The sequence below is a fragment of the Diplotaxodon limnothrissa genome, linkage group LG19 (genome assembly GCF_057381915.1).
Source record: "Diplotaxodon limnothrissa isolate DT_005_m linkage group LG19, D_limnothrissa_male_GT1.1, whole genome shotgun sequence".
Taxonomy (NCBI): domain Eukaryota; kingdom Metazoa; phylum Chordata; class Actinopteri; order Cichliformes; family Cichlidae; genus Diplotaxodon; species Diplotaxodon limnothrissa.
This window is the reverse complement of record NC_140614.1, coordinates 16,292,890-16,867,810: the sequence shown is the minus strand read 5'-3', so window position 1 is coordinate 16,867,810 and position 574,921 is coordinate 16,292,890. Positions and strand designations below refer to the sequence as shown.

Below are 574,921 nucleotides of genomic sequence, written 5' to 3'. Positions count from 1 at the left end.
TGTGGTGCTTATTAAAATGATGGCTGCTCCCTCGTGTGTATAGGTTTGCTAACAATGAGAGCTGAAAGATAAGAGGGTGAAAATCCCAGCCAGGCACCGTCTCTCTTTCTACTGGAGGAGGACTTATCAGTCCTAATTGGCCTGAGGGGCTAACTCAGGGGTATAATCTCCATTTGAATACAATGTGTATGTAACATTTTGATTTCATAAGATTTACTTGGACATCTGAGCATAAGTAACAATCAGTAAAACACAAAGCCGGTTTGTACACGTCGTAGCAACCACCCACACATGCAGGGCCTTGGAGTGGGGGTATGTCACCAGGGTGCAGAGGAGGCTACCCCCCCCCCCCCCCCCCCCCCTGTCCCCTTCTGGCTGCCTCTGCCTCAATTTTATCCCACAACTTAGACATTCACATTATTCACACTCTCATTACACATACATATAGGATCTTGGGGGTGGGCACAATCACGGAGTCCAAATTACCATCAGGGTGTATACCTCACCCCTGACGTCGTTGCCCACCTCTCAATTTTAAATACACTTAGTCATTGAGGGCTAGCAGGAGGGACTATGCGCTTACCTGCTGCTCCTTGGCAGGTAGCTCCATGCCCTCCTGGGTTTTAATTGCACCTTAGAACACATATGCATCAACACTACAATGAGCGGGTGGAGGGAGGTTTGGAGTCTTCTCCCACCCCCATTCTCTGCGGCCTGCTGGAGCGGGAGGGCTAGTAGGAGGAGTTGGCCGTCCGACTGCGGTCTGGGGTGTGGGGCCTCCCTGCTGCTGCGGAGTCGGGGTGGTCTGCCTCCCCCCACCGCAGGGAAAAGGGTAACACCACCTGGGTCTGGGTGCAATTCCCCCCTCCAGGGGCAAGGGTACCTAGACCCGGTTTGTAGAGTACGCTTGGGGAGTGTGATTGTGTGTACAGCGTCTCTTTATGTCTGTCTCCACGTTGGTTGAGTGTGGAGTGAGTGCATATGAGAGCATGAGGGTGGGAATGGATGTTTGTGTCTGTGTGTGCCTGTATGTCTGTGTCTATATGTCAGGTTGGGTATCAGACGCCACCTCTCTGGGGACACCTCAGGCCCTCCAAGGTTTGGAGGCCTATCTCCACCCACCACCACTTCCCCTGCCGGTGGCGGACTCCCTCAGGTGTCGGTGTGTTGGTGGTTCTTTGTGTCTGGGGGTGGGCGTCCGGGTACACACCGGCTCACTCCTTGGCGGCCGCTTGTCGGGGCCTGGGGCCTGGGGCTCGCTCGGGCCCCTTTGGAGGTGGGGTGCCCCCGGCCTCTCGGCCTGGGGCTCGGTCACTCAGGCACAGCTGGGGGCCGGCGGAGCTCACGGGCGCGTCACTGCAACTCCCCCTGACTTCTGCTCCGCGGCTGCTGGGCGAGCCCTCATCTGGGACTCTCCTCAGCTCTTACTGGAACAGTGGCGCGGCTGCCCCTCTGTTGGTCTTCCATGGTCTCTTGTGTTCTGGGGGCCTCTGGATGTCTGGAGTTTTGATCTCCTCCATACCCGTTTCACACCCTGGAGGACGGGGCTGTGGCCCCCCCACACTCCCTAGCAGATCATTACATGGAGAAACCTTTGGAATGCAAGCATGCTGATCCACACAGGTATGCACACATGGGTATTCACAGACGCGGACTAAAGCTTTCTTGGCTGCTGCCTCAAAGCACACTGTGCGCTGTCTATCTTGCGTGCTGCACAATATCGTTTATTATTTAGTAAATATTGATATCTATGGCTAGCTAGTTTATTGTGATGGTGCTTTGTTTTCTCTATTATTATGTTGCTCTTTGTTGTTTGCTGTCTCCTCTGTTTGTTTTTTTTGTTTGTTTGTTTTTTTTTTTCTCCATACAGGCGACCCAGGAGTTCTTTTTTTTTTTCTCTCTCTTCCCCCCCCTTCTCACCGTCTCTTCTCCCCTTTGGTTTTCTTTCTTTCTCTCCCCCTCTTTCTCTCATTCATTCCCCCTGTCCTATTTATTAAAAAAAAAAAAAAAAAAAAAAAAAAAAAAAGACATCACGTAATGTCGCATACTGCTGTTTCTGATGTCATTTAGAAAAAAAATAAAAATAAAAATTCCTGAATTGTGTTTTCAAGACATTAATCAGACTGGTGGCTGCACACTCGTACATCAGTAACAAACAGAGCATGGAAACTCATGTGTAATATTTGACACAAACTAATGGGTTCTGCAGAGAGAGGCTAATTGTTCTGAGTGCATTTCCGCACACCTTTTCCACTTTGTGCTTTTGTAATGCTGAGAGTGCATGAAGGCATGAAGGCCAGCTGTCATTTGCTCTGAATTAAGGTTCTGTTTCCGTCTCTGCTTTTTTAAAAGTAACAGTCTTTATCCTTTTTAATTAAGGACAAGGGCTAATTATCCATATGTTCATTCCTCAGTCTATCCTTGCACTTTTCTACTACTGTAGCTTAAGTTCTATATTTGCTCCATTTACATCACTACCACTTGTAATAATCACCCCTGCTGGCTAAATCACAGCGTTCCCTCTCTGATACGGTATTGTCTGTGATATCCACAAGTTATCGTCACTGGATTTGATCTATTTAAATCCTTCATGAGCTGTTCAAAGTTCATTAACGGGGGGAAAAGCAGAAAGAAGGCCGGAGGAACAAACTTAGCATGTGTCAATCACAAAGATTCCTGACATATAAGAACAACCAAGTCCCTGTGGCTCTTCCTCGCCATCCTACTTCAGCATCATTACACATGAACACATCCTACACTCCTTGTTAGAGAACTTCCTCTGGTTGGCCTGAGTCTGCTGAAATTCTGCAGACACCCCACTTCTTTCCAACACTCGTTTACCATCTCAAAATGCTGTTAAAGCTGGATCCATGTAGGAATTCACAGTACTGATGTTTGAGACTCTGCTGCAGTATTGCTAGTGCTGATGGTTTTCTTTGCTTGTTTATCTGTGATAGCTTTGATTGCCTTTTTGGGAGTCAGTCTGCTATCAGTTGGTGACTGCATGGGGTCAAGTTTGCTATTAGATGGAGTCTGTTTGTGATGATAAACTGGAAAAAAATCACAAATCAAATCAGAGTCCAGCCAGAATCTCATAGATCTGAAACAGAAATTCCACTAAAAATGTTGACGTAGTTGCTGCAGGACAAAAATTTTATTGCAGTATGACGTAGCTCGATCACTTTGTTTTTCCATAAGAATATTTCAGCAGAATGCAACCACTTGATTTAAGTCCCCTGCTGCAAAGAGATACATTACGCTCACTGGCGCAGGCTGACTCTGCTAGTTTGGAACATGTTGGCAACCTTTCTGTGTTTATTCATGACGCAGCAGTTATTTCCAGACTTTCACCAATCAGTCCGAGTCACACCGTGAATGTTTGGAGACAGGTTGCCTCCCACCAGGTGTCTGGTGCAATCACGATGCGGTAGAAAGTTGCAAAATTGAAGACAGATTTCTTTTAATTTTCTTTTCTTCTCCTAGCGTGTATGTTGATGACACCGCAAGAGAAACAACAATACTGGTTGATCGTTTAAACGGGTTCAAGACACATTCTTATGGCAGAATAATCGTAGTGAAGTGCTAGTTGTTTTTCATAAGGAATAATAATGCATTAGGGTGGGACTGTAACCAAGAAAAATGGAGGTGAAGCTACTAATGTGCTTGTTACGGTGTCTGTTCTCACCTAAACCCTAATGATTTTGTAAACTGTTTCAGGTCCCCTGGCTCGCCAGAAAGTGAAGTTTGCACCATGCTACCCACCTTGCACCACATTTCAATCCAGAGTCTTACACCGTAACACATCTGATCACTTATCTTGTTTCGACTTTCATTTACAGTTGCTCTAATCTGTCATTTAAGAATGAAGAGCCCAAAAGAGCTCAAAACTTTGATTTCTGAAATTTATTTATTTTTTCCTTTGCCTGTGCTGCACCTCTCTAACAGCAAATCAAGCTGACAGTATTTTCCTTAATGCTGCCGACGGGCAAACAAAGAAATGGCAACTACACACAGAAGCCCCACCTCCTTTGGCAGAGGTAGAAAAATAAAGGCACAAAAATTTATTTTTGTAAGGTGCTTAGCGAGTCATCTGTTGGTACAAAGAACCATCTGCCAGAAAGTTAATTGGCAAACTGGTTCAAAACCTTACCAATATAATGTGAAAGTTAAAAGAATTTGGTGATCAAATGTATCAGAAACAGCCCTCTGATCAAGTAACTAAAAACATTTGTTGGCCTCTAGACATATCATATTCATCTCAGTCAGGCTGTCGAGACTCAAAAGCCAGATTGAAACTCAAGTTCAAGTTAAGTGTGGGGTTTTTTTTATGACTTTCTCTACAACGTACTGAAAATAGAAGATTGGAGTCAGTAGTCAACCATTGCTGATATATTAGACAACCATATATATATATATATATATATATATATATATATATATATATATATATATATATATATATATATATATATATATATATATATAGATAGATAGATAGATAGATAGATAGATAGATAGATAGATATAGATAGATAGATGCTTAACCCTAAATACTTGGTTAACAGTAGTTGAGGTTTCATTGATGGACATTAAATCAAAATGTTGTAGCCTGTAATAATTCGATGAAGCCCACAAAGTCAGATAAGGAGCAACGGGCAGTGTTGGGAAGGTTACTTTTAAAATGTATTCCATTACAGAATACAGAATACATGCCCCAAAATGTATTCTGTAACGTATTCCGTTACGTTACTCAATGACAGTAACGTATTCTGAATACTTTGGATTACTTAATATATTATCATGCTTTTTACAACAACGTGAATGTACTATTGCTGTGTGATTTATTACTATTACTGAAGGTCCGCAACTCCGAACCGTAGTAAAGGGACCTCTGACTAATACGGCGGGGTCCCTGTCGGCTCGTAGCCGAAAAATAGCTTTACTTTGTTGTGTGGGTCAACTTTTCTTGCGACAGACAGAGAGAGGCGTTGAAAGGCTGCTCCAACGGAACTTATTGTTTTCGGAGGAAAACACGAACACGGTGTACAGTCGAGTCTTAATAGCTTACTTACAACTGGGCTCGTCAGGCACTCTTCTTGGCTGAAGTGGTTATTATTATATTTACATGCTTCCAGCTCCCGTTTTTCCTCGATGACAACCCCTTTTTCTCTCTCCCTCCTCGCGCTCACAGACCCATAATGTGTATGGCAGTCCATTCTCTCTGCAACACGGACTACACTGGCCATGATGCTACGTTCTTTAGAGCTATGCTTGTAGCATTCTGCCTGTTAGCTTAGCACAACAACGAAAAGGCGCTCTCTCACCCAGGAAACACACAGTCGCAGAGAGAGAGAGAGAGAGTGTCGCCCTGTAACCATGGCAACCGTAACGCTGCCGCCTGGAACAACAGAACGTAGCTGTCAAACAAAACCCAAACAGTCCTGACCCGCGACAAAATGAAACAGGAAAGTACCGCAGTGTAATCCATTTATTTCAACAAAGTAACTGTATTCTGAATACCACCCTTTTAAACGGTAACTGTAATGGAATACAGTTACTCATATTTTGTATTTTAAATACGTAACGGCGGTACATGTATTCTGTTACTCCCCAACACTGGCAACGGGTTACCTTCATAATTTGCTCACGGGCATATGCAGAGGCTCCGTGTAATGGGGAGAAGTCAAGTAATCAAGTTTTAGTTTCACCTCAGAGGAATAAGATGAAATTCTCGCTGCTCGTACTCACAGACATCTTTGCTTCACATACTGAAGGACACAGGAAGATTTTATTTGTGCTTCTTTTTGTGCGGCATTTTTAGCACCAACCAGGTCAAAACTCCTTCGCATGGCATTGTGTCTGTAGTGATTAGCTGCTTTAAAAGCACTCCACTTGCTTTTGTTGCTATACTACAAAAAAAAACCTGACAAGTGTCCCAAAAAACATCAGTGCAGATTGTTATAAACTGTCTTCTTGTCAAATTGCCAATTTCAACACGAATTTCATTCGAATGAAAGTGACATTATAAAGTGAATGACATTGATAAAGATTAAATCATCACAGATTCCTCTATGCAAGCATGATATGAGTTTAAATCTCTTCCCTTTGTATAAACAGACTTTCTGTCTAAGGCGTTTATGTAACAAGGACTGACTCATCACAAGACAGGCAAGAACATGAAATATACTTATTACCCACAAAGTCCAGAGAAGCTTTTTGTTTACTTCAGAAACATCACAGGAAATATCCCCATGAATTTGCTGTTGCTGTTAGTGTTTAAAAGTAAAACTGCTCTTTTGGTGTTTTCTACAATAACAAAAAGCATTTCAGAGCTGATGTTTTTGAAGAAAGACATTTTTTCTCCTTGTTTTGCTTCCTAAAAAATACATGCTGTATGATCTCTCCTCAAGCCAGTTTTCCTTCCCATTATCTGGATGAGGTTATTTCCAAAAGCATAGCGGTACCACATCACTCAGTCTGTAACAGGTAATAGGCGCTCGCAGACAGGAACTTGGGATGAAAGGAACATAAAGAAAACTTATAGAGGAAACTTTGAAACTTTAAGCTAAAGTTGTTTAAAAATTCAGCAGTGCTTTAAGTATCTAAGGACATCTCATTGTCCTTCTTGGAGGACGGTGCTAACTTCAGTTTGACTTGTTTGGGCTTAGCATCATTTGATGGTGTGAACTGACTCAGCGAGCGATTCGTCTATTAAGCCGGGAGCATTTTGTTGCACCCGAAAGAAGTGAGTGATTTCGTGAAAGACTGACGTGCCAGAGTCAAATCAGTTTTCTGCCGGCCCAACGTTAAAGTAGAAAGGGTGAAATTGGCAGAGTATGCTTGTTTTATTGATGTAAGTTAATGCAGTCTGAAAGCCAACGGAGTAGCCAAGAAGTAAAACTTTTCAGGTTAAGAATCTCAAAAAGGCCAAGTTATAACAGCATGTATGATTGACTCTTGTCATTACGGTGCATTTGCAGCGATTCACTGACTTTATTATTTTTTAAATCTGTTTTCTGTAAAGAAGCACAGGATGAAGAAAATTGTCCTGATAATGAAAGATTGAATTTAAAAAATGTGCCTTTGATAGAACACTAGGTGTTGAAATACTTGCTCTACCAAAAATTGTTTCTAATTTTTTCTGTCAGTTTTAGCAGAAGACGAGAAATGGCTTTTGGAACTCAACAGTTTTGCACTTATTTGTTATGAAGGATTCGTGTGCCAGTGAAAACCATGGAAAATTGTAGAATTAACCATTTTTCTCAAAACATTTTACTGGCCTGAGGAAGTTTTAGAGAAGTAAATAATCCCATGGAAACTTGCTTCAGAAATATCTGTATAATAGAGTGCGTGGTTCAATTAAAATTAACTGAGAGGGAGAAAAAAATCCATACTGATCAAATAATACCGATGTTTGGGGAGATTAATCGAGTCACTTGACGTTATGATGTTCTCTGTGTGGGGTAACCATCACATTTGTAGCTTGTACTTTTACAAACTTTAAATTTGCACAGCACCGGATAAATGCCAACTCTAATAATGTCTGGCCTCACTCGAACAAGTGTGAGCTATGACTTGAGAAACACCAAGACCCAGGAGATGCAAATTGAGGACAGTATAGTAGAGTTCATTTATTTCTCCAAACATTGTTGCCTCCCAGTCATTTATGTTAATCAGGACTACATAATGGGTTTGACACATTTTATTCAGTAAACATCTTACTGGTGTGTCAGCCTTACTTAAATATTTATTTTTTATTAAAATTACTAACTTATTATGGAATTTATTATAGCATATGTCACAGCATAGCATCGTAAATTGAGTTGTTATCTTTCATGTATGCACAAATGTTTCAGTCAGAGAAGGGTAATTGGTAAGCACCTGTATTGTGAGCTCTGGTTATGAAACTGTAACAGGGAGACACACTCCTCTCTTGGCTTGTGTTGTACCCACTACACAATCCAATAATTCCAACGTTTTCACTGTATTATTGATGTGCAGACTCACTTTGCTCGTGCCATTCTGCGAAATTTCGAACTGATTGGCATCCCAAAAGAAATGTCACCATCTCAGCTTTCTCATTTCGCCTCAGACTCTTTCCCATCTCCCCCTCTGGACACATCAGGGCTCTTCCATTTTCTGCTTCTGTTTCTAGTGTCTGTCTGAGAGCCCACCTTCACCACAGCTCAGTCTTAATTTCCTCCAACACATCAAGTCCTGTGAGCCATTAGTCTGCACCTCTTGTGCTTCTCTCCTCTCAACCTTCCTGCCTTCACTGTCGCTCATCTCCTTGATCGCCAGCCTCCACCCTAGCCCTGTCCTTTTTCTCCTTGAAAATTTGGCTGGCAGTGTTCACTTCACTTTCTTCTTTCACCCTGCTGCTGGCCCTGTCCAGTCATTATGTGCCCCCCTCTTTTCTTATCTTCTTTGCCTCTCCTCCCCTGATATATTCTTTCCTGTCTCTCTCCAGGCCGTTTTCTCAATGGCAGCTACTGCTCTTTTGAAGAGGGCGAGTGTAGCTGGCAGTCAATAACAGGCCGCGGTCTCTCCTGGAAAAGACTCCAGTCACCAGTCAAGGCAACCAGACAGACCTGCCCATCATCAGGTAGCTCAGACACGGCTTTTATCACATCACGAACACAGCTCCGATCCAACTGTGAGATGACTCGTTTGCAGGCTCTTTTAAGTTTGAGCAGTGTGACCTCATTGAAACTGACTTCAAACGAGTTATCGGGGCTTTTTTTTTTTCACTTGATCTTAATTTTGAATATTTGAGTCTTGAATTTGTGAGCGTGGAAGGAAAACACAGCCCATCTCGATATAGCTCAAGCATGTAGACTCTTGTGACTCCAGTTAATCATCAGTGCAGTGACTCAAGTGGGTCTCATGATGCAATTTTAAAGTCTTGCTTTGCTGTGGCTTGTTTTTGTTCTCAACTATTTGCAGATCTCTCAGTAGAGTGTGGGGGGAACTATAAATGGAGCACTGTAATTTTACACTGTGATCGTAACCTTTGGGGTGAGAGTTTAAAGCCTTTAGTTTAATCAGTTATAGTTCAGAATAGAGAAAATTCAGGGGAAACCCATCAAAACTGTCACTAGATTATTATTGTCACCTTTCTAAATTTTCACTAAGATATTGTAAGACAAAATATCAGTATTCCAATCTTCCTTTTGTTATAATATTAGCAATACATGTACTGTTATACCATGAGTATTGTGGTTGACGTTTCATGACAGTATTCTATCAAGTAATACTCTGTGATCCCCACCCTTAGAGCTTTAAAATGATCTCAAGTATAGCCAGTGCTCTGCCCTGCACTAACAAACAACGTGATCCAGAAAATGCCTAAAGTTTTATGAGCTTTTCCTTTGTTCCTCTTCTCCATTATTTTTTTATTGAATTCACCCAGGTAGGTTTTGAGTAACCTCGCTGGCAGACAAATGGCAAATAAATAAATAAATAAATAAATAAAGATTTTACATTTCTGACACTTATCTTTGTTATGGATGTGTGTGTGTGTGTGTTAAAGGTGCTACATTCACTGTGGAGGGAGGCCAGTCTAAAGGTCAGCGTGGCTCAGCATTACTGAGGAGTCCTCTCTTTCCTCCTCCTTTAAGAAACTCTCCGTGCACCGTGAGTTCCTCCACATACTGCTCACTCGGTCTGTCTTTCCAGTCTCACATTCAGAACAAACCAAGGGCAAATGTTACAAACTACCAACAACTGCTGTGATTCTTTAAAAAAATGTGGCTTTGTTTCTAGTTGATAATCATCCATATCTCAGCTGAAAGGACAGCTGCCCCTAGACTTTATCAGCAGGTAAAAGCCCGGGACTTGGTTGGAGTGTGTCCACCTGATTTGTTTTAAAAGCAGCTTGAAATAGTGCAAAGCTGAATTTTAACCCCAAAATAATTTTTTTTAAAAAGAGAACAAGAATGCTGTCATTGTTAGCTCTTTAACTCTCCATGATGCAATACTTACCTGATGATATACACTTTATCTTTAAGCATGATACACGGCAGATATGCTAATGTTTGCAGTTTAAGTTTTAGCAGGTCAGTACACTTGTTATGGATTTGTTAGGCAGCTAATTCCAGCTAATACATATTACACAATGTAAGGCTCTTTTTACTTTGAAAATGTAAGATGAGTTCAATCAATCAATCAATCTTTATTTATAAAGCACTTTTCATACAGAAATGTAGCACAAAGTGCTTTACATGGTTAAAAGCAACCCACCCCATCCCGCCCTCCAATTCACTCCCCACACTCTCATTAACATAAGCGGTCATGGATACATACACACAACTTAAATAGCATTTTTATGTTTTTGAATCAGCATATAACCTTGACTTACTTTATGTCTTGAATATGATCCCAGTAACATCTTTAGAAACCAAGCAGTAACCAGCCACGACAGCTGGTTAGCACTGAGCCATCTGTATTTCCTGTGAGACCCTGAGAGACAGTGAGGCTGACCTCGTCAGTCACAGGTTCACACATATCGCAAGTGATGCATTATTAAGATCGTGATATGCACAGAGCAGGTCTCCAGGTAAAAAAAAAAAACTTCTGTACTTGACATCTTGATTGATGCTGCTGCATCTTTGATTAGTCAGATATTAATATTTCTCAGCACAGCGACCTTTGACCTTTTGTGCACATGGAGGAAGTTAAGTTGGATATGCTGAGCTGATTAAAAGGTCAGAAAGGTCGTAAAACAAGAGAACAAGTTAGCGCAACTTTAGAAGAAAAACACAGAGGAAAAACTCGATGGAGGAGAAAAAAAGACGGGAAGGAAAACAAGAAAAACAAAACAACAAAAGTGATGTTGCTGCTTCTTAAGGTGCACATCAGAGGTGTCTTAGGTTTGTGGAGAGCAATGCAGGCCGTGATGCGCCGCTGCTCACAGCTTCTTGGCGCGCAGCCAAAGATTAGCAATGATTCCAGATTAACGCTCTAAATCTGTCTCTCTACACTGAACCGGTGCTGTTCAGCCTGGCCTGTCCGCTCTTGGACAACTTTGTTGAGGATATTAGCTTTGGGTATTAGCTACAGGCCGCTTTCACTTTCATGTTATTCCCAGTGTGCACGGTGCGGCGCCTGTAATCTTGATGTTTAAATGTTCACCATGTGGTCTCTCAGTTGATAAGAACCAAAACCTGCCATCCACTGGCACAATCCAAGCATTCATCCTAAAAGTGTTGAATTTAGTCATCAGGCTTAAGCCAGCATCTGTTCCACTTAAATGGTGAAACAAGAATTATGTTCTTGGCTTCAAGAAACGCTGGAGAGGGACGTGGTCACATCCTGAGACTTGCTTTTGCTGTTCAATTCTCGTGACAGCCTGTGTGTTGTTTAATTTTCAGCAGGTTTAGACCCAGCATATCCCTCCTGGAAAAGACAATGTTCGGCTGATATGTGATGAAGCATGCAGGCTGCAAAATAACTCAAATTATAATCCTGATTGAATTCTTTTAATCTTAGAATAATTAGAAGTGAACAGATGGCTGTTACTGATTAATCTCAGTGCAATTTTAAATGCATTCCCCCTTGACTGATAACACATTTGGCTGGTTTCCTTCAATTCTAAAATGCTCAAAGGACGTTAAAGTTGCTGGTGTATTTATAGTTATATTTATACTAACACTCGCTATATGTCTCAGAAATCATCAGTGCAGCTCTGTTTTAACCTGTAGTGCACAGTGATCATTTCAAATCCCATCCTACTTTCACAGGTGCGATTCTGGCTGTGCTTCGCGAACTTCCAGAAGGGGGCGCTGTCTCTGTGGATCGTGGAGAACAGCACAGGCCCCGACAAGCCGCGCCAACTCTGGCATTCAGCCACTCAATCCAAATCTGAAAGAGGCTGGAAACTCGTCGCACTTCCCCTTTACGGGCTGGCAGACTGGTATGACAAGTGCTTGCCTGTTTCACCGCATGTCAGGCAGCTGTGATTCTATCGAGGCAACGTGTTTGGACTGTCTGAAGGCATCAAACTGACAGTTCCACTTTGAAGTGTTTAAGAGCAGTCATCGTCAGTCATCCGACTCTGATCCCAACAAACCTCTGACATGCTCACACAAATACTAAAGCGCTCCCGCTGCAAAAGAAGTCTTAAGAAACATGATAGAGAAGTTCTTCCTTATAAATGCAGATTTTCAGCATTTTCATTCCATTTTCTGGGAACATTTCCTCTCAGTTTCATAAAACTAATGAATCCCATAGGGACCCCAGTCTTATACAATGGACCTGCCATGTGTACGCTTGTACAAAATATCCACTCACAGTGTCTGTGATGAAAAATAGATAAATCAATACACAAGGCTCTCTCCACTCGCTATGCCTTCCAATTAGCTACGGCCCTGATTTCCCCTCACTGAAGAGAGAAATAAATAAAAAAATAGAAAAAAGTAAGAAAAAAATCACACACACAAGAAACTCCAGATACGGTATTTCATCTCTGTTTGCCTGACTGGGGGTTTCTTTGCCATTCAAGCTTGGATAATCCTGCTCCCCTGTGAGTGATTAATTTTTGATTCCTGGGTTATGTAGTCAGCTGTGCTTGTGCTCTTAATTAGAATGTCATGTCCGTAACCACGAGGTGAACCTGCCAGACTTTGCACATTGACCTTTGTAGAGCTTAAATAGAATCAGAAACACAGCTTAAAGTGCAGGCAGAAGTCAGGGTATAGCAGAAAGTAAAGAACATGCAGAACATGTGGGCTGGCATGGTGTAATGTACTGAACAAAACCCCAAATAAATCACAGTGACACAAACCTCAGCTGACTGAACGGGATCAAGCGGTGACTGTTTCTTGATTTATAGAACTCTTACCTATTACAGGTTATGCAACTGCCATTGCTGCACCAATCAGCAAATGCACTTATTCACTATATTCCAGCAGAGTTAGATCACAGGAATGATATTGCTCTGCTCAGAGCCAGGATATGGTTAGTTTGACTTGGCATGAAGACTCAGGAAGGAAACAGTAGATCTGGGGTCAAAATCCACCATCAAACCTTCTTTAATACTCGCAGATAAACATGTTATGAAATGGCTCTTAGTTCCCTGTCAATATTTTCTCGATTTGATATTTAACTTATAAACCAGGGGCATCAAACATAAGGCCAGAGATCCAGAATTGGCCTGATGCAGACTCCAATCTTGCCCACTGGAAGATGTGATTTAGGGCACCAATTTTGGACTTCTAAGTGTATTTTTAAAAGTTTAATTGCTTTTTCTACTGAAAAAGACTTCTCCCATTGCCATTCAAACTACACCAAAGTAATTAGGTAACATAGCAATTAAATTGCAGATAAGTTCTAGTTTTTTACTGTACTATAGAAGTTTATATTTTAAAGGGATCTTTCTGCGAGAGAACAAAAACGTTCTGTTTTATAATTAAAGGATATTCTGCAAAACACACATTGATCTCTTATTATTTAAGTCCAGAGAGTTTTGCGGACAGATTTCTTTCATTTAGTAAACGAGCATTCCTTTATCATGTTGAAAAACTGAGAAATGCTGTTGAAATTGCCCTTCTTTTTCTTGTGTGTATATAAACTTCTTTACACCAACAGAAGGGGAGTTTTACTGGTCTGGCCAATATAAGATCAAAGTGGGCTTTACATATGGATGGGTTTTCTGTGGGTTCAATATGAATCTTAGGTTCATAAGTGATCATAAATTGGCCGCCTTGACCCTAAATTTGATAAGAGGTTGAGAGGATGGGTGTTAGTTAGCACTATTCTGAGTTATCTGTTACAAAAATAAATGAATAGATAACTGATAATTCTAAAATGTAGCCATACAGTCTGTGCATGTGCCACAAAACCCTGTATGAGTGAGCACTCCGGGTGCCAGTAAAAAGGAAAACCTCCCATTTAACAGCAAGAAACCTTCAGCAGAACCACACTCAGGGAGGGACAGCCATCTCCTGTGACTGGCTGGAGATGAGAGAAAAGAGAGATGACAGAGAGAAACAAGACAACGGGCAAATTAAAGGAGAGACAGAGTTAAAATGCAATAACTGGTAATGATTAATGCAGAAGTGTGTGTATAAACACAGGGAGTGAAAAGAGATGAGCAAAGAAGAATCACTCAGTGCATCATGGGAAGCTCAGCAACGCCTAGGCCTGTTGTATCACAACTAAGGGGTGACTCAAGGTCACCTGATCCAGGCGTAATTATAAATTTTAAGTTTTAATCCTAACTTTAAAGTAGAGTCAGTGTCTGTCTTCAAAATCTAAACTGGGAGCTGGTTTTGTAGTAGAGGGCCTACGGACTGAAGACTCAGCGTCCCATTCTACTTTTGAAAACTCTTGGAAGTATAAGTAACTCTTCGGTCTGAAAGCGAAGTGATCTGTTGGGATAATAAGAGGGTATGAGGTTCAAGCTTTCTCAGTTTAGCTCATACATTAGCGCTCCATCATTTCATCAAAATATGGTAGATTCTGACTCCAATAAACAACAGTTTCCGAGTCAGTGGGTGACATCATGGTGGTTACATACAGGCTTTGATCCAACTTCTTCTCTTTACCATACAGATGTGAGATCAGTTTTTTCTCCTAACATCTGGAAAAACAAAAGCCTTGAAAAAGTGTCACTTTGAAGGTTTGCGATTAAAGCGCTTCTCTTATATATGTTTAACTATAACCATGTCAATGAGTTTAATCTTTGTAAAAGTCAAACTGCCCTTTTTTTTCGTCTGTTAAATAGCAAACCTTGTGACACACAATGCACACTCTCAAAGGCCAATTCTCAGTGGGAGTTTTCTTAAAACACAATAAATTATCTCTCTCATTGTTTCAGACAGAAGCTGTCTCACTATTCACAGGTTGTGAGATGTTAAAACTCCTCTGCCTCTCCACAGGTTCTTTCTCTATTTCAGCACTGAAAATGGACCTGGACCCGGTTCTGCCATTTCTGTGGACAACGTCTCTTTCAGCATGGACTGCTTCTTGGCATGTGAGTGTTTTTAAAAAGCATTACTCCTTCCTTTTTTCGTAATTACGTATCAGGCTGTGGCTGGATTATAGAAATTGTTTGACTGATTGCTTGATTGATTGGCCATGACATGTACAAAGAGGAAACACTGGGGAGGATAAAAAGTTAAAAAAGAATTTCTACTTCAGCGAAACTTAAGTAAACAGTTGAAGTTACCCAAGGCAATTCAATTAATAATCAATACAGGTCAGCCTCATGTTCATGTTTCACAGACAGGAGATTTAAGTGAGCATCAATTTAAACCTTTGGAAGAATTCATCAAGGATTTACTTTTTCATTATTTATTCATTCCTACCCATAATATGGCACGCTATATGCTTGCATAAGACTTTTCGTGAGACCTATTTTGGACTTCTCAGTAAAGATTCCTGCTCTGTTGCTCTCTCCGTTAAATGTACTGCTGCTTTCCCTTTAGACAGACTGACAGATCTCTATGGAAATTATATGTAATAGTAAATTCCTTAAATCACTTTCTTTGAGAACCTCGTACGTGTCTTGAAATGTCAGAACTGGTGCTTGCTGATTCATGAGGGCTTATGTTCCAATGTCACACTGCTCGCTTATAAAGGTCAAGCTTTCCGTCACCTTTCCAGATATTTTTGTGTCATAATTGAGATGGTTTATCAGTATAAAAACACGAGTGAGATGACAACCATGTAAAAATGAGAATGAAAGGTTAGGAGTTCAGTGCCTCCTTCCATCTGTGCCTATCAGAAGGAACCAGTTTGAACTGTGACTTGAATAGTAATGTGTGAGAGCATCCTTTGCCTGAATATAGCTCTGACGATGTGAACTTTATTTAAATATAACAGTGCCTTCACCCTGGGCAAAAAAACAACAACAAAAATGACAAGGGCATGAGTGGTACCCACAGGCAGACAGTTGTTTGTTTTCCCTGAGTTTAATTTGATATCTCGTGATAGTTGGTGGATTATAACACTGGCCAATTTAAAGCTTTTTGTGGCATCACACATGATTGCTATAGCCACTGAAAAGTCAAAAACTAGGTGTGGGGAAAAAAAACATTTAGTTCAGGACCACTGAAGTCAACAAGAGATTGATGTTAGCATCTGCAGTAATTTATATTTGGCAGCATGGCTCGCCTCTGGGATCTTCCGTGCACGGCTGGAAAGCTGGAGGCAACACTGAGGCAACACTGGCTGCAGACTCCCATCTCTGCAGGACCTGTACACCTCCAGGACACTGCGGCGTGCAGCTCGGATCTCAGCTGACCCTTCTCACCCTGGACACAGTCTGTTTGACCTGCTCCCCTCAGGCAGGAGGCTCCGGTCCATTCGCACCAGAACCTCTCGCCACAAGAACAGTTTCTTCCCCTCTGCTGTTGGACACATGAACAATAACCACATGACTGTCCCCGCCACTAACACATGACCCTACGCTGTGTCACTGCATCATTTCATGTCTGGCACTGATCACCACCTGCACTCATGTATATATCTTTCTACGTAGCACTCTTAATTCTTATTCTCATGTATATATCTCATGTATATCTCATGCACATATCTTTCTTTCTACATAGCACTTTAATTCTTATTGTTTGCACTGAAGCACCGCAGCAAATTCCTAATGTTGTAAACCTCAACATCTGGCAATAAACCCATTCTGATTCTGATCTGATTCTGATTCTGAAGTGCGCAGGCATCAGGGACAACAGATATGCCACTGATCTAGTGAAACTGCCTAAAAGGAGGAATTGTAGTGGAGGTGGGTTGCATAGCGGCTTGCAGGGTAGAGCAGGCTAAAGAAACTTAAACAGCCTTCTCTTTATACCCCGTTAATAGAACTGTATCAGACGATCAGGTTTTGAGAACAGCTGATGATCTGGGATCACACCTGAACTAATAATGTTCTTGATTCAACAATAATAAAATAACAAAATGAAACAAGCAAACCCACTCTGTAAACTAAACTGAATTGGAAACAAAAATGAAATTAACGAGTAATGCAAAAGTGTTATGACTTTGATACAATTACAACAACGCAATGAAAGATAAAATGTTGAAAATTATTCAGTTATTGCGTGAGCTACCGAAGCATGTTATTTAAGGAGCACTTTTCATCCAAATGTAAAAGAAAAAATAAATGTGAATGGCACACAGACTCTGTGCTGTATCACCGTTAGATGATTAATTTTTTTCATCAAATTGAGATATAATCTCAACACTACTGCCGTTACTCTGAAATGTATTCAGATAGCGTAGCTTTATCTGGTGTATATAATTGAGAAATTGTTGTTGATCCAGGCTGGAGCTTTTGTCACCTTCACCCTGTGCCGTACAGGCTTTCTGGATCACGGACTCTTTATTTAAAGAGATTACGTTTTCCAGCAGATATTTGCACAACAATTTGCGTGTTATGTCCTCCAGAGCAGAGGCACTGGTGTGGCAGTGCTGAAGGATCACTCATTCCTGTTGCACTCACTTCTCAGATGGCAAGTTCTTAATCTGGACCCAGTATCTATTACCTACTGCTATACTTGACACAGTCACTTTTTATCGCCTATCAATCAGGCTGGTTGATGGGAGATGCTGAAGCTCAGCAAAAGATGTGATTTCCAGGAGTGATCCCAGTGACTGATTAGCATGATGGATTCCTGAACGGGAAGGCTTAGCCTTGTAATGTGTTTCGGTGAGAAAACATAGTGCGAACACATTATGCAGAGGATCAGCCACCCGTGGCCTCTTTCCTACATTTCTACAGGCTTTTGTGTGATGTATAGTTTGGCAAGCATGTGCGCTTGATGATGCATCCATTGCCCTTCAGGTGTTGGACCAGACTGTCATTTTTATCATTTTATCCTCAGCAGAATCAATAAATTAGTTTATTGGGTTAGACAGCGCAGGAAGTTCATCCTTTTCTCTCTGGCATGTGCCATAATTTCTTTCCCCACGCACTCAGATGCATTAACAGGAGGAAGCAGCTGCTTCTATAGAGATCCCCAAACATTAGAGTGTGCCTCCTCAGTACCCGGTCCTTGACTTCGCTGAATAGTCATAATAGCACTTCTCCAAACGTTTACCTCTGCAAAAGATGAAATTAAATTGTTGTTCTGAAAGCTGAATCACCAGTTTTGTACTGATGTCTTTATTGGCTGTAGCTGTCATGTAACTTGGGTATCAAGGGACTACAGAAATTTGTTCATTTTAGCAATTATCACTTGCACATGTCTGTGTTAATAAACATGACACAGCATGTACCAGCAAGTGCTAACGTTCTACAGTCTCCCGATGCATTCAGAGCGACGGCATGTGGTGCCAGTTGAAATCCTTTTTCATTCCCTAGACATCAAATATGCCATATTTGATCAGTGGTGTAGATCTCACTTCCAACTTTTACATATGGAGGCTTACTTGAAGTCGTGTTGTGACAGTACCCCAAATCTTGATCTTTTCCTTAATCTACTAACCCTAAACCTTACCAGAAAGTGAGAGTGAAAGTAAGAAGCAAATAAGGAAGCAGTGGAATAAAAAAAAAAAATAAAGCTCTGCTACAGGACATGAACTTCAATCTTTTGGCAGATAGCTTGTGACTCACTCCACCTTCCAAACACGGATTACCGGTGCTTGTCGTATCTCTGTGGCAGCAGAAAATCATAACAGAAGGGCACTATTTGACACGTTCAGATGAGAATGTGTTGTTTATTCATTCCATGTGTGGCCAGGTCCGGGTTTATCAGCAGCTTTATTCTCTTATTTTTGCAGCAGCGGATCAATCAACATTCACAGCAAAGGTTTAGATATGGCATGCACAAGTAAACAGAGAAATAAATGGAAAAAAATTTGTATTTTTGGGCAGCATTTGAGACAACGTGTACGAGATTTAGTCTCCATATCGTCAGAAACTGACTGTCAACATGATCAGTCTGTGTGGATACTTCTGAGAGCTATCACAATCTGGAGATAGAGCTTGTGCTTGGGAGGTAACAAGGTGAACCCCCCCACCCTCTCTCTGTGGCTGGCCTCTGGTGAGCTTCAGGTAGCTTACGGCACCCTGCTAATGAACAGTGACAGCCACGCTGGCTGTTGCCTTGCCCTGTGGTTCATGCTGCTCCGTGGTGGACCTGCTGAGTCTTTCTCTTGCTCCAGCGGCATACCAATGCTGTGTGCAGCAGCTCCGTGTGTTCCTTAGTTCTGCAGCGGCATGTTACCATGCTGAGAATAACAATGCTGTGAGCTTTATTAGCAACTTTGTTGAAAATATAAGAAGTTCCTGAGCTCGTGTGCCGCAACACTTCTAAGAATCTTTCACTGGTGTGTAGGTTTTCTTTTTCTTACCCTCACAATCAAACACATTGCAGTGACTTGCTTGCTGTGATCCATCAAATCTGCACATAAACTCTATCCGTATCAAAGCTCCCAAGCAGCGAAGAGTTGGACAGTCATATTAATTTGAGGATTACAGGGCTAGGGAATGAGCTATTGATTTTTATGCTGGCTGATTTTAAGAAAGCAGTGTTGAGGGTTTTTAAGCTTTGAAGACAAAAATTACAAGATTCTTTTACCGCGAGGCATTTTCAGTCAAGACCAAAGCCATCTGATTCAGTACAGAGCTTTGGTGTATATTTAAAGCCCAACTTTTAATAATACATATTACCCAGAGGAACTCAGATGAAGCTGCGGCTCAAGTGTACAGAACATTTAGGTCAAGATGTTTGCTCTGAGTTAAAGCGAGCAGGTTTTTTTCCTGACCAGATGCAACTCTGGCACATAGTAGCTTTCTAAACCTTTCAGCTGTTGAGGGAGTCCCCTGCCATATTGTCATAAATGGTGAGCCTTCAGCCTGAAGTGACAGGGGAGCCAGAGAGGAGAAGAGGGAATGTTGTTGTGGTAAAATGATTACAGAGATAAAGATGAAAAGTGTTGTTTTTGTCCCCCGACACTGACATAATGACAACGAAGAGAGCAGGCCTGATTTGTTTTCACCATGGAGGCGAACGACACGATGTGGGGAGCTTATTGGCTCGTCACAATTAGTGAAGTTGTAGTTGGATTTGAGCTTCTTATTCACGTCTTTTCCAGCATCTTGAAAACAGCACTGACTCATTGGTGGGTTTCCAGTGTTATATGGAGCTGCAGGCTTTTACTCCAGTACTACTCGTGGCTCAGAAAAGCAAAGATGGAGAGAGAAATTCTCATGAACCTCTAAATCATCCTTTGCTGCTGTTTGCCATTCAGGGCAGCCCTATAGAGACTATCAGGCAGCTACAGTACAAACAAACTGTGTGCCATTCTGCTGGTGAGCAAGACAGGCCAGTCTGCAGCTACAAACCTTCTCTTTTCTCTCGCTGTATGAAATGCAAATAGACCCTGTAACCATGTAATCATCCTCTCTGTTCGATATGCAAACCAAAAATAGAACTTCATATGCAGGTCATATGCACAGAAGAGCATCATTTATGATTTATTGTTTGCATGCTTCAAGTATCTACACTGAGCACATTGAAAGTGTTAAAATAAACCTGCCAGTGTTTGGCTGTGTAGCTCAAACTGCAACAGTTTCTTTTGTTTTAAAGCCGAGTGGGAAGCCTGACGTCTCTGTGTGGCATGTGTGCACCTTTGCTGTAAAGTGACATATCCGAAGCAGGGCTAGCACAACAGCAGGCTGTCGAGATCTGAACCCGCCCCCTTATTTGTTGTCGTACAGTTGCGTGACAGCAGCATTATCGGAGCAACAGATCTCAGCAAAGCTTATCTGACATTTTTGGAAAATAATCTCAGTTGTACAAGAGTCCTGTGCATTCACATCAAACCACAGGGGTCATGTAGTAACAAACCTCTGAGGGTTTTATTCTGCACAATGGTATATCAAAGAAATGAGATGCTGGGCAGAACTCTCCAACAGAAGCATGGCCTCTCCTTGGAAAAGGAACTCAAGCCACAAATGTACGAGCTGAAACGTAGCTGGCTTTTGAAATAAAGTGAAACCTTTGCTCGTGCCAGTGCATGCTCTGCAGTCTCTTCTGTAATGACTATTTGAATTTTAGATTTCACTGCATTGTCCTGCAGGATGTTGTTGGACATTATTTGTTTTAATCATTCCAGGAATTTCTCATTACGTAAATGAATTGCGTTACGTTCGGTTGACAGCATTACATCGATTTTTCTTGGTGCCTACACAGATTTCTTTAACACCAGTCTTTTGTACCACTGATTGCAGTGAATGGACCTAATCAGAAAACATGGATTCAGTCAAACAACAATAGGAGCTCCACCTCTATTGAAAACCCGAGAATGGGGACGGGGGTACATGCTTTTTTTAAGGTTAACATCCAATCATTTTAGTAGTTAAAATTCTACCTTACTTTAACATCTTTGGGAGAAAAAACAGTCCCTGCTCTCTGTCTCGAGCCCTTATCTGTGGGAGTTTTGCCTTCAAGACTTAATTCTGGGTTTGAATTTGAGGCAGAAGAGATCAAGGTACCAACAGGTTTATGATCTCAGTCCTGGGAATGCAGTGAGGCCAGAGGCTTGATGGATTGCTACAAAATACCCAGACTGAATGTGCTTACCCATCTACAGTAGGACAGAGGCAGGCAGAGATGGAGTGGGGCTCGCTTGTTATGCATTCGTCTCCTCCTGTATGGCCAATGGTGGTACAAATGAAAGAATGACCCCTGCTGGTGGGTCTGCATTTCTGTGCCAGCAAGAGGTTTGCAGTTACTGTGCCTTTTTTTTCTTTTCTTTTCTTTTTTACTTTTCTTCAGTATAAGAGCAACAGGATTTTTATTTATTTTTTGTTGCTGCAGATGAAGTGTGACAACACAGAGCCTTCTCAATAAATCCATTGTGTTCTATTTCAGCCAATGGCGAGTTTCCACCGGTGGTAACCACACCCGGGCTGCCGTTTAGACCAACTATCAGGACTCCGCCCCCTTCCATTAGGAGCCCACCGATGATCTTCCCCACCACAGATTACTGTAAGTGCAAGTTTGATTGCTACCATTCAGCTGAAAGTGAGCGATGGTCAGGTCAGATGCAGTTTCACTGTACAGGAGAGCTGTCTCCATCTCCTTCTGTCTCTTTTTCTTCACTTCTCTTCTTTTTCCTCCTACATCAAACTCACACAGACCCCTGCTTCTCGCATTTAATACTGATTCCCTCTTACCCCACACGTGCTAAGCCTCAGCCTGGCACAAGGCATGGACTGCAACAAAGTAAGTGTGCCCCCTACTGGTGTGTCCCACATCCACATTTGAGCGAGTGCTGCAGAGCTCTCCTTTGGCATTAAATGGAGCAGGACGGGCAGTTTTGAAGTGTAAAATCCGCCAATTTGTCTCCTGAGAATGTCAATGGAGTCGGTTACACAGGCTTGACATTTTCCACCTCACACTCTCTCACTTCTGTGCTTCAAAAGGTTAAAGACAAGCAAGAGATTCAATTTCTATATTTAAAGTCATAACTTGGAGTTACTTTCATATCATACCTGTTCTGAAACACATTTCTTCAGCTAGAAGCTTTGAAGTACTTTGAGACACGCTGAAGTAGTTGAGGTTTTTCTGCTGAAAGTTATCAGGCAGTTTGACTTTGGAGAAACACAGGATGGAAAATTGTTTGTGAAGAACATGTTCCCTCTATTTGAATGGGTACCTTTTGTATTCTGAAATTATTTCTACCAAGCGTGAATACAAAACACTTCATACGAATTTTAAATACATGTGAGGTGTTTTTCCAGTCCAAACACGATTGGTATGAGCTGCATTCTCTCACTCTAGGACTGTAATTGGATTCATCTATATCTTGTTTTCTCTCCCGTGAGGCATAAAAGGCTGTTATAGCATTCATATGCAGTTAAAGCCAGCAAATCAATTTTGTAGTGTATATAGACTCATCTTGTATTTGAAACCGGTTAGACAACTCACACTAACACACTGTGGGCAGACATTTGCTTGGATAATAAGTGTGACATACTTTTTTGACCCTGGAAATTACTTCTAATTATAATAGAATTTAAAATTATTATTGCTGGAGAAACTGTGGTGAAAGGAAAGCAAACTACAATCATGCTCTTTTTATTCATGTAAATACATTTAAATTAGATGTCTTTAAGTTTGTGGAAGAATGTTTCAGATTTAAAAGTGGAGCACTGTATTTAGAAAACTTTCCACTAGCCTTAATCACGATGATAATTTCTTTATATAGATTCTCAAGAAAAGCAGTTTAGAAGCAAATAACGCAGAGGTGAAAAAAGAGTAACCTTTGTAACATTGCCTGATGAGTGCTAATGACTAAATAGAGTGCACCTGTGTGTAATCTAATGTCAGTACAAATACAGTTGCTCTGTGACGGCCTCAGAGGTTGTCTAAGAGAATATTGGGAGCAACAACACCATGAAGTCCAAAGAACACACCAGACTGGTCAGGCATAAAGTTATTGAGAAATTTAAAGCAGGCTTAGGCTACAAAAAAGATTTCCCAGGCCTTGAACATCCCACGGAGCACTGTTCAAGCGATCATTCAGAAATGGAAGGAGTATGGCACAACTGTAAACCTACCAAGACAAGGCCGTCCACCTAAACTCACAGGCCGAACAAGGAGAGCGCTGATCAGACATGCAGCCAAGAGGCCCATGGTGACTCTGGACGAGCTGCAGAGATCTACAGCTCAGGTGGGGGGAATCTGTCCATAGGACAACTATTAGTTGTGCACTGCACAAAGTTGGCCTTTATGGAAGAGTGGCAAGAAGAAAGCCATTGTTAACAGAAAACCATAATAGAATAGAATAGAATAGAATGCCTTTATTGTCACTATACAGTTGTACAATGAGATACAGAGTCCTTATACAGAGATAAGAAGTTCCGTTTGCAGTTTGCCACAAGCCATGTGGGGGACACAGCAAACATGTGGAAGAAGGTGCTCTGGTCAGATGAGACCAAAATGGAACTTTTGCCAAAATGCAAAACGCTATGTGTGGCAGAAAACTAACACTGCACATCACTCTGAACACACCATCCCAAATGTCAAATATGATGGTGGCAGCATCATGCTCTGGGGTGCTTCTCTTCAGCAGGGACAGGGAAGATGGTCAGAGTTGATGGGAAGATGGATGGAGCCAAATACAGGGCAATCTTGGAAGAAAACCTCTTGGAGTCTGCAAAAGACTTGAGACTGGGGCGGAGGTTCCCCTTCTAGCAGGACAACGACCCTAAGCATAAAGCCAGCGCAACAATGGAATGGTTTAAAACAAAACGTATCCATGTGTTAGAATGGCCCAGTCAAAGTCCAGATCTAAATCCAATCAGTCAAAGTCCAGATCTAAATCCAATCGAGAATCCGTAGCAAGATTTGAAAACTGCTGTTCACAAACGCTGTCCATCTAATCTGACTGAGCTGGAGCTGTTTTGCAAAGAAGAATGGGCAAGGATTTCAGTCTGTAGATGTGCAAAGCTGGTAGAGACAGACCCTAAAAGACTGGCAGCTGGAATTGCAGCAAAAGGTGGTTCTACAAAGTATTGACTCAGGGGGCTGAATAATTACGCACACCCCACTTTACAGTTATTTATTTGTAAAAAAATGTTTGGAGTCATGTATGATTTTCGTTCCACTTCTCACATGTACACCACTTTGTTAACAAGCTAACAAGCTTGAAAGTTAATATTTAGTGCGGCCAGCTTTATTCTTCAGTACAGCCTGAGCTCTTAGGCTCTTAGCTTTTCTTCTTATTTCTTTAAATGGTCTTCATGGATGACTGAGTAGTTTTACAATTGGCTGTAGGCACTCAATTACTTGTTGTACATATTAATGGTGATTACAACCAAAATTTTACATTTGGATTCATCACTCCAGAACACCCTTTGCCACTGATTTTCAGCCCAGTTCTTAGCCACATTTCCACTCAGACCAATTCTGATGAGGCTTCAGTGAGCAGTGGATGGATCAAGTGAAGGGCCAGATGCATTACTGTGGTCCCATGTCAGGTCTTGCTAGGTTTTATTAATCTGTTTCATAAGAACACGACTTTCAGATTCTGTTCATCTGCTGTTTGTCATGTTTTTAGCTAATAGCTCTTTAGTTATCACCTTGTTGGTACAAACATATGTTTTTTAGGCATTTTTTCACAGAGAAAAAAATGATGTTTGGAGAGGCTTCTGGTAACAAAGTGCCTAAAAATACACAGGCCTCTTTTTATGCTTGAATGATTCACAGGTCAACATGGCCTAACCCTCCACCTCAAAGAAAAAACGTTTCTGTGAAAACATTCAGGTACAAGCAATGGACTGAAAAACCTTGAAAAACCTTCAGAAAGTTTCAAGAACTACTGCTCAAGGCCACTTTAAAAAACTGTCTCCCTAGAAGGAGAATATGTGGCTCAAGACTTTTACACAGCACTGCAAAAGCAAAAACATTTAATTTGTCATAACTGTCAAAACCGTATATGAGCAAGCATGAGCACTTGTTATACTTGTGGATTGGTTTTATACAACTTTTTTCTTAGTTGTAGTTTGGGGGGAAAAGCTGTTGCATTCTAACCACACTGCAACACTTTCTAAGCTTGTAAAAGGAAAATAATTAATCTTATCCGTTTTATGGGTTTTCTGTGCTAAGACAGAAAACGCAGTAGTTGGCCGGCATTGTTCTGTTTTCATATCTTTTTTTACACTTAATTTGACCATACTGTAGGTCTAATTAAAAACATACCACGGGGAAAGCTTTTTTATTAAGTTTCAGACCATTGCATTGTGCTATATATTAAAAAAAGAGCTTCTGTAATTCGGTGACATCACTCACTGATTAGCTGATCAGACGGCTGCTTATTTTACAAAGAGCATTCGATCTACTGAATAGCAGCTGGTCAATGCAACTACTTTGCTCTCAGCCCAGAACCGCTGATGCTCACCAACCCAGAAGTGCAAATGCTGTAAATATTTTTACATATAAAGTTTCGCTGGTGATCAGATGCAAGAACACTTAGCCCAAAGTGACCCAGCGTTGAGTAAAAATTGGTGTGTAGAGGATCTAATGAGCTCATTTGTGCACTTTTCATGCAGCTTATCTGATCTGTGATGTGAGTCTCTCTTCAGTCGTGAACACAGAGCAGGCTGTTTATCTCTGAAGGGTCAAACAGGGACGGTTGCATACATAAGTGCTGACCAGCTAACATTATTTGTTAATGTTTGCAGACTGGAGGGCATGGGTTGGTCAGCAAACAAGAGCAACTCAGTCTATCAAGTTGATCTTTAATGCTAAGCAAGAAAAATGGCATTTCAGTGCAGCGTTATACAAATGAGAGTGTTTGTTACATGGATTTTGTTGCACAGGCAGCAACAAAAAGGCCATTTTAATGTGCTTACACAGGTAATACTCGGCATGGTTACAATAAAAATGGCAGCAGAAGTAAATCTCCTCAGAGAAAGATGGGACTTTGAGATCACACTGCTCTCGCCCTTGTGATTATCATAGATATTAACTCAGGGGAAAGAAGCTGAACTTTGGTTATATGTCGGCCATTTCAAAGACAGCCTTGAGCGCTTAGCATTCGTGGGGCGTCTCTCTTCACCCCTTCTGGAGCTGATGCTTTGACGTCTCCAGGGCAGGACGGCAAGCCTGATGAGGGTTTTAGCTCAGCAGACCTGTCACTCCAACACGGCTCTCCTCTTCCTCCGACACGCTCAATGATTAACCCCACCGAACATCAACGTCTCTTGTCTCCTCTCACTCTCTCCTTCATTTCTCCCTTCACTCTCCCGCCATATCTGCTCCCAGGACATTTTGTCCCCGTTTATTTTCAGATTTGCTTCCCATTTTTGCCACGGAAAAGCCGTTATTGAGTCTCTGTTAGTTCACATTATTGCCTTCTCACCCAGCCGCCCTGACTCTCTGTCAGAGCTCACTCTTATCTCTGTGTGTTGTCCCACTTCTTCCTTCTGATCCCTCTCCCCCCTTCACCCTGACTTCACCTTCACTCTTTTCTGTCTTCTTGTTCTTTCCCCTGGTCCCTGTTGATTCCTCTCTATTCTGGCAACAGACACTTTTATTTCCCACCACCATTGTGCTGTATGCCACCCGCAACTCACTGCTGACTCATCAGCTGCTTTTGGGGGATGAGGGTTGAGTAAGTCAACTCATATTAGTTTGCTTCACTTTCTTCCTCTGATTACCTCGTCCGATGGGAAAGAAGTACATCGCTAACTTCAAAATGAGCTCCAGGCCTATTTTGTGACCATGTGCTCTATGAGAGTGTGTGTGTGGGTGTTTGGCTTGATAAAGATTGGTTTCTTTAGATGATAAAACAACTTTACAATATGCACTGCTGCAATACATGTGTACAAGCATTAGCTTCTTTGAACACAGTACCTTTCAAGAGCTAGGTGTCCGACTTTCATTCACACATCAGCAGACAACAAGAACAAGTTGTGTAATAGATTTAAAAAAAAAAAAAACTGGCGTTAAATCAAAGACAGACGGGATGCTGATTGAGGCAACCCGATTGGTTCTTGAGAGTAACTGACAGCAGCTGTTGGTCCCTGAATGATTCATGCAGAAAGGAGTTTTGGCCCGTTTGTGCTCACTAATTAGCTGCACAGAGGAGAAGAAGGAGTCTTCATTGGTTACTTGTTCATCAGCACCAGCCTGCAGCAATCACTTAACTAGTTGCTAATATTTTGGCAGGGTGGGGTTAGTTACTAAGACAGATCTGAGACTGATAAGGATGAAGGTGCTCAAGAACTTCTACTCCTGCACCATCGAGAGCGTCCTGACGGCAAACACCTCCACCTGGTTTGGGAACAGCACCAAGCAGGACAGACGAGATCTGCCAAGAGTGGTGCGCTCAGCCGAACGCATCATTCAATCAGAGCTCCCTGACCTGCTGTCCATCTACACCAAGCGGTGCAAGTCCAAAGCTAGGAAGATTATGATGGACCTCTCCCATCCCAACAATGGACTCACTGTTGAGGTCTGGGAAGCGCTTCCGCTCCCTTAAGGCCAAAACAGAGAGAATGAGGAGGAGCTTCTTCCCCCAGGCTATTCGGAGCCTGAACCAGGTGTAGGACTGGACTCTCCCACACACATCACTATAAGACTGGACTCTCACACACATCACCACACGCACCACCACACATTTCCTGTATTCCTATAATCCTATAATTCCTATAATTTATAATCTTTATAATCTCTTCTGCTATTTGCACATTCTTTACTGTAAATTCCTAAGTTAATTTGTAAATTTTGTAGTAAACTTCTGTCATTTAATGGTCGGGCATTGTACAGCTACAAGCATTTCACCCCCATGTCATACTGTGTGTGTGTGTGTGTGTGTGTGTGTGTGTGTGTGTGTGTGTGTGTGTGTGTGTGTGTGTGACAAATACAATTTGAATTTGGCTGCAAAACAGGCTCTTGTAATTAACTGGACTCATTTACTTCATAAGCTCTGTGCTTAGCATTCAGATCTTGTTCATAGCTTGCCAGCCTTGATCCATCTTTCTAATTGTTGGCCCAGAGAGGACAACTGTCACTGGATAAGGACGATACATGCTAAGAGAGGAGAGTCTTTGTACTTGCGTTTTGCTTACAGTGTGTCTATGATGATTCCTGTAGCTTCAAAAGTTGTTGGCCTGGATATTTCTGGAGGTACTGGAGAAAATGCCATTTAATAGCATGATAAAGCTTTCTTTTGAATAGAAAACTGAAATAAGGTCTGTTCTGTTCCAAAAATGGCCTATTAGGCTCACAATCAGACCCAATTGTTGTTGTTTTTTTATTTATTTTTTCCATTCAGGGCTGGATTAATTTGGCTCAACAAGTCTTGCAAAAAAAATTAAATAGTTTATTCATAATTTATTGTAGCTGTCGCGGCAATGAAGTGGAAATGAAGCTAAACCAACATTGACTTTAGAGGACTGATAACAAAACTGGAGTTATTTTTCGTTGTGAACCCCAAAGAAAAACAAAAATATCAGCTCTGAGATAGCAGAGTTAATTTTTTTTTCCCTGGAATAAGCAGATCCTTGTTTTCAGGCCGATGCTCAGACCTGACACAGAACTGCACAAAAACAATAGGCGGCAGCATTTTAGAATGTGATCCAGGAAGCCCGGCTTGAGTAAAGGATGCATGAAGATCGAGTGAACACCAGACAGGCTGGTGGTCAGCACTGTTAAGATAAGATAAGATAGAACTTTATTAATCCCTCGGGTGGGTTCCTCTGGGAAATTCGACTTCCAAAAAAAGCACAGCAACGACCGAAGTTACAGTTACAGAACTGTTATATATATACATACATACATACATACATACATACATACATACACACACACACACACACACACACACACACACACACACACACACACACACATATATATATATATACATACATACATACATACACACACACACACACATATATATATATATATATATATATATATATATATATATATATATATATATATATATATATATATATAAATACAGAGACAAATATAAATAAAATATACAAAGGGGATAAATAGAATAAATAGGAATAAAAAATAAAAATACAAGTGAATTGCACATTTCAAGTATTGAGTCTATTGCACTGTTGACTATTTACAAAAAGTATTGCACAAGGTATTGTACAGTGAGGTGAAGAGGCACTACAGCTTAGTTGTTCCCCCCTCCTTTGTCCTCCTGTTTCCCCTCCCTCTCCCCTCCAGAGAGGAGTTAAACAGTCTGATGGCGTGTGGGACAAAGGAGTTTTTAAGTCTGTTAGTTCTTGTCTTGGGGAGAAGCAACCTGTCACTGAACAGACTCTTCTGATTGTTTATGGCCGTGTGCAGAGGATGCCCAGCATTGTCCATAATGTCCATCAGTTTCTTTAATGTCCTTTTCTCTGCCACTGTCACCAGAGTGTCCAGCTTCATGCCGACCACAGAGCTAGCCCTCCTGATCAGTTTCTCCAGCCTGGATGAGTCCCTCTTTGCTGTGCTGCTCCCCCAGCACACCACAGCATAGAAAAGTACTCCAGCAACCACTGACTGGTAAAACATCCTCAGGAGCTTCCTGCAGATGTTAAAAGATCTCAGCCTCCTGAGGAAGTACAGTCGGCTTTGGGCTTTTTTATACAGGTACTCTGTGTTGCATGACCAGTCCAGTTTATTGTCCACCCACAGCCCGAGGTACTTGTACTTGTTGACCACCTCCACCTCCTCCCCCTCTATCTGAACTGGCAGTGGACCTTCTCTGGACCTCCCGAAGTCCACAACCAGTTCCTTAGTCTTTGAGGTGTTGAGTTGCAGGTGGTTTGTGTGACTCCATGCGACAAAGTTCCTCACCAGACTTCTGTACTCCTCTTCCTGATCATCCCAGATACACCCCATGATGGCCGTGTCATCTGCAAACTTCTGAATGTGGCATAATTCAGAGTTGTAGCAGAAGTCAGAGGTGTACAGGGTGAAGAGAAGAGGGGACAGCACAGTTCCCTGTGGTGCTCCTGTGCTGCTGACCACTGTGTCAGACGTGATGTTGTCGTGATGTTGTCTTAAAGCTTATTGGTCCTGGGTTTGAGCCACTGGGCCCTCACTATGTTGAGTTTGTACTTAATCACCATGATTGGTCGGGGGACAAAAACAGAAAGTGCTTTCTCCCGAAATCAAAGCCATGTTAGGTTCATTCTTCTGTCACTGCACCGCTGTTCCGCTCAGTGGGTGGGTAATGCAGGAAAAGTGTTTCCTTCTCGACAAACGCCACCATAAACAGCTGAAATATGCTTTTCTGTTGGCGAACGTGGACTTTTCAACTTTGTCCGTTGATGTTATGTTACTTTGCAGCAAAAGCTTAACCCGTATTCAACTTTTCTGACACGCAGTCCTCTTTGTGCGTTGCCATCCACTCAGCGTTGACCACCTGGGTCCATTCAAATAAATGAAAGGGCTGCTTTTTTTCGTTTTTCTCACAGCATACCTGCGAGTCTGAATGAAGCCAGAATAAGGTCAGTCGGTCTGAACAAGGCCTTTCTCCATTTGGACAAAAAGCAGATCTGAACCCTAATAAGCCAATTATGGCTGAAGTTAAAGTTAAAAATACTAGAATTAGAGCATTTATACCTTTGAAAGCATGCTCACAGAAAGTCTCCCAGTGATGGTGAGAGTTTCCTGGAGCTGGAATCTTTTGTGTGTGTACTGAAACACCCTGTGAAATATCCCAGGATCACCTAAGGTTGTTTGTGTTGTTTTGAAAAATGTTCAGAGGGGATAAAAACTGTTGGAATTACTGTCAGTGGTGCAACCCAATCAGAGACGTATTTCTCAACGCTGGGTCTCTCTGTTTCTCTCTCCCCCTCTGATGCGACTTGTCTGGAACAATTTCTCGCTGATGAAAGTGTGCAGCTTTGCCCCTTTCTATGATGGAGGCCACTGTTTGTTATGATGATGGCATAGCACGAGTGGCAAAGTTCACAGAAAACGAGATTCATGTAATAGTCAGGCAGAGCCAGACTCTCCCTAGGGGTGTGTGTGTGTGTGTGTGTGTGTGTGTGTGTGTGTCTTGTAAGTCAAGGGGGCTGAAGAGTTTGCACAACCACTTACTGGAGAAGGCTATCATCTTGTTTTGTTTGTTTAGTGAATGGCTCATTAGGCCAGTTGTGCAGTGCGTTTGGGTGTATAATCCATGTGCACATGTGGTCGTCTGAATTCATGTTGATGGACCAACAAGATCAATCAGTTGGGTTGAAGTGTGAAACCAGCTGCACCCAAGGGAGACAGGAAAGAGAATACAAACAAGAGAGGAATCTGCGTTCAGTACCAGCAGTGCTCATGTGAAAAGCTCGTTTTCTATAACAAGGATCTTAAATCTGAAGGGCTTCCCCCAAATCAGCAACTGAACCAAAATGTAAATGCATGAACATAAACAAAGGAATACATAAAGTGAAATTCCCAGCATTCCTTTCACTGATCTCTCTCGTCTCTATGCAGCTTCTCAAGAAGTTTGCCCGCGTTTGCTGCTGGTTCGTGCTCACAGAGTTGGAATTTGACTCCCTTTAAATTTGCCGTGTCTCTTCCCTCGCCTGGCTCATTAGCTGGTAACCTTCGACCGCTGTAACACAGCATGAACTGGGACATGCTGCATGAACTGGGACATGCTGCATGAACTGGGACGTGCCTCTCACACACTCATGTCACAGACTTCCCACAACAAGGGGATGTGAAGGGAGAGACATGGCTGTTAACAAGAGGATCACTCCAGCGCACATTCCAGCGTCTCTCGTCAGTTAACCGCCAGTGCAGCGCATAAACCAATTCTGCATCCAAAGCCTTGGTTGAGTTAGTGTTCTTCAAATGAGGCTTTGGAAATTTGACTGTAAGTGGGCAATGAGCCAACAGCTTATTTCTCCAAATGAGAAAAAAATAACAAATCAGGCCATCTAACTTTCACCCTTTTTTTTTTTTTTTTCTTTGAGCATGTCCTTCCAAAACATCTCAAAGTGACCTGTTAAGTATATTAAGATTTACATCTAAAGATAGGGTTTGGGGCTGTTCTGCTCCAGTGATGGATTTATTCCCAGTAGTCTTAACTATTTTCCAACAGTGTTGAAAATACTGGCCTGATGGGTCAATTTACTTCGTACTGGAGTCAGACAAACCTGCAGTCACACTACAAGTGTTTTTTACAGTAGGAGTGCATTTGCTAAGACTGGGCTAAACTCCAAATCGCTCTCTTACCAAAGTGATGTTTTAAAGTGTTTTTGAAAGCGTTGGCCTCCTTGAAATAGTCTCTGCTGGCAACACTTTGCTAAACTCGAAAGAGATGTTTGTGGTGAGACAGAGCAGAGCTTGGACGTTGGCCTTGGACCGAACCACTCATGAGAACCAGGCTGACTAATGTGATGCTCACCATGCAGTCTACGCAAGGTTTCATTAGTAAAAATAGCCACCGTTTGAAGTGGCAGGGGCAAAAAGAGGTCATCTGGATTAATGTTTTAAAGACGAAGTCAAATTATCATGTCTGGAAGAACTCTGTTTCTTACTGTAACACTTTATAATAACTGATCAGAAATCGGTGTGTACTCACACATTGCTTGTTCACAGACAAACAGGTACACAGTCGCTCATAACAACAGCTTCCTGCAGTTTCTGCTCAGTCAGAGAGACTGGAGTTTAGAGAGAGATGCTGGTAAATATTGGAATGTCAATTCTAGGGCTTCATCTGCAATAGGTAGTACACAGCAGGGAACTTGAACAGCAGAAGGTGTTACAGTGAGAGTATCGTGGCTTTAAGTCACACTTCTGAAACTTGTCTTGTCTTCTCTTTCCTGTTTATCCTCTTGATATTTAATAAATTTGCTACTGTTATCTGATTTTACACCGTTCATAGACAAGTATAAGCAGCATTCCAGTTAGGCTTGGGTGGTATTCATGTTTTCATACCTTCCTTCCTTCTAGGTTTTTGGTATATGACACTATCTGTGTTTTAGTTTTATTTAAAGAGCTGACCTTGTGGCAGTAGAAGTTATTATCTGCTGCTGTGAGAGATTAAATGACTTAACCATTACTGTCACTATCTGGCATCAGAGTTAGTAGTTTGTTTTATGTATTGTAAATGTATTAATGTCCAACTATAGACTATTTATTAAAAATGGATATAGCCCTCCACCATGGCCCTCTGGCTTTGAAAGGTGAATGTTTTTGACTTCACCTACTGGTGGTGGCCAGAGGGCCCGGTGGCGCCAGTGTCCGTCCGGCAGGGCAGGGCGCCCCAGGGCAGCTGTGGCTACAATGTAGCTTGCCATCACCAGTGTGTGAATGTGTGTGTGAATGGGTGGATGACTGAATGTAGTGTGAAGCGCTTTGGGGTCCTTTGGGACTAGAAAAGCGCTATACAAATGCGGGCCATTTACCATTCACCGTCTTTTTGAATTTTGATATTCAAGCTTGTCAAAGCTTAGGTGCAAATTGTAGTCTTAGTTTCAGATTCTTGGCTTACAGAAGTGGTCTTTTGCTGCTATAGCCCATTTGCTTCACACCAGAATGCTCTTCCTCATGCTTTGTTATTAACTAGTGGTCATTTGAGTTACTGTTGCCTTCCTAGTTTAAAACAGTTTGGCCGTTCTCTTCTTACCCCTGACATCTGCAAGGCATTTGCGCCCAGACATCTGCTCCTCTTTTTCAGACCATTCTCTATAAACTCCAGAGATGGTTTCATGAGCATCCCATTGGATCGGCTGTTTTCAAAATCCTCAGCAAAGTCACTTAAATCACCTTTTTTCCTCATCCTGACGCCTGATTTGAACTTCAGCGTGTCATCTTGACCATGTCTGCATGCAAAAAAAAGGAACTGCTTCCATGTGATTTGCTGATTTTAAATAATTGTATTAACAAATAGTTGAAGAGGTGTACCTAATAAAGTGGCTGGTGAGTGTACAAGTGGTTCCTCATGGTTCCTTCAGCAGACACTGGAAAAACTGTGGATATCCAATACAAAGAGTTTCAAATGGCGAGAGCCAAATATTCCACACAGCTCTATTAAGGGGAAAAAACTTTGCATTTGGTTTGTTTCACAGCTCACTGAGCTCAATTTAATCTTCTGCCTGTAGAGACTGCCCTCTGGTGGCCTTTGTGTCCAGCACAAGATAATAAATGACTTCAAAGCGCTCTTTCTGTATACGTAATATCCCCCAAGCCTAATTACATTCACACTGAGCATCCATTTTGAGGTTATGAAAGCCAACATGCAACTCATCCTTCCTTAGAAATGACTTTCACTTTAGCCAGTGTCACATTTTCAATAATCAACCCTGCTGTGAAATGAATTAGAAGTAGTCTCAGGGAGAGAGAGAGAAAGGTTCCCTGGTGTCTACCTCACCGCTCTGTGTTCACAAGCCTTAAGTAAGGATTTAGTCCTGCAGCGTTAAGTCCTTCTCTGTCCATCTGACAAGACTAATCTCATGCCAATTACAGTGAGAAGATCTCCAATTAGCACAGACACATGGGATTACATGGAAAATGAGGAGAAATGTTTGTCACCTGTGATCCCGTCAACCAAGTCCCCTGCTGCTGTTGCGAATGTGACGATAGTAGCATCTCATATGAGAAGCTCCAATAATTTACATATCTTTATATTTGGATTTACTGAAGTGAAAGTGGAGCAGTGAGGAATGTTGAAGTGGAATGAATGTTAGACAAATAGAACTGTAATTTCAGCCTCTTCATCATCTTTAACTTTGCTTAGCTGCATGCCTGACTGAACACAGAGTATGTGCCTCTACTGCTAAGCTCTGCAAAGTACTAAATGTTTTCCTTTAATTCCCTTTTCTTCATGTGCAGCCAAAAAATGGATTTTTCATACCTGTGGGGCTGTGGGCCCTGAAGGTCCAACTCCCACTCAGTGCCTAAACTCCTACAGGAACAGCAATGTCAACGTGACAGTTGGAACCCGGGGGCCATTCAAAGGCATTCAAATGTGGCGGGTCCCAGAAACCGGCTCCTACAGGTAGGACAGTTGCCAGCCTATAAAGCCTCAGAGCACACAAACATCAGAGCTAGCCATTTGAACACTGAATTTCCACTCAACACCCACTCTGGAATAATTGTATCTTTTTCTGAAGGGTCTCACTGTGAAGTCATTAGGTATGTGTGCTTCTGAGAGCTCAACACATTCTGTATACAGTACACACTTAACCTATCTTTCTTAGACATCAGCACTCTATGCAATTCACATTTTTCCAATGCCGGCTCTTCCTCACGCCCACCTCTGCTCCTCAGTGCAGCAGAGCAAGCAGTGAAATATTGCTATCAGATTCTTGCAGGAAGGAGCAGAGGCTGGAGTAATGGCAGCTAAATGGCGTGATTCACTTTACACCTGACTCTAAAATCCAAAAACACCCACCTCCGCTTCTTCGTTGGTAGCCTTTAAGCCTTCAAAATAGCTCAGCAATCAGCTTTAGCACCTTGACCCCTTGCCGCACACTGCTCCAAGATTAATGCTGCAATATCCAAAGCCTGTTTTTTTTTGTTTTTTTTTGTTTTGTTTTTTTTCCCAGGGATCAATATCCCTCCGGTGGGCATTCATGACAACATGAGCCGTTTAACTTAGATTTGACTTGGAACAAAAATTTCTCTGAAAGCTGCAAGCCTCCCACATCAGCACAAAAGCAAACGCACACACACCGCTAAGCTCAGCCAAAACCTCCATGTCTTAAAATACCTGACTAACAGCACAGACCGGACGGCCTGAACACATGTCCAGAGTTTCAGAAAGCACCTTCTGTCTCCTCAAAACTGTACAATTGTTCTTGATGCGGCCTGGCCCAGCTGCCAAAGCGCTTAAATGAAGTTGACAGACGGCCACAGAGATGAATATGCGCTCTGCATCTCCCACAAGTCATTAGGCAAACAGCTGAGGTAGCTGCTACTGAGCACTGGGCAATGTTCTGTCTCCCGATCAAGCTCGACCACCAGGGAAGAAAAATATCGCAGTGCTCCCAAAAACCAATCAAGTTGTTTTTTATTTGTCTGGCAAGAAAACTGGAGCATTTGAAATGAGTGTTCTCCGATACATAGGTGTGTGTTTGCATGTGTGCTTGTGTGTCCCGTGCACTCTGGGTTCTGTATGGTTTTTCCCCTCAGTGTAATGTGCCACAGTAGGTCAAATGGTTTTTATTAAAAACACCCAGAGTGAGTGTGTTTTAGTGTATCCAAATGAATTTTGGCTGTTACTTGTTGTGCACTCAGGAATGCACGAGGACTCGGCCTCACAATATTTTTTATGCCGCTTGTTTCACACAAATAGAAATAAAAAAAAAAACACTTTCTTGTCTCGTTAGAGTCATTTTCCTGTTAATGACTTTTTGTGTTATTCATTTATGTTCATTAAACTCCAGGGTCACCGTCTATGGCGCCGCTGGCGGGAGAAGTGTCTTGACAACAAGCAGGTCACACGGTGCCTACATGACGGGAGACCTCCTGCTGAACAAAGGAGAACTGCTTTACATCCTTGTAGGACAACGAGGAGAGGATGCCTGCCCCAATGTGAGTCGTCTTTACAATAATTCACGGCAGTTTCGTAAGTCAGCTATCGCGCAGTAAATAGGAATACTGTTGCATCTGGGACTCTGTAGTCTACAGCGTGTCATAAAAGCAAGATAAACTTAAAAAATGAGAGTAAAATAGCTGTAAATGCTGCAATGAATCAGCTTTATGAATGAGAAATCCCAACATTTCTTTTTTATGGACACACAAACTGTGTCAGTGTAAGAAGATTGAAGTTGATTCTAAATTTGCTCGAATGATATTGCTGTCCACTCCGTAGAGAGACTAACATATTCTCACATTACACATTATCCAAAAAACAAGATCATTAACTCCCTGCAGCCTTCCTCAAGTACGCTGAGGTCTGACTTTGGAAACCCAGACAATTCATGGCCTCCAAAAACTGTTCAACTTTCTGCTCCAAGCTTGCAGTGATGGCCCCGCCGTGTCTCTCAGGCTCACTTTAGCCAGACTCAGATGCACCCATCTACCCAGTAATGTTTAAAAACGTTGCATAATCTGGTGTGTTTGACATGCATACACATTTCCAAAGTAGTGGAGGAAATAATGTGATGTTACGGAGTTTTTCTTTTTCAATATGCCCTCATTTTGGATTAATTGGAAGCAACATGCCTTCTAAAAGTTTGGAAAGGGTAAGGTTTGCTACTGTGTTGCATTATTTTTCATGTAACAATGTCTTGTAGCTTTTCTTCCTATTCTTAATTGATATGGGATTTTAGCCATTCAGCAGGTCAGGATCCCAAATCTTTATTTATAGAGCACATTTAAAACCAGCGTGTCACAAAAACCCCTAAAATAAATGACTTTCTAATGATTGATGATACACTACATTCAAAATGTTTACATAATACAACACATCAGCATCCTATCTGTCTCCCTTTGACCGGGAGATGATCAAAAGTATTTTCCGACATTAACTGAGAAATTCAGCTGTTTAATACAAGATTTAAACAGTTAAGAGACAAACGACTCCTGCACAAATCCATAAAACCTAAAATAGTGCACATGTGTCGTTTTTTTCTGGTAGTTGTTGAATTAAACCAGGCCTTCCCTTAAAAGTATTACAGCATACGTTGCTCCAAAACTGTCATATTTTGTTCAGCATTAATTAATGAGGCTTTCAAAGATGTTTAAGTTATCCCATGCAGCGTGCATAAATTTGCCACCCTGTCTGATATGACCAAGGGTTGGTGCTTTTGAACTATGAGCAAACAACAAGGTGGATGGGCCCTAATGTATTTTAGCCTGCAGAACGCAGCATTGATGATTCCCTACAGACTGATTTTGACTGTACTGGGTTTCATCTTTGCCTGCAGAGCTTTTTCCAAATTTCACCATAAATGAAGAAGTCACTAAACAATATTCTTCATTATTTTTACTGTTAGTATTTTCCCCCACAGGCTTTACCCAATAATGTTACTTAATAATCTTTTTAAATGTGAGATTTTCCACCAAGTCTTTTCTTTTTTTTTTCTTTTTTTTTTTTAAGCATTAAGCAACTTGGAAACAGGGTTGCAAGAGAACCTCGTGTATCTCAGATAGTTTACACTAGCTGGACATGAGGCTGCCCAAGTGCCTGTTTGAGTTTTGTGGCTTTGCTCTCTCGAGGCAGCCTGTCTAGCCTTTCAACCGCAGGTCCTCACCACTGTCATCCAGTTATTAGTTTTTAACACAGTGCTTTCTGAAGTGCTCTGTACAGACAGCACTGAGAGAGACTTGGCTGTTCCAAAGTGAAACTGAAGTCATTTAAGGTTTCTCTTATTTTCCCCCAGTTCTGACAGCGAGAGGCAGCAGCTCTCTCCAAAGGGTCGTGCAGAAAGTGATTTGTGCTGCAGAACAGTGTTTTCTCACACCTGGCTTTCCCTTATGTGACGGAAATGATGATATGTCCCTCGTCTTTAGAATTATTCACTATGTCTTTTTCTTGCTGCGCCACACACACACACACACACACACACACCCTTCTGTTCTCATTCTCTCTAAAACACAAAGTTAACTTAAATTGAGAAGCTGCACAGGCAGAAATGGCTGAGAGGGAAGGAATAGTGAGGAAGACTTTCCCAAGAACATTTGAATGCACTCCTTTCGACCCCGTCTACTTGTCAGTCACAGTCACAAAAGTCCCGCCCCTTCCTCCGTTTCAGACAGCTTTCAAGAGTGTTGCCTGAGACAGATGGAGGGAGCTGAGAGAGAGCGATGAGCGACTGTGAGAGTTTGTATGAGACTCAGACAGAGCGAGTGAGGTAAACCTATGCCCTCTCACTCTTAAAGTGGGACTCGCTCCAGGCAGTTCAGCATCATAGCGCACACCATGCAGACACATCAATTCACAGGGTCTCGGTCGGGGCAAAGTCCCTGCCTCTGACATTATTTGCCAACAAAACATCCAGGTTCATTTTTTTCAAGGGAGCTGAGAAAGAGTGAAACAACACCATGCTGACTGAGAGGCTGTCTTTAATGGGTAACGTGATAAATCGGCTGTAAACCAAATAATTAATGGGCTGTTCTTTAAAAGTTTTTCACACGCCTTTAAAAGGAAATGTCTAATTATTCAAACTTACTCAGCCTGCAGTAAACGTGAATAAAATTGCAGGAGAATCAGAGCAAGAGTGAAGGGAAAGGCTTGCAAAATGACAGTGAGGCCTGCTATGATGTATGGTCTGGAGATCTTGGCACTAACAAAAAGACTGAGTTGGAGCTGAGTGGAAGATGCCAAGATTTTAACTGGAAGTGACCAGGATTGAAAATTAAGGATTATAAATGAAATGGAGAGCTCAGGGTGAGCAGTTTGGAGACAAAGTTAGAGAGGCAAGGCTGGTTTGGACATGTGATAAACCGGACAAAGACTGTTAAAGATGGAGCTGCCAGGTAGGAGGAAGAGAGGGAGACCTGTGGATGTAGTGAAGGAGGACATGCAAAGGGTTGGTGTGACAGAGGAGGATGCTGAGGATAGGATGAGATCCGCTGTGGCGAGCCCCAGAGGGAGCAGTTGAAAGAAGAAGACCAAATCATACTTAAAAGCAAATATGACAAACCACAAGCAAAAATATTAAAAAATATTATGATAAATACACTGGTATTGTGTGATTATTTTTTTAACAACAACCCTAGAGCCGGCACCATTATCAACTGAGTCACAAGATTATTTTTATACAGTCAGCATGGGATAAGTAAACATGTGAGTCACTTTCAGATAGTCTTGCGAGGGGAGCATTGGTGCTTTTCAGTTCCTGTGTGCATGTGAATATTTCTGCTTGGTATTTGCACACCATTATAATCCTCAGACTCACAACAGCTGCGGTCTGGCAACCGCTCAGCTTTTTCATACGCGGCCGACATCCACGAAGGCAATTCTGTGGCAAACTGACATGTTTCTCTCTCTGCGTCTCTCCCCGCAGTCTAACGGCATGCTGAATAAGATATGTCTGGAACAGAGCGGCCCAATGGTGAACAAAACACAAGTGAAAGGAGGGGGAGGAGGCGGTGGAGGGGCTACGTATGTATTCAAAGTAAGAAGGAGCTGAAGGGGATGATGATGTGCTCAGAGATTTTATTTTTAGCAACTGCTCATTTATACGGACGTTGATTCCATTGATAGTCCAGTAAAAACTATGTGCAATAAAGGGATTTACTGATTGTACCATTTTGAGCCATTATAGATGTTTATCTCTTTGTTTATCATGCTTTTGTTGAAATGTGTACTTTAAAGTCCTTGAGCTTCACGTTATTCTGTCTTTTTTACATTTAGCCAGCAAAATTGATCGGCCAGTAAAATCAATAAATATCATTTTAATAGTACATTCAGGGCACTGCAGCATTCATCTGATTCCTGGCATTGAGGTATTTTTATTGGCCTGCTGCTCAGTATATGAAAGATTATAATTTTAAAGAGCCAGCACCCCAATCTAGGACACAGGTCTTCATATCCATGTGTTTACTCTCATCACTGAACAGATGATTTGACCAGTAGGCCAGTCTCCTTAAAACCAAGCAGGCAAAATACGCTTATTTGCTTTCTTGCCAAGAGTCAAAAGCGAAGCGTCTTGTGGACAAAAAATGTGTGTGTAGTCTAAGCTCAAAGAGAAGGCCTGTTTTCAACTCAGGAAAAAAAATTGATATATAATCACAAAAGACCTTCAGGTTGGATTTAGAATTGTGTATTTATTGTACAAAGTGTCAGGAAGAAAAACCTCTCAAAGCTGCTGAAAGGATTATGATTGCCTTGTTTTTGAATGGTACATCAGAACGCTTTCAGACAATAAAAATAAATAAATAAGCAAACAAGAGAAAGGAAGTCTAGCATTCAGCTTGGGGAGATATTTCAGTTGCTGTATAATGATAATGATGGACTTTGCTCTTGTGAACGACAGCTTGGAACCAGAGGGAACAGAGGAGGTAACAAAAACCTCCACTGCTAAAGCTCACTAAATGAACTCTAATTAGTTTACTCTGTACAAAAACACTCTTTTGGTTTGCTGCTGGTTCCTTGAGTCTCACTTTGAGGCTCATCAGTTTGTACAGATTAAACAAATGAGAGGTACCTTGTCCAGTGAGCGTAAACTGCGGTGGATTTCCCAGGTCAACCAGCTGCGATTCTCGTGTTTGTGGACCATACACACACTAGAATGAGGCGAATTTCCCAAAAAACATAACCACACCTTTGAAGAGCAAATCCTGTGCCACTACATAAAGTAACTGTTATCAATACTGACCCAGGTGGACAGAGAAGTGTACATCCCTCTCATCATCGCTGCTGGGGGAGGTGGCCGGGGATACAGCAGCCAATCAGAGACCCAGGAGGAGCAAATGGACTATGACCCTAGCCAACCTGGACGCAATGGGAAGTCACACGCTGCAGGTATGCTACACACAGCTTTGATGTAAGTGTTGGTTGTATTTGTATGTATCACAGCTTTGTTCCCCTGTGGGAAAGTGCACTCTTTGTGACTGCAGTTATGTGTGTGTGTGAGTTACAGAGCTGGGTACAGGGAGAGACAATCTACTGTGTGAGTTTGAGTTATAGAGAACAAGATAAAAATGGTTGAAATAATGAGAGTAGATGAGTAATGCAGTGTGTATGGCTTCTCTTTCCTCGCTCTAGGATGAGCCAGGCTGTGTCTGTTCTGTTTTCTTCTGCGTGCATGCAAAATAATAAAGTTTACAATTGGGCTTCGACAGTGGAAGTGTTTATTTGCATGTCTGCCCGTCCTCGGAAACACACCAGTTTATCCTGAAGGTGTTTACTTCCCACCTCTGTGTGCCAGCATTTGTGTTATAACAAAAACAAACCGGCGCGGCCCTCCTCACGACTCGCCTCCGAGTTTGCTGGGCAGAACCGCACGCTCCGCTCTGCTGGTGTAACGTCACATCCACACTCGCTGCAGGTTTCATTAATCATGTGCTTCAAGGAGCAGCCGAAAAGCATATAAGGTATTGATTTTTACATCTTCTCAAAGCCCAAGGTTTCAGTTGGAGGAAACTCTGTGAATAAAAAAATGAAATGTTAGCTGTGTGTGGAGGCTGCTGGGACGCTGGGATTTTGGGGTTGGTTTTTTGTACCTCAGGTTTTGGGGGAAAAATTAAAAATAAAATTGTCTGTTGTCAGCTGTTATAACTAATGGGTTAGTGATTGCTGTGTATGTACATACTGTATGCCGATTGGCCAACATTTAAGCCACCTGCATAATTATATCCTCCCTCTAGTGCTCGCATTAGCTCTGATTCTTTGGCATATAGACATGCGACCTCTGCGGGTATCCTGACTCATAAAGTCCAGACTGTCTTTCGAGTCCTTTGGATTGCAGGCTAGGGCCATAAACTGGAATCCAGTATATGAAACCAATGCAGAACTGCCATAAACCGGCACTTTTTCTAATGGCCAGCAGGGGGTGTCTCCTTTGGTTGCAAATTGCAACTTTTATCTGCTTCCTTGTCACAAATGATTCCTACAGAACATTTGATTCCTGATGCGGCCCAGAATTGAACCAGCAACCTTTGCTTCCCAAATAAAAGGTGTTTAATTTGCTACACCGCAAAGAAAACGCTTTATTGTACATATAAACTACACGATCAAAGTCAAAGGAGCTTGCAAAGAAAAGCGTCTGGACTTCTTTAAGTTGCTTGAAGACGTTTCACCTCTCATCCGAGAAGCTTCTTCAGTTCTAAGGTCTTCTCGGATGAGAGGTGAAACGTCTTCAAGCAACTTAAAGAAGTCCAGACGCTTTTCTTTGCAAGCTCCTTTGACTACGATGACCTGGATGACTGAGAACCTTCACAGACATACCCGATCAAAGCTCTTAACTTTTATATTTTAAAGACGCCCATGTAACCATTGAATTGTCATCACCTTTAAGAAATACCTGAAATAATAATAGTAGTGCTTGAATAAACTATATGATGGCTAGACAACCTTGTGCATTTCTGCTGAGTTACTAAAGTCTATACGCGTGTGTAATACACAGAATAATATTATAATCTGTGATATTTTGGAGGGTTTTGCATTTACTTAATATGATCGCAACTTCCCAGTATCACCCTTAGCAAAACTGAGTTTGACACCACTGCTTTGGGGCATGGCTAGTTAAGTATGATCTTGCTGTGTCCGTGGTTTTGCAGTCAAATCTACCTGTTAAATAATGTGTCAAAATGCTCATGTTAACTAGAGTTACTTCACAGTGGTTTCTCTTGTTTGTGGGACCCTGGTAGATCTGTCGTGTTACAACTGAATCTTGGAGAATTTTGGGATCTGCTGAAGTTGGAGTCAGGGTCAACGCCTTGGGCAGTTTTTGTGATGCAATATCCTGCTGGCAAAAGCAGCTGATCTCGTTAGCTGCCAATGCAAGATTTGGGTTGCACGTGTCAAACTAACATCCATGACTCAAGGTGTCCTAGCAGAACGCTGCACTGTAACGAGATGATCAATGCTACTCGCTTCACTTGTCAGTGGTTTTAGTTTTGTGGCTGATCAATGTATCCGTCTCTACTTGGTATGCATCTTGTCTTCTTTGCCTGTAGACATGCAAAAGTACTTTAATATCATTTGTCTCTTTCACAAACTCAGTCTTATTCACTACATGTCACTTCTACACGCGCTGCACTTTCTCCCTGTCATTATCAAATGTGTGTTATGTTTGGCGACAGGTGGAGGAGGAGGTTGGAATGACAGCGCTCCTGTCAGCCAGGGCGGCAAACCACTGGTGCTCGGGGGACAGGGAGGGCAAGCCTGTCAAAAGTTCTGGCAGACCCGTGGCGGCTTTGGAGGTGGCGGAGGTGGCTGTATGTCCGGCGGCGGTGGCGGAGGCTACAGAGGTCAGTTTGAGAAGATTTCACAGAAAAAAAGTTTTAATAAATAAATTGCCTTGAGCTGTCAGGTACGAGCCAAATGTGAATCTTGTAGGGCCATCTGTGTTTTTATAGTGACTGTGACAGGATGGCAGAGTTCATACAGATCAGGGATCAGACCCAATCCCAGAGACAGCTGCATGTCCTCTTCCTCTTACTGCTCAATCGACTGCAAATTGATCTGGATCAGAGTTTCCTCATATATAATATATATGTAGCATATGTATCGTCTTGTATTAAGTATAGTTTTTAAAGCACTTTAAGCTGATATTTAAAAATTCAGAGGAAGTCTGACTAACAGAAAACCTTTGTTTTTGTCCCATCCTTTAGTTTTTATATGGATGATATTCAAAATGTGTTGATTGCAATGATTTCTTTGCCTCCTGTGTTTTCCAGGTGGTAACACCTCCGCAGATAACAACCCTAAACATGATGGTGAGGATGGCTCGTCCTTCTTCAAGGGAGAACCCTTCATCCACCCCCTTAAAGGTAATGCCAGGTGATTCACATACAGCCAGGCTAGTCAGTAGTCAGCACCTATCATCAGCATATTAGCATGCAGCATTTGATGCCTTTGTAGTGTCTGTAGGTGAGAGTTAATGTGTTTGTACTTCACAGAACGATGAGAAAACTGTTTTTGCAATTGACATTTTAAATTAGTTTTTTTTCATGGTACATTGAGATTGCTTTCAGCAGAATAAGCAGAAGAATCTTGTAGAGGTGTGTAGAGCAAGAGGAGATCGGGATGCTTCACTCAGCGAAATTAAAAAAAAAAAAAGGTGCCTCTAAAAAATAACACTGCAGATGTGGACAGCTGTTCCATAAAGGGACACTCTGGAGCATTCACTTTAAACAAAACATATTGTTTTATTGATTAACGTGCCTCCAGATGGAGACAATAAACCGATCTGTAAATTAATCTGGTTGAAACCTGTTGATCCATCACTGCTAGATTTTTCTTGTTTTTTTGAACCTGGTATGAAGTGAAGTACAGCCTGACTGTATAAACATTAGGGGTGCAACAATACTAGTATCGATATTGAACCGTTCGATACAGTGCTTTCGGTTCGGTACACATATGTATGAACAATACAACATTTGTAATTTATTTTATCAACTTTCCTTCTGACGATGCTGTCTGTGTTGAGCGCTCAGTGGATCGACTACTCCGCCTAGGCTCGACAGTGCAGCCTAGGCGGAGTAGTCGAACGCAGATTCACTGAGCCAGGGCAAGCTAGCTAGACAGAAGTTAAGCTCTTCTTGCAACATGGCAAATTGAACCTCCCCCACCCTAATTCAGATGTGGCGTTTGGAACTATTTTGGTTTTCATGTGAGTATGACCCTGAAGGTAAGCGCGTCATGGACAAAAGTAAAACAGTATGTCGGATGTGCCATGCAATGCTCAATTACATGGGTGGGAACTAGTGCGTTAGCGCAGTTAGCTCGTTAACACGCATGGGGCGATCTGTGGTAGCTCGTTAACGGAGATTTGCCGTGTTGTGGCGTTAACGTCATTTCAACGAGATTAACGCTGACAGCAATAGTGGGAACACAACGAATATGACTGCACATTTACTCCGATATCATTCTAGTGCAAAGACAAGTGTAAGCAGACAAAAACAACAAGCACGGATGCTACAAACTGTACCCGAGTTATTTAGCCAGCCGTTAGCACATGATTCTCCTCATGGGGACCTGATATGTTTAATATGCTGCTGAGAATATACCCCAGAAGAAGCGTATAGTATAGCTTTTATTTTGGAAAGAGCCATTTCTCTGTAATAAACTCTCTTTTCCAAACATGAGTGATTTCTGGATCAGATAGATTTTTTTTTTTTATTACTTTGTTGTTTCAGCAACATTAAATTTAAAAACTGTACTTTTGAGTTAAAATATATATTTATAATTTTAATAAATGACAAATTAAAAAGGCATGAACATTTTTTTGTATCGAAAAAATATGAATGAAATGTATGAAAAAATATGACACCAAAGTATCAAACCGAACCGTGAATTTTGTGTATCGTGGCACCCCTAATAAACATCTATACATGTGTATACATCACCCAAGACTTTATCTTTGCTCAGTTTTATAGAGATATACGCCATTTATGTGTTTGTTGGGCAGCTGAGGCATCTGCGGAAAAGTCTTTGCTAAAAGGGGGGAAAAAGGTAAATAGAAACACTGTGTACTGCATTAATGACATGTTTTCCTGAAGAGGAACAATACATGATTGCTTTTGCACCACAAAAGATATGCAGTCCAAAGTGCCGGAAACCACCTTAGTGTGAAGTCTGAGTGACAGCATCACTTTGTGTCTCAATGGAGATTCAAGATTCTGGCACATTTTAAAACCAAGTGTTAACAAGGGTGCGTTTCCCATTTAGAAAAAAAAAAAAAAAGGTTTTGACTCAGATTCATCTATTTCTTTTGCAGAAATGTCACTTGTGACAATGGTGCGTCTCAATTTGTCAAAACCTTTCAAGGAAATCAAGGAAATTAATTTCCTTAATAAAAAAGCTAAATTTTGTTTCATTAAACTGCACAGAAAACATCAGTTTTAAAACCAAAAATCTGTCGTTTTCAGTCTTCTGTATTTCTAACTCTGGCTTTGTAAGTACAGAAGGAAATTTCAGCAAAATTCCAAATTGTAATGCACCATTAGAGACGTAATCCAGCGCACATCAGCTGCTCTCAGAATCAACCCTTATGGCTCAGCTGATAGGCTTTTATATATCCAGTTTGCACTAGACCAGCGGTCCCCAGCCTTTTTTGCTCCACGGACCGGTTTAATGGCAGACAATATTTTCACAGACCGGCCTTTAAAATGTGGAGGATAAATACAACAAAACAAAATGATACGACCACGACAAAAACTGTGGTATTTTGTAAATATAATAATAAACACAAATTCACTGTGTAACTGTGTAACTTTATTAGCAGCGTCCCCCTGAAATGCGCCTACAACGTTGAGAGTAACATCCTCCTCTCTGCTCCTTAATACTCTCTGGTCGCTATGGTAACGCATAAATATTTCTTTCAAAATAAGACACACAACTACAACACGGGAAAAGACCCAGGGAAACCGAGTTAACGATAAAAACCCTGAAAACCATAAATTTCACACCCGAGCTTCAACTCTCGCGTCCCGGTACCAAACGACTTGTGGCCCTGTACCGCTCCTTGGCCCGGGGGTTGGGGACAGCTGCACTAGACTATTATGCAATTCACCTCTACACATTTATACTTCTTTCATGTTTGTACAGCAAACATTGTGGCTCTAAAAGTCAAATATCAAAATGCTACTTTGGATTTCTTTAAGTTTAGCTAAAGTGTTCTGACACTTTATAGCCATATATATATATATATATATATATATATATATATACACACACACACACACCTAAGCTACAACTGAGTGTCCAAGAAAGGTTGCTGGAAGAATCCTCTAATCCTCATCATTTTGTCTGCATCTTCATATTTTGTCCTTCAGTGTCTACTTGCCACATTTTTCAGGATGTACCAGATAGCTATAGCTGCACTTTGGCAGTATTATAACAAATGAGATGTTACCCTATGTGACAGGTAATGCAATTAAACAGGCATTTATAGCCATCCATATGAGTTTTAAACTGTTCACTTCCTGAAACCACTGCAGCAGAAGTGTTGTATGGATTCACAGAGAGAAAGTGATGTAAATTGCTGTTACACAGTGAGGGGCGGTGAGGGAAACATCAGACTTCACTCTATCTTAATTAAAGTAATTGTTTTATTATCTCTTGCCAACATCATGCACATGCAGACAGCAACTTCTCAAAATGGCTCCCAATCCATTTCCTGCTCCCTTTAAATACTCTAAAGACACACCTTCTTAATACACACTGGCCTATAAAAGAGCTGCAATTGAGGCAGGCTTCCTCTTTACTGGGAAAACAAGATGGCCACCACAAAGGTAACCTGCAACACTTTGTTACTTAAATGCTTTCCAACAATTGCAGCTGGGTAATCCCCTAAAAGGCATGAATTGTTATCAAAATACACAAATGGCTTATTGTAATATCTGTAATGTGATAACTAAAAAGAATATCATCCGAGTAAAGGTCAGGTTTAAGGGCATTGCTGTAAGTCGTAATCACAAATCTCTACGGCATCAATTTCCTTTGAGCTGCACTGGGAGATTCTTGAGCTCAAACAAAAACAGTGGGTAATGCAGGATCGCCCTGCTGTGTGCACTGACAGGCCTAAAAAGGATCAAAAATGATTTTGGTAATATTGACAGAGGCAACAGTTTGCAATACGGATTCCTAATCCACCGAATACGGCATACTGCTTCAAATCCTTTGTAATACAGATAGGGTTGCACAGCTGGCCACTAGATGCAGGGAGGCACCGAGGAGAGCGTGAATGTTATTAGAAGCCAGGAGTATATAAATGAGTCTCTGTCGATGCACCGGTGTGTAAGAGAGTGCCCAGTTTTTCATGAGTATGGTAAGAGACTAAGCAAATCATTATTCAAGAAGCTTTTGAGGAGAAAAATCACTCCTCTTTATCAGGATTCTTGTCTAGCGTTGATAGTGAAACAACTGCAGCACAGCACATAAAGGTATTTTTATTAGAATATTATATTATTAGAATCTAAGTCAGGTGTGCCAACAGGATGTCTTAGAAATGTTTGTAACAATAATCATCACCATCTTCACTTCACGAACATGAAGGAGCACTTAGCACGCCTGTGTCTAAAGAGCCACAACACGCCTTGATATTAGTATGCAGTCAGCAGCTGTTCTCGACACATTTGTATTCCTCCTCAGAGCCGTCTCTGTGTTTTTGGGTTAGATTTATGTATTTGTACGTATAAAGCTGATAACAGAATGATGAGAGAAAATAGATTCTACAGATGAATGCATTTGCTTTGCTTGCTAAACAGTACAGAATTTCACAACCAATAACTAATCTGTGCTGCACCGCCTTGTCCCTGCTTGCTGTAGTTCACAATCAAGAGAACTGGTTTCCCCAAATCTGAAATAAAATAAATAACGTTGTAAAAAATCTCTTTTAAAGGTCTTTGTGGCTATAAGCTTTCGGGCTATGGAGGGCAGAGAGGTTGCGGATTTTTCTTCTAGCCAGAAGATCTTTTTTTCTGATTATTCAAACCTCCATTCACAATCACTGAATTCATCTATTTTAGGCAAGGCTGGGCTGTAATGGAAATCTGCAAGCTCCCAGTTCCCCACGCAACAAAAGCAACCCACCTGCCTCTATAAACTGCTCTACAGCAGTTTGAACTGGCCAGATAGTAAATGCACGTAGATAAGAGTAATATGAATATGATCATTTTTCTGCAGAAAACCTTTTTAAATATATATAAATTTCTGGCTACCAAATTAGAGACAACAACTCAATCAATCAAACAAATGTATTTCCGTAGCGACAGCCGCCCACCAACGAGCACCAAGTTAACATAATGAGCTCTCGCTGGGTTAGCCTTAACGAAGTAATGTTAGTCTTTGCGGGGGAGTGTGTGTGTTTGGAGCATTTCCGCAACAAGCTGTTTCATTGACAGTCAAGGTGGATGGCTGTCTTTGAGCTGCTTAGATAAATTTAAACTTTCATCCTTAAAGCTCTCAAGTTCGACATTGAACTCGGGGTCAAAGTCAGAGGTCAGGTTTTCTGAAAATCTTCTGAAACTCAAGAAGGAAGTCACTGAGGATTTTGAAATTGTATTGATCTACTAAAAATTTAATACAAGTTTGAATCTCAGTGACCTTGACCCCAAGGCTTTGTGAACAGAAGAACTGGAGAAAGATGCAACCGTGTTTCATGTTATAAGATGTAAATACAAACAGAATAGAGCAATTTGGAAACTATTTAAACTATATGTTTAATTAAAAAGAACTAAAAATTGGGAAACTTGAAGGAATCATGAATGAGATATGACGCCTCGGCCAATGTTTTTCAAATTTACACCATGATGTTCCAGACCCAATCAAATTTCTCTTTCAGTATTTGATGTTTACCTTTTAATATAAGCGTTATTTGATTTACAGGTCACCGTCTTCTGTTTTTATTTACCGCTTACACAGTCTCCTTTCTTTCTGTGAGTGAGGATACCATATGCTGGATCACGATGGCGTGGAGAGTGAAACCTTGGGAAGTTTTTCTTTCTTTTTTTTTTTTTTTTCATAGATCCTTTAATCAGGACTATTTCCTGTAAATTACATCAGGAGCGTTATTGAACTTTGGCTCATTTAACCAGAGAACATCCTACAGCCATCTAATCAAATCCTGTTCGCTTTAGAAACCTCTGCTCTGCCGTGTTTTTGTGTCTGTGTGTGTGCGTGGATGCCTACAGGTATGGAGGGGGATGGCGAGGTGATCATCAGCCCGGTGCAGAACTGCAGCCACTGTGAGAGCAATGAATGCCACGAGATAGACATAGACTCCACAATCTGCTTTTGTGATGAAGGCCTCACCCTGGCACCGGATGAAGTTTCCTGCATCAACGCCACAGGTATGACACAGGAGATAACAGTAGTGGAGCTCAAGTAATGAAGAACCACAGACTAATTCTATCTGTTCCATGCAAACGTATGAAATGATCTGAACACACAAATGAGCTGAATGTAATTGTACCTGTAATAGGCTGCGACTCGGAGAACAGATAATGAATTAATCCACAAAAGTAATTAAGCCTGGAAGGCTCTGTACTTTATTGAATCTTTATCAGGGAAAATGTTTTTTAATAGCGCTTCAATCATTCGTAATAATTATCAATACATAGGATAAGCTAACCTCTCACTGAAAATGAATGTAACCATAGCAGTAATAGTCGTGTGGATTCCTGTCCTGTTGTTTCACTGTTGGCGCTGCAGTCAGATAAAAGCTCTTTATTTCAGGATGTCAAGGATAAAAGGTTTCACCTTAGTACTGATGTGGTGACACTAGACTGTGGATTGTGAATGTGTTTCATAATGGGCTTAATGAGCCTTCATGGAGCTAGCTTTGCCCATTAGGCCCATCAACTAAAAATCAGCTTTCAGAAATATCTTAAAACTGCGTTCTTCTTGGGTTAAACTCTAACAAGCCGGTGTAGACAAACCCCTACAGACCCAGAATTGCCTCTTCAATTATGATTTGTAATCTCAGGCAGATAACACGTTTATGAATGTAGATCTGAAATGAATTAATATGGCAGAGTGTCACTTTATAATTTCAAGCAAAATAACAGGGCTTTTACCGTCTCAATAATATCTTAATGACCTAGACTGTCTCCTCAACCGATGATTTGCAAATCTGTTCTTTATAATGACAAGCGGTAGATAATTCTGTGATGCTAGGTCGTAAAAAGGTCACAATCTCAATATGGTGTCTCTCGGTGTTCAGATTTGTTCCTCGGCTTAGACGAGCGAAACGATCTCCCCTCCGCACAGAAAAAAGGAATTGACATGCAGCGTCCGTCGCCGCTCCTAAGCTCTGTTGTGTCATCGCTTTCACATCATTAATTAAGTCGGGGATCAGTGTGGTGAAGTGAATGTTAATACTCCTCTGGGGGAAGATAACAACTGTATGACACCGTTGTTTCCCCTTGTCCTGCAGAAGTGTCCCAGCAGCCTCCGCAGCCATCTCTCTCGCACCTGGCGCTGGGTCTGTCTGTGGGCACCTCGGCGCTCATTGCTGCCCTCCTGCTGGCTGTGTCCGGAGTCATGATAAGTAAGTGTTGACACATCTTTGTCAGCAACTAATATGAATTTGAAAGAATTATTTGGTATCGGCAACGGCCAAAATTATTCTGCTTGATAATTTACAGAATTTTTACAGTGAAAATTGACATGATCTGCAAAAGCCTGGATCAGCAAGTGTCTGCACTCGTTTTATTCTCATTGCACTTTTTCCTCCCTTCCTCAGCTTTGCAGCTGGGGTTTGTAGGTGGAGGAGGACACAACATAATTAATTTGAGACTAATTTCAGGAGGTGTATTCCTTTGTTCACTCATTCAGTACTTCCTGCTATACATAAAGTGTTTTGCTCTGTGATTTTTAACACTTGACTTGCCCAATCACTGAACAAGTTATACGCAGTCGTACCACAACGCAACATACTCTATTAAATATTACAGATTTTATTAGGAGATTGTGAGAGAGGGTTGGGGTTCCAGAAAACACTGGGACTCTGTGCAAAATGTGCATAAAAACAAACTGCAAATCTAATAAACCCAAATTTTATTTACAGTAGAACATACAAAGTTAATGGCAGCAACATGTCTTAAAAAGTTGCCACAGGGACATGTTTACCATGGTAACATCCCCTCTTCTTTTAACAACAGGCCATAAACATGTGGGAACTAAGGAGAGCAGCTGTTGGACATTTGGGAGAGAAATGTTCTCCCATTCTTTTGATAGAGAATTCTAGCTGTGCAATAGTCCTGTTCGTCTTTGTTGCATTTTTTTTTTATTTCATGATGATCCAAATGTTTTCAGGGGCTGCAGGAAAGCCAGTTCAGCAACTGGGCAATTGTGCTATAAACCCATGCTGTTGGAATAGATGCACTGTGCTGTTTAGCATTGTCTTGCTGAAATATTAAGGTCTTCCCTGATCAAGTCTGGATGGGAGCAGACTTGTGTTTTCCTCTCATTGATACCTTCAGCATTGGTTGTGCCTTTCCAGATGAGCAAGCTGCCAATTCCATAGGCACTAATGCACCCTAGTACTATTTGAGATGCACGGTTTGGTGAGCACTGATAATAAGCCATATTGTTCCTCCCTCTATAGTGTCTAAGCCTGAGGTTGGCACCTCAAGTCAGCAAGCCACAGGGTTGTACGCCATGAATTTGTTCTCACTACATGGTGGATACGGTTCAGAGGTTCACGGATACAAGCTTAAAGCCAAATGTAAACCCGACATGATTTCTTTTTTCATTTGAGATGTTTTTATGATCACCCTTTTTTCTTGTTTGTTATACATTTTGAAAAAAACACATTTTCACTCTGCATGAAACTTCTCCAGTGGTCCCTGGCCCATCTTAAATGGCCCTTAGCAGGCTGTTTCCAGAATGGGAGGTGAGCCTCGTAGCCATCACAAATATCCCTCTGCACGCCTGCTTTCAGACTATTACCGCCAGACATGCAGTATACGCTCATTGAGCCATCACTTGCAGGCTGACGCATATTTTCAGACTCCCACCTACACTTTTGAATGCACATTAGTGGACGAGGCGGGGGCAGACGAGGTGTGGGACAACCTCTCTGATGAACGAAACACGCTAATGATGGATGGCTGCTTAGCCAGCAGCTGACAGCACTCGTACATTAGACAGCACTTGGTAAATAAATAACTCCCCTACACACACATAAGCACACACACAAATGATTGTCCCTGAAGCTACTATGTTCACAGTCCAGGTTGAGGCTTCTAGCACTAAAAAGTGTGAAGTTTGCTGTGTGTGGGTGTGTGAGAGAGAAACAAAGAGCTGAGTTTTCATACTTCATGCTGTTCTCAATGAGGTGCATGCATTTGCAATATTGAGGGAAAAGATGTGAGCTCTTTGGGTCTTACGCTTTGGGCCCATTGTTGTTTATGCACTTTATATGTGTTCATGTATCTAACAGGTGCACATGTACAGTGGTTGAAAAACTTTAAATCTGAAACATGCTCTTTGTGATATTTTGGACAAATCTCAGATCGGATGGAAAGGAATGGATGCTCAGGGACACAGTGGGCTTTATCTAAGTGACTGGTGCTGTACAGCTTTGTGTTCTTTGGAGACGTAATAACTGGAAAAGCTTTCCGCTTTGTGAGCTTTGGCTGCCAGTAGTAATTTTTTACAAAAAGGACTTATGTTTTGTTATTTATTTATTTTTTATTAATATTATTAATATGTCGATATCTCAGTAGTGGAACAAAACTGCTCTTTTATTTTCATGTCACCAGTGTATCGGCGTAAACACACAGAGCTGCAGTCCATTCAGCTGGAGCTGCAGAGTCCAGACTGCAAGCTCAGTAAGCTGCGGGCCTCCACCATCATGACAGACTACAACCCCAACTACTGCTTCGCTGGCAAAACGGCCTCGGTCAACGACCTGAAGGAAGTGCCAAGGCGAAACATTTCTCTCACCAGGTAAAAGATTCAAGTAATCTCATTACTGTGGGGCAGGGATGGACTGATGTGCAATTACTGAAGATGTCAGTCCTACAAAATAGTTGTGGAAATCCACTTATGTTAGACTCAAAAATGCAGAATGGCGTGAGAGGAAACAACATTAGTAGTGTGACGTCTCACGGTGTTCACCGCTTCTGAAAAATCATTTTTTTCCAGAATGATCTTGTCTCTGTGTTTATAGTTCGCCAGTTCATCATTTGAGGTTTTTAAACATTTGAAATCATTAATAGTTTTCTCTTTTTTTTTACTTTCATGACACATCTATTTCATCTAGTTATGCGAGAGTCATGTCAACTGAAACAACTTTTTAAAAAAAGGGGAAAAAATGGAAACTATAAATATTTTCATTTTAAAATTCACTGCTGCAACAGGTTAAAGAGTTATTTCTCTTTGTGGGCTGAAAAGCTGTCAGACCACTAAATTAGAATACTGACTAGCATCTCAACCACCGTGTTTGAAAGAAGTCACTCTTTTTGATTTACTACATGACTCCCACTCGTTTACCTTGTGCTTAGCTCCTCGGGTAATCGATGTTTGGACAAAAGGTTTATTTAGGATGTCTTTCTGCTGCCTTGTTCAAGCGTCTTTAGTTTAGAGGTGTCAGCACTGTTCTTGTTTAAATCGTTCTCTCTAAAACTAGTTATGTGTTTGTTTGTTTGCAGGGGTCTAGGTCACGGTGCTTTTGGTGAGGTCTATGAAGGTCTTGCAGTGGGGATACCAGGTGAACCAAGTCCACTGCAAGTTGCAGTCAAGGTGAGTCATGACGCAAGAGTAATAGTGGGGTTACATGTGATGGATGTTTGTGCGGCGTTTCTCCGGCAATCACAGAGTTGAAGACTTGTTTTGAAACTCCGTTAAAAGCTTTGTAACAGAACGACTGTAACAGTTATTTTCTCTGCCCCACATTCAGCATCATTCAGCTCAAGATACAAAATATCATAAATACTGTATGCAACACTTATTACCACAGACTTTTTATAAAAGATGGATGTACCCATTGGGACACCACCAGCTGGTTTATAAAGCTCCATTCTAAAGCGACAATTTGTAGCATTATAGTTTGTTTTGGACCAAAACAAAGTATTTTTGGACGAGAGGGTGTCGTGCTAAATTGTCAGCTGACACAGTGAGCCTGGTAAGCAATATGCATTAATAGATGGTTGCATACTCATACACAGATTGCTGCTAATTAGCGCTAACAGACTAATGAAATATTAGAATTTCACTTGCCAAAGCTGGAGCACATTCTTCTTGGATGGTCTCTTAACTGCACAGTGAGCCATATTATTTGTGTGATAATTACATTAAAAATGCTCCATAAGGCACCAACGGCACAAACGCAGTCGAGAGGTCCAGTTCAATGACTCCAATTAGCTGAGGTGAAGCCTAGCAAACTGCTAGTGGTTTAATCAGAACCCGCTTGTCACTCACAATGTCCAGGCCACTAATAATTCCAACCTTTAGCCTTTATACAGATAAAACAGGTTTGTTATTTTAAAAAAGGAGTTCTCCCCAGGCGTCGTGATGGGAGGGAAGTGGCTCTAGAGACCAAAGCAGTTTTTGTGCCTGTCTGCAAAAAGTTTTTTTTTTTTTAGCTGTAAAGCTTGAAGCCTTAAGTGCCACACAAAGAACTGCAATTTCATTTGAAGCCAATTACAGCTTGCTTATTACCATTTGTTGCACTGAGATTTGGTTTCCATTTAAACTAGACTCTTCCGGAAGTTTGTTCTGAGCAGGATGAATTGGACTTCCTCATGGAGGCTCTAATCATCAGGTAGGAGCTATTTAAGCATTAAGAAAATTCAGTCTGTCGTACAGCACCAGCAGGAATCTGACCTGTGTTTCTCTGCTGTGTCGCTGCAGCAAGTTCAACCACCAGAACATTGTGCGCTGTATAGGAGTAAGTCTGCAGGCTATGCCTCGGTTCATCCTGCTCGAGCTGATGGCTGGAGGGGACCTCAAGACGTTCCTGAGGGAGACCAGACCCCGGCTGGTGAGACACACTGCTGCTTGGCACTCAAGTGAACATATCACTTTATTCTCCTGAGACCCAGCCCCCAGTTTGGGATTGATTGGGCCTGATAACAGTAAAAACTAAACATCATCTGTGAACAGACAGTATTTTTTTAATAGTGGATGTGGGTTTATTTTAAAGGATAATACAAAAAGTTCATAATTGTTAACAAAGTCTAAAACATTTTATTGAGCAGAATGAAGCTCCTTTGTGAGGAATTGGGGTCTCAGGAGAGTAAGATGCACAAATGTACTACTGTATGCGTTAAGCGCCTAAATATCACATGACGCAGTGCATTGATTTGGTCTTATATTCATGCTGACCTGATGAAATCCAGCATTTATTCTCTTGTTTTAATCTCCAAACTGGCTCTGCAGCCACTTAACTCTAACATCGTTATCATGTCTCACTTTGGACTCCATATAAACTAAACACTTATGTGTACTGCTTGAAGTTTGACAGGGTAGCTAAGTCGAACACACCTAGCTATACATGATGACTGCAACGTCCAATAGTGAACGCTGCACTTGGTACCGCTCATCTAATACACATTTCTTCTACACTGAGTGAAAACGTAACACCTGTATACAACAAACAATGTCACAACAGCTGTAATTTCAGCGTCTGAAAGAAGAAAATCTTTTGTTGTAAGCTAGCTAGCGTCAGCATTGCCATTAGCTCTGCTGATGTAGCCTCACTTTACACTGTTGGCCAAAATTTCATTGATTTGTGCAAGTATTTTACTGTTTTTGGCAGTTATTAAAGTACAGCAACTGAGTACTTGTCAGTGTGAACACATTTCCAGACTAAAAAAAGCAATGGTAATTAAACTGTAGGCTCAGTTTTCTGTCCTTAGCTGACAGGAGTGGCACACAGCACGGTTTTCTGCTGTGGCCAATCTGCTTCAAGGTTTGACATGTTGTGTTTTCAGAGATTTACTTCTGCATCTTCTTCTACCTTGGTTGTAACAAATAGTTTTTGGAGAAGATTCTTGCTGTCCTATCAGCTCGAAGCAGTGTGCTCATTCTCCTCTGACCTCTGGCATCAACAAGACATTTTCACCTAGAGAACTGCAGCTCACTGGATATTTTCTCTTTTTCGGAGCAGTCTCTATAAACCCCAGAGACGGCTGTGAGGGTTAATCCCAGCAGATCAGCTGTTTCTGAAATACTCAGGCCAGCCCGTCTGCCACAACTAACGAACAAAGTGGCTGATGAGTAATTTATATAATCTCTCATTTTTGACAAGCCATATGCCAATACAGATAAATCTGTGATGGGCAGTGTTGGTTAGTCTCTTTTGCTGTGTTATTAGAGGGGTTTTTTTTTACTGTGAGGTTGAACCAGAATGGTAAGTTTGTAGCAACGAGCTAAAGGGGGATTGTTATCATAAAATATAGTGCTCATTAACTCTTAAAGATACTATTCCTGATTCAGCCCCAGATTCAGTTTTTTGTTTTTTCTCTGTCTCTTCTCTGTTTAATCAGGATCAACCATCCAGCCTGACCATGGTGGACCTCCTCAACGTGGCCAGAGACATCGCTAAGGGCTGCCAGTATCTTGAGGAGAACCAGTTTATACACAGGTACCTCAGCAGATGGCTGCACATTTTGCATACACTTATGCAAAAACAAATTTGCGTTGGCAAAAATAAATGGAGCATATTATTATGAACGAATACAGTGAACTCAGTGGTTCTCTAGTCTCCCTAGCAAAACCGATCAGACTGACATATTCGGGGAGCTCATTCACTGAGGTCAGTACGGTATTTCACAATTTAAAAGAAAGTGTTTTCAGATCTACATCAAAATTTAATGTATCCCTCTTTTCCCCCGGCCACCAAGTTTCATGAAATTTGTCTTGGTGGGGTTTTTTTGCGTGATCTAGCTGACAGCCAAACAAACAGCACCTATCACAAACCCCCGCCTCGGCTTTTTGCCTTGGCAGATGAACAATATGCAGAACATATGGGTATGCATGCCACTGTATAAATATGGAATGCAAATGTGCATTCAAACAAACAGAGTTCCCTGCCTTCATCTAGCATCTACTCAGAATAATGAACTGACTGCATCTGTCCAAGCAGAACATATGGACTGAGTATGCCTTTTGCCTTCCCTGAGATAGCAGAAAGGACAAGTGATGAGTTTAGTATCGGAGCAGCCAGATGGGCTAGCCGGCTTGCCTTTTTACGCTCTGTATCCGAGGCGCAAGTCAAGAGTATGCCCCTTCTATGCTCATATTCGCAGTGGCTGGTGAACCATATGATGTGGCTAAAGAATTTTTAAAAGCCCTCTCTTGAACCCGACTTACAAAAATCTCCTTCGTGGACGCGCACGAGGAAAGTCAAGTACGTGTTAATACGAGAAAAGGTCAAAATAGATTCTGCAATCAAATCAGGACAATTAAAGCACATCCACCTTCCCTGAGATCTGCCTTTGACTTCCCAGGGATTGGCCAATGACAGACGAGGTCTATTAAACCTTGTTTGCCCCGCTGCGGTACAGTAAAGCTCCATCAATCCACCTAATGGCCGACTCTTCTCCAGAGCCTCGTGATCTTCTATTCAACCTGATTCTCTGCCTTTAAACCTGTATTAAAAGTCCCCCCCAACGCTGTCCTTGAGGCTAATTTCATTTTTATAGAAGCGTGTTTTCTTGGGGGGGTGAGTAAAGGGCATGTGAGTGAAGTAGGCTGCTACTCCAAAAACAGAAAGCAGCTTTCTCTCGGGGCTTACTGGGTTGGATGAAGAGCTGTTATGTTCACCAAGAGGTTAAATCACAGGGTTGATGTTATCTGAGAATGACTTACTCCAGCTTATGTGTGTTTCTCTGCTTATTTCCATTTTATGGCTAGTGGATGGTGCAATGTTGCTCTTTGGTTATTTCATTTTACAAGCGGCCTGGCAATTGTAGCCACCTGAAAATTATCACTGTACTGAGGAGTTGGGCAGTTTCGTGCAACTGCAGGTGTTAAAATAGGCTAACGCGTATTGTTCTGTAAGTGCTGCTATGAAATGGGTCTTTAAGCTGCAGTGAAAATTTACTGTAAATAAGGTTCACATTATAAGGCCGGTTAATAATATTTTAACAACAGTCTCCTCTCATATCGCTGTGCTGCACGTACAACACATCTGTGTCTTTCCCTTAAGCTTTTAGACCACAGTCTGTCACAGCAGTATGCTGCAGTTAAGACTCTTCCTCGCCTACAAGCAAAAGCAAATCATTTCCATGAATCCTTCCAAGCCATTAAACACAGCAAGTTGGATTTAGTAATAGCACCTCACGACTCTGTGTGTGCACGTGTGTGTGCACGTGCACTCTCGCCCGCTGATTAGAGTCGCGCTACGGTAGAAATTATGCAGCTTTCCTGAAGCGGCTTAGATGACCTTAAATGGATTAATTGTTTCACCTCTTGTTCCTGAAAAAGAAAATGGAGGAAGTTTCTCTTCTCTGTTTTTTATAACCGAGTTTATAGACACTGACACTTATTTAACTACTTTAATATAAAGTTTAAAAGAAACTTGGAGAAAGTGGAACTGATGTCCTAGAGAGGATTTTATTGTTTCTCATACTAACGCGATGAAATACTTTTATAATGTTAGCTTACATCTCTTGCGGTGGACTAAAGTGGGGCAGCTGTGTACAGTGGTTAAAAAGCCCTCCGTTTAAATCAGTCTGAACCATTACTTCATCCTCATTGTGTCATTTCTCATCTGAGCTTGGAGGCCAAACATCAAAACATGTGTGTGCGTTTGTGTCTACACACAGAGCTCGGTGCTGTGTGTTTCTATCGCTGGTGGTTTCCAGCCGTATCCTGTCTCGTGATCTAGTCTGAGATCAGCGCCGCCACATGATGTTATTCTGATGCTAAAGTCTGGCTGTTTATTGGCCTTTGGTGCTCGCTTGTCTGCAGTGTGCAGACGAGCAGTGAGCTACGTCACTTCTTAAGATGTTGAGAAAGTTAGATGCCTGGGGAGCAGAGAAAAGTGTGTGAGCTCGGCTCCTTTTTCCCCAGACAGCAGTACAGCACGCCGTGAGAACTACTGTATTTTTGCTCAAAGAATAACCGGCCCAGAACAGTGCAAATATGAATTTTCTCCTCTAACCCACTCAGCCTGCACATACATTTCAATCTTTTCTTTGGATCCACCATGTGGGCAGAGTCATAGGAAACTATACACTTTGCCAGCTTGCCCGGAGCAGCTTGGTAGTTACAGTGAACTTCAGATCCAACAGGGAGCATCTGTAGGTGTTTCATACATGGAGATGTTATAGATGCAAATGTATGAAAACCTCTGAGCAGAGCTTTGCGAGCATCAGTATTCACCTTGTCGTGCTGTATAATTCAGGCTTAAGCTATTTTCACAAATGTGTACTGGATATGAAACAGTCTATAACCTGCCAGTACCCCAAGCACAAAGTCTGTATATTGAGTGATGAATTCACAATGGGTCAGGCAGCACCTGCGTTGAAACCACAGAGAATTTCAGCAGTGAGAACTGTGTAAAGCGTCCTGCTGTGTGTTAGATGTGAGAAAGCTATCCTCACCTGATCCTCCTGAAGTTCGTGGGTAAAGATTTCTAATAGCATGAGTCCATGCATGTGTGCAACATAACCTGAAAGTGTTTTTTTTCTGTTCTTCCAGGGACATTGCAGCACGGAATTGCCTTCTGACCTGCAAAGGACCGGGACGAGTGGCTAAGATCGGAGATTTTGGGATGGCTCGAGACATTTACAGGTACAATACTAACGCAGCTCAGTGGCAGCGGGCAAGAACACTCTGGTCCAGTTGGCTAGCTATAGCTGAACTGGAATCCAGATAAAGTCCAAAGGGATGCAGCTCACACCAAACAGAGAGAAACAAACATGTGGCAGAATACTTTTCTTTTACACAGTCCACGACTCTGACCTAATGGCAAGTAAAATCAGAGAGTAGGATGACCGGAAGGCCTAAGCAGCAATCATTGGATTTTAACCTAGTACCACTTGTCACAGCTTTGCTTCCATCAGGTGACAGGACTGGAAGGAAGTCGTGTAGCTTTTTTTCAGAAAATCATTGGGGTGGCTGTAGCTCAGGTGGCAGAGCAGGTCAGCCACTAATCAGAAGGTTGGTGGTTCGATCCCAGGCTGCATCCTCGCTGCATGCCAAATATCCTTGGGCAAGATACTAACCCAATGTTTGCCTACTGGTGGTGGTCAGAGGGCCCGGTGGCGCCTGTGTCCGGCAGCCTCGCCTCTGTCAGTGCGCCCCAGGGCAGCTGTGGCTACAATGTAGCTTGCTATCGCCAGTGTGTGAATGTCTGTGTGAATGGGTGAATGACTGAATGTAGTGTAAAGCGCTTTGGGGTCCTATGGACTAGAAAAGCGCTATACAAATGCAGGCCATTTACCATTTACCATTGAGCAGACTGGCCGCTGACTTCTCAGATGCCCGTTGCTCTTAGAAATAGGGATACGTTTGCTTGGAAAAGCAGTTGCTGCATGCCATTGGCAAATAGCAAGACTGTATGCACTGGTGGAGAAACCTCTTCTCGCTTACTGATATGTGCAATGCAGGTCATAGATGCATGAAAGTTTTTTCTTTCTTGTGTGACTATAACAAAAAAAGAGTTGAAACTGTTTTTGTCCTGGGCTTTTTACCCAGTAAATACTGCAGCTCAGCTGTTTTATCCTCTGTTATACTGTTGGACTGAAGCTTTCTTTTAATCTAGACCAGCTCCCCTTTAGTCATTGTTCTCATCCCCTTTTTTTTTAATATAGCTAACATTATTTCACGTGGCATCATTTAAATGAACGCACAATCCAGCAGGGAAATCTCCCAAGCCTTTCATCTGGTAAGAAATTAGAGCAAGGAAAATATGTCACAACATTCAGTTAGATCAGCGCAGCGCTTTTGAATCATGCGATGAAAAGTCACACGAGAGCAAAGTCACTCACAGAGCATCCGGAAAAAGCTGTTGCACAATATCCCCGGGGAGCCACTTTAGGAACACTTGATTTAATTGCTGATGTCAGTTTTTCAGGTGCCTCACTGCGATTTTGTTGTTATCTCTCAGCCTGAAGCTCTGGTGCAGGGGCTTTTTATTATTATTGTTATTGTGTTTGGAGAGAGGCGGGTTGTTTTGCACACATGGCTACCAGGCTGCTGGTGCGTTATTTTTGCCATTTCACGATGTGGCCATACTGCTATGTGACAAGCGACGTGGGGTTCTTTTGAGGCGATCACAGGGGGACAGGTGCCCCCAGTGAGGCACCAGGACATGGCTTAATGTCAGCTTTTTATATTCCGCTAGAGCCACAGGCATACTTGCACTTGCAGAATTTCACTCACACAGTCTTTCACGCATGCCTGCGCACCAGTGATGTGGTGGTAAATAAAAAGCTGGGTAGACAATAGCTGGCAGACAGCCGTCATCCTAAGGTGAACAGCTGCCAGTATGAAGAGAAATCTACTGTTTCGCCTTAAATGACCATATTTTCATAGGGTCTAATAACAGTAGCTGTATAGCACGACTCTAGGCTGTATTTATTAAAGTCAGCCTGGCGTGCACACATGCAGGCGCACAATAAAAGCAGAACAAAGACATCCAGCTCCGCAGACACAAACATTAGCCTCCACCATTGTGTCCTTAGGTGCATGCAACTATCTTTACTTTCCATTCAGCACAGCCCGCTCCGTGCCTTTGTCTCTTACTGTTAGAGCAGTATTAGAGGGAAAAACTATCTTGCACACAGAGTCACACATAAACATAAAACACCTCCATTTGAGCTATAGATTTCCTGAGACTGTATTTAAGCCTCCCTAATCTGCAGCTCAGCTTTCAGTCAGTGTTGGAGGTGTTGGCAGGAGTAACAAATATGTCCATACACCCTGTGCTGAAAAGGAGGTTGATCTAGCGATAGCGGGATTATCAGTCTCGTGTTCTACATGTCCCTCAATCTTTCTCAGAATGATTCACCGTTCTCTAACAGCCTGACAACCGACAGGGCGGAAGAAAATTAGAGTTCGGTTCATCTGCATTTATTTGTTTCGGTTGCAGAGGTCATCAAGGGTGGACGCAGTATACGTTAAAAAAGAAAAGAGGACATTTTAGGAGAATAAAAGGAGCTCCTGCAGCAGTTTGGTCTTACTGCATCTATTTACAGGGGCCACTCCACTTCGCTCACCGTTTTCTTTATTAGGATGGACAAGAAAATTAGAGGGGTACCGAGGACGGAGAGGGGAATGAGATGGTAGCACGATTCAATCCTGTAATTGCGGGACTAAAAATGGGGCTGGTAACTGATTCCCATCACTGACTGGGGCATGTTATTTTAAGTGATGGATTAAGTCGCTGGGTGCATATCTGAGTGTCTGCCCTGCAGTGTAGCTCTCAGCTAATCTGTCAAGCAAACAGACTTCACTAGTGATTGTTTTCTCTGCTTCATTGATTATGTGTAATTTCCCTCAAGGGTAACTTCTTATGCCAATAGTTTATATTTCCCTTTTAACCATATTATCTGTCTGCATATCATTTATATTCATCTCTGCTCATGGATCCCCTGAAGAGTCGCAGCTGCAGCTAAGTTAAAGTAAATGATGAGTGCTGGCTCTTGCTGTTTGCCCTGGGTTCATACTGTAGGAAATGCAGCAGTCTATTAACACTCTCACCTGAATTTATAATTAAAGGAAACTCCATCTTTATGACCAAAATTTAATAACTGAGGCCGGGCCTTGGCTGCAGATGGTTAATACTGCATAAATATTGCACGTTTTACTTCTGTTTTAGCCTCTTGGCACTCATCTCATATTATTTTTGGATTTAATTTAAATGTCAGTTCCAGGTTATACAGTAGGTACAGAGCAGTGGCTTTTAACTGAAGTTTGGACATTTTTGCCCCAGGAGAGCATGAAATGAAAGCGGGACTATTATGCCTTTTCTTATTTTCCATCACATATTTATATGCCGTTCCAATGTTGGGTGTTAATTATGGCCCAGTGTTCAAAATGATGAAGCTGGTGGATGTAAAAGTATTTCCCGTGAGCCAAAAGGCGTCAAGCTGCTGTAAATGCTCAGGTTCAAAAATTTTTTCTTCTCTCAGTTCTTGAGGATAGCTTTAATATAGTCGAGCGGCACACAAAAAGCACACACACACTGTTTAAATCGTCTGCTTTCAAGCAGAAGCCAATCAGAAAAAAGTTGGCTTAAAGGCAGAGCAGTGAAGCTAGCTTATTTCAGAAGCCCAGGATAAGATACAGTATCTCTATTTGGAACTGTCAGTGCTTTGAAGTAAATCATGCAAAGCTGCTGTTGTTGACTTCAAAAATGAAGATATGGAGCTGGATATGAGCACTTGTCCAGACAAATATAGGACATAGAGCCAAGTGCACAGGTATCAGATGGTGCATTGAAAAAGCTCAGGCTCCTGAGACGGTCCCATAATTTATCCAAACTACAACTGTCTATTTATTCTTTATCACCTTGTTTTTGATGCGTTTGTTTTCTCTATATGTTTATGTGTTCGACCAGGGAACACTAGTTACACCTGGGAGCTGCCCACTGTAATTACAATTCATTCCTGTGCAGCTTCAGCGGAGCAGCTGCTGTTTTCAGCAGAGGAAGAGCGTTATTCCTTAGGCCCCAGGGATTTGAACTGGCAACCACCCAGCCAGTCACACAGTCTCATTTATTATCAAGAATTGCCATGTTTATGAACAAGTGCTTAGGGAATATGCTGATATTTTTATGACAGTATTACTGGGGGCAAACAGATTTACTCCTCCGCAACAGAAAACGGTGCCAAAAATAAAGTTTTCCCGTCTGACAGCAGCTGACACCACTTAACTGTGATCCTGACACATGTCCGTTTTTCTTTGTGGACACCGTGGCGGACGTGGAGCCGAATGGGAGCCACTTCACGTCTGTCCTTGTTGTGCATCTCGGGGAGGGCGAGATAAACCAGGCGGCGACCTCTATCAGCACCAAAGATCAGATACAGCACGCATCTGATTATTTTTCTAGCAATGCAAAGGGCAAGGCAGCATTAAAAATGGCTCAGACGGGGCTCGGCTCAGACGGGGCTCGGCTCAGCCCGGCGAGAAATCTGCGTCGTTCCTTTCTGCGAGATAAGGAGTTCTTAGGTCTCACACAGCAACATGTAAGAAGGCTGAAAAAGCGACCAGATCAGAGCGCCAATAAAGCTGCCGAAAAACACTGAATTAATTGCTGGATTTGAGAAGTTTTCACCTTTTTTTTTTAATACTGTGTCTGATCTGTTATTAACCACACGGTTATGCAAGCACGTCCCTCACAAATGTGTTTGTGTGTTCAGGGCGAGCTATTACAGGAAGGGTGGGCGTGCCATGTTGCCGGTGAAATGGATGCCACCTGAAGCTTTCATGGAGGGCATCTTCACATCTAAAACAGACACATGGTGAGAACCCTGCACACATCTCTCAGACTGACACTGGTTTCACCTCCAGAGTTTCACACCTGTCTGTTTTTTTTCACCTCCTGCTGAACCCTCGCTGCATTTCTCTCCGTCTCATACTTGTCCTCTGCTCTCATCCTTCACCACTTCAGCGGTGATGATGCCTGTAATTTAAGACTTGATTGTCCTTAGCTTTCTTTCTCTCCCTCCAACTAATCTTTTTTTTTTTTCTCATCAATCGCCTCTCGAAGGTCATTTGGGGTCCTGCTGTGGGAGATCTTCTCGTTGGGCTACATGCCATATCCGAGCCGCAGTAACCAAGAAGTGCTGGAGTTTGTAACAAATGGGGGAAGAATGGACCCGCCTAAAAACTGTCCTGGACCTGTGTAAGTGCAGATCACACAGACAAGAAAGATCACAGTTGTAAGAAAGAGCTTAAATTTATCAACTTTTTTGTACTTATTGCTCATGGCATCTAATCCAAGTCACAACTGTAGACTAAGCTAATGCTGCACAGGCCAGTTTCACACATGCACTGAACTGCTAAACCCAACATAGGCATATATGAAAACAAATGCAGATTATCCAGCTAGCCCAGTAAATTCACTGTCACTGTAAGAAAGCAGCACTATAGATTTAGTTTAGAAGCTTCTGCTTCTTTCACAGTTTGGCTAATCTGACTGTTTTAAGAATTTCGGTGTTTTATACAAAATTAGACAAAGTTTTGTCGGGTTTTCCTCCCATCAACCCCGATTGGTTGAGGCAGATGGCTGCTCCTCCCTGAGCCCGATTATTCTTCCTGTTAAAAGGGAGTTTTTCCTTCCTGCTGTCACTAACTGCGTGCTCAAAATGGGTTGTTTTCATTGCTCTGTATTATTTCAGGGTCTCTACCTTAGGATGTAGCAGTCGCCTTGAGGCAACTGCTCTTATGATTTGGTGCTTTAAAAAGACAATTTAATTTAATTGAACCTTCCACTTTAATAATAATACGAGTCAGACTGCAGTGATATGGGAATATCACAGCTGATAATCCAGTGCATTTACCACTCGAGAGAAGGTGTCATGCACACACTATCCATGCAGCGCACTCACCTTAGCCACGTAAAGTATTTCCAGTGTGAATGTGTCTGAAGTAGAGATGGACCGATCCGATATTACGTATCGGTATCGGTCCGATACTGACCTAAATTACTGGATCGGATATCGGAGAAAAATAAAAAATGTAATCCGATCCATTAAATATCACGAAAGCACCTCACAAAACTTGCAACACGCCGTAACTCACCTCAGAACGTTAGCACTCGGAGCAGTATGCATCACGTGATAGAGCGGCTGTGGCATGCGGGACCTGTCGGTGGTCTGGATAGCATTTGGAGCTTCGCTAGCAACCCGGCATTTCATCTCCGACAAAGTTATCCCCAAGAGAAGTAAAGCAAGTGTGTAAGTCCATCTCTGAATGTAAAGCATTCCTGCGTTAAGCTTAACAAGCGACTGCCTCTCCTGCTGCTACTTCAATCATGAAACTGCTTAACGATCAGCTGATCGGCTTTTCTGTCGCGAGTCCGTGTCTCTGGTTTGTTTTTGGCCCACTTTGCACCAGAAAGAGGAAACCAGCGGCTGAACAACAGCAGCACGTTTAAGCTTGATCAGCTGTTGTTAGAATGTATTTAATATTACTTTCTACTCGAGGATCTTTTTCTACGTAGCTGACGGCTGGTAACTGTGCAGGGGCGGATCTAGCAAAGTTTAGCCAGGGGGGCCGATAGGGCATTAACAGGGAAAAGGGGGCACAAAGACATACTTTTCTTTCTTATTCTCATTTAAAATGTCGAGCTTTTAATAAATAATTATCTGACACCCAAAGTTTTAATTTGATGTAAAATGAATAGAAGTCAATTACTGTATATAGTGACTATTAAGTCTAATATATATACCCTAGTAAGCTATAGCACTTTTTCCTTTGAGAAGGTACCATCTGTGCAGTCTGCAATTTTGTTGAAGAAAGATGTTGAATCTATTTAATATTTCTTGAAAAATAATTGATTTCTGTGCATTTTTTTTTCACACTGCATCAAATTAAGGTTGATTACATTGATTAAGCATCATGAGGTGGAGCGTGAGGGGTGGTTCCCTATTTTTTATTTATTTTTGTTGTTGCTGGGAGTTGGAACCCTATTAGTTAGGTTGCTTAATATTTACGCTAAGTACTCTTTAAAATACCAGAATAGGGAGGATGGTGTAGGTTTAAGTTTATTAGATTGATCAGTATTGCTGAACTATGAAATTTTTTTTTTTTTTTGCATACAGGTATAACAGAATAGCTTTAGTGTAGTTGTTGTTTTAAACTTGAGTATGAACTTATACAAAATGCAGCAAGATATTTTTAAAAAAACAGTTTTGTTGATTAAAAAACACTATATCGGATTCATATCGGTATCTGCAGATATCCAAATTTATGATATCGGTATCGGACATAAAAAAGTGGTATCGTGCCATCTCTAGTCTGAAGCAGACTATCTTGCTTTGCACTGCCTGTGAGAAAGAACAACTGATCTAGTTGTCTTCAAACTATCCATAGTTCGTATCAAACAGCAACCAGCAGATTGTACTTTTCCTGTTTTTATAGCCATTCAGGATCAAGGCTGCAAAAGATAAATGACCTTCTGTGCTAACGACTTCTCTAAAAGCTACTCTAAGTCAGGTGTTCCAGTTAAAGACGTGAGAGATGAATTGGAGGTTGAAAGGTGCCACACATGATAAATAAAGACATATAGAGTCTCTATTGACAGAGTCTGATCCTCTAAAGTAAGACTGGTGGGTGTGAATCATGTCTCGATCACAGCAACTTTCAAAGGACTTTCGAAAAAACAATTCTAAATGTGCACAAAGCTGAAAAGAGCTTTTGAAGACCTGGGTCCCCTGAGTTCTACAATAATAAGACAAACTATCCATTAAATGGGGAGTTTGTTTCTGCTGGGAGTGAGCATCATGCAAACAACACAGTAAGATGGCATTGTTCAGTCCTGAAAATGGGTAAAAACAACCCAAAAGTAACATGAAATTGTCAGCAAAATCTCTACAACAATCTGTGTTCACTGTGAGAAAAACACAAAGTAAGAATTGTGTTAATGCAACAAAACCACAAAGGAGGCCACTGTTTTCAAAAATGAAAAGAGATGAGGTAACATTTACATTTTCTGGCTCAATGATGTTGTTTTGTTTGTTTGTTTTGAAGAAAAACAGGAACTGCACAACAAAAACAAGCCTTGTGTATGCTGTGAAGCAAGTTGAGAGGAAACGTCATGGTTCAAGGCTGCTTGGTCGCTCAGGACCTTGCTGAAGCTACTAATCAAAGATGGAACACGAAATTTAACAGGAGGGAGCAGCCGGTGACCTGTATTTTGAAATGAAATTTGTATCCGACGTATCTTCCTAGCAACGTAGCACTATACCGAGCAGGAAATCGTGAATTAAAAAAAAGTTCCCTCCCCAAATCTTGTTATTCATGTTCACTGTAAACGTGTTGTTGGTTTTTTTTGTTCTCTCAGAATAGGCAGATACCTTAAGTGCTCTATCAAACTGAAGTTTTTCTGAAAGCCACAGTGAAATTTAATCACCAATTAAAACCATAACTCAGGATTTAACATCACTAAAACTCGCTCCTGTAATTTACATCGCCCATTTAACAATAGCTCTCAGTGGTGGGAGGTTACACTTTAAATCTGCATTACAAAAACCTAATAAAATCAAAATAAAATAAATAAATAAATTTTAAAAAAAGCTAAGAAGCTATTAAGAATATTTAGTCAAAGGAGATTTACCCAGCATGCATTAAATCAGCTGGAGAGTCTCTGCTTTCTCTGCATGGAGTGGGAGAAAGTGTTTTGACTCCGTGTTTTCTGCTCGTTCATGTGCATTTCAGGTACCGTATAATGACTCAGAGTTGGCAGCACCAGCCTGAAGACAGGCCCAACTTCTCAACCATCCTGGAGAGAATCGACTACTGCTTACAGGTAACTAAACTGAGCACCGTATGGGAACCTGACTGTCATGCAGGCACTGATTAGGGCTGAGCAATCAGAGGAAACAACCTAACTGTGACTCATTGTTTACTATAAGCTCTTGGCATGCAAAGACTGATTACACAACACGAGTTTGTACAGAGCATAAGAAAGCGTATGTGTGCATGAAAAGGAGTGTTCCATCTGAGAGGAAGACATAATCTGCAGTAGTGGACTACTTGCTCTATTCGACCACTCTGCAGGACGATAGAATCAATCAGTACAGCTGACAAGTGGCTAAGATTATAATGTAAACTGCTGCTGCATCTTATGCCATAAGTTGTTGATGCGCAGCTTTCAGTTTGCTGGACCCACAGGCGAACTGTGAATATTCCACAACTTTGTTAGAATCTGCTTGCTGGGACGTTGTTGCCCTTTATTACTGTTAGTGCAGCCAGACTGTCAGCGCACTGCAGTTCTCCGTAATATCCTTCTCGTTAATTCTCTGCTCGACCTCATGACATTTTCCAAGCAAAAGTATTAGACCAATGAAGTAACTGTTATGACCGTTCATCCACAGCCATGATCTTTGAATCTTTCAGGACCCCGATGTGGTGAACGTGGCTCTGCCTATCGAGTATGGGCCAGTACCCGAGGAGGAGGAACATGCCCCCATGGGCCCCGATGACCCCTCAGCTCCGACTGTGCTGGTGAATCCCCAGGTGCCCGATGGGGAGGCTCCACAGCCACCTCCCGCCTACCCCACAGAGGAGAACCGGAGAGGAGGGGAGCACGTTGTTGTGACGAGCACAGCGTCTGAGGCCAAAGCACAACCATCGGCTCAGCCCCAGCCATACCTCCACATGCACCAGCACCCTCACACACAGACCACCAACACAGTCACCTCTGCTGCCCCCTCCACACTCACTGCCAAGGGACCTCATGTCACCACCCAGCCCAGCTCAGAGGGAGGACACATCAACCTGGCTTTCGCCCAGGGACACCCCTCAGAGAAGGACGCCCACACTGGGAAAAGCAGCAGTCTGTGGAACCCTACGTATGGCTCGTGGTTCCTGCAGCAGCAGCAGAGGAAGCAGCAACAGCAGCAGCAACAGCAAAGGCAAGGAGGGGTGGGCGGAGCAGGAAGCAGTAGTGGCAGGGTTCCTGGAGAGGGGCAGGATCACGTGAGCCGGACAGTGGCTGAGGTGGCCGGGGCATTAGGTCTCCAGCACCAGCACAAGCAATTCCAGCAGCAGCTCCAGCAGCAGCACCAACTCCAACTGCTGCACCATCAGCAGCAGCAGGGTCTTTGCAGACCTCTGCTACCCCCTCCACCTCCTCCCGCTGCCCAGTCTCCCCTACTTTTAGATTCAACCGCCTTGCCCCCAGTCCCCCTCTACAGACTGAGACGTTTCCCCTGTGGCACCATCGGATACGGCTACCAGGAGCAAGGCCTCCCCATAGAGTCCAGTCACAGTAACACCAACCCACCTCCTCCACCCCAGCAGGGCAGCATGCCCTCCTCAGCAGCCCACCAGAGGGGGGGACCCATTCCTACGTCAGTGTCCATGGCTCAGTCAGGTATATCCGAGGATAGCCGCCCACTGCTAGTTACGATGGGGACTGTTCAGGACCCACGGCTGCCCAGGATGGAGGGCCACAACGCCACCGTGCTTTAGCCCACAGGCCTACGCAGAAAGTCTTCTTTTTCAGGCCCCGTCTTTGGAGACTGTGAGTCACACAGCAAGAAACACTGTGCCGTGTGAGAGACTATTTTTCACCACTCCCGTCCCACCATTTTGGAAAGAACCCATCTCTCTAAAACTGGCTTTTTACACCAGAACCTTTGAGGTGTGTTCAAACCCCAGTGGATGCTAAAGCACATCGGAGAACTAAAAAGCTTTGGGAGGCAAAATGTAGAGTCAAACATAGTTTTAAGAATATAAAAAAAAAAAAAAGAAAATGTATTTTTTCAACATTGGAGCGATTGAGTGAGAAAACAGAATCACCTGGAAGACTTTCCACACGATTGTGACTAGGAGAGGTCAACTAATGTTCTGCTGAGGAGGCTTCATGACTATCAGAAACAGACTACGAGGAGGAATAAATCTCTATATTTTGCCAGACTTTGACTCTCAACCTTTGGTGATCAGTTTGACTGTAGCTGCCAGCCACATGTGTCATTCTTCTGCAGAGCCCTCAAACTGTTCCTCATCCCTTTGGGAAAAGAAAAAAAAATGCAGCGTGGTAAATTGCTTGTATCAGACTATTTTTCAAGAATATCACAGGATTGACGCTGGATTACCAGAGACATTTCTACAAAGGAAATAAAAAAATAAATGATGATAATAATAATAATAATACTGGGAAAAAATGTGGTTGTTGATGTTTGCTTGCCTGCTTGTTTATTTATTCATCTCTTTATTTATTATTTGGAAGTGGCTCTATAAATTATTACTGCTTCTCCAGATCCAAACAAATTCCTTTGGAAGCAGATATTTCTCAGTTTTTTTTGTTCAGGTTTTTTTTTTTATTTGAAGAAACTCCTTACAAAAAGAAGTTAACTAAATATTCTAAAAGCTTTGTTACAGCAGCGACTCTTTTTAAGCGGAATAGTTGGATAAATGAAGCACTGAGTGTTATGTGACTGAAGATGAGCCGTCTCAGCAACATTTGGGAGTTGAGCTTTTTTGTTGTTGCTAAAGATGTGAAATTACTCGTTGCCCCCGGTCTCATTGAAATCGCTGCTCTTTGAACTCTCCTTTTGTTCACAGCTCCATTCTGTCGAACGAGCGCTTTGAGACAGAGAAGCCGCGGCTTTTCCTTACTTATTGCTTCTTTGAGTAACCTTTTATTAATTAATTCACATCTTGGTTTTCTTTTTTTCCTTTTTTCCAAACTTTTTTGTTTCGTCTGGCTATAGAAACAGTGGATATTGCTGAATCAATCTTAACCTTCAATTTGCCATCGCGAGGCACTCCACGTTCTTAAATTTGCATATTTTATCTTTTCTATTATAAGATGGCTGTTGTGGAATACAAATGAGTCTGAGAGAAAAGTTTAAGTACAAACTGCTTTCGCTCCACATGTGAATGAAACCCAGAACCGCTCATTTTCACCCGCATAGTCTGTGTTTCAGTTCGGCGTATCTATCAAACGATGCCACGAGTGTGTTGATATTTAGGTGAATTAATGACGATATTTTTTTTACGCTTTTTGCTTACCGGTACTCGGCTGTCAGTCCAGCTGCTGTAAAGAGACGACGAGCCGTCGTGTGAGTGTCATGATGCTCGGTGATAAATGCGTTCCTGCAGGCGAGCTCGGTATTGGCTAATGAACACTGTTTTTGCTTTGTCTGTGTTAAACTGCATTTTATTGATTCTGTGCTCCCTTCACTGCTCATCCCCGTCGTTTGATGTAAAAAGACAAACCCTGTAAATGTTGTAATTATGAAGTATTGTACTATGGCTCTGGTAAAAAGCTGTACATTGCCCTTCAGAAGACATTCGGCAAAATTAATAAATTACTATATAACAGCCGTATTTTCTCTCTGTTTCCATCTTTGAAGTTGCCAGCCAACTTAATCAAATTAACTCAAATAAGATACCTCTCTAAGAAAAAAGCGTTAACTAGACGTCCGGCAGCTTGTTTGCTCTGCAAACATAATTCAGGCGTTAAAATTGAGCAGCTCATTCTGCAGCTGTGTGCTCATACGTGCAGTACTCCAGTGATTTTGTGTTAGGTTTTTGATTATCATGACTCTCTGATGATGATGATTAGATTTTGCCGAGAATTCATCAGCGTGCCACACGTCAAACAGTGCATGAAGCACTATTTTAAAACCACTTTCTAACTGGCTCTGCCCAGAGGAAAAGCTTTCCTGCTCGCACTAATCTTTTCTTTGTCTCATCAAAACTTAATCACTTCAGCTTTTGTTTTGTTTTTATTAGATAACTGAATTTTGATCAGTTTTCCTATCTCAAGGTTAGAAGCAAAAGCATAAATGCATTTAAAACAAATCATCCGGTTTGCTCTTAGATTCATATTAGAAACAAACACCGGACAAAGGCATTCTTTTTTGTTCCCAGGCTTCTCAGTTGTTTCCCTCGACATGAAGCCTGCAGGATTTTGATCTCAGTATTGTCCAATTTTTATAAGGTACGCTACTGTGCAGAAATCTTGAGCCATGTTTTGGAAGGAAAAACTGAAATACATGCAGCAATTAATTGAAATATGGGAATGCGTACATAGATGCACAGGATAAAAAGCAAAAATAGAATGTGTGCAACAAGCTTAAAGGCTGGATTTGGTATCACCACTCTTATTCGTCAACATAGCTGCTTAAGAAAGTTTAGGCTGTCATCTTGCCAATCGCTTACGCAGCCTTCACAGATGGATATTTAGTCCACTTCTTGTGTAAATTTGACATACCACAGCCTCTTCTTCCCATTTCCCTTCCTTAACAATGGCTTTTTGACAGCCACTCTTCCACTGAGACTGTTTCTGATAAGGCTTCAGTGAACACTAGATGGATCAGCTGAAGGGCCAGATGCATCTCTCAGGTCCTGTGTCAGGTCTTTGCTGAAATTTCTCCAAGGACATGACTTTCACCGTTCAGCTGCTGTACATTTTCCGCTAATAGATAGTCCACTACATACACACCAATGCCTTTTAGCAAAAGTCTAAATTACCTCCAGCTAGAATCTGTAAACTGGAAGCAGATGACTGGTCATTTGCAGAAAAAAAATGCATAAAACTAACGTGAATTCTAAGATCTTCATAGAATTTACAAAAAATCAAAGCATTGAAAAACTCCACAATGCATGAAATTGTACCTCAGCCTGGCTACATGGTCCATATGAAATCAGTAAAATCTGAAATGTTGCCACCTGAGACCCTTCTCTCAAACGACGTGAGAATTTGGAAAAGGCTGAAAGTCGAACATGTTAACACCAAGCTTTTCCTCAATTTCACAGCTGAAAGCGACAAGTCTTACAAAACAACTGTATTAGAAATAGAAGTGATTGCATCAAAGCTAGGTTAGGAGCCTGGTGTCAAAATGCAAGTAAAAATGAAACCTTTTATGTGCGATAGCGAGCCTTCTACCTGTCCCACGTGGTGAAATGACCCTTGAAAGTTTCCCTGGGAAGGTGGCTCAGGTGGGAGGCCCTGATTGGCATCTCATGGAATGACCCTGTGATGTTTCAGCCTCAGTTTTTGTGACTGGTAAGGTATTACCAAAGCTTCGAACACACAAACCTGGAGTTGTTAAACTATGACTGTAAATGGTAAATGGCCTGTATTTGTATAGCGCTTTACTATACAAATACAGTAAAGGACCCCAAAGCACTTTACACATCCAGTCATCCACCCATTCACACACACATTCACACACTGGTGATGGCAAGCTACACTGTAGCCACTGCCACCCTGGGGCGCACTGACAGAGGCGAGGCTGCCGAACACTGGCTCCACCGGGCCCTCTGAGCACCACCAGTAGGCAACGGGTGAAGTGTCTTGCCCAAGGACACAACGACCAAGACTTCCAATTACAAGGCGAACTCCCAACTCTTGAGCCACGATCGCCCGACTGTCTCAGTAGCATTTTCAAAAGTCTCTGATTATGGAGTCCTGAAACCCCAGAGTAGTGTTAATATGCACATACGTGAAAAGTATACATTTTAAAATGAAAACAATGACTAATGTGGACATTTCCTCAGAGCCTCTGACCTACAGTGTCTTTGGGAAGAGGTGGCGTAAAAATCCGGCAAAGGCACAAAAAACAACATGGAAATCCACACGGAAAGGCCCTGAACAACCAGCAGGCTCAAACCCATGACCTTCAAACTATGACCTCCAAAAAAAGCCAACAACAGTTCCCATTTTACACCATTTTATTCTATTCATATTTACAGTAGATGGTGCTTCATTAAAAAAAAAAAAGTCTTCCTGCAGTAAAGCTTAAAACAAGGGCTATTAAATGTGACGTCCACTATGTACTTGCAGATAAGCGTTATCACTTTAGAGCCTGTAGTTTGACTTGGCATTGGCACAAGAAAAAGTGTTGACTGAGTAGTATTGGTAAAAGCTGGCAGTAATGGGCTGGAGAGCAGAGGCCAATTAAAAACAGTCAGCAGTCTGCGGACCACAGATTTAAATCTCTAGTTAGCGCTATAAACCGTCACCAATCTGCACAGCGCCTTCAAAGTGGCTCATTCACACACTTCGAAGTGTATTAACTAATAAATTTCATCTCTTCATCGTTTCAAAAGCTTAAATTAAGGGTAAATTCATAGCTATGAAGTATTTGTTACTAATGAGGCAGGAAATGATCCACATTATGGATGATGCACCAAACATTAGAGTGGTAATGTATGGAAATTTCAGGTCTTTAAAATAATGGATTAGATATCTGATTTTTACTCTGATTGCACAGCCTGTGGGGTAGCAGAATGATTGCAGTTTCCTTGATTTATGCACTAACCACTGGCCTCAGCCATTTAAGCTTAGTGATGAAGCCTCCCGTCTGACTTGTATGGGGATAAGATTTGTTTGAGATTCACGGTCCTGAGTTTGCACAGAACTGTGGTTATGCAAAGAGAAGGACTGTTGTAGCTGTAGCCTCTTTGTTGGTTGAATTCTCACCAGTGATGACACCAGGTGTACGTCGACTGCCGTTTGGTTAAAAACTTGGCTTGAACATGAAAGGCAGCCACAGCGGAGTGTACCATTGACAGAAACAAACCAAGTGTGGGAAAACCCCAACATTGCTGAAGCAGTGTGGGATCATCTTGAAAGAAAACGAAACAAAAGGCAGAACATTCAAAAAAGAGGTTTGGAACGTCCTTCAAGAAGCCTGGAGAACTATTCTTGAAGATTCCTTAAAGTAATTACTAGAAAGTTGCCCAAAAGACTTCAGGCTGTGTTAAAAGTTAAAGGTGGTCATCCCAAACATTGACTTTTTCCCTTGAATACTGCATGTTTGGATACATTTCAATAAAATAAGTGCACTATTTCCCATTTTCCTAGCAAAAACTAAAGAAAAGCAGGGTGGCTCAAGGCTGTATATCCTTATTTGTATCTCCTGTTCAAAAAAGGCTAAGCTAAAGAGACAATAACAGAAACATGAACAACAGTAGCCCACATTACCAGTGGTTTCACATATTTTTGACTCTTCCCTCTTGTGATAACATGTAGACGTGGGTCTGCAAAGCTCAAACTCAATGCCATCAGTCCGCTGGTGGTCAAATTTTCAGACTATGGATTTTTGTCTCTCTCACTAACATTTAATAAGCGAGGGCAGAGACTCCACTTTGACTCGGCAGGTCTACATTACTTATTTTGCTACATATAAGTGGTGGATAGATTTTACTGCTCTTGAGGTATGAAAAAAAAGACAGTCTTTCAACTAAAAAGTCATCAACAGACTATACAAACAGTATAAAAGAAATATCTTAAATGTGTTCACTGTGTTAATACAAAAGCTGTGCGATGGCTCGATAAAGAAACCAGACTTCTTTGGGAGTACCGGAGAACTGAAAATGGAGGAACAAAAGGGCAAGACAAGTCTCCACAGACAATTCATGAGAAAATGAAATGGTGCTTATAAAGATGCCAGGCTGGTTTTCACTGACATTCAGTCTGACCTTAGTTCCAACAAATGCTGTAACTTAAGAATTTTGCTTCGAGATAACAGACTCTTTTACAAGCTGCCATGAGCTCTTACATCAGGCAGACAAAAACGCCAAACGGCACAGACAGTTTGGACTCTCTGTTCTGAATTTTCTTTCAATAATATGTTAATATCTCAAAGTCGCAATTAATATTATCACAAAGCAAAAAGGTCAACAACATGTCCTGGAAACAAACTCCACAGATGGCTGCAAGATGACACGTGACATTTCTATCCAGTACATCACACACATCTTAATTACATACACAAGTGTCAGAAACGGGTTTGGTTTAAATTCTGAACAAGAAAATAAAAAGTAAAACGTGTCCTGTAAAACAGATTCCTGCTATTCTCGCCCACTATAGCAAAATAAAATTGGACCTGTGTGAATAGTCGTTTAAAAAAAAAAACGTCAGACTGAACTCAAGTACTAGAAATTAAGGCATTGCCAGAAGTAACGTGCCAAAGAGGCTAGGGCCAATCTGCATCTCTTACATGCTGGAAACACAGCGATGGGCCACTTCATTAGATACATCTTGCTAATAGTGAGTCAGACCTTGAAGCATTGACACAAATCATGATGGATCCATGCTTTCATTTACAACAAATTCTGACCCCCTCATCCCGATGTTGTAGAAGTAAAGACTCCGTTTGTCCAATTTTGGTGAAACTGTGTGAACTGTATAGCCTCAGTTTCCTTGTCCGAGCTGACAGGCCTGGCACCCTGTGTGGTTGGTTTTCTGGAAAAAGAAATTAGCTGAGCATTTACTTCAAGAAGTTGCACAAAAAGACAGCTGGCAAAGACCAACAGCACTCTGATTTACCACAGCTCAGCCAATCTGGAGCGCAGCCTTTATTTTCCTTTATGTGACAGTAGACAGATGTCGAGAGAGACAAAACATGAGATAAAGCGTGCTGCCTAGTTGTGATTCAACTAGGCAGCCATGTGATTTGTGCCTGCCGTTATGATTTCCTGCACACAGAGAGGTGTTAATCTAATTTTTAGCATCATATTTGAATTCTTGAACACTAAACTGTAAATCCTTTAAAGCTCCTGTAGTAATCTGTTGTTATCTTGAAGCTACCCTTTCAGCTTCATTCCTTGCATTTTAACCAATCGCTTGTCTGACTGGCTGCAGGTGGGTGGGGTTTATGCGTCTGCAATAATAACACAAGGGTTAGGGGTTAGGGTTAGGGGGTTAGGGGGTTAGGGTTAGGGGTTAGGGTGCACACTTATTGATATCATACAGAGCCAAGGGTAGAAAACACTTTTCTGAAACTGAGTGTTGAGAGCAGTGTGAAGACTGAGCTTTTGCTCTCAGGGATTACTTGGGAGAATGTTGACCTCGCTGTTTGAAACGTTCTCCATGTTTGACACAAGGACAGAGCTGCTGTTCTCCAAAAAGCCTCAAGCATTGCAGTAATCAGCATGAAAAGCAGCGTGGCATGCATGAAAAAGAGGAAACACCAGGATATAATGAGGTCAGTAGACAGGAGAGATATGAGACTAAGATCCATGGATTTGAGGCTAGCACTATGCACTTTCTGCTTAATTCTAAGTGTTTCTACGACTACATTAATGGTTGGGTGATTAATATAAAATAATAATAAAAATAAATTGTGTCAAATCATTACCACTCATTGGTAAAGTAGCTGTGTAATAACATGGATTATGTACAGAGAGCTGGTCATTATTGTACGTAAGCCAGCCGACGGGGTGCACGGAGGCCGCAGCAGGATTATCCCTGCAGTGTAAACATGCCTACAACTGTAGAGGCCTGTGCAGCTGACAGTGTACATTAGCTCGTAATAGCAAATCATATTCCTTACATGCCAGCTGTGCCAGTTGTGTGATCCATCATGTTTGAAAGTATCGCTTCATAGTCTCACGAAAATTCTAGTATTTTAATTTTACTAAGCACTAATTAACAGATACGGGTTTAAAAACAAAACAAAAACAAACAAACAAAAAAGCAACCCTTAATGTTAAGCCCTTAAAATGTCGGACCCAAAGGACATAGGATGATGTCATGGTACATCATGGTAGTTCCGGCCATCTTTTGTGTACATTGGTAAGATGCATGACTTTACAGCAGCCAGCCTCCCCCCCGGTGCAAACAGTTTAGTCTCAGGAGGTAATTTCCTCCTTTGGCACTGCTGTAAAGTGAGTGAATTTATTACCTGCTGGGATCTACCTCACTTAATCTGACTCTCTGAACCCAACCTATCAAGCGTGTTTGTGGTGTTGGAGTCTTGTGGAGCATTTTAATGCAATTATCTGGGAAATAATATGACTCGTTGCATGATTAGTTGTGGTAATAGCCAATCACAGAAGTTTGTGCTGCAGTTTAATCTCTCATGCATCTGTGCAACCTGCATTCTCATGTCACTTAACATAAAATGACAACAGCCAAAATCCTAAAAAACAAAAGCATCCTACACTGGTTTACACAACCCTCCAAAACGGTAAACCTTTCCATAAACATAACCTGAGTCAAATCAAATTCTTCTGATGCTTTTCCATTATCTGAAAATAAGCATGCACCTTTAATGCCCAAGTATTTCACACAGTGGGGCATGAGTTAAACAGCGCCATTGTGTGCTCCAGGGAGGCCCTTTCATCATTTCAAAAGGCTATATTCAAGATGAAAAGCATTTGTGCTGCAATGTTTTTAGGCGACAAAGACATCACCATGCAGAGAGGCTAGAAACAGAAGCATCACTGCATTTCTCAAAACTTTGCCCATCAACTGAAGCTCTCTGCAAGCTGCCTCCAGTGCCTCCATTTACATTTACAAGTCATTTACATAAGCACTTGCACTAATAGCAACAATAATGTAGCACAGTATGTGCACTTTGTTCCCCTTTTTCAAAACAGAAGAGAATCCATAAAGAATTTAGTAAAAGTGAGGACTCCTGTCACGCAGTCTACCTTCAGGATGCATATAAAGTTGAGGTTCAGCAATACGGCACTATCTCCATTTAAGGTTCCCTTTATTTGGTTATGTGTTTGCTATAACCAGTTATAAGTTATAACCTTAAGATCAGAAGTAATTAAGTGGAACAAATACTTGTTCCACTTAATACAGTGCAGTCAGACCATTAACCCTCCATAGACCTAAGGTGACGAAGGAGGCTCTTTTCATGAGTTCTATTTACTTTGGCTCTATTTGTGTTTATTCTACTACACAGTTTCTTTTATCTATTACAAATATTGGTCTGGTAACAGATGAACAACAATTGTTCTAATGCAATTAAACACCAGACCAGATATAACCAGGCTTCTCTCTGTCAGCTGATCCATTTACCTCTGCAGATTCTGCATCTTGCAACTCAAGTTCTGTCATTCGTGGTTCAATGCAAAAAAACAAACAAAAAAAGCAACTTTCCATTAACCTTACCGACATTAAAAAACAAACATTGTTTTGATTCAAAAGCATCACAATGTTTCAGACAAAAATAACTATTCAATGTGTTAAAATTGCATCCACCAATTCATTTTCATGGACATTAAATAAGATAAAAATGCCCTTATTCTCCCACTGAAGTCTTAAGCACAAGCACACTGTTCATTCCCCACCTGACAACTTCTCCATTTACCTCAAATCAGACACAACGATGATTATTTTAAATTAGCGTGAGATAAATATTAGATTAAGTCATCAGGGGATTGTTTTTCACGATGGGAGTTCCACAATAGAAGACGCTTGTCCAAATAAATACAAACGACTGAATTTGAAACGTGACATTTTTTACTAAAGTGGGTTCCTGGCACTCAGTTTGTATTTTTTTTTAAATGTCTGACAATACCACTTGGCTATATTTATTTATTTATTTAGTTACAATGGCTGCGCGTCTCGTTTCATTCTCACCTTTGAAACCATCACTCGGTCAGTGGTTTGGACAGGCAGACGCTGCTTCACTGGATCCTCTCCCTTGCCCTCTTTTCCCCCCCTGTTGTGTGCGGACTATAAAAATAAGCAACAATAAGCACTGAAAACAATTTCATGCAACCATTCAAACATCTATTTGTTCCACAATCACAGTATAATAGCGCACGTCACTCCCATTCAAACCTGAATTTGTGTGCCCAGGCTGGCAAACAATGCCACTCCACACCAGGCTTTTCAGCTTTGACGGAGATGAGCCCCGGTGGAATCGGATGGTAAGTGAACAGACGTGTAACCATTTCAAAGTGCTTGTGCAGTTTCATTTTTTGGGTCCCTAAAGGCAGCTCTTTGTGAACAATCTGAGAATGTCAGGCAAACACACTCAATAAAAGCAAAGAGCAGAAGAGGAAAGAGATAAGAGGTCAAATTGGAAACTTTTATTTATTTTTACAAATACTTTTCTTTTGTTTGTTTTTTTTAACCCACAACATGTAAATGCATCAGAACAAAGCCCCGTGTCACACAGCCACACACTTCAAATACATTTGTAGAGGGAAGTGAGTTAAAGAAAACACCCACAGTCTGAAGATGAGATCTGAAATGTTGCAGGAACCACCACAGCGGTGGTCTTAATATAAATGAGAAGCTTTTTGTAAGCGCTGAAAATGTTTCAGTGGGAATATTTTCCACCGTGGTGGGTATTTCAGACAACCTTGTGTCTACCCACCACTGCTCCTCAATCACGACGGGGCCTGACCAGACAGATCAATGAGAAAAGGGCACTGGTGATTCAACAACTGCTGCTGTGGCATACACGCCCTAATTGGATGGTACACGAGTGTTTTACTGAATACTGGGCCTGTTTTTCAACATGCACAATCAATGGCTTGCTCTCCGCTGACTCCTCTGCTCACACAGCTCTAATCAGATAGTAAACTCTGCGCTTGAAGCTTCTGGATGATTGCATATTTCCTGTGTCACACTGCTTTAATTAAGCATCAAATACAATTACGCTCCATTCATCACTCTACAAATGCAATGATATCATATTTTACTGTTAGATACCAAAGGTGGGAACATTCAAGAGGGCTTTTAGATCACTTGCTAACACTCTTTAAATCTCACACATTTAACACCTGGCATTAACAGATTACACGGTTCAAAAATGATAGGAGTCAGCTCAAAGTATAGAATCACAATGAGCTTTTTCACATTCGGGTTATAATGCAAATTGAAAGTGTGACAGCTCTGACAGATTTAATGCTCCCTCCAACGGATAAAAGATGTGAATCTGTCACAGCGCAGCTAAAACCAGTCTAGACAATGCTGAGGAGAAGGAGAGAACAGAAAGGTACATTTTCCTGTGGCCTGTAGTGATATTTTTGCCATTTTTGCACGCGTCTCTTTTGGAAATGTCCACGTTCTCTTAAACACAACGGAATTAATACTAAAAGCATCTGCAGCACCATTTTCCAGAAAGCATATCCTTTTAGGTCAAAAACATTCACAAATCTTGTTGCGAGTCGTTTCATGAAGGATTTAGTTTTTCTCCTACTGAACATTTTCTCCTGAAGAGCCACGCAGTCAAACAAAAACAAAAAGCAGGTACTCGTCCGCACATTGGTGCTGGATCATATTAAGCTACTCGAATTTGTTTGCATGGCAGATTTTTTTAATATTAGGTTATTTCGCAGCAAAAGCAACCTGCTTTAGAAAACAAGTCATTTTGTTTTGGAGGTTATTATTAAGTGTATTTAAATAAACAATCCACTTTAAACAAAAATGAGCCAACTTTTAAATTAGCCTAAATCTTACCGAGTGTCGGATGTGCTTCGCTGCACAGGTCAATGAGGAAGCATACCACATTATGTATAATTATGGACTCGAGGCACACTGTTCGTGACAGTATTTTTCTGCATCAATAAAGAAGAAAATACGGACACTCGGTAATAATTATGAGCAAACACCTGGTCAGTTTCATGAATATTATTAACTCTTATTCTCTTCCATTAGTTGAGCAGCATCCGAGACCATTTTTAATTATGCGTTTCCAACTCAAACCTCAGTGTCTTTGCAGTACAGATCTACATCCCCGAACAAAGAAAAGGTTGGGATAATATTTAGTATGCATGTATCACTGCGCGGTCTTACATCTTACAAATAATCATCAATAATTTTAAGCACTCGCAGTATATCGATGTGGAGGAATAGATATACAGACAGACGTTACCCTCGCCGTCATCTCATGCTGTACTTTGTTTTCTCTACATTTGCCAGTCACTGAAAGCATGCAGATAGCCAACATTACAGGCTTAACTGATGAGGGCACCATTAATGTTTACATCCTGTCACAGATAAGAGCCTTTAGTAACAGGTGAATGAATGACTCTTACTATACAGTTTCTGGAATGATTTCTGGAAAGAGCATTTTTCAGATGTACATTATTTGACATTTTAAGCATCACAGGGCAAGTGCCATCTACTTCCATCCTATTTAAGAGACACTTTTACAGCCATTATCTGTGAAACTGGCCAACAAGCATTAAAGACACGTCGAAGATGAATAAATAGCACTACAGTCCAGAGCAACCATACATAAAACTTCATTGTGAAAGGTCTCTTTAAAATCTGCTTTTCACTCATCTCGTGTGTTCCCATCTGCAGTTAATGCACTTTTTAAAAGAACAGCTTCTGATTCCATGTCATATTCTATCCAAATACCATCACTTCTTTAAAAGTGTTATCAGTATGATGCCAACCATAATGGAATCACAGTCAGATGGGTATAGATTTTTGCTGTGCCATAGCACAATACAACCATCATTTGTCTGCGTCAAATTAACAGACAGTCTGAGGGGGACACTGATGCACACAGGAGGAAACACTTCCTGTTGATGCAGCTGTATTTTAACAGAGGTTGATGGAGGTCTGAGCTTAATTAAATCTCTTTTTTAATTCTCATTGATTCATAAAGCGAATATTCAGTTTAGATTCGGTATCCGCCAATTATCTGTAAGCCATATAGCGACCGTGGTAAAAATCAATCATTCTCTCTTGTTTCAAAGTGCTCTTAATTAACATGCGCACATACACACACAAACGCATGCACTCTTTTGGTTAGATAGTGGACTCTTAAATTATCTGATAAAAATCTCATTTGATGTGATCAAAATTAGCTTTGGGTATAGAAAACCTTTTTACTCGCGGACATGCGGAACATCCACTTTATCCTATTCTAATCTATCTTAGTAATGTTTGTCAGTGCAATTACATTTAAAGTAGTGCAGTGTTTAATGTCTTATTAAGACCCCCTCACCCACCTACCCATTTTGCAAAACAAATTCTATTTAGAATTTAGTGTTAACTTTTTAAAGTGCTTTCAAGGCCCCTTTAATTCCTAAAAAATAAGTACTTACTAACTGGTTTTATTCCTGTTACAACAGCACATGACTGAAAACATTATTGAGCACAATGCAATGAGGGAGAAGTTTACACCCAAATTTTTTTGCTTTGAGCGGATCATAAACAGAAAGCGTCCTACAGACCTCAGCTGGTTTCATTCACCAAGCGTGAACCATTGATGCCACGATAAGTGACACGGCTGGGGCGGACCAGCACACCGTGGCCGGGTCGACAGCTGAAGTAGCGACGGCCGCCCACTGAGCCGTCATTCTTGCCCTTGGGGCTTCGGAGCTCCAGACCCAGCCAAAGGCCTGGGGCAAAGTCTGCTGTGCCCAGGTAACGGATGATTGCCATCTCATTGGCGCTGCTCAGCAGGACCTGCATGCCCACGTGGAGGTGGACCTGCCCATCAGAGCTTGGAGAGGGACTTGAGCCTGCGGTGCTTCCAGGAATACTTCCACTGCCCCCACTGAGGGTGCTCCAACGCCGGCGGTGAGGATTGGAACGACTCCTATTTTATTTTATTTTTGTTTTGTTTGTGGAAACAGCAAAAAAAATACAGTAAGAAAGATTTATGAGAAAAGTCAGGTAGTGTGACAGAATAAATCATAAGCAAACAGGAGATTCATGGGAGCTTTGTGTTTGAGGGATTGATTCTCAGTTTCCTGCTCTTGCTCATTATAACCACAATCAGGCACTGGCCATTTAAAAGAACCTTTTGCTGACTAATACCACTGCTTCTTATCAGTATTGATTCAGTCATTGCTGCAGGGGATTCGGATAAAGCTGGAAAGCTTGGGGAGGAAATAATACGAGGAATATGCAGGAAAGGCAGACACACCTGGTAACGGGGCTTCTTCTGTTCGTCTCCTTCGGAGTGGCGATGGCCGATGATGTGCTGAAACTGCGACGAATTGTCCCTGCACGGCAAAAACAGGAGTCAATTGCTTCAACACAAACACACAGAATAATAAATGCAAAGTCACATTTAGTGTAGTTCAAAGGTTGTAATGAAGGCAGAATTCTTACCACTTAGAGGATGACTGAGGCGCGAGGAAGTGAGCTCTGAAAGGCAATCAACAGATCCATGGATTCTGCAAAAAGAAGCAGGCAACTGATTTTTCCCAGAATGAGACAACCTTTGGAGTTTATAAAAACAATTTTCATTAAATGGGCCCCAATTTGCTTGTTTCCAGCTCCTTAATTTTATTCTTGGACCCTACTAGGGTGGCATTGCGTGATTCACAATTTAAAAACATTCCTTATTTATCTTGCAGTGATGCTTGATGTAGCCCCCTTCCCCCAGAGCTCATTCACCGTCTAAAACATGCTGTTTTAGCCCTTCTCCCTTTGAGGGCACTATCCTTTTAAAGCCCACTTTGTCCCTCATAAACAGAAAAACAGCAGGCTGGTGGAGCCAGTGACAGAAAACTAAATGATGTGATCATTCAGGAACACTAAAGCATACAAAGAGCCAATCTAGATCCGGAAACAGAAACAAATTAGCAACCATGTTGTTGCACTGACACAGATGGTAGAGTTTCAGCTGTGTGGTGGTAAGCATTTATACACTACGTGGACAAAAGTACTGAGTACTGATACATTACAGCTACATGGAAAGCCACGGCATGAAGCTCCCAGCTCTGGTGCTGATGTTAATGCCAGAGGATGTTTGGAGCTCTGCAGCTAATATGCGCCTCCACACTCTGCAACCCAACTGTAATGTTGTGTTTTCCAACACTTCAGGGCTCAGTTGTTGTGGTTCCTTAACTTCCATTTTGCAGTGTTACTATTTTTTTGGAACACCTAGTAGGGAAGAAATTTCCCAAACTGAATTGTTGCTAAAAAATTCAGCGATCTCTTTAGGGCGACCTTTTCTTTCCTAGCTGTATGGCTAGGTGCTTCATTTTAAACACCTGCCCATATGTTGTACTCTACTGCTGCTCCGTGTAAATCTATAGTCAAGTGTAAAACTCACTTGGCTGACACTGTTTGTGTGTAGAAGAAGTATAACTTACAGGTGGCAAAATGGCTTTTTAACCTTTTTTGGGGAGAAAGTCACCAAACTTCTGAAGTGTTTCTAAATCAGGTTTGATTTCCATAAATGTGTTTTCTATATCCCTGTGGCCAAAGAAAAATGATGAGGCTTCCTCCACATTCATTTAGATACTGATTTCAATATAACTACACAGAGAAAAGTGGTAAAAATTGCTTCTTGAAGGACTTTGGTGGGGCTTTTTGTGTCTGAAATTAGTATAAAAGGATATTCGCTCTCGTTGCCATCAGACAGATCAAGACACTTGGCTAATTGGGGTTTACTTGTACATGCTGACCTCATTATTTGAAACTTGGCAATGTTTATTGTGGGCATACACGACTGTAACAGTGTATAAATTACATCAAATTCGAAAAAAAAATATCAGGATCTAACTGGTTATATTCAGATGTAAGCACACATTCAGTTTAGTGGGTGTGCTTTTGATGGCCACCTCTGTCAAAACGAGTTGAATGGGGAAAGAAAATAAAAATAAAAACAGGCTTTGGCTGCCTGACACGATAAACTACCTTGCTTATTAAGATTGTCTTAAGCAACTATATAATAACAGCCATAATAACACTTATAAAGGCATTCAAATATTGGAAGCTATTAAACATCAGTGTGCCAAACAGCACATGAGCAAAACAGGAAAATGGAAAAGTGTGTGAGGAGGGATGGGGGGGGTGTCTTCCTAATGGATTGTGATAGCTGCTGACAGGAAAAAGAAAGGAGGAGGAGAAGCAACTTCCTGGATGGAGACAAAGTGATATTCTTGATTTGACAGCAGGAAAGCATGTGCTTAGCTGAGCACACTTTGTACCCTGGAGTTAATTAGGGAGGAAAAAAGTAAAGGAAAAGAAAATTAATAAAAGATGACAAGGAAAAAAAACAGCAGCTGGAATCCCTCCCAAAAAAACAAAACAAAAAACAGCTTTTAAATGGAAGAAATAAGCAAAAAAAACATCAAATCCTGAATGGTAGATCTGCATAGAGATGAAGCATAAGTGGCATTTACTCCCAGAAAGAAAGGTTAAATGTGTTAATTTAATCACCAGTCCATGAGTTCTCACCGCTCCTTTACAATAAACATGTTTAGTATTTCCAATGCCAGCTGCTTTTTAGGGTGTAATGGCTTTTATCAAGTTGTGACACACATAATACACTTGACACACTGTGCTAATAATGAGCCATCCAATAAAAAGGTCAACAGCTTTTATTCAATTTGCAAAAAAAGAAAGAAAAAGAAGTAAACACAAAACAATGCATGCAGTAAATAACTCAGTGGTTTGTGTGTATGTATGCCAGGGAGCATATCTTGTGTATAATAATTAGGCCTCCAGTGGAATTTGCCTTTGTTCTGCACTCCACTGTACTTATATGCTGCTTTTTAACAACAGCAGCTCCACAAAGGGCTGTACATTTTTCCCTTACACACACTTACGCTCTCAGGAGGGAGTAATTAAACTTTTTCCCTAACGATTCCCAAGATGATTCAGGAAACAATTATTGTGCGATATTCTGTTTTTACAAGGATGCTCTTATTTTGTCTCGTATCATAAACTCAGGGCACTCCCTTTCTTTAGAGCATGTGTTGATCCAGATATATCACTGCTCAAAACAAACTAAGGGAACACTTGATCATCACAATACAACACAGAGTCAGTTACACTTCAGGGAAATCAGTCTGTCCAGTTAGCGTAACCCATAATGAATCAATTTCACCTACTTTGGTGCAAACAGAAGCGACTGCGGAGGCAACAACAGGACAATAGCCCAAAAAGGAATGGCTGTGCAGGTGGTGACTACAGACCATTGTCCTCTTCTCATCTTTCCTGATTGATTTTTCCTAGTGTCCTTGTTATTACAGGTGTGAGACAGTACCTGCAGCTCATTCAGGTTGCACAGATAGTGCAGCTCCGGGCAGTTTGCTGTGTCTCGCTGCACAGTCTCACTGTGCGAAGAGGAACAGAGGAAGCCCGAGAAGTTGACCTCCTGCAGTTGACTCCTGCATGTTTTCTGACCAAACTGTCACACTCAGACTCCGTGAGCACGGCATGAGAAACCAATTTCCTTAAGTGGGAACTGTGCCCCACGTCTTGCAGCTCAAACAGCACTTATGAGACAGCACAACTGGCAGATCCAACACTAGTACCCCGCTCTTTTCATAGATGAGAGCAGCTTCACACTGTGCACATGTTTCACACACATGAAAGAGACTATATGGTAAGATCATCATTTGACACTGGGTCAGTGATGGTCCGGGGAGGCATCAATGGTCACACAGACTTCCACATTAGCCAACAGTTCCCCGACTGCTGTTAACGATGAAATCCTCAGAGCTTGTAGGCAGTTTCTGGAATATAAAGGGACTCAAGCTACTGAGCAGCCCTCACATTCCCTAGTCCTGAATCCCAATGAGAATCTCTGGAACATCATGTATCAATAAATCAATAAATAGTATAACAGAATGTCCAGGAGCTCACTGATACCCTAATCCAGGTCTGGGAGGAGATTATAATATAGAATTAAAACACAGCTCAGCAACAAAAAGCAGAGGACTTCAACTAATGAGACTGTGGTTTGTGATCCTCGTAAAACAAAAAGTAACCAGAGAATCAATATTTTTAGACACAGCAGACTTACTTTCATACGAAAAAAGAGAGAAAAAACAACACAGTTGGAGTTATAGTGGCCTTGCTGACAAAAAGCCATTCATTATCACATCATAGGAAATATCAACACAGTGATAGATTCTGCAGTCTTTGCCGCTCCCTCCCTGAAGCCCAAACTCACTCAATACACGTCTAATTCATCATTTCAACATCAACCTTTTTTTTCATAATCGACCTTTATCCTGTTTTCTGTGTGTAAAAGTTATTTGTAAAAAATATTTTTTATGAATAAAGATAAACTGAGAATCTAAATGAAAACAGTTTGCAGCAGTTTTGACTCCCATCTGTCAAACTGAGTTCTATCGTTTACGCTCTCCGTCTCTGCCAAATATTAAAACATAAAACTTTTCTTTTCCATCCCCACAGTGCAGAGAGGTAGCTGATGGGTGAGATCATTTGAACAGCAATCCCACACTTTGTTCCATAACTTTAAAGACAATCAGGGGTACGAGAACAAACAACTCCAAAAGCTCATCAAACATTAGGATAAAACCATGTAGTCACAAAACAACTGACTTTGAAGTGAAGATTAAACATGTCACGCTGCTTATCCGACAGTAAAAACAATGCAATGTACTCCACCACAACTACATTCAGACAATATGGCCATTTGCACTTTAGCAGCATTCTTAAATATGACTTAGAAATAACTCGTGATCTCTGTTTGTTCCACTCAGCTGTAAAATATGGATTTAGCGTCAGAACGCATCACTAATAAAACCTGCCTCGCATTTAAATAAATGCAGCATTTTAAAGCGATGTCTCGTTTGTACATTCAACAAACTGGTGGGTAAATATAACCACCTTTATATATCCATTATCCATAATCAATATTTAAAAGCAGCGATGATGGCATCTGGCTCATTACTAGGTGAAACATTAAACAGAGAAGTCATGCAGGGAGAGGGCCTTGGGCTTCGCGTTTGACGACTCAGACTCGAGTTAATCACCAGTTCAGAGAAGCCCTGTTAGCTGCACAGAGGGCAAAATCAAATATGTCAGTACTTACACAAATGATACTGTCAAAGGAGCTCATTAGTGCACTCAAATGTATTGATGAAAGAAATGAAATGCAACCTCTGGGTTTCTGGGGTCTATTGCCAAATTCATACCATCAAATCTGCTCTCAAGTTTTTAATCATTTAGAAAAACATTCTTCTTTGACAAATCTGTTTTTAGTCCTCGAATGACCACTGGCAAAAACCAAAAAGGGACCGTTAATCTTGAGAAGAAAAGCTACCTTAAAGATTCCAGACTCACCTCTGAACGCGAGACGGAGGAGCAAAGACTCCATGTTTTGGTGGGCAGGTGAAGTACCTCACTCCTCCCACTGACCCGTCATTTTTACCGCTCGGCTTGTCCAGTTCGATGCCCAACCAGAGTCCTGCACAGAGACCGGAAATCAACAGTGTCAAGAGGCATATTAATAAATGAGCAACACACCTTACAATAAAAACATAATTTTAGACTGGCGACACCAAATGACTTCTTAAAAAATGACTGAATGACCTTTTACCAGATATAAGCTTCTCTCTCTGGCTGCCCCTGAGGCTGCTTCTGCTGGAGTTGGTTACTCGGCTCCTGTTACAGACGCTTTCCTAAAAATCAAATGTTCTTGCTTCCTGTGGTTCAAATACAATTATTTACAGTAGCCAAGGTTTCTCCAAGAAGGATATTTGGTTTCCAAGTGTTTCTTTAATTTGCTTTTAGCATTATTTAACTCAACCCAACATCAGTCTACTGCCCAGTGGCATTCTTGGCTCAGCTGACGCCATAAAACAGGGAGCTTTACAGTAAGTCCTCCTGGTTTTGTGTGATTTTATCTCCACACAAATCCATCTTCCTGAGGATGTCCGACTTGTACAAATGTGATAAAATAAGATTTTGTTATTTCATTTTAATAGCTATAATGATAATAATATTTAACTGACAAAATCACTACACCTAGCTCACAGTACACCATTTGGGAACAATATATTGGAAAACTCTAAATAGGAGAGTTTGCCCTAAATTAGGACATTCGGCAGAGGCGATATTTCACTTCAATTTATCTTCATCTTTGTCCATGTGAGTCATCTGCAGAGAATGAGTTCTCAAAAGATCCCCAAAAGTTCAGCAATTCAAGGCAAAACTGCTCCATCTTGATTGGGTTCATTTATTCATGTTATTTCACTGTGAAACCCCAAAACTCTGGTTTTAATTTTTGAACAGGTGGTCTTTTATCCATCATGTTAGGTTTACACTCAACTCTTGTCCTTTCTTTGGCTGCGTTTCAATGAGTTTATCCCAAACTACTCACTAAAAATACCAGAATATCACTTCTATACAGGACAGGCACATTAAACAAAAGAAAACTGTGGTAACTTTAATTCTTTATGACTGCCCTGAAAACAGCAAAGTAAGGACAGACATGATTTATTAAAAGGATCATTAATATTTAAAGCTTTTAAGATTTCTTTGTTAAAGTTCTTTCCAAATTCAAGGTGTCATGTACCCAAAAAGTTTTTTCTACTTAATTCCATTATTTAATTCCAAGCACACGTTTTCCTCAGTATGCTATAATTCATTCATATACATGGATTCCAGTGTAGCAATGTTTACTGTTGTCGCCTGAAAGAAAAGAAAAGCTGCACAACATAAAGCACAATACCACTGCCACTGACTTAAGGTACTTTAAGGAAATTCCACAATAATGAGACTTTTATCAACTGTCCTGTCTATATCCAATACACCCAAGTTATTGTAGTTTTGCATTTTCTAATTAGCTTTTATTTTCAATAAGGCATCCTTTGGAGTCACTGCAGTGATGTTTTGCATTTGACCCATGTCAAATAAAGCCAATTGTTTAAAAAAAACAAATAAATAAATAAATAAAAACCTTGACATTATATTTAAATCCAAAATCCAAAGCGAGCATCTCAACCTCTCCACCTAAACAGGCGGACTTGGCTTCTATAAAATGCGTCAGCTAATGCGTCGTGGCAGTGTCACCACACAACATCTTGCGCGCATCCTGGCCATGCCAGTCACCTTTGACACAGCGAAGGTATTTCGCACCACAGGAACATTGATTGAGAATATTGATCATTTACACTGGAAAGTTCACACTAATTTACATCTTACAATTTGTGAATAAAGCTGATGAGTTAATAAGCTGAGAAAGACATTTTTCTTAATAATATCAGAATGTGATTAATGTGCTTTGCAGCTGATGTGATAAATGCCAGCATCAAACGCTGAATAATAGCCTCATCATAACATCATCCACTGGTTAGTCCTGCTTTGAAGCCTCCATCCAGGGATGGGTTGGACTGAGAAACTAAGGACACTGTATGCTCAGCGACTTGTCACTTACAAATTAGCCACATTGTAAATCATGCTCTGCTTTATCATTTATTATGACGCTAACAGGTTTATAATTTAGAAGACGAACAATGAATGTTGTATTAAATGATATCTACCTTTAATAATTTTGCTGAACTGCGATCTCACAAAATACAAACTAAACCCATCTTTTATGTAGAGCACATGTGTTTGAGAAAATGTGTTCGACCTGGAGCAAAGTTGGTTTTTCCGTAGAACTGGACCACACCAGTTCTCTGACCGACCACCAGCACCCTCTCCCCGAGGCGCACCTCAGAGCCATCACACAGGGAGCTGCTACCTGAGGGGGTTCGGCTTCGAAAACCTGCGAGGAAGAGGAAAACCATTTGTTAGCTTTGATCATCATTTCTCTCAATTTCACGCGGCTGAGTCTGCTTAATGATGGGAAATCATGAAATACAGTACTATGAGATTATTAGACCTGCAGTGGTGCCAGCAGAAGAGCGGAGGGCTGGTGAAGGTGTTATTCTGGGACTCGGGGAAACACGCTCCCTTCGTTGCCTGGCAGGAAGCCGTTGCCTGGGCAGCGGACGGGGTCGAGCGCCCGGTCCCTGTCTAGAGTCCAGGGAAGACGACGAAGAGGAGAGAGAGCGGGAGAGGATGCCTGTGGGTGCAATGCAGAAACAAGAAAATAAGAGAAGGAACCCCTCAAAAAAAATCTAATGAAATGGCCAAAGCAAACTCAATAGCTCACATTAATAATTAATTCACACCAAGACAGCCATACTGCCACACACACGCTACTCATATATCAAAATGGCTTATCAACTGTTGCATCTAGGCTTAGCTGGGACATTAGCTGTCTACATTATTATCCACTTTATCTAAAAATCACACGGCACCAAATGCCTGCTTCTCCTCTTAATAATGAATCCACCATCCCTCCATTTGGACCTATATCAGTAACTCTAATGCCACTGAGATAATGAAGCTCAGTCTATTATTCATTTTCCATTTTATTCTTTCAAGTGTGACAGTGCCTACAGCAGCAGGATCTTGGCAATTACCACTTTATTTTTTTATTTATTTTTGCCTAAAAACTAAGCAGCTGCGTCACATCAATCTAAGGTAGCACACATCAAATGAGCTCAGTCTTCTGCAGTTGCATGTACCATTACCAAGCTCCAACTAAAGGGCAACATGCTAATCCCCGCCCAACACTGGGGAATGACATGGAAGACGAGGATGCCGGATTTCGCTCTTAAGAAGCTATTTGGACGCTGGACCTCATTAAGCTTTTAACTTTCACAGACCTTCACAGGCCATTAGTTCATTAACTCTTGGAAGCTAATTGATTAAATCAGTGCCAGAATGCTTTAAGAAGGGAAGATTCAGCTACAAAGTAATTGAAACCTGGAAAGAAATGTTAGAGAAACTTGTCAGCCTTTCCCAAAACTTGTTTTCAATTGTCAGCCTTGGGTAGTTTGTCTCAGCACTGATTTTAAAAAGAGAAAAAGAAAAGAAAAAGAAAAGACAGTTGTTGTTTCTGTCATTTCTGTGTGCATGCTTCATGCACAGAGAACACTGTATGGAGGAATTTATGCAGCACTTGCTTATGCATTATACACAATTGTTTATTAAAAGCATCGCTTTAATTCACATGGGCAGTACTTTGTTTAAAGAGACACTGACACAGATGGATTAGGATGCTGGATTCAAGTATTAAGGTGTACAGACACAGATGAGGAAGCGGGATTTGAACAATTCCCCCAGCTTCTGCTAAAGCTCAAATACATCCCCACACTACATTCTCAGATAGGAAGTGCATTAAAGCCAGCTCAGCTATAACTCCAGTACCTGTCTTTACGATTGAGGTGTCGCCCTCTGTGTCTTGATGAGGACCAGATGCACTTTTTTGATTATCAGGTGTGTTTTTAACAGAAGGAGACAAACCTTTCAACCCACACACACACACAAAAGAGACACAAGAGCATTATTCATCAGATAGCAAGGTTGGTAAATAAAAGCCATATTGACAGCTGGAAATTGTAGTAAGATTGTCTAGTCAGACAGGTTAAATTGGCTGAACTAAGGAACCCATCAATCTGACTGAATAATCTGCACTGGTGTCACACTGTATCCGTTTAAGGGCGTGCCTCAGCAACCTGATTGCCAAAAAAAGCACTTATACTGAAAACAACATAGGTGGAACTTTGTCAACAAAGTCGGAGCTCTTTGCATGTAAAGCAGCCCTCCAAATGGACAAATGTCGGGTCAATTTGTGCAAACCCTGTGCAAAACACACGGGGTTGTAGTCTCAAGATCGACCGGTTGATATGCTCTTATCCAACCAAATTCTCATTTTCGGCTGCCAGTGTTACTTCCATGTGGAGAAAAGTGGTGCATCAATAGCCCACATTACTTCTGGCAGCAGGGCGAATAATCTACCGTCGCAAAAGGGAGAAGAAAAAAAAAAAAAAAAAAAGGCAGCGATGTTGAAACTGTGAACTTGCCAAAACTTGCTTAATTAGTGTTTAAATGAACTGAACGTGTACTCTGAGTCCGCTCCAAACAAACTGACACCAGCTGTCAATTAGTTTGCTGGTTGCTAGTGTGACTGCACTTTGTTCAAACAAATAACCAAAAAGTCAAGCGTGAACTTTTCCTCACCCACCCTCACCGATGGTAAATCAAGTGGTTGAAGAGTAGGTAAGATTTCAGTCGACCAAGATTTGGTTTTGTTGATTTGAGCCCTAGAAGGGCAGTTTATGAAGTCTAACAAATTACAGGAAATAAGGAGCATTTTAAATGAGGAGAATTTTAAATGAGGAGTCTATGAAGACACACAGTGCAGCACTGCGTTAAAGGCAGAGCCAAAAATGCTACACTGAAAAGATAAGGCACGCGGAGGGAAGTGAAGAAATGCAAATACGGGACAGCATGACATTGCAGAGTATAAATGATACATGAATACTGAAGCTGACTTTTCATTTACTGCAACACACAATCAAATTATTATTTTTTAAACAAACAAAAAACAGACAAACATGCTGAGACAAGCACTTGTGTGCACACAAAGGCCTAAATGACAGTGAACACCAAAGAACTTCAAAAGGAATCTTAGACCGATTCAACACAGAAAAACAGCATTTCCTGCAGAAGTACGTGTAATTGTGTTTTAACAACCTTTTAGCAACAAACTGTAATTTTAAGCCTCTTATATCGTTTGCTGACTTTAAATATATCTGCTCTTTATTCAACACTTTGTTATTTTTATGGTGTGGTATCCGTCTGAGAAAATATCATCATAATGAATACACCGCTCTCCGTCCACATATCCATTTTCTATTGCTTATCAAGGCCTGGGTCACAGTGGCAGCCTAAGGAGAGATTTCCAGACCTCCCCATCCAGACCCTCAGCTCTGATAGGGGAATGCAAACATATTCCTAAGTCAGCTGAGAGACATGATCCCTCTAGTGTGTCCTTGTGTGTGTCCAGGGGTCTCTTTCCAGTTGGATACACCTGAAAAACCTCGTCTAGGGATTCCAGAAGGAATAAACATGCATGCAGGAGAAAAAAAAGGCAACTAGACACTTTGGGCAGGGGAAAAACACCCCAGCCCCAGCAGGGAGTCAGACCTGGAGGGTGCGCTTGTTGGTGACCGGCTGGTGGTCAGGCCTTCCCCCCTGAGCCCAGCCAAACCCAGCTCAAATGAGCCACTTGGGACGACCCCCCCTGTGAGCATAAGGAGCCATACAGTAGGGATCCAGTGTACTGTGGATGAGGGAGTAATCGAAGGCAGGGGCTTGACAGTCTAATTCCAGGCTTTTAAAACTAAAAACTGACTGTATGGATATTACCAACATGAGGGACTTTGTTTATAATAGACAATATCAACCAACATCTGTGCATAAACACATTTAATTTCTAATGAGGATTCAACAGGTACATAAAACTGTCTCATTTTTCTTTCTAGTCACCAACAGGACGCCCGTGTTTAAGTTTTACATTGCTCTTTGAAAAGTCATTAGAAAAATCTCAAATCAACCTGGTATTTATTGATTGCCATTTCAGTTAACATTTAGGGGGAGCTGGGAAATGCTCCCTTCAGAGACAGAGTTTGTGTCTTTCCTCTGAACTGCAGAGAAGAGCCTACATTCCAACTCAGAATACCAAACATTTCTTGTCACTTGACCTTTAGCTTGCAGGGACCTCCTGGTAGATAGAGCTATCTATCCCTTCCACATACACATAGTGGCATTCACTTCAAGTGGCAGACTGCAGCACAGACTGAGGCTTTATGAATTAAGCGGAGGTGGCTTTGTGCAGTTGTCTATGTTCTCACCACCCTTTGAGGCCTGAGTTACAGTTGACACACTCCAAGAGGGGCCAGCCTGGCATTCTGCCGTGTCTGTCTCCCCAGGTTAGCGAGACAAGGCAGTTCCACAAAGACCCGTTCAATCTATAGATAAACACGAGCCAGCAGCCTGCACTGCAGATCCAATGGGACAGTAACACAGGTGGCTCGACAAAGCCCTGAAAACTAAGTGTGTGGTCATAAATTAGTCTAGTTCTCTGGGCTGTATGAAGCTGTAGACACACATGGCCTCACATGCCTTGCATGGTACACAAAACACTCACATGCACTTTGTGATGAATGGCTGCCAGCCTATCCAGCCTGTCTATGCCATAGTTATTAAATCCTGCTTAATTGGACTATCAATCACCGAATTCTAAAGGCCTCTCAGGTCTGCAATTCCAATCACGTCCAGTTCAAGTGGCCTTCAAAACCTCTGAGTATTACACCACCCACAACAATACAGCTATAAGCCGCATGAGTAGCAAAACCCAAAAACCATACCAAGACACAGCTTTTACAATGGTGTAGCGCATTTACTGCAAATGTCAACGGTAAGGAACCATCCGAAGACTGAGAGCACCAAGTTATGTCAGCAGTCAGCAATTTTTGCCTTATCCTTTGGCACTGGTTCCGAATCCATTTTTCAAGCTATTCAGATTAAGATTAATAAGATTACTATGAAAGCACAGATGCAATAAATCCATCCATGTAGTGGCATGGCTCATACCAGGTAGGAACGTTGAGAAGGACTATTTTTTAGCACAAAAGAGAGGCTGAAGTGATATCTGCAGCTGATGGCATCATCTGAACACTGTGGGGTGAGTTAGTTCTCCCACAGTAGGCTAAAAGGTGCTCACGTCAGTAGGGGCATCAATTTTGGATGTTGAATGAGTGTGTCACTACAAAATCTACAAAACAACAAGTAAATATTTGACTAAACAGAAGCAAAGCCAATAAACATATGGATTGCTTTTCTTTTTTGGCAAGAAAATATTAATGGAGGCAACTATGACAACTTGACAGTGCCTCTTTATTACTACTCTGCTCTGACTTTTCTTAAGTGATGAAAACTATAATGTTCAAATACTTTAACTGACTAATCAACCCATGAATACAACTAACATTAAAGCTCACCTGTTTTTTTCTCTTTACAGAAACACCACTTCTTCGATTTTTGGATCATTTAAACCAGGGGCTCCATCTACGAACCAGCAATCATCTGGTCCCACAACAAAGGGGCACCATCATCTGAAACTACACTATAATAACCAAACTTCACTCTGAGCTGTTGGACTTGATTGCAGTTTTTTTTTTTGACTACCCTCAGTCTTTCACCTTTATTGAATTCAATTTAGTTTTTGCCTTCAGTCTTTAATAGATCAAAATCTGCCAATAAATAAATGCTTAGTGTCAATGCAGCAGCAATATTATGCTGCTGCTGAATGTTATTACCTCTACGTTTCGAAAAATTAAACTCCCATTTGCAAATATATTTTACTTTTAAATGTTTATGATATTAGTCATATAACAGAGAAGGATTATAATCACCAAAATCACATTGTGCATTTCATTTAGTGAAACAATGGAGTAGCAATGAAGTCAGTTTCAACTGTTCTAAACCCCCTAAAGTAAGAGGGTTCCGAAATGTCAGTGGCTTCAGTAATAATGTATTTGGAACTGTGTAAATGACTAATGCTGTCATTTGAAAATATTTGTTTTCTATGAAGTTAGCACTGTTCTGTTGATTTTTTTAATATGAAATAAAGTATCCAGGGGACTGTAGATTAGTACCTGTGGCATGAGGAAATGCCTGCCCTTGTAAAACCTTTTTCACCTGCTCTAATAAACATTCACACACACACACACACACACACACACACACACACACACACACACACACACCTGCCCCAGGGCTCACCCAGCTAGTCAGACTCCCCATCTTTGTAGTTCAGGTTTTGATCAATTTAAGCCTTTTTTATTAGAGTATTTTATGGCAGAAATCCTGAGGTAAGACTTAATTTCAAAAACAACGCTACCATCACTGTCTTTGTCGCAGTGTTTAAGGAGGTCTGTCAGGACCTGAGCACAACTTCAGTCGTAGGAACAAAACCATATAACCATAGAACGACATACAAACAAACCAAAGCTCGCTCAACAGACACGTCATTCAACTCCTGTGACTTCTATCTACAAATTAGAAGGTTGTATAAACAAGATCAAGCGCACTGCAGACCCAACATTGATTATCTGAATTTAGCAGTAACACTTTATCGCTTGTTTCTCACCTGTGTTAATCTTGGAAGTAATCCGAGACAGGTCGATGCGACGAGGGGGGCGCACGGGTGTAGACTTCTTTGTAGTGCTGGTTTTATGTCTTTCCAAAGGTTTGCTTATCTTGGACAGTGGAGCAAAAATTCCTATAAAAGTAGAAAAGGCTCTAAGCATAACCAAGTAAGAATATCATCACTGACGAGACACAGAATGAGGATAATTTAAATACATAAAAGGGCAGCATGAAAGAGATTTTCTGTGCCAGGACACATTTTAAGTGCTGAAAACAGAATGAATTTACGGACATTTGGCCAAAAGGTCAAATCTTATTTCCTATGGTTAGATCAGACGCCACTGAAAAACTGACCAGACAATTTAAAAGGTCCAGGAAACGATTATGCTATTATGTGAACTGCAGTCAGTGTGTTGCTGCTCATGTCTGAATGCAGGAGAACACATAAAAAAGTCTTGTTTGATCATTCAAGTTTGCTTTGTACTATTACACTATTTAATATGGGCTCAAAACATAAAAGCTACACTTTTAGAGCCTAAACAGTTGGTAATCCAAGTTTCTAATCTAAATAAGGGAGCAGTTGTGTGTCATTGTTTTTGCTTTCAAGCACCGGGCGCGACCTACCATGTTTGTTTCGACAGTTGAAATACTGAACACCTGCTACCGAGCCATCGTTCTTTCCCTCTGGTTTGTCCAGTTCCACTCCGGCCCACAGGCCACCGGAGAACTCGGTGCTGCCGCAGAACCGCAGAGTTCCAACCTGTGTTAATAAATGTATGTACCACAGGAGGTCAAATAGAAAATATGGAAAACATCAATAAGAAACAAAACATTCACTAAAAGAACTGGAACCAGCTCTGAGCACTGGCTTAAAGATAAGATACGAGTTTTGATTAGCAAACCACACAACTTGGCACAAAGTATTTCCTGGTACGGCCTTAGAGAAAAGCATACAACACACACACTATAGTGGTAGGAGCCTTCAAAAAGAAGAACAGGGGCAATAGAAGGTGGCTAGTTGTGTACATCAGTGTGTACACATTAAGAATATCAGAAGAGGCGATTAATCAAATGCTTTTACTTCTGAGTCCTAAAACAGTAAGCTCCCACAGGTGATTAAGTATACTGCCAGATCCACTGCATTATCATAGACCGAAGAACCATAAATCTGGTGTTCACAGAGAAACTGGTCATGACAGAAAATCAGCAGTAAACTGAAATGAAATTATGCATTTTGAAGCACATTGTAAAATCCCGGATGGTAGAGTTACTTACAGTTTGCAAATATGAGACATGAGTTTGAAGAGCTGGAGGTCGTTGTTCTAATGTTTCTCCACTACACAATAAACTACTGCCATCAATACCACTGGGCACTAAAGCCAGCCAACATCACTTATGTTAACGGTCTTCCCACACTCACCGACTTTAACTCATCAAATGGTAAATGTCAGAAACCTTAAAGCTTGGGTTTACTTGCATAGACAAATGCAAGAAATTCAGACATCTTTGACTCAAGTGGCTGTTTGCAGGTTATTTTCACAAATTCACACTTCCATAAAAGTATTAGGACTTCAGTAACACCGACTCTTTCAGCATGATCTCTCCTGTGGCCTAATAAAACTGTACAATTTTAACTCATGAGCCCTTAGAGTGGAAAAGGTGCTCCCTAATCTAATAAGAGTCAATTTTTAAGATATCTTTCATAAAAGTGGAGTTATTTAAAGAATGACTACAAATCTTTTTGATGTAATGGGGCCTACATCATTTTTTTATTTATTTTTTTTAAAAAGTTCAACAGCACCACTTTAAATACCAAGTTTGTTTTTCAGTGAGTTTGAGGTCTGAGCACACTCATTACTCCCTCTTCAATGAGGAAGGGTTATGAGAAGGGGCCATAAAGGGTATCGTGTGCCTTACAGACTGGGCACATTTATTCAGTATAGGGGTATTTAAATAAAACTGACTTTACTTATGAAGTCTAAGATTATTTGTGCAAGGGCAAAGGTGTCACTAGGGCTGGGCGATATGACCCAAAATTCATATCTCGATATTTTTTAGCTGGATGGCGATATAAGATATATATCTCGATATATTTTTTTAAAGCCATAAAGTAAGAACAAGAAGAGAGTTCTTAGTCAAAGCTGTGTCCCAGATGTCACACAGGCACTTTTATTAACATAGAGCAGATGTACATAAAATTTACTCAAAAATAAATTATGAGTATTTATTAAATAATAATGCTCCATAAATAAAAGAAAACAATGTTGTTTTTGTGCATAACAAAAAGCTCACAATTGTGCAGTCAAAATGTAAACTAAAAGACGCTGAGCACAATAACAAAGACAGATTTCACAGCTGCTCTGTTCCCAACTTGTACTGCGTGACTGACAGCCTGGAGTTTGAAATCCGCTTCGCAACCACGTCTCTTAACAGGTGCCATTTATGGTCCTTATACACAGTAGGGTAATATTACGTTGAAGCACAGTACGTATCACTCCGCGAGGCTCAGCCGTAATCCTCCGACAATCCATCAAGCGGTGCAGCTCCGTAGCTTACCAAAGTCGTACTAAAACATTTTTGACAGATTGCTGAGCGCCGTGTTCCACATAAAATCGGTTCGCGGCCATCAAGCACAACCAGAATTCATACATTAGGCGCGCTGTCAACTTTTGAGAAAATGAAAGGATTTTAGTCCGTGCAGCACCTCTGGGCTGCATGGCGTTAGCGTGGTTAGCTCGTTAGCGTGGTTAGCTAGCTAACACATTGACGCCGTCCAGCCCCACGCACGGGCGATGCGCAGTAACTCGTTAACGGAGATTTGCCGTGTCCATCTTGTCGCTTCCTGCAGGTGAAGCGATGGGGGAGGAGGGGGAGTTGTGTTCAGTGAAGGCGAGGCCGAGTAACGTTGCGTAGAGACGGAAGTGGACGAAAGAGAGGCAAACTTGCGGCTCCGCAAGTATAATTATAACGTAACATAGACTATATCGATATAAAGGATATTGTCAGATCTTATATCTCGTATAAAAATATATCGATATTTTTTAAAAACTCGATATATCGCCCAGCTCTAGGTGTCACTGCAAAAATTTCATTACTGTTTAAATTTCATTACTTTCAATCATGTTGGATGTTAGGTGTCTGCAGAGAGGTAATACTGAAAGGAGTAATAGGTAGCAAGAGGTAATTGAAGAGTTTTAACTTACAAATCGTGCAACTCACATCAGCTATAATGTCATGGCTTACACGGATGGTTTGTGAAACAGATCTCCTGAGATTTAGTGCAGTAAAAAGGATATTCCATTTAACAAAGCTCAATTTAATTCCTTCTATTAGATATATCACTGTTTGCCATTTTTCATTACTCCGGTCGTCTTCACGCGACACTCTTTCAGCATGAGGACAAAGAAACTTAGTAAATACTCTGTGTGAGAAATGGATGCAGTTCCAGAAGTACAGAGCAGACCCCATAACTGTCAAAAAAAATTGTCTTCGGGGAAGAAAAATGGAAAAGCTATTAAGTATTAGTGATGTTGAATTACCTATGACTGCCATAAAGTAAGGTAATTTGTGCCCATGGCACTGCACTCAGTGTCTTTCACCTGCTTTGTTAGGTCACATAAGGTGGACTGGGCCCATGCTGTCAGCCCGATGATTTCAAATTAAAACACAAAGCACAAAGAGAAAGATTTCTGGGGTCCTCATTTAATTTTAGAGCAGAGACACCATGTAGCAAATTGTCAGAGCTGAACAGTGCAATGAACTCAATTAGAAAAATGAATTGTATTTAACCTATGGGGCTAAATACCCTTCTTATAAAAGTGTGATTCATTTCAAAAGGATTGCACATGGCTTAAGGTCCCAGCATGGTCCTGCATTGGTAGTCTGTAGGTGCTGTGCACACGTATTCACATGCTGTCACTGGGAGACTGTACAATGTTAAAAGAAATGTGGATTTTTTTTAGTACTTTGTTCTCGCGACCGAGCCAAAGTATGAAAACGCGTACACACAAAAAAAGAAAAAACGACTTCTTTGTAGCAATTTGAAACTGCTGTAACTGTCCTTTTTAACCATCAGTGCTTTTTTCGGTCTTTGATGTTTCATATGTCTTTATTTCAGCATTACCTGGTCAAGCCAAGCCATCTTTTTAACCAATCAACATTCAACTATGCACAGCATCATCACTGTCAGGCTGTGCTACTGGCTTTTTGGATGTTGAATTCCCATGGACTCTCCCTGTGAGGAACCAAAGAGCTATGAGAACTGAAACCAACACAGTACCATGAATCCTATTTTACAAAACTGCAAGGTTACTGATTAGGCTAATGAGTAACACTGCAGAGCTAATGGTAACAATACAGAAATTCAGAGCTTTTATGCCATTACTCTCTTGCCCTCTCCCTTAGGACCAAAATCTGTACATGCATCTTTGCCATACTGCCTTACTTAACTGGTTAAGAATTAACTGCATCCGTATATTTATTTTTACTTATTATACAGTGATGTTATGTGTCATACTGTTACAGCTTTGCCATTATTAATCACCTAAACTGGTGGTTTGTTGCACTTTTTCCCCTCTTCCTTTAGACATTACTTGTACAGTACTCTTCACCACATATTCTTTATATCATGAAGACAATGGGTTTTTTTCTTTTCTTTTCTGTACTTTGACAATTTGTTGCCAATTAATGCCTTCCCACAATATATCTGTCATTCCTCACACCCACACTTCAACATCCATACTTTTCTATCTTAATGCAGTGTGCTGTATAGCTGCGTTATAGTTACACTGTATGTGTTAGAATTATGACCAAAAAAATAACTAAAGAGGACAGGGCATTTTTTAAATGCTAAGTATAATTACACTGTGACTAGTCAACAGATTTTGTATAAATGCTTTTAATTACAGCGCTGCTACGTTTACAGTTGAACTCAGACATTCTCACTTCTACAAAGAAACAGCCAGTGCGGCTCACACTGCCGCCTGTGAACTTGGACTGGGTAAGAGTCGGTGATTAGAAAAGAATGACTCACAGACAAAGAACATGAGCACATGCATTTGTAAAACTTCTAATACTGATACCAGGCACCGGAGATGAACGTGCTCAGATGAATGTTGATGATGTGCCAGAGTGATCTGATGGCCATAACCGAGAGTGCTTGATGGATTCCCAAATGGTGTTGCTTAGCAACTGGAAATTATTTTGTCTTGGTTGAAAATGTAACCAAAGCTTCTTAACTTTGGCTACAATGGACTACGGCACCGGTGCATGGCACTAATGTGATGCAGGATCCATGCTATAAAGACCTGGACTGTTGGATTGATGGAGATGTTGCTTAGTAAATGCAATACAGATTCTATATGTGCATTTATTACTGGTACACAGATATTAATAACCTTGGCCTGGCCAATCTGTTCTATTCTCTGATTGGCATAGAAATCTCCAATAACCAATACCATTACTAACTGGGGTGGTGGTGGTAGTATTGTGTTAATGTGTATCCACTTAAGCAGCACCATCCAATTGGGTTCTGCTGACAGACGTTTATTTCAAAATGAGCGGCGATAGCACGCCAGTCAAGGCTATTTTTAAAAATCTAATTTCTCCAGTTGTGCTTTAAATTAATATGAGTATTATAATAAATTGAATCTGCCTCATTATAATTACATATTGCAAAACCACACGAGCAACACAGGTGTGCCTGGGTACGCACACAGGTTCACACCCCGACTTCTGTGCTGCTCTGAAATGAATGCGTGTGTAGAGAGGCTACAGCAACCCATCATAAAATAGCAGGATATTTCTGACTGCTGGACTGATTTTTTAAAGCTAAGGCTTAATGTAACTGTGCATTTGCAGAGACACTCAGGCTACGTTCACACTGCAGGTCTTGATGCTCAATTCCGATTTTTTGATCAAATCTGATTTTTTTGTCTGCTTGTTCACACTACAAATAAAATGTGACAGTAAACGCGCTCTAGTGTGAACCCTCAAAGCGGCCCGCATGCGCAAAAGAAGACGTCACACACGACGCGCTCTGTTTCTACCCAGACCAAACACTACTGTTTGACTGATGGCCGTCAATATAAAGACTTGTTTCTGACTTTACGTTTCCCAATTTTGTTATTTACAAATAGCCTAATAATTATCCGTATTGCTGTTTTAGAGGAGCGGTGCTTCAAAGGATGTTTGCAGATTTCTGTCAGAATCTGCAGATTATACAGTACAAATAAAATGTTCACGTTTCTCCAACATTGTCTTCCCAACATTTTCACTAACATCTACACGGGATGGGCAGAAAGCGTTCACGATGTCTTCTCGGGCGCTGATAATTGGCGTAGCCTCAGTTACGGTCTCCTTAACTCCTCTTTCTACCAGGTGTTTGACATGAAATACTGTGGGTGGGACTGACAGGTGGAGAGAGCAGGAGAGAAAAGTGAGAGATTTTACAGAGGAAGAAAAAAACTGGATCACATAGTTGAATCATATATTAAAGGTAAATAAGCAGAGACGCAGCAAGTATTTTGTCTTAATACGACGTCAGCTGTTCAGCATTCACCCACACACGGTACCTTATGAGGGCTGGATAAATGATGGAGCACTACGGAGCAAATCGCCCAACCTTACCATAATCCCTATAGCCATCACTAACTAAAACTAGATGTGGGGAAAAAGTAATAATACAAACTATAATTTTGGAGGAAAAATACAGAACTAACTGAAATGATATTGTAAACCCACAAAACTAAAAGGAAATAAAAACATAAAGCAAATATTCTTTTCAGTTTTAGTCTTTGTCAATATGATAAAATCTGTCAGCAAAACCTGCTCGATTAGGCTTTCGTGCACCCGTTTCAGACTTGGAATGCCGCATATCACTTCCTTCAAAAAGCGCTGTATTAAATTCCTAAACTAACAAATACCCTACATATAATGATAAACAAAAAGGACTAACACTACCACTCAAAATATAAAAAAAAAAAAAAAAAGAAGAAGAAAAAAAACCCCAAAAACATTTTCTAACAATTTTCAAAAAACTAATTAATTTAAATTTAATTTAAAACATAAAAAAAACAACACAAAGATGATAAAAAGTACTTTTAAAATATAAAACGATAATAACTCTGTTCGCTTCTAGCATGAAAAGAAAGACGGAAGCTTTATCAGCAGGAGAGCATTGATGAACAATTAGTGACTGTTAGTTCCTCAAAATTTACTCTTTTTCTTTTTTTAGGCCGATAGTTTTACCAGCTCCTTCAGTCTATTTCCACATGAAATGGCTCACCTGTCTCTCCTCCACTCTTCAGGACGCTCTCCCCACACACAGTAAAACCAAGTGAAACAAAAAGGATGCAAAGAGGAAAGAAAACAAGCATCTCTCAAGCATACAGTTACATCAAACTCTCATTTAAAAATCAACATGACAAACACAAATACCATCCTTCTGCTTTGCCTGGTTTTAAGACTATGACATAACCCAACTCTAAACAAAATATCATTCAAAGTTTCTTCATACTACTCCATCCAGCACAGACTTTTCCAGTGGAACAGGAAACTCACTCGGTATACAGGATTCACGCACAACCATGCAGACGGTTTAATCTCTGCTTAAAGTGTCTCCAGAGGTCCCGTGTTTACAACCATCAGGATAAAAAGTGTCTTGAGTGTCGTTGTGGTATGTGCAGAAAGCTTGGACTTCAATGTAACAGCAGGTGAAAAATCTATTGCAACATTAAGACGAAAACAGCACACGGCATCATCGATACTCCAGCGTTTCCAGTCTGTGGACCAGCAGGAGCTGATAATTTAATAGCAGCACACACAAAAGGCTCCACTGGCACCGTATCGTTTTAAACAGCATCCCACTGTCAAGCCTTATCAAGGGCTTTAATTTCCATTGTACCAAGTGGACTTGCAAGTGGCCTCCAAATTGTTTCCTGGTGGTATTCATTTTCAGGCAAACTTAGATGGATACAACCAAATCTAGCTAGCTATTACTTCTGCTACAACTTCGCTTCAGTTTGTGAAAGCATATGAAATACTGGCAAGACGTGACCTGCAAATTTCACAAAGTGATAAAGGGGGGAAAAAATTACAGTAAGTGTTAAAGAGACGCTCGATTTCAGTAGAAAAAAGGCTGACTGAAGCCCCTAAACCAAAGTTAGTATCATATTCCAGCACAAAACTGAAAAAGCAAAGACAGAGCCCTGCATTAGTGAGCTTTGTTTAAATATACTGACTCGCTGCTGCTAAGAGACAGCTCGTTTTAAACTTTCTCCCCATAAATGGAGAAGTGTGGACTTATTTGAATTCAGCTAATCACTGAGTCATAATTAGAGGGCTGTGAAACTTCCCTCTATTGTACCATTCTGAGATATGAAAAAGCTTTAAGTAAGACTGAAAGTACTGCTGTATAAAAGTGAAGATCACTGCTCAGAGCCACAACTCACCTTCTGTGCAGCTATAATCACACGGTCACCTAGACGGATTCCCATGGAGGCGAGCTGTAGCCTGGCCTTATCAGAGAGAGCAGGGAGGGACTGGGCTTTCAGGGTGAGGGGCAGAGGGGAGCTGGGTCTGGGTAACGCTTGTCTCAGCAAAGTCCGGAGCTCTTTGGCCATAGCTGCTGCATCAGCCATGTCCAGAGGCATGTCGAGGGGATCAGGCACCACGTCTGCTGGACACTGCCCTTTTTCATTCTTTAACCGGACACAAGGAGAAAAAACAAAACAAAAAAACAACACAGATAAGAGGAATGTTTTACCAATCAGGTAAGAGAATGTTTTAAGCAGAGATTTTGAAAAAGGACAGTCATTTAAATCATTATATCTGCAACTAAGCAGAGCACTAAAGACACCTGCATTGCAGAGGTCATCCAAACGATTGGTTTTAAATTAAAAAAGGGAAGAAAAAAAAGAAAGAAGAAGAAGGGGGTGTTAATCCGGACCACCCTCGGCTCCACTAACTGAACACACAGCAGAACACTTTCTCTGACATCTGTTTCAGCTCCACTGGCACAAGGACAGATACAGAAAACCCTTACCACCTCACAGCACATTCTCTTTTTATATATGAGGCATTTATTCACTGAGCTGTTATTTTATGTCCTTTTTTTCTACTTTCTATTTAAATGAGCCAAGGTAAAATCAGTCTTACTTGATTGTTTTGTTTTGTTTTTTTTTCATACTGTACTTTTTTGTTGCTACAGACCCTTTCATTTTTTTAAGTAAAAATACACTGCATCTTAACTAAATATGGCAAACATAATAATTACAGCAACAATGACATCTACAGCAACACTGTAGCAAAATTCGTCAAGGCAACACCTGCAAACCTCTTAGCTCAACATCACACACCTGCAACTAAACCAATCACTGCAACTGCAATAACTAAACCACCAATTACATCTGCCCCAGAAATGGACCCTCAGTTAATATCACTGAGGAAATAAAAGAGCCAGTTTCTTTAACGCACGAGTGTGAAAGCTTCTATCCCAAATGAAAAGTGTAAACTTACTAATGCGTTATGAATCCATTAAGTGCAAACAGTGTGACCCAGACAGTCTCATTAATGCTGGGAGATGTGTGCAATAAACCGATCCCACTTACCAGAACACTGATATGATATTAGAAACTGCCCAACTGCAAGCACAAGACTGGATGTCATGTTGGTAGGAGCACTGAAGCGCTGAACCTTCTGACAAAACACAGAATTCTTGCAGTCCACTTGAGCAGAAAATAATTGGTTGAACTTGAACTGGTGCTTTTTTATTTCAACAGTATCAGTTGGGCCAAGAGTACCTGAGAATGAGGATGTATTGCATGCTGAAGTACGGCTCAGTAAAGAAAGAATTTAGCCAGTCGTTTTTATAGCAGTGAATGAGAACCAACAGTGCTCGACCTACAAACTGAGGCTTATATCTGGAACTCTAATCCCTGCGGGTTAGATGTTTACATTTGGAGGAGGAAAGAGGAGGCTTGTGCGTTGAAAAGTAAAAACTGTGAAATAAAGCAGAAAAAAAAAATACCACTAGCTGAGAACAACAGTGAGACAGCTTGCCAGCTCTCGCAATATCGATCAATACTAATTAAATCAAATGCAGCATAAGCATCACTGATGACAGACTGCTTTCAAAAGACAAACTATTTAAAACATTTTTTTTTTTTTTTATGTCCATCTCCAAAATGGTCACCATCATTTCTGTATGCTGCACCTAATCGCATCTTATTCATGTTGTCGGGGCAAGAGGCGCACAACATGAGCATTTAGTCACGTAAAGAAACTACAGTCAGGGAGAGCTTAGAGAGACTAAGCAAGCTTAAGTGTCAGCGGAGGTAGGAGGATACGGCTGTGGAGGCGTGACAGACGAGAGGAGCTCATCCAGCACTACGGCGCAGGATTAATTGGGGCACACTTGCATTTGCCAGCCCCTCCAGCAACAATACAAGTGGTCTTTGATAAATATCAAAACCCAGCTTGCCTTTTATTGCTGAGGCCTGTCGCTCTCATGTTGTAACACTGAGCTAAAGTACCAAACAATCAATCTGTCTTCATGTGCCTAGAGTGAAGGCAGCATGCCACAGGACTAGCTCCAGGAAAGAAATGCTTAGCTCAGTGGCGATATCTATATTTAAAGGAGTGCATTTAAAGCATGCAATCTCTCTCTTTTTTCTTTTTTTTAAAAACAGCTGGGCAACCCTAATCAACTCCCCATGTATACTTTAGATTGATGGGGTAATAAACAGAACAATAATCACCTCTAGACAAGTCCAGTGTATTTCACTTAAGTACCATAATGTAATACCATGCCAAGCTCCCACGGTGAACCATTTTTTAAGCACTGTCACACACTCACCCACTGACATGTGACAAATGCCTTTCACAACTACACAACAGCCATACTTCATTTGTTACGGTTAAATTATGAGAGCTTTGAAAGATGCTTTTAATGCTTATGCACAACAGGCAGAATACCTGAAACATATTTGACACTCTCGCAAATGATTTGTGAATCATTGCATTTAAGTGACTTTTTTCTTTGTTGCAATCCTGGGATAGGAACATGAAAGTGCTAATAACTGCAATTCCACCGCTGTTGCAGGAATCAGCATAGCGTTCTCCACATCTTTTCCACACTTTGACCCTGTGATTCAACTGCCGTATGTTCAGGTTCCAGTGTGCATGTTGCCGACACCAGCGCACTTAGGCCTGACCTCCCAGCAGCCCCATGCAGTGTGACCGAGTGAGGAAACGAATCCTTGTGGCGTCATCTTCTTGGGATGTAAACATTGTAGCCCGTCTCTAACATCCCCATTTTATGGAACTGTTGAACAGGCTGTTCAACAGTATGAGATTTATTGCCAAGAAGCATCTTTACAACAAAGAAATAATTGACTAAACACAAATTTCTTTAATTTTTGTGCAAAGTTTATCCTGGAACCAACACAAAAACAAGATTTACTGAGAAAGTAAAATAAAGCTGAGTAAGTAAACACCTTCTGTTATTGTTAACAGCTGAACTTCCCATGAGCTGTATGCTGAAATTCAGAATGTGCAGGGAAACATGTCAATCCACCCACCCAAAATCCTCCACATACCAAACAGATCTGCAACAGCAGCTCACATTTAATCTGAAACTGAAAGAGAAATAAGTGAGCAGTTCACCACAGAAACCTTTTTTTTTACTAATGCAAGAAATGATGAGTTGCCACAGCTCTCAATCCATAAGGTATGTAGCAAGGGAAGCACGAAAGGCCAGCAACATTTTTATTTTTCCATCCTTTTTAAAAAATCTTTCCATTGCTCCAATACTCAGTTTGTTGTGATTAATCTCTGCAGTGCCAGTGAAGAGAAATATCAAATTAAACCACTTCCATGCCTGACCTTTACTCAGAAAGAAACTGAATTTCTTGGCTCTGATATCACGAACACACTGCCAGCCAACACCATCATTTTTCAAATGCGAATTTCACAATTTGTCAAACACATGAAAAGTCAATGCAGGAAAAAAAAAAAGAATAGTACTGAAGGATGTGGCTGATTGTGATGAATTCCTCATTATTACAACTTTTCATTTTAAAGGGAGTAATAGATTAATGTTACCTTCTCTGTGTGTTTTTTCCAGGTTGTGCTTTAATTTTGAGTAATGATAACATGACGACATTACAGCGAATGCACCGCCTTACAGAAGATCAAAGCTGCATAAATCAAAAATGGGGGGAAAAAAATACATGACTAATAAACTGATGCTTATTTTTGAATCTCTCCATTTCAAATTCTTATTTATTTCTCCATTATATTTTTGATTTCTTTATTTTAAAATAAGTCAGTGGTCTCTGTATACCTGTTGTGAGCTTGGTCTACATTGCCAGCAAAAAGCTGGATCCCCTCCCAGTAGGTACTGGACTCCACCAGGGCTGCCCTTTGTCACTGATCCTGTTCATAATTTTTTAGGACAGATTTCTAGATGCAGCTGAGGACGAGAGGGTATCAGATTTGGTGGTCTCGAGATCTCGTTTCTGCTTTCTGTGGATGGTGTGTTCTTGTTGGCTTCATCGAGCAATAACCTCACCCACTGAGGTGGTTTAAAGCAGAGTGTGAAGTGGCGGGGATGAGAACTGGCAGCTCGCAATCTGAGGCCATGTTTCTCAGTCACACAGGGTGGAATGCCCATTCCAGGACGGGAACATGCTGCTACCCTAGTTTGGAGTAGGATGCCTCCTGGACGGCTCCTAGGTGAAGTGTTCCAGGCATCTCTCACCAGAAGGATGCCCCGGGCGAGACCCAGGAGATGCTGGAGACATTACGTCTCTCAGTTGGGTAGGGAATCCTTAGGTGAACCCCACAAGGAACTGGTGAGAGGTAGTTCTGAGCATTTCTGCTTGGATTGCTACCCCCGTGACTGGAACCACACTGCTAGTAAATTGAGCTGTTCTAGCTAAAGAACTAATAATAAATAAAAACCCAACAAAATAAATGAAAAACAAACTATTAATAGAATCTATTTATCTCATTTCAATCCTCCGTAATAAAAGGACTGTCATTGTCAGGGTCACGGCAAACACACGGGTCCTTTCAAATAGTGATAAAGATTACAAGAAGAAAAAAATATTGCAATATCGGAGCTTATAAAAGCCGATGCAGCATATCTCTAGAGCCAACTGCCAGCAGCAGTGATGAACCTTAAATAATAAAGCAGACAGAAAATAATCTTCCCTCTGTGGCGTTTTAACTTTTGCTTGGCAAGATAACGACTAAACAGAAACCAAGAAAGCCTCTTGGGTTTCAAAAAGCCAGCCTTGTAATTTCTAACCACATAGTCCATATATCTTGCAAGCATTGCATTCACTCAGTAAGATATAGAGCCTCTGCTCTCATATTTGAGAATGGAAATTACTGAATTATGGTGTGCAGTGCTTTGGTGACCTCCAGTGGGAAAATTAGTGCTTACAAAGACCAGGAACTAGACCTGTTTACAAACAGCTTCAATACTTCTGCAGCCAAAATGTGCAATATTAAAGATAATCACACTGCAAGTTCCAATACAGATATAACATTCTGAATAAAACCCATAAGCTATGACAGCCCATATATTCATGCCAAAAACATTATCTACTGGGACCCTGCTGTGTATATACTTTCGCTCAAGATAACAGCTGATCAGGGCTGTTCAGCAAAGCCCTCAATCAAGATTTAAATGAAACTGAGATGCAACCGAGAGGCACGAAAGCAAACAGAGCAAGCACAAGACATCGAAGTAGTGAATCTATTCAAAAATGTCTGTGAAATCTGTAGTCTAAGCAGCTGCCTTCTCAGGTGTTAGCTGACAGCTGAGTCAGAAGATGTCAATGTGCACAAACAAAAAACCCCCACTGAATATCTAAAATTGGGGGGGGGGGAAAACCTGATAGATTACCTGGACTTTCATACCAAAAAGATTGCGATCTGTCCCTTTTTTTTTATTCATTTATTTATTTTTTTTTTTAAAAACTGAGCAGGCAGATTTCCTCTGCAAAGATCTCCATCAAATCGCAGTAATTCGGTCTAGCAGTAAACAAAAAGAGCAAAGATTGAATCGCATCAGGAAGGTTTGTAAAGGTGAAAGTGGGAAAATTGTGGGAATCAATTTTCTATCTCAACGGGAGTTATGAATGCTGACAACTGAGAAAATGCATGGGGCAAAAACAGTGTCATGACCACCTACAATCTAATGAAATCCAATACAAGAGCTACGAAACAACAATCGGTCTGTTGAGATTACATTAGTGAATAGCAGGGTCACTCGCATGCTGTTTTTAGAGCAGTTCACAGTGGTGGTGGTGCACTGGGCTGCTTTAAGTCAATGTGGTGCGCTAAAATAATTAGTCTGTTAAGAAAAGATTGAAAACGGGTGAATAAACTGCTTGTTTATTTTACTTTACCAACTAAAGGAAACTAATGTGCTAATGTCGTCCAGTGACATTAAATTAAATCTCATCTAAATTCTATATCTCTCGTTTAAGTCTGAAAACAAAGGTTCATTTCTATATATGGAATATGACTTCCATTATCTATCATTAGCATCATTAACAGCTGTTTCTGATTTGATCCATTTTCTTATAGAATTTTTTATACCTGATGTGAAAAATATTAAATGTGTTTATATTTTTTTGAAAACTTACCAGGCACCAGGTTCCAGAAAGATGTAAGTTTTTTTGAACATTAAGATATTGTCCCATTTTTTCCTTTTGTGAATCTGATGTATATTGTAAATAGTAAATGGATTTTTGATGGAAGTTAAGATAAAGGCACTAACAGGTAATGTGTGCAAACAAAAAGCTTCCAGGTTGTGAATTTATATCATCACAAGGTTCATACCACAAGTCAGAGCTTGTTTTGTGCTAATGAGTTTGTGTCTGTTTGAATAAGGATTTGTCTGCACAAAGAGTTGTGCATACAGCTCACGTGGAACCCAATAGCACGGTCCATAAGGATGACGCTATACATAAATCGAAACAGGGCATAGTGGCATTCACCTCAAACACCAGAAGTGCAAAGGTCAAAAACCACAGAATGAGAAGCCTTAAATAGCGGCTACAGTGAGAATGTTTTTTAAATACTCGTTTCACATCAGCTCTTTATAAAATATAGCTTTGCTCCTCTCAGTGGCTCACAAGAACCAAGACCAGCACAAGCAAGAGGAACCCTCGGACTGGTTGTTTGTGACGCTGCCCCCTGGTGACAGTAAACAGCGATCTGTAGGCTGTGCATAAGACTACTGCAGAACCCTGTTGGAGCCCCAAGTCACCAAGATGTGGAGGGGTGGGCGTGCTGACCTCTGTGGTCATCTTCAATTTAGAGGTGGGGACAAACTAAAAAAAAAAAAAAGTTTAAGCCAAGTTGGGATTTTCTTGACAATATGTTAGTTCTGACTATGAAACAGGAAGATGTAGAAGTCAGAATACTGACAGAAATTACATTTGTTCCTGCTAGGTAGCTGATGCTAGGTGGTTAAATCAAAGGGACTAAGGCACCTCCCTCTACCAGTGAGGGAAAAAAGGCTAATTAAATATGTTATGTCAAAATAACATGTCAAAAGAAATGAGAAAAAAAAAACATTTCAAATTAAAAACATCTGGACCATGTGTCCTCTCGCTCCTTGTCAGCCAAATCCACAGGAAGCGCTACCCGAAAAATGCATCCACAACCCACCATGTTCACCTGAATGTACATGAATAAACCTTTTCACTTGTCACAGCAGGAGAAGTGGCGCAAATAACCTAAAAATCAATAACATTACTGATGAGTCAGTTGCATTAAGTGCAGTTAAGGTATGTCAGTGAGCCAACAGGCACAAAAGACTGCACTAAGTGAAATATGACCATCATACCCACTTATATGCTTTTTCAGCTATGACAAAGCCGTCTTACTGATCTTAAAACCATGCAATTACCTGACGCATCCGGTACTGACAGTCAAGCCGCAAAGGACTCTTAAATATTGTTACCTTTGCAAGTGCTGCAGATTATTTAAACCATTCTGCACAACTGCTTTACACATGTTATGTGGCATATTTTTCACCTCCTTACGGCAGATAAAGTCTGAAGAGCTCAAATCTCCAACAACACTTGAATCTCAAAGAACTTTGCTGGACTGACAGATTATAGCCTGTGGCCTTCACTGAGGTCATCATAAAACATTGAAATTTTAAAGTAAGGATAAGTATGGAATAGGAAAACAAACAAACAAAAAAACCCCCCAGCAAATCATAAGTATCCATGTATAGTTCAGTTAATTTGGCAGCTACAAGGATGGGCTCAGCATATTAAGACTTATTAATATTTGGGTCATTCTTCTGTCAGGAGCATTAAAGATAACACTCTAACATAACAGAAAACCAACCAATACAATAAGTAACCTACCGTCTGCTAACAAAACTTCAATACTAGACTATAAGGTCAGTACTTAATAGACTGGCTGTTATACTTTTAGCTTAGATGCTAAATGTTTTTGTTTGTTTGTTTCGTTTTTTTTAAATGGCTGCTATTTTTAGTCATGTGGCTCGTTAGCATTAATGTTTCTACAACAAATGATTCTGTCATCAAATAAAACACCTCTTAACCTTGAGCATGTAAACTGTGCCTCCATTACTTTTTGTGGAGGAGCTCAGGAAGTCCAGGAGCAGGATAGCCTAATTTTTGAAAACTGAAAAACTTGCATAGAGCTAATCTTTCTATCCATGATGTTGTTCCACCATCATGGATTATAATGTAAACTAATTTTTTTGCTTTTTTAGGGTTAACTATTTTACAAATGTAAGCCAGTCACATGACTACAGCTGTAAATTAGAAGCCTGCAGAGCCCTTACATGTCACCTCTCACTACAATCATCAGCACATCAGGTGGCCAATAATTTAATACATTTAAACCGCTGGGAACGCCCAAGTGGATGTTTCATCCTAGGTTAAAGCAATATTTTAAAAATTCATATCATGCATAAAATTATGACTATTATATAACCCAGTACTAGTTGGGCTTATGGTCAGATTACATCAGTGCAATCACTGAACACATGGTTAATACCAAATTTGGTTACTAATCCTATCGTGTTTCCATTTTTTCCCCCTTATGTTGACCAATATCAGCATACTGGCAAAAAAAAAAAAAGAAAAACAGAAAAAACAAAGATGGCGTTTACTACTGTGTGTCACATCAGTTTGGCCCGAGCTAGAAGTTCACGGGCCCACACTCAAGAGCTACAAGACTTCTTTGTTTACTTGTAAAAAGAGGAAATAATTAAAACAATAGCAAAGAAAAATCAATTTAACACTATGAGTCAACTGGAAATTTTAATTTTCCATCAGTGCATCATTATTTATAACCACAAAAGCACAGTGCGGATCATTTGCTGACTGTAGAAGCAACAAATATATAAATAAATAATACAAGCTATATTCTGAGGAGATCTTCATTTTTTAACATTTATATAACGCAACTCACTCATCAAGCATCGATTCTCGTCTCTGTGACTTAAAATCGAAAAGGGAGATCAATACCGATATGCAATCCTAATTAAATGTAATAATTCTTTGGTCGGTTTGATGAAGGAATTCAATCTGTCAAATTCACAGGATGACTTGTGAGTCTGCTGCTGTGTGCGTATACGCAGAACAACTATGGCACTTACTCTGAACGCAGGATTGGCTCCCAGTTCCAAGAGACACTTGACAGCTGATGTGCACAGGTTGGATGCGGCGATGTGCAGAGCTGTGCCAAAATCAAAGTCACTGCAGGTGGCATCAACATCTACAACATAAAAAGACCATTGGGAGGTTAGGAATACACAGTTATATGGCTTGTGTGGGTGTGTTAAGAATTAATTGACACTTTATTAACTTGCATCATTTTCTACCTGGTGTCTCAAATGCAAACACTGGGTTTAAACATTGTTTAAGCAACTAAGTGTAAAAGACAAACTGAAAACCTGCCCCATACACACACACCCTGCCTTTGTTGAAGTCATTTCCTAATTAACCTGCTCTTGTAAAACCAGTTCTATTGCCCTCACCGTTTGTATTTGAGCAGACTGCTGAGAGCAGAACTGCTGCATGGTTTGTCTGAATAAATTAAGCACCACTTTCACAGCAGAGTTGTTGAGCTTTTTGAAGGCAGAAATCTCAAAGTATGTATAATGAATGCACCAGAACTCCAGAAACTTTAATAAGTTAACATGAAAGAAGTTTGGACAACAAAGGGGAATTGAGAATGTGGTTTACTGAGTCATCAGACTTGCTGTATCAACCTCAGAACTCCAGATAACTCCGGAAATCCACATCTGGAAACGGAGCCTACATCCATGATTCTGAAGCGTTTGGCAGCTGCTCTCAGGACTCATGATTATTTAACATGATTGCTTACAGTCTTTGGGAAAAAGCAGAAGTTGTTACATTTAGTTTATTTACAATTCAACTGAAAATAAAACTTAAAAACATTCAAACTGAATCAAAACTGCCACCACATGGCAGTGGGCTTTTTTACCGAACGAAAAAAGTAAAAGAAATTGTCAATTATTTTGATTTATTAATAGGTGGAAACCAAATATGGAACTAAATGTGGAGCTAAAATTGATTTCATTAACTGCACAGCACTATCAAGACTTAGTTGATTCTCACAGTACACGAGATTCTGAACTGCCGTAAAATTAATATTCATAGAGAATCTAGGTAAATCTAGGTCCCAGCTACACCGACATCCTACACCAAAAGAGTAAGGTATGCAGAAAGAAATCTTTCTGGACTAACAAATAGATAAAGTATTTTAAGGGTGGAAAAAAAGCAGACAGCAACAGTCAGACATACTGCACCATTTACAGGAAGGAGGAAACTGTGCTTACTGCACACAAAGACCATATGATCCTTGTGTCTCATTGACAAGTCAAATAATCGAATGTCAGTTTTTGCTCAAAGTATTTGTGGAATATTTTTACATTGTGCAACGTGCCACAGCAGAATATAGATTATTTTTGCTAGTGAATTAACAAATTATAGCTGATTGTTAACACTTTCAACTAGATTCAACTGCTGCTAACTTCTTATTAATGCAGATGTCTACTGCACATCAGTGCAGTTAGGGTTAGACATGACATTTGAACTGAGCATTAGAGTAGGAAAGAAAGGTGACTTGAGTAACATTGAATGTGGCATGGTTGTTAGTGCCAGACACACTCGTCTGAATAGAGCATAACAGAGCTGATCTGCTGGAATTTTCCCACACAACCACCTCTAAAGTTTACAAAAATGTCTGGAAAGAGTGCAGTGAGGGGTGAGAGGAGAATGGCAAGACTGTTATTAGGTGAAAGCAAGACCACAGTAACTCAAGAGCATTTTTGAACACACAATACGTCCAGCATTGAAGCAGATGGGCCACAGCAGCAGAAGACCACACTGGGGTCCCACTCCTATTAAATAAAAACAGGAAACTGAGGCTAGGGTAAGTTGGTAAGCTAGCTGGTTTTACCATTTACTGATTAGTTTGTATTTGTGTGTAATGATGAGAAAACCACACTTCTGTCTGTGTCATTTACTGAGGCAAGTGTTTCATCGAGCACCTTCTTCAAGACACACTGCCGTGAACGACACTTCTCTCGTTATCATTTGATCCAACGCAGTCAACAAGGTTTTATCTGCTGAGTAACGATTTTCATAAATTGGACATCACAGCCGTACGAAAAGAGCGATGATCAATCCTCGTGCTGCCAGTGTACAAGCAGACAATGAGCCGCCAGTATGAAAAGCTAATGACAGGGCTCCTGTACAGTTTCCATTTCAAAAGAACTTCGATTCTTTTACAGAAATAAAATTTTGAAACATCCTAGTAAACTTTTTAGAACCAAATTAACATCTAACAACACTTCATGAAACCATTTCATATTCAAGACCCTACTTTTTCAAAGGCTGGAGGCTCTTTATTCTGATACCTGGAACAGCAGGATGGTAGTATTTATTTTTCCCAGCTTCATTTGTATTTATGTAGTTACAAAGTGCTAAAAAATAAACTTAAAATAAAAAGAAATTACACAGAATTCAGGGGAATTTCATATTTAACAGAAACAACAGAAAAAATAAATTACAAAAAAAAATCCTGCCCAATGAGAGACAGGTAAGAGTCTCAACGAGGCATTAGTGTTTTAAAAAGCAAGATTTTAAGAGATTTAAAAGAGGTTGCCGTTACCCTGCCTTAGATCTTCCACCAGGTTTACTGTAAGAAATCAACACATTCAGTGCCTTCACTTTACACACCAAGAGTTGTCACCCCCATAGGTCCATTCTGAGCCAAGAAAATCCCTGAGACAGGCTGTTTATTTGAGAAAATACAGTCTCTGCCTGTCCTTACAGCTAGGGTAAATGGTAAATGGCCTGTATTTATATAGCGCTTTACTACTAGGGTGACCTTTCATCTCTCTGCTCCAGCTGCAGCTCTGCTCTCACCTCCAGGCTGGGATACCTGCAGCACCACACGGATAAGCTGGGGCACATCGAAGTACGCAGCGTAGTGCAAAGCCCTCATGTTAGTCCACCGCGAACGAAGGTTTGGATCTGCGCCCAGGGCGAGGAGCTGCTGAGCAAAGCTCGCTGCCGTGTCTGCATCGCCTGAAGAACAGGTCACAAACACAGGTGTTAGAGTTGAGAGGAGTTGTAGTAACAGACAGTAAGTCAGCTCTAGAGAGTGTATTTAAGAAGTGGTTGATGAACAGCTGCACTTACTGAGGTATACAGAATAATGTTCAGCAGTAGAGTGGTCACATAATTTAACACACACATACGTCAGAGTAGATGTCTGTTTAGTTCTACCCTGCAGCTGAGAGTGCTTATTCAACATCTCTGTCAATACTTACCAATGCCTGGGGCTCCGGCCTTGCAGCAGTAGTGCAGGAGGCTCATATCTGTCAGACCGTCTCGATCATTCACACCACAGCCTCTCTTTAGTATCTGTGCAAAGAGAAGATATGCAGTATGTGCCACTAAGGACTTGGTGTTGGCGTGCAGAAATCTTCCATAACAGGTTAAAGTGAAATTAGAGGGAAATTGTGTGATGAATGACAAGTAATTCAAGGCTTTCATAACTCTACTCTACTTAAATCTGGACAACAGGTATTACGTAAACTGACATTGAAACAATGTATTTATTTCTCAAGGGTGATAGTTACTCAGAGAAAATGATCGCCTTCTTTTACCCTTGAGATGAGTGCTTCTCTGCACAGTTTACTGCAATGCAGCTACTTTGTGTAACACAGGCAGAAGGGATTTGGTGTGTATCTGAACAGAGTCCATAACAATGAAAAAAAATAAATCAGAACTTATATTAATCTGAAGTCCTCTGAAGCTTCAGTTGATTATATTACGACAAAAATAAAAGCGTTACAGCTACAGAAGGGACCGCTGTGAGATTCCGCAGCAGTTGGACATTTTTTTATGTCACCTCATTGCCGATAAGGTCAATGTCCTTCTGAACCTGGGGCACCCACTGCCTGAGGACAGCAAACAGCTCTGGTATGGTGGTGCTGGGATCCAACAGAACCTCCCTGCATTGCGGCTCACTGGGGTCAAAGAAGGAGAACTCTGGAAGCAATGAAGAGGAACAAAAGTAACACGTGTTAAGTATAATGAGGAGTGGGACTGGAAATATTTCTCTCCCGTGTACAGACACGAAGAGAGCATGTGTGAAACTCTGCAGCACAGACGTTTACTACGTTTCTGCAACTGACTGTTCAATCGATTCAGCAAATTACTAATCTTGGGAAATGCCCTTGCTGCCCTTGCAGAGGCAAATGAAAACAGATGTGACAGTAGATGGCCTGCCGTGAACCAAATGAGGCATTAGATGACCCGGCTGAGGCTGAAGGCAAATGGATTGCACTGTGAAAGGCCAAAAGTTAACACTAACTGTAGTCGGCATGACATTTTTTCATAATTTTGTCTCTGTACGCAACTACAGCAAATCTGAAATGAAATACTTTGATTAAAGATTCAACTTTCAGAGGGTTTTGGAGAAAAAAGGCATTAAACATGAAAATTAGACTTTAAAATACATCACTCACCTCAGAAGTAATTGAACAGTCAAGTGTTACTTGACTTCTATTCACCTCAAAAAACTTACACAAAATCAACACAGTAGTTTCTTAAAGAAATGAAACATCCAAGTATTTAAGGACATTAGAGCAAATTAGCATCAAACCTGCTGAAATGGCTTTACTGATTAATTAGGTAAATCAAGATATAGACGATAACAGTCACCATGTTCTTGTTTAAGAATTAATCACTACAAAAGAACAACCTCAATTTGTAACTAACATATCCAGCTACATTATTAGAACCCGGAGACTCTGTATCACTATCATCTCTCTGTGTCAATTTAAGCCATCAACCTTTCTTCAGTCTCATATCTTGTGGCATTTCACAGCCTGTTGATGCTGCAAAGAGAACGCGTTAACTAGCTTGAAATGTCACATAGCTGCAAAGAGAAAGCGTGAATACTCACCACAGTCACTGGGCATGGGTGCAGAGGCCACCTGGTGGATCACTGGCCGCTGATGAGAAGAGAGTCTAGCGCGGCAGCCCAGGACCGTGTCGCCTTCAACGGGCTCTGAAACATCCTCCTTTGTCATCTCCCCCTCAGGGCCTGCGGCTGGAACAATATTAGAAAGCCTATTCTGAGAACACAAGTAGGTCTAATCTCTCAATAAAAGCACACAGGCTACAGCGATGTCTTCATTTGATCTGGCAGTGCAATACAGGGAAATGCAACTTGTAAGCACAGAACTAACATAATATAAAAAAAAAAACATGGTATTTTAATCTGTGGTGTCGCCTGAAGAATATGGGGCAAAGGCGCATTCAAGCTATCACCCCAACAAGACAGGGATTTTCAAAGAATGTCAGCATTTGACTCATAGCACCTCTGAGAGATTACTTTGCCTGCAGATTAGAAAACAAAGGTGAACACACCAAACTACGAGCCTAATCTCAAAAAAGTGACACTGTAATGGGGACACAGGAAGCTTTCACAGAGGAACCTTGGAGGCTGAACTAGAAGCATACACACACACACATAGGTGTAAGCCTGGGAAAGCAACATTGAGCCTAAAATCTTCCCAACCAACCCTCACTCACTGTCATCTTCTCCTTTATCCTCTTTCTTGTTGATCTCCATACGAGCAGTCGTGCTAAGCTAAAATCAAAAGACACAGACTGGGTCCAGTAGAACATCTAACCAAAATCCTTCCCAAAATAACTCCAAAGCTCATTGACTGCCCCCCTCCTCAATCTCCAATAACATCCCCACTCTCTCTGATTATACCCTGTTGATCCCCTGACTCCCAGGTCCAGCAGCTATTTACAGCCTGTACACTTTCAAGCCAAGGAGCTTGTATGTCTGACTCTCCCAGCTGGAATGTCACTCTCACTTTCCAGTCCTGTGTACCTCTGACCTCAATGACATAGAGTAGCCGAGCGTAACCCCTAGTGGAGGGAATGTGGCCTGTAGGCTGCAAACAAACGGTAGGAAAGTGGTGGCTTTGATTAGAAGGCCTGTCGTTCACCATAAAGGCCAGTATCCAGTTCCCCCTGACAGCAAACATCAGCCCTACTGAAGCAACCATAGGACAGACACTGAATACCTATCAGCCCCAGGGAGAGGGTAGGTGACTTTACACCATGACCTCCATCCATTTGGTGTAAAGGAGAAGAAGAAAAAAAACACTCACTGTCACAATAGGGTTGTATTATCAAATAAAAGCAATTTCTTTAAAAAAAAAAAAAAAAAAAAAAAAGTATTTGAGCAAATTTGCAAGATATTTGTAGAAATATTTTAAGAAAAAACTCATATTTCATAAGAAAAGGGGCTTAACAATATTAACCACTCTAGAGCCCTGAAACTGAAGCACCCTTTTTTGATTAGCTTGTGGAACTTCACTTCACAGTCTGATTTTCCAACAGCATGCTCAGGTGACGGTCTGACAAGAGACTAATTATTTTTCAGGAAGTTTGAAAACTTTGGCCTCAACTTTCCGAGTCACAAAGATGTTTTCTTTTAACCTGGATGAATTACACATAACTGAAACAATGTACTAACAAGCAAATTCAGATAACTCACATCAAGACAGGAGTCACCAACATTCTCTGTTATCCCAGACTTCTGCTTCAGCCTCAGAGTGCTCAACATTTATAAAAGAGGGCGTTTGATGTGTCATTTCACACATCTTCTGCACAAAGTTGACAGATCAAGTGCTACCTACTTCAGTCAAAAAGTGTCAGAGGAACAGAGGATAGAAGTCAGTAAAAAAAGAAAAAATATAACGTCTAAAAATTCTCTAACGTGCACATTAGCGCAGTCAGAGCTAAGTAAAATTAATTTTACTGACTGAATTTTGTAGTAATTTATTCACAGCAGTTCCAGCAGTGTGAAGCAGACTTGGCAGTGCCAGAAGATTCAACAGGTTTAATGTATAATACATTTTTCTTCAAACAGAACAGAATCTGTATTCCTATTAAAGTGAAAACTCAAACAATCAATGAAATTGTGGCACTTGCAGAAAATTTTAAAAAGAAAGGAATGCGTTTTATACATACAACCTGTTGATTTGCATTTTAACTTTACCATTAAAGGAAGCTGTGAAATTATAGCGACAAACTGTGTGTTTCAAACAGTCAGCAGGCGATGCAGAAAATGTTTAACTGTGTCTATGGGGTATTTAATGTTTAGGAAAACTTGAGAAATAATAAATAAAAGCCTGTAGTGAGTGCTAACATTCATGTATTAACTCAAAAGAATAAATTATTTTCTGCAGCATTACTCTCTTGCCATATTTGCAAAAACAATGTTGCTTTTTATCATTTAATTTTTTTGATGATCATTTCTTTAATCTTTTTTATTACATATAATTGCTCCGACTCAAGTGGGTAGCACTTAAATGGCCCATTTTGTCCAAAAGAAGAGTGAAATGGCTTATTAATTACTCTATTTTTGTGAGCATTCAACTGAGTCAGAAAGTCTGGGTTACAGAAAAAAACTGAAATTATCTCTGACAAAGAATTTAGGATTTGCCAAGCTGATGCAAAGAAAGCAATGACTATGCTGAACTTTCTCAACAGCACACCCCACAGAAGAGTGCACGTGCATGCTTGAAGAGGAAGAGAGTGTGTCTTAACATGTAACTGTTGATCATTTCTTCGCCATTTTTTGTAATTCTGTAATTTCATTGTTGCAAACAGAACATTTGTATATAGATGTATGCTTTAGCAGTGATTGTGATTTCCATAGTTCATGCTGCTAAAGAGTGAGATGAAAAACTACTACCAACCTCTCTGAGGTCACTGACTGGCTGTGTAGAGATTAGGTCTTTGCAGTATGACTTGAGACAATGGCGTACTTCTGCAATAAGCCTCTTCTTGTTTGCCTGACCTACATGATGTCACCATCCCCACAGCTACTGAAGAGACAGCACTCACATATTTTTGATGACTGTGGCCATTTAAGCACCCATTGGCAAGCTACCCATTCTGGCTGACTGTAATGTATGTGGATCTTTTTAAGTTCCATGCTATATCTAGAGAACTATCTGAATTACATCATTAAGCTCATAATAACTTTAACTTCAGGAGCATGGAGCTTCAAAAAACACCCTGATTTTTCTTGAAAGTTGATAGCATTTCGTGCACTAGCATATTTGAAGGCCATAAGCAGAAAGAATAATTTTACAGCTATGATGCTGAAATTGAAATAAACATTATATGTGTTATATGTGTATTTTTATTTAGATATTTCACACACACAAAAAAGTGGCATAAATAACTTTAATTGGATTTTTCCATAAAGATTAAATGTCTAGTGGTAATGAAATGTTTAGTGGTAACAACATATCCAAAACGTTTGTTCACAGGCAGCATCCTTGACCTCCATCCATCCTATGCGCCTCATGCACCAGGCCAAATCATGAACTATTACCCCCTGCATTTGTTTGATGTGAGGTGGGGTGTGTGGATTAGCTTGATTATGGAAGACAGAGGTTCCTGTTACTCTAATCGGACGCAGGTATGCACTCAAACAACAGTAAAGCCATTAAAGGTTAAAGTATTCCTGTCTAAAATATAAGTCCTAAATGACCACACTCGGTCGCTTGAGCTTTAATCAGCTTGAGAAAAGTTATGCAACTTATTATCTAACATCCAATTATTGGAGAGATGGCTTATTTGTGGTTGTTTATACCAGTTTGTGTGACTTAAGTGTGGCCGATTCATTTATATCCCCCAAATCGTTAGCTCACTTCACAGTCGAAGAGGTTAGCAGTAGACACTCTCTCCTCATCTCATACTTTTGTAGCCCTTTAGCAGAGGTAAATATAGCATGTCATCTTTTCAAACGTCCACACGTGGATTTAATTAATTTCCAAATAACTTTGCCAGCTAAAAGTGTTTTTAAATCGAGCTACAAGCTGACAGTAACAGTTAGCTCGCTAGCATATGTTCAAAAACCGGCTCGGGCTTAGCGACAGATGAAGCACACCTTATATAACTAACACTGCAGACATTGCTCAGTCCCTATAAGCAGCTAGCCGTCCCTGCTTTCACCGTGCAGACGTGAAAGTTACTCAGAGCCCTCCTCTCAGTCACCTTAGCTCCCTGACGTTAATGTTCCCCAACAAGAACACTGGGCCAAAAACATCTGCGCTACTTACAATGCACTTAGCAAGCAGAGAGAGAAACAAGCATCATGTTAGGCTGCTTAATATTAGCGTTACCTTCACCTCCCTCCTTGTTTTGATCCGCCCATGGGGAAAATGTCAGATAGCGGATTTAATTTCCGTCCATTCTAATTGGATGTTACACAGCTGAAATACTTCCTGTTTCAACATCTAGGCTTCAGAATAAAGGCGGTTAATGTACACTTCCGGATTTTAAAATAAAAGTCTTACAACGACCCGTAAAAATAAAATAAGAAATAAATACAACTAAATAACTTTTGAATTGTTTTTGAAAATTAAAAAAAAACAAAAAAAACAAAGACACTTTTTTTTAAATAAAAGAAACTAACCTGCAATATCTTGACAACATAAACATGACATTAAAGACACATGTTCATTTTATGTATTTATTATTCATTTATATATTGAATGAATAAATGTTCCATTTATTCTTTTCGGGTTTGAGCAACAATTCACTAATAAAGTTAGGAGGATTTTTGCCATCCAGTTACATAATATAAAGTGGCAAACCTACAAAAAGGCATTATTTTAGCTGCCCTGAAAGTTCCTTCAATTCTGGGATTGTTTGCCACATACTAATGAAAATAATCAACAACTGAATACCAGAACCTGCTGAAGGAAAATACCTCGAAATAGCTAAATTGCACTGTACTATTTTGGTTGCAGGAATTTGGAGTCTTGTTTTTCTGTTTTTGTTGGGCAAAAAACTGTAGAAGAGTCGACAAAAGAGAAACAACTTTATATTACCTTATGATTACTTTATGTAATTAAAATAGCAATGTTTAAACCCAGTGCTTTAGTTTCTTACGGAAGCACTTTCATGACTGTTAAGTCCATTTCATGTTTTCATTACAGAATTCATAATTGCTCATCTAAAATAAATGCTCTATTCTGCTATATAGGAAAAGGATACCCATTTTGTTGATGCACTGCTTTATTCTGAAGCACCCAACCTCCGAATACAACAAACCTCTGACTTTTAAACAGAAAAAGTAAGCTGCCACAAAGATGGATGGTGCAAGAGGTCACTTTTGAGTCTAATGCCTCTCTTATCATTGGCAGTCACAGTGTGGGAAGTTGTGTCTGAACATCTTTCTTTTCAGGAGAAGGTAATTTCTCAGGGTGACACTTTTCCTCCAATGTCCATTCAGACTGACAAGCCACTTTTAGTGAAGACTCAGAGATGGGTGCTGGTGTTTATTGAACCTGAAGAGCACTCTGCATGTGTTTCTGCCTCTGTCATGAAATAAAGGAGAAGAGGACCAAATTGCAGACTGCTGAGACAGACTTGGAATTAAAAAAAGCAAGCCTTTATCGTCGCTGTTGTAGATCCAGAGCATAAAATAGAGAAGGGCAAAAACAAAAGAGACCACTGCAGGGGAAACATGCCAGGAGAAACCAAGGCTGGAACACAGTATGATGAGCAACCTGAGGCTTCAAATACACACAGGTTTCAATCAGGGAGAGTGGAAACGTAAAGGTAACAAGACACAGCTGAACTCACTTGGAAGTAACACTAAAAAGAGACTTAAACTACAGGCTGATGAGATGGTGTGTATAAGCACTAGAACACAATGGTTTTTAATTTGTGTTTATGTTTTTTCTGCGTTGATGGTCATACCAACTCTTTAAAGTATAGAATTATGGGAAAAACCGACTATAAGCACAATATGAATGCATAGTGAGGCAACATTACTGCAGATTTTTTAAACAGGCTAGTCTTGATTTTATTTACTTTAAACTACTGGTTCTCAATAGGAAGCAGGGAAGATTGGCTGCAGAAAAATATTAAGCTTTTCCTCCTTCAAATGATGAGGACAGGAATCAGCTCTCCCTAAACAGCTCCCACAAAGCTACAGGAAACCAAAAATGTTGGGGAAAACATCCAGCAGATTGACTGACTGACTGACTGACTGACTAACAGCGAGCGAGTGACCAAATCATAGGTCTGACCTTACTTGGAAAACCACAAAGTATCATGTGAATCAGGTGAAAGGTTTAGGTGTAGGTGTAGGTTTGTCTACATCTATAACAATAAATTTCTATAAGGTAAGCTTATTTATAGAGCTTATCGAGAACAACATTCACACCGTGTTTTTACAAATAAGATAAGGTACCAAAAGTGTCCACAAATCTTAAGTCCAATAAAAGCCAGTTGAACAACAGCCTCAAAAGCAAATTCTCCTTTGGTCCTCAACCTGGACCGAGGTACCACCAGGAGCTCATCTCAGCTACCTTGGGGTGGGGTACACCCTGGGCAGATCGCCAGTATGGCTCAGCGCTAACACAGCTAGCATTCATATCCACATCTATGGGCAACCTAACCAATGAGATGTCATTGGAAACGAGAGGAGCTATTTCAGAGCGCATAGTAGGAGATTTTTGTTTTTGTTTTGTTTTTGTTAAGAAGGTGAGTAGCTGTCTATTTAAAATATGAAGAGAAGGTCCAGACACTGATCAGCTGCAGTTTGAACTGGTGAACTGGTCATTGTAAGTCAGTTAGGTTATTTTTTTTTTGTTTGTTTTTTTTCGGGGGGGGGGGGGTACTGACATAATTTCATTTCGTTCAGACATATTCTGCCGGTATTGAGGACTGTTTCCATGGAAATGAAAACAATCGCTTAGATCCGGGCAGTTCTTTCACAAGCTCTGCTGACTGGTGCTTTAACTCTCATTAGCTTGTGGCCTGTGTGCAGTTTTATGCACCAAAACAGTATTTATATTTAATCTAGCTACCACGATGGGCTTGAATCCCAATAGGCCTGCGTCCTCTGCTGGGGCTGAGCGACTGGCCGACACGACACGGGTCCATCCCGATAAACAGGACCAGTTGTGGAAAGAGAGGGTACGGAAAGAGAGGAAATCAGCAATGGAATGGTGAGCATGGTTTGAAAAGTAGTCTAAATTATCAGGCGAGTTTGCCAGGATTTTTCTAATAAGAACCACGAAGAAGCAGGCGGGGATGGCACAGGAAATTGATTAGAATATTTGATAATAAATTGATAAAAGTGTACGGAAAAACATTAAGGATGACTTTCATACAGAAAGCATGATATGAAAATCAGCACTGCACTGGAGTTTACTGTGTTAAATCATTTCTGTAAGTGTTGAAACAAGTATTTAGAGGCATTAAATAAGAAAAACTCGAAATGATACGTCAGAAATACAGTCACATGTATATTGTATCATTGGATCATATTCGTTTATTCATGCTTCATAGCTTTTATGTAATATTCCACAACACGTTCTCACAGAATCTTCAAAAATGTAGCATAACAAGTAATTTTTTTTAAAGTACAAATATGCAGTACTAAGTTACATTGCACCACTGGTTCAGTAACAAGTAGTGGCAGATCATGTTCATTCAAAAATCAGTGAAACAAACTTAATCTGTTCCACAGGGAGGAAACCTTGGATATCAAGGATATTCATCACATGGTAAGAAAAATGCATGTAATGCAACATTGTATAAAAAAAGTGCAGATGTACTCCCCTTTACGCTTTGAACACAACCAGTTATAAGTGATGAACACAAGGACTAATAGGTCGTCAAATAAAAACTACCACTGATTGTGATTTATGGAAGATGAAGTTGTTAGATTTAACTTTGATAAAAGATTTTTGCTTTTTTTTTTTTATTTTAAAGATGTTTCTGCAACAAACTAGAAAGTGTATCGAAACCATTGTGAAATTTCGGAGATAAACTAAAATGTGAAACATTTACAATGGTACATTAACTAGGTATGAAAGATTTTGCAGTATTATGAAAAAAGCAGCTTGAATCGTGACCTTCTGTTACATTACTCCCCCATTTGTTTGTAGGGACCTTTTCCGAACAACCTTTCAGTTTTCTCTGATTGCATTCCCAACACTACCAACCAAGTGTATGGTAGCAGATTGAACACTCCACTGGGAGATGAACTGCTTAGACAGGAAAGGCTGACACTCTGGCCAGCAGGCCAACGCAAACAAAAGCCAGACCCAGAGCTGCTGCCTTTCTAGGCTACTCTGGACACTCGGAGTTGAAGAATCAAGCACAAATCAACTTCAAAGCAGGAATAAAGCTACTTAAACCAAAAAATGTAGCACATGTTTAAAGGGATTTTTTAAAGAATTTAAGAGCTAAGAATTTTGTGCTTTTGTGTATTTTTCCCCTAAATGTCTGTTTTATATTTTCATGTTTTCAGATGTCATACAACTTTAACTCATATTTTTCTATTGCCATTGTTGAAAGAAAATACGATTCTGGAAACAGTATTGTTATAAAGTCCTGATATTTTAATCAAACTCACTGATAAGGTTCACTTGTAATTTTCCTATAGATTCCGCGTTTTTTCATGTAAGTGTAATGTAAGGAATCCTCCTCACACATAAAAATTATTCATTGAGTTCCACAGGGTTCTGTTTTGGTACCGATACGGTTCTCATTACCACTAGGCAAAAATTCATAAAGATGACGGGTATATCTCACGGATGTGCTGGGACACATCATCAGCTATTAAACCCAAATGTGTTTACACCCAGTACAAAGATGCAATAGGATCTAGAAGATAGGTGGATTAAACAAAAAGTTTTATTAACTGATAACTGGGGCATTATACAGAGTAACAGGAGAGCACTGACAAAATCCCCCCCAAAATTGAAATTCAAGTAAACAGCCAACAAGAGGAAACTAGAGGAGAACATGAACAGAAAGGTGAAGTCAATAAAGATAATAATGAGGTTGGGGAAAAGAATGGATGAGGGGAAACTGGTGAGCCATATGAGGAACTGACCTATAAAATAAAAGAGGAACAAATGGAGATGTGGTAACACAGGAGGCACAGAAAAGGATCAAAACCCTGCAGAAACAAGAAACTAAATCTGATGAAAATGAATGTGTTTAAAACATAGTAAAGCAAATATTAATTGAGGTCATGTTTAATTCATTTATTTTAGCCTTCATTTGTTTCTCTTCAGTTTTGTATATTTATTAGACAATTGTGATTTGATTTCAGTTCTGATTTTGGTGATCATGATCTTCCATACTGTTTGAGTTTGTGCAGTCATTCAAATTCTCAGATTCCAAGACGAAACTGAAAATGACCAACTACTTAAATTTTGTCAAAACAACAACAACAACAACAACAACAACAACAACAACAACAACAACGGGGTGATGAACAAATACTGCGTGCTTCAAACTGTCCTTTTCCCTGCTATTAATGAAATTCAAGCCCAGCTCTTCCTCCCTCCCTCTTCCTCCAGCTATGAAATGCAACAAGCTCTAACCTGTTCCTAAGTTTCTGTTTAGATCTTGGACGTGTTTCATTTCTATAGAAGTGAAAACTCACACAGCGGCTGACAGTGAGAGGAGAAATGGCACAAAAAGGAGCTCAGCTGAACAGGGAAATCTTCTCTTGTTCAGTCTGTCTGGATCATCTCGAGGACCCAGTGACCATTCCCTGTGGACACAATTACTGCATTAACTGTATTAAAACCCACTGGGATGAAAAGGGGAGGAGAATGCACAGCTGCCCACAGTGTAGGAAGACTTTCACACTGAGACCTGCCCTGGTGAAAAACACCATGTTGGCAAATTTAGTGAAGGAGATAAAGAAGACTGGACTCCAAGCTGCTCCTGCTGATCACTGCTATGCTAGACCTGAAGATGTACCCTGTGATGTATGCACCGGGAGAAAACTGAAAGCCTTCAAGTCCTGTTTAGTCTGTGTGGCATCATACTGTGAGAAACACCTTCAGGATCATTATAATGCGGCTCCATTGAAGAAACACAAGCTTGTCGAGCCCTGCAAGAAGCTCCAGGAAAACATCTGCTCTAGTCATGATGAGCCGATGAAGATTTTCTGTCGTACTGATCAGCAGCATATCTGCAGTCACTGCAAACTGATTGGCCATAAATACCACGAAACAGTCCCAGTTGAAGCAGAAAGGACCAAGAAGCAGAAGGAGCTGGAAATGAGTCGACAAAAACTCAAGCAGAGACTCCGTGACCGAGAGAAAGACGTGACGATTCTTCAACAGGAGGTGGAGTCCATCAATCAGTCTGCTGATAAAGTAGTGGAAGAAAATGAAAAGATCTTTGCTGAGCTCATCTGTCTCATGCAGAATAGAAGCTCAGATCTGAAGCAGCAGATCAGATCCCAGCAGGAAACTGAAGTGGGTCGAGTCAAAGAGCTTCAGGAGAAGGTGGAGCAGGAGATCGCTGAGCTGAGAAGAAATGACGCCAAGCTGGAGCAGCTGTCATGCACAGAGGATCACAACCAATTTCTACACAGCTACTCCTTACTGTCAGCACTTAATGAGTCTACAGACTCATCCAGCATCGAGATCCGTCCTCTGAGGTACTTTGAGGATTTGACAGCAGCTGTGAAAGAGGTCAGTGATAAACTGCAGGATGTTCTGAAAGAGAAATGGACAAACATCTCACTGACAGTCACTGAGGTGGATGTTTTGCTGTCAGAACCAGTGCCAAAGACCAGAGTTGGATTCCTAAGATATTCACGTGAAATCAGAATGGATCTGAACACAGCTAACACATCAGTGTTATTATGTGAGGGGGGTAGAAAAACCACAGCTGTGAAAGAACAGCAGTCATATTCTAGTCATCCAGACAGATTCACTGGATGGTGTCAAGTCATGAGTAGAGAGAGTCTGACTGGACGTTGTTACTGGGAGGTGGAGTGGAGCGGGAAACAGGTTTATATAGCAGTCGCATACAAGAGTACCAGCAGATCATTGCTCTCAGATGAATGCGGATTAGGATTCAATAGGACATCGTGGGCATTATGTTGTGACCGAAATGGTTTTAAATTTGTGCACAACAATTCTCACAAGGCTGTCTCAGGTCCTCAGTTTGGGAGAGTAGGAGTGTACCTGGATCACAGTGCCGGTATTCTGTGTTTTTATAACGTCTCTGAAACCATGACTCTCCTCCACAGAGTCCAGACCACGTTCACTCACCCGCTTCATGCTGGATTTCGGCTTTCAGATTATGGAGACACTGCTGAGTTCAGGAAACTCAAATAGAGAGAGGTCATGTAAGGGACAGTTAGTTAAAATGCATGTTCGCAGAATGCCAATGCAGACTTTCTATTGAGTAGAGAATTAATTTTGAAGTCAGTTTTCATGTATGGGTATATTTCAGAACTATTTTACTGCTATGTTTGTGCTGCATTTATCTATGCTGACTTATAATAGTGTCTTGATTAATGATATTTTCAAGAAATATGTTAAGGCATACTTTTTTAATGGTCTTTGCTACAACTTTTTTTTATCCTGACTTAATCTTTTGTCCTTTTGGGTCAGTTTTGTTTTTGTTTTTTTAGGTTCTGTTTTAATAGATCAGAAGTTGTTCAAATAAATGTACAGACAAAGAACCTAGACTTACATTATCATTATTACAACCTCTTTGATCACTGGTGATTATCTGCTTGTAAACAGCTGATACTGTGAATCAGTTGGTGAGATTTTTCTTGACTAAAGAAGCGAGATGTCCACACTTTACTCATTATGTTAATAAACTGAAGCCTTACAGAGTTATTAAAGTTGAACAAATAAACAAATGTCTCCTGTCTTAAATCCAGGTTACTGTACAAACCTGATGGCCAAAAAACAAAAGCAACATGAAAGCATAACTGAGAGTCTTACACCTGAAAAAGAAGCTTTGTGTTTTGAACAGAAGATTTCTCTTCTTTTTCTCTGGATGAATCTTAACATTGTGGCAAGCTCAGACAAGTAGGAGACAGAAACTTCTGTTTTAACTTGCTATTTCTGCCTTAGCTGTTATACTAAGCTACAGGGAGCACAATCTTTTATTAGGAACACCCCTTCACACACACACAGCAGTGAGAGGTGGTAAATGGACACAGCCGTCTAACTCACTGTGCTCCACCAGCCACACCAAACACAGAACACACAGCAGGACTAATGTTACACACTAACACAAAAATGGCAAATCAACACCTGATAACTGTAACTGCCGTTATAACCCTACAACTTACAACACGTTAACATCAGGTATACAGTCCCATAAGACCTTGGGCCAGTGGCCCTTCCCCCTAGCCCGCTACAATATTATGAATTTAAATTGGATATGTGAGTGCACACATTCACGCAACTGAAGCATTCATTTGGTAATATATCATTCACAGAAATCAGTCATTGCCCTTAGTTTAAATAAACACTGGTTAGTTTTTTCTTTATCTTTTTACTTACTTGTCTTTTCTGTTTAGCAGGCCTCTTTCAAAAGCCCCAAACAGCTGAAATGCATTCCTCTGTAATTGTTGGCTAAGATCTTATGAACAATAATCCTCCTGTGATTGCTATTTGACTGCTTTTGTACCGTCTCCAGATTTTTCTAAACCAGGGGTGTCAAGCATAAAATCTCAGATAGATTTTTAACTTTTAGCTGTATTTACATTGATTTTACAGCTTTTCTTATTGATAACAAATCCCCCTTATTAATACTACACCAAAGTAATTACGTAAGAAATATTTTTTTTTTCACAGAAAAAAAAAATTCTCTTTTGAATTAAAGGTCTGGGGAAAAAGGATTCTTGAATAATTCATGGACATGTGTTGCTGTTGTTCCTTGTTTGTGTGTATCAGTGGCTGTGTGTGTGGGTGTGGCAAATCACTGAGTTTCAGGCATCATCAGGCCTGGTGGATGTGTGCGGAGAGCACACGGACACTTACTTTTTGGGGAAGACATGATGCGGCAGTCAAGGGAGAGCACGGGGATTTATTGTCATTTATTGCACTGTAAATAAACGCGCTGTTTGCTGTGAGGAATCCTGCATTTTGGGTCCTACTTCCCCCCATCCCCACGGTCTACCATACAGACCGTGACAAAAAATGTATATCTTTATAATAATGTAATCATGTATGCAATCACTGTAGTCACCCACTTAAAAACAAAGCACCCTGTATACATCCCTGTTGTAAACCTTTGAAAACATCTTAAATTTATGCCTTTTGCTATCAGAGACAAGCTGATTCACAGTGATTTCCCACCTAAAGGGCACGGAAACGTTCTGTTTCAACTTTTCTTTAATGTCGTCCTGTTCTGTTTGGGGCCCCAATGTCTGAAGAATCAAGATGCTTCAAGGTGCAGGTGTGAATCTTTGGCACCAACTTCAATATTTCAAGGCAACAATTGAGGAGTTTGCCTGTAACATGGTAACAGTTCCTACGTTGGTGCTTTCTGTGATGTTTTTAGAAAAGCAAAGTATGAAAATATTAAAAACAAAACAAAAACTACAGCGCAGGCCCAGACTCATGAGAGGAAATGATTTTCCGTGCTCAGAAAGTACAGATTTCAAATACTCCGGGCGAAGCTGTGTGCCGTCCAATCAGCGTTCAGTGGATGTACGGAAGTGAGAAAAGATGCCGTCTGACGGGAACCTGCCAAGCTAACGGCTAAGAAGAGGAGGTGAAACAGGTGCACTTTCAAAATAAAAGAAAGTCTCTATCATTCTATGAATAGATTTGTGTTAGACGTTTGTTTTTTTTTTTACTTTTTACACACATTCATATAATTGTTTATTTTCTTCAAGTTTCAGACTATAGCCTAAAAGTTCTAACGCTTTCCACATAGTCACAGTCACCTTTATTTTGAAAGTTCAAAGCGGAAGTATTTTGTAAATTCGAGCAGTCTGATTGTGGAGGCAGAGCAGTAGGGTCCTGCGGGTCGTTTTTTGATAGAAATTAGCATAGATCTGTCAATCTAAAGTTTACATTTTGTAATCCCTCTCTTTACAACATGCAGCAGGTCGACACGTTGTTGCACATCGCGAATTTCAGCACACTGTTTGTGTGCATGGTGCTCAAGTTCCCGCAGATCTTTGTACTGATGCGAGCGAAATCTACGACCGGAGTGAGCCTCAACAGCCTTCTGCTGGAGCTGATCGGGTAGGCTGCTGTCCCGCTTCTGGGATGTTTTTTTTTTTTTTTGTTGTTTCTTGCTCTTAAATTTTGTTACATAATCTGTTCACGTGTGCGAGTATCCATGTAATTTAGTAACTTCAAGCTGCTGTGATGATGGGACGTCTTCCTCTTCCTCACTTGTGGTTGGTGTTCAGCAGTAAAGGCGGACTCATCCTGTCAGAGAGCAGCTACAAATGCTTCTTCTGAAAACGCTGCGAGACGCTCAACACTAAAAGCTCTGGTGTTGTCTTTGTTACCAAAATTCTTTCTCCTTAAAGGCTGGATAAACGATGTTTAAAAGTTACCACCTTACTGGTAACATTCTAACAACGTTGAATGTTACCAGTAAGTCAGAATGTTACAATCACCGCGTAACCCTACAGTACAGGTGATAGAATCGCTGGTATTGGTATTGACTCGATACTAGCGTGATAGGACCGATACTTAGTTCTACAGCATATTGATACAACAGAAGTTGACTAAGTGCTTTAGAGAGAGGCAAGTTTCAGGTGTCCTCCCCCGAAAAAAATCAGCTTCAAAATACATGAAAACCCGAAACGTTTGATTTTATTGCTCATTGAGATGTGTACATAATTTTCAAATTGATGATTGATCATAAATCATGACACTGGTCTCCCCAACACAAGCTGCCTTTATACGTCATAAGTATCAGTATCGGCAATACCTATCCTGCATTTTCAGTATAACACAGTGCTATCTTACTTGCATTTCTTTGGACTGTGGAAGGAACCCATGCAGGTACAGAGAAAAAGTGCAAACTTCATCCCTAAAGAAATTTCTTTTCTTACTCCAACACACCCTCAAACTGTTGCAGACAAAGTGCTCTCCATTAGCTAACATTACAGTATAAAAAATTCTGTCACATTAGGCCTCAGTAGCATCCTGAAAATGGTTATCATGTAACATCCTCAGCATTGCAGTCAACACATTTTGCCATAGTTAAGCTTTATGTACTTTTGTCCATGTTTTATCTATGGAGAGACGGACTGAGAGCTTTTAAGACATATTTTAGCATTTTAACAATATTTCTGTTTTGTGTGAAATCAACTGTACTGTTCACAGTAAGTCTGCTAAAGACCAAAACTGCCTTCAGATGATAAGCTTTTGGAACCAAACACACAAGTTATACTCCAATATAATAGTACTCTGTATTTCCATTTATATAGATGTATTACTCCTGTATAGTATCCAGATTGCAGGATTAGCAGTGCATTTCATTATAAAAGTTGAGTGACTAAAGCCATCCAGGGGGTCAGACTGGATCCGTTGGGCAGCTCATGGAGAACAGGTTTGACACCCCCATCCTAAAACTCCTACAGAATCGCTGATGTATAGCAATACATTTTGGCATAAATACCACTTTCACTTTGATAAAAGAAATGAGTATTTCTTACAGATTAAAACTTAAATAGGACACAAAGAGATTGTGTTCCTAACAGCTGAAAAACTACAGTACCTTAAAATGAAAAATATAATCCTACTGCGAAGGCTCAACACTGAACAATTGTGCTTTGTTTGCACAGCTGAAGATTTTGGTTAAATGATTAAAAACGGGGTAAGAGTCAGCCTCGGCTGGCTCTGTGTGAAGCTTTGTGCAGTCTGCTGTTGAATCAGTGCAGCAGATTAGAGCTTGAAGTGCTTCTTATGCATTGAACAGGAAGTGTTGTGGTTACCTTCACTGTTGGAGCAGGACGGATAAAGACCGTGTCTGTAAGTCTGCGTAATTTCTCTCTCTCCTTGGTGCCTGGCAGTGGCTGCACTGTCTGAAATGTCCCCACTGTTTTGGTAAGCGTTAGCTTGCTGTCACTGTGCATGCCACGCTGAAACAGTGAAGACGTTTATGTAGTTAGTAGTAATCTACACAGCATGGCTACAAAGCAGCAAAGAAAAGCACTCTTGTCATTCGGCATGAACGGTTTTGTCACTAGTGGAAAATCATTTCCACACACGCCAATATTAAATAGCTCTATTCTAGATTATATTAACTGGCAGTTGGCTTTATTGATCACTACCTCTTCCTAGGAACAAAAAAAAAAAGTCCCAACACAATAAAGCCTATCTGAGAGTGGATAGGTTAATCTGCTATTGATTTCACCATATGATGTTATTGTGTTATACTGTTTATTTAACACTGTGGGAATCTCTCTGTGTGCACATGTATGCATCTGTACGGTGGCTTGCATAACAGGGCTGGGAGGCTCAAACCTGCCAGAATCAAAACAAACTCATTAGTGCAGAAGTAAAAATGGATTATGTCATCAAATGCCCCAAATGTAAACTGTATGTATAAATGTATTTTATAAAATGGGACATGAATTGAGATGCTTTTACTTGCTTTTTTTATTTACTTGTCTTTGCATGAATATCTCAGTTCATTTGCTTTCTTTTTAAATTTTTGATGTATTCAGTACATCCATCCATCCATCCATCCGCTTTTGTGCTGCCTGTCTGGGCTGTAAGAGCAACAGTCTAAGCAGAGGAGTTCAAACCTCCCTCTCCCTAGTTAGGAGGTGATGCCAGTGTGGTCCTCAGCCAACTGACAGCTGTAATCTCTCTCCTGGTTCCTGGGTCTACACAGAGCTCTCTTTCTTTACCTATAAAATCCAAGTCTTCCAAGTCAGACTCCTAAAGTGCCTTAACTTGCTCCTCACCCTATCTTTGCATTCATGAGCGCTGACATTGTATTTATTTCCATTTCATTTTCCCTTCATTTATCTCTGCAAACATTTCTGTTTGTCTTTTTACGTTCCTTTATGCATTTCTAACCACTGCAATCTGCAAGCACATTTGCATAATTTAGCAGAGATGAAAAATAAAAAAAGGAAAATGGAATAATAGATGTTTAGGGGGAAAAGCAAAGGAAAATACTTGAATGGGAAAAATAATACACTGATAAACAAAATGGAAAATTAATCGATATAAAGGTAGCTAAATATAGAAGCAAATTATAAAAAAATTATACACTCAACAAAAATATAAACGCAACACCTTTGTTACTGCTCCCATTCCCCATGGGATGGACGTAGAGACCTAAAATTCATTCCAGATACACAATATAACCATCCCTCCCAAACAGTGGTCACAAATCAGTCCAAATGTGTGGTAGTGGGCACATCTGCTATATTGAGATAATCCATCCCACCTCACAGGTGTGCCACATCAGGATGCTGATCTGACATCATGAGTAGTGCACAGGTGTACCTCAGACTGCCCACAACAAAAGGCCACCCTGGAATGTGCAGTTTTTTGCGCTACTGGGGGTCTGGGGACCCAGAACCGGTCAGTATCTGGTGTGACCACCATTTGCCTCATGCAGTGCAACACATCGTCGCATGGAGTCTATCAGATTGTCAATTGTGGCCTGTGGAATGTTGGTCCACTCCACTTCAATGGCTGTGCGAGGTTGTTGGATATTCGTGGGAACTGGTACACGCTGTCGTATACGCCGGTCAAGCACATCCCGAACATGCTCAATGGGTGACATGTCCGGTGAGTATGCTGGCCATGCAAGAACTGGGACATTCTCAGCTGCCATCTGCCCTGAACAATGTGAACCATGATTCATCCGTGAAGCGCACACCTCTCCAACGTGCCAGACGCCATCGAATGTGAGCATTTGCCCACACAAGTCTGTTACGGCGACGAGCTGGAGTCAGGTCAAGACCCCGATGAGGACGACGGGCATGCAGTTGAGCGTCCCTGAGACGGTTTCTGACAGTTTGTGCAGAAATTGTTTGGTTGTGCAAACCAATTGTTCCAGCAGCTGTCTGGGTGGCTGGTCTCAGACGATCTTGGAGGTGAACCTGCTGGATGTGGAGGTCCTGGGCTGGTGTGGTTACACGAGGTCTGCGGTTGTGAGGCCGGTTGGATGTGCTGCCATATTCTCTGAAACGCCTGTGGAGACGGCTTATGGTTGAGAAATGAACATTCAATGCACGGGCGACAGATCTGGTTGACATTCCTGCTGTCAGCATGCCAATTGCACGCTCCCTCATTGCTTGTGGCATCTGTGGCATTTTGCTGTGAGACAAAACTGCACATTCCAGGGTGGCCTTTTGTTGTGGGCAGTCTGAGGTACACCTGTGCACTACTCATGATGTCAGATCAGCATCCTGATGTGGCACACCTGTGAGGTGGGATGGATTATCTCAATATAGCAGATGTGCCCACTACCACACATTTGGACTGATTTGTGACCACTGTTTGGGAGGGATGGTTATATTGTGTATCTGGAATGAATTTTAGGTCTCTACGTCCATCCCATGGGGAATGGGAGCAGTAACAAAGGTGTTGCGTTTATATTTTTGTTGAGTGTATATTAGTTCATTTGATTTTAAAAAACAAACAAAAAAAAACAACTATTGGCACATTTAATGGCATCTTGATTTCTTTACGGTTTGATTGCAGTCAGTTCAGCCCTCTATAGAGGAGACCTTCTCCTGCTGAAGGCTACCACTGTTGATTCATCGTGTTTGCTGAGCACACCGAGTCGAGCTGCTCTCATAAAAGAGTGAATGAACTGATCATCATGCCGCCGCTTGGATCAGAAACTGCTTGTTGACTCCCCGTGTGAATCCCTTCCCACAACATCAAGTTTTAAGCAGCCACTGATTCTTTGGCTCGTTTGCCCCTGAGCATTGTTTCTCATTTTAATCAGTACTGAATATAACAAAACACCTCCAGTTTAATAACCTGACACCATATGCTTTACAGGTTCATTGTTTTTGTAACATATCAGATGTACTACGACTACCCACCGCCAACCTACTTGGAATATCCCATCCTCATTGCTCAAGGTAAGTTATGCTGTTACATAAATTTCCTCTGCTTATAATTATCTCCGCAAGTGTCTTTTTTTCAACCTTGTCTTAGATCCAGATTCCTTAATTAGTTTATCATTCAGTCTTAAATGCCTCGCGTTGCTCTCTGTAGTCTCTGTCTATTGAGATCATTCAAAAGGAGCTCAGTCATATTAACGTATCTTGTTTAGTAAAGCTGCACATATGATTGGCAACTTCATGCCCGTGGCAGTGGTGGAGGAAATTAAGACTTTTCATTAAGTGTAATTAAGGGTAGAGAGATGGGCAAAATAAAGTTGGAAAAAACAGAAGGAGTCTGAATACACTCTGAAGCATCTGCAAATATCAGCAGCCCTTGAAATGGAAATCAAACAGAGCTGTAAATGGTGCAAGTTATAACCCGCCGTGTGTCCTCAGACGTCATCCTCCTCCTCCTGATTCTTCACTACAACGGCAGCCTGCGGCAGAGCCTCATCTACGCCGTGGTGTATCCTTTCACTTATCGCACCAATTGATGTGTTCGTTCAATTTGTGCAGAAATCAATGACCCATTAGACTTTTGTGTCCCTGCCTTAACGTACTTGTGCTCAGGTTTGTGGGAGGCTGGAGGCTCCTGACTCTGGAGAAGTGGATTATAGATTTGGCTATGGTAATAAACCTGTTTAAAATCAATCATAAGTCAGATGTGTGCGTGAGAGACAGAGTCAGCAAAGAGATGGCATGTCATCAGTCAGGGGCAATGAGGTGGAGCTTTGAGAAGAAACTTATACAGACCTCATTTCACCCGGTGTTTCTCACCCAGACCTTATAAATGCCAAATGGCCCGGTTGGTTAATGAGATGAACATGTCTCAGGGCGTTTTGCATTTAAATAGGTGAGAGCAGCGAACCCTCCACATCCTTTCCTCTTAAAGTTTGACCGAAGCAGCAGAAGGTGTTTGAAACTTTTTGAAATTCAGCTCCATGTTCAGCTTGTTATCACATGAAATCTGACCTTCTCCTCTCAGAGCCTGTGCACTTTTATTAGTGCAGCCAGTAAGTTTGCCCAGCTGCAATGCCTGTGGAGGTCAAAGGACGGCAGGCAGGTTAGTGCCCTCTCCTGGGCTCTAGCTACCTACACGTGTATGGGTGAGTTTAACCAGCCAACAGTGTTCGCTGTGTTTTTTTTTTTGTTGTTGTTGCATTCCCCACTGTATGATTAGATATACATTTAAGTTCGTAGCTGTCACTGGCACAGTTTTGAAAAAAATTTCTCTTTTTTAGCTGTGTACCAAACGACATTGAAGTTGTAGTATTATAACTTAGTTTAAAATAAAAACTTTGAGGTTAAGTTTGAGGATTTTACCATTCATTCATAATACGTTAAAAAGTAATTCAGTAGTCTTTGTGGAGAAGTCTCAGCAATTTCTTCAAAAATTATAATAACTTTAGGAATTAAAAGATCTACTGCTAATTTTATTTGAAAGCCAAATACAAGCAAAAGATAGCAAGAACACATTAATGCTGATTTGAGAGGAAAATTGAGCTAGTGAGCCCTACAACCTGGATGTACACAGTTTATATTGGTGTATGATCCCAGGATCCTTTCCATGATTAAGAAGAAACCATTCACAAAGGTCATCATCAAGAGAAGACTTTTGATAGATAAAGATCAACTTGTGAAAAGAAATGTGGAGGTTTCATAATCCAACTCTGTAAAAATGTTACATAACCGCTGTTCATGGGGATAAACTGCTCAGATTCATACAAATGCAGCAAAGACTTACTGCAAAATCACCTCAAGGGGATCTGAAAGTTAAGTGGAATATTCTATAGTAGGCGAGTCGATCACCTATTCAAAACCCAGTGAGTTGCATTTTAAAATTAAAGGTAGAAACAACAACTGGAATCACTTTAAATTTAACTCCTCAAATTAAAGCTGAGCCCTGAGTCTATATTCAGTAGATCACTTAAACTTGTTTCTGTACTCAGCTTAAAAAAAAGAAAAGAAAAAGCAAATACGGTGTGATTATCAGAAATTGTAACAAACTGCAGCATGAAAACGTGCCAAGGATACTGTTGCTACTTTTCATACTGCAGTCCTATCGCTGTCAAACTGAATCCTGTTAAGCACTTTTATCAGTTCACATAAATCCCCCTCCCTAAAGTAACAAGTCTACTCTTTCATTTCATGAATATGCACGGTAGTGTTTATTCAGCCCCCAATTTAATAAATGAGCAATCCAACGCTTCATTAATGAATGATCAGACGCTCTGTCGGGTAACAGGGATGTCATTAACTCTGCTTCCTCTTTGTTTCAGCTCGGATTTACACCACCACAGTGACAACTGGAGACGTGCAGGGTAAGTCTGTCTGAATTACTAATGACTGTGGGAGGTGTTGCATCCCAGAATTTTTAATGAACACTTCAAGGAAAAATGATTTGTTTTCTAAATAACCATCGTAGATTTAAAACGAGCATTTTTTGTGCTCTTCTCTGGGAAATATCCTAAATAAATAAAAACCACAAGGAAGTGAATAGTGACTTTGTTTTATACTTAGCGGTCGAATTCGTTTAGATTAGACTGCTTTAAAACAAAAAGGGACGTTAGTGCGGATGAGGCCACCCGGGCCCGTTCAGTAATCTATCAGTAATGCATCATACTTCTATATTTCAGCAAGAGTAAAAGTGGGGTTTACAAAGCATTAGTGAGACCTCCTATGATGTATGGTTTGAAGATGGTGGCACTGACAAAAAGACAGGAGGTGAAGCTGGAGATGGTAAGATTTTCATTGGCAGAGACCAGAATGGACAGGATTAGAAATGAGAATATCAGGGAGAGATGGTTTGGACGTGTGCAGAGCAGAGATTGTGGATGTACTATACAAAGGATTTTGAATGTGGAGCTGCCAGGCAGGAGGGAAAAAGGAAGACCACACAGAAGGTTTGGGGATGTAGTGGAGGACACAAGGAGGATGCTAAGGATAGGAGGAGGAGAACCGGAGTCTGGTTAGTATTAATGGCTAACTTTCAGTCATAATTAATTAAACTGGCAGGTCTAAAGGGCTGCTTCTTTACAATAATGAACGTCAGTAACAGGACTGTCATACAAATTTACACATCACCGGAAACCTGCAGTTTCTTATAAGACCAAAGGATTTCAGGCATCTTTTACCTGGAGTATCTCCGAGTAGTCACCATTTGTAACTCCAGCTCTGCTGTCCTTGTGTGATTCAGAGACGTCGCTGTCAGCTTCCGTGTTTCTGATCATCTTTTCTCTTTGCAACAGTTCTGGTGCGGTTCATAGCGATGACCCTGCTGAACCTGTGGGTGTTGCTCACTGTGCTCCACTATCAGAGACGCGGCAGCAGCTCCAAGAAGAAAGACTAAGTGTTTAACACTGGATTCTGCAGATCAAAGACAGCTGGGTCACTTTAGGCACAACCAATACTGTAAAATGAAACTGACGGGTAACAAGAGGTCTATCAGCAGAGAGATGATTTTTTTATATAGTCTGTCTTCCCTGTTAAAGCCACACATTTGTTTGAATAACATTCCAGTTTGTAAAAATCTGTTGATAGGAAGAGAGACCAATGCTTTGCCATACAGTCTGTGAAAAAAAAAAAAATCTATTGTTAGACACGACCCCACGTATATGTGAAACGATCCTATTCCGGGTAAATTGTTTTGGAAAAGCTTTTGTATATGTAAAGTTATTTTCTGAACTGTTTCAATAAACCAAATTCTACCTTTTTACAGTGAGGTCATTTAATTTAAAATAGAAAGTTGAGTATGGGAGCTCAACACTGCCAAAATTCAAAACAAAACATTGCATGAAATATGCCACAAATTCAATCTCAGATTGATGTGATTTAATTTGCTTTATTGTAACTCACCATGTTTCTGGACAAAGACACAGTTCTTGTGATTGTGACACCACCACGGTGGATTTCAAATCAAACAGGATTTGACTGAAGTGCAGACTTTCAGTTTTAATCAATATGGTTTAACAAAAGTATTGCAGAGACTGTTTGGTATTCAGGCCATTTGTATTCAAGGTCCTCTCAGAGGCTCAAAATTAATTGGACAGCTAGCTAACGAGCAGTTCCATGCCCAGGTGAGACTTGTTCCCTCATTATTCCATGACAGATTAAGAGGATAAAACACCTGGAGTTGATTGCAACTGTTAAACTTGCAGGGGATATATATGTATATATAATATTTATATTGCGCGCCAGTAAAAGATGAGTGGACGCCATCATTTCCCAGATACACCAAATTAAACCAGAGACACAAGGAAAATGAACAAACTTGCCAGCTCAGCGACACTTAATCAAAAGGCCAGCGTAAACATTAAGGGATAACATCTACAAGAACCTGCAGAGTTCTGAAAAAAATATTTGGACAGATTTGATTTAACCTTCATTTATGCAGGTAGTCAGGTAGACATTGAGACTCAATGTCTCATTTAAAAGAGAAAGAACAGATGAGCTGTCATGGTACGAGAATGTAAGGAACCAGGTCACTGGTGTCATGTTAATCCATTGAAATTTGGCCTATACTCACCGAGGTCAACTCAGTGCTTCATTGTTAGAAAACTGATTTAAAAAAAAAAAAAAAAAAACCCTTAGAACTTATGATTCTTATTACCGTGGTCATTTTTGCAACATATAGAAAGTACTGTGTAAAGATTTAAAGTATCAAATTTGACCTCTGACATATCCTTCAAGAAAAATAGTGTAATCGGAAGGTTAAAGTGATAATACTTTGTAGAGCCATTTAAAATTGTTTCTTACTGCCAAAAGTATTCACTCAGCCATCCAAATCATTGAATCCAGGTGTTCCTATCACTTCTACATGTGTATAAAATCAAGTACCTAGGTGTGGTACCTTGACAGGATGCCACCTGTGGAACAAGTCCAGATGTGAAATTTCCTTGTTACTAAATTTCCAGTTAGTGGCGTCATGACAAAGCAGAAGCGATTGGGAATGACAGCTCGGCCACAAAGAATTTTCTTTTTGCCTGTCCAGTCCGTCACTGTAGCACTCAGAATTATTGTCTGAAGGCCAAGAATTTTCTTTTTTAGATTTCGGTATTATTTAATGTGTTTCTCTTTCGTGTTTCAGTAGTTTGAGTATGACTGACAGCTTGTGTTGGACTCAATATCAGAATACGGAGGATTCCATATGCCTAAAAAAACAAAACAAAAACAAAAAACAGTGGAATAAAATCAAAAATATCAATTTGTCACAATTTATATTTATTATACAAAACTGCTTACTATTTAATATTTTTTGTGGCACATTTTTATTTTGGCACTTTTGGTTCACCACAGTTGTACACCTCTGCAGAATGACAACGTCTAACATTTTTAAAACAGAAAAACGATCCAAAACCAGAAGGCACATCCATGTCTTTATTGTTGAAGTGGTTATTATCATAGAGCTGTTTGATAGCAAACATGCAATCTGGATGTAGAACCCTTAAATACAAAGTTGACAAGGCTGTATAAATAATATAATGTGCACTGTATGGCATGTAAAATATATACTGTGTATATTTATATGTATAAAACATGCTTCTTGGTTAAAGGAGAGTGCACACACACACACACACACACACACACACACACACACTCAGTTTACTCTCCACCTGCTAACTAAGTCACATACATACGACAATGTGCCCAAACTCAGAGTTTGGTTTCCTTTAATACAAAAATAAGGACAAACACTTTTAGAAAAAACTTCAATGGAATAGTGCTGCTCAGTATTTCCACTCATGGTTTCAGGATATGATTGGATACCTTCATTATTTCGGCTTCTTATTGGTTAACTTCCCTCATTTTCACTTTTGGTACTGACTAAAAATGACTAGGCATGTGGGTGAAAAAGCAAACGCATGCAAGTTCACTCAGAGTAGTTTGTGATGAAAGGCGCGGCTTCAGTCAAGTATACTTGGATAATACAATGCCTGTGTGTCGTCTCTGGTGAAGCCCAGATGTACATTCAAAAACAACAGAAGGAGCCGAGCTCGGATCAGAAAGCATTAACGGTGCACCCCTTTGAATTCAGTAAACATTAACCCTCAGAACTGACAGTGCAGGTTTGCAGAGATTATGGGATCGTGAGGACTTCATGTCTTAATCTAATGCCATTTCAAGCAGGATTCTGTTCCCTTTGTAGTCGTTTGACGTCAAACCCATGATTCAGCGTGTGCATGAGTCAGAAATCTGAATAAGAGGCACTCTGAGAATTATTTGCTCATATCCGAGAGGAAGCTGGGCCTTAATGACTTTCCATGAAGTCACAGCTCATTTGGTTCCTAAGTACCTTATTCAAGATTCCCCATGGACACGCACCTGAAAGCAGAGCTGTGAAAAGCAAGAAGCTACAATCATGTTAAAGAGTTTGAAAGTACAGACACCATAAGCCAACAAAAATACAGACTCTTCTGAGTGTAGTGTTCCCCCATTAAACCCTTCATATTGTTCACAATCATTAAACACAAGATTGTCTTTTTTTTCTTTTGGCCATGAGAATCCTCAAAGGTGGTGTGGAGGTGGTTTCCTGCTGGCTGCTTCAATCAGACAGAACTGTCTGTCCTGGAGAGAACTGTTAAGGTAAGTGTTCCCCTGTTCTTGTCAGCCTTGGTCAGGCTCATAAGAGCTATCCTCCATTGTGTGGGAGCCGAACAAGCTACTCCAGCATCCAAGAGCTGCACAAGTGCTCTCGCCAAGGACCCAGGAGAGGACTTGGGTTATATGTTTATGAGACGCCCAGCTTGCTGTAAAGACGGCAGATGCTGAGGTGAGCTTGCTAAGTGGCTTGGAAACAAGCTGAATAAAAATGGAAAATGCCAGACTTGGTAACTCTCGCAGGCTGAAACGGGACAGGGTGGAGTGGGCAGTGGAGAAACCAGTCCAGTGTGCTGATCTGCAAACGGAGCTTTGTATAGAGTCTTTGATTTAGGAAGAAACTCTTCCCACCACCTCGTCGATGCACCACACTCCCGGGCAAGGTTAACTGGAGGGAGAGAGAGAAACAGATGCAAGTTAATCTCAGCAAATATGCAGCGAGATGTCAGGAAGATTAAAAGATTGGGCTGTGATTTGAATGGAACAGCGAAGGCATCATTTCATACAATTACCAAATCAAGGACCTGGCTGATTTTCAGACCGAATGTAAGAAGCTGCATTTTTAATCGTTACTCTACATTTATTTTATCTCAGCAAAAAACTCAAATGATTTAAAAGTCTTTGTAGTAAACAAACTGGCTAAGCATGCATTAGTCCTACCAAGATATACAATGATCCTAATTTGGATTTTAAGCAAGTCCTATGTCCACAGACTGTATATAAAAGATGGAAATAGCCACCGAGCAGAACATTTCAGCCATTGCCATCTTGTTTTTTTCAATTATTATTTTCCTTATACATTTTATGATTTAAGGGTGACGACACTCCACACTCATCCTGTGACGAACTGTCAGTCACAAGATGGTCTTACCCTAAACCAGTATATTTAACTAAATTGAGAACATGCTGTAATAAATGAAACCACTGATTTGATCCATAAGTTCACCCAAAAAAAGTGCTGATTGAGGTGTTCGCGTGAGCCTTAGTAATTTTCTCTGCTGGCCATGAGACAGACGGCAAGTCAATTCTGAATTAATTTCTATGAAGAGCATCTGCATGACTTTGGTCCTGAAAACCTTTTGGTTTCTTACTGTCGTCCACTGCACAGCCTGTGTGGAGAGCAAAAGAGGTTTGCTCCAAATTAATTTCAGTTCATTCCAGTTTATCTGCATTTGTAGACACTGCCTGGAACATGAGAAATGAAAAATCTTGGCTTGGATTTCTTCTAACTAAACCAGACATCCCAACAAATTGTCCAAAATTCCAAGAGGCCAAATCGGCAGACTAGCTGATGTGGTTCCAAGATTGGCTTCGCTTCTCAGGTCATCATATTTTATTCACAGTCTGAGGACAGATCAACATTAAATAATCGAAAGTCTGTGCGGGTTCAAGCGAGTCGCAGCAGAGTGCTGCCTCGCTAAAACTTGAATTTTTTCAGCCGTGAGAAAAAGTCCTGTCTTATCTCTTGTTGTGTGAGAAAGGGCAACTTCAGACAAACCTGAGAACTTATTCTCCTGAGTTTATGTGTCAATTTATTTTTGTCCAGTTCAAAACACCCAGTGCCCAAGTGATCCCAACTCTTAAAAGAGCAAATCCACCCAAACTACGTGGCTCAAGGTCCATAATACAGAGTATATTCACCACCTGCACCACCTCAGTGACACCCAAAACAAACAAACATACACACACTGAGAAGTTGAGATGTTTACAGGGAAACATCTGGTCAAAAGAAGAACAAGGAGGAGGAGGAGAAGGAAGGAGCTGTCATTTGTACCAGGTACTGCTGGAATCTTCTCGCTTTATTTTGAAGCCATTTGACCTGCGAGGGCTGAGGTCAGACATTTTTAAGGTTTTTTTAAATGGCAGGCACTGCACAGCACACATTGCACACAGTGTTACCAAATGTGGTGATCAGAAATGTATAGAGGAACAGTCATCATCTACATCATCCAACGCCCAGTGCCAGTCCTGGAGACTGGAGTCCTCCAATCTGAAAGGGGAGATTAGTTTTCATGGCCGTGTAATCGTTACTGCACACAACTCAAGTCTGTTCTGTGGGGTTGTATGAGGGCAAATCCTGAGACATAGAACTGGACTGGACCAGGACAGACAATGACAACAGTTCCTCAACTTCTGCAGGACACGCATTGTACATAAAGAACAAAGCCTCACAGGTTAACACCTCAATACACCTTAAAAAGAGTTCTTACCAAAGCTGAATAATCAATACGCTAATTTTTCTCCTTCAAGATCATCAGTCGCTTTTTTAAGATTGCTTGTTGAAGTTGCATTTGTAGCCTGTGCACATGATGTGCTGTTTTGACAAGAGTGGATGAGATGTAGAGTGCACTGAAGGCACTTTATTATAAGTGGTCAGAACGGGACTTTCAGTCAGTGATTTTAAAGCAAGAGTTGCCTAAAGGTTTTTTTTGTGGTCAGTCAGCAGGCCATTATGGAGAAACAGTCATATTAATTGTGACACACAACTAGAGCTGCTCAATTAATCGAATTTTAATCACGATTACGATCTGGGCTTTCAACGATCATTAAAAATGACTGAGCCGATTATTAGCCCCTCCCTCGTGCTTTACTCTCGCGCTGCTCCGTGTGGCAAATCGAGTGCACCTCTCTGCATTTCGAACACGCGTCACAACAATTAAGAGGACCCGAGGGAAGCTCGGAAAGCTAAGCAGAAGTTATTTGGAGAGGAGAGTAACTGCTGTTGGTTGAAAAGAGAGGTAAAAAAAACTTCAGTGGTGTGGAAACATTATGGGTTCGCGGAGTCAGACGTGGATCAAGTAGACATAATGTGTAAACTTTGCTACGGTGTCATAGCTGCACCACAGAGCAACACTGCAAAGTTCACTAAACATAGATGTTTACTAGGGGTGCAACGATACACAAAATTCACGGTTCGGTTCGGTTCGATACTTTGGTGTCACGGTTCGATATTTTTTCGATACAAAAAATGTTCATGCATTTTTAATTTGTCATTTATTAAAATTATAAATATATATTTTAACTCAAAAGTACAGTTTTTAAATTTAACCCTAACCCTTGTGCGTGTTTTTTATTTTGACAGCGAATGCGCACCTGCGGACCACTTATGTGCAGCCCTGGTTATTTAGCTCATCATATTGCAGCCACAGAAATTATTTTGTCCATGAAACCATAAAGCTGCACTTTCTTTTTGCCTTATAGTCTGATTTGTCATAACTTCTCCGTTTTGTGGTAAGCTTTTCTTTGGCTGTCACTTCTTCACTCTGACCTGTCTTGTTTGGCTCAGCAGAACTGAAATGCTTTTACACGCTCACTCACATAAGCTCAGCGATTCTCTGCACGATCAACCTCTCACATGTTTAAGCTTGCTGCGGGAGATTTCACTTGTCATGTTTGCATAGTAAGCTAACGATTAATAAGACGATGTCAGAGGAATTGGTGCACAAATTATCATCACTCACAGATCAGTGCTGTCGCTCTCTATACACAGTTCGCACGATTGCAAAGTGAAAGCAAAAAAACAAGCGCAAATTCAAACGCGACTTCAATATGTCACATATTGACAGTGGCTCACCGATGCCAATGACATAATTACCCAGCTACATTTCCGAAAGAATGCAAAAGCATTGACATATATTTTTCCTACAATAGCCCGACGGGCAGGGAAGAGATAGATTTTGGTAGCCCGACTGAAAAAATCGCTAGCTCCGGGACGTCGGGCTAGCGATATTGCAAGCCCTGTATCTGATTGAGGAATCACTCATCTTTGGAAAAGAGAGTTTATTACAGAGAAATGGCTCTTTCCAAAATAAAAGCCATACTATCCGCTTCTTCTGGGCTATATTCTCAGCAGCATAAGGAGAATCATGTGCTAACAGCTGTCTAAATGACTCGGCTAAAGTTAGTAGCATGCTTGTTGTTTTTGTCTTTGCACTAGGATGATGTCGGGGTAAATGTGCAGTCATATTCGTTGTGTTCCCACTAGTGCTTTCAGGTTAATCTCGTTGAAATGACCTTAACGCCACAACACGGCAAATCTCCGTTAACGAGCTACCGCCGATCACTCCGTGCATGGGGCTAGACGGCCAACACGTTAACGAGCTAACTGCGCTAACACACTAGTTCACACCAATGTAATTGAGCATTGCATGGCACATCCAACATACTGTTTTACTTTAGTCCATGACTCGCTTACCTTCAGGGTCATACGTCACATGAAAACCAAAATAATTCCAAACGCCAGATCTGAATGACGTTCAATTTGCCTGTTGCAAGTAGAGCTTAACTTCTGTCTCGCTAGCTTGCCCTGCGCTCTTCCTTCTGACTATGCTGTCTGTGTTGAGCGCTCAGTGGATCTGCGCTCGACAGTGCAGCCTAGGCGGAGTAGTCGAACACAGATTCACTGAGCGCTCAACACAGACAGCATCGTCAGAAGGAAAGTTGATGAAATAAATTACAAATGTTGTATTGTTCGATACATATGCGTACCGAACCGAAAGCACTGTATCGAACGGTTCAATATCGATACGAATATCGTTGCACCCCTGATGTTTACATTTTTTATTTATTTTTTATATTGCAAACATTTGCACGGTTATCAGTATTTGCACACTATTTTATATTATTTTTTAAAGTCATTATTCAATACATTGTTATTGTTAACCCTTTAAAGCCAGTCAGAGCAGCACGCTCTGTTTTGTGTAACTATTTTTAAATCCCTGTAGAACCTGAACCATGTAAGCTAGCGCAATAATTTTTTTTGCATATGAAACTTACATCTTATGCCATCAGCTTGTCCTCGGTCACGGTTTCCTTCCACATAAAGCTTTGCAAAAATTGCATAAAAAGTGCTTGCAGCAACAAAAACATAATATTCCAGAAACACGCTTTGCCGATCCGATCAGCTGTTCGTAACACTTCCCACATTGAAACAGACGTCAGCACGAACTATCGCATGTCCGCCATTTCCTGCCCGAAACAGGAAGTGACGTCATTTTCACGGAAAATGTAGGTTTTTTTTTTTACTTGTAGGCCTTAAAAGCCTATACTGGTGTTTTTATAAGTCATGTTTGAATTTTCTGAATAGTTTCTGGGATGCTTAGAACTCGAACTGCACAGCTGGAAATAGTTTATTTTGATGCTGTTTTCTTTGCAAATTTGCATCATAGGATTGTTTTTGTTTTTCCTGCAGTATATAAAAATTGGTGTATCTCCAAAACAAAACTATGAAGACACTCAAAATAAATTTCCTGTGGTGGGAAACTATTTTTTGCAACTTTTTTGTATTTAAGGTTTTGAGGGATAAGCCTCTTAAATTTCCCCAAGTAGAAATATATGTAAAAAAAACAAAAATGATTTTCAATTTTTTTGTAGTTTATTGCACTTTTTTGCAATTAATGTAGTTACTATGGACTTAATGCATACATATTATTAAAATATGGGCTATAACAGTTGTATTGATGTATAGCAACTTGAAATGCTCCCAAAAATGGCACTACAACATGTAAAAAAAAATAATATAAGCTCTGACGGGCTTGGTTCTATGGTAGGTCTTAAAGGGTTAAATAAATATCGTCAAATAATCGAGATCTCAATTTCAGTGAAAATAATCGTGATTATCATTTTTGCCATAATCGAGCAGCCCTACACACAACACTCAAAATGCAGAATATATACTAAATACTATAAATAAATATTAAACTTTCTGGATGTAGTATGTTAATCAAATACACAAAAATTTCAGTTTTGAGGCTTTTTAGTCAGCCTGCATTATATAGGTCACTCCACTCACACTGTATGTACCTCAAATCATTAGAAATCTAGCCTGGAGATCCATAAACTGTTATTTGTTTACCTCCTGCACACCACTTTAACTGTCGTAGCTAACATAGATGAATCCAAAATCACACCTATAGGTGTCTATTACATAAAATCAGCTTTTTAGTCTACCTGCTCTTGCTGGTGGGGAGCTGTCGACTGGGCCTCCTCATGGACTGGCTGGGCTGAACCTTCATGGAGGTCCGCGGTGAGGAGCGTGCGAACTGTTCTGGGTGTGGAGGCTTTTTGGGAATCTTCTTGACCAACCGGCTCACCCACTTCTGCTGCTCCTCCTGGGACACGGCGAGCAGGAGCAGGTTCTTGGCTGTAGAAATGTCGTAGTTCACTGGTGGTAGAAGAGAAGAGAAATGTTCAGTAACACTCCAATTCACAAACATTTAAAAACCCACCAATTGTAAGTAAGATCGAAACACAGCTTTCATAGAAACAACAGGAGCGTCCTACCTTTACAGGGGGCGATGATCTCCTCCTTCTTGTCCATGTGGTCCTTGTGGCACTTGATGTGGCAACGCCGGCACTCCAGAGCAGGGGGCGGCTTGAACATGTTCCACAGTGGCTTTGTGCAGGCCTCACAGTTGGTGGGGAAGTGGTAGAGGGTGGGAATGAACTCGTGGCCTTTGTGGCAGACGTAATTGGACTTTTCTCCAATGGGATGCGGCTCCACGGGAAACTCTGGCTCCTTTTTGCTTTCACCTTCATTGGCATAAAGAATCTGGAGAGCGGAAAGAGGACATATCTAACTTTTTCAGCCTTCAACAACTCTTTAAACAATCAACATGCTCAAAGAAATAGAACATTTTCAGTAGAGCTAGGGCAGACCTGGAATATCCTGGGAATTTCTTTGGAGTCAGCTCGATACACATCTGTCTGAGTAACAGGTCTCACATGGAAGAGTTTACTGTGTGACAGAAAGGAGTGTTATTTTCTGTTTAAAGCATAGAACATGTTAATACAAACTGAGCTGTTTTCTTTGCAGAGGTGCCTTCAGGTGTCATACTCACTCTATATCGAGCACCATGTTGGGGATGGACTGCTCTTTGTCTTGCTCGCTGTTGTAGAAAAGAATCTTCTTGCTGCTTACTACAACGTACTGCATTGACAGGACAGAGGTGGTAAGAAAAAAGGTCACATGCTGTTTTGCAGGGTCAAAGCTGTCTCAATGGTTTAGTCCTACCTTTCGCTCCCATCCAAACTTCTTGGTATTGTTTCTGACGGGGAGAGACAGCCAGCCCTCGAGCCTCATTTCTGAGGGCAGAAAGAGAATTTAGATCATTATGGTTTGGTTTGAAGAAATCAACAAAATCACATCACATTAAAGTGAAATATTCTAGTCAGACATTATGCACCTTTATAAAAATGCTCTACTTGAGCATTTAAGCACTTTATATAACACGCCTCATTCCCCCATTCTCTTTATTCTACATCTAAGTGATTTGCATCCAACCTCCACACACATTCACACTCTGATGAAAGTATTCGAGAACAACTCAGGGTTCAGAATCTTGCCAAAGGATGCTTTGGCATGTGCGCTGGAGCAGCCAGGGATCAAATCACCAATCGTCATTAATCTGTGCATAACACACTAATGATAAAATGACTGTATTGGGATTGAAAGTACTTAATTTGAGCTGAATTATAGCGTCTTTCTTCTGAAACTTTCAGAAATTAGGGTTATTCCATTACTCTGACCTGGCATTTTCACACAGGGACAAACAATGCATGTTTTCTCTTTTCCAGATGTTTGTGTGGGAAAAGTCCAGTAGAACAACAGTTTCTGAAATACGCAGACCTGGAACCAACAACCACGCCACGTCACTCAAATGACCTTTCTTCCGATGCTCCATTTGAACTTCAGCAGGTTGTCTTAACCGTGTCTACATACCTCAGTGCACTTAGCTGTTGCCTTGTGATTGTCTGATTAAAGGCATAGTTTAGCAGGTGCACTTTGTAACGTAGCCAGTGAACATAAACATTGTACAAGAAGATGTTTGTAAGTGACCTTAAACCTTAAAGCTGTGGTGAAGACAAACTGTCAGAAATACTTTCTTTGTTTAGTGGCTGAGCTCTTACCTGTGTACGCATCATCAGCATCAAACTCGGGCCCGCTGCTGACGCTGGCGGAGTCCATCGACTGAACACTGAGCGTCTGCAGGAGATTTCTCAGCTGCTCAATGTCACTGTCCTTACTGTCCAGAGCCATCTGCATCTCAATGCGCATCTGGCTCTCATCTGCCAGTTGCTATAGATTAAAATGAGAAGAAATAACATATTGTAAGTGTCGTAGTCAGAGATACAGCAGCAGAGTGTCGTTTCACTGCAAGGGAAAGAAAACTCAGCTGTTCACTTACTGCTTGCATTTCGTTGATCTCCTTCTGATATTTGATGATGGTGCTGTTCAGCTTTTCCTTCTCTGACCTGAGCTCAAGCTGCAGCTTCCTGTTCTCCTTCTCCTTTCGCCGCATGTCTGTGTCGTTACCACGGCGGCTGCCTCCGCCACGCACTTCCTTCCTGTTCATGATCTCTGCCAGCTTATTGACGGCCTGCGGATGGGGATAAGATTCAATCTTAACTTAAGAAAAATGATGGGAAAAAATGTAAAAAAAATTTTGTAAATGAAGGGGAGGATTAGTCTTGAAAGTCTGTCTCTTCATCTTGTGAGTTATTGCTTTAAAAACACCGACCTGGGTTTTTAGCGTCCTCTCGCACTGCAGCTGCTTCTCAAATGCCTGCTTCATCTGGCTTATCTGCTGCTCCCAGTCCTTCGACTTCTCAGTTTCTGAAGAGAACAAAAATAAATAAATTATGTACCCACACCAAAATATATAATTCTTGTAATAAACATTTAAATGTTCTAATTACCCTCTATTGCCTCCTTCAGTTTGTTGTTCAGTTCCTCCTTCTCATTGGCCAGATTGGCGACATCACTCGTCAGGGTCCTATTAGCTTCTTCCAGCTGCAATGGACAGCAAATACTTTCATATCTGCTCTTTTGTGGAACTATAAACTCAACCTAATCTCACACTATTTTCAGAGCATATTTATTGGGCTTGAGATGCACTGCATTTACACGTCGTGATACTTCCAGGACTGTGGCGAGTTATTCTATTTAACAGCCTTTAAACGTCTAACGATACAAAGACTTTCACCTCAACTCGATCATCTTTATTTCACGCAAACTCAAAATCTCACAGAGCTGATGGTGATGTCCTTCTCAGAGAGCTCCTGGCGATGGCGAGCCATCATCTCCTTCAGCTCCAGCTCCTTCATTATCTTCTCCTTCTCGAGGTCGGAGTACTGCTCCTCAGCGATGGAGCGCGCCAGCTGCTCCGAGTCAGCCTTTGTCAGAGTGATCTCCAGCTGTGCTGCCAAAGAGTCCCTGAGAGGAATAAAAAGAAACGCAAGCCTGAGCAACCCACCACACAAACCACCCGAGTCTCTTATTGGAGATAAATGAACCGAGCCTTACATTCATCATCACCGTTTTTCTGCTAATCATTTTTCGAAGATTAAAGTGGATGAATTTATTTCAAATTGTATCTTCAAACTGAAAAACCTCTCACCTCTCCTCCTGCAGCTCCTGCAGAGACTGCTGCACTTCTTTGTAGAGTTTGTTCCTCTCCTCACATTCCTCCTTCAGCTCACGAACCTGGGTCTTATAGAGAGTCTGGAGAAAAGGTAACAGGTCAAATACGCCCCATACTTAATACATCAACAACAAAACTCTAGATAACTCTTTAATGCCGAAATCTCCAATGGGAGGGCCAGAGAGGTGAGAAAGTTTCCTAACAACAAGCTGCTCCTCCTGACTGATAATGAACATGGTAAAGGAAAGAATCACTCAGGCTTCATGTTGCATACACACTTTGATACATACTGTTGACATTGTACAAAAACATTAGCTAATGGATGCCCATTGAAGTCTTCACCATCATTCAGCTCTTGGAAATGCATAACATACATTGGCTACAGAAATAAAAGGAACCCTCTGATTTTAACAGCCTACGTTCCCATAGAATAAGACTGTGCTACGGTTTATTTACTTTATTTTCTAAGTGCATTATGGAAAATACATTACTTGTTATCCTATATCATCTTTAAACATTACTGGATTATTACGCTTGAACTAGGAAATAACAGCAATGCATTACAATATGGGAAGATGTCACTCCAGTGTAATATAGCTGACTGTTATTTGACAGTATAGTCTGGAGCAGCCCCTGTAGCTCTACTCTATAAATATCAAAGCACCTCTATATTGTGGACGTAAGAATTGCTAGACCCCTACACACAACTGAAACATTTAGTGAGTTGCCTTTACAATGAGTTAAGCTCCAGCTTGGACTTCAACTGTAGCGCTAAACAATTCAGAGCACCTGCAGTTATAGGCAGCAGAGTTGGAATGAGTCTCTGACTCACAGGCAGCTGAATATTTTAAAAACTGCCACAGCAGCGCCCTGATCAGGCTGAAAGGAGTGAAACACAATGTGGACACGGCAGGGAAAAGCTGTTTAGCCAGAAGGAGAGAGGGGACTATTCAGTAGCAAATCAATCAGCAGTTTTTGGCCGCTCAGTCAGATGAATGAAACTATAAAAAGCCTAAAATGCCAAATGAAAGTGTCTTCATTTTCCCATCCACATCTGTGATCAGATATCAGACTTACTGAGAAATACTGCTCAGCCTCTAACTGGTCTTGTAACTCCTTCATTTGTCCATCTGTGTCCTGTCTTTCTCTGTGAAAAGAAAAATGAGTCGATGATTCATAATTTGACCGCATAAGGAGCCTGCAGTGTGCCTGCTGGGAAAGTGTTACAACAAAATGAAACTTACTTGCGCAGCTCCTGGTTCTGCTTCTCCAAGCTGCGCTTAATATCCAGCAGGTGATTAGTTTCCTGCTTGAGCTGCTTCTCTGAGGTTTTCAGAGCACTGAGCTGCTGGTTTTGAGCCTTCAGGTCGTTCTGAGTCAGGTTACGCTTCTGGGTCTCCTGCTCGATCTTCAGTGTCAGGTTCTTCACCTGAAAGAACAAAATGAATTTAATAAAAGTTTTTTACTCGCATCAGCTCTTTTTTCATTATCCTTCTATCCAATTTCAGATATGACACTCTTTACATTAGCTGCTGAAGTAGCTCCTGTTGGTGACATTTGACAGCTAAACCCAAACTTCACTGGTCTCCTGTGCAGAACAGAAACGCTCACCTCCTCAGTAAGGTGATCCTTGTGTCTGCGCAGCTCGTCTAGCTTCTGCAGGGCCTGTTTGTTGTCACAGTCCATCATGCTGCTCTGCTTCTCCAGCTCTAGTATTCTGTTCTCCAGCCGCAGTTTGGCAGCTCGCTCCTCTGCCAGCTTCTGCTCCAACTCTGAATGAGAGTTATTCACTTATATTATTTAATTTCCCTTCTGAAAAGTTAAATCAATAAAATTTCTCATTCTGTACATCTTGTCGCAATCTGTGAACTCAGAGCTGTCGATCAGCCCCAAATTATATAGCTCGAACCCTGAACTCGGTACAAACTGTGAAAGAACAACCTTGTGGAAACAAAAGATCAGAGCCCTTACCCTTCATGGACTCTGACTTGGCGCCCTCGATGGTGACCTTGATCTTGCTCTTGTCTGCCTGCATTGCTCTGGTGGCCTTATGAGAGGCCTCCTCCTGTTCCAGCTCCTGCTGCAGCACCTTCAGCTTGTAGGTCAAATCGATCTCCTTGTTGCTCTTCTCCTGTAGAAAACACACACACAGAGATGTCACATCCAGAGTAAAATCTAGTCAGAAAATTTCACACCAAACGCTTTGAGACCAAGCCCAGAAAGTCGTGTCACTACATGGTGGTTCACATTTATATGTATATTCTAAGGAAGTGCAGTTAGAAATACTCAGTAAATCAATAAGTACACAGTTTCTGAAACAGGTCAGTTACAGTGCTGCAATAAATTAGGCCTTTCTTCTCAATTTCTCTAAGATATTTTAAAGTCAAAAAGCAGGCAGTTATGCAATTTTTAATATTAATCTATGAAAACAAAACAAAGCAAATACTTTGTATTAATCTTCCCGTGTCGACTGGAGTTGTGATTAAAGGTTTGGCAGTCTTTTAAAATAATTATTTGGCCTACAGTGGGCTTGAGTTTGAAAATAGCTGCTGTAAATCAATTATTTGTCACTTTAATCAAAACAAAAGACTTTCCCGATTGCTTTAATAAAATAATAATTTCTCACTGATGTCAAATGACCTGGAACAAACAGTCCAATCATGCTGTCCTCAAATCCAGATGCAGATGTTTCCAAGAAACACTATGATACTACTTTTAACATAACTTTTACTTAATTTGGATCACACGTGAGGCTCAAGTCAAATTTCCAGGAACTGCATCTCAAAGCAAAAAATGTTTCCAGTCAGGATTTTGTGATTTACCTTCTCCAGATCAGTGAGTTTCTCTTGAAGCTGCCTCTTCTCAGTCTCAGCTTTGGATAAAGCCTGTTTCTGCTGACGGGCCTCCTCTTCCAGGCCAGAAATGCGTCCTGCAAGATAAGCCCGCGAGAATCCTCAGAGTTACATTTCACGTACAGATCACATAAAGCTTAACCCAACAGCAAACTATGGCAAACGGTAAATGGCCTGTATTTGTATAGTGATTTACTTGGTCCCTAAGGACCCTAAAGCCTATAAACGTACACAGTCGTCAAGAATCTTTATTTCCATTTTCAATACATTATTCCTGTCTCAACTTGTATACGCAAGTCCTTTAATCTTTCTTAACGTCAATTTTATCCCCTCATTAAAGCTCAGTCTGAGGTCCGTCTGCTGTTTCTATTGTAATTTCAATTTTAGTTACTATTATTTTATTATTTGTCCTTTAATTTGTGTATTTATTTTCATGTTTTGAGTTTCTAATTTAGGTCTGGTTTGTTTATTCCAGGTTTACTTGTAAACTAGCATTGTTAATCCCCTGACCTCAACTAAAAAGCACTCCCTCTGATTTAAATGTACTTTACACATACAAGTTACTTGCCTGTTGTTCATATAATGACTCTGGTCAGCAAGCTCGGGGCAGTTCAGGGCAACTACCAAGAGTGTATGTTTAGTTGTTCCAACAGTGCCACAATGGGTTATTTATACACACATATACATCCCCCAGTTACTTGTAGTAAGCAACGGAGGGCAATATTTATATTAATACAAATATTTACATAGTTCAAATGAATTTCAGCTCTTGGACCAACTAGAGGAAGTAGCTCATTATACTGTGCTGTGTTTTATTTGTAAATGCAACACTCAAGTCACTGCATCCGAAGACCTACAAACATTCATAAGGCAGAACTCATGGTTTGTGATGCCCACGTCCTAATTAACGCAGTCAGATAAGAGGTTTTATGTGACAGCTTAAGTAGCCCGAGAGCTGCTTTTAATCAGATTATGGGTGAATTGTTAGCCTTTATGTAAGCACACTCCCTACAGTTACACAAATATTACAAACTGTCCAGGCGCACTGGAGCAAACAGGCCGCTTTGACCCTTCTGTCTTCAAAACATCAGCTATATTTGTTCAAGGTTTTATCTGACACCTCTGGACAAACTTATTTTTACTAATTCACATCAGCCTTTCTCAAACACACACAGTGTGACTGAACTGGAGTCAGAATCCATTCAGCAAACAGCACAGAGTTATTTAGTCCTGAAAAGCCTCTTGACTGCCCTCAGCATTTGGGTGGCACATTGCTGTTCCTCATCTAGCTGCCCCTTTATTAAACCTGCCATATAAGCTCCAAGGCAAGCAGGAGGAAAACAGAAACTGAACTTCTTTCAGAGGAATGTAATTACATTTCCACCTCATAAAAATACAGGTAAACATATCAGCAGCTACAGATGTGCCTAGAATTATGACTTATACTGACATCCAACCTGAAATTCTGCACAAATCTATTCTTTTGGTTTTCTTTATGCTAAGGTGAGAACCAAGAACAGAGGTGCAGTTTCTTTTTCTGATTGCGAGACGAATTTTGTCAAATTTGGTGGAGCATGAGCGAAAAACTAATACAAGACATTTTGGTGCTCCATGTAAAACTGCTAAACTGAGGATGCTCCAACTCCCTATTCATTGGTTTAGTATTTTATAGGTTTGTAAAGAAGTAGGTTTCACTTTTTACAAACACCATTCTGTAAGATCTGTTTAGATACACCGATGAATACAACATGTAATATTCCTGGTATCACTTTTATTAAGTCAAATAACGCACATAAATGACAACTGTTTGCAGACTTGACAAAGAAATCTTCGTGTGCTGTTTCACCCACCCATCAGGTCAGTGATGGTTTCCGAGCCCTGGCTGTGCTCCCTCCTCTCCGTCTCTAGCGCAGCCTGCAGGCTGATGCATTCCTTCTCCAGACTCAGCTTGCTGCGCTCCAGCAGGCAGCATTTGTCCTGCAGCTCGCGCACGTTGGCCTCCAGCTGCTGCAGCTGCTTGCTGCTCTCAGTTTGGGCTTTGCGGAGCCTCGTCGCCGCCTCCGTCTCGGCCCGCAACAACGTGTTGGCTTCTTCCAGCTAAGAGAAGAACACGTACACAAATCACACCAATATTTTCCCTTTAAAGGACTCCGAGTCCAACAAGGTGACTTGACAAGATCACAGTGATCTTTTCAGTCTGGCTGGACATCAAATATTAGCTTTTACTTTCAGCTGTTGTGACTGTTAATGTATTTGGTTTTACGTCTATTCAAGGCTTTTTATGTTATATGCTTGTAATCTGATGTCACAGAGCTCATCGTCCATGCTGACCACCCCCCCAACCTCACCAAACATACATCAAGGTAGGTAACCGACCTGTTTCTGGAGGTGAATGTTCTTCTCATTGGAAATGTGAGAGTTTTGGTTTCGCTTCTTCATGTCATCCAGCTGGTCTCTGAGGCTGTTGACTGCACAGATCCCAAGAACCAAGACAACAATTATTATGATGAAGTGTGTTTCAAGAAGTGAAATCACAATTTAAAACTGATAAAGTTTATTTAAATGCACCAAGTTCTTCATATACAAACTGTGCAAATGAAATATGGAAACAGAGCTTTAGTTTGGTTTAATAAAGACGCTGGAACCAAAAGTTATACAATATGAATATTACAAAAAAAGCCAGAGCACAGAAGAGAGTAGACCTGATGTGTTTGTATCAGTGTCTTTGTCCAGGTGATGGCAGTATTACCCACTTTATCTCAGTAAAGTCACCATGAATTTATATCATTGCAAAGCCAAAAGAAAACGTAAGAAGTTTCTGACTTTACACAAGAAGAGGGGGGTTGATTTTTACTGGATTCCTGTGTTCATTTTATTCTCTTGCTTTAATGCATCACTGCTGTCGAGTTTGAATCTGTTTCTTAAAACAAATGCATTTAATCAGCCTCATTTTTCTCACTCATGATAGAAGTATTATAATGTTTTGTCTTTTCAGTTCATGTAATCGATCACCTTAAACAAAGCTAACCTGCATGAAGGATGTTACACCGAGAATGTGTGCCGCTGTATTTTTTTTTACTTAAAAGCTAGTTAAAAAGCTTTAAAAGTTGTCTCTTAAGAGAAACGTCTCTTGCTAGAAAATATATTTTTCTGTGAAATGTAATCATTTCCAGTTGATAACTGGTGTTTAACTTCCTGTACAAAAGAAGTAAATCTTTTCAGCTCTGCTGCAGAATCCAGTGTGTCTCGTGTCACCTTCGTTCTCCAGACAGCGCTTCCTGTCGGCCTCGCTCTCAGCCTTGCGGTGGCTCTCCAGGCTTTTGTGCTGCAGCAGAGCCTTCTCCCTCTCCAGCTGCCTCAGACTCGACTCCAGGTTCTTTCTGCTGCTCACCTAAAAATCAATCATAAACGCCTTTGTTTAACATCTCCTGCGGGGATGGTTTCATGCTACTGTGATTCCATAATTCACTTTATGAGAAATTATCCCCAGAATCCAAATGGGCTTCAACACAAATTCAATCACAATAGACATTTTAATGTGGCCGTTAGAATTCAGCAGGCGCTCCAGCTGAACCTCCCTGGATACGAGACGCTGGTATTCAACCGGAAAGTGGACAAGTGTGGATAATAAGAATCATTATTCTGGCTCAAATAATAGAGTTTTTGGGAAACGCCCATTAAAATGTGTGAGGAAGAAAGAACTTCTAAAATCCCAGAGGGGTCGTGAACCAGCAGATATTGACGCCAGACAGACACAGAAATATTCAGGTAATTGGATGTTCCCTGTGATTAACTGACCTCTTCCTCAAGTTCTTTGGAGAGCTTTTCCAGACGAGTGGTGGTGGCCCTGCAGAAAAATACAAATGCTTAAAAATAATAATTTGGCCACCGCGCATAAGCAAATAAGTGGAGCAACATGATGTGGCTCTTATTCCTCATACACAATGTTCCCTACAGATCACCCACCTGTATTTTTGCTCTAGATCATCTTTGACTTGCTTGTCATTATTCATCTGCATCTCTAGGTGGCGAAGTTTCTTCTGCAGTGCTGCTGACTAAGGAGAGAAAGAAAGAAAGACTTCCAATTTATGCGCTATACACTAAAGTCAGAATTTAACACACACAGGGTAAGAAGACATGTAACATCAATAGCTAGCTAGACTTTGCAGTGACACGCACACTGTCTGAGCACTGGCAGAATGCCTGATGCTCCTTTATAGGAACTATCGGCCTTTATAAGGCCGATAATTAAAATAAATTTAAAAGTCAAGAAAAGACGACAGAAACACCCTTCAACCATGTTTTGAATGTTGTTGTCCTTGGTCAAAATAGCACAGAAACTATTTTCATGGTTAATGGTGTACAGTTTTTAGGGGCAGTCTTTTAGGACTATAAACATTCTTACAATTAGAAGTATCACAACAACCTTAAACCACCACATTAGTCACTTAAAGGTCAGTACTGAAATACAGCTTACTATACCTTTAATCACCTATATTTAGGCAACTGATTAGAAACAAAGCGAAAGTAAAACATAGGGTTTGTTTTGTTCCTCGTAATGGGGGCAGTCTTTTAGGACTGAAGTCAATAAAAGTTCTTCAGATTAGCGTTCGGCTCAGCCACTTATACTGAAAGCTGCTTAAGTCTCTGTGTGCGGCTGAGAACACTGAAATTCTAACAAAGTACAAATAAATCATGGGATCAGGGAAGAAATCCCCCTGTGAGTCATTTCCATCATAATCCTTGATGTCTTACAATGTGAAGTTGATCACAATGTCAACAGGCCTTTTCTGTGTGGTCATGTAAACTGATACCAGACTTATTTATTTCCTGAGGAGCTCGGTCCGGTATTAATGCAGTCGCTAAAGGTGCACCTGGCAGTTACTGCGTGTGGGAGTCAAAGTACTTACCTCCCCTTTTGAATTCTCATGAGCCACTGAGTTGTTGGAAGCATTTAATAACCTGAAGGAGGAAATGAATAAAATCAGCCCAAGGTCAAGGACACTAGAGCCAAAAATAAATCTATAAATTGTCTTCGTGGAACCACGGAGGTCCCTAAAATCATGGGAAATGAAGAGAATGGGATGATTTACTGGTCTTCTTTGAAGTAGGTGAAGCCAACAAAGGGTAACTGATTGCCGACAAATGCCTTAGGTGTGGGGAAGGTTTCTACATCGCCTTTGTCGTCTTCTATCTCATCAAAGTTGCTGGTGTCTATGTCACTGCTCAGCTCTGGGACCACAGGGGCAACCGCTGAGGCGAGAGAGAGATAAAGAGAGAGACAGGAAAAAGGTGAGAGTGAATTGGTGGAAAAAGGAAGCACTGTGTAAAAATATGTCAGTCTAATAAATCATTTTAATGTGCTCTCTGATCCAGCTGCTGTTCTGAAGGAATTCCTGCTAAAGTTTTAGATTAAAGACGATCAAGATTAAAGAAAAGGTTTGCAGGTGCTGTTATGCTGAATTATATTTCATTTAAATCTAATTTTGATATTTTTTAATGTTGTTTGATTGATAAAAACTGTGAGTTGAGGGTGTGACCGTTTTTGGCTTCTGAAGTAGAGCATGCCAGAAAAAAATTGGAGTACATCTGCTAAAATTTAAGAGCTCTCACAGGACAACAACAACAACAACAAAAAAAATTACTCATCTGCGGGAGCTGCGTTCTATATTTGGTCACAAATTCTGACTTTCTCCTGAATTACACTTAGGAATGATAATTTTGTATGCTTGATGCATTTCTGGCAGGTATGGCCAAAGAAAGACAAAATCTGCTGTGCCCAAAAGAGATATCCACAAGGTAAACAACTCAGAGGTGTTACTCTGCACACAGAGTAAAGTGGAAGGAAAGGTGAAATTTGATTTTAGATGTAGGAGAACAAAATAAAGTATTGTGCAGAATTTAAATGTAATGGTTTTTGAAATTGTTTTGGAAAGTGCACAATGGGCTTTGCTGGAAGCTGAGCACTCATCTACAGTATATTCTACGTTCATTTCTACTGTTCTTCAATTTAGTAGTGGAAAATCCACTTGCTCTTATTTTAAAAGTTCAGTCGCTGTTAACCATCTAGCCTCTCACTTCCCAACGGCCGGCACGCTGGGCAGTTCATTGTCATGGCAGCCTTTGATGCAATTAAGCTGCTTTTTCTTGCAGACAGACAGACTCAAACTCAACAGTCTTGGACTTGCTGCTGGTGACAGCAGTCCTCCTGCTCTGGACATCTGCAGCAAGCCAGAACCTGCAGGAGGTGGAGGTCTAGTTCTGCTCTGTACAAGTACTTTGCAAATAAAAATACCCATGTGATCTGCGCATGCACTTACCCAACCACCAAACACATGGTGCTAAACGAAATACACTTCATATTGAGAAAAAACTAAAACATGTATCATAATGAATGATCATAGGTAGCAGAACAAAGGTTGTATACTAACTGTCTCTGATGGTGTCAAAGGTCCACTGGTCATTTTTGAAGAAAGGATGTCGCTTGATTTCCTCCACGCCGTTTCTGCCTAATCGCACCTCCCTCAAAACAAAAGCAGACAATGAGTTGATTGAATTGGACCTTTGTCCTTAGTTAGAGGTGACTGGGAATAAATCAACTAAGTCATACAAACCTTTATAACCTTAAATATTAAGAGACAAACACACAGATAAGCGTAAGTGTGCTGTTGTATCAACATATTATGTAATCTCTAAGTATTGCCACACAAAAAAAGAAACCTTGTGCTTACGTCTGGGACCAGCATGAAGAAACTACAGCTTAGATATATATATATATATATAAAAAACATCCCCATGAAAGACAAAGTGGTTTGTGGGTTGACAGACAGATGGAGATGGACAGTTGTGTATAAGAGGAAGAGTTTGAGAGATAACATAAGACTGCTATTGAGGTTCCCCCTGTTACTCTCTCCAAGAAAATACACAGGTGCATTTTCCAAAATGTCAAACCCCCTGACATCTTCTTCTTGTAAGATCATACCTGTCAGTCAGGAAGGCACAGATGATATTCTTGGCATTGTTGGAGATCTCCACATCATCTGGAAAATTGAGGGAGTTCTTGTGGTCCATGATTTTACTGTATGTTCCCACCAAAGAGTCTGCGTAGAACGGCGTGTCACCTAAAAGTGAGCAAGCAACACTGAAATAAATTGAGAGACATAAACATCAACACATACGAGTTAAATTATTTTATGAAATGTTCACCGACCGACGAGCAACTCGTAAATGAAGACCCCTACGGACCACCAGTCGCATTCTCTCCCATAATAGCCATCTCCTCCCTGGGATTTTAGCACTTCTGGCGAGATGTAGTCTGGAGTCCCAACAGCTGTGTCACAGTGCACCATGCCGGTCTGCAACATAAATCCAGAGATCATTATATGTTTAGTACCCTACAGGTATGGTTTGATTTATATGGGCATAAGCTAAAGCAGAGTGTTGATCCAAATTTAAGAGACTACTAAAAACTAATCCTTCCAGGTGAAGGCAGAAGCAGAGCTCACTGTAACAGCTTAGTTATTAAAGTGGACTTGTTATATTTTTATTCTTGGACTACACTAGAGTAGCTAAATCAAGCCATTTTAACCCCTTCCCCTCTCTCTTTAAGCCAACTTTCTTCAGCCAAAGAAACAGTTTGGACAGCAGGGGGTCCCTGAGATGATCACATAAAAATATTGTTTTTCACAGACATCATAGAGAGTAGAGAGAAGAAGAAAAGAAAACTGCTGAAGCTAAACATTTATAGCAATCCAAAGTCTGAGGTTTAGCTTTATTTCTTCTCTTTGGATTTTTTATTAGTGTTTTATATATAACGCTTTTGCACTCTCACAATACAAAGCCCTCAACTATGCGTCTATAGCACTTTGACTGTCTTTTTATTATAAACTGTATTATTATTATTCATTATCCTACTCCAAGTGTCAGCACAGCATCTATCCATCTCATACACTGACATCAGTATTTTCAAGCATTTTAATGATGATAATCTACCACTGCAACACCACATTAAAAAGAGAAGTCATCAACAGCTCCTCTTTGAAATAAAGTATGGGCCTAAAAAACCAAACCAAACCAAAACAAAATAAATCCAACTCTTATCTTTGCCAAAATAGTCTGCTCTAATATACTGGTTTATGCACAAAAAAAAACATTTATTAACTGGGCTTCACTACATCATTATAAGCATCTCAGAATCATTAAAAAGCTGCACCAAATGCAGCCCTGGACCTTTCACGGCTTCACCCACGGAGCCACATGTGAGAACAAAAATGTTCAATGCAGTCGCAGCGGACTTTAACCTGCCAGCTCTCTGAGCAAAGCTGCTGTAATGTCTCCACTTAAGAAAAGGGCAGGTGATAGTATGATGGAGCAGAAAGTGAGCTTCATTTGTGCTGTCTGACGCACGCCCCATCCAGGTACCCTTGTAGTTACACTACTGAATTGTTACTTGTTTCCATCATATGCAATAAGCCTCAGGCCATATCTAGAGGTTACTTGTCTAAACTGAAGCATTTCTAGTTTGGCATTTGTTGTGTTTGTAACCTGGTAGGAAACTCTGCTGGCAGCAGAGACTCAGGTTTTACACTTTTACTCACCGAGTCCATTTTCATGCAAGTGCCAAAGTCAGCCAGCTTCAGGTGTCCGAGTCTGTCCAGCAGCATGTTGTCTGGCTTCACATCGCGGTGAATGAAGCCCATGGAGTGAATGGCGTCCAGGGCCATCACCACCTCCGCTGTGTAGAACTTGGCCCACTTCTCCGGTACATCATAGGTGCTGGTGAGGTTAACCAGGTCGCCTCCTGGCATGTACTCCATCACCATGTAGAGGTAGTGGTCATCTTGGAAGGCAGAGCACAACTAAAAACAATTTTGAGGTTTAATAAATTAACATATAAAACACATATTTTGCAGAAAATGTATTTCTTTGTTCTAAGTAAAACAAAGGATCCAAAGTAATCCAACTGGCAACACGTTCCCAGTGAATATTCCAATTAATGCACACGAAAGCTTTTTAAAAGCTGATCAGCAACTTAAATGCTGTACCTGCACAACCCAGGGACTGTTGGAAAAAGCCATGATATCTCTCTCTTCCCAGAAGAATGCTGAGTCTGAGCGTTTTATCATCTCAAATTTGCTGAGCAGCTTCATTGCGTAGACCTTCTGTGAGGCTTTATGTCTGACCTGAACAACAGGAAGATAAAGTTTAGAGATTCTCCAAAGTCTAATCTTACTCTATGAGAAAAGTTTGATGAAATGTACAAGAAAAGATACAATTACAATCACAACAGATAATTCATGAGTACATGTGCCACTTTCAGATTACAATACAATTAATGTAGACTTTTTTCTTTTTTTTTTAATTTATTTATTTTTTTATTCCCAGAGTGCATGCTTAGTTGTGGTTTGTAGAGTTTTCAAAAGTAAAATGGGGGCAGAGGCCTCAAGTATCAGGTTTCTCTTGTGGAACCGGCTCAGTGTGTGAGTTCAGGATACAGGCATGCCCTCTACTTTAAAGACTCAGCTTTCCTTTTTGATAAAGCTTATGTGTAGGGTTGCATCCTTTGGTTATGCTGATATAGGCTCAAGCTGTAGAGGGAACCCATTGCCTCTCCGTGTATTCATATGACACCACTACAGAACATAATTTGTGTTTTTGGTTGTTGGTTCTAAGTGTTCATCTTTTCACCGTCCACTCTCCCTTCAGCATAAGCAGCTGAGGTAGATGACTGGTTTACGGTGTCAGTTTGCACAGCAAACCTCGTCATGCAGAGAAAAGGATTATGGAAGTGAACAGGCATTTAAAAAGCTCTTTTCTGATCTTACTAACCACTCAAAGTCTTTTAGAATACAAGCCACAATTAACCGCACATTCATGCACTTCGAGCACTTGTATCTGCCTCACATCCACAGCCAATGTAGAATCACAAATAAACATAACATGTACTTCTTTGGACTGTGGGAGGAAGCCAGGGTACTTGAGGTAATAGGCTAAGGGAGAACATTCAAACTCCACACAGAACTATTCAACTATGCAGGAGATTCAAACCATGAACATTCATGCTATGAGGTAACAGTGCTAACCATGACTGTGGCAATACAAGCAGTAGATACTTTTGACATGCACTTCTCCAAAGTTAGAATCGTTTTGATGGTATGATGGATCCTTGATGGACGACTATACCACTTGTTTTTTTTATAGTTGCTTTTACAAAGCAACTATAAAAACAAAAACAGTGTTACCTGTTCATATGATCAGTACTTACCAGTTGCACTTCACCAAATGCTCCTCGGCCAATCACTTTAACTCTGTCAAAGTCTTCAGACTTCATCTGCAGATCTCGAATCTGGCCAATGACTTTCTCATCTGAAGCAAAAGTTTATTGACAGGACAGAGGAAATGAACGTGCATTAGTGTTGTAAATACAACGCAATTATTTAAGTGAACATCCTCTATATATTTATCCATCCATTTTCTACTACTTATCCAGGTAATGTTCCAACAATTTAAGCTGAGATGCTCAGACTTCCCAGAAGACATATATAAAGATAGATATAGCCACGGTTTTATCACCCATTGATTCACATGATAATGACTGATCCATAAAATGATAGACCCTGTGAAGTATATCCAGTTTTACTATTCTCTGTCTAACGAGTTTCATAGACAATAGTACTCTAATGACTACTAGAATTTACAAAATGAACATAATCTTATGTTAAATAACCTTTGAAAGTAGCAATCAAGAACAAACTCATTAGGAAGGCATTTATTGATTAATACAGCAAAGAGGCAGTATTTTATACCGAACCTTTTACATAAAGTGATGATTTGACTGGTTTTGATAATCAGCCTTTTCTGAATAATTGAGCTGTTCACCTTCTAGATAATCATCTCTCATTAAGCTACTCACATCTGTTTAAGAAGGTCTCAATGTTTTTGTTCTTTCGTAGTGCAGGGTAGCCCAAGTCTAAGACCAGCGCATTCATGGAGTCCTGCAAAAAAAGAGAAAAAAAAAACCCCAAAACATTAATAATAAGCTCTAAGAGATCTATAAAAAAACCCTCCACAACACAGTGGAAATGCTTTGCAGGAAGGTGTTATGAAACCACAATGACACTGCACTGTTAAATAAATCAAAATCAACAAATGTACAGCAAAGGCACTAATGTGCTTTGAAGCAGTTCGAGGGGGTCACATGATTATCTAGAGGATTAACAATTCGGTTGTTCAGTGATGATGCGACGAATCCTACTTCCGGGCCTAAAGTAGTCTGCGTTTAATATGGCTTTTGTGTTGTTAACATGTTTAATGTTTTGTATTTTCTTCTATTTGATCTCAAAAAGCTCCTAAAACAGTCAGTGATCCCTGTTGACCTCCCTCAGCTTTTATGACCGCTAATCATTTGTTTAAGCTCAGTTTTTAAAACCTTAGGATGTAACTACAGCCCAGCCCATGCAGCAGTATATGAATGACTAACCTCACTGGTTTGATTTTTTCCCTCGTATCTTTTCTTTGGCTTTTCATCAAGTCTGTCTTTGTACGGACCGGCATTGTTCTCCTTCATTTTGTACATACCTTTTTGGGGGGCAAAGAAAAAGCAAGAATTTATTGGAACCGAAGAATGAACGTTTTGCGGTGCTGCAAATGCTTGCATTTGATGCGGTACTTGGATTGTTTTGCCACGAGTTCCCGGCATGCAATGCACGAAAGTCACGTGGTCTGTCAATCTCTATTGTGGATGGATTATCTCAGTTGTTCTCCTGGCTGAAGTTTGGTCCTTTTACAGCATCCTGCCATGCGATTACATTTGTTCCTGACCACCGAGAACACTCACGTTAACTTTTATCGAGTGGGAAAAAAGTTAGCTTGTTTATATTATGCTAACATAGCTGTGTCGCTAGCGGTCACATAGCACATCATTATATACCAGCTAGCCCAACTTCAGTAACCCTACAAACGTCACTGCTGTTTAGTTTTCTGTCTTCATTTATGTTAGAAGTGATAGCAGAGCTGTACGTTTTAATTTGTTTCCAAAACCCCGCAGTCAGGACATGCTATATTGTATTTAGATAGAAGCTAGCGAGCTAACTCCCTGCTAACTTCTAACTCCGTTGAATGTCATAAATTCCGTTTTCATGGATGCCTGGATGTTAAACTCAATTGTTACACCTGGTAGAGCAGAACGCTGATCATTTTATTAAAGATGAAAGACTTTAGACAGTTTTTCAACTCTCAGTAATGCCACAGTGATCGTTTGATATATGGACCTGCAGCGGAGTTTAGACCCAGACACGGCTAGTGACGTCAGACTGAACAACCGGATGGGATTCAGTAGAGCTGGGCGATATGAGATTTTTTCATATCACGATATGTTTTTTTCATTTCAGGCGATAACGATATCTATCACGATATAAGCCAAATAACTATATTTGTAAGATTTAAATGTGCCGTTGCTCACAAGTAAAATGTGAAATAATCAGCAGCTTGTTTTTATTTAAATATTTATTTCCCATAATAAGTTCAACAGGGTAGATGTACTTAAGGAACATGAGACTTTTTCAGATAAATAAAGGCAAATATTGCAAACTACACAAAAGGCAGCCACTAAAGCGTTTAAGTTTCAAAATAGAACAAACAAAACAGACTAAATTGTCAATTCCACTTAGAAACAAAATATTAATTCTAAAAATAAATCTTAGTTTGTTTTACAGAAGAACAGACAAAACTGACTAACTTTTGTCAATATCAAATAAACTGAGAACTAAAAGGAAATTCTCAATCTCTCCTTGTTGTATAGCTGAGCTTTTCAAACACTTTTAACAGTTACTTTAGTCTGACAAAAGCCGAATGACGAATTAGCGCTTCCAGTCAGAGACTGAGGCTACGTCCACACGTACACGGGTATTTTTGAAAACGGAGATTTTCCGTTTTCGTTTTAAAAAAATAATCCCGTCCACACATAAAGGCAGAAATGAAGGAAAACGCTGCTATGAACATGCCAAAGCAGCAGGTGGAGCTAGATTCCTAACCGTGCCGAAATGTTGGCCAATCAGAAGTCTAGAAGCCTCGGTGGGAAAAAGTAAACAAAGCTGGGGCATAGAAGCAGAACCGAGTCGTATGTGTGGACGGACAGTAACTGTGTGTATATGTAAGCATTTAAACACTGCAGAGAGTAGAATTAACAGTAACAGTATTGTAGAAATTCATTTCACCGAAACAATAACGTGGCGCACAGTGTGACGCATGCACCAGTTTATTGTATTTCCAGACTTGCTTTCGGCACAATTTACAGTGCACGCTACTCTGTTTTTTGTCAGACTTGAAATAGCCGAAATACCTTCACACTACGGAACTTCTATGGCTCTTCCGTTCGACAATCTCTCCGGCATTGGAACCATCATCTGTTTTCTCTTCGGTCACGCTCGGTTGATTTTTCTAGTCGGCACACTCATTTCCTCCATTACGCGCTGGCTCCATTACCCGCTGGCTGTTTCCCAAACAAACACACGTGCGGCTTGGCACTTGTGCTGTACGTAACAAGTCACGCGGACGTGACGCTGCGGCTGTGATTGGTTCGGCTCTGCGCTACTTAATTTGGATTGGCTGACCTTTTTTTTTTTTTTTTTTTTTTTTGAGGACAAGAGCGGCGAAGTCTATCGCGATAGCTTAATTTCTCTATCGAGTAAAAGTTATATCGCGATACATATCGTTATCGTTCTATCGCCCAGCTCTAGGATTCAGGATATGGTGGCATGCTGTCTGTCCTTCCTCCCCTCAGCAACAGCATTTTCAAACTTGTCACCTCTATGGAAACATTAGTCACAGTGCTGTTGCAAAACAAATCAAGCCATCATAAACGGCGCATGGATGGTAAAAGGCTGCGTCACACAGCAAGTCACTGTGTTTTTGCATGAAATGAGACTAGTCATGAGCTGCCAGGAAGTCTGTTGTTTGCATCAGCACTGATTTTTCACACATGATGCAGATGATGTGACGTGTGAGCACTCACAGATTAGGTGTCAAAACAAAAAGTGCATTCAAAATTTCCATAATTTGCCATTTACCAGTTTTTTTTTTCTTTTTCTCACTGAGATATAAGTCATTTGGCTGCACTTATTTTAAGGAAGTATGAACTATAAAAGAAATGTGTCATAATCAGTCAATACCAGCTTATTTTTATCCCCTTATCATCACGACACAGCCACTGGTAATGAATTAATCCGAAAGATGAACCATAAAACAAAATTAAAAATATGAAATCTAGTTTCAAAATTAAAAAATAAAAATGTATCTAATGTAGGGGAGACCATAAATTCATGAGGGAATCTGGACCTGAGCAATTTAAACAAACAAACAAACAAAAAACCTGTATGGAGTATCTTTTGTTTTCTTTATTTGGTGCTTTAAATTTTTTACTTCCTTAGCAATAATATGCTGTTTTGGGTGCATTATGAAATGATACATTGTTAGTATTGCCTAACTGCTTTTGCACACATGTATCAAATTAAAAGTAACCCACACTGATAGTAAATAGAAAATATTCATCAGCAATCGCTTTAAAAATGTTTTTTTTCCCCTGCAAGCCAAAAGCCAACTGTATTTTTGATTGTTTTGGATTTTGAATCTAAATTTGTGACAGAGAGATGCTACAATGCATCTGAGTTTGTGTGTAAATAACAAACATTTAAACAATAGGAGCATAAAACAACCAAAATAAGAATGAGTAATGTAAAAAAAATAAATAAATAAAAATAAAGGTAGAAAAAACTAAAAGGAATATATTACATTACAGCATAAAGGTCAGCAGTTCTTTCATCCATTGTCCATTATACTTAAAAAAAAAAAAAAAAAAAAAAAAAGACCTTATGAGTCACATCTGTGGGCAGATTACTCCAGAGATTTGTTCCATAAAAAAAAGAAAAAGAAAAAAGCATATGTAAATATAGTGAGCAGAGTTCAACAAACAAATGAATAAAAATAAGATAATAAAAATAAGTGAAAGTCCACAGTCTCAAAGTTGGATGTCCATTTCCCCAATGTTTTCTGGTTTTTATTGTTTGAAATTCTCAGAGAGGAGGGTATTTGTTCCACTTCACATATTTCGTGAATTATTTTTGACCTTTCAAAGACTTAAAGAATATCCAAAAACAACAATTTTCTTGGTCAATGGGCTTTTTATTTGTTTGTTTAACCGGCACAGATAATAACAGAACTTGACTGCAGGATAGTTCACATGTTCTCTGATGACTACTAATTAACAACTTTTTAAATTTCTGAAAAGAAACTCCTTCGCCTTCAAAAGTGTTAAAAGATAACTCCCAGGTTCTTCGGAAAGGGTTTTAAGGAGATCCATATTAGTATCTTTCAGGCCGTCCAGTAAGCCCTTTAAAGCCATGGTTTTGTTTCCCAGCAGCACATTAATCTGAAAATCATTTGTACAGCATTTACTAAACCTAAGGGAGCAAAACCAAAAGGCTAGGCTGAGATGGGACCTCAGAGGGACCTCACATGACCTAAATAAGCAGCTAATGAGCATCCATCCTATTTGGAAAGCTTCTAAAAATAAATAAATAAAAAAAATTTTTTTTCAAGCATCTTCCATTCCAATAAAGGCAACATGCTAACTTAAAGCAAATCCAAATTCAACATTACAGACCACTGACCGCCTTTCTAAGGACAGTTTATGTTCTGTCTATTTTCTCACCACTGCACAGAACGAAAACAGTTCCACATCAATGCAACCCAGCGAGTCTGAATGAAAAGGGCCAACTTCCCCTCAGCATTTCATTCAACACAACAGTGCTCAACTTGACTGACTGGATACACAAACAGCAACTACATACAGAAGAAAATTGTTTTAACTGAAAGCTGTGTTCCTCGAGAGAGACAGACTGTGGAGCAGTGACTCATTTTTCCATCAGCAGCTGCCTTCTTGATTCTCTGATATTCTTCTGATAAATGATGAACACGCTGTTTCTATAACCCTTGGAAAAGAGGCGGTCCCAGAGATAAAGTCACCTCCACATACACGCCACACAGTCATAGGCTCAGACCTGCATTTACCACACTCATAGTGCTGAACACCCTCATAGTATTTATAGGCATGTGATGATGATTATTATTATTATTATTATTATTATTATTATTACAGCATGTAAAGTCAAAGGAGCTTGCAAAGAAAAGCGTCTGGACTTCTTTAAGTTGCTTGAAGACGTTTCACCTCTCATCCGAGAAGCTTCTTCAGTTCTAAGGTCAAATGGTGGAGAGTCCCAGATATAAACCTAGTGGGAGTAACCCCCCACAGAGGGACAAAAGGACCCCCTGATGATCCTCTAATCGCCTCACAGACATACAGCATGTAAATAGCATACAAAGTGCTTCACAACTTTTGGAAAATTCACACAAAGACACATCCCAACCTACAGTATATAAATTCATACCTGTTTACAGAGTCTCAGCTGTGATTAAAAAATTGACTACAATTTTAAATATGGGGACCGTTTCCAATAGTTGGATAAAAGTCCTTAGCGGCCGATGACTTCCTTAAGTCTAGACTCCATGGACATAAGTGTTTGGATGTTCAGTCAGGCTATCTTCAGTTGGTGTTCGTTTATGGGTATCTTTGCCTTCGGTTTTATGTTCAGTAACTGAAAAGCATGTGCTCCTGGCTGAGAACAGATGACTGACTTGGCCAATGAAGATTGTTTTGCAATGAGAAATTCTTTGGTTGTTTTTGCAATATACTTTGGTATATACATTGTCACAAACACTAGTAACTTTGCTTCCACCGTATCTGAGAGCTGATGTGGCATGCTTCTGTTCTCAAGTGGTTCCTTTCCTCCTAACTGCATGTTCGTATATGCATATTCTCTTGTTCATACTGGTTGGGACAAAGGCTGTGAGAATCTCAGAGTAGTTGCTTCGAGAAAATTAGAGAGACTAATTTAAAGAGAGGTATATTCAGTGACTGAGGCCATTAGGAAAGTATTTACCAATGTCATAAAGTAAGGGGGGCATGGGTTTGTCCCCCCCTCCAATAGGCTTCTATACAACCAAATTTCTGAGGAAATAGGAACAAGAGGAGTCACCCCATGCTGGCACTACACGCCTATCTTGTGTAGCAGCTCTACCACTTACAGGTATTTGAGAAAGTGTGTGAACAGCTGAATAAAACAAACCCAACATTAGACACACTCATTCTTGTTCTTCCTCTGACACACACAGTCTGATTCGTGGACATTCCTGAAAAATGTGTGGCAGGCAACAAACAAAGCAGCTGATGAGTATTTACCCCAAACTAAACAGTGGCCAGTACATTATTACTCACAGATGTATTTCAGTTATTCTTGTGACATCTGATTACCTCAAACAAAACAAAACAAAAAAAAATTCTGTGATGCGTGTTGTCCTGTTATATTCTTATTTTTCCCCGACAGGAAGAAAAGCTGGGCACTGTACTGCAGTATCGCAGACATTTCATAAGTATGACCCAGGGCAATGCAGGGAAACCATTAAATAAGCAAAGGACGGACTGTTGCTAACCTCTAATCGTTACAGCGTGTAACAGTAAGAAAGTCATCTATCAACTTTTGTCAGCTATGCATTCCTCAACGGTCAATAAGGAGCAGTTCGTAACACTGGACCGAGCCAAATGAGAACATGAGAACACGACGCAGTGCATACGCTGCATACTTGTCACTTTCCTTTTTCTTTTCTTTTTCTTTCATTATTGCGCTGTTAGGCGTTGTGATACAATCAGTTTCATCACTTCCTTTCTAGGCTTCTCCACTTTTTTGTTCTGTAGCCTCTCAGACTTATCTGCCCGTCCTCCTCTCTCCATCGTTCTCCGCTCGGATGAAATCGGCTTACGTCGAGCGAGCGGAGCACTCTGTTTCATCAACTCAACTTCCCCATTAAAGGACCGACCTCTCACAAAACTACTATCTAAGGGAAAAAAATACACACATGTGTGGGGGTGGAGAGGGTTTGTCGGGTGCGTGTTTGTGTGCGTGCACGTGCGTGTACATATACCTACATGCACACATGCGCGAGCATGGCAATACAGGAAATGATCCACCCCACCCCAGGGCTGGCAGATAATTTCACTGTGTCATGAAGCCAGTCCCTGTGTGCAAGTCATTTCCTCTGAGGCACCGTTACTGCTGCTACTGCAGCTCTATATTCGTCAGGCGGTGAGAGACAATGAAAAACACATAATGGATGCATAGTAGCAGTGTCCAAAATTAGCTCAATGAATCAACAGCAAAAATCCAACAACCAAGCATATTTTCATATAATAAATCGTCTTTGTGTCACATTGTAAATTTAATTTAGTCCATATTGTATGTATAATAAAAAAGATGACTACAAATTTTGAAACAAAAAGTATTTTAAATATAACACATATTTATCAGAAGTTAATCAGACACTGCCCGAGTACATGTCTTGATCACGAAATTCTGCTGATTGATGTTTTTAAAGTAAATCTCTCAGATTAGTCTTTGCCGTTTAGTGGGGGTTTATTAGGGATCGTGCCTGGCAGGTACTGGTGTGTGTGTGTGTGTGTGTGTGTGTGTGTGTGTGTGTGTGTGTGTGTGTGAGAGAGTGAGTTTTGTGCATTACACTCCTGATTTGTTTGAAAAAACACTTTCAGAGTAACCAAACATAATTTCTTGGCACTTTTGATGTGTTCCATTTGTCTTGGAAGTCGGATGTCGGAGTGACATTACCATCGAGATGAGTGTGTTTAAATAGTAACATGATGTAGCAAACAAACAAACAAAAATAAAAGAAGCAGGATTTATTTTGCCCCTTAGCAAGGTGGAGCCACTGATGCATTATTAACAACACAACAGCATAGTGCTTGTTTATTGCACAGCTACACAACGTTCACAGATAGAACCCAGTCAATGCTTTGCAAATGGCTTATTTATTTAGAGTCACAAACACACTGCAGTGGTGGCACGGATTTTGCACTTTTACTACCGCTTGTGTTCACAGCCGCACAGCCCCCATTAAGTTGGGGTTTGTGGAGCGGCTCCAACTTTCCGAGTTGAAAATTCCGACTTCATCTCGGAAATTCCAACTTCAACTGGAATGCACCATCGGCCACTGATTCATTCCCATGATGTAAGTGTTCACTGAGGCCATTTTAATTCGGCTTTGTAGAATTCTTTTACCATTTTTAAATACAAAACAAAATATGACACCATATGTGGCTGATGTACAGGAAGACAATCCCATTGATTTTATTTTAAAAGTCATGGCTGCCATTGCAGATAGCAGATATTCCCTACCAGCTTGTTCACCTTTCACTGTTGATGCTTTGCACAGTCTCTCTCGATCACTGTACAGACTGACTCTGTATTCTGGACTGCAGCTGGCGATAGATTCTCTCTGTCAGGCCACTCTAACCAGAATCTGAAACTGCTGGAGACATGCGACAAGCTCACACCATTGTTAACCGGATAAACATTAGTAATACTAGTCTGCAGCGTCAAACCCCAAGAGCCTCACTTGAGATGAGCCTATTGTTCGATTATAGATTTGTCACAAATTTAAATTCTTCAACAAAACTGTCAGAAAGCATAATTTTCTTGCATACGATACTTTTATGATAACGGCAGTTGCCTGAGCATGCAGGCTGGAATATGTTAGTGTCTGTTAACAAATCAAGTGTATTCGTTTAGGGTACTGTGTGCATAGCTTAAGTCATTTTCAAAGGCGAAAGAACAGCCCACAAAACCACGACAGGCTCCGTGAAGTGACTTACAATCAGTCCTGCCGGCTATCTATGATAAAACAAGCAGCACTGCTCAGCATTTTCCACCAGAGACGGACACACGCCTGAAAAGGCCACACATGCAGCAAATGTACGTGAGATGCATCCTTTTTCCTGTCCATGCAATGAAAGCAAACATGCACAATACATCTTCAAAGTAAGCAGAATGTAAGTGTCATTCACAAGTTCAGAAATTAACTGCCAGTAACCTGTCACATATTGTCAAAGTGAAACGGCTCAAACAGAAGACTGGAGAGAGAAAGCTCTACACCCAAGCCAGCACACCGTAAAAGATCGAATGGAGAAGGAATTCAGTTTTGCAGATTTCCAACTTTGGACATGAAAAAGTTGACAAAAGCTGTTTGCTGACAGTTGCCACGAGAAATGCAAAGTAAACACTGGTAACGCTTGGACTGGCTGCAGGCACGTAGCAAACATTCCCCATTTACAAGCTGGACCTCATGGTGATATATTTTTCTTATCCTTGTCCTTTCTGTATCCCTCCTTTAAATAAGATGAATCAAGTGTGGGGGAGGTACAAATAAATGTTACCATGGTGATGATGAGAGGCTCCACAGCGAGAGTGATATTATGTTGGTAGACACGCATTTGGTTTATTTTATTTTGTTTGCTAATTGCACCAGTCCACTTCAAAATGCTTTCCTGAACCACATTTATAGTAATTCTTACACTGCAGGATTAGCAGTAACCTCAAAGGTCATGCATAATAAGCCATTTAGTGCATTGGAGTTACACAAGGGAAATGACTGCAAATAGCTCTTTCAATTAACTTCCATTACTATAAAAAAAATAAAATAAAATAAAATAAAATAAATGTAAATGCAAAGGCGACTGGAAGTCTGTGGAAGCAGCATTTCTTGAATATTAAATAAGTGGTTAAGTCTCTGGGGGAACGAAGCTGCATCAATAGTTTTAACTTCAATGAATTTGAGACAATAAACAATAAACAGGTAAATATATAACCTTACTAATAATGACAGTCACTAAAACCACAAAATACTGACAATACTCGTTCCTCATTCCTTTAAAATGTGACATAAACTGCCATTTCTGGTCTTCATTTAGTCGTCTCCCCCCCCTTAAAACAGGAATGTGTTTTAAGTCCAGTACACAGGCCTAGAAACCAGTCAGCAACCTCCTACCAGCCACCAATAACAAAGGCAATTTGTTTGTTCCCCAACTTTTTGGCAAATGGTTACTGTCTCTGCAATATCATTTGCTAAAGCTCCGATAAGGGTCCTGAAGACGGTTCAGTCACACACAGGAGGGTCACCTGAAAACACAATGTGTATATCCTGACTGACTGGCAAGTGGTTGCTTGAGAAAAAAGGTCACAAAGAGGGTGATGCACCAAAAACATCCTTGCAACTCCTTTGGTCACTAGGAGATTGCCACAGTAGCCCCCGGTTATAGAAATAAAGCATAACTTTTACTGTAAAGGTGAACAGTCTCCATTTGGTTTATGTTACGTCTTTTTTGTTGTTGTGATTACAATTGTTAGCAACAATTGTAATCACAAAGAGGTTTTTGGTGCAGCACCCTCTTTGCCAGCAATTTCTCCTAGCAACATCTAGTAGCCAATGGGGTTATTGACTGGCCTCTAGGGCTATGTGACTGATGCCTTGCAGTCACTAAGTTATTTTTAATATTTAATTTAATTCAATTCAATTTTATTTATATAGCGCCAAATCACAACATAAGTCGCCTCAAGGCACTTCATAGATACAGAGAAAAACCCAACAATCATATGACCCCCTATGAGCAAGCACTTTGGCAACAGTGGGAAGGAAAAACTCCCTTTTAACAGGAAGAAACCTCCGGCTCAGGGAGGGGCGGCCATCTGCTGCGACCGGTTGGGGTGAGAGAAGGAAGACAGGATAAAAGACATGCTGTGGAAATTTACTGCATTTAAAATCATACATGTTTATTTTTTACATTCATGATTTTGGACGTTTTGGTCCTCTGTATATATAGCCCTTTCGGATAACTAATGTAGTGTTGGCTTCGCTTAAATTAAAGGGAATGTTTATTTCTGTAATAATGAATGTGAATAATTACAGATTATCCAGTCAGTTTCTTTAGCACACTTTGATATATAGTGGGCTACACTTCCTTGTAGAGTTATTAACATCCTTACAGTCTCCTTGAGCTGATAGGAGTATCTTCCCAGTCAGGCTTATCAGTATGAATTGCTATGTATCTATTAGATGGCTCTTTATCTCTGCTATACTGTAATCCAGCCCGTGGGTTATGGCTCGTCGCATAGCAACTCCTGCAAAATACAAAGAGCTGAGACTGGTTGAAGTCGCAGGAGGCAGGCATTTTATAAGAGCGCCGTTTCAGCACATTCTATTCTTCTCCCTTTTTATTTACCCAACCTGCCGCTGACAGAGCGGTTGTTCTCCCCTCGCCTGCTTCCATTCTTTATCACCCTATAAAAAGCCACGTGGATCCACCAGTCAAGAATGCAATGATGTTAACCTGAAAGAAGCTAAAAGCAGAAAAGGAATAGCCCTAACTATTAAAAGTCACAACCTCCCTCTGCTCCACTTTTAGTCCACTCCCCCCCACCACTCTTCCTCTCCTCATAACCGTCTCATCACTAGGCATGTGGAACAGAAAACAAGCAGCACTGCTCTGAGCTTTAAAAGGATTGAGCAGAAAGTTGATGTTTTGATAGAATTCCAGCAGTTTTAAAAATAGTTGTGTGGATAAATGGTGGGCTGGCCAGCCGGGCAGAGCGAGGGGACCTTGCCAGGCAGAGCCCATAAACTCTTCGAGAAAGACAACAGCAGGAATCCTGGGTTCACAAATAGCGCAGCTAATGTCTCCACTGGGAATAACAATTACTTCTTGCTCCTGAATTTGACATATTTTTGTCTCATGCTCCTGCGCCCTCCCCACGCTTTATTATTAAGTACACTGAGGAATGTGCCAGGAAAAAAGGGGCAAGGGAAGACTGCTTGCACATAAAAACTTAATCTCAAATCTTATAATAACGATGTTCTGTCAACCAGCCATTCTGCTGTTTGACATTTAAAGTCATGTTCTATCCATTGAGCACAAAGACTGCATTTGTGCAAGGCACACTTCATTTTGGCGGCAACCTGTCACAATTCATACTAAAATGTTGTTTTTACTGACAATTAACCCAAGGATTACATCAAGCCTGCCCTGGTTAATGGCTACCATTTTCCAGCAAACTGTTGGGCCTCAAGTCTCTGAAAAAAATTCCTCTAATTAAGCAATCCAAGAGGGAAACCGAACCCTTTCCTTAGAATTCAGAAATTCCTTTATTTTAAGTCTATTGCCACAGACTGTATAAAAGACAGACATAGTTTCTTAGTTTAAGAAGTGAAGCCAACTTAGAAGTTTCCTTAACCTGCATTCCTTTTAATGCCAGCAGGATGTGATGCCTGCAGTTGCAAAAATTACTTACAAAAATCTATAAGTAGTAAATGTTTTGTGTCATACTGAGTAAAATGTTCTCTGGCTAACAGCTTTCGACAGTCAAAGCCACCACGCATTCAGCACATCTGGTTTGAGCAGGAAACAGCAGGATGGCAACAGTGAAAAAAATGCTCTTCAGAAGCTAACCGGTGACAACGTGGTGGCTATTTCCATATGTTCTCACATTTATAAAATGCTTTTCTGGCCTTTTCTAACCTCTTTAGGCTACAAGTTACATTCTAGCTGTGCATAAAGTGTGTTATTCTATACATTTCAAGTACTTAATCTACTACACACCCACAGCCAAACCATACATGTGTTTGGACTGCAGAAGGAAGCAGGGTTCAAATGAGGCGAGTTGCCTGTGCTAACCACTGCACAACCATACCACCCAATATGAGGCAAATTTAAATTACAACACACACACACACAAACAAAACAAAAACATAGCACTAAGATGACATCATTAGGCTTAGATTTTGTTTCGATCCTTTGGCATGTCTATGAGTACATTTGTATATAAATATTTTTAGTATAGACACAAACCATTTCAATTATAACTGCCAGCTTCAACACAAACACTCCCGGTCTAAACTCGAGTGCGAACATACGAATGTCCTTGTTTGTGTTTACTAAAGGCAGTGAACTCACTGACAATCTGTAGCTGTTTGGTAATGAGCTGTATAGCTCTATTGTTGCTGCTGGCTACACACAATGCAGGCTGTGTGTTGCTAAGATCAACTGAATAAATGTTGTTTGCTTGTGAAAATGGACACTAATGCGTATCTATGAGTGCCCGAGCCTGTGCATAAGCATGTGTGCATGACAGAAAGTTTGTGTATGCGTGTAGGAGGCTGTGTTTCACCAGCAGGTTGTGATGGAATGATAAGGCTGAGGCCAGATGGATTGTGCGTTATGCGTGGGAGCCTCCTGTTCTCTTCTCTGCTCTTCTCACTCACACCCTCAGTTGAAACTAAAAATATACCAAGACTCAGGTATTAAACTCCTCAATGCTCGCGCCACCGGGGGAAGATTTTGCACAGCATGACAACAAAGTCAACAACAGGATTTTTGCCGTCACTGTTAACCACAAAGCCATTTGCATAACTGAGTTCATGACCTTTACAGTTTTGATCGGTGTGGGAACTGAAAGTTCTTCAAAAGTTAAGTCTTCCTGCAGAGCAGTAAGATTCAAAAACTATGCAGGAAGGTCACAGAACCTGAGTGCTGCATTATAACCAAATCCTACTTTAAGTTAAAATATCAACCACAGTCTTTATGTCTAGACAAAAACAGCAAAGAGATTAAGGTGAAATCTCTGTGTGCATACATGAGAACCCTACACCACCGTAAACACATCAATATCTCAGATTTCAGCTTTGCTTCTAGTCCAAATGTCATATTAAGGAGAAGTCTGGTTTATTTCAACCTGGCAGACTTCTAAATATTGTGTCTGGAAGAGTCATGTGACTGAGGGAAATGTGGACTCAAAAAATATGACAAAACTGGCATGCTGGCCCAATCACTACCAGCGTCTTTTGTTATGTGTGTGTGTGAGGCTGACTGAGTGTGGCCATAGTGTCAAAGTCCTTCCAATTCTGGTTTAGAGTAGGCTCAAAGTCCACAGAAGAAGAGCCAAATCACATGGATGATGACACAGGGAAGACAGAAACGCAGGAAAATAACACAAAGTTCCTGTAACACAACACAACTCAGGAAACTAGTACTGTTTCCTGCCCTCATGTTTGATGCAAAGAGGGGGGTCATTCCAATGCCACAATTGGAAAATCTCCATGTAAATTTTGAGAAAGTCAATTCTTGTGCTTGCATTCTTCCTCATTCTAAACTTTCTTCTCACATCCCTGTTGGACAGCTCCTGACTCATATCTTGTTCCATTTGTCTGAGGCATTATATAACATGAAATCAAGGTGCTGAGAATTAGGTGTTTATTAATGTGTGGGTATTTTAAGGTGTGGACTTTGATTTTTGTTCAGTTAGTAATTAATTTTTTACAGCTGGCTAAGGAAAAGCAAAATGAACATTCAAGATTTATCAGAATTTATTTAAGTAATGGAATACAAAGTATAAGTGTTTGCATGAACTGCCTGCAAGTAGTTACAGAAAAACAGGTGATTGCTGTCCAAGATTAGCTCTAATCTTTTCGACTTGAGAGCAGCCGCTTCACTAGAGATTTTCTCAAAAATGTGTCCAACAAACTGTAACACGAGAAAAACAAGAGCAGGGGTACAAATGTGATCATTAATTAGCTACAGTACTGAGGGCAAAGATCCATCTTCAAATATGATCTGGCATCAACTGCAAAGAACATATTATATATAGTTATAGACTTATGATGTTAAGGGAAATGACTGTGTCACTTTTTATCAACTCTGTTGTATTTCTTGCACTAATGTTGCAATTTAGCTTAAAAACACAGTCTGACTCAACCCACTGCCTGCTTTGATGAACCGCTGTTTACAGTGGTTTCAAAATGGTCACACTGGGCATATCATATCTGAACTGCAAGTGGAAAAAAAAATAACAGTTTGAAATTGTATATGGGACACTATATAAGCAAAAAACAATTTACCTGTGATAGGGCAACACTGAGAAGTGAACATCAACACACAGATGTATAAAGTTGTATTCAAAATACATGCTGTGCAACACAAAACAATAATAATTTTTCCAAAATCTAAACTTGCTCCCAAATGTAGAGCAACCCATTGAGTGTCCAATGTATAGGAAACAGCAAATGAGGAAACAAGGAGGTTCATTTTGGACAAAAGTTCATTCTTGGCCAGGTTGGGTAACTTCCTGGGGTTCTCAGAGTGTAGCTGACAGGAAACCACCTGTCTGACACGTAAATCTTTAACAACCAGCATCATATTACTTTAATCACCAAAATTAATGAGATGCAACATGTCAATTAGTTAGCTTTATTAGTGTAAAAAAGGCAGGTGTTGGTTTTTGCCCTTATTTTGCTTTTGTGCTAAGCTACGATCTATGGTATTAATGATCTCTGCAGGTAAACATGCAACATTGACAACCAGCCAAACATCCGTGTTGTAATGCAAGACATACACATTATAATTAAGTAGAGGACCCCTCTACTCCCCGATTTGCGCCTGCAGACATCCCACGGTGGCAGAAAGCCAGCAGAGACCAGAGTGTGTCCTTGCAAGATGAGCTTTGCGGTTAAACACCACGCCTAACAATCAGAACTCAACTACCAGACGACCCAGTTCCCTACATCAATATTTGTCCTACTCCTGGGTTATTTTTTAAGTTTATGGAAATCCCCTGTAAAGGCATATGCTTTTAAGTTCAGCAACTAGATGATGTTTGCTAAGCCAATGAATAAATAATCAGAATTAAAATACTGACCTAAATAAATACATTTTTAAATTTCCCCTACTCTTTTTCTTTCTTACAGGCCTTAAGTGTTTTTTTATTTCCAAAAAAGCCTCTGGTGGGCCATGTATGGCTTTAATAAACAAGGAAAACCCTTATCATGTTTCCTAGCTCTGACCACTAAAGGAGACCAGGAGCTGCATAACTGAAGTGAAGGTTGACATTTTGAGACTGCTGAGGGTTTGCACACCCAGAAGACGCCGGGTCTTCTTCACTGGAGTGGAGCGAAAAACCAAAAAAAGACCATGGAGAGGCCCGGCCGACTCACCAGAGGTGGTGTGGAGCCGAGAGACCGGCTTGTTTTGAAGGAAAAAAAAAATTGGCTGGGGCCACCATCCCCAGTGCCTTATAAGGCAGTGTTTCTATCCAGCTAGCACACTGAAGCCGGGTCTGGTCTGCTGCTGCTGTTTGCCTGAGAGCAACTCAACTACACTCCAGAGAAGAAGCCAAAACTCAGGTTGACAAAGAGGGGATATCATTTATCCCAATAGCTACAGAGGAAGAAAGTCTAGTGTAGGTGAGAAGTGGAGTGACAATAAGTTAAAGGGGAGGGGAAGAAAGAAAAAAGCTGAAGAAAATGGGAGATGAGAAGACAAAAAAATTAATGGAAAAAAACAAAACAAAATGAAGCATATACGAGTAGGAATAGGGAGAGAAAAAAAGGGCGTGAATAACCAGTACTAAGCAAAAGAGACAGCATATGTATTAAAAGGCTTTCCCAACTAATGCTGAATAAAAAGAGCATCACTCCAAATGATCTTAAAAGAAATGGACAGGGATTGCCCCCCAGAGATAAACTGGAAGGCATCATACAAGCTTTTAGCTCTATTTCCCATATCATTCACACATAAGTGCTGTGCATTAAGTTATCTGCACGCCCTGGGCCTGCAAAAGTATGAAAACACAGTTAACATACCTGCAGTGTGTTTAACAAGCCTGAGGGGAGGGGCTGAGAGAAAAGTAGGGCCAGGGAAAAGAGATAAGGCTAGAAAGCGAACGGGGAAAGTGCAGGCAGGACAGAAGTCTATGGAACTTTGAGCCCCATGTATGGCTGCCAACTATTTACTCAGTGAGGTCATTTCCTTTAGGACAGCAGAAACTTGAGTGATTTGCAAATAACCTGTCCATATTTTAGTTTTGTCTTTTTCTTTAATTCCGGGAAAGGCCCCATCTTGTGCTTGCTCCTTAACAATCACTGCCTGTACTTGGAGCTGCCAAGTTAAGTCCTGCACTTCAGTCAGCAGTGGTGTCCTGCCAAATAACGATCCCTACCGTTTGCACAAGGGGAAGGTTGCTGAGACTTGAGGTTACGCTTGATCGAGTGCTGATAGAGGCAATATAGTGATCTACAGTTTATATAACCAGAGAGTGGGGCGGCATTAACGCATCATTTAAGTATTATTTTTTCCCCTGGCTGTTCTGTGGCTGGATTTACAGATAGCAGCAGCTCTGCCCCATCTCATCACAAGAGTTGAAGATTGACTAAGGAAGGTGACCGAGTTTCCCTGACAGATGCTGCACATTCCTCCACGTCAGTTTTCCTTATCCTAAGGGAAGCCTGCCCACTGCTCCTTAAATGCATTACCTTCATGATCACTTAAAAAAGAAAAGGAAAGGGGAAAAAAAGCACAAACCTGAAATTAATTACCGAGTTTCCTTCACTAAGCTGTTAGTGAGAAGAATAAATAAAGGGTCCACACAATGTGGCTCCCTCTGGTACCGTTGCCATGCCACAATAACAGGGGATTTGTGATTCATTATTTACCAAATATGAGCCTGTGAGCAATTATCTAGGCACTTTAAGTATGCATGTTTTTCCTTCACCTGCAACCCCCCCCCCCCCCACCCCCACCCCCAAAACCCAAACAAAAACAAGACATATCTTAGCATTTATTGTTTGTGTGCATGCGTGTGTCTGAACACACCGAGCAGCAAAACTTCTTGATCCCAGCGACAGCACCGAGGCTGCTAAAAATGGAAAACCGCAGCCTGTTCTCTCCTACGCATGCTTCCCACTCAACTTTTGTCTCAAACACTCAACACCTCTCTCTCCCCAGCTCATGTGCAGGAAGTAAACACCACCGGTGGTCAAGTTATGCCGAATTCTTCCTCAGGACTTGACCAGGATTGCCTCAAGTTGTATGGAGGGGGGCGGGAGAACCCCAGGGGAAGGGATGTATGGGAAAGGGGGGGTGGGCTGAGTCAGAAGGGGCCCATTAAAAGGGGTGAGGTGATGCTTTTTAAGATAGAGCTGACAGTGTGTTTGCACTCTGTCACATCCAGTTAGGGGCCCCAGAAATTCAAACACCACCCTCTAACTTTAAAGCTAAAGTAGGCAACATCACACAATGTTGGCTAAAAGTTACAGTTAATAGGTCTGAAAATAGCTTGGGATTCCAGCTTTCCTAGGGTCCAGAAAATAACCGAGATCTAAATTTATTTTGGGAGAACAGAGCTGATCTAAATTGTCGGAAGACCTCTTTTCCCATTTAAGCCCAAAGTCGTGATATACACTGGTGTAATGGAAGAATTTTTCCACTGCCTTATGCAACGTTAGGTCATCACAAAACTTAAAGACAGACACATTTAAACAGTTTCAATTCTAATACATCAGTCCTTCGCCAACTTAGAAAGCAAGAGTTATTTGATTGTATCAATGGCAATAATTGCAAACGCTATCCTTATTTGGCTCAACATCCATTACTTCTGGGCCATCGTCCATACCCTGACAATCACTGAGCTGCTAAAGAAATCACCAGATGTGGGTGGTTAATGAAAGGTCTGCAATCAGGCAAGTCCATCGTCTGTTGGCCCAAAAAAAAAAAAAAAATCAAAAAATCTTTCAATTGTACGTCACATAAGCGGCTGTACAAACAGGTCTGACTCATCCCCGCACAGGGTAAACACAGGGACCTGAGACATCGTTCACAATCTCATAACTTCTGACCACTTTACCTCTGAGGAAAAAAATTCAGGGAATGCACCGTCTCACTCCCCTCTCCCGAGGAAAGCAAAATAGAAATGGTTGCCAGGCTGTAGGTGAATAAGAACCAGCGTGTTGATGTAACAGCACACGGACAACCAGATTAAACAAAGATTACTGGTATGATTTTTTTTTAAGGGAAGATAAACAAGAGTATGCAGATGCTACTGTGCTGATATTACACAGCATGTTCAAATTTCCTTTTTTTATTGTTAGTTATGTGGAATCTGCGGTGTGAACTTCTTCTGGCTTCTGAAGTGGGGTGTGCTGGGAAAACTTCGAGAACCAATGGCCAAACTGGAACATCGTCCCAGATCGCTCAACAAAAAGGCACTGACATTTATACCACAAGGGTTTTGGATTATCACAGAAAATAAGCTCTGTGGCAAATTGAAAGTTTATGATATTTACATTTTTCTTTTCTTCAAATGGAAAAATCTCCATAAACTTGCACCAATATGACCACCACGAAGCAACTGTGTTTGCTGTGATGGCATTGAAATCCAAAAACAACTTATGTGGTCTTACTCAGCCACTTCCTCTTGTGGTGCCACTTTGGCACTTATTAAAAGAACAAAGCTAAAGCAAATAAAGAAGTAGTCACCCAACTTGAAGAAAAAGAAAAAAGCTTGCAAGGGGGAAAAGGGGATCAGACAAATGACACATTATTAGAAATGAACAGGGAGACTTTTGCAGATATCACCCGAGGGAGATATTAAACCACAAATACCCAAATCAGTTGGCATCAAATGATGGTTACCCTGTCAGCTCCCAAGTGGTCAAAGTCCGAGAAAAGTCTGATTATCCCAAAGAGAAAACAGCAAGCGAGTGGTTGTCATGGTCAAACTACATAGATTATTTCCAGCAGTAAGAACACATCTGGCTTGGACAATCTCCCATTGTTTGCTACATCTGAGAAAAAGCTCTTTTGGACAATGACCAGACATGACTCTTCCCATGCTACATTCATGTATGTATAAACACACACACAGAGGCTATCTTAAATTTGAGGCCAATATTCAAATGGGGGGGTAAGATAGCTGTCAGAGAAAGACAAACATGATAGATTTTACATGCCTCTCAATTCTAATCAAATGCAATGCTATATGTAAGCACCAGAGCGTACTAAAATCCCACCCTACAAAACAGAAATATTCAAATCAAAATGATCTCCAGTCAGAATCTAATAGCAGCTGCTGAGAGTACAATAGACTAAACACATACTCACTGTTTTACCTCTTTAAAGTTAGTTTTTCTCCTTCAGCTACAAAGATATCATGAAACTAATCTTCAATGATTTTCATCATTACTACTACTACTACTAATACTACTACTAAGGGACAAAACTCCAGTTTCCAGAAGACTATATTAATTAACTGTAAAATTAATTAATTAAATTAATGAATTAAGCTGGTGGGCAAATATAGAGAACCGATTTAGACAATATCCAGAAACAAAAAAGTAAGCCATTCTCACATTGTTCATGACACTGACATGATATAACCTAACACTTCCAATAACTTATATATTTGTTTTCCTTAATACTATTGCTCGTTTATTATCTTGTCACTTATTTATATTCGGGAGGTCAAAGGGGAAAAACAAATGGAAGATGAATACAATTTAAATAATAATTAAGTGGAACTTCAGATAAAAATCTACACATTTACCTGAGTGGTTGAAACAGTAGGAGATACGCAGTTTTACAACTTCATACTAATTGTTTTCTTCTCATTAAAATAGATAAATGTTAGGTGGTACAGGAGTATGAGACAAATTTTCATATTTTCTTCTACTTTAACTTTTAATTTAATTCTAAACACTGTTATTATATATATTTTCTGGTATTAATTGCTGCCAATATGGTTTATTGGATTTTTGGCAGACTGGGTCCTCCATAGCCAACATCCTATTTGCATACCAGTGTAGGAAGACTGCAATGGTTCTGTGGTTACATCTGGGACTGATAGGACTACAGTGGCTTGGTGGGCCCATATGTTATCTAAAAATATTAGTCTCCATGAAAACACCCAGGGGAGCTATCTCAAGTAGTTAATCCTAATCTGTAGACAGGCCTCAAAGAGCCCCAAACTGCTCTGTCTGCACCCAGATTTAACTATTAATCAGGCTTGTCTACAGTGTCTCCACCAGGCGATAACACTTAAATCATAAACGGCACCGTTTTAACATGAAAAGGTGTTTAAATGCAATTAGCTCACCTGAGGGCGTGCATGCGTGCCTAGCCATTCAGCGATCAGACAACATCATTAATAACCTATGAAGTGGATCCCACTTGACTCACCAGTAAACTTTCCAGGTTTATGGCAGATCTGGGGTCTCTGATCATGTCCTCCAGCTTCTTCAGCCGGGTTTCCATCCTCCTCTCGGCGCCCAGCGACATGACTGCGCCGTCGTTGGTGGTTAAAAGTTGGGTTTTAAAAACTAATGAAGAGGCTTTTCCAAACTGTTTGAGTTTACATGTGAACCCTCTTTGTTCCTGGCTAATGGCCGCAGGCCTGGCGGAGCAGCCTTTGGGCTCCCAGCCCACCCAAATCGCTTCCAACAGGAATGGTGTGCACAACGAGGAGAAAATATTCCCAATGCTTCCAAAAACATAAAACTTGCCAAGTGAGAGGGGGCCGTCAGTTAGCAAACCCGCCCGGCTTTAAGCTAGGAATGACGACTTGAACTATCACCTCTCGTTAAGTGGAAGATGCATTTTTTAAACTTGGCGATAAAGTTTGAATTTACCAGCAACAGGCAGCAAAGCAGGGCGTTTTCTTTGCCCCCTTTTTACTCCCCTTTCCTTCTGGGTTTCGACCGCTTGGATTTTTTTTTCTTCCTGGACTTGCTATCTTTAGGAGGGAAAAAATCCGCTTCGTTTCACCCCATTCAACAACGCTTTAGCCCGTTAGAAGTGGAGTTTATCCTCGGTGCTGCCACAAGTCCTCCGAACGGGTAATAACGTCTGCTCTCCCGCGCTGAATTTTTAATAAGCACTCGCTCGCCTCTTCCTGGATTTCTTCTCGCATTTTCGCATTTGTCCTCCTCGCTTCAAGACGTGGACGCCAAAAAAAATAAGTTTCTCTCGCAGAAAAAACTCATCCAGCAGCTGAATTCCTCACCGTACACTCACATCTACACACCAACACACACGGAGGCTGTACTCTCGCACTCTCCGCCCCCTGACATCAACACACACACCGAGGACTCAATTACCCATAATCCATCAGTCCTGCCCTCCAACCTGGATATAGCTTGAGATAAATTTCTCGTGTAATCTTTTAATATCAAAAACTTTAACTCTTCTCTTTAGTAGGTCAAAAGTATCCATTCTTTGTGTAGTTCATAACTGTAATAAGTTTATATTTTTAACAATAAGTACGAGCAAGACAACCACAAAGATGATCAAAAGAAAGTACACTCTTTTCAAATTCTAAGGTTTTATATAATAAAAATAACTAGCTCGTCTGAGATTTTAGAATTTGGCAATACAGCTTCAGATGAACTGGGAAACATGACATATTACACCATGTCTTTATTTATTTCGCACAAAATAAGCTGAAACACAATACAATATACTACTTAGGGGAATTCCTAGTGCTGTCACAGAAGCTGTCTTTGCAAAGAGTGAATAAGATAAGATGACAAATTCCTTTTTAAAGTAATCCAGTCTGCATTTTAGGACTTTATATCTTCTATCTGAAGGTGACAGTCCACACTCAAGATGGAGGATATGTAACAAGTTTGGCAGGATACAGGTTTCTCATAAATGAATTGGATGGAGAGGTCCTCAGTTTACTTTAATTTTGCCAGGACAGAAAGATTGACATGCCGCGCAGATATGTCATACTTCGTGATGCACTCCAATACATTGTTTTCTGGAAAGCACCGAACACGGTTAGTTGGCATAACAAAAAAAAATTAAAAATAATTCGATGCCTGATGCCGATAATCAAATCCACTTGATTATTTTGAGTACCTCTATAAAAGCAGAAGTTTTAGCAGTTTCCTTGTCTGCACCATTCAGGTGTGTGCAAACACAATATCAAAGAGATACAACATCTGCACAGATCTTAGAAAAGCAGTTGCTGCTGCTCATCATTCTGGGCACGGTTATCTGGCTATTTCCCAGAAATTTAAAGTCCATCATTCTACAGTGATAGAGACAGTCTTCCCAGGAGTGGATGTCCCAGCAAATTCACCCCAAGGTCAGAGCATGCACATCTCAAAGAAATTACCCAAGAGCTACATCTTGGACTCTGCAGGACTCAGTTACCATGTTAAATGTTAAAGTTCACAACACGATTAGAAAAACACTGAACAAATGTACCTTGTTTGCAGAGTTGCTCATGAACAAATCACAAGACCTCTGGAACAATGTCCTTTGGACAGACAAGACCAAAGTGGAGATGTTTGGCCATAATGCACAAACACCTCATACCAACTGTCAGCATGGTGGTGGAGAGCTTGTGATTTGGGCTTGTTTTGCAGCCACAGAATCTGGGCACTTTGCCATGAGTCAACCATGATCTCCTCTGTATAGAGTCAAATGTGAGGCCTGACAGCTAAATTTTAGCTTAAACTGTGTCAATGATCCCAAGCACACGAGCAAATCTAGAAGAGAGTGACTGACCACAAAAAGAATGAAGGTGTTGCAATGGGCCAGTCAAAGTCCAGACCACAGCCTAACTGAAATGCTGAAGTGGAGCCTTAAGAGAGCTGTGACTAAACAAAGCTCAGTGAACTGAAACAAAAATGTAAAGAGTGACCAAAATTTCTCCACAATGATGTGAGATTGACCCTAAACATAGGGCTGCTCAATTAATCGAATTTTAATCACGATTACGATCTGGGCTTTCAACGATCATTAAAAATGACTGAGCCGATTATTAGCCCCTCCCTCATTTATCCGCGACACCTTAAAGGCCGTCTGTGAAAATATTGTCGGGCATAAACCGTCCGTGGCGCAAAAAAGGGTGGAGACCGCTGATTAAGAGGACCCGAGGGAAGCTCGGAAAGCTAAGCAGAAGTTATTTGGAGAGTGACTGCCGTTGGTTGAAAAGAGAGTTTAAAAAAAAAAAAAAACTTCAGTGGTGTTGCACACTATTTTATATTATTTTTTTTAAAGTTATTGTTAACCCTTTAAAGCCGGTCAGAGCAGCACGCTCCGTTTTGCGTAACTATTTTTAAATCCCTGTAGAACCTGAACCGTGTAAGCTAGCGCAATAATTTGTTTTGCATATGAAACCGGAGGAGTTGTACTTACATCTGATGCCATCAGCTTGTCCTCGGTCACGGTTTCGTTCCACATATAGCTTTGCAAAAATTGCATAAAAAGCGCTTGCAGGAACAAAAACATAATATTCCAGAAACACGCTTTGCCGTTCCGATCAGCTGTTCGTAACACTTCCCACAGTGAAATGATGCACATGCTGTTTTCTTTGCAAATTTGCATCATAGGATTGTTTTTTGTTTTTCCTGCAGTATATAAAAATTGCTGTATCTCCAAAATAAAACTATGAAGACACTCAAAATAAATTTCCTGTGGTGGGAAACTATTTTTTTGCAACTTTATTGTATTTAAAGTTTTGAGGGATAAACCTCTTAAATTTCTCCAAGTAGAAATATATGTAAACAAAACAAAAGCGATTTTCAATTTTTTTGTAGTTTATTGCACTTTTTTGCAATTTATGTAATTACTATGGACTTAATGCATACATATTATTAAAATATGGGCTATAACAGTTGTATTGATGTATAGCAACTTGAAATGCTCCCACAAATGGCACTACAACATGTAAAAAATATATATATATAAGCTCTGGTGGACTTGGTTCTATGGTAGGTCTTAAAGGGTTAAATAAATATCGTCAAATAATCGTGATCTCAATTTCAGTGAAAATAATCGTGATTATCATTTTTGCCATAATCGAGCAGCCCTACCTAAACATGCTTCTACGAGCTATTGAATCATGGGGTGTACTTAGTTTAGTCACACACTGCTTATGCAATTTGGCAGAGCTTTACTTAAATAAAGATGCTGTATAATATAATATAAAAACACAGATAAATAATAAATATTGGTAAAAAAAAGAAAGAAAGAAAGTATACCCTTAAAATTCAACGGGACATAAAAAACGTACTCCTTACCAGGTCTTAAAATTACAATAGCACTTCTAATTAGAGTTTAACTTTAACAAGCACTTGAATATATTATTTATAGCAGAATTAATTTGATGATCAGTTTTTCAATATCAGTTATTATAATAAGTCTCAGTGTTTGCGTTATTATATTTAAAGAAATAAAGAGGCAATCGAACCATCGATGTACCTTCACTTTGCTCAAACTAAATGTCACAATAAAGTTTTTTCCACTCTCTCTTGCATGTGTATGTGTGCAATTTCCCATACAGTAACAGTAGCAGGAAGTGATGCTTTTTAGATTTTCTTTATTTGGAACAGTCAGTTTGCATGAGAGTGTCACAGACAGGCGAGCAGATAAACACACAAGCGCCACCTGCAGAAACAGGAATGTTTCTTGGAAACAGCACTCATACCAGCAGATTTATTGTCTGTTTGACAGGGGATGTCTGGGAAATGCAGTCCAAAATAACAGCGACGATACAGGCTCAAAATGATCTACTTCTTGTTTTAATAAGCTTGTCTCATCACTCACAGTAAAGCACTAGGCTAAGATGTGCCATCCTGAGACCCTTGTGCTTCTTTGTAAATGTTATTGAATCATAACTCCATGCCGTTTCACTTGTACTAAACATAGATCTCAGTTATTTTGACCACATTTTAAGAGGCTCACACTCACCTGAATATGACAGTCATAAACACATGGGCAGTTTTTAGTTGATATAGGTGGTGTTTATGTGTAAAGGTGGAGACTATTTAAGGATATTTCAAGTAATGTTATAAATTGAATAAGAATTACCACTTACTGTTATTTTGATGATAGGATGTGAGAGACATGATGCACACTAAACTGAAATATTCCCAAAGCAGCAATCAGACGTAAGCTGCATTCAAGCTGGCTGTACTCATCTCTGAGAAGATTCTCAGTAAATTTCACACTAGCAAACATATTCATCAGGGCAGAATTGAACTCGAAACCTGGGATTCAGGAAAATAACAATTAAAGATGTGCATGGAGTGAAATTAGTCTGAAAAGGTAGATAGCTGTGTACAATGATTTGTCTGTAAATTCTGAATTCCCACAAATGTGTGCTCAAAACCACACACAAATCCAAAGCAATTTGAACACAGATTTTACAAACATGCATATCAAAACTGGAATGAAAAGTGATAATTTAAGCACACATTTTCACATTTAGCTTCACATATCTAATCATCTTTGCTTTCAAAAGGCAAATCAAGAATTTTTAATGCATACATAAATTCCCTTAAATGCACAGATCACGTAACATGTCATATGATGCTCATCTGCAAACATCCTGAGGCTAATTTCACTACATATATGTGTAGTTGTTACATGAATGTGTACATATGGAAAAAGCTATCAAATGAGCTTTGTTATCAGCTGTGTGGGATGGCCAGACTTTACCTGTGGTTGCTAGGATTACCTCTTTGTTTTGCAGCTGCATCATCTTAATAAAGAGCTTTAAATTCCTAGGAACTAGGCACTATTGGTTTGTGTTGTGTTATTGGCAGTGTGCTGCCCGAGAATGAAGCAGCTATATGTTTTTATTTTTTTATTTACACACATTTATTTCTTGTTGTCACAGGTCAAAAAAGTCTACTAAAGCATGAAGGTCTATTGATACGGGACAGCGGTTAGTATATTTATTATTACACACATAAGATAACTTGGAGTGGAGTTATGACTCTCAAATTATCCTCAATTGCATTATTTGGACTATGACAAAAATATTCCCCTTTCCACTGAAGTGGGTGTAGACTTCAGTGACAATGCAATTTCCAACTGGATAAGAAGTACACAGTACATACAAATGATCACACAACACAGGTCACTTGTTTTAAAGAAACAGTTCACTTAGTCATTGATGTGAACAGGTGCTTTAATCACACTTAAAGAGTTTACTTCTCAAAGTCAAAGACACAAAAGTGGCCTAGTATCAGCATAGCTGTTTACTTGTTACACAAACTCCGCCATATGCAGCCAAGCAAACACAGAATAGGACAGATGTCATAAAAATTGCAGAACTAGGACCAAAATGCAGACTCAAAGACAGAAGGAAAAATAAAAAAAGCAAGCCTTTATTTTGGCTGATTCAAAGTCAGAACACAAAAATCCACAGGCAAAAGGCAAACTGAATCCAAAGCAGGGAGGGAACACACTGGGAGGCTGAACAGACCCTGAGAGGAAGGCGGAGGGGAAGATACCACTATTTATATATGAAAGGGTAATCAAGGAACAGCACACAGGAGGGTAACAAGACACAGATGATAAGAATCAAGGACAATGAGACAGCAAAAATGACACACAAAACACAGAAGATGACTACAAAGGCTAACAAAGTAAAACAGGAACATGAATAAACACGACATCGGGGAGAAAAGACAGAGGAGGATGAGATAGAAAACACTAAAGATACAAAATAAACTAACATAAACTAGAACTATGAATTAAAGGCTCAACATTTCTGTAAATAATGAACAAAGAATCAAACAGAGAACATCTTAAATATACAATTCAGTATCCCAAAACTCCTACACAGTGACATAATATTTATATTATATTGATATCATAACTCTGTTTCTACACTCATTTTATACGAGTGCTTGTTGTTTGTTGTATATTTGCTGCTATGACAACTTAACTTCCCTCTGGGATTCTTGAAGTTTCTCTGATTATGATTAGATATTAAAGTCACCGGGTGGCTAAGATTTGTGTCTTCATTACCATAAATTAAGATATTTCCACCATGAAATGTAGAAAAAAACAAAATGGGTGCTTAAAATTTCACCCAAAAGCAAAATTTTGGGGACGACACACTTTATCTGTGCCCCCAGTTATTAAATGAATATAGACAGTTATATAAATAATATTTTAGCTGTAATCATTACATAAGTGATGAGAATAATATAGGTATAACAATGTATTGTCTATAACAAAAATATCATTTTATATGGGGTGTTCATGTTATTTTGTCCAGGGGATGATAAACAATGCCCAATCACTAAGCAAAAAACAGAAAAACTACAATTGTTAATATTATGATACATTTTAAAATTCTTGTCACTGCTTGCTTACTTTTACTTCTATGGGAAAATCAAACTTTTTATTTTTCTATTTATTTTATTCAATTTTATTGTACCTCCGGGCCTAGTGAGTCAGTCATTACTTACAGAAACCATAAGATGGCGCTAGAGACCACTGAATCTACAATTCACACGCGCATCAGCGAGCATCAGGAAGCCAGACTGATTTAAAAGACATAAAGAAACCACTTAAAAACAGTTGGAGTATTTAGAAAATCTGTATATTTCTTTAACATATAATATCACATGTGCAGAGTTTAGGAAGCAACACTTTATCTTTTATGAATAGATGTCATAATTATCATTACTAAAGCATCATCTGCTAGATAATTGCCTGTAAGTTCTCTTTACTGAACTAATTCTTGTTGCACTCTCCTTTTTTAAAATCAACCATATACTGCTCATGGATATTGAAATACTATAACCAAGGCCTAGCTATTTATGAATGATTCAGTGTTCTAAAATGTGGTTAAACTCTTTATTGCTTTTGCATTAATTATTCAAAACAGTTTAGCATGACTGTCAGTATAAATATATCTGACTGGTATGACCTATGACATTCCTGTTTTTTAATGGGGGCAAAAAGAAGAGAGAGAGACAGAGCCTACATCATGTCCATAAAGAGCAATAACAATTACTCAAAGTAATACTAATCTTTCTTTATGTATAATTGAAGGCCATAAAAACAAAGAAGACGAATTCGTCATTAAATTTGCACAACATTCATTTCTTTTGGGTTTTAAACCTTTTTTCCCCACCAATGTTTATCTTCAGGTTGTATTGATTAAAAAAAGCTTTCAATGAAAAATATGAAATCTTTAAAATTCACCTGCAACTCAGTTCATGTTGCTATGTTTATGAATAATAGCTAAATTCATATGTTTCAGATGTGGTTTGGGACATTCTATAAGAAAAGTCATACAGTGGGGCAAAAAAGTATTTAGTCAGCCACCGATTGTGCAAGTTCCCCCACTTAAAATGATGACAGAGGTCAGTAATTTGCACCAGAGGTACACTTCAACTGTGAGAGACAGAATGTGAAAAAAAAATCCATGAATTCACATGGTAGGATTTGTAAAGAATTTATTTGTAAATTAGGGTGGAAAATAAGTATTTGGTCACCTCAAACAAGGAAAATCTCTGGCTCTCACAGACCTGTAACGTCTTCTGTAAGAAGCTTTTCTGTCCCCCACTCGTTACCTGTATGAATGGCACCTGTTTGAACTCATCATCTGTATAAAAGACACCTGTCCACAGCCTCAAACAGTCAGACTCCAAACTCCGCCATGGCCAAGACCAAAGAGCTTTCGAAGGACACCAGGAAAAGTATTGTAGACCTGCACCAGACTGGGAAGAGTGAATCTACAATAGGCAAGCAGCTTGGTGTGAAAAAATCAACTGTGGGAGCAATCATCAGAAAATGGAAGACATACAAGACCACTGATAATCTCCCTCGATCTGGGGCTCCACGCAAGATCTCATCCCGTGGGGTCAAAATGATCATGAGAACGGTGAGCAAAGATCCCAGAACCACACGGGGGGACCTGGTGAATGACCTGCAGAGAGCTGGGACCAAAGTAACAAAGGTCACCATCAGTAACACACTACAACGGCAGGGAATCAAATCCCGCAGTGCCAGACGTGTTCCGCTGCTGAAGCCAGTGCATGTCCAGGCCCGTCTGAAGTTTGCCAGAGAGCACATGGATGATACAGCAGAGGATTGGGACAATGTCATGTGGTCAGACGAAACCGAAGTAGAACTTTTTGGTATAAACTCAACTCGTCGTGTTTGGAGGAAGAAGAATACTGAGATGCATCCCAAGAACACCATACCTACTGTGAAGCATGGGGGTGGAAACATCATGCTATGGGGCTGTTTTTCTGCCAAGGGGACAGGACGACTGATCCGTGTTAAGGACAGAATGAATGGGGCCATGTATCGTGAGATTTTGAGCGAAAACCTCCTTCCATCAGTGAGAACTTTGAAGATGAAACGAGGCTGGGTCTTCCAACATGACAATGATCCAAAACACACCGCCCGGGCAACAAAGGAGTGGCTCCGTAAGAAGCATTTGAAAGTCCTGGAGTGGCCTAGCCAGTCTCCAGACCTCAACCCCATAGAAAATCTGTGGCGGGAGTTGAAAGTCCGTGTTGCTCGGCGACAGCCCCAAAACATCACTGCTCTCGAGAAGATCTGCATGGAGGACTGGGCCAAAATACCAGCTACTGTGTGTGCAAACCTGGTAAAGACCTATAGTAAACGTTTGACCTCTGTTATTGCCAACAAAGGTTATGTTACAAAGTATTGAGTTGTATTTTTGTTATTGACCAAATACTTATTTTCCACCCTGATTTACGAATAAATTCTTTACAAATCCTACCATGTGGATTCATGGATTTTTTTTTCACATTCTGTCTCTCACAGTTGAAGTGTACCTCTGGTGCAAATTACTGACCTCTGTCATCATTTTAGGTGGGGGAACTTGCACAATCGGTGGCTGACTAAATACTTTTTTGCCCCACTGTATAGTGGATTTTCTGCTAATTAATGTTCCACTCATGCAGATTTTATGGTTTAATATTGGCTATTAAAATATATATATATATATATATATATATATATATATATACAAAAACAAGTTGCAACTCATCAAAGTGAATATCTAATCAGCCAATCATGTGACAACCACCCAGTGCTTTTAGATACGTAAACTTTGTCAACACGACCTGCTGAAGTTCAAACTGAGGATCAGAATGGGAAAGAAAGGTGATTTAAGTGACTTTGAATGTGGCATGGTCGCTTGTGCCAGACGTACTGGTCTGTGTATTTCAGAAACTGTTAGTCTACTAATACTGATCCCACATATCCTTTATAGAGAGTAATCAAAAAAAGACAAAATATCCAGTGAGTGGCAGGTCTCTGTGAGAACTGTCGCTTACTGTTGCTGCTGCAGGCTGATAGGAAGGCAACCACAACTCGATACAACCAAACAGGAGAGAACTTTTGAATGTCCGCTTGTCAAAACTGGATGCTGATGAGCTACAGCAGCAGAAGACCACACCAGGTGCCACAGCTGTCAACAAAGAAAAACAGGAAACTGAGGCTACAGATTACACAGGTTCACCAAAATTGAACAATAGAAGATTGGAAAAATCTGGTTTGATGATTCTTAATTTCTGATGCAACATTTGGATTGTAGGGTCAGAATTTGGTGTAAACAACATGAAAACATTGATTTGTCCTGCTATATATATAAGTTGTTCAAGTTGGTGTGATTGCCAGATTTGGGGTCCCTTAGTATCAACTGCGCATCGTTCGAATATCACAGCTTACACGAGCATTGCTGCTGACCGTGTTCATCCCTTTATGACCACAGTGCACCCATCTCCTGATGGCTGCTTCCAGCGGGACATCACACCATGTCACAAAGCTTAAATAATCTCAAACTGGTTTATTGGACATGGCAATGGCTTCACTGTACTCGGACAATCTCCACGATGACTATCAAGGATGTGCAGCTGGCAAATTTGCAAAAGCTGTGTGATGCTATCAAGCTGACATGGACCAAAAATCTCTGTGCAAGTTTTCAGCACCTTGTTGAATCCATGTCATGAAGAATTAACACAGTTGTGAGTTCTCTGAGTGTTAATGTTCTACAGAGTACACAAACTACCAAAATCAATAAATGTATATGCCTGTGAATGCACCAAAATGCTATTCAAAATAATGTAGGGATTAACTATTTTATACCATTGCACATAGACCTCAGGAGGAATTAATATTCATTTGACTTTGCATGAATTTATTTACATCTTTCCTTATTTATTTGTAAATTTTTTCATTCATTTATACATCCTTCTAATTATTTCTGTAGCTTTTTAATGTGTTCATTGTTAATTTCCGGATTCATTTTATTAATTTTGTTTTAGAAATGTCAATTCTTGCCACAGTTTTTGTTATTTAATTTATGATAAGCATTATTAGTAATTTGTTTATTTGTCTCATTTTAGTTGAGTCACTTTTTTGTTCATTGTATGTGTGTAAGAACAAATATAACACATGTGAAACAGAGTTGTGTGTGCCTCTTATTTATTTGTCTTCATGGGCAATTCACTGAATAAAACAAATACTGTTACAACACAAAAAAATGACCATTCTCCAAAAGCAATTTTGGCCACATGTTATGTACATGTTACTACATAATAAAAAGGCCTCCTCATATCACTGTGTCCTCCTTTTTAATGATTAAAAAAAAGAAAAGAAAAAGCATGTCACTGTTCACCAAGCATTTACATTGGAATCAAATGCTCAGGTCAAACCACCTTTACTTTTTTATTTGCAAATGCAAAACTTGTCAACAATAAATAATACTATAAAATGTACACAAAAAAGATTGACAGTCCACCACGAGTTAAAACAGTTTGGATGATTAGGAACGAGAAAGTCTGGAAGGGGTGGGGTGGGGTGAGGGGGTTCTCTTCTTAGCAAAAATGTGACGGTCCATACAAGCTACAGAAAAAGCTGATCATCTATACATTGACACTAGCAAGATAACAAAGTTGTTGTTTCTGGTATATTTCATTTTGTACAAAGAAGGGAGAGTCTTCTTTACAAGCGAGCATCATTGTCTTAACTGGAGAGATTATACAAGCAAGAGTTAAGGCAACTTCTCCGTTGTTTCTGAAAAGTAACATGAAGTTGAATCATGTTTTATTTTGCCTGTGGACCACTTGTTTTTAGCAGTTTTGGAGTTGGTTGTCATTGCATAATTAAGGCTGCTGACCAGGCCTGTAGTCCATCGCCAAAAAAGGAATGCTGGATATTTGTCACGAGTCGGGTTGCCATCACAAAGACTGACTCGGTGGTCCAGGTTTTCCCCACGAGAGTCAGGCTTTCGCATGTTCGGTGTCTGTCTCAGGCACAGATAGTATACCGCTTGTGACGCCAACACAGCATGGTGCAGATTAGAAACAGACACAATTGGGCATGTTGCTGTAGTCTCTGTATGTAAGCGTCTCTATGTAAGCAGGAGTGAAAACAGACATAACAACGGATTGCAGTAAGTTCCTCATCAAATCAAGCCCTCTCAACATTTTAAATCAGTATGAAAGTACTGGTTAAGATATCTGGGGTTTTCCATCCTAGGAATAAATTTGTTAAATTTTCCTGAAGGCGCCACAAGAAAGGTCAGGGAAAGGTCAATAAAACAAACAGAGTTATTCTCTGGGGAAGAAATTAAATCAATTTCAATTTATATTCTTCTGATGTAAACTGTATTTTTTGGGAAAGTATTACAGAAAGAAGTAGCTCTACTTAAAGGAATAAGTCACCCTAAAATCACATTTGCACATCTTCCCTGTGGCCTGCCATGCTTTCACTCCATTCCTATCTTGTGTATTGGCTGTAAAGATGTTTGCCTTCTCGTCTCTTCGGTATAATGGAACTAAACGTCTCTTAAATATTTGTGTGCAACAGGTTAGGGTTAGGATTTGAAAAACTCGGCAGAGCAGGGCCCACTTAATTCAGAAACCTTTAATGTACTATTTTCCAAATAATGTCTGCTCTTGTCATGGGAAAATGAAAGGTTTCTTCTGCACAGTCACGGGTGTAGTTCTGTAGGAAGAGTAAATGGATCATGATTTTGGAAATGGGCATTACTGTTGAGTTTTTCAAATCTGTTTTAGCACTTTAAACACACATGCAAATGTCACTCACAGACTGTGTATTTAAGATGGACTAAGCCACCGTGCCGTCACCCACTGACCATTTGTGCTTGGGCTGTTTGGGCCATTTGCGCAACGTTGGTTTCCATGCTGGAGCCATAAGTGACTATATCTGGATGAAAGGGTGCTAACACTTGTGAGTTTGGTTAGCAAGCACCACACATACATGCCTGCTAATGAGCTTTAAGTAACAGACTAATAAAATATTATAATTCATTCACCAAAATTAAAGCACAAACCTCTTGAGTGGGCTGATAGATGGCATATTAATTGTCTGAAAATATAATTAAAAATGTTGTAAAAGACACCAACACCTAAACCAAGTGTTGTTCTTATGAAAGGGGAAACTCCAAAAACTGTTTTTGTGCCAGGCTGTAAAACATGGTTGTATGCTCTTTTTAATGTATTTTGACAAAGGAAGCTAACTGAACTTCTTTGTTTTTGGAAAAAGCCTCAAGTGGCCAATCCGGGAACTGCATTCCTTTATATTTCCTGCAGCTCAATGTGATTTAATTCCATTATATCACTATATTCAAAACTACAGCAGCTCACACCAAAAATAACAGCACTAGATGCGTATTTTAGTCTGTTTCTTTAAGTGCAATACAGCAAAAGGCAGACAAGAGCTTCATAAGACTGGCTCCGCTTGCAGAGAATTGAAGCAGAGACGAGGAAAAGCTTAAAGTGACACCAAAGCTGGGCCTTGGCAAGAGGCGAGCTAAGCCTAAATGCCTGACTAAGAGGCGACAGATAGAGTTGCACACTGCTTATTCTGAGTCAACACTCTGTAATCTCAGCTGGGCTCTCTGCTTGCACCTGCCCCACACACACAAACACAAAGTTAAATTTACTATGTGCATTGTGCCACATGAGTATGTATGCTTGTGAATACGGGCGTAAGGAAAAGCTCAGTCTGGTCTTTACAGTGTAGAAAATAATTTTTTACTTTTATACTAATAGTTTAAAGAAAATCAGGGTGCAAGACAAACGATAATTGAAGATCACTTTGTCATTTTAAGACAGATTCTATGTCACGCTTACTGTGACATATCACAGGTCTAAACCGAAAAGAGTATAATAGTAATGATGCTTTTGACATCCACTTCTCTTCTCTTGGGTCTTCTTTTCTTTTCTTTTTTCAAAATAAGTGCTTGTTATTTTGGCAGCTATAAATTATCCAGTCAAATCTTCAGTTTAAAATCCCATTTCCACTAAAAACTAGGTGACATGTTTTGTTTCAACACACCAGAGGCCTTTGGCATGTGATAATACCTTGTCTCACACTGGTACAGTGCACCTCCTCCATAGGAGTGTAAACTAAATGCTGGCTTTGTCTGATGGCGTCCCAGCTCACAGCCGATGTGTAACTGGATCAGATCAAACTGGATGGGTGATAGTTGTGTTGCATTTACTCAAACTTCCCGGTAGGATCTACAAATGCTGAAAATACTTTCTTAAAACAAAAAAGAATTGGCAAAAAAAGAACCAACTTGGCAGAGTTAGTGGACAAAATATTGCCATAAAGAATTTGTCCTCTGTGTGTTTACTGTTCAAATGTTTCTGTTGTGTTACTTCAGCAGTTTTCCCTTCAGTCCCACAAGAATAATTTATGAAAGAGCTGGCTTCCCCCTGCACCCCCCTCAAAATTCAGTGCAGTCAGTCTCAAACTAACCCATGACAGAAACATCACTGGTAATGTATTATAGAAAAGATTAAGTACTAGCCTGCGGAAGCGAGTACCCACTGCAGGCTGGAGGATGCTTCCACATTGCCATGCCATCTCAGTTCTTTTGGTGGTGCAAGTAAGCCTTGAAATGCTCTCTGTTATTACTCTTACTAGCAAAGATTACTGTTTAAGCACACGGGCAGCATTCCAGAGGGTAGAGAAAATGTCAATAATAGGAATGATTATCAGGACAGCTCCATCTTATCCTTGTGTAACACTAAAACTGAATTCAGTGGAGAGCAAATAGACAGATGCCAACGGAAAATGGCAGAGATGCACGATTCCACCCACACACTTACTTGCTGGTGAAGGTTATCTCCAGAATATTTCTCAACATATGTGAAGGTGGTTTTATGCCCCCATCCATAAAAAAAAAAAAAAAAGATTTCCCAGATTTCTTAATCCCATTGGATTCACCCAGAACTTTGTGACAAGGTTGGCAAGGACATTTTTGCTGGCTGTGAACAAGCACGTGCATTAACACACAGATACCAAATCTGGGCTTGAGAGATGCATCTCTGCAGACACCATCATGCTCGGGGGAACTCACTATGTGTTCTTAGCCATTCCTGTGTAACGTGAAAACTTTTGTGCTGCTTTGTGCAACTCTCTTTTAAACTGACTTACAGTGTGCATGAATTGTCATTCCAGAAGCATTCAGAGCATTCAGAATGACTTTTTGTGTGTGTGTGCCTTCCCAAAAGATAAAAGGCATTCACGAACAGCAGCACTTGAGCCAAATGACTTGTCTCCAGCTCATATTTCAAGGTGACAGTAAACTCTTGAAAATGATATAATCCCATCAGTTTTTACATTTCAGAGTCAGAACATCACAGAAAAGCAGCTGCAGATTTGTAATCTTAATATCTGATACTTTGGAACTATCAACAGAAAATCTGGGGAAATGACAAATCAAATAGCTTGAAAATCAGTTTGAAATTTCATTAAATCATCCTGGTATTTAATTGTGTATCTACTGCTTCCATAGACATACGTGCATTAAAAAGTCTGGCTCCTCCTCAGCAATATGGCGCCTGCTTTGACTCATCATTCCATGAACTGAAGCAACCGGTGTGGCATCTATGTGCAAACATTTCTGGTGAACAAGCAAATGCCAAGTTGATTTTTAATGCCTCTACAGCTCAGTGACAAGTGATAAAAATAAGACTTACAGGAGCAGAGATTTTATACCTGTGGTGTGGCACAAAGTTGGATTGAAGCGTTTCAGTTTTAGGGGCTCCTTCAGTAATTTTCAAGCAGCAGATTTGAATATCGGACACTACAGTGCGTTCCATAGTAAAAAGACAATACAGAGAGTACTTGTTCGATAGGGGAGGGTGGGTTGAAGTCTAAAGGGGCAGTGTGGCTGAGAGTCTCTAAATGAGGAGAGGAGCAGTGGGGTAAATTCCTCCTGTTGCAGGAATATACTGACTTCAGTTCAGGGATCAAACGGTCCTGGTGGCCATCAGAGTGTCTGTCGCACAGACAACAGTAGTCCACTTGGCTATGATACACATCATCATGTTTGTTTGGACTCATCGGTCATCAAAGGCGATTTGTGGTGCTGGTAGACTGGACGATGGGTAAGGATGAGGACAGTGTGTGTGTGTGTGTGTGATTTGGAGGTGGGGGGTGGACAAGTGAGTGTCGTTGATGGCACTGCGGTCCTCAGAGCATCCATCTGTGAAGCAGAGTGGGAGGAGAATTAGACGGAGTCAGAGCTGTTTTCGGGCAAAGCTGATGCATGAATTCAAGGTATTTTAATTTGAAGGTAAGTGGGAGAGTGGAGGATGCTCAGAGCAAAGACAGTTTTGGTGTTAAAACCACTGAGGGCCAAATTAAGGAACATGCAGATTTTTAACAGCACTTCCTAATTTGTGGTTTATTCTCCCAGCAATCAGAATCAGCTTGAGGACACTTTTGGGCAAATAAAGAATAAAACATTCAGCTTCTGCGTCTCTATTGGAATAAATTTTACATAATGTGTTAAATATTTCATAATGAATGCCTTGTGATGTTGCAGGCAAGGTGAGATATGGTATTCCACATTTTGCACACTATGGAGGACCAAAACCCTCTAGATAAATAATAAATATATATAAAAAATAAATACATGACTTTATTAAAAATAATATGCAATCAGGTGCACTAAAATAATATAAAAAAACTATTGTAGGCATAAATCAATTCGAGAAATATATGAATTAATATTTAGAATTTAATTAGCTTCTATTTTTTATTTGCTGGAATTTCTCTGTTTAATTACGGAGTCATTTATTTAGGTTGGGAGAAACAAGAGGAGAATAAATTCTAAGGGAAAATAATGCAGAAATAAATATGGAACTTTAAAAATAAGTGAAATTAAATTCCCCCAAAAAAGAATCAATAAATTAAACGGACAAAACAATCAAAATCAAAGTAATATAAATAATAAACCAAATGGGAAAATAAATATTGAGTAAAATAAATAGATTTTGTGGTACTTTGTTATTCTTTTTTTTTTATTTTTAAAAAAAGGAGTATTAAAATAAATGTAGGCATAATGGATTTACCTGATTGCATTTTTTCTTCAGAACTTAAATGATTTTTTTGTTGGTTATTATTTTGCGCAACCATTTACCAGAAAGCAAGCGAGGGAGGCACTGTTGATCCTCCATATTTTTGCTACTGTATCAGTACTTGCAGATTGCAGCGCATCACTTCTGTTTATTTCAGCTGCTGGTTGGCGTTTAGCAGCGCTGAGTGTGCAGGGGGCTTGATTTCCATCTTTTGTCGTTACCAATTAATCTTATTCAGAGCACTCGCCTCATGTTACCACAACCTGAATTGGTCTTCAATTGCTCTTGAATACAATTTCATTTAATTAATAACTCGAGGATTGCATCATTAAATTTGGCATTAATGGCATAAAAGGCTCCTCATTCAAACTCCGAAGCTCATATACTGCCAGTCACAGTAAAGCAAAGACGGGTATTCCTCTTGTAAAATGACATCAAGGCGCAAGCTCATGTGGAAATGTATGTTTGGTAAATGAGTGTTGGCTAATCACATGACTCCAAATGCTCCTAACATCTAGGATAAATGTATTTGTTTATGTGATGTTGCTGAGTCTTAAGGTTTTATTTCAGAATGGTTTGGCTGTATATTAAGAGGACAAGGCCCTCCTTGTGCACAGCCTGCTTGTACTAACACCACCTTGTAGGTGTGCTGGTTCATTTCATCTTTTCACAAATGGGCTTTGTGTCAGGTTCCCTCCTGCTTCACTAACCCTTTTAGAGTCTTTTCAGTGCCAGTCCCTGCGAGTGCCCCTCCGGGTGACAATCTCATACATCACCTGCAGTCCGTCTGTCACAGTGGATTTAATGCCAGGGAACCTGCACTCTGGCATTATTTTGGAGGTAATAATTCAACTAATGCTTGTTTGACCCTTTCCACTGTGACTGCACGAGGGCACACCGAGTCTGCCCTTGAATCAAGCATCACATTGTTGAAATTCTGATTAAGTGATCAACCCTATTATGTCTTTTCAAAATGACAAAATACAAAATAATCCGGTTGCCAGAGATTTCCAGATGTGAAGATTATAAATATGAAACAGCTTGTTAAAGAACATTTTCAACTGAAGGGAGTCATTTTGAATAGTTTAAAGATGCACCCTCGGGAGTAAGAGACTTTTAAAACCAACTCTTAATTTGATAAACCCCCGACTGTGAATTATGAAATGTCACTGAATAAATATGTTTGAATTTATATTTCAAGTCGGTTGTGGGAAAACACTCACCTCATTTGTTTTGATTGCGAATTCGCAGACACCTCCTCTTCAGCGGCGGCTCGAGCTCAGGACTCCCAGCGGCTGATAGCGGTGCGCTGATGGAGCAGGAGAGGATGGCTGTCTTGTCGGCGGCGGGCTTTGGCACAGGCTGTATGACAACACAGCCTCCGGTCGACAGCAGCGGTAGGGCGTAGGCATGCTCACCCTCCTCCAAGTTGGAGTCAGGATCTGGCTTACCCTCCACCGTGTTACCCATCTCATCTTGTGCTGAGACCCGCTTCCCTGGCTCCCATTCACCTACGGAACAATTGTTCTCTTTCAGCGCCTCACGCTCAAGCTCACCGTTAGCTGGGTGCTTCTCTGCCTCTCCTTCTCCTGCCTCTCCCCTTCGGTCAGATTCGAACGCAGGCGTGAGAAGTGGATGCCATCCTGTACCATTGACTATCACATTACATGGGGCAGCAGGGCTAGTCTGGTGCTGGGGTAAAGATGGGGGCTGGGTCCGTACTGTACTTGGTGAGGGTGGTGTTGTACGGTTAGAATAGTGGGGACTCTTCTGGCTCACTGAAGCTTTGCTGGGAGCACTGGAAGGTAGGGCTGATGATTCCAGTGTGTTAGGGTGTGTGGCCCCTTCTGGCTCCGCAGCACTGAGGAGTTCCTGTGAGAGCAGAGCCCCTTCCCCTTCATCACGATGGCTCTTCCCTTCCCTGCCCAGCTCAGCAGCTGGTGGAGATCTTGAATCTGCCTCTGGCTCTACTTTGACCTGGACACCAGGTAGAATCCTGTGAATTACCTGCTGCTGGCATGATCTTTGGCCCACTGTTAGATCAATAACCCCATCCATCAATCCAGGGCCACTGCTGAGACAAAGGTTGCCTGAGTTGTCCTCTGCCTTCACGGTCAATTCCACTGTCCTTCCTCTCTCTGACCGCACAGGAGAGACACGCCCTCCAGCTGGCTCTATCTTCTGGCTCCCTCTATCACCTCCAGAGGAGCCTGGAGAGTGGGGCCTAGAAGCTGAAGCTTCTGAGGACTCTGGAGCACTTCGGACAGAACCAGTACTCTCAGGTCGGTCCCTGGAGGATTTGGGGTTGAAGGGGATAGGGATTGGAATAGGAATTGGGACCGGGAGGGGTACAATGACAGGATAAGGGACCAAGAGAGTTGGGGGAGGTACCAATGGAGCCAAGGACGGCATGCCAAAGTTCATCATTGGGGGCAGGGGGATGTGTCCATTGGGCATCATGTTGACTGGGGGAAAAGGCGGTAGGCCCGGCATGGGGATTCCAGGGTGTGGGGGAATCATGCCAGGGTTGGGATTAGATGAATGGTGGACATGTGGAGATAGCAGAGGCCTGTGCATGGGGCTTGATGCAGGACCAAGGGTCCTAGGAGGTGGTGGTGGACCAATACCAGGAATGATTGGGTTTGACAGCGGGCTGTTGGGTCCTCCTGGGTGGGCAGAGGTGCGAAGAAATGGGGGGCGGATGTGCTGCATCATTTGATGCTCCATGAACAGAGGCAGGGGCATGGGTCCCCGGGGTGTCATCACCATGGGAGGGCTGCCAGAGGGGACCCCGACTGGTGGGTGAAGAGCAGGAACAGGTGGTGGGGGAAGTGAGGGGCTCTCATGGGGTCTGGGTGTGGGGATTTTGACTGAAGAGGAGGAGGATGGGGAGCAGACAGCTGCAGTGTCTGAGGGTGAGGCAGCTGAAGATGTGGAAGGGGCCAAAACTGAGGTGGCGGAAGGCCCTCCAGGTGAGGGAGCTTTACGTCGAAGGTCCGTTAGCGGCGTTCCCCAGGTTTCAGGAGTGAGCAGCTGCACTCCTGAACTGCACTCCGGCTTACCCTCCCCTCCAGCTCCGTGTCCTGGGTTACACAGTGCTCCAGGAAGGGCAGCCTGGGTCTCTTTATAGAAAATGTCCATCTTATATTGGTTCAGGCATTTGGCACTGCAGAACTGCAGCCTCCGCTCACCAGCACCAAAGTCCAGGTACTCCTTAGTATGGCGAATATGTTTGCACCAGTCACACACCTGCAAAAAGGAACACACATATATAAGCACCTGTCAGCCTGCATACAAAGGACTCCTGATCTGTTTTTGATGATCCACTACAAAATATTCTCTGAAAAATGTGGGGAAGACGCTTAGTCTCCACACCATCTGTAGAGAAGCTCATTAGAGAAAGATTATTTTTAAGGAAGCTGATGTAGATTGTAAATACTTTTACAGATCTGCTGAAAAAAAAGAAACATTTAACATTGAAGTTCTGCTTTCGACATATTTATGTGTTCTATCTTATGCTCGCATAATGGCGTTCAGCTGCTGAAGTGACTTTGCCTTTAACCTTCTGTCTTAACAAGAAATGCCCATTTACACCTTCTGTTGGCTATAAAGACCAGCGCCTGAAGCACAACACAAAAAGACGATTTCCCTCACACTGGTATTGAATTGTGGGTCAACAAGTCAAATCAGGTTAAACGGTAGAAGGACCACTGTATATTGGTGTAATGGGTAAATGGGTGAATAACAGAATTTTGTGCTGTTCTTTGGGTGGTGAAATGTTTTACTTTAAATATCTTTATAGGTTGCAGGTGATGGCTGAAGCTTGGTGCAAAACGTTCACATTTTCTAACATTATTTTTCTCAGTCGAGCTCTGAGGTTTTTGGCTAAAAGCCACAGTTGTTTGCTGAAAACTATTTACTTAAAGTGACTGCAATATTAGTAAGATTGCAGTTAAAATCAGTTAATCAAGTAAAGCCGGCTACACGTGAAAAGTGTGTATTTCTTTTGGGACCCATGCATTCATATGCCTTTTTTATATTTATATACTGCATAATTTTGCATCCTCCTCTCTCCCTGGACCCTTCTGCTGTATCTCCAGAGCTGCATGTAACTGATCTGTGATTTCTGCCACCAGTTCCTGTCAGGTGTTTTATGTTGTATTGTTTGTTTCCCCTCTTTGTTCTTTTCTCTTGACTCCTTTCTTACTCACACAAAGCAGCATCAGATGCCAAAATGGCTCTACTTGAGATTTCTACCTATTAAAGCAGAGCTGATGTAACATGGCAACATGGCTATAAAGGGGTTAATAGTTCCTTGATATAGTAGGTGGATTGGTTGCATAAAGCCTTGTAAGTCAACAGTAACATTTTACATTCAAAAAATGGACTCGACTTCAGAGATTGCTTCTGTATGCAGAATGCAAACCTGGGCTGGATCCAAACATGTGGAGGCTCAATTGAAAAGTTGTCTTTCTTAGTCACCGCAATGGCAAAGATCCCAAAACGCACTGCTGCACTGTTTCATCAACGTTATACACCTTTTTTAGTGCAAAACGTGCAGATTTTTTGAGGGGAGGAAAATGAATGTGACCCTGGTAGAGCAGATAGCAGTGGGCGAGCCCTGAACACGGAGTTACTCGTCAGGCCACACACAGCTCACTCTGTCAGCTCTGGGAGGAGTGGCAGGTCCTCGCTGGAGATAATTAAGGCATTAATCAGTTGTCAGACCCTTCAACGACATCCATCCATCACACAGACCCTTAAGCCCCCCTGCTGAATGTTAATAAGTCGAGGGATGCAACCGGAAGGTGGATAAACTCCTTTTGCAAGCTGCATAGCAACATTGGATTATTTGGCAGGAAAGTGTCTGGCAGCAGCTGAAAGACAGTGGACTCACATGGGCTTTTGGGCAGATGCACTGCAGCACTGGCCAGGATTTCAAAAAGAAAACACAGTGTGCTGTCCTTCAACTGCAACATGTGTAAAACATCAGGTTGCTTGCCTCGATTATGTGCTTTACATCAGAGGTGAACTGGTTGAAGCAGAGGCATTCACGAAAAGGGCAAAAGTCTGCATTTGACAGTCATTAGAGAGTGTCACTCTAACTTAAAAACTGAACCGAGTTTGAGAGAAGCAGCCGGAGAGCAGCAAAAACAGATCAGAGACTGAACTACACGGCGCTGGAAGCGCTCGGATGTCAGTCCCTTGAATTCTACATGCTTTAACGACTGAGTAAAAGTCAAAAAGGTGCTCTCACAAGTTGAGTTTGATAATGGTATGCCCAGGATATTTTAAATAATAAATGTGCTGAAAATTTCCTCGACTCAGAAAGACAGATGGAGAGCACTTAACGACTTTCTGCACCGTGAGTGAAATTTCACTGCGCATTACGCTAATGGAGTTGTGCTTTCTCTTTCTCGCTCTCTCCCGGCTCCTGCACACAGATGTTTGCAGTTGAATGTAATTATGGTCATTTATTTCCATCGTGGCCAACGAACCAGCATCGGCGGTGTAGTTTAACCGTTTGCATTACAACAATTATCCGGCTTCTAAACAAGCACCCCAGTGGTCGACATGTTCTCCCTCCTCTGACTCTCTGACCCAATCCAGAGTCTAGGGAATTTTAGGAATTTTAGGAATTCCCACATTAGTCAGCGACATGTTTTAGTGCATAAGAAAAAAATGAACACATAAGGTGAGGTGATTTGTGAGGGGATTTGAGACATTCTCAGAGGTTAGAGCAATAAATAAACAGCATTTAGTTTGCTGCATTCAAAGAGAATGACCCAATAGAAAAGGTTAATTCTGTGGAGGACAAAAACTGCCGAAATATTAAAAATATAGAAATATATTGCAATTATGCAATGCACCAAAATATTAGAAATAAATGTAGAAATCCACAAATTTATAAACTGTGACATATTTATAATTGAATTATCATCTTTAACGTAAGAATCTTCATATTTACTTGCTTCCTCGTTTAGTTTACCATGTTATTTATTGACTTATTTACTTATTAATCTCTATTAACATTTACTCTTTAACATTTTTCTATTGCTGTATATGTTTCGGTTTTGTTTTGACTTTGTTTTCCTTTCATCAAACAGAAATATGTATAAAATTTAAAACGAAAGGAATAAATACAAAGAAAAACACATACAGAGGCAAATTAAATAAAAAATATCCACTTACGTCACATTTTTTAAAGATAATTTGTGAAATTTTTCATTTTGCCAGGGCTTTAAAAAAATTATTATTGATTTTGGCAGTTTAGATTCTCCATATAAGGCAGGGGCTTCAGATTTCTAAGGATACGTAGGATTTAGGAGATGAAGAGGAAGGCGAAGGAGGAGGTGGCAGCGGGTTAAGAGGCTGGAGAGTTTCAGACGGTGCAGAGATTGTAAGGTTTCATAAGAGGTTGTGGTGCCTGAAGTGGTTTTATATGTATGATGAAGAGGTTCGCTGAAAATGAGGAGGTTTAAGCAAGAAAAGTGCATCAAGGGACAGGCTTGGGTATCCCGCCCTGTTAAGGTCGATATGCGATTCTTTTGACACTTCTCACATTGCTTCCACAATCACAAAGTGCAAAACACAAAGATTAAACACATGAAAATGAACCAGGTGCTTGAAGCAAGGCTTGGTTTTTTTTGTTATTTTACACTCCAAACAATCTGCAGCAAAGTATCCACCCGTGACGGCTTGGGTTCATCAGAGATTCTGAGAAGAGGCGGACAGAAACACTGAGCTGGCTGTACTGTGGATTTAGTCCAAAAACTAGATCATGTTGCAACAGACTGCCATCTTAAAGCACCTGGTCCACTGGAAGAAGAAAACAGTGTAAAGCTTACACTGATGTTTACACAAGAAAATTAAACTTTGGCAAGGCTTTAAAGACCATCTGCAACATGTGGACTTATTACTATGATTAACCAAACTATCAGTTTCCAGTTGCCTCATTCATTGTTGCAATGGTTATAATTACTTGGCTTACAAAAGAGGAAACATATCTGGTACAGATCCTCTCCCAGTGTTTTATACTGACTACATAGTGTACCTGACTTCTCCATCAAAACCTGAATGGATGAAAAGTTTTAAACTGCAGCTAAAAGCCAAGACGCAGGAGAACCGCACTCTCTGTGAGGTGGCTCTTTTCACAGCCAGCCATCCCATCAGTCATTATAGATGTGACACACAAAGGCCATTCTCACTTGGCCAGGTGAAGCTCAATTGTGCTATATTTCACAGCGCACGCTCACGCACGCACGGCGAGTAAAATAACTTCAGCTGCAAGAGAGACGAGGCAGACCTGGCGGATTGTGTTTGAATGTCAATGCAGCAGACGGGAGATCTATGAGATGAGATATCTACTCGGTGCTTTTCCATAGAAAGCACAGTTATATGCTTCTTCTTTTTTTTTGCAGGGTTTGGGAAAAATCAATACTGCTGTAATATCTGTGTGATGAATTTGAGGCTAGAGCCTGCACATAGCAAACTGAGACAACAAACTGGAGAAAAAGCTGTTGGTGAACAGTTCACTAGAGTCTCTTCAGGGGAAAGGTTTAACTTTGAGGCGTTTACCGACAGGAGATACATTTCCACACCCTTAAATACATAAATTCATTTGGATCTGGACAAGCACAGATTCATTCATCTCCTTTTTTGTCAAACATGTCTTCAAAGTCCTTCCCTTGTCAGCTATGGACAGTGAGATCCAAGTAAGCGACATGGTGAGTGTGTGAATGCCTCTCAGTCATGAGAAAATTACACACTTATACACCAGTCATATGTAGTGTAGTCACTGAATGCTAATCAGTGGAAATATTTAAGGTGACCCTGCATACATCTCGAAATCTAACAGCTAAACATCAACATCTTCCTAATCTGAAGAACTGGCATCAGACTGCTTCTCAGTGAGGAGAAGTTACTTTTATTTTGCCTGTTACCTCCATTTTCAAGCCTAACTAACAAGCTACTCAGGATAGCTTCTTCGTCAGGTAAGCAAGCGTAAGTAGTGCTGATCAGCCTATCAAAAAGCCAATTTCAGAGGTATACGTCTGGCCATGTCTGAAGTCAGAAGTTCTTATGGTTGTTTTGAATGACTGAGGGGTGGAGGGAAAAGCCAGCTGTCACAGAGAGGGAGAGTGGAGATGCAGTAATATTTAATATTGCATTTTCCAGACAGTCTGTCAGACAGCATTGTATCTGGTAGATACATAAACAGTTGGCGCTTCTATAAAACAAGAGTTTAAAGAGAAAATTTGGTGTCTTGAAGACCAAGTCCTGTATGATCAGCGCTAGACTGAATCTTGCAGATGGACACTTTGCTCTGATGTAACTGGATCCTTTGGTTTTAGTTGATTATAAACTATGCAAAGACTTTGGTACTGAGTAGCTGATGTCGTGTAGGCAAAAGCATGTTGTATTAAAGTAAATGTTATAGCCTTTAGTTGGTCAACATAAAATAAATTCGTTAGGAAACAAAACCTGAACATACAAAAGTTAAAAAATGATTCCACGTGTCTGGAATGGGAGACTGGAAGATTGTCCAATAAAATATTATGAATGAGTACACCTGTTTCGCATTACAAACACGTGAAATTCTCGAGATTAAAGAATCTCCTTTGCAACAATGTCCTGGGCATTAACCTAACACACTTTTCAATTGTGGAAGAAGCTGGAGCTCCCAGTGTTCTACACATAGGTTCAAACTCGGTACACTCTAGCTGCCTAGAAACATAACATTACTGTTATCAACAGACATATAGATATATATAGAAGCTGTGACAGAAGCTGTGATAAATTTGAAAGCCCACTAAGTTTACAAATAGTTTTTATTTATATTTAGCAGAATTTTTTAGAAGATTTTAGAAGACAACATACAGTTTTTGTTTACTTTTTTTTTTTTGATAATAACATCTCATTTATATCCACAAAACTTGAATATTGCAACATATGCTCACCAGCCACTTTGTTAGGTACACTTGTGTATTTCAGAAACAGCTGATCTACTATGATTTTCCCGCGCAACAATCTCTTGGGTTTACAGAGAATGGTCCGAAAAAGAGAAAAATATATTGTATGGGCGTCATCAACAAAGTTGATGTCAGACATCAGTTCAATTCAATTTTACTGCTATTTCGCCAAATCACAACAGTAGTCGTCTCAAGGCGCTTTGTATTGTAAGGTAAAGACCCTACAATAACAGAAAGCAAACTCTAACAATCAAATGATGCCCTTTGAGCGAGCACTTGGTGACAGTGGGAAGGAAAAACTCCCTTTTAACAGGACGAAACCTCCGGCAGATACAGGCTCAGGAAGGGGCAGCCAGCTGTTGTGGTTGGGAGGTGAGGGGAGGAAGAGGGGACAAAAATGCACTGCTGAAGAGGGACAAAGACTAATAACAAGCAATGTTCCCTCTAAGCTGCGCACGTGCGCAATTGCGCACTGCTGGCACGGTCTCTGTGCACAGAAAATCTGCGTTGCGCACAAAAAAAAAAAAATCTAACCTGAATTGAAATTAAAATTAATACTTTAACAATTCTGTTTTGCAGTGTTAGTCAGTAAGTGACTGGCTGCTTCCGTATGGGATTAGAACGATGCCACCTTATCCCATAGTCCAGCCAATGATGTGATTCACATTCGTATACACGCAGCTAATCAATGTCGTTGACAGGCTATGACAGCGTCCTTATGTGCCGACACCGGTGTTTTAGCAAGCAAAGCGGCGTGGCTGATGTGGAGTGAAGCCACGGTAATGAAGGACAGACGGAACAATTGACAGAAAAAGTGTGGACTTTATACCAGTTTTTAAATTGTGTTGATAGGCCACATAAAACCAGAGTTATGATAAAAATATGTGCAATGTTTGGTTCTCTTCCTGAATACTGTCGTTGTTTATATTTACTGTGGGAAGGAACGGTAAAAGCGGCATTTTATAAGGAAAACACTCGAAAGCCTGTGAGCAAAAACAAAACCAAAAAACCCCACCCTTTCCTATTGGTGGAAAAATGTACCATGTCGACCAATTAAAAATGATATGGTAACATCGCATTTAGTTGTTTAGGAAGGGAGGAAGTTTCAGGAGTGACGGAGGTGTTTTGAGATATGAGAGATTTGAGACTTTTAGCGCAAATCTTGTGTAGTTAGTGTGTAGTGTAGTCAGTAGTTTTGTTGTGTGTGTCAGAACAATGAGATGACTGCTGAATGTTACAGGTGTTACATCTCCTGTTGTCAGGCCTGCAGGTATCAGGCTGTTGTTCTCCTTTATCTCATAGTGGACAGAAATTATTTTTTGGAGTGGCACAAATCATTTGTGTGGCATCAGATTTGATGCAGAACAGCTGATTGTTCTGTAAATAGTTTGAAATGTTTATTTTAAAAAACGCCTTGGCTGCATTTTTACGTAAATAGCTGCAAAAAACTTTGTTGTTTGCATAACTACTTTGCATAACAAATTTTTTTTGAAGAATTAATTGCCCAACATTGGTCATTATATACTGTATTTTGCAGAGAAAGAGAGTTACAGGACTCTCTTATTTTAACTTCCAATAGTGTTAAAATACTACACAGGTCATGAGCAAGATTTTTTTAAATTTTCATTGTAAGTGGGGCTAAAGCAGTTAATTAAAAGTAGTCCAACATAAATGTAAATGCTGTAATTTGATTATTTTAATAAACCGTGGATGGATTCAATGCTGGCGTGACCACAGTGCACACGTCTGCTGTTGCTCACAGTGGTCCAAGGGGCCTCTCAGGGAGTTTGTGTGTTCGCTCAGACACGTGAAAAATTAGAGGGAACATTGATAACAAGTCATGTTTAAATGCAAAGAGGTGTATAAACAGATTGTGAGTGAATAAGAAACACTCAGTGCATCATGGGAAGCATAACTACTACTGCAGCATAACTAAGGGAGGCTTCAGGGTCACCTGATCCAGCCAGGTCAGGGAAGAATGGTTGCCCTGAACTGATAAGAAAGTGACAGTAACTCAAAAAACCACTGTTTACAATCTAGGTAAGGATGAGGAATAGCATTTCTGAATGCACAAGACATCCAACTAGGAAGCAGATGAGCTACAGCAGCAGAAGACCACACCTGATGCCACTTCTGTCAGTCAAGAATAGGAAACTGAAGTTACAATTCATATGGGTTCAACACAACGGCACAACAAAAGACTGGAAAACTGTTGCCTGGTCCCATGAGTCTCTATAGCATTAGCTGTGCATTGTTTAAATGTCACAACTAACTTAAGTGTTCTTGCTGACCATGATCCTTCCTCTAAGATATATTTGGCACCATCACATTGCCTGGCAATTACCTAACAATGGACTGAAATGGCACTTTTATGGCAGAGCAGGATATGGGCATGTACTTGTAAAATGTACAGGTATATCAACATTTCCAATAAATATTATTCAGTAAAGCCAACTTAGCTTCACTGCTATTATTGCAATATTATACACCTGCTTTAACTGTGAGACTGCATGTGTCTGACAGCTCCTAAAAAGACTGACACAGCTCACTACATGAAAAATGAAAATGGGCAAAATAAATGGTAAAGCATGAAAAAAGTTCAGAACATAACAAATGGAAACGTTTAAGTGAAGCATCTTGTGCAGCATCTTGTTTGGAGAGGTTTGAGGAAGAGCCTGCTTTACTTTTACAGTAATTCTCAAACACAAACCAGCCCAGGCACATTTCAGACATGACTTGAAAATTACATATTTTTAAACAAAGAACAACATCAAAACATATTTGTGCAGAAGCCATTAAGCTTAACTCTTGTCTGGCATTAAATGGGTATGGTCCTTACAAGCACATCGCTGTTTGTCTTGAAGACAAGCCTGGGCGTGTCCTGAGCAAAGCTGTGCAGGGGTAATTTCCCACCGAGGCCATCGTCGTCTCTTGCCTGGGGGGGAGAAATAATGGCTTCTTTTTACGAATGGACAAAATAAACACGTGAACAGAGGCAACAAGGAAACAGAAATGGGAAAAAAAAACAATGAGAAAGATGAACAGAAATGGTGACTGTAAAATGGGTGAAAAGCCATTGGTTTGTGATCAAACCAATGGGCGGGCGAGGGGTGAGGGGTTAAGGATCCTCTGAAACAAAACAGCGAGTGAGTGTGCAGGTGTGTATGTGCAGTTCGCGTGTGCAAGACATTTAGTTTAGGCAGTTAAAATGCTGCAAACAATTGTGCCTATTTAACACCCATCAATCTAAGATACAAGGTGTGATCAAAAAGTTCTGAGAACAGGTCAATGAAAATCAAAAGGTTTATCTGATTTGAATTTTGGGTGATCCCCCCTCCAACAACATCTTCTTGTGCACCTCAGCTTTTATGTTTAGATCTCTCAGTGAGTGCTATTCCCATTGTGTCCCCTCACACCTGTACCGTTCCAGTTGGTGTGTAATCCTTCAACTTGATTTTCAGTGAACAAATATCATAGTGACATGTCCAGGTGGAGAGCAAGGATTGTGCTCATGTGGCCAAAAAGGACTCACTCCCTGGTCTTCCTGAGACCTCAGGACATTACAGCTAAACCCCATGTTGATGTCTCAATCCGGGGACTTGAATTCAGGGTGCATGCCGTCAGTCTTGCTCCTCACCTGACGCTCTGCCTTTAGAATCTGAAACTATGCACTCTTCAGCTCTGTCAATGATCTTCCAAATGAAATTCCCAAGTTCATGTTCACACTGTTCAGCCTGCAAGGGGCCCAAATTGGACTTACACTGAGAAATGCTGAAATAGCACTCATGCTGAAAACTGCCAGGACATACCCGAGAAGATGACCTTGAATGGGAAATCAGTCAAATTTAAAACAGGCAAGCTTTTAAAATTTTATGGAGCTCAGTTCTCAGAATCTTTTGATCCTACCTTGAAGGATGATTCAGGAGATTCAGAGACTTGTTGAAGGTTGAAGCGTTGTCTCATTTCTATGGAAGCCCGTTTCCGCCACTAAAAAAGCAACAAAACAAAAAAAATGTATCCATAACTCAAAATTTCAAGTTATTTTCTTGAAATTTCGAGTTATTAACTCGAAATTTCGAGTTAGCTCTGCCAATCAGTAATCTACGAGAATGAGGTCACTTTCGCGCACTAAAAACAGGATCGCAACAAATTGGCTCTTTCGCGAGTATGTTGGCTGATAGTAACGCCATGTGATTCAGCTAATAACACAAGGATTTCATCATTTTTGAAGCCACGCTGAAAATACTCAGCAATCTGTGCATTCATGACTGGATGTAATACTGGTAGCTTAGCTGTAGCATTTGTAGCTGAGGGCTTCAGCTTCTGGGTAACAAGGAAATGAGGTCATTCACGTAGATTACTGATTGGCAGTGCTAACTCAAAATTTCGAGTTACTTTTCTCAAAATTTCGAGTTATGGATCCTTTTTTTGTCCCTAAGTGGTGGAAACGGGCTTCCATACATTTCACCTCATTTTAACCCAATTTTTAATTTAAGAAAAAAAAACAACAACACCAAAAATGTCTGAAAGACATTTCAGCCAATACTTTTTCTACATGAATAACTTGCTTCCATTACTTGCTTAATAGCTTGTCCCTTTGAATATACTGCCAACTGCAGCACTGAGGCTGATATTGTTTTCACCTTGCAGGTCAGCTACTTGGATTTTCCTGGAATAATCCTTTGCCTCCTCCCAGGTTTACTCTTCTATCCAACATTTTTAAATTTAGCTGTAATGTCCAGACTTTAATATAGTAAAGGTGTGGTCTGTGACCTTGTTGTGGTCACTGGTTTTAGGGCACATATACAGTGTTTTAGCTTAAAATCAAAACCAGCTATTAGAATCAGAATACTTTATTACTCCAAGGAAAACTATGTGGTCACATTTGCTCCAAGGCAGCAAGAACAATAAGTGTCAATAATTTGAGTCATTAGGGAGTTAAATTTCGGTGTGGCCGTTTGCTAAAGTTTCTGATATATTTGGCTTGGAATGATAACAAAGACAACCTCAAAGAGCTCCCTCCACTCTGCTTGCTGTAATGACTGAATGACATAACATGAGGTTGGCGTAACTGTACTGGAAGGTGGAGGGTGGTCCACCTTAACAGGTGCCACGAGCTAACTAAACCAAAGAGCGAGGGAGATGTCGTGCAAGTACAATCTGCTCACACCCACACAGCCATTATGCTAGCTAATGATATCAGTTCATGCATTTCAATGAACATATGTTTTTGCTTTTTTTCCCGCAAGTGGCTGAAATCAATCTTTCCTCTTCTGCTGATAATCTTAATGGCGGAAAGCAAGCTCGTTAGTTTTTTATAAACCTTAAGCCAGAAAAAGTTAACAGAACTCAACAAAGAAGGCAAAAAGATGTTTTACTGAATGAAACTAACTTGACCTGAGAAAATGTGATTTATGTGTATTTATGTTTGCTAAACTTAGCATTTATTAGTCCTACCATTGTTGATTTAATTATAACATAAGTAGTGTCAAACTGCGAAAAGATCTGCATAACCTCCATCTTGCAAATTGTCTAACGAGAAAGATGGAAAATAACTTTACAAGTTTTATTTTTGTTTTCACCGAGCAGACGATCCACCTACTCACTTCACTCATGGTGTCAGCATTCCTAATCTAGCTAAGTGTAATCATCTCAGAATGGAAGAAAATGACACAGAGACTCACACAGGAGTTCATAAAAAATATATAATTTGTTGATCTTCGGGTTTCAATAGGCGGAAACATACCTCGACAAAAACGAGCTAACGCTCTAACCGGACAACAAAACCAAAGAGATGTTCCCAACAGGCATAAAAAACATTTAGAAAAACTGGTGTCCCTGCCAAGTCTGTTCTTACCATCAGAATCAGGAGCATAACCTCCATGTGTAATTTTAATACTGTCACGGCTACATTTTGCTATATAAGGAAACACGTTTACCTTGAAGGATACGGCGGGGGAAAGATGTGACGCCAGAAAAGGCAAACCTCTAATGTTTTCCCTCGGGAATGATGGCGGTTTAGCTTATTTTCTTAAGCTATTCATTTGTGTGTGAGCGTGTGTGAGCTGAGGATGCTATAAACGTAAATAAAATATGATGAATCTGGGATTTGTGCTTTAAACATTCAGTGCATACACAAATTACTCCATATTTATGGGCACACATTCTTCATGAATCAGATTAGCTCAGGTTAAATGCATCTGAACATGCTGCAGACTCCAAATATGCTAAAGCTGATTAGAAAGATACTGGGGCTTAAACTGTAGGATTTACAGTAACCTATCTATTAGTTATACAACCTCAAATAACGATAATGTGATTAATTTGCCCGAATAGCTATTGTGCTTTTACTTTCCATGGCAATGCTTTTAAAATACAAACTTCCTTTACATGTTTGCGCCAGCTGGAAAAGGAGCCACCTTCTCCTGCACCCTGTGAGTCATTCATTATGTGCAGTGTGAAAACTGAGGCAGTCAGTGCTGCTGTGCCAGGTGTGAGCAATTCTGTTACAAAGAGGTTATTGGAGAAGCTTTGTCTGGCACGGTGCCCAATGGCTCCATTGTGTTTCATTAAATGAAATGCACTTTTATATAATGTAGACCCCAGTGTGATCAAATTAGTTCATATTTTACAGCCAAGGGGTGCTGAGACACTGTTATCAGAAATTGAGATTTAACCTCGATTAGACATGTACATCATGCCGTTTGCAGCCCCGAAGCTGACATTTCAAATTGAGCCCGTGCACTGACAGAAGAACCGCTGGTTTGAGTAGCGCTCTTTCATATTATGTTCCCTTTAAATTGCTCCCTGCAACCTTTGATTTGTCATGGGTAATTTGGCCTCCAGCTCTCTTCATCTCTCGATGATACCAAAGGGCAACTCTGGCGTATATTTTACATTTTTAGTCCAGCGACTGATTGAGTTTGCCTCCACTCCCATCTGCTTTCATCACCTCCAGGTAGGGTTTCCCATTCCAAGCCTGGTGCAAAGATACTGCTGTCTTGAGTCACGAAGCATGCTGTTGTTTGTACCAGAAACGACACAGTGTACAGATTTGACAGAAAACCTTGTTTTGTGAGAATTTACAAAATAACAGGCACATTTTTTGGGGGGGTATTTTTACTTTGATTTTGTTTTCTCCAACCTTTCATGACAGGGTTTATGAGGTCATGGTTATTTAGAAGCTGTGAGGTGTAGGCTGACCTACATATGGCTCCAGAGTTTGGGTACGGACACATCGCACTGACTCAAAGTCAGGTAACCACACATAAACAATCACATAATTTTAGGCAGGCATTTGGACACACACACACACACACACACACACACACACACACACACACACACACACACACACACACACACACACACACACACACACACACACACACACACACTCTTTCTCTCTCTCTCTGATACACAAAAAGATGCACCATTGTGCTATTATTCTGCCTCCAGTTTGTGCTCTGACCCTCTGGCCCAGCGCCAGTTCATTTGCATATTGTACTAATGAGGTGTTGGCACTGCGAACGAGGCGTGAGGCACACACAGGGAGCCACACAGATAAAGGGGATGGGACTGAGATAGATAGCTAGACAGACAGATAGACATGGATAGATGGCTAGATGGACAGACAGATAGATAGACGAATAAACAGATTGATAGTTAGTTAGTTAGTGCAGGACATCGCACGTTGATTTCCTCTCTGCCGGCTCCACCGTCCTGACGGGACATCACACCAGCTGCCACCACGCAAGCCTCCATCTGGGCATGCATACACGTCCAGGTGTGTGTGCCCATCACCTCCCAAAGAAAGGCGCTCGTAGGCAGGCATTTCCAAATCCAAACACAAACACAGCCGCGCGCACTAGAGCTCATCCCAAATCCTGAAATGAAGGTGCAATCCTGGCACTATGCAAATGTCAGGCAAGGAAGTGAACGGGCGCACCCCCCCAAATCAAAAGACAAGTTTGCCTCTACTCTCTGCACCTTGGAAAGACAAACCATTCGATTTTGTTTGCAAAGCATCACTGGAGATTTATGCATGCATGAGGCTCTGATCTTTACACTTAAACAACAAGAAAAACCCTCCAGTCACTTTCTTTACAGCAACATATGCATCAATGTTCCTCTCTTGAACATTTATGTGGCTCTAAATGTAACTTTTGCATATATAATGTTGCAGGCCAGTTTCCTTCTACTAAATCTCTATTTTTTAATGCAGCAAATGCTCATCTTAATATATCTGCTGTGAGCTGTGCAATGCTAAATTGCACATCGCCACTGTACCTGCAAATAAAACACAAAGTACATTTTATTGCACTTTTCATGTGAGTTGAGTGCAAGTTTTAGAAATGACACCAACACATTCTAAGTTCATGTACGTGGCTTCACTTTTAGTCTCCTAGTTAGTCGGAGTTACTTTTGTCTTTATTTGAGCTGAATAGCTGGCAGCTATGAGATAATCACCTTCCTCTTTGTGCCCTGCAGCTGTGTCAGGCAGGCCTCAAGGCTTCGTAACTGCTAGACACTTTACACACTTCATCGCGCACTCAAAATTTCCACAAGGAGCTGCATTCGTACACGCAGAAGGAGCAGTTACATACACACACGTGCATGCTCACACACCCTCGCCCCCCCTACGCGTCTCTCCTGGGCGCGTGCCCTCCTCGGCAGGCGGTGGAGATGCAAAAGCAAATTGCCGGAGCGGGGAGGCAACCACGGGGCTGTGTGGAAGCAGACGTGTGCGTGTTTGAGGTGAATGTGACATTTCTGGGCTGACATGAAGCGGCACTCTGCCCCCTCGCGCCTGGAGGGAGCTCCCAGGGAAAGACACTGATGGAGGTCTGGGGTCTCCAGGGGGGGCATTTCATGGTGTGAACAAAAAGCCTCGCACTGCAACAGAAACGACCCGTGTGACACAAACTGGAGGCTTCCTCCCTAGCCGCTTCATGCTTTTACGAATTATGTGGCTCACGTGCATGCAGTTTTGCTGTTTTCTTCATAAAGACTTGAAATAAATGAAATTATATATACAAGAAAGACTGCATGATTTCAATTTTGCTTGAAGAAATATTCACTGCAAACCCAAAGAAGTTAACTTGTATTTTATATTTATATTTCTAATATAAGTTTTAGTTGATCTATTCCTCACAAGCAATCTCACACAGTAACAGGTTCTACAGACCATCACCCTGCACACTCCTATGCTTGAAGCCTTCATAAACACAACCAAACCAGCAGAAACGCAAAGATAATGTAACATACATTTCAATGCAATGTGTCATGCTGTCGTGGTCTTCAGTGTACGCATCAGTTGAGTTTGGTCCCTGTTTAATTTTACTGCTATTCTTTTTGATATTTCTATGTTCATGTGTCTCCAGCTCTTCCGTCTCTTTGCCTTCCTCTGTCCTATCCTTCCTCCCTTACATCCACTCCGGTTTTATTTTGGTAATTACCTTTCTTTGCATATCTCCAGTACCCAACGTCCCGTTTTTCCCTTTTTCTCCTTCTTTTTTTCCCCACCTGTGTCAGGTTATGCTCCTTGTAATCGACTGCTTTCACTCATTGTTTTTTCTTTATTTGATTATTTATTTTTCATGCACTTTTCTCTGCTTGTGGTGCTGTTTTGGTTTTCTGTGCCATAAACCTCATAAACCTTTTCCTGTTCAATTTGTTTGGCAGAAATTTGTTATTTTTCTAATTGTCTCAATTTAGAAAGCTCTTCAAACTACCTGCAGTGCATTTTTGTCACGTTTCCATAAATCCTTAAAATATACACCACATACTCCTAATGTTCTGCATTTGGTTCTGCTAGAAGTTGAGACATGTGCAGCATGTGTAGCATGCATAGTTTTGTAGTTCTCACGTCTAAAGATAAAACTCGCAAAGCAGTTCATAAGTTCAAAAAAGCGATATAGATAAGCTGAAAAAGGCTATAATTCACCTTCAAACCTGAATATGTCAGTGACACCAAAGTGAAAAGTTCATTTTCTGCAAACCAGAGGGGTGAAAGTGTTTAGATATAGTATTTTGCCAGAATAATGGTCCACTCCAGCAGCATGGTGGTGCAATGATCACTGAGCAACATGCCGGTTTGCATGTTTTCCTGGTGTTTGCATGGGGCTCCCACAGTCCAAAGACATGCTTGTTGGGTTAACCGATCGTTCTAGAGTGAATGGTTGTAAGAGGGAATGGTCACCTACCCAGGGCGTACACTGGAATAGACTGCAGCTCTCCCACAGCCCTAACAGTTAAGAAAATGGATGGATGACACTGATCCTCATCTTCTAATTTCCACAATGTCTTGTTTTCAGTGTCTATTTACCAGATTATTATTTGTGGAAGCATGCCTGACTGCTGTTCTGTATCAAAGTGAACACTCTTTAGATGCTGACTTCTAGCCTGGAAGGAAAATTCTACTTTTTAAAGAAGAGAGAACATTCATATGTATATTGAGGGGGAAATATGTTCATGCATCACAGTAAACTGCACTAGACAGAAGAAACAAAAAGGAAAGAATGCGCAAAGCACTGTCAAGAACAAAACACGTAGACTATTTGTACTAAAATACCTCACACAAACCAAAAAATTGACCTATTAAGTGCAGTAGTTCAGTAACAAAACAGTGCTGGGAAGCACTGGACTTCCTGCATTCTGTCTCTTACAGATTCACAAATTTTTATAACTGCTTTGCATAAATGTTTTATATATCTCATGACTTAAACCTGTAGGTTTGGCAGATTTTGATAATTAGATGGAGTATTGTGCATATGATGGCTTAAAAAAGACATACACAATTAATATCCGATCTTAGGCATTTACCCTAATACCCTACAACCTTTGCAAACACTAAGAATGATTACTTCACAGGTAGCAAAGTGTTTTCCAAGAATTTCGCATAAAAAATGTCCTCATCATGCCTAAAACTTGACTGCCAGCGTTGGGCCGTAACTCGCTTCTTGTTTCTCTCTGATTAAAGTAATTCATTACAGCACTCACTACATTACTTTTGCAATACTCAGCAGGGTAGCCTGAGTCACACTGTCACATAACTGCCAGCTAACAATACAAACCTTATGCTACAGTCCCACACACTGGCACAAATCCTTATTCTAACAAGGAAATGCACAAGATCTTTGTCTCAGTGTTTGGGTATCAACACAAAGCCAAATGCCGAGATGAAGAAAACCAGCTCAAAGAGCACGTAACAGAAACATGCTGTGGCCTGTGACCACAGTGATTCTACTGCAATAACATTAATGGGCAGAAATGGAGTCACTTGCTTTTGTTACCTTTGAAAATTCAGCTCTTGACAGGATGTGTGCACATTTGATGTTATTTTTTTCTAATGGCAATCAAGAACAAGAACTATAAGTGTGATTAGTAAGTGTAATGAAATTTACTGAATTTAACTTAGTAATGTATGACATTAGTCAAACAGTAAAGTGTAATATGATTACAGTAAAGTGGAAACCTAACACTGATGATTTTACTTTGATGCTTTGAGATAGAGAAAACAAAAGAAATAAGTACAGTAAAAGCAAATCCATCAAATAATTCCAGCTATTTTAGAAATTTGGTGTAATTATCTCAAAAATGTACAATAATGTCACAGAAATTGCAAATATTGCAGTTTAAGGTTTAATCAAATGATTTCATTGCTTTAAAATAGGTTAAACTTTTTAAATAAACCTGCATATAAGCAAAAATCCTGCTTTCTTTCAAGCATGCGAGCAATATTTCTTTATTTTGTACAAATGCAAAATTAAAAGATAAGAAGTAGATGCAAAATTACAAACTAAAGCCCAACTGTGTTTTGAGGAGCTCAAGCTGAGAAACTCAAAGCCAGCTGAGGATGGAAGAAAAAAAAAAGATTGTTGGAGCTATTGCAACAGCAACAAGCAACATTTCATCACAGTTGATGCCACAGCAAAGCATTTGTTACAGCTTCCTGCATTCAAAATCCAGCCCTAAATGATTTGTAGACAATGTGTTTCGCGTACATGCAAAGCAGAGCCTGCTCTCATTCCACCTTTTTTCACACTCACGGAGCGTAATCCATCACTGCTAATTGCCTAACTTAATCTTGGCACTGTGTCCAATGAGAAAGCTTGTTTATCGGCGTATGTGTGGGTGTCAGATAAAGTAGGAAAACATACAGCTGCGTGTAAAAGTGTGACAGTTAAGCAGCTTTTACCTCCAGCTGAAACTCCACCCTTAATTCTAGTTTAATCCTCCAAACTGTCCAAGATTGGAGCTGAAAACTCGGTGAACTTTTCCGTTGGTTGGCATCTTTCCACTCAGATTTGGTTTGTGCAGCGTACACCACGCAAACCGCCATAATGTGCGCACGGGGAAGGGACTAGGTTGCAGCGAATTACCAAACAAGAAAAAGAGCCAAGTGGTGCCTCTGAATCAATAGCGAATGGTCAAAAAGAGAATGAAAGTGAGCAGACAGTGTGAGGTGACAGACAGAATAATTGAGTGCTGCGAGCGGGGAGGAAGCTGCACCTTCCATACAAACTAATCCAGGAGCTTAAGGCGCACAGTAAACAGGCACATAAGTGATTAGCCCGAGTTAAACTATCAATCATCTTTCGCCACACTCAAATAGGCACTACAGAATGTGGAGTTATGTAGAGATGTGAGAAAGCAGCAGCCATAGTCACCCTAGGAGGGGATTGGGTTTCATGGATGAGGCAGCTGAAGATATTTCATGCAACATAATGCCAGAGCCGCTGCCCACCCCCTGCATCCCCCCTCTCCTTCCCCCATGTCTCCGCTCCTCCAGCCAAAGCACACGTAGACATAAGATACTCTTTTTTTTCAAGCCATGAGATTTTTTTTAAGCAGGAAAAAAAAGCCTGGAGGCTGTGTTGTTGTGGCCAACCTTGTGGGTGCATGAGAAAAGAAACACATGGGTATCATTTACACAAATGACCTGCATGAATGTGCAAGAGCCAGACAAAATATAGAATCTGAGCTGCTGTGGTAGAGCAGGCCTTTTCCCAACATGTCTGACTGGCTGAGAACACGCTGTATGTATATAAATGAACATATTACCATAAACTACGCATGATGTGCACTAAACTACACATGACATAACTGACTATGTTTGTATATTTTTTTCTCTGCTGCTGCAAAGATAAGAGAAAAGTGCTCAGCAAAAACCCTTAACTGTGACATGCACAGCTTAAGATTTAAAAATATCCATAAATCAGCATTTATAAAGTAATAATGCGTGCTACATTAGGTTGGATTTTACTATGACAGCTGCAAGATTTATTTTCTAGATTTGGCTACTTAACTGCCAAACAAAAGACGACAGCTACACATTTATTGTTTATCTACCTGGAAAACTATAGAAACAGGCTGGCTAACCAGGCATCGCACGTACTTTCAGTTTTGCTAATTAGTACTCAAGTACTCATGGAAACAACTTAATCTTGTAGTGGATTTTGTTTTGGATGGGTCCACTTATAACCTCCAACATACAATACATTTCCACTGAACAAAAAAGCTGAATATTATTGGACCTAGTGCCACACTTGGATCTCCATCACAGAAACGCTCACCCCAAAGTTAGAACCACTAGCATTGGTGTCTATGGAACTGGCTACCATAAAAAATTGAGGAGCACTCTTTAGATGCAGTCTGTAATGATATTTGAGCATCCTTAAAAGGCATCGCTAGTGAACTGACTCTCCATGCGTTGGTGGTGAGTACGTGTTAAAGGAAAAGGTCATAAAGTAGTGTTGAGTCATTGCTTTTGTCCTACAATGATATATTTTTATCCCAATTTGAGTCATCACTTACAAACTTACAAAGCCACCCATCTTTAGAGCACGAGGATTCAATGGACAGTTTAAAGAGACAAGATCTCAATCTAAATGAATACCTGTGAAAGATATTGGGTTGGCACTCCAGTAGTAGAGTTCCCAAAACTTGCATAATAATTGCCAATGTGCATTGATGCTGTTCTGCAAGCATTTAATGCTGCAGCACCTTACTAAAGCACTTTATGTTGGTTTGTCCTTTACTTTAATATCAGTTCATAGCCTTGTAAGTAGGACTGTAAGTAGTAAACTAGGAGCTAGTAGAGGCCAAGCTGTGGTCTTTCAGAGGTATTTCTTGAGAAATATCTTGGAAATTTGTTTTGTTTGGGGTTTTTATTCTGTTTTTTCATATTATTGGGAGCTTTAAATGTTCCTGATTATATGAGTTACATCATATAAAATAAACCAATAAATAAATAACGCAGAGTCTGGGTTTAAAAGTCATGCAGAACTTAAACTTTAAGCTTAAAGTTGGACGTTGAGATATTGCCTCTTTTGTTATTCATTTGGCAGAAATTGACTTCCATACAAAACATGCCTTTAATTTTTAACAGGCCAAATATCAGAAGAGGCTTGTGTGCTTTGTTAGGCTAAAGTGGAATACTTAATTAAATGTTATCGCATCAAGCAGTCGAGTTCATGAAGTGTTTTTGAAGAAGCAGCCGACTGATTGCACTGATGAATCATTTTGCAGCTGAGGGGGTAGAAATGCACAATATTAGTGTATAATAGTATTGTTATTATAATCAAGGGCATGTTGAAGCATCAGCAGAACAACAGGCTGACTGTGAGAACTCGTAATGTAAAAGATTTTTTCCAAGACTAATATTATCCCTCCCCTCACTTTGAGTTTTAAAGTCTGAACTTTTCTAAAACTATTAATTGCATGAGGAGCTGTCACCGCACTCGTACGACATGCTTTGAAAATTTCTGTCAGAAGTCTGGAGCAGGTTAATGGGGAGAGCTGGCAGAGAAGTGGAAAGACTACTGCTGCTTCTTTGTATTTGTTCTCAACACACATCACAATACATTTCAGCTCCGCTTTGTTCAAAAATGTCATTGATAAGGTCAGAATGTAATGCAGAGCTCATTAGTCTTGTATATTGTATATTGGAAACGTAAACAGCCAACATTTACCTGATGTGTGTACTTTTCCAGAACATATATCGACATTTTGGATGAAGTCCAAATTGTTTAATTTTGTAAACATACTAGAGTTAAAGGTTTTAACAGAATTGAATTGAAACCTTTCCCTTCTCATTACTTCATTAATCAGAAAACTGTCGGTCCATCCTCTGTAAACAATAGAGATGCTCATGTGGGAAAATCCCAGTAAGTCACCAATATGAGAAATGATCATACCAGCCCACCTGGCTTTAACACATTTAAAGTAACTTAAATCACCTTTCTTCCCCATTCTGATGCTCAGCCTGAACTTCAGAAGGTCGTCTTGATTATGTCTGCTTACCTAAATGAACTGAATTACTTGCATGTGATTGGTTGATTAGAGATTTGCAATAACGATCAATTCAACCTAACAAAGTAGCCAGTGAGTGTGTATTAGTGAGTGATTTTACAGTCTCATTATATTTCATTCACGCCTTTGTTTACTTTATCCATGACTCATGCTCTAAAATGTTCTAATGCAATGATTTTGATTTTCAGCCTTTTTTATGCAAAGGCTTTATAAAATTAAGCAGTTTTTAACATCGCTTTGGTTATTAATTATCTACCTCAAGGGAGATCTACTGCTCCTCCTGCAGCTGTAGATATTTCTACTCACAGTCTGTTATCCAGAGTTCACTGCAAAAGATTACAGTGTAGTGATCAGAAGTGGAGTATTACAATAGTTTTTTTTTAGTGCATGTATTTCCTGGGCTATAAATGACCTCACACGACTTTCCGGTATCTTTGCCACACCAGTGAGCTGACAATAGACTGACAAAGTCACGTCAGGAATCGTTTCACAACAGCACATATAACTATACGACCGGGATCATAAATGACTCCACTTGGTCACTTGAAGGTTACATTTGCAAATGTGGTCTAATCTCATTAAACATGCACTAATTTGCATAAACCTCCAAAGTGTAAAGTAAGATTTAAATTTGTATTTTGGACATTTTCTTTTGAGCAGTCTGACAGAGGAGATATTCCGGAATTACAAAACCTACCGAGGCCTCCAAAATGTATTATATGGGGCGTGTGCAAACTATATTTTCTATTAACTCTGTTTCTTTGATGTATATGTACACTTTACATAAACTGCCTTTCATTTCTGGATAATTTCACACAAGGCCCCCTCCCACTGATTCATAGCAGGGGGCTTCCTTCACAGCGATGAATCTTGTATTTGATGTCCTGTTTACAGCCTCTCTGATTGAGCTCTGATAGATATGAAGCTGCCTCGCCTACTTTGCTGCATACCGCGTGACACATACCTGTACGTGCTTTTTTTCTGGCCTCCTCTGGAGCTCAGACATCAAAATAAAACCAGTTCAAAAGAAGCGTTTTGATCTGATATAAAGACTCATAGCTTTTTGTAACTGTCACATATTCCCCTGCGAGGATTCACCACGTCAGACTCCTTGACATCAACAGAATCAACATTCAGTACAATGAAAACTACAAACTCGCTATGAAAGCAAATGAGCTGAAGTGTCAAAGGTAAAAAATTAAAAACATACAACAGTACAGTAGATGCAAGGCTCAATTTGATTGTCATGCTTTGGGGAAAAAGTGTCATAAAAAAAAAAAATTTAATCTCACTAACTGAAATGAAGAGACGTAGTCTAAGTGCTCCCCTATGGTTCCTGCTTCAGTGCAGTGCTTGAAGAGTGATTATGTTTGAATGATTTTAGGACAGACAAGCAGGAGAGTAAAACATCATACTCACGGTATAATTCCTTATAAATCCAAGCTTTGGTACAAGAGAGAAAGGAGAGTATTTAACTACAGTAACTGGAGGGGGAGGGATGGCAACACAATAACAACTTTGATAATTGCTAATGTGGTTTGTAGCCAAAAATGTGCCATTTTTAAACAAGATTTAACCTTTTGTTGCACCAAGTCACAATTTAGGTTGATAAAATGAAGCTTTTCACATACGGCAGAATATGGTGTGTTAATAAGATGAAAGGCTTGATGGGTGATATTCTAGTTTTTGGGAACCATATTAATTGCTGATACTCTGCTTCTAACAGTAAAACAGATACATAATGTGTGAATAGAATCAAGATGTTAGGTTGCAAGTCATACAGGCCAGGAGACTGGTTGGTAAACTTCTGGCAACCTCCAGTTGCTAGGGAAAAGTGTTTATTCCTCAGCCTGTTGGCAAAATGTTGCTGGCAGTTGCTGGGGGAAATTAGTAACAAAAACTGCTGCACCAAAACTGAAATGGAGAAGATTTTCTATCAAAGTAAAATGTTTTAATTTAAAAGGGTGACTTTTACTTTGAAGAAGTTTGCAGTTTCATTAATGCTTGCAAGTAGTTTAGTGCTTGCAAACAAGTTGGCATCTTTTACCATGCAACCTGCAAAAACTACTGAAGAGGTTTTCAGTGCAGCACAGTAAATCTCTTTGTGACCACCAACAACCTCCAGCAACCACTTGCCAAATGGCTGTGAAAAACACTGTTTTTCCTAACGACTAACAGTTATTAAGGATGTCACTCTAAGCCTGCAGGAATAGGGGTAAGTCTAAGATTTCATGGTGACTGCTAGCAACCTGTAGCAACCACTTGGCCAGGAAATACACATTTTCTTCAAATTTTAGTTCACTTTAAGGAGAAATGATACTGTGAGAAAATGAGGCATCAGTATTGTTCAGAGTGGAACATGTACACATTCTGAGATGATGACCACTATTAAACCAATTCACACTATACCCAGTAACCATTCCTATCATACTAACAATTGCAGACCTATCGCGATATTTGTTGGGGGGAGGGGATTTCACTTTCTTCTCTGGGTCTCACCAGTAGATTTGTAACACAAAGTCTCTGAAAAGTGTCTAAAATACATCATATTAAAGAGTCAAGCTGTTGACAAGGAAGGGATGTTACCTTGTTTCTCTTAAAATAGGCTCTGCGGCAGGCAGCGAAGCATTTCTCACTGCAGAAGCTCTTCAGCTCACTCCCCATGCTCAGAGAATAGCGCTTGATGCCGACCTTCTGGCACCAGGCGCACATGATCTGCACATTGGACGCATCCTCGTCTACAGAGAAAAGGAGAGGTAATGAAATGAGCATTATGATGTGCTCTTTACACCAAGGGCTTTTACTATATTCTAATACGATGTCCAATAAAATAACCTTGTGGTACAATTCTCAAATTCTGTAATCAAAGTGAGCCTGATACTGATTACAACCTATCCTATATGGAAGGTAAAAAGTGCACAGCAGGGACAAAGTATGCAACTACACGTATTAAACACACAAACCATAAAGGCATTAATTCCACTGATGAAGCCCAGCTGCTCAACTGGATAAAACTTTTCAAGACTCAAGCCACAAAACCACTGCAGGATTTATAATGAAGCCCTGCCATGGATAAATGTAGCCACAACGGATGAGCCTGGGATATGGGAAAATGCTTGTTTATGGCTGTGCTCTGTGGGTATTAGAGAACTTGAAGGGACAAAAGCATGTATTCTGCTGCTGCTGAAGATGACGCAGGAGTCTCTGTGAGGTGTAGCGTCCTCTTGATAGTTTGTGCCATCAAAGGTGTAAGTTTGGTGAGGCGTGTTTCACACAAATGGAACACATGAGTTAAAAGTTTTCCGTGTTACACAAGCCTGATTTCCACCGTCTCCATATAAACAGTAAAACCTAATGTGAAACCACACTTTATTTTTATTTTTGTAATTCCCAAATTATTCATGACGAGAGCACTTTTAGGGCAGAGGAAAGGAAGAAAAAGAACAAAATTAAAAAAACATGAGGGGAAAAACTGAATACATATACAAATTTAGCCCACAAGGACAGTCGCTGTGATAAACATATATTCACATTACAGGTTCACAACAAGATTAAGGTTATGGTGTTTCAGCAAAGACTGGAGCTATAGGATGTCTGTTAACTGCTAAATAAACAGGCACACTTTGGGCCGTATCCACACTGATATGTCTTCATTTTGAAATGTGTAGCATTTGAAATCTAGACAGGAAGAAATCGGAACTTCTGGGACTTTGTACAGTACGGTACCATTCAGAAGGTTGTTGGTCTTATGTACAGGAAAAAAGTGAATGTGTGTCACTCGATGCATAAGGTTTGCTTTGAGTGCTCACTTATAGTAGAAAAGCGCTATTCAAGGTACCACTTCTGGGTTATGTGTGTTGCCGACTACGCTCTCTCCAAGCGGACACGCAAGAAACAAAGCCAACATGGAAGTGCAGTTCCTCTAATGTCTCACAGAAGTGAGTCAATCTTGAACCTTACAAGAGAAATAAACATGCTTACAGCCTGGTAACAAAGACTAGTTTGGCTTCTTTGAACCCTTTCACCGTTCACATTTGGATGGTGTGTGGGATATTTTTTCTCCCCCCTCAGAAAAATAATTCAGGAGCCAGAAAAATCCTACATACTCTGAAGCCTTATGGAATACTTAGAATTTATTACTGCTCTCATTGTAACATTTATACACTTTAACTAATGGAGTTCAGCCCTTAAAAATATAACCACAGTGTTTACAATAACATTGTAATATATATTTTTTTAAATGACATTAATATGCGCTATATTCCTAGTATGCAACAGCACAAAAATACTGTCAGTTTAAAGGACGAATGAATGAAAATGACACCACAGTAGATTAGTAGAAGAAAACAATCTGTTTGATGTTACTTTTTTTCTGCATTTCCTGCAGAGCACTGTCTGCAGTGTGTCGCCCTCTTGTATCCACACTGGGAAGGGGACATCCATTTCCATTTACTGAGATCAGCAGCAGACTTTTATAAGAGTCAATAAACATGTAAAAATAAATCAGCTTTGTATAATGCTTTACTGCACCACAGGCCGCATGATCTAACTGTGAGCGATGCAGTGAATCATGGTCAGATTAGAGCTTATCTTTTCATATATGAGTGTGGCTGGATCTTCTCTATCCGTCCATCACAGCAACTGCAATATCAATTGCAAACAAACTGCATGTAACAATTCATTTAGAGACGAGGCTTTCTAACTGCACAGACAGCAGATATGATGCATAACTGCAATTCAACAAGCTGAAATAATAAACTGCAGATCTGACCTTTGTAGAGAAGTTTGATCAGGCATGTGTTTGACACTTCACTTTCTCCTCACCCCCAACCGGTTTGTGGCAGATGACTTCCCCCAGCTGAGCCTGACGTTAGTTACAAGTTCTTGCTCATAAGTGGTCATCTGATTGTTGGGGTTTCCTTTTTAATATTGTAGGGTCTTTAGCATACAATAAAAAGCACACTGAGGTGATCATTTTTCTGGTTTGGTGCCATATAAATGAGACTGAATTGAATTTGCCTTTTATCTAGTTAGTGGTAGTTTTCATGTTGAAATAGCAGTTGTGTAAGTTGTCCTGAGTGCTACAAGTGAAATTCACTTTCTGACTTTGTTATTATTTGCAGTGTAGACTGTTTCAGGATGTTTTGTTTGAGCCCCATTGGGGCTAAAAAACAAATAGTAGAGGCAGGGACATGTAGGCCACATGGGGATAAAAAATAACAGGCAGAATTAAGGTGCTACATAGTGATAATTACAGTAGTATGCAGCATTTTTACATTATATTAGCACATAATGAAAATTTCTGTTCTGGGACTGACTCATAAATAAAAATAAAGTATTATTTTAAGTGTGTGGATTTAGGCCACATTTAACGGCCTACCACAGTTTACAGTGAGATATAGTGATCTTGACTTCTGCTTATTCTGGGATAAAAAAGATTTTTAAAAAAGGATTTTTAAAAGGTATCCAGGGCTCATCTGTCTGGTAAAGGGGACCCGTTATGGTAATTTCTAGGTATTGTTATTCTTGGACTCTAGTAGAGTAGCTTTGCATAATTCATAGTTCAAAATAGTTCTCGTTTATCTCATACAGAGCCTCGGAGCAGCACATTAGTTCATTCTCTGGCTGAAGCTGATTTAGCTCCTTTCCCATTAAGGCTAACTTTCTACTGATTGGCTGCCTCTCGCAAACTGATGACTTGAACTGCTGGTGAGTAGAGCTACTGCATTCACAGTTATCATTAGAAATCAATCATAATCAGTCAATCATATTAGAAAAATCACATCTCTATGACATCATTTAGATGCAAGCATAGAGAACAAAAAGGAGGGTTAAGAATATTCTGAAGCCTGAGCTTTTGGCTCATAGGACTCCAGGATATATGCTGTTTGGCGTGTTTAATATGAGCACCAAGCATTGTTACAGTATATATGACAGAAAATAAGGAAAATGAAACAGTACAGCTGCAGCTGACCCCCTCACATTCCCCTTTTAATTCTCGAAATCATGTTTATGACAACAACAAATGTATTCCCTTGTTTAACCGTGAATGTAATTGTATTGCATGCAGCTGCCGCGTTGCTGTGTGGTCAACAAATTATTTTAACAGACCCTCAGTGACAGCGAAATGCCTCTTCTGCGGTAAACTGTGACTGCTGATGATGAGCTGCGGGCTTTTAGTGCCGCTGCTGCTGAAATGAGAGAGATCCTCCGAGATTCCCTCCAGTATCTCTCAATTATCACATTATGACTATACGCGGGTGTGAGGGCGAAAAAACGCAGGCCCATTAGTCTTTCACCTCTGTTCACCTCCCTATCGCACGCTGGCCAGGCTTTTCACCTCTTGTGGAGCTTAATGGATCTACAGGGCCATCAGATTTTAAGTAAAGACTAACTCACAATTAAAGGAATAACTCCCTGGGGCACTAAAGACAGCATAGCAGACCCAACATGCATATTTTATGGCTTAGCTTCCCCTCTGCTCTCATTCCTATACTCTCTCTGCCTTTTTGTGTCTATCTGAATAGCTGCCCACTGCAGCGATTAGAGAAAAAAGACAAAATATCTTAATTCTAAGCTGACTGAGTGGGTGGATCAGGGTTTGTACGTTGCTCGAAAAAATGCATGCACCGCAGCATAATGATCAGGATCGAAGGCCAATATGAAATCACAACATCTTTCACAGTATCTCAACATTTTCACACAAAGAGACATCTTGAGGTGGAGTTGTTTTCGCCTTCCCACATCCTGGCACATCCTACAAGCTCATCTGAAAACACTCACATCTGCATGAGCAGGGAAAAAAAACATGCCAGTAATTATGCAGCCTCCGTACTAAATGCCACCGTCATTCGCCGTACCTGCACCTCAAAAGGTCCTTTGTCGGATTTTGCGGGGGCACATGAATAATTCAGTGTATGTGTGGAGCTGGAGGGTGGGGGAGTTGAGGGAGGTGTTGGCCGGGTAGTTAGTTGGTGCTGGTGGGCTTTAAGTGGGACCGCACCATCTGTTTCCCCGCCTAGGCAGGGCCAGCGGGGACTCCTCTTGGGCGATGCCAAGGAGGCTTGCTCCCTTCGCCGGGGCGTACCAGCCTCCTGTCCACAGCAGACGCAAGGGATAATGAAGCCCTCTGTCTGGCCGAGTAACGTGGACATTTCCTCAGAGACTTGATGGGGTAATATTGACACTTGGGCAGGTGGAGAAAAACAAGGTGTACAGCAGGTAGCTAGCTCATTAGTCGCCTGCCTCTGCTCTGATACGAAGGCTTTCAGACCATTGCACAAACCGAAACCTTCATAACTGCATAAATCCTGAGTTTCCATGCTAAGTGCTGGAGAATCAGCATTTAGGTATCTTCATTGCAACCCGGTCTGTCTGGAAAGCAGGTGTGGTTTAAGTCTATGACATTTCTTCTTTCAGACTGGAGACACAACTGTTCTGTGTGTGTGTGTGTGTGTGTGTGTGTGTGTGTGTGTGTGTGTGTGTGTGTGTGTGTGTGTGTGTGTGTGTTTGCTTGCTTTCAGGCATTTGAGTGAATATATTAGCAATCAGCGATGGGTTGAAAATGACCTTGATCTTTTTGCAAATTTAATAAGTAACCTTCCTCATAACATAAAAGCAGAAAACAGTTGTAACTTTCTACACAAGCTGTGATGTGGCTGGTGTGCCAACTTTTAAACTGTTTTTTCCTATTTCTAGAAGGCATCACGTTTTACTGCTCTTGAAAAATCAAGGACATGCATGCATGCATACTTACATGCAAGTCTAAACTACTTTATCAATTAATCTGCTGCATTAATCTCTCCAAAATGGCATTAGTGCTCTGTACCTGCAGGGGGCTTGATCAGTGGCGGAGGGATCATGGGGACCATGATGGGCAGGTTGCCATGCTCCTTGGTGCTGGGCGTGGAGGTGGACGGCGTGGTGGAGGTCTCTGTGAGTCCGTTCCTGGAGGCTGGCAACGAATGAAAGCTGTTGGCTCGATCCGGAGAGCCTTCACTGTTCTCTGTTGAAGCTGGGATTTTTGGCAACGAGTTTTCTAGATGGGAAAAGTTAAGTAAAATAAAGCATTTACTGACCAACTAATGAGCAGCATTTGCTGCAAATACTCTGAGTGTAAATGCCCAGGATTCACCTAAATTATGACTCAATATTTTCCACCAATGTAGAAGCAAAAATACTCAAAAATGACTGGATTTTAAGTTAAATCCAGACCTCTCTGAAATCAACTGACGTAGCATCACTCAGCTCATTGTTTTGGTTGTAAACGTACAACTTTAATGTTTGTTTTAGTGTGATTTCTCTTTTCAGGCTGCAGCAGGTTGAACAAGCTGCATTAAACCTAAAGTGCACAACCTGCACAGCACCAAACAGCAGTTAAAAGTTTACAAAGTTATTCAGCTCTGAGCACATGTAGCAGATTAAAAGATTATGCTGCACAAAAGATTTGGCAAGTAGATATTCAGAAGACATTAAAAGAGTTTAAACATCTTGTAAATATGACAACCCATTAAAAAGCAGCCAAAGTGGAAGTGCCAAAAACTGCAGTTCCTCTAGTGGCCAATTGAGGCTGGCTCCAAAGGCGACTCAGTTCCAATAGGATGAAATCCTTAAAAGTATGATTTGAAAGCTAAAATAAACCTGTTTACAGCCTTGTAAAACTCTATATAGGCTTAAAACTTTCCTTTTTTATAAAGCATATAATTAATGCTGGATCAAATCACGGGTGAATCGTCTTTTAGTTATGCTGCTATAGCCCTAGGTTAATGGAGACTTCCCATAATGCACTGTGTGTTTCTTCTTCACTCAACTATTTCACTCACTTATACAGAATTCGAATCATTACTTATTATTAATCTCTGGCTCTCTTCCACAGGGAAGAGTATTTTGTCCTGTCTCCCTCCCCTCATCCCCAATTGGTTGTGGCAGATGGCCACGCCTCCCTGAGCCTGGTTCTGCTAGAGGTGTCTTCCTATAGAAAGGGAGTTTTTCCTCCCCACTGTTGCCATATGCTTGCTCGTAGAGAGTGAGCGGATTGTTGGGGGTTTTCTCTGGATTACTGTAGAGTCTCTACCTTAAAATATAAAACACCTTGAGGCGACTGTTGTTGTAATTTGGCAGTGAATTGAATTGAATTGAATTGAATTGAATTAAATTGAATTGAATTGAATTGAATTAGGGGCAAAGACACTTTGAGTGTAAGGTGATTTGCTCACCAGCTGTTTGCTCACTGAACTGGACCTCTCCAGAAAATCAGGAAATAAAGTAAAGTTAGGTATTTAGAAAGGGATCACAGAAACCAGAGATTACACCCATCATTTATATTCAGGCTATATTGGTTATATTGACTAGATTTCAGTTGAATTCAATTCAGTTTTATTTATATGGCACCAAAATCCAGTAAGGACAAAAGTAAGTACAGAAATCTGCTGATGGCTCCATAATAAGGCTTGCCTGTTAACACAGAAACAACATGCCTGCATGATCAGATCATGAAACATGATCTGATCATATTTTCCACTAAAGCTGTATACCTTTGAGGACAGAGATGTGCTGTGGTGTCTCCCCTATTTCCAGGCTGTCAGAGTCTCTCAGCTCCACCTTGTCATAACCGTACCAGCCCAGCAGCTCATTCATGGTGTTCTCTGCAAAACTCTGCAACACAAAGAGAAGGAACAAAGCTCTTTATATAGGGACAGTCGGGCTTAAAAAATAATTGTCAGCCCGCTTTAATTATACACAGTGATACAATACTAATGAGCAGCGATATAGTAAAAGTCAAATAATAGCAAGTTAAAGGTCAGAAACTTCTTCTTTTTTTTCTTTTTTTAAAAAAGTAAATTTTCACATGAAATATTAATGTTACCCAAGCTGGAACAAGAAGAAGATAAATGAGGTTTGAGGTCATTTGTTACAAATGCTAATGCAGCAATCTGGTATTTTGTTGCATTTTTTTGCGCCTCTCTTGAGACCTTGACTCGCTCTTTAGATTTGTCCACATTTCTTCAGCTAATTAAGGAGAGACATTGTGATCCCACTCAAAATTTTAACTCTGTGTCAAGAGAAAACCGCAATGTGGAGTTTTCGCTGCATGTCCTCTTCATAAGTACAGGTCAACCTAATTGGGGCAAACTCCTGTCCAAACGCTGCAGTGTGCAGCCAGCTGAACTAATATCACTGCACAATAAAAGAGGAGGATCTTATCAGAGTGTAATAAAGAGAATGGGAACCCTATCACAGAATGGTAACCAGCATAGAAAATGTATCAATTTACAGTAACTGGAACAGTACAGTACAGTAAAGACACAGTAACAGTGCAGATAAGGGACAGACTAATGTTTTTTTATGCTGTTGCTGGTCTTTGAGATTTTCTGATCAGCTAAAACAGCTTCCCCGCATCACTTAAATGGCTCTTGATTCCCTCAGTTATGTCATTCAATGCTAAGAAACCCAAAAATAAGTCTTCCTTGGAGATAGGAACCTCACTTACACTCAAACAACCCAGTCTCACATCAAAATGTTAACCTCCCTTGCTCTTTCTTGGTCTCTTATTTTAACCTATTTACCTGGATCACTGTTGGTGCTGCACTACGAGGCTGATTGGGTTCAACAAACATATCTGCAGTGGTGATTTAGTCGACCCTTTTCAACCCGGTAAATTAATTTGCAAATCAAAAAGTACCAAAACACTGTGTCTCCTTCTTTTTGGCTCTGCAGAAACATATGAATGCAAATGCACTCTTACTCATTGGTTTTTGGAGTGACAGTAGCCAGATGGAAAGTTTTAACCTATCACCCAGACTGAGGCAGCAGAGGCCTACCTCTGTGCATTCATCCATGGCATGAATGTTAAAGTCACAACACTTTAACCCAGGAAGCTGGGGTTTGTGCCCTCTGTAGTACCCTTTTCATTAAATTTTTTCACCTTGTTTTTGTTATCAGACACAGTTTTACTTGCTCTTTGATTGGTTTAGGGAAAAGGCCGCCTTTTAGAATTGGCAGCCAGTGGCCGAGTGGATCTTCTTATTGTAAAAAGAAGGTCCCTGGTCCAAATCCAGGCTTAGGCCTTTTTTTTGTGCATGTTGCATGTTCTCCCAATGCTTGTGTGGACTCTCTCTGGGTAATCTGGCTTCCTCCCACGGCCCAAAGACATGCATTGGATTATTAATTGGTTGTTCTAAACTGACCGGATGTGTGAATGTGAGACTGAATGGTCAGTTTCTGTGTATTAGCCCTGCGACAAGCTAACGACCTGTCCACAGTGTATCCTGCCTCACCCATGACAGCTGGCTCCATATCTCAAAATTGACTGGATGGATAGTTTATAGCCCTTGAACACTGTTTTGGTCCTTAGCATGAGAGTATAAAGACTGATAAAGGACACATTTAACATCCTCTTTCCTGTCAAGAGATAGATGAGAAGATCAATACTGGCTTGTTTTAATATAAATCTGTGATCCATTTACTTTGAAAACAGAGGTGGCAATGACGTTATATCCAAGCTGCCAGGTTATCATTGTTAGAAATACCAGCTGATAACAACACATTACAGAGTACTGATGTGCTGTAGTAACATTTTCACAGAGAGTCTTCAATGAACAAGAAGGTCTAAAACAAAAACAAAAAAATCACTCATCTTTCAAACAGTTGGTGCTCAAAGCACCCACTTTGGATTTTTTTTAAGTCAAGTTTGATGGAGGTATTCTGACCTCCCAATCTGGAAATGCAACTAGTAGGAGTGATCCAGCTTTCAATTCCTATTAGGAACATATTAGGAAAAATTCTGTTCATTTGCCTAACTTAATATATGCCTGCAGTATATTTATTCTGAGTAATCCCCTCCACAATAAAAACAGAAAATCACAAGGTTTGTTTTTATTAACATTATACATAAAAATGTTTCTAGGCTGGTTGCAGTGCCAGGGGGCTTCCTACAAATCCAAAGGCTAGAGTTTGTCATTTCAGGCTAGCTTTTAAGTCCTGTTTTACATGCTAAAGGAGAACCATTATGTTCATTTCCACCTCTTATGTGTTTAATTATGGACTCGTCTTATGCTGACCTTTTAGGCATCCAGTTAGTAAATGCTTTATCTGAAACAAGCCATTTTAACTCCAGCTGCTGAAAGCTCACTTTCCCTAGAAAGAACCTAGTGTTTATAAGCCCTCATGACCATAGCAAGGAGTTAATTTTAAACCAATATCAGAGAAAAGGACGAATCAGGTACATAAAGCAGACTGGAGCAAGGTCAAGGTCAAGGTTCTTTATTTGTCACATGCATAGTTATACAAGTATAACACACAGTGAAATGTAGCCTGACACGCTCCTCGACATGTGCAAAAAAATTGGGGGGGGGGGGGGGGGGGGTGTAGAGGAAAAACATTATATATATATATATATATATATATATATATATATATATATATATGTGTGTGTGTGTGTATATATGTATATATATATATATAGTATATACACTGGGTGAATGTGCAGTAGTAGCAGCAAGCAGGTGAATTCTGTACATTAATAAGAATAGACATCTGACTATTTTACAGGATAGACAATATAAACATATTTAAAATTAAAGGAATTGAAATGTACATTGTGCCTTGGTTTAGTGTCTGGAAGAGTCCTGTCTCAGTCAATTATAGATGATGTGAGAGGGCGGGTGTGTGTGTTTAGGGCACGGATGGCTTGGGGATAGAAGCTCCTCTTGAGTCTCTCTGTCCTTGCCCGGAAGATGCGGAACCTTCTACCAGATTGCAGAAGTTGGAACAGTTTGTTGCCAGGATGGGACGGGTCCTTCAGTATCTGCGCTGCTCTAGTCCGACATCTCCTGGTGTAGGTGTCCTGAAGCGGGGGGAGAGCAGTCCTGCAGCAGCGTTCTGCTGTACGGATCACTCTCTGGAGAGCTTTTTGGTCCTTCACACAGCTGTTCCCAAACCACGATGTCATGTTCTGTGTGAGGATGCTCTCCACAGCGCCTGTATAGAAAATCCTGAGGATCTTTGGAGAGATCCTGAACTTCCTCAGTTGTCGTAGGTGATACAGGCGCTGCCTAGCCTTTTTGGTCTGGACCTGAATGTGGGCAGCCCATGTCAGGTCTGAGGAGATGTGGACACCAAGATACTTGAAGGACTGCACCCTCTCCACTGGAGCTCCATTGATGATAATGGGCTTGTAGTCTCTGTGCTGACCCCTTCTGAAGTCCACCACCAGCTCCTTGGTCTTGCTGACGTTCAGCTTGAGGTGGTTGTCCTGGCACCACGATGCCAGATTCTTCACTTCATCCATGTAGGCCGTCTCATCATTGTTGGAGATGGCACCCAACACCACTGTGTCGTCAGCAAACTTCACAATGGTGTTGGAGCCATGGGTGGCCACACAGTCTGAAGTGTAGAGGGAGTAGAGCAGTGGCGAGAGGACACATCCCTGAGGTGCTCCTGTGTTGATGGTGATGCTGTTGGAGAAGCACCTGCCCACCCTCACCACCTGAGTTCTGCCAGTGAGGAAGTCCAACACCCATGCACACAGACGGCTGTTAAGTCCCAGATCCCTCAGCTTTGTGAACAGTCTGCAGGGCACTATTGTGTTAAACGAGCAAATGGATTCCTTTAAAATGCACTGACTTCAGTATTCGAAACTTTGGCTAATCCAAGACTGAAACAATAGACAAAGAACAACAACAAACAACATAGACAAAGGAGATTCTCTGTGCATTCCCAAGTGCTGGACAAACACAAACTAAGTCAATTAATACAGCAGAAAATAACACTTCACAGTTAATGTCCAGTCCAGTAAATGATATAAGTTGCATCTTGTGACATAGTGTCACCCAACTTGATTTGAGCATAGCAATAAAGTTCTAACAGTCACCGCAGACATAGCAAATTGTGATGTAATTCAGGGAGAGTGTGAATATGAATATATAAAACTCAATGCAGGTGAAACATTAAAAAGTATTTCCTCCATAACATCCTCTCACAACACAGTCAATAAGCACTATACTCAAAACAAAATCATAACCCCGCTAATGCATACAGCCCATTATCACCATGCACCTCTCAGCTGGAACGGTCCCAGAAGCGTCTGATCACTGAACCGTAAACTATTGTAAATGGTTCAGCTTTCAATTGACTCTAAACATGGATGAAAATGTTCTTCCTTTAGAAACAGACTTCAGCAGTGACCGAGAATAAAGCCGCCATAATTCTTTGGACTTGGCGATAAGATATTAGTCACAGGTCACTAAACTATCAGCATAGAGGGAACGCTGGCACTTTGAAGGGATTATTTCCAAATAGTGAGGGTAATGCATTCATATGTTCTCATAACAATAAAAACTTTAAGTTCAAAGTTTAAAGTACTGTGAGGTGCACTGCCACATGCTCAATCAGAGGTGCTGGTTCATTATTTAATGGTCAGTTGCAATTTTTCTGTATATGATTTCATCATGGCAGCAGGCGTCACTCATTAATCACTACAACAAGCAGTTAAATGTCAATTACAAACAGCTCCTATCGATACGACACAGCAAGGGCGATCATGTCAGGGTGAATCAGTGCCACCCAGCACATCTGACATTCACAGCCAGCCTTAATTCACATTATGCACAATTGTTACCAACATGGATGAAAAAAAATGCAGCAGCTAGTGCGATTAGTGCATTTAACTTAACATTACTTTCTTATGAGGTAACTCTACTTTTAATAATAACAATATTATTTAAGAAGCACGTGTAAATAGGGAGGCTGACAGATAAGCAAAAGTGGAATAATGCCAGAATAATTAATAAATACCATTAAAAGAATAAAAGCAATACAGTAATTATAGCAGAAAAATGCTCAAATAATTTAAAAATAAGAGCTGATAAAAGACAAGTCAAACAAAGCTTTAAAAATTTTTTTGATAAGTGATATAAAGGAAGTCATGGAGCTTTATCTCCTCAGGCAGGTGGTTCAAAAAGCTGAGGGGCGTGATGGCGAAAGGTCACCTTTAGATTTGGAAAGGTCATAAGGGTCACTGCTAAGGATTTAATAATCAGTACTTTGTTTTCTTCTCGAGTAATGAGAATATTAATGATAAAGTTTAAGTCTAAACTAAGGAGTGTTGCAATCATTATTTTAGTTCATTTGTTTAGATGTTTGTTGGATGGGAATGTAGTTTATGGGAAAATTAGGCTACTAACTGTGCGGTGTATGGGTCACAGCCTGAGCTCTGTTTTTGTCCACGTATACATTCATATTAAAATGAATAACTGTCTTTTCTACATTATATATCTTAGTATAATGCATGAAATGTCTTGTGAGTTTGTTTATTTGTCCTCCTCCATGATCAGGAGCTCAGCTACCAATTAGCATCATCGTGCTGCCTTGAATCTTTTGCATTTATGCAGCTGTGGTTTAAAAGCATCATATCAACAGGCCAAACAATACTGCAGTGTTGGCATCTACTATTGAAGTTCATGTGACTTGTAATAAAACTTGTCTGTCTTGAGTTCATTTTAATGACCTTTTTAAGGTCACTATGTTGCTTTTTAAACCACCTGTGCAAAACCAAGAAAAGAAATGCTTTGATATGGAAGATTTGGCGCACACAGATCTGGAAAACACATTCAGACTCGATACAAAGCTGTACATGAAAGGCTCACGTGGAATAAAAATGCACTTGAATAACATCTGACTTCCAACAGCCTGTGGTGGTGTAGAAAGATGAGGTATCAGCTCATTGCAGCTCATTGGTTCGTGTTGACCAGCCTATGCTGACCTGTGTTGTTTCACACCAAAGTAATCAGACAGAGAAAGTTAGGCAAGTCCAGATTTATCCGGAGAGAGTAGCATGGAGGCAGCTCTGCAGCATCAATTTGTGTTTTTTTGTGGGTGATAAAGTGACCGTATCCAAGGGTAGAATTTAATTTGGGAAAGAAAATGAATCTGGAGGATCTCGGTGGAGGTAGGGTGGTGTACTTTCACAATAAAATACCCTGTACAGCTCTTGAAAAGAAAAGAAAGAGTCTGCTTTGATGGCTTCTGACACAGTGTGGCCTGGTGTGCATGGAGCTGCAGAAAACAGGTAGATGCATCGGCTTAATTACTTAATACAAACTCAATCACCAATGATAACTGCAGTTTGAATACTGCTTACAGTGGTGTTATATGTATTATATCATGGGAAAAAACAAGTGGGAATGAGCTCTCACACACACAATATGCACTGTAGCATGCATATTTGAGACACTGTGGCACACACAGGAGTGACAGAGGCAGATTTTCTCCTGCTTCATCAGCACATTTGGGCCATTTCTAAGCATTTTATGGAGAAATTCATAATGTGTTGTATTTGTACCACAGAGTAGTAGCACCACTCTTGGCTCAGTTTTACCTCAGTTTGGCTGTGTTCACACAGAGCCTATAGTTTTTCTGCAGTGCTGTGCAAGAAGACCTGTGTGGCAGTTAAAAGAAGCCAAAATGTAGGGATGGCTTTATTAATGAAGAATGACAGTATTTATCGATCTGTCTGTTATTAAATACCGCTGTGGTGGGGTGGTCAGTGGGTAGTGCGTGGCACAAAGGTGCAGGGCACAGTTTAAATCAATAACAGGTGAAGTCAAAGCACAACATCCATGTGCATGCCATACCTGCAGGCCTAGCATGCAAGCACATGTGAGCGCACATCTGGAGCTCTGTGTGCGTCAAGGTTAGACAGCATCACCATCAACAATGAAAGGATTTGCAGTGATTATTTACAGTAATTAAAGTCTAATCCAAACATTCATAATCGCAGCCTGCATTTTTTATTTATTTATTTATTTTTGCCACAGAGCTTTTTAAAAATGGTGGTTAAAGCAGTGAAGGCTGTTAATGAGGACAGCTCATGTGTGCAGATGTAACGACGCTAATGCTTGAACAATGATGAGTGACAGCAGTGCTTTTTCTGCCTGAAGGTTCCTGGGAGTCAGATTTAGTACTGCGTCCTGAGCAGAGCTAAAGTTAGGTGCTGACAGCTAAATACATAACCTTGTTGTCACCCACTAAGACACGCTGTGAACACATTCCACATCCGTTAAATAGTCACAATTTCGCCTCCTGAAGTTTTGACTAAACATGTTTTATTAATTTCTTAATTTGTATTCCCCAACCAGCTGGTGAGAAGTTGCTGGCTGTAGCTAGGTGAAATTGGTCACATGTTTGGATGAAAGAAATCTGAAAGAGTATGGCGCAATCCTGAAACACAGAATATTCACCTTACTGCTGCAACAGACATTTTAAAAGGAGCAGCTCCTTTAAGCAAGCATTTTCATGTGATACGTTTCAGTTTCACTATCACTTAGTGAGTAGTTGGAAGATATTTGCAGAAAAATCTGTCTTCCATGTAATCTGCTAGCAACTAGGGGTGGGTTTTTATAATCGATTCATCGATTAAAATCGATTCTGGCTTGGATAACGTAAAATCAATTCATTAAAATCCTGAATCGATTTTTTTAATATAAATTTATTTTGCCCGAAATGCCAGAATCTCTGGTGACATCTCACAAAATTTCAAGAACCACCAAACAGTTAAGACAGTAAATGAGAGCAGGTACACGGATTCTGCACATAGACTTAAACACACAGCGCGACCTGCGGATCAGAATCAGTTAGATGTCGCCTTTCTCACGGTCGGGGCTGAAAGCCGACAGCTCGCTGATTCTGATCTGTCGGCGGGTCCACGCTTTGTGTTCACGCCCTTTATGAGCCGATTCTAAAGCTGTTAGTTTGATCTCTCTCCAAACAATATTGACCGAACCAGCAGCAAAAGAAGATCCAAACGCTTCACATAAACATCGTCATGTATTCACTCTGACTTTTGCTGTTTTGCTTCCACCGCGATGCACAGCTCTCTCTCTCTCTCTCTCTGTACTTCAAGAACAGTTTCCCTTTCTTCATTATTCGCTTGCTTGTTACGCACAAGTCTACTGTTGTTTACAGCGCTGTCAGCCGCTGTTTTTTTCCCTTTTACATTCTTCCGAAAAGAAAACCTCATTTCTGCTGTTCAATACTGAACAAATTTAAACTTTTTAAAATTATTCAAAATGCAAAACGCTGTGTCTCTAATAAAACCGCTGTAACTTCAGAGGTAATGTTCATATGTTGATTAATGGTTTTCTTTCGTTTTTGATGTACTGCAGAATATTTTATAAAATCCCAGGCCAGGAAAACCTTCATGTTTTTCTGTGTTTTATCTTCAGCTACTTTGACACAAAGGCATCTGCTGTGACGCTCACACCTGTGATAAAGTCTTGCGTGTGTCAGCTTCCTTTTTATTGATACAAAAATATGTAAATGTACTGATCTGAATTATAATATTTCTGACTGTCAAAATTTCCCAGATTTAAATCGAATCGAATCGAATTAAATCGAATTAAATCGAATCGTGGATCGAATCGATTCGGGACCTTGTGAATCGGAATTGAATCGATTCTAGAAATCAGTGACGATACCCAGCCCTACTAGCAACCAAAGCAATCGCAAGGATTTCAGTTTCAGTTTAGGACCATACACCTATACACACATATACACCATATACCAACGTATACTTCTTAGTGACCAGTTTCACCTAGTGACTCCCAGCAACCACTTGCATACTAATAGGGGAATACACATTTCTCTAAAGCAACTGGTGTTTGTCAGGGGGTTGCTGAGCAGTCCTGAGTGACTTGGGACAAACACTAGCAACCATGGCTAGCAAGATGTACCTATTCTATGTATGGATGCATGCCTCAGATACGTATAAAAATAATCTAATGTTAATTTTAAGACACAGAAAATACAAATAAAATACAAGCCACCTGTCAAAGTAGCTATTCTCCTACTAGTGTGAAGTCTTAATAAACCTTTACAGAATTTAAAAGGGTGATATTTTTTTTAAATATTACAATTTTTAAAAATTAGCTACACAAACTCAAAGCTGTGCTACAACATGCCTACGACAGAGTATTATTTTTAAAATAATGTCTGTTTTTTTGAACATTAAGAAGTCTATAATATTCCAGTAAAATTCTAAAAATAAAATTAAAAAGCTGTAAACCAGCCCACTATGGCCTCTTTAAAATTATGGGAATAATTAATAAAACCTTAATGGAGAGGAAGATTTATGGGCAACTTACATAACAATAACCTGAAAAGAGGAAGAGTGCTGACAGACTCGAAGCGCACAAATTGGCAGGCACAAGTGCAGCAATTAGCCCAACTGCAAGGATGAAACCTCGGGAGGAACAAAATCACCCAGGAGAAAATCCTCCTTTTGAACAAACGAGATGGAGCATAACCCAAGCTGAATGTACTCCTGAGTAAACGGATGTAGCTGTAAAATAACCACATCACCAAGACAAAAACACAGCATCTCTCTGTGTCTCCCTTTCCTTCCTACCATCCTGTCCTCTAAGTCACCCCACTACTTCGAGAAAGGGGGAGCGTTATTAAGAGGGGAACCTAATCCCTGTTGGCGGCTCATCAAAGCAGCGGCACCAACTTTGGCTCCGCATGTGCCGGAGAGCAAGAGGCAGAAGGGCAGCTGCAGGTATCTGTATGTTACACTGGATGTATAGCCTTTTTATCTGGTTCATAATGGACAAAATCTCTGTTTATCTGCTGTAATAAGCACAAAGGCTTCCGAGAGCCTTGGACAAAACTGAGGTCAAAGTGTGTTTCCTGCTGATTTCCTGATTTTGGCTGATCTCAAGAAAGTTCATATCTCATTCTGAGGAGTCAAACTTGCACATTACTCCCTCCCTTGCATAAATCTTGGACTTCCCTGTCAGTTCATTTTCTCTAGTTTTGCATCAACAGATGTTGTTTACACGGCTTATCTTTACCCAGCATTTGGACTTGGTTTTGATGGTGGTTGCCAATGCTGTAAAACGATAAAGGTAAAAAAATGAACTTTTAAAGGAGGCTCTAAGAACCATGATGGTCTCCAGTTTTTGCAGTGCAGACAGAGAAATAAAGGCGATTCTACCTTCAGCCTAAAGTCCCTGCAAAATCTTTTTCCCAAAGCTTTTGTGAATGCCTGTGATGTTACCAATTGCTGAAGTCTTTGCTCATAATCAGAGGAAATTGGTGTTTCTCTAAGGTGGATTCTCTTTTACAGCCTTTAAAAAAAACTTATAACTTATAATGCCTTGCAGACAACCTGCTGAGGGATATTACTATAAACTACTCACTGGTGAAGTAAAACAATGGATTCATTTTAAAGAAGCTCTTCACTGGAAAAAATGACTAACTGCATGTGTTTTGCCTCATGTTTTGAGTTATTCAGAGGGGACGGTGCCTCCCTGGAAAGCCTGGTCAAGAACAAGTTTTCTGGACTTCGTGCATCTTTCCAATGGGATCATCAAACACGAAAGCAGCAGGAGGTTCTGCAACAGTGCTGTGAAACTGGGCTAGCTCCACAGAGCAAACACAGCAACCCGACATAATGAATGCAGAACTGAAGGTAAAAGCCAGTTAGAAGACTACCTCTGATCAGTTAGAAGACTACCTCTGACTGCGTGGGAAAACGCAAAAGAATAAGGTGGATTATCTGTTTAAAGGAACTTATTGTTAAAATTCCAATGTTTAAATAAACTATAGCAATACTAAAACAACCACTATTACTTTATTTTTACATTGTGCGGAAGACCTATCAATCGAAGCTGAACAAGGACCAGCAGGTACTTTCAAGTAATATCGATTTGTACAAGCAGAAGATGCAGTGAGAAAATTCACATAATAAGAAAAACACATCTGGTTTGATCCCGGGAGGAGACACAAACCCTGTTTGGTCTTGCCTTCACTAAGGGCGTGTGGCATTAAAACAACTATGCCGAATCAAAGATGTGGAGTGACCCACTGTGGCGACCCTCCGTGAATGATGGAGCAGCTGAAAGTAGCATTATCTATTCCCTTTAACCTTCTGGTAGTTAAAGTTTTCCTCAAAATTTGGTGATGGAAATGACAAAAAGTACCTTTAAATTTCCTCAGCACACCCTTTCAGCCCGACTTAACAAGCCCTGTGGATGTCTCAGAGTCTCGGGACCTTCACACGACATCGACCTTGAAATATGTTTTTTTTCATGCTGACTGATGGTAAGACAGAACATTCATCACTGTGTTGGTTTCTCCATGCAATGGTGAAGAGGTGAAGTGAAAGCTACAACTTTACTTGCTGTTACCCATGTGCTCTTTTGTCAGTGAAGCAGTAAAGAGAAAGAACGACAGCAGGGACTGACTGCTGGCTCTAGAACTGCGGTTTCAAAAAGCCATGAAATGACCAAAGATAATTATACGCTGTATTTAAAAACAAAAGAAGAAATAGAATAACCCTTCTTTTACAGTGAGGCTTGAATTCATACCAAAAAAAGTTGAGTTGGTCTGCTACGACCAGTACACGAGTGGCTAATGTCAGCCCACTGTGGACAGGAACAGACGCTAAAGCTGACTTACTGAATCGGTTTGTTGACTTGCAGGCTTTCAGATTTAAGCATTTATCATTATCCTGATTTAAAATGCCTGCAATGCTGCGGAAAAAATGATGTATGTATGTAAAATGTATCTCCACTATTATGGACTTTATCTCCTTATAATCCAGAAACAGCCATTCTAGGCTACTTGCAACCTCTAGAAGCTAAGTCACTGGAAAACCTGATAGATCCAGTTTGGAATGATCACTGATATTCTTGTTGCTCTTGTAGGAACAGACCAAGGGCAGTAAATGAAAATTACCCCATAAGTCTAAAGCTGGCTCATTTACAGGTATTTTTCTGTTAATCTATGAGCTCTGTCGCTTTCAAGTAAACAAAGAAATGAGAAATGTAACAAAAACATAGATTTAAACGGATACAGCCAGCCTTCCATGATTCATTGGGGGGATTATAACACTAAATGTCTTTGTATATACAGTATAAATACAACACCTATGAAGCACGCTTGCTTTTTTTATCCTTCTCTGCTAACATGTGATGGGTGGAGAACTAAGTACTCCAAGTACTAAGTACTCTAAGAAGTAAGTATTGCTTGTGTTTGCTGACTGCCTCTCTAATTCAAGCTCTTCGCCTTTACTTTTCTCCTAAAATGGTTTATTTATGGTCTACATTTATTTTATTTCAAAGGTACTGTGCGTGTTAATTAATGTGAGCAGTGAAGTCGGGTTATGCAAATATAGGACAATTTTCACCTACAGTCACAGGCAGGTAGATGGCATTTATAGACAATTAAAGAAAACTGAAGATGCAAAACCCTCTGAGCACAGATGAGAGCAGGAAGCATGAGAGTGATAAAACAAAGACAAAGCCATATAGTGTATTAAGGAAACATTAAAGATAAATTATGAAAACTCACAAATAGGCACAATAGTACATAAACATAGACTGTTTGTAAACGCAGTGACTTACAGCGACAGCACCTCTACTGAGCTGTCAGAGCAGACGCTACTGTTTGCCATCTCTAACACTGAGAGGCCACTACATTACTGCAGACACCTTCATCCAGTGCAATCTAATACTTCAGGACTGTATTTATGAAGCTTATCATATGCAGTTGACAATCCATCAAAGAGGTGTTGAAGCATCTACAGGGTCACTGTGACCCTGTAGATGTGGATTTGAGCGTTTTTAAAGGTTATTTCTTATATGCCCGTCAAGTTGCAACATAGAGGGCTTAAAAAATGAAGCCAAAATAAACGTGTGAAAAATTCAAGTTCCTCAAATGCCCACTTGAGGTTGACTCACCCTTAGACTTGAATATTTTATTTTATTGAGGCTTAGATTATACTCAATTCCTGACAAGACACGGACCGCTGGACTGCCTAGGGCTCATGCTTAGCTGGTGCATTGTAATGTAAATTCTCCACGGATGAGTCTGAGAAGTCATGCAGACACGTGCACCAACCCTCATGCTTACTCTTTTATGTCACTTAGACCAGCGGTCCCTAACCCCCGGGCCATAGACCAGTTCTGGTCCGTGAGTCGTTGGTACCGGGCCGTGAGAGTTGAGGCTTGGGTGCGAAATTTATGGTTTTCAGGGTTTTTCTCAGTTTATATTGTTATTTTTCATTGTTTTTGTCGTTAACTCGGTTTCCTTGGGTCTTTTCCCATGTGTTATGGATAAATCTTCTTCTGTTTGGTACCGGTACTGGTTTTATTTATCCGCGACACCCTAAAGGCCGGTCCGTGAAAATATTGTTGGACATAAAATGGTCCGTGGTACAAAAAAGGCTGGGAACCGCTGACTTAGACCCAAGAGGACTCACGGACAGCAAACATTTAATCCCAGTTTAAAAATTTAATTGATGCAGATGATAAGACCAACAGGTAAATGCTAGGCTAATTTGAGAGAGGTGCAATTAAACGTATCAATGGGCACTCTAATGAGTCAGTGCAACTGCTTTTAGTAAGTTAAATTGTAGTGCTTATTAGCAAGTGTGCATTGCATACGGGTGGTACCTTGCTCGCCAAGCTTGCCAGCATTAGCAAATAGTCGACCCTCTCGTTCAAATATAGTTACTAAAGAATAACATGGTGACAAACTGGTGACACGGCGGCTATTTCTATCTTTTATATACAGTCTATAGTCATGGATTTTTATGGCTTCACTGTCTGAGTTGCAGTTCCAAATGTTTTTGTAAATCCTTGCCATTTCTGATGTCCTCTTTGTGCTCTACAGGTTATGGGTCACACAGTATGTTTATGATGTTTAAGTGTATTTATCTATACCAGAGGTGGGCAATTCATTTTCCAAAGGCCACCAATAAGCGGAACTTAGTTCTGCTCAATATTAATTTTAGTTCTCTAGAAGCCTACTGGTGTGGCCTATTGTTTCTCATGTGGCCCCTTGGGAAAATTAATTGCCTACCCCAGATCGACACAGTCAATAATTGGAAACCATCTGCAGTAAAATACCCTTTTCACAGGGACTCTTACAAGCTTTCACTTAAATCTGCAGGATAATTAGCAGCTTATTGATGACCTACTCCTGATACTTTCGCCTCACAAGCTGACACTTCTCTGTCACAAGTTCAGCAGCTGACCCTGCTTCTGCCTGTCTTCCCCCTTGTTTCCCCTCCAGTAAGACCCAAACATGGCCAGTAGGGCTTGTGGTAATGATGATGGTGGAAACTGGATACCTTGCGGGTGGAAACCAGAGCAGGACACAATACACCATGATAAAATTCCTGAATCCACGCGCCAAGTTTCCTCTTTGCCTCCTCCTTCCTCTCCACTTTTCCACTCCCATGCTCCCTCTCCTCTGCTTTCATTTCCCTTTACTTTCCTTGATATGTGATACAGCGGAGACGCTCGGGTTACAGTTTTTACAGCTCAGCCAGCCCAGTGCTGTATACATTCCTTTCTCCCCTGTTTCTTACCCCACTCTCCAGCGTTTCATATCCCCTCCAAGCCCACTCCTCCTTCTCCTAGATTACTCACCGAGGCTTATTTTACCATGGCGCACATTAAGCAGCCAGATGAAGGAAACACTGTCAGACTGTTTAGTTTTTCAGAGGAGTATGATCCCTCAAAAGGGCACATTGTGTGCCTCACTCTCTCCTTCTGTGTTTTCCTCCAGCTTTGGTTTGTATTATTGAAGATGAGGGAATCTTAAGAGGAGACGGGAACAAATCAGGTCTGTTTTTGTTCTGAACAGAAGAACCTAAAAGTTTTCTGCAGAAAATCAATACTTTTAAACTCAGGACTTGGTGTTCTGAAGGAGGCAACCATCATGCAACTCTGCAGCATTATATTAATTAACTGCAGCTCTGCAGGGAGCATCAGAAAGCTGAATCCAGGTTTTGCATATGCCAAATTACACTTATTAATCATGGTATTTAAAGTGAAGGCTGCACGCAGGTGGAACTTTCTACCACTGGATCAGTGTCTTAAATTAATTGTGTATAGACAACAGCTTGTGTGATGTAATGAGAGTTGAAATCCAAGGTTGTGTAAGGAGCTGCAATCGAACTTGTTTAGCCTTTTAAAGGTGTTTTGACACCTTAACCACATCTGCTACTCCCTTTAGTAGCTTCCCCTGGTATTGATGGAGATATTGGAGTTGTCACGAGGCGGCATCACTTTTCCCTCCACACCATCGGCACAGCTCTACAGTGTATCCACTGCACTGCCGTACGCATTTATTGTCATATCTTAAAATCCACAAGCTGCTGACAGCTTTATTTGCTCACATATTCGAAATTTAAAAAATAAAAGTGATGACAAATTAAGCTGCTGCCATTCAAATGAGATGTTTAACGGGCATGACACCTCTCCAAAACATACAAGAGATGTCAATTCTGCTGAATCCTGAATGATGACCCGTGTCACAAAATCTGTCATCTAACAGCAAAACACAGACCTGCAAATAAAACATCATTTCTGACTGATGACTGGCATCATATAATTACTTGGTCAAAGTGATAAATTATCAGATGAGACATTCAGTGTGATTTTTTTTTTTTAATTTGTGTCTTTTGCGAATAGATTTTTAGCCTGATAGCTGACGTCTGAAATAATGACAGAACTGACAAAAATCAAACCTAGACTTGTGCTACAGAATTTGACAGGAAGACACCTCCTTCTGCCTAAAAGGCAGCTGGGAAACATTGGGCACATTTTAAAAGCTCCTCTGAGAACACCTTTAGTACTAGAACTAGGGAAATTTCTCCATGGAGAAAACCCTGCCTGACACACACCCCACCCACCTCCACCACCACCACAACCCTGCATCCCTCCCTTCTGCCATCAGGACCAGACAGAGAGAAAGAAAGAGAGAGAGAGAGAGAAGAGAGAGAAGAGAGAGAGAGAGAGAGAGAGAGAGAGTGAGTGAGAAAGATGGGTTAACTTTATTCTTCCTGAGAAAATGGGTCTCATTTCATCACAAAAAAATGTGCATTCAATTAAAATTCTGTTACAGCGTGGACTCTCCTTCCTCTAGGCTTACAATGAATTTTATCTGACAAACAAGGACTCTGAGAATTAAAAGTGAAGGCATGCATCTGTTCAAGCAAATGCTGGCAATAACAGTAGATTGCACTGGTTTGAAGTTGTGCAAAATTATTACAGTTTACTGCTCCATTCTTATGCATCTTTGACAGCTGCTTTGTTATCAGTAAAGTGCACATTACCCTCTTTGTACAGTTAAAAATAATAACAAATAAATAAGTGAAGCAGTGACACGTGAACGCGGGGGTATTTTGGAGGGGTCTACATACAAAAAAGCTCTTTTTTATTTATTTATTTTTATTCCAGGGTTGTTTCAGGACTCGCTCAACGCCAGCACCCTCGCATCTCCTCTGACAACCTAAGAAAAAAAATTTACAATTGCCGCAGTTATTCTCGGTGTGATCACCTGCACATTCATCCCATAACCGTGAAAACACCGGGTGCTTCTGCGTCTCCGGCCAGATGTGTACAAACAATGAGGAGATGTAGACAAAGCGGACACGCAGCCTGTCTCTGTCACACACACAGACGCCACGAGCACTTTCTTTTCTTTTCTTTTTTTTTGCTCCATAATGAACCACACGGAGCTCGCGGCTCAAATATCACAATGTGTACCGAGCGAAGAAAAAAATAGAAAACACAGGAATAGAAACAACGTGTGTTTGAATGTCGACGGGGGAGAATCGTGCAGGTCGATCCCGGGAGACAATGTGCTCTTGTCGGGTGCATAAAGCTCACAGACGCACATCTGGATCACACGCCTCTGGGCAGCTGGTCAACACACTAGCAAAAGCACACACACAAACGCAGGCATACAAAAACATCTCCAGTCAGAGACAAACCCACAAAAGCATCGCGGGGAAACCAGTGTTCCCCCATTGATTTACACTAATTATGCACATTGGCCGCTCTCCCCTGCGCTGTAGTGTAGCAGTATTAATAGTAATAGTAGAAGCTCTGTTGACGCCTTCACTGACGCACTGGATTTTCCATTAACTCTGGGTGAGCCATGAAAGGCAGGGCACACAAACGGATAGATTATGCCATGAATTGAAGCGACAGTATTCCTCCACTGACTCAAAACTTAATAGTAGAGGAGTAGCTGTGAATGGGTGCCGCATCCATTGTGCAAGGCGGTATTGGCAGGCTGCGCTTAGAGCCTGGCGTTCAGCGTGGATGTGACAATAGAACTTGGATAAATCAAAACATCCTAAATTAAAGTTTCACTATCACGCAGCCAATTGCACTTCAGTGCATCGTATTTTCTTTCACTGCCTGGCTAGTGCTTCAACACACATGCACGCTCCTCACAGCCACTCCACGCGTAATCACATGCAGCTGGGCACAGATCCCCCTTTACCTTCATCTCTTCATTTATTTCCCTTTTCACTGGGTGAGCTGGTTTTCGGCTTCTTTTATTTTCCGGAGGTCTGCCCTCTTTTTCCATCTCTGCCATGTTTTCTCTGTGATACTTCTGTCAATATTTGCGGTGAGGAGGGGAGAGGAGGGGTTGAGAGAGGCAGCTGTTTACAGTCGCCAGACGGCGGGTGTCTTGCAGCTTTTCAGCGGCCCGTGTGACGCTGGTGATGCCGCCGAGGGCTTGCGGTGCCCGGCTAAGTCAGCCATCTTCTGCCCGTATCCTCCACGGTCCGTGCGCCAGTGGTGAGCCGCCTCTGTGAGTCAAAGGAGAGGTTGAGTGAGGGGAAAAAACGAGACAGGGGGAGGGGCGTCCGCTGAAACATTATATGACGCGTTGATGATCAGAGGTAGGCTATTTCTTCTCGCTTTCCCATGGAGTGCAATCAGAGCAGTCACATCCACTTAGCGGTGCTCCCTCATGGTGACAGTCTGTAACCAGCAAACAGGTGCCCCCACACAGTCCTCCAGCCTTTTCAGGGGAGCCTGCTGTTGGTCATAGCAACATTTAATCATGCTGTTAGTTCCCAACCCTTCTCCTTCAATCATTTAACACCACGAAATCAAAGTTTCAGTGCGTAGGAAGAAGTGAGCAAGTACAGTGGGTGGAGAGCTCTGTGGCGCTTCAGTAGGTCGGCCAGTGTTGCAGGGGTTCAGTGAAACTATGTCTTTTTGATTTTCCCTGCAAAGAGAATTTTAGAGAAAAGTGTGGAGCAGGTGCATAAATAAAGTGTGTGTGTGTGTGTGTGTGTGTGTGTGTGTGTGTGTGTGTGTGTGTGTGTGTGTGTGTGTGTGTGTGCCGTGCAGACAGAAGGGAAGTGCAGCGTGCCTGAAATTAAGTTTCCATCTGGCCCTCACAGTGTTGCTTTTTCTCACTACTTTCTCAACATGCAAAGGACCAACTGAGGCCACGAACTGTGTCATTTCCATTTACTTTTATTTATATAGCAACAGTTCACAAAAGTGGCCATCTCAAGAGGCCTTATAATGTGACTCTATAATATTAAGATCTCCCTTCCTCTTTAACAGAACCAAGCTCACAAAGGAGGAAGTCACATGCCACGACTGGTTGGGGTGTGAGGAGAAAGAGAGAGAGGCCACAAACAACAAACAGGACAAAACACAAACACAAACTTAAAGAAAGAAAAGATGGGGAGAGCTCGAGAAATCTTCAGTGCATCATGCGAAGTATGCCAGCAACTTGAACCCTAAGCAGCATAAATTAGAGCTGGTTCAGGGTAAACAAATCCAATCCTAATTAAGCTTTATCAAAAAGGAAAGACTGGAGCCTAATCTTAAAAGAAGAAAGAGTGTCTGTCTCCTGAACCCAAACTGTGAGCTGCACGGTAGCTGAAGAAGTGTTCAATGCCCATTGCACTTATGGGAAATTCTTAAAATATATCTTTGATATCCTTGAATTGCCTCATTAACTGACAGCTGGGATATGCTCCAGAATATTCAAATTCAAATTCAAATTAGATAGATAGATGCATGGATATAGCAAAGCAAAGCAGCAGTTATCCCCCCCAATGGTCAGATGGTCTACAAGCAGAGCTTGGCGATAGTGGTGGTATAGCCAGAAGCCAGCTCGGGGAAGTGTGGAAATGTGCTGCAACTCAAAGACAAGATGAGCACAGAGTTTTACTTAGTTTGAGGTTTATTCTGATTACACCTGTTTGCAGAGACTTGAAAGATTCATGAGAGTGATACTACAGAAGTCCTACAGGACATTTCTCTTTCCAATACAACTGTGAGCACGAGTCCAACAGTTTAAATGTAAATCAATTCCAGAGCTGATCTATACAATGTGGTTTCCACTATACTGATCAATCCTGTTTACTGCAGTTGTTCCATTACCATCCAATATTCTACAGTAAAAAAAAAATCTGTCCTAATAAATCACGGTAGGCCATATTGATTGAGTCTGATTGTTCCGGAGGAAAACATGTATCAGCTCAGTATACACATTATCGCATATACTGTACATTCATGCCGGTACATGCTGGTCTTGCAAAGCTCTTTAAACAAGACAATGTGACTGAATGTTTATAAATTGTGTTTTTTCCTCATGTCTAAAATGCATCATTTTCTTTGTGTCATACAAAACTGATCCAGCTGCCCTTTACTCTGTGATATTTCTTTGAATACAAGGCCGTGAGGTTCATGCATCCCTCTGCCTTAAAGTGGAATTACAATAAGGGAAGCTGCTGAGAGTGCTGCTGCTGCTGAGGCTGCTTGTGGCATAGTGACACCCATTTGAGCCGGAAAATCTGCAGGAACAGGAGCTGTGAACCGTGATGTGGGGTCAGGGTGAGATGACTTGTGTGTTACATGCTCTTGCCATGCCTTGCAAAGTGGCAGCTCAGCTACATGACAGGAGCCCTTTCTTTAATGTGCTCCCCCAGGTTTACAGCAGTCTGGTTTAGTGTAATTTAAATCTAACACTTTGAAAAAGGGCTACAGTCGAAGTGAATTTTTGATCGTACATGTAAAATCCACACCTGTGTACACCCTAAAGCAAATTACTGGACTTAAGGGTACATGTGTATAATTTTAAGGTCTTTCAACATCTGGTCTGTGTTTGGCCTAATGTAAACCAAAATTCTGTAAAACTTCTAGTCTTGGATTTTAAAATTATACCTTTATTTAAGATGCATAAAAACATTTAATACAACTGACAAGTTTAATTCTTTATCAGTCTGAACCGTCCACTCATATCTGAGCTCACTGACTTACTGACTTCATAGTGTCTTAGATTCAGCTTTTTAAATCATATTCTTTTAGTTCATTTAGACTTTTATTTAGATAAAGTATCTTATCCAGATTTTTCAAGGTCCTTTAAAGTCCTGTCTAGGGTAAAAGAGAAGTACCTTAGAGGGTACAGCCCAAATGCATCTCTAAAGATACAATAATGTACTTTATTTTCTCAGAGTGTGCAATCTTACATGAATCAGTAGAATTCTGGTACAAATTTGCTAAAACTAAATTTGATCCTAACCTTCTTTGCTCAAAATCACCAAAAGGAATACATGGCTCAGTTACAAAGTGCAGTTTTCCTACTGCCTAAACACAAGAACGTTGTATCTGTGTGTGTTTTGTAAGTGGCTACAGTAAAAGAGGATGCAGCTCTATGTTGTGTAAGCTGTCCTTGACAGACTTCTCTGCAGTCCTGTTATAAGCAGATGGAGGAGGATTCAATGAAAGCTTTGTTAAACCACTGAGGCTGTGAGGGCATTACCTTATCACACTGTGGAACGGTTATATAGTCACAAAGATTGGGTTACATGAACTGCAACATGAGGACGCTCACTTTTCATTATTACAGTTTGAAATCAGTTGATATTTTCAAGGGGTTTTCCTTAGCTGAAGTATGTGACATGACATTAAAATTCATGGTTTTCTTATCTGACATTTGCCTGAATACAAACACATAATAAGTTAGGGAAGGCCTAAACCACAATTTAACCAAAAGTGAGTGCATAGTGGCCTAAAATCTCAGGAAGTATGTCTTTAAGTTGCTGTAATCTGACTGAATATGAAACTCACAGCTGTTTGAAGCAGGAGCAAAATAATGTCACTGTCAGTTAGAAAGAAAGAAAGAAAGAAAGAAAGAAAGAAAGAAAGAAAGAAAGAAAGAAAGAAAGAAAGAAAGAAAGAGGGCTGCTTTTTTACAAAACTGAGGAGAACTGATGTTCTCTAATGATCACACATTACATATAAAACACATTAAATCACAGAGCAGTGCTGCCCTCATTCAGCAGCTTTACAAATGTGTATGTAATAACATCCAACTCAAATGGAAAGCAGATGGGCCCTCACATTAGCAGACCACAGACACTGCTCTTTCTGCTATGCAGAGACCTTTCTTGATCTTTGCTCACTTCTGGATAACACATGTTAATGATAACTTAACATTTTGACAGTTTACAGTTTTGCTTGTTTTAAAATAATTGTTTCTATATATTAGTAGATTATCTTACATTGTTTCAGGCTCAACTAATTAAGTCATTTGTAACCTCTGGATTTTCATTTCAAAAATCCAGAGATAAACAGGAATGGTTGTACTAGCTTGATTTCCTCCAAATAGAAAAATCCATCTGTTTGATGTGATCTGGGGAGATCTGGTGGATGGGTCAACACCACGTGGTCTTTGATATGTTCATCAAGCCATTAATGAGCATGTTTTGCAGTCTTGCTCTGAGAGGCTGTTGCTGTTGGTGAGTGCTGTTGTCATTGATGTGTGTGGAGGCTTTTATGGTTAAACAGCCCACAAAATATTGAGCTATCATTGTGGAGAGTGACGATAGATGTTTAGTTTAGGTGTTAAAGTTTAGTTTTGATTAAATCAAAAACACATTTTTTTACTTATTTGGTCAGTATTTATATTTTACTCCATTCTGCTTCAGTGTCTTCATTCAGACTTGTGGAAAGACACTAAATAACATATTCATTTACATCGGTCAGTTTCACTGGCGCCAGCATACATTCCAGTTTGATTCCTACCAACACTCTGAAGGTCTGTATTTACTGGTTTACTCACCTGCTTTTCTGATCCTGGATTATAAAACATTTTCTCTTAAAAAGCTGGTGCTGACAGCAGTGCAATTTTTAACAAGTGACCAAAAAAAGATTAGCTTATTAATTACACTATAACAACAACAATAACAACAATAACAATAATAATAATAAAAATAATAATAATAGCTCACCTCTGCATGCTTATATAAAATAAAAGTATTAAATTTAGGAGGAAAAACCATGACAAACTTACCATAAAAATAGCAAATTTGTGAGACAAAAGTGTTAAATGAAAATAATCTCAACACATGTATAGTAAAAACTAAAACATTTTTTAGTCAATGAACAATATGGATTTTTTTCCCGCAACCGACCTTTGGTGTTTTCATTATTTATTTATTTATTTATTTGCTGCCCATAAGCCAATTTCAGGTGAGCATCTCAAAATTCTGACTCACTAGGTCTAAATTTTGAGTTACATTTCTATGAATTTGAACTTACTCAAAAGGAAGTTGAAAATTGAACATACTCCGTAAAAGTAAAACATTACTGACTGGAGTTACCTTTGCCTGGCAGAGGCAGAAGCTTCTATACAGTTCATTTTGTACGGTTAGGTTGGGAAAGAAAATCTCACATATCTACCAATTCAGTGACTCTAATATGGCGCTGTCACTAATATTTTACTGTCGTCACATGTAGGGTCTTGCCGCTGAATAAACTGTGTCAAAATAAAAAATAAATTTTTTTTTATGATATATATACTCACCTTGTGATATTTCGATTAAAACACCGCCCCAAACTTTTAAAATACCCCTTTTTTAAAAAGGAGTTTGGTTGGGCGTGCTCTCCGGAGCAGGGGCGTGGCGGAATGTGATAACAGCCCTAACTACGTATTTCGACGTAACGTATCACGTGTGTAAAAATGGCGGCTTGCAGTGGCAGGTCGTGGGTAGTGAAATACAACTGTATATTCTGACTTTGACTTTCTGTTTGTTTAGTTTCGAGATTATTTTTTACGTATTTTTAAACGCGGTTCGGCTCAATGACATGTGGCAGCATTAGCGGTTGAATGAGCGGTTTAAACTTGCAGTAGCTGCTGTCAGAAGCAGCTGTGGGCTACTCGAGTGTTTTTAAGTAGGAGAGAAGATGTTTTCACCTTGTTGGTCACGACTGTCCTGCGTGGCTTTGTCCAGCCGAGGACGTCTGAGGACGCTGAGTCTGTTCTCCAGCTCTGGATCCTCAAACTGGAGCAAAGTTGTCTCCGATGCTGAGAAGATCGTGGGATATCCGACTTCCTTCATGAGCCTCCGCTGCCTCCTCAGTGACGAGCTCAGTAACGTTGCCATGCACCTGAGGAAGTTGGTCGGCACTCAGCACCCTCTCCTCAACACTGCCAGGTAAACACCGGGTTCACCAGGTCCCCATAAATACAAAGAAACACAAAGATAGCGAGTTTATTATAGATAACTGCAAAAAATAAAAAAATAACATCTAGAAAATGCAGCTAGCTAAAATACGTTAAAAACTTGATTTTTAGGGAAATATGGGAATAAAGTGCGTAATTTCAGTTTTAACTTGAGGGGTTTAAAAATAATTCTGCATTACTACTTTAGGTGTTACAGCTATTTCAGAGCCTCAGATGTATTTAGACGAACTAACATACCTTTAAATAAAAGCATTGTTTATTTTCTTGTCGTATCTTTGGCAGTCAATGACCTGCTGGAGTCTAGAACCCATAGAAATCACCATATACAGCATTTCCTTCCTTTAGATGCTTTACTGCCTGTTTATGGGTCTCACTGCCCTCCGTTTTGTATTTAATAACTGTACAGGCATACTCTCTTGGGTTGAGATCAGGTGACTGACTTGGTCATTGAAGAATATTCCATTCTTGGGTTGCTTTTGCAGTGTGCGTCGGCTGATTATTGATTTCCCCTGTGGAGCTCTGTCTGCAACATTTGGCTGAATCTGAGCAGAGAGTGTAGCCCTGTACACCTCTGAGGTCATGCTTCTCTTCTGTAAACTCTACCTGTGGTGCTGGCAGGCATACATGCCCACGTCTACACCATGTTTGACAAATGTGATATGCTTCAGATCTCGGTGCAGGTTCTTTTAGGTGTTCTCTGTTAAGGTCTAAAATGGCTTGCCTGTTCTTGCGTGTAACCGGTGGTTTGCACCTTGCTGTAAATCCTCTGTTTTCATTCATGAATGTAGTCTTGAATGTAGACTGTGACATGTCCTCCAGAGTGTTCTTGACTCAGATGTTGAGAAGATGTTTTTCTGAACCAAGGAAATTCATCAGTTGTCCTCTTCGACTTTCTTCTGTGGTCTTAGACATTAAATCTAATCCAGAGATTTTATTTTATTTCATTAGTTTGCCATGAAATAATGATAGGACAGTCCAAGCCAACTGTACAACTGCACTTGACCTCATTTATCCTCGTATATCCTTTCATTACTCTGTCACCGTCAGGTTACAGAACAGCTGACCACAACCAGCAGTTATTGTTTGGGGTTTTTTTTTTTGTTGTTGTTGTTTTTTCTTTGAGTCAAGCAACAGCCGATGCGTTGAGAGTGGAGTTTAATTATGTGTATTTGGAAAAGTGCATACACGTAAATTTCAGTGCTTCATTCTTTACATTTTGATGCAGGGGTACAGGGAGGACTCACTTTAGTCTGTGGTCAAGTGTTTGAAAGTGTCCATAGTTTGATGTGAATACTATAATATCATAAGTAAAGCCAGCTAATAGCCTGTTAATTTCCCAGCTTTGACTGCAAGACTGGCAGATGCGAGGAAACGTATAAACCGATACTAAATGCATTACTCTGATTGCTGTTCTGTCTTACAATAACATGTATTAGCTACATGTGACATGATAGCAACTGTAGGCTCTTCTGCTAAGAAGTTTGGCACTAGCCTTGACTCTGAAGTGTGGAGCTCTCTGCAGGAAGAAACAAATTAACCCTCATAACAATTCAGCAGAAAATTTGCTGTATGTGAAGAGAATGGGGCCACTGGCTGAGATTTAATAAAGACTGAGTTCTTGTACAAAAGTGTTTTTGGGCTGAATTTGGTTCATTTAGTTGCAAGAAATATTTGGAATGAGCAGGATTTCTTTGATGACTTAAGGTGCAACACTACAATTAAACATGTTAAAGATATAAACTAATAGAAATCACCCCGAAACTCCCCGGTTGGTTACCTAAACAGAGGATATATATCTTTGTATTACAAATTTGCTAAAATTGTAAGGGCAACTATTGCACCAACATAATTTTGTAGAACATAAATCAGGTGCAAAAGTTGTTTTTCCAGTTTTTTAACGTGTTTAATTCAAGGATTTTTACAAATGTATCACCGCATGAATCAGAAATGCAAAAAAAAGTCAATTACTACAAGGTTTTTAGGTATAACATTGCTCATAAATAAAGCTCAGAGTGATTTTTTTTATATACAAACACCTCCATAAAAACTTTTAAGAGTATAGACAGGAAGAAAGAAGTTTGTGTTGTGAGTCTGTACCTCTTCAACCACTCCAAGTCTCTCACCCAGTTCTGTTGTCCAAGTTCAAATCAGTTTCTTCCCCAGATCTTTTGGATATATTCTCACACTATTATCAATCAATCCCTTTCATCTGGCTGTAGTCCAGATTACTTTAAAACATCCAGGGAAACAATAATTCGAGGCCAATTTCCAAACTCTTGTTTATTTCCAAACTCCTTGGCCAAAGCTGTTGCTCGTCAGCTCCAGATTGTTGAAGGAAACAGTATCTTTGCTTAATTTCAGTCTGGTTACAGACAGAACTACAGCACTGAAACCCTGCTTGAGCCTGGTTGTGCTGGAGGTTTCTTCCTGTTAAAAGGGAGTTTCTCCTTTCCACTGTTGCTAAAACACTTGCTCAAAGGAGGGTTTGGGGGGGGGGTTTGCCCCATAGGTGTGAATGTGCGAATGGTTGTCTGTCTCTGTGTGGTGGCCCTGCGACAGACTGGCAACCTGTCCAGGGTGTACCCCTCCTCGTGCCCTATGACAGCTGATCTAGGCTCCAGGGCCCCCCGTGACCCTGAAAAGGATAAGCGGAAGCGAATGGATCGATGGAAAAATGCCACTGCAGGACAAAAGCTTAATCCAAACTGTGAAGCATGGTGGTGGAACCATCCAGGTTAGGGTCAGCTTTGCTACTTGATGTGTGTTGTGCTTTGTAATTATTGAAGGAGGAGAAGAGGAAAGCGGTCCATGACCTGAAGCTTAGGAGAGGTTGTCTAAGTGAGGAAAGAGGATAATGATCCAAAGTTCAAAAGAAACTTGTTTTTAGAGTAAGAATCAGAGTCCTGTTCTGAAGAGGGCTGTTCAATCAAGACATTTCAGACCCACTGACTCTGTTTTTCCAACCAGTGAATTCAATAAAGACACAAAAATCACAACTGTGTGATTTGCAACTTTATGTGTCTGTCTATAATAAAGATTTATTGTAGCTGAACCGCAGACAATATTCTCAGTTCACAGTCCAAAAGCTTTTTTTAATTTTTTGCAACAGTTTATATGGTGCAAAAGCAAGTTCAGAAATATGTTTGTCCTTCATTTACGTCCAGTGAAGGATTTTAGAGGAAGTGACTAAAAATGCTCGGCACTCATTATTATCCCTGAACTTTATCCGGGGAGTTACCTGAACTTTGCTTTATCAAAAGAAATCAGGAACAGCACTAAGGAAAGAAAACAAGAAGAGTCCTCGAACTCAATCCTGCCATGCGGACGGGTGTGTTGGAAACAGGAACCCAAGGGTGTAATAACCTATACACCTAAATCTGATATGACAATCCATTTGGGTGTTGTAGCAGCAGGGGGTGGGGAGGCTGTGGGGGGGGAGGGGTGTAGCAGACCTCTTGACAGTCTGACTCCTCACTGTCAGCTTGGGTTGGCTGGTTCGTATTTCCCTCTGTGTCTCCGCCATAGACGCGCGGCAGATAAAAATATCCACAATAGCAGACAGGCAGACCCTCGTGGAGTTGGGTTTCGGTTTTTCCTTTCCTTTCATTCTCAAAAACTGCAGCTCAGCTAACTTCACCCCAAAGTGTGGAGTTACAGCGAGAGGCCTGCAGCCCAGAGAGAAGAAACTTTATTTGCTTTAAGGACAGTCCTTGAGAGTTTGACTTCGACTAGAACTCCCTTCTACTGGCTTCTACTCTTTGCATGTGATCTTCAGCCCCCACAGTGGGCATGACTGAAGGGTTATAACATAGTGTACAAAAGAATAGATGAGATAGGCGGAGGTCTTTTGAATAGTCCAGAGCAAGACAAGAACTGCTGAAGAGACAAAAACACTCCCAATAGCAAATATGTGAACAAGTAGCTGCTGCCAGTGTTTAACCTTCAAATGTGTTATAAAAAAAGACTTTAATTTGTGTTAAATTAGAAAAAAGAGGCTAGTTTCCATTTTGCATAGGCTGTAGATTTTCGATGGAATAATGTGTTAAACAAGGACTAGTGACTGATCGTTTTGCAGCAGCACTTTCTTTTCTTTTCTTTTCTGTTCTGTTCTGTTTGTTGCAGTATCATAAGTGCCCACTGGGATAAATTAGCAGAAAGGCTAAGAATAGTGTTAATAAAACTAGCTGATAACTTGCTTCACTAGCTTCACTCTGTCATCCAAATACCATCATTTCTGACTCTAAAAAACCCCCCAAAATGCTAACGTTGAGTCCAAAATCAACTTTAGCATTTATGCAGGCTTTGTCCATTTTTTATATACAGTCTATGCTGTTACCACTCTGCATCCAGTTCCAGCACTGCAATTAATTTATTTTCTTCCACTTATCCAATTCAGCATCACAGGGGATCTGGAGCTTGTCTCGGCTATCAAAGTGTACACCATGGACAGGTCGCCAATCTGTCACAGGCCTAACACATAGACACAGGGAACCATTCACACTAACATTCATACCTATAGTCAATTTAGAATTACAAATTTGGACTATTTAAATGAATTAAAATGTACACACATAAATGCAAAATGACAAATAAAATGAAGATGAGATGGTGCGCTTAGTTGCTGTGAAATGTGACAAAACATTGAAATCTGCCTTATTATTTTTATCCATTAAGTTTGGTTGTGTATAACTTGGCAAGAGAATCAGTTTTTAATTCTTCTCTGCTCTACATGATAATTTTAAACTACTGAGAAGAGAAAATAAAACATCGACAACTGCCTCTTACCTGGCCCCTTTAGAAACGTATTGTTATTAGTTTTTGCACAATAGCTTTAGGATATTTCACTTTCATACTGTGAGTATTTACAAAAGTGCCGACCTAAAAAGTATATAAAGATGGGCCAAAATTGGTGTGAAGAAACAGAAAAAGGATTGGTACTCTTTCTTAAAAAATATTGGAGAAAACCTCAAACGCTATGGTTTGGTTCAACTTTAAATGGTAGTTTCAGCATGTGGCATAGGTGGTCATATTGATTGAAATGATACACACAATAGTTTGAAAATGTCACATTGATCAAACCACTTTATGTCTTAAAGAATTTTTTCTTAATACTAAATGCAGAAGGACCGTGGATCACAGAGAGTCGAAGAATCAGTGGATCCTTTCAGTGTTATTAAAAGCAGCTACACATTGTGCTTTACAGTGAGGAACTGCCTGCTGTACACCTGACTTTATGGAAATATGAGTCAAATCCTGGAAACCGGTTTAAACTGTTAGTCAATACTCTAAACATATCATCATCTTAATGTATCTGCTGTGCACTGTAGAGGCAGATGCATTGCATAAAATCTGTTAAATCCTGGCAAACTGGGGGGGATAAGGCAGACACGGGATCAATACGACGCCACATGTGAGGTCATACATTTGCATGCATTAATCCCTGCCGGTACTGGACGGTGGCTAAAGTTCCCGAATTCCTGGGCTGCAGTAGCAGAGCAGAAGGCGTGGTGACCTGTTCGCAACCCTTTTAAAATGACAGCAGCCCATTTCTCTCTTTCTGCTCCCGCTCTCTTCTACCACATCATCTTTTTGCCCCACCCCCTTTGCACCCTTTGCAGGAGGGCCTTTGTGATTGATTGATGTATGCTGGTGCGGATGTATGCTGGTGCGGATGGTGACATAAATATTAATATCATCTGCCACCCTCAGGCCACAGGCTTCCCTGGACTCCACAGCTTCATAATTTTCGCTCTCTGGTCGGTTTAGCTCAATGGGCCGTGCTGCTGCGTTCATCAGCGCCCCGGTCTCAGCAACTATTTTCCAACTGGGTAGAAATTTAAAGTAGCCATAAATAAATCTTCTGAGCTGCGATGAAAGACAGCCCTGCACAGTGTCATCATAAATTTCTGGAAACTGAGGTGTTTTATGTGATTGGGGTTTTTTTTTCTATTTCTTTTTTTTTTGGAGGGGGGGGCAAAGCTCGGGGGCATTTTTCCTCCTGGTAGCACAACACTGTGAATCACTCCTCTTTCTTTCTTCTGTCATCTTTTCACGCTTTCCCATTTCTGTCTGGCCTCTATTCCCTCCATCTCCCTCCGTCCCCTCCCTCTCTTCATGCTCCGTCTCTCACATCCACTATCTGTCTAGGGTTCCTCCGCCACCACCGCCCCCCCCCCCCCCCCCCCCCCCCCCTCTCCCTCTGTGGCGCAGGGGTGGGTCAGAGGGTGGGGGCTCGAGGTTGGTAAGGCCGCTGTCTGGGCTTCGAGCAGAGGGGGGCGTGGCTGCTCGTCTGCCTCGGAGCCCCTAACGAGAGCGTGATTCATGGCACAAGGGGCTCCCATAGGGACAGGATTAGAGGTGCTCTGTCTAACCGCTCCCCAGAGAGACTAAAAAGATATTTAATCTGCCCACCACACAAGCAGCTACCACTGGCCTCTGTGTGTTTGTGTGTGTGTCTTCGTGGGTGTGCGTGTGCCTCTGTGAACACCTCAGAAGATTGTTGGTGAAGGGGGTGGGAATACCACGACCACCTCCATCACCACAACCCTTCAAATCCAAAAGAAAAAAAGTCCTGCAGTAAAAAAATTATCATTTTTTTCTTGTTATTTTCTGTGTTCAGGAATAAAGTTTAGCAGTAACTATAAATTAACATGGCATTAAATGAATATGCAGAAGTGCGATACTACTGCTGCATGCAATGTGCAATATTTTGAAAAGCTCCTTTGTTGGATAAATAACACTTCTGATCAGAGAAACAAATATGCTGCATGTATGGGTGTCTAACAGTAGGGATATCAAAAATATGGTCATCTCTGAATGTGAGAGCAGACCTACTGTTTTTGCAGGGCAACCAATCAGAAGAAGTGTGATCTTAGAAGGAGGAGGAGCTAAAACATCTTATTTTAGACAAATGATGAACTGAGAGAAATACCAAGATAAATGTTGATTATTCTGACTCGTGCACATCTGCTTTATTACAGTAGATAATAAGACAATTACTGCTCTGTTTTAGCTGTTTAAATTAAAAGTTTATTAACTGTAACTTTATAAAAGTATTACCATCCCATGCCAGTGGAACATGATGCTTTATATTCCCTAACTTTAGCTTTCACTGCCTTCTAAGAATTAAACCGAGGTGGTGGTGAAGCAGATATTGAGGTCATTCAGATGGCGCCACGTGCACTTTGCCAGATTCCTCTGGGTGGCATCGAATTCAAAGGTGTTGCACCAAAAGTCATTGCTTTGGGTTGCCAGCAGATTGCCACAGTTGCCCATAGTATTTTGCAGAAAAACTAACTACTATCCAAGGTGGAAAAATTGTGTTGCAAACCAAAAATGGAGCAGGTTCACCTGCGGAGTTGTGCCTCATGCCTGCAGCTGGTTTGTGTCCAACTCAGAGGTTAGGATTAGAGAGAGATAGGTTAGGTTTAGGATAGGTTTTTAGGCTTGTCTGATCGGAGCTTTTCACTCATCATTGTCACATGTCGAAAATGTAAGGCAAGTTGACATCACGTGGTTATTGGTCACATGTCTGCAAAACATCAGTAAGTGGAGTAAGCATAAGTGGTACCTGCTACATCTTCCTGTGAGTTTGAACACGGCTGGTTGGCAGAGGTCTTTTTTGGATGTACTTTTGCCTGCGTGGGGCCTCCCAGCGCTCTGGCTTCATCCCAAATTCATGTATTAATTGGTGATTCTAGATTAGCCATAGGTGTAAAAATGGGTGTGAATGGTTGTGCTCTGTGTCTGCCCTGTGATAGACTTCCAGCTGGTCCTGACTTCACACTCTGTGTCTTTGCCAAAACATTGCTGCTTTTGTTGTCACTACACACAATGAAGAGTGCTGCATGTGAGAGGCAGCGCTTTAATGCTGATGCTGTTTCGTTGCAGAGGCTTCGTCTATGACAGTAAGAACAACCTTCAGATGAGGGGACTGGTTGTCCTGCTGCTGTCTAAAGCCGCAGGGCCAAGCCACGCCGCCTCCGATCTCCTAGCCCAAGACATGGTCAGTGGCATCTACCCCAGGTAAATCACCTCAAATCGTGATACTGTTGTGATAATTATGTCTCTGCTTATTAGTAATTAGATTTGGTTAGCAAATATCAATTAAAACACTCGTCTCTGCTTTATTTTTTTCTTTATAATACATAACATGAAAACTGCAGCTGGTTGTTTTTCTCATTGAAGGTTAAATGTTCCACCTTCATTTGCAGTTGCATGGCTGCTAAATCAAATCTGTAACCACACACAGGCAGCCAGGCTTTCACTTTTCATGTATGTGCTGTTCGGGGGGAAAACAGTGGGCAGTGTGAACATCTGTAGCGATGGATCGTAGAGCCATAAATGTGCGTGGCAAGCCGAGCGAGAAAGGCGATGCCACTTTTGTCCCTGCTACATGGCTGCTGAAGGATAAACAGTGAAATAAAATCCTCGTGTCAGGTAATTCTATCTCGTCCTCTGTGGTTATCCTCCATATCAATTCCTGTAAATGAAGCACTACATCATCCTGTGAATATGATGAAATATGGAGACAATACAGGCGCAGTTGCAAGATCAAGTGTTTTGTATTGTATTCGGTTATATTTAGATTCCGGGTAATTGTGAGGGGAAATACATTAGGGAGAAATTTTAGCCTGAAAAATGTACATGAGGTGTGAAAACTTTTGTTGATGAAAATTTGATAATAAAAAAAAAGTACTTTTTTTTTTTTGGTCTAGGGATAGACAAGAAATGTGGCCAAAGAAGGGAAGGGGAATTCTGTAAAGGCTCACGATCACTTCTCAGTCAGTGTATCACGAGCTCAGCGGCCTCCCAGGCATCAGTTGAAACTATAGATGGTGTAAAAGAGAGACGCAGCTCCTGGGACTGAAAAGTGAAGCCGCTGCTGAAATACCTTAAACCTGCATTCTTGTTCATGCCCAACAGGGGGAGACTCCACTAGTTGTAATAAGATTTCTGGTTGTATGGAAGTCTGAGGAGAAACTGTGACCTCAGTAAATTTGAGGCTTAGTCTCTTGTTTGTTTGTTTTTCACGGTGTACTGGGGAAAAAAAGCCATGAAGCCCATTATGTAAACAAAGGTCATTGTTAAGGTCTTTACACACCGGCCACGTAAAATTCGTGCAAATATTATTTTTTTTAATTTAATTAAAAAAATTTATTTGTAAAAACTGATTAATTAAGATAAGAATAGGTGTGTCTAAAAAACCAAGCTCATTTCAAATTTTTCAAACCCAAATAAACAGATCTGTCCAATCGGACCAGACGTACTGGTACTGAACACACAATGACATGGAAATAGTCAAATATTACTGGTTTACCTCGGACACACAGCTAGACTCTGCAAACAATAGCTCACACATCCTGAAATATTGCAAAAGCATTCGTAATACAGCTTCCTGAGAATCGGATGAACCCAGAATCTCTATTTCTTCCTTTCCTGGTTTAGAGACACCAGGACCAGGGAAAAAAACCCCCAGAAAGAAACACCAGGACCAGCTCGTCATTGCTCGATAGAAAAAGAGGATTATGGGTATGCTTACTGGCTAGCAACATAGCAAATGCCAGTTTATAGCCAATGAGCTTGCGGTGTGAGGCTTTCACAACCGGACTTGACTAACAAATTTAGAAGAACAGCTAATACTATAAATAATTTTAAAGCTTTTAAGAAAGGGAACAGGTGCAAAGATTATTCAGTATTACTGTTTTAGCTCTATTATGTCTGCTTATTAAGTTGGGCTGAAACTCCCCGCTGTCACTGGTCATGAGAGGTGAAGATTATATTTTTAGGCTTATATATGCCACAGCCCAGGTAGTATATAATAATATCATATTCCAGTAGCGCTTGGACCAAATCCTCCATCCTCTTGGCTGCTGGAGCTTCTGGGTTTACCACCTTGCACCCAGGTTGTATGCACTCTAACCAGTCATCCCCATTGGGTTGGTTTGCCACTGTTAGCCATTTGAGTGTCATAGCTTTAAAAAATGTTACAGACGTCCATAATTCCGGCATTAATTAGAAGTTAAATTTTAGTATTAAACTAAGATTGGTACACGATTCATATAAATTTGCTCCCCAGAGTATGAATCTGGCATATCTTCGCAAATACGTATTAAACTGAAATCATCATATTCATGTTCTCAACAAAATGCCATCAATTACTCTGGCAAACTGCTTTGAGATGGAGGGAGTTTCAGCCTTGGTTTCCAGACTGGAGGTGTTCAGTCTCAGTTGTTTAGAGTTCTTTAAAATGAGCAATAAAGCCTCAGGGAGCAGCTGCAGACTGTTAAGTCTAAATATGGTGTAAATGCAATAAAATGGCTCAACAAAATCACAAACTTAACACAGCAGTTTATTTTACATATTTAAATAAAAAGTGTTTAATGTGGTGTTGATGCTCTGATGCTAAAATACTTTAGGCAGTGCTCCACAGTCCTCTCAGGCTTCCACACACATATCCAACTAGCAGCATGCAGCTCAGAACAGGGGTGTGGGTGTGTGCCAAGTGGTTTCCAGAAGTGACTGCTGTGTTTGGCGTGGCTATGTGCTGGGAGCCTGAAAGCCTCCTTTCTTACTGCAAGCTGGCACCAGGCACATGTGTGCAGTGGAGCCGCGTCTGTGCAGAAACATCCTAATATTAGAACTAATTGAAATAAGCCAGGCGTTGTGGAGGAGCTCGAGCCCAGCCCCGTTCGGTCTGCAAGGCCGCGAGTTTCTACACAGTCACCTCGTGTTACATCCCTGTGACACCGGATCACCGAATCCAACATGCTGCATTCTCTCACTTGCGTGATAGAGGGTCCGAACCCAAACACACACACACACAGAGCATGACTTGATCACCTCATTTGCACTATTTTGCCTCTTCTCTCTCTCTCTCTCTCTCTCTCTTTCTCTGCCCCCACCTCTCATAAGCTCATTAGCACCTCTGCTGATGGCGAGATGGAAGGATGGAGGGAGTCAGGGTGGGGCGGGTTTGGGGGGTGATTGAAACCTCCGGGGGATGGTCTCCTCCCTCCTGACAGGCAGCATTTGTAAAACATTTCCCACTCTGCTGCCTGACACTGATGATTCACCAGAGCACCACCATGATAGATAGATAGATGGATAGAAACACAGGCACATACATGTACAGTCCAACTTGTACCCACCACACCTCTTAATTTTTTGTGACAAATGAAAACCATGCTACTGTGCATCATGCAGGCCGTGTGATGGACAGGCCACCTCTTTAAATCGCACACAGGGACGCACACAGATCTGCAAGGCAGTGTTTGATGGCGAGGCAGACTGCGGAGGGAGGAAATTGAACAGAACAGTCAGGACAAGGGGCGTGGTGAGGGGCGTTACACCTCTGCAAGATGGCATCGGTTGCTATGCAACTGGGCACCAAAGCTATTTATACATCGGCCCCCTTGTCCCCCTTTTTCCTCCCCAAGCTCTACTGCTGCTGATCAGGTCTGGCAGAGTGGAGAGTGGGAATTTGTATGCACCGGAGTTCGACTGACAGGGGGGTTCTGGTACTTTGTGCAGGAGTTTCATTTTGGGTTTCCTCATTTTCTTCCACTGCTGTTAGAAGTTAAAACGATAAATAATAATAATAATATTATCTCTAAAAGAAAAAAATGAATTCTCACCAATTAAACATTTTGCATTGAACCACATTGGGAAATTAATTATCTACATTAATTCAATCTGATCGATCATCTGCCAGATTCAAATCTTTTATATTTTCTTTTTTTAGCGACTCCCTTCACCTTTTCAAAGATCTCTTGTTTGGCCTTAAAATATAAATAGATAGTTTTTTCTTCCAGCAACCTTTTTATGTATATAATCAAAATAAGCATCCAGAAACAAACCAATACAAAAAAGCACAAACTAAAAAACTGCTCTACTTCCATGAATAAAACATCAAGAATATTTGTAGAAAATACCTGGGTTGGATAAATACTGCATGATTTATAGACATTATTTTTTTTCTTTTTGTTCACTAAACTCACACCTGCACCATCATGCAACTTGTCCACTGGTGGAGGCCTTTTGTAACGGTCAATGTAGCAGAAATGAAAAATGCTGCTGCGGGGATGTGAGACAAAGTGGGGGACCAATCCATGCCCAGGTCTGGGTCTCCACTGACAGGTGATTTAACTTGAAGGACTTCTAGGTAAGTACTGAAAATGTTGCCGTAGCTTGATATAATATTTGTGGATTTTTGAAGAATAAAAAAACAACCCAAATCAGCTCTTTTACTCTAAATAGGGCAGCGATTTTCAAAATGAGCATTATCATGAAAAAATTTGCAAGACAAGCAATTAAGACCATGAACTTCAAGTAATCAGGAAGTAAAATAAAAAGTGGGGTTGTTTTGCCTGCAGACCTCTACATCCTTTTACTGTTTTTTTTAGGTAGGAGAGTCGCCCCCTGCTGGCTGTTTAGGAAATAAAATGAGCATAATATGTTTTTCTGAAAAACTTAAGACTTAAATTTTTATTCACGTATTAACATGATGGGAGTTTTTTGTTTTGTTTTTTGCCCCTTTACGGTTAAAGAATTTTTTCTTGTGTAGTGTACTTCGGAAAATCTGATAAAATAAAATTTTCCCAGATTGTTGCTTTACTTGAAACAATTATGCAAAATAAAAATGATAAATTCATAAATAGTTTTGTTTCAGTGTTTTCAAAATAAAGAACGGCTCTGACAAAAATGTCACTCTGTTTAAAAACTGTAATGTGTCTCGATTGCTAAGTTGTTGTTTGTTTGTTTTTTAACTTAGTAGACTTAAACTGACATTGCTGTCTGGATTTTTTATTCATAAACAAGCATAAAATGAGCTGCTTCATTAAATAAAGTCACTTTAAGGTTGGCCAAATAGGCTCTGAAGTGAGAATCATAAAGTGACATTTTTAAAGCCGGTTTCAGCAGAGAAACTCTTGTATATTGATTTAACCAAGGCTAAAGGGGCTGCTTTTTTTTTTCTGTGTCAATGACCATTTGTCGGGTATTGTATATTATTTTGCTGTATCCCTGTGGAGCTTGAGTAGACGGTCTCTTGGCTCTCTCTTAGTTCAAGTGAAAAAGCAAAGAAAAGGGTCACCGTAAGATGACTTGGAATAAATTTTAGCCTGTTGTTTTTGCGATCCAGAATCAGCCCCGGCTCTTTTTCTTGTTCCTCTTGTTGAAACAATGAGTCTTCCTCGTGCAGCCCACCGAGCGTAGCCATCACTTCAAGGCACCTTGAGAACACGAGCCTGTCAATCTGTTAATTTCCTCTTATTTAAACCCTGAACTTATTAACTTCTCATTCTGTGTTGTTGCTCTGCGTCACCGAGCAGAGAAACCAACCAGACAATGGGTGTGATTGAGAGGCAAAATAGATGACATTATTGAATTTTAATCACATCTTTTCCTTCACCGTCGTCGAACACGGCAATTACCTGGCTACAAGTGTGTGTGTGTGTGTGTGTGTGTGTGAGTGTGTCTTTAGGAAGGAGTTGAAGCTCAAAGCCGACGACCGGCTCATCAGGTCCTCATGGCGGCTGAAAGAAGGTCGTAAGTGGCTATCAGTGCACCCGACCCTGTCTGGATGGATCCCTCCTGTCACAGCATGGCGAGCTCCTTCCATATGGAGAGGGGCCTAATTATCCCCCACCAATGACTGAATCAACATTTGATTATATCCTCCCCAAGGCTGCGCTGAAAGGCTCTATTCAAAGACCACGTTTATGTCTTTTCTCTCATAATCAAGAAAGGCTGTTATTTGCTAATGATAAGCCTAATTTCTTTTTTTAACACAACCACTGACGTGCTGTGCAGCAAAATGTCTGACATATCTGCTGCTTTATGCCCTTGAGGATACCGACTCCGATTTTAAAGGGGACCTATTATACTTATCCATAATTTATGTCATATATTTATACAGCTACAACAGTGGATGCTCGTATTAAACATGGCCAAAGATTCATATAATAAGATCAGCGTATGCAGGCTTTTTTTTTTTTCTGCATTTGGATCTGTAGGCTGTTGAAGTCGGGAGATGTACCTAATATCGTTGCTCGTCTCTGGCACACTGAACAGAAAGGGCAACCAATCAGGGTAATAGTGGCTTAAAGGGAAAAGGAAGAAGGCTGAAAAGGCTCGTTTCTGACGTAGACTGTATATAAAAGAAGTACTTAAAGTTGCATTGTTTTTGATGACCAGCGCGGGGAGGGGGGCTCCTATGGTTCCAAAACGTCCATTAATATAGAAGCCGATGGGAAAATGTATCTCCCACAGTTCCTCGTGGGTTTCAAATCTTGGTGGTCTACAGCCAAAATGTTTCAGAAATATACGTAATAAAACATTTCTAATATTGGACCACTGGCTCTGGTTTTCATGATGTGCTACCAGGTCGGGTGTAAGACCAAAAGCTCATAACTACAACCAGAAAAGACGCAGACCTTGGATTCGACCTTCTTAGTGTAATTTGTCTAAGTACAGACTAATGATTAACAAACTTCTGTGTGTCTGAAAGGAAAAACATGTGAGCCGGTATATTGGCTTTTTAATTTACCAAATATCTGCGTGGTGCCCGTCTGACTTTGTATTGGAGTTCAGAGTCGTAGCCGACAATGCAATCACTGTGGTGACTGCAAACACATCCTTTATTAAATTCAGTACAGTTTTTTATCAGTGGATCTAAAGCTAAGCTAAACTGCTAATATAGGGCTTTATTCATTTTTCTCCACAAATGTCTTAATTTGTTACATAATAAAGAACAGATGAGAAAACATATGCTTGTAATTTATGATTAAAACTCATCTAATAGCCAATCAAGTCAGCTTTATTTAAATAACATTAAAAATGCAACAGATGTGAAAGTGCTGGGCAACATCTGCAGTCAGTTGTTTTAATCATCTTATTTGGACTTAGCACATCCAAATCAATGGGTAATGGCACATTTTAAAAATTCGTCCCATTTAATGGTTTGACACATTTTAGAGACCCTCTCTTTTTATAAGTGTTTGATTGAAGTGAAAGGACTGCAGCTCCTGAATATTGGCGCTTTATTGGTTGAATAGATGGTTTTCCTTTTCTGAAGTCCTTTGTTTTGACCGATTTCTTTGTGATCAGCATACCTCTGCGGTAATGCTTGAATGAGTTTTCAAACTTTGCCGACTCGAAGACAATAAAAATGTTTCTGTCAAAAAGCTCTCTAACTGTCAAACCTCAGGAACGCCTATTTTAAAAGCTGCTGACGACAAAGCTGTGATTTTTAGATTTATTGTTGTTTTTGGTGGGGGGATTTCTGTCTCACAGTCAGAGGAACCTGGCAGAAATCACAGAGTTGATCCACACAGCCTTCCTGGTGCATCGTGGGATTGTTAACTTGAAGGAGTGGACGGACTCAGACGGCCCGCTGAAGGACATGCAGTTTGGGAATAAGATGGCTGTTCTGAGCGGCGACTTTCTGCTGGCCAATGCTTGCACGGGACTGGCCCAGCTCAACAACACTAAGGTATCCTGTCCGTCACTAACACTTCTCCTGAGAAATATTTGACCTGACATGACTGATTTCAGGGGGAAGGGCTGCTCAGTATGAGCCCTTCGAGGTCCCGAGAGCCTCACGTATCAGTGCCAGACTTCATACCAACATCTTTTCTCTCAGTCATCTCTTTGTAGACATGAAATGTATTCAATAAAACACATTTTTAGCAGTTTTGCTAATTCTTATTCAAGGTGATGCAATCCTGATATTCATTTATTTGTGTTAATCTGCTTTAATGTCATGTTTTTCATTTTGCCTGCTTACTGCTCCCAATTCCTTTCCTATAGTCCTTTACATCCTATCCCAGGGTTAGGGCCTGAAAGCCTAGAAAGCCTAGCTTCATCCCAGACCTTTTGAATCATCTCCTAATATTGTTTTTGATTAATGTCAGCATTATCAGTTGAAGAATCAGATACCAATCGGAGAAGAGTTTGTCAACTAAAGAAAATGGGAAAGGAAAAAAGTCCTGAAAAAAGCTTGATTTGTAGTCCTGTGTTGAACCTGGGCTGACAAAACAGAGCAGATCATGTTGGACATGGAACTAATAAATATTACAGAATATTCCCTTTTACTGAAGAGCTGGAGAGAGAGAAACGACTCAAAATCAATTGAATCTAACCCAGATCGCTAGAGCAAAAGAAATGAGAGGAAAAAAGCTTTTTGCTTTTGCTTTTCAGTAGACTGCTCACATGGCGTATTACTAGCAAGCGGATCCATCACAGTCATGGTTGCGTTGCCAAAATGCGAAGCTATATTTCTATAGTTCACTTCAAGCTACAGCACAAGTTGCATCATAGGACATATGCCTAAGGATTTCAAGCATTTAAATGAACAACTGTTCATTTAGATTTTTTGTGTGCACACATGTGCATAGTGTAGTGAACGTTCTATTTTTAAATATCAGAGCTTTGCAACTGTGAGATGAAATGTGTTCAATGTGTTTGTTTGACGTGACACAAACGATAATCGTAAAGACAGTGGTTTACCCATCGGGCACCTTTTAGTTAAATCAGGGCTGTCAAATTTATTTTAGTTCAGGGCCCGCAGACTTCTTCAGATTTTCCTCTTTTGTTTAAATGTAAAGGTCCATGTGAAAATGTTCACATTTAATGAACTGTTTTTTATTTGCAAAACACGAAGAGCAATTTGAACAATATGCATTTTTTCCACTTTGAGTCATTCCAGTTATTTAAAAATAAAATACACTGGCATTGGTTCTTGGCTTAACCACATCACTTGTGTGCAGTGTGGCAGACTATATGTGAGGTCTTTCAGTCGTTCTAGTGATGATGCAAAGTACTGGAAAAACTTCCACATTTTTTTCCTCCGTCTGTGATTTTCAGCGCTGCAAACCCAGACTGGATCCTTTGGCGGGCCGTTTTTGGCACCCTGGGGTTAAATGGTTCTAGAAAACCAAAGCTTTGGTTCAGACATAGTGGGATAGAACGGTTCTTCACTGCTAATTTGGGGGGGGGGGGGGGGGGCTTTTTTGTCATTTTGAAGATCTGAAACAGAATTAAATGACTTAATTGTCTTTCTTTGACACATCCTTCAACTTTCCAACAAATTTCAAGAAATTCATCTCAGTTTTTGCAGGCTAAGAAAGAGGGCGTGCACTCCAGCAGTTTAAGTGGAGGAATAACTTCTATTACAACTACAACTTGGCTAATGGTAACACTTTCTCATAGCATTGTTTTAGTGAGCAGACACTGCTTGGCAAGCATGACAAGTTTTGAAATTCAAGGATGTGTGATGAGACACAGGTGAGACCTGATCTTTTCCTGGTTCCTAGATTCTCAGCAGGTGGTCCCTTTTCTTGACAATTCAGCTGTTATTCTAATAACTTCATGTTTCACACGGTAATCATCTGGCCACCTGGAGGGGCTTTCATCCTCAAACTCCTTCAAACATGGATCTTCCTAGCAGCATATTTGAGGTGCAAGTGTCAGTCTTTGCTACATGCTGGTAACGAGGTTATCAAGCATATAAACTAGTTATAGTTTTAATCTTTTGACGTTGGTGTGGGGGCAGCCTTGTGAGAGCATCTGAGATCATATCTGCTGCGTAGCCTGGTAACCCCTCGTTGACAGATGCTGTCACCACGCTGCTGCCTCAGAATGCAGTTGCCTGAGTGGATCAAAATAACCATCTCCCCCTCCCGTGCCATCAACCGGACCAGCCCTTGCCGCCTTCCCTGATGCTTCTTTTTCAGCACACGCAGGCATATGTTGTAGGTTCCCAGTAGTGCTTGTTGTATAAGAAACACAGAGGGAGTTATAAACCAACCTTTCCTTGATCAGTTACAGATAATTCTAAAGGTGTGGTGCTTCCTTAATAGTGCTAATTGGCTCTGTAACAATACTAAGAGATAATAGACACTCTGTGGCTAAGCTACAAATTACAGTAATGGAACTGATATTGTTGTTTCCCTGGAAGATGAAGAAAAACACAGTGAGAATGAAATGATGGCAGATCTGCTGATGACTCAAACTAACGATGATTTAATCCTATTAAGCGTGCATTCAAGCCAAGCACATTGGCATTGATTAAACTGAACGCTTACAGCACATTTTCCTTTAGCATTGTTCATTTTCAAGGTGAGAACAATGCCATTCATACTCAGCTAGCACTAAATTACCACAGAGCAATGCTGGAGAGTATTAACCTTTTTTTTTTTTTTTTTTTTTTCTTTCTCCCAAACAAGCCTGCAATCTGAAGCAACCACAGGAAGCATCCCCCGTAGTGGAAGTTTTTAGAGGTAATAAGGAGATGGACATCTGATAGCTCACAGTTACTCATGTTTGAAAAGGTTAGCAAAACAAAATGAACCAAGGGGAAACCACACCACAGCATGCACTGATGCTCATATTTTCAGCCTTTTTCTCTGGTTGGAACACAGTGGAAATGAGATTATTGTAAACAGCAGAGATGAGTCCATAATGCTGAGCTGAAGGTACAGAAATGTGGTTTAGTTTGGGCTGGATTTTGGTGTTGAGCTCTGCTCTGTTTAATTTATTGGAAAAGTAAAGCACAGTTAATTTCTTTGACTGTAATTTTTACCTGAAGAAATTTTTACATCCTTAGTCTGATGTTTTTATATCAGATTGTTGTTGTTTGTTTGTTTGTTTGTTTTACTTTTATACATATGCATCTACGTTTATACATCGTTTTATGCATTTATTTGAGTGGTTTCTACTACTCAAATGACTTCCAAGTCCACCTAATTATACTTAATTAAATCAGCACTGGTGAAAAAGAAAAATCTGTGTTATCTGTGTATTTTTTAATGGTTTTTGCTGCTCCATGTGCATAATTCTTATGGGCAGAATTTCAAATGTAGCCAAGTGTAGAAAGTTGAAACTTTGGTGACCTCAGAATCGAGTCTCTCATTTTTGTGGATGATGTGGTTCTGTTGCCCTCACCATGTGACGCCCTCATACTTTGCTGCTTTGCACCTGAGAGTGAAGCAGCAGGAATAAGGTCCAGGTCAGGGCTCAGTTGCATAGTGACCTAAAGAGCATGATTACAGATGAACTTCCTATGAAGGGTTGTTGGACTCTCCCTTAGCAATAGGGGGAGGAGCTACTACTACTGAGTCACTGCTACTCCTCCACATGGTTCAGGAATCTGACTGGGGCCTCCTTGGTAAGGTGTTCTGGGTTTTCCTACTTGGTGGAGCCCATGAGATCTCACAGCTGGCTTGGGCGCACGTCACTGTCTCCTCAGATAGGCTGAAGGACGTGGCTAGGGAGAGGGAGGTCTGGTCTTTCCTGCTAACCTGTTCCACAATATATCACATATTATTATTATTATTATTATTATTATTATTAAATATTTCTTTTGCAAAATTGGTCTTTAAATATGTTTACATTTACTTTTCTGTATCAAGAGTCTCTAGAATTAAAAAATAGTAATTTAATATCATAATAAATACATAAAACGAGAAGCCAGCTCAGTTCATCGGGTTGAGCAGGTGATCCATGTGCTGTAAGGCTTTAGCAGAGGCCCAAGTTTGAATCCATCCAACATCCGGGGTCAGCCTAAAGCACAAAAAGCCCCCAAAATACTTTAAAAAGACATAAAACATGAATAAAATACTCAACTAAAACTAATCCCTCAAATTTTATTAAGAAAAATAAAATATTTGGCACAGGCCTATAGAGGCATTACTTAAAATGCTGCCTGTTATATTTGGATGTGCAGCAGCTGTTGCACAAAGCCAACATCTGTCTCGTTAGCATTAATGTTTCCAGAGCAGAGCTACAGCTTTAAAACAAACTAAATTTTGACTTATTCTTAAAGCATTTGTTGCACAAATTATTCTGTTGTCAGGAAAAACACCTGTTAGCCTCGAGTAACGTGTTATCTTTACCTCACCTGCTTTCCTGTCGCTGTGTGTGAGGAGCTGCCTGAGTCTGAGGGGACGAGAGCACAAGCAATGAAGCTAAATGAATCTCATTCTTTAAATCCGAAACAGCTCCTTTTATTTGTCGCAAGTTACTCTGGAGCATCACTTGACCATTTAGCATACCCATTATACCATTTGGTTGTGTAATTCCATGAATGCGGATTTACTCTGTTGATTAGTGTCAGCTGTGCGTTATTAGTTTTTGTATTATAATATAAATGATTCGTATGATTAGAACTGTGAGTTAGAAGGATGCACAGTAAATGCAAGTCCACTTTTAATAGGTTCATCAGCACTGCTCGTCGTGAACAGTATAATACATTAAATCCTAACGGAAAACTGCAGCAGGTGCTGTGAGTTCATATAGGAGCTGAAACATTCATGTCACGTATATAAATCTGACTATACGCTTTAGAACTAATCTGCCTGGCCACTCTGTTAGTGCAATTAACCAGACAGCAAGCTATGCTGTTGTCAGATAACTGCACTAAAATGCTCAAAAAGGCACAAATGCAACAAACGTTGTTGAGTAATTCAGATTGGTGAGAGTGGAGGTAAAGCCTCGCAGAAAGCTAACGGTGCCAACCTGTCACTTAAAGTAACCCCAACACCCAAAATTTCAAACATTAAGCACTGATACAGTTTAAATGGATGAATTATGAAATAAATTTGTTATGAAAGTGTAAGTTAGCTGAAACTGTTTTATGGTTGTTGCAGGTTTTAATCATGTCTACTTCTGCTGCGAAGTGCTCAGTTTAACATGGGAATCTATGTGGATCGACTCCCTTTTGGAGCCAGCCCCAAGAGGACATTTGAGGAACTGCAGTTTTTGGAATTTGCAAAAAAAACCCAGTTGGAACTGTTGTACAGGAGAGACGCAGTATCGTATTTCTAGAAAATGGCATGAGAATTGCCACTCTAACATTTTCATTTTTGCATATATTTTTCCTGTTTTTTGTAGAGTTTGTAAAGATTTACTCTTAATCCTGTATCCTCTTTGTTTTACCTGAAAGAAAAAAAAAACTAACAAATATGCTGTTGCATTTTCAAACTTATAATTACTCCAAGGCTAATGCAGTGAAGGCTATAAGACATTTTGCTTTTCACCGTTAAAATCTGTTAACAGCCGGATATTTACAGCCCTTTAACAGCTAAACTGTGCAGTTGAGTCTGTTGTTAAATATTGAAGGTGCAGGGTAACAGATGAGTGTTTCCTGTAGCTTTTAAAGTTTTTCTCATAAACCAGGCTTTTTTTTTTCTTTTAAGGCACTGAGAGCGATGGAGATTATATGTCGTGGCCTTGAGAGAAAACCTATGCCACTACTTGTATAAACTGTAAAATAATCTTCCCGTGGAGCTCCGGTTTCTTCCCCCTCGCAGACCTGTCGGCAAAACACGATCTGGCTAGATTTGGGAATGGAGTAAGGGGGAGGCAGGGGGAGAGATGATCTGATACTTTCCAAAAAAAGCCCCCCACTGGCCCCCACTTCCCAACGCAGGCCAGGCAGAGACACCACATCTGGTAATACTGTAGGCACATTGTCCTTCCAGGTCTGTGGGCGAAGCTCAGGTTTCCTCAATATTTTCCCCTAGTGGATTCAGTTACCCAAAGGACATTGCGAGGCTGACGGAGCAGCCAGCGTCACCAGACTTTTCTGATGAACCAAGGATGTCTGGGATGAGCTGAAGGAGCTCTAAATTTAACCTCATTCATCTGAACTGTAACAGGCGTGGCCCCGTCTCCACTGTCCACGCTGTTCTGTGGCTGTGAATGAAGGACGGAGACATGGTCTGCCTTTTTTTTTTTTTCTTTTACTCATTCAATAGATCCAGACATAAACAACCACTTTAAAAGATACAGCCTCTTATCTGGTGGTTGATGAGAGGCTGGTAGGGTTTCTGTAAGCTAAAATGTAGGCATGCATGCCCCCTGTAAGGGGAAATGGGCAACTGCACTCTTAAGCAAACAAAACACACACATAAGGCCCATTTTAGCCTCATCTTTAAGTTTTGTCTTAGTTTGGTTTTTAAAAATGTATACAAAGCATATTTAATGGCTCACTGATTGCAGATGTAGTGGTTATTTAGACTTAAGGCTCATTTTCCTTTTCCATTTGACTCACAATGTTTTTGCAGAATCCTAACCTTGTATACTAATGAGGCAAACCCAGAGGTACAAAGCATAAGAAATCTTTGAATAATGAGGGAATATGAGAAAAGAGAACCCGGAGGTCAGATCATCACTCTCAAAACCTTGTTAATCCCTCTGCTCTCTGGACACCACCTTATTTTGTCTCACCATCTGCCTTTTAGCTCCATTTCAGCCCCTCAGACCAGACAGACACCCGAGCCGGCTCTCTCAAACCGGACTCCTCTATAAATACAAAGTATAATGAACGAAGGCGAGCCTGGATGTGCTTCGTGAAATCGCCAGGAGCTCCCCTACGGAGCGAAAATGAGCAGCCGAGTTGCAGTTCACCTGGCTTCCAGCACATCTCACCTCCGATTAATTCTCCAAACCAGCTGTTCAGATACCGTTTCCTCGCTCTTCAGTCAAGGGGGAGGGGGTGTGGGGGGGGATTGTGGTTTTTAATTACAAATGTCACAGATGAACCGAATAGCGTGTCGGTTGTGATCAGCCTCATTTACATCGACATTTTAGGAGTTTAATCAGCGCTGTTAGCGTTAGTGATTTATGAGGAGGGAGAGGCTAAGTGCAGTACCTGACCTGGGGACACTTGAAGAGGTCAAGTAGCTGCACATGTTGACCGCTGTGTGAATCAAACCTGTAATCTCTGGCTCAGATATGCACCTTTTGGCACCTTTTGCTTTTTGTTTGGCCTCTCAGGCGGCTTCATGAGGTCGTCACCTGAAGCTTTTTTTTTTTTTTTAGCAGACTGAAAGGAGTTCCCACATGTGCTGAGGAATTGTTGGCTGCTTTTCCCTCACTGTGTGATCCAGCTCATCCCTAATCAACTCAGCTGGGTTTAGGTTTGGTGATTGTGGGGGACCAGTAAACTGATGCAGCACTCTGCTTCTTGGTGAGATGGCCTTTACAGCGGCTGGCGGTTTATTTGAGGTCATCCCACTCAGTATAAAGCAGGTCTTCACTGCTCCTGGTTCAGGCTTCACTGTTGGGACCAAGCATGCAGACACCTGTGCGTCCTAGCTTTGGTTTCACAGTTGAATTTCTTGTGCTTTTCTTCTTGGTCATCAAAAATCTTTTTTGCAAAGTTTAACATGCTTTCTGATGAAATTCCTGTCTGTCTTTAAGTGATTTATTGTTGATTTTAATTCCTGGTTTGATACAGTTATTATATTTTGGAGTCAATGATATCAAGTAAAATGAGCGTGAATACGAAAATTTCAGGTCCTAATCTGAAACAAACATCTTCAACGTGTTTTTCTTTCATTTTGTCTTCGACAGGTCGTTGAATTGATCTCCAGTGCCATTGGTGATTTGGTTCAAGGAGTCTATTATGAGAATTCCCACAATACAGAGGTAAAACATCTTTTCTTCCCATACAATGCATACTTATCCGTTTTCTCTGGACCTTGAAATATCCCAATGCCTTACTCAAATTAAATTTGGTTGATCTCCTGTTCAAGGTAATCTTCTCTGTATCTCTGCAGTGTTTAGGTCTCTCTGTGGAAGCGTCATTCTGGCCATACTGTGCGCTCTGCAATTTCGCAATTGTAAAGTGTAGAAACTTGCATGTGCCATTTCAGTCTAGTGATGAGAGATGAGTCTCCAGCTATGATGACTGAGCAGTTTTCTGCTGAAGAGACCTCTGTTCACAAGGCTTAAATGGACTGTACTTAGATGGTGCTTTTTTCTCACTTTGAGCACTCCTCACACATAAACAGGTTTGGGGTTTTTTTGTCTATGCATGACATAAACACACGCTGATGAATGCATCTTGCCTATACTTCGGCATGCACACTGGGTGAACCAGGAATCTTCCGATTAATAGCCAACCTGCTCTATTTTCGCACCACCCGGTATTCCCAGGTGGTCTCCCATCCAAGTCCTATCCAGGGACAACCCTGCTTAGCTTCTGAGATCAGATGAGAAGGATATATGGCTGTAAGCGCTGACAGGGTGAACTTCTCTGTGCTGTAACATCCTAAGCTGTCTGAGAGAACATTCAGTTCATTACATTATTATGACACCTTTTTTTGACCTGCCCAGCTCACTTTACATCACTGCGATTTCATCTGCTTCCCAAAAGTAAAGATCAAGTTGAAGAATTCTGACACATTGGAGGAGGCATAGTGCTAAGACACAAGGCACAAATACATGAAACAACGTACACTGACGCACTAGGAATGGTCCAGAGATGCATAAGAAGGCCATTCAACAGCGGGAGACCTACCATTCCAATCATTTATGCCAATTTAAACAAGGTTAAAGTTTAAAATAGAGAAGATATCCTTGCTATCCTCATCTTGGCCACACAGCTCCGTCTGTGAGCACAGAAGTCCCACCTACCTGCTGTTCAAGCCTTGTGGTTACAATGGGCAGCCAATCAGAAGAAAGTTGGCCTTAAAGTGACGATGACCTGAGCTGAAGAGCTAAAACGGTTTATTTCAGACAGAGGATGAACTGAGGGGCAGCATCAAGGCCCAGGAAATGATAAATAAGGTCAGAATCTCAACAGTGAATCAGTAAAAGCTCTTCTAGTAGACCTCACTAAAGTCCGTTTTTATGTTACTGCCACATTATTAGGACTATACTGAGCAGAGGACATCAAGCTCATAATTTATGTGCAACTACCTTTATTAATAAGCAGTAATTATGAGGTTATTGAGCAGAAAGTTCTCAGTTGAAGTAGAGCATGGTCAGGTTTTGTAATTGCTCACAAACAGTTAATTTACTACTAATAAAGAGGTTAATTGGCAATTTGTTTATGGTGAACATGTGCTCAGTAATGTAAACTATTGCTGTGGCTGTGTAGTTGTTAGCACATTTGCCTAATAGCAAGAAGGTCCAGGGTTTGAATCCACTGGCTGTGGCCTTTCTGAGTGGAGTTTGCATGTTCTCCGTGTGCCTGAGTAGCTTCTCATGAAACACCCACATTTCCAGCCAGAGTCCAAAGACATGCACAAGGTTATAATTGGTCATTATGTCATTATGTGAATGGTGTTTCTAGATGATATAGTGGCAAACTGTCCAGGGTAGGTTCCCTCCACCAATACAATGCCTGCTACAGCTTTAGTGCCTGACTGCTTCATGGAAATGACCTTTTTAGGAACAAAGAAAAACGTCATATAGCCTCTTTTGAAATGTCTGAATCATCCGTAGAAAAAATTTGGGTATAATGTCAGAAAATCAGAAAGTACTGAGAGGCAGAGAAAAATGCTTTAGGTTATGTACTTTTTTCATGTAGTAACACCAGCATCCTTATTTTAAGAAATATACTATTGCAAAAACAAGCTTACTCAGATTCAGTTAAAACCTTCAAGAAACCAAAGATAATATGTTTGGTTGCCTTTAGATTAAATAGTTAACACCTACTGTGAGCAGCATAGAAAGGTTAGTAATGCTTCTGTGTGAAAGTGGCCAACAATAACTGAATAAGACTAATAATAGTAATAAGCAGCTTTCTTTCCTAAATAGTCCACAGTAATCAGAGGTACCAGTGAGCAACAATTTTCTTTAACTCATCTAAATCTGTGGGTTATGTGCTGAGTTTATAACTAGTTAATTTGAGGTAGTTTAAAAAAACATCTCCAACTCTGACACAATTTACTTATTTTATTACTTTTATATATTTTAGAAAATGTCATACACATAATTGATGTGTTTCAATGGCTTTTTATTCTCTATTTTCCAGAAATTTAGAATTTATTTAATAGTTTCTAATAATAACAACCTGTTTCCATTTGTGTATATTTCTTATGATTTACTTAAATTTGCAAATTAAAAAAAGCAAACTCTCAGTTGTTTTTCTGCTGTTACTGTTTCCTTCTTCCTTTAAAATGACTGAGGAACTTGTGGAAAATAACTGTGTGCTGCTCCTCGCTGAGGCCTCACGAATTACACACTGAGAAATAAAGTCAAAGAGCAAGGAAGGCTTGTTTTGGTGGAGCAGCGAGGTGCTCTGTGGGAACTTAAAAGCGGAGGAAGCTCAGGCCTGCTCACACATGCTCTTTGCCTCTGTTTGCTCTGCAGGAGAACGGCCTCACCGACGGCATCGACGTGGCAGCGTGGGAGGAGCAGACGTTCCTGTCTCATGGGGCGCTGCTAGCCAAGAGCTGTCAAGCTGCGATGGAGCTCGCCAAACACGACAAAGAGTCTCAAAGACTGGCCTACAAGTACGGCAAACACCTGTCGCTGGGCCACAAGGTGAGGCGAATCCAGCAAGTAACATATACAAGAAAGGAGGTTGTCTGAGCAATAAATCTATAATGGTTGATCAGCGTATCATCACGATGCCTTTTTTAGCGGGAAACCAACTGGATTTCAAGGGATTAGATACAAGAAGAACAAACTCTTTTGATAATTTAAACAAGAGATTTAAAAAAAGATGTAATAAACGCCTGACTGTCTTAGAAAAAAGCCAAGAGAAGGATCCTAGTCGCTCCTGTCATTAGTTCCATGGAAACAGAAAAAATATTGTAATTCCCGGGATTTTTGTCTCTATGAATATGGATGGTTCAGGAGCATAGTCCCAGTCCTCCATAATTCAGCAGCTTAAGGATGTCAGTATGTTGAAGTTTTTAGGCATGAGGTCTAGACTTCGAGTGGGCTGCTGCAGCAGCTTGATTCTTTTCTTTGTCAGCCATGCTATGTGTCGATCGCTGTCCTGGTGCTTGACCCAATTTCAGCCAAACTTTAACTGTCGGGTAGAAGGACTCATTCTAGAATATGTTGGTATACAGAGGAGTTTGTGGTTGAGTGAATGACTGCAAGGTACCCATGTCCTGTGGCTGCAAACTAAGCCCAAATCGTCACTCCTCCACCGCCGTGCTGATATATGTTTGGTTATTGCCAAATGTGGAGCTGTGCATTTTGTTCAGACATCGTTCCAGAAGTCTTGCGCTTTTTTCAGATGTAACATTGCAAACCTAAGCCGTGCAGCCGTGTTCTTTTTAGAGAGAAGAGGCAACATAGATTGTTGCATTTTGTTATGTGCAGTGAAAAAAAATAGAGTTATGTCAGTACTTAAATTAAAAATGTGGAGGTTTTCTGGCGGTTCTAATTTAGTCTTTGATCTTTTTTTATGCCAAAGTTTTGGACCTCCTGACTGACATACTTTCTGTGATCAAGTTAATTCAAAGTAAAGAAAAAAATCTGGCTTCTAGTAATGTCTGACTTCTTTCTCTCTCATCCTCGGTATGAATAATTGCCCTTCTTTTCAAAAGTGTTTTTATGTCTATTTATCAAATACTTCACACTGTAGCTGAATTGATACATAAAAGCGTGACGTTAAAGGGAGCAGAGTGATTTATCGGCACTACAAAAAGTGCAAACGAAACATAGGAAACATTAGACTTAAGTGCCTGTCTGTCTTATTATTCTTGTATCAGAGAGGGGCATAAAAATGTGGAAACAGGAAGAAGGTTGATTTGTTATGTGCTAGAATGTCATTAAGATGTAAATAATGCAGCTGCTCAGTTATTTTTCCCAAGGTTCAGAGATTTTCAGCTGAATATTATTGGCGCTGGTGTAGAAGTCATTCATAATGATCCCACTCTCATTGCTGCTTTAGTGCGTCCTCTCCTGCTGGGGCTCCCTGTAGCTGCCTGCCTGCAGGCCTCAGTGGCTACAGGGAATCTCAGCATGGGAGGAACCAAAAATGAGGTCTTTGAAGGAGAACCGTCCTCATCAGGCTAGCTGTGTCTGTTCATTAACAGGGTCAGCTCAGAGTGTAGGCAGGCAAATGCAACCTTGACTGTTTTCACCACTGACTTGGTTTAATTGATAAGCTGAAAGTTACAAAGTAGAAGCTCCGCAATGACGAATGTTCTCTGCCTTTCTGCAGCTGAACTCTGACCTGCAGCCGTTTATGAAGAGCAGAGTAGGAGAGCCGCTGTCATTTAGTCTGAGCGCCGCCCCGGTCGTTTTCCACCGTCAAATTATGGGCCGGGAGACGTGGCATCATCAGCTGCAGCAGGTACGTTAAGGATGGTCCATGACACCAGGGCCAGCTGGATTCACTGCCTTTATGTTTCTAGCAGGAGTATCAGCTTTAATTTAAATAGGTTTGCATCAGATCTGAAAGAGCTGCGTGCAACCACTTGAAAAGTTGAATGAATCTTACTTTATAATATAATTCACAGTATCTGTTACTGTGATGAGTAAAGAAGATCAAACTGAGGTCTAAAACAAAGGTGAGAGAGAAAGCTGTTAAATTTCTCCATACTGCTGAAACAAAACTCACCTGATCTCAGTCCGACTGACCTGCCCTCCATTCACTCAGTGACTGAATGAACAAATTCAGTCACTGAGTCCAGAAAAAGTTTTGGGGATGTGTTTTGGTAAAGCCATACGCAGCAGTCTTATCAAATAGGACCTGATGGTTGGTCAGAATAGTGTTTACCCCACCCCTGCTCCACTGTGATTGGATGGCCTGGCCAAAAGAGGGTTTGCAACCAGAGAAGCAGACCCCCAGCGTCTCCTCACACTGCTGCTGTTTTGAGTATAATTTAAAAACACTGTGCTTCTAGTGCTTCTGCAGGCCTCAGGTAAAAATAACTTCCCCTACAGGCAGAGAACAATAGCAGTGAGGCTGGCAGAGCATCATCGGGAAAGTTAAGACTTCAGGGTTGTTCCTTATTGAAAAAGTTTTGCCCTGACCCCCTCTGAATCAGTGGAAGTCGTTTTTATTGTAGTACATACTGCAACAACTACTCCAGGTGTCACTTTTTCACTATTCAGCTTCAGTTGTTATTGCATCTGACTTGCTTGCTTGACTCTTTGCTTTAGTTTTATGCATTTATTTTGTATTTGCTATTGTGCAAATTGTAACAACGAAGAAGCACGCTTTGTCCTCTGACTATTGTAGGTGTAGGTGGGGAAATAGACAGTGAAATATTCCCTGTGCCTTGGAGAAATTTCTAAAGCTTACCCTTAGAAGCCAGAGATACATGCCTGCTTTATCTCTTTTTCTTTTATTCTTCAAGGCAAAAACTTTGAGAAACCAGCTGGATTACTCAAAGGTGAGCACACAGCTTTACGAATGCCTTTATCCAGAATCTGCCCGTTCCGTGAGATATGAACTCTTAATGTTATTTCACAGTGTGACACAAAGTTCAGTTTTATTCTGTTATCTTTGAGTTGCACTTTTGTTACAAGTTTGTTAGATGGCCACAATTTTCCTTTGCCGTATTTCACAGTTTTTACCTCCTTACTGTCTGCCCTCAAAGACGGCAAAGAGAAACAGGATGTCTTTTCACTGTAACTTATATCAAAGTTGGGAAACAAGCTTTCCAAAGTCAATGTGTGAGGCATAGAAGGGGACCGATAGGGGTGCAAAAAAAGAGCGAAGCTACAGAGGAGGGGGGGTCCGATGGTGTTGGAAGAGGGGAGGAGGGGGGTGTTATCTGGTCTCGCCTGAAACAAGAGCAGGAAGGATTAGTTACCGAGGCCTATTTGCGGAGGAGACACCGAGACTCTGAGACAGTGGCATTGTGAGAGAATCTCCTTCAGCAGGGCTGCTGAAAAGGGGAGAGAAGTTTGAGGGGAAGGAGAGGTGAGGAGACACAAGGAGGGAAACTAAGAGCAGCACACGGGGGTGAGAAAACGTTAAAGTTTGGATTCAGCACAAAGTTAGGAACCTGTAATAGCTAAAACCAGCATGAATTAACTGAAAAATGACAAGCAGAGTTTCGTGTTGACTGTTAGTCTTTTGTTCCCCAGTAGCTCTACACACACAAAATCAGTCAGAAGTTTTATTTGTAGGCACTTATACAACAACAATCTTTATTTATAGAGCACATTTAAAAGCCTTGGGCATACCAAAGTGCTTTACATAAAACAATATGTATATCCCTTATGTTTTGGTTTTAATCATCTAAGAAAATCTGAGTACAGAAAAGACGTGAGGATGACTCACTGTAGCCTGAGGAGCTGCTTCAGCTACTCAGGAGGTGTGCTCACCATTCAACGCACAATTTATTGTGACCTTCAGTAAGCATGGTCAGGTTTTAATCAGTGGATTGTATAAAAAGAAATGTCTGTTTTTTATATAACTTGTCATTGCTGTGTAGCTGTTAGATGGTGACCCTGCAGAAAGTTTGAGTGTGATTGGCTGAATAGTGATGATGAGCAGCAAGGGAGGAAGATATGGAGAGTTAAACATGTCTGCTAAATTGATCAGGGTTTATTATGTTGTTAAATCTTGACCAGATTAAAAACAAACATTAAGCAGAAACACCAACTTTATTCTGTGTAAGTTCCAATTTTTCCAAGTATTTAAATGTTTCTCAGGCTACGTCCAGACTAGCCTGGGTAAATTTGAAAACGCCGTTTTCGTCTGAAAACGGCGTTTTCGTCTGAAAACGCTCTGCGTCCACACTGAAACGGCCGAAAACGTTTAGGTTCCAGTACTGCGGATGCGTGAAAGGCAAGACTATTCGACCTGCCTCATTTTTGTCTGCCGTTTATTTACTTTTCGAAACGTCGCGGCACAAGGTCGAGGAAAAGCACTGAGTTTTTTAAATGGACTAACAATGAGGTGGAGTTGTTGCTGCGAGTAACACAAAAGTACAAAGTTGCAAAAGCGAGTGAGAATTAAAAAATTTGAAGAAAAACTATCTGGAGCATGTACAAACTGATATTAGTCTTTAATAGGGCTGTCAAAATTGAGAGCAAACAAAACAACTGCTGTATAATGCCCTCCGCTATCTTAGTTTCATTGGTTACATGACTGTATCACATGACTAAATTGTGTCATCGTTTTCGAAAAGGCTCCGGGTTCGCTGTCCACACTGCGATGCGAAAACGTATCTGCTTTGGAGAGTGTTTTCAAAACACGTTTTCCTTGACCGAAAACGCCGTCTCAGTGTGAACGGAAGGTCAAAACGGGGAGAAAAAGATGCGTTTTCAAACAAAAACGTATTAGTGTGGACATGGCCTCAGTGTCTTGCCATTTAGCAGCCATCTTGGTATCACCTGTGGGCAGTTATTTTGTGTTGCCAAGAGCAATTGTAATGTTTTTGGCATTACACAATTTACATTATGTGCCACAGACTTACCAGGACCTGAAAAGCATAGAAAAGGACTCTAGAAGATGGGCTGGCTTATAATCAGTGGAAAGTTGCAGCAGTAATCAGGAGCCACAGAGCAAGCCTTGATATCGTGGACAGGTGCTTCAGGAGCTGCTCAGGGTCTCTCATTGGCTTTTAATTTAATTACACGGGGGTAACTCACCGTTTCATACTAAATCTTGACAAAGTGGCGTTTTCAGATGAAAAACTAACTCCATCTTTTATTAAATGATGTTGAATATATTCAGTGTACATTACTTTTGAAAAATGAATTAACTTGATCATATTTTATTGAATTATGTCAGCTATCATGCTCACTTGTCCTGTTTAATTTTTTCTCACGTGCTGCATGTGAATATTGATGAGATCAGGAGACTCAAGGCGGCAAAGACAGACAAATCTTGTTCGGAGCATGAAGAAAGAACAGGATGTGGAACCAAACATAACGCGCAAACAGAGGAGGGAGAGAGGAAACGTTAAAAACTAATGCCGAATTAAAGAAGGTTAACGGAGAAGATGGCGCGAAATGTTCCAGGAAATATAGTCTTTTCTAAATTTAAGAAGAAAAATGATAATAAAGAACTGCAGGTGTCGAACTCAGCATCACCCTGGCTGGTGATTTAGAGAAGAAAGGCCTACGGGGTTTTCCACCTCCAGAATTCATCAGGTAAAACGCCTCCAGCAAAAAGATGTCCCAACACAGCAGCAGTAAAGCACAGGGAGGTGCACAAATTCACTCAGTCTGTGTACTTAAAGCTGATGTTAGAGTTGATTTGATGGCCTCTGCTTCCTCATGCGTGAAATGTGTAAGTTGTGTAAGGTGCATGAGGTGCTCTCTGGAATATAGGAGCAGAAATCAATGTGTTAAAAAAAATCCAACAATCCGTGACTTTGTGACGGACAGTCTTCACGGAAATCCTTTGTTCAGTTCATTACCTGGCGTGCAGAAAAAACGGTGCCTTCATTAGTAAAGTGGAAAGACAGAAAAGCTGTGAGCTACGTAATTAGCACTGGCAGAGAAACACGATTCAGGGCATTTCCTTTCTCATTGTCAAATGCCAAATTTTTAAAGCCTAACTCACAGTGATGAGTCTGAAAATTTCCTCTTGTAGTTAAATTTGGGAAGCTGCCTTCAGTGGTACCACTGGCAGCACAGACGTGATTGTGATTGGGGTTTTTTGGGGAGGGGTTATTAAAAGGCATCTTTCCTCCCGTTTTACCCCTCGGGCCCGCTTTAACAGCGAGCTAACTTTCGCTGCCTCTTAACAGTTTATTGTGTTGACAGCTGGATAGTAACGAGAGTGACACAAACATGACAAACTAATGCGTGTTTTCATCCGTCTGCAGCTTTTGGCAGCGGTTAAATCGGAGAAAGGCGTGAGCACGGCGATGGACTTGTGCTGTTACCATGGCAACAAGGCTCTGGAGGCCATCCAGGCTTTCCCCTCCTCCGAGGCTCGATCCGCCTTGGAGAACATCGCCTCTGCCGTCACCAAATTTTGACCTGGACACACACACACACACACACTCCTGTACAGCCTGGAGGGGTCTTTGTCTGCAGAGGCCAAAGAACGAGAACAGATTAACTTTGTTTTACTTGATCCAGATGCTGAGAAACTGTTCTGCTCTCTGGTCATCATTAAATAAAAAAGTTTTTTTTAAAAACCCCACATTACTTCAGCATCATGTCATGCGTTTTGTTTTCTCTCATGCCTGGAGAAAATAATCACACCGGGCTGCTGCAGTTTCAAACCTGGCATTTATTGTTGCTTTGCTTATCAGCGAAAGCACATCCCAGGCAGAACGTAATTTAAGATGTTTTGAAGAATTGTTATTGTCATCTGGAAAATGTACCATGAACAGGAAATGATACACCGAGCGGCACTTATTTTTTCAAAAATTACTTTTAAGAATAGCTTCCTCCTGGTTGCCGCTGCACGGCACAGATGATGGTGAAATCATAGCTGCTGGATTTAGTGGGTGTTTGCCAAGTTGAAAAGCGGCACCAAACTGGTTGTAAAAATGTCTCAAAGTCATGTTCTACCTGGTGTGTACCACTGCTGATAAGCACAGCTGCAAAAAAATGTATTTTTTTTAATAGCATTTGGCGTGCTCTTCGCTACAGAGGAGGAACCGGCATGAATCAGGGGTAATGTTATCTGTGTTGCCTTATTATGTCTCTCCCCGTGTTTGTCTGTGTGATCCAAGTCAAGCCAGGGGCGGGGAAAGGTCACCCAGCCTCTCCCCTTGGCCCAGCCAGCGAGCGCATTGAAGCTCCGCCAAGCAGTAATTATTAATGAAGAGACCTGAGCAAATGGACAGGAAATGCAGAGGTATTGATTGGGCCGGCTGCCCTGCTCTAAGCCGTACAGGCTGGCGCCAGCCTGGTGGCCTGTGGTTTCCCAGGCTGCTGTCTGCAGAGGGAGGCGGCGGGGGGGCAGCCAAGGTGTGAAACCAGGCCACCACTGGCAGCTGTCTGTCACATCGAGGCCACACCTGAAGGACAGACGGCCGAAGACGGGACGAGAAAGAAAGGGGGCTGAAGGTACACAGATTGTGACGAGGAGGAATTGAAAATTAACTAACAAATACGCAAACACCACCTCAAAATTAATTTCGTATCATGTGAGAGGACCCGAAGACACTGGGAGGAGTATTATAGTCACATCCTTTACATTTTTTAAATTAAAAAATATATTTAGGAAAGATCATTAATAAAAGACTTTCTATTAGTCCTGTTGGTGATGTTATTTAATGGTGGCCTGTAAGCTGCATCTTTTCAGGACCTTTTTTGCTTCTCAGGAATCAGGAGAATTTTAATAATCCCAACATGGAATTATATACCTGTCACAAATATTTTAAATTAATTAAATATTAAACAAGAAATCATTTTATTTAAAACAAATTGTGAAATTCCTGTATGGAGGACCCCGCGTGTCATGGAAATGGTGATAAATCACTTTACTATTAGTGATAGTTAGTAAAATGAATCTCAGAGAGAGAGAGAGAGAGAGATTCATATTCATTTTTAAAAAGGCCCAATATTGACAACCTCAAAAATTAAAGGGAAAAAGAAATGGCAAAGACCAGTTGTGATACCGTAATCACAACCGTAGTTTTCCTCATAACTAAGCAACCACCAGCATTATCCATGTCATCAGTTTTTTAGTGCGTTATGAAATAAGCACCGCTGTTGTTTTTCCCATTATTTATGTTGCTTTCACATAGTGAAATGAAGATCACAGCAGAGGTATTTGTTGGTGTGGAAGTAAACAGAAAAAAAAATCCCTGTTCTAGTGTCATTGATTTTTGTCTGTATGCCTGTTGTTTTATATGAGGAATTTAATAATATAAAACATTTTAAAGACAACACACACACACAGCAGTTTTTGTAATAAAAATGAATGGCAAACATGATGTCTATTGTCACTTTAAATAACTAATGGGATATTAATTTAAAAAAATGAAATTGTATAAATTAATCTATATTTATTTTTGTTGTTTTATTTATATAATTACATGTATTTATTTGTTTTATATTGGCAGATTTGGTCCTCCGTACAGGTAACAAAGTTTTATAATGATGTTGCAAATTTTCTACTTCTGCTAACAAAAACTAAAACATTCAAATTAATTAATGAATAATTTAGACAAAATAGTTTTGTTTTTGTTTTGTTTTTTGTTTTTTTGTGGGAATAACTGTGGAGGATGAATTTGTAAATGTCCTTTAGGACCCTTTGGCTTTTACACTTCAGCTCCTCAGTTTTGGTACCGGTGATATGAATATAGTAACATCACGCCAGTGTGTTTAAACACAGTCTCACTGAGCTTCTAGTCTAAAGTCTTTGATGGTTCCCTAAAGAAAAGAAAAAAAACTCCAACACAGCAGCGTGATCAGTGAGAAAATGGTTATTTAGTCCTGTCTAATCTGAAAAACCTGTGAGCTATTTGGAGTGGGGGGAAGAAAACTACATTCGAAGGTTACCTGCTGGGAGTGGTGTTGTTTTTTAGAGCTTACATGTTGGTTGTAATTATTTGATCCCAAACTTCAGATAGTAACGGCTTTGAAACCAGAGTAGCACTGGTGGGGAAAGGGACCTGAGGTGAGGAAGAAGAAGCAGAGTGGTGGATGAGGAGCAGGGAATAGGAGATGATAGGATATAAAAGAAGAAGGTGGGGTTGAAGTGCAAGAGGAGGTGATGTGGAGCGAACTGTTTGAAAAACAAGCTCATTTCTGTTGCTGGGTTGTTCGTCCACTTCCTTGTCTGTTTTGGTTTCCGCTGCCTGGGCTTCCTGTGTACAGAGAGGTACTGCATGTGCCAGGGAAAGCCTCAGGCACTTCATGAAATATTTATCCTCGCCGTGAGGAGACATTAGGAAAGTTACACGGAAAGTTAAAAGGACCAAACAAGGAGAGAGGCCATGGCACTGCCAGAATGACAAATATAGTTGCTAAACAAAACTTTATTTCAGAGGATGAGGTCTGGCCTAAGCAATGAAACTGTTGCATAGACATTCCCAGCAGAAATCAGCCAAGCACAGCAGAAGAAGACTTGATGGGTGAAGTTTTTTTTCAGTGGTAAAGCTGAATGTTTAATGCCGAACAGAAATCATAGCATTTTTCCTTCCCTGACAACATTGTTGCTGCCAGTATTAATCTTTCTGATACCTCGTAGCCCAAACAAAGAGCAGAATGAGGAAGGTGAGGGGCTTTTGTCAAGTTTCTATCCTGCACTGCAGCAACTTGACGCTATGTTTGCTTACAGTTTCCAGTTTGGGAGTCTTGGGTTTCATGAAAAGGAAGACTTGGCAAGGCTATAAGTTTACATCCAAAACATGAAGTGTGAAAGAGAGGCCTTAGTGTGCCCAGCCCAGGCGACGAGTGGTGTAATTACAGCAGAGTCCAGTGGAGAGAGCAGGTCAGCGCAGCCCAACAAATTTCCATTACACACTCAAACACTGGAACACTGCTGTGGAAGCTGGGAACGGTGACTGTTAGATCTACGGTTGTCTGAAAACATATTTCTGGATTTTTTTAAGTGCCAAATTCAATAATTAAAACATGATATAAATGTTAAATTAGAAATTCCCTGATTTGCAGTGTTAAAAGAAATACAACTTTATTTTCGATTCCTAGGAGTATTAGGAATTGCTGGAGCGAAGGCTCAAATGCAGCACGTTGACATAAGCATCTTTATTGGCTGATGGAAAGATCAAAGTGATCAAACAGCTGAAATTAAACAGGAGGAGGGAGTCAATCTAACAGAAGGGAAAGTATTTAAAGCCACAAGAAGACAGGAGAAAATTAACTTTCAAATTACAACACTGAATTATGAGGCCTACTATTACATATAAATGCCTTATTAATGGTTAATTATTCATTACTGCATTCACTGTACTTTATAAAAGATTAAAAGTGATGGATTGGTCCTTGTGCTTTGATTTCCAAAAGCACTTTTCGTTATATTTCCATTATATTCAAAGTATGGCAGATATTTCTATAGCTGATATCTCCAAAGTAAGAGTAGATGGATACATTATTACACATTTTAGAAGAACAGGAGATGAACCAAACCCACTTTCAGATAGTAGGGTCAGAATTTGATAGAATATATTTAATAAATATAAACATAACAGAATAAATATATTTTTAAAAGACTACAACAACAACAACCAGTTGTTGTTGTGGGGAAAAAAATGCAGTATTTTTTTAATGGGAAGGCAATTCCATTGACTTGATGAAGAGAACCTGCCTCTTACCGTCCATCCATCCATTTTCTTAATCACTTAGTTCAAGGTTGCAGGAGGCTGGAGCCTCATTTACCACAGGACGAGAGGCGTGGCACAGACCGGACAGCCTGCCAGTTCATCACAGAGATACAGAGAACCATACACTCTCACATCCACACGTCCACACTTTTAACTGAGTTTGCTTTACACGTGAAGATCAGTTTACTTATAATGAGGATTATTATTCAAGCCTGTGGGGGGAAACACATCAGCTATAGCTGTGGGGGAGCCTTTAAACATTTAAGGCAATCCTTGTGTGACAAACCAAGTCTGGAGAGTTTGGAAGATTAGGGTATTTACCAGTGAGGGCCTACTTAAAGATGCAGCCGACAATGCATCTTGGGAAGTGTAGTAGCAGCTGTTTTAGGTTTGGTCATTCTTTCTTTGATCTTAGTTGTTCTCAGTTGGATTTTAATGATTTGGGCTATTGTACATAACATACATTAATTTCTTGTTAATTCATTTTTAAACAATAATGAATTCTTGATTGTCATGAATTCACAAGCTTCATTGCCTATTAATAAAAACGATAAAAGCTTTGTACATTCATGAGTTTGACCATAAAAAAATCTTCATTAGGCCTAAAGTGGAAATTAGTTTCTAAATTCTGATACATAAATTTAATAATTACACCTGATAGCTGTTTATTAAAACGTATGTCTAATAAGCCGATCCAAAGGATCAAATGATCTTTAAAATAAAGTCCTATAATTTGCTCTACTTGCCTCTTAGCACTCTTGCTGCACCATTTTTGAATCAACTAGAAGCTTTTCAGGGAGATAATAAAGGATTGCAATAGTCCAGCCTAGAAATAACGAATGTGTGGACTAGTTTCCAACCTCACACTGAAACAGGATGTTTCTCATTTTTATTCCTCAGATGAAAGAAAGCAGTCCAGCACATTTGTTTAATGTAGTGTTGAAGGACATAGCCTGGTCATAAATGACAGTGTTACCAGAGGCCAGGTTAAAGACATCCAGAGTAAATATCTGCTTAGACACCATGTTTCAAAGGTTTTCAGTACAATAAGCTCAGGTTTTTTTTTCCAAATGTACTATATTTCAATACTTAAACGAATGTTTCGAAGGGTTTTTTTTGTTTTTGTTTTTTTGCCAGTTTTCACCACAGCCTACCTGAGTATTGTTACTGACCATCTCTATCCCATCATGAACACAGTGTAGCCATCATCTAATAGCACATTAAGACTCCGTTACCTTTACGGTGGCGTGAAGTCAGAGATGTGCATTTAGGAAGAGCCTGTCAACAAAGCTGTAACACATGTAATACTGTCTGGTCTATATAGATGGAAATCTCAGAGCAAGGCTTCAGACGTCTTTTCAAATCGGTGCCACAAAAAGGATTAAAAGTGGCCCTAAAATCAGCAGATTTAGATGAACTAAAAGCCATGAAGCCATTGCAGAAGTGCCAAAAACTGCAGTTCTTCAAACGCCTATTTTATGTTGACTGTAAATTGAATCAGTCTCAATAAACCCAGGTGTTAAAATCCTCAAAATCTTCACAGCAAAAATTAACAACCTTAACAACCTTCCACAGCATGTCTTTTATCCTGTCTTCCTTCTCTCACCCCAACCGGTCGCAGCAGATGGCCCCGCCCCTCCCTGAGCCTGGTTCTGCCGGAGGTTTCTTCCTGTTAAAAGGGAGTTTTTCCTTCCCACTGTCGCCAAAGTGCTTGCTCATAGGGGGTCATATGATTGTTGGGTTTTTCTCTGTATCTATGAAGTGCCTTGAGGCAACTTTTGTTGTGATTTGGCGCTATATAAAAAAAATTGAATTGAATTGAATTGAACTTGACTGACAACAACAGGTTGTCCATGGCTGCAAGCAAGCTGGAGACAGAAACGCTATAAATATCTCCTGGGTTTCTCTCTTTTACCATAAAAGGAAGAAATAACTAATTGCTTTAAATGGAAAACTAACACTTGTTACAGTGAAAAAGTAGCCTGATGCTAAGGAGAGTAACATAACAACCAATACTTGTGCACACTTCATACTGCTGATGAATGTAGGTGTTTACACTATAAAAATGACATAAATATTTCAAGCTTTTTGGCTTCATTTGGTCTCCATGTTTCTAAGTACGGGGTTCAATTTCACAGACATAGATGTCAGAGTCTCTGGCTACACACCAGTGATTGTGACCTAATATTTCCCTGCCTCCCTTCTTTATCCACACCAGGATTGATTCTATGTGACCCTATTACGAGTGAGCCTGAATGTAAAATGACTGAGTGAATGTAAGCGTGGAAGGATGTTAGAATCTCCATTTGTCTTCCTCTGAATGGGCTATCAGTAAACACCTGCTAATATCATCATATAGCTGACGGTGATGGATGAAAGTCATTCTCCTGAGATGGGAACAGTATGGCTGATTGGCCTCTTCCACACAGACGAGCATATTGACCAAAAATGACACTTTAACGAGCTCTTCCCCGTGTTAAGTGCCGCACGCCGGCCCCTCGTCACAAGCCGCCGCCTGGCTGACCCTGGGCTGTGCTCTTCCCCCTGCACAGGGCCTACTCGCTTCATTGGCTGACAGATCAGACTGCCAAGGAGACAGCTCATTAGTCGAATAATGAGAACCACACCAGCCACACGTTGTCTTGTTATATCATCTCGGTATCGACATATTTGTGGCTGAGGACAGAACATTGTGTGCCACTGTGTGCATGAAAGAGCCGATGATTAAGATAGAATTATGTGAGGTCTTCTGTTCATCTCTGAGTGACTTCTGAGGAAGCCAGTGCTGCTTAATAGCTTCTGCCCGTTACAAATCAAAATCTTCTCCTGATTGCAACAATATGGCATACCTCCATTTGTCTTCCCTCTCTTATTAATCATTTCCCACAGTTTCTTTCTGCTGCCACCAGCTGTGTGTTACAAATATTTCTCTGCAGTTTTGACCTTGCAATCTTAAACCCAGGCCTTCATTTGATTCTGTTATTACTGATGGACAAACTGTTGTTGGAATTTCATTGGTCGACAGAGTGAATGAGGCAAAACGGTATTTTAGATACCACAGCATTTTGTTCTCATACATCAGTTCTCTTTTCAAGTAGGCCATCTCTACAGTGTAGTTCGGCTGGGTTTATCAGTCTCCCGCCAACAATCTAAAGACACGCACAGTGGGTTAAGTGGTGACCCTAAATTGGTTATAGGTGTAAATGTGAATGGCTGTCTGTCACTGTGTTAGCTCTACAGTAGACCTAGCGATCTCTAACCGTAACATAACCACCCGACTTTCAACTGCAGATAACTGCCGCCTCCCTGTTCCTGGTTTCTTCTTTCTCCGAGGTTCTTTTCTGTTAAAAGGGAGTTTTTCCTTCCCATTGTCACCAAGTGCTTGCTCAGAGGGAATCATTTGACTGTTGGGGTTTTCTCAGTATTGTTGTAGGGTCTTTACCTTACAATAAAAAGTACTTTGAGGCAACTTTTGTGATTTGGCATTATGTAAACTGAACTGAATTGAATTGCTTTTGTTTTTTATAAAATTTGCCCTTTCTCTTGTGTGCAAAAAGAGTTTCTGGTTATGACTGAATTCAGTCTGGATAGTGATGCTAAATGAATGCAATGACGCACCCACTCAAGCTTTTTAAGATAAGATAAGAGATAAGATAAGACTTTATTGATCCCACAACGGGGAAATTTTGCGTCACCTCAGCTCAGGTACAGATATATGAAGGAAATACAAAAATACAATTAAGTACAATCAATGAAAAAAGTAAGATAATACACTATATACAATGGGCTGGGAGCATTTCCACCATTTTCAGCTTGAATCTGAGTGAAACAAAACCAAGGGGGGAAAAAACAAAAACCATGGGACATTTTTCAAACAGTGGCTCAGAATGAAGCTGATCACAGAGGCAAAAAGTGGGGCAAACTTGTTGGCGTGACTTCTTCTCTGTGCCAACTGAGAAGCAGAGACTTTGTTGTGAAGAGCTCAGCATGTGGATCGAATTATCGTTTCATGGGTAAATATATTCCTCTAACGGTAGTTTCAGCATCCAATCATGTAGTGCTACTCCACTTTTTGTCCAAATACATTTCCTGTTCACACGCGTAAACATGGTGCATAATTACACGCTGTGCAGATCTGCTGGCCACACATCTACGACTGCATCTGATAGGTCTGAGCAGCTTCATCATCTTACTTAGAGAACACTGAACGCTTAAAGACCGCTGAGCACATTGTTGCTTCCTACATCAATCTAACAGGTGGTTCACTTTTAGGGAGGGATGGTTTTCTGTCTGGCATGAGAGCATCTGATACTCCTCACCTTTCACATTTCTTACATTTTCACTCTCTGTCTGAGGACATTTATACTTCATGTGGTGGAAAATTGTAGGCTGGCCCTTTGGTTTTAGTTGTTTCTTGTAACCAGCTGCTCTTTTAGAAGCCATAGAGATTGATATTGCTTTTCTCATTTTCTGTCTGGAAATTACAACCAATAACAGCATAATGCACTATTTCTTTAATATTATGTATACTCCATGACATCATAAGTGTACCCAGCATACATTGTTAAGCCACAGTGCATATCACATGCAGAATGATGGCAGCCATCAGAGGTCAACGGGTATTAAACAGAGTATTTATGAGTACACAAGATGACAGTCAGCAATCGTTTAAAAGAAAGTTGGAGGACTAATCAAGACAAATCAGTATATTTGGAGGAGAAAGCAGCCGTATCATCGACACAATGTAATGTTAAGTTAAACAATGACGTTGTCCCCCTGTTTTACACACAGAGCGGATTCACGTGGTTTTGCTGCTTTTTTCCACTTGAGGGCGATCTTGTCCACATGATGTTGGCTCTGTAGTTTTATTTTCACAGAGATCCTGCCTGCATGGGTGGCAAGGTTTTTAGAACTAAACATAAAGTAATTTTGATAGCTAGCAAAACAATATGGCAGCTACTTAAGGAACTGCAAATACACAGGAAGTATTAGGCCTATAACCATCCCTCCCTAGTATAATATAGGATTAGTTACATTAGGATAGATAGATAGATAGATAGATAGATAGATAGATAGATAGATAGATAGATAGATAGATAGATAGATAGATAGATAGATAGATAGATAGATAGATGAAAATAGTAAATCTTGTATTGACCTATAGAACAATATAGAATAGAACAATAAATGTATCTATGAACAGAATATAAAAATACTGAAGAGACACCACAACATACAGTTCAATACAACATGACTTCTCTTGCTAGCTGCAGCCTTTATCACAGAATGTGCTCACATGTTATTTAACAGTGACACAGAGATGCCGTGCTGATAATTTGTTCTAATGAGGAGAAACAGTCGGCTTTAAAAAAAAAACATTACTCAAAAAAGTCCTGCATTAAAAATTGTTGTTTGGCAAAAGTGTAAAATACACAAAAAATCAAAAAAAAAAAAATCTCAGTAAGTAAAATAAACTACTTTAACAGAAGGGTTCCTGAGAGCAAGCAGCCTATGTTAAGATGAAACAGACAAATAATGCTGTTAGTGGCCAAAGTGGTGCTGACAATAGCCCCTCATTTACTCTTTCGGTCTTGTTTTTGTTTTTTTTGTTTTTTTTTGGTCTGGATGAAAAGATTTGTATAATAAATTGATCCAGCTCTGGATGCAGGATCTATTTGAAGGATTCTTTGCTATTACAAACTGGATATTTCAAATCATGCCTTCACAAGTATTTTTTTAAATAAAAGAAAGGGTTGTGTGCATGCTGTGATTTATTTTATTTTTTTAAACATTTTAAGTTATTGTCTAACCTCTTCGTCACAAGCTGCATCTACAACAATCAAGCCTCTTATGATGATATACAATCATGCAATCAACATTCTGGAGAGGAAGCTGATGAGACACATTGTTTCCATGCACTTCAGAATTTACATGTGCCAGGTTCTATAATTTTATTACATTTGCTCATCTTAAATGTATTTATAAGTGCTTATATAATTAGTCTCTCTCGGTGATCATTGTCCTCTTGAGAAATAGAAAACTCAAGAGCTTTCTATAGGAGCTCAACTTGTAGTATTTCTTACTTAATTAAACTGAATCCCTTTAAAAGAAGAATCAGTACTGCTGTCATTAATAATCTGCAGCTTTTTTCTCATGCTTCATTGTACTACAGCCTCGGCCTTGTACTTTGCTGTATGTGTGGCTTTTTTGATATGACTTAATGTATTTATTGTATAGATTCTATTTCTACTCTGTAATTGTATTTCTACTCTTGTATGTGCTTACAGCCTGGGCCTTTGAAATAAGTCAGGATGGATCCCTTGTTTTCATACACCAATTTTCTCTTTTTTCAGACCATTCTCCTGAAACCCTGGAGATGCTTGTGTATGAAGATCCCAGTATTCAGACTAGTCCATGTCATATTCAAGCTCTGCTTGAACTCCAATAGGTCATTTTGAGCATGTTTACATGTCTAAATGCACTCAGTTCCTGCTATGTGATTAGCTGGTTAGCAAGGTTATTATAATTAACTAAAACTAAATTAAAAAGTTAAGTTAGATGCAAAAACAATTTTGCAAAATGAGCATATTTCTTCCACAAGACAACTGCCTTTAAAAACTTGTGTTTTTATTGTAAGCATGTACTCATTTTCCTAAATCTTCCCTCTGCCATATGTCCTCCGTACAGTAATAATAATAAAAAATAATAATAAAACTGAAACAAAACTGAAACTATACTGAAGTAAAAACAAAAAATTAAAATGAATGAAAAATAAAAACTAATTAGAAAATGCAAAACTAATATTATATTATAAACTATTATAACTAATATGAGTTCAGAGCAGTTGAATAAAAGTGTCCAGTGTGTGTGTGTGTGTGTGTGTGTGTGTGTGTGTGTGTGTGTGTGTGTGTGTGTGTGTGTGTGTGTGTGTTAATTCATGGGATATGTTTTATAACGTTTCGTGATTGTGTCCTTCGCGTGGGCTAACAGCTGCTCAGCATGTTGAGGATTATTTTTTTATTATTCGGTTATTTATTCAAACCCTTCTTTAGCTGGAGGACTCTCAGTTAAATACAAGTCAAAGAGTGTAACGGCAGCCCTGTGCATTTACAATGTAAAACTGTAACTGTGGTCCTTTTTCTTTTTTTTCACCCGTCTCTTCTTCCACAGCTGTGCGGAAGTGACACAGCAGGCGCGCGCCCGTCACGTCACGCGAGAAAGCACAGGAGCCGAGCGAGAAAAAAAAACACCAACAAGAAGAATTACCTTCTTTTATTACCTGCGGAACAAACTGCCGTGATAGTCCGCGGACATGTCACTGACGGTCCCGGGGGGAGGCATGGACTAGTGAAGGTGAGCTCAAACCGCTGGTCACGCGGGTTTTCGGTTAATTTAGCGAGAGTCGGGACACAGGAGGAGGAATAGGACGGGGGTAGGAGGGAAGGTGGGGGCAGTAAGGCAGGCAGTCGTCCACGCAAACGTTGCCGCGTCATTAAAATTCACAAACAAAATGTGGCGGTGTTATAGAAACGAAGCGTAAAGACGCGCAGTGTTTCTGAAAAACACCAAGTTTGTAGAAGAGTTCGGCCCACACGGCGGCTTCGGCTCGTGTTGTGGTTCAAGGGTTCATGGGCGGAAGAATGAGGAAGTAGCGGGTTATGAACGCTGGAGGGGAGCTGGGAGGGAACTCTGTATGGAGGCATGCACCTAAAACGGGCTGACTTTAGGTAACAGGGGGGTCAGAGCTGTGCGGGCATTAACTACGCGTTTATATCAGCCTCACGAGCCTGGGATAAAATACTCAGGCAAACCCAGAGGTGTGTGTGTGTATGTGTGTGTGTGTGTGTGTGTGTGATTAGCTACGAGGCTGCAACCGGTCACATGGTGTTTGCTATAAGGGTGATACGCCAGCCACAACATGTATGTATTTTAACTAAAAGCAGTAGTTTATAAAGCAGTTATCAAAGTAGTAATCATCAAGCTCATTTTAGGCGTCATGTTTGTAGTCTTTGACTCCACTAGCATAGCTTTGCATGATTCACAGCTCAAAAAAAAATCATCATTAAATCTTTTATTTTTAAAAAAGAAGCATGTGCAAGAACGGTTACAGATAGTTAATTACTCCAGTTATAGAGCATTGTGTTTACATGTAAGAAAACCGCAGAGGTAACCAAGTGTCCATTGTAGTAGACTACATTTAATATTGCTCTCTTCCAACGTGGACCACCTCTGTTTTAATTTTCTCCACAGGGAGCTTAAAGGATTTTACCATCCAGATAGAGTTTGAAGTATTTAAAACAATTTTGTGATGATAACTTTTCAGGGAGCTTGTAAATGGCTTAGGTGCATCAAAAGCATTTCTGGTGCTTTCTTAAATTTAACAAAACATACTGAAGATCTGCAATGGGCAGATTAATGACAGAGCCAGTGGTTTAGTGGTTTTGCTCTTTAGTTTAGAGCCAGTCATGGGCATGAATGTCGTGATAATTTTGGGCTTTCAAGTATTTCTTTGAACTCTTCGAATTTATTTGAATGGTATCCCACAAAACAAAAAAGTATACATATACAGACTCTAATATATAAAAACACCACTACTAATATGCGTCTGGCATAGTTTTGTTCTGGTTTTGCATATTTGACTGGTCTTTTTGGCGGGATCGGTAGAGGTCATTTAGACTGGTTTCCTGGCATGGACCGAGCTTTGAAGCACAATCCAAAGATTTTCATTACACAAATGTGAAGTTGAAGAATTTGGAAGATGGTCCTCCTCTTTCATTATTCTATCCACTTTGTAATTCAATGAAATACCTGTATCACTGGCAGGACAACAGCCCCACAGCATGATGCTATCACCACCAATTGACATTTAGTACAGTGCTCTTAGGTTTGAAAGCCTCACCTTTACTCCTGCAAACATACCTCTTATCATTGTGACCAAATAGCTCAATCTTTGTCTCGTCGGATCATTAAACTTTTTCTCCAGAAGATATTTTGGGCAGCTGCAAGTTACAGTCAAGCTTGAAGGTGTCTGTTTTTGGAGGAGGGGCTTCTTTCTTGTTCAGCACCCTCTCAGTCCGTGTGGCTTCACTGTAGATAGTGTTGCTAGTGTTTGCAGTTCATGGCAGGCTTAAGCATCAGTGTTTTCCGGGTTGTTCCTGAACATCCAGACCAATTTTCTCTCATCTGTGGATGACAGTTTGGGCCTTCTTCCAGACTTTGCAAAGTGATAACCCATATGAGTAAATTGTTTAAACAATCGTACAGTGCAATTTACTCATCTGCAAAGCTACAATTGTCCTTAGATCTTCCTGTCTCTTTTAGTACACTTTTATCTGATTGGTTGCTAATTGTAAAGAGAAGATATGAACAACAGTTGGACAGGTACATTAGCTAATTTTAGCGTTAATAACCTTTCCGTGTAATTTATCCAAACCTAAGAATATGTGTATTACACACATTACTGTCACATTGTTCCCATTGATGTATTAAGTGTGTGCATATTAAGTAACTTTCTGAATTTTTTATCTAGGCTATGAATTCCCGTGAGCATGGGGAAATCTCAGATGAAGCAATGCTTGAAAAAGGCAAGTTCTGCATTGTTGTCTTTGCAGCTACAGCAATAAAAATTCACAGATTAACAAAGTATGTTTTGGTTTATTTTTGTAGTGTATGCAGTAAAATAAATTCTGCATTATTTTGCAGAACACAAGCATGTCCAAGATTGTAAGGAGGAGACAGAGGACATTGCTATTAGTGAACAACCTCAGGTACATGGAGGGGGATCTTCTGGAGCTGCCGAGGCTGGGAAACGGTCATCTGCAGAGATGGGACCTGAAACAGACCAGTCCACTAGCAGCAAGAGAGTCAGGGTGTCTAGTGAGGTAAATGAAGATCAACTCATGATTAAAACAATACCTTATATGTTATTACACATCCTTGACTGACATTTATTGTGTCTAGATGAGGCGGCACTTGATAGACGAGAGCAGCAGGATTGAACCTCTTTGCCTCACCACAACCGGAGAGAAGAGAGACTGCATCCAGGAGAAATCTAGAGTCTCCTACAGAAAGCCTCTCTTCAGCATCTCCCACCGAATCTCGGAGAAGAGGACCACCCCGAATCTGGAGCAGCAGGCAAGTCTTGGCAGCTTGAATCAGCTCAACAATATGCTCTCATCCAAGCTCCAAAATCCAGAGCAAAATGGCCCAGCAGAGCCCATCCCCTCCACAGACACTTTAGGCCAAGCTTCCACAGCGGACTCCAGCCTTTATCCACTGATTGAGAAAATGTTTTTCATTCTCAACACTCTGAATTCAAGCATGACGCAGCTGCACAGTAAAGTGGACTTGCTGACGCTGGAAGTCATGAGGATAAAGAAGCAGATCAAACCGGCTGAGATGGTGACAGAGTTCCAGCCTCCCCCCGAGTATTTGCTAACCAGCGATGAATTGAATCAGCTGATGGAGCAGACGTCAAGTGCTGGGGAACTGGGCTGTCGACTGCTTGTGCATCTGTTCCCGGAGCTGTTCAAAGCAAGGGAGTGCTCTCACGACTGCATGGCGAGCAAGAGAACGCTGGAGTCTCTACATCTGCAGCTTATTCGAAACTATGTCGAGGTGTGCTACCCCACGGTTAAAAACAACAGCGTGTGGCAGGAAGAGTGCCTCCTCCAGATTAATGACTTTTTTAATCGCTTCTGGGCGCAGAGGGACATGGAAAGTGCCCGGCTGCTCAGGAAGCAGGCGGGCACAGCTGGTGGCGTAAAAGCTGAGCAGCCTCAAACCTTTCGTTTCATTAATGAACAGGGTCAGGAGGAGCACATATCTCTAGATCACCAACAGGGCAGCCTGGCTGGTTCAGATGTCGGGTTTGGTACACAAGCCACAGAGGAGTTGGATGAGTTCTCCTCCCCAGAAGACTTTGTTGTTTTCCTAATTCACCGTCTCTTCCCTGAAGTTTTTGAAGAGGGGAAAATACCAGAAGACTGTGGCAATTTTAGTAGTGTGGGACAGCTAATTCTCGACTCTGACAAGATGGACATAATTAGAAAGTATATGGAAGCGAATTTCCCTGATGTGCCTGAGGACAGCTGGCTGCAGGTGTGCATTCAGCATATGGAAGACGCACTTGAGGGTCCTCACAGTAATGGCAACGGGAGTGAACCGGACAACATCAATGAGGAGGGCTACGAACTGGCCAGTTTTCCTGAAGATGTTTCAATTATCAAGGTTCCAGAAGTGAGTGAATATGAAAGACCCAGTCGCAAGTCTAAAAAGTCGCTGCTCACGCCTGTAGATTTTGACAATCTGGAGATTCCTCTGCCTGACTTTACTGTTCCCCAGGAATACATCCTGTCCAGGGAACAGCTCAAGAGCAACTATGAATGTAGCTTGTCCGTTGGGAACTTTGCCTCTCGGCTGCTGGTGCTCATGTTTCCTGAGCTCTTTACCTACGAGAACGCTAGAAAGCAGTATAACTGTAGCGGTTCTCTTGGGAAAAAGCAACTCGACCCCGTTCGCGTAAACCTGATCCGTCATTACGTGCAGTTGGTCTACCCCCGGGCCAAGAACGACAGAGTGTGGATGTTGGAATTTGTTGGCAAACTTGACGAGCGGTGCAGGAGACGTGACACGGAGCAGAGGAGATCCTACCTGCAGCAGCGCAAAGTGTACGGTCAGGAGACAGAGCAGGACTTTCTCTGCCAGCTGAACCAGCTCCATCCCGATAACGGCAGACAGGATCCAGATATTCCCTCTTTACCTCCCGAGAAAAGTAGCAAAGACTTCTGCAAAATCCCCCTTGATGAGCTGACTGTGTCCAAACCAGATTTCCCTGTTCCCTCCGTCTACCTACTCTCTGATACCGAGGTACGGGAAATTGTCCAGCAGAGTCTCTCTGTTGGGAACTTTGCTGCCCGCTTGCTGGTGCGCCTCTTCCCCGAGCTCTTCACCCACGAGAACCTGCGGCTGCAGTACAACCATTCAGGCGCCTGCAATAAGAAGCAGCTTGACCCTGTTCGACTGAGACTGATCCGTCACTACGTGGAAGCCGTGTATCCTGTGGATAAGATGGAGGAGGTGTGGCACTACGAATGTGTGCCAAGCATTGACGAACGCTGCCGGCGCCCCAATCGCAAGAAGTGTGACATTCTTAAAAAGGCCAAGAGGTCAAGCACTGTGTCCTAGTTACAGTACTCTGCAGTTACCCAACACTTTCTGTCATAAAAACAGTTGCACAGTATATAAGCTGAAATCGCATTGTTGAACTTCTACACACTGTCCTCTGTAGGAAGAAGCCAAGCTGTTGCGAGTTTCTTTAGTAGTATTCTTACTCATATTTTACCTTTTTGGCTACAGCAGTACATGTTCTAGTTTATGTAGTCTTTATTATTGTTCGATAAAAGTTACAACCGCTCCTATTTATAAGCCAAACATGTCATAGCTTCTCTAACATACTCTGTTGATAAATGTTGTAGCCTTATAACAATAATAATGATAGTAGCTAACAGCATAGATCACACATTTGCTCTATGAACAGAAATCAAATCACAAGGACGTGATATATTTCCATCGCAGTTACTGATGTAGCATCGTGCCACCACTGTTTTAATAACTATGTGCTTATGTTAAGCCTTCTTATAGAAGTTTATATTATAAAGATAATTTAACATGACAATGGCTCATGATAACCAGTTTCTAATAAAACCAGTTATAAATGTGACATACAATCACAATGTTTTACATAATCGCACCAGAGCAAGTTCAACATACAGAGCATAGCCTTTCTTTATCTGGTTTCACTTACCCATTAGGCTAAGAGGTCCCTTGAAGGTGATTATCAACTTGAAAAATCAACCCAATCACGACATTGGAGACATGTTTAAGTCTGTTAGCAGATGACTGATTTTTATAGATAAAAATGTGATTTAAGGTTGAAAGCAACACAAGTTCTGCAGACAAATTAGCAGTGTGTGTGTGTGTGTGAGAGCGCTATTAAATGTGTGCACTTTAAGTGCTTTGGTCAGAAAGACTTGCTGTATTAATAACATTAGCAAAATGTCAACTTTATAAGTTAATAGACTTGAGTGTCTTGGACTGAGCAGGCTACACGGTGGTACATGGAGCATTTCTGCTCTTAGCACTCAAAAGCACTTTCTACTGCAAGCCACATTCACACAGTGCTTTATTCTATACCTTTAAGTGCTATCACATGCAGATGCACCAGGGACAATTTAGGGTTCACAACATTGCCCCAGGACACTGATTTGCAGCCCACTTATCGCCCACCAACCTTCTGACTGGTGGGCGACAGGTGGTGCTCCATCTCCTGAGCCACAGGCATCCAGCTCTTAGTTCCATCATTAACATAAGAGAATCAGATGAATTGCACTTTTATTCCATTAAATTAATGTTGAGATGTGCATGAGACAGTTTTAGTTCTCATTTTTTCAGGTTAGAGAGAATAAATTAGAGCTCCAAAAGTACAAATAAGGGGTCCTGTTTTAAGAATCATATAAAGTGCTTTTTTCCAGCCAACAGGATTAAAGCCGGATATTTCTTACTCATGCTTATAAAAAAAAAAATATCTATTGTATATTATATACAATAACATTTCCTTATTAATATTTGGGGATATTTAATAGAAATTTTAAGTTATTTATTTATTCCTGTATATTAAGTGTTGGCAGTTTCAGTTCTGAAACCATGAAAAACACCACACAGCTTTCCAAAAGAATTTTAAAAAAAATCCACCAGGACACAAATGGTGAAGTCTAAACCCTCACAGTGCACCTTTATTGGGGGAGTGTCACACTATAGAAGGGCGAAGTACACATTTAAGCACAGTGAGAGTTGTGAGCTCTGCACAACATTTTTGTAATCCATTCTACATCCACCTCATTGGAGAGCCACTCAGTGCTGTTGACCTCACAGGCCAATGGCATTACAGTCAGTACGGTCTTAGGCAGATTCAAGGTTTAAAGGCCTCCTCCCTGGGAAGCTCAAGACATTTCCAGCGCCTTATGGCAACTTTGTGCTTTTCAGTGTTACCAGGGTCAGTAAAAACCCTTCTGAGGATAACTCTCATCAATGTAACAGTGTTTGTTTCTGGGTTCTCTGACAGGACCAGGTCCAGGGTGTCCCCCAGTTTTACCTGAGAAAAGAACAAAATATGAGGAACACTGGATTACCTAATTCGTGCACTGTCGTAAGCAAGCAGCACTCACCGTTTTACTTTTCTTGATGAGTTTCTGTCCGTTAAATCTGAGCTTGTTGTTGTAGAACGCATCTTCAATTTTACTGTGACAAGACAGAAGCACGTTAGACTCTGGTATAATGGTGACAAATGTTGTGAAGTCCCTACTGTTTGCAGTTTTGTGCGTGTGCCTTCTTTCTATGCGATTGTGGCATCGAGGTATGGTCTGTGCCTCAGATGCACGAGGGAAAGGTGGAGCTGGATGGTTGAGATTGGGGGACCAGTTTGGGGAGAGAGGCACACCTGGCGTGTGGCTGCCAATTATTCTCTTTTCTTATATAGTAGTTGTGAGACTGGAGAAGGAGGAAGACAAAGAGTGAAGCACAGTGGCAGTAATGCTCAATTGCTGGGCAATCGATGAAGCAAATTTAACTGTGTAGAACTAAAGTCGTCCCCTCTTTGTGGATACTATGGGGAACCTGCTACAGTGGTTAAAGGGAAAAACAAAGTTTCTTGATGAGCTCACAGTGTGCCACTAGAACAGCTTGTGGCACACTGAGAGCACCCTGGCACTGATTCTCCACGCCATTTCCTTATTTCCTGTTTTGATTATGAAGTATGGAGGAAAGAGGGCAAAATCCTGTTTATCTTTAGCAGCAACTTAATCACTTATCAACACCCACCCAGCCTTAGATTCTTATGCTGACTCACTTGCGTGCCATATCCAGGCCAGCTTTTATAATGACATCGTAGCGGAAGGACTGAACATATTTCTCAATGTCTTTATAGTCCTTGGGTAGATTTGGGTCCGAATCTTCATAATCACTGTCCTCTGCGTCTTTATCATCCTCATCTTCCTCTTCCTCATCATATGCACTTGAAGCACCTTTCTTCTTGTTGCTTTTAAACCTCAAATGATGAGCAGACCAACACCTGAGAGCGTCTCTTCCACGGAAAGCAGGCCGGTGACAGCCAGGTGTCACAGGGAAGACCGAGTAGCCGCACAGCTGGCGTGTATGAATGGTCCTGGGACACCATTCGGTCTGCCTCAGACCATATCCAGTAGCTAGCAGGTGGCGAGGGCTCAACCTTCCAAGCTGCCTCATGGCAAGAGCTTGCACCACCAAACTCTGCATGTTTGTGCTCCACCCAGTCACTGAAAGGAAGGAGGAGATTGTCAAAACAACAACAACAAAAAGGTTCAGTTAATTAATTAATATGGATTCAATATAAAGAGCCACGGTTCAAGAACAGGACTCACGATTTCTGTCTTTTTACTTCATGATCATGTGATATCACAACATCTATTAAATTTAGAAAACAAAAATAGAACCACTTTGAATTCATCTTTATTTTTTGTGTGTTTTGGATCATCTTTGCAAATTCAGTTAGAATAATGACAAGTTTAGGGAGGCTGACAGGCTGCATATGTTGTGTTATCATCTTCACACAGCAGAACATCTGCCTCCTCACCTGATCCATAATTTTACACACAGTTTTTTAAACTGCTGAACATAAGTTTAGATCAGCTGGATTTACTGTAATCTTCAGAATAAAAGCATCAATTTATTTCAGGCTCGGCTAAAAAAAACAAAAAACTAATTTCAATTATTTTAGTTTAATAAATACAAGAAAAGGATCAAATGCTTCTTCTTGAACTAACTGACCGGATTAAAAGCAATGGTTAAGCTTTACTATTTTAGTCGACATGCGTTTGTTTATTCCGGAAGTACTCAGTAAGGACGTTCTTTGGTCGTTGCTGACCTCGGATGTGTTACGTTCTCACTAAAGCGGACACATTTTATATATATCTCCTGCTTTTCACACACTTTTATGTCATAATTGTTACCGGTTGCTGTCTCCGCTCAATGTTGAGGTTAAAGTTGAAGCCAAGCGGACGCAGATACGGGCCGTTAGCCCTTTACTTTTCTCCGCTGAGCTCGTGGACTCATTACTTCAACCTAAGCGTGACCCAGCCCGAGCTTCGTGACCATCAAACGTGGCACAAACAGTTTTTATCGAATGAAAACTTAACTACGAGTTTCCTAACACGCTGCAGGACACTCACCTATGGAATAACCTTTCATAGCTTCTTACTGTACTTCGTCGTCTCCGCTGCCGTGGAGTAGACGTGTGGTCGCCGATTTAAATATACTGCCTCCTACGGCACCGGTGGATTATTACATGTATGGCCGAGGCAAATGGCAGTGAAGGAATTTAAACGCAAAATGGTTCAATCTGGGAAAGATCACGTGTCCTTTTTTTCAGGAATCTATAGATTTATATTTTAAAAATGAAAAACTTAGGCAAACAACTCTGGGATGAGTAACCATGAAATTAATTAAATATTAAAGTTTGATTCATTTAATAAAAAGAATATAGACATCGTTTTGTGATATGTGGCATTCTTAAAGTAGACCATACAGCTCTGTCCTAAATTCGGCCAATGAGGATTTGATTACTCACCAAACACTGTGCACCACTGCTTGCAAAACTCAAATTTGGGCATGTTGGAAGACATTTATGCTCCATTTAATCAACCCTGAAGCCACTCTCAGTTGCTTTTTTGATATAATAACAGTAAAAGACATTCCAGCTTCTCCTAAAATATAACAGTAATGTGTAATTTACCACAACAACTTAGATGTCTCTTATAAATAGAAGGCATTGTCATAATGTTGCAGTTGTTGGCTCATCAGAGCAGGCAGGTTTTCCCGTCTTTGATGTTCAGTTCTGGTGATTCTGTGTGAATTAGTCTTAGTTTCTAGTGTGGTCTTATGGTGCTGTAGCCTATCCGGTTTTGATGTATTGTTCATTTAGAGTTACTTTTCTACAAACCTTTATTGCAATGAGCGGTTATTTGAGTCACTGTTGCCATCCTCTCAACTCGAAGCAGTTTGGCCATTGTCCTCCATCTTCTGGCACCAACAAAGCGTTTTCTTCCTGCATGTTTTCTCTTTTTCAGACCATTCTCTGTAACCCAGGAGATGACTGTGCGGAAAGATAAGCAGTTTCTGGAATACTCAGAGCAGCCTGTCCGGCACTAATTACTGTAAAAATCAATGAAATCAGCTTTCTTCGCCATTTTGTTGCTCAGTGTGAACTTCAGCAGGTCGTTTTCATGTCTTCATACCTAAATGCACTGAGGTATTGTCATGTGGTTGGTTGATTGGATATTTGCATTAACAAGCAGTTGAACAGGTGTAGTAGTGATTGTATGTACAAGGTGGATGTAGTCTCTCTAAAGTTAACCAGATTTTTGAAGATTCAACTTTTGCATTTTGGCAATTTGCCCATCTTTTGGTTATCAGCCAGTCTGCTTTGCCAGCAATTCACACATTATTAAATAAAATTGAAACTGAAGCAACTTTAAATAAACAGGGGTTTTATCACAAGGATGGATAAACATAAGTAGCAATTTGTTACACTTTATGAATTAGTTAATAGCTTCATTATTTGTTATTTCTGGAGCTTTTAAAAGGATTTGAAGGTAGTTATTGAAACAAAACCTTATTTCTTTTCTTGATTTTTCACAGTTTTGTCTCTCTACAGCTAGGAGGGGGGGCAGGCAAAGGATTAAATGGATCTGAGGATACAAGAAAGCAACATTTTGTTTAACTGTACATGGGTATGACCCAGACATTTATTGCAACTTTTATTTTTCCAGCATAAGATAAGTTGAAATACATATTCTAAAAAGTAATTAAGTTATTTATTCAGCCCATTTGGTTATAGTGACATTTATGACACTTTTTTCTACAAGGTAATTTACACCAACATTCAGCTCCACTACAATTCATAATGTCTATAGTGTCACTTCCATCAAGTGCATAATAATATGAATGTCACTACATTATTGAAAACAATGTATGAATATGGAGGGCCAAAACTGACAGGATTAAAATTATAAATAAATTTAAAAATCAGTAAATATGCCACTAAATGCCACAAAAAAAAATTTATATTTTTGATTTTTTTTTTTTATTTGATCCTATGTTAATTTTACATTTTCTTTATTAAAATAATTTATGCATTAATATGTTTATTTCCCCCCAAATACATTCATTTTGTGTTTTTACATTTTTTTATGCATTTCTGCTTCATTGTACATATAAGAGGGCTTAGCTGACCTATTTTAAATCTTTAGTGACTAAGACTTATTTAAACATTTATTTACAAAGGTAAAAGGTTCACCTCATGACTGGTTTTAATTCATAGCCAACTTATTTGCAAAAGAAAGCAGAAATGTGGAAAGAAATTTGAAAAGAGAATACAACAATACAGTCGTTTGGGTAAAAAAACAAAAAACACAACTAATGCTTAAAGTAACTTGTGCTATTTGAGAGGCATTTAATGGCATATGAATTTATTTAAAAAGTAATTTATTTTAAATTTTTGGCTGTTTTGGTCCTCCATAGAAAACAAGCTGTATTGTGGCACATTGAATACAACATTTTTTATATTAAAAAAAAAGCATGTATTATAAAGTTTGTATAATGTGTAAACATAAGCACATTTACATCCTTGCATATACTAACTGTAAACTCAGAAGAGTCACATATCCTCCACATGACAACATCCAAAGTCTTTCAGTAACATGGTGGCATATCAGTACATGCTGGACAGCGAGATCACCATTTTACAGATGAAAAATGGAGAATTATTCCTTTACTATCAACACATAATGGTACAGAGTATATCGTATATGCTGGTGGTTTACATTCATGGATATGGTTTTACCACAGTGTCTCAGCAGGAGGAAATCATGCGAAAACAGGCATGGATTTGATGATCTTATGATCTTTTTTTGCAGCTAAATCCACACTCACCTGCTCACATGTACTGTGATAAACCAGTCTCTATCTTTTATGTCCCAATGATGGATGTAATGATGTGTATTTGTACCACAGTTGCCGGCAGGTTTCATCATGGCAGTAGGCAGCAGAAAAGTCCAATTTTATGCGTAATGCTTGATTGAGTTTTCATGATGCGTTTTAGTCTGTCAAGGTAAAGGCTCATAGGACTAGACAGTGTTAGTGCGCCCACATTTTTTCATTTTCTGGGTCAGTCAAGACAAATTAATCGCATGTTAAAGCCACTAAAGGAAAAAAAAAAAAGTCCACCTGATTCTGTTTTCTCTCTTATTTTCTTCAAGATGGCCAAACTGTTAATTCCAACATTTACATCCGAGGTTAGAAGGAAAGCACCAACTGTAAACATCATGTTAATGTGTCAGTCACTCAACATCCACAACAGTCTGGAGCTGCCACATAGCACCAACGCCCAACAGTCAATTACAAAGAAATCCACTAAAGAAGAAGAAAAAGAAGCAGAGATGCACCAGGATGCAACGAAACCACAGGACCGGCTGTTAGTAGGGCATGAGTCTGAACTTCTCTCAGTCTGAACAAATGCCTCACGCTTTCTAACATCCTTAGGTCACTGTCTGCTGAAATTAAGCTTATACCTGTTGTCTGGAGTTAATAAAAGGCATTCTGGATAATGTAGGAAAAAACAGATGATTTAAAAAGAATTTACAGATATGGTTTAACAGTAAGTGAGAATGTCCAAGATTTAAATTGTCACTTGAAGTCAGAGGTTTCCACTTTGGGATGTGCACCAGCACAAACTGGCAATCCTCCATTTGAGATTTATTTTCACAGTTATTGCTGTAGTTAGAAGTTAAATTTGTAGAAGCTGCTCCATAATGACTCACTAAATGAACGTGAGATGTTTAAACCTGTCCATGTGTGACCTCTGAGAAAGTTCCTATGAGGTATCTGCAGCCTTAGTTTCACATGCACTGTAAAAGCTGTAGCGATGGTGTGCTTTGTAACAGTCTGCGTCTTCTTGGTTTTTCCTGGAAGCCAAGCAGATATGATTTGTTTGTGTGTGTGAGCTTATCATGAGATGCCACTTTGTTCTCCACTCACTGACCGCTGTTATTGCTTTGGTGATTCACACATTCAGGATTCAGGCAATTGTTTCTTACAGCATCCACTACGCCCTGTTTTTGAAATGCTACAGAAATGCCGCTGTGACTGCATATCATAAAGAGGTCTCCACGCAGGAGCCATTTCTGTGGAAAGATCTGTGGTTGTGGCAGTTCTCACTGCAGTGGACAATGAGCACCGGGTAACAAAGTGCATCCTCGTAGTCCGGGGGCTCCTCGTCATCTGTGGTGAGGCGTTCCGATAGGCAGCGGGTATTTTCACTGGGGCTCACCTGGTCGTCTAGGCTGCCGCTCCTCCAGAAGCAGCTGCGCTGGGAGCCATAGCGCCGGGCCAAGGAGAAGCGGCTGCTGCTGAAGGGGATGCGGGAGCTGGCACCGGTGCAGATGCTGAGGGCGCTTCTGGAGAACACTGAGGAGCAGCTAATGGCTCTGTGGCAGCGCTCGCAGTTCTGACGAAGCCCACTGAAGCTGGAGGGGCACTGGGCCAGGTCCATGAGGCCAGCCTCTGAGTAACTGGGAACCAGCTGCTGGTTGGAGCGAATGTGCCACTCCAATTCTGTGCTGTCAATGGTGTTAACTCGAGGGATACGGCGCCAATAAGGCCGATCGTCACAAGGGGTAACAGGGAGGTAATCGTGACCGAAGAGCTTTTCAACACGATAGTGGACGTATGCAGTGCGATACTCTGTGAAGACTCTGAGAGGCCAAGAAAACGTGAGGAAGGAGGCAAACCAAAAGACGTAGTGGGACAGATACCAAGGGTGGTGCTCCGGGTCACAGAGCACCAAGACATACTCCTTCAGTTCAATGTTCTTCAGGTGCATGCCCTCTCTGGCTTCCATGTAGTCATCCAGGCCCTCGTTGTCGGTGAAAAACCTCGCCCTTTGTGTGAGATAAGAATTCTCGGACTCCACGTTGGCAAAACTGAAGCACTTAGTGAAGCGCATCTTTGTCAACGCAGACTTCTCCAAGCCAAGCAGCTGTTTGGAAACATCTTTGACACCACAGTGGCTGTAGTCAAATTCTGCTTCTGCCACGTGGGTGTTGACACGCTCATGGTAAACCTGAGTGCTCGTGTAGGCGTCTCCATTGCGGTAGCGCGTGACTTGTCGAGTTCGGCGCACATAGTGATAGCTGATGGCCTTCCACCAGATGCAGGGCTTAGCCTGCTGCATCCTCTGGATGCGCTCGGAGATGCCCTCCACGTCCACTTTGTGCTGCAGCTCATTCTTCACGTGACAGTGCCAGCACTCGACTAGGTAAACTAAATAGAGCATGCCCAGTAGGGCCAAGGGAATGTAGATGTAGCCATCAGAACAGGGGCTGTCATGGTACATCATGGATTTCCCTTTGAAGTCGCTGTCGAAGGTGAGGCGGGTCACCTTGGTGATGTGACACCAAACCATGGTTCCCATGCAGCCATACATGAGAACGGAAAGGAGGAAGCATTTCCAGAAACTCTCCCGACATAAGGACTTGCTTAGAGATTGCTTCAGCGGTCTTTGCTGTTGAGTGAAAGCACACATAAGAAGAAACGTTTTAAAAACTGATCAGTAGAGCAGGGCAATATGACCAAAAATATTTATCACGATATACATTTGAAAATTTGCAATAACGATATAACTGACGATATAATTGACACTAGACAAAATACTTTACAACTCCATAACTTTATTAGTGCAAAAAAAAAACATCGATGTATTTTCACTTAAACAAGCAGCTGTTTTTTATGTGCATTAAAGTCATATAAAAATTTAACAGTGCAAATGCAAATTCCTTGCTGACAGTTTAACCAAAAGGCATTTCCAGTGGAAATTGGCCGACATATCCTCAGCATAACCATGTATAATATCCACAAAACTTAAAAAGAGGTTATACACACACAATACGGTAATATTATGTTGAAGTTTAAGTCCTCCACATGTAAACACCACAGACTACCAGTAGCTGTCAAATGCAGGATTGTGTTTTGGTCGTTTGCTATCTGACTAATTTTGTTAGATTAAATATCAGAAACGTTAATAATTTTTTAATCGTAGGCGAAAAGCTTTAGAAAAGAGGAATTTCCGATTAAATTAAAATGTGTAAATAAAGTAAAAGCCTGGCCTTTATCATTTCTAACTGTGTTCCTCAGTGAACCTGACTGGCGTCGTCCGTATCTGCTGGGTTTGTGTTTCTGGTTTGTGTGGCAACAAATAAATTATGTTGCCACTGTGAGTTATTTCTCTTTTAGCCAGCTTGTGCTTTTTTCAGTTATCTCATGTGTATTATTGTGGCTTTTCCTTCCTTCCTTTCCACTTCTTTCCTCCTTCGTGTTTCCTAATTGTGTCTTGATCCCCCAGTCAGTCCTTTGTGTAGCCCCCTGTCAGTTGATCTGCTTTACAGTGTTTTTGCATGCTTTGATTGCAGCTGCTGATTAATAACTGCAACATTGTTCAATCTTTCGCATAATTAGACCAAAATAAACAAAGGAGTCGCAAACCCTTGCAAGCAGCACTGGGGTTATGGTTGAAAAGAACAACAAGATAATTATGTAAATTGTCAGATGAAGTATGCAGCACTTACATGATATAGAAAATGTTGCCACACACTTTCAGACAATAAAAGTGCCTTTTTGCTTTTTACTTTTAGTGGTACAGAGGTTTATCATTGAGGCTTTATCCTCTGAGGTGCAGAGTGCGGGGGAGACTTCTTTACACCCTTTGCACATCTGGTGTCAATAAGTGCACATAAGGCTCCCAGAAACAGGGAGAACAGGTGACAGTCCTCTGCAATTCTGCACCTTTAACCTTAAATCTTAAAATGGAAGAGTAAATTATATATTTCACCTAGTTCTGAAACAGTCACACTAGCACGTTTCAAATTATCTGATTTTATTATTAGACAAAGATAACCCAAGTAAGACACACAGAAAAAAGACATAAAGAAGAGTTAAATTTCATTCATCACACCCAGACCTGATTACTGTCCAACCTGTCGCATCAAGAATTTACTTAAACAGAACCTGTCCAACAAAGTAAAGTAGGCTAAAAGTTGACAAAAAGCAACACATTGTGCCACGATCTAAAGAAACTGAGAAAAAAAATCATTGACATGTGTGAGTCTTAAATGGTTACATTGTCATTTCTGAGGCTTTGGGACTCCAGTGAATCACGGTGAAGACCATTATTGATAAATAGAGAGAATTTGGAACAGTGGTGAACCTTCCCAGGAGTGGCCAGCATACCAAAATAACCTCCAGCGTCCAGTGACGACTCATCCAGGAGGTCACAAAAGAATCCAAAAGAAAATCGAAATAACTGCAGGTCTCACTTTCCTCAGTTAAGATCAGAGGTCATGAATCAACAATAAGAAAGAGACTGGGAAAAATTGAGAGAGCCCAAGGAGAAAAGCACTGAGAAAACACAAGGACTTGTTTCACATTCACAAAAAAACCCATTAATGATCCCCAAGACTTTGGGGAAAATTATTCTCTGGACTAACGAGACTTGTTGTAATTGATGGAACAAGAAAAGATGAAGGAGAATGTCCGGCCATGACTTCATGCCCTGAAACTCCATCACTGTTGGGTTATCCAGCATGACAGTGATTTGCAACAGACCAGCAAGTCCACCTCAAACAACCCTTCAATGTGGCTGAATTAAAACAACAGTGCCAAAATTTCTCCACAGTGATATGAAAAACTCATTGCCAGTTATCACAAATGCTTGATTCTGCCAAGCTGGCACAGCCAGCCATAAGATTTAGTTTTCACACAAGGCTATGCAGGTTTGGATAGCTTATTTTTCTTAATAAATAAAATCATCATCTATAAACTACTGCGTTTTGCATTTAGCCAGGTTATTTTTGTCTAATATTAAAATGTATTTGGTGAGCTGAGACATTCAAAAATAGAAAAAGAAACCATTGAGGGGCCAACCACTAAACAGTACTGCACCCTTTTGATCCTTAAAAAGGTATATAGTTATCTTGAAGTCTAATAATTAGCTTAATGGGTGCAGATGTGTGTTGATTATACTTTTAGGGGCAGAAATTTGTGTTTTCATTTCTGTGAGCGTCCATGCATTTGGGCTTGCAATTATGTAATTATTGCATTGGATGAAAATTCCTTAAGAAAGAATGGATGTTAACTCTAACCCTAAACGGATCCCAGCCAAACTGATGGATGTTATTAGGTCACTGTCTCGTTTGCAGCTGACCTGCATCTCTGCTGACTGATAACTGCAACGTCTGTGGATGTTTTGCATAAAAGTATCACCAAAACGGTCAAACACACACGGATCAGACATTTCTGTGCAAAGAAAATCAATCTGCAAACAATAAGAATAACAGGATATTCCGTCCGTGGTCAGGTTCACAGGCCCGCTGCGGCACACGGGAGGTGAAAAACAGGTACAGACGCTGGCTGGCTGATTCCCAATCACATATCCTGCAGTTTTCCTCTAAAACAATCAATGCATGCTACAAGATTATTGAATTCCTTTCTATATCAGACTGTGGAACAGTGGCATATCTGTAACACCAAATTCCCGTCAGATTATCCACCTGCAGCGTGTCACAGCCTGCACAGCACGCACATGGACAAATTAAAGCTCCGCGACAAGCTCTGACAAACAGACCGTAACAAAAGGCATTTACTGTGCCAAAAAAAAGGATTGCCAGAAAATTCTACCTCCTCTCTGGTGTCCTCCTCGAAAACGGTGGTGGTGCTGCTTTCACTCGCTGTCGCAGCCGATGCTGGAGGAGACATGGTGCTGGGCAGCTACTGGTAGTGATGACAGGGCGTGGAGGAGGAGGAAGAGCGAGAGATTTCACCGCCTTTACTCCACAGCGACCCTCAAATGAGACTCGTCACGACGGGGACCGGCTGATCGGTGAAAGACAAAATAAGAGCATCTGTACCTTCCTTAAGAAACGAAAATCGATACGCGAGGGTGTTTCTACAGGAACTCCCACCTCCTGCTGTCTACGGTTCAGCTGTCAGTGCCGCAGTAACATGATGGGAGATATTAGCTGGTCGTCGTTACTGAAGGAGCGTGCCCTGCCCCTCGGGGTCCGCTGGGTGCGCAGGAGGCGGCCGCAGAGCTGGCGGGGTCGCTGTCCATGGTGCTGACTGAGGTAGACTGAGGTACCAGGAGATGCTGTTGCATAAATCACTTAAAGGGAAAGTCCGACCTAAAATGTGCCGCCTCACTGATTATCAACATATGGAGCAAAAATAAAGTTATTTTTACTTTAACAAAGTAATCTGGTCACTCTTTAGGCTTAACCAACGGTTTTCTTTGGACGGCTTAATTGTTCGTAGTGTTGTTGTGACGTTGTGATCTCTGGTTACTTACTATGAATGACTTTTGATTTTATTGAAGTTTTGGATTCTCCTGTTTGTTGATTTGTTGTTTGTTGATGATACTGCCTAAGGGAAGCATGTATAATTATGTTCACATAAACATGCTTCCCTTAGGCAGTATCATTAGAAGACAGTATACATTTGCACTGCTATGCAGATGACACCCGACTTTATCTGTCCATGAAGCCAAGTAACACACCCCAAATTGTTAAACTGCAGGAATGTCTTAAAGACACTAAGACCTGGGTGACCACTAATTTTCTGCTTATAAATTCAGTTAAAACTGAGGTTATTGTACTTGGCCCTGAAAATCTTAGTAATATGCCCTCTAACAAGATACTTGCCCTGGTTTGCATTGCCTTGACCTCCAAACTGCAGGCTTGCTTGTTGTTCCTAAAGTATTTAAAAGTAGAATTGGAGGCAGAGCCTTAAGCTTTCACGCCCCTCTTTTGTGGAACCAGCTTCCAGTTTGGATTCAGGAGACAGACACAATCTCCAAAGGCTTAAAACTTTAATTTTTGGGGCTGGATCAGGTGACCTTGACTCCTCCCTTAGTTATGCTGCAATAGGTGTAGGCTGCTGGGGGAGTCCCATGATGCAGTGAGTGCTTCTTCTTTAGTCACCTTTCTCACTCACTATGTGTTAACAGACCTCTCTGCATTGAATCATACTTGTTATTAATCTCTGGCTCTCTTCCACTGCATGTCTTTTATCCTGTCTTCCTCCCCTCACCCAAACCGGTCAGATGGCCGCCCCTCTGCCTAGTCCTGCTGGAGGTTTCTTCCTGTTAGACGGGGGTTTTTCCTTACCACTGTCACCAATGCGCTTGCTCATAGGGAGTCATGTGATTGTTGGGGTTTTCGCTGTTGTATTATTGTATGGTCAACATTGCAATATAAAGTGCCTTGAGGCAACTCCTGTTGTGATTTGTCTCTGTATAAATAAAATTGAATTGAGTTGGGTTCCTGCTTTGTTTTTATGGTTATTCTGTTGATGTGTTTTAGTTTTTGTGTTGTTTGGGGATATTAAACTCCAGTATTTGAAGTTGTCAACTTGACCTAATTACAGTTCCAACATGCTTCATATCTAATTATTTCATTTCCTGTTATACGTTGACCGTTTTCCCCTGTGTCTCTCTGTCTGATTATCCTCACCTGTGTCTTGTTCCCCTCCTCTTTCTAACCTATAATTGGCTTGGATTAGTGATTTTTTTTTTGTTAAACAAATATTCTGCTTTCTGTGTTTGTATTTGGCTCCTAACTTCTACATTCAACCTGATGTTTTCTGATGTTGTGTTTTGGGTCCTTGTCTTGGTTTTCTAATTCTGGGTTATGAGGTAGATTTTATTACACAGACTGAAACACCCTCTGTTTCCTTAGTGTGTCTGTGTCTGTTTATTCATCCAGTCTCATTTTTCCTTTGGTTATTTCTTGTTTTACTTGTTTTACTGTGTGTAGTTGTGTCCGCCTTTTGCCTCCTTTGTGATTGTTTCCCTCTGTGTCATGTTTCACTATTATTCTGTGCATTTTTAATCATTGTTCTTTGTAGATAACCTAGTGTATATAAGTGTATACCTACTTTTTTCCAGGACCCTCTAAACATTAAACATTCTTTGAAAAGAAATTAGTTCCATTTCTAGCTTTTCTCAACTTTTGTATATTCAGCTTCATTAAATTTATCTTTACTGGGCATTTCTTTTTTCTGTTTAACTAATTTATGTCTTTTTGATGTGGTTTTCCCCACTTTTATTTTCACTTCTGTTTCTTTGTTCTATTCTGGAGTCATCAAAGAGAAATGGTAAAAATAAAATACTTTTTATTATTGATTTACATATTTAAATTTAAATATGAATACCATCAGTCACATTACTAATGTTACATCTGTTATACAATGTGTAAAATGTTTTCAAGAACCTCAATAAGCGTTCAAGAAATGTAGTGAACACGGGAGCAAAAGTTTCCAGAAACCATCAAGCATCAAATCTACTGCATGAAAACTCTTATTTCTTTAAGTCTAATAAAGATATTTGTAAGTAGAGCTCATCCTGTGTGCGAGTCATGTGTCATACATGATATGAAGCACATTTAATGCTGGCATTATTACCAAAAAGCACATTTCTTCACATAATTGGGATACATGAAACATCAAAATTATATCACATTCTGGGTCACAATTAAACTTACAACTCACAACAAAAGTAATGTTTGTGTTATGTATGATCTAAAGCTGCCCGTTCAGCTGTTTGGTTCTAATTTCTCTTTACTGAAACAAGGAGAACATCAGTTCAGCAGGATGTTGGAAAATCTTATGGGTCATTTGGAAGGGTTGTGGTGTTACTAAATGACTAAATGTGCTATTAAAATGTAACAGCACATTTAACAGCATTTCAGTACATTATTTCTTTACTTGATACTGTATAAATGTAACTGAGCATCAGTCTTTAGTAAAATAGTCTTCATTTTAACCCTCAAATAACTCGTCTATTACTATTTTCACTGCAAAGAGGAGTTGCACAAATAAAATGACACTTTATTTAGACAATCCTATAATTTTTCTCACAAAACAAATTTTCTTTGTTTCAATAACACTAGAAAAATATGTATGTAAGTATATGTAATATACTTTTAAGCAGATTATGTATCATTTAACACCGAACTATGAAATGGTGACTCAATAATACTTTGATCACCGACAAATTACAGTGAAGTTATCACAGTCAGGAGGTTTGTTTTTCATCTTTTGTTACTCCCAGGCTCAAACTCAATCTGCGTGTTAATGTGTTATATGATTCTTTTAGCAGAAACACTCAAAATTCCCAGATTACTAAAATATCTAAAAATAATAATGGTCAAAATTGGACTCGTAAATATGACATTATTACCAACAAGTCACAAACCACAATAAAATCAAAGCCTATAACGATAAAATAAGAAGAAGGTGGAAAAAATCCTGGCAAGAAATAGTTCTATGGTCAAAAATATCACAAAGGCACATATAAATATAAGGCTGGGGTCATAAATGACTCCACACAGGTCACCTGAAGGCTAAAGAAACATAAAATTACAGAAAAGGATTCTTGACGGTGACAAAACTACAACAAAGTCGATGTTGGGATCCTTTAAAGGAATGTTGGCACAAGTGCAGATGCTGAGGGGGCTTCTAAAGAACACTGAGGATCAGATGATGACTCTGTGGCAGCACTCACAGTTCTGATGAATCTCGCTGAAGTTGGACGGTCGCTGGGCCAGATCCATGAGGTCAGCCTCTGGGTAAGCAGCTGCTGGTTGGAGCAAATGTGCCACTCCAGTTCTGTAACATCAGTGCTTTTAACTCGAGGGATACGACACCAGTATCGTCGATCAACACATGGCGACACAGGTCGGTAATCATGCCCGAAGACCTTCTCAACGCGATAGTGGACGTATGCAGTGCGATACTCCGTGAAGACTCTGAGAGGCCAGGAGAACGTGAGGAAGGAGGCAAACCAGAAGACGTAGTGGGACAGATACCAAGGGTGGTGCTTTGGGTCGCAGAGCACCAAGACATACTCCTTCAGGTCATTGTTCTTTAGATTCATGTCTTCTCTGGCTTCCATGTAGTCATCCAGGCCCTCGTTGTCGGTGAAAAACCTCGCCCTTTGTGTGAGATAAGAATTCTCGGACTCCACGTTGGCAAAACTGAAGCACTTAGTCAAGCGCATCTTTGTAAGCACAGACTTCTCCAAGCCCAGCAGCTGTTTGGAAACATCTTTGACACCACAGTGGCTGTAGTCAAATTCTGCTTCTGCCACGTGGGAGTCGAGGCGCTCATGGTAAACCTGGGTGCAAGTATAACGGCGGTAGCGCGTGACTTGTCGAGTTCGGCGCACATAGTGATAGCTGAAGGCCTTCCACCAGATGCAGGGCTTAGCCTGCTGCATCTTCTTGATGTGCTCATAGATGCCCTCCACGTCCATTTTGTGCAGCAACTCATTCTTCACGTGACAGTGCCAGCACTCCAACAGGTAGACTAAATAGAGGATGCCCAGTAGGGCCAAGGGAATGTAGATGTAGCCATCAGAACAGGGGCTGTCATGGTACATCTTGGATTTTCCTTTTAAGGCACTGTCGAAGGTGAAACGAGTCACTTTGGTGATGTGACACCAAACCATGGCTCCCATGCAGCCATACATGAGAACGGACAGGAGTAGGCATTTCCAGAAACTCTCCCGACATAAGGACTTGCTTAGAGATTGCTTCAGCGGTCTTTGCTGTTGAGTGAAAGCACACATAAGAAGAAACATTTTAAAAACTGATCAGGACATATTTATAATCCTATAACCACCTAAACTCTTAGTATCCACAATCTCATGGTGTATTGTACAAGTCCTCAGGTCCCGTGGACAAAATTCAGCATTTTGCAAATACTAATCCAGCCTGCATTATGCAACTTTGGAAGGAGAGGTTTGCTTTTTTAGAGAACAGTTTGTATTTTCATTCAGACTGCACAACATTGCAGAGTTTAGGACTGAAATGCAGGATTATGAGTCTGGCAGGTGTAAAACCTACTTTTACTCCAGGCATGGTAGGCAAACTTCAAAAGTCCAAAGTTCAAACAAACTTAACAACAGTCTGGCCAGAGTAATGCAATGGTATCTTACAGGGTAAAAACACTAATCAGGGCTAATCAGGGGGAGTGAGCACAGCTGGGCAGAAACTGGGCACATGTTAACAGAATCTAGATAACGAGGTAAGAAAAATAAAGGCGATTTTATTTATATAGCACAGAAAATACAGGGGGAAAAAACAGAAATCCTTGTAGGTTTACAATTCATTAAGGCAGTGAAAACAATGAGATATAATTTTTTTTTAAAGCCAATCAAAATTAAGCAAAAAAACAAACTTGAGCGTGGTCCTGTGTGAATAATAAAGGTAAAGAAAAACTAAAAAGCAAGGCACAAAAGCCAAGAAGAATAGACTTGGCAAAAATATACAAGAGGATGAAGAGGAAGTCTGGAACAAGCAAAGACTCAAACATGACTCTAAACACGAACTAGAAAAGAATGAAATTGGCCACAGAGGTGTTACAGTAAAACACAATAATCCTACAATGTAAGAAAAAAAAACAGAGATTAATAATGAAGAATTCAAAGTTAAAAAAACTCTAAACTTCATGTTTCAAATGAGGAACATGACAAGTATTTCTATATGTACTTGCTGTAAAGACAAGTTTCATGGTATGGAGGACAAAAATGGCTCAATTTGAGTAATAAAACTATGATTTAAAGTTAACATACATAAAAGCAGACATTAATTTGGTTGAAGAGAACAGACATTAATATGCTGTCATTTGTTTTGTAATTCTTTTTGTAAAAAACAAAATAGGAAATTAAAAGTATTTATGTTTACCCTTTTTGATCTACATTTTCTCTCATTTCATTTATTTCTATATCTCAAAAATAATTCATAAAAACGAGAAGCTGTGAGAAAACATTACTTAAAACATGTTTTAAATAAAATGAACAAATTAATAAATAAAATTGAAACTTAAGTGGAAAACTAAATAAACAGGAGGATAAGCAGAGTGAATCGCCACTGCCTCACGCACTCCCGTGTCCAAGTTTACACCGATGACACCTGTCAGATCATCCACCTGCAGCGTGTCACAGCCTGCACAGCACGCGCGCGGACACAATAAAAATCAACAACACAGAGAGAGTAAGAAAAAAGAAAAAGAAAAAAAAAGGATTGCCAGAAAATTCTACCTCCTCTCTGGTGTCCTCCTCGAAAACGGTGGTGGTGCTGCTTTCACTCGCTGTCGCAGCCGATGGTGGAGAAGACATGGTGCTGGGCAGCTACTGGTAGTGATGACAGGGCGTGAAGGAGGAGGAAGAGCGAGAGATTTCACCACCTTTGCTCCACAGCGACCCTCAAATGAGACTCGTCACATCTGCTGTCGTTTAGAGGCATTTACAGCCGGTGATCGGCCAAAAAAGAGCATCTGTACCTTCCAGCTGCTGGGAAACGGGTTAAGACAAGAAAAACAATACGCGAGGGTGTTTCTATGGGAACTCCCGCATCCTGCTTTCTACGGTTCAGCTGTCAGTGCCGCAGTAACATGATGGGAGATATTAGCTGGTCGTCGTTACTGAAGGAGCGTGCCCTGCCCCTCGGGGTCCGCTGGGTGCGCAGGAGGCGGCCGGAGAGCTGGCGGGGTCGCTGTCCATGGTGCTGACTGAGGTAGACTGAGGTACCGGGAGATGCTGTTGCATAAATCACTTAAAGGGAAAGTCCGACCATAAGCGAGTCTTAAAATGTGCAGCTCCGCTGATTTTCAATGCAGGGAAGGAAAAACAGAGATTTTCGCTTTAACTGAGTAATCCGGTGACACTTAAAGGTTCCTTGTCGATATGCCGGCTCATCCGCTTGGTCAAGGTGTCATGGTCCCAGGGTTTTGTTCCATATTCATGACTTTTGACTTCAGTGCTGTTGTGGAGGATTTTTTTATTTTTTTTATTTTTTTTAAGTTTTTGCATTCATGGATTCGGGGTTTTTAGTCACGGTCTTGGGCTTTTGTGTTCTTTGAGAGTTTTTCATTCTTAATACATTTGAATTCTTATTTTTAAAACTCTTTTTTTTTTTTATTATTATCATTCTGCTAGTGAGTTTAAGACATCATCAAGTCTTTGTTTCCTGTTTTTAACTTTATGATTTTCCAGTTTTGTTATATTGGGTTTTTTGGTTTTGATCCTGTGAATTTCAGATTTCTGTGTTTTTGTTTTCCACCATTATTGTCATGGTCGGACGGTCCTTCCCGGGGTGACCTGCCTGTGTGTGTATTTGTGTGTTTCTCTCTCTCTCCTCCTCCTCCACCCAGTGGCTGACACACCTGCACCTAATTTGCCACCCAGCTGTCACTGATCATCCTTCGTTGTGGGCTGAGGTATTTAACTGTGTGTCCAGATGGCAGTCGACGCTGGATTGTACTTGAAGCGCGGTAGTAAAGAGTGTTTTGTGACTTGCAGCTTAGCTTTAGCCGGCTAGCCTCCTCACCTGTTGTTTTTGCTCGTTTGTAGGAGGAAGAGATGCAGAGCTGGAGGTTGGAGAGAAGGAGCCCGTGGGATTAAGCTATTGGAGGAGAACACACACTCGGATAATCACTTTGGAAACTCACCTGCGCACCACTGGGAGTTTGGAGAAGATCACTGTTGGACTTTGCACTTCACTTTGTGTTTTGAAACTGTTTTTGGGCACTGTAAATAAACGCACTGTGTACTTTGCATCCAGACCTCCACGACTGAGTCCGTATTTTCCCATTACCCGTGACAATTATAACAAATCTTGTTTTGTCTTCTCCCTGTGTAGGTCTGTATGATGTTTTCCTACCATGTTCCTTCCTGAAATAGTTCAATAATATTTAGAATGTTTGTTTCATGTCTCCTTGTTTGGTCATTTCCTTTTTTCTAATTGATAGTTTCCTCTTCTCTCTTCTTTTGGGTTTTATTTCCTCCTCTTCTGTTTCTATTCCCTAATCAGCCCTCTGGATATTTATAGTCATGTTTTCATCTTTATTAAAGAGTCTGTTACATCAGCAAAAGTCTAAAACCCACGAAAACACAAAGCCGCAAAGAAGTTTTGGGTTTCTTCAGTTTGTGGATTTTTGTTAATTATTTTATTTAATATTTATTTTTTGGTTGAAACTTTCAGCTTATTTCATTTAGGATTCTGCTTTAGGTTACTTATTTTAGACTCTTAATTTTCTTAACATTTCCTTTGTGTTTAGTTACCTCCTGTGTTATTTTTGACAGTCATGTTTCCTTGTGTCTGGAAACTCTAGAAGTTTTCCTGCTGAGCAGTGAAGTACAAAGAGTTGGTAAAAGATACATTTTTACTGATTTGCCTGTTTAATTTTAAACATGAATTCCACCAGTAACATCAGTTATGTTGCAAATGATATATTATGTCAAATGTTTTCAAAAATCTTGATAAGTCCAAAATAAATCTAGTTAACAAGGGTTTCCAGAAACTGTCAAGCATAAAACCTGCAGTATGAAAATGCATTCAATTATTATAAAGGCTTTTATATTTACAGTTCACTGTATTTGTGTGAATCTGGTCTCAGAGATGATATGAAGCACATTCAATCTAGAAATGAATGCAAAATCTTTACAAACTGTCATGGTCCTGCGACCATGACTCAGTGACTTTATGTTTATGTACTTATTGTTATTACTTTCATTATTATTCATGGCTGTTTTGGGATGGTTTGTGTTTGGGATTTTAGACACTGGGTTCTGGGTTTGTGCTCCCTCTGTTGGTCCCTGGTGTTAGTGTTCCCCTGTCTCGTCAGGTTAATCAGGTCCAGCTGTTTCCCCCATCTGTGTGTGATTTCCCAGTGTCTCTTTGTGTATTTATAGCGTGTGATTTCCTCTGCTCCTCGTCGCGTCGTCTGTGTTCCTACCTGGTGTAATCCTCTGCGTGTTCTCCCTGCTGTTCTCCCTTCATGTTCAGGTTTGCCACTCCTCTGTGTAGTTTATCCCAGTTTAGTTTCGTCCTTAGTTCTGTTTGTCATCTCCACTTTGTGTTTGTTATTAACAATAAATCACCCTCACATCTGAATAAGTGCTGCGTTTTGGGTCCTCCTTCCACTCTCCACACGGCCGCTGCCCCGGACCGTGACAGTACGACGCGACCACAAGATGGACCCAGCAGCGCTTAACCCGTCCAAGGAGCTACGGGAGAATCTAATCGATGCCACACAGGAGCTGATCGACCTGTGGCTGGAAAGCCCGGGTGGCACGTCCCAGCGCGCTATAGAGAGGCGGCTACAGCGTCTGGTGACCGGTCTCCCATGGCTTCTGGGCTCGCTTTGTTCGTGGGAGCGGGAGTTCCTCCTTTTGGACCTCGGACTTCACCCCCCGTCTGCTTTTACTTTCGAGCAGCCCGAGGCGGTGAGCGAGCGACATGTTCTGGCTTCCCCAGTTTCCGGGACTTTGTTTTCTGGGGCGATTCAGAGCGGGATGGGAGACTGTATGGATCGCTTACCCACCTTCGTGGTGACTGATCCTTCCCAAGTGGGCGTGTACAGACCCTCTGCAAGACTAACAGACTGTGTCTCTGCCACCCCTTCTGAGCCAGGACTTTATCGCCATTCTCCGGCTCAGTTCAGTGCTCGGCCACAAGCTCCCCAGTCAGTAGCTCAGCCGTTAGCCTCCCTGGGGGCGCAATTGCCTGTTCTGCCGCCGCTCCAGTTAGCCACTCAGCCGCCACCATCACCGCTAGCATCGCTACAACCCACGGTTCCGGTAATAGCTGAATCACAGTTTTCACACTGTTTTTCCACCGCTGTTTCTAGGCAGGGAGATGAACTGTTACATTACGGACCTGTTCCTCAACAGCTGGCAACATTAGTGACTGTTACTCACTCCGGGGCTTCCCCAGAGGCGGGGTTACTACCCTCAGCTTACTCTGGACCCCTGGTGGCCAAGATGCCAGCTGTGAACTGCACTGGGCTGTCACTGCCTGAGCAGGGTCAGTGCTCTGCGCAGCTGCAGCCCTCCTTATGTGTGCCAGAGGCCCACGTGCCTACTGGTTTTGTTTCACATGTGCCAGAGGCCCACGTGCCTACTGGTTTTGTTTCATGTGTGCCGGGGGCCCCGGTGCCCACTGGTTCTGCGGCTGTTTTCGCTGGGGGGCCCGAGGAGCCCGTCCAGCCTCCTGCTTCACTAGCTGGGGGGCCCGAGGAGCCCGTCCAGCCTCCTGCTTCGCCTGCTGGGGGGCCCGAGGAGCCCGTCCAGCCTCCTGCTTCTTCGGCTGGGGGGCCCGAGGAGCTCGTCCAGCCTCATGCCACACCTGCTGCCACGTCGGCTGGGGGGCCCGAGGATCCCGTCCGGCCTCCTGCTTCTTCGGCTGGGGGGCCCGAGGAGCTCGTCCAGCCTCATCCCACACCTGCTGCCATGTCGGCTGGGGGGCCCGAGGATCCCGTCCGGCCACCTGTGGCTGCTTCTCCACCTGTGGCTGCTTCTCCACCTGTGGCTGCAGCGCCGCCTCCTGCAGTACCATCACCTGCAGCGCTACCACCTGCTACTGCCACGCCTCAGCCTGAAGCTTCAGCCTCGCCTGGTTCTGGTCCAGCTTCATCCTCACCTGGCCCAGCTTCAGCTTCAGCGTCTGCTTCGCCTAGCCCAGCTTCAGCTACAGCTTCATCCTCGCCTGGCCCGGCTTCATCCTCGCCTGGCCCGGCTTCATCCTCGCCTGGCCCGGCTTCATCCTCGCCTGATTCTGGTCCAGCTTCATCCTCACCTGGCCCAGCTTCAGCTACAGCGTCAGCTTCGCCTGGTCCAGCTTCAGCTGCAGCTTCTTCCTCGCCTGGCCCGGCTTCTTCCTCGCCTGGCCCGGCTTCTTCCTCGCCTGGCCCGGCTGCTTCTTCCTCGCCTGGCCCGGCTTCTTCTTCATCTTCGCCTGGCCCGGTTTCATCTTCATCTTCGCCTGGTCCGGCTTCGGCTTCATCTTCGCCTGGTCCGGCTTCATCTTCATCTTCGCCTGGTCCATCATCAGCATCGTCTGGTCCATCATCAGCATCGTCTGGTCCATCATCAGCATCGTCTGGTCCAGCCTCTGTGTCTGCACCCTCTCCTGGTCCAGCCTCTGTGTCTGCATCATCATCTCCGCCTGCTGCGGTCCCGGCTTCCGTGCCCTCAGCCTCGCCTGGCCCAGCCTCGTTTGGGTCTGGAGCTAAACGGCCGTTTTCTGGACCGCTGGCTAGGCTACTGGCCGAGCGCCGTCGCCTGACTGGCCGCCGTTGCCTTCCGCACGGCCGGCCCCCGGACCGCCATCGCCTGTGTGGCCGCCGCTGCCTTCCGCACGGCCGGCCTCCTGAACTCTTTACGCGCCGCCGTTGCCTTCCGCACGGCCGGCCTCCTGAACTCTTTACGCGCCGCCGCTGCCTTCTTCGTGGCCGGCCTCCTGAACGGTGCTTTGGACTCTGCTCCCCTGTGGGTTTTGTGTTCATCTTTGTTTTGGGATTCTGGGGCCTCCGTCCGTGGTCGTGGTCCGGGGCCTCCGTCCGTGGTCGTGGTCCGGTCCCTCCGTCCTGGGCCCCCTGCCGCCCGCCCGGATCTGGTGCTGTGTTTCTGTGGCTGTCGGGGGCCAGCCCTTGAGGGGGGGGTACTGTCATGGTCCTGCGACCATGACTCAGTGACTTTATGTTTATGTACTTATTGTTATTACTTTCATTATTATTCATGGCTGTTTTGGGATGGTTTGTGTTTGGGATTTTAGACACTGGGTTCTGGGTTTGTGCTCCCTCTGTTGGTCCCTGGTGTTAGTGTTCCCCTGTCTCGTCAGGTTAATCAGGTCCAGCTGTTTCCCCCATCTGTGTGTGATTTTCCCAGTGTCTCTTTGTGTATTTATAGCGTGTGATTTCCTCTGCTCCTCGTCGCGTCGTCTGTGTTCCTACCTGGTGTAATCCTCTGCGTGTTCTCCCTGCTGTTCTCCCTTCATGTTCAGGTTTGCGACTCCTCTGTGTAGTTTATCCCAGTTTAGTTTCGTCCTTAGTTCTGTTTGTCATCTCCACTTTGTGTTTGTTATTAACAATAAATCACCCTCACATCTGAATAAGTGCTGCGTTTTGGGTCCTCCTTCCACTCTCCACACGGCCGCTGCCCCGGACCGTGACACAAACAGAAAAGACCTATTCATTCATGAAAGACTCCATGAAATATCAAAATCGTGTCAGATTCTAGGGCACAAATAAACTCACAATTTAAAAAATACAATTTACTTCTCAGAAACTCTCTAAATCTCAGAGCAGTGAGTAAAATTGTTTATCAGCTGTTTGGTTTAAATCTGTACTGAAACACATGAAGCACATGTCGGAAAATTGTGGAACATTTTTGAAGGGCTGTTCATCCATCCATTTTATTCTGCTCATATTCGATTCGAAGGCATGTGGGGTCCCTGGACAGGTCGCCAGTCTGCCGCAGGGCTAACACAGAGACATAGAACCATCCTCACTATCACGCCTACAGTCAATAACCCACAGAGACTCGGGGAGAACATGCAAAGAAAGGCCACAGGGTGGATTCAAACAAAGCATCAATCTCTACTAAAACTTTCTTTTAATCCTCAACAATCACTTTTTCCATTTTCAATGCAAAAAGGAGTTAAAATGAAATTGTACGAACAAAATCGCATTTAATTGGACAATCCTTCTGTTTCTTCACACAAAACATTTTTTCTCTGTCAGTAAACCAGAAAACTTTTAAAACTTAAGATTTGTTTGATAGAATCATATGTGGACAGGTTGTTACTTTCAACAAGTTGTAATGAAATAAACACCAATAAATTCCAAATTGCAATAAAATAAACGTTTGTAGTGTTCAATGTCTGTACAAATATTAACTCTATCCAGTTTAGTTTCCTAGTTGCCCATAAACAGCTGTGAAAAGTAGTACAAGAAGTCAAATCAAAAATATTTGTGGTCAAAAATATCCTGAAGGCACATGTAAATATGAGGCTGGGATCGTGAATGACTCCACGTCACGTGAAGAAACAGAAGTCACTGAAAGGGATTCAGGGTGGAGGCAAAGCTTCCTCAGGACTGCTCCTCCCTGATGTGCCCACGGTGTGAAATCCCACGCTGTTCACTACTTTTCCCAGGGTCTCCTTTTCTGGTGACGAAGGGAACCCTAAAAGGAAAAGTAAATAAGGGTTATGAGTGCATGGAAATCTCTTCATGATCAGATATATTCCATAACCTTTCAGTCTGACTTCATACATGTTAATAAAAGAGGATAAAGCTTTATTTAAAATTGTTTCTGATGATGCACTCAGCTACTTACGGAGTACATGTTGGAGAGGTTGTTGAAAAGCACTTGGCCTGCGCTCACTTTGTTCCTCACTCCTCTCACGGTCCCATTCTTGCTGCATATATTGATCCGCTTGTTACTAAACAGCATCTCTCTCTTGGCACTGGCGTACAAAAGTAGGTCATCGGGTTCACAGCCGTTCTCGTCCACGGCTGCTTCCACCACCAAACCGTTCAGGTGGCGGTTGGCCTCGCTGGTGGGGAGAGAGCCGCCCTGCTGCTCTGCCTCTGGGCTGCTGGTCGAGTCAGACTCCACCGAGTCCTCCACCGAGTCCTCCACCAAGCCGCACCAGGCTCTCTCATCCTTGAACACCTCCGCCAAGACCCGGCCACTGTTGGCAGACGCTACTCTAAACCTGACTGTTTTCCCAGCCTTCTCGTTCTCCTGTTTCAGTTTTGGCCTCTCCATTGAAATACAAGAATGTCTCACATGTTTTACATCCCATTCAGAAAAGCCAGACGCGCTCTCTCAGTGCTGCGCAATTATCAAACAATAATATTCTCATTGATGTGTCAAAATGAGCTGAGTACAAAAACTAGACACCCAGATGGTTAATAATTAATGAGCTTCTGCCATGGTAACCGCTAAAACAGGTAAACAGTAAACTGATATTACCATGTTCAATAATTAATCAAGGTTAGTTTTCAAACAGCTACAGAAGTGTGTGATCCTTTATGGTCGACTGGGCCAGCAACAAGGATGAATTACCCAGGAAACACCAGACAACCTCCGGTGACCTTTTCTGTGGCCCCCGTTTTGTTTGTCTGACCCCGAGGTTATCACGAGAGCGCAGACTCGAAAACCAAAGTAGGCAGATTGTTCTTTTCTGTGTTGGCCACTTTATTATATGCATCTGTTCAACTGCTCACAAATATCCAATCAGCTAATCACATGGCAGCAGCTCAGTGCATTTAGGCATGTAGACATGATCAAGATGAAGAAAGAACAAATGGCATGACGGATGGTGGTTCTCCAGAGAGCCTCTCCGCTGGAACCTCAGTAAGCTCACTCTTTCAATTCATCTCATAAATATTTTCTTGGAAAAATCTGGACCACTAGGATTAACCCCTGTCTCATCTCTCTCCCTACACCTGGAAAAGGACCACTGTATTGTAACTCACGCTTCCACTGATACAAGTCAGCAGTGGGAGTCATGACAAATCATGACATGCTCATAAATACACTGTGTGTCCTTTCAGTCAGTGTGGAAGGTTATTGCTTTGTATTTTGGTTCTTGTTGTGATAGCTTGTTTTGTTGTGTTTCTTTGTTTTCAGTTTCAGTGCTGTTTGCCTTTTAGTTACTTCGTGTTTTATTTTGAAGGTTGACTTTTCCTTTGTGTCTTGTCCTAGTTTTATTTCCAACTTTTTGCAACCTCTGCACTTTGCAGCAGGCTATTTTATTTGTCAGAGTAAAACACAGTAGGTTCAGTTAAGTCACACAAAGTAATGAACAGAGCCAGAGGCAAAACTTTAAGCCTTACCACCATCAAGTTAGCTAGTGGGTACTTAACTGATCTCCTTGACCTGTATAACCCAAAAAGAGCACGAAGATCCTCCAGCCAACTGCTCCTAATACAACCAAGGTCTCGTTTAAAAGCCAGAGGTGACCGTGCCTTTGCTATTGCTGCATCTAGACTCTGGAATAATCTCCTAGTTGATATCCGTACATCGGAATCTATTCAATTGTTTCAATTGTAAAAGCCCACCTGTTCAACTTAGCTTTTGAAGCAAATTAGTTTGACTTTCACTTGGCCTGCACTACACCATGTAATTGTACATTTTAATTGAAATTGTACTATTTGTTTCTTGTTTCTGCCCGCATTGCGGTATTATTGTGAAGCACTTTGATCTACACTAATCTTTTAAAATGTGCTATAGAAATAAACTGATTTGATTTGAAGATGGTGAGTTTTTTTTATGTTATGTTATTATTAAATAAGATGGGAAGCTATCCACAGAGACCAGGATTATTATTATTATTATTATTATTATTATTATTATTATTATTATTATTATTATTATTATTCGGCTGTAATCATGTTCATATCGACTACAAAGTTGATTATTTTAGAATTAGAATCTGTGGCGATTCATCGACTTTTCGAGCCAGCCTCAAGTGGCCACAGCAGGAACTGCAGTTTTATTTTTATTTTTTTCTGAGAATGTAGCTGCTTGTCTTTAAACTATCAATGGTAACAAAATTCTCATCTTTGCCTCTGAAAGCCTCTCTGGCAGGTTGTTTTTATACCTAACCTTGTTTTTCATCAATCAGGTGTTTGTGAGGGTTTTGTTTTTTGTTTTGCTTTTTTTGTATTGTACTAAACAACTTTCCAGTCATTTAAGTGTTGCTAGGATCAAAGGAAAATATGTACTAGTTAAGTTCTTCTCCATTCTTCTCATGCAACTCATTAGCGAGTGCATTTCCTAATGTTGATCCTAATGCAGGGATCGGGCAAATTCGTGGCCAAATAAAATATACGGATCATAAAGTCCCCAGCCTGTAATTCCACCCCGCTCCTGTAGATGGCAGGAAGCGCCCGCTGCTGGCGCACAGCAAGAGGAGGAAGAAGCAGACCTCACACGTGTTCCTGCACCAGAGTGTCAACATGGGCAAAAGAAAACAAAATAAGCAGTTTCTAACTACTTTATCCAAAAAACAGAAGAAGCACTTGAAGGAGTTTGGAGAGGAACATCCTTTTCACGATGTGTAAGCAGAACGACAGCAACTTCCGGTCTGGTTTAAAGGAAGAAGCTGCTTTATATTAGCAAGGCTGCTAATTTCTAGTTTTTCATTCCATTTTTTAAATGTAACTGTAGTTTTTCCCGTATTATCTCGGTGTAAAGTACAAACAGAAATGTAGCAAACATCTTAAATTTACTTTTTCTAAGGAGGGCAATGTGCTGATGTTTACCTGATGACATGGATTTTTAATATTAGAAACTATCAGTGAGTTAAGCCCCTAGTAAAGCCGAAACAAGAGAAGAAGAATGGCGCATTTTAAGGGGACACTTTAACACTTTAACTTCAGTAAGAACCGTTTCTTCTACCCTGGGGAAAGTGACGCAGGTACGCCGCTTCTAATACCTCCTGGCTGATCGTTCTATAGGTTTGCATTTGGTGGTACTTTTTTCTACTGGTAGCTCAGGAGATGGACTGTTACACAAGGAGAGCTGGACAGAGCCGCAGAAAGGCATCGGCACCGGTACAGCACTGCTATCTGCTCCTCTGTGTGATTAGAAACTGGTGGAGCACCGCTAAAGCTCTAAATGATGACCTCGTTTATTTTCTGCCTAAACTGTGAATAAGACTCCATGCGGACGGCAGGAGGAGCTCACATCTTGTGGGAGCTGACCCTTTGGTGGGTCAGCTCTGGTGCCATCTCTGATCTACATATGCAGCGGTGCAGGCCAAAAGAACAATGCGTTAATATATATATATATATATATATATATATATATATATATATATATATATATATATATATATATATATAATAAACTGCACTTACTGGTTACAATAAGTGGCAGATTATTAATCATTGTTGTAAAACTAGTACAAAGCTTTACTTTGTCCTAATAATTTCAATATTTTTACAAATATGTTTTCTGAGCAGCTTCATTTAATTTTCTCTCTCTTTTTCTCTCTGTCTTTTTTTTTTTTTTTTACAGAGTTAATGAAAGACCTGAAAAAACTCAAGTAATGGAACTGGTGAGTAGAAAGTCCTAAACAGTTTAGTGCTGTAAAAAGTGTGTGGCTTGTCAAAGTCTACTTTTCCTCCCCAACTTCCTGTATATGATTCTATAAATATAGTTTGGAAAAAAAATTCTGTTTCATTTTGTGCCTTTGTTTTTCCTTTTTTACATTGTATTGCACTGTAATGCTTTACTTAAAGTATGTAATAATAGGTGGTATTTATTGTTTTGGCTCCTCTAATACATGAAATTTAAAAATGTCTTATTTTATCAGTTTGGGCTCGTTTTTACCAACGCTGCTGTCAGACTTGTTTTAAAACTTAATGTCTTGTGTGAGTGTCTTCCAAAAAAGCCTTGATTATACTTTCCACATTGATGAGTCCTCTCAGGTTAGACTGATTTAAGTTTTATCGTAACACGGCAAGCCCGAGGGTCCGTGCGGACGGCTGCATGCCTGCCTGTTTTTTGTGATCAGCTATGCATGCGCTCCAGGTGGTGGTCTTCAAAGAAGACCACGGAACAAAATCAAAGCTTTTTAGTACTGATCCCCAAAGGGTGGGCTAGGGCCCCCCTGGTGGGCTGCCTAAGGAACTGTAGGTGGGCCAGAGTAATAACAGAAATTCAGTTTGAAATTACTTACTAGTATGTTCAGTTACAGACTTGTATAAATGTATTTATTTATATAAAAAGGGAAACAAAACTGGTAGTATGAGGTGGTAGTTTGTGACATTACTGTGACCTAAGGCTAAATTTAATAAGTAAGTAAGTTTGTGTCCCAGTGGCAGGTGGGTCACTTGCGTTAGTGTTCGCATATGACTGTATAACCTAAAGCCTGTGTGGTTTATGGGTTCTGAGTACATGTTTTAATGAAATACAATATTTCTGTTGCATTCTTAACAAGAGTAAGTGGGCTGCACACTCTTGACTTGGGGAGTGGCTGCTTTAGCCTAAGGTTTACATTGTTAATTTGTCATTCCAAGCATCTCAGGTCATCTGAAGTAATGAACAAGTAATGTCGTGTATCAAATTACCTTCTTCAGACAGTAAAGTGAGTAAATAAATAGTTACTTTTAAAATAATTAATCTGTAATATACTTTTTTTAATATCTATGACACCCCATCCTTGCATAAACCATCACATTTGATCCAGTTTTGAGGTTAGATTTGGGTTCAGTATTCACTATTATACACAAAGCGATGATGCCACATTCAGTGAACAGCAATAATCGTGAACAGCATCAACACAGCGATAATAAATGGATTCATGAGCTACCTTTTTTAATTTTTAGCCGTCAAGTCCAGAACAATCTGAGTCAGAGGCCGATGAGCTGGAACCAGAAGAAGAAGAGGAGGAACCAGAGCAGAAAACAGCCTATCAGAAACTTCTTTCAACTCTCAGCCAACCAAGAGGTGAAGCTCAGAGCGAAGAGGAGGACAGCACAGATGATGAGGAGGAGGAGGAGGAGGAAGAAGAGGAGGAGCTTCTTGGTGAAGGTGAGCTGTTTGTTTCCAGAGTTCTTTATTTCAACAACCACTTTGGATTTCACTGAATGTGTTTGTGTTTTTTCCATCTCAGATGAGATTGATGCTGAGGAGGGAAGTGAGGGTGGTGATGAAGATAAAAAGGGAGAAGGAGAACCTGCAGATGGAGAGGAAGCTTTGATGGAAGCAGGAGATGGGGAGGATGACAGGAAGGAGCCGGGAGATGAGTTTGTAGACAAAGAGCATGAGTCCCAGTTCTGTCTGGAGACCAACTTCACGGGAAAAGGAGAACAGGAGGAAACACGGGACGAAGATAGTAAAGGTACTTAAAGGGTTGGAGGGGAAAAAAAGATCTCCTGAATTCTTTAGCAGAATTATTTAGTATCTTAAAAAACAGATTTTTAAATGTTTTCTTGTACATTTGTTTTATCAGCTCTAGATACGAGTATGGTGTGTCTTATAGTTTTGCTCTTTGTTTACAGACATGTTTGTCCAGCATTTGGACACAGAGCTTGACGAAGAGGACGTGCAGAAGATAACATCGGGCTGCAAATCAAAGACTCAGATTACGGTACACCAGTCTCATTAAATACATCTTCATTAAAGGAGACTTCTAATGCTCATCGACAGCTGCATTTTTTTAGTCGTAGAGTAGCTTTATGTTGCTGATCCTTGGTGCAGCCCCTCATTTTATATTCCTCTGCCTGACAAAAACCGTGTTAGCCCCTTCTCCTTTAAGGCCCCCCCCCCCCCCCCCCCCCCCCCCCCAAACTTTCTTCAGATTGGTTCCACCTCTAAAACATAGGGTTTGATTAGCAAGGAGGGGTGGACTTTATGTGCTTTTAGTCCCAAGCCATGTGCCTGAGGTGATTGTGTTAAGCGTATTTGTGCTCGGTGACATCACACGGAGCCATAAGTAAAATATGAAGCCTAAAACTGAGGTTCTGGCTCACGGGAGCAACTTGCACATGTTCTGGGAATGTTTAATATTGGCATCCATTATTGTATACGTGTATATATCACATAAAAGAAGTAAAAGCATGATAGGTCATAAAATCTGAATCAGAAATGCTTTATTAATCCCAGAGGAAGTTGTGTGGTCTCAGTTGCTCCATGACAATAAGAACATTAACAAACAAATTAAAATACAAATAATACGTTAAAGAATAGCTCTAATACAAATAACTCTAATATATAAATATCCAGAAATATTCCCAAGAATTGGAATATAAAAGTTGAAATTGAAGTGCCGCTCTTATCATATTACAAAACGTAAAGTTTCAGCCTTTGCCTTTCTCTTTCTTAGTGGCCAAAGCTGGGAACTCTGCTTTGCACCAATCCCCTGGAGAAGTTTGGCCCTATCGGCCCCCAGACAGACACAAACCTCCCAGTTTTCCATAAACTTGTGGAGACACGCTGGAGGGATCTGAACCAGACGTTCAATCATAAAGGGCAGGCCGAAGAGATCAGCCCTCTCCAGCTGGAGTTGCTGGCCCTAATGGGCTCCTATAAAGATCTGTACTACCCGGAGACATGCCCTGTCAAGCAGGGACCACATGTGCGCAGTGCATATTGCCTCCATGTGCTTAACCATGTACTGAAGGCTAATTCTCAGGTCCTGGCTCATAACTCACAGTTGAAAGAGCAGAAGAGTCGGACTAAAGCCGGAGCCGAGCCACAGGATGAACTCCGAGACCAAGGACTCACCAGGCCAAAAGTAATCCACAGAAATGTTCATTTATTCTTCTTTTTGTTCTTGTTCTTTTTACTTACATATCAGTATTGCTGAGTATCTGCTAACCTGCTGTCATCGCCCTGATGAATCTGTCAGGTCCTGATCCTCGTTCCATTTCGGGGAAGCGCGCTGCAGGTCGTCCATACGCTCATCAGCCTGCTGGAGACTAAAGGCAAGAAAGTGATGGTGAGCAACAAGAAGAAGTTCAAGGAAGAATTTGGAGAGGACGAGGATGAGAAGCCGCCCAATTTGCAGAGACCAGACGACTATAACGCTATCTTTACAGGCAACGTGGACGATCACTTCAGGATAGGTACGCTCTGAAAAAAGAACCCTAGCTTCTTTAAAAACCCGAGTTTGTCTCTTTGACCTTCTCCTGCTCTGTCCTCTCCAGGTGTCTCCATTTTGAAGGGCAGCATGCGCCTCTATGCCCCCTTCTACTCATCCGACATCATCATCACGTCTCCTCTGGGCCTTCGCACTGTGCTGGGAGCAGAAGGAGAACGCAAGAGAGACTTTGATTTCTTGTCCTCTATCGAACTGCTAGTGGTGGATCAGGCAGACGTCTTCCTCATGCAGAACTGGGAGCACGTGCTGGTAAGAACGTAGCGCCCTCTGCTGTCTAGGAAGCAATTTTGGGCATAAACAACAAACATGTTTGCATTTTAAATGCAAACATGAGATGAAAGCTTCATTTAAGACTCATTCTGACCAGATTTACTTCACTCATGCTTTTACTGCTACCTGCTCTACTCATTTATCACAATCAAAGTCCAAAGTGCATTTGAGTTATTATTATTATTATTATTACTGCTGCAATTTAAATCCCATCCAGAGTGATGAAATGTACTTTTTAATCTTAGTTGGAAAATTATCTTGCTTTATCCTGTTTCTTATCTGCGCAGTGTAATAATTAAACTTCAGTGTGATAATGGAGGAAGTTCATTATGTTTTTTTACAGATTTGATGGAAACAAAAAGCTTACAGACCTAATTGAGTGATTATAAAGGAAACAAAAGCCATTACGAGAATGCCAACCTGTAGAATAATTCATGAGCTGAGTTAAGCTTTCTTTTAAGCCTTTATGTAGGGATAGGCGTCAACGTTATTTAGTATTTACTAAGACCTTTTCACCCGTTCTTAAGCATAACTTCCCCTGCACCCTCACTTTAAATCAGTATGTATAGCTGTTATAAAGTTATGACATTTTAGCTTTATACAAGCCCTGATTTTCATTTTAATGCTTTTAATGTGTTCTTCATTTCTGTTTATTAGTGTCTGGCACATAGTAGCATAGTAATTCCGGAAATGGTTGAAAAACATGGTGACTGTCCTTAGTATTTAACATTTGAACAAGTTGGTACCATTAAAACTATGTTGGATCAGCTATTAGCAGATGCTACTTACAAAGTACTCTGGATGTAATAACAATAATAATCATTCATTTATGTAGCACATTTAAAAATCCACATTACATCGTTTTTAATAGGAGAAGCAAAAACGACGAAATCAGAGAAATCTTTCCTCTAAATGTATTTTTTCAGATCTGATTTAAATGAATAGCAGGAAAATTCTGAGCTTTTATCTTCCATAATTCCTCATAATGTTATTATTTCCTTCCTTTTGTTTTTCCCCGTTATGGTCACCAGCATGTGATGAAGCACATGAACCTGCAGCCGCTGGACTCCCACGGTGTCGACTTTTCCAGAGTGAGGATGTGGAATCTGAACAACTGGGCCCGACACTACAGGCAGACGCTGGTTTTCAGCTCCATTCAGGACCCACAGATCAACAACATCCTCTCCAAGCACTGCGCCAACTACCGCGGACAGGTAGGCCACACTTCACACTTTACTATTGCTGAGAGAGAGAGAGGTGGTGGATGTACACCCTTTATCGTGTAACATTTTCAGAACAAGGCTCGGAAATATCTGCAGGTTCATATTGATTTGGTTTTAACTAAGGTGTTAATTCTTTTGTTTTCTTTGTGTGTTTTTTGGCTCAGATTGTCATAAAGAACATACCAAAAACTGGTTCCATCTGCCAGGTCTTGGTCCAGCTGCCTCATGTCTTCCAGATGTTTTCCTCCGCCAGCTTCATCGACCACGATGCTCGGTAAAGTCCAGCGTGTACCTTCACCCTAAACTGTCTCCTGACATTAGTGCTCTTTTTTTCTCTCTCACAGCATTCTACGATATAGGTCCTGGCAGCTGATTGGTTGTTTTCTCCGATTTTGTGTATAGGTTTCAGTTCTTTATAGACAAAGTGCTGCCGCAGTACAAGGATTCGGTTATGTCACACACTCTGATCTACATCCCGTCTTACTTCGACTACGTTCGGCTGCGTAACTACATGAAGAAAGAGGAGATGAACTTTGCCAGCGTCTGCGAGTACTCCAGCAAATCCGAGGTGTCCCGAGCACGCCACTTTTTCCAAAAGGGGGAGAAACAGTTCATGCTCTTTACGGAGCGCTTTCACTTCTACAAGAGGTCAGTTCTTTGTAATGCCCTGTCATGTGGGCCTTTTCCATAGTAAATCAAACAAATCTGAAGAAAAAAAAACCACCTGACCACCTCTGAGTCATCTGATTTATTTTGTACAATAACTTTGGTATGTTAAATATGGTGGGAATTTCCTAAGTTAAAGACCCTCAGGGTGCAAAGGGTGGTCAAAATGTAGCTTTGTTTAATGTTTAATGTTTTTCGGGGCCTTAAAAAGACATTTAAGATCTGGTTTGGATTTTTAATTTGTTTGTTTGTTTTTTTCAAACAGCAACCAAATAAATTTTATACCCACTCAAAGTGTCACAATCTAAAGCCAAAAAAACATCCCTGTTGTGGGAGTTTCAATAACAAGACTGTACCAGCTTTTACCAATTGGTCGCTTATTACCTGTTCAGCTTGTAACACTTTTCTTTTGGCTTTACTAAACTTTAGAGATTCAACTGTAAGAGAACTTATATCCGTCGCTTCTGTCGGCTGTGAAGGCTTTAAAGGCACTAATCTTTAGAGTTAACGTCACCAGATAACTGATATATATTTGTAATCCATTTTATTGCACTCACCTGATAGCTGCATATGACAAGTTGCCAAGAGAGAAACTATGGTACTGTATGATGAAGTCACAAGTGGCAGAGAAGTATGTGAGCCTGGTACAGGGCATGAATGTGGGGGTGGGATTGCATCAGGGATCATCTCTGAGCCCCCTGTTGTTTGCATTGGCGATGAACAGGTTGACAGACGGGGTCAAGCATGAGTCTCTGCAGATGACAGGACAGAATGTGTGTGTGAATAAGGGGGAGATTTTGGAAGTTTTCTAGTCTGTTCTGGGGGAAACAGGTGAAGAGGTGAACAGGCAGATTTTAAATACCTGATAGAAGAATAGCAGAAAGAGTGAAAGCGAAGTTTTACAAGATGGTAGTGAGAGCTGCTATGATGTGTGGTTTGTGAGGTGGTGGTACTGACAAAAAGACAGGAGGCTGAGCTGAAGATGGTAGGATTTTCATTGGGAGTGACCTGGACAAGAGTGGAAATAAGTAATCTGAGGGACAGCTCAGTTTGAAAACAACGTTAGAGAGCCAATGCTGAGCTTGTTTGGAAATGTGAAGAGAAAGAATATGAGATATATTCGACAAAGGATGGAGAAGCCAGGCAGGAGGCAAAGAGGAAGACCTCGAGAAGAATTGTGAATAAAGTGAAGGAGGACATGCAGAGGTTTGGTGTAACAGAGGGCTGGGCTGAAATGGAGCCAGATTATCTGCTGTGGTAACCTCTTAGGGGAGCAGTCAGAAGAAGAATTGTAGTACTGTCAGGTGTTTTCATCTTGTTGTTGCTTTGATGCTTCTTTTCTTTCTTTCTTTTTGTAATTTAGAGCACATAAATGTCTAATCATGGAATAACTCCTAAATATTTCAAAAGAAAACATGAAGCCATTTTCTGCTAGATTTATCCAACTAATTTCCTCCTTGTTTACAATTACTGCAACGTAAAAAAAAAAAGAGCCTTGCATTCATGGCTTATTCCAGCTGATCCGAAATGAAAATTATTTAAATTAAAGGTTGCAGCTACTCCAACAGTTATTACTAAGCAAATTAAGTTACATTAAATCCTTGAATGCACTTTGATCAATTAATACAGCTCACGATCTCAATTTAGGAAGCTTATATAAATCTATGCTCTCAAGGTAACACCTTGATAAGATTTTATTACACCAGCGTGATAGTGTAATCGTTCGGCGTGATAGTTCAGCTGCGGGTTAAACAGGCTGTTGAAAAGTCAAATCGCATCAGCAATGCATGTACTTATAACGTTTCTTGTTATAGAAACTGGTTTAGTATATCCTCTGCTGTAGGAGATAATAAAGGACAGTTTATATCAGTTCTATCCTCTCGCTTAAAGAGAATAATCACTCGGCTTTAGCCAGTGTCTTGTCCCATTAATTTGCTCCCCTTGATCCGTTTTAAAGAGCTCTGGAAGACTATTGGACCAATCGTTCAGACCACTGTTTAAAATAAATAGGCCGTTCAGACTGATGTTAATAAGCTGTGGTACTCCTGCCGATGAAAACACAAATCCTAATGCTTTGGTTTTCTCTAATTTTAGACTTATTTAAAAACTGCCATATATACCTAAAGTTTTAGAGAAAACTGTACTTTTAAAACGGCAGTTCTTTTTACAGTATTTTGGAAGTTTTCTAGTCTGGTCTGAAAATCATCCATGTTTTTGTGAATTGCATGACTTCACTATTATTGTGCTTTTAAATCTTACTGATGCTTCTGATGCTGTGAACCACACAAGTTTCTTGTCCCGTGTAGAACACTAAGGCATCGAGGGTGGTTTAAACACAGAGAACCTTCTCGGCTCGTTTTGGTGACAGACTTCTTCCTCAGCCACTCTTGCATGTGGAGTCCAATGGGTTTAATTCTTGGGCCAATTCTCTTCTCTTTATTTTTCCCTATGGGACTAATTGCAGATGACACCGTAATTTATGTGCCAATAAAAAGAAACTATGTCAGCTCCCTTAAAGCACTGCTGGTGGCTCTAAGCTTTTTTTTCTTTTTTTTTTAATGAATGTCTTAGTCATGCTTTTATAATGCACCTGGCCTACTTTAATGCACTTTCCGTTGCCTTTAGCAACACTTCAATTGCTCGTCTGTAGTTAGTCGGGTTTTTTGTTTTTTAAACCTTTGAAAGATCAGCACCAACTTGGGTATCCAAGCTGCTGACTATTCATTTTAATAGAATCTTATTACTAAATCTTACTAGTCTAACCCAGGTTGCCCTCAGTTTGGCATCTTTCTAGGTAAAACTGTTTCACTGCTTTTTTTTCATCACTGGACGAGGCCTTTATCTTCTCAAGGGCATTCAAATGTGTGTTGAAGTTTATCCAACCAGTCTACATGTGTTTTGTGGACTTTAAGGGAACTGGCCTATTATTGCAGGGAATTTGGTCCTTGTATTACCATAGCTTGGTTTGCATCAGCATCAGAAATCCAGCTTGCAGATTGGATGACAGTCAGCTCCTCCAAGTATAAAGCCAGGGTTTTTAGCTGGAAAAAACGTGAGAAGATGATGGACCATGTTGTCCTTGGTTTAAAAGAGTCTGATCTCTGACATGCTTCTTTTAGGTACACAATCAAAGGGATCCAGAACCTGATATTTTATGGATTGCCCTCCTTCCCACACTTCTATAGCGAGGTGTGTAACATGCTGGCAACAGCAACTCAGGGGGAGGAGGCCAGCTGGACCTGCACGGCACTCTACTCGCGCTACGACGCTCACAAACTGGCTGCCATCACCGGAGCACAGCGAGCAGGACAGATGCTGAACTCCAACAAGGCTGTTCACCTCTTTGTCACGGGAGGGGAAGACAAAAATGTGTGATGACACTGGATGAATATGAAAAGGACCACTGGAGTAAATTGAGCATAGGTGTTTACCATGCTTAATAATCAGGAAAGTTTCCAAATGCACCAGAAAACATGTTTATTGGCTTTGTTTTATGGTCTCCTGCAACAACATTCCTTTCATTTGTAAAGAGATTATTAACTTGTCACTGATAAGAAGAGTTGGATGTTTATTATTAAAAACTTTCCTTATCTTTTACTTGATTAAAGTTCATGCATAGCAAAATGTGACCTAACACGGCCATGAAGTGCCAAAATAATTGCATAATAGTTTTCATGAGGTGATAATGCAGTAATCTTATGAGAATTTCAAGCCAAAACAACCTGCGAGAGTAGCTTTGCATGATTTATAGTTCAGATTAATCCTCATAAAACTCAAACAAGGACAGTGTAGATTAAAACCTTAATGTCACCATGATTGTCATGGATATAAATGTGGAGAGACTAAAACTCACAAACTCAACATGTAAATGTTGATGTTGAGGGTTCAAAGCTAGGAGAAGACCCCCATTTCAGACAGGTCATTGAAGGTGAACACTATTTTTACAGGTTGTTTATTTAATTCCATTTTGCTCTTGTTTTATGACTACTAAACAAGCAAAGGTGGGGAGATAATAACCGTCTTTAAGCATCAAGAAACCCCAGCAAAGTAAGGCTAGTGGAGGGGTAACAATCTATTACATCAGGTTTGGGGCATGAGGGAACCAAAGAGAGCTGGAGGAGTATATAGAGGCCACTATTAATTGAAACAATACATTAAAGAGACAACACAAAAGATAATGCATGCAGAAATGTGTAAAAATACTGGTGAACCATAGATTATGAGCCATTTTTCTCCTCTTTTTATTAAATGCAGCTGATCAAAGCGCTGATAAGTCCAAGGCTTAAGCTGTCCTGCGGGTAAGGAGACTATTTTAGGGCTTTGAATTGGTCTTTTTGTAAAACAGTCTAACTTCCATTCGAATAACAAATGCACAAAATGACGTCTAGTCTTACCCTAAAAATTGATCTAGAGTGTGTTTGTGAAACCAGCCCTTGTCTAGAGGACACTGAAAGCGGAAGGCTCTACCTCCTATTTTGCAGTCTCATCGTGATATGCTCTATTGGGATAATATGTTATTAGCGGGTAACATAACATCTCAAGGCCAATGGAGGAGTACAAGAGAGTCTTTGCGGTCTGATTTACATATTTCTGACTCAGGGCTGCTTAGGTGCTGGGCATCCCTGTCGTCCCTGAAGCAGGCAATCAGTGAAGCCCAGCAAACGTGTGAGAATACCAAGCAAAACAGGTGGTTGTATGAGCCGCCCACATAATAATTAACTCCTTATGTTGATGCAATAGTGACTTTGGTCACGCTATTATAGTGTTTTCTCCGCTGTTAAAGGTGTCAGGTTGTAGGCAGCTGTTTAACTGCAGTGATGACAGAAGAAAAGCCGCAGAAGCTCAAACTAAAGCGGGAGCTGGGGATGCTGGGAGCCGTGTCCCTCATCGTGGGGACGGCGGTCGGATCTGGGATCTTCATGACCCCACAGACGGTGATCAGCTCCATCGGGAGCCCCGGTGCCAGCCTGGTTATATGGGCGTCTTGCGGCCTGCTGGCGATTCTGGCGTCTTTCTGCTACGCCGAGCTCGGCACAGTTATAAAAGAATCAGGGGGCGAGTACATCTACATTCTGAGGACTTCATGTCCAGCGCTTGCCTTCATGTTCATCTTTAGCTCTGTGCTCTTTGTGAGACCTGCAGGCATTGCTGGCATAGGACTGAGTTTTGCTACCTATGTTGTGACTCCTTTCTACGGAGACTGCCCCCCTCCGGTGCTGGTGGTGAAGTGCGTGGCCGCAGCGGCAATTATCACGCTCGCCACCGTGAACTGCATGAAAGTTCGCTTTGCAATGTCAATCCAAGTTTTCCTTACTGTAGTCAAAGTCTTGGCTCTGGCAGGGATTATCATAGGAGGTGTGGTGATGCTTATCAAAGGCCACACTGAGAATTTTGAAAACTCCTTTGAGAACACAAATGTTGGCGTCAATTCAATAGGAATTGCTTTCTACCAGGGGCTGTGGTCATACGACGGCTGGAACAATCTGAACTCAGTGACTGAAGAGTTAAAACGTCCCGAGGTAAGTGGCAGTGGTGTGTCTAGAAAATTTTTGTTGGGGGGGCCAGGTAGGGGCACAGATTTGGAGAAGGGTGGCAGATTTAATTGGCAGATAATGTTTAAAAAAAAAATTCTACCAACCCTTAACCATAATTCAATAATCCTATAAACCTAATAACCAAATGCACTTTTAACTCTTATTAGAATGAGATTTTAACCACTACGGTGCAAAGTTTTTAGATACTGCGTTGATAAAGTACAAGAGATACAATCAGTGCTTTGTCAGTGTTTACTCAGCATTCAAGGACAGCAATATTTGCATAGTATTTTTACTGACATATAGTGCACATATGTTTTGGGCAAAAACATTTTTGAATATTAAAATATGAACATTTGTAACAAACAATTGACAAATTAGCCAATGCCAATGCAAAACTTTATCTGCCTGTTAAAAAAAGAAGATAATCTTCTCACAAACTGGTGTTTGATTTTGAAACAGGAAAAAAGTGGAGAAACAACTGACAAGACTAATATTTGAATAAAACCTGAAAGCAAGTAAATACTTTCTATGCTGCCTTATGGTAAACTTTGGTAATATTGATAAAGAACAACACTGGCTGATGATAAAATACAGTCAGCTGGCATGGTGACACTGCCAGTATTAACCTGCAGGGCTGGACTGGGACAAAAAAATTGGGCATTTTTACTACAGACCGACCCACCAGGTATTAAAGCCATAAAGACTTTGAATGAAAACAAATGCTGTTGTGACAGTGATGTACAGTCTTGTTGGTATATGTATGATTTCTATACATTTTACGTCAGATAAAAACTTTGGTTGTAAGATTTAGATAATTATTTAATAAAAACTAGGTATTTTAAATGAGAATAAGAAAGAAAAGTATTTCTTTGTGCCCACCTTTCCCTGTTAATGCCCTACCTGGCCCCCTGGCAAAACTTTGCTAGACCCGCCCCTGCACAGTTACCAGCTGTCAGCTACATAAAAAAGGATCCTGGTGTTATTTATCTCTCAGAAACAGTTGATAACTTCAACTCATTCATGTCACCTAAAAGGTAAACCTGTTTCTCCATCACCTGTTCAGCTCTGATGATTCAGTAAGGACATCTCCTGGTTTCATCTTCATGTTTCCCTCTCACCACATATCTAAACAGACATCATGACCAGCAGCTTTACAGCTGTGGCTCCAGCAAACATCAGCTGATACTAGAAATTAATATTAAATACATTCTAACAACAGCTGATCAAGCTTAAACGTGCTGCTGTTGTTTAGCGCAATATCTGCTGGTTTCCTCTTTCTGGCGCAAAGTGGGCGATAAACAAACAAGAGAGAAAAGCCGATCAGCTGATCATTGATCAGTTTCATGATTGAAGTAGCAACAGGAGAGGCAGGGGAGAGAATGAGAGAAGAGGCAGCTGTGCAGCGTAACGACAGAATAACTCCAGCTTTGTGTCTTTTTTCCATTCTAGCTGAAGTTCGGGACAAACTGCGTCTCTTCTCAGCTCAATACGAAACGTGTAATATTTTCTCTGAATGAGGGACCATTCCATTTTTTTAAGGAGCCGTTGGCAACTCTACTAACTAACCTTATGAATAAAATAAAGTTCACTATCAGTAACATCATAGCACCCACCCAGCTGTATAAAAACTCCGTCAAGCTGGCTAGAACGCAGTACGAGTTATTGCAACTGACAGTAAAAAGTCAGCAACATGAAAATAAACTCCACCTAAACTTGGTTTATATCTGACCCAGATAGACTGCAGGTCATAACTTCTTACCTGAAGTTCAGTTCACCTGACACTCGGACTGGCGGCTGCTTCGGGGCTCTCCTCCTGCCTCCCCTTCCCTCATCCACCTGCTGCCTCTGTGGAAGCCCCGTCATAGCCACCACCAAACAACGGAGTTATTTCTACACATCGACCTGCATCTGGCCAATCCACCACCTCTCATTGTTCATGCCGTTACAAAAAAAATAAAAAATAAGTCAAATAAGCCCGATGGCCAGTCCAGCTATGTTAACCTGCAACCAAATTTGCAGCTCCATACAGCAATGTTACGACTTAGATTATATCTTATAACTCATAACTCTTATGTTAGCTGCCCTCAGTAGCATACTGTCAGAAATATTCGACGGCTGCAATAATTCTTTAAGTGTTATTTTTTCCTTGGTATTCTAATTTCACCAAAGTTTACTAAACTCAACAACCACTTCATTAGCCAAATGAGATCGGCCAGTTTTGTTCCAAATGGCCTGGCATTTTGCAAAGGTTGCACGGGAGAGCCTCTTGTAGGTTTCATTCATGCTCTCTGCTAGGGCAGCATCAGTTGTTGCCACAAGGTTTAGCAGGTGACATGCACATCGCTGATGAGGCGGAAGTTGATACTCCAAACCAGAGTCTTCATCAAGAATTGCACTTGCCTCATGGTAGTCAATATGGTCAGTCAGGTCAATAGTTTCTGGGTCTGCTTCATCTTCAGCTTCATCTGCATCATTTTGTGCCCCAAACATGTGGAAGGCCTTGACAAAGTTGGATCCACTATCAGTTGTGGTTCTTACAACTTTGCCTCTAATCTTGTATTGGCAATGGATATCATCAAGCGCACCAGCAAGCATGTCAAATGTGTGAGACCCTCTCAATCTTTTGCATGCTAGTGCTGCAGATCTTCTTTCCAGGGACGCTTCCTCTATCCAATGGCATGTGACTCCAAGGTAACTTTTCTGATGAGCTGACCAACAATCAGTAGTGGTAGCAACAAATTTGACTTTATCCAATGCTGCAACCAAAGTCATCTTCATGTGATCAGCAGCTTCACAGATTCTGGCACGGACAGTGGGTCTGGAGATGACTTTGGCTTGAGGTTGTAATGTGGTAACCAATTCTTTGAAAGATGGCTGTTCTACCACTGCAAATGGCTGTAGACCCTCACATATGAAATTGATGACAAGCTTGTCAACAGTTGCTTGTGGAACATGTTTGTTTGCAGCTCTCAACATCAGGTCTGGTAACTTGGCTTGTGTATTTGCTGAGAGCTTGTTTGGTGTGGCTGTGGTCTTTCGCTGTCGAGATGTTGATGCCACAGTGATATTGTACTGCTCAGTCTTCGATGGATGTTTCCTCTGTAGAGATAAATATTATCATACGTCAGGTTCATACATTACTTCATAACATCACTGTGATTAACACTAAAAGAAAACACATTTTTAAAACATTATTCAACTAGACTTGAGCTAATCTTTGATTGTTGAGCATAGTATAAAAGAGTGGTGAATTGGTCAAATTTTGCAGATATATTGCTGTATTTATTCACAAGTGTAAACCAATTTTGAACGATCATTGCAAAAAACATGAATTTCTGTATACATTCTAAGTTCTGTAATATGTATACTATCTGTAAAAAGAGTATCGACCAATGTATCAGTATCTAAATTTTTAACTCCTTTTTATCAGTATCACCCTAAAGTTTTCAGTATTAGTCAGGTCCTAAAAATACTAAGAGAGCAAAATATGTGTATCTAGCAAATCTAATTTAAGAAAAGGGATCACATACACAAAAATGCTGCCCATACAGCTAACAAATAAAACCAATCCACATTATGTTCTTTAAAAAAAGATATCATATTGGGAAACATATAACCCTACTGATTAAGAGCCATGTCACTATGATAGACCTATATCAGGCCAATGATACTGATCAACTGATCCATCAATCGGGCTCTGGTACATGTCAGCTGAGAGCTGGAAGATTAATTTGAGATGCAGCTCAGCACTGTGTTCAAGTTTGTTTGTTTTTTTGTTTGTTTGTTTTTTTAAATAGGCCAGCTGATTGTAGGCCTGTGAGTTTTAAATGACTACAAGTTTAATTTATTGTAATGACGGTGGTTATCCAAATAATAAGCTAAAACATTCCTACGAATTGTAGCTCAATTATGCATGCACACACGCACATTAGCTAGCTCCGTCTTATTTTAATATCAGGCTAACCAATGGCGGTGACAATATCTTAGCCAAACTAGTAACCTTAACACACATGAAAAATAAGAAAGCAATATCATACACGTATAGTTGTAAAACCTCTTACCTCAATGTGTTTTTTTAGATTAGATGCTGAAGTCTTGTAAGCTGAAATGACTGTAGAGGTCAAACAAAGTTTGCACTGCATCTGGACGCTGTCTCCTTTTCTTCCTCTGTACACGAAAAATTCCTCCAGGTATGGCCACGGGCACGCGTCCTCCGTCTTTTCTACGTCGTTTTCATGGTTGACAGTGTTGTCCTCTGTCTCCATTTTGGCTTCTTTGTCTCCAAATCTTTCGTCTATAAAGTAGTTTATACTCCACCATTTAGCACCTCCAGACACCTGTGCCTGCTGCTGCAGCGGAGTTTATTCTTTGCTTACGTCTTAAATTGGCGCGGTTGCGATTGCACGGCCTTATTGGCTGCAAAAATGCAGACGAAAGGTTTGAATATTAATTCAAATTGTGGGCGTACTCAGTAGTGACTTTTGATTTTATAAGTGGCGAAGTAGATTACATGGTGTAAGTTGTACTCAAGTATGAGTAAAATTACACACTTGAAAAATTACTCGTAAAAGTACAAGTACCCAAAAAATGTACTTAATTACAGTAACGTGAGTATTTGTAATTCGTTACTTCCACCCCTGGTAATAAATAAATAAACGGTTTAATTTTAGATCTAACAGAAAGATTATCTGTTACTAGTGTGCATTATAACATCACATAAAGAAAAACGTTTTTTTTTCTGTTGATATTCTTCCTATTTCTAATCTTCCGGCAGCATAATAAGACCCTAAACTTAAATCAATAGTTTCTTATCATAAAACTTGTTCTGTTGAAACCCATTTTAATAAACAACATTATTTGAGTATAACTACTTTTTTTTTTTCCTTTTAGCCATAAAATGCAGATGAGGTATTCATCACACAGGCGGGCAGGCGACGTAGACGCCCAAGTTTGTAAATGCAATACGATGTCGGAGTAGGCGTTGATTGAATGATTTGGTCAAATTAATCTCTGTTTAGTAATAAAGACCAAGTGAAAAAGAATATGATCACTTTTATATATTTTTTTCTCTTATTAAGGAACATTGTACATGTATCACATTGTTATGTATTTAAACGGTTATAAGCTGTTACTCATTTCTGACACATTTTAAATCTTGGTACCTTTAAGAGTCAGCTTTTCAATAAATTATTAAGTTGACCTTGAGAATAATTTAATGATTTAATGTCTGACAAAGATGGATGTAGCCCAGATGTTGAATGATAGATTCATTTATTTGGTAACATGAGCCCATTAAATGATTATTGGGTTTTTCTCCTGAAGTCCAGATTCACTCTGTGCTCCTGTGTTCAGGCTTAGATCCGTTTGCATTTATCTATTTAGTTTATTCGGCTCTATTATATTTTTAATGTATTTATTTAAACGGGACAGTGCATCTTTATGTAAATATGTCAGAGTTAGCCAAACAGCAAGTCAAGCAAAAGCAATAGAAAAGACATTTAACACAACATCAGACAATGAACAAGAATCTTGCTCTAACAATATTAGAGGCTGTTCTTTTCTTTCTAAACATTCAGCAGGGGATCAAATAATTATTTCTCCCCTATAAAAAGAAAATCTCTTTTCCCTTTCAGAATATAACAGAATAATAGTTACTCATTTTCCTAATCTATTGGTCCACACTAGTTTATCCCAGAGTAGACAAATATTTATATTTATCAGGTTTCCTGATAAGATGTGGCTCAGGATTAAAATCCCCAAATAAATATTTTTGAGTGCAACGGCAACTTTAAATCTGGTGTTTTGTGTGTTAGTTGGGGCATCTCGCAGCAAGAAATTGAGTGCCTTTAAACGGTTCATAATGCAAAAATCTCATCTCAACCCACAGTTTGCACTGGAGAGTTTGTGGTTTTGCAGGCTTTACAGCGCTATAACCTGGTAGTTAGGATTGTGCTAAGTCATGCAGAACTGCTCGTGCTGTTCATGAGAGCATATTGCTAAGCAGTTTTATTTTTCTCGTATTTTTATTTTTAGCTTTTTAGTTTCTGGAGTGGGAGTGGTTATTTAAGATTCTCACTTATTCATTCATTGCATAGTTATACATTTATTTTTGTTAAGCTACAGTGTAGCTTGCCATCACCAGTGTGTGAATGTGTGTGTGTGAATGACTGAATGTAGTGTAAAGCGCTTTGGGGTCCTTAGGGACTAAGTAAAGCGCTGTAAAAATACAGGCCATTTACCATTTTTACCATTTAATGTTACTGTCTTATTACAAATGTATGGGTATTTCTAGTATATATACATATATTTTTGTACCCCCAAAATATTTAGTTAGTTTTTATATTTTTCTAAAGTACATAGTGAAGGAAACGGTTTCCAGGGTCTACTCCGTGGATCGGCTTCCTCCGAGGCGTGGACGTCTATCAGCAGAGAATGTACCTTCACCTATCAGCAGAGAATGTCCCTTAGTCTGTAACACAGTCAAATATATTCTCAAGTAATATTCAAGCATGCCATTCAGCGTGTTAGTACGAGCTCGGGAGCAGCTTGGGAGAACAAGAAAACAGAGACTGCTTTAGATTGTCTTCCCAAATTGACTCAACTTTATTCACAAGTACAACAGTTTATATAGAGGGTAAAATTCATGAGACAGCAGATTATCAGTTTAAACCAGTACAGACCAAGATAAGGGAGCGTCTTCCTGCCCTTGGGTGAAGAAGCATCCTTTGTGTAGTTTATCAGTTCAGCTACAATTGTGATTATCTCAGCAACATATTTTCAAGGCACAAAACAAAGAGTTCTTACATTAGTGAAATCTGAAACAAACCATTTGGCCTTCAACAGGCGTCTAAAAGATTAAGAAACTAATGTAGCTGAGGGAGTGATCTCTGTGGTATTTCAACCTTGTACCAGCCTGTGATTCTCACACATCAATTCTTGGGTCAAAGAGAAAAATAACTAAAACAAAGGGGCCTTATTGAATGACAGAGTTTTCCTGCATAATGTCACTATAAAACAATATCCTGTAAATGCTAACCGTAGTGCTAAAATACCTAACACATAGTAACTATTAAAATATTTTTGAAACTATAACTAATGTGTGTATGTGTTAGTCCCCATAGGGAAATAGTTCCTCTGCATTTAACCCATTCACCCAGTGAAGCAGTGGGCAGCCACCAATGCAGCACCTGGGGAGCAGTGTGTAGGGATGGTACCTTGCTCAGGGGTACCTCAGGGTAGCCGTTCAGCGGAGTTGAACCCCCGACCTTCCGATCATGGGGCCACCAAGCTACCTACTGAGCTATCCCTGCCCTAATAACGCGGAGCTAGGTAAAACACGTGAATTAAACACCTATAATTCAGAACTGAACATTGAAGTCATTTCTTCATATACAGATGGTGATACCGACCGCCTGTATTTTATTTATAAGTTGTTTTATTTTGAAAAGCTTATGTTTAAGTAGTTGAGTAATGAGAGAAAAAACACAGAGTAACTGCATTAAATGTGCACTCTGCTTTTTATTGACCAGGTTTTATCAGTTCTGAAAGTACACTGAGGACAGACTGAGCTGTGAGGCAAAGAATAACTTGGTGTCTTTACTTGGCCATGTCCTTTCTATGATAACATTGTTAACATTGTTAAGCAGATGTTCATGTCTTCTCTCAGATTAGGTATTTTTCTGCTGCCAGTACAGCTCTCCAAACTATTCATGTAGGTCCAGACACAAGAAAACATTATATTGAGGACTGAAGACAGTCTTTCTCTGACTTTGAGGACACTAGTAGAATGCATTCGGTTTGCAGGGACTTTTACTGTAGAAAAGCAAGACTGAAATGATTTAAAACATGTATATTTTTAATGCTTTACTTCCCTGTCAGTGTTTTATAAAAAACCTAAAATAAATTACTGCTTACGTGAAACCTAAGAGAAAAGAAGAACTTTAAACAGCCATGCTGATGATAGCCTCGCCTTACTTTCGTAGCTGTATAATTAAGTGTGCTCCGCCTCTTATGTAAAAGACAACACTTTACAGCTACAGGTCTTCTTGTCCGCTGCTTCTAGGAAGACAAAAGCTTTCTGACCATGGGACATGACACACATGGACTCAATCTGCAGAGGGAAGTGGGGCTCATAGGAGCAGTTTCCTTCATTGGTGGAACCATGATTGGATCTGGGATCTTCATTTCTCCCCAGTACGTCCTTTCCACTATTGGGAGCCCAGGGGCCAGCTTCATTATATGGTCCTGCTGTGGACTGATAGCCATGCTGGGGGGTCTGTGCTATGCTGAACTGGGCACTATCATACCAGAGTCTGGAGCTGAGTACATTTACATACTGCGGACTGCAGGGAAAGTGGTGGCCTTCATGTTCGTCTTCAGCTTCATCATGGTCATGAGGCCGGCTAGTGGCACAGGAGTCGCTCTCATCTTTGCTGAATATGCTGTGGCCCCCTTTTACAGCGGCTGCACTCCTCCACAGCTGGCTATGAAGTTAATGGCTGCTGTATCAATCTTGGTGCTGGCTATAATCAACTGTCTGAGCGTCCGCTTGGCCACAGGCATCCAGGTGGTCACCATGGCAGTGAAGGTGGTGGCCCTGGTGGTGATCATCCTGGGAGGCATTGTGATGCTTTTCCAGGGCCGCACTGAGAACTTTGAGGACTCATTTGAGGGAACCAATGCAGGGATCAGCTCCATTGGCATTGCTTTCTATCAGGGCTTGTGGTCGTATGATGGCTGGAACACTTTAAATTATTTAACTGAGGAGGTGAAACATCCAGAAGTAAGTCTGCGTGGGTTTGCAGTAATCTAAGTCATGGTAGTCTTAAGAGCTTCAAAAACTGGTACTTTTTTTTAACAATATGGTTCATGTGATGACACACATGATTAATAGTAGATCAACAACTGTGGTTTAAATACCTGGAACTCTTCACCTTTTGTTTTTAGAACGTTAGAAGCCTCAGGGATGACAGGTAAAATGTTCTTAAGACATCAAAAAAGTCAGAATTTGAACATTTACTGTTTGTGTTTAATATTATACAAAAAAAGGAGACAAATCGATCCAAGACTTTGGCTTTTTAGTCAGGATTGTATATAATTTATCTTGTTATGAGTGATGAGTGGACTGGACAAAGTAACAAGAAAACTGATATTACTTTTAGATATGATAACCCAAGCCTGTTGGCCCTTTGGTTCAGTGGTTAGCACTTTTGCTATAGAGCAAAAAAAAAAAAAGGTAGAGTTAATATTTAAATGAGGGTAACGACTAGGTTTTAATAATAATGGATTGGATTTATATAGCGCTTTTCAAGGCACCCAAAGCGCTTTACAATACCACTATTCATTCACTCTCACATTCATACACTGGTGGAGGCAGCTACAGTTGTAGCCACAGCTGCCCTGTTATCAATCCCTTGATAACACTGAAAGTTTTTTCTACGCAGTTTGTAGCATCTGAATTCTTTGTGATCTTTCTCAGTCTGCTCTGTAGACGTGTCGTTTTGTGCTCCCTGCTCTCTCTCAACATGGTGGACAAAACCCCAAAAAACGAAGGCCTGCAACTGAAAAGAGAAATTGGATTGATTGGTGGAGTAGCAATAGTTTCTGGAACCATGATTGGATCTGGTATCTTCATGTCCCCACAGTATATCCTGGCGTATGTGGGAAGTCCTGGGGCCAGCATGTTAATCTGGTTTTTTTCAGGTGTTGTAGCTTTGCTTGCAGCTCTCTCCTACACTGAGCTTGGGACCATTATTCCTGAATCCGGTGGGGAATTTACTTACATCCTGAGGATCTATGGTTCATTCCCAGCCTTCTTTGCAGCAATCACTTTCATCCTGCTTTTAAAACCTTTCGGCATTGCAGCAATGGCAATGGGCACTGCACAGTATGCCATGGCTCCCTTTTACCCAGGCTGCCCACCTCCTCAGCTGGCTGTGAAATGCTTTGCAGCTTTTAGTATTCTGGTAGTTGCCATTACCAACATCCTGAATGTCCGATTTGCTCTGAGAGTGCAGGTGATCTTCTTGGTGGCCAAAGTGTTTTCACTCACTTTCATTGTAATTGGAGGGCTAGTGAAAGTCATACAGAGCAGCACTGTGATCGAGGAAAATTTTAATGTTGAGAATGCTTTTCAAGGCACAGAGTATTCTGTGGGCACTCTGGGAATGGCTTTCTATCAAGGCCTCTGGTCTTACGCTGGCTGGTACAACTTAAACTATGTGACTGAGGAGCTGAACAAACCAGAGGTGAGGCTGAAAGGGTCAGAAATGACCTGAAATAGTAGCATTTATTCATGCTAATTTTTTTTTAAATACAGCTTAAAACCTGTCAAGAATGATTTGATGCATTAGTGCAAAAGATGCCTATATGCTGCTATATTTTCTTCCTTAACTCTGAATTTGTACCTCAGGTAATTTATTGACTTTGTCCTAACACAAAGTCAATAACACTCTGTAAATCAGTGATCAAAGTGTCTGAGGTGTTGTATGGCGATAATAAATGTACACGAGAGTAGAGTATGTTTGCTTTGCTATCATTTCAGTCCTAACTCCAATGAGGTGTGACTCCTAGATCTCAAAGACTGTATATAAAGATGTTTGGTGAATATAATATATGAGGATCAAGTATCAGAATATATTTTGACAACAAGAAGCATTTTGACCAACATTTTTCTGTATCTCCAGCTTTTCCAGAACATATACTTTGTTTTTAGTTGCAGCTCCTTACAGCATTTTATATAATAATATTACTGTTTAAATAGGAATTTAATATTTTTAAAGAATTTCTCAACTTATGACAAACTTAATTTATCCTTATCTTAAATGACTGAAACTTCAGTGTGATCGTCCCTTTTTGTTCACGCCGGTTCATAATAATTAACCCATTTCCACTGACTGCTTTTTGCAGCTTGGTGCTTGGTGTTCTTTTCTATTATATCATACTGGAGTCCAATTTAATTAAAAGAAGAGTATGGGCAGAACTTTGTGCCATCAGAAACTGAACCTGAATTGTAACTTGAATAAATGCTTTTTAAAACTGAATTTGAATCAGTCTAATTTGAAATTCAATGTACAGTTTTGAAAATTATCGTCACTAAATTGAAATTGAATTTTATATTTTGAAAATGAATTCATTTACTTTGAAACTGTATTTTATCCTTTAAAAGTGTAGCTCTCGAATAATTTCAGTTTCACTTCCATCATTCAGATTCAGCTCCAAAATTCATTTTTTTGGGACTTACATCCATACAACTAAATGGTTTAGCAAAGTATTAAAGAAAGTAAATATTCAACTTAGTTTTATGTTATTCTGTTGGACTGCTTAAACTGGCACAAGGGAGAACCAGGTCAAGTCACGTCCTTCCTCTGATAACATTGTTATGCAGATACTCTGTTACTTTCTTCACTCAGATGAGGCCCTGTCTAATCTTTTACTGGAAGTTCAGTGTTTTTTTGTTTGTTTTTTATCTTCATGTAGGTCACGTAGATCCAGACACAAGTATACATAAAACGAACAAACACCAGAGAAAGAATTGAGGACACCAGAAGAATCAACTTGGCTTGCAGGGACATTTCCAGTAGACTGGAAATATTCAAAATAGTCTCTATTTTGAATTTTTCGTTTCTCCAACTGTGTTTTATAGAGCAGAACCTAAAATAAATCATCGTTAACGTGAAATCTAAGAAAAACCAACTCTGGACAAGCAGACATTCTTAAAATCTGCTTAAAAGTAGCCTCATTTTAATTTCATAGCAGTTTAATTTTGTGCACTCCTCCTATTGGGCAACAGGCAGCGTTTTGTAACTGCACGTCTGTTCTTCGCTGCTGCTTCAGAGAATGACTGAATGTAGTGTAAAGCGCTTTGGGGTCCTTAGGGACTAAGTAAAGCGCTGTAAAAATACAGGCCATTTACCATTTTTACCATTTAATGTTACTGTCTTATTACAAATGTATGGGTATTTCTAGTATATATACATATATTTTTGTACCCCCAAAATATTTAGTTAGTTTTTATATTTTTCTAAAGTACATAGTAACTATTAAAATATTTTTGAAACTATAACTAATGTGTGTATGTGTTAGTCCCCATAGGGAAATAGTTCCTCTGCATTTAACCCATTCACCCAGTGAAGCAGTGGGCAGCCACCAATGCAGCGCCTGGGGAGCAGTGTGTAGGGACGGTACCTTGCTCAGGGGTACCTCAGGGTAGCCGTTCAGCGGAGTTGAACCCCCGACCTTCCGATCATGGGGCCACCAAGCTACCTACTGAGCTATCCCTGCCCTAATAACGCGGAGCTAGGTAAAACACGTGAATTAAACACCTATAATTCAGAACTGAACATTGAAGTCATTTCTTCATATACAGATGGTGATACCGACCGCCTGTATTTTATTTATAAGTTGTTTTATTTTGAAAAGCTTATGTTTAAGTAGTTGAGTAATGAGAGAAAAAACACAGAGTAACTGCATTAAATGTGCACTCTGCTTTTTATTGACCAGGTTTTATCAGTTCTGAAAGTACACTGAGGACAGACTGAGCTGTGAGGCAAAGAATAACTTGGTGTCTTTACTTGGCCATGTCCTTTCTATGATAACATTGTTAACATTGTTAAGCAGATGTTCATGTCTTCTCTCAGATTAGGTATTTTTCTGCTGCCAGTACAGCTCTCCAAACTATTCATGTAGGTCCAGACACAAGAAAACATTATATTGAGGACTGAAGACAGTCTTTCTCTGACTTTGAGGACACTAGTAGAATGCATTCGGTTTGCAGGGACTTTTACTGTAGAAAAGCAAGACTGAAATGATTTAAAACATGTATATTTTTAATGCTTTACTTCCTTGTCAGTGTTTTATAAAAAACCTAAAATAAATTACTGCTTACGTGAAACCTAAGAGAAAAGAAGAACTTTAAACAGCCATGCTGATGATAGCCTCGCCTTACTTTCGTAGCTGTATAATTAAGTGTGCTCCGCCTCTTATGTAAAAGACAACACTTTACAGCTACAGGTCTTCTTGTCCGCTGCTTCTAGGAAGACAAAAGCTTTCTGACCATGGGACATGACACACATGGACTCAATCTGCAGAGGGAAGTGGGGCTCATAGGAGCAGTTTCCTTCATTGGTGGAACCATGATTGGATCTGGGATCTTCATTTCTCCCCAGTACGTCCTTTCCACTATTGGGAGCCCAGGGGCCAGCTTCATTATATGGTCCTGCTGTGGACTGATAGCCATGCTGGGGGGTCTGTGCTATGCTGAACTGGGCACTATCATACCAGAGTCTGGAGCTGAGTACATTTACATACTGCGGACTGCAGGGAAAGTGGTGGCCTTCATGTTCGTCTTCAGCTTCATCATGGTCATGAGGCCGGCTAGTGGCACAGGAGTCGCTCTCATCTTTGCTGAATATGCTGTGGCCCCCTTTTACAGCGGCTGCACTCCTCCACAGCTGGCTGTGAAGTTAATGGCTGCTGTATCAATCTTGGTGCTGGCTATAATCAACTGTCTGAGCGTCCGCTTGGCCACAGGCATCCAGGTGGTCACCATGGCAGTGAAGGTGGTGGCCCTGGTGGTGATCATCCTGGGAGGCATTGTGATGCTTTTCCAGGGCCGCACTGAGAACTTTGAGGACTCATTTGAGGGAACCAATGCAGGGATCAGCTCCATTGGCATTGCTTTCTATCAGGGCTTGTGGTCGTATGATGGCTGGAACACTTTAAATTATTTAACTGAGGAGGTGAAACATCCAGAAGTAAGTCTGCGTGGGTTTGCAGTAATCTAAGTCATGGTAGTCTTAAGAGCTTCAAAAACTGGTACTTTTTTTTAACAATATGGTTCATGTGATGACACACATGATTAATAGTAGATCAACAACTGTGGTTTAAATACCTGGAACTCTTCACCTTTTGTTTTTAGAACGTTAGAAGCCTCAGGGATGACAGGTAAAATGTTCTTAAGACATCAAAAAAGTCAGAATTTGAACATTTACTGTTTGTGTTTAATATTATACAAAAAAAGGAGACAAATCGATCCAAGACTTTGGCTTTTTAGTCAGGATTGTATATAATTTATCTTGTTATGAGTGATGAGTGGACTGGACAAAGTAACAAGAAAACTGATATTACTTTTAGATATGATAACCCAAGCCTGTTGGCCCTTTGGTTCAGTGGTTAGCACTTTTGCTATAGAGCAAAAAAAAAAAAAGGTAGAGTTAATATTTAAATGAGGGTAACGACTAGGTTTTACAATCCCTTGATAACACTGAAAGTTTTTTCTACGCAGTTTGTAGCATCTGAATTCTTTGTGATCTTTCTCAGTCTGCTCTGTAGACGTGTCGTTTTGTGCTCCCTGCTCTCTCTCAACATGGTGGACAAAACCCCAAAAAACGAAGGCCTGCAACTGAAGAGGGAAATTGGATTGATTGGTGGAGTAGCAATAGTTTCTGGAACCATGATTGGATCCGGTATCTTCATGTCCCCACAGTATGTCCTGGCGTATGTGGGAAGTCCTGGGGCCAGCATGTTAATCTGGTTTTTTTCAGGTGTTGTAGCTTTGCTTGCAGCTCTCTCCTACACTGAGCTTGGGACCATTATTCCTGAATCCGGTGGGGAATTTACTTACATCCTGAGGATCTATGGTTCATTCCCAGCCTTCTTTGCAGCAATCACTTTCATCCTGCTTGTAAAACCTTTCGGCATTGCAGCAATGGCAATGGGCATTGCACAGTATGCCATGGCTCCCTTTTACCCAGGCTGCCCACCTCCTCAGCTGGCTGTGAAATGCTTTGCAGCTTTTAGTATTCTGGTAGTTGCCATTACCAACATCCTGAATGTCCGATTTGCTCTGAGAGTGCAGGTGATCTTCTTGGTGGCCAAAGTGTTTTCACTCACTTTCATTGTAATTGGAGGGCTAGTGAAAGTCATACAGAGCAGCACTGTGATCGAGGAAAATTTTAATGTTGAGAATGCTTTTCAAGGCACAGAGTATTCTGTGGGCACTCTGGGAATGGCTTTCTATCAAGGCCTCTGGTCTTACGCTGGCTGGTACAACTTAAACTATGTGACTGAGGAGCTGAACAAACCAGAGGTGAGGCTGAAAGGGTCAGAAATGACCTGAAATAGTAGCATTTATTCATGCTAATTTTTTTTTAAATACAGCTTAAAACCTGTCAAGAATGATTTGATGCATTAGTGCAAAAGATGCCTATATGCTGCTATATTTTCTTCCTTAACTCTGAATTTGTACCTCAGGTAATTTATTGACTTTGTCCTAACACAAAGTCAATAACACTCTGTAAATCAGTGATCAAAGTGTCTGAGGTGTTGTATGGCGATAATAAATGTACACAAGAGTAGAGTATGTTTGCTTTGCTATCATTTCAGTCCTAACTCCAATGAGGTGTGACTCCTAGATCTCAAAGACTGTATATAAAGATGTTTGGTGAATATAATATATGAGGATCAAGTATCAGAATATATTTTGACAACAAGAAGCATTTTGACCAACATTTTTCTGTATCTCCAGCTTTTCCAGAACATATACTTTGTTTTTAGTTGCAGCTCCTTACAGCATTTTATATAATAATATTACTGTTTAAATAGGAATTTAATATTTTTAAAGAATTTCTCAACTTATGACAAACTTAATTTATCCTTATCTTAAATGACTGAAACTTCAGTGTGATCGTCCCTTTTTGTTCACGCCGGTTCATAATAATTAACCCATTTCCACTGACTGCTTTTTGCAGCTTGGTGCTTGGTGTTCTTTTCTATTATATCATACTGGAGTCCAATTTAATTAAAAGAAGAGTATGGGCAGAACTTTGTGCCATCAGAAACTGAACCTGAATTGTAACTTGAATAAATGCTTTTTAAAACTGAATTTGAATCAGTCTAATTTGAAATTCAATGTACAGTTTTGAAAATTATTGTCACTAAATTGAAATTGAATTTTATATTTTGAAAATGAATTCATTTACTTTGAAACTGTATTTTATCCTTTAAAAGTGTAGCTCTCGAATAATTTCAGTTTCACTTCCATCATTCAGATTCAGCTCCAAAATTCATTTTTTTGGGACTTACATCCATACAACTAAATGGTTTAGCAAAGTATTAAAGAAAGTAAATATTCAACTTAGTTTTATGTTATTCTGTTGGACTGCTTAAACTGGCACAAGGGAGAACCAGGTCAAGTCACGTCCTTCCTCTGATAACATTGTTATGCAGATACTCTGTTACTTTCTTCACTCAGATGAGGCCCTGTCTAATCTTTTACTGGAAGTTCAGTGTTTTTTTTGTTTTTTTTAATCTTCATGTAGGTCACGTAGATCCAGACACAAGTATACATAAAACGAACAAACACCAGAGAAAGAATTGAGGACACCAGAAGAATCAACTTGGCTTGCAGGGACATTTCCAGTAGACTGGAAATATTCAAAATAGTCTCTATTTTGAATTTTTCGTTTCTCCAACTGTGTTTTATAGAGCAGAACCTAAAATAAATCATCGTTAACGTGAAATCTAAGAAAAAACCAACTCTGGACAAGCAGACATTCTTAAAATCTGCTTAAAAGTAGCCTCATTTTAATTTCATAGCAGTTTAATTTTGTGCACTCCTCCTATTGGGCAACAGGCAGCGTTTTGTAACTGCACGTCTGTTCTTCGCTGCTGCTTCAGAGAAGACAAAAGCTTTCTGACCATGGGACATGACACACATGGACTCAATCTGCAGAGGGAAGTGGGGCTCATAGGAGCAGTTTCCTTCATTGGTGGAACCATGATTGGATCTGGGATCTTCATTTCTCCCCAGTACGTCCTTTCCACTATTGGGAGCCCAGGGGCCAGCTTCATTATATGGTCCTGCTGTGGACTGATAGCCATGCTGGGGGGTCTGTGCTATGCTGAACTGGGCACTATCATACCAGAGTCTGGAGCTGAGTACATTTACATACTGCGGACTGCAGGGAAAGTGGTGGCCTTCATGTTCGTCTTCAGCTTCATCATGGTCATGAGGCCGGCTAGTGGCACAGGAGTCGCTCTCATCTTTGCTGAATATGCTGTGGCCCCCTTTTACAGCGGCTGCACTCCTCCACAGCTGGCTGTGAAGTTAATGGCTGCTGTATCAATCTTGGTGCTGGCTATAATCAACTGTCTGAGCGTCCGCTTGGCCACAGGCATCCAGGTGGTCACCATGGCAGTGAAGGTGGTGGCCCTGGTGGTGATCATCCTGGGAGGCATTGTGATGCTTTTCCAGGGCCGCACTGAGAACTTTGAGGACTCATTTGAGGGAACCAATGCAGGGGTCAGCTCCATTGGCATTGCCATTGGCAGGGCTTGTGGTCGTATGATGGCTGGAACACTTTAAATTATTTAACTGAGGAGGTGAAACATCCAGAAGTAAGAATTTCAATATTTACTATTAGTAGTTTATAGAAAGTCAAAATAAAGATGAAGCATGCCAACACTGTGCGTCTTCATTCATGATTGTGCTTTTTTTTTAATCTTCTTACAGATTTAGATGAGTAGGCCAGGACAAACTGTAGTAACCTGAGAACTGATATTGGTTTAGGATATAATAATCCAAACCAACTGGTGGCTCATTGGTGCAGTGGTTAGCACTTTTTCCACAGTTAGAAAACTGAAGAGTTAATATTTAATTGAAGGCAAAACAAGTACATTTTACACCACGTGATTTCTTTTGAAAGCTTTTTCTACGCAGTTTGTAGCATCTGAATTCTTTGTGATCTTTCTCAGTCTGCTCTGTAGACGTGTCGTTTTGTGCTCCCTGCTCTCTCTCACCATGGCGGACAAAACCCCAAAAAACGAAGGCCTGCAACTGAAGAGGCAGATTGGATTGATTGGTGGTGTCGCAATAGTTTCTGGAACCACGATTGGATCCGGTATCTTCATGTCCCCACAGTATGTCCTGGCGTATGTGGGAAGTCCTGGGGCCAGCATGTTAATCTGGTTTTTTTCAGGTGTTGTGGCTTTGCTTGCAGCTCTCTCCTACACTGAGCTTGGGACCATTATTCCTGAATCCGGTGGGGAATTTACTTACATCCTGAGGATCTATGGTTCATTCCCAGCCTTCTTTGCGGCAATCACTTTCATCCTGCTTTTGAAACCTTCCAGCATTGCAGCAAAATCAATGACCATTGCACAGTATGTCATGGCTCCCTTTTACCCAGGCTGCCCACCTCCTCAGCTGGCTGTGAAATGCTTTGCAGCTTTTAGTATTCTGGTAGTTGCCATTACCAACATCCTGAATGTCCGATTTGCTCTGAGAGTGCAGGTGATCTTCTTGGTGGCCAAAGTGTTTTCACTCACTTTCATTGTAATTGGAGGGCTAGTGGAAGTGATACAGAGCAGCACTGTGATCGAGGAAAATTTTAACATTGAGAATGCTTTTCAAGGAACTCAGTTTTCTTTGAACACTCTGGGAAAGGCTTTACTTCAAGGCCTCTGGTCTTACGCTGGCTGGAGCAACTTGAATTATGTGACTGAGGAGCTGAACAAACCAGAGGTGAGGCTGAAAGGGTCTGAAGTGACCTGAAATAGTAGCATTTATTCATGCTAAATTTTTCAAATACAGCTTAAAACCTGTCCCGAATGATTTGATTCTTTACTGTAAAAGATGCCTATATGCTGCTATATTTTCTTCCTTAACTCTGAATTTGTATTTCAGGTAATTTATTGACTTTGTCCTAACACAGGATGTCTATAACACTCTGTAAATCAGTGCAGTTAGCTTGTTAATGTTTGACACCATGCAGCCCCACGCACACGGCGGTAACGGAGATTTGCCGCGTTAATGCAGTTATGGCATTAACGTCATTTTAACGAGATTAACGCTGACAGCACCAATAATAATATGACTGTTTAAATAGGAATTTAATATTTTTAAAGACTTGGTAAATTCTTTAAAAATACCTCAACTTATGTGTAGTGTTCTGTTGCAGAGTGTAGCAACTCTGATCAAACACCAAGCTAAACCTCTGTCAATGAATACACGAGTCCGAGTAGAGTTGACTTTTTACTCAGAATCTTCATTTGACAAGCGGTAAAAACTGTAGTTGAAAAGAAATACAGAATAGAAAAAATGATCGTTTACATAAATATTGCATCACGAAATAACTCAAAATGTGACCTTACACCTTCGTGTTAGCTTTAGCAACAGTAATGATCATCAAAACTGCCTTTCTTAACATGTACAAATTAACCTCCATGAATCACAAACAAAATATAATTTTTAACAAATACCGCTATTTATGCCTTTTTAACACCTTCATCATGAAATATATACACTTACGGCGTTGCCTGAACAATGTTCCCAAGTGGATGGCTGTGGATAAGCCTCAGAGCAAGACCGCATGTCCCTCTCCCTCTTAGAGCAACCAGGAAGAGGAATTAAACAGGAAATGAGGTTATTAGCAAGTTCACCTTCAAAATTAAACCTTCTTAACATTTTTAACTCTTTTTACTGTTCTTTTTAACTTAAATACATACAAAAGAATTATTTTAAAGCAAACATTAAAGATAAATAACATAAATGCCTTTGAGGCATCACACTCCCCGCCTGGCCTATGTGAGGCCACTATGAACTTGAATGAGTCCAAACAACAGTCCTTAAATCAGTCCTTAGGCAGAAGAAGAACTACTTCTGCAACTGGCCTAAGGAAGGTTCTTGTGTCACCTTGGTCGGTCGTTTTTACTTCAACCTTTCTCACATGTCCATCCTTCCCAGGAAAGGTTGCTGTGACTATGGCCATGGGCCAGTAGTTGCGGATGGTCTGCTTGTCCCTGAGGAGGACCAGATCCCCAACTTGAAGGTTTCTGCGTGTCACTGTCCATTTTTGTCTTTGTTGTAAGGTTGGTAAGTATTCTTTGCTCCAACGGGCCCAAAACTGGTTCGCGAGTGCTTGAACTTGCCTCCATTGTTTTGTGAAGAGGTCCTTCTCTGTGAAATCTCCTGGAGGAGGTGGAACTCCTGATTTCTGTGTGAGGAGCATGGCTGGTGAAAGAATGAAAGGTTGGTGTGGGTCTGTAGACACAGGTAGGAGTGGACGTGCATTGATGATGGCTGTAATTTCTGCCATTAGCGTTGACAGCACTTCATGGGTCAGGCGACTCTTTTGCTGCAAGAGCATTGAATCAAGGATTCTCCTGGCAACACCAATCATCCAAATTCAAATTCAAATTTTATTTGTCACGTACACAGTCATACACAGTACGATATGTAGTGAAATGCTTGGACAACTGCTCGTGACCTAAAGAAAACAAAAAAGGAAAAGGCTATGAATAAGATAGGAAATAAATATGAAAAATTAAAAAGGGTAAATTTAACTAGGAAGGAATAAAATATAAATTAAGGTTAAAAATGAAATAACTGTACGACACAAATTAGAATGAAGGGTAAATTTAACTGGGAGAATAAGATAAAATATATAAATTAAAGTTGAAAATAAAATAACTGTACAACAAAATACACAATATAGAACTATCTTGGGAACTATCATCCGTTCCCATGAGCCTCCCATGTGGGAAGCATGTGGAGGTCTGAAGTTCCAGCTACATCCTTGCTTGCTGAGGTACCCCTGTACAGTATTATCCATCTCCAACTCCTTGCTAGCTCCAATGAAGTTGGTCCCACAATCAGACTGAAGTCCTTTTGCAGGGCCTCTGAGAGCGAAGAACCGCCTGAGAGCATTTATACAGCTAGATGTGTCCATAGACTCAATCAGCTCAATGTGGACGGCCCTTGAACTCAAACAACTAAACATCATGGCCCACCGTTTGCTCTCTGCCTGCCCTCCTCTGGTGCGTCTGGTTACAACAGATCAAGGTCCAAAGACGTCAAGCCCCACGTATGTGAAGGGAGGGCAAACCTTGAGACGTTCCGGCAGTAAGTCAGCCATACATTGTTCTTCCGGTCTCCCACGCAGCTTCCGGCAGATTACGCATTTGTGTAGGACTGAATTGATTAGTCGCTTCCCACCCAAAATCCACAGTCCAGCTGCCCTTACTGCACCTTCTGTGAGATGTCGACCCTGATGTCTCACCTGCTCATGGTGATGTCGTACGAGCAGTAAGGAAACGTAGCTGTCCTTGGGTAGGATTACTGGGTTCTTTTCTTCACACGTTAGTTGAGAATGTTTCAGTCTGCCTCCAACGCAGATGAGACTACTCTCCAAAGTTGGACTGAGTTTATGCAACGGGCTGTTTGTGGGCACCACTTTGTTTGCTTGGAGGGCTGACAGTTCCTTGGCAAAGGCTGGCATTTGTGCTGCTTGCAGAATGACATGTTTTACTTGAGCTATTTCATCCACAGTACGAGGTAAGCGACATGTGTGCCATCCTGTACACCTGCTGTTTTGGTTTGAATGTTTGTGAGATCTTGCCACATGGATAAGGAAAGCCACTGCTCGCAGTAGAGAGGTAAAGGTGGAGAAACGGCGAAAGCGATCAGGGGTAAGTACAGGTTCCTTCAGATGAGTAGTGTAGGTGCGTACCTGTGGTCGAATCTCTGAGTCATTTCCCGGGTCGATGAGCTCAAACGTCTCACTGGTTTGTGTTGTTTCTGCAGATAACTGATGCAGGAATGAAGGTCCGGTGAACCAAGAACTCTGTGTCAGATGGGATGCAGGCAAAGATCTGGATGCATGGTCCGCAGGGTTTGGTTCCGTGCACACATAATGCCATTGTTCTGGTCTGGTAGATCGTCGGATACGTTGGACTCTGTTATGGACATATGTGTAGAAGCGTTTTGTCGTGTTACAAATGTACCCGAGTACCACCTTACTGTCCGTGTAGAACCTGACAGCATCCAATTTCAGATCCAGCTCCTCCCGGATGAGATCCGCCATTTCTACTGCAAGGACAGCAGCGCAGAGTTCGAGCCTCGGGATTGTTGGTTCAGACTGGGGTGCTAATTTGGCTTTGCCCATAATAAATCCTACTTCCACTTTTCCATCCTCCTGGATGGCTCTCAAGTAAGCGATAGCCCCAATGGCCATAGTTGAGGCATCTGAGAATACAAACAACTCTGTGCGCACAGCTTTGGTGAGCGAGGTTGATGTGTATGCACGTGGCACATGAAGCTCCTTTAGGACTCGAAGAGAATCTCTCCAGGTTTCCCATTTCTTCAGCTTGTCTTCTGGGAGAGGTGCATCCCAGTCAGTCAGTTCCGAACTAAGTTCCCTAAGAAGAGCTCGTCCCTGGATTGTGACGGGTGCCAGCATACCCATTGGATCAAAAACACTATTGACGGTAGAGAGGACTCCACGTCGGGTGAAAGGTTTGATAATAGTTGATGCAGAGAATGTGAATGTGTCTTTTCTGATCTCCCAAAGCAAACCCAGGCTGCGCTGCATGGATGCTGTCTCTCCGCTCAAATCCAGATCCTTGATGAGCGGGACACAATCTTCTGGCGGGAAAGCTCCAGTGACTGCTGGACTGTTCGACACAAACTTGTGCAAGCGGAGGTTTGATTCAGCAAGTGAAGCCTGAGTCCGTTGGAGAAGGTTGATTGCTTCTGCTTCAGATGGGAGAGACACCAAGCCATCATCCACGTAAAAGTGCCTTTCCACAAATTTCACTGTGTCGGCACCGTACTTCTGGGCACCTTCAGCAATGGCTCTTCGCAGACCATAGATGGCCACAGCCGGAGATGGTGAGTTGCCAAAGACATGAACCCTCATGCGATAGTCAATAACTGCCTTGGTGAGGTCGTTGTCCTCATACCACAAAAACCAGAGGAAGTTGCGGTGCCTTTCATGGACCAAAAAGCAGTGAAACATTTGTTGGATGTCGGCGAGGATAGCTACTCTCTCCCTTCAAAAGCGTAGAAGGACACCCAAGAGAGATTTGTTGAGGTCGGGACCAGTCAGAAGCACGTCATTGAGGGAGACCCCGCAGTACTGAGCGCTGGAATCAAAAACCACCCTGATTTGGTTGGGCTTTTGTAGGTGGTATACCCCGAATGATGGAAGAAACCAGCACTCTTCATCTTCCCTCAAGGGTGGTGCCACCTCTGCGCGACCGTTGGCAATGATCTTCTCCATGAATGCCACATATTGCTTCTGCATCTCGGGTTTCTTCCTGAATTGGCGTTGCAAGGATTCAAACCTCTTAACCGCATGCTCTTTATTATTTGGCAAACGTTGCCGTGGTTCTTTGAACGGCAATGGAGCAACCCAACTACCAGTGTCATCTCTGTAGACATTTGTATCCATGATCTCTAGGAAGAGGATGTCTTCTATTGATGGGGCAGGTTTGTTATCATGTTCAGATTGGTTAAACACTGTGTGTCCTAGCATCCTCTCTGGCATTTTGTTAGACTTGTTGAAGCTTGGCTGTGTTTCTTTGACCTGCATGAAACTTGCACAGGGCTGAAATATGGAATGGCGACCGCTGTCTAGCACATGGGTCTTGAATGTGTCAACTGTTGGCTTATGCACATTAACTAGGCACACCTCCCCTATCACCACCCAGCCTAGATCGAGACGTTGTGCAAAGGGAGCATTGTGTGGCCCGTTAATTTGCTGCCTGACCTTGTGTGCTCTAAGCACGTCTCTCCCGAGCAGCAGGAGTATCTCTGCTTCTGGGTCTAGATCAGGGATGTGTTTGGCTATATGGTGGAGATGAGGATGATGCAAAACTGCACCTGGTGTTGGGATTTCAGCTCGATTGTTAGGGATTTCAGGGCACTCAAGGAGTGGTGGAAGAGGTATGAGAACGTTGCCGTTCAACGACTCTATCTGGAATCCTTCTGCCTTCCTGCCATACGTTTCGATGACGCTGGAGCATGTTCTGAGATGGTATAAGAGTGGTTTGTTCTCCACACCAAACGGCTCAAAGAACTCTGGCCTGGCTAATGAGCGATTGCTCTGGTCGTCCAGAATTACATAAGCTTTAATGGCTTTGTGTTTTGAATGTTTGGGGTAGACCTTTGCAAGGCAGATCTTAGAGCAAGAACGACCCCACTGGCCGGGGCCACAAACCTCTGTGCAGCTGGTTCTAACATCAGTTACATTAGAGTCATCTTCTCCCTCCCCGCCGTTCTCTTGTGGTGGTGGAGGAGCCTTGGTGAGTTGAGGTTGTGGGCCAGGGTGCATAGCTGCATCATGATAGATGCTTTCACACTCTAAGCATTTCACGGAAGATTTGCAGTCTTTGGCAACATGTGAAGTTGAAGAACAACACTTGAAGCATATTCCTTTCTGTTTTAGAAAGGCCTTCCTGTCATCGATGGACTTGTTTCTGAATGTCCTGCATTTTTTAAGTGGGTGAGGTTTATTGTGCAATGCGCAGTTCTTGTTAGGGTCGTTGTTGATTGTAGAGACATCTGTTTTGTGAACTGCGATAGACTTGTTGGTGTTAAAGCTCTTCATAGGTAATCTTTCTGATTTTGTGGGGTTTGCGCCGTTGCTTTGACGAATAAAGCTGGGGTCATTTCGCTTCTTTGCCTCATGACAGACAAAGTTACAAAAGTAACTAAAGGGAGGGAAGCAGCTGTTATTCTCTTCTTTGTACCACGACCCAGATGACACCCACTTCTCCTGGAGCCCATATGGGAGCTTGTCTACTATGGGTCCAATACCTCTGGAGGTGTCTAGATATGACAGCCCAGTGAGGTATCCATCCTCCTTGGCGCCTTGTATCTCCATAAGCAAATCCCCAAGTTCACGTAATCTGATGTGATCTTTGGCTGCAATTTTTGGAAAACTGTCAAGTCTCTGAAACAGTGACTGCTCGATCATCTCAGGAGCACCATAGCAGTCATTCAGCCTCTCCCATGTCTTGCGCAGAGCCAAACCAGCATTATTCACATGCACTGAGTGTATGCATCTTATTTGCTGTCCAGACTCTTTTCCTAACCATTTGGTCATGAGGTCTAATTCTTGTGTTTCTGTAAGTTGAACCTCAGCCACAGCATTAGTGAATGAGGACCGCCATGCACGGAAATTCTCTGGCTTATCATCAAATTGGTACAGTCCTGACGTAACGAGATCACGTCGCGCCAAATATTGTGCCAGAGGGTCAGGTGGTTGTGACACGCTCACTGGACGCATATGCCGGGGTGTTTGTGATTGAGCACCTATATACGTGCGACGTCGGTCTTCAATTCAGCTCTGGTCAGTTTAGACAGGTTTGTTGTGGGTGGATACGTCCCATTATCCACTTCAGGCTTGGGCTTGCTATTGCTATGTTGGAATTCCGCTAAGCTTACAGGTGGATGCCATGTTCTGAAACTGTCTTGTGATTCTGCACGGTCTACAGATTTAACAGGTGGGACAGATACTGGTGCGAAGGTAGACTGATTCTGATCATTTTGAGAGCAAACATATTCACTAGTACGGTGCAATCTAAGCCTGTCTTCTGACTCAGATTTCACATTTTCTACATTTCCATGCATTTCTGCTACATCTTCTAACACCTGTGCTTCAGCGATGGCTGCGTCTGCTTCACGATTTAATGTTAGCACTTCCAGCTCTGTATCAATTCTAGCGGCTTCCAACTGATTTTGAGCTTCTCTAGTTTTCCTTTCTGCTTCTCTAGCAGCCTTTTCCAATTTTAATTTAGCCTCCTGGCTAGCATATGATGCTCGTACCTTAGCAGCTTCTGCTTTAGCTCTGGCGCGAGCCGCACTTGCAGATGATGCTGATGTCACGTTGCTCCTGGTATTTGATACCGATGACTTGTTGCTTGCTGCCATCACGAACACGTAGGACCATCGAGTGCCGCCTTTTCACTGTAGTGTTCTGTTGCAGAGTGTAGCAACTCTGATCAAACACCAAGCTAAACTTCTGTCAATGAATACACGAGTCCGAGTAGAGTTGACTTTTTACTCAGAATCTTCATTTGACAAGCGGTGAAAACTGTAGTTGAAAAGAAATACAGAATAGAAAAAATGATCGTTTACATAAATATTGCATCACGAAATAACTCAAAATGTGACCTTACACCTTCGTGTTAGCTTTAGCAACAGTAATGATCATCAAAACTGCCTTTCTTAACATGTACAAATCAACCTCCATGAATCACAAACAAAATATAATTTTTAACAAATACCGCTATTTATGCCTTTTTAACACCTTCATCATGAAATATATACACTTACAGCGTTGCCTGAACAATGTTCCCAAGTGGATGGCTGTGGATAAGCCTCAGAGCAAGACCGCATGTCCCTCTCCCTCTTAGAGCAACCAGGAAGAGGAATTAAACAGGAAATGAAGCAATACAGGTAAACCACCAGGAAGTGAGGTTATTAGCAAGTTCACCTTCAAAATTAAAGCTTCTTAACATTTTTAACTCTTTTTACTGTTCTTTTTAACTTAAATACATACAAAAGAATTATTTTAAAGCAAACATTAAAGATAAATAACATAAATGCCTTTGAGGCATCACATTATGACAAACTTAATTTATCCTTATCTTAAATGGTTAAAACTTCAGTGTGATTGTTCTTATTGTTCATGCCAGTTCATAATAATTAACCCATTTCCACTGACTGCATTTTGCAACTTGGTGCTTGGTGTTCTTTTCTATTATTTTAGATTCGAGTCCTATTTAATTAAAAGTAGAGTTCAACTTTGGAGAGCATTTTTAACTAAATGGTTTAGCAAAGCATTAAAGAAAGTAAATATTCAACTTAGTTTTATGTTATTCTGTTGGACTGCTTAAACTGGCACAAGGGAGAACCAGGTCAAGTCATGGCTTTCCTCTGATAACATTGTTATGCAGATACTCTGTCCATTTCTTCACTCAGATCCAGACACAAGTATACATAATATGAACAAACACCAGAGAAAGAATTGAGGACACCAGAAGAATCAACTTGGCTTGCGGGGACATTTCCAGTAGACTAGAAATATTCAAAACAGTCTCTATTTTGAATTTTTCGTTTCTCCAACTGTGTTTTATAGAGCAGAACCTAAAATAAATCATTGTTAACGTGAAACCTAAGAAAAAACCAACTCTGGACAAGCAGACATTCTTAAAATCTGCTTAAAAGTAGCCTCATTTCGTAGCTGTATAATTAAGTGTGCTCCGCCTCTTATGTAACAAACAACGCTTCAGGTGTTCTTGTCCGCTGCTTCTAGGAAGACAAAAACTTTCTGAACATGGGAGATGATACACATGGACTCAATCTGCAGAGGGAAGTGGGGATCATAGTAGCAGTTTCCTTCATTGGTGGAACCATGATTGGATCTGGGATCTTCATTTCTCCCCAGTACGTCCTTTCCACTATTGGGAGCTGTTGCGAAATCAGTTTGACCCCGGTTCTTTTATTCGTCGAGGCATCCAGAGACGGCACCGGAACTCAGTAGTTATTTCACAAAATCTTTATTCATCTTTATTCATCTTCATTTAAGCATGCACTTCTAGAAGGGAAGACGAGGCCGGTGTGTCCCTCTGCAAAATCTTCACCCCTTTGTTAGTTACAGCCCCCCCCCCCCCCCCCAGCTTCATTATATGGTCCTGCTGTGGACTGATAGCCATGCTGGGGGGTCTGTGCTATGCTGAGCTGGGCACTATCATACCAGAGTCTGGAGCTGAGTACATTTACATACTGCGGACTGCAGGGAAAGTGGTGGCCTTCATGTTCGTCTTCAGCTTCATCATGGTCATGAGGCCGGCTAGTGGCACAGGAGTCGCTCTCATCTTTGCTGAATATGCTGTGGCCCCCTTTTACAGCGGCTGCACTCCTTCACAGATGGCAGTGAAGTTCGTGGCTGCTGTATCAATCTTGGTGCTGGCTATAATCAAATGTCTGAGCATCCGCTTGGCCACAGGCATCCAGGTGGTCACCATGGCAGTGAAGGTGGTGGCCCTAGTGGTGATCATCCTGGGAGGCATTGTGATGCTTTTCCAGGGCCGCACTGAGAACTTTGAGGACTCATTTGAGGGAACCAATGCAGGGGTCAGCTCCATTGGCATTGCTTTCTATCAGGGCTTGTGGTCGTATGATGGCTGGAACACTTTAAATTGTTTAACCGAGGAGGTGAAACATCCAGAAGTGAGATTTTCAATATTTACTATTAGTAGTTTATAGAAAGTCAAAATAAAGATGAAGCATGCCAACACTGTGCGTCTCCACTCATGATTGTGCATTTTTTTTATCTTCTTACAGATTTAGATGAGTAGGCCAGGACAAACTGTAGTAACCTGAGAACTGATATTGGTTTAGGATATAATAATCCAAACCAACTGGTGGCTCATTGGTGCAGTGGTTAGCACTTTTTCCACAGTTAGAAAGCTGACGAGTTAATATTTAATTGAAGGCAAAACAAGTACATTTTACACCACGTGATTTCTTTTGAAAGCTTTTTCTACGCAGTTTGTAGCATCTGAATTCTTTGTGATCTTTCTCAGTCTGCTCTGTAGACGTGTCGTTTTGTGCTCCCTGCTCTCTCTCACCATGGCGGACAAAACCCCAAAAAACGAAGGCCTGCAACTGAAGAGGCAGATTGGATTGATTGGTGGTGTCGCAATAGTTTCTGGAACCATGATTGGATCCGGTATCTTCATGTCCCCACAGTATGTCCTGGCGTATGTGGGAAGTCCTGGGGCCAGCATGTTAATCTGGTTTTTTTCAGGTGTTGTGGCTTTGCTTGCAGCTCTCTCCTACACTGAGCTTGGGACCATTATTCCTGAATCTGGTGGGGAATTTACTTACATCCTGAGGATCTATGGTTCATTCCCAGCCTTCTTTGCGGCAATCACTTTCATCCTGCTTTTGAAACCTTCCAGCATTGCAGCAATGTCAATGACCATTGCACAGTATGTCATGGCTCCCTTTTACCCAGGCTGCCCACCTCCTCAGCTGGCTGTGAAATGCTTTGCAGCTTTTAGTATTCTGGTAGTTGCCATTACCAACATCCTGAATGTCCGATTTGCTCTGAGAGTGCAGGTGATCTTCTTGGTGGCCAAAGTGTTTTCACTCACTTTCATTGTAATTGGAGGGCTAGTGGAAGTGATACAGAGCAGCACTGTCATCGAGGAAAATTTTAACATTGAGAATGCTTTTCAAGGAACTCAGTTTTCTTTGAACACTCTGGGAAAGGCTTTACTTCAAGGCCTCTGGTCTTACGCTGGCTGGAGCAACTTGAATTATGTGACTGAGGAGCTGAACAAACCAGAGGTGAGGCTGAAAGGGTCTGAAGTGACCTGAAATAGTAGCATTTATTCATGCTAAATTTTTCAAATACAGCTTAAAACCTGTCCAGAATGATTTGATTCTTTACTGTAAAAGATGCCTATATGCTGCTATATTTTCTTCCTTAACTCTGAATTTGTATTTCAGGTAATTTATTGACTTTGTCCTAACACAGGATGTCTATAACACTCTGTAAATCAGTGCAGTTAGCTTGTTAATGTTTGACACCATGCAGCCCCACGCACACGGCGGTAACGGAGATTTGCCGCGTTAATGCAGTTATGGCATTAACGTCATTTTAACGAGATTAACGCTGACAGCACCAATAATAATATGACTGTTTAAATAGGAATTTAATATTTTTAAAGACTTGGTAAATTCTTTAAAAATACCTCAACTTATGTGTAGTGTTCTGTTGCAGAGTGTAGCAACTCTGATCAAACACCAAGCTAAACCTCTGTCAATGAATACACGAGTCCGAGTAGAGTTGACTTTTTACTCAGAATCTTCATTTGACAAGCGGTAAAAACTGTAGTTGAAAAGAAATACAGAATAGAAAAAATGATCGTTTACATAAATATTGCATCACGAAATAACTCAAAATGTGACCTTACACCTTCGTGTTAGCTTTAGCAACAGTAATGATCATCAAAACTGCCTTTTTTAACATGTACAAATCAACCTCCATGAATCACAAACAAAATATAATTTTTAACAAATACCGCTATTTATGCCTTTTTAACATCTTCATCATGAAATATATACACTTACGGCGTTGCCTGAACAATGTTCCCAAGTGGATGGCTGTGGATAAGCCTCAGAGCAAGACCGCATGTCCCTCTCCCTCTTAGAGCAACCAGGAAGAGGAATTAAACAGGAAATGAGGTTATTAGCAAGTTCACCTTCAAAATTAAACCTTCTTAACATTTTTAACTCTTTTTACTGTTCTTTTTAACTTAAATACATACAAAAGAATTATTTTAAAGCAAACATTAAAGATAAATAACATAAATGCCTTTGAGGCATCACACTCCCCGCCTGGCCTATGTGAGGCCACTATGAACTTGAATGAGTCCAAACAACAGTCCTTAAATCAGTCCTTAGGCAGAAGAAGAACTACTTCTGCAACTGGCCTAAGGAAGGTTCTTGTGTCACCTTGGTCGGTCGTTTTTACTTCAACCTTTCTCACATGTCCATCCTTCCCAGGAAAGGTTGCTGTGACTATGGCCATGGGCCAGTAGTTGCGGATGGTCTGCTTGTCCCTGAGGAGGACCAGATCCCCAACTTGAAGGTTTCTGCGTGTCACTGTCCATTTTTGTCTTTGTTGTAAGGTTGGTAAGTATTCTTTGCTCCAACGGGCCCAAAACTGGTTCGCGAGTGCTTGAACTTGCCTCCATTGTTTTGTGAAGAGGTCCTTCTCTGTGAAATCTCCTGGAGGAGGTGGAACTCCTGATTTCTGTGTGAGGAGCATGGCTGGTGAAAGAATGAAAGGTTGGTGTGGGTCTGTAGACACAGGTAGGAGTGGACGTGCATTGATGATGGCTGTAATTTCTGCCATTAGCGTTGACAGCACTTCATGGGTCAGGCGACTCTTTTGCTGCAAGAGCATTGAATCAAAGATTCTCCTGGCAACACCAATCATCCAAATTCAAATTCAAATTCAAATTTTATTTGTCACGTACACAGTCATACACAGTATGATATGTAGTGAAATGCTTGGACAACTGCTCGTGACCTAAAGAAAACAAAAAAGGAAAAGGCTATGAATAAGATAGGAAATAAATATGAAAAATTAAAAAGGGTAAATTTAACTAGGAAGGAATAAAATATAAATTAAGGTTAAAAATGAAATAACTGTACGACACAAATTAGAATGAAGGGTAAATTTAACTGGGAGAATAAGATAAAATATATAAATTAAAGTTGAAAATAAAATAACTGTACAACAAAATACACAATATAGAACTATCTTGGGAACTATCATCCGTTCCCATGAGCCTCCCATGTGGGAAGCATGTGGAGGTCTGAAGTTCCAGCTACATCCTTGCTTGCTGAGGTACCCCTGTACAGTATTATCCATCTCCAACTCCTTGCTAGCTCCAATGAAGTTGGTCCCACAATCAGACTGAAGTCCTTTTGCAGGGCCTCTGAGAGCGAAGAACCGCCTGAGAGCATTTATACAGCTAGATGTGTCCATAGACTCAATCAGCTCAATGTGGACGGCCCTTGAACTCAAACAACTAAACATCATGGCCCACCGTTTGCTCTCTGCCTGCCCTCCTCTGGTGCGTCTGGTTACAACAGACCAAGGTCCAAAGACGTCAAGCCCCACGTATGTGAAGGGAGGGCAAACCTTGAGACGTTCCGGCAGTAAGTCAGCCATACGTTGTTCTTCCGGTCTCCCACGCAGCTTCCGGCAGATTACGCATTTGTGTAGGACTGAATTGATTAGTCGCTTCCCACCCAAAATCCACAGTCCAGCTGCCCTTACTGCACCTTCTGTGAGATGTCGACCCTGATGTCTCACCTGCTCATGGTGATGTCGTACGAGCAGTAAGGAAACGTAGCTGTCCTTGGGTAGGATTACTGGGTTCTTTTCTTCACACGTTAGTTGAGAATGTTTCAGTCTGCCTCCAACGCAGATGAGACTACTCTCCAAAGTTGGACTGAGTTTATGCAACGGGCTGTTTGTGGGCACCACTTTGTTTGCTTGGAGGGCTGACAGTTCCTTGGCAAAGGCTGGCATTTGTGCTGCTTGCAGAATGACATGTTTTACTTGAGCTATTTCATCCACAGTACGAGGTAAGCGACATGTGTGCCATCCTGTACACCTGCTGTTTTGGTTTGAATGTTTGTAAGATCTTGCCACATGGATAAGGAAAGCCACTGCTTGCAGTAGAGGTAAAGGTGGAGAAACGGCGAAAGCGATCAGGGGTAAGTACAGGTTCCTTCAGATGAGTAGTGTAGGTGCGTACCTGTGGTCGAATCTCTGAGTCATTTCCCGGGTCGATGAGCTCAAACGTCTCACTGGTTTGTGTTGTTTCTGCAGATAACTGATGCAGGAATGAAGGTCCGGTGAACCAAGAACTCTGTGTCAGATGGGATGCAGGCAAAGATCTGGATGCATGGTCCGCAGGGTTTGGTTCCGTGCACACATAATGCCATTGTTCTGGTCTGGTAGATCGTCGGATACGTTGGACTCTGTTATGGACATATGTGTAGAAGCGTTTTGTCGTGTTACAAATGTACCCGAGTACCACCTTACTGTCCGTGTAGAACCTGACAGCATCCAATTTCAGATCCAGCTCCTCCCGGATGAGATCCGCCATTTCTACTGCAAGGACAGCAGCGCAGAGTTCGAGCCTCGGGATTGTTGGTTCAGACTGGGGTGCTAATTTGGCTTTGCCCATAATAAATCCTACTTCCACTTTTCCATCCTCCTGGATGGCTCTCAAGTAAGCGATAGCCCCAATGGCCATAGTTGAGGCATCTGAGAATACAAACAACTCTGTGCGCACAGCTTTGGTGAGCGAGGTTGATGTGTATGCACGTGGCACATGAAGCTCCTTTAGGACTCGAAGAGAATCTCTCCAGGTTTCCCATTTCTTCAGCTTGTCTTCTGGGAGAGGTGCATCCCAGTCAGTCAGTTCCGAACTAAGTTCCCTAAGAAGAGCTCGTCCCTGGATTGTGACGGGTGCCAGCATACCCATTGGATCAAAAACACTATTGACGGTAGAGAGGACTCCACGTCGGGTGAAAGGTTTGATAATAGTTGATGCAGAGAATGTGAATGTGTCTTTTCTGATCTCCCAAAGCAAACCCAGGCTGCGCTGCATGGATGCTGTCTCTCCGCTCAAATCCAGATCCTTGATGAGCGGGACACAATCTTCTGGCGGGAAAGCTCCAGTGACTGCTGGACTGTTCGACACAAACTTGTGCAAGCGGAGGTTTGATTCAGCAAGTGAAGCCTGAGTCCGTTGGAGAAGGTTGATTGCTTCTGCTTCAGATGGGAGAGACACCAAGCCATCATCCACGTAAAAGTGCCTTTCCACAAATTTCACTGTGTCGGCACCGTACTTCTGGGCACCTTCAGCAATGGCTCTTCGCAGACCATAGATGGCCACAGCCGGAGATGGTGAGTTGCCAAAGACATGAACCCTCATGCGATAGTCAATAACTGCCTTGGTGAGGTCGTTGTCCTCATACCACAAAAACCAGAGGAAGTTGCGGTGCCTTTCATGGACCAAAAAGCAGTGAAACATTTGTTGGATGTCGGCGAGGATAGCTACTCTCTCCCTTCAAAAGCGTAGAAGGACACCCAAGAGAGAATTGTTGAGGTCGGGACCAGTCAGAAGCACGTCATTGAGGGAGACCCCGCAGTACTGAGCGCTGGAATCAAAAACCACCCTGATTTGGTTGGGCTTTTGTAGGTGGTATACCCCGAATGATGGAAGAAACCAGCACTCTTCATCTTCCCTCAAGGGTGGTGCCACCTCTGCGCGACCGTTGGCAATGATCTTCTCCATGAATGCCACATATTGCTTCTGCATCTCGGGTTTCTTCCTGAATTGGCGTTGCAAGGATTCAAACCTCTTAACCGCATGCTCTTTATTATTTGGCAAACGTTGCCGTGGTTCTTTGAACGGCAATGGAGCAACCCAACTACCAGTGTCATCTCTGTAGACATTTGTATCCATGATCTCTAGGAAGAGGATGTCTTCTATTGATGGGGCAGGTTTGTTATCATGTTCAGATTGGTTAAACACTGTGTGTCCTAGCATCCTCTCTGGCATTTTGTTAGACTTGTTGAAGCTTGGCTGTGTTTCTTTGACCTGCATGAAACTTGCACAGGGCTGAAATATGGAATGGCGACCGCTGTCTAGCACATGGGTCTTGAATGTGTCAACTGTTGGCTTATGCACATTAACTAGGCACACCTCCCCTATCACCACCCAGCCTAGATCGAGACGTTGTGCAAAGGGAGCATTGTGTGGCCCGTTAATTTGCTGCCTGACCTTGTGTGCTCTAAGCACGTCTCTCCCGAGCAGCAGGAGTATCTCTGCTTCTGGGTCTAGATCAGGGATGTGTTTGGCTATATGGTGGAGATGAGGATGATGCAAAACTGCACCTGGTGTTGGGATTTCAGCTCGATTGTTAGGGATTTCAGGGCACTCAAGGAGTGGTGGAAGAGGTATGAGAACGTTGCCGTTCAACGACTCTATCTGGAATCCTTCTGCCTTCCTGCCATACGTTTCGATGACGCTGGAGCATGTTCTGAGATGGTATAAGAGTGGTTTGTTCTCCACACCAAACGGCTCAAAGAACTCTGGCCTGGCTAATGAGCGATTGCTCTGGTCGTCCAGAATTACATAAGCTTTAATGGCTTTGTGTTTTGAATGTTTGGGGTAGACCTTTGCAAGGCAGATCTTAGAGCAAGAACGACCCCACTGGCCGGGGCCACAAACCTCTGTGCAGCTGGTTCTAACATCAGTTACATTAGAGTCATCTTCTCCCTCCCCGCCGTTCTCTTGTGGTGGTGGAGGAGCCTTGGTGAGTTGAGGTTGTGGGCCAGGGTGCATAGCTGCATCATGATAGATGCTTTCACACTCTAAGCATTTCACGGAAGATTTGCAGTCTTTGGCAACATGTGAAGTTGAAGAACAACACTTGAAGCATATTCCTTTCTGTTTTAGAAAGGCCTTCCTGTCATCGATGGACTTGTTTCTGAATGTCCTGCATTTTTTAAGTGGGTGAGGTTTATTGTGCAATGCGCAGTTCTTGTTAGGGTCGTTGTTGATTGTAGAGACATCTGTTTTGTGAACTGCGATAGACTTGTTGGTGTTAAAGCTCTTCATAGGTAATCTTTCTGATTTTGTGGGGTTTGCGCCGTTGCTTTGACGAATAAAGCTGGGGTCATTTCGCTTCTTTGCCTCATGACAGACAAAGTTACAAAAGTAACTAAAGGGAGGGAAGCAGCTGTTATTCTCTTCTTTGTACCACGACCCAGATGACACCCACTTCTCCTGGAGCCCATATGGGAGCTTGTCTACTATGGGTCCAATACCTCTGGAGGTGTCTAGATATGACAGCCCAGTGAGGTATCCATCCTCCTTGGCGCCTTGTATCTCCATAAGCAAATCCCCAAGTTCACGTAATCTGATGTGATCTTTGGCTGCAATTTTTGGAAAACTGTCAAGTCTCTGAAACAGTGACTGCTCGATCATCTCAGGAGCACCATAGCAGTCATTCAGCCTCTCCCATGTCTTGCGCAGAGCCAAACCAGCATTATTCACATGCACTGAGTGTATGCATCTTATTTGCTGTCCAGACTCTTTTCCTAACCATTTGGTCATGAGGTCTAATTCTTGTGTTTCTGTAAGTTGAACCTCAGCCACAGCATTAGTGAATGAGGACCGCCATGCACGGAAATTCTCTGGCTTATCATCAAATTGGTACAGTCCTGACGTAACGAGATCACGTCGCGCCAAATATTGTGCCAGAGGGTCAGGTGGTTGTGACACGCTCACTGGACGCATATGCCGGGGTGTTTGTGATTGAGCACCTATATACGTGCGACGTCGGTCTTCAATTCAGCTCTGGTCAGTTTAGACAGGTTTGTTGTGGGTGGATACGTCCCATTATCCACTTCAGGCTTGGGCTTGCTATTGCTATGTTGGAATTCCGCTAAGCTTACAGGTGGATGCCATGTTCTGAAACTGTCTTGTGATTCTGCACGGTCTACAGATTTAACAGGTGGGACAGATACTGGTGCGAAGGTAGACTGATTCTGATCATTTTGAGAGCAAACATATTCACTAGTACGGTGCAATCTAAGCCTGTCTTCTGACTCAGATTTCACATTTTCTACATTTCCATGCATTTCTGCTACATCTTCTAACACCTGTGCTTCAGCGATGGCTGCGTCTGCTTCACGATTTAATGTTAGCACTTCCAGCTCTGTATCAATTCTAGCGGCTTCCAACTGATTTTGAGCTTCTCTAGTTTTCCTTTCTGCTTCTCTAGCAGCCTTTTCCAATTTTAATTTAGCCTCCTGGCTAGCATATGATGCTCGTACCTTAGCAGCTTCTGCTTTAGCTCTGGCGCGAGCCGCACTTGCAGATGATGCTGATGTCACGTTGCTCCTGGTATTTGATACCGATGACTTGTTGCTTGCTGCCATCACGAACACGTAGGACCATCGAGTGCCGCCTTTTCACTGTAGTGTTCTGTTGCAGAGTGTAGCAACTCTGATCAAACACCAAGCTAAACCTCTGTCAATGAATACACGAGTCCGAGTAGAGTTGACTTTTTACTCAGAATCTTCATTTGACAAGCGGTGAAAACTGTAGTTGAAAAGAAATACAGAATAGAAAAAATGATCGTTTACATAAATATTGCATCACGAAATAACTCAAAATGTGACCTTACACCTTCGTGTTAGCTTTAGCAACAGTAATGATCATCAAAACTGCCTTTCTTAACATGTACAAATCAACCTCCATGAATCACAAACAAAATATAATTTTTAACAAATACCGCTATTTATGCCTTTTTAACACCTTCATCATGAAATATATACACTTACAGCGTTGCCTGAACAATGTTCCCAAGTGGATGGCTGTGGATAAGCCTCAGAGCAAGACCGCATGTCCCTCTCCCTCTTAGAGCAACCAGGAAGAGGAATTAAACAGGAAATGAAGCAATACAGGTAAACCACCAGGAAGTGAGGTTATTAGCAAGTTCACCTTCAAAATTAAAGCTTCTTAACATTTTTAACTCTTTTTACTGTTCTTTTTAACTTAAATACATACAAAAGAATTATTTTAAAGCAAACATTAAAGATAAATAACATAAATGCCTTTGAGGCATCACATTATGACAAACTTAATTTATCCTTATCTTAAATGGTTAAAACTTCAGTGTGATTGTTCTTATTGTTCATGCCAGTTCATAATAATTAACCCATTTCCACTGACTGCATTTTGCAACTTGGTGCTTGGTGTTCTTTTCTATTATTTTAGATTCGAGTCCTATTTAATTAAAAGTAGAGTTCAACTTTGGAGAGCATTTTTAACTAAATGGTTTAGCAAAGCATTAAAGAAAGTAAATATTCAACTTAGTTTTATGTTATTCTGTTGGACTGCTTAAACTGGCACAAGGGAGAACCAGGTCAAGTCATGGCTTTCCTCTGATAACATTGTTATGCAGATACTCTGTCCATTTCTTCACTCAGATCCAGACACAAGTATACATAATATGAACAAACACCAGAGAAAGAATTGAGGACACCAGAAGAATCAACTTGGCTTGCGGGGACATTTCCAGTAGACTAGAAATATTCAAAACAGTCTCTATTTTGAATTTTTCGTTTCTCCAACTGTGTTTTATAGAGCAGAACCTAAAATAAATCATTGTTAACGTGAAACCTAAGAAAAAACCAACTCTGGACAAGCAGACATTCTTAAAATCTGCTTAAAAGTAGCCTCATTTCGTAGCTGTATAATTAAGTGTGCTCCGCCTCTTATGTAACAAACAACGCTTCAGGTGTTCTTGTCCGCTGCTTCTAGGAAGACAAAAACTTTCTGAACATGGGAGATGATACACATGGACTCAATCTGCAGAGGGAAGTGGGGATCATAGTAGCAGTTTCCTTCATTGGTGGAACCATGATTGGATCTGGGATCTTCATTTCTCCCCAGTACGTCCTTTCCACTATTGGGAGCTGTTGCGAAATCAGTTTGACCCCGGTTCTTTTATTCGTCGAGGCATCCAGAGACGGCACCGGAACTCAGTAGTTATTTCACAAAATCTTTATTCATCTTTATTCATCTTCATTTAAGCATGCACTTCTAGAAGGGAAGACGAGGCCGGTGTGTCCCTCTGCAAAATCTTCACCCCTTTGTTAGTTACAGCCCCCCCCCCCCCCCCAGCTTCATTATATGGTCCTGCTGTGGACTGATAGCCATGCTGGGGGGTCTGTGCTATGCTGAGCTGGGCACTATCATACCAGAGTCTGGAGCTGAGTACATTTACATACTGCGGACTGCAGGGAAAGTGGTGGCCTTCATGTTCGTCTTCAGCTTCATCATGGTCATGAGGCCGGCTAGTGGCACAGGAGTCGCTCTCATCTTTGCTGAATATGCTGTGGCCCCCTTTTACAGCGGCTGCACTCCTTCACAGATGGCAGTGAAGTTCGTGGCTGCTGTATCAATCTTGGTGCTGGCTATAATCAAATGTCTGAGCATCCGCTTGGCCACAGGCATCCAGGTGGTCACCATGGCAGTGAAGGTGGTGGCCCTGGTGGTGATCATCCTGGGAGGCATTGTGATGCTTTTCCAGGGCCGCACTGAGAACTTTGAGGACTCATTTGAGGGAACCAATGCAGGGGTCAGCTCCATTGGCATTGCTTTCTATCAGGGCTTGTGGTCGTATGATGGCTGGAACACTTTAAATTGTTTAACCGAGGAGGTGAAACATCCAGAAGTGAGATTTTCAATATTTACTATTAGTAGTTTATAGAAAGTCAAAATAAAGATGAAGCATGCCAACACTGTGCGTCTCCACTCATGATTGTGCATTTTTTTTATCTTCTTACAGATTTAGATGAGTAGGCCAGGACAAACTGTAGTAACCTGAGAACTGATATTGGTTTAGGATATAATAATCCAAACCAACTGGTGGCTCATTGGTGCAGTGGTTAGCACTTTTTCCACAGGTAGAAAACTGAAGAGTTAATATTTAATTGAAGGCAAAACAAGTACATTTTACACCACGTGATTTCTTTTGAAAGCTTTTTCTACGCAGTTTGTAGCATCTGAATTCTTTGTGATCTTTCTCAGTCTGCTCTGTAGACGTGTCGTTTTGTGCTCCCTGCTCTCTCTCACCATGGCGGACAAAACCCCAAAAAACGAAGGCCTGCAACTGAAGAGGCAGATTGGATTGATTGGTGGTGTCGCAATAGTTTCTGGAACCATGATTGGATCTGGTATCTTCATGTCCCCACAGTATGTCCTGGCGTATGTGGGAAGTCCTGGGGCCAGCATGTTAATCTGGTTTTTTTCAGGTGTTGTGGCTTTGCTTGCAGCTCTCTCCTACACTGAGCTTGGGACCATTATTCCTGAATCCGGTGGGGAATTTACTTACATCCTGAGGATCTATGGTTCATTCCCAGCCTTCTTTGCGGCAATCACTTTCATCCTGCTTTTGAAACCTTCCAGCATTGCAGCAAAATCAATGACCATTGCACAGTATGTCATGGCTCCCTTTTACCCAGGCTGCCCACCTCCTCAGCTGGCTGTGAAATGCTTTGCAGCTTTTAGTATTCTGGTAGTTGCCATTACCAACATCCTGAATGTCCGATTTGCTCTGAGAGTGCAGGTGATCTTCTTGGTGGCCAAAGTGTTTTCACTCACTTTCATTGTAATTGGAGGGCTAGTGGAAGTGATACAGAGCAGCACTGTCATCGAGGAAAATTTTAACATTGAGAATGCTTTTCAAGGAACTCAGTTTTCTTTGAACACTCTGGGAAAGGCTTTACTTCAAGGCCTCTGGTCTTACGGTGGCTGGAGCAACTTGAATTATGTGACTGAGGAGCTGAACAAACCAGAGGTGAGGCTGAAAGGGTCTGAAGTGACCTGAAATAGTAGCATTTATTCATGCTAAATTTTTCAAATACAGCTTAAAACCTGTCCAGAATGATTTGATTCTTTACTGTAAAAGATGCCTATATGCTGCTATATTTTCTTCCTTAACTCTGAATTTGTATTTCAGGTAATTTATTGACTTTGTCCTAACACAGGATGTCTATAACACTCTGTAAATCAGTGCAGTTAGCTTGTTAATGTTTGACACCATGCAGCCCCACGCACACGGCGGTAACGGAGATTTGCCGCGTTAATGCAGTTATGGCATTAACGTCATTTTAACGAGATTAACGCTGACAGCACCAATAATAATATGACTGTTTAAATAGGAATTTAATATTTTTAAAGACTTGGTGAATTCTTTAAAAATACCTCAACTTATGACAAACTTAATTTATCCTTATCTTAAATGATTAAAACTTCAGTGTGATTGTCCTTATTGTTCATGCCAGTCCATAATAAGTAACCCATTTCCACTGACTGCATTTTGCAACTTGGTGCTTGGTGTTTTTTTCTATTATTTTAGACTCGAGTCCTATTTAATTAAAAGTAGAGTTCAACTTTGGAGAACTAAATGGTTTAGCAAAGCATTAAAGAAAGTAAATATCCAACTTAGTTTTATGTTATTCTGTTGGACTGCTTAAACTGGCACAAGGGAGAACCAGGTCAAGTCATGTCTTTCCTCTGATAACATTGTTATGCAGATACTCTGTCCATTTCTTCTTTCTGTGTTACTTTCTTCACTGAGATGAGGCCCTGTCTAATCTTTTACTGAAAGTACAGGGGTTCTTTTTAATCTTCATGTAGGTCACGTAGATCCAGACACAAGTATACATAATATGAACAAACACCAGAGAAAGAATTGAGGACACCAGAAGAATCAACTTGGCTTGCAGGGACATTTCCAGGAGACTGGAAATATTCAAAATAGTCTCTATTTTGAATTTTTCATTTCCATTTTTAATTTTTCATTTCTCCAACTGTGTTTTATAGAGCAGAACCTAAAATAACTCATTGTTAATGTGAAACCTAAGAAAAAACCAACTCTGGACAAGCAGACTAAATTCTAAATTTTTTAAAATACAGCTTATAATCTTTGATAAAGATTCTGCTGGGAAATATGATTGTTTTCTTGCTGCTATCCTGAGAAAAATGACCACTTACCTTTTCCCCCCCTAAACTCTGAATTTGTGTTTCAGGTAATTCATTGACTTTGTACCAACATATACCCCTACAATGCTTAAATCAGTGTTTAAAGTGTCTGAGGTGACTAAAGAGGTACACGAGTTGGCATTGTTAGGATTGTTGTAATTGCAGTTCCAGCTGCATGAAACTTGGTGCTTGGTGTTGCTTGGGGAGCATTTCCCCCCACGGTTTGGCAAAGTATTAAAAAAGTAAATATTCAATGAGGCTTTGTTTTGTCATGAGAGACTGCTTTGTTAATATGTGTAATCAAGGTTTAGCCAAACTTTACAACCATGTCATGTCATGACATTTTATTTCATGTCATATCTTTTTTTTGTACAGGTGAATCTTCCTCGGGCGGTGCTGATAGCCATTTCTCTTGTGACTACTTTGTACCTGCTGGTGAATGTGAGCTATCTGGCAGTAATGACGCCTAAAGAGCTCGTGTCCTCAAGCGCGGTAGCAGTTACCTGGGGGTAAGACAACACCTGTTCTCAACCTGATAAGATCTTTTTTTTTTTTTTTTATTACTTCTCCCATAGAACAGGAAGCAAACCTGAAGAAATCCTCTTCTCTGTACAATCATTTGATATGTGCATTAAAATTACTGATGGTCAAACAAATGGGGCTTTTGTAAGTTGAAAATACAGACTGTATTTAAAGATGGATGTTGCAATCCTGTCTCCATTTTGAATCCTCTGTATTAGCATTTTAGCTCCCTGCCATGTTGATACCAGAGATTAAATCATCCAGTGGGATTAATAGGTGATTAATAGGCAATTTAAATCTGCCCACTGTGCAAGTAATTATGAAACTTATCTTACACAGTTGATGTGATTTCTCGCAAGACTCATCAATCCACTGTAAGGAAAATTACTTAAGAGTCGCCTCCAAACACTTCAAACATAGAAGGAATGGCAGCAAAGAGCATCACTACAGTTAGGTGCTCACTTCTGGTGTCACACAAATACCAAGAGATATTGGACCCCTTCTCTTCACCGTCTCTATGTTCCTCCTTGGTCAGATCATCCACCGCCATGGTCTCTGCTTCCATTCCTATGCTGATGATACACAACTTTATCTCTGTACTAAACCCTCTACCCTGCTCCCCCACGATCACTTCTCAACCGTCTGCATGAAATAGAAATATGGATGTCAATTAACCTACTCAAGCTCAACAGTAATAACGCAGAGGTCTTGGTTGAGGCCCCTAAAGCCCTACTCCAGAAGACTGGCCATCTACTTATTGATATAGACCAGGGGTAGGCAACTGCAGGCCTCGCGTGCCAGTTTCCTGCAGGTTTTAAATTTGTCCTTGACCCAGCACAACTGATTTAAATGGCTACATTACCTCCTAAACATGTCTTGAAGTTCTCCAGAGGCCTGGTAATCAACTAATCATTTGATTCAGGTGTGCTGACCCAGGGTGAGATCTAAAACCTGCAGGACACAGGCACGCGAGGCCTGGAGTTGCCTACCCCTGATATAGATGGTTTCCTCATCTGGCCTTCCTTCAACGTTTGCAATCTGGGTGTCATTTTGGAACTCTCTCCCATATGAACTTCTCAACAACCCGTCACTGGAGTCCTTCAAGAAACTTCTCAAAATTCACCTCTTCAATAAAACCTTCGATCTCTAAGCCTTTTTTATTTATTCTGTTTTGTAAAGCATCCTTGGGTTTCTTGAAAGGCGCTTTACAAGTCTAATGTATTATCATCATTATTATTATTATTATTGTTATATAGGCAGAAGGGGCCTCAGAACAGATGTTTGTAGTGTTAAACCTGGTCACACCAGCAAAGGCCCCATTCAACACCTTTCAAGACAAATATTACATTGAGGTGACATCACATCCTGTCCAAAAGGTTTATTCCTAAATATGTCCACAGAAGATGTTTTTGATTTAATTTGTTAAATTACTGAAATGTATATAGAAAAGGGTTGATTGATATGCACTACAAGATTTTTTATAATACAAACGGTTTTCATGCAGGAATAAGGTGCTGGGCAGCTGGGGCTGGGTCATGTCTGTGGCCGCAGCCTTGTCAGCTTTCGGTTCTCTAAACGGGACGTTCTTCAGCGGCGGCCGTGTGTGCTTTGTTGCTGCCCGGGAAGGACACATGGTAACAGTCTCTCTGTCTTATAAGAACACACACACCTGTTTAAAATAAAGCTACGTACAGATTTTTACACAGACCAGTGGTGGTTTTGCAGCCAGATATTCTGTCCATGGCCCACGTCCACAGACTGACTCCATCTCCGGCGCTGATCTTCACCACAATAATCTCTCTGGTGGTGCTGATTCCTGGAGACTTTCAGAGTATCGTCAACTACTTCAGGTGAAGGCTGACTCTGTTTCTGCTCCATTTCTACTTTGTTTGGGTTTTTTTTTTTTTTTAGCACACATTGCTTTTTTTGTTTGTCTTTAATTTCTCTTCCTCTGCCGTTTTCAGTTTTAGTGCCTGGTTTTTCTATGCCATTGTCCTGTCTGGGCTCATCTATCTCAAAATCAAGAAGAAGGACCTCCCAAGGTCGTACAAGGTTAGTGTCATCATTGTTTTCACATTACATGACAATAACATCTTGTCCTCACGCCTGGTTATTCCTCTCCCCACAGGTTCCCATTGTAATTCCTATACTGGTCCTCATTGCAGCGATATTCCTCGTGCTGGCACCCATCATAGACAATCCTCAGATTGAGTACCTCTACGTGGCTTTATTTATCTCAAGTGGCATTGTAGTCTACATACCCTTCATCCATTACAAGCTCTGCCCAAGAGTGCTGGACAAGTTAACAGTGTTCTTGCAGCTCTTCTTAGAGGTCGCCCCTGCAGACAAAAACCTGTAATTTCTACTGAACACACATGGATAACATGCAGATAACTGAAAGCTACCAATAAAATAAGCCTTTTTCCATGAATTATCCTTGCATGTTAAATTACATCTGATAATGCAGTGTTGCTGTTTTATTTAAAGGTGCATTTAAAGTGTTTTACTTGCATTTTTAAATTGATGTTATTGTAAATTCACAACTTTCATTTAAGCTCATTGTAAAAGATCGTTTGCAAGATGTTTAAGTTCAAAATTCATTAAGATTTACAGGGGGACACAAATCCATATTTGTCATTGAAAAACATTGATTATCTTTTTTTAATACAATAAACACTAAAACACGCTATAATTCAGCATTGCAGGGGACCTTACAGCTCTGCCATTTACTGCATGTCAGTCATACCTTGCTGTCACTTTATAATCAACAAAAAAATAAAGTATTTCAAACATATCAGCGAACTTAGTGCTCCTGACATTTCCTGATTTCTTGCAATATTCAGATTCTGTTTGTATTCGTCTGTACTCGCTACAAGTTTGCGTGAATAAGCATCACAAAAGCATCTGAATGGAGCAGATCTTCATGAAGTAGATGTGCTTTTTGGGTCTGAGAACACTCGTACAGATGTGTGAATTAAAAAGAAAATAAAAAGTTTATTAAATATTTTTCACCAAATTGCTAAAACAAGACATTGTCAATTTATAGTGCAACTTTCACGAGACAGGACATAAATCAGGGGAAAGCAAGGAAAAGAGAGCGTGTATGAATATGCTGTTTATTCATATTTAGACCACTTTTGGATTGGCGTTCAGAGAAGTTTGGCAGTTTGTGTAAAAGCCACATTCTCAAAATTAAGACTGGAAATTTTCTTCAGCTCTAATTTTCAGATACTTAATAAATTTCATGTTGACAGTTTGGAAAAATCACTTTCTTCCTCAAAGCTTAAATTATTTAATACCATTAAGATCCAACAAAAAAAAAGCTTTTCCAAACAAAACAAAATTTAAAGTCTTTTTTACGCGTTCTTTATGTGTGTGAAAGTCTTTTAATGACAATCTGACTGATCCATCACTCTACTCCAGTTTTCTTCTCTGTGCCATTAGCAGCAGTTGACCTGTTTTCGCCACTCTGCTCGCCTGTCTCGCCTTTGCCCCCCAGTGGTGACTGGTGGTACAGCTTGTAAAGCCTCTCTGCATACTGGTCTGCATCCTCCACCCCCTCACAGCACCTTATCCAGGACTGAGGGACGGTCTCGATGCCGTAGTGGGCCCCCGCGATGGCCCCAGCCATGCAGGCTATGGTATCAGTGTCCCCTCCCAGCGCCAGGCTGTACGCTATCGTCCTCTCCACGCCGCCGTAGCTCTCTGGGAGACATTCCCGGGGTTGCAGGCAGTGGAGCACACAGAAAATTGCAGTGGGGACGGAGTGAAGAGCTGCAATGCCATTACCTGGTAAAAGTCACAAAGAGAGGGGCGTGTTTTTGTGGTGGCAGTCAAGAGAAACAGGAAATGTCATGTAAAAAAGGAAGTGGATCGGGGCCTTATTGCACATGTGGCTTGCTCCCTAACCCCCATTAATACTTCCTCATATACTAAAAGATAAATAAGATGGGGAAATTTACTTAGAATAAATCAGGAGAAATATATCTAAAATTTTAAAAATATATAGTAATGGTGGGGTTTTTTTTTTTATCATGTTCTTTGTCTTTACAGTGTTTATTTGATGATGGCTTATTCAACCAAGTTGGTAATAACCCCTCTGTATTAAATTTTGCTCCCCCTCTGATATTCAGCTCCCAACACAGTCTCACTGTGGGCGTGGCAGATGGCAGTAATAGTCAGAGTGGTGGTTTTGAATGACTGATTCTGTAACAGGGGCACGGTGGTATGAACAAAACTGGGCAGGCTTCATGAATCTAAATGTAATTTTGCATGTACACTTCCTAAAAAAACCCAGATCCAGATTCAGATTGACTCTTAAAGTCACCTCTAATTTTAGATCAAACCCAAAATCTGTCAATAAACCTTTCTTATGGAATTCTTTAAATAAACATTTCCGTAATCCTGAAAACAAACAAACTCGATCACATACCCCTCCTCATCAGCGATAAATAATCATACTGACCCAGTTCAGAGATGACTTCCTCTATGCTAACTTTGCTCCTGTCCATCAGGTCTCTGATTCGGTGGAGACGTTCACAGAATGGCTTCTCTGCTTCTTTTAAACTGCAAAAGCATACATTAAAAATATATACATCTCACACAGCATGAAAAGGGATGTTTCAACCTTTAAAAACACATTTTGAAAGACATAAATCCTTCCTACGGTTGTTTTTTCTGACTCAGAATTAGCCTTTTGATGTGAAAGTTTAATTTAAAAAGTAATTGAGTCTGAGTTACCTTGTATGACAAAGACTTGTAAGATAAATGTCTATTATGCTTCAGGGAATAAAACCTCAAATAAAAAACATAAGTTACAGAAAAACTACAATGTTTTCCTTTGGAGGAAAAACCCTGTTCGCTTTCGCTGCCTCTGACCAGTCTACTCACATTCTTGCATCATTGCGTGCAGTCTCATCACCTTCCACTTCCTCCATCTCTTTAATTAGCCTGCTGATGAACTGGTGAGGCAAGTCCAGTGCCCCCTGCAGAGACAGGTGCACAGCTAACGCTTGCAGCACCGCCCCATTATAACCCAGCGAGCAGGAGTGCGTCAGCATGGCGCCCAGATGGGCAAACTGCAGAGAAAAAGAGCAAATTTAAAGATGTTGTTTCTATCCGATCCATTGGAGAGAGAAAACTCAACATTCAAAAGACCCCTGCTCACCCTTTTAACATCAGACAAGTCCGGAAAGGCCAGGGCAAAGGGAGCTGCTCTCATGGCCCCTCCATTTCCAAAGGAGCCCCGACCGTTAAACTGGTCCCTCGCTGGCTGATACACGTCATTTAACTGGGGGGATGAGAGCTTCTTCAACACCTGGATCACTCCAGCACCATAACCACGATGTGGGGATGCACTGTACTCCTTTGCAAACCTAAAAATGGTGAGTCACCGAGGTAGGAACCATCATCAGCTTACCCAAAGAGCCTTTGGATCCATATTTAACTCCTTAAATCCTTTTCCTTATTTTCTATCATATATACACACTGCTCCAAATGTGGAGCCTCACATTAAACATGTGCAAAGTTTCCAAAAATTAATTTGTTGCAATACAAATAACGCCTGTGAGACTATTTTTCTACTCTTGGCTGTGTACACAGAAGACCCACCCTTCTGCTGTTTAAACCTTTTGTTTACAACAGGGGTAGGGAACTCCAGGCCTCGAGAGCCGGTGTCCTACAGGTTTTAGATGCATCCTTGATCCAACACAGCTGATTTAAATAGCTAAATTACCTCCTCAACATTTCTCAAAGTTCTCCAGAGGCCTGGTAATCAACTAATCATTGGATTCAGGTGTGTTGACCCAGGGTGAGATCTAAAACCTGCAGGATACCAGGTGTCGAGGCCTGGCGTTGCCTACCCCTGGTTTACAAGGAACAACCAATCAGAGGAAAGTTGGCTTAATGCAGGAGAAGATGATGGTGAAGTGATTTTAGGCTTATTTTAGATAAAGATGATGATGATTCCTCTACCTGCGAGCCATGTCGTGCTCATCAAAGCCAGTCCTGGTGAGTAGAGACTGAGCCACACAGCGTGCCATGGCTGTGTCATCACTGTATTCAAGGATACCTAAAACACAAAAACATAAATACACACATTTTAACAAATAATAACAGTAATTCCGCACTGGAAATAAATAGCTAACACCAATTTAATCATCCTGAAATTGTAATCACTTTATCGCCTAATCTAGTGGACTGGCTGGAATCCTTAGCCAACAAAGACACCAATATAATTTGCGGATAATAAAATGAACATATCTACAGATGGTGATTGTTTACACAGGAAAAATTAATAGTTTAATTTACTCATTTACCCTGTTACTCATATAAGATTTAAATGAACTATAACCAAGCATATTTATAGAAATACAGTGTGGATGTATTTTTGCTACTTTCTCAAAGAATCCTGACTACAACAAAAAAACTGAGGAGAATACCTTAATGCAAAACATGGTCTCATCTCACTTCCTTCCCTAAAGAGACAATCAACAGCCTAAACAGGAATCACAAGGCCCAATCAGTGGGGCTTTACACAGCATTTGTTCTGAGATCTGATGAGATGAGCAGAGACGTCGATGGACTCAGCACTCTTCGCTGAGCCCGTTAATCAAGTAGTAAAGATTTTTGTGCCTGTAAACAGATGATGAGAAAAAGTAATAGCCCCAGTTTCTGCAGGATAAATAATCCAGTGGACATCATGATCCTGATTATCTAATATTACTGGATCATAATTATAGATTCATTAATGTGTATATCACTTGTTGCTGGAAATATAGATTATTTAATTACTTAAAGTCATGTCTGCCAACATTAAGGCCTTTTTCTGAAGGGAGCTGGGGTATTTAAAGTGTTCTTTTCCAATCTAACCGCAGCATATTCATCTGAATGTTACACGGTATAACATTGAAGTTTTTTTTTTAAGTAACTATTTAGCCGCCGAGCCGCTACCCCCATGGCCTACTCTGGTTGACCCGCCCCATCGAAATGCACCAAAGAGACATGGATGAAACAAATCCAGGATGATTTGAAGGCCCTTCGACTTGACCTCGAGCAGGCAAGAACCATCGCCTTAGATCGAAAAGCGTGGAAGATAATCGTTGGTCAAGCAAGAGAACCTGTGGCACCTACATACAGCAGCATTCTGGTTGCGCGGCAGACCACCGCCACTGGTCGCCCGCTAAGGACAAGAAGATTTAGCCGGCACAATTTACACCCTGTAATTTTTTTTTATTATTATTTTTGTAGTTTGTTTGTTCCCAGCTCATCCCAGCCAGTCCAGATCTGATTTTTGTGAAAATTGTTATAATTAAGCTATGCATTATTGGTTTCAGAAGCTTGAGGAATATCTCAAAGTCTCATTCTTCACCTTATCTTCACAGTAATGACAGATGAAATGGTGAAGCAGCAGATAGGATAGCAAGCTAATTCAATTGACAGTTAACCACCTATCTGTCTGCACAAAGATTAGGTTCCATGTCTAAAAAGAGACACCTTAACCCATTCTTAACCCTGCACTCTATTTAACAGCCACCAGGGGCAATACCTGGAGTTTCCAAAAGACTTCTTATTCTATAGAAGGTTGCGGGAAATGGCTCTTGCTTCTGGTGGTACCTTATGCATATTTTACGGTATTGGGTATGCGAGTTTCCATACAGATTTCTACATGGACAGCTTCCCCAAACATGCCCTCATGCAGTCCTCCAAAATTCCAACTGCACATTGGTAGACACAGATGACCTATTTATCAGTTGAATGCTGATTGGTTGACAAGTTAGCCAGAATAGGTTGGATTTATTTTATGAACCATAATCATACAGGAAACATGGTAAAACAATGTAAGAGCAAATGTGTCTTATAGAGCAACTTTCATTTCGGGGGGCTAGTGCCTCCCCATCCCCCCCTTGGAGAGACCCCTGCCGGTTTCAGACGTGATCTTTTTTTCCCTTTCTTTCTTTCTTTAGTAGTTTCAAACCATTTTGATCCCTTTAAGCTACTCTGCATGCCAGCTTTGCTTCACGGTGCAGTGGGCTTGTTATGAAACCACCTCCTCCTCTCACTGACTTGTTCCTTTAGTTTCGTCGTCCAGGCTGCTGAGGTGCTGCAGCACACTCTCCATGGGAACCTCCTCCGCCCCTTCAAACTCTCCTCCGATACAGTCTCCTAGCACACCCGCGACCAGCGCTCCCCTGAAGCGGGACAAAGACGCGGGACCTCCCGCGGCTGCCGCCGCTCTCACCGCCGTGACTGCCATTCATCCGACGGGGAAAATGACTTCAGCCTGCTCGTTTCTCCGCTGACCCTACTCCCAGACAGCTGGCGAGCGGATCCAAAGCAATCCACAACAACAACAAACGTCGACCTGAAGCTCTCTCTGCACGGCTTCCGGAAAACGTTCAGATCACCATTTGACCCCCGGTGAAAGTTCGCACATAGAAGTGCAGCCAAGCAGAGAAGACCTCCATTAAACGACAGCATTGAGCCTGATCTAGTTCACATATTTCTATGCAATGTATACCGAAACTGCTATAATAAATGCGCATGAACTTTATACAATATTTTTCTTAATCGGCATCAGGTTTATTGACCAAGCATGTGTTCACAAAGAATTGGTCCGTGTCTTTTTGCTCGCAATTTACTTCACAGAAGAGACACCTGACACTACCGACAACAGCCACGTGAGCGAGACATTAACAATAGTAGAACTGGCCTTTTAAAAATACAGAAATTAACAACAGTGAAAATCATAATCAAATCAAAATTTTAAATAAAACTTCTAGATACTTATTGGAGCTTACCAGGACATAAAAGCTAGATCTAATTATTAAAATGCTTTCAAAGTTTACAGGCTTTGCCATGAGTTATAGCTACAGAAAACAACATTTTCTCTGCTCACTTTTCTTTTTCATTTAATTTATTACAGTTATTTTATTTATTAGTTTTCCTGATAAATATCGCTTTAAAAATGCATTTGTATAATAAGATTGCATCAGTAGGCTCAGGCAACATACTGAACAGCACAGGAGCACCACTGAGAATTGTCTAATCACCTTTTCCCTTCACCTACTACACCTCAGACTCAAGGTACAGATCAGACTTGTGCCACCTACAGAGATTTCTGGACAGCTCTGCTGTTGTTGGCTGTATCACTGATGGAGGTTGAAATCTAGAAGTACACATAGACAAAACGATTAGGAAAGTTCTGGTTTAGTTCTGAGAGTGGTACCTGAGATGCATAGCTGGACTGGCCATCGGGCATTTGCCCGGTGGGCCGCTGGCGATTTTTTGGATTTTTTTTTTTTTTTTTTTAGGAAGGGTATATATAATGAAAGGTGTTGGATTGGCCAATTGGTCATGATCGACTCTGGGCTGGACCAATTACAGCCGAGGAGGCCGGATGCACCCTCTCCCTTGTTTAGCAATCACGTGATTTTCGCGCATTGCATGCCGGGAACTCGTGGCAAAACAATCCAAGTACCGCATCAAATGCAAGCATTTGCAGCACCGCAAAACGTTCATTCTCCGGTTCCAATGCCTTCTTGTTTTTTCTTTGACGCACAAAAAGGAATGTACAAAAACAAAAGGAGAACAATGCGGTCCGTACAAAGACAGACTCGACGAAAGGACAAAGAAAAGATACGAGGAAAAAATCAAAGGAGTGAAAGGGTTAGACCCTTACGAGCACACAGAGTGGACAAAAGACGTTAGCATGCTGCCCAACTTTCACCACGCTCATATTTATAATTATACGGTTCTTGGAGTGAGTGCATACACTCATGAAGTTTAGTAACTTCAGGTCACTGCAACAAGCCCAGGTACAGTTTACCGACGGATGGGTACAGGACCTTGAAATGCACCGTGTAGAACGAAAGACCATCGTACGAACAAAGGTAAGTTTACCAGTCTCACAAATCGTCTCATAGATACACATTCGTTAACGTTTATTAGCATAACCTTTGAGCTCAACGGTAATTAATTAGTAGTGGAAATAATTTCTGGTAGCATTACAGAAATGTAGCAGTGACAATAATATTGTATGTTGTAATTGTACTGGACAGTGATACAAAACAACTGTTTTATCCTGTGAATAAAAGTCAATGTACCATGGTAATAACAGAAGCGAAACGCAATATTGTGTCAGGACAATTCACTATTTATGCACAATAAACACAATAAACAAAGGAGCATAGCGCAACAATTTCTGTTCAGACTTGCTTGTAACCTATATCACCAATTATGTTAAGAAAAATGACGTATTAACTACTACAAAACTCTGACCTTTGTGGGAATGCTTGGAGCAGACTAACATGTGAGCTGGAGTGTTCTGAGACGTTATATTTGGTATATCCAGACCATCCGTCGGCTCTTACTTCGGAAACATGGCTTAAAAATTTTATCTTCAACGACTTAATCCGATAAAAAAAAACGATCTCTTTACCCGTCGGCTTCCCGTGGCTGTCATGCGACCGGCTATTGCAGTTAATAATACAACAGCTTCTTGCCATTTTTTGGGTTTCTTTTTATTGCTGTGTAACTGAGTTCAATTGAAAGCCTGCGTGCGCTAGTACCTCTTGCCACAAGTTCCCAGAATCCTTTGCGGTTTTACCCCTGAATGACGTCACATTTTCAATCTTTATCCTGGTGGGCCGGTCTCTAGTCAAAATGCCCGGGCCGATTTTTTGTCCCAGTCCAGCCTTGCTGAGATGGTAGAGGTGTCTGAGCGGAGGATGCTGAAGAATCTCCTCAGCATCACGAACAATTCACTCTAGCCCATGAGATCTTTTCTACTTGTGGCTATTAGACTGTACAACTCCACATCCACACTTTAAAATATCACACTCCTACACAATCTCAGCTGTTCTTTACCAGATGGAAGGACCGTTATTATTTTTACTGCAGTAAATATATATATTTACATATATATTTTGCGCAAACACACTAATACTTACGGTAGGGTCGTACATTTAAATAGCACGACCCTGTCGGACAGGAGACGCAACCTCTGAAAGGATGAACTGCAGAGGGCAACTTTAAGGAGAGAACTGTTATAGTAAGGTGTGCACCTCCAGATAAGCCTCGGTGCTCCTTTGGGGACTGACTGTCCAAGTCTGTGGAGAATTATCTGAGTGATTTCACGCCATTCCTCCACAGATATCTCCTTATTTTTGGTGTTTTGATGATGGTGGTCGAAAGGGCTTTCTAACAAAATCTCTTATTAATGTAAAACTGGGTTGACAGCTGGAGACTGAAGGCCGTGGCACATCATTCACATCATGTTTATGTAATCCTGGGAGTGATTCTCCATTAATAATAGGTGATCAATCAAAACAGCTCTGCGCTGATTTGCACTGTAAGGATCAGGTTCTTTAATTTATCACCCACCTGACAGTATACTGACACATGCACATAAATATCCACTGTGTTACCAAACTGGGGGAAAGGAATATGGAGGATGCGTAGGAATGATGAAACAAACGCTTGTCATTTATCTTCAGTAAGAAATGCAGCATTTCATAGTCACTTACAAACAGGGTTTACCGTAATCACCACAAAATAGCAGCAATACAAAAATTGGCCATGGAGACTGCTTTTTTAAAAAGCAAGTGTTTGATGTGTGAGTTTGAGTATTAAAAACTAAAGTTCAAGACGTGCTTATAAGAAAAGGCTGCGCAGCGCTACTTGACATTTATGATGCTTACAGTTTCAGGAGTAAAAAGAAGGGAACGCTTATCTAGTCATTAAGGTAATCTTAACCCACATCTCTTCTATGAAAGTACTTTTGTTTCTTCTGTAGTAGTCTTTGGATTCACTTTAAAAGTAGCCTAATATACAAGTTTTTTCCCTACGAAGTGAACTCCTCTGCGTCTGTTGTCGGTCCGCTCGTTTCCTCGGTGAACTGCAGCATCCTCTGCATACATACATGACCCATAACACCGAGAGGAGGTAGGCGGCTGGGTGCGAAGCGCGGCGTCTGCAGCATAATTAAAACATGGCGGACTCGGAGGAATATAGACTTAAACGATTAAAGGTAAGGCATTCACAACCAGGCTGTAGTTATAGCGGCACTCAACTGGACGCTAAACGGATTAGCTGATCCAGCTACACACTGTGTTGTTTAGTTGTTGTGGGCCGGTCGAGATTCGCACATTCAGGCTAGTGTTAGCGGCTAGCTTGCTGCTTTGCTATTCAGTGCTGATGCATGCCGAGAATTTGCGGAGCAGCAAACGAACATGTTGAGAACATTGTGTCCACGAGCCTTTGATGTGCACCTCGGGAGCTTGTTATTAAGCCAGCCGCAGACCAACTTTTGGGTTGCAGCAGTGTCCACGTAGCATCGGCCAGGACTGCTGAGAATAATGAGAAGTGGGGGGTGTATTGAAATTATCTGTGGCTACATTAAAGCCGTTTTTTGCGTGAGGAGTGTAGCCATCACCAACATTATTTTTTGGGGTGTGTCTGAACTCAAAAGTATGAGTGAGTTCAGAATATGGCTGAATTTTAAATGGAGTTTGGTGGGACCCCCCCCCTTCTTTCATACAACTAATAATTAGACACGAGGCCTGGAGCCTTTAAAAAGGCACTAAAACGTGAAAGCTAACGTTTAACTCACATTAGTCTTAATGATATTTGTATAATTAAAAGATTAGAAGCAGGGAAATATTATTACATTTATATACAGGTACCAGAGTTATAGCATTGGTACTCTTCGGGGATTTTCTGGTACATTTTTTTGATTGCCACATGACAAAAATTGTAGTTCCTCTAATGGCCACTTGAGGCCGCCTTCGAAAGAGCCATGAACTCCATGTTTTTTTGCATCTGTACATAGTTTGCCTCTCAATAAAGAAAGTGCTACAGAGAGTATTTTTCCACCTGGATACTGGAGTTAAGGGTATAGCCACCCAACAGGTTTAGCTAACCAGAGTTATTGAACTGGTCATTAGCAGTTATATGACATAAATGCAGCTTGTTAACTAAAGCTATGTCTAAACTGGAAGAAGTTTGCAGCAGGAATTTGAATGACATTCATGACTGCAGGAGAAATAACCACTGACTATACGTTGTAGGCACAATCCAAAACTGACTTAAATCAACTTCCCGGCGAGCGATTGAAGTGACAACCAGTGAGTGCAAGATACTCCTGTTTGAAGAGTGACCTGGTTGTTACATTTGATGGATGCCTAATCAGTCAAACTCTAGGGGGAGGTCCACAAGCAACCAGGCGTAGGCTTCAAAACTACAAACACAGAGCAAATGGCTTCCAACGTGGATGTAGCCCAAGTTAGCTGACTTAAGTTAGCCCTACAACCTGTAAACTCCACATATACAATTGTGGTCACAAGTTTTCATAGACTCATCATGGGCATATATTTCATGATATTTTGGGGATTTTTAAGTATTTCTTTGAACTGTTCTTTTTCCAGCATGTAATGACTGTACAGCACACATCTTTAATGACTTTAAAAACCAAGAATTGGGTGCACAAGCTTAATGTGTTTTGGATTTTTTTCTAATCCATTCAGGGTCAAATTTATACATATACTCACTTCCATCTTTTAAGTGAGTGGTGCTGAAGGTTCTATAAATGAAGGTTCTTATCTTGACATGGCCAATGTTTGTTAACTTCTCATTGGTATACGTGATTGACTACAACTGTGTGTCGATTACACCGACTACCAAAATCGTCGACGACTAATATAATAGTCGACACGTCGTTTGAAGCTTTGTAAGATCCAAAAAGACGCAGGAATAAGTAGTAGGATTTAAGAGTGTAATAACGGACTAAAACAGAAGATGGCAGCACTGCATGTACAAGGCAAGGCAAGTTTATTTGTATAGCACAATTCAACAACAAGGTGATTCAAAGTGCTTTACAGAGACATTAGAAACAAAAACAAATAAAAAGCACAAGGATGCCAGCTGCCATTAAACCCCGAAGAAGAAGAAGCAGTGTCCCAGAATTCATAGCGCAGCCCTGCTCAGTTTCCAACAATAGCGGCAGCTGGTTAGTTTTAATATTACTCTTATTATACTTTCTGGGTCACAAAATAAACTTTTAACATATTTTCAGGCGAGAATGTAGCTGTGTAAACCTGAAATATCTGCTCAGTTTATCAAGACACCACATATTTTCAAAAGCCCCCCGACATTTTCGGAGACATCTGTTACCCACCAGCTTGATGGCTAGCCGGGGTTCAAGGCTCACTAGAGCCGTGAGAACACCGGACTCCCGGCAAATCGTTTTCAAACCAACCGCTGTCTTTTGCTACTCAGGTTAAACATGATATATAAGTCACTTAGATAGAGCTGGGCGATAGAACGATAACGATATGTATCGCGATATAACTTTTACTCGATAGAGAAATTAAGCTATCGCGATAGACCTCGCCGCTCTTGTCCTCTTTAAAAAAAAAAAAAAAAAAAAAAAAAGGTCAGCCAATCCAAATTAAGCAGCGCAGAGCCGAACCAATCACAGCCGCAGCGTCACGTCGCGTGACTTGTTACGTACAGCACAAGTGCCAAGCCGCACGTGTGTTTGTTTGGGAAACAGCCAGCGGGTAATGGAGCCAGCGCGTAATGGAGGAAATGAGTGTGCCGACTAGAAAAATCAACCGAGCGCGACCGAAGAGAAAACAGATGATGGTTCCAATGCCGGAGAGATTGTCGAACGGAAGAGCCATAGAAGTTCCGTAGTGTGAAGGTATTTCGGCTATTTCAAGTCTGACAAAAACAGAGTAGCGTGCACTGTAAATGTGCCGAAAGCAAGTCTGGAAATACAATAAACTGGTGCATGCGTCACACTGTGCGCCACGTTATTGTTTCGGTGAAATGGATTTCTACAATACTGTTACTGTTAATTCTACTCTCTGCAGTGTTTAAATGCTTACATATACACACAGTTACTGTCCCTCCACACATACGACTCTGTTCTGCTTCTATGCCCCAGCTTTGTTTACTTTTTCCCACCGAGGCTTCTAGACTTCTGATTGGCCAACATTTCTGCACGGTTAGGAATCTAGCGCCACCTGCTGCTTTGGCATGTTCATAGCAGCGTTTTCCTTCATTTCTGCCTTTATGTGTGGACGGGATTATTTTTTAAAACGAAAACGGAAAATCTCCGTTTTCAAAAATACCCGTGTACGTGTGGACGTAGCCTCAGTCTCTGACTGGAAGCGCTAATTCGTCATTCGGCTTTTGTCAGACTAAAGTAACTGTTAAAAGTGTTTGAAAAGCTCAGCTATACAACAAGGAGAGATTGAGAATTTCCTTTTAGTTCTCAGTTTATTTGATATTGACAAAGGTTAGTCAGTTTTGTCTGTTCTTCTGTAAAACAAACTAAGATTTATTTTTAGAATTAATATTTTGTTTCTAAGTGGAATTGACAATTTAGTCTGTTTCGTTTGTTCTATTTTGAAACTTAAACGCTTTAGCGGCTGCCTTTTGTGTAGTTTGCAATATTTGCCTTTATTTATCTGAAAAAGTCTCATGTTCCTTAAGTACATCTACCCTGTTGAACTTATTATGGGAAATAAATATTTAAATAAAAACAAGCTGCTGATTATTTCACATTTTACTTGTGAGCAACGGCACATTTAAATCTTACAAATATAGTTATTTGGCTTATATCGTGATAGATATCGTTATCGCCTGAAATGAAAAAAACATATCGTGATATGAAAAAATCTCATATCGCCCAGCTCTACACTTAGATAACTTAAAAATGTTATTGTTTGGCTTTCTCAGTATTTTATTTGCTCCTGAGTAAATCGGTAAATTGGCTCAGATTAAAGTTATAGTTTTTACACAGCTGAATAAACATTAAGCAGACAACTGATTATCAGAAGTGTGAGATGCTCGAGAATATACTCCGGTGCGATGTTCCCTCTAATTTTTCACGTGTCTGAGCGAACACACAAACTCCCTGAGCGGTCCCTTGGACCACTGTGAGCAACAGTAGACGTGTGCACTGTGGTCACGCCAGCATCTAATCTAACCAAGTTACATGGTTTATTAAAATAATCAAATTACAGCATTTACATTTATGTTAGACTACTTTTAAGTGCTTTAACCCACTTACAATGAAAATTTAAAAAGATTTTGTTCATGACCTGTGTAGTATGTTAACACTATTGGAAGTAAAAAGTAAGTAAAAATAACTTTAACTCCAATTTTGAAAACACCACTTTGTTGTTGTTGTTTTTTTGTTTTTTTTTATAAAGCTTAGACTTGTAGTATGAGTCTGTGGTCTGGGAGAGAGTCCTGTAACTCTGTCTGCAAAATACAGTATATAATGACCATTGTTGGGCAATTAATTATATAGTTACTTCTACATTACATAAACAGTGGATGAAGGAGGAGAACTATCTCCAAAGTCTTCAACTTCACCTCAACTCAACCGCTAGACAGCTCAAACTCCAACAGGACAACAATCCTAAACATATCAAAACTGGTTTTAGAATTGATAAAACTGGCTAATATTAAACTTTGGAATGGCCTTCCCAAAGCCCTGAGCTCAATCCTATTGGAAATTTGTGGACTACACTTAAAAAGCAGGTTTTGTGCCAGCAAATCAGCACATTTAAATGAACTCTACCAATTCTGCTAAGAAGAGAGGTCAGATAAAAAAGCTTGTGGATGACTACCTAAAGCATCTACTAGAACTGCAGCTTGCCAAGAGACGTTTAAACACATTCCAGTGGATGTGTATCTAAGAAAAAAATCAAAAATTCATTCAAAACTGTGCACTCTGTGTTCTTGTTCATTCAAGTCATTAAAGATGTATGCTGTACAATTATTCAACCCTGTCAAAAATAAGAAATCATTAATATCCCCCAAATTACCATGATAGTCACACCCATGATGAGTGGATGTAAACTCCCCTACTGTAGTTAAATGTTTTTTCAAAAAGCTGCTGTTAAGGCTTATTTTTTAGAATATTTAAGACTGCTTTTAAATAATACCTTTAAAGTAAGGTTAAGACATTTCCTCCTCTTTTAGGAACAAAAGAAACATGACCTCAGTTTGGAAAAAGTATTTGAACAAGTTTTGTTTGTGTGGTCCATCATCAGTGTGATCATCTTCACCCGTGGTTGTTCTGCAAGAGCCAGGTGTTTATACCCTGTGCTAATTGGCCTTGTTCATCCATTATAAACTACCATGAAACTGGTCAGCAACTCCCATTTAACAAAAAGAAAATTATGGTAAAAATGAGTGAGGTGTGCGCAGAGAAACGAATAAGCATTGTTTATTTGCACACACTGGGAAACTCTGTTTGTCAGATTAGCAAACAAATCAATGTCCCGTCCTCCACAATTCAATATATTATCAGAAAGTTCAAAAATGATGGCCTCATTATTGAGAACAGAAGACGCTCGGGCAGACCCAGAAAGACCAGGACAAGGTCCATAACTGTGAGTAACATCAAGAAAACCCTCAGAGAGTCAAATCTCTGCTCAGAGAGAAAGAGTGATGAGAAGGTTGCATTTTTAAGAGTGATTAGATAAAACGTCTCTGCCAGTGTAGGGGAGCCATTTCAGTTCCTGTTATTTTATTTACAGAAATGTGCCACAATTCAGCCTGGAGCCCAGCAGAGGGTGTGCTCAACATAATCCTCATTCCAGAATATAATGATTTACTCTTGATTCTAGTTAAAAAGTTGAAATGTAAATTTTTACGAAAAATAGTTTTGATAATATGTAATTGAAATAAAACGGCACGTGTCCTTAAGCTCGTCTTGCAGGGAAGGCTGTTTTGTTTTTTCCCCCACAAACCCATAACACTCGGTTAAAAATGGGACATGCTGCCTTGACGATGTGTGTTTCCATACAATAGGTAGCTCTTTGAGGCATAGTCAAACTACAACAGAAGCTCCTGTGTGTGTGCACAAAGGCCACTGGTTGTGGTGAATGTAAGATACTGCTGTCAAGAAGTTGCTGGCTCAGTGGGTGCTGTAAAGTGTCTTATGGTCTTTACCAACAAAACCAGCGAAGTCTGAAAATCAAGCTTTACATTTCGTCCCAGTTACAAGGTAAAATTATCAGATTTGGGCTACAGCTCCACGGGTCTGATAACTTTTGATTTCATGGCCAGGTTTTCTGAGGGTCCCACTGGGTGTCCATATGCTTTTTGGGTCTTAATTTTGACCTATGTGTCTGTGTTATCATCTTAGGCAGGTTTTCGTTGATTTTTTTGTATTTTTCTTTAAAATGATTGTTATTTGCTTGGATGTTTTATTGTCTATTGTACAGAAATTCATACTTTTTTAAAGTCATAATCAAGAGTTTATTTTCTTACCATGGGAGTCTCTGGGGACTGACTCCCTGCTAGATGTTTTTAGATTAATGAATTATAAAAACATCTTTGTGCTTTATTCAAGATTGGCAGAAATAACAGAAAAATGCATTAACTCGACTAAGACACCAGCAGCCAGTCATGCTACGTGTTTGGTTATCTCTAGAATATGTGTTTTTAGTCAGAAAACTGGTGTATGTTAAACTAAAATGGCACTTGATGCCTTAATTATATCTTTGATTGTGTGTATCAAGTTTCTTAACTAATTATCCAATTTGGGGTTGTATCCAGGATGTATTTTATGTTTCCACTGAACATATTTGGCCCTTATCTGTCAAAAGTTGTGTTGTATATGGATGTGAAATGAGAAATAATAATGATCTCTCTCCTCTGCAGCATGAGGAGCACATGTCCAGGGTGTTTGACGAGGTGATGGGGTTGGGAGACTTCGCCGACTCCTCCAGGGACTCCAATGCATCTTCCAAGAGTGGTGGACAGGATGAGACGAAGGGAGTGGACCAAACCTCAGGACAAGAGGAACAACAACCAATGGAGGAGGAGGAGGAGGAGGAGGAGGAAGAGGAGGAGGAGGATAGCAACAGCAGCAGGAAAGAAGAAAAGATAGACAAAGGGGCGGGCGAGTCATCACCTCCTCGCATTGCCTCGCCCACCTCTGACCCACAGGATTCTTTTAAAATGGGGACCAGCGAAGGGGGAGGTGGACGAGGAGGAAGCGGGGCAGCGGCTTTTGATGATGCGCTGGATGGCCTTCCTTCATTTGGGCAGGAGGAAGATGATGAAGACTGGCACTTTGCCCTGCCCATGGGCACCCTGGAGGATGTAGACGTGGATAAGGCCGGCAGGAAAGGTAGGCAGCAGGAGAACAGCGAAGCTCCGAACAATACCTTTGGTTCTGAGCCAAAAGTAGGGGAGGCTGAGGAGGAGGAAGAGGAGGAGGAGCAAGAAGAGAGGGCAGGGAGCACCGGTTCTGCCAACACCTTCCACTCGTCACAAGACAACAGCAGAGGTAACGCTGCTTATTTTTGAAGGACACGATAGTTAGTGACTCATCTGTTTGCTTTTTTTTTTTTTTAATTTCTACTCCACTGTTTTTATACAGTTAGTCACAGAGCGTACCATTCAGCTCATAAAACAGTCTTTGAGTCGAGGGTGGAGCTTAATAAAAGTAAAAACAACCCTCATGAAGTCACAATGGTGTCAATTTAATTCCGCTTTATCTGTGGAACGCCAGATAACAACAATCGTCGCCTCAAGGCACTTTATAGTGTAAGGTACAATAACAATATGTTATTACTGCATATGCAGGTCAGTTTAGATGTCTTTCATCTGTGAAGCAATTATAAGCAGATGATTAGAAGAAAAAGTAAGAAAAGCAAACAAATATTCAGTAATTTAAAATACCATATAAATAGTATGCTTAGTAAAAACGAGAAACCTAAAAAAAACAAGCAAAATAGTAACATTAAAGTGAGGCTGTAGTATTTGCATTACAAATTTAAAAAGGTAGTCCTAAATAAATACTTTTTAGAAGAATATAAATATTAGTCGAAGCAAAGGACATAAATAAAAATACAGTGATTTGTAGGCTCATGTCATGTCACACACATTTCTAATAACAAGGGGAGGGAAAAGCTCACAATCTGGCAGCACTGTCTGATTACGTCACAAAACTTGACAATTAAACAAGAATGAATGGCAGCATTTGAAATTTAATAGATTGACTATTTGAAATCAAAACATTTTACTTGCAGACTGACTGTTTTAACAGCACATGGATGGGGCTTCTCAAGTGTAGAAGCAGCCAACTTTCATAACCTTCACTAACTTCGAGTGATTTGGGGACTTTTGAGGCCGAAAAGTGGTGAAAGCAACAGAGGTTACCTGTTACCAGCACAGAAAAGTCTGTTAAGCCTGCAGGTCTGCAGCTAACAGGAGTGAAACACCAGCTATTTCTTTAAAGAGGACAGAATGAAGAGAAGCCTTATAAGTGCAGGATGTTCTCCTTGAAGCCTACTTCTTTTAGTCCAAGAGACAAATGATTTGAATCCCGGCGAGCTGCTCTGCAGATGTACCTCAGAAATGTGAAGACATGAATGAGGTTAGCTCAGACTCACTTTATTTTCTAATTCTACTAAATGATTTAGAATTTGGGAAATATCTGTGCAGTGAGGTAAAGGACTAAAATAAATATGTTTACCATCTGCTTGGATCATCATTTAAGATCCACTGAGCCATTAGAAGTTGTAACCTCCACATGTCCTGAAAGAAAAGTGAAAATGGTTTCAAAAGGTGTCACAGATTTAAAAACAAAAACCCTGTGAAGTACACACAGTGCAAATACGTACATATGAAAAATATGAATACTGAATTCCTTCTTCCAATCAAACCCACTCCGTTGCAACAGATGGCTGCCCCTCCCTGAGCCTGGTTCTGCCAGACTTTTCTTCCTGTTAAAAAGAGTTTGTTTCTTTGTGTTATTGTGTCTTTACCTTACAATATAAAGCGCCCGGGGAGCTGACTCGTTGTGATTTGGTGCCATAATTCAGTTGAATTAAATGTAACCTTATAGAGAGTAAAAAAGTGCTAAAACATTAATTTAACAAGTGCATGTCCATGCTACAATTAGAATAAGTGGCAGTCAGTTCCTGTGTGTGACCAACAACATATCGATTTAATGTAATATCAATATTAATACCACATGAATCAGAATTTGTTATTTTTGTGAAGTTCCAGGGGTTTAATGAAAATCTTAGCATGCATTTTATTGTTCAATTTGTTTTTGTTTTTTTCCCTTTTTGTTTTTGTTTGTTTTTTTGTTTGTTTGTTTTTTGGTTTTTTTTCCTCAGAAAATCTTAGAATTTAGCATCTGTTGGTATCGGGTAATGCACTGACAGAAGCTCTCAGTGGAAGTACTGCCGGTCAACAAGCCATTCTGAAAGAAGAGAAGTTAAACAAGAACCTGTCATGAATCCAGATTTGAAGTTTTTAGCTCAAATCATCAGACAGGTACAGCAGAGTGTCTACAGCCATCTGTGAAACACAGTGGAGGCTCCGTCAGGCTGCTTGTCAGACAGTGGTGTTGGGACTGATTACAAAAGCAGAAAGGGATGTAATACCATCTGGAAAGGATCTTGATTGTCATCTATTTCCTCTGCAGATCATATTTGTTCCAACTTATTTAAAGTGTTTACTAAAAAAATAACGAAAACAATAATACATGTCGTTTTTTGTTTTGCTTTTTTCCCCTATCCATGTTCAGATGCAGGCGTCCTGAACCAAACAGAGGAGACAGAAGACAGTCAGCAGGGAGAGGTGAGGGTTGGAAAACACTGTCAGTTAACTGCCTTTTCAGCTTGGGTAGTTATGGACGCTTTCTATTATTTCAGACGTCAGAGGCAGCTCCGGTGGAGGACAGCAATCCCCCGATTTCTCCGAGTGTGAATATAAAAGAGGAGCCTATTGATGAAGGCTACGATGCTGCGTTATTGCCTCAGAGCTCCATCAGACAGATCAAAGAGGAGCTCGAACACCAGGAGGTTGGTATAGAGAGAAGTTAAAGATTACCTCACTGTATTTGGATTGAAGCTGCTAACAGACTATGCATTGTTATGAAACAATTTAGACTCATTATTTCGGTCATCAAGTTTAAAAATATCCCACCCAGTCCCCTCAGAATCAGCCGATTGCTTTTGCACAATAACATGTCAAATTTTATTTTCACACCATGTTAATATTTTCACAGTTGCAGGCCTTTGAAGTGCAGTGATGTGGGTTCAAAATTTGTGTGCTTTTAAATTTAAGTCATGTTTTTCAGCATTTTGGAGCATAGGAGCAATATGCCATCCTCTTATATAGTCACAGCACGAAGATCAAATTTTACCTGCCTTCATTAAATATACTGAAGTTATTGTACCAAAAATGGCTGATTCTGAGGGTCTTTTTAAATAAATGATCTTTTGACCTTTTTGATGTGATTTATAGCAGTGTGAAAGACAGACAGAAATGTGCAGTCTGATTTCTTATTGTTTTATTGTTGCAGGAGGAGCTGAGGATCAGCTCCGTCTTCTCCGTAGGTGGAGGCAACACCTTCACCTCTCCTACCAGTGAGTGCATTTGTTTTAACATTAGTGGTGATGTCTTATACACTATGTTGTAGTTTATTTGATTTTAACTGTAATAACAAGAATTCAAATTGTGTTATTATTATTAGTCCTGGTAATAATGCACCATAGAGTTTCAGTGAACCAAAGAAGATCTTGGTGTGAAAATTGGCCTGAAATTGGACCTAATGATAAACCACGGATTAGTGGCAGAAAGGAAAAATCTGCGAATTATCTAAGGGTTAATAAATCTGCCTGATAGCTTTGTTAACCTCTTGTCCACCTCAGTGCCAGCAGCGGTTCCAGCCCCGACTCCAACTGCCATTTTTATCCCTGGTAGAGGAGCTGTCATACAAGCCATGGCTTCCCTTCCCGTCAGACCTCCAATTCCAGTCCCAACTTCAATACCAGCTCTGACACCAATACCGCCGCGCCCACCACAACCCCCAGTTCCTGGTAGCGTTCGCTGCAGCGGTTGCTCTAAGGTATTAATGCAAAAATGCACATTGTTAAAGGAAAACTACAATTTGAAAAGCTTCACGTAACTCTGTATTTAACTTATTAATGCTGTTATTTGCTGAGAATATGTACAATGATGTGACTTTACATTTTCAGGTTCTGCTGAAAGGTCAAACGGCTTTCCAGAGAAAAGGATCGACGCAGCTCTTCTGCTCCACTGTATGTCTGACGGGCCATCTTCCTCTGCCCACTAAAAACCGATGCTGTTTCCAGTGCAACAGGTACACACTTGTTTCCACTGGGCATCGATATGAACTCGCTGCCTTGTGGTGCTATGAAAACCGTATACGGATGGTCACTTGAGAGTCTTAACGAAATGCTACTTTATTTTACATGATCTACTTTTAAATTTTTTAAATATCGCTGAAATGTGAGACCCTTTAGTGCATAGCATAACTTTCTCCCTTTGCCTCTATTTTCACATTGCTTTGGAGCAGCTGGTTTTCCCCTCACTTTTATTTTAAAATTTCAGTTGTTGCGCCGTCCAGTCTCATTGGTCATTGTGGGTCTGCTACTCCAGTTTCATTTGATGTCATTCAGCTATCGGATAAACTTAAAACTCAATCTATGATTTTAGGTGGCAGTGATAGTCCTTGTTCTGATTTGGACAGCAAGCCGGCAAAAAAAGGGCTTCCCGTGCTACCTGTGAATCAAAAGATTTGATTTATTCCATTTAAACCAGCACAGGGATCCACATGTCAGAATTTTGAATCCTCATTTTTCTGCAGCATTATAAGCAGTAGTTTTTAAGGGTTACATATGAATGCTGTTATATTTTATGCAATTTGTTTGTATATTTTGTATGCTTTGTCCAGCTCATGCACTGACCTTCAAAACAGCTTAAACTTTCTGTTAGCAATCCACAATGGCAGGACTACTCAGGCCCTATGACAGTGTACATGCATGGGTGATATTTTGAGTCTGTGTTGTTTTTAGTTCTTGTTTTACTCTTTGCAGGGAGATTGTTCAGCCCAGGGACATGATCACAATCCCAGCAGACGACCGCACCTTCATGCACTTTTGCGGCCAGTTCTGTTTGTCCGTCTTTAGACACAAGAAGAAACAGACTGACAAGGTTCCTGACAAATGGGCTGATAAACAAGTGGAGAGAAAGCCAGAGAAGCCGCCAGAGAAACCGGCAGAGCTCCAGACTGACAGACCCTTCTGTAGTGTCTGTAAAGTCTCCAACAAGGTAAAAGACTTCACGTGTGTAACATAAAGATCCAATTTTAGGTCAGCGTCTCTTCATTTTGGTTGTATTTATTGCTTCTCCACGTTTTGATTGTGATCATCTCTACAGCCAATTGAGCACGAGGTCACCCATCAAGGCCGCCTACACAGACTCTGCAGCGACGCTTGCTTTGTAACCTGGCGCAAGATACGTCAGTTAGCTATGAACTGCTGCGAAGGCTGCGGTCTTTACTGTAACACCAAATCAGGTTCCTGTCAGACGCTCACGATCGAGAAGTCTCAGCTCAACTTCTGTGGTCCCACCTGCATTAGCACCTACAAACAGGTATAAATATCCTTGTATCAGTTGAGATGAGATAAAATAAGATAACCTTTATTAGTCCCACACGTGGGAAATTTGTTTTTGTTACAGCAGAAAGTGGACAGTGCAATGTCAAATAGAAAAATTAGAAAAAAAACACTGGAATAAGATAAGAATAAGATACAGTTCTATACATTTTACTTTTTAGAAACATGTTGTTTATTTATAACAAAACCTGTTTTTGTTTTTTTGCCACCTTATTGCTCAGGGGCAGCTGTGCCCCCTCATATGTGTCCAAATTATCAGAACCTGCTGAATTTTGAAGATGTATGCTTTACGAATGCTAGACTTGAATTGATGTTTTGGCGTACTTGGGTGGTTCAGTGGTTTGCCCTGTCATATCATATAAAGGGGGATCTATCCTGGGCAGTGTGAAGTTTTTTCTACAGGAGTTACAATAATCGATCCAACTTCTTAGTTTTAAAAAAGTGTTTTTCATAACAAAATGTTTTATATTCAGTCTCTTTGAGCAAAATGGGAGCAGCACAGACTCTCCTCGCAAGCACAGCTGCTTCTGTGTGCATATATGCATGCATCTGTTCTCATTATTCATTATGTCAGAAAAATCATGCTCGGCACCCTCGTATCGTTTCCTCCACAGACCTGTAGAAAGACAACAGAGTGTGCGTACTGTCACAAGACAGTGGTCGTGTCCACAACCATCATGGAACGAGACCAGAAGGGAAAAGTTCAGCTTTACTGTTCTGTGGTCTGCGTGGAACAGAGTCGACCACCTCAGCATAATCTCACTGGTATGACACACGCGTCCACATGTGTCAGGGTCATGTCACAAGCACAGGGTTTACAGCAGTATATTTATTACAAATTAAGATACCATGCAGAATAGAAAATTATTAGTTAGCCTCCTGGCTCCATTGGAGGAAGAATCTCAAGTTTTTGTTTTTAATGACTGTTTTATTTTTTTGCAGGTACTCCATTCCCATGTTCCCTGTGTAAAGTGACCGCCGTTCCTCAGTATCACCTTGCCATGGTGGATGGCACTATACGTAACTTCTGCTCCTACACCTGTGTGACTATCTTTAGGGTAAAGCAACAGTGGCATTAATAAATTTAAAGATGGCACACATTGATGGTCTAAGCCGTCTTGTAATTTTTTTTTCTTTTCCCTTAATGTCTCATAGAAATCTGGCCACATATCCCAGCCAGACCTGACCAATGGAGCCTCTTCTCTCAGGGACCCCTCTGTCAGAGATGCCCCCAAACCGGGGCCTTCTGCCGGAGCCAGCTCAGTCCCTCCCGTCCCTCAGGATTACCCATCCTCAGTTCCCTATCCAGGCAATCATCCCAGTCATACCTCAGTGCCCCCACTAGTGCCTCCCCATCCGGCCATCTCCTCCTCCCCTTCTGTGCCAGGACAAACGCAGGCCGGTCAGCCAATGAAACTGGCAGAGGGCCGGCTAGGTGACACCTCCAAACTGACCTGTCACCAGTGCAGCAAACAGTTCAACACCAAGCCGCTATTATTCAGCCACCAGGTAAGTAAACTCACTCATATCCTTCTGCATGACCAGTGCCGCACCATAAAAAAGGAATATACTAGTTGTTGTTTTTGCCTGCAGGGTCGAATTTCTGTGTTCTGCAGTAAGATGTGCTGTGAGCAGTATAAAACCCAGAAAAATATCCTTGCTGTGTGTGAGTGGTGTAAGCAGGATAAGGTGATCTTTGACACCATCGTCTACAACCAGCAGGACCTGGTCTTCTGCAGTGAAAGTGAGTAATGCTCAAAGATGGCCTTCATCCTGTTCTACACTGTTGATGCTAGTCAAGTTTCGTCGTGTTGGTTACTAAACATAATTCAGCCATGTGCCGCTCTATTGCTGTGATCCTTTGCAAATCCTTCTCATCAGAGGTCATCTCGGTTATTATTTTTGACTCTCAAACTCTAACTCACAATCTACTTGGATTTTTTTTGTAATTTTGAAAGTACAAGATAATTCTTATCTCTTAGGAACTATCTGAATTTTCTCTCTAGCTTTTCTCTCTGTTTTAATTTCCAGATTTGATTGCTTAATTGTGTTTGCAGTAGTGCTGAGGTAATACCCCTCCTGCTGTGTTTTCCAGACTGTAAGCTGCTCTTCAAGCATGACCTGACTTCTCGTAGCAAGGAGCATGTCTGGCGTCCCTGCACCTACTGCTCTGGCATTGCACAGAAGATGCTGCACAGTCACTACGGAGGCAAGCTGGAGGAGTTCTGCAGACCCCACTGCATGTCCCAGTACACTGTACTCTACTACGGGGTGAGAATACGGCTGCCCCACTGCACTATACACCGAACCACACGATGCCTCTTGCAGCGTGTTGAATGTGGTCGTGTCTTCCTATGTCTTGGTGCAGATGGGTCGGTGTGACAGTTGCAGGAAGCAGGGCTACATGACGGAGAAGCTGCAGTGTTTGGGTTCGGTGCGTAACTTCTGCAACCTGCCCTGCCTACAGCAGTACTGCCACCTTCACTTTGAGACGAGCCAACACAGCAGCAGTAATGGGACGGCGCCACAGACACCATATGGTAAACGGTGTTCAAAACTGTAAAGCTGCACATGAACACGCGCAGTAATTATTTCAAATCTGCAAAAATTTAGAAAGCTACAGAGCTGCTTCTCAAATGGTGTTTAAATCAAAACAAACCAAGTAAGGGCTGCGTGGTAAACACTGAAGCATCTGGGTGAAGGGATTGCATTCACTCTCTACTTCCAGCTCCAGCTCCAACCCAACCCCACCACTCCTCAAAGATGAATCCAGTCATAGCTGACGTCGTTTCATTGGCCAACGGCTCCGCCACACAGCCCAGCGTGTCAGCAGATACCACTCTGACTGGTTAGTACATGCACACATCCATAAAACCAGTGTCCTAATATTCTAATATTTTTTGTGTATTTAGTGTCTTTAGATTTGGTGTTTAAACATTTGATCCTTTCTAGAGTGAGTATTTGCAATAAGTGAGAAGCTCTCTTATGTAAATGTTTTCTCTGTAATAAACACAGTACAGATATTTAATAAAGATAGCTACCGCTAAAGCAACTGATAATATTTAGTCATTTAGGTTTGTGTTTGTGATGTCAGATCTCATATTATCATATTATTAATTATAACCATATTATTGGGGTTTTGTTGTTTGTCTGTTTGTTTGTTTTAGGAGCTCTACCGACCTCCAATGTAGACGGCAAGAATCTCGACCACGTATGTACTGTTTCTGTGTGTATTTGTTCTCAAAGGGTTGGATGATTTTGCCTGACATTACTATAGAGGGTCAATTGTGTATATTACTGGGTCCATTTTAATTTATTTTCTTTACTCTGTGGCATTCTGTACTCAAGTGTCAACTTCACGAGCACGTTGCAAAGATCGCAATTAACCTCAGCAGACTCTGTATGAAAAATGGCCGTAGCCACGGCGACATCACCTGTCACTTGCATTTTTCATTGACCTCAAAGATCTAAAAGAGAATAAATAAAAACTGCTTTGTTGAAACTACCTGAAGATTTTCTCCAAATGGTGCATCTTAGATACTTCACCCAAGCATGCTGTGTAAAGAGAGTCCACAGATCAAACAATATGTATTCACACTGTACAACTAAGTGTCAGTATGCAGTCCGAGTGACTCCAGTATCCATTCCTATTCTTAATGATGCAGTGAGTGAAGAGGGTTTAGAGAGTGGGGAAGACACGCAGAGGGTCATCTGCTCAACCTGTGAGCTAAACTGGTGCCCCAGTATCCATTGTTATTCTTAATAGAGCTGTAGTTCAGAAAGGCTGAAACCTGATCTTTGGACTTGCAGAGAGCAGTTTCATATTAAGGTGGCCTCAAGATTTACATCTCTGATGTCAAACAGCACAGACTGCTAAAAAAATGGCACCCTTTTTGACATTCAAATGATTCCTGTTGGAGAAACTGTCCACTGTAACAAATTTATGATTATGAGTCAGATCCGCCTCGTTTATTGTTACTGTTTGATACTTAATATGCAGGCCAGTACCCAGACCGATGCCATGCGTGTGCCTTCATCCCGTCGGCGTCAGATGAAGAACAAGTCCGTTCTCTGCAGGCCCTTCACCATGGACCAAGAGAGCATGTGCCAGCTGCCTTCCACTGAATCAGGAGGTAATTGCAGGAATCACCTCAACATGTTTTGCCTGTTGATTAGTGAGATTTGGGAGCTGAGCTGCACCACTTTCAGTAACTTCCTGACAGTAAAACTCAGTACAGCACAGCTACAAACACCTGCTGAATACACAGTGCACTAACAAACATGTACCGGTAATGCACCTTTAAAAAAAATTATAATTTCTGGAAGTTTTTAAATGGACATATGTCGATTTTTACACAAACCTACTACATTGTCTTTGTTTATTTTGGGTGTTTTACAAGTCACAGCTTTGCATGTTTGTATCAACAGCAATGATTAGATAATTTAAAAGATGTTTTTCCATATATTTAAATATTTATGAATCCCAGTGTCCTTACTTCTTACTGGAAAACTGTTCCATTAGCATTACCAGTGTTAAATTTATCAGCATTATTCCTCCTGTCAGCCAACAACAGACAGAGAATCAATATTTTATGTATTAAACGTCTGCCTCACATAAAACGAATATTTTATATAAGTCAACATCAGGGTCTCAGCTTAATTTTCTCAACTTTGTAAGATGGAAATGTTAACAAAAAAGAGAAACCAGTATGACTCAATAAAATTGTTTTCCCTAGTGAAACTTAAAAAAGGGAATCAAGATAAATAATATAAAAGTTATTCACAATATTAAAAATAATCATGTTCTTTTAATGCTGTTACTGTGAGTGCACCAAGGTTTTTTCTAATTAGTTTTTACTCTTATGTTTTTGACTTTGTGCTTTCAGTTTTATTTCATTTCTGCAAGTTTTCGATAGTGGATCCGTACAGTGGCTTTGAGGCGTCAAATACACTGCAAGTTAAGAAAACACCAGCAAATGGCACAAAATCACATAAAACACAATGGAAATAGAAAAACCCAATGTGAATTTTTTTTCTATTTTTTTCTGTGTATTGTGTTGTTTTGCAACATTTTTGTTTGCTGGTGTTTTCTTAAGTTCCTGTTCGACCTCTCAGGGCCACTGTAGGTTGGCTGATTTTCTTATAGATTTTATTGTTGTAAATATTTAGTTTGGGTTTAGTTTTTATTGTTTCAGTTTCAGTCCTTCAGTGTATGAGAGGCGGCACGGACATTATAATAAAAACACTAAACTCAAAGTGTTGTAGACGTTGAGACAAGTCTCAACAAACACTTTCCCTGAAGCATCATCAGACAGACTAAAACTATTATAGTTTCCTCTTTGTTTTTAATTTATTTAGATTTATATAAAGTTTAGCTCAGTGGGCTAATATTCTGATAGACTTGCTACCATTTGTGCCATCATTCACTAAGAGTTGACATTTTATGTGTATCAGTCACTGCTCCATCTAAACACCATGCACCTAAAATAAAAATGAATCCTATGCTCAGCAGCAGCGTTCCCGCAGTCCACAGCTGGTGTTTCTTTTTTGATATTTTTTTGTTCTTCAATCTTTGCTCACAATTAGCTGTTTTTAACAATTGCACCAGTTCTGCTAGATAGCTCCTCGCAGTCTGACCAACCGTCAGCTCAAGCTTCCACGCCACCACAACCGTGCCCAAAATGTCAGGAAGAAACGCAACTGTGTGATGGCTTGCCAGCGCGTCTAACCGGGCGCCATTTCCTGGGCAAGAGAGAGACTTACTCAGACTGCAAGGTTTGCAGACAGCACAAGAGGAAGAGGGTGGAGGAAGAAGAGGGAGCGGAGAAGAAGCAGAAGAGGGCAGAGGATGAGGAGATGGAGAAAAAAGAAGAAGAAGAGGAGGAGGAGCAGCTTGAAAAGACAGATTGTGAGAGCAGGAGCGAGCTGTCGGGCAGGCAGACGTCGTATTACTGTAAGACGTGTTCAGGAGAGCCCAGCCTCTGCCCCGTGCCCTGTTTCGAGCTCTATCACACCCGACTGATCTACAAAGTGATTCCCGAACTGGAAACTGAAGGTGAGTTTTCCGAGCATACACAAATTCCCTTCTGCTTTATAACATGTAAAGAATAAAGCTTGTGCATTCAGCATGTGTGAATGTTTGTGAGTCTTACAACAACTTACAGCCCTTTTTGTTTGTTTGTTTGTTTTTTTTAAACCTGTTAATGTTGTGCTTGCGTGATTTGTTGAAATGAATTTGCATTTTCTAGCTGACTTCTTGAGAGGGTCGAGTGTGTCACCCGAGTGATCTACTCTCTCCACAGCCTCCTGATCTGCCAACGTGAGACGCTCTCCTCCTCTTCCTCCGCCTCCTCCCCTTTCCCCCCCGAGCTCGGACACAGATTGAAAACTACAGGGTTTAACTGATGTTTCCACACTACTTCATATATATATTGTTTTGTTGTTTATGATTACCTCCAGAGCCTTAAGAACAAAGGCAAAAAAACCTCATTTCAGTACTTTTGTGAATTCATACTTGTAATCTGGCACTACAAAGAAACGATGCACTTAAAGGGGCTTTCTGTGTATTTTTATATGAAGTAAAGACAGCAATATTTATGACCTAATCATATGGCTGAGTATTTTCTTTCCGCTATGAGTATTTAGTTTGTATGGTGGGTATTTGCAAGAGATCCACAAAAGACAAGTCACTGACCTTACTTGTTTAAAAAAAAAAGAAAAAGAAAGAAGAAGAATTGTGTCAAATGATTAAAACCTGTTATTAAATTTAATTTAATTTTTTTAATTATTATTCATGATGGCCCCTCATCCATACTACTATTCCTCCATTTCCTGTGATGTGAGAGGTTTTTTTTCTTCTTTATAAGCTGAAAGGTCATTTTTTTTAAAGTCTTCTAGCTTCTCAATAAGCTTCTCATGAAGATGATACCCCATTTGGAGGCATGTGGTTTTATTGTGTAGGATGGTGACTGCATTAAACAGGACCTATTACCCTTTTCTATATATACTGTAACAACTGTGGATGCTCACAATTAAAACAGCCCGTGACTTCAGTTTATTTGCAAGTAAAACATCCGGCTTCAGACTGCTCTTAAGAAACATTAAGTTTCAGGCTTTTTTTTTTTTTTTTTTTGTAACTCTCAGCTCTGTACAGACCCCACCCACCTGTTGTTAAGATCACAGGGGAGGGGGAGGGGCTAAAGCGGCTACATTCTGAGGGATGCTAGAGCGAGGGGCTGCAGCCAGGCCAAGTAAAAGATAAATGGGGATTATTTTCAACTGTGAATCATGCAAAGCTACTTTGGTAGAGTCCCGGAGTAAAAATCTACAACCATCTGCTTTAAAGCATTGGCATTAAATACTTGAATTATAAAAACAACAGATCCCCCTTTTACAGGTGAGGAAATCTATTAAAATCCAGCTGGAGTATGTGAGCAGTTGAAGGTTAGTAAATCCCCAACTGAAACCTCAGGTAGGCGTTCATCTTTGAGGGTAAAACTTGCGCTCACTTCAATGTCTGACCGGTCTCGAGTCTGGCAAACCTCATTCATTCGTTTATTTGATGTCAGTCTAACTTTATATCCTGTTACACTTTGTTTGATATGAATGTCTGATTCATGAAAATTACCTCACTACTGATGCAGTCTCGCGAACCAAGTTTGGTTTCAATTCTGACTTGAGTTGAAGTCGAACTGATTCCAGCTGTGTGTAACATTACTGAACTTTATTTAATGACCCATTGTACACTGTTTTATTTTTAATATTTATTCCACTTTGCTGTATGTGCATCTGCATGTTTCATTTCCTCCTCATTTTCTCTGTTTTTTGAAAGTTTTGGTTGAAAGCAAGGACTGCAAATAAATTATATTTGCGAAAAAAAAAAAAAAAGCCCAGTTGTGATGGTTTATTTATTAATTTTTTTATTGACATGTACAAATTTAAGATAACAGACATATTTGACCCTCACCTCGGCCTCTTGCCAACAAATGCTGACAAAATGATCAGGATGGAGCTCAGACTCTTAACATTGTGGCTCAGTTAAGGCAGTTAATAGTTTTAAGAGCCCAAAGTCTTCTGCTGGGATCGACATGTGTTACAGGAGGTGTTTTGTGGCCCAAATGCCACAAAGCATCTGATATTTGACTCAGGTGAAATACCTACACTCCTCTCCACCTAATGAGGTGGCTGCAGGTGACTTACAGGTCTCTTGTTTTCGTCCTTTCGGCACATTTGGGTCCTCTCGGCTGTTTTTCAGGTATAAAACAATCAACAGTAACAGTGTCTTGATAAAATATGCATCTTAAACATCTAAAAAGTACAGTCTGCATATATGTGAGGATGCCAAAATAATGATAAATGTCAGTGAAGCAAACCATGCTCGCCAGAGGTTTTTTTAATAAGCGGTGGGACTTCACGATGGTCTTATTTTCTTAATAAAAATATAAACATTTGGACATTTTTCTGAAATGAAACCAAAAGAACGATCATTTGAACATTTGAGGTTTATTTCCAAATCAATTTAATCATTGAAGTGATATTAAGAAAGGTTTTAAAGTCTTACATTTATTGTGATTATGTGAAGGTTTATTGCTGTCTGGGATTTTTTTCAGTCTGATGATAAATGCATGTCAGCTGAGTCCTGACATGAGGCAGCTGGCTTTATTTGCCATCCCTGATGGTTCAAAAATGCAGGAGCAGTGATGAGAAATCAAATTTTCCTGATGGAGTGACCTGACACTCCATCAGAAAAGTTAGTCACATCTCAGTGGCGACATCTGCTGGCCACATGTTTGTTCAAAAATCAAAAAACTGCTGTTCCAATAAATCAGAAGACTCTGCAAACAGCAGATCTTTTGGTGTCACATTGGTAGCATTTTACCTTTTACCATAAGACTGTGAAAGGAATCTCTCTTTCCGCTTTTCCCTGTGTCCACATCCCAGATTTTCTCTGTTATTTTTGTAGCCGACTCCATCAGTTGGGTGGTTTTTGCTGTTGGTTTCTGTGGGTCACCTATAATCCTAATGATCAGCTGGTAGCAAAGACAGTTTGGTTAGGTCCAGAGCAGCTAGTAATGTTGGCACCAGCAGGATTTCCTTTTATTTCATTCACATGTTTTTATTAATAAATGCCACCTTTTTGTACACATACACCTACTTCTGATCCCTTTCTGGAGTGAATTAATAACAGCTGCTCCTTAGAGTCTGACTGTGACTGTAAGCTCAGTAATCTCAGAGGATTAATTTTATTAGTTGTGCAATGAGTATCGTATGGGGAAACAGTAAAAATTAATGATAGCTTTTTTTATCAATTTCATCAGACAGGAGCACAAACAGCTGGTTAAGATGAGGCCCCGACTAAGATTAAAAATGATTATTACAAACCCTGAATCATGGGAAAACTACTCGAGTAGAGTGCAGGAATAAAAACGTGGAGCTGGGAAGTATTAAGGGGTCCACTTTTATTCCTCTTGGCTAACCCCAAACTGTCACTTTTTGGTCTCTTATAAAGTTTGTTTAATTGACCTGTGATGTCACAGTGACCCACCCCTGTGTCTCACCTTTAATTTTCCTCTTCTTCAAATCATTTTCTTCACATAAAAACAAGATTAACTCTTTCTTTATCTCCCTTTCATCCTCCTCTGGCAGCAGGAGAGGAGAACGTGAAGGTGTTAATGGTTCCAGTCCCAGTGCCGGTCTTCATTCCAGTGCCTATGAACATGTATTCCCAGCACACACCTGTTCCACTGCCTATGCCCATGCCTGTAGGTCCTCTTACTTTATATTCACAATCTATAAGGTTTAAATAATCGTTTCAGTAAATCAAACACTTCTTTCCATTTTTTTCTTTAAGGTTCCAGTACCCATGATGGTTCCACCACTGAACAAGGACACGAAAGATGCAGCTGTCCAGTCAGAGGCTTCTTTGGTGGAGGAAGAAAAGCAGAGAGATGAGTCCGGTGCAGGTGAACGTTCTGATCCTGGGTTTAATAGATGTAACACTTCCAGCAGTGTTTTCATGATCCTCTGGGTTTGTATGTGACTGCTCTAGACCAGAACACCTCTGAGAGTGGAGACATGAAGTCTGAAGTGGTCGCTCCCACAATCCCTCATCACGGGGAAACTCTGAGGGAAGAAGAAGACCGAGCTGACCTACCACTTACTCAGACTTCAGAGAAGAATCCAGAGGCAGCTGATCCAGAGCCAGAGACGAGCCAAATGACAACCGACCCTCCTGCCAGCTGTGCTGACGATCAACCACCAACCTCCCCGATGATGGACTTGGAAAATGACTTCCCTTCTAGTGAGATGTGACATCACTGATAGTCAGCTGAAGAAAGCATAACATATACTTGATTCAGATTTGCTTTAGCAGTATATGCTAAGTTCAAGAAGAAATCCAGACAGACAAGATAAAATATAAAAACAGAAATTCTCAGTATGATAGCTCCATAAGTTTGATTTTGGAGGGTTTTTTCTTATGTTTTTTAAGCTGCTTCTCCTTCCAGACTCAAACCAGGAATCCTGTGCTTGTTAGGTGAACATTAAGCCACTAGATATTGTGGATGATTAATAGATATTAATAAAAGAATAGAATTAATACAGAGGAAAGATGAAAATCATCCACTAACAACAGAAGCAGGATAATTGGAAATGTTTGTTTTTGCAGAGTCGCTGCATCAGAAGTCATGTGCTCCACAGCGAGGAGTGAAGAGACCCAGAGAGGGCTCGTCTGGCCGGAAACGGGTACGACATAATTGATCACGAGTCTCTTTTTTCCCCCTATGATGGACTTTGGAATTTGCCAGCTTATTTTATTACTTGTATATTTTAAAAGACAACAAAAAATCACCTAAGCTATGTTTAATCATTTATCTTTTGAATTATACTGTAAGAGCATAACAAATCTTCCATGCTTCTATTTCCACTATTGCCAGTCAAGGGTGCTTAGGGAATTGTTTTAAATGTGGAGGCACTGGGCAGAGAACCCATCAGGATGGGGGCGGGGTTTATTTCCCCATACCCTGTCTGATTATGTTGCTGAAAACTCCTACTGATCCAAAAACCAGGACTCAAAACAAAGAATGCTTCCCTGTACTTCCATGTTATGTTGTTATGATGTTTAAAATGCACCTAATTTGGCCATAAAAAGCTTTTTTCCCATCAACTATCCAGGGTCGGAGGAGGACTGGTTCTCTGGAGCGTGGCACAACCATGGCACTTTCTGCTACCTCCAAACTGAACCACCTGTATGGGGTTAAAGCCTGGAGAAGCTGGGTCCAGCAACGCAACAAGCAGCCACAAAAATGTGAGTTTTTTTCCTCGTTCTTGATTAATTTTCTGTTTAATCTGCACTGCCTGCGCTTTACCTTCATTCTCCCCGTAACAGCCGATCCAGTTCAAGTGAAAGAAGACGTCCTTGACTGCAACTCCGCTGAGCTGAGCTTCGGTCTGTCTTGCTTCATCAAAGAAGTGCGACGGCCCAACGGAGCACCCTACAGCCCGGACAGCATCTTCTACCTCTGTCTGGGGATACAACAGGTGCCCACAAAAAACTGCACAACTGGTTTCCATCATGTTTCTTTATTTTTCTCCTAAAACAACCCTCTCCGTCCCCCACCCTCTCTGTTTGGACAGCATCTGTTTATGATGGGTCGCATAGAGAACATCTTCACCGACCAGCTGTACAATCAGTTTGCCTCCGAGATCTCTGGGATGCTTCAACTCTGGAAACCAAAACTACTACCTAGTGGTACGATGAATAAAATAGATTTTATTCAATTATTCCTCATCTATTTTCTTTAATAGACATAGCATTGTAGCAAAACTACGAATTAATTCACTCTAGGGTATTATCTTGATACATATTTACAGTATGTTTATCTTGCTTTAAGCACCAACCAGCAAACAAAAAGAGCCAGACATCTCTCTTCCTCCAGGTGGCGTTGTTTCCTCCCGTGTCGAGGAGTCCTACCTGTGGGAGTGTAAGCAGCTGGGCGCCTATTCACCCATAGTGTTGCTCAACACGTTGCTCTTCTTCTGCACCAAATACTTCCACTTCAACACCGTGGAGAAGCACCAGCGCCTGTCTTTTTCCAACTTCACCCGCCACTCTAAACCCTGCAGCCGAGCCGGCAAAGTCTACTACCTCCAATTCCAGAGAAGCAGTGCCAGTGCGCCCAGCTCTGAAGAGACAGGTGGGCGTCGTTGACTGAAATCATGTGAATGACTTTAACTAAAGTATGCACAGAAGTAGAGATCAGCTGGGTTTTTGTGTCCCGTTATGTCCAGAACGACTCAGAAAAAGGCAGACGGAGAACGAGGGGGACCTGGAGATGATGGAGAACGTCACCAACCCTCTGCACTGTCCTGTCCGACTCTATGAGTTCTACCTCTCCAGATGGTGAGACTCACACACAGACAAACTTGCAATCACTGCTGCAGGAATGAAAACTGAGCGCATTACTTTCTTTGTGCACCACAGCCCGGAGTCTGTGAAGAAAAAGACCAACATGTTTTACCTGCAGCCCGAACAGAACGTCCACACACACAGGTCAGAGCTTCGTTATTACCCCGAGCTTAGCTGTGAAACCATTCGTGTAGGCGTTGCTTCTTGAATTGGTTATGGGTGTCTTGTTATTTTTGTTTCTGTATTTTCTACAAAAGTAACACTTCAGCAAGCATTTCAATGCTGTGTGATCAACACAAGCTAACGACACAGAATTTCCTTGTCATTTCCCATAATTTTTTTGAGGTGAAAAAATGTGAAATTTTCTGTCCATAAAATTTCACAAAGATCAGCAAACAGAAAAAACTTTATGTTGACACTGTAAAGTGAAAATAATGTTTTTTATCATTTCCATTTTAACCTCAACAGTCCCCACTGGTACACTTCTCAACCATTGGATGCCGGCACTCTACAGAGCATGCTCACTCGCATCTTGGCTGTCAGAGAGGTTCAGCAGGAAGAGGAAGCAGTGGTTCTCGCGTCCTCGTCTGCGCCTGCCGAATGTGGCGGCTTACAGTGATGCCAAGCGGCGTCCCTGAATTAAAACTGTGCTCATCGGTCACATCGGACGGAGGCTGACAGGGAAACGGAGCGAACAGAGACGCGATGAACGGACGCTTCGGGTTTGTTACCTCAGCAGCAGTCACAGAAACGCACAACGAGTTTACAAACATCTGATGTTATTAGGCAGGAATCTCTCACACAGCTTTCAGTGCCCGGGACGTCAGATGTGCTTTTTATTTCAGATACAGACTGGTGAAAGGTGACGCCCATCTGAGTTGTCTTATTAGTGTCACCTTTTTTTTGCTTCAACCCTTTTTGTGGAGAATAGTGAACCCGACGCAGAAGGTTGCCTTTCTGGCAACACGTCACATGATCGATAACAGCATTTTGAGCAGATACTGTTGTGTGTTTGTGCACTGCTGCCCCTCAGTTAAAGGGGCTGCTTTTTCCAGATCATTCCCTGGAAGCCCCGTTCTGTCCCTCAGTGACCCTACAACTTAATTTTGAGGAAGATGATGAAGTCACAGAGCGCCGGGTGTGACGACAAGGGCGGATGCTGAGCAAAGCTTGTGCTGGCGTGACTGGTGATTGATGCCACTCGCTTTCAGATTTATCCAGAAGTTTCTGCAACTGTTTCTTCTCGTTATGAGGTATATTTTTACCACATCTGATACAGATCTACAGCAAAAAGATGGTCCCAGTCCACCTGGAAAGTGTTTATCCATTTGTACAGAAACTGGTTGGAGGTGCACATGCTAAATCCCTAAAATAATTATTTACACCTGCTACTAGACAAAAAAAAAACATACTCGCCGTATTCAAAGCAGCTGGTTGTAGTGCCATCTGTCGTTCTTCTTCTTATCCAGGGCCGGGTTGTGGCGGGAACAGCCTAAGCAGAGAAACCCAGACCTCCCTCTCTCCAGCCACTTCCTCCAGCTTAACTGGAGTTGGGGCGTGTTCTGGGTCCATCCCACAGCCTCGTCCCGATAGGACATGCCTGGCGCACCTCATCTAGGAGGTGTTACCTTGACATCCCAAATACTCACAGAAAGGTGATTATTAGGATTAAAATTTAATTTTATGCATTATTTCAGCCCCTAATGTCCCAAAAATGGAAAAATTTCCAGAAGAAATTGTGAAATGTACTAAATGTGCTATACTAAAAATAGCAAAATTTAGAGAAAATAAATGAAATTTAGGCCCATTGCAAACACCGCCACAAGTCTACAGCGGCTGTGTGAACTATTCGCAGTTCACAGTGAATATCTCTGCCTTAAAAAGTCCAACTCGCTCCTGACCTGATGCGTTCATTTTTCAGCTGAAAATTGGCTGTACCTGAACACCGAGCTCTCCTCAACAACTCATTTTGACACAAAAGTTTCGAGGTCTCCCAAAGCTAGTAACGGGACTTCCAGGGAGAGATCCAAGAAAAGCCAAAATTCAAACTTTGAAGGGCAGATGGGCCAAATGTCAGGTGTGGTTTTTTTAATATATTTTATGGACAGACCTTCTACTCACACCTTGTATTTTAATCCGTTAAACTGCATTACATGTCGAGTGTAAATCCCGCATCATACCCATCACTTTGGATGTGGATGACTCTTAATGGTTGAGATCTGATTAAAACTTTAAAGTGAACCTATTCTGCTCCTTTACTAAAATAGCTTTGCATGATTCGTGGTTCAAAGTAAGCAACCCAGTTTCAAAGCAAAACATGTAATAGAGACACTGGACCACCTTGATCATTTCTCGCTTTGCCTCTCCAAAATGTGAAATGGACACACCTGCAGAAGTTGCATTACCAGCAGGGGGAGATAATGTATTTAAATCCACAAAGTCGGTAGTGAGCAAGAAAAGTATGAAGTACATACCAGGATCCTTAATCTTTAGAATCGATTTAGCTCGGGGGCTAATATGTATATACATGTAAATGTGTTAATAATGTCTGTTTAAAAACTTTCTCATGATTATTTTCATGTTGGTTGAAATAAAATATCTCCCTCTGCTGTTACTGCAACTTCTGCATGCGTGTACATTTCAGTTTTTGGAGAGGAAAAGCGAGAAATGGTGGACCGTGATATCAGGTTGAAATAAGCCATCTCTTGCTCAAGTAGCTCCTCCCCCTTTAGCCCAGCTATCTTCTCATTGGCAGCTCCTTGTAAAGAGAAAGTGGGCGGAGTTTCTGTTTTCACAGCCAGAAGCTTGTGTCAGAGCTTTCTGCTCTCACTGGGTTCGTAATCTTGCACACACAGACTGGCCATCGTTAAAATAATAACCCGCTACTGTAAAACCCTATAAGAGCACAATAGGTCCCCTTTAATATTGATCAGTGTAATCCTTCTGTTAACAGCAAAAAATGCACAGTGCCTCTCATCTTTTCTTCTTTTTTTAATGAATTATCAGATATGATATAGTTCCCCCATTTCTTTATTTATTCAGATATATGTCCCATGTGGCCTTATTTCACTGCTATGAACTTTCCATTTTCCGTGCTGTAGGAGAATCCGTTGATATTTTCTGTCTCCTTCTTGTAGTGAACGGCTCACTACGAGTATACAATCGGCTAAATTCTCAAACCCCGAGGCTGACTTTCCCTTGTCTCCTTTCTTTCCTCTCCACTTTATCCCCTCTGTCCTTCTTGTTTTTCACTCCCACCAGCTGGTTCCCAACTTAAGGAGTTGGCAGATTTTAGAAGAGCAGCAGACAAATCAAAAGTATAAAAACAATACTCTTACTAACTCCTAAACCAGAGGTTTTCTGTATTTTAAACTCTATGTGTGCTTTTCTTTGTTTGGAGTCATTCCGGTTTTCTGTGAGAGACTTTTGATGAGGAATGAACTCTGTGGTTTTATCTTTGTTGCCACACCCAGGCGTGTCCCCACATGCTGGACGTTATTAGGCCTAAACCCAATTGTTTTGATTGTATTTTGCTTCTTCCTTTCATGAGCAGTTCACAGTTCTGCTGTTTGAGCAGGAACTTAGGGAAAACCTCTGGGATAAACTGGGGTGTGTTGCTCTGTTGACCTAATGAAAATATGAATTTGTTCGTTCTCGTTGTGGACGTCGGGGAGCAGTTGCGTTCGTACAGCCTTCGTTGTTACTCATATTGTTTTTGTTAATGGATGGATGGATGTTGCGGTGTAAACTAGCCACTCGCTGACATTTTCCAGCACTTACAGTGTTTACTGATGGTGAATTAACACACACAGAGCATAACTGTCACCATTGCTGGTGTAAATGAAATATTACTGTCTCAATATTACAGCTGCTGTCTGAAACCTCCTTTTTTTATTTCTTTTTATTTCTTCATGATTTTTCAGTGAGAAGAGGCCCAAAGATGGTGTGATGTTTTATGTCATGCACAAAATGCTGAACTGCCATTAAGTATTTAAAAAAAATGACAACAAATAAAACAAAATCCATCATATTTCATCACATTTCTTTCTTATTCTTATTTCTTTAAGTGACTTTGGACATGTGACTTGGGTGTTGGTCCCAGGTGGATGCAAGTATTTTTATTTTTATTTAAGTATTTTAGAAACAGCTGATCTGCTGGGACGTGTTGGCTCTACAGTCTCCATGGTTTTATGGTCTGTATAAGAGAAAATACCCAGTGAGAAGCGGTTCTCTGGGTGAAAATCTCTTGTTGATGCCAGAGGTCAGAGGAGTAACTCGACTCAACTTAAGTATGCAGAAGAATCTCTGATGCACAAAACACGTCAACCTTGAAGCAGATGAGCTACAGCAGCAGAAGACCACGCTACAGTGCTCTTGTCAGCTAAGAAATATAAGCTGAGGTGAGACTTCACATGGCCTCACCAAAATTGGACTCTAGGAAATTAGAAAAATGTTACTGGAGCTGATGGGTCTTGATTTCTGCTGGATGGATGGATGGACGGATTCAGACAGTAGGGTCAGAGTTTGATGTGAACAACATGAAAGCATGGATCCATCCTGCCTGGTGTAATGCTATTTTCTTGGCACGCTGTGTATCAGCTGAGCATCATTCAAACGCCACACCCTACCCGAGTATTGCTGCTGAACATGACCGTCCCTTTATGACCACAGTGTACACATCTTCTGATGGCTGCACCCGGTGGGAAAACTCAAGCTCAACTCCTCTCAAACTGGTTCATTCAACATGACAATGAGTTCACTGTACTCAAATTTCATCCGCAGTCACCAGATCTCAATCTAATAGAGAAACTTTGGAATGTGGTGGAACAGGAGATTCCCATCATGGACGAGCAGCTGACAAGTCTGCAGCAACTGTGTGACACTGTTGTGCCAACATGGACCAAAAAGCACGTTGTTGAATCTATGCCACGAATAATTAAGGTGGCCCTGGCAAAACGGTGTCCAAGCAAGTACTAGAAAGTGAGTGGTGAGCGTACATATGTGGCTTATCAGTGTGGTTTATATGGAAAAACAAAACAGGCACGACTAGTAGTGTCTGTATGTGAAACTGCTGTTTCAAGTTTGTTTGGTATACACACGGCAGGAAATAAGGTAAGGCACAGAAGGTCGATTAATGTTTACTAAATCCTTGTGTCATGGGTCAGCTGCATAATGGAGTCGCGGTTTCATGACTTCTGGAAAACAGGCATTCCTGTTATTCAAGAGGAGGCAGACACCTTAACGGCTGATAAATCCCAAAACTGGATTTAAAAAAAACAGACGAGAGGAAAAAAGATCAAATAAACTCAGTGCATTAGATAACAAACAGTCAGCTTTACTTTGACTTCAAAAACAATGCTCTAACTTATCTTTATATCATCTTATATAGGTTTGAAAGCATTCATGATCATTCCTGTGTATATATGAATAAAAAGCAGAAACTACAGGCACACCAGAGGAAAAAAGGGGAGCAGTTTGTGGACTGAGAGCTGAGAACTTTGTAAATGATGTGCATGCTGCTGATTTTCTTTTTTTTAGTTCCATGTAAAGGAAAGAAACGGGACCAGGAAGTGTCCAATCATAATGACATTTGTTTGTTATCTGTCATTTAAATATTCAGGATAATGTATTTAAATCCACAAAGTCGGTAGTGAGCAAGAAAAGTATGAAGTACATACCAGGATCCTTAATCTTTAGAATCGATTTAGCTCGGGGACTAATATGTATATACATGTAAATGTGTTAATAATGTCTGTTTAAAAACTTTCTCATGATTATTTTCATGTTGGTTGAAATAAAATATCTCCCTCTGCTGTTACTGCAACTTCTGCATGCGTGTACATTTCAGTTTTTGGAGAGGAAAAGCGAGAAATGGTGGATTATTTCCCTTCATCTGCAATCGGCAGGTTCTTGTTCTCTCCGATGGCTTCTGATAAATCCCTTTGAATTAGTTAGATGTAAAATCTTCTCATGATCAAATGCAGTTAGATTTCCCCAGTTTTCAAAAGAAACAGTTTGCAAATCTGAATTTTGTCTTGTTCTCTTCAGTCTTTCATTATATTTACTCTAATTTACCCGACACACTGCAAAATTTCCTGTAAACCTTTCACAATGGTGCATTATTCTGGCCATAATAATTATAGCAGGTTAAGCAGACTGAGAGATGAAGTCAAATACCGACATGGATGAGTGTTTGCACTGAGCTTTATTCAAACACGCACAAAAACATGCTATTGTTAGCTGTGTGGCTGTGCAGCTGGACAAAGGTTAAAGGAAAGTAGCCATTATACTGATGAAGGTGGATAAAGATCAAATCTGTGGCATGTCCGGACAGGACGAGGAAACAAATTTCACATAAGCAGCTTTTATTTTGCATGAACAGATCTGAACCAGAGGTTATCGCCAAATGCAAAATTCCCCCTGATGTAAAATATCTGAGTATGCACCTAAAAACATGGGTCAAGCCGTAGTTTAGAACAAAAAAAGACCTCTGAATGTTGCAGGGAAATCTTTTGCACCAAAACTGACTGACATATATAAAGCTGTGGTCTGAAGTTTACATCCACTTGTCATGAGCGTGAATGTCGTGTTATTTTGGGGATTTTATAGATTTCTGTAATGATTGTGCAGCATACATGTTATAAAACATACATGATGTAAAACAAGATTTTATTTCTAGCTGTTGATTTAAAGTGAAACAGAAGAATTACAAGGTAATCCTCCTTCATTATTCCATACCTATTGTGTAATGTACCAGTACCACTGGCATGATGCTACCACCACCATGCCTGACAGTTCACAGTGTTCTTAGATTTGAAAGCCTCACTTACGCCTCCAAAGATATCACTTGGCACAGTGGCCAAAAAGCTCTCTGTTTGTCTCGCCTGATCATAAAACCTTTCTCCAGCATCCTCTCCGTCAATGGAGATTTTAAACTCGCTTCTCTGTGGACAGAGATGCAGGAGTTCCAGCAGTTTCCAGTTCATGGCAGGGATAACATCAAATTATGTACAGTTGGTTGAACTGATGATGCAAAAATCTGCAGTTGTTCAACACCCATGATATAAACTTCTGACCACATTTACACAGACAGGATGAAATGTCTCATTTAAGTTACACCTGCTGCACCAGGTGTTTTGATCTGTGGGTTTTCTAGTTGTTCTGTCTCCTGCGATCTTCCAGAAGCCCCTGGTACTTGGCCAGCTTCCTCTTGAAACGCCTGCTCGGTACAATCTTCCCAGATTGCTGACAGAAATGCTTCAAAAGAAATCTGTTTTGAAGTCCCTGGCTCAAGTCTACCATTACCTGCCAGTGTTCATGATGGAAAGTAGACCTGCAGCAGTTTCAGTTGCTCTCCCACTTTGACAAATGTTACGTGTTTCCTAAGGGGACAGCAGAGCCTGTTTATTGTCACAGCTGGGGAGCGACCCATAGCAACCGTCCCCAAGGGCCTTGACATAGCAGCTCAGGATGTGTGTGAGTGTCCAACTCCCAGAGCACAGCAGACGGGAAGGTGTTTCTGCCTTGGAAAGGCTAAGTAAGATGTTACATAGAGAGCTTTCAACTCATTGCATTCTCTGGTTATGTCCAAGCTCTCTGCTTCTTTCCTCATTCACTGCTGCTATCATCTCCTCTTAATTACATCCACTTTGTTCCCCCGTCTGCATTTTGTTCCTCACTCCACCCCTTAAGTTTGACAGCAGGAGATGAGCAGACTTGGCCACATCAGGCTAACCAGTGATTCAGATATAAACATTTAACTACAATTATCCAGCATTCTGTGAAAATGATGAAATTTGTTAAAAATTAGGGAAAGGTAATGCTAAATCATAAATATATCTATCTGTAAAATATATCCATTGTTTTTAGTTCTATGATTTAAAACGAGCCACCAGTAATTAGAGAGGTCAGAATCAAATACACACATATTTCACATTGGACCTTAAATTTAACTTAGCTTTTTCCTTTTAAAAAAGGGGAATTTAGTCAGCACCCATGTGTGTATAAAAAAAATCAGAATATTAAATGTTTTCTTTGCTAAAAGTGAACTCAAATATGGCTCATCTTTACCCCCACTGTACTACTGCACAAACACCTGCACTCATCATGCCAAGAGCACGTCTGACTCATTTGTTTTTAAGTAGACAAAAAGACAAAAGTAGAAGTAATCCACCATATGTAGCACCAAACTTTATTAACCCCAACAGGGAATTCGCAATTTCAGATTGAGGAAGTTTTGGATGTCACACGCTAGGATAGAAGGGATATGAGCAGAAAGATGGCTCATGATAATGTAAAAATATCATGGCTGTACTGAACCCCTCTACAAAAAAAAAAAAAAAAAAGACAAACTTTATTTAAATTCTTCTACAAAATCAGAACAAGCACACAAAGTTAGGTGGGAGTGATGAGTTCCTGACGCTCTCAGTGTTTTCTTTCATTTAGAATAAATCTTAAATATTTAATTTCACTTAAAAATAAAATAAAATAATTATATTCTACATTAAACGTTAAGTGTTAAAAATCGCAAGAAAGTGCCATGAATTAGTCAGTGTTACATTCTCTCATTAGTACATGTTAAAGCTGGAGCTGGGTCATGTTCAAAATCTGTGGTGACATCAAACAGTGCAAAGGGTAAGTGATCTACACAAACAGGACATTTAATAATAATAATAATAATAATAATGGATACTTTATTGATCCCCATGGGGAAATTACTTGTTTTTCTCTGCATTTGACCCATTCACTCAGTGAAGCAGTGGGCAGCCCACTAAGCAGGCGCCCGGGGCTTAGTGTTCTATTTAGTGTTCTATTTACTGCTACATCTTTTTTTTAATGGAGTTTTTTTGATCACACCTCCTGTAATAAGCGTCAGGCTCCCTTTAATAACACCATCCATTTAGAAACAGCGCAATGATGAGGTGATACTAACCAGAAAAGAAAGAACAGGCTGAAAACATTCATATTTAAAGATGGGGAACAAAAGCAAACATGTAACACATAAAAGCATGGAGACCACCTGTACGCTCTAAATAACTTGGTGATATATAACAACTTTTGTTCTTAAAAAAAAGAAAAGAAAAGAAAAAAGTTGTTTAACTTCTTGACGTCTGAACCGCATTGACCTGAAACTGTTGCATAGAAAGAAGAAAAGGGAGAAAAAGAAGAGCCGTGCTGATTTTTAGGCCATGTCCTCTTCACCCTCCTCCTCGAACTCTCCCTCCTCCTCGGCCGTGGCCTCCTGGTACTGCTGGTACTCGGACACCAGGTCGTTCATGTTGCTCTCGGCCTCCGTGAACTCCATCTCGTCCATGCCCTCGCCCGTGTACCTGAAACAGAAGCGGTGAGGTGATTAACACGTCGCATGAGGGCATGAACTCAGGCTACAAACGGACCGGGGTGTCTCTCACCAGTGAAGGAAGGCCTTGCGGCGGAACATGGCGGTGAACTGCTCAGAGATGCGCTTGAACAGCTCCTGGATGGCCGTGCTGTTGCCAATGAATGTGGCAGCCATCTTGAGGCCGCGCGGCGGGATGTCGCAGACGGCCGTCTTGACGTTGTTGGGGATCCACTCCACGAAGTAGCTGCTGTTCTTGTTCTGCACGTTCAGCATCTGCTCGTCCACCTCCTTCATGGACATGCGGCCTCGGAAAATGGCAGCAACTGTGAGATAGCGCCCGTGGCGTGGGTCGCATGCTGCCATCATGTTCTTGGCGTCGAACATCTGCTGGGTTAGCTCGGGAACGGTCAACGCCCTAGGAAAATGAACAGATATTTTAGTTGAGATATAATTCAAACTCGAAATAGGCATTGCTAACAGCATCCGGCTGCTCTAACCTGTACTGCTGGCTGCCACGGCTGGTCAGGGGTGCGAAGCCCGGCATGAAGAAGTGCAGCCTGGGAAACGGCACCATGTTCACGGCCAGTTTTCTCAGGTCTGCGTTGAGCTGGCCTGGAAAGCGGAGGCAGGTGGTAACGCCGCTCATCGTGGCCGAGACGAGATGGTTAAGGTCGCCGTAGGTGGGCGTTGTGAGCTTCAGCGTGCGGAAGCAGATGTCGTACAGGGCCTCGTTATCGATGCAGTAAGTCTCGTCCGTGTTCTCCACCAGCTGGTGGACGGAGAGGGTGGCGTTGTATGGTTCCACCACCGTGTCGGACACCTGAAGAAGGAGAAGGCGCCATTAAGGGCGGGCAGGGCCCCACACAGTTAATCTGGAATGATGTGGATGTCGAATACGGACCTTGGGGGAGGGAACCACGCTGAAAGTGTTCATGATGCGATCCGGGTATTCCTCGCGGATCTTGCTGATGAGCAGCGTGCCCATGCCGGAGCCCGTACCTCCGCCCAGGGAGTGCGTGAGTTGGAAGCCCTGGAGGCAGTCGCAGCTCTCTGCCTCCTTCCTCACCACATCCAGGACTGAGTCCACCAGCTCCGCCCCCTCAGTGTAGTGGCCTTTAGCCCAGTTGTTCCCTGCCCCGCTCTGACCTGTGTGTCACAAGCAAATATAGGCATCTGACACCACTGACTCCATTTCCATATTTAAAACACAATTTACTTACAGTGAGCAGCCAAACATGAAACATCACTTGAAAACGTACTATTCCACTGGTTTTTTTTGAACAAACAAATAAGTACATACAGACAAATTAAAACAAACAAACACAGATTTTTTTTTTCCTTTGGTCAAAATACTTTCCATTTTACTTTTCTAAAGCCAGGATGATGAATAAATGAATGTTCAGCTTTCAAAGGCTCACCAAAGACAAAGTTGTCAGGTCTGAACACCTGACCGAAGGGGCCGGACCTCACAGAGTCCATTGTGCCCGGCTCCAAGTCCACCAGGACCGCACGAGGGACATACTTCCCACCTGGTGAAGACAGATGACCAAAAAAAGCCACACTTTTAACTTCAAGATTATATAATTAGTTTAGGGATAGGGCACCTGTTTAATATCAGTTATAAATCCTTAATAATCCTCCGAGCTCTATCAGCAAACTACGCGAAGTGCAAATAAATACAAAAACTAAAAAAGCCCAAATTATCACAGGTAACTACAGAGGAAAAAAAACTTTAACAAGAGGTGAAAATCACACCAAAAACAACCAGAAGATATTATGATTTAGAAAAACTAACAAAAACCAAAACATGTTCAGTTTCAATTTGTTAATTTGTTTTTTCAAATCAAGACAGATATGTTTAATTACCAGTAACCATCTAAATTTCTCAAATCTTCAACCCAGAAAACGCTTCTTTTGGTGTAATCTTTATAAAAAAAGAAAAAAGTAAAAAGAAACAGAGGGGTCCTTCTACAGAAATGTCTGATGTTGAGATAGCGCAAGATCTTAAAATTGATTTATTTTAAAATATTTAACCCTAAACCACATTATAGAACTTGCTCATTTATGAATTTAAAAAAAAATCAAAAGACAGTTTGTTGATTTAAAAAATATATATTTTATCTACATCTACTTGAATTCTTTTGTAAGTGGTGTTTGCCAAAGGAGCAACTTTGGTAAAAGCGGTTTCAATTTTCCAGGTTTTCTGAAGGTATGTGAACATTTCTTTGGACTGCTTTAAAACGCTTTAATTAAATACTTGGTCCCAATTCTTTTCAGACAGAAGAATGTCAATAATAATGGATCTGGGAATTATCTCTTAGTATTGTCATTATTATTATTATTATCAGTTTTGTTTGTTAAAATGTGACCCAATATTTGTCCATTCGTGGAATTGTTTATTTGCTATAACAATAAAAATAATTTGAAGAACAATTAAAAATGAGAAGTGATGTAATCCTTTATATCTTAACTCTTACTTGTAACAAAATTCAATTGATGTGAAATTATTATCATATCAGTTTGATGTGACAGAAATAATAAACCCCATACGGTAACACCAGTGACGTATTAATCATCATGCTACTCAGTTAAGCCATACCAGACAAAAAGAGGATTCATTATGATAAAAAAAACTTAGCATTTGCATAAAATACAAATAGTTTATGCAAAAAGTTCCTCTGAACATAGGAGCCACTGGTGTTACTGAGTAAGTAATGGCTGTTTTTAATAGTCCCTTTCATAAAATCCACGTTGTCATATTGTGCTCACAAAATTGGGAGGTGGTATGATGAATTCTTTACAGAGCTTAAGGAAATTAGTAATAGGAAGTGAACTCATAATAGGCCGTTTTTCCACAGTAACACCGGTGAGGCAACTTCATAGGATCATTACTTTCTTTATACATTTTATATTTGTTCTACATATCTTACATTTCTATGTGTGTATTGTGTCTATTGTATAACTTATTTATTTATTCATTCATTCATTCACTTCTGAACTATGTGAAATCACAGCGCTTAGCCGCTATAGCTGACTGTGGTGCTTGGGCCACTCTATGACAGATTAAAAACGAACACTGCCAAACTGATAGCTCAGGAACTGTTTAAATAACATGTTTATTTTAAACACAGAAACAAACTGTAACCCTAAAATGTTTCTGCAAAGGCCGGGGGTGGGGCAGAGACAGACGTCACCGTAGAATGACCCAGACTATGACATGAGCAAACCCACTGCAGAAACTAGTATACACATACTTACTGTACTTAACTATAAAAACTTTACTTTGTCATAAACTGCATGAACATACTCAATGCTTTGCCTCTTTAACTTAGTGATAATATTATCCCAGTCCGAAGTGTGACTTAAAGCGGGAACAGTCTAATTTGTGGGCACCATTGCTAGGCAAGGGTTTGTTTTTGTTGTTTTGTCTTGGAAACTGAGTGACGGTAACCAGGAAGGAGAGCCAAGAAAAAGCCCCCTGACTCTGAAAGGGGGGTTGATTAATGCCCCCCCTACTGGACGGTGGCTGTATTAACCAGGTTTCTGCTGGCTATTGAATTACCTCAGCTCACCCAGAAATTAGATCAGACTGTGCAGTGTGAAGTTAACCTGTAGCCTCGTTGTAGTACACGTTGATTCGCTCCAGCTGTAGGTCGCTGTCTCCGTGGTAAGTCCCGGTGGGATCGATGCCATGTTCGTCACTTATAACCTCCCAGAACTAGAACACACACACAGGGACGGAATAAAACGATTAAATCAGTCGGCTCAGTCAAACTCAGCAGCGCTATGATTAGCTCTGGCGCTAATTTAATTTAGTGGCCCGCGTACTCGAACTTCAAACACTCAAACTCAACTTTAAAACCACTATCACTCTCACCTTCGCGCCGATCTGGTTGCCGCACTGGCCGGCCTGCAGATGAACTATTTCCCTCATTTTTTGGTCGAAATGAAAAACTTCGGAACAGCCAAGCGTAGACACTGATCCAGCGTTCAACCAACAAAGGACTAACCTGAGAAGGTAGGAGCGTTGCCAGCTATAGAGACACCGAGAAGGCAATTGGAGGAACTAAGTGTCAAACAAAACAGACTGGGAATCGGATTGGCCCAAACACCTTGCTTTCGGGTTTTGATTGGATAGCGATCCCAGGAGGTCCGTTACCTCGGTAACACGGAGAGAACGGCGCACACATTCAGCACACAACGCGTCTCTTGGAGACGCGCAAAAGCTCTGCGTGCGCGTCACTCAGGTTTGAATAACAAACCCAGGAAAGACTTTTCAGAATCAACTTCATTTTCTACCCGATACACGAGCTCACGACATGAAACCTAATATGGAGACTGAATCTTAACGCCAAACGAGGCGATCGTTTGTAGTTACCATGTGACATAGTCGTTATATTTTAGAGTCAGCGAGAGCACTTTCTAACTTCTGGCTTACATATAAAATTACAGTGCGATGTGCATTCAGTCATTCAATCGGAAGTAATTCAAATTTAAATACCAGGTTTTATGACGATGTGGGAGCATTTCTAATTTTATTTTTGACAGTACTGTGGAAAGGTGTTGAGTCATCCCTCATTTTTTTATACTTTGCTTCCAAGGAGCCAGGCATTTGTGTGTTTCTAAAAGTCATCTTGAGCATTACATTTCCAGGCTTTCTGGAGGAAATTTTATTTGGACATTGGCTCTTTTTTCACTCAGTTTCAGACGAGTCAGTGAAACTGATCATTTAAAAACTGCATTTTGTATTTACTGAGTTTTAGCTTTTTCTAATATTAAAAATAGGATAAGCATTTGAAACATTTAAATGTGACAAATATGCAAAAAATAAAAGAAAAAAAAACTGGTAACTTAAAAATCTGGAAAGGGGCAAATATTTTTTTTTACAGACTGCCTGTCAGCTGTCTTCACTATCCAAACAATTTTTAGCCAAGTTCATACTGATTTTGCTAATACGATTTTAACAAATATGTTTCTTTAGTTATCGGATGTGCAATATAAACTGTAAAAAGTGCCAACCTATTTCATTTTTTAAAATTTCTTTTGCTGAAGCACTGGAACGGATTACATAGCAATAATCACACTAATGCATTTAGAACCTCCTTTATAAACTCTGGTGTCATTAATTGTACACTTCTTCTAATCACTGACAGACCTTTACCTATTTTACTTACAGTATTATCAATATACGTATTTTATTTTAAAAGCAACGAATACACTAATAATAATAACAGTTTTGCCTCCTCTTTTTTTAGTAGGAATATTATAAACGCATCTTTTACAGCGTTCAGTCACTCATTAAGCATTAATAAGCTTAATTGATCAGTTGAGGTTTCAGATCCATATACTGGTGAGTCATCAGTATACAAAAGAATCTGAGCCAGTTTTTAAAACAAATGAAAGCTCATAAAAACGACCTGAAAATAATAATTTCCCCAAACAGCTAGGTACTCCACATGTTAAATGCCTTATCATTGATAGTCTGCCTATGATTTGTCAAATAGCTTTGCAACAATTTCAGTGAAGTGCCAGAGAAGCCATAATTTACCACATTATTTAGTAACAGGAAGTGAAAAAATCAACTCTCCCTTGCCAACCATCTGTGCCAGTGCTGTACAGTTTGAATAGTATTATTTTCCACTGGATTATTTTATATTAAGTACACGTGGGCAGGAGAGATTATATTTGTGAACTAATAGCCAAAGCTGCCAACGCAGTCATGAATTCGAGCTTTCAGGCCAACAGGGGCTCTTTTAACGTTTTAAATGAGAAAATAATACATTAAAATAAAATCCGAAGTTTTTCCTTCTTATTTCCGAATGTATTATATGTTTACACAAGACAAAAAAAATTAAGTGAGTATAATACGCTTCAACAGAAATGGGATTTTAATTTTTTAACGTTTGAAAAATCCCCAAACAGCATTATGTTTTACTTTGGCGAGCCCAAACGCCGTTGTGACGTCATATCCCTGCGCCCTGTTTCTAAGTGACGCAGCATCATGGCGCTGTTTCCAGCGTTTGCAGAAGAGGCGAGCAACAAAGTTAGAGATTCTTCCACAGGTGATCCCGGCTTCCTGTAATACACGGTTTTTAATGTCAGTTAGCAGTCACCTGGACGCTCTGTTAGACTGACAGTCTGCCGAAAACTAAAATCTGACCGAAACAACGACCTGATATTCAATGTCAGATCAGCTGCTCGTCGCTGGAACTGAATGACACAAAACATCTTAACCTCTTTTAGCTTTATCTCTCATTTCACGATACGTGTTCCTCTTGGAAGTCCAAGAAACTCGCTATCTTTTAGCTAAAACAGCGACGATTTTACGTCTTTATAATCTAAACGACTTGTCAGTATCTTTAGATACTCTTTACCCATCCTGCTCGTGTCATTACACTAACGTTTTATTGACGTATTGAAGCTTCGGGGTTCATTTAATGAATAATCATTTAGTGCCTCCCTCCCTCCCCTCTCTAGAGGATTTTTTTTTTGTCTCATTTCACTTTTTTTATTTAATGAATAAAAAATGAATGAGGACGAAATTTTGACTTACTACTATGAATATTTTCAGAGTTGGTATTTCAAAAAAAATTATAATACTGTATAAAAGTCTTGAGCCACCCTTGGTTTTTGATATTTCTCTGCTTTAAAAATGGAAAATAGACTGAGTGATTTCTTGAAATATGTGGGAAAATACATGGAGGTACAGTATATATGGTAAAAACTCAGTTTGTTCACATTTAGAAAACATGTCTCTGAGGTAGCTTTCTTGTAATTTCTTTAAGTACCCTTTAGGAATAGTTTTACAGGCCTCTTGAAGGACATTCAAAGCTCTTCTTTTAATGTTGGCCACGTTTAGATGACCCCACACTGTTTCAATAATTGAGGTCTTGGCTCTGGGGCAGCCAATCCATGACTCATAGTGTTTCATTGTGTGTTTTTCTACCCAGTTGTAGTTTAACTGCATTCACAGTAAGTTTGGGATGATTGTCGTGCTTAAAAAGAAAGCTGTTGCCAGTCATACATTTTTCAGATTGTATTACATGGTGGGTGAGAATCTGATGGTACTTCTGTGTTCATAATTTCATCAGCTTTGACAAGATCTTCAATACTGCTGGGCAAAATGCAGTTCATCTGCAGATAGTTTTTTTTTAGGCCTGTTACTTTTGTTCTCCATTCGTCCAGTTTCCTCAGTTTTGCCCTCAGTTTTCCCTGCACAACATCCAGAGATATGCCATATTTTCAGCTAATGCCCCTTAGGGAAGAATCGTGTTGTTGGCGCAAAAATGCCATGTTATGTCTGTTAGACGTGTTGTGGTCCAAAACCTTCGCACAGTGCAGTATCACTACTTGGGATAGACAGATTGCATTGTTCATGATTTCTAAGTCCTCCTGATTATCTTGTAATTATGTCTTGTCTGCTCTCATTTTCAGAGTTTGATTGGCTGAAGAATAAGAGTTTTCAGACAGGAGATGCGCTCTCTCTTCACGGTCGATTTCTAGAGAAGACCAGCGAGGAGCAAAACAAGAAGGAACCAAGGTAAAAGAATCACAACTCTGATCACTGAACTGTGAAATGTGTTGGTTCTTCCTTAGAAATTCATCGCTGCCCAGTTCAGTCGCAGAAGGAGACACAAACCTCCTTTGGGTTATGTCAGGAAGAGCATCCAGCTCTAAAAATCTGCCAAATCAAACTCTTCCTCTCTTCCTCATTGACTCCCAGTGTCAGCAGAGATGTCAGCTCTGAAGAGGACAGAGAGGATGGTGTGGCACCCAGAAAGAAGAAAAGGAAGAAGAAACAGAAGAAAAAGCACAAAAAAAAGAGTGGGAGGTATTCGCACAGCAGCGCATCTGACTCTGAAACCATCTACCCGAGTGATCTCAAAAAGGAGCAAGAAGCCAAAAGGTACACAAACATCTTTAACATCACTGAGGCATACACTTGTAATTTTATACACTGAGTATAACCTCGCTTCTGTTCTGTAATTATGTTTGTGGGAAACAGGCAGGAGGCTCCTCAGTTAGCGAGCCATTTCTCTTGGTTGGATGACCTCCAGTTGCCCACAGAGCAGCTGTTTTGTGTGGACCGAAAAGCAGACCCCGCCAACTGGACTTACAAGTCTCTGTACAGAGGAGACGTAGCCAGGTAAAAGACACATGACTCTTTTTTCTTTTTAGCCCTTCACAGAAAAGACTTGCACACAAGAAGAGACACAAAGAAAGTGACGTTTATGCAAACATTTGACACAATTACATCATAAACAGTGTCGTTATAGCCCAACTGTGTCTACATTTCCAAACAGTCCATGCTGCACAAAGTGCTCAACAATGTAAAATCCCACTAAAACAAATACAATTCAAAATAATGATGCAGTAAAATATAGAAAAAAACAAATAAATAAATAAACAATATAACTGAATAAAAACAACCAAAACAACAACTAATGCTGTTAAAACCAAAATGTTTCGGTAAAAGTGTGTTAAAAGCCAGTAATTGCCTTTGTTTGTAATGCTTGTATGATAAAAACAAGCACACATATTCGGCGAGTTTATTGTCATAGCTTTCTTCTTTTCAAAACTTGTGACGTGTTTAAGGGACGTCTGTATCAACGGGCTGGTAAAAAATGTGCTAAGCTTAAAAGGATGTAACATCACGGTGTCACATTTATTCCAGGATTTAAGTGGACTGAAATATCCCTGGCACCTTCTGATTTTTCCCACGTTGGTCTTTAAAAGCTTAACTCTTTAAACTTAACTTAAATTGATCTCAGGTGTAGCCATGCTCACATTTAAGACTGCGTTTGAATAGTTTCCCAACATGGTGCAATATGACAGGACATTATACTTTATTTTTTTAATCTCACAAAGAAAAAGGGGAAAAAGTTTGATCACTTTCAATAAATGAAGCAGTGTAAGAATAAAAAGGATGAGTTGTTTAAAGAGTTTTGTTCAAGGGGTGGTTTGTATTTTCCAGCCATGTGAGATGCCTTTTTTTATACTCTGAAGGTAAAAACACTTCTGCAAAGGATACACTTGTGCTCTTCCTATAAGCCTCCTCTCTCCTTTCTCCTCTGTCCATCAGATGTGTCTTTTAGGAATCCTCATACAGTTTAAGGAGAGCTGAGACTGTAATGTCTGTAGTTAAACCATGCTCCCAAAACCTGGGATTCATCCGTTTGTTTGTTTTTTACTTATAAATGACTGGCTGAAGGTTTTATTTTGAACCAAATTATAAAGTTACATGGACTGTATAGTTGAGTACAGAATAAAAGCTACAATCTGAGATGAGCTGCACTATTTTTGTGTTCCAGGTATAGAAGGAAAGGCAGCTCGGCTCTGGGTTTGGACTTTCACAAGCAGGGGGTCAGCTGGGAGGACTCAGAGGTGACTAATAAGAAGAAGAAGAAAGGCGGCGACGGGAAGAAGGCAGCGGACAGATACTACTCTACAGTCAGTCGACAGCTGCTGAAGGCAGCGCCTGCTCTTCCTGCATTACCAGCGAGTTTTGATGGTAGCGATGGCACCAGTTCTGCAATCTTCCTCCCTCTGTGTGATGATGAGGCAGACAATAAAGAAGGGGAGAAAGGTACGGGGTCTAGCTGGGTGTGGCAAAGAAAGAATTCAGCCACTTCATGCTTAATGTGCCATTATAGTGCTGATCCTTTTTGAACTGAAAGTCTCATTTAGACTTGCGCAAGTGACCAAGAAGAAGCAGATTAATCCAGAAAATGTCAGCAGCGTTTGATGATTGTCTCAAGGAAAGAAAACAAGATTAGACCTTCACATTTTTAACGGGCCATGGCACCACTAATTTGAGAAAATTATGAGTCTGTTTGACATTTCTTTGACTTTTCTGTTTATCTCATCTCCCTCAAACTTTGGAGATCTGAGTGAGTGAGATCTCAGTGAGTTTGAGGTTGTTTGGCTGTTGTCAGTTCTCATATTTTTGGCTAAAATAATTTTCTCTGTTAGAATATGTATTAGTAGTCACACAGTTATGCTTTTGGGTTTTTTTGTGTGGCTTTGTTAGGATCTTTATCTGCATGCACATCCATGTCCCAATCTTCTTACCCCCAAGTTAAATCATCCAAAAAACAAAAAAACGCTTAACACTCATCCTTTAACCCCCAAACAGACCTTTAATGGGTGTGGAAACATTAAATGGTCTCAATTTTATGTAGCTTTGAGACTCTGATGAACTAAAACCAGTAGGTCAAGTTTCTTTCTATAGCCCATTTCCAAACAGTCCATGCTGCACAAAATGCTTAAGAATGTAAAATGCCACTAAAACAAATAAAATGTAAAATAATGATGCAGTAAAATATAGAAAAAAATAAATAAAATAACTCAATAAAAACAACTAAAACAACAACTAAGGCTGTTAAAACCAAAATGTTTTGGTCAAAGTGTGTTAAAAGCCAGTAATTGCCTTTGTTTGTCATGCTGGTATGATAAAACAAGCTCACATATTCAGCGAGTGTATTGTTATAGCTTTCTTCTTTTCAAAACTTGTGACGTGTTTAGGGGACATCTGTATAAACGGGCTGGTATAAAATGTGCTAAGCTTAAAAAGATGTAACATCACTGTGCCACATTTATTCCATTTATTCCTTAAAATGTAACTGATTTTTAAAAATGTATTTATCTTTTTAGCTCACATAGGGCAGACGTCATCGGTGAATCCCCTCGGTGTGTATGACTCCTCGACGGCCCTCTGGCTGCAGGGGAAAGGACAGCAAGACCAGCAAAAGGAGGACGCTCACACAGAGGAGGGCACTGCACTTTTGGGTGGCAGGACCGAAGATTTCAACAGGCGGCTGAGAGAGCAGCCAGCAGACACACAGCTGTGGATAGAGTTCATACGATATCAGGTACACACGCTGCTTTATAATACTGCTGCAGGAATGTCAGGGCTTCAGAACGTGCTTTCTTTTAACAAAAGTTTACGGACTCCTGATGTGTGCTCACCTCTCATGAGAACATCACAAGAAGCAGTAATCAAATGCATCAAGACAGTGGAAATGTTTTTTTTCTGACTGACAGCATTTTATTGTCTGACATCTGAACCTTCCCTCTACTCCTATCCTGGACTCTGAAAGTGCCAGTGAACTTTCAGGAGGAATGTTTCTCTGAGGCAAGTGATCACTCACTGTACCGAGAGGAAATCCTGCAGCGTGGGCTCCTTCTGCATCTCTGAAACTGCACTCCTCACACTGGTGCTCCAAAACACTCTCACAAAGATTGAATATTTAGTGTTTGACGTTCTTTATTATTACCAAAACAGCAATGAAAGTACAAGAGGGTTGATTTACTTGAATAACGTTCATCCACTGAAGAACCATTTAGGTAATTCAGAAGTAGATTTGATGAACTCCTCAGAGGCTCATTCATCTAAATTGCCTGCAGCAACTGTTCAAAATGCTTCTAAAGTTTTAGAGATGTGCTGGTAAAGGCTTACGCTGGTTAAATCATACACATAAGTCAAACCAGGAGTCTAACTCAGTGTCACTACTAGCCGCAATAGGAAATCAACACAACAGGGGACAGACATAATTAGTTAATTGATATGCTTTCATTTCATTTTCATTGCAAGTTTCACAAAGTCTTCTTGTGTGCATAAAGCCCTCAATCAGTCACAGAAAAGCAAGAAGCACGGAGTTTCCTCCAACATGCTCTTTGGCTTATCAGATAAGGTTTGGGTACTTCATCGCCTACTTCATCCTCTAGGATGAGGCGAGTGCAGCTGTGTTCAAAGGCGAGGAGGAGCAGCAGGGCAGTGATGCTGCTGAGCGCCGCAAGTCTTCCTACAGGGCAGTGCTGGAGAAAAAGCTAAGCATTGCAGAGCGCGCCGTGGCCACCAACCCCCTCTGCATAGCTCTGCAACTCGAGAGACTCCGCATCTGCCAGGAGCTCTGGGAGCCCTCTGCTCTGGCTAAAGAGTGGAAGAAACTGGTATGTCTATGTATGAAGGTCACAACAAGTCCCTAAAATGCAGAGGAAACCCTCAAGAGTGTCGGAATCTTACTGCTTCTATCAAAAAAAATAAATGTCACATACAAGTAACAAAGTTGCTCTTTATTTGTTGTGTTTCAGGTGTTTCTCCACCCAAACAGCACCCCCCTGTGGAGGGAGTATCTGCTCTTCACCCAGAGCTATTTCAGCAGCTTCACCGTGTCCAAGGTCAACGCTGCGTACGGCAAGTGTCTGAGCACGCTCAGTGCTGTCCGAGACGGCAGCATGGTGTCTCACCCGGCTCTGCCAGGAATAGAGGAGGATATGTTGGGTAACAGACATTTCAGCATGAGATTCATTCATTATTCAGTCCTGCTTGCTTTGTATGACTACAAATCCCACATCCTTTTACTTTCTGCCCAGATATCTTCATGCAGCAGTGTCACTTTCTGCGTCAGTGTGGTCATTCGGAGAAGTCGACTGCCATGTTTCAGGCAATGATCGACTTTACTTTCTTCAAGCCTGACAGCGTGCGAGAGCTGTCCACTAAGCAGCAGGTATGTTCTCGCTGAGTTTTAATGTTGTAATCTACTCTTAGAGGACTTGTGTGACATTTCAGGAGTTATACAGTGGCTTGCAAAAGTATTCGGCCCCCTTGAACTTTTCCACATTTTGTCACATTACAGCCACAAACATGAATCAATTTTATTGGAATTCCACGTGAAAGGCCAACACAAAGTGGTGTACACGTGGGCAGAAAGTAAAAGGGGGCCGAATACTTTTGCAAGCCACTGTATTTGTTGCTCAGAGTTGAATGTGATGATCAGTGAAGTGGCCTTGGCTGGTCATTTAAATAATAAAAAAAATAAATTCTAACCTCGTGTAGTTACATTTCTGCCTCTGTGTCCACAGGTTGACTTCTTTGAGCCGTTCTGGGACAGCGGCGAAGCAAGGATCGGGGAGCTGGACGCCAGAGGCTGGAAAGCCTGGATGCTCCAACAAGAGCGAGGAGGTTGGCTACAACCCACTGCAGGTAGGTAAAACACACACACTTTACAGTGCACGTGCCATTTCATTTATCCATCAATTTTATACTGTCTATCTGGGTTTGGCTCATGAGCCAACAGTTTAAGCAGAGATCCCCAGACCTCCCTCTCTCTCTGAGACCAAAGAAGATGAAACTCTGCTATATGACTGCACCTACAAATTCTGTCTGTGAAGAGTTATTGCAGTTTGTGTGATCCAAGCTCTCTTTATGGGGATGTAATTAATCTAATCTTTCTTTTTGTTTCCACAGAAGAGGAGGAAGAAGAGGAAGAGGATGAAGAGGAGGTGAAGGACAGGACCCAGCCCAGAGGTACCATCTGGCTGGATGTGGAGTCATCTCGTGAAGCCACAGACTGGTTGCCCTGGAGACCCGACAAAGCCAAGGGCCAGTCAGAGGAGGACTGTGAGGATCCTGACAGACAGGTGATGTGTTTGATTGTTTTAAGACAAAATATTCTTTTTGTTGAACTTTACCATGTAGGTTGACCTCTCTGCTGACCTCTATCTCTAATTCCAGGTGTTGTTTGATGACATTGGCCCGTCACTGATTTGTTTGTCTTCGCCAGAGCTCCATCTCCGCCTGCTTCTCCGTTTCTTGAGCTTTTTGGGTTTGCCTGTGGACTCAGTGCTCTCGGTTTCCCCAGGTCAGCCTGGCTTGCTGCTGGAGAACCTTTCTCTGCTCACTCAAGGTAAAACAGTCGAAACAAGCTTTAATTTTTTCAAATCTCACTGAGGTGAGAGGAGTCTTAAAAAAAGCAACTTTTTCCATCCTAGGTAATGCTCCCCAGCGTCCTCTGACCTCCTATGATTTAGCTGATGGTGGCATTAACTCTGTCGGTCACATGACCACTCTCCAAGGAACACGGAAGTGGGTGGGGCTTGGGAAACAGGGTGAGAAGTTCCTCACGAACTTGTTCAATATGCTTCAGCCTGTGCTTCCGCCCCACCACCGAGCCTTCCTGTCACTCAGCTGGATCCAGTACGAGAAACTCAAGGTAGGAGTTGGTTCATTTGACTACATTCAAACTCAAAGTGAGGTCAAACTAACCCTTACACTCTTCTGGTTCTTGGTGTTTGCGTCAGGTCATGCGCTGCTTGCACGGCGGAAATAAAAAGCGCCTTCGTTCTCAGGGGAAGAGCAGCAAGCGAGTTGCCAAGCGGCTGCTCAAAGAACCAGACAATCGCTCATCATTAGTGTTGTGGCGGGAGTACGGCCACCTGGAATGGCTACTGGGCAACCTGGATGAGGCCCGCAAAGTGTTCTCCACTGCAACAGCGTTTGGGGGAACCAAAGGGCTGAGCAGTCTCGCTCTGTGTGATCTCTGCCTGCTGTGGTCCCAGCTGGAGTTGGAGGATGGAGCGAAAGAGCGAGGGGGTCAACCGGCTGATGTAACAGCATCCCCGGCTGTGTCTGTACTGACCCGGCTAGCAGAAGGAACCTCTGCATCGTCCACTTCATCCTCCCTCTCCACGGTTTCCATCCTGAAAGCCAGAAAATCGTACGACCAGACTCTGGCTGCCAGTTTATCAGCACTGGACCAAAACAGTAAAGGTTTGTTTTCTGACCCGTTTCCAACTGTTTAACTTCTCAGAGACCTGCCGTGAACATTTTTACTATAAATCCGCACTCACTGCACAATCAGAGTAGTAGTAATTTTGTATTTTCTCTTTAATTTTTTCTCTTTTTAGTTTACTCCACTTTATTTTTTTTGTGTTTCATTTTGCTTAATTTAGTAAGTGCTTGGCATATTTATTAGACGATTTATCATTACTTAAGAAGGGCAGAACAGTATAATAATAATAAAATGAAACATGACAAACACAGGAAGCAACGTAGCAACCAAAGATAATGGCGTTCAGCGAGTTAAAGCAACAAATGTGAAATGGCTCCCGAGTTGAACTTTTTCTCAACATCGGAGCTGCCAATGAGAGTGGAGGATACAATTGTTTTAAATTTGAAAGGATGGTAAATACATTAGAGGGTTACATAGGCAGCCAGAGCCTGTAGCAACCAGTAGTCAGGGACAAAGCGATGTGCTATAAATGCATTGATTCCATTGGACATTGAAGTCTTAAATATCTGAGACAAAGCTTCCTCCGCCTGGTTGTTTACAGATTTGACTAGATCAGAGATTTTCTGGATATTTTTATTTCCAGAAAAAATATCCAGAAAACAAACATCCAGGGTTTTTTTTTTTTTTTTATTTATTTCATATCAGTTAACCAAAATATTTTTTCACTCATTCATTTAGCTTGCTCTTGTCCTAAAAGCTGAGAGCGTTGTGCTTGACTGGGTCATGCTTTTTGCTGTATGTGAACTCTCTTGTTACCTATTGGATACACCTGAACCAAGCTTTTCTGGTGGAAACCATCTTCCAAACTAATATATCTTGTTGAAAATGTAAGAGTAGTTAAAAATGAGCCCCTTCTCTTTTTGTGCTTGAGCTTTTTGTCTTATCCTGTCTTCTCCAGTCCAAGACGACCTGATGGCAGAGAAGCTGAGGTTGAGAGGTCTGGTTGGCTGCTACGCTCTTTTCCAGTACCTCACGGTGAGCGTGCAAGCAGCCAACGCAGTCTACACCCAGGTTAGAGAGAAGATGGAGGAACTACACCGCACGTTAACAGCTGAACAGCAGCTGAACAGCAGCAAGGAGGGTAAGCTCGCAAGAGCTGACGCTGACTCAAACAGGCCCTGTGTCAGCAGAGTAGCTGCTGAGTGTGAGGCGTTGGCCTGGCAGCAGGCGGCACTGCTCAAGTACCACAACACCGTCGCTGTGTTTCCTCTGGTGACACTGAGGCAAACGCTGACATCGGCCCTCCCAGTCTGGACCACCAGCGTCCCTCTGTGGAGCATTTATGTACAGGTCAGGCTAATAAAAGCACATTTTCCCCCATTCTTCTCTAGATATGTTTCCCAAAGCCTTTTGAGCCCTAACCTTATTTGTTTATTTTGGCCTGACTGACATTTCCATGTGATGTGTGCTTCAGGTGGAGAACCGTTACCATACCGCTGGCCGTGCACGCCGGTTTTTTCACTCTGTAACCAGAAACTGCAGCAGCGTGGTGCCGCGTCTCTTTGCCATTGTTGCTGAACAGCAAAGGAAGCAGCTGGTAGATGCAGCTCAGAGGTAAAACGACAAAAGATGATCACAAACATCAGACAGCAGGATCACATCAAAGTTCACATATCATTTACATCCTTGTGTCCAAAAAAGCAAAATGCCATGTAAACTACAAATAAAAACAGAAGGTGATGATTTCAAAAGTATTTACAAAAACTACATTTAAATTGCTCGTTTCAAAAAAGTCCAGTGAAGGACAACAAAGAGTATAAAAGTTGTTTAATGCTCAAAAACGTTAATAAATCCATCTGATGGAACATCACAACACAAAAGCGATTCATAAGTAGCATGATGAAAAAAGAGCATCTCAAAAAGTTTCAGTGTTTAATGTTGTTTAAATGCAGATTTAAGTGATTTGCAGTCTCGCTTTTAGTTTTACTTAATGCAGCTTTTATAGAAACAGAAACAGTTTGCACATTATCAACTGATAATTAGCACTTACTGCACATTAAACTGTACATGTCTGCGGTATTTATAGATCGTGTTTACATGATGATCCCTTATCCATCCTGCCGGAGAATGGCCTCAGCAACCGCATCCGTGGACTGTTTGAAAACGCCATAGCAACAGAAACTGGGGCTCATTGTCCTTTACTTTGGAGAATGTACATCTACTTCCTGGTGAGACCAGTCATACAAACTCACATTGATGCTGTTCTGCCCTGGAGCACTAAAAGTTTTAGGAAGATTGTAGAGACCCGATCCTGCTTGAATGAGAAAAATAAATTTTGTATCTGAAAGCTTTAGTGTCGTTTTTAAAAAGGAAAAAAAAAACATTTTAGGAATATTATTATGTGCATTTTAGGAATAAGGACTAAAATGTCCTCTTTTAAAAAAAATATTAAACATGGAAACAAAAGTGTAGAAGTGCTTCTGTGCATGTGGATACACCAATATCATCCATGCTTATATTGTGCGTGTAACGTGTGTACGTGTGAATTTGTAGGTGTGTGAAGGAAAAGTGGATAAAGCCACAGGAATCTTCTACAAGGCCTTACAGAATATCCCCTGGTGTAAGGTGAGGCACACATATACTGTGAAAGTGATATTTCCCAAAGCTTGATTTGTAGTTCTGTGCTGAGTCCCTGCAGAGTCGTCAGGTGTTGTTGTACGAGTGAAACTAAGTTAGTACAATTAGCCACACAGTAGGCAACACTATTTGTTATATGATTTCATTAAAGATGTTGCCACTTGATCAATATGCTGCCTTGCTCAGCATATTATTACCAAACTAAACTTATCGCCCTGTTGTTGTGTCATGTAGTCATCATTGCAAACTAAATCAACATCAGTGCTGTATGTATGTTGCTAGTACATAAAATTCTCCCTCCTTTTCTTTCTCTGTGTGTGTGTGTGTGTGTGTGTGTGTGTGTGTGTGTGTGTGTGTGTGAGTGATCAGGGTTTGTATATGGACGCAGCGCAGCTGTTCCCCGATCACCTGCAGGAGTTTGTAGACCTGTTGACAGAGAAAGAACTGCGAGTGCGACTGCCTTTAGAAGAATTGGACATACTGCTGGAAGACTGAGCACACACACAATCTTAATTCAAGTGTGTGTTCAAATTGTCAAATTTGATGGGAAGAAAAGGACAAGCACAAAGGCAAACTCGACACATATACAGCTGCAGTAATTTGAGAAAAGAGCTGGGTTTTGTTTGTTTGGTTTTTTTGTATAAAGTGACACAAAATGCTTTAATTGCCACAACAAACCACTAAAACTGTATTTCTTTTACTTGATATTGTCAATAAATACAAGATTGATCTATGTGACATGCCTTAATAAAACATGTAAAATTTATACCGGAAGTTGTTACATTCCAACTTATTAAGAAAAACTCTGTGGAAGTGAGAAAGGAAAACGCTGCCACTCAGCATATTACCATGTTGCCACCTCTTAAAGAGTTTTTAATATTTTTTTTTTAATCATAATAAATCAAGTAAGGATTATATTTTATTTTCTTTGTTAACAAACATCTACTGCACTGCGGAGTAAATGGGGACAAACTTGCAGGATAAAAAAAAGACGAACTCTGCTGTGTTTCCGAGTAACCGTATTATGGAGAGAAAAAGAGCAACAAAATTCAAAGTGCGGCCGACATGACCGCAGCCGAACACGTGAGAGCTCACTGGATCAGTTTCTCATTGATTTACAAGTCCAAATGTTTAGGAAGACATCTCTCTTTTTATGTATTCTCCTTTGAACTTGTACAGTATCTTAACTCAATTATTATGCATACAATTCTTTTGTAAATACAACACCATTATTGTGGTACTGTTTAATTCCATTTTGTATTGTACTGATGTTTAAGTAAAGGTTTGAGAAAAAAAAACAGTTTCTCATTGACAGAACATGGATTTCCGTGCGATTTCTTCTGCCATGCGCATCCGAGTTACGAGCTTAACGCGGGCTTCTCTGAGGCCTCTGGTTTATGCCTAAATCTAAAAAAGTATGAGTTACTAGCAATTAAAGACTGCCTTGCAAATACTATCTGTAATATCTCTGTTAAACAAGAAGTCACATACTTGGGACTGTTAATATCCAAAGACCAAAAATCAAGATGCTCTTCAAACTTCACTCCAATTATACAGAAAACCCTAAAAAAGTTCAACCAGTGGCTGCAAAGGGACTTGTCTTTGAAAGGTAGAGTGTTAATTACTAAAGCAGAAGGGATATCCCGATTAACATATGCTGCTCTCTCCTTACATCTGGATAAGAAAATTTGTAAAGATATTGACCGTATGCTCTTTAATTGTATATGGAAAAACCGTACGCATTATATTAGAAAAACTGTTGTGATGAATAAGTACGAATCAGGTGGGCTTAACGTCTTAGACTTTTCTACTTTAAATAACACTTTCAAAATTAATTGGGCTAAACATTTTCTTAAAAACCCTACCTCTATCTGGAACTTTATACTATATTATATTTTCTCTCGTTTTGGTGGCTTTAATTTTATTTTAAATTGTAATTACAATGTTGAGAAACTCCCTGTAAAGCTTTCATCCTTCCATAAGCAGGTCCTCTTAGCGTGGACCCTCATTTATAAACACAACTTCTCACCTCACAAATAGCTTATCTGGAACAACAGAGATATTTTATATAAAAATAAATCACTTTTCCTGGAAACTTGGGTCCAGAATGGGATCCTATTGGTGGCTCAGCTGGTTAGTAAAGAGGGACAACTACTTACTTACAACGACTTTATTGCACTATATAATTTTCCAATCAGTGTTCAGGAATTCTCAATGGTGCTTGGTGCCATACCCTCAGGGTCTTTAATGTTATATAAAAACACTGACAGCTCAATATCTACCTCAGTCACTCTCCCTGATCCAGCTGAGTCAGGAAAAATCTGCTTTTCACAGGAACTTGGTAACAGCAATAAGAGAATATGTAGTTTATTCCAAGAAGATATCGTCTCTCTCCCATATATAACATCTTATTGGAACCGATATGTTCCAGATATCAAGTGGAAGACAGTCTGGATGGTCCCCCATAAATATTTGATTGTAAATAAGGTGAAAGAAGTCTCATTTAAAATTCTACATAAACGTTATCCAGCCAGTCACTACATGGTAAAATTTAAAAGGGACATAACTACTAATTGTACTTTCTGTGGGGATCATCCAGAAACTGTGACACATCTTTTTTGGTACTGTTCTTTTACACAGAGATTCTGGAAGGAATTTAGCAGGTTTGTTATTGTCCATATTTTAAGGAAGTTTTCTTTACGTTGGGAAAATGTTTTATTCTGTTTCTTTAAGTTCCCCAAGAAGTATGATAAATGTTTTTTATGATAAAGTTGTTAATACTTTTAGCTAAATTTTTTATCCATAAATGTAAATTTACTAACAAAACACCATATTTCTGTCATTATTTTAAGGATGTGGAAATGTACATACAATCAATATCAGACTCCACCAACGAAAAGGCTCTCAAAACAATATATGTATGTGAATCTTTGCGTGTATTCTTATAATTGTTACCTTTTTCTTTTACCCTTGGCTTTTTGTGTTCATGTTCGGTTGTTTTGTATACTTCATCTGTTTGTATGTTGTATACTCATTGTTTGTTAAATAAAGTTAAAAAGAAAAAGAGCTTAACGCGTTTGCGCATGCGCGAATTCTCGTGCATTTGAACGACTTAAGTCATAGAAGATTTTGATGTGTTACGTCAAAGAAGTCCTTTAATGTGGTTTTCCTTTGATCCGGGAGTCCTTAAATAGGAGCCAAGTCAAAACGTTATCACTACCAGAGACCCCCTCGACAGTAGTTACATGTCAAACTTACCACGCTCTTTCAATTCAGAAAGTTTAGCATTTCAGGAAGATTTTCACAGAGAGAATCCGTGTGAAATAACAATGTCTGCAACACAAGATTATAATACTCAAACCCCACTGGTCGTATCACCAGATGAGCTGTTACCGATTATCAATAACGCCTTCAACACGCTCTCTGATGCACAGTGGACTTTAATAGAAAATGGAGCTTGGGATTCTGATATTCAAGCAGTTTTGGCTGATATGATTTCTGAAATCATACAGATCACCTCAGCCAACATTTTGAGACGTGCTCTTCCCGTCATTCAGAGCGATGCATCTGCAGAAATAGAAACAAATCCATCATTTTGTGACTCCATCTCAATCACTATTGCAAACCTGCTCAACATCCCAAAGCAGATATGTGACAGTGCTAAAAAGCTGACAAAGATGGTTGAGGAGGAGATTTCAAATAAGGTCAAATTGATAGTCACCCTGGTCAGAGAGCACTTCAATTTACCATCAGACCCCGCTGTTTACGTCAGTGGGGCAATTCGTAATATTAGAAAACTGCGTGTCATGGTTTCCCATGCTCTCTCATGCTTGAAAAGATATGCAAGTAAACTGAAATGCCCGTGCATGGGAAAGGAAAGCGATTCAAGTAAGTCTGAGTCCAGCAAAGATAGCATTGAGTCCAGCATCTCAGTCAAATCAGCCACCCAGGAGGTTAGTGAGATTCTGACCAATTGGTGTCAAGATTCAGATTTTACAGATGATGAATTATCGGATGATGACAGAGATATGGAAAGTGAGCCACCCGCTAAAATAGAGCAACTTTCAGAAAAGAAAGAAAGTTCAGAAAGTGGGGAATGTGCAGAAGCTGAAAGGCAGGCAGAAAGTATTCCACCTGAGTAGAAAAAATTGCAGCTGACATTGTCAATATTGTACTTGACAATCTCCAGTGCACTGACACTGATTATTCTTGTCACAGTGAGAAATGTACCTCACCCAAATCTGGATTCAACGGGGGAATCATCTTTGATAAAGTGAGAGAGTTTTTTACCTCACGTGCTCCTTCCGCACCGCAAAAATCACGCAAACTGCATTTTTCCAAGATTGCAGGAAAACATTTTGAAAAGATGAAAGGGGAGCTGAAAACAACAGCAAAGAAGAGCAAAGACTATTTTATTAGTCTGTCAAAGGTAACCCACTCCCCTGAAACTGAGAGAATAGGTTCCCATGACAGTATGAGTGTCAGCCTCCCAGGTTCAGCATGCGAAACTCCTCGTTCAAATTCTAGCATGTCTGTCCGTGCCCCTTCTAGAAGCTCATCTACTCTGGGAAACATGATAAAATCTGCTACTCCAACTAGCTTTAATGTCATCAAATCTGAACTTAGTGACATATACAGCGAGTTCACAAAGGAGAAAGAACATGGCATTATCCAAGAAAGGCTCGAAAACATTAACATAAGTGAGAAAGTGAAGAATTTCTCGAGAGAATTGACAGAGAAACTGTACGACCATTTAGTGATAAGTCGTGTATACCAAATTCCCACAATTGTTATGGGTAGAAGTCTATCAGACTCCGTCATCTCCAGGACACCACAGCAAGTAGCTGAATCGAGAGTTTTCTTTTCTCCTGAAGTCCTCTATGTAATCATAGAAGACGCAGTTGGAAAGTTTTTGCAAAATATTCTGCTTTTGGTTGATGATGAAACAATAGATGAAATTGTTCAGAGCGAAAAAGTGTCTGATGCTGTTGAAGAGATCCAAAAGGTCATTGCAAAGGGACAGAAACGGGCAAGAGACACAGAATCAGACTATTCTCAGAAAAGTGGCAGAGAATCTAAAAAACCCTGTCCTTCTAGACCAGCGTCTCTGGAAAAGCAGGTCAAGTCACCAGAGAAACGCTCAACATCCTCTTGTTCAAGTTCAACACCAGTTCTCGAGAGGATGGAGGAGGAAATGTCTGGAAAGTCAGAGGACAGATTCTCAGAGGACATACCCTCGGAAAAGTCTGAGGAGCAAACCTCAGAAAAGTTAGAGGAAAAACTGTCTGAAATGTCTAAAGAGAAACCCTCAGAAAAGTTAGAGGAAAAGCTCTCAGAATTGTCAGTGTCATCTCAGGCAGCAGCCGAGTACCTTGCCATGTGTCTAATAGCTAGACTCATGGCTCAGTACAAAAAGAGCCTAAAAAAGCCTCTGCTTTCATTAGCTAACAAAAACTTAGAAGACATTATTGAACATGTCAAGAACTTGGTGCAACCTGAAATCAGCATTGAGGAGTCTATAACAAATCTGGACAAGAATGTGAGTCAATTGACCAAAAAATTGTTTAAAGGACTCATCAAGGAGTTTGGCTCCACAGAACAGGTCATGAATGCTGCTTGGGCAGGTGATAGTTCATTTGATGAGGCTATTTTGAAGCATTTGAAAATCAATTTGGGTGTCCTCACAAGTCCTCCACAAAAGTCCAAAATTGCCAGGTTCTTTGGAGCAGTGGGAAGAGCTATTATGTATCCCTTCAGATGCTGTTTTAAGGGCAGCGATGACTAAAGACCTTGACTTTTCCACTGCCTTGCTTCTCTCAAAATCTTGAAGCAGAAATTATCCAAAAACTGGTCTTGATGCATTCTCAATCATCCAGGAAAGTAAATCTCCAAAAGTTGATTCTGTTCATCTGGACGTAGCGTTTTGTGGGAGAAACGTTTTGTCACTCATCCAAGTTAATTTGCACTATAATGAAATTAAAAAAAAGAAATCAAAATTAAAAACAAGGTGACTTTTGTTGTCTTTTCTTGATGTCAACCACAAATTAAAAAAGTGTAGCATATGTGTACTCTGGTCATCAGTACTTGTATTTTAATGTATTACAGTATAATTTGATATAGTGATCATTCTGTGTCAAAACCAAACCTTCTGCTCAACTGTTCACAGTAGAAAAGTTTAACGTTTATAATGATTGCTGTAAATTTTAGCGTCATATATCAGATAATTTCTGTTTTTAACTACCCTCATGTGTGGCTCTCCAGCCCATGAGACAGGCATAGTCTCCACCTTCCTGGTTGTGGGATTTCTCCAGTGGTGTAAGTGCTGCGGCGCAGTCTGTTGTCACTCTGATGTGGCGCTTTTGGCAAAGGTTCAGTGATGTAACCCATCTCTGACGCTCCCTCATATGCAGTCCACCTAGTGGCATGATTGCCAATAAAGATGCCATTAACCCCAGCATCTGCAGGCATTGTCTGAATGTTGCCCAGGGCATCTTTTACAGTCCCTTGGCAACATGCCTGGTGTTTCTTTTTTAATAAGATCATCAATCTTCAGGTGGTCAAGCAGATCTGGCGTCTCTTTGGAAGGACAATCACACATTAGTGTCAGATTCACTTGCAGGTGTTTGTAGGAGGTGACCACTATCCTGTAATGGACTGATACATAGAACTGAGTATAGAGGAGTGTGATACAGGGTGTGTGCAGAAATGGTGTTTAAAGTCTGTAGATTGGGAGACATATATTTCCATTTTGGGGTCTAAATTTCTAGAAAGCAAGCAGGCTGTGCTGAACATGATCATTAAATACTGTCAGCCGCATAACTTTATAGAAGATGAGGGGTTCAGAAGCTGCTTCACCTCCTTGACCTTCCCTTTCAGAAAGGTATGAGAAAGAGATGTAAAGTGTGTATAACCACTTTCACCTTGGTCCCAACATATTACAAAAACGTCACATTTTTAATAAAAATTGTGTAAACTGTGCCTTTACCCCTCACTTACAAGTACACAACCACTCCCACTGTCACAAGCATGTATTTTTCCCAACAAAACTCACTTTTATTTCACTTTTTTTTTACTTACATTTCTTTGCAACAAAGATTTCTGTAAAATCTACATTTGACATACTTTTACAGTTAGCTGTTTCAGTCTCTCCATACTTTTTTATCCGATCTTTCTTTGCAAGCTCCTTTGAATCCGAGCTGCATGGGATTGTTTTTAATATCCAGCAGATGTCGCTATTGAGCAGCACACTAACACAGTGTCGACACAGTAAGGTTTCATACACTCCATGAGACGTCATCTACCCATTACTACTCTTGCAGGGTAACACAGTTTATGAGCATAAGGAAACAAAATGATGATCTCCTTTAGGATTTTCTGGCAGAGAGCAGAATTCATGACTCCATCAATTAAGTTGTTCAGTTGTTCAGGTCCTGAACCATTTAAGTAGCCTCAGACCACTGAACTATCCCCACGATGTTTGACTGTTGCTGTGTTCTTGTGATAAAATGTTTTGTTAGATTTGTGTCTGATGTAATGAGATTCAACCATTCCAAAAACCTCAGATTTTACCAAATATCTTCCCCAAAGTCTCGTACATTTTGAAGATCTTTTTGGGCAAATGTGAGATGAATTTTTGTCTTCTTTTTGGTCAGCACTGCTTTTTGCCATGAAACTCCCCCATTAGATGTTCTTCAGATTTTACTATGGGTTCTTCTGTGACCACCTGGATTAGCTGTCCATGTTGGAGTAATTTTGGTGGACCGGACACTTCTGGGAAGGTTCACCACGGTCCCAAGTTTTCTCCATTTGTGGACAAAAACATCCCACTGAAGTTTTCTAGTCTTCTTCTCTATATTATTTATTGGGGGTTGGCAAACAGCAAAATGTTGCATTACCACCACCATTTGGTGTGGAGCGTGGACCAAAATGTAAAAAAAAAAGAAAAGAAAGAAAAAGTAAAAAAAATAATAAAAATATATATATAAAAAAAACATTTAAAAAATCGATAATTCAAATCCCCCCCAAACAAATTAGTCTGCCTTAAAAAAAAAAGGCCTGATAACTTTCACTTTTCAACTTCTTACAAAATAAATCAACTAAGTCCAGTTTCACTTTCATATCACCAAGGTTTTTGATCAGTTGTCTTCTTTTGGCATCATGTTTCTGACAGTGCATTAAAACATGCTCTATTGTTTCTTCTTCTCTATATGCTGAGTGACTGTCTTGAATTCGAGTCTGAGCATATCGCAGATCTTAGTGGTCTTGCATCTTCAATCCACTGGACAGCTAACAGTATTGAAACTATACACTGATAGTCCGTCACTGATCCTTTTCCTTACTTTGACATTAAACTCAGGAACAATAAATACTGTCCCGCTTTGGTTGGATGAATTCCTTGATGCATCTGTGTAGATTTTGACATAACTTGTATATCTGCATTGTATGCGAGTTTAATATAAAACCCCTATTCTTGTTCTTTTTGTCCAATAGTTTGAAATCTGCTACAGCATCAGGGAGTATCCATTGTGGTATTACAGGTAATGGTAGAGATTGATTCATGCTGATGTTGTTCAGATTAAGTTCAGCTGCTTCCTGCCTCACTGTTCACCCAAAGCTCTTCAATTCTCTTTTCTCTTTTTCCCAGCAGGGTTGGAGAATAGTTTTTGTTGAAAGATCTTGACCATGTCCCAGTAGTTCAGTATTAACTGCTCTCTTCTGATTTCTAATGGCATTTCTACCTTTAAAACGACTCCAACAGCAGCAGTAAACGCACCTGTGCAGAGTCTTAGCCCCTGATATTGGGGCTAAGATACTATCTATGATACTATCTAACTTATGAAGACTTGTTCCAGCGTTTGCTGGAGTCCAAAATTTTTTAGACTTTATAAACTTTATAACTATTTCCAGACTGATAGATGTATGTTACTTGGTTTCTTTAAAATGTGACATGATGATAAATATATGGGAAAGTGACACCAATACATATTTTTGACATCTTTAGTCTACTTCTCTTGAGTGTGGTTCGTAAAATTTAACTTGTGTTGTTAATCACAGTTAATTCATGATTTAAAAGCAGGGGGCAATTAGTTTTTCAAACAGAGTCAGAAAACAAACAAAACATTCATGCAGACAGTTTTAACTTTCAGGTGGATATCAGTTTTATTCTATTACTCAACAATTGTACAACAAACTTTGTTACAAATACATTTAAAAGTGCAATTTTAAATAAAAAGAGGATAACACGTCTTAATTTCTGCTTGCCACACACCTGTAAACTACCTGGCAGATCTTACCCGCCTTCCGGTCTGTCTACAACTGCGGTGGAGACGCGTTGTGGTTTGACGCATTGCAGATCCCCTCCTGCCAATCAGCAGCCTCCTTACAGCATGCAGCACATTGCGGGTCCGCGCTGTCCAATCAGAATCCGGCTCTCAAAATCAAAACTGCAACTGTACCCAGTGCCGTCAGCCGCGCTGTTTAGAGCGTATCCTTCCGCCTGTATAAAAGATCGTTACACAAAGTAGTCCGTCAGTTTCTGCGCGGCCGCGCTAGCGTGTTAGTGTCGCGTTATTGAGGTCATAATAATTATTGATATTGATATATTTTTTAATATTTTTAATTGTCATGAAACATAATGACGCCAATGGATCGCCAGATGACATTAATTTTGCCTTAAATGTAAATATATATAAAAGAGAAACCACCTTGAGATTGAACGGACGCCATAAAGAGAGGTTTTTATTTAATTGGAGAGTGGACAGGTGCTGACAGGTAACAGCACTCTATTTAAAATGATACTTTATCATGGATACTTAGACTGGATAAGGTTTAATAGAGAGTTTCTCAAAGCCAAAAATGTAGGCTGGCAGCTCCTAAATTATGTGATGAAAATGTAAGTATATTATTTCTGCATATACATAACCTGCAGTACTATTCCTAATCACTTTAATATGTGTTAATGTGACCAATAAATACAGAGCAATCCAAAACCATATGTAGAAATCATTCCAGTGGCTTCAGCATAAAAGGAAAAAACTAATGTTTTAAGCCTTTTTTACATTTTGAAAACAGCAAACCATATTCAGAAAGCTCCTCTCATTATTCTCGCGACAGATGACATTTGAAATGTCTGGGCTGACTCACCAACTGATGCCTCAACCTAATGGGACTGTCGATGCTCTTAAACAGTCAAATTGTACAGAGTGAAACTGCAAGTTTTGTGCAGTGGGCAGACTAATGTTTAAAGCCAAACGATATAAGATCCACATATTCACGTAACCAGCTGTTGGAAAATTAAGTAAGCGCCATTGTTCCATCTAACCCTAAAGTAAATACAGAAAATAATTAATGGCCATAAACAACACCAAAACACATACCATGCTATGCTTGTGAGCAATGTTATTTTGTAATTTTTTTTTTAACTGCAATTAAAAAAATAATAATTAAACCTTAACCTGTATTTGGTGGCGATGGCAAAAAGTGGGCAGGTAACATGCTGATTTAAATGTTTTTAGTATTACAGCAATAACTAATGGGAGGAAAGTGAAGCTTGACTGACACATGAGGCCAGTCCTGCTGGTTTCACTAGTTAACATTAACCTCACCATGTGTAATTAATTACATTTAATTAATTAGATCCCAAATTAAGACTTGATGGTCTGTATTGTGCGGTAAATATGTTTATTTCTCCTCTAAACTTGGTAATCTGAACATGCTAGTGTGTTGAAATCAGACGTGACACCCGAGCGGTAGATATGAGTGTAAACCAGGTACACTGCAAACTCATGTTGTGGATAATCATCCTGGTAATCTTTAAAGTTTCCAAAATCTTTTTTTTTTTTTCATTGTGACCTGAAAAAAGCAACTGAGGCCATGAAGATGTTTCTAACTTTTCCAGTAGGTGACCATTGCAAAATGTTTAAGGCATTTTGGCACTGCCTTTGCTAATGTCCATGAGAATGTACTGCATAATCCTCCTTTCAGAGTAACCAAACTTTACAAAAATTGACCAAACGTTTTATTAGTGATGACCCGAAATGGGATATTAAGTCAATCACAGGTATCCCGCCCTGGTGGCCAGTATAATGAAAGAATGGTTTTGGGGGACTTCATGAGAACACCACTTTGCAGAGCCGGAAGCTACATCTATCTATGTTTACCATTTCTTTTCAGGCTGTAGCATTTTTCCCCCCCTATTTCCTGGAGCGTGATCTTTTGTCACACAATAAGAAATGTGGTGTGAGAGCAGCATATGAGTGGTTGTGGTTTAACAGGTAGAGTGGGTCATCCACCATGATGTAAGCTCAGTGCTATGATCCCCCGACTCCACCACATTGTCAAAAATGGTGAAATAACATACCATGTCCAGGTGATGGATACTTAAAGCTCAACATTTCCTGCAACTAGGGTGACCAGGTGTCCCACTTAAAAAATTTAAAGCCTACAGCATATTTGTCATTCACATTCATGTTTTAAATACATAAAAAAAAGTCCTTATAGTCATTTAAAAAGCAACATTTTATGTTATTCCTACATTTAAATTTTGAAACTCAAGCAGCAAATGTTCTGCAAAAGCACATTTACATTGACAGTGAAGTTATAGTTCTCCAGAGTTTCTGAAGATCTTTCTTGTTTTCTTTGGACATTGGCTGTTTGTACCCGACCATTTTCAAAATAACATATTTTACTTGTTTATCAAGCCACTCAATACTGAGCAGTGAATCATTCAAGGATGAAAAGGCACCTCACTCACAGGATGAACCAGACCAGTGTTGTGTCTACAGATCATTTGTATCTTTAGGCATCTCAGCATTGTGGTTCCTTAGAAAATAATGAGAGAATGGGACAAGTCAAAGACAAGAGAAGAAGTGCCGACCTTAAAAAATATCTACAGCAGATGAACCATATCCAAGAGTCAAGTATTTAAGAAACAGGGGAACAAAAAATCCAGTAAAGACCTAACACAGGACCTGAGAGATGCATCTGGAGCTTCAGTAGATCCATCTCCTGTTCATTAAAGCGTTATCAGAAACGGTCTCTGTGGAAGATTGGCTGTCAAGAAGTTATTCTTAATGAAGAGAAACAGAACAAAATTACACAACTGGTCTTTTGGAGTGTTTGTCAATATATACAGAATAGAGAGTACAACAGTGAGTGTCTACCCCCCATCAGCAAACATTTAGCGACCTTGGGAAGGAAAAACTCCCTTTCAACAGGAAGAAACCACTAGCAGAACCATGCTCAGGGAGGGGCAGCCATCTGCCATGACTGGCTAGTGGCAAATGGAGGAAGACAGGACAAGACTTGTGTACTATATTTTTGTGCATATTTGCACATGTTTCATTAAATTTCCGAAGCCGTTTCCTATTTTCCTGGCAAAATAAAAAGAAACGAAGCCTGGACCTCTTGTATCACATCCTTTCCTAAAGTATATGTACTCCCAACACCACCAACCTACCCAAGCATTGTAATAATATAGACCTTACCATTCAATTGAAAAACAGTTCCACTTTGATTTCCTTCCTGATTTCTAACTAAGTGCGGTTATTCCAACTCCTAACTTCTCTGGATTTAAATTAAAAATGACAAGATGGTGCGTATGAACGCGTGCAGCGAGCGCGGGAGCCATACTCACTGGTCTTTGCGGAGGAATACCGTGAGAGCTGTGCGGCGGTGCTTTGTCCTGCGTACCCGCCCCCAAGCAGCAGCCAGCCCTCCTGCTCTGTGGCGACCGTCCATTTCCCTCTGTTCCCCCGTAGCGTTAGCAGACCCGCTGTTGGAACTCCGCACAGACATGGTGAGTATTTTAACCAGCCGTGCCTTGAGATGTGTGTGGATTTAAGCTGTGTGAACTTGACTGGAAGCCAGATGCGGGGTTGAAATATCTCCGTAGTAGAGCGCTCAGGGACGAATGTTAATACTGTGGCGGTACTAGACAGAGACTCTGCGGGCGGAGCAGTTTATTACCACCGCGGCTTTTTCCTCCCCCCCTCTTTAAGAGCCCACTCTGTGAAATTGCAGCAGATTTTGGTGCCGTAAGCACCTTCACAAACTGAGAACTGAGAGGTAGTACTCGTTACAGGTGGCCACAGTTGGTAGTTGTGGTGGAGCTTTTGGCTGGTTAGCATCACAGCTAACAGTGATCCCCTCGCCGATAGTCTGATTTTCCGGTGGTTTCTTTTCTTCTGTTTTTTAGTAAGGATGTAAGGATGGCTAATTTTCTCAGGAGGAGAGTTGCCTCTCTCTGCTGATTATTCTGAGACATGGAGCTGTAAAATAAAGGTGCACATCTGCCCTTCATGTTCAGACCATTTATGTAAGGGTGCATATTATCATAGGCGTTAGCTTAACAGTTGTAGATAAGAGCTGTCAAAGTCCAACGTGCAACCATTGTAAAAGCCGCTGATAGTCCTAATTAGGCCAGAGGTTATGGTGTACATACATGCATACGCTTTGCGTAGAATAAAACGTGTTTGACCTGTTTTGACGTCACATTTTTAAGTACAGATTGATGATCCTAGATGAAAAGTCTGATCTGCAGTGGATGCACACTGCAATCACCATGTTACACTATTTATAGTATTTATTTTAGTATTTATTTATTTATTGTCATTGTCAAGAACAATGAAATTGCGTTTGGGGCTTCCATACAACCCAAAAAAAAGAAGAAAATAATAAATACCCCTTAAAACCCAAGTGTACATATTTAACCCAGTGTGACTCCAATGCAATAAGACAATCCTTAGCAATAATGTTCGTAGAAATTCAGACAAAGACCTGAGAAACATGACAAAATACAACAATGCAACCCATTCAATATTATTGTACTGTGAGATATGATATCAGATATGATAGTTATCTATTTAAGAAAGAGGGAGAGGGGGGGGGGGGGGCAGGAGGGGGAAGAGAATAAAGATATGATGCACCAATGCAGACCAGTTCATTGCTATTAAGAAGTTGGATATGGTTATTGTCCGTGAGAGGGGGGCAGAGAGTTCAGGAGCCTCACAGCCTGTGGATACAGGCTGTTGGCCAGTCTGGATGTTCTGGCCTGTATAGACCTGTACCTTCTCCCTGAGGGCAGCAGATGGAAAAGGTGGCGCGCAGGGTGATGTTGGTCCCGCAGGATACTGTGCACCCTCCTCAGACAGCGAGTGGGGAAGATATTACTGATCTCTGGCAGACTTGTTCCAATAATTCTGCGAGCTTCTTTCACCACCCGCTGGAGTGCTTGCTGATCGGCCTTGGTGCAGCTGGGGAACCACACTATTTAAACACGCACATACACGACTGTTCCTGGGTTGTGTGTCCATGAATGCACTGTGCCAGTCTCCAGGGGAGTGGTAGCATCCCACCCAGGTTTGTCGTTTATAGCTTGTGGAGGGAGTTGCTTGCGTTTACACATTCAGGACCCTATTGTTAAGTATAAAAATTGATCCTTTTGTAGTTCATATTTTTGTTCAGTGTGTATTTGATGTCATGTTTTTAAAAAACATTTACTGAAAAAACATTTTTGGTTAAAGCACATAAATGCACCTAAACCTCTCTGCGTGGCTTTTAGTGTTGTAACTTGCCTGGTTATGTTTTTACTGCATACCCTAACCAAATACCCCTTATTACCTAAACCTAACAGAGTTCTCTTTGGTGTCATAACTTCACCAGGTGGTTTTTAAGAGTGCCATAACCTAACTGGTAACTAACCAGGTACTACTACCTGACCTTAAAACAGTACCTTAACCTAACCAGGTAGTCTGATGATACTTAATAACATATTTAAAATAAAACTGTAAACATTTCTTTCTTTTATGACTCTGGCTGTAGTTTCTAGTGTGAATCTTTACATATCGGTCCGATCAGGTAAAATTATGTCTACAAATAAGATTAAGGTGTGGAACTTCCCAGTGTAAAGTCTATAATAAAGCTAGCATGTGTCTAGGCTTCAAAGAGAGGAAGTCAAATACATGCAACCATAAACTGCTGCCTAAAAATATAAATATGCATGATATAATTATGTGAGGGGCAAAAAACAAAAAAACAAAAAACCCCAGACTCTTAACAGTAGTGCAAACAGCAGTCCCAGGTAATTAAAGTTCCACTTTACCTGTTGTAGCAGCTTTTGTCCTGGTTAGCACTGCAGCAGGGAAGTCAAACTCATTGCACATCGACTGGGAGAGGTTTATGCCCTACTTGAGTGGGCCGGTTTTGAGTGTTTCTTGGCCTTACGTTTCATATTTCTGTTCTGCAGTAGCACATTTAAAGTTAGTGTTAGATAATTGTTGTTGGAGCTTCTCTTATTTGAATTTTTTTGGATTGGCTACAGGGCTCTGAACTTGGCTTTTTTTTTTTTTCTGTAGGAATAAGCAGAAAAACAACTCCTTACAGAAGGGGAGCGTTTGATTTTTCAGCTTGTTTTTATTAGGGCTGCATAATGGATTAATTAGTAGTGTTTGTTTTTAAAAAAAAAAAGTGTTTTGACACAGGAGATGTAAAGCTCTGTATCTGTGTGTGTATTTACTGTATTAGACATATAGAGAAACAAGCGTGCAGATGTTGACTGGCGTTCTTCAGCCTGTAGATCAGAATATAGTTTACTCTGGCTGTTCTTCATAATGTTTATTTTTGTCATTGTGAGATCATGTCCAAAAAAATTAGTCATCTGAGAGATGCCTGCATCTGAAAAGGAACATAAACCAACAGCCTTCAGGTTCAAGGTGCACACCTGTTATTTCAAGCTGCCCACCTGGCGCTGATCAACCCTCTAAGAAAGAATTTGAGGGGGGAAATCGCTTCAGGTCCTGAATGGTTCAAGTTAGTCGAATGACCCCCAGTGAAGACTGTTGGCTTTATCTTAGATTTGACATTGTTAATGTTTGTTTCAGTCTTGCTTCTGATTGGTTGATGTAATTCAAGCTCCAGAGTTTGTACTATAATTATCTAGTCCCCGAACCTAATAATGACTTCTAAAAGCTGCTTTACAAGGCCATTTCCTGCGGGGGAAATTACCCTGTGGTTAGTTTGTGGTTGCTATAGCTACGTACGTGAGAAAGTTGACACAGGAAGTAGGCTGAAGCTGTACTTCCTTGTACTTCCTTACATATGCAGGATTCGTTTAAAAGCAGACAGACTTGTCTTGCGTGACATGTCCATCATGAGTTCACTTTAACTGTCAAAGTACAGGGAACAGAAGCTGTTGTGTTCGGCTTTAATCAAAGCCATCTGCACGGAGTTTAATTTTACATTTCAGAATAATACCCATGGGTGCTGTAGAAGGAAATCATAGAGCCCTCATACTTGACGCGGCTCTATTGCCAGGCGCCTTGAGAGGAATTTGGCCTGGATATTAGAGGTGTTAGCAGCTTGTTAACCATCGCTCGGCCTGACACAGATCAGTGCCGTCATTAGTGTCCGCCTTTCCCTTGGGTCACATGAGTACACAGCATATTTTGATTCAGATATCAGGTAATTGATCATTTTACCATTTTAGTTTCAGTTTCAGGTTTGGCTTCCGGCAGTTTTTATTATTAAAACAGGATCATGTAGATAGTGCTGTTAATGTGCCCGACCTCTCGCTTTCCCTTTGAGCATATCCACAAAGTTCAAGGAAATCTACTTTATTAAAAAATAGATTTCTAATTAGTTAACCAGTCTGCAATTGTGCTAAATAATTAGGGCCGTAATATCATGATAATATTTTTGTATTTCTATAGCTTTTATCTAAACTACCATTTCTTCCCATGAACACAATAAAGTTCATCCAAAAACAAATATAAAGATGATAAGATCTTTCACGAGCAAAGCAATGATGAGGTCAGGCTTGATATTGTCTTCCCAGTGAGGATTATAGCTTATTAACCCAATACCTGTATCATATTAATGGAATGGAAAACTAAACAAATGAACAGGATGCATGTCCTATTGTTGTTCCCCCTTTGCAAGCTACATGTTCATTGTAGAAGACGTAGTAATCAATTACAGGCACTCTTATCGTTATTTATGACCCTTGTGATTCAAAAGTGCAACTGAATTCCCTAAAGCTGTATAGATTTTGATAGTTTTGGCACCTTAGACAGTTTTTGTAGTAAGTTTAATCTAGAAACAAACTGAAAATTAAAAAAAACAAACATCTGCATTGAGGAGAAGGTGTAAGTTTGGCCTGCTTTGGGGACAAATTAGTAAGTGGAGAAAGGGGAACTTCCCGAGGGGTCCACCTGGTGTGAACCATGATGCTTTGCAGGAGGTCAGATGACTAGCCAACCGATCCTCCCTGGGAGCTGCAAATGTAGCAGTGAGATGACAGGTGACAGATTAGCATATACATGTGGAGACGCACACACACACTGAACTCTCATGACCTCCCCCCTGGTCTGGACCCCGTTACTCTCACACACCTAATGTCAATTTTACTGATAAGTTTCACTGACCTCCTCCAGCCTCGATTTCTTTGTTCCGCTGCTCTTCATGTGTTGAGCCTCCGCAGGAGGTTTTGAATGTCCATGTGTCGGGGAGGCTGAAACACTGCTAAGAGAGGGGTTCTCCAAAGTTGTTGGAGGCAGTTGAAGCCAGGGTAGAACAGTGCCTGGTCACTTGGATAGAAAGCTTTGCTGAGAGACTGACACACAGGAAAACGTCAACAGGTGGAGCAACTTTTCCATCAACCTGGCTGGTCAGTGCCAATCTGCTGACTCTTTCTGCTCTGGGGAAAACTTCTGTCATCCACCTACACTGGAATGACTGAAAGACGAGACGACTGATGCATCCGTCTGCCCATCCAGGACAACTAAAAACATCTTTTAGCATCTTATAATCCATGTTCCTGAATATGTAACTATTCAGAAACATGGCAAAGTCTCCTCCTTCCATCCTTTCTGCCAATCAGAAGCGACGGATAGATGTCTAACCATTTTTTTCATCCACCCATTCCTCCCAGTTCCTGCCCTTCCTGCTATCACCCACTCGTCATGCTGCCCAAGAAAATCGCCGTCTACCCAGCAGAAGACGAGCTGGTGAGCTTGTCCACCGTTTATGACCTCCTGGACGAACAGCAGCACTACTATAAAGAGCTGATCCAGCAGCAGGAGAGGAGCTACAGGGCCTTCCTGCAGATGCTGATGGACTCGTCATCAAGCCGCATGGATGGCCTTGTCAGAGAGATGCAGGACCTGAGGAACTGCCTGCAGAGAACCAAAGCCGAGCTGGCTGAAGTAAAAAAGCAGGGCGTCCAGACCAGCAAGCAGGCTGAGTGCCTGGCTGAGGGCTTGGTGATGGTGCGGGGAGCGCTCGATGGGCTGACCATAAAAACTGGAGGAGGAGGTGGTGGTGGAGCAGGAAGAGGTGTGGATCTGAAGCAGCGCAGAGGGCCTGGAGGGTTAAGACTGGATGGAGGAATAGGAGGTGGAGGCAGGGATGTGAAAAAAACAGAACCAAAAGCAGCGAAGCTGGTGGCAGACCTAACAGATATCCACTTTGATGATATAAAGGTTGGATTCAAGTAATGAGATCCCTGATTAATCCCCGCATTTGCTTCCTAATGTCATTATCAAAAGCCTTGAAGCCTTGTCAGTGTTTTTGTTGATGTTGTGAGGAGTTTGTCTTTCTTTCTCTCTTTCAAAGTAACATAATCCTGGAGTTTTAAAATGAGCCTTTCGAAATAAGGAAATTTTAGATCATTAAATGACAGTAAAAGCAGTAAGCTATGGTAAACTGTGAAGATGATGACCGAAGATGAAGAGTTCTGTCAGGCAAAGCTTGCATGTCACAAGTCGACCACAACAAAGTGCTTACAGAAGCAGTTCTCACCACTGTTTGTGATGCCTGATGAGGCAGGATCTGATTAATCTCAATTTAAAAGATAATCAAGTCTCATTAAAAGAAAAAAAAAATGCTTAGTTTGTTGAACCAAAACGATTGTATTGGATTTCTTTTTTTTTTTTCTTAATCAATCTTGGTAATAACATAGCATATTAATTCACTCTTTGGTGTTTTTGTTTTGTTTTTTTAGGCTGACCAACTAACAGAAGAGCAGATTGCTGGTAAGGTGATGCCATAAAACACTTCTAATTTTATTCGCGTCTTTACAGCTGCAGTGTAAATGTCCTTTCTTCTTCTCTTCGTTTGCCTGTTCAGAGTTCAAGGAGGCTTTCTCCCTGTTCGATAAAGACGGAGATGGTACCATTACCACGAAGGAGCTGGGCACTGTCATGAGGTCACTGGGTCAAAACCCGACCGAGGCAGAACTCCAGGATATGATCAACGAGGTGGATGCTGATGGTACGCTGCTGTCCTCCCTCGACACGGGGGAAGGATTCATCTGTCTAACTTGTCTTTTTTTAAATAACCCTTTTATCAATGATGAGTCATATTTACCTCCTACTCCTAGGCAACGGGACCATCGACTTCCCCGAGTTCCTGACAATGATGGCGAGGAAGATGAAGGACACTGACAGTGAGGAGGAGATCAGGGAGGCATTCAGAGTCTTTGATAAGGTGGGCCTGGTTTAAGTGTTTTTCATACATATTTTGACGTATGAATGCTGCAGTCAGTATAACAGCTGCGTCAAGGCACTTTGCAAGGTATCAGAACACTCCAACAATCGGTGGCACTCGCGGTCTAATTTCTGATGGTTGGAAATTTATGAAAGATGGCATACTATGCTGCTTTTCCTAGCCATTTCCAGTCACTGGAAACAAGAGAAATTGCGTAGGTCTTTATAGACGTCCTGTTGATAAGAAGAGTAGAAAAGAGCTGGTAAATTCTTGTGGGAAAAAAAACTTCCATACGAGCCCTCGGTGTGTTCTCAGCACTCGTCCCGATGCATTTGAAGCATTTAAACGACTCGACTTAAGTCTGTGTGGGGAAACTGACTCGCCTCATGTCATATTCAAAGCAGGAAGTCAGAAATAGGAATGAAGGAAGTGGCCAGTCAGTTTTCAAAATAAAATTCCCTTTTCATAACAACACTTCTGATATGAAGCCACAGCTCCTCACTGTAAATGACTCTTAACTAATCCAGCGTGCTCCTCGTTGGAGGATGTGGTGAAGAGTAAAACGGGATCTTTTTTTGGATTTGACCTCCTGCCTCACAAATCCAGAGTAGATATGCGGAGAAACACTGAAATGGCACGCGTGTTGGTCTGATCACTTTTCCCCATCTCTTTGTCAGGATGGAAATGGCTACATCAGTGCAGCAGAGCTGCGTCATGTGATGACTAACCTGGGAGAGAAGCTGACAGACGAGGAAGTAGACGAGATGATCAGGGAAGCAGACATCGACGGGGACGGACAGGTCAACTACGAAGGTGAGCTTGGTCATGAGTGTTATTAGAAGCTCCAGAGCTCTGATTGGTCCTGAGGCTTGCTGTGTTATAATTCCTGATGGCTTTTCTTTCTCCGCCTCTTCGTTCTCCACAGAATTTGTCCAGATGATGACCGCCAAGTGAACTGGGCTCGCGTTAAAGACAAAGAATCTGTCAAAAGTTTCACTTACCTCTTATTGCAAAAATCTACATTTAATCATACTGTTCTGTATCAACAACTTAAACTGAATGTTCAAAATCTCAGATCTGTCCATATTAAACAAGTTCACAAAAAGGAAAAAAAAAAAAAACTAACTGAATCTGCATGTACTGGCTTGTACCCCCACCTCTCCATCCCACTCCCCTCTCCCATCTCAGCGCCGAGCTGCCCAATCAGATCTCAACTCAACAGCCGAGCGGTCGCCGCGCAGCTGGCTTCCTGACGTCACTGCGATGTTTCGGGACGGCCGATCGCCTTTCTTCCTCGACTTCCTGTCTTCTTTCATTTCTGTTCTTCATGCATGAGGCTTTTCGTGGGTTAGCGTCGAGAGCACAGCAGGAGAAAGCAGTCGGTGGTCCTCAGGTCGGCCTAGGAGGTGTTGGTTAGCTGAGCGAAGGAAGAAGCTTTCACAGTTTGCTTACCTGAGTGAAGTCAGATATTTTTAAGAAAAGCATAAAAATAGAATAAATAAGAAGTCATTTTAGATCTTGTGTTTCGGGCATGTCACTTTTCCTTCGTGTGTTCACCTTTTGTTCAAGGCAGGGTGACGATTTTGAGCCATGTTGGGCGGCGAGTGTGTCGTAGGGTTTCAGGGCGGTTGGTTAAAGATGATCGACATACACAAGCAGCTTTTGACGCAACATTGAGTAAACAAATGGTTTTAGATTAACAGGAAGTGATGAAAGAATAAAATGTCATTGCCTCAAATGCTGTGTGTGTACACAAGTTCACTTTAGTGGGGACGGGGGTCGGTGCTTTGCGGTGTTTCTATCTTCTGTTTGTGCGTGCGTGTGCGTGCGTGTGTGTGTGGGTGTGTGTGTGTATGGGTGCGGCGAGGCCCGGCCCAGTCCAGCTGTTCTGTTTGGTTCAGTTGATCTGCATTCCAAGATGTACATGCTCGTCTTTACATTTTGTTTTTCCAATAAAAACACAAACATGAACTGAGATGCCACTTTGTGTGTGTGGGTTTTTTTGTTTTGTTTTTTTTAAAAGCTGACTTGTGTGTTTTCCTGCAACTCTGTGGGGGACGTACTGCTTTAAAATGACTCATTGGTGATCGGTGTGATGTCTTACTGTGAGCACAGACTCTGAAACCCACCTAACATATTTTGGGATGAGATTAACAAAAACTACTTTCTGCGAAAGCACAAGACTGTGATAAAAGGATGCAACCATGGACTGTATAAAAAAAGATGGTGTTTGGGAGCCATATATCGATAACAGGGTGGGTTTATCAACTTACACTTCCATTATTGGCTAGAAAGTCACGTCAGCTGTTGGCTTCAGTTTGTGATGTTTTGTTTCAGTCTTACTTCACTGACTCGTTAGTAAACCCACATTCATTTATTGCCAGACCATTGAAGGTAAATAAAGTCTAAGAAAATCAACTGTTAATGAATGTATATTTTACAAATCCACTAGTGAACCATCCATTCAGTCATCTACCAGTTCTTTGGGCCAGGTCCTACTTCCCTCAGCTGATCCAGGGGAATACAGAGGTGTTTCCAGGCTAGCTGACACATGTTATCTCTCCAGTTTGTCCAGGGTCCATCCCGGTGCCAGCTCTGATATGAGGACTACCAAATGTTTGAGGGCTAATACCCTCCATCTCACTCTAAGGGATGGAGGGTATTAGCCCTGACCAAAACATTTGTGTTTATTTTTACCATAACTGATCAATTCTGGGTACTATAGGGAGATTTTATTTGCCATTTCCAATCTAAATGCTTCATAGGGCACTGTCACTCCTTTTTAGTAACTCAGATTAGCAGATGGCACCATAGGCTATAGACTAGGCTGCAAAACACAAGGCAAGACCATAGATACTCATGTTAAAATCCCCAACTTAGGAGCAGAAATAATCATATAAATAACAGTTCTGACCTCTATGTATGAGCAAATCACAGCACCGCCTGATGTGCCTGGCAAAAATGTGTTTTGTTTTTTTGGTAATGACAGAGTAGTTGTGATCAGCTGGCCACGATAATCCTGTAAATGTAGCAGAAATTTAAGAAAACAAACAAAATCAAAAATGGGAACTAAATGATTAAACCTCCATCTGAGGGGTAGGTGAGTAAAATCTTCGTCTTCTGCAGTACCCCCATATAAGTAAATCCCTCAGACACTCGCTCCTCACTACATTCTTCTGGCTGTCAGGTGAAAGGCTGAAATATTTATGAGAGCAATCTGGAGCCAGCAGAGCTGAAGGCGAGGGGAGAATCTTCTGCACTGGAAAGCCCGTTATTAATGCTGGAGTGGCAGCTCACTAATAGCAAGCAAAGAGCAGCAAGATGTATTAATACACTTCAGACTGTTATATAACTCCAGCTACTAACTCTGTGTGTGACAGAGGATACATCCAACACCTCCTACACTTCCCCGTCCCCCTGTCTGCTCCTCTGCAATCCCACAATCGCCACCTCAGTCTTAAATATTCAAGATGAAGCTTTTCATTTTGACCTCCTCATACAAGTCGTCTTCATCATAGCTCAAGCCCCCCCCTCCATAGCTGGACTGGCCATCGGGCATACCGGGCATTTGCCCGGTGGGCCGCTGGCGATTTTTTGGATTTTATTTTTTTTTTAGGAAGGGTATATATAATGAAAGGTGTTGGATTGGCCAATCCTGTTGTTCAGTCTGACGTCACTAGCCGTGTCTGGGTCTAAACTCCGCTGCAGGTCCATATATCAAACGATCACTATGGCATTACTGAGAGTTGAAAAACTGTCTAAAGTCTTTCATCTTTAATAAAATGATCAGTGTCTGCTCTACCAGGCGTAACAATTGAGTTTGGCATCAAGGCATCCATGAAAACGGAATTTATGACATTTAACGGAGTTAGAAGTTAGCAGGGAGTTAGCTCGCTAGCTTCTATCTAAATACAATATAGCATGTCCTGACTGCGGGGTTTTGGAAACAAATTAAAACGTACAGCTCTGCTATCACTTCCAGCATAAATGAAGACAGAAAACTAAACAGCAGTGACGTTTGTAGGGTTACTGAAGTTGGGCTAGCTGGTATATAATGATGTGCTACGTGACCGCTAGCGACACAGGTATGTTAGCATAATATAAACAAGCTAACTTTTTTTCCACTCGATAAAAGTTAACGTGAGTGTTCTCGGTGGTCAGGAACAAATGTAATCGCATGGCAGGATGCTGTAAAAGGACCAAACTTCAACCAGGAGAACAACTGAGATAATCCATCCACAATACGAGGTTAGTCATTCATATACTGCTGCATGGGCTGGGCTGTAGTTACATCCTAAGGTTTTAAAAACTGAGCTTAAATAAATGATTAGCGGTAATAAAAGCCGAGGGAGGTCAACAGGGATCACTGACTGTTTTAGGAGCTTTTTGAGATCAAATAGAAGAAAATACATAACATTAAACATGTTAACAACACAAAAGCCATATTAAACGCAGACAACTTTAGACCCGGAAGTAGGATTCGTCGCGTCATCACTGAACAACCGGATTGGTCATGATCGACTCTGGGCTGGACCAATTACAGCCGAGGAGGCCGGATGCACCCTCTCCCTTGTTTAGCAATCACGTGATTTTCGCGCATTGCATGCCGGGAACTCGTGGCAAAACAATCCAAGTACCGCATCAAATGCAAGCATTTGCAGCACCGCAAAACGTTCATTCTCCGGTTCCAATGCCTTCTTGTTTTTTCTTTGACGCACAAAAAGGAATGTACAAAAACAAAAGGAGAACAATGCCGGTCCGTACAAAGACAGACTCGACGAAAAGACAAAGAAAAGATTCGAGGAAAAAATCAAAGGAGTGAAAGGGTTAGACCCTTACGAGCACACAGAGTGGACAAAAGAAGTTAGCGTGCTGCCCAACTTTCACCACGCTCATATTTATAATTATACGGTTCTTGGAGTGAGTGCATGCACTCATGAAGTTTAGTAACTTCAGGTCACTGCAACAAGCCCAGGTACAGTTTACCGACGGATGGGTACAGGACCTTGAAATGCACCGTGTAGAACGAAAGACCATCGTACGAACAAAGGTAAGTTTACCAGTCTCACAAATCGTCTCATAGATACACATTCGTTAACCGTTTATTAATATAACCTTTGAGCTCAACGGTAATTAATTAGTAGTGGAAATAATTTCTGGTAGCATTACAGAAATGTAGCAGTGACAATAATATTGTATGCTGTAATCGCACTGGACAATTAGTGATACAAAACAACTGTTTTACCCTGTGAATAAAAGTATATATTTTTGTCAATGTACCATGGTAATAACAGAAGCGAAACGCAATATTGTGTCAGGACAATTCACTATTAATGCACAATAAACACAATAAACAAAGGAGCATAGCGCAACAATTTCTGTTCAGACTTGCTTGTAACCTATATCACCAATTATGTTAAGAAAAATGACGTATTAACTACTACAAAACTCTGACCTTTGTGGGAATGCTTGGAGCAGACTAACATGTGAGCTTGAGTGTTCTGAGACGTTATATTTGGTATATCCAGACCATCCGTTGGCTCTTACTTCGGAAACATGGCTTAAAAAATTTCTCTTCAACGACTTAATCCGATAAAAAAAAAGATCTCTTTACCCGTCGGCTTCCCGTGGCTGTCATGTGACCGGCTATTGCAGTTAATAATACAACAGCTTCTTGCCATTTTTTGGGTTTCTTTTTATCGCTGTGTAACTGAGTTCAATTGAAAGCCTGCGTGCGCCAGTACCTCTTGCCACAAGTTCCCAGAATCCTTTGCGGTTTTACCCCTGAATGACGTCACATTTTCAATCTTTATCCTGGTGGGCCGGTCTCTAGTCAAAATGCCCGGGCTGATTTTTTGTCCCAGTCCAGCCTTGCCCCCCTCCCCCCTCCAATTCCTTCTCCCACTCTTTCCTCCAGCTCCCACAGTTTTCTGCTCCCTCCTCTTGTTCTGTTTTGCCCATCCTGTCCCTGGCTCTGTTGCCTAGCAACAGCTCTTCATCTGCAGACAAGACATTCTGGGCGATCTGGAAAAGTCCCTCTGACACCCTACACACACACACTCTCACACACATTGCACATTTGCATTCAAGAAATGTTTGTAAAAGCAACAACTCAACGCACTGAACCATAATCATGTTTTTATTTGTTCACAGCTGCATGCAAAAAATAAAAAGCATCACATTTCACTTCCTATCTTGTGCAGAGTTTCAGCATCATTGCTTCAGCCCTTCCTAAAGCCTCAGACTAGCTGCGGCAACTTCCAGCAACTGGACTTCTTCTAGTGGCCACTAGAGGCTGACTACAGAAGCGAGTCAAACCGGATGACAACTTCCTGGCAACTTCTGGTCACTAGGGAAAAATGTGTATTCCCCTGACTGGTTGGGGAGTGGCTGCTGGCTTATTTCCTTGTGACTGCTTTGGTTGCTAGTAGATTGGCTTAACTTTACCTCCAAACACTTGCCAACTAGTCTCTGAGTGGCAGCAAACCTTGGAAAAAGATCATTCGCCTTCAAAGTAAACGCCCTTCCTTTAGAAATATGATTGCTGCAGCGGTGTTTGCAGACAAGTTCGCATCACTCACGCAGACTGCAGGTGACCGTGGCAACCTAGCAACCGCCAGCAACCACTTGGCAACTGGTCGAAGAGTACACATTTTTTCTTAGTGACCTGTGGTTGCCGGGGGGTTTTGATTTAGTTTTAGTTATAATTTAGGCATCTAAATTCTTTCAGTTTTAGCCGAATAAACATGATAAGTTTATAGCAGACTAAATGTGAGTGTAAAGTTTGTTGTGTCTTTATCAATTGCTCCACATGGTTTACAATGAGTCTTATTTTCCTTAAATGTTCATTTTGTTGTATTTTCATGAGAAACACTGGGCCTGTTGTACTGTTTCCCAGGAGCAGATCAAATCTGCTGCTGCCTAACCTTAATGCACATAGAGATTATTTCTGATTGGACCACTTCCAAACTTGTCCCGCCTTTCTACACAACTTAATTAGTTCTAGATTGGTTTTCGTCATTCGAGAATATTGTCATCTTGCTTTTATTCGTTGATGAAAGCATCAGTGCGTTATGCCCTCATGCATTCGCTTTTATTTAGTTATTGTCCTGTTGATGGACTCACATTTGGAGCCAGCCTCACGTGGCCATTAGACTGCAGTTTCATTTTTGGACAATTGAAACGAATTACAACCAGCTTCATTTTGTGCACTAGCCAATAATAAGAAACCCTAGTGAGCAAGTACTTTGTGTCATTTTTAAACTGAAATTGTGGCAGTAACTGCAGGAATTGTGCAAACGTTTACACCTGGACCCTGGTGATGACCTTTATGAGAGATTAACCTCTAGTGACACCTGAGAGTCCAGCAGAGACCTCAGGACTGGGCGGGCGGGAGAGACCGAGCGGGGGCTTCCTGGCACTCCAGGACAAAACCTGTCAGCGCTGTAATCCTCTGATAAAAACCACACAAAGGAGCACGCGTCGATTTGCTGACAGACACACACCTGAGAAAGTAACACACACCGCCGACCCCAAGGTCGCTGCCAGGAGGAGTACCCCACACACACACACACACGAGAACCAGAGAGCATCGGACATCTTCTTTTTATCCACTTTTATTATCTTGGTCTTCATAATCATTCATTTACAGCACAAAGGACTCACTGCCTGAGCTCAGGAGGATGTCCTTTCATACCTCACTCTCTCTAAGCAACATCATTCTCCAGAAAATAGTTATAATTTACTCTCTAAAATAATAATACACTAGTGGAACAATGAAATATACAGCAATAATTCTTTGTATTTATAATCAAAAACGAAATAAAAATATTAATCTGGTGATGGGACACAAAGACAACACAATCACTGCGGGTGCATTTGCGCTCAACAAGAAAATCTGATTTCTGGAGGAAAGATGTGGCACAGATTCCAACAGTTTCCCGCAGATTATACGTTGCTGCCGTTTGAGTTGCTCCAGGTGGCACTTTGATTTTTCACTTAAAAACTTCACAAAACCACTTTAAAATCAGCTGCAGGAAATCAGATTTCCCGTGAGGGCGAATGCAACCCGAGGTTTGGCATTTACACCGATTTATTTCTCAGTGAAAGTCCGTCGATGCTCCGCTGGATACCTTAAAGACCTGGCTGATCCTGAGCCAGGTATACAGTAACAACGATCCCCCTCCATGCAGATGCAGATAACATTACACGAGCATCTTTCCTGAGTGGATACAAGCACCAAAAAGTGTAACAGATACTTTTGGAAAATGATCTTAGTGTCGAGTCAAACACCATTGACCACTCAGAAGTCTGAATTTACTACAGTGGGTTCCTGTCTTCAAATTTTAACAATGCTAACACGGGTGCAAGGCTACAGTACAGTGAAGGCAATACTCAGTGGTTTGACCCCCAGCTCGATCTGCTGCTGATCTATAGTGTTTGTGCGTGCATATAAAATGGGATTGAGTTTTTGTAGTGTTAAAAAAAAAAAACAAACAAACAAAAAAACACAAGCATATACATACAGCAATATTTATCACTGACTAAACCAGGTGAGGGCAGAACACAGAGACTACACAGAGTTTTATCTGATGAATTATCAGAAAGCAGAAAAGATGCAGGGCAGGGAGAGGGATTAACAATGAAGACATGAACCCACTGAAAACAGGGTCCACTGGTGGCTCTAAATTGTATGGTGCTCTCTCACCTTGCTGAACTCCGTAAATCATCATAAGAAAAAAAAAACAACAACAAAAAAACAGGAAGGGAGTGGGACGGACAGGTTTTGGCGCTTGCATCCACTTTTGAAAGAGTGTTTTCTGCTGCATCGATGTGAACAGTACCAAGTAAATGCATATTTGGCTTTTAAAGGAAATCTAATCCATTTATGTTAAAACTGCTCAGAGTGTATGTGTGTATTTGGACTAAACAACATGTAAACACAACTTTCAGGCTTCTGAGAATAATGATTTGAACGGAATCTGACGAAGGAGACAACACGCAGCGCGGGAAAGAGACACGCACACTCACGTAGACGTGGCCACAAGAAAGGCATTGTGGGAAGCACGGGTAGACAGAGGGAAGCCTGTTTATTTGTACTCTTTGCATTTCTATATACACTCTGAGTTTATGTGTGTGTGAGGGTTTGGCAGTACACCTTTTCACAGGTCTGTGTGTGTTTGTGAAGTGGCATGCAGGCATGCTCTGTGTTGTGTTTTTCTCATAGCGCTCTGGGAATGATGGTGAAGGGCAGGATGGGGCTGCTGGCTTCCAGCTCCAAGGCGGTGAGAAAACACTCAGTGGCGGCGGCGGTGTTTCCCTGAGCCTGCAACACCTCGCCAAGACTGTTCCACACATCGTGAGCCGTGCTGAGGAGGACAGAGGGATGAAGAGGTCACAAGAGGAAGAACAGAAACAAATTTAAGGGGGGAAGTAGAGGAAAGAGTATAGTGGAGAGGAAAAACATGGAAGATGAGAAGGAAAGAAGTGGAGGAAGAAGAGATGAGAGTAGAGGGATATGGGTGGAAAGTGGGATGGCAAGGAGAGAAGTGAGGAAGCGAGAAGATGGGAAATACGAGGAGAGGAAAGCAAAGAAAAAAGAAGAGGAAGAAAAAAGGATGAGAGGAGAACAGCAGCATAGAAAGAGGGAGGAGAAGTAAAAGAAGAGGAGAAATTAAAGGGATGTAAGAGGAAGTGGGAAGGAAAGAGGAAGAAGTGAGGAAATAGAAAAATGTTGAACCACAGGTGCCTTAAAGGAGAAAACGTACAAACATTACCTTGTTTAAACACAAACAAACTCACCTGTTCACCTGCACGGCGTCTCTCAGCACCTTTTCCGAAAGACTGTAACGCTGCAGCTGGTGGAGGATCAGACCCTGCAACAGAGAAAACAAGAGAAGAAGAGAACATCCCCCTTTTTTTTATCATGCTGTGTGTCAATGATTCAGCAGTTGGCTTTATTTAAAAAGAAGCTCTAAAGTTACATTTAATATCGGTAACAGCCACCCTCCTCTCACTTTTAACATTTATTATTCATGAAGAATTTAAACCAGAGATTCAAATTTACACAGTGCGCCGTGTCATTTATCTTCTACCGCAAACTACCTGCCGTATTTTACACACTTCCAGTTATAAGATGATGATTTTCATTGGGTCTGAGCTCTCTACTCCGTTTTTTTCCTTGCATGAGAGCTATGGAGATCAAATTCAGCAAATGGGAAAAACTAATGGAAGTAATCTTCAACAGGGTATTATTGAGGGACAGCCACCTCCACAGCTAATGTGCCAAAATGTGCAGTTCCTCGAGTGGCCACTTGGTCTTTACAGCAGCAATATCAAACTGCTTTTACACGGGTGGCCACGTACAGCCAACTTTCATCTTTTGGTAGTTTATTCCTGAGACTGTCCACTAAAAACAAAACTCTTGCAGGCTCCGCCGGGCCGATTCTGGCCCTCGGGCCTTACGTTTGACACCTGTGCTTTTCGGTGCCACCCACCATTTTTTGTGCGTCTTATTGTCAACCACGTGTCTTAACAGAATTTTAACCCCATGGAAACAGAACAATGGAAAACAGTGGCTGGAGACCACAGCGTGACCCAAATTATTTGTGAACATGACTGCAGTTGGTGCAAGTCTGGAGACAGGTTGCCTCCCAAAAGGCGACCCCAATCGAAAGCGGTCGAAGATCGAGGGTGTCCCAGTGATCACCACAACTGGCAATCTCCGACTTCTTCCAGTCACAAAGAGGTTGCCGTCCATTTTTTTACAGTAGTGTGAGTGAGTATGATGAGGGAAGTGTTTCTTCTTCTTTGTAAGTTGGCGTCATTGCAGGTGATGAAATCATCTGGTTTGGGGTTGCTTCACTGCCTCATGACCTCCGCAGATTATCAAAAAGTGAGTATAAGCAGAGTAGCCCGGAAGGAGACCCTTTAAACTAATAACGATGCCAGGCACACCAAGAATCCTGTCCGGATTATTTCTGTTTATTCGTGACTGGAAAACACTCTGACTGAACTCCTGTTGTTTTTAACTTTCATAAATAAACATGAATTCCTCCTGTTTTTAGTTGCTCTTAACTTAAGGTTGCATCATATTTTTTTCCAACCTACTCTTTTTCTTCTCTTTGTTCCATAACTGGACTTTTAATCTCTTCTCCTTTTCTTTTTAGTACTCTTCATGTGCTTTTCGTTTTAGTCTCGGCTTTTACTTCCTTTGATTTACCTGATTTAACTTTTGCAGACTGATGGTCCACCGTGGGTCAGTCAGCTCAGTTCTTTATTTCACTTTTATTATTTTCACTCTTTTCATCTATTGCTAGATTATCACTTAACATTAACTAAGCTGAATAAATTGGAGAAAAAGCCAATTTTCTTTATAGGCATGTTCAACTACACCATCTTTTTCCTGCAGACACATGCAAGCTCGAAACTTTCCCCACAATTACCAAGACAAAATCCAGTTTTCAAGCTAAAATACCAACTACACAAATTGTCAAAAGCCTCCAAATGCATGAAAACATTTTAATCTGCACTCTGGTCAGATGGACACACTGACTACTGAGGTACTGATCCGCCTTCAGGTGCCATTGCCGTGCTGTCACTGGAGAGAATTTCTGTGTGTTACTCTCTCCATCAGCAGGTCTGTTCGTTTCTGGCCTGCCAACATGAGTGAATGAGTGACAAGGGCAGACGGAGCAGACTGAAAACAAAAAACAAACTTGCTCTCCTCAGGTGAGGTTTAACCGTCCCGGCAGACTGTAGGTAATTACATAAAAACACACAAAACCCGTCAGGGTGTGAGGGCACTGCAGGCAGGCAGGTGGAGGACAGAGTGTCTTACCAGTCTCTGCATGGTCTTGACATGAGTCGGGTTGATGGACAGGGCCTCCTCGTACCAGCGCTTGGCTTCGTCCATGTTGCCCCTCAGCTCGGCTATCTGCCCCCTCATGTAGAGGACGTTGTGGGACGTGGGGAAGAGGTTGGCGGCTTCCTGCGTGCAAGCCGTGGCCTCAGCAGGTTTTGACATGCCGATGTACACCTCAGCTGTTCAACAGAGACACACGCAGAATTTCAAACTGATAGAAACACTGTGAACCTCCAGGGCTAAAAAACAAATTCCTCCAACTGTGATCATTTTTGTTCCATGTTTTTCCTCAAAGCACCCGAAGCCCATTCGGTGCAAGTTTACACATATTGATGATATATGATCTCTCGTATCTGTTGATCTTTTGTGGATGTAATGTGACATTCTTCATCATCTTCTTCTTTTTTCTGCTCCCTATGGGGCTGGCTACAGTCTGCCTGCATCTCACCCTATCCCAGCATCTTCTACTGACATACTGATCCTCTGTGGTCTTCCTCTTTTCCTCTTGCCTGGTAGCTCCATATTCAATACCCTTTGTCCAGTATATCCGCTACTCCTCCTCCACACATGTCCAAAAAACGATCTCAGCCTAACTTTGTCTCCAAACTCATCTACCTTCTCTACCTACACTCCTTGCAGATTCACTATTACACCCGTTGCTCTTTCTCTCTCATTCTCACACATATATTCAGTTTTTCTTCTACTGACTTCCATTCCTCCTCACTCCAGAGCATACCTCCACCTCCCCAGACTTTCCTCCACCTGCTCCCTACTCTCAAAGTCCATCATCATCCACAGAGACTCCTGCCTGACCTCATCTGTTAGCCTGTCCATCACCACTGCAAACAAAAAGGGGCTCAGAGCTGATGCCTGACGTGTAATCTATATCTCGCCACTGGCCTGCCGTCATCATATATGTCCTGCACATATGTGCGTTTGTTTGTTTGAACGACTAATTAAATGTGACTTTTGGACTGCTTTTGCTGCACGGACACGGCGATACTCTTAACATGATGCAGAAAATAAGAAAGGATAAAAACATTTTTCCCTTCAAGCTGCATGAGCAGAAAAAAAAAGAAAAAAAAAAAGACTTCTTCACTTCATGCCCAGCTGAGGCTTTCACTGCGCTGGTGTGATGAAGACAGAATGATACGAGTAGAGACGGAGGAAATGAGCCTGAACTGGCTGATTACATTAGCCATATCACCGGGCTGGACATGGCCAACCCTGACAGGAAGCAGCTGGACAGATAAACAGGCGGACAAACTACCTCGGCCCGAGTGTGTGTGTCTGTTTGTGTGGACACCGCAGTCTGTCTTGGTCGCTGAAATCAGAATCTGAGCTCAAGTGAGGGGAAATCTAATATATCCAGTAGATATCTAATCAAACTGCTCTTCAATAAAGTCCTGGAGGCTGATGCCGGTGCACTCACTCTGACCTCATATCTGATTCTCTGATGAAGCAAATATCGACCACAAGAGGTGAGCAGACAGTGCCCTGCTGTATTTGACGGCCAGTTACAAAATGATTAATTATTAAGGCATAAAATAACTTTCATGCATGCGCTGCGAATGAGTAAGAGGATACCTGCATGGAGCCAGATCTGAGCCAGGGTCATCCAGGGGTGCAGGGGTCCATGTTTGGGGGCACTGCTCTGCAAAGAGGAGGCGACTTCGGATAGAGCCTGCTCCACACGACTGGCTGCTATTGAGGTAGCGTGCACCGAACCTGGAGGGTGGAAATCAAACCATCACAGACGAATACACCATCTTCCAAATTTTGTGACTAACCACTACAACAGCAGTGTTAGGCAGCCATGTGCCACAATGCAGGGTGATTTTAACTGAACAAAACAACAGCAGAGGCCACTGATTACTGTGGTTCTGCAGTGTTTGGTTGCAGTAAACAGTTGGAGTCCACACTGGCACACAGTTTTTCAAGCCTTAAAATAAGTCCACGCCATTCAGCACTCGGCGGCACACAGTGTTAGGGCCCTGAGTTACAACGAATTAGTGTCACCATCATGCATAAAACTGCATCACTCTGCTCATTAGTAACTAAAAGAAGCGTCGCTGTGATGGTCTGCGTATCCGCGGACTATTACAGGGGTCAGCATGGGAGGAAAAGCAGGTCCACAAAAGCCAAACGTATCACAACGCTACACAGAACGACCCCCTTACACATCACAAAATTTGATCTTTGTCTTGTTTTGTTTCGCTAAACTGTCATATGCATTGCAACCTAAAGGGATTAAAAATGAATAAAACGTGCCTCTTAGAGTCTTTTTCTAAATTTAAAATGAACACAGCTTGCTTTAATCTGATCCGTCCCCTTCACTGACTGAAGGAATAATAAAAAATATTTTAAAAAAGGAGAAGATTTGAATGTTAACGATTTCTAAGAGGGGACTACGTGGCAAAAGGATGTCTCGATTCAGCTGAGAATCCTGTTTGCTGTGGAGTAATTTATTAGACGCCACCATGCAGCAGCCCAGCCGAACGCAGCACAACACGGGCAGGATGGCGTGTAGCGCTCCCTAAATTAAGCCGATGATGGCGAATAAACACCTTCAGCCTGCAGGTGGAATTTGTTTCGGTAATTTGAAGCTTTATTTGATTTATTTTAGTCTTACTTTGTTTCACTTTTCTCTGTACATCGTCTGTCTGCAAGCCTGTTTCTGTACTGCAAAATGGCAAATATGGATTTTTACCCAAATCCACATTTGGATGTGTATAAAGATGATTTAAATGTATAAGGCCCAGGGAAGGCCAGTGAACACCTCCATCCCTAGAGGAGCTGGAGGAGGTGGCCAGTGAGAGGGAGGTCTGCACGAATGAATGTATTAAATACGCCAGAATTACACTGAATTATAGATCTACAGATTACATGAAGCCCAAAGTGTTCCCTGCCTCTAGATTCTTCAGATCTGTCACCCTGTGACCTCCCCATCATCTATCTGTTGCTTACTATGCTCCCGTGCACCTCCTTTCCTCCGATCCTCCTCCAGCTGCCGTTTTCTTTTTTGTTTCTACCCGCAGGTCTTACTGTTTGTGTGTGCTGCTCTTTGTTTGTGTTGGACTTTACATCATTCGTGGAGTGTTTATTGTTGCACGTTATGCTTGTTGTGATTCTACGAAGATGTCAGGGTGTGTTTGAATGTTTTCCAGTGGTGTGTTGCTGCCACCTCTTTAAATAAGTATTTTAATGACTCCTCTGGTAAAAAACACTGCAGAGTCCACGCCCTACTTGGTCACTGAGGTTTTGTCATCAGGGTTTGTAGAGTAGTAGGCTGGTCAATATTTCGATACAGCTTGTTCGATCCATATAAAAAAAAATTTTTTTAAAACCCCCAAAAAACAAACTTGGCTAAATTTGCAAGGGTCAGATTACCATGTGGGATATCTGGCTGCTCAAAACGAGGTCTTCTTTTTATCCTCAGTTTGATAACAGGCTCACCTTCAACCCGTGTTTCCTTCTGGACTTAAATGTGCTTTTCAGTTATCAAAAAATAAACAAACACCAAAATAGTGCCAAATTCCATGGTATGAAGGTTAAACTTAGCTTGTAAGTTATGGTACAAAGTTGATTTTGAGGGCGTCAGGCAGAAGGAACTCACTGAAATAACGCAAAAATTTGCAAAGACCCATATTTGACACAAGCGGTACTTTGACATCATGTGAAAGATGCGATCGTTAGCCTAAGTGTCAGAATACAGAGAAGGATATCAGCTGTACAGAGCTGATAATGCCTTTCATGAGAAACTGCACCACTTCCTCATTTGTGGAACTTCCCACTTCCCACAGCGGTTTGCTAGATTTCAGCCAGATTACGTTAAATTGATTACAACACTTGAGCATCTGTCAGCAATTTGCCTCGAGCTTGTTGTAACAGTTACTGTCACAACTACCATCACATTCGTGAGAAGGAAACTGCTTCCTGGTGAGTTTTTGTTCTCTTTCACGTTACCGAAAAGGATAAACGCATCAGAAATAACATCTGTGTGCTGGAAAATAAGACCCTCATCTGGATTGTGCTCTAAAACAATCCAAACAAGTTGTTTCCTGAACACCTTCATGCTGCTTTAATGTGACAACATGCAAAAGATGCCTGAGCTCTTCCTTCTAACTCACTGTGGGCATTTGGATCAGCCACCAGCATGATTTAAAAAACAAAATAAAACTGTTTGCAGATGTCACCTTAAAGCAGAAGATATTTGCACATACTCTCGTCATATGAATATGGCACATATCTGGACCTCTTGGGACAAAGGGGGAGCAATGACGGAAGAATGGATGAGGGGGGGAAAAAAAGAAAAGATGGAGGTTAGATGGCTACTTACAAACAGAAAACATGGAGGAAAAACCAAGTGTGTTAGCGTCCTGAAGGCCGCCTTGAATAAAACGAAGGGATGGAAAGAAACAGAAAGACGACTGTTAATGATTGAAAGAGAGGAAGAGACAGAAGAAATATCCAAAGCACGATGAGGAAAAAAAACAAAAGAATCCACAGAGGGTAGACTGCAGCACCCCGCGGGGTTTTCATTCTTCACACAGTCACTTTTAGACCACATGACAGCAGGCGAGCCGCTTCCACTCATGCACCCTTTCTAATGACAGAAATTTGATGTGAATATGGAGGACCGAAACAGACCAAACTGTGAATAACTACATTAAAAAAAAAAAAGTAAAAAGAATTCTCATGGAATTAGCAGTAACTGAACTTTCAAAATAAGAGTGCTGCTGTTTCTTTGCATAGATGGAAAAAAACAATATGTATAGAAAATAAAAAAAAATAAAAAAATCAGTATGTGTGGAAATACTGAAATATTTAGGTCAAGAAAAAATAATCAGTAAATAACGATTATTTGTAGGAATAAATGCACTAAAAGGAATACTTAAAATAACTGTAGGTAAAAGCTAATTTTTATGTGCTATAAAACACTATTTATGTTCTAGTTTGTTTGCTTATTGGCAAATTACTTCATTTTACTGAGTCATTCATTCTTTTTTTCTGTTTTTTTTTTTTTTTTAAACGTTTGGCAGAGTCAGTCCTCCATAAATGCACACCCACTGGCCTATTAAGTAGTTAGTGCCATAAAGTTTTTTAAATACCAAAATGTCGAGAAGGCCCATATTTCAAGTCATGACAGGTTTTTTGTTTCAAAAATTGGTGAGGAACATTATATTTTACACCTCATGATGTGGTGCGCCTGCATATTTGAATTAGCTTTTTAATGAACTAATCATTCAAAAATCTCCTAAAGAAAGTAAATGTATCATATTTTCAGTAACCATGATGATCGACTAGCTGTCACCGTTCTGTGGCCTGCGGGGAAAAATAATCTAAAAGACAACCATTACCATTATTATTATCATTAGTAAGAGAGATGGCAACAAGGACAGACAACATCGAAACTGGGAAGCACGACAAATTAATGCTGGCTGAGATGGAAACACTGAAAATTATTAAAAACAAAAACAGAGGTGCAGAGAAAGTGCAGCTGCGATCTGTGGAAAAAAAATCCTTTATAACATAAACTGCCTCCCCCCCATCTGATCAATAAATTTTAGCTAAATAAAATGAGTGTGTGTGTGTGTGCGCGCATGTTTAAGTCACAAAATAAGCAAAGCAAATGCATCAAAACTCAACTCAATCCACATCAAAGTTTCTGCAAACATGCCAGGATTTACAGCAGCTCTGTGGAGTTTGTCTCTGCCAAAACTCCAAAATGGTTAGTCTCTTTAGTCTCTTTGTCCAGGCTTAAACAAATCTCTCTAATTCACGATCCGCTCAAGCATCAGTGCGGGTGAAAGCACAAGAAGGATGTGGCTGCTCATAAGAGGAGCTTTCTTAGATATCGAAGAGTTCAAAGATAGCTGGTGGTTTATGGGCACATTATATTAAGCCAGGAACTAACAAGTGATGCCTTTAAGTAAGAAAATAATTGCAAAGCAGGTAATTAATATCTTCTCCAAAAAATACAGAAGCATTTTTTAACTTTTAAGATTTTTCTTTTGCCTTAAAACCACATCCAGGAGGATTTAAATGTGTCAGGAAATGGTGCTGCCCCTGTCATTTTAAAATATTTTTTAAATAGTTAAATAGTTTTAAATATCAGTGAATTTCTCAGCATTATTAAAGTAATACAGCTTGGCCTGACAGTACTCTGCAGTACAGGAAATTTCATGACTTCATGAGCATGACAGAGATCCAACTGGTCTCTCAGGAGGCTGAAGTGCTTCATAATATAGTTTGGATCTTTAATTCTATTCGTTTTTCTGGACATAAATTTTTATGATGTTATAACTAACAGCAGTCATAACATATGTAGCTCAAAAATCACAGAAACAGGCAAAAGTAACTAGTGATGACATCTGTTTGTGGTCAGTCTCCACACCGTGCTACAGGCAGAGCGGACGTGGAGGAGGATTACAGTTGGAGGACAGCTGGCGGACTATGGCGTGGTTGCAGAAGGAGTGAGTCCTGGTCTTTGTGCGTGGAGGTGGAGGAGGAGGAGGAAGGGCAGGGGGAAGGGAAGGAAGAGGAGAGCGGAAAGATGGTTTTCGGAGTGGAGGCAGAGGAGTACGGGGAGGCTGGAAGATGAAGACAGGGGAAGAAGGGGAAGACAGCGGGGAGGAGACGGTGGACATGGTGGAGGGGGAGGTAGGGGAGACTGGTTCGAAACCAGAGAGCGAAGAGGAAGAACCTGAGACTTAAAAAGGAGGAAATAAAACAGAAATGAGTGAAATTAATGAAGGATTAAAGAAAGGATAGAAACAAAAAGACCTTTTCTCAAACAACATTTTTTAAAATGCTCCCATTTTTTAAAGTTTATACATTAAGTTAAAAGAAATCAGATTCTTTTATAGACTTTTCCCTCTGCTATCTGTAAAAAAGACATCAGGATGACCATTAGAGGAGAGAGAATAATTAAACAAGTTTGACTCCATGTTTACTGATGAACGCTGAGCACGTAGATTTCAGGTGTCTGTACCTACCAGTCTCAGGGTCACTGAAGTCAGGCAAGGTCATAGCGTTGAGCTGTCGCCTGTCTGCTATGGCTCTATCCAACAGACTGCTGCCACGCCCCGAATCACTGCCACGAAACACACGTGGATGTAAACAAAGGGAAAAAGCACATCCGCACGCATGCAAGTACACACACACACACACACACACACACACACACACACACACACACACACACACGGCCTGGGATTGAGCTGCTGAGCAAACATGACCTCCAAAACAAGGAGATAAAGCATTTTAGTGCCTTGGTTACCTTTTGTTTTCTTAGTTAGATCAAGCTTCAAGGGAACTGTGTTATTAATGAAGAGACAACGACTCATTGCCAGTTATTCAAATGCTTGATTGCAGCTCTTGCTGCCAAGGATGGCACAACCAGTTATTAGATTTAGAGGGCGAAGAGTTTTTCACACAGGAACAGGCAGGTTTGGGTTGGTTTTTTCCCACTTAATAAATGAAATAATTTAAAAAGTGCATTTTGTATTTACTCTGGTTATGTTTATCTTGTATTAAATTCTGTTTGATGATTGAAACATTTAAATGGGACAAATGCACACAGACAAAAAAAACAAAGAAATTAGGCATATTACTAGCATTGGCTAACATTAGCCAGAAAAAAAGATGGCTTAAAGTGATCTGTAGTCTGGAAAACTATGGATTAAATGCCATATGTAAAGCCACATCAGTGTTTCCTTTTTCTTTTGTGTTCCTGTTGTGCCTGTTTGTTGACATTAGTGATTAGTGGACACCATTCATAAGCTAATGTTAACTTCCTCACTGTTGGCACTGGGAGCGGCACTCGGGAGCGGGCGTAAATGCCACATCCTTTGGATATTTGCAGAAAATTCCCAAGTTCTTCACAAAGAAGTCACTCCACAGACTGTCAGAATCAACAGAGAGAGTCGGGGAAGGTCTTATATTTCATAATTATGTGATAATCCATTCAGAAAATTTGCAAAAACAAGCGTGTAAAACATTTAAAAAAAAAAAAAATTTACTAAATGGACATTTAATTAGGGCAAGAGTTGCAGGATCATAAATATAAACTAATACCAGCTTATGTTTTCACATAGTGAGGTTTTGATTAAAATTAAAAACAAACCTAACATCAGGTTAACATAAACAGTAAACTTTATTGACCGTTTATGTTATTAACTAATATTTGTCCACAGAAGCTATTTAGTACACATCACCAAACATGCCTGGAATTATAGCATTTTTAAATGCCAAGACCATTAGAATGAATTAAATGCTTCTCCATGAAAGTGCTCAGTTGGTAGTTCAGTGTAATCCAGTCTTCACAAAGTTAGAGTCTTAAATTCTTTTTAAAAGTCTTAAAAATGTTACATTTGGTGGCCAGATCCTTCAAGGTAGTCTCCTTGCACACCTCTGCACCTATCTCAGAGCTCCACACCGGTCCCATTATGACCACACGAAGGTGCTTATTTAGGACGAGGGCTGCATCTTCAGATCTTCACAGCAGCGACCCGTCAACCTTAATATTATTTTGGAATAGAGGTCAAAGCCGCAGGGAGCTCAATCTCAAGAGTAGGAGAAATGAGAAATCACAGCCACCTGCCTCGGTTACAAATGCTCTCCCTCCAACTCCTCAAGACATTAGATTAGACGCCCAGTTTTACCCTGGGGGATGACATCATGGTGCTCAACATCTGATGCACTTTGTTTGGTTTTAAACCGCTGATCACAAGTAATAATCTGGAAGTATATTACCTTAAAGGGGATAGTAACATTTAAATCAGGTATAGTTATTGTTTTTTTATTGGCACCATATCTTAATTATTTAAAATAAAAGCAAACAAATAAAAAAGATCAAACTCTTTGTTTTGTTACGGCACCAGAAACAAGAGAAGCAGTGATTCTCAAAATTTAAGGGACTATAAAAAGGAAACAACAATAAAACAAAGCCATGTGATTTGAACCATGTGTTATTGTTCATTTATCTGACCAAATAATAACTATTTTATTTCTCTTGACTTTGGTGGAGGCGTTACTGGATAATCATCATCAAAAATCAAAATTGGAACACACTGAATATTAAAAGGACGACTCACAGAAAGCGAGTACCTCCCGCTGTGACTTTACTCCCATGTGCAGTGTTTTTCTTAAGTTTGGGAGGGGCTGACATAGAGCAGAGGGGTTTTTTGGGGACATTTACTGGTTTTGCTAGAACACATGACACCAATCCTGCCTTCTAGCCACAGGCTCCGTGTTTTGTAATATTTATGTATGACTTGAACATTTCATCGATCTTTAGATCCTCGACTTCCAAAGTTAAGACTTACATCTGCTGCTAGTTTGAGGCCCGTTGGATTTGAAACCACCTGCCTGACGAGATGACGTTCACAAAAATCTGTGACCACCTTCTATTACATGATGGTTTTAACCATCTGGTGTCTGGTTTGTCATCCATCTTGCACCTTGGTGTTGATGGTATACTAGTTTTGCCTGTCTGCATTTTGTAAATTCTATCATCACTGTTACCATATTTCTACCACTTTCTATCAGTAGTAGAAATAGTAGTGTTTTTATCGAGGGGGAGTGTGTGCATACCTTGGGTTGGTAAGGTTGTAAAAGCTCTTCCAGATCTGCAGCATGTGTTTACAGGTGAGCAGAGCTTCTTCGGGTCCTCTACACATAGCCTCCAGCTTCACCTTGGTATACAACAGACTACACAGACACACACAAACTCACAATCAGCCTGATCCAGCTAAATTAAAAAACAAAACAAAAAAAAAACCTCAGTGTGAGGTCTGTGAGCTCACTTGAAGTTTTCAGGGTACTCGGAGAGAGCCATCTCTATGATATTGAGAGCATCGTGGTAGTGTTTCTGGGCAGAGAGAAGCAGGGCCAGCAGGTGAAGGGAGTGGACGTCATCTCCTTGAAGCTGCAGTGCCTGTCGAACATAGCCTAGCGCCTCGGGGATCTACACACATACACACACATATGTACACAAACTACAGGTTTTCACAACATTTGGGATAAAAAGCACTTTGTTAAATATGTGCAACTCCTTGGAGTTTTGATTTTGGACGTCTGCCTTTAGTGTCACAAACACTTGTGTTGCTTTTCTCTTGCTACGACTGTACATTGCATTACCTGTCTGGACACGGCAAGCTGCAGCGCCAAGTAGAAGGCTGCCAAATGGTCAGTTGGAGACAGACTCTGAGCTCTACAGATGAGAAGAGAAAGGAGATGTTGTGTTCAAGAGGCAGCAAATAAAAAATTAAATAAGGTTAGATAAAACTTTAAAGATCCCAGTGGAAAAATAAGGTCAGCGCTGCAGCAAGACGGATGGAAAAGGGAAGCAAATGCTGACCATATTTATGGGAATAAATAATGTCAAAGCCAAACACTGCGCACAGATTAGTCATAGCACAAGCACGAAGGTTCAAATGAGTCAAAAGCATAATGTAATGGTTTGGCAGGGTGGTAAGTTTAAAGTGTAAAAAAGAAAACAGAGCATCATAGCTCAGTCCGAACCTCTGGAAGGCTCCCAAAGCTTTCCTCTGGTATTCCTCCTGTGTGCTCCGCAATGACGCTAAAGACATGCAGAGACACAAACACACCGATGGGTTTTACAGTAACACTGATTATGAATCACTGCAGCTTTTTGCACACTTCTTTTCATACTGCAAAAACATCCGGGCCAGAAACAGAAACAGATGATGCATCGCCTCATGTAAGCAAGCGCTCTATAGAGATCTGCCATCATACTCATCACAAACAAAAAGAGTCCCCTGACAGCACACATACCCAAAAGCAAAACCACTTGAAAAGTGGCTGAAAACTCAAGGTGAATGATTTTAAATGAGGAGAGAACGCATGGCTTCAACATAGACTTAAAGAACTATGACTCACACTTCCCTTACTTTGAATTTACTCAGAGTGAGCAAAGGTGTGATAAATTTGCAACCGTGCACAGTATACAACAGGGGTGTCAAACATAAGGACCACTGGACTGTGAAGTAGGGTAAAAATTTTGGACTTTTAACGGTGTTTTTATAAATTTTAAAGCCTGTGCTAGTGCTAAAGACCTCCTACACAGCTATTTGTACAACACAAAACTTGTGAAGCAATAGACAAACAACTAAATGACAACGTGTCCACAGGAAAATAAATAAAATATGGCATTTTCTGGCAATTAACAAAAGCCTTCCGCTTTCTAATTACAGGACAGTCTGGGCTCTGAGCTACCAGACCCTTTTCTGTATTTTTACACATTTCTTACAATTTAAGCCCAAAGAGTCGTGCCGACACACTCCTTTCATTTAAATAGAGCAGTGAGGTGTGGTGCTTAAACTGCACTTCTTTTTCTTCTATAGAGATATCGCAGGGATTAAATGTGCAGTTAAACTTCTTTACACTGACAGAAAGACGATATTCACTGGTCTGGTCCACTAAAGATCAAAGTAATATGCATAAATAAATGTATAAAAAAGATGGAAGCAGCATCTGGGTCTGAAAAGTGAAGACCTTAAACCTGCATTCATTTTAATGGCCACCAGGGGGCAAAAAGAATTATGAGCCCATAGAAACCTCATCGAAAACGGTCAGGACCTCGTAAACCTTGGTTTATGGCCTCAGTTGCTCATTTCAGGTCATACTGTCTAAACCATTAGGACCATTTTGTAAATACTGGTCTGTTTAAGTGTTACAAAGGAAGATTACACAGATATGATCATTGCAATGAGCGCCCAGTTTCATATACAGCTCCACCCCTTGCTTGTCATATTTAGTGGTTGAAAGTTGCTTGAACGGGAAAGAGCAGCATCGAGTTCACCGCGAAGAAGAAGGAGCTCAAAAAAAAAAGAAAAGAAAAGAAAAAAACCCCCCATCAAACATTTTCATTGTTATCGCTCAGTTTCACTTCACTTCACTACAAACAAAAATTCTTTGTGTTTGTGCTGTTGTTGGGCAATAGGTGTCATAACAGACAAACTAACAGGCTCAAAAACATCTCCCGACACTGGCCCCTGGTGACAGGTCTGCAGCTGAGAATTTTTAGCCACGCCCCTGCATACATGAAGTGCTGTGATGGATTTCTTAGAAGTCTTTTCATGGCCTTTTGCACATGAACTGAATTCCTGACCCTAAAATGACCCTACAATTTAAATTTTTAAACAGTGTGAAATGGGGCATAGTAGGCAGCAGGGACAAATTGATGATGCACAACCATTTGAAAGATGGAAAAAACAAAATCACAAAAAAGAGAAAGCCCTCCTGACCTGGGCTAGGCTGGAAAAAAACTCTGGTCCAAATCAGCCAATGAGTTTGCAAACTTGTAGCTTTTCCTGATTTCTTTTCACCCAGAAAAAAATAAAAATCTTGCTCACACGTTCGCACCAAGAAAATGACTCAGGAGATGGAACTTCTCCTGAACAGACTTACCATCAGTGGCTTTGAGGCTGTAAACCAAACCTATAGCCAAGTAGCCTTTGGCTCTGAATTCAGCTGCTTTCTCTCCCATGTCAATCACCATCTTTGCAAAGCACTCTCCTTCATCCAGCTGAATAATGACAGAGGGAAATTTATAGGAACAGAGAGAGAAAGTTAGACACTGGTGAACATGTTGGAGGCAGTTATATTAAGAACTAACAAACCGCCCTCACAGGGCAGCTCAGCTGTACGGTTCGCACCCAGTGGAGAGGTCCGATGCACAGCTTTACGGCCAGCAGCGGGATGGTGGGGTCATCGGGCTTCAGGCGGATACACTCCTTGAGAACCTTAACGGCACGAGCTGATTTGCCTGCTGCCATCAGCGACAAGGCGAGCTGATACCACAAGTGGAACTCCTCAAAGGCGAACTTCATGGCTCTCTCCAAACACTGAAAGATAGTACATTTTTCTGTTTTATTGGGATGTCTCTAGGCACCAACGTTTGTTGAGGAACAAAAGCAGTGAAAATACTATCCCCACAGTCACTGTGACTGCGGTCTACAGAGGGGTCATTCACCTCTGACAACATCTCATACTGCCCTCTCCTGCCCAAAGCTATGGTCAGCAGGTCATACACCACCGAGGCCGACTGCAGACTGATGATCCGATCGTTGTTGTGTTCAGGAATTCTGCTTAGGACGGCATCACGGTTGGCCTGAAACACACAAAAGCCCACGTATGCATAGGTGTGAATACGGAAAAACCAGCTCAGTGTTCTGGCATGGTTTACTCTGCAGAGAGTTTGTGCCTCACCATGGATTCACTGATGAGCAGCAGCAGCAATGCTTCTTCTGTGTTCTCCTGAGGGCAAAACAGACTGCGAGGAGAGGAACGCAGCGGGAGGCCGATGGAGTTGGACGAGGATGAGAGGGAGGGAAAAAAAAAGGGAGGGAAAAAATGGAGAGAAAAGTGATGAGAACAAATTGGTGGAAAAGTACACTGGCAGCAGATTTAATCTGGTATCCACGCCGAGTGCTTTGCTTCTTACTTCTCTCCCGAGTACACTCGTGGGCGTCGGCTTAGGCTGTAGCTCTTGCTATGAGTGTGTCCTTGGCGTGTCGGATCGTCCAGGGGCGACACAACGGGTGGGTCTTCAAGAGGAGACCAGTAACTCTGTTCGCACATTCCTCTGAGCAAGATCTCTGCAAGCTGTCTGGCTATGGTCTGTACGAACACAACACTTGTATATTAACTTCTTATAGCACAGCACAGGCTTTAATCTGGACCCTTTCGTCATTAACGTACATCCTTATAAAAATTTACAACTATTGGATCTAACAGCCTGTCCTGGGATTCTTCCCAACAGAGAGACAGACAGACGATACAGTTGTGGTGCAATTTGTGGAAGAAGTGACGTGTTTAAAGGAGTAATTTGGGAAATTTTTAAACGTATTACTTGTTGCTAAGATGAGAAGAAGTTAAAGTCGGCTGCCACAGACAGAAAACAGGTGAAGCCTCTGCGTTGGGCTCTGTCATTTGTTTGTTGGGCAAGTGTTTGACTTTCAACTTTGGGGATGTGTAGATATAAATCATTTGAATTTTGGTGTCAGTGACCATTAGTTAACCTCACTATTGTTGTTAGAGGTCAGATTTAGAAACAGTTTTCCTTTTGAAGTACAAATCAAAAAATCTGTGGACAGCAGTGCCATGCAGTGTAAGTTCTCTCTCCTTCTGTCTACCACTCGCTGAGGCATAACTCTAACTTTGCTTCAAACTAGAGCTGGGCGATAGAACGATAACGATATGTATCGCGATATAACTTTTTCTCGATAGAAAAATTCAACTATCGCGATAGACCTCGCCGCTCTTGTCCTTGTCCTAAAAAAAACAAAAAAAAACAAAACAAAAACAACAGCCAATCCAAATTAAGTAACGCAGAGCCGAACCAATCACAGCCGCAGCGTCACGTCGCGTGACTTGTTACTTACAGCACAAGTGCCAAGCCGCACATGTGTATTTGTTTGGGAAGCAGCCAGCCACCGTACCGCCCGGGTAATGGAGGAAATGAGTGTGCCGACTAGAAAAATCAACCGAGCGTGACCGAAGGTTACCGAAGAGAAAACAGATGATGGTTCCAATGCCGGAGAGATTGTCGAACGGAAGAGCCAAAGAAGTTCCGTAGTGTGAAGGTATTTCGGCTATTTCAAGTCTGACAAAAAACAGAGTAGCGCGCACTGTAAATTGTGCCGAAAGCAAGTCTGGAAATACAATAAACTGGTGCATGCGCTACGTCCACACGTACCCGGGTATTTTTGAAAACGCAGATTTTTCTATGCGTTTGCACCTTTCGTCCACACTTAAACGGCGTTTTTGGTCACTGAAAACGAAGATTTTTAAAAACTCCGTATTTGCATTTACGTGTGGACTAGAAAAACGGAGAAAACGCAGCGTCAAAGATGTGCGCATTTTGACGTCACACTGTGCGCCACGTTATTGTTTCGGTCTAATGAATTTCTATAATACTGTTCTACTCTCTGCAGTGTTTAAATGCTTACATATACACACAGTTACTGTCCGTCCACACATACGACTCGGTTCTGCTTCTATGCCCCAGCTTTGTTTACTTTTTCCCACCGAGGCTTCTAGATTGGCCAACATTTCTGCACGGTTAGGAATTTAGCGCCACCTGCTGCTTTGGCATGTTCATAGCAGCGTTTTCCTTCATTTCTGCCTTTATGTGTGGACGGGATTATTTTTTTAAAACGAAAACGGAAAATCTCCGTTTTCAAAAATACCCGTGTACGTGTGGACGTAGCCTCAGTCTCTGACTGGAAGCGCTAATTCGTCATTCGGCTTTTGTCAGACTAAAGTAACTGTTAAAACTGTTTGAAAAGCTAAGCTATACAACAAGGAGAGATTGAGAATTTCCTTTTAGTTCTCAGTTTATTTGATATTGACAAAAGTTAGTCAGTTTTGTCTGTTCTTCTGTAAAACAATTTATTTTTAGAATTAATATTTTGTTTCTAAGTGGAATTGACAATTTAGTCTGTTTCGTTTGTTCTATTTTGAAACTTAAACGCTTTAGCGGCTGCCTTTTGTGTAGTTTGCAATATTTGCCTTTATCTATCTGAAAAAGTCATGTTCCTTAAGTACATCTACCCTGTTGAACTTATTATGGGAAATAAATATTTAAATAAAAACAAGCTGCTGATTATTTCACATTTTACTTGTGAGCAACGGCACATTTAAATCTTACAAATATAGTTATTTGGCTTATATCGTGATAGATATCGTTATCGCCTGAAATGAAAAAAACATCGTGATATGAAAAAATCTTATATCGCCCAGCTCTACTTCAAACATTCTCAGAGTCATCATTTCATGTGTCAGTGTAGGTGAAATGATAGCACGCCCATGAAAACTAAAGTTCTGGAGCACAAAATGTTTTCAGTTTGACTTCTGTCAGCTTAAATGTGCAACAACAGTTTGAACTGTTTAAAAAAAAAACAAGAACAAAATCTTACTTCTAGTACCTTAAAGTACCTATGAAGCAAACAATTATGTTCCCCAAAAATTCCAAGCTGTTCCCTTAAGTGTTAATAAACTGTTCCTCACCATTCGTAGGTTCTGGGTGGTTCTGGTCTCAATAGCCCGAAGAATCTCTCGAAACCTGCCCACACCTTGTGTCAGGTTGCTGCAATGATGGAGACAGGAAACAGGGAAGACAAAAAAAAAATATTACTGGCTGCTGAACAACACTGAGTCCAGTGCACATACTCGCCTAATTTTGTGTGTATTGTTTTCTTTGACCACTTGAGTAGCTTTGCATGATTCAGAGTTCAAAATAATCCCAATTTTTCTGTTTATCTTCTGTCTGAAACAAGTTGATTTAGCTCAGTTTCATTGGCTTCCCCTTGGAAACAAACAGAAACCGTTAGATAAAGGTGTTGAATTAGGTTCCACTTACTTAGTTTATTCTGATTACATTTTGTAAAAGCAAGCCTATGCATGCACCAGAACACAACTGTTTAGGAGACCATACTGTTTCACATCATTTACTATTTTTTTTTTAAACAATTTGAAAATGGTGCAAATATAAACTCACTAATTTCAGACACAAATTTCCAGCTCCATGTTTTTATACTTGGACTCTCTGAATATCTTTGCATGACTATCAGTTTAAAATAATTCTGTTTTTATATTGTGGGGACTCTAAGTTTGAATTAAACCGTTTCAGCTCCACCAACCTTTTAACATTCCTCTGACTGGCTGCTACTGCTGCCACCAGCAGGTGGGCTTTCTGCTCACAGGCAACGTCATGTGACTGAGATTTCCGTACTGGAAATCTTTAACCATTCAAACCATATCATCCCACATTTACATCATGCAAAGCCAAAAGCAGAAGAAACTCTCTACACAGGATGACCTAATTTTTTAAACCTTTGGCCATACACATGACAGGAAAGTTAAAGAGTAACAGGCCTTATTTAAAGTCACATTCCAATATATACACACACAATATATTTTTTATGGACATTTAATGCTGTGTGAGGCATTTTTTTTTTATGCTAGAAGCGTCAAATGAAACCATGTTATTCCTAGAAACTATGACAAGTTGCTGCGTGATGTCATATTTGTACCTGAGGCCAGACTTTAATATTTACAAAAACAGAGTATGTATACTGTCTACATATTTTTGGTTTGCTTCACAGCAAAAACAATCATTTAGCAATAAGTAAAAAGAAAGAAAAAAAACAAATAACAAAAAACAGAAACCCTGTAGGAAAGAGACTATCATGAGGCGTCCAGCAGCTGCTGCAACACTGAAACCACCAGCAGCATTTAGCGCAACACCGCTGTGTGAACTGCTCTGAGCTCAACCGTGAACGTTACTTAACCATGTTCACACTTTTTTTTTTTTGCTTTTATTCCACCTGTCAGCAGCTCTGTAACACTACAACTGCTGAATGAGTGAAGAATGCCCACAGAGGGCTGCTAAGGTTTAAAAAAAAAGAAAAAAAAACATCAGCAAGAGCCAGAGAGGTAAAAACTTTCCTGTCTGATCTCTCAGGTTCACCACCATGTGTTCCCCACCCCCCTTACCCATTCTTGAAGTGGATGACATGGGCTCTCTGAAGGCCCGTCTCTAGGAAGTAGCCCAGCTCCTGGTCCTGAGCTGTCGGGCCAGGCTTTGGACTGCGGTTCTGAATCCCTGCTGACAACGCCTATGCAACAACAAACAACAAAAAGAACGAGAAGTTTACTCAACCCCTCCTAACCTGAATCAATAAGACTTATTTTAATCTCAGGCGGCTCTGCATTTAAAAAACAGACACGATTCTGCAGTGGAAATCACTGCATGACTTTTAACTGTTTACTTCTATTGATTTTTACTTTGATTTTTCAACCACGCTTTATTTGATTTGATTTTGTCCCTCAGTGAATATTAAACTTCCACAACCATCGTTCCCGTTGCAGAATTCTTCCACAAATTTCAATTCAGGATTATTCAAGTTCCATGTCTCTCTCTTATAATGTCTGTTTTTAGTAAATGACTTCACGTGCTAAACTGGCTCATTGGCAGTCCAAAAATTGACACCTGCCGGAAATATATTGTGTGTCACAAAGACACAATATATGACAAAGAATCTGATATCAGGCTATATCGAAAAACTAAATGTGGTTACTAAATACTTCCTTTTACGGTCTTTTTGGACGTAATTAAACAAGCTTGAAACAACTTCTTGAGGAGCAGTCAAATTTTAACATTTAACTTTCAGGGTCAGAGGAGTCCACGTTTAAGGAAACGTAACGGTGTTAAAAATACCGGACCACTCCTGAAAGACTATTGACATTGTGCTTTTCTCCTTTTGAAAACGATCAAATAAGCAAGTGAACAGTCAAACCTGGTACTGCAGCATTTGCTCTCTCTCCTTTTTGATTATTAACTCTCTTTTTATTTCGGAGTTTTTAAAATGTTTAAAGACGTGCAAACCACCAGACAACAAAAGACAGATAAGGTAGTTTTGGAAAACAATAATTAAAAACAAAAAATCTCTTATAACTATATATTATATATACATATATACACAAAAGGTGGAGGAAATTAGTCTGAAAGCTGCTTTGCATACTTTTGAATATAAACTAGAATACAGTAAAATACTTTAAGGATCAGGGAGTGCATTATAAGAGGACTGCACACCAGGAGAGATAAAGAGATTATTTTGGAGGGAAAAAAAAATGTTCCTTTAGTTCATTCCCTTAAGAGTTTCATCTCTGTGATTTGATGAATGTACCCACTGTTCCCAGTGTTGTTGTTTAAAGAAAAAAAGTATATTTCCATGCTGTACAGCCCCTCAACTCTAAAACACTAATAAGAAAGATGTTAAAAGATAAGCTATGCAAGTTTCTGGTATTAGAGTCTCAACAAACAATCAAATATCTCCCGTTTCAGCATTTGATAAGCTGCTTTTCTGCTTTAAAATAAACAGAAGGTTTTCCCATCTATGTCTTAAATACATTATCATGACATCGTTAAAGTGTTCCTTAACTAGCACCTGTAATATTGCACACGTTTTGTTGAATTTCTCACAAGTATCACTACATCCAGGTTGGAATATTTGAGCTGCATCCTTCTCAGTTTTACTGCAGTTTGCTCAGCCTGTGCTCTCGGCAAATAAAGACGAAGAGATTTGTTTGTCAGTTGGCCGTCGAGGGCGGTGGCGCATCAGTCAAACTCGAACGCAGTCAGCAGGATGTTCATCACACGCCCATAAGGACAGTGAAAAACAACAACACGCAGAGAAAACGCTGCACTCTGTGAAGCCATCACAGCCTGACAACACACCTTCTCGGCCTCCTGCAGATAGAGCAAAGCAATGTCTCCAGACTTTTCGTAGCAGGTGATGATCTCCTGCTCCCGCTCGGTCATGCTCCTGTTGGACGCCGGAGACCCGGCGTTCTTATTGGATAGAGACGGTGAAGCAGCTGGGACTTTCTCTAGGCACAAACCTGAGGAAGAAAGAGAGAAGAAGAAACATGGTGTGACTGGGAGACATTTTGCCCTATTTGACACCATCACCTACTGTCACTGATGAATGTTTTCCCAGATGAAATCAGTTAAACACATTCAAAGACAAACAGTGCAGTCTGCGGCTTCTTTTTACATCTGTGGCACTGCACTGCCACCGTGTGGAGAGAAGAGGTGCTGCAGAGATTAGTGCTGATTAGCTTGATGACAGTTTAAGTGAGGTTAAGGAGGACACAAACAAGGACTGTGTATACCTTTAGTCGCATAAGACTCTGCTATCATAGACAGCCTGTACACAGGAGCTCCAGCCAGCTGCATGTCGTCCAGGTTCACCTTGCTGTAGTGCCCTGTCAAATCACGAATTATGTATTAATAAACTGACCTACTTATTCACTAAAATGAGGGGGAAAAAATATCGAATATGAGAAATGTGTGTCACCTAAAGCATCTTTGTATTCTCCCTCCACATAGCACAGTTTGGCCATTAACAGGCTAGCTTCCTGGATGTAATCCGGCTAGAAGAGAGGAATAAATGAATAAATAAATAAATAAATAATAAAGGATGTGTTCGGAGTTTTGATTTTCAGCCCAGTGGTTACCTTCAGGTTTCCTCTGTCCAGAGCAGCAGTGAGATGCTTCCTGACCTCCAGCAGTTTTGGCCGTTGGACCCTGGGACTTGTACCTTGCTTGATGGGATTCTCCTTCAGGTACGTCTGCAGCTTACATTCACCCAACAGCAGCTCGCCCAGGTCATCTGGAACAATCAGGAGGTCAGAGCAACCATGACATCAAATCCTCTTGTCCTCATCCAGCATGTCTCCAACATTTTGAGAGCTTACAGTTGATCTATTATGCTCATGAGCATGAGACCCAGTTCAAAAAAATCCTTATTTGTCTTACACTAGGTTTCTCCCTAACCTGCCTATTTCTGGTTGCTTGGTGTGCAGTTTGCATGTTCTCCTTGGATACTCACCTGTAAAGGTGTGCCATTTTCATTCATTATTTGCCTTATGACTTTAAGGCCTAATGCAGGGTGAACACCTGGTTAAAGTTCTCTCTCAACCACCTGAGTTTGTCAATGAGGCATTAACATCAATGCAGTACATGCAGTGCCTTCATCTACTTTATCCTTTGATCTAAGCTTCCTATAGCCAAGCTGTCGCTACAACCACATGCCAACAATGGCAAACCCTGTAACCTGTGTACGCTCACGCAAAATATCTGCCAAGCAACATGGACTTAAATTAATGCCATAAAAGTATGCAAAGAAGTAACACAGAAGAAAATATGGACGTAACAGGGGCTCAAAACACCCCGAGTGTAAATTATGATGCATGAACTGAGGCTTAATGGTTATTCAGAAACTACTCAGGGTTACAGTGAGAATGGCAAATCTGCACACGGAGAAACACTGCTTTGTTTGCACACATACCAGACAGAATTATGCACTCCGGGCTCTGATCTGAATATCTTCACTAATGACTCCAAAACAAACAAAAAAGGTGCTGGATAAAAATGCAAAAATGTGGAGACCAAACCTGTGTTTAAAGTGATAGTTGCTACTTCCTTCTTTTGTATACTATCAGTGGTGATTCCCCAAATCCACATCTAGTCTACAGTGGACTTGAATTTAGGTCTTGAATTTACTAGGTACTTACGAAACATCCTGAGGCTTCAGGTCATCATGAACAGACTTTTATGCTCTGTTATACAAAAACAATCTGGTGCTCACTAAAGGGGTTGTAGCTTAAACAAAGGCCAATTATGGCTTTTCATATAGGTGAAATTGAATTTAACAAAGCTTGTTTTATTTTGTTTACTAAGTGGCCAAAATAATTACAGGAAAATGCCTCCGCTTCTTTTAACTTCACTGATGATATCACTGCAGTAAGTCTTATCTGTGACAGGAAGGGAATCTGCATACTGGAGTGAGGAACAGCAGCTGATGAGGTGGTGAAAAGACAACAGTTGGACCTTCGACACATCTCAAACTAAAGAGCTTACTGTTGACTCTAAAAGGGAAATAGTTCAACATCTCTCCTTTTCCACCACTGGCCATGTTGTTGGAGAGGGTCTCGTCCTTCCGCTTCCTGGGCAGCACTATACATCAATAGTTATCAAGGGACATGAACACCACTGTCATTGTTAGTAAAGCCCACCAAGACAGCTAAGCACAACCAATCAGGACAAACAACAGCTTGAAAAAGCAGTACATATAGCTCTCAAGATCATTGGATGCAGTCTATTTTCCACAGCTTCACACTATACCACCACTGACCTTGCCTAATCTGCAAATCACCTATTCAGTCTTCTCCCATCAGGCAGAAGATACAGGTTTACTGGGATTCTGTTTACAGTTGTATTTGTTTTTACAGTTATACTTACTCTTCACTACTATATTTTAGTTGTTTTTAATTGAAACAACAGTTTTAATTTTTTTTAGTTAAGGTGTTTTTACAGAGTTCCTGCTTTATTGTCTGCTTCTTTCAAATCTCACAATAAATCTCTCTCATTTCCAGTTTCATATCCTTTACAGATGCAATGATACAAGTTTAAAAAAAATAAACCAACGTTTCCTTGTGTAACAATAATGATGTTTAAACATAAAAGCTAAGCACATTTAAATTGCATGACAAAGGTTGGCATATAAATGAGTTTGACTATAGTTCTGTTAAAGTAGTTTACATCTCTCATCTTATTTTCATTTCATTCAAATGTCATTAAGAAAAGTGAGAAAGTCCTTCTTGCATGTAACTTTTATAATAACCAAAAAAATAAAAATAAGAATTAAAAAAAAAAAAAAAAGTCTGTCGTGAGTAACACATCAGCCTTGCTTAACTGGTTTTATCTTTTAAACTAAAATATCACACTGTCGTTTACTGATACCCTGAGAAAGCGGTTTGACAGCTAGCACGTATTGTAGCTATCTTAGCCAACCAGAGAGAATTTGAAAAACTACCACATTTAAATATATAGTGGTTTCAGCAAACGCATGGCCGTCATTAAATAAATGTTAAGGGGTACAACTTAGAACTATAACCTTCTGGAAAATTCGGCACAAATAAAAATTGGCAGAGGTCATATTAATTTATTAAAGTATCGAGTAAGTACCCCGATAGCGCCCCAAATCGGTTTAACTGGTGGCAAGGGGACAGTGAGCTTAAAAATATAAATAGATAAATAAAAAATGTGAGATAAATCTGTCGTTTTACTCTAGCGATGTTTCTTGAAGTACAATTCATAAAACGTTATTGATCCTCCACACCAGTCAAACACATCCAACGTTAAATGGATACATTTCTGAATGAAGTTCTGCGTGACAGGAAACTGAGCTGTCAGAACACAGGAACTCAATCACAGCAGCGAAAACTGTTCACATCTTTAAACTCAAACCTTCCTAAAGTTTAACAAAGACCTGTCACATCTCTTTCTTAAGTCTTTACGAGGTAACTGGCTCTAAGCAGAGGCGACAACTCCCAGCATCGGCTGCCTCTGCCAGGAAGTAGCGAGGACTGAGGCCAGGGAGGAGGCCCCATACACTGGATGAACGAACAGCGGAGAAACCCGGCACACTTCCTACCGTTTGATATCAGCTTAGCCGAGAGCTGTCGCACCAACTCTGGAATCTTGTCCCACTGGGCCTCCGAGCGGCATCGCTCTATCTCTATCTCCAGTCGTGAACCAGACTTCCTCGCTGTCATCTTGGCGAGTGAGGAGCAGCGCCAACTGGACCAAAACACCACCGGAGGAGCAAGCTAACGCTGGGTGAACCCCAGCATCCGGTCCCCACTTTCAAAATAAGACACACTAATTGTTTTATGACTATAACAATGAAATAAAACACTGGTTGATTAAACTTAGCTGTTATTTTGGCTCTTTGAGTACTGTCGGTGCCATTTGATCACGCAGAAGAACAATTAAAATGTACCTTTAATGTTGTAAAACATTTATTATGAAGCAATCAGAAAGGAAATTTGTTCTTCCTGACGATAATAGGAAGTAGCCCTCAGAAACACGGTGAGGTGTAAGTAGGTGTAATGGCAGATTTGTCGTTGTATTTGGCGAATGTCAATGTTACATTGGGACAAACTATGGAAACTGAAAAGGTTAGTTGATGCTATTAAAATGTTTACTATTTTCTCTTTATGTGACAGCTCATATAAAGATTTGTAGTATTAATAGTTAACTACTTCCTTAGCAACGAAGCTAACGGGCAACAAAAACAAAGCAACTGAAGTCACTTAAACTCTCTAACCAGTACTTTGATGTCGCGAGTTGTATTTTGTGTGCAGTCAGCTCTTAGAAAAACACATTAGACCACTTTTATTTTTGTACCTGTAAGGGTTTTATATAAACAGCAATTTAAAGCCCGATGAGTGCTGGATTTTAGGAAAAGAAGATACTGATATTGTTGTCAATATTTTTACATACATCCCCACTAATCCCAAAAATGTGATTCTGTTCATCTGGACGTATCGTTTTCGATACTCATCCAAGTGACTTCTTCAGTCTCAGAATCACAGAATCAGCTTTTTGGGATTTCCTTACCTGGATGATTGAGCATGCATCATGACATCCCCACTAATGTTTGGTTAAATGTCCCTTAGTAAGTTGCACCTTGACCAGATGCTTTTGTTAGTCATAAACAAGCTTCTTGCATAATTTGTTGGATATTTGACCACTCATCTTGGAAAAATTAGTAGAGTTCATTTAAATTGGTTGGTTTCTTGGCACAGACCTGGCTTTTAAACATTGTTCCCAAAGTTTCAAGGAGTTTAGGTCAGAGCTTTGGGAGGGCTATTCCCATTCCGAACCCAGTTTATATGTGGTTTGGGTGTCATTCTCCATCTTTGTCCACATTTCAACTGTTGATTTGAGGTCAAGTTGAAGAATTTGGAGGTAGTCCAAATGTACCAGTACCACTAGCAGCAAAATGGTCACATCACTATCATCCTTCACTGGCTACCTGTTGGATATAAAATACATTTTAAAATTATATAAATTACTTTTAAATCAAATTCCAGGCCTCAATCCTACTTTATGAACTGATCTGCTACCTGTTTTTTACATTAGGCCTGAAATTGAGCATTTTCTACTCTAATAAAAGCTTTTACTTCTGTAAATTCTTCTATTCAATTCAATTCAATTCAATTTTATTTATATAGCGCCAAATCACAACATAAGTCGCCTCAAGGCGCTTCATAGATACAGAGAAAAACCCAACAATCATATGACCCCCTATGAGCAAGCACTTTGGCGACAGTGGGAAGGAAAAACTCCCTTTTAACAGGAAGAAACCTCCGGCAGAACCAGGCTCAGGGAGGGGCGGCCATCTGCTGCGACCGGTTGGGGTGAGAGAAGGAAGACAGGATAAAAGACATGCTGTGGAAGAGAGACAGAGGTTAATAACAGATATGATTCGATGCAGAGAGGTCTATTAATACATAGTGAGTGAGAAAGGTGACTGGAAAGGAAAAACTCAATGCATCATGGGAATCCCTTGGCAGCCTATCAATTCTTTATTGACTTATATATGTGTTTTATTAAAAATATCATACAGTTTCAAATTATCACCAGAGTACAGGAGGGGAAGCAGAATTTGATACTGTGGAGATGGGGGACCCCGTGGGAACGCCAAGGAAGGTGAAGGTTCCTCGCAGAACCATTTACTTTGCCAATGGAGAGACCATGGAGGAGTACAGCACTGATGAAGAGGAGGAAGAGGAGCAGACTGCAAAGAAAGAAGTTATTTCTGTAGACCCGGTATGCTATTGGCACAGCAAGAGTCGAATAACAACAATCAATTAGGTTTTTCAAGGATTTTTGAGCCCGTAGTTTGAGTTTTTAAGTCCCACAGCTGAAGTGTACAGCTTCCTGGTGAACACAGTAGACCAGCAGGTTAAGATACAAAACTGAGCAACTATATTATGTTTCAGTCATTTGGAACTGCAGTGTTTCTTTATACTTCTTTGTGTTTCCAAATATAAAAGAGGAAGAAAGTTGAGCTTATATTGAAGGGAAATTCAGCTAATATTGTTTGTTCCAGTCAGAGGATGAACTCAGTTGGAAGGCCCAGTATGAGATACTGTACAGATTGTTATGACTTGTGAATACTAATATAGTCCAAGAAGAAAAAGATGCACCTGAAACACTGATACACATAATACGTGCAGTTTTAAAATGTTTCAACATGCTTCTTGAGATTTATTTATTTTTTAATCATATCTCATGTCCACTTGCCCGTTTTAGTCCAAACTGACCTGGGGTCCTTACTTCTGGTTCCAAATGTGGAGGATGGCCACCTCCACTGTATCAGGTAAAACTCTACATTGTAAAATTACTCATAAAACACCAGCCGTTGCAGGTTGAAAATACATTCTAATACCAGAGAAATTTAAATAAAAGTAAAAAAAGGAAGCTAGAAGGTTTGCCTGGTGTCATCGCTACATTAAGGCTCTTTAGAGCCTTTCAGGGAGTTTTAAAAATAGCTTTTTGAAGTGGGAATATCAGGAAATGTTATAAATACTTTAGAAAACCTGAAATGAAATGCATATTTCACAAATTGTTTTATAATTATTGTATTTTAAACATTTTTTAAGTGTTTAGAAGATGTCTCTAATTTGTGGGTTTTTTGGTTTTGTTTTGTTTTTTTTGCAGTATGTGACTACATGGGAGAGAAACTGGCCTCTCTCTTTGGCATCACTACACCTAAGTACCAGTATGCCATAGATGAGTACTACCGTATAAAGAAAGAGGTACAACACCATGTCACAGCTTAAAAGCTGCTTACTCAAACGGAGGAGCAAAAACATTAACATTAATCTGGCTCACTGTTGCTTTCCTGCAGGAGGAGGAAGAGGAGGAGGAGAATCGTCTGGCAGAGGAGGCGGAGCATCGGTTTGGGGAGCAACAGAGAGGCAAGCGGGGCGATCCCACAGCTCCTCGTCTGGCTACGGTGGAGCAGCCTGAGGTGTCTCCGGCCTCCTTTGTTAACATCAGCTTCGAGCTCGAGCCTGAGCCTCCTCTCAGCAACCAAGACCCCAACAGAGTCCCGTCTCCTCTCCCCTCCTGAAGAGTGACGGTGGCAGACAGAAACCTCCAAAACACACACACACTTCTGTTAGCTGACAACCCGTTAATCTACCCAGCTATGTAAACTAATAGTTTTGTTATTTTTTTACATTTTTTTTTTTATTTTATAAAGGAAGATCTTGGAGTGCAGGGAAACATAAAAAGGGCTGGAGATGGCTGCACTAGCCTGACTTGTGAATGTATATCTGTGTATGGCAGGGACTGATATATGTACTTAGGCTGTTAAACAGGGTCTAGGTTCAGCTCACTTTAAAATGATGAAGTAGATCCTCAAGGCAACAGTCAATTATTAATTACAGACTGGTGTGAAAATCCATCCAGAACTGGACAAAAATAAGAGAGTTGGTCCTACCCCCTCTGCTAAACAGAAACATGTTATGTTATAGTTGTTGCCTCACTGATATGCCAATGAAGAGATTGAGTAGTTTTGCACTCTTATCCAGTTCAGCCTGTCTTTGCTGCACTGTCATCTCTGGTCAGGCTTCAGAAAAAGCCTTAACATGTTTATAGAAGACAAACCGATAGACCTTATATATTAACTTATTCTTATAGGACTGTGTATTAATATTTTGGGTTTTCAAGGTTAGAAGTAGTTACAAAATGAAGACTAAAGCGTTTCAGTACATGTTATATAGTCTGTTAATCAGTCTCTTAGATGTTTATGAGTGAATCGTGACCCTTCACCTTTGCATGCTTACCTTATTCATACTTGATCTTTCCTGCCGCGGTGTTTTGATTCATAAAAGATGCTCGGTGTAAAAATAAAAAACGTCAAATTTGTGCACATAGCTCTGTTTACACACCTGTGTTGTTTTGGTGTGAGATGCCCAATTTTCGAGGTATCTGATGCAAAGATGTCTGCCTCTCTGACGTTACTGCTGAACCGCCAACCATAACTCTCCAGTTACCCGTGACCAGAGGCTCAAGATAGCGTGAAATGTAAATGCTCTCAGCTGAGCAGTACCAAGCTGGCTGAGCTCAGCTGCACTGTTATTTTCACTGGCGAATGTAGAAAGTACAAAGAAAAAGAGTTCCTAAATGAAACGGCTTGCATTTCATCCTGGGTTTTTAATGTTTTTGTGATTTGATCATCATGAGAGGAGCGTCGTTTTAGTTCTTTATATAAAAGAGAAGGAAGACATTTCTACAGTCTTAAACAGAGCAATTTATAAAAAGCCAGACAGATCAGAGGAGTAATCCAAATGATTTGGGGGTAAACTGGCCCTTTAAGGAGGCACCTGCGCTGTTCACATATAGGCAGCCAGACAGATTATGGACCCAAATGGAAAAACCCAAATCAGGTCATCATGGGCAAAAACGTTTTTTAAAAGTGGAATTTTCAATGTCTTAGAGTAAAACAGATATATTTTCTTCTTCTCATCTGTCTAACAATGCCTCATTTTGGATCCCGCCAATTACTTCCTTGCATCTTTTCTTTACTCATTGCTGTCACATTGTTCATGAAACTCATGCACCACAGGCTTGGAGGTGTGTGCTAAAGACAAAGATTTAAATGCCTAAAAGCTAAATTAAAAAAGAATCAGGTCCCAGCTATGAACAAATCGTCCAAATCTCCTGCGTGGACCTAACCAATTTCTTTCATCCAAAAATCTTTACTACTTACAAGTGTTTTAATATATTTAAGCTCTCCATCGTCCACAATGTTTCACCTGTGGCCTCCATAACTGTGATGTTTAGTTATTTATTGACCTGATGCACATTTATTAATTTCTGAACAGCTTGTTTGAGTGTTACATTTCCCCATGCCCTAATGTTTCATTCATTATTTCTGTGCTGCTTAAAGATGAAGTCAGCTGCTTCCCTTTCTTGAGATGTCACAGTAATCAGCTGCGTTTCTATTTTGATGTTATTTACAGCCTCTTTACATAAAATCTAAAACCTTCCGACAGTTAAATCTGACTCTAGCACTAACTGATGCTCTACGCTGGTGTGAACAGTGGCTCGTGTATACTTCAATCTTTGAATGTCCTTGCTTGTGCCAGTCTAAGCCTCTTAGAAATTGTTTTAATCTTCTCTTTGGCTGTGACGTGTGATGGCAGGCTTCAGATCTCAGTTTGCAGAGTAGCAGCGCTTATAGTCAGAATCGGTCCACAAGCAGACTCCAATGAAATGCCAGCGTATCATAGCAAAAGATGTGTACACTTTGCAGTTAAATGTCTTTCACTAAGTATAGAGGATGTTTTTTCACTATGTAAAGCAGGGTAACATATGCAAAATATTTTCTGATTTAAAGTGAAGCTTTTAATGAATCTTTATATTTCTATATTCTGTGTGTAAATAAAATCTTTAAATAATCAAAAGGGTGTTTTGTTTTGAAAATTGTACAGTGTGACTTATTTCTTCTTTTATAGACAGTGCTGTGAAGAACTATCCCTGTGCCTGTGTGAAAAAGTAATTGTCACCTAAACCTGATCACTAGTTCTGCCACTCTTGGCAAGAACTGCAATCAAGTGTTCGTGTAACTGGCATTTCAGACACATTAGAAGGTTTTTAAACAGCCTGTTTAAGGTAATCTCTAATAATCTCATTCTTATTTAAACCCAGATTATGATTGGGTCACTCCATATTTCTTATTTTGGGTTTTTGAGTCAGTCAGAGGTGGGCTTGCTGGTCTGTTTCAGATCACTGTCATGCCACATAATCTGAGTGCGCTTGAGCTTCAGAGCATGAACTGATGGCTGAGCATTCAAGATTTTCTTGTTTCATCAATTACAGCAAACCAGATGTAACAGGACTGTAAAAGTTCTTTTGTCTCGGCCGGCCACAGAATATTTTCTCTAAAGCCATACTTCATTTTGTCAGACAGGTTATATTTGTCAAATTAACAGGTAATTTGTAATCAGGCCTGGGTGTGACGAATAACATTGAACTCAGCTTTGAAAAAAAGAAATTGTGATTAATTCATGGTTAACATCACGACAAATATGCAGCAACTGTGTGATGCTGTCATGTCAGCATGGAATGTTTCCAGCATCTTGTTGAATCTACACCACAGAGAATTACGGCAGTTCTGAAGGGAAAAGGGGTCCATTTATCATTTAATGTTTAATTTTACAAAAATTTACAAAAACATTAGTTCTAAAGAAAATCATAATTTAAAGTAGAAATTTAAAGGAGCATTTTTCACAAAACGTACAAAGGAAATCCAGTAAAAACAAAAAAAGAGCCCACATGTAAATCAGAGGGAGTTACTACGAAGCTAATTTAATGAGCCAGCAGGTCTTTAACGGAGGATGCCAAAATTAAATGTAAACAAGCTACTCGATGTAAATTAACTGTCAATTAAAGAGAACAAATTATTACCAGGTGTTAGTAAAGCTGTGCTTATTTACCATTTTATAATATTTCCTTTTGATTTTTTAAATTTACTCCTATTCAATTTTATTCCCATTTGAACATTTTAAATTTTGTGAGGAAGAAGAAGCAGCAGCTTCCTCACAGGACCAGATGAAGAAAGCTATATTGAATTACCTTCGTAGTAAACCCACCTAGATTTCACAGGTAGGAGAAAAGATCAGTATTTACACAAAGATCAGCATTTGCACATTCCTCCTTTTTCCTTCAGAGTCTTCCAGCCTTCGAGGCCTTCACATGTGTGCGGGTGAGAAGGGTCAATGTCCTGCCATTTTTTGGGAGTAAAACATCAAATTCTCTTTACGTTTCAACCCCGAAACATCTTCATGTATCGTCAAAGTCAGCCATGCTGCTCCCGCCAACCCCGCCGCTGTCACTGTCGTTGGCGACCAGCACTTCTCTGTTCTCATAGGTCCAGAAACCGTTGAGGTCAATCAGGATGCTGACCACTGTGTCGCCCTGACAGCTGTTCACCAGGTCCTGCAGTGTGATCTTGAAGGGGTCTTTAGGCTTCACCATGTCAAAGATCTCATCCTAAAGAGAGAATTAAATGTTCAAAAATATCGCCCACGGCCATTACGGCCACATAAGGTGCTGTTTGTCTGTATGTACCTTTACATCCTGGAAGGAGACCGGCTCCTGTCCGTGCAGCTTGATCTGTTCCTGAATGGCCTGAAGAGAAAAAAAAAACTGCTGAAAAATGATCAAGAAAGACTGAATGAAAAAAAACAAACAAACTGCTGAATCAATCCTTTTGATTTCGTTTCACGGAAGCGTGTGTAGCCGATACCCTAAAGAAGTAGTTGAGGGAGAAGACGTTGAGGTGTCCTTGATTCTCCATGTCCAAAAGTTTAAAGATGTACTGTAAAGCTGCTGGCTCCTTCCTGTTCTCCAGAGCCAAAACAAAGTCTAAATAGGTCTTATAGTCCTGGAAAAGAGAAGGAGAAACATTCATGTCAGACAAATATTGAAATATTTAAACCACAGGAATGATGTTTTGGGAAGTAACACGTTGGTTTTTGGAGCCATATTTGGACAAGAGGGTGGAGTGAAGTTATGAGCTACTGCTTAGCCAGTCTGGTTAGATATTTGCTGATTAGTGCTAAATAGCAAACTAATAAAATACTTGGATAGTCTGTTAATACAGTAAACTGCACAGTGAGGCAAATTATTCATCAGTGCATTTAAAATGATTCAAAAAGGAACCACAGCACAAAATAGGTCCAGTTCAGTAACGAGAGCCAAAGAATAAAAACAGCATGTGAATAAGCCCAGCTTCAATTTGATGCAGTGAATCTTCAGCTCTATAACAACTGAGGTAATGAGGAAAAGAGGTACAAAGTTTTAAAGCGTTAATCATCCCTGTAAAGTATTTACAGACCTATAGAGGCTGTAAATATGCTTATTTTAATGTAAAGTTAGGCATTTAAACATGGGAGCCGTGGCCAGTATAGTAGATTTATAGCGACTGCTTTTAGACGTGCATGTGTGTTAGCTGCCTGAGGAGATCACACAGAGTTCACTCAGTCAGCAGCTCAGGATTAAATCTGTTTGCTTGAAGATGTGTGAGAAAGTCCTCACAGTCACCTGATCTCACCACCAAAAACATCTCTGCCACAGCAGTCAATACTCCAGCGGTTAATGTTATGGACCGTACCATTTCACCCTCGTAGGTAAGGCACTCCTGAAAGACTCTATCCAAAAACACAGAGGTGAGTGTGGCCGTGCCGTAACGTGAAAGCTCCTCTTTGCTCAACATGCCGTTGTGGTCCTTATCCAGGTTCAGGTACTGGCCTGCACAATTTAAAAACACAGATGTAAGCAACAGTACAGGGCACTGATACACAGACACATGCCACACAGAGCACTCCAACTTCACTGACCCAAAATTGGGACTTTCACCAACATTCCTCTAAATACAGAGGAATACAATTACCACCGGTATCCTGCTGTGCAGATGTGTCCAGATGTTATCTCACCATAGACTCGGAGAGCCGACGGGGCCGAGAACCAGTTGGAGTCCTGACTCTCCTTAGACAACTCCTCGTCTCTCAGCTGGTGACAGAGAAAGGAGAAAAAGGATGATATCAATAAGAGGAAGAGTTGCTTAGGGTTCAATGTGAACATCCTATTGTTATTGGCATCCTATAACAGACTGTGTGTGATCAAGCAAGGAAAAATAAATAAATAAAAAATACCTCCAATAAGTCATCCAGAAAACTGCAGGCCAGGATGTCTTGGATTTTAATCTTTCCTGGAGAAAAGTAAGATAACTTAAAACAAAACAACAACAAAAAACCCACCAAACCAAAAAACCAACACCTCCACAAAAAATTCAAATTCAAATTTTATTTGTCACACACACACAACCATACACAGTATGACATGGGGGTGAAATGCTTGTAGCTGTACAATGCCCGACCATTAAATGACAGAAGAAAAGTTTTACAATATTTACAATTTACTAAAAATTAAAAATTTACAAATTAACTTAGGAATTTACAGTAAAGAATGTGCAAATAGCAGAAGAGATTATAAAGATAAGGATTATAAATTATAGGAATTATAGGAAATGTGTGGTGGTGCGTGTGGTGACGTGTGTGAGAGTCCAGTCTTATAGTGACGTGTTTGGGAGACTCCAGTGCTACACCTGGTTCAGGGCCCGAATAGTCTGGGGGAAGAAGCTCCTCTTCATTCTCTCTGTTTTGGCCTTAAGGGAGCGGAAGCGCTTCCCAGACCTCAACAGTGAGTCCATTGTTGGGATGGGAGAGGTCCATCATAATCTTCCTAGCTTTGGACTTGCACCGCTTTGTGTAGATGGACAGCAGGTCAGGGAGCTCTGATTGAATGATGCGTTCTGCCGAGCGCACCACCCTTTGCAGATCTCGTCTGTCCTGCTTGGTGCTGTTCCCAAACCAGGTGCAGATGTTTGACGTCAGGACGCTCTCGATGGTGCAGGAGTAGAAGTTCTTGAGCACCTTCAGTGGCAGATGGAAGTCTCTAAGTCTTCTGAGGAAGAAGAGACGCTGACGGGCTTTCTTAACCAGGGTGTTGATGTGACAGGACCATGACAAATAGCTCCATATAAAGATCAAAATGATTATTTTTCCTTATGTCTTGCGTATTGTAATTATTATTGTAATAACTGCAAAGCTGCAATAAGTTAGTCCTTACAGTGACCATCAGGCTCTGGTTTCAGAAATTTAGGGTTAACAAATTTTTACTTTAAACTGAGATTAAACTTCAGCTGATCTTATATAATTAATGAGCTGTAAGATGACTGGTATAAAATAAAAATTCCATCTGTGACAGGCATTTTCTTCTCAGTGTGACTGTGACAGTGACCCCACCCTGACAAATGACAGATCACAGACTTTTACATACCTAAAGCATCACACAGAGCAGTTTTATTTAAACACTGTTTTTTACAGTAATGTAAGGCAAATGTTTCAGTGCAGGGAAACTGACTGCAAACCTAACGGCTGCGTTACAGCAGCCTACAGATTTTATTCTGAGGAGATAATAATATTTTCTTTTCATTTCCAGATGACAGATTGATTATAAATGTTAAACAAAAGACATTAATCACTGATGCATAAATGGAGGAAATGAGTCAGCTGCTGCAGATACAGCTGGAGGGGAGGAGGCAGAAAGAAATCCTGCCAAGCAAGCAGGTTAGGCTCAGAGAGTTACTCAGACTTAAATCCAGAGTTTTCCTTATTTCAGGTTTAGCAAACCAACTCTGTCTTGCTCTATAATCTTTCAGCACTTGTCCTGGTTCATGCAAGTGTCTGTTATATGTCATATGTAGCACCATGGTCTTGGAGGAATGTTGTGTACTGTACCACTGCACATGGCTTAAATGACATTAAAGCCACTTGACTTGACTTGCATGGTAATATGCCACGTTCTTATGGGGTTTACTCTCACCTGTTCGGAGTGGGTCGAGGAAGAAGAAGAACTTGCGGACAGCGGTGCAGACGTAGAAAGAGTAGAAGGACTTCTCCAAGCCGTCCAGCTGAGGCAGAGTGGGGATCAGCTCCAGGATGTAATTTTCTAGATCCTACAAAGAATCAGAAGAATTACCATTTTGCTGCATTTATATTTTCACTTGAGATAAAACTATTTTGTTTTGTTTTAAAGTCACTTGAGCTGAACTTACCGACTCTCTGAGGTACCCCTGTCCAGCCACATCATACAGACTCAGGCCTATCCGGGTCTGATGCAGCCACACTGGATGTAGATGAGAAGGAACAGAAAACAGAAGGGTAAGTGAAAACTTTTTAATTTGCAATATTATTGTAGTATTTCTGAGCCCGCAACAGGATAGTTACAGTGGTGAAAAACACAAAAGAAACAATCTAAACCTAAAATCTTTTTTTTTTCCTTTCAGTAACTTAAAGCATAGTTTCAATAGCAAATTTGCACCAGTTTATTTTCTATGGCACAGAGTAACAGAAACAAGCATTAGTACTATGGATGTTTGATTGCATTTTGTGTTATATCCTCATCTTGGATAGGTGGTTGGTGAAAAGAATTTACGGTATATTGTTTAGGAGGCTCTGTGGAAACAAAGCAGAGGAAAAAAGGTCCAAACCTTTCCTCATGACATAGTTGAAGAACTGCATGATGGAGATCCGCCCGTAAGGGTCACTGTGCAGCAGCTTGGCGTAAACTCTGGCTGTGAAGAATTTTCTGAAAGTAAGAAAGAAAAGAAAACAATTAAAACTTTACTCAAACATATTAATGGCTTCACGTCAAAATCTGTTTTCGCTTAACACAATCTTTCTGCTTCAGGCTCTGAGCGCGCTCACATTAAAGGTCACTCTTCCTTCGAAAGAGTCCCGTATTCTTATTTTTCATCACAAATTTTCCCAAGTTCAGTCATTTGGATGCCTGCTGCCTTCGTTAGATGAGGTAGCTGTTTCTTAAGGACCAATTACCCATGGACACCGTGATAGACATATAATGTAGCACCAAAAGTTGATAGGGCAGACATTTAAATGAAACAGTGATTGGGTTAAGGTTATCAAGATTGACCAGAGTGGCTGATGCACACCCTGGAGGGACACCTACATGGGTTTTGGGCCTGATAAATACCTGGAGGGTCAGTGATTGTTTACATGTATTAGCTCTAGAATTGCCTAATAATACATGCACAATCTGCGTGCACTTAGACCCACATGACTTAAACTTTGATGGGAGCATAGACTACTAACTATTACTACTACTAACTACATTTCCCATAGGTGTTTTGATATGCTGTTGATCAAGCCTAAGGGAAATGCTTTTTACTGATTCAACATCCTCTGTGATCAATATCTAACAATTAGACTGAATACGTCCAGCAGTGTAATACAGACTTAAATGAATTTTAGGGTTGAGAACTTGTTATCACTCACTTGCACTTGCTCCCAGCCTTTTCCCCCACCTCCAGGTACGCTTCATAGTTGATCATGGCCTCTTCTCCAGTCAGTGGAGGCACCTGGTGCTTATCGAGCAGAAACCACAAATTCTGCAGAAAATAAAAGGAAACATAAGAAAAAACAAAGTTTGTGTTGCTTTACCTGCAGAAGAAGCAATGATATATTTGTGTGCGTTTTACCTGCAGTTCCTCATTATCAAGCAGCTCTCTGCTCTTCCTCTGGAGAAAGACAGCTCTGGATTCCTCTCTTAATTTCTGAAGCAATACTTCATCTTCTGCTGGCAGCTGCAGAAAAAAACCCAACATCTAGTGGCCATGTCCAAGCAACTACGCACAAGTTAAATAATTAGCATCACACTTTCCTCTCTTACCACTAATTAAATGATTAAATTGACTGGATGTAAAGGTCTGAATACAACTGTGTGTGAACTGTAACGTTTGCTTCTGGATGGCGTATGTAGACATTGGAAAGAAAATAGTTCCAAAACTAAGGTTTTTGTTTGACTTTTACAGATTTCATATGTATTGAACTGATTTGATACCCTGTAGTAGAACCGTGGGATGGTCTTGTAGGAGCTGCCGCTGTTGCTTCCTCCTTTCCACTCGGTGTAATATTTGGAGAAAAGCTCCGTTTCTTCTGATTTATTTTCCTCTTCGCTCTTCTCGTCTTTGCCGGAGAAAAACACAATATAAAAACCAACTTAAATATTAACTATCCGGCAAAAGAACACTCTTATTAGTTAACTGATTACAAATCGATAGTGTACATTCAACTTAGCCAGCTAAACACAGTTTACATTGTTTTACCTCTTTTGGAGTTTGCTAACCTCCTCTTAAGAATATCCGCCCAGTTAGGCTGCTGTTCGGTAGCCATCTCTGCTCCGGAGACAAGCTAACAGTGAGATTTCTTCATTTTAATAACGAATCTCCACTTGTAGTAAAAAAAAATAGCCGTGCTACCCAAACAACATCAAGCTAATAGCTGTAAAGGGAACTTTTTTCCGGTCGGTGCTTTTCAAAATAAAAGAGTAACGAGAAAGAAATGAATTTCCACCTCTTCAACCTGCTCCCTGTTAGTCCACACAGCGACTACTGCCTGACTTCAACCCGTTCATCGCCATCGCAAACAAGGAGAGACTCAATACTTATGCCGATTTAATCTCATATCTCCACAGTATGGCTCATTATCACTATTAACTCTATCACTCTGCATTTACTCCAGCTCTGCACATCGCCTATGTTCTTGAAAATTATCTGGACATAATATGATACAAAAGCTACATGTAAATAAAATAAATGTAAAAGTTAAATAAATATTTAACTATAAAATATATAACAAATTATTCTCATGATCAATGGGTGATGACATTTCCTTTTTTATTTTGAAAAACCTGATACCTCACAAACGACGTTGTCTAATGTTGATGACGTCAGGTGTGCGACTCCATCCATGCCTTCTTGCTGGTGTGTTTTGTAGAGGGATATGAGCTGAATGAGTTCCTCAGGCGCTGTATTTGTAGTTATTCAGATTTATGGACGAAACGAGAGCGCGAGAGAGCCTTTGAAGGACGCGTAGAAACAGGAAGGTGAGCTTCTGGTGTCACCTGCAGGCTCATGTAATTCACGTCATGTGTCAGCTGTGTGCTTAGTTTGTGTATGAGAAATAAAACAGTTTAAATTTAAAGTGGGATTACAGCTGCTGTGCTCATAAATCATTCGCTATAATCATCCAAACATGGGCTCTACCTTCATACTGAAAGTCAGAACATCTCTAAAGTCCTCGCAGCTCTTTTTCCAACATGGACGTCCAGCTTTCTCCACATTACAGCCTCCCTGGGTTCTCTCTGTGTGCAGCAGAGAGCCCAGCCTCACCCTGGGTGTCAGACGGACACACAGAAGCAGCAGTGGACAAACTAAAGGGCAGGGTGGGGTTAGAAACAGCACCATCAGAAGCGGTGAAGAGGATGGTACAGTGAATGGAGGAGGAGATAAGAGGTCTGCTCCCCGGCAGAGGATCCATAAATCTGTGTTTGCTGCTGGAACGGCAAAGAGGACGGCGGATATACTGAGGAGGAGGGCGCCTCTGGTCTGTGAGTATAAGGATGAAGAGGAGCCTGAACGTAGGTCAGATAGGGGAGCAGGTGAGCATGCATCACCACCTCTCTTCAGATATTTAACAGCTCATGATGTGTTTGGATGACTATTTGGATGTTTTACAGGAAGGCTGCAGCCTCCTGAGCGACCGCTCCCTTCCAATGAGTGGAAGAAGCTGAAGGAGTCTCAGGGAAATCCACCTCGCTTTGAAATCCAAATGATGACAGCTCTCTTCACCTCTGGGGGCGAGCTGGATGTTGCCAAGTAAGAGTTAAATGAAAGATTTAATTTGCCCTACGGTGATTAAACAGATACTGACTCTGGATGACTTCCAGTGGAGCTGTGAGGAACCTTAAAGGCATTTTAGATCAGTCGCTGTTCTAAAAGCTTCCTGAAAATCCTTCATTTAATCCAGAATGCTGCAGTGAGAGCATTAAAGGACTGAAAAAGCTCCATGTTACTTTAATTTAAAATCCTCCTCTTCAGGTCCCTGCTGACTTTTGTAGCCACGGAGACTGGCACACTGTCCTACGAGCTGCTACTGCGATACCTGACGCTGTGTGTGAGCAGCGGCCATGACGCTGAGGTGTTTGACGTCTATGACATCATGCGGGGAAGTTTCCCCTCTCTGGACACAGGAGCTTCCAGTCTTTTTATCAAAGCCTTCAGCCGGACGGCGAGGTGGAGGGAGGCTCTCAACATCCTGCAGGAGCTCAAGAAAGTAAGCAGTTTTTTTTTTAGGAGAAAATTAAACTTATGAAAAGTATTTCAGTGAGGAAAAAAATGCACTTTTAGTTTAGGCCAGAATTCATTACGTGTGTTTGTCATTTGCTAAGCTAAATATTAACCTAAAAGTTGTTTTTCTGAGGCTTAAAATTAATTTCTTACACTTTTTCACTCCTTTTTTTCCTGTTTGTCTATACAAACCAATTAGCCATGCTTCTGTTCAGTTCTGATAAACTTATAAATGTTCAATCGTAAACTTTCTCAACCTGAACAAACCTGAACCAGCTTGCTCGTGGGGGGGTTCTATACTTTTGTGATTTTCTCTGTTTTCTTTGTGTTATTGTAGGGTCTTTACCTTAGAACGTAAAGCACCTTGATTCAAAGGTTGTTGTCATTTATCATCTGCAGATGACGATGGTTGATTTCGTGATATTAGTGAGGTAGTTTTCTATATTTCAGGTTGTTTCAAATGTGAGCGAGCTCACAGGTGAAGCTTTCTTTTCCTCCATAATTATCACCTGATTTTATTTACTAACAGACTTTTAGTCCATCACCACGCAACTATGGCGACGTCATCGCAGCGGCAATGCAGCACGGTGACACAAGCACTGCCTGGGCTCTTTATGATGAGCTAATTGACAATGGACTGAGTCCTCACCAGGAGACATGGGAGACTCTGTTTAAAGTGGCAGGGAAAAAGGAAGGAGAAGAGGGAACGAGTGCCATGTCACAGGCTGAACAGCAGGAGAGGCACCTGGGAATTCTGCTGCACATGAGGAACAACCAGATCTACCCTCAGCAGAGCCTCGCCAGCAGCATCAAAAGCTGGTTTGAGAGGTAGGACCGTGATAGGGAAGCACATGCATGCAAAACAAATCCTGTTTCTTAAAATGTGATTTTTTTTTTTTAAAGCTTTGCTCCCCTGCATTTATTTTCAATGTGACGTGTATTAACGGCAAACCTCAACATGTGAACATAATCACTCTAGTGTATATTCTCCTTGTGCTCCTTCCCAAAATCAGCCTGACAGGACAGGAATGGACAGGCAGCTGGACGACCGCCACCCCAAAGTAATAAAAACCACTTCTGATGTATGTACGTACCTCCATTATGATAGTGTGTGTCATTTAAACATATATATGTGTGTGCATGTGTTCAGGGGAGTATGTAGGAGTTGTGGGTCTGAGCTGGAGTCCATCCAGCTGACTGCTGAGGAGTACCAGCAGCTTAAAGACAGAGTGATGACAGACATCATTGAGGGACAAGATGTTTTCACCAAGACAACTCCAGAGGTAAAACGCACACATACACACAGGGACCTTGAACTTTAATTTATTATTATTTATTGTTATATTTAAGTGACAAACAAACAGCTGTAAACATAAAGAAGCAGCCCGAAAAAAGAACATTCAAACATCCTGTAAGAGGGAGATGAGATTTTTCTTTGTACACCCCGTCACCACTAGGAGGAGTAGTGCTACTGCCAGTTAGAGTGATTTAATGTGGGGGGAGGGGGTGTGATCAGAGAGGCATTTCGTTTTGTTTGTGGTTGTTCCTTTCATATTCCACAAAGGTCTGTGTAGACTCTGTAAATAAGGCTGCAAAGATAGGTTAACCACTCCAGTATTTTTAATGCCATTATCTCAACCCGTGAATTAAGCATTCACGTAATTTAACATAAAGAGACACAAGTATGTTTTAAAAACTTAATACAAACCTAAATTTTTTTTTCTTAATAATGTTTCCTTTCTTTCCTTTTTTCCCTTTGTCTCCTTTGACCTGTTACGTTCCTCCACCTCAGCTTTGCTGTTTTTGTTTCCTTTTGGTCGCTTTACTCTGTTTTTCTTTTACATTTGCTCATATTTTCTTTTCTACTCTTTTCTTCCTTTTCCTAGTTTTTTTTAGTAGAAAAGTAGAAAATGCTAATATTACCACAATACACAAAATCTGTGTGAGTGTTTGTGAATGGTGTCATGTTGCCTAGCAACCACTTATCTTTGGGGCACAATGGTGTGTTTTTTGCAGTTGCGCACCTATAACACCTTATAAAACAGTTATACTGGTTTCATTTTACCGCAGTTTCTAATTTAGATCTGCAACACTTCTGTTATGCGTGATAAATTATGACCCCCATTGATGTTTTCTTTTTTCTAATTAAAAAAATAATAACAGTTCATTCATGTAGATGTTTGAAAAGTAAAGTAAAATATTGAAACTAGATTTTTATGGCGCACTAGTTTCTCAGCTGTTTTCTTGCTGTCTTTTGCTAGATGGCGTCATTGTTACACCGGCTGGCACATCAAGCTGGCAGAGTCTGAGCTGGTCAAAAGAATAGATCTGTGTTTCAAGTTTTATAGACATTCTTAGGTGCAGTGAGGCAGCTGTTTGTCCCCCTGGTTCCAAGACTTTATTGATTATTTCCCTAAGCTGGGGTATATGACTCTGTGGTTAACTATTAAAAATCAGAGGAGGATACAGTTCTGTTATCACCACATCCTTTGTGGTTTTCTGGCCTTTGCAGTTTTTTTTTTTTTTTAATGTTAATGGGACAGCCAGTCATCTGGAAGCTGTACTTTCAATTTCTGATTTATAGATAAGAATTACGTTAGATTATGCAAAACTTAAATCACAGCAGTTTTTTTGGCTTTATCCTGTAAATTTGGACAAAATCAGACTCCAGACAATAAAAAATACATCGCAAAGGCCATTCTGCACCACAGAAGCAAGCACAAAGACTGTTAAAGTGAACATTTACTCTTAATGTGCAGGAAAAGCCAGTTGATTTTTGATCGGACCACAAATTAGCCCATACACTTTGCTCTAAAAGATTTTAAAAAAAAAGAAAAAAGGAAAATAACAAAAAAAAGAAAACAAAAACCCATTTTTTTTCCAGTTTTAGACATGACATGAGGTCATGTAATCACTGTTTGTAACTGGGAGGGGCCACATCCTGCCGCCTCAGTAGAATATCCCTCCTGGCTAACACCGAACAGAATGATAGCACCTGTCTTTTAGAGGCCAGTAGAAACGCCTCATTCCCACTGATGCCAAACAGAATAAGAAGGGGACAAGGGGGCGGCGTCTCATTGAGAATCCTGGACAGGGTATGGAAAACCTCTGTCCAAAACTGAACAAGACTGGGACAAGACCAGTACATGTGGATCAGTGAGGCTTCAGCAGTTTTGCATCTGTCACAATGTGGAGAGATTTCAGGATGCGTGTTTGCATTCATTGCAATACTTAAAAACGAAGCTCTTGCCAATCGAACACTTTCCAGATAGTATTGCCAGTGAATCAAAAATTCATGGTACTTTACTGCATAATTTCATCAGTTTTGCTATAATGCAGCACCAAATTATGATGAAGCCTCCACCAGCTTTTACTCACTGTTGCTTTCTCTATAATAAGAAGTGCCCCAAGACTTGTGCACAGTACTTTAGGTCAGGTGAGGGACAAAAGTTGCATGAGATTGCATTGCGCAAAAAAAAAAAAAACCAACTAATTTTTATCAGATGTAGGCTCATATGAAAATGACCCAAAATAGAACACAAAAGATCAGATTCCATGTGGTTTGCGCTGTTCATGCTGTTGTGAAAAACCAGATATGAGTCACATGTAAGCCAGAAATATCATATGTGGGCTACTTTTGTCTGCAGAGTGAACTAGAGATTAAACAAGATGATTTAAACGACTGTGAGCCGGCAGTGAACTTCACTGAGACCCAGCCAGCACCTCTAAAGTTCACTAATTAACATATTATATGTTGTTTGCTTAAATTGTGCAGAAGCTGAACTATTTGCAGTGAAACAGACCAGTTTGCACGCAGACTCTTTTACTACCAATTCATGTTCATGGAATACATGCAGAATGAGATTTGTCTTGCTGGATAAGCAAGGCAAGAGGCAGGGTACATGCTAGACGTGTCGCCAGTCTGCTGCAGGGCTAGCACAGAGACACATTCACATTTACACCTATGGGCAATTACTGTGTACCCTGCCTCTAGCCATATGGCTGCTGGGATAGGCTCCAGCCCACTGGTGACCATGAATTGGATGGCTGACAAAGGCCTTCTGTACAAAAGTAAGTCATGTGGGTTGGCCACAAGGTCAGTCTTCCTCTTTATTTCAGTGGAAGTTGCAAAGATGATTTACATATTTACACAGCTAATTAAGTTTACTTTAGCTAATTGATTAAATTGAAGAAACAGGAAAATAACAGAGGTTGTGGTTTTTGCAAACACCCACCCAATTCAGAGCAAGGTGATTTAACTATTTAAAATTTCCACTCAATTTTCACATGAACTAAACAAATGAAGGGTGTATTTGTGAGCTTCAGAGGAAATAGGTGGACTTTGTTACCTGTGAACGTAGCCTGCATGGACATTTCCTCGCTGTCTTTGTGCTTGTAGCTTGATGTTGTGTATGTACGTGAGTTTCTTGGCAACAAAGTAAATGATCCCGTTTCCCATGAATTTATTTGTTTAAGGGGAATGTTTGGCTTTTTTTCTGCTTCGTGAATTTTCCAAGTAACATGAAATGAAAATGAGATCATTTACATGCGTTCAGCTGGATTCTTTATGTGACTGCAAATATGTAGACAGACAGCAGCAGACAGACAGCAGTGCACTTACAAACAAGCTTAAAACGCTGAATTATGGCTGTGTTGTAAGAGCCTTATTTGCTGTGCATGCATATGTGCAGCGTCTGTGTCGAGAGCCAAGGTACAAGCTTTTCATTGGATTGGAATGTACTCCTTTTTTAATAATGCAATTAAAGTAAACATAAAATGAAGTTTATTTAAAAAACAACAACTGGGCAACACCGGCAATGTGTGGTTAATAATATGACATACCGGTATTTAAATTATTAAAATAGGGCTCGCTTTGCACATGTTCTTGTGTCTTTATCTGGCTCAGTTATAGTTGGTTCAATTAAGGGAATTTCCAGCATGCGGACGGCCATGTGAACGTAGCCCACAGCTACCTCCTGCTGAGCAGACAGACAGTTTAAATGAGCTTTGTTAATTCCCCATTTAAGGCAGTTTATTTCAAGGGCAAACAGAGTGCTTCAGAGGAGAGTTAAGCAACTTGTGAAGGAAGGAAAAGGGGTAGAAGAAGGGCATCAGCACAAAGGGGAAGAAAGGCGGCAGTTTGTTTCGGTCTTTGTTTGGTGATAACTAGTGAAAAAAACAAAGTGTCTGTTTACTTTTCAAATAGCACTCATATATGTTTAGATAGCAGAGGTCAAAGATTGACTATTAGAGCAGAGAATGCAACAACACATCCCTTTATCCACAGAGAGAGTCGCTGTGAATAAACTCTGAATGCACTAATCCTGTTTTTATTTTAAAACAATATTAACATTAGCATGATTTTAATGCAGAGCCTCGCTGTAGGAGCAATTTTTGGTTTGCTCATTTGTGTTTAAGCTTCTGGCCACCACTCAGTTATGAGTTTGACATGTACTGAGCCTAAAGTCAGACTTTTCAGTGTGAGAGGTGGGTCTCTTTTAACCTGGTGAGGTCACCACATTAGCTTATTCTGATTACATAAGCTGGTGCAGAGCAGGGGTTTTTTAGTGATTAATGGAACATGATAATACTAACCTAGTACTAACTTGGTTAGTACTACGGGGCTACCTAAGTAACTACACCTTTCTAGTGCCCCTTTTGCATTTAGAACTGCCTGAATTCTCCCTTTTTCCACAACAGGGTTGCACAGGGGATGCAGATTTGTCAGCTTTACATCCAGCTTTAATACTCAAGTAGGCTGTGGTGTTTAAATAATGCTCAGATGGAACTAAGGGGCCAAAATTGTGTTGAGAAAATATCCCCCAAATCATTACACTACAACCACTGGCCTAAACCTTTGACAGGGCAGGATGGATCCATGCTTTCATGTTGTTCGTGCCCTATTTTGATCCTACCGTTGGAAATCAAGACTTATCGGAACAGGGAATGTTTTTCCAGTCTTCTGTTGTCCAGTTTTGGTGAGCCTGTGTTAATTATAGCCTCAGCTTCCTGCTGTCTGCTGACAGAAGTGTCATCTGGTGTGATCTTCTGCTGCTGCAGCCCTTCTGCTTCAAGGTTTGACATGCTGTGGATTCAGAGAAGCTCTTCTGTATTCCTTGGTTGTCATGAATGTTGTTTTTTTTTGTTCCCGCTGTTTCCTATCAACAGTCTGCTCATTTTGACCTCTGACCCCTGGCATTAAAAAGTCATTTTTATCCAGAGAGCTGCAGCTTACTGGATATTTTCTCTTTTTCGGATCATTCTCTGTAAACTCTCGAGATGATTGTGTGGGAAAATCCCATCCACACAAATACCTTTCTTCCTCATTCTGATGATTTGAATTTCTTGGCCCTTTCTACATCCCCAAAAGCAATGAGTATCTTATGATTGTCAGGTTAGATATTTGTGTTAACAAGCAGTTGAACCGCTGTACCTACAAAAAAAAAAATACTAGCAGATGAGCGTATATACGAGGATGCGGTTTTTGTATCTGTTTTCTGGCGCGGCTACTTGTCCAAAATTTTTGTCTACTTGACAAAAAGTTTGATAAAGTGTTGTGGCTATAGTACGCTTTAACATAATGCGAAATAGCACAGTCTAGGCTGTGTTTTATGAAAAAGCAGATCGTTTGCTTCGTGCAGGGGCACATCATCATTAGTACTCATATAGTATTTCAACTACTGAACAATTCAATGCCTCCTTTGTTGCTTTTGTTGGTTCATGGCTCTATGGTCTGGACTTTTACTGCAGAGCTGTGCTGCTGGACTTTGCAGAATGTGGCTGCACAGTCCAGCAGCACAGTGGCTGGCTGAAAACGCAGTCAACATAAACCGGCTCTTTTAATCTTAAATATTTATTTGGTGCATAAGCAGATATAAAATGTAGACTCCAATCAAAATGTAAAGGGGGAAATGATGACAAGTGTCAGAAGTGAGATAACTGAGAAGTGAGATGAACTAAACTCAGCAGGAAGTTTTTTTTTAAATAGTGTTTGAGCTGAAATTGATAGAGTTAATTATGTGCACACGACACAGCTCAGTGGGAATGGATATGTTTACAGTACCCTACTGTGCTTTGTGTAATAAAGGTGGCACTTAAGTGATACTATAAGCTTATGCATTTTTTATGAGTGTGTGTGTGTGTGTGTGTGTAGTCGTGTAATCCACAGCAGCACAGTGAGCTGGTTTCACATATCAGCTCTGGAAAGTCCCTGGATAATTATGCTGGACTTTGTCTTTCTCTTTTCTTCTCCTCATATTCTTTGCTCGTCTGCGGCTTTCGTTTATTGTCTTTCTTCCTTTTCTTCTTAATCAAACATTGCTGCAGAATGAGTGAGTATGACTGGTGTGTTTAGGCAGTCAAAATTAATAAGAGCATGAATAAGAGCATGTGGCAGTTTAAAAAAAAATCTAGATCGTGACATTAAAGACACTCATTTTAATGTGCGTTCATGATACTGTGGATGCAATCACGATTCACTCCAGGGGAATTCACAGCAGCCTATTTCCATATTGCTGTTGGTGAAAACTGAAAGCACTGACAGGTTCCCATGCAGGTTCAAAGCAGCTTTCCTGTTATGGCACAAAGCTGCCTCAGAGTTTTTACAAGTTTTGACCTGAGTGGTGCATAAAAATTATAAAATGTGGTGTGAAATTTATAAGAAATGCAAATTGAACAAATTCTGCATAGATGGAGCTTTTTACCTCCCCTGTGGTCTGCATGTTTTGGGTGTTATGAAAACAGCTGCAGATGTCCTTAGATTTCTGTGTAGTAAAGATAAGGGCTCACCAAGGGCTAACATATTAGTCTGACTAGTCTGAGGCAGCTTAAAAGGTAAAAACAAAACACGATTATCTATTATTGATAAGCGTTATTTGAATATGCTATTAAACTTTATGTTAACACAGAGGACTAGCTGGCACTCTGCCATCTGCCTGCTGGGAAGGAAAGTCCAGCTTGATTTATTACTGGCAGGCCTTTGATCAGTTGGTGAGAAAATCAGCCAACCATCAGCTCACAGGTGGAGCTCAGATACGCTGTTTGACTCAGTAGCAAACTAACCATCTATGATGTTGTTAGAAACCTCTGCAGATGTTTTCTGCACATTAACCGTGCTCTCGGGTCAAATTATCAATCGGAAACATTGCACAGAGGGCAACTATGCTTTTTGCTGAACATAACATAGGCTTTACATAAACAATGGATGCAGCTACTGCGATGTCATCCACTGGTTTGTGACGCTTTTTGGCTCCTGTGTTGTTGTTGTTGTTGTTTTGGAGCCACAATTGCTCATGCTCATTCATGGATCACTTTCTTTATAAAAACTCCTCACTGACTGTTATTTCCCTACATATCGCTCTCTTTACATATAATAATTCTTCTTCCTCTCTGTTTGTGTGTCTGTTCAGGAGCTGCAGCGGTTCAAGTTGTTTGTGAAGAGGAAGCCAGCCTTTGATGTGGTTGTAGATGGGCTTAATGTTGCAAATAGCAACAAGGACAAAAGCAAGCAGTCAGAGACAGTAAGAATATGCACAGGTGTACATGCATTAAAAGTGTGAGATGCAGATTTACCCACAGGGCAGACCCTGTGTGTAAATCCGCACTCACTCACACATAGTTACACAGTCTTGATTTTAGTGGTTTCTTCCTACATGCATATCTGTCCAACTCAGGGGCTTTTCTGCCAGTCACAGAATGAGTAAACCTGCAGTGTGTGTGTAGTTTTTTTTTTTTATTTGTTTTTTTTAGAGCATGCATGTGGGAGATGCACGTAAAACTGCCCAGTACCTGATTTTAACAGTAATGAGAGTACTTGTCAGCCTGCCTACATGTGTCTGTCAGGATGTGAGTGTGTGATGGCTTATTCTGCCCCAATTTTCTCACATATGTGGCTGCAAGACAAAGGAAAGTACAGACTGATGAGCCTATTTCCCTATCTAGTCATCTAGTTTGTGGGAAAGTTAAATAATTTATGAAAATAAATGCAAAAGAGATCGAAATTTACATCAAGCATATTATTCAAAGGAAACTGGAGGACAGCCGTACTGCTTCAATATGAATTACCTGCTGAATTCACTATTCAGAGTTCTGGATGACTGCTTACATGCCATCAGCTCACTGAGATGAAACAAGCTGAATGGCTGCAAATAGATAAACAGTGCATTGTGTATTTGCAGCTTGAACATCAGAAACTGTTTTATAAACAACATTTTTCACACATAGTTTTGAGAGACATTGCTGACAGTGAAGCTGAGATAAGAAACACTGGAAATGTTGGAAACATCGTTAAATATTTGTGAGCAGCCTGCAGCTTTGGCTGCTCTTTCCCGACTGCAAATATCAACAAATATTTACAAAGAAACAGCTTATTTAGACTTGTGAGATTGATCTTTGTAGAGACCGCAGCGTAACCTGCTCAAGTACCCGACAGCATTGCCAGCATTAATGTTTGTGTTAATTATGTGTTCATTTATTTGTAGTTATGTCCTGGTTTTTTGTATACAGTGTCAGCCAATATAGATGCAAATAAAAGGCCAGGAGTCATGCAGTTTTCATTTTTCATGTTCTCATTTTATTGCTATTGTAAGACAAGCACGTGCAAGGCGAGTTGCAGATAAAAGTTTAAAAATGTTCCAGTGAAATCAGAGAATGTGGCTTCATAGTTTTCCATTTGTAGGCAGAAAACTATTCAATTGAAGTTAATTGTGTTAACTATAATTAACTTGGGAGTAGACGACTCTGAGTGTCGAAACATTTAAAAGAGCAAATAAAACCCTAAATTGGCATTTCAGCCAGTGCGTTCCTGTTTTTTAGTCTGGTTATCTAAAGCTTGCTCAGCCATGACTAGTCAGTGCTACTCAGACTAGAAATAGAAACTATAAAGCTTCCAGTAACAAAGCATCTTGTCCTGTGGCTGCCAGTTCTTTAGATGTCTGTTTGTAGAGCTTAAAGAAGTAAACATTACTGCAGTACACAGACATTTTACTTCATTTTTATTGAGGCAATGAGCCTATGTAGGCCCACTCATAGGAAAATAAATACATAAATTATACATATGTAAAAATGTATGAGTATGTACATCCAAATGTATGTAATTTTTATATTGTATGTCTTTAATGACTCTTCCTGGACCTACACGTCTTTTATAACTTCCAGCTTTTCCGAATGTGAAACATATAACCCCCCCCCCAAAGCTCATTGCCCTCATGTGGGATCAGCTGCTTGCATTGTAGACCAAATCCAAGCCATCATTTTAGTAATTATTTTTATTTATTAATGTTCTCGTTTTGAAAGTGAATATAAAGAAAGGCATATATTTGTGTGTTTCAGCTGCTGCTGGTGGTGTCAGAGCTCGTCGACCATCAGGGCCTGACTGTCCTGGTGCTGGGAAGGAAACACATGCTGCGACCCTCCAGATCCTGGGACAGAAACAACATGAACCTCATCCAGCAGAAGGCCCACTGTTTCTTTACCGACAATATGTGAGCATCTTATGATAATAATAATGATAACGATAATATAAAAAGAACAGCATGAAATATGTTCCATTGGATAGACAGGAAACCAGTACTGGGAATGTTCCTGTTTACTAGTTACTCTGTAAAACGGTAATCAGTAACTATTTTTACTGCTTCATGAAAGTAATCGGTTGCATTATCTGTTTGTTTCACTGGAGCGCTACCTTCAGCATTCGCTGGGTGGTTAGCAGCCGGGATGAAAATGGTCGATTGCTCCTTCTGGTTTGGGGGGGGAGAGTTTGTGCCTCAAATGAGTTGAGGTGTCTCGGGATCTTTATTCACAATGATGCGAAGGTGGATTATAAGGTCGGCTGGCAGATGTAGAGTCAGTAGAAATGTGGGCATTGTGTCAGACTGTCAGGGTAGGAAGAGAGCTGAAGTTTTATCCCTAGAATGCCTGCCAGGCTTGGAGATCGGAGGGAAGCCTGGAGTAGTGCTGCTGCTCCTTTGTGTTAATAGGAACCAGTTGAGGTGCTTCTCCCTCGTGCCTTCGCTTTGGAGGGTTTTTTTTTTTTTCCAGCACATCCAACTGGAAGGATATCCAGACCTGGGAAGATCCCAGGAGGATCTGGAAGGCATTGCTGGGGAAACAGACAATTGTTGTATTATGGAAAATTGTTTTAAAAAACATCTTTACGGACTGTAAATGTTTCATTAGCTTTCCTTTGTCATGTTAGAGCAACATTGCATATTTAGCACTGAGAGTTGTTGCTTTCGGCTGGTCTCAGGCTCGCTAGTAGCAAGATTCACTGATTCACACACAGATGCAGAAATGGCTCCTTGAATACCATCTTCTCAAACTATCTTGCTGACCTTCTTTGTCCTGGAATAGGCCAAAGCGGGACATTCCTGCATGGTGAGTAGATGCAGACCAACAGAGTTTTTACATTTAAGCTTAAGTGATGTCTGTCTTGGCTTGAAGACATTGTCTCAACAAGCACTGTGCAAACCTACAATGCAATCTGTCTATACAGCCACAGCTTGTGGCTCTGGAGCCTCTGGAGAGATTAAATCTGTTGGCTGGGTTGATAACACCTTGGTGTCCCTCCAAAATAGCTGGAGGAGGTGGCTGAAGAGAGGGAGTTACTATTCTTGACCCGAATAAGCAGCAGAAAATGGATAAATGTAACACCTTAGAAATTTATTTGTTTTGTGATGTGTTTAAGTTGATGGTAATACCTGCCTGTTTAAAAGGCAGCACACAAGCAAAAAAAAAGAAAAAAGAAAAAAAAATGTCATTAAAAATCATTCAAGAATCAAAAGATCCTCTTTAAATGTGTTTGTGGGTGCTGCAACACAATCTGGGTGGCTGACATATATAGGAAACCATAACACAGACTATGAATTCAGATGTAGAGCTCTGCTTATTTTCTGCATTTTGTGCTTTTCAGTTCAGAGGATGACCCCTTCCTGTTGTACGCTACTTTGCACTCTGGGAACCACTGTCGGTTTGTAAGCAGGGACCTGATGAGGGACCACAAGGCCTGCCTGCCAGATGGAGCCACCAAGCGGCTCTTCTTCAAGTGGCAGAGAGGGCACCAACTGGTGGTGGACGGGCACGTCACAGCGGGCAGGAGGGTCCGATTTCAGGTGGAGAATGAGACCATGAGAAGAGAGGGTCAAGGCTCAAAGAAGGAAGCATCACAAAATTAACTCTGTTTTCGTTTGTGTTTTCCCAGAGTATTCCCAGCTATGACACCATTGTCCAAACCTCAGGAGGAAACTCATGGCACATCCCTTATGATGAAACAGAGGACAGGAGCACCTATGAAGTACCACAACACTGGCTGTGTCTCAACAAAAAGCTCTGAAGACTGTCTTTTTTTTTACAGTTTGGAATATTAAAAAAAATGCTGGTACTGAAGACTTTTAATAAAACTGTGGACCTGTAAATAAACATTTACCATCACTGCAGTGTCTGTACTGTTTTAATCATATTTCAATTTAATATGATTAAATATTAGATAATAGGTACAGCCAGATCCATGGATATTTGAACAAGATGTACAACAAATGTAATTTTTCAAATTTTGGCTATGTGCATCCACTGACATTGGACTTTAAATAAAACAATTAAGATGTGATCAAAGTGCAGACTTATTACATTAACTGCTTAGGATTTACAGCTATTTTTATACACAGTCCCCCATTCACAGAAATACAATAAATAAATATCTCATATCCTGCTTGGAACAATTTGGTTTTTACTCAGAATATAAACCAAATACAAAAACCCAAACACTTTCTTTTAAAAATATTAACCAGAAGAAAAAAAATCTAAGGAAGTACAACTTTAATTGTGCAGCACAAGTTTGAATATAATTTGAATTTTCTCAAGTTTCCAGAATCTATTCATATACACAATCTCTCGGGAAACATTCCTTCTTAAAGGTCAAACGGGAAAAGAAAGCAAATCTAACAATCTTCATCTGTAGCTGGTGAAAAGGCCTTTTAGGAAAGAACTTTTAGGTTTTGTCTTTACTCCAAAAAGAAAATTGCACAAACGTCATATTCTGTAATTGTCAAGAAATATATTTTGATATTGTTACGAATACACCACCTGATTGAACTACTTGTTAAAAATAAAAATACAAAAACTACAGACAGTTGACCCGGATATGAAAGCTCTCGTCTGCTTCCGGTGCAGAATCGTGCCATGTTTTGCTTCTGTTTTTACCTCAGTTTAGTTTCAGATTCGGTCTAGACCACTTTACCTCAATTATTTCCTGCCGTCATGTCCCGGGGGTCGAGTGCGGGGTTTGACCGGCACATCACCATCTTCTCCCCGGAGGGAAGGCTCTACCAAGTCGGTCAGTAATAAGAGAACCGAACAGAACCTTAACCTGCTCTGTCATCACTGCCTGCTAGCAGGCTAACAGCAGCTACTCACAAAGCTCAAGGCTGATTAAATATGTCACCACAGGGCAGTGTGGCAAGAAAATAGCTATTATGAAAATTAATTAAATGTATTGAGGCAGTTAATCCGACTTAACGGAGCAACTAATGAGTCATATCATTAAAGCAAAACATTTCAGTTAGCTGCAATTATAGACTAGTAAAAGCTAGCTAATAATGTATAAAGGGGACTAAATTAAACGTTAGTTCTAGCTTAAGGTCCATACGGCCGGCAGGACCACGCATGCGCATGTGTTTATATGAGTATTGTTTTTATTCTAACAGCATCTCTCTAAAATTCTTAAAGCAGGGGAGTCGAACATGCAGCATGCATTAATGTGCATTAGTCATTTTTGTTCTTTTGCAGATCCACATCTCACCCTGTCGCTAGCATCCTACTCTGTCACACCAGATCTCTGCATGTCTTCTGTCACTGCATCCATGAATCCTCTCTGAGGTCTTCCTCTTTTCCTCCTGCCTGCTAGCTCCATCTTCAGCATCCTTTGTCCAATGTATCCACTATCTCGCCTCTGTACATGTCCAAACCATCTTAGCATTGCCTCTCTGACTTTGTCGCCAAACCACAGTCTGAGCTGTCCCTCTGATGTACTCATTTTTAATCTTCTGGGATGAAAATATGAGCATCTCCAGCTCTGCCACCTCCAGCTTGGCCCATTTTTTCAGTGCCACGTCTCCAAATTCTACATCACAGACAGATAACAAAAAATTCAACAAATAACTGTAGTTTGGAAACTGAACTACAAGAACTTGAAAACAAAATTTCAAATTAATAGAAAGAAAAACACAAAATCATAATAACTCTAATAAATTATAAAGCGTTAATTTGTGTTTCTATTTAAAGGCTAAGTGAAACAAGGAAACTGTAAGCAAATGTAAAGAACTGAATAACATATAACAAATAGTTTCCTCATTCTCTTGTGTGAGTTATAATTGCTTTCAGTTTAATCATGAAGATATGGAAATATTTTGTCAAAAGAATCTGACATCGATGTGTTAGCACTGAAGAAAGAGAAGAAGCAAAATGAAAAAGAAAATAAGTAAAAGGTGCCTTTCTTTATCAGCACCTCAAAGAGTGATGTATTTGTGACACCAGGAAGTGAAATTTACAGGTCATTTAACAATCATCATCAATTTACTGATAAGAAGAACAAGTAGCTAGTTTGTTACTTTTTTAAAATGTTCAGTCATGAAGTTTGTGTATATTTCATTTTGCCTGCCTCTCTTCACTCTTCAGAGTATGCCTTTAAAGCGATAAACCAGGGCGGACTGACCTCTGTGGCCGTCAGAGGGAAGGACTGTGCTGTAGTCGTGACGCAGAAGAAAGTTCCTGTGAGTTTGCGTTTCTTTCACATTCGTGTGATCCGATTCCTAAAACGACATTGATTGGTGTATCGATGGTGGCCCGTGTGGCGAGTTCATCTGTTAGGGGCGCCTTTCTTTGTGTCTTCCTCAGGACAAGCTCCTGGACGCTGCGACAGTCACACACCTGTTCAAAATCACAGAGAACATAGGATGTGTTATGACCGGCATGACTGGTAAGCAGCAGGAAGCTTATTATCTACTCTTATTATGGGGGACAATGTTAAGCTTTTTTTCTCCAGTCTTCTTTGTTTCTTTTGTATAAAATAATAAGAAAATGGGCTGATTTGGCCCTGATGCAGCCTCCAGTGTATTAGCAGAGTTGTGATTTGGAGTTAAGGTAACAGATATACTCTATATTGCCAAAAGTATTCACTCACCCATTTGAAATCAAGGAATCCAGGTGTTCCAATCACTTCTATGACCACAGGTGTAAAAAATCTAGACATGCAGACTGCTTCTGCAAACATTTGTGAAAGAATGAATCGCTCTCAGGAGCTAGTCTTGGTAATATAGTGTAACTGAAGTTGCAATATACTCTCCTCATGATGTTGCAGCTGCACATTTTAGTTATCCTCTTCTTTCCTGCAGACTATTCAGAGTTACTGAGTTACAAATTATACTTCAAATAATGCAAACTTTTTCAGTGGCATGCAGCTAAGCTTGCAGAAGAACACAAGACATTTCCAGAAACTGCACATAAACACTTGCTTGAAATTTGAGACAGAGTGTATAAAAAAAATGTGTTTTTTCAGTCGACAATAAAGGTTGTAGAACAAGGAAGAGCAGATTTAAGTACAGGAAAAAGACAAGACAAACAGCGCTGTATGTGAGTAAACAGATGAGGGTCATGTGAAGCTTACATCTGTTTCTGTTTGTGGGTTTTATTTAAGAAGCGGCAGTGTTTAATATGAAAACTCAGGTCTGTCATTAAAGTGCCAGATTTAGTCACACATACATATATTCATCAATAATCTGTGGCAGGTTTATGGTTTATATTAAAAAAAAAAACATTTAAGATGAAACTGCACACAAGCTCGTAAGAACTGAACACTAATAGAATAATAACATAACAGTGGGTAAAAGTCGCATGATGAAATCACACACTAAAGTACAAATGAATGGAAAAAATAATGAGACTGATTATTCCTGGTAAGCAGTGTCTCATCTGACTTATGTTCCACAACAGATGCTTGTACTGGAAAAACTGCTGATATGTGCAATTAAAACTAAACCACAAAGGTTGTACTGCTTCTTCTCCTGCTCCAGCACATCCTGGAGATTCCCAGTCTCGGGGCTGATGAAACTTTTAAGAGCAACATATTAAGACAACAAGTTAATGTCAGCCTCTGCCTACATAAAGTTTGATTTCATCTAATCATGAATTGGCAGTGGCACAGCTGGATGTGCACCAACCCAGAAAAACAATCAACAACACTGTGATTGATCTGCTTGGTAGTAAACGTGCTGTGTAAACACAGAAAATTAGAAAAATTAAAGATACTTTATTGATCCCACAAGAACAGAAATTCAAATAGTGTAATAAAAACAGCACGGTTAGAAGTATGCAAGCCCATAATGAAGGCATTATTATGTTAGGTAGCACAAAATTTTATATACAACAGTTATCCATCCATCTTCTCCCACTTATCCAATTCACAGAGAGGGCCTGGAGCCTATCCTAGCGAGAAGTACATCCTGGTCAGGGCGCCAGTCTGTTACAAAGCTCACACAGAGTGACAACCATTCACACTCACATTCAAACCTAGGGGCAAATTAGAACTACCAGTTAACCTTATCCATGTAACTCCAAAGACTGGTAGATAGCCAACCTCTTGCCGCACACTAAACAATCTGAGCTTCCTCAGAAAGTAGAATCTGCTTATCCCCTTCTTGTACACAGCATCGCTGTTGGTCCTCCAGTGCAGTCTGTCACTCAAGTTTACACCAAAGTACCTGTAGCTGTCCACATGATGTTAAGTCAACCCACATCTCTTTTGTGTTGCTGACATTCAGGAGGAGGATTGACGTCTCTGGCTATAATATTATTAACTGTAATGCAATAATAGCAGTGTAGACATGGCATTTTCTCTTTTTCAAAGCTCTAGCAGTCCATGTAAGCACTCAGCCAGGAATATGCTCGAACACACAAGTGTAAGTGCCCACTATGGCGTAGCTCTGTGTTGATTCAACAAAGCTAAGCTGGAAAATAACTAACCTGTAACCTTAAACAGAGGTGGTAGAAGAACTCTTAATCAGAAGGTCCAGAAAGTCCCCACCATACAGTACTCCCTCGTTAGGTATAGATGTGATCCTGAGCTTATAGCCTTGTCTGTTTCCATTTACAGATTAAAGCTACAATAACTATTCCTAGTAAGCAATGTCTCATCTGACTCATCTCATGATCCACAACAAACCCTAGTATTGGAAAAACAATGCTGATGTATACAATTAAACTAAGCTTCCTGTTAAGACACCTAGCTCTTAAAAAGGTTGGCAGAAAGCTACCTCTAAGAGCCTGCTACCACTTCCAATGAGACCAACTTACCATATCATACCAGCTGTTAATTTTTTAAAAAGTCAAAGCACTTAAATAATTCTGGCCTCCAGCCCAAGTTACAGCTTCATCTGACCAGACTGATCCTTGATGAGCCCTCAATTTTTACAGAGGGAGACCACATGAGCTGTAACTAAAAATGTTTATATTACACAACTAAACAGAACTGAAACACAAATGAACATAGTCGGATCTCCTGCAGGGAAATGCCTGACCCGAGGGCTGTATCACTTCAAAGTAATTCATTTATTAAAACAAGCCCGTGTCCCATTAGTGAGAGAGCAAATGTTTTAAATGGCAGTTTAAAGTGATGTGAGCTGCTGTGACATGATTTTCTTTCCCTTCCTTCTGTCCAGCTGATGGCAGGTCTCAGGTGCAGCGTGCACGGTACGAGGCGGCTAACTGGATGTACAAGTATGGCTACGAGGTGCCCGTGGACATGCTGTGCAAACGCATGGCCGACATCTCCCAGGTTTACACCCAGAACGCAGAGATGAGACCGCTAGGCTGCTGTACGTAATTTGTGTTAGTGTGTGTGTGTGTGTGTGTGTGTGTTTGCATTTTGATATCACTCCATGTATTAAAACTGAAATTGAAACTTTTTTCAGAGCATTTTCTTAATGTCTGCAAGCTTCAGTTTACACAGTATTTTGAAATCTGATGCAGAAAGTTGTTAAATTTCTCCTTTTTTTTGCGTGTCTAAAAATGTGGTGTGCAATGGGGCGATCGTGGCTCAAGAGTTGGGCGTTCGTCTTGTAATCGGAAGGTTGCCGGTTCGAGCCCCGGCTTGGACAGTCTCGGTCGTTGTGTCCTTGGGCAAGACACGTCACCCGTTGCCTACAGGTGGTGGTCAGAGGGCCCGGTGGCGCCAGTGTCCGGCAGCCTCGCCTCTGTCAGTGCGCCCCATGGTGGCTGTGGCTACAATGTAGCTTGCCATCACCAGTGTGTGAATGGGTGGATAATTGTGTATAGTGTAAAGCGCTTTGGGGTCCTTAGGACCAAGTAAAGCGCTATACAAATACAGACCATTTACCATTTTATATGACTTCTTTCTTTTCTTTTTTGTCCTCTCCTGTTTTCATTCCACCCTGCAGGTATGATAGTGATCGGGATTGATGAGGAATTGGGCCCACAGCTGTTCAAGTGCGATCCAGCCGGCTACTACTGCGGCTTCAAGGCCACGGCAGCCGGAGTGAAACAGACAGAGGCCACTAGTTTCCTGGAGAAGAAAGTGAAGAAGAAGCTGGACTGGACTTATGAGCAGACTATAGAGGTAAAATACACCAGAATACACAAAATAATTCCATATTCTTTTCTGTTGCACTGGAATTTTGTCCAAAAACGGCCCGGTAACGATGAAGGCTGCAGGGCGTTTCCGCCCTATGGAGCTTCGGGAATGTTGGGGATTTTACAGGATACTTTCTGGACAGCCGAGTAAGGGGAGTTAGGTGATTTTTATTGACGTATCAGGAAATGTGTGTGAATTTTATAGCTGTGACTATGTGGGGTAATTTCAGTGAATTGCTTGGTGTTTTCCAAGCCAGTTGACGTTAGGGAAGGTTGTTGATTTTTGGAAAAAAAATTCAAACAAGCCCTGTTGGAATTAGAAATCAGTCTCTGAATGGTTTCCTGTGGTCTCTGAATCAAAAAGATACTGACTTATTGAAACCCTCTTTAATATGGTAAAGTATTTATATCAGAGGTGGGTACATGAGAAACTGGGACTGTTGTCTTCCATTAGCTGAACTCAGTTGCCCACCCCTCGTATGTATGTATGTATAATAAATGCATATATAATAACTTTTTTCTTTTACTTTAATTTTCTGTATCATGTTTAAATACGAAGTTCTCCCCTTTGTCTCCAAACAGGCGGCTATCTCATGCCTGTCTACTGTTCTGTCCATCGACTTCAAGCCCTCAGAGCTAGAGATCGGAGTCATCACGGCACAAGAGCCCAAATTCAAGTGAGTGTTTTTCTGAAATAAAGCTTCTCGATAGCTTTGAGTAAGAACGTGATCTTGAGTCAGCCACTGCATCAAATTAGTTTTGCAGAACGAAGCGGGCCGTTGCTGATTAAAAAGTTGAAAGCGTTAAAACGCCGGTAATGTGTCGGCTGTGTTGGGTTATTGCTAAATAATTTGAGAAAAAAAGGCCGGTGTTGTAATGGAAATTCCCTAAAACTAAAAACAGCTAGAGGTTGAGATCAAAGCAAGGACTTACATGTGGAGCTTGTTCTCGATATATCCGTATGTGTGTTGGCAGAATGAAAAAGTATGACCGTATAACTGTGCGTTTGTGTTCCAGGATTCTGTCAGAGGCCGAGATCGATGCTCACCTGATGACTTTGTCTGAGCGGGAGTGAAGCGGTTTTATAAGAACGGATGATAAACAGTAAAAAGCATCAACACACAAAATGTCTCAGCTGGAAGGAAGATGAAGGAGGAGCTGGTATCATCTTCTTCAAAAAGAGATGAACAGTAACAGATAACCCCACCCCCACCCCTCCATGCTATCTGGTCACAAACAGGACATGATATTATCCATGTACCCAAACCCCTGCCCCCTCCTGTGTTTTCCTTCTGCAGCCAGCTGCTAAATGTCTCAGATCGTGGACGGGACATTCAGATCAGTCCCTGATGTGACACATAAAGTGTGACGTGGCAGCTGATGTGACAGACGGCCGCAGCGCAGCAGCTCAGCCTGAATGACTTCATGACATGTGTGACATGAGCAGATTGGAAGGTGGAGGTGTGGTAACACTACAACTTACAGCACAATACCTCTTAAATGTGGACTCAGTGGTCCTGTAGCTTCACTGTGCTCGGCAGTGCTTCCTGACCATCTTTTCTCAGGGCTACCACTTACATATGTGTCTCTCTTCTTCAGTGTTTAAGCTTTCCCCTCTGCACTGTCTTCAGTTTCAGGATGAAATTCATGCTCTGTACTCGATGATAACCCAGGGAACAGCTGTGGGAATTCTCCTACAGCAGCAGGTCATTGTCACACCCCTGTTTAAATCTGCTCAGGTCACTAGAAAGCTGGTGTTTTGATCTACCTGCCCTTCTGCTGCAGCTGCTGTACATTTCCACACTTCTATTAAACACACTTTTTATTTAACACAGGTGTTTGATTCTCTGCGCACATTCATTCCTGTCTGACGGCTCTTAGCTCTCTCGAAATTACTCGACAGAGTGTACAAGTGAGAATGCAAATGTCTGAACAGTCAGCTTCCACAGTAAACGATCTTTACTATGCCTGCTTCCTGATACAAAGCGAGTATCATGTACCCATGAAGGTATAGCACAGTTTGTTTACACCCAGTGAGAACTGCACCTAATGCAAACGATTATTGTGCTGCATTCTGCTTTGCATTAATTTGATCGTTTCGCCTAACAACACATCTTCTTTGAAAATGTATTGAATCCACTATTTTCTGATGTCTGGGAGAAATTATTTTAAATAATCACGATCTCTGTGTTTAACAAGATAATTGGGATTGGGATTTTTGCCCCAATTGAGCCGACTTTTGCTGTTTATTTCCAGTACTGGAAACGCTCCTGCCGCGGTCAGTCGCTTTGCACATATCGCGACCTATGTGCCCACTCAGCAGCGCCATTAGACCGAGTACCCTCACGCTTACAATGCCCACTGCTGTCTGTGTGTTAAGTCTCATGATCAACCTTTTGTGGGTACAAAGTAAACAAGCACTGAGGCACCGTTTACTCTGGTTAGGCCGAAAATGGAGCAAAGTTCAGGCAAAAGAACATGTGAGATGATCCATTGTCGTTAATGGTCTGGATACTTGCTTTTAAAAAGTGCAAAGCCTAAGCTTGATGTCCACACTGAAACCTTTCTTTCTCTTTACTTTTCTGAAGCGTTCAAGCATCTGTAAGGTGTAGTATGCAACGTGAAAAACACAATATTATACTTTGTGCTCCATGCCAATTATTTAAAAGCTATGGTTAGTGTTTTAAACATAAATCTGCTGATATTTTATGTAATGGTGAGTAATAATACTCACCATGCATTTTACCTTTGATTGTAGCTATTGATTCATTAATATGCCTATCACTTTAATATTGATTTTAAAGCATTGTCTGCTGTTGAGTAGATGTACAGTACATTAAAACTGTACTGGTCCAGTTCATTCTCCCTGTTAAGTGATAACACATCTACCCTGTTTCTGTTTCCAGATTTATCCTGCGCTCAATGAGGCTTTTGTCTTTTTAAGAACAGCTCATTCAGTCGTTTTGATGCTAAATTGTTTGTCCTGTTGAGTAAGAATGTGACTTATAGCCTAAATACCCTTTTTTTTTAAATTAATATCTCTTAGCAGAAGACTTATTCAGTAGAAAACAATTAAACTCTTGTGCAGCATCATTCTTCACGTAATGCTTGTGTATTAAGGTGCAGGGCTGCCCTCTGACGCAGTATTCTGATTCGTTGCAGGCTCCGTGGCCATCTCCTTTAATTAAAGTCCTGGGTTGCCTTGTGGACCAAGGTTTACTATAAACAGTCTATAAACATGAACTTTAGTTCATTTTTTCTTTTGCGTAAGGGAGGGGAAAATATTTCATGTCTGCTAAAGTATTAAAATGTAAGGTTTAAACACAATTCTGCAGTAATTTAATGACAGTGGATATTTATTTTACTCCCTTCCTTCCCAACTTCTGTCACTTGACTTCAGCATCCTGTTGTTCCTGTTCTTCGGAAGGTGAATGACAAGCAGGAATGTCGCCAATAGCTGAATTGTTCCGTTCCTGGGAATTTCCTGTCCCTTCCCTCTTAGCCACACCCTCCAGAAAAACTTCCTGATTTAAATGACAGGGCAATTGACCTCATTACACACACAGAAAAATTCCCGAAGCCTCTTGTCTATACAAACACACACATCTAAAAGGAGGAATTCGCAGCTCAATTGACTACCAGTTCCTCATTCAGTGGAAAGGAGTTATCAGCGCTTTCCTGTATTATATGAAAATCAGAAAGGGAAAAAAGAAGTGTCCGGTCAGGAGTGAAGTTGAGCTGTCATGCTTTGATGGGAGCGTTTATACGAGCAGACTCAGTGACGGCAGCAGGAGGCCACGTGGTTACATTCATTTCCCGTGTAATTGCAGATTTTTATTGCCGTCAGGCTCTGCCGATTACGATTACACGCCATATACGACTACTTCTGATGTCTCGTGTAAAAATATTCCCATCCCAACAAATAACACGGTCACACAGGAGGCTTTCACTGTTAAATATGAGTGTTTTAATTTAATGGAGTGTGCTGAACCCATTTGCTGTCTCACATATACAACCTGCTCAACTGTACACATTCACAGCTTCCATAAAAAATACATCTTTGTATACACAGCATTTACACTATCATACAGCAGAGCTGCTGGAGGAGCATCTTCACGTATGTATGGACGTCCACAGAATACAAGCGATCGCCGGCAGTCTGTTTAATTCTTCCTGCTCAGCTGCCTGGAAGCGGTCACGTCACCTCGCTGCATCGCCCGACCCCATCGTTGTCATCCACGTCACAGCAGAAGTAAGGAACGTGCCGTGCCCCCCCATCCGTCCATCCTTCACCGTCACAGCCTCTGGTCTCTGTAACTTCCCCCGCCCTCTCGCTTCCTGCTAATGTCCATTCCACTGAATGTCATCGTAATTCACCTGCAGACACATGGGAGGAAATAGAAATGGTCACACACCAACTAGTGACACACTTCATTTGTGCCAGACCGGCTGTACGATTTTGAAACGTACCTCATCGTCAGAGTTCATGTGCTCCTCTTCGTCACTGTCGTCTGACTCGCTGTCTGGCAGCTCCCTCAGGTCAGGATGGGTCACAGAGTACAGCTCTTTGTTGATTTCCCAGTTATCCAAACCAATGGTGAGGTGATAGGGGCTGTGGCCCCCAAAGCTCAGGAGGTTTGGGTTCGCTCCTTTTTTCAGCAGCAGTTTGACCAAGAGGAGATTCTGCTGGTCCACAGCCAGGTGGAGCGCGCTGCGACCGTTATGCTGCTCCTGTAAAACAGCAAGGAGGCAAAGCCATTAGTATTAACAAAGAGACTAACAAAGATTAACAAAGAATTCTTTTATTTTTTCCATACAGAAGAGGTGAAAGTTACCTTTGCATCAATGTCAGCTCCCAGATCTACCAGTCTCTCCACCAGTGAGAGGAAACCCTGCACTGAAGCCAGGTGGAGGCAGTTTTGACCTGCACAACACAGAAAAGGAAAAGAAAAATTAAAAGTTGATTCCAGAGCGAGACTGCAACAGGAAATACAAAGATGTATTTCCATATTCTTTTGTTATTCTTAGTAATTAGCAAAAACTGCTGGGTGTGGGTTGTGAAACACATGCATTCATATCAATGTTCTTTTTTGGATTTGATTTACTGTCTTTTTTAACCCCCCAAAAATACTGAGTGTGCATGGCAGTGCTTAACGGAAAAATGTTTACACAAAAGTCTTAAAGAGAGGTGTCCACCTTTTTTTATTTAGACATTAACTACTGCATAATAGGTTGGGTTAAGCTCCTCTTGGTCACTTAACTGCAGTCTTCGGGGCTAACTAACAGCAAGTGGACCCAAAAACTAAAATGTTAACGTGTCTCAGGCGAGGAAAGCATCACTTACCGTTATAGTTGCAGGCAGCCATCGCCGTGTGTAGGTGCTCTGGTCGGCTTTTCTGTGTGATGACGCTGAAGCAGTGCAGGTTACCGTGGCGACAGGCAATGTGGAGAGGCGTGTCTCCATTGTTGTCCACCAGCGTGGGGTCACAGCCGGACACCAGGAGGTTGAGACACACCTCCGGCTGTTTTGTTATTACCGCCAGGTGGAGAGGAGTCTGGAGAGGGACAGGTATTTTAGTAATGTCATGATGGCGGATGCAGGTGGGGTGTTAAGAGCTGTGTTGTGCATACCTGTCTCAGGTCATTCTGTCTGTTGAGGAAGTCTGTGTTTTTAGACTGGTCGATCATGGTTTTGATGAATTCTTTGGCCTCATGGATGATTGCCAAGTGGAGCAGCCTGCAGAAACATAAAAATAAAACAATTTAAGTAACAAACCAAAGATAAAAGCAAATTTTACACAACTTCGTGCCTTTTCGTCTACATCAGATACAGTTACAAAAAAGTATTAACTATGAAGAAAACACTCAATTATTTTCATAAATATTTGTAATAATAAATTTACAAGGAAAAAAACTTATTTTACACCTAAATAGAGTAACTTCCTGTGATTACAGTAAAATTGTGTAACTGTAAAACTTAAATGATTGATGTAACAGCTTCAGTTCAGAAGTGTCCCTTTGTTCTCTAACTTGGCTTTTATGCTTTTGTTTGAATTGGTGTAAAATACTATAGTGCTGCATAGAGAGTTACATTTGTTACACAAAAAAGAAAATGCACTCACTCAACAAGAATGGCCAATAGAAACATGTCTTACATAGGGGTGTCATAGTAACTGTTTATCAACGGTAATCCAGGGTTTTTCCAGATTCTTGTGAGGGTGACTTTGCTTACATGTAATCTCTCTTATCTTAACAAGTCTGCATTGTCCAGATCTTTCTGGTTTACTGATAAACAAAGATGGACTTTTATTACAAATTTTTTCTTTTTCTTTTGGGGAATGCCATTTTTGGTGGGTACCAATTGCTTTTTTGTGTCTGCTTTTACTTTCAATAATATGTTTGCAGGAAAATAATTAGAATGTTTAAAATGTATTTTGCCTTTCAGAAAACTTAATTTGAATTATTATATATTATGTGTCAGTGCTATACTTTTCTTTGAATTTGTGCAACAAACATAAGTAAACAAAGGTTAAGCATCTACACTTGCATCACTTTAAAAAAAAAAAAAATACAAACCTATTCCATTTGCCTGTATAATTTTGGCATAAAAGTACTTCCATATATTTCCGGTACTCTGCTTTGATTATTTAACTTATCTCTGGCCCAGTGTTAATGCGCGAGCAGTAAGCCCATTTAAAACACTAGGAACTATATTCATCTGCGGAGGAACTTTGTTAAAATAAAAGTTGGGTTTCGGGGACTGCTTTGTTATTCCCCTTGAAATAAATGTCAATAATAACTCGTACGCGCCTCTTCGAGAATCGGGTTTCGCCCCCAGTGTCCGCTCACTGCATTTAAGGTACTTTTTTCACATTTTTCTTTTCATCCTCTTTCACTTCTCGGGAACGCGCGTCGCTTGGATTCCTTGGTGACGCGCCCGGGACTTTCCCAATCTGACCCGCGGCCATAATAGATTCCCTCCTGATAATAGCCTTTTGTTTACGTCCAGCAGCGCCGTGTCTGACCACAGGTTGACCCGTTCTTAATAAAACCGGACACTCGTTCGGTACCCCTAAAATCCTGGCTACTTAAAAATTAATCCCCCACTCGGGTTAAGGTAGGCCTCACTTGGAGCAGAACTACATTCCCCACAGGAAAGGCATCAAATTACCTCCAAGACCCGAGCTGGGCCTTCTCCTAGCCTCACTGTTGCACCACCCCCCCCCCCCCCCCCCCCGAAAATAACTGGTAAACATCCGAGCTCGGTAACCTTATTCCGGGTCAAACTTACGTGTCTCCGTCTTCTGTGATCTGTGTCTGCCACTCGTACAGCTCTCGGGTTGCAGCGGGGAGCTGCTTGTGCTCCGGCGCCTCGCATTCCAGCTGGAGCCGGCGGATCTCGGCGGCCACAGCCTGGTACTCCTCCTCCTTCAGGGAATCCAAACCGCTGTCGAGCCGATCCTCCGTGGCCTGAGCCGTTTTCCCTTCTTTTGAGTCTCGACTGTAATCCATTTGGTTTAATATACTGGTCCTGTGAAGATCCATGTTAGTCCGAGGTGCGTTCAGTTGTGTTTTCCGACAGCGCTGCACTGCAGTAAATGCCCTCTGCTCTGTGGCTGCAGCGGGGCGGAGCTAACAGCTAGGTGGGGGATTTCCAGAAAACTGTCACTTAGAATAACACAGCACACAGATTGCTGGCTCCAACAGGGGATTTCTGTTGAGACACATATAAAATACACTAGTCAGTTTGTCACAGGGAGAGCGAAAATACTTCTGCAGGCTGCATGTTGTGCGCATAAATCATACAGCCTTCAGGGCATTTCACATTCCTATAGACTTATTAATTATGTGAGTAATTGGATTTGGATGCATGCAACATAAAGTCATTTCTTGGTCATGCAAATTGATTAAATCAAAGGTTTTGCACCTCACCAGTGAAACTGCCCAACACCACACATCTTTAGATGTAATTCTTCAAGAAAGGGAAATTTTAGTTGGGCATTTGGTGTTATGAAAATAATGACGATAATAAAAAAAATTAACATGGAGCTCGGGGAGGTGAAGAATATTCAGAGGAAAATCTCAGAAATTCCCAGATTAAAGCAGTAAATTTTCAAGCAAAAGTACTTGTGTATTTTCTGAGATTTAAGTGGTAAACTGAGAAAAATACAAATGCACGTTAACCCCCACCCCAAATTTTCTAGGTTTAGAGTGGCACATTTAAGGGGAAAAATTAGAATATTCTGTTTGATTTAGGAGTAAAAACCTGGACATTTTCTGGGATTTAAAGTGGTAAATGTGAGACCACTACACACACACACACACACATATATATATTTGTTAAGAATCCACATGGCTTAAGTTTCCAGTCAGGCTTATTATGACTGCAGTTGGTAAGCTCATCAAATTATACTGCAGTCTGACTGATCAATAAGGAAATGCCAGTGATTTTCGCTCTGAATTACCATCGTACAGTCAGAAACAAGGACTTTGAAGAAGCCCGTTTGTGATTGGGGCCAACAGATTTGACTTCTGTGCATCAGTTTTTGTTGCAAATCCACTGTGTAACGAGAATCATTTTATTCCAGGTTCTTCTTGTATATTTATGTTTTTAATCCTGGATTATTTTTAAGGTTTTTCTCCCTCTTTAAAAAAGCCCCTAATGCACCATCTTGAATGTGTCCCAGATGTTAGAAGCACAGTTTTAAAAGTTTAATATCTTATAGTTGAGTTCAGATCAATGTGTGTTTTTCTCTTGATGCACGCATGCAAACGCCTTCAAGTGCACCTTCATTAGCATGCTTCTGCTAAACCGCTCGACAGAAGCAGCAGACCTGAAGGAGGGAGCGAGGGAGGGGGGCTGCAGCAGACAGTGGTGGTACAGGAGTTTCCTTCAAAACTTTTGAGTGTGACCGCCCTGTGATTTCACTTCATTTATCATATGGTAACATAGTGTGATGAGCACAAACCAGCACGCATGCTAGCGGAGTTTCCCCAACATCCTCCAATCCTGACCACATGTGTTGTTCTTACAGTATACTTTATTCCAAAGTAACACTGACATTTTTAAGGATACTTCTACTTGTTGTGTAATCCTAATTTTAACGCATACATAGAAAAAAAAACAAGTTTCCTGCAAGCATCGAGGTCAGAGATTACAAGCTTGCGCTAATAACTCTACTTAACATCCTGTTAAGTATTTTTAAACTGAGTGATGTGTCTGCAGATGATTTTTTTTTAAGGCGAATCAAACTTCCACAGACTGCCTCTGTGCCTTCAGTAACTAAGAATGAAATCCCTCCCTCCATTCTCCTGCAGATAAACTGGAAGGACTCCAAGTTCTGGATAAACCCGCGAGACTCAACGAGGCTTCGACCTCTCCCTTTAAAAACAGACGACAGGCTGAACGTGATGTTCTGGAGGCCTCGGGGAAACTCCAGGCTTGTTTTACCTCCTATTGTTCGGTCTATGTGACCAGTTAGACGGGGAACCTCGTGGTCTTTGCTCTCTGTGCAAAAACTGTCACATTAGCAGCTGTTGTTATGCAGCATTGTTTGCAGTGCATCACGTTGTGCATACATATTTTGGTACGTTTTACAAGTGATCTACAGTGCATGTATGTTTTAATGTTCTGATGCGAGAATGGAAAAATTACAGAAACCACAAACAACGAAAGCCGCAGGCACACCCACAGTTGACTGCATGTACATGCTTTTTATGTAGACCACGGCTATTTTAGTTACCTAGAACTTAAATAGATACTAGGCATGAAAAACATCTTTATCAACTTAAATTATAAAGGTTTAAAGGGAGCATTTTCAAAACTAAACTAAATTAGAAATGTGCAGGAACGGTCTTTTGTTTTATTCCTGCATGATGGGGCTTAAATGCATGTTTTTACTGAGAGTGTGAAGGAAACTCAAGGCTTCTGCCAATCCAGTGTGGACTTATTCTAATCTGTATACAGTTTTGGCCAAGATGCACGCCTTACCCGAATGAGTAAGAGGAGTAGACTGGCTGTGTGCCTCGCTTCAAACTAATACTTAGTTGACCTTGTTACATTTGGCCTCTGACAAATACTCCCACATAATAACAATACAAGAGAAGTCAAAGCCAAAGCTGAAACTAAACTGAAAGCAGTGAGTGAGCCCACTCTGGTGTGCACTGTCCATCGCAATCAGCTTTGAATGCTAGTGATAAAAAGTCCCCAGTTTGAACCATAATAAAGCAGATAAATGCAGGAAAGAAATGCACTATAGTTGACACAAAATAACACGACAAAACAAAGCTGTTTTTCACATGTGTGCATGTGTCAGATCACACCTTTTATCGATTTTTACATTTACAAATTTACAGTTTCTGTCACATCCCGGTGTATCAACAGTGACGGGAAGCTCTGGGCTGCTTTGTGTTCTTTAAATCCTGATATGCGTAGCTATGATTAGAATGAGTGCAACTTACTCACTTTGACTGGAAATCAGTCAGATTAAACCAGTGCGGCTCTGCTGACTGGAAGCTGTGTTATGTGACACTTTGAGACAAGCAACATTTAAAACAGTACAAAAAAATTCCGAAATGTTTTTAGACATTTAATTAGCCGCCTGAGATGCGGAAGAAGTACATGGAAATGATATTCCTGGATTTCTCCGTGCAGTCTGTGTGTTTTTTCAGGCTTTTCTAATTTCAGCAGGAGTTATCAGCATTCGCCCAGATCACCTCCTTAAGGCTAAAATGTACTTTTTAGTGGGAAACCTGGGGGAAGAAAGGTGGCGTCATGTTGTCAAAGCTCTGATAAGCTCTGTTTTTATTTCATTAATGGCTTTGTAAGAGAGGGATGCACCTTACCACAGACCTCCCTCACTATAAAATGGATAAATGGATCATGATACCTCACGGAGACAGAGTTACTGAGGCCCGACCCTGGTGCCAGGTTTTGTGAGTGAGCGCCTGGTACTTCCTCCTGAAACAGCCACGGGGGCCTTTAAGGGTCCAGTGCTCATGGGGGTTTGATGATCACCCAAACTAACTGTTGCCAAGTTGTCGTTCCAGCCTGATTTAACAGACCTGTGTGCAACATTTTTAACATAACCATCATAGTAAATGGTAAACTACACTTTAGTAAATAGTAATTTACTGTAGGTGTTGTTAAAAGGCCATTGTGGTCAAACATTTGCTTCCACTTATCATGGGCATGAATTTTATGGTCATTTTGAGCTTTTAATGATTTCTTTTACCAGTTCTTTTTCGAGGGTGGAAAGGTCAGTACGCCTTAGCAAGTTGCACTGCCATGAGACACTTTTGATAGCTATCAACAAACTTTTTGTATAAGTCTGGCTTATTTGACCGCTCTTCTTGGCAGGATTGGTAGAGTTTATTGAATCATGGCATGGACCTGGCTTTTAAACATAGTTCACAAACTTCCAATAGTGTTGTGGTCGGGGTTTTTGGAAAGGCCATTTCAGAAGTTTAATGTTATCCCATTTTATCCATTCTAAAACCAGTTTTTATGTGTTTGGAACATTGTCCTGCTGGAATAGTCAATTATGGCTGTTTCAACCATCCTGCTGTTGATTTGAGGGGAAGTTGAAGAAATCAGAGGTAGGGGTGACACATCCAAATAACTTACGCACAGTTGTTTGAGCTAATGACCGTGGAATCTGTAGTTGTTTAGAAATGGCCCAAAGAGACATTCCCAACTTGTGTAAATGTACAATTCTCCTTCGGTCTTCAGTGAATTCCTTGGACTTTCCAAAGGAATATACCAATTAAAGATGTATGTTGCACTGTTTTCACTCTGGAAAAAAAACAGCCCAAATAAATAATTGACATGCATGCCCACGATGAGTCTATGTAAACTTCTGACCACAAATGTAGGTGGAAATGCAAAGTGGAGTTACAAAATACATCTTGTATTATATACACACAACTCCTTTGGTTTGTTTACATTCTTTTCTTGGAAATGATTAGCCAGCACCTCCTTTCCAATGCCATCAGATGAGGGAGCAACATGTAGTTTATCTTTTCTCAGTCACAAAAAGGCAAGATTTTATGAACCTAATTTTTTTATGAACCCGACCACCTAATCCAACACGTAGTCTGAAAGCCACACAAAAACACACCATCTACAGTTTTCCTCTGAAATAATCTTTTTGAAACTAACCCTATTCTGTTTGATTAGACAATAGAGATGGCAGAGTACTTCCACAGGTCAAAAGTGGTCCTGCATAAAAGGAAGTGAGATAAAACAGTGCCAAATATTATGCCTGACATCCTCATTTGTCACCTCAGCGTTTCTCTTGGTTACAGTAATGATAACAAAAGCAGACCAAAGAAAACATGAATGTGGTGGAAGGACAAGGAATAGTGGCGCCAGTTCCTGGCAATCCAGTTTGGCCTGATTGAGGTGAATTAAAAGTAAAGTTATTATACACTACTAAAAAAAAAAGAAAATTAAAGAACCACTTTTCAATGAAGAGTACAGCATCAGTGAAACCTCTAGGGTAGCAGAGGGGCTTGTTAATCAACCACCTACTTTTCTGACTGTGTTTTCAATAGTTTTGCAGTTATTTAGGGTCAGTGTTACTACTGGTAGTGTGTGGTGATACCTGGACTCTTCAGAGGTTGCGCAGGTAGTCCAACTCCTCCAGGATGGTACATCAATACTGGTCATTGGCAGAAGACTTGCTATGTCTCCCATCACAGTCTCAAGAGTATGGATGAGATTCCAGGAGACAGGCAGTTACTCCAGGAGAGCTGGACAGGGCCGCAGAAGGTCCTTAACGCATTGGCAGGATCGTTATCTGCTCCTGTGTGCAAGGAAGAAAAGAATGAGCACCGCCAGTGACCTTTAGCAGGCCACTGGTGTAAATGCCTCTGACCAAACAATCAAAAACAGATTTAATGAGGGTGGTCTGAGGGCCCCGTGCACACTGCCTGACCCTGACTGGCACTGGCAGGTCCACTGGTGCCCTGTGTGAAAGGGTTTGGAGAAGTCCTGGAGAATGTTATGCTGACCGAAACATTGAGATATGATGTATTTTCTGTGGTAAGTTAAATATTTGTGGAGTATAGTTAACTAAAAACTAAACTAGAAATTTCTTTAACTAAAATAAAAATAGAAACTAGGCTTTTCAAAAAAAAATAAAACTGAAACTATTTTGTGAACCTGGAAAAATAAATAAAATAAAAATATAGAGTAGAAGTCTTTAGTTTTACTCTCTGTCAGTTTGCAGAAAATGTGATCACGACCTGCCTGATGAGGGGTCGGCTGGTGTGCTTATTGAGACTCGGGAAATGCTTGTGAAAGCAAACTGAAATAATAATTAACTGAAAAATACAAAACTATAATAACGCTGATTTGTCAGAGTTGATGATGTTTTAAGACACTTTAGAAAAAAAAACCTGTTTTTCTTTATAGAGTTGATTACTAGAAAACTGGGGCTTTTTAAATGTCACCAGTAAACATGGCTATTTGTATTTTTTACCACCCAGTGTATGATATTTGATACAGTTATTGTGAGTTATTGAGATTTCTACACCACCAGTGGGATTTCTTTCCCGCGAAAAACAGAAATTGCTCAATTCACTTTCAAGCAATATGTTCCAAAAGAAAAAGCCAGGTACAACAAATATGATAGAAATTTAAACCCATATGTGCAAATTAATGTTAAAATAATTTTTAAAAAATTAACCGAAGGTTCAATAAAGACACAGAAATAAATGTCTGGCAATTACTTCCTGGTTCATACTTTAAAAGGTTTACATCCTCCCAAGAGCCGGAGTGTCATTGCTTTGGGTTTGCAGATGTGTTGGGTGTTACTAGCTGAATCCGAATCCCGAACCATTGAAAACCATTGAATGAACTGAATGTGTAGGAGTGAAAAGCCTCCTTGCGTGAGCCCTTTCTGTTTCCATTCTCTAGGTACAGTCATTGTTATATAAATGCACACCTGCAGCATATTTGTGCTTGATAACATTGAGCGTGTGGCGTGGGAATCCCTGGGTATTCTGAACACGACCAGACATGTGCTGCGCACAATGACTCACTATGAATCACACACCACGCACAAAGCAGTGTGGTAAAGGGTCAAAGTTAATAATTGTGACTCATCAAATCAGTAAACTTGTTAAGACTGAAAGCATGATAGAGATGTGAACTCTGGACTTTTACTCTGCACACCTGTTTCTACCTGCTTCCCCATTTTTCTCCATTTCCTGCTTCCTCTCCCGGACCACAGACTCCACTGGAGGATTTTACAGTCATGTGCTTAAAATGCACGCTACTCTTCTAGTTTACTCGCTGTCAGCAACCTGTAGTGTACTTTACTGTATAACCCTGTGTGAAGACAGACAGCAGCCAAAACAGCTGCTGTTAAATTTATAGATAACATAATAACAATAATGAACTTTATGCATACAACACCTTTAAAAATCCAGTTTCCACTAAAATTGTGCGCTCAAATAGTTGGAAACTATTAACTACAGGAAGAACTACAGTGTAATAATAATGCTGTGCATTGAAATAAAATTGGAATTTTATAAGTTTTCCGGATATTAAATTAAAAATTTACATTAAGGAACCAGGATGACTTCAGATATTTGCAACTAAGGGATTTTTATGATAGGGAAGAAAGGCCCAGTGAAAATTTGGACAAAAGCTGCATAATTAGAACCACTGTAGGTATAATATCTACATTTTACCATCAGCTACTGGAGAGGAAAGAAAATACAACACTTTACATTAAACAGAAAGAGTGAAAAAGTAATTTTCTATTGGTGATACAGACATGTTGAAGACCCCTCTCATGTGTTTTGTCTTTTAATTTTTGGGCGAGCATGCATTTTGTTGTCAAAATTCTGGGTCATGTTTGGTGTTTTATTTAGTTAATGTGGCAGAAAGTATTGTGTCAAAAGAAGATGGGTAATTGTTTAAAATCTCATTGACTGGATGCAACTGACTCATAAGATAAGATTCCACAAGGAAACAAAATAGAGAGAAATGGAGGACGTTTACATGTCAGGGACAGGGTGAGGACTGAAATGTTGATCTAGAGACAAAGCACTCCAGATTGTACACAGGTAGCAGTTGGTCTGTTTTGTTTTGTTTGTGTTATCTCTGAAGTAGAACAGAAAGCAAGACATTAGGGAACAGCACAGCAAGATAAAGTCAAGGTAAAGATGAGAAAAACTGACACACAAAAAAAAGAAAATAGGCAACCATTAAATACCAAAACCTCTCATCTGTTGTAGGGTTAATACAGAGAGACAGGCCCCTCTAGAATCACCACTTAACCTAAACTCTTTGGACTCTAGCTCGTGGATTTAAATGCGCGATCTTCTTGCCGTGAAGCAACAGTGCAAACCAAAGCAGTGAAAGTGGAAAGTGATTTAATGAGCCTTCTCGGAGAGTATGCTCCAAAGCTGAGGGGCCGGATGGTACCTTTGGTTACAGAAAGTCAGGTGCTTAACTCTGACCTCTGTATGCACTTTCCTGATGAGTTTATGGACAATCAGATCCACCCCTCGCTCGTCATATCAAGAAAATGCTCAGCTCAAGACTTCATCACCAGTCTTTGACACGTCTACATCTGCACAACTGAGCACGAGGAAGAACATGACGGCTGGCAGAGCACTCGGGTCTCTCACTGTCAAACTCACAGAAGTGTTGAAACTATCGTGGAAGACTCAGAAACATTCATCTCTAAATGAGATAAGACAATCAGCTGTCGTGCATGACACCCACCCTCCTGATCTACCCGTAATCAGGCTTCAAAAGACACATTCCCACACTTTATAATAACAATTATCAATAATTGGTTGATTGTTAGCTCAGTTTATGGCTTTTTACTGTTAACAAACATTGTATTTATGATTAATAATGTTTACTGATGGAGTGGCGACAGCGTAATTTACTGTGAACCATCATGGTCTGTTTCTCTCACTGGTTAGTTTTACTTTGGTTAGGTTTAAGCACCAAAACTGCTTGACTAGTTTTTTGAAATTGTTGTGGTTTGGATTAAATGTGATATCAGACTGAGACCAATATCATTGTTGGCAGGACATCGGCATCATGGGACCAATGCCGAAGGACCCGGAAATCTCTGGGAGCAGGTCTGATATAAAATGTTTGTAGGGCACAAACTGATGATGTGTACACAGTATATAACATGACTCATAGCTAATGACATTATTTATTACTATTTCATTGTTTCTTGCCAGTGAAATAACTGTTTACCAAAGTGTAGCTTACCATTTATTACTGATGGTTATGTTAAAAATCTTGAAAATCAGGTGTTTTAAACCAGGCAACTCAGCAGCTTGGTGACAGTTAGAATTGATTTTAACATTTTACCACCACAATTTGTCACTTGAAGCACATCTGGCCTTTCAGAGTGAAAGCGTCGATGGTGGTTTTGTTTAGGCCATAGGGGTCCCTCGGCTTTACAAGGACCTCTTTGAAAAAGCTCACAGAGCCGGAATCCTCTGTTAAATCGATTTTTAAAGTTTTCATAGCCCTGTTTTGTTTAGCACTGTTGCTTCATGGCGAGAATCCACCAGCTGGGCTCTTTCTGTGCACCGCTTCCTCCCACAGTCCCCCCCCCCCCACACACACCCCTTTTTGCCTCAATTCAGATAATTGGTTGTGGTTTTAACTTGGAGAGGACTAAATAATGATCAGTGCTGACCCATTTACCAACACAGATCCTAACTCAAACCCTAGGAAGTCAGAATATATCTTTTTTTTTTTAATTAAATTGTTCTCCCGAGTCTGGCACACGTTATAAACCAGGGGTGTTGAATTCCAGGCCTCAAGGGCCGGTGTCCTGCAGGTTTTAGACCTCACCCTGGGTCAACACACCTGAATCAAGTGATCAGTTCATTACCAGGCTTCTGGAGAACTTCAAGACATGTTGAGGAGGTAATTTAGCCATTTGAATCAGCTGTGCTGGATCAAGAACACATTTAAAACCTGCAGGACCTTGAGGCCTGCAGTTCAACACCTGTGTTATAAACTACCCACATTTTTTCCAGGTAGGATTAGGGTTATACGTGTGACTTAAACCTCACAGGGTTTATTAGACTGAGGTTTTGTTTACAGCCTTAAAAATAACCTTTTAAGACATCCAAGGGACCTAACAGAAAAGATACTGCAGGTAAGTAAAGTTTCTGGGCTTTTTTTAACTTTAGTATGTTTAAAGAAGCGTATTTTCAGGCCCATGAATTACATTTTTACAGCCCTCAGCAGATATTGTCAGCGGTGAAAAGCACAGTTTTTATTTGAAAGGTTATTTTTATCCAAGCCCCAAATCTCTTTGAGCAGATAGTTTTGACAGAGAGATAGAAGATGAGCCTTTCATATGGTGTAACTTGTTGTCTGTCCAACCTGCTGATGCCAATGTTTGCTTCTCTTACTGATGTCATAGACAATAATTTGCTGTAGTTTATCCTTGGAAACTATGATGTAAATCAAGACTCTGATGCTCAAAATTGTGCAAAAAATCCTGCTGAATAAAAACAGATTTTGGTTTTACACTGATTAGATTTTAATTAGTTTGGTTGCAGTTTTTATTGGAGCTTAAAGCTGTTTTTTTTAGCCATGAAAATTTCATATGGCTATCTCGTGTACTCAGGAAGTCATGTTGGAAAAAATAAGACAAATTAAAAACGTAAAATTTCCAGCCTATTCCTGTGTACTGCAGGGGCCTGTAGCTTGGAAAACATTCACTGTATGACGGTAAAAATTTCATTAAATAGTCTAAATCAGATGACTCTGAGGTGGTTAGGTAGGACTTTGCCACTCATATCTGATGCCATGTTTCCTATCATGATCACAGAGCCGCTGGAAAATACACACACAGTTATTAGCAGTGAAATCAATCTGGAATAGTTTACAGAACTTCTTGTCTGTAGAACATTTTGATTGCTTCCTCATTTACATGACAGGTTTTCCATGGGCTCTCAGATTTTTGGACCTCACTTGTGCAGATATGTGGAGAAATTCCAGCAGTTGCAGCTTTGTGTGTGTGCTCAGTGGTTGTTAACTCTTTTTGTTGATGTCTCTAAATTTTGCTGAATCGGCTTTAATGAGCTGTTGGGGGTTCATACAGTCAGCAGTCCAGACTTCCCCTTTCTACTGCTCAGTGTTTTTAATTCCTTCCATCTCACAATAGTCTGTTGGGAAACTTGCTGAACATGTTGAGCAAATTGTGATGATGCTGCAGAGATTAAATCCTCCAGTTTCCTGCTGTGACAACAAACAACTGGCTTTTATTTTGCATGGAACAAACGTAACAGTGCGCCAGAGATGATCTCAACTATTTTTATGGTCACACAGACAATGGGCCCCACTGTAGGAGAGGATGCAAGAAAGAGAAGCATCAAGTAGTCTTACTAGAAAGAGGCAGCCACTAGAGACTCTTTGTTTCGTACAAGATCGCGACTTATCAGGCCATGCTGTATCATAAAGACCTCATCCTAACAGAGCACTTCACTCTCAGAATCTGGGCTTTCTTGTTCCTGAGCCTGGTTCTTCTTGTAATTTCTTCCTGTTAAAAAGGAGTTCTTCCTCCCTGCTGTCACCTGTTCACAGCGAATCATCTGATTGATGATTTCACTCTAATATTTTAGAGCCTTTTACCTCACAACAAAAAAAGCACTTGATGAATCAGCTGTGTAAAAAAATAAATAAATAAAAGAATTTAATAGGGTGTTTTTTAACAACAGCAACAATGTTGTCAATAATCAGAGCATATTCTCCGTAACCATGCTTGGTTAATATATACTCACCTGTCTGAACTTCAGAGTGCTAGCTGATGCTCAGTGTCCTCTGAGCCTTTTTGTTACATTCTGCAACATTTCATTGTATTTGTTGAGAAATCTTTGTGTAACCTGAGCCGACATCTATAGTCACCGTTAAAGAAATTTGCGAGCACCAGAAAAAAAATATCAGTTCAGCACAATCATGGAATGAACAAGGTTTAACGTCACATAAAATTTTAACATCAAACATTGCTTGTTTGTCCAGAGAATCAGCCATTATGCAGCAATCACAGTTTTGCAGACCTTTCAGCATTCTGGCTGTTCAAGTGTTGAGGCAATCTGGGGAAATTTTTGTGCTTACTTCCTGAAGTGCCTCCCACAAGTTACATTGTTTTTATAAATGCTTCTCCCATACCATAGATATGATCAAGCTGCTAGAAACAACAGCTCAGTACACTCGCTGTCTGAATTCCTAGCTTATTTATTTGTTTTGGAGCTGGTCGTCTTTGACACAGAATTTCTGCTGCAGTTTTTTAATGGTATAGTTAGAATTAGGCAATGGGCTATGCAGATGTATGCCTTCTTTAAAATAAGAACAAAAGTTGCTGTTCTTACATAACTTCAACTTTTTCCAGTGATCAGCAAACCTTTAACATGATGATTTTTTAAGTAACACAATGTGCCCTTTTAGGTGTGAGTGAAGGCTGCCTAGAATAGGTCACTGTACATAAATGCAGTTTCCCTTAAAAATCATAAATATTTATCATTATTGAGTCATCAAATTCCATTTCGATAGATTTATTTTAGAGAAGAAACTTATAAACTATCACAGACTATAGATCGTTTTTCTTTTCAGACGACCTCTTTGGAGATCAATATTCGACTTAAATAAATCGTTTGGGTTTTACCAGTCTGCTTTACAAGAGCATTGTGAGACCGCGATCCTCAGAACGGAGAATTCCCTGCAGGAAGTGAATCCAGAAGGATATCTGGATTAGTTTATGATTTTTTTTTTTTCTTAGGAGTCATAAGACAGTATCTCACAATCTTTGTTCCTTAACCCCAACCCAGACATGTTGGTATTTATGTGTCCAAATTTTGCCCAAAGGGAAAAAAATAAATAAATAAAAATCCTGATCTAATCCAGAAGTATCCATGCAGAAGAGGCACAAAGCGCTCCAAACACCTGTGAAATAAGTTTGTGCTTCTGCAAGTTTGGACCACTAGATGGCGATAGATGACCACTTTACTGAGATGTCCACAGTCGTCCTCTCAGTATGAGACTGAATTGTCTCCATAGAGAGCAGTCAGCATGATTTTGGTGTTTATTTCTCATCATTTACTGATTTGATTTAATTAAACTGACCGACAACAAGACAATGAAAACAACCTCTCTCCAGCATCTAAACTGTACGTGCGCTCCTGATGTCATTTTACTTACTATATTTTACTATTTTTACCATATTATCTGATTATAGGTTTACAGAGAGTTTCTTTCTGATCTGTAAGGCACAAATAAGACTGGTTTTTAAGAAGCCTACAAATAACCGATGGATCCATGTCTAAATTAGAGAGGGAAATTATTTTTAAAAGGTAAAATAGTAAAAATCACAGGAACCTGTTTCTGTCTCTTCTGTAAGTGCATTTATTTACTTGTTGTTGTTGTTGTTGTTGGGTTTTTTTTTAATGAAACAGCATTTGTCTCAGTATTAGAGTGCAAACCAGTGTCATGTGGCTTAATTTAACTTTAAATCTAACACTAATATCGGGGCTGCAAACAGTTGTGTCCTGTCATCTAACAGTGATTTATTGTATGTGTAAAAAAATAAAACCAAACCCTTTTTTCTTCCATTGTTATACAGCTGCTTCTAGCTAAGAGCCACACAAATGCAAGAGAGCCCAACCTCTCAGTTTAATCTCAAAATTAGATTGTTGTAGAGCTGGTTTCCCGAAACTGGAAACCAGCAAACTCATGATGAGTTAGAACGCGTGCACTGGGTTGTGCACGTGCTCAGTTCCCATCAGTTAAGATGTAAACACAGACAGACAGACAGACGGATCAACCGTATAATACGACAGTACTTAAAGGGATTGTGACTGAGAAGCACAGATCAATAGAGTCATTTTCAGCAGCCTGGAGGATTATCCACCTCACTGCCCACTGATGCGATGCAAAATAAAGAGACACACACACACACACACACACACACCCTCCAGCCAGCAGCCTCCTCAGACTGCTGGGGATCTATATTTTTACAGGAGATTACCCCGTTTTTACATCTTTACACCGGCCTTTACTGATTTTATCCTCATGGCAGAACTCACTCTTAGCTTTCTTCGTGTGATTCGATTCCCCCTTTTCTCCTCAAAAGGAAGGGGGGGGGGAATGAAAGTTCAATGTTCACCAGCTGATCAGAGGATAAAATTTATATCATGCAAACCTCACCATAGTGGGAAAATCCAGCAATGTGAACTAAATGTACATATGTTTAAAAAGGTTTTTTTTAAAGGCTAAAAAAAATTATACCTTAATACACAATTAAATAATGATTTTATTAAGTTAGGACGGTGATATTCAGGATAAAATATCAGAAGAAATATATAATAAAACTGATCATTTTGATCGAGTTTTTCAGTATTTTGTATCACCTTGAATCTTACTACAATCTTAATAAAGGATGCTTCAAAATATTATATTTGTCTTGAATATATTGATCACTTTTGTGCATAAAAAGGAACTTGTTCAGTTTTAAGGTAAAATGGCTATTTATTTCCTTACTTGGTTTCCCAAAACAGTAAAAATAACAACAAAACACCCAGTATGGGCTCTCTATACATTATTATGGTAAATGGCCTGTATTTGTATAGCGCTTTTACTAGTCCCTAAGGACCCCAAAGCGCTTTACACAACCAGTCATCCACCCATTCACACACACATTCACACACTGATGATGGCAGCTATATTGTAGCCACAGCCACCCTGGGGCGCACTGACAGAGGCGATCATCATATTATCATTTGTATTTATTTTTTTCTATTATAAAATATGGTTGTAGAGATCATAAGGACTTTAAAAATCAAGCGGAGGTCTCAGTCAGGATGATCAGGGGTCAAGGTTTCCTCAGGGTAGCAGCTGACAGTTACAGTGGAGAAACAGCCAAACTGAAGAAACTAGAAGCGCTGATTCAAGTTAATTTTTAGTGTAGGACCCTCCACACAGCTCATCTCTGTTCTCTGCTGTATTCCCCAGGGGACCCTCGTCCGGCCACCAGCCCGGCCCATGAGCTCGTTCCCACGCTCATCCGCTTTGATTGATTTCCAGGCAGCGACGCCGGCTGGCTGGAGCCCCTCTGGCCGGGCTGTGGAGCGCCTGGCCCACTCAGAGGGGCCTCAGCCCATGGAGGGGAGGTGGGTGGGTGGGTGGATGGATAGATGGATCAATCTCCCTTCGACCTCTTATCAGCCACAGCAGTCTCTTGTGGGGGAGGGTGAGTGTGAATTGTCCACACACACACTAGATCACAATCTCTCTCCTTCCCCGCACTCTTTCTGTTCTGCTGAGGAGATAACGCCACGCAAACGTGCATGAGCACATGCACGCAGAGGGAAAGCCGTGCCTGAGGTATTCCCACCATGGCAACACCAGAGACACGGATAATCAGACACTTCAGCCACACTGAAACGATCATTAGTAGTCTTAAAAAAGATATGATCTGTAACTGAGGGCCACAGCAGGGAGGCAATTTCTAATTACACCCACTCCAGTGCATATGCACGAACCTGATCAGGTTGTTCTCCTCAAAATGCCTCCTGTGCGTGTTCACTGGTTAAAGGTGCAAACTGAAAACACTAATAAAGAGGCTGCTAAGTTCACTTTTCCAAGAGTGTCGCAGCATTACACAAATGTGTCATATCTGGTTGATTGTATTTTAAATATTTTACAGTTTTTAAAAAATTACATCAACCAAAGAATGTCAGTAAAAGTAAATAACTGAAAACAAACAGTTGATTTAAATGGAAAAAGAACAAATTATTCATGTTTTATGTTTGTTCATCTCGTCTTCTTTAAACAGTTTTTACTTTATCTCTCACATTCCAAACAAACTCAAAGCAGATTATTTTTTGCACATGATCAACTGCTGCAGCAACTCCATCATCTAAAACTATCAATTTTCATTCCCTTTGTTTTACTTTCGATGCATTTTAAGAATTATTTGGAACCTGTGAGTGTTTTATGTATTGAAATTTACTCTAAATTCAGAAGAAATGTGAGATAAATGTTGGGAAATTATGCCACAAGTTGTGGTCTTTAAGTTCTGAGCACATTCAGAAAATCACTTCCTCAAAGATTTTACAATAGCTTGAGTTTCATATTGTACCAAATATTTAGCATCTTGCTAAAGCTTCAGGAAATGTTCTGTAAAGGCTCCCTGAGGGTCTTCTGAAAGTTTAAACAATAATCTTCAAGTTCCTTTAACGGTTTCACCAAAAACTACCTCTCAAATTATTCTTTAAAGTTTTGGTTTTTGTTTTAACACTGAGGACTCCATGTATTTCACACTGCGGGGTGATTGCCCACTTTTTAAAAAGCATTTGACATTATAGATCACAGATTATTAATGGAGAACATAGAGAAATACAACAAGGTATCACACTAAAAAGTTACACTGACCATGGATATCAATATGTACAAATAAATACTCGTAAATCCAACCTCCTGAAGGGTGTTTTTTTTGGGGTTATAAAAGGTTCAGTGTTGGGCTCTGTATGTATATTGTATGTAAAATTAGAAATAAAAATGTATTTTATTTACTAAAATATTGTTCCAGTACATCTGATTTTTCAGTGCCACAAAAAAGCCAGTTTAATTACTTTATATACCTTTAGAATCATATATCTTAGATTTTATATTATAAATCCGTATTTGAAAATTTTTTAAATAAAACTTTCATAGAAATGTAGTGGAGTAAATGCTCTGCCCCTCTTTAGACTCCATGGAGTAAAGTTTACAAGAAATCTACCAAATTTAAAGATCTAGCACTTTATCAGCAGACAGACAGCTTTTATTTCAGCTTCTTCTTAATTTAGCTATAAAACAAACAAACTATGAACAGAAGCAGCTAAAACATAATTTTTCTTTTGATTTAAACTATGGTGAAGGAATTTTATTGGCATTTTAATGTGAAAACACCAAATGTAATAAAACACTACTTAAGAGTTAGAGAGTTAATGAACCAATAGGTGGAAACATGAGCCCTGAACCTTGTTTGCTGATGACACTAGTTTCTATCTCTCTGGAAAGAGTTTGGAAGTTCTCAATACAGAGCAAAGTTTTGAGGAAATAATTTAATATTAATAATTAAATAGTAATATTAATAATAATTTGTATATTAATATATTAGGTATCATTAGGAACTAGTAAATGTTCTGGTGTACTAAAAATTAGACCCTAGAGTAGTACACTACTGTGCAAAAGTGTTGAGTCACTCCTCATTTCTTTGTGTTTTGCTCCCAAAGAGCCAGGCTTGCAGATTTGTTCTTAACTGGTCTTGAGCAAACGTTCTCCAGGGTTTCTGGGTTTCTTTTTCACTCACTTTCAGTCCAGTACTAATGCATGACCATTTCCAGATGAATGTTTTGTTGCGTGTTAGGCCCCTTAGCACTGACTTGGTATCTCTTGGTATTTTGTGCGGTGTGTGCATCATAAAACTGAGAAAACTGGACAAGTGGAAGATAAAAGAAGTAGTTTCAGGCCTAAAAATCTATCTACAGCAGATAAATATTATCTGAAAGTTGTGTCCTTAAAAAATTAAAAAATCCAGCCAAGACCTGACACGTGACTTGAGAGATGCATCTGATCCTTCAGTTGTTCAATGAAACCTCATCAGAAATGGTCTCAGTGGTAGGGCAAGTGACAAGAACCCATTCTTGAAGAAGGGAAACAGGGAGAAAGGACTCAGGTATGCACATTACAAAAGAACTGGACTGAAATGTGAATACATATTATAGAGTGATGAATCCAAATTTGAAAAATTTTAGTTCAAATCACTGATATGTTTAATTGAATTTATTGTCAGTATGTACGGAGAAGGTCAGGAGAGAAGTACAACAGTGAGTGTCTACAGCTGCCTGTGAACACAGTGGAGGCTGTGTCATGGTGTAGGAGATTTTCTAAATTGATAGAATTATGAATCCATAAAAGATTTTGATCCACCATGAAATACCATCTGAAAACCATCTTACAATGGTTTAAATGTTCAATGTGACAACGGTCCCAAACTCACTGCCAATGCAATAAAAGGATACCTGGAAAAACACACGACGGGACACTATCAGTCATGGATCGGCCTCTGCAGCACCCGGACATTAACATAATTGAAAATGTTGGATCATCTAAATGGAGCCAACACCCAAAGAAGAACTTTGATGGTCCATAGAGAAGCCTGGAGAACTATTCTTGAAGACTCTTCAAAGAAATTACAAGAAAGCTGCTTGACAGGGTTCAGATTGTGCTAAA

The 574,921-nt window shown here is 40.8% G+C and overlaps 27 protein-coding genes and 9 pseudogenes across 33 annotated transcripts in view; 24 read left to right on the top strand and 12 right to left on the bottom strand.

Annotated features, from left to right (window-relative positions):
- The window catches only part of alk (ALK receptor tyrosine kinase), a 446,259-nt gene extending 374,627 nt beyond the window's left edge, over window positions 1–71,632 (top strand). For both annotated transcript variants that reach the window (XM_085343606.1, XM_085343605.1), the window contains exons 7-29: window positions 8,471–8,605; window positions 9,533–9,636; window positions 11,742–11,914; window positions 14,880–14,974; window positions 21,834–21,950; window positions 35,268–35,433; window positions 36,824–36,971; window positions 40,391–40,501; window positions 41,709–41,850; window positions 44,133–44,300; window positions 44,730–44,822; window positions 50,688–50,846; window positions 51,932–52,045; window positions 54,264–54,450; window positions 55,155–55,245; window positions 56,202–56,266; window positions 56,356–56,485; window positions 57,993–58,090; window positions 61,153–61,245; window positions 65,820–65,921; window positions 66,170–66,304; window positions 69,841–69,931; window positions 70,522–71,632. In XM_085343606.1, coding sequence (XP_085199732.1) covers window positions 8,471–8,605; window positions 9,533–9,636; window positions 11,742–11,914; window positions 14,880–14,974; window positions 21,834–21,950; window positions 35,268–35,433; window positions 36,824–36,971; window positions 40,391–40,501; window positions 41,709–41,850; window positions 44,133–44,300; window positions 44,730–44,822; window positions 50,688–50,846; window positions 51,932–52,045; window positions 54,264–54,450; window positions 55,155–55,245; window positions 56,202–56,266; window positions 56,356–56,485; window positions 57,993–58,090; window positions 61,153–61,245; window positions 65,820–65,921; window positions 66,170–66,304; window positions 69,841–69,931; window positions 70,522–71,598 — 3,794 coding nt within the window. In that variant the 3' untranslated portion in view covers window positions 71,599–71,632. The remainder of the gene's footprint in view (window positions 1–8,470; window positions 8,606–9,532; window positions 9,637–11,741; window positions 11,915–14,879; window positions 14,975–21,833; window positions 21,951–35,267; window positions 35,434–36,823; window positions 36,972–40,390; window positions 40,502–41,708; window positions 41,851–44,132; window positions 44,301–44,729; window positions 44,823–50,687; window positions 50,847–51,931; window positions 52,046–54,263; window positions 54,451–55,154; window positions 55,246–56,201; window positions 56,267–56,355; window positions 56,486–57,992; window positions 58,091–61,152; window positions 61,246–65,819; window positions 65,922–66,169; window positions 66,305–69,840; window positions 69,932–70,521) is intronic.
- Window positions 71,633–79,542: 7,910 nt separating this feature from the next.
- On the bottom strand, window positions 79,543–126,400 carry LOC146611978 (CAP-Gly domain-containing linker protein 4). Of its 3 annotated transcripts, none has more exons than XM_085343497.1 (16): window positions 126,336–126,400; window positions 122,078–122,224; window positions 121,019–121,158; window positions 120,435–120,528; window positions 120,028–120,189; window positions 117,228–117,346; window positions 108,013–108,261; window positions 100,187–100,322; window positions 99,564–99,695; window positions 94,775–94,870; window positions 93,399–93,581; window positions 93,147–93,281; window positions 90,854–90,977; window positions 85,913–85,977; window positions 85,725–85,803; window positions 79,543–85,394 (listed from the first exon to the last, which is right to left on the bottom strand). In XM_085343497.1, exons 2-16 carry the CDS (start codon window positions 122,202–122,204, stop codon window positions 85,028–85,030), a joined length of 2,208 nt encoding a protein of 735 aa, XP_085199623.1. In that variant the 5' UTR covers window positions 122,205–122,224; window positions 126,336–126,400; the 3' UTR covers window positions 79,543–85,027. The 3 variants fall into 3 exon arrangements, with proteins under 3 accessions (XP_085199623.1, XP_085199622.1, XP_085199624.1); XM_085343496.1 differs by lacking the exon at window positions 126,336–126,400 and adding an exon at window positions 122,710–122,799; XM_085343498.1 differs by lacking the exons at window positions 94,775–94,870; window positions 126,336–126,400 and adding an exon at window positions 122,710–122,799.
- A 2,639-nt stretch (window positions 126,401–129,039) lies between these two features.
- cimip5 (ciliary microtubule inner protein 5) lies at window positions 129,040–130,301 on the top strand. The gene is made up of 3 exons (XM_085343730.1): window positions 129,040–129,176; window positions 129,701–129,737; window positions 130,122–130,301. Exons 1-3 carry the CDS (start codon window positions 129,040–129,042, stop codon window positions 130,299–130,301), a joined length of 354 nt encoding a protein of 117 aa, XP_085199856.1.
- Window positions 130,302–135,971: 5,670 nt separating this feature from the next.
- Window positions 135,972–144,698, top strand: slc66a3 (solute carrier family 66 member 3). The gene is made up of 7 exons (XM_085343114.1): window positions 135,972–136,211; window positions 140,961–141,043; window positions 141,464–141,533; window positions 141,638–141,695; window positions 142,053–142,173; window positions 143,347–143,388; window positions 144,316–144,698. The coding sequence occupies exons 1-7, from the start codon at window positions 136,063–136,065 to the stop codon at window positions 144,414–144,416; spliced, it is 624 nt and encodes a 207-aa protein (XP_085199240.1). The 5' UTR covers window positions 135,972–136,062; the 3' UTR covers window positions 144,417–144,698.
- A 2,619-nt stretch (window positions 144,699–147,317) lies between these two features.
- On the bottom strand, window positions 147,318–192,734 carry rock2a (rho-associated, coiled-coil containing protein kinase 2a). The gene is made up of 32 exons (XM_085379221.1): window positions 191,893–192,734; window positions 170,851–170,932; window positions 170,203–170,303; window positions 168,983–169,120; window positions 168,536–168,796; window positions 167,149–167,293; window positions 166,921–167,059; window positions 166,370–166,461; window positions 165,032–165,191; window positions 164,849–164,900; window positions 163,905–163,993; window positions 163,737–163,785; window positions 163,194–163,329; window positions 162,315–162,406; window positions 161,789–162,035; window positions 159,909–160,015; window positions 159,058–159,217; window positions 158,698–158,858; window positions 158,331–158,515; window positions 158,164–158,233; window positions 157,063–157,166; window positions 156,692–156,878; window positions 156,362–156,455; window positions 156,184–156,278; window positions 155,851–156,042; window positions 155,573–155,741; window positions 154,677–154,747; window positions 154,504–154,592; window positions 154,322–154,400; window positions 153,947–154,214; window positions 153,614–153,827; window positions 147,318–148,052 (listed from the first exon to the last, which is right to left on the bottom strand). Exons 1-32 carry the CDS (start codon window positions 191,989–191,991, stop codon window positions 148,049–148,051), a joined length of 4,131 nt encoding a protein of 1,376 aa, XP_085235347.1. The 5' UTR covers window positions 191,992–192,734; the 3' UTR covers window positions 147,318–148,048.
- Window positions 192,735–207,925: 15,191 nt separating this feature from the next.
- sobpa (sine oculis binding protein homolog (Drosophila) a) lies at window positions 207,926–260,742 on the bottom strand. Of its 2 annotated transcripts, XM_085342898.1 has the most exons (9): window positions 260,441–260,742; window positions 242,671–242,791; window positions 240,966–241,175; window positions 240,141–240,332; window positions 235,724–235,875; window positions 234,557–234,580; window positions 220,662–220,757; window positions 210,074–212,099; window positions 207,926–207,973 (listed from the first exon to the last, which is right to left on the bottom strand). In XM_085342898.1, the coding sequence occupies exons 1-8, from the start codon at window positions 260,534–260,536 to the stop codon at window positions 210,075–210,077; spliced, it is 2,916 nt and encodes a 971-aa protein (XP_085199024.1). In that variant the 5' UTR covers window positions 260,537–260,742; the 3' UTR covers window positions 207,926–207,973; window position 210,074. The 2 variants fall into 2 exon arrangements, with proteins under 2 accessions (XP_085199024.1, XP_085199025.1); XM_085342899.1 differs by lacking the exons at window positions 234,557–234,580; window positions 240,141–240,332.
- A 5,197-nt stretch (window positions 260,743–265,939) lies between these two features.
- pdss2 (prenyl (decaprenyl) diphosphate synthase, subunit 2) lies at window positions 265,940–299,248 on the top strand. Its single transcript, XM_085343182.1, has 8 exons — window positions 265,940–266,411; window positions 274,331–274,465; window positions 281,735–281,933; window positions 289,799–289,873; window positions 292,547–292,720; window positions 294,360–294,491; window positions 295,501–295,536; window positions 298,933–299,248. Exons 1-8 carry the CDS (start codon window positions 266,161–266,163, stop codon window positions 299,086–299,088), a joined length of 1,158 nt encoding a protein of 385 aa, XP_085199308.1. The 5' UTR covers window positions 265,940–266,160; the 3' UTR covers window positions 299,089–299,248.
- Window positions 299,249–310,573: 11,325 nt separating this feature from the next.
- Window positions 310,574–316,028, top strand: bend3 (BEN domain containing 3). Its single transcript, XM_085343042.1, has 4 exons — window positions 310,574–310,707; window positions 312,884–312,938; window positions 313,057–313,235; window positions 313,315–316,028. Exons 2-4 carry the CDS (start codon window positions 312,887–312,889, stop codon window positions 315,538–315,540), a joined length of 2,457 nt encoding a protein of 818 aa, XP_085199168.1. The 5' UTR covers window positions 310,574–310,707; window positions 312,884–312,886; the 3' UTR covers window positions 315,541–316,028.
- Window positions 316,029–317,137: 1,109 nt separating this feature from the next.
- mtres1 (mitochondrial transcription rescue factor 1) lies at window positions 317,138–319,678 on the bottom strand. The gene is made up of 4 exons (XM_085343260.1): window positions 319,617–319,678; window positions 318,260–318,704; window positions 317,580–317,652; window positions 317,138–317,506 (listed from the first exon to the last, which is right to left on the bottom strand). Exons 1-4 carry the CDS (start codon window positions 319,633–319,635, stop codon window positions 317,324–317,326), a joined length of 720 nt encoding a protein of 239 aa, XP_085199386.1. The 5' UTR covers window positions 319,636–319,678; the 3' UTR covers window positions 317,138–317,323.
- A 3,918-nt stretch (window positions 319,679–323,596) lies between these two features.
- Window positions 323,597–328,251, bottom strand: LOC146611970 (transmembrane protein 151B-like). The gene is made up of 2 exons (XM_085343121.1): window positions 328,174–328,251; window positions 323,597–325,006 (listed from the first exon to the last, which is right to left on the bottom strand). The coding sequence occupies exons 1-2, from the start codon at window positions 328,249–328,251 to the stop codon at window positions 323,597–323,599; spliced, it is 1,488 nt and encodes a 495-aa protein (XP_085199247.1).
- A 3,715-nt stretch (window positions 328,252–331,966) lies between these two features.
- Window positions 331,967–334,669, bottom strand: LOC146611969 (transmembrane protein 151B-like). Its single transcript, XM_085343054.1, has 2 exons — window positions 334,592–334,669; window positions 331,967–333,097 (listed from the first exon to the last, which is right to left on the bottom strand). Exons 1-2 carry the CDS (start codon window positions 334,667–334,669, stop codon window positions 331,967–331,969), a joined length of 1,209 nt encoding a protein of 402 aa, XP_085199180.1.
- A 6,804-nt stretch (window positions 334,670–341,473) lies between these two features.
- On the bottom strand, window positions 341,474–342,148 carry grxcr1b (glutaredoxin and cysteine rich domain containing 1 b). Its single transcript, XM_085379187.1, has 2 exons — window positions 341,669–342,148; window positions 341,474–341,515 (listed from the first exon to the last, which is right to left on the bottom strand). The coding sequence occupies exons 1-2, from the start codon at window positions 342,101–342,103 to the stop codon at window positions 341,474–341,476; spliced, it is 477 nt and encodes a 158-aa protein (XP_085235313.1). The 5' UTR covers window positions 342,104–342,148.
- A 2,153-nt stretch (window positions 342,149–344,301) lies between these two features.
- utp25 (UTP25 small subunit processor component) lies at window positions 344,302–354,611 on the top strand. The gene is made up of 12 exons (XM_085342950.1): window positions 344,302–344,402; window positions 345,365–345,404; window positions 346,678–346,882; window positions 346,965–347,192; window positions 347,353–347,441; window positions 348,177–348,587; window positions 348,702–348,918; window positions 349,000–349,202; window positions 350,255–350,437; window positions 350,611–350,720; window positions 350,849–351,094; window positions 354,232–354,611. The coding sequence occupies exons 1-12, from the start codon at window positions 344,302–344,304 to the stop codon at window positions 354,485–354,487; spliced, it is 2,289 nt and encodes a 762-aa protein (XP_085199076.1). The 3' UTR covers window positions 354,488–354,611.
- Window positions 354,612–355,929: 1,318 nt separating this feature from the next.
- On the top strand, window positions 355,930–358,781 carry LOC146611966 (b(0,+)-type amino acid transporter 1 pseudogene; annotated as a pseudogene).
- A 5,951-nt stretch (window positions 358,782–364,732) lies between these two features.
- On the top strand, window positions 364,733–365,461 carry LOC146611965 (b(0,+)-type amino acid transporter 1 pseudogene; annotated as a pseudogene).
- A 440-nt stretch (window positions 365,462–365,901) lies between these two features.
- On the top strand, window positions 365,902–366,926 carry LOC146611964 (b(0,+)-type amino acid transporter 1 pseudogene; annotated as a pseudogene).
- A 2,778-nt stretch (window positions 366,927–369,704) lies between these two features.
- On the top strand, window positions 369,705–370,433 carry LOC146611963 (b(0,+)-type amino acid transporter 1 pseudogene; annotated as a pseudogene).
- A 440-nt stretch (window positions 370,434–370,873) lies between these two features.
- Window positions 370,874–400,483, top strand: LOC146611957 (b(0,+)-type amino acid transporter 1-like). 2 transcript variants are annotated; one of them, XM_085343028.1, is made up of 6 exons: window positions 370,874–371,737; window positions 397,978–398,111; window positions 399,629–399,758; window positions 399,850–399,974; window positions 400,089–400,176; window positions 400,253–400,483. In XM_085343028.1, the coding sequence occupies exons 1-6, from the start codon at window positions 370,874–370,876 to the stop codon at window positions 400,481–400,483; spliced, it is 1,572 nt and encodes a 523-aa protein (XP_085199154.1). The 2 variants fall into 2 exon arrangements, with proteins under 2 accessions (XP_085199154.1, XP_085199156.1); XM_085343030.1 differs by lacking the exon at window positions 370,874–371,737 and adding an exon at window positions 395,597–396,415.
- Window positions 373,349–374,082, top strand: LOC146611962 (b(0,+)-type amino acid transporter 1 pseudogene; annotated as a pseudogene).
- On the top strand, window positions 374,354–375,202 carry LOC146611961 (b(0,+)-type amino acid transporter 1 pseudogene; annotated as a pseudogene).
- Window positions 383,772–384,787, top strand: LOC146611960 (b(0,+)-type amino acid transporter 1 pseudogene; annotated as a pseudogene).
- LOC146611959 (b(0,+)-type amino acid transporter 1 pseudogene) lies at window positions 384,974–385,822 on the top strand (annotated as a pseudogene).
- On the top strand, window positions 394,396–395,410 carry LOC146611958 (b(0,+)-type amino acid transporter 1 pseudogene; annotated as a pseudogene).
- Window positions 400,484–401,489: 1,006 nt separating the features above from the next.
- On the bottom strand, window positions 401,490–406,517 carry adprs (ADP-ribosylserine hydrolase). Its single transcript, XM_085343038.1, has 6 exons — window positions 406,189–406,517; window positions 404,098–404,194; window positions 403,292–403,499; window positions 403,015–403,202; window positions 402,590–402,690; window positions 401,490–401,913 (listed from the first exon to the last, which is right to left on the bottom strand). The coding sequence occupies exons 1-6, from the start codon at window positions 406,376–406,378 to the stop codon at window positions 401,534–401,536; spliced, it is 1,164 nt and encodes a 387-aa protein (XP_085199164.1). The 5' UTR covers window positions 406,379–406,517; the 3' UTR covers window positions 401,490–401,533.
- A 3,533-nt stretch (window positions 406,518–410,050) lies between these two features.
- LOC146611955 (zinc finger MYM-type protein 4-like) lies at window positions 410,051–437,505 on the top strand. Its single transcript, XM_085343246.1, has 29 exons — window positions 410,051–410,152; window positions 416,812–417,442; window positions 419,696–419,748; window positions 419,823–419,972; window positions 420,476–420,539; window positions 420,825–421,021; window positions 421,152–421,276; window positions 422,013–422,247; window positions 422,356–422,571; window positions 423,209–423,359; window positions 423,537–423,652; window positions 423,750–424,103; window positions 424,188–424,338; window positions 424,690–424,865; window positions 424,963–425,134; window positions 425,323–425,442; window positions 425,762–425,805; window positions 426,595–426,727; window positions 432,240–432,355; window positions 432,445–432,556; window positions 432,643–432,894; window positions 433,261–433,337; window positions 433,767–433,899; window positions 433,981–434,132; window positions 434,229–434,343; window positions 434,531–434,788; window positions 434,883–434,994; window positions 435,076–435,144; window positions 435,469–437,505. The coding sequence occupies exons 1-29, from the start codon at window positions 410,114–410,116 to the stop codon at window positions 435,617–435,619; spliced, it is 4,674 nt and encodes a 1,557-aa protein (XP_085199372.1). The 5' UTR covers window positions 410,051–410,113; the 3' UTR covers window positions 435,620–437,505.
- Window positions 437,506–443,703: 6,198 nt separating this feature from the next.
- On the bottom strand, window positions 443,704–448,333 carry LOC146611954 (tubulin beta-4B chain). The gene is made up of 7 exons (XM_085343247.1): window positions 448,218–448,333; window positions 447,950–448,058; window positions 445,759–445,869; window positions 445,242–445,486; window positions 444,838–445,160; window positions 444,411–444,755; window positions 443,704–444,329 (listed from the first exon to the last, which is right to left on the bottom strand). The coding sequence occupies exons 1-7, from the start codon at window positions 448,272–448,274 to the stop codon at window positions 444,182–444,184; spliced, it is 1,338 nt and encodes a 445-aa protein (XP_085199373.1). The 5' UTR covers window positions 448,275–448,333; the 3' UTR covers window positions 443,704–444,181.
- Window positions 448,334–450,341: 2,008 nt separating this feature from the next.
- nrde2 (NRDE-2, necessary for RNA interference, domain containing) lies at window positions 450,342–462,288 on the top strand. Its single transcript, XM_085342663.1, has 19 exons — window positions 450,342–450,402; window positions 451,775–451,880; window positions 452,064–452,246; window positions 452,346–452,486; window positions 453,652–453,926; window positions 454,994–455,211; window positions 456,068–456,292; window positions 456,434–456,623; window positions 456,716–456,849; window positions 457,205–457,325; window positions 457,590–457,762; window positions 457,857–458,028; window positions 458,114–458,334; window positions 458,423–458,891; window positions 459,812–460,203; window positions 460,328–460,467; window positions 460,940–461,081; window positions 461,407–461,478; window positions 461,860–462,288. The coding sequence occupies exons 1-19, from the start codon at window positions 450,342–450,344 to the stop codon at window positions 461,983–461,985; spliced, it is 3,561 nt and encodes a 1,186-aa protein (XP_085198789.1). The 3' UTR covers window positions 461,986–462,288.
- Window positions 462,289–464,819: 2,531 nt separating this feature from the next.
- LOC146611952 (uncharacterized) lies at window positions 464,820–465,632 on the top strand. The gene has a single exon (XM_085342463.1). The coding sequence runs from the start codon at window positions 464,820–464,822 to the stop codon at window positions 465,630–465,632; it is 813 nt and encodes a 270-aa protein (XP_085198589.1).
- Window positions 465,633–474,209: 8,577 nt separating this feature from the next.
- Window positions 474,210–482,947, top strand: calm1a (calmodulin 1a). The gene is made up of 6 exons (XM_085343731.1): window positions 474,210–474,286; window positions 480,488–480,518; window positions 480,613–480,756; window positions 480,866–480,972; window positions 481,650–481,785; window positions 481,898–482,947. Exons 1-6 carry the CDS (start codon window positions 474,284–474,286, stop codon window positions 481,924–481,926), a joined length of 450 nt encoding a protein of 149 aa, XP_085199857.1. The 5' UTR covers window positions 474,210–474,283; the 3' UTR covers window positions 481,927–482,947.
- Window positions 479,048–480,035, top strand: LOC146611951 (uncharacterized). The gene has a single exon (XM_085343261.1). The coding sequence runs from the start codon at window positions 479,379–479,381 to the stop codon at window positions 479,979–479,981; it is 603 nt and encodes a 200-aa protein (XP_085199387.1). The 5' UTR covers window positions 479,048–479,378; the 3' UTR covers window positions 479,982–480,035.
- Window positions 482,948–488,577: 5,630 nt separating the features above from the next.
- Window positions 488,578–516,003, bottom strand: ttc7b (tetratricopeptide repeat domain 7B). 2 transcript variants are annotated; one of them, XM_085342571.1, is made up of 23 exons: window positions 515,869–516,003; window positions 512,888–513,042; window positions 512,728–512,803; window positions 512,543–512,635; window positions 512,106–512,269; window positions 510,362–510,483; window positions 508,874–508,952; window positions 506,307–506,482; window positions 506,072–506,135; window positions 505,836–505,973; window positions 505,519–505,707; window positions 505,271–505,388; window positions 503,363–503,420; window positions 502,979–503,051; window positions 502,645–502,805; window positions 502,433–502,549; window positions 500,640–500,741; window positions 499,834–499,931; window positions 499,269–499,547; window positions 494,423–494,563; window positions 492,812–493,014; window positions 490,774–490,847; window positions 488,578–490,340 (listed from the first exon to the last, which is right to left on the bottom strand). In XM_085342571.1, exons 1-23 carry the CDS (start codon window positions 515,987–515,989, stop codon window positions 490,193–490,195), a joined length of 2,949 nt encoding a protein of 982 aa, XP_085198697.1. In that variant the 5' UTR covers window positions 515,990–516,003; the 3' UTR covers window positions 488,578–490,192. The 2 variants fall into 2 exon arrangements, with proteins under 2 accessions (XP_085198697.1, XP_085198698.1); XM_085342572.1 differs by lacking the exons at window positions 499,269–499,547; window positions 500,640–500,741.
- Window positions 516,004–516,295: 292 nt separating this feature from the next.
- Window positions 516,296–521,663, top strand: fam177a1a (family with sequence similarity 177 member A1a). Its single transcript, XM_085342789.1, has 5 exons — window positions 516,296–516,394; window positions 517,866–518,051; window positions 518,538–518,604; window positions 518,946–519,043; window positions 519,136–521,663. Exons 1-5 carry the CDS (start codon window positions 516,326–516,328, stop codon window positions 519,358–519,360), a joined length of 645 nt encoding a protein of 214 aa, XP_085198915.1. The 5' UTR covers window positions 516,296–516,325; the 3' UTR covers window positions 519,361–521,663.
- A 1,096-nt stretch (window positions 521,664–522,759) lies between these two features.
- On the bottom strand, window positions 522,760–529,143 carry ppp2r3c (protein phosphatase 2, regulatory subunit B'', gamma). Its single transcript, XM_085342813.1, has 13 exons — window positions 528,988–529,143; window positions 528,723–528,847; window positions 528,361–528,465; window positions 528,158–528,270; window positions 527,353–527,450; window positions 526,918–526,988; window positions 526,686–526,818; window positions 524,954–525,009; window positions 524,735–524,810; window positions 524,413–524,549; window positions 523,546–523,683; window positions 523,368–523,427; window positions 522,760–523,289 (listed from the first exon to the last, which is right to left on the bottom strand). The coding sequence occupies exons 1-13, from the start codon at window positions 529,052–529,054 to the stop codon at window positions 523,080–523,082; spliced, it is 1,389 nt and encodes a 462-aa protein (XP_085198939.1). The 5' UTR covers window positions 529,055–529,143; the 3' UTR covers window positions 522,760–523,079.
- Window positions 529,144–529,654: 511 nt separating this feature from the next.
- prorp (protein only RNase P catalytic subunit) lies at window positions 529,655–543,406 on the top strand. Its single transcript, XM_085342999.1, has 10 exons — window positions 529,655–530,321; window positions 530,400–530,538; window positions 530,761–530,995; window positions 531,539–531,837; window positions 532,023–532,070; window positions 532,160–532,292; window positions 539,418–539,528; window positions 541,339–541,490; window positions 542,918–543,116; window positions 543,206–543,406. Exons 1-10 carry the CDS (start codon window positions 529,916–529,918, stop codon window positions 543,335–543,337), a joined length of 1,854 nt encoding a protein of 617 aa, XP_085199125.1. The 5' UTR covers window positions 529,655–529,915; the 3' UTR covers window positions 543,338–543,406.
- Window positions 543,407–544,174: 768 nt separating this feature from the next.
- On the top strand, window positions 544,175–551,475 carry psma6a (proteasome 20S subunit alpha 6a). The gene is made up of 7 exons (XM_085343714.1): window positions 544,175–544,336; window positions 545,677–545,771; window positions 545,896–545,977; window positions 548,715–548,870; window positions 549,453–549,631; window positions 550,228–550,322; window positions 550,663–551,475. Exons 1-7 carry the CDS (start codon window positions 544,261–544,263, stop codon window positions 550,718–550,720), a joined length of 741 nt encoding a protein of 246 aa, XP_085199840.1. The 5' UTR covers window positions 544,175–544,260; the 3' UTR covers window positions 550,721–551,475.
- A 2,007-nt stretch (window positions 551,476–553,482) lies between these two features.
- Window positions 553,483–557,271, bottom strand: nfkbiab (nuclear factor of kappa light polypeptide gene enhancer in B-cells inhibitor, alpha b). Its single transcript, XM_085343686.1, has 6 exons — window positions 556,937–557,271; window positions 555,277–555,382; window positions 554,990–555,200; window positions 554,481–554,569; window positions 554,116–554,376; window positions 553,483–554,022 (listed from the first exon to the last, which is right to left on the bottom strand). The coding sequence occupies exons 1-6, from the start codon at window positions 557,188–557,190 to the stop codon at window positions 553,987–553,989; spliced, it is 957 nt and encodes a 318-aa protein (XP_085199812.1). The 5' UTR covers window positions 557,191–557,271; the 3' UTR covers window positions 553,483–553,986.
- Between the last annotated feature and the right edge of the window lie 17,650 nt (window positions 557,272–574,921).

Excerpts from the sequence above, each read along its gene's own strand:
- calm1a (XM_085343731.1), top strand. Across the intron at positions 480,757-480,865 it reads CAACGAGGTGGATGCTGATG|GCAACGGGACCATCGACTTC; the intron begins GTACGCTGCTGT and ends TCCTACTCCTAG. Across the intron at positions 480,973-481,649 it reads CATTCAGAGTCTTTGATAAG|GATGGAAATGGCTACATCAG; the intron begins GTGGGCCTGGTT and ends TCTCTTTGTCAG.
- grxcr1b (XM_085379187.1), bottom strand. The coding sequence starts at position 342,103 with ATGGAGAGGCCAAAACTGAAACAGGAGAACGAGAAGGCTGGGAAAACA. Across the intron at positions 341,516-341,668 it reads ACCTCTCCAACATGTACTCC|GGTTCCCTTCGTCACCAGAA; the intron begins GTAAGTAGCTGA and ends TTTTCCTTTTAG.
- sobpa (XM_085342898.1), bottom strand. The coding sequence starts at position 260,536 with ATGGCAGAGATGGAAAAAGAGGGCAGACCTCCGGAAAATAAAAGAAGC. Across the intron at positions 234,581-235,723 it reads CCTATTTTAAGAGAAACAAG|CTTGGATTTATAAGGAATTA; the intron begins GTAACATCCCTT and ends CTTGTACCAAAG. Across the intron at positions 220,758-234,556 it reads GATTTATAAGGAATTATACC|GCAAGAGACGACGATGGCCT; the intron begins GTGAGTATGATG and ends TCTCCCCCCCAG.
- pdss2 (XM_085343182.1), top strand. The coding sequence starts at position 266,161 with ATGTTTTCACCTTGTTGGTCACGACTGTCCTGCGTGGCTTTGTCCAGC. Across the intron at positions 274,466-281,734 it reads GTCAGTGGCATCTACCCCAG|TCAGAGGAACCTGGCAGAAA; the intron begins GTAAATCACCTC and ends TCTGTCTCACAG. Across the intron at positions 289,874-292,546 it reads AGAATTCCCACAATACAGAG|GAGAACGGCCTCACCGACGG; the intron begins GTAAAACATCTT and ends TTTGCTCTGCAG.
- nrde2 (XM_085342663.1), top strand. The coding sequence starts at position 450,342 with ATGGCGCTGTTTCCAGCGTTTGCAGAAGAGGCGAGCAACAAAGTTAGA. Across the intron at positions 455,212-456,067 it reads TAGAGTTCATACGATATCAG|GATGAGGCGAGTGCAGCTGT; the intron begins GTACACACGCTG and ends TTCATCCTCTAG. Across the intron at positions 457,763-457,856 it reads GTGAGGATCCTGACAGACAG|GTGTTGTTTGATGACATTGG; the intron begins GTGATGTGTTTG and ends CTCTAATTCCAG.
- slc66a3 (XM_085343114.1), top strand. The coding sequence starts at position 136,063 with ATGCAGCAGGTCGACACGTTGTTGCACATCGCGAATTTCAGCACACTG. Across the intron at positions 141,044-141,463 it reads TCCCATCCTCATTGCTCAAG|ACGTCATCCTCCTCCTCCTG; the intron begins GTAAGTTATGCT and ends GTGTGTCCTCAG. Across the intron at positions 142,174-143,346 it reads AGCTACCTACACGTGTATGG|CTCGGATTTACACCACCACA; the intron begins GTGAGTTTAACC and ends TCTTTGTTTCAG.
- LOC146611955 (XM_085343246.1), top strand. The coding sequence starts at position 410,114 with ATGGCGGACTCGGAGGAATATAGACTTAAACGATTAAAG. Across the intron at positions 423,360-423,536 it reads ACCTCAGCATAATCTCACTG|GTACTCCATTCCCATGTTCC; the intron begins GTATGACACACG and ends ATTTTTTTGCAG. Across the intron at positions 424,866-424,962 it reads ACACTGTACTCTACTACGGG|ATGGGTCGGTGTGACAGTTG; the intron begins GTGAGAATACGG and ends GTCTTGGTGCAG.
- LOC146611954 (XM_085343247.1), bottom strand. The coding sequence starts at position 448,274 with ATGAGGGAAATAGTTCATCTGCAGGCCGGCCAGTGCGGCAACCAGATC. Across the intron at positions 445,487-445,758 it reads ACCTGACAACTTTGTCTTTG|GTCAGAGCGGGGCAGGGAAC; the intron begins GTGAGCCTTTGA and ends TGTGACACACAG. Across the intron at positions 444,330-444,410 it reads CGCAAGGCCTTCCTTCACTG|GTACACGGGCGAGGGCATGG; the intron begins GTGAGAGACACC and ends CTTCTGTTTCAG.
- ttc7b (XM_085342571.1), bottom strand. The coding sequence starts at position 515,989 with ATGACAGCGAGGAAGTCTGGTTCACGACTGGAGATAGAGATAGAGCGA. Across the intron at positions 506,136-506,306 it reads CGAGTGTACTCGGGAGAGAA|TCTGTTTTGCCCTCAGGAGA; the intron begins GTAAGAAGCAAA and ends CTCTCCTCGCAG. Across the intron at positions 490,848-492,811 it reads TCAAGACCATGCAGAGACTG|GGTCTGATCCTCCACCAGCT; the intron begins GTAAGACACTCT and ends TCTCTGTTGCAG.
- psma6a (XM_085343714.1), top strand. The coding sequence starts at position 544,261 with ATGTCCCGGGGGTCGAGTGCGGGGTTTGACCGGCACATCACCATCTTC. Across the intron at positions 545,978-548,714 it reads TGTTATGACCGGCATGACTG|CTGATGGCAGGTCTCAGGTG; the intron begins GTAAGCAGCAGG and ends CCTTCTGTCCAG. Across the intron at positions 549,632-550,227 it reads CTTATGAGCAGACTATAGAG|GCGGCTATCTCATGCCTGTC; the intron begins GTAAAATACACC and ends GTCTCCAAACAG.
- LOC146611951 (XM_085343261.1), top strand. The coding sequence starts at position 479,379 with ATGTCTAACCATTTTTTTCATCCACCCATTCCTCCCAGTTCCTGCCCT.
- cimip5 (XM_085343730.1), top strand. The coding sequence starts at position 129,040 with ATGGGCTTGAATCCCAATAGGCCTGCGTCCTCTGCTGGGGCTGAGCGA. Across the intron at positions 129,177-129,700 it reads AGGAAATCAGCAATGGAATG|GGAGGAAACCTTGGATATCA; the intron begins GTGAGCATGGTT and ends TCTGTTCCACAG. Across the intron at positions 129,738-130,121 it reads TCAAGGATATTCATCACATG|GGACCTTTTCCGAACAACCT; the intron begins GTAAGAAAAATG and ends ATTTGTTTGTAG.
- LOC146611957 (XM_085343028.1), top strand. The coding sequence starts at position 370,874 with ATGAGGGTAACGACTAGGTTTTACAATCCCTTGATAACACTGAAAGTT. Across the intron at positions 371,738-397,977 it reads AGGAGCTGAACAAACCAGAG|GTGAATCTTCCTCGGGCGGT; the intron begins GTGAGGCTGAAA and ends TTTTTTGTACAG. Across the intron at positions 398,112-399,628 it reads GCGGTAGCAGTTACCTGGGG|GAATAAGGTGCTGGGCAGCT; the intron begins GTAAGACAACAC and ends GTTTTCATGCAG.
- LOC146611952 (XM_085342463.1), top strand. The coding sequence starts at position 464,820 with ATGTCTGCAACACAAGATTATAATACTCAAACCCCACTGGTCGTATCA.
- fam177a1a (XM_085342789.1), top strand. The coding sequence starts at position 516,326 with ATGGCAGATTTGTCGTTGTATTTGGCGAATGTCAATGTTACATTGGGA. Across the intron at positions 518,052-518,537 it reads AAGTTATTTCTGTAGACCCG|TCCAAACTGACCTGGGGTCC; the intron begins GTATGCTATTGG and ends TGCCCGTTTTAG. Across the intron at positions 519,044-519,135 it reads ACTACCGTATAAAGAAAGAG|GAGGAGGAAGAGGAGGAGGA; the intron begins GTACAACACCAT and ends GCTTTCCTGCAG.
- LOC146611969 (XM_085343054.1), bottom strand. The coding sequence starts at position 334,669 with ATGTCTTCTCCACCATCGGCTGCGACAGCGAGTGAAAGCAGCACCACC. Across the intron at positions 333,098-334,591 it reads AGGAGGACACCAGAGAGGAG|CAAAGACCGCTGAAGCAATC; the intron begins GTAGAATTTTCT and ends TTCACTCAACAG.
- adprs (XM_085343038.1), bottom strand. The coding sequence starts at position 406,378 with ATGGCAGTCACGGCGGTGAGAGCGGCGGCAGCCGCGGGAGGTCCCGCG. Across the intron at positions 403,500-404,097 it reads GAGCACGACATGGCTCGCAG|GTTTGCAAAGGAGTACAGTG; the intron begins GTAGAGGAATCA and ends CACCATTTTTAG. Across the intron at positions 402,691-403,014 it reads GCACGCAATGATGCAAGAAT|TTTAAAAGAAGCAGAGAAGC; the intron begins GTGAGTAGACTG and ends ATGCTTTTGCAG.
- ppp2r3c (XM_085342813.1), bottom strand. The coding sequence starts at position 529,054 with ATGGCTACCGAACAGCAGCCTAACTGGGCGGATATTCTTAAGAGGAGG. Across the intron at positions 527,451-528,157 it reads AAGGCTGGGAGCAAGTGCAA|AAAATTCTTCACAGCCAGAG; the intron begins GTGAGTGATAAC and ends TCTTACTTTCAG. Across the intron at positions 526,819-526,917 it reads AGGGGTACCTCAGAGAGTCG|GATCTAGAAAATTACATCCT; the intron begins GTAAGTTCAGCT and ends GATTCTTTGTAG.
- LOC146611970 (XM_085343121.1), bottom strand. The coding sequence starts at position 328,251 with ATGTCTCCTCCAGCATCGGCTGCGACAGCGAGTGAAAGCAGCACCACC. Across the intron at positions 325,007-328,173 it reads AGGAGGACACCAGAGAGGAG|CAAAGACCGCTGAAGCAATC; the intron begins GTAGAATTTTCT and ends TTCACTCAACAG.
- utp25 (XM_085342950.1), top strand. The coding sequence starts at position 344,302 with ATGGGCAAAAGAAAACAAAATAAGCAGTTTCTAACTACTTTATCCAAA. Across the intron at positions 347,442-348,176 it reads AATCAAAGACTCAGATTACG|TGGCCAAAGCTGGGAACTCT; the intron begins GTACACCAGTCT and ends TCTCTTTCTTAG. Across the intron at positions 350,721-350,848 it reads TTCATCGACCACGATGCTCG|GTTTCAGTTCTTTATAGACA; the intron begins GTAAAGTCCAGC and ends TTTTGTGTATAG.
- rock2a (XM_085379221.1), bottom strand. The coding sequence starts at position 191,991 with ATGTCGCTGGGCGCCGAGAGGAGGATGGAAACCCGGCTGAAGAAGCTG. Across the intron at positions 166,462-166,920 it reads TGTGCCTTCCTGACTGACAG|GGAGGTGCGATTAGGCAGAA; the intron begins GTATGATCTTAC and ends TTTTGTTTTGAG. Across the intron at positions 154,401-154,503 it reads AACATGGTGCTCGATATAGA|TAAACTCTTCCATGTGAGAC; the intron begins GTGAGTATGACA and ends TCTGTCACACAG.
- bend3 (XM_085343042.1), top strand. The coding sequence starts at position 312,887 with ATGAATTCCCGTGAGCATGGGGAAATCTCAGATGAAGCAATGCTTGAA. Across the intron at positions 312,939-313,056 it reads TGAAGCAATGCTTGAAAAAG|AACACAAGCATGTCCAAGAT; the intron begins GCAAGTTCTGCA and ends ATTATTTTGCAG. Across the intron at positions 313,236-313,314 it reads GAGTCAGGGTGTCTAGTGAG|ATGAGGCGGCACTTGATAGA; the intron begins GTAAATGAAGAT and ends TATTGTGTCTAG.
- prorp (XM_085342999.1), top strand. The coding sequence starts at position 529,916 with ATGGGCTCTACCTTCATACTGAAAGTCAGAACATCTCTAAAGTCCTCG. Across the intron at positions 530,539-530,760 it reads GGCGAGCTGGATGTTGCCAA|GTCCCTGCTGACTTTTGTAG; the intron begins GTAAGAGTTAAA and ends CCTCCTCTTCAG. Across the intron at positions 543,117-543,205 it reads GCAGGAGGGTCCGATTTCAG|AGTATTCCCAGCTATGACAC; the intron begins GTGGAGAATGAG and ends GTGTTTTCCCAG.
- nfkbiab (XM_085343686.1), bottom strand. The coding sequence starts at position 557,190 with ATGGATCTTCACAGGACCAGTATATTAAACCAAATGGATTACAGTCGA. Across the intron at positions 554,570-554,989 it reads GGCTGCCTGCAACTATAACG|GTCAAAACTGCCTCCACCTG; the intron begins GTAAGTGATGCT and ends TGTGTTGTGCAG. Across the intron at positions 554,377-554,480 it reads GAGCTGACATTGATGCAAAG|GAGCAGCATAACGGTCGCAG; the intron begins GTAACTTTCACC and ends GCTGTTTTACAG.
- LOC146611978 (XM_085343496.1), bottom strand. The coding sequence starts at position 122,749 with ATGGAGATCAACAAGAAAGAGGATAAAGGAGAAGATGACA. Across the intron at positions 120,529-121,018 it reads TTGACCTTATCGGCAATGAG|ATACTAAAGAGAGGCTGTGG; the intron begins GTGACATAAAAA and ends CTCTTTGCACAG. Across the intron at positions 93,582-94,774 it reads CACCTCAATCGTAAAGACAG|GCATCCTCTCCCGCTCTCTC; the intron begins GTACTGGAGTTA and ends TTGCACCCACAG.
- mtres1 (XM_085343260.1), bottom strand. Across the intron at positions 317,653-318,259 it reads GGCCTGGATATGGCACGCAA|TAAAATTGAAGATGCGTTCT; the intron begins GTGAGTCAGCAT and ends GTCTTGTCACAG. Across the intron at positions 317,507-317,579 it reads TCATCAAGAAAAGTAAAACG|GTAAAACTGGGGGACACCCT; the intron begins GTGAGTGCTGCT and ends TTCTTTTCTCAG.